Here is a 412,448-nt window from a genome sequence, read left to right on the forward strand (position 1 = left end):
AACCCTAACCCTAACCCTAACCCTAACCCTAACCCTAACCCTAACCCTAACCCTAACCCTAACCCTAACCCTAACCCTAACCCTAACCCTAACCCTAACCCTAACCCTAACCCTAACCCTAACCCTAACCCTAACCCTAACCCTAACCCTAACCCTAACCCTAACCCTAACCCTAACCCTAAGTACTCTATGCTTTGCTATTCTTCGGAATCGATGCCTATGTCTTTACTTAGGTTAAGTCGCTCGATATAAGATTTAATAACTACTTAGAGTCTGCTAAAGCGATCGAGCATTAACGTTGTTAAGGACTACCTTGTCTTTACGTCTTAAACGACCCTTAGGATACGATCTTGAACGCCTTTCTACCGACGGTACTTTGCAAATAGCTGCTTCTTTTAAAGCATCTCTTTCTAGAGGTCGATAAACTATTCGAACCTTTAGGAGCTCGAGTTAATAAAGATATAAAGCTTCCGGATCTAGAGATTAAGATTAGCTAGAGTAACGTACTACCGACTATAATTACCGACTATACGAGTTAACTATACTTTCGAGGTAGAAGGGTTTATAGTTTATTAGGCGTAGATACTAATCTTACCTTCAAAAGAAGATAGGGTATACTATTAGCTTAAGGACGGCTAATTTGCTTACTCTATACTCTTCTTCTCTATAATATCTTTCTATCCTTGTCGTAATCCTAGAATTCGGAAAGGTCGTTTATAGGACAAAGCCCTAGGCGGTCGAAAAAGGCCTTTAGAAGAAGTTAAGCAGTATAGGCAAAGTAGAGAAATCGCTCCGGACGGCTATCTCGATTATACTCCGTAATTGCCTCCTCCTCTTCCTTTCCTATCTCTAATTCGGGACTAGTCTCCGTACCTAGATAGAGAGGTAGCTGCTCTAAGCTCGTTAGTAGCTTAGTAACCGTTATACTATACCTCTCTTAATAAGTATTAATCGCTAAAACACTATAGAATATTAGAGGAGAGTAATAATAGTAGAGTAAGTGTCCTTATATCGTATTGTATAGCGTCTTATTATTAGAGGCGTTGTCGTACGTAATAGTAGTTAATCGGCGCTTAATCTCGAACTCTTATAAGATCTCGAATAGTATCTCTACGAGATAATTACTAGTATAACGGCTAGTAATATAAGGGAAACTAAGCATCCCTTCGTACTAAGTCTATTAGTCGTTAATCTAGTAGACCCGTATAGTTAGGAATAAGGTTTTTATAGTCCTGGATTGCTAACTATTATACGCGATAGCTATCTTGAATCTTCTAGCGAGACGGGCTTTAAGGGAGTTAGCGGAGTCTATAACCTTAGTATCGAGCATCCTCCGGTATATCGACGTATATTTAAACGGAATTGTCTCGACCTGTCCTAGGAGTAGTGCTATATAAGTCTGTTTTACCGAGGGTCGTTCAAAGAACTAGAATAGTAGACTATTATCGACAATTATCTTAAAGTATAGGCGTAGGAAATCGTCTAGTATATAGCCTAGGTCCCTTGTCTACTATAGATTGCTAATAGTCTAGAAATATCGTCTTAGTATAAGTAGCTAGACGTAGTCGGTAGACGTAGTCGGCAGGTATAGTCGGCGTTAGTTAGTACTTACTTGTCGATACTTCGTAGCTATAAACATCTCCTTTATAAACCCTCGCTTATCTTGTTTCTCCTAGTAGTTCGAGGAGTCGAGATACTTCTCGATAGATATTATACTAGTATTTAGTACTAGATATTTTAGTATAACGTTATAGTATCTGTATACGACTTTAGGCGTTGTATCTTCTTAAAGCATTCCCTCCTCTAGGAAATCCTATACCTAAGATGTCCGAGACTTACTCCTCTAGGTAATTAGGGACCGATCGAACATAGTACGACTATTCCGCTTTTTAAGGCGCTTTCCGGTATAATTCTACTACCGTACCTCGTACTAACGCTCAAAGTTGTCCTTATACCTAAGCCTCTATAGCTAGCAATTTAACTTAATATCCTACTCTCCTATATAATTAGGCTCGATAGGGAGAATAAGGGAACTATCTAGTTCCTCTTCTACTAGACTCGGCCGTCTCGTTCTACGCCGCCTAACGTTAGGTTATCGTCGGCGTCGACCTAGTATTAGACTCGATAGCGCGTTGAGTATCGTCCTATAGCGCTAGCGTAGCTATACACTCGATCGCGTAGAGGTCCCGGAAGAGGTATTAGGCTAGAAGGAGGATTCGAGCCGGAAGCTTCCTACTCCTAGAGAGGACGAGAAGGAGGACGAAAACATAGTAGATAGACGACAATAGCGTAAAAGTCTAGAGGTATCTTAAAGAAGTAGGAGTAGAAAGAGGAAAAGGAAAGAGAATTTTCTATACTTAATTATAGTATTACGCTATAACAAGGGTATAGCTAATAGGATATACCGAAACACTGCTATATCCGAGCTAACCTATCGAAACCCTAGTTTAGGCGTCGCTTGCTATTTACCTATCGCTTCCGCTTCTTAGTCTTAAACTTTAATAAGGGTAGCTAGTCTCTTATCCTTCTTAACTAGTTCCTTAAGACTAGAAATTAAGAGGCAGAGTTCGTCTTCTTAGAGGAGGAGGAGGAGGATAGCTTCGAGAGTAATTCTAGTATACTCTTTTACGCTATAATAGATAAGACTATCTATTACTACTAGCTATATTGTCTGTTCCTTTATAAGAGAGTTCTCTTTCTTATACATCTTGTACGCTATCTTCGCGAGATACTTGTTCTCCTTTATTATCTTTAAAGGCAAAAAGCCGTTAGCTATATAGTCGTAGGTAGGGGGAATAAGCTAAGAAGGGCCTAGCAATCGCCCTCTATAGTAGGCTTAAGCTTTAGTATCCTACGATAGGACATTCCGGCAAACGGCTCGCTTAATAGGCAAGAAGATCTTATATAGTAATAGTATTCGGACTTCTTCGATATAAATCTAGAATTATAATTAGTTTCTATAGTCGGCAAATATAGTTAGTAGATATTTACCTTTATTGTCTCGCTACTAACGATTTTTAAGACCTCTTTTATACCTTTCTTATTTAGTATATCTAGGTTCTTAAGGATAACAATCTTGTCCTAGAAGTAGTAGATAGAAGAGTACTATTAATTATAGGCTGTCGAAAAAGTAGAAGAGGATGCCTAGATAGCAAAGGTACTAATAGACTTAGCTCTCGCTTCCTCTATCTATAGAGTCGATAATAGATTAAGAACTAATTCTAAGGGAAGGCAATAATTGCTAAGGCCGCTAACCCCTTTGTCGTACTCCTCGCTAATAGATAGATACTCCTATTCCTACTTAATCTAGTCTTCTTTCTAGAATGTTAATCGTTCCTTAGAGTCGATATCGCCGAGTTCGAGAAACTAGTCGGCTTTATTAATCTTTGCCTACTCGTTAGAAGGAAGTATTGTACTCTTTCTACTCTACTTCTTTATACTAAATTAGAAGTTAGTACTCAAATCTGCCGACTATATCTGCCGACTATATCCGCCTACTATACTTACGCTTTTTGATTATACTCCTTTGTATATATCTTTCTCTAGCCTTCGATAAGTTCCTATTGCTTATCTTTAGTAAGGCTCTTAAAGCTCGTATACTCCTTAATTTGTATCTTTTTAAATCGCGTAAAGGATTCGTTACGCACTTTACAGTATCGATCCTATACCCTCTTTTCTTCGTCTATAGCGGTAGTACGCTCTCTATCCTATAGAGTATTTAGCTTAAGAGAGTACTCCTCGAGTAACTTCGAGGCTACGCCGAGCTTTGCGCGCTTGTTTGCTAGTGCCTCTAGAGTATTACTCTTACGTTTCGGTATAGTAATAGTTTCTAATATTAGTATAGTAGTTAAAGAAGAACTCGGTCTAATTACGAAGGTAGGTATCGACGGCGCTAGTAAAGATACGGAGGTACGGGTATTATAGAGGTATTATAGTAAGGTAGTAAAGTAAGAGAGAGAAAGTAAATTTACCCTACTAGGGCAATTTAAGGTTTAGGTAGTAGCCGAATCCCGGTATTAGTTACGCCGGGCAACGATACTACCTATCCTTCCGGACTAATAATACTCTACTATACTACTGTACCGCCGACGTTATTCTAGATAATACCTTAAGTATAAGAACTATACGTAAGTCGCCCCCCCTAGACGTTATTAATTTCGAATATAAGTTATTGTCCGTTCGTTCGCTACTACTAGGACAACTACTAGTAGGGGTTGTATATATATAGTATATAGATATCTATGTTAAAACGATATATATATTAAGTATATATATCTAGGACCTATATATAAATACGCATCTAAATTATATATCCGCCCTAGAGAAAACAATAGGTCCTATAGCTATAGATAAACGTATTCGGCAGACGTAGTCGGCGTATAAGGCGTATACCCTACTAGCGACCTTAGGATATATATAGAATCCCTATATAGATTACTAATTACCTTCCCGCGAGATCCGATATACTCTAGAGATAAGCGCCTTAGCAAACTCCGGGTTTTCCTTATACTCCCTATATTTTCCTTCTCTCTTTTCTTCTCTATCGTTAACTTTGTTAATCTACCGAGATATACTCAAAGCTCTTAAAATGCCTAATATAGATACTGTTTCCCTCTCTACCTACGTCTCTACCTCCTTCTCTAAGGATAACGACGACTAACTCGACTATAGACTCGATTTACTATAGGACGAACAATCGAGACCTAGAGGGCTTCCGAAGGCTGCTTTTGATAGCGGAACTAATATAAGGACTTAGAAGTAGTTAGATAGGATATAGGAGGAACGAATAGAGCCGCTCGAAAAGATATCCTATCTCGGAAAGGGGAAAGAAAAGTAGAGAACTAAGGGTACCGCAAAAGTAATCTACGATCCTAATTATAGCGGAGAGAAAGAGGACAAGCAGGTAACTTAAGGTACTATAGGAGTAATCTATAATCCTAATTATAGCGGAGAGAGGGAAGAAAGATAAGCAAATTAAGGTATAGGTCTAGTAATCTATAGTCCGGAGACTAGCGACGATTCGGATATACCGATTAGGCGGTATATACGACAACTACCTTAACCGATAGCCTCTCCTAGACTAAGTAAAAGCCTAGCCGAAAGGAGGCGGGGACGTACGAAACTAGTTGCGAAAAAGTCCTATCTAGGGAAGAAGAGGCCGATAGAGAGTCAACGGCTATAGAAGAAGCCTATAATACGAAAGGTACCTAAAGTAAGAACTAAGCGACGAACAAAGCCTAGTATAGCTACTCTCCGCGAGATTAGGAGATACTAGAAGACGACCGAGCTATTAATACGTCGACTACCTTTCTAGAGGATCTGTCGGGAAGTTACTTTGGATATCGCAAGTAAATCTTTAAGTAGTATATACCGGTTCTAAGTAGAGGCCCTCCTCTATCTATAGGAAGCGACGGAAGCGTTTCTTATACTTAAGTTCGAAGTGTCTAATATGCTTATAATATATACGAAACGAGTAACGTTGTAGCAAAAGGATATAGTATTTTGTCGATAGATTCGGAAGCGCTTCCTAGGGGAAAATAACGGAAAAGATAACTTTTAAGCTTTTAGGAATCTGCCGACTATATCTACTAACTATATCTGCAGACTATATCTACTAACTATCTCTTAGAGGAACAATTACGACTCCTACCGATAAGACTTTCTAATAATATTTACTACCTATTTACCTAGAGAAAGGCTTCTACCGACCGTACCTACCGACCCTACCTGCCGACCGTACCTACTAACTATACCTGCCGGTTACTCCTAGCAATTGAAGATTATATACAAAAACCTTATTTGGATCTCGTATAAATTGCGTATATATTATTACTTAGGTAGCAAACTATCTATAGCCTCTAATTAGCCGAGCAGTTGTCTCCTAATAATACAAAGTTACTCTCTACTTTAGAAAAAACCTAACTTACTATATTAACATTGCCCCCTTCCTTTCTCTCTTTCCTTACTACCTCTACTATACTACACTATACTACTATACTATACTATACTACTATACTATACTATACTATACTACTATACTATACTATACTACCGCTACTATACTATACTAGCGTACTAATCTACTATAATAGCTTCGGCTATGTCGATTGCGTAGAAGTGCAAACAATCGATCGCTCGTAAGACTCCTCGTACTAGTAGAAAGGGACTTCCTTCGTATATAGGTAGTAAAAAGCTTCTAGGCGCTCGTATTAAGAAGGGATACAGATATACCCTAGGTAGTAAGTAATTCTAGAATTTCAGATCTGTAGTCGGTATTTATAGTCGGCACTTATAGTCGGTATTTGTAGTCGGTACTAACTTTCTTAAAGCATTAGCTCTTAAAGAGATTAGGAAGTACTAGAAGGAGAGCCTACTCTATATTAAGAAAACTCTATTTACTAGACTTATTAAGGAGCTCGTTATAGATTAGGCTTATATACCTCTTCGCATTTAAGTAAGCGCTCTTAGCGTTCTTCAAGAATATACTAAGTCTCTCTTAGTAAGAATCTTTACCTATAAGTCTTCCTATTTCTTATTCTTTCTAATTAATTACTTACTTACTTACTTACCTCCTCTAGCGGCCAACCTTTTGGCTATTTACGCTAAGCGCGTTATACTCTAAGGCAAAGATATAGAGTGTCTTCGCTCGCTCCTTAAGGAGTAGGGTATTTAGTCTAACGATTTCGTAGTCTACCCTTACAATTCTAGTCCTATTAATCCTAATTTCATCTATATAGAGCTAAAGAAGAATAAAGCTTCTAAGGTACTGAAACCGAAGGCTACGCTAAAATACAAGCCTCTCCTAACTAAGAAGCCTCGACGAATTGTTAATTACGATTCCGACGAGGATATACTAAACGCTACTTAGAATCCGACTATAGATAACAATAATAGCGAGGATACTACTGCTTAGTAGGCAACTCTTAGTAAGTTACTCCTCTTTTATTATTAATTATAATATACTAATTTAATAGCTTAGGATAATACTCCGCTACTACTAGATAATAAGTAAGAGGAAGATAAGCAGGACGTAGATAATCAGGACGAAGATAAGTAGGACGAAGATAAGTAGGAGCAAGATAAGTAAGATCAAGATATCTAAGGTCGAGACTTTTAAGCTAGTTATAATTAAGAAGAGCTAGATAATAATACTAGCGATAATAAGCAAACTCTTAAGCAGAGGTTAGAAGCCTATGCTAATAAGTTAGTAGCGGCAGCTTATACGCTTACTATTACGAAAGAGCGTTCAGAAGATAGCGTACGCCTTACTTAGCAAACTCTCGAGGAAGATACGAAGAAAATTGCGCGTTAGTATTATAGTTAGTAGCGGCTAAACTTCGAAGATTAGCTTTATATCTATTAAAAGATTTAAGACGCTTAAGCAAAGGAGCAATCTACTCTAGATACTTAGCTACTTACTAAGAAGTAAGGTAGTTTCTGTCCTTAGTATATAGTAGCTTATAACTATAATCAATTAGTTAGAGCTTTCCTTTCTAGTAATCTCTTTTTAGTCTGTATATATAGTCGGTATATATAGTCGGTAGCTATAGTAAGTATAAAATATTTTCCTATCAAAATCTACGCTCTAGGAATCAGGTAGTAGGTATATATGCCTTATTCATATTATTTTCTACTATTTCGTAGGTATTCAACTCGTATTATATAATACCTATTACAATACCTATTAGGTATACCTACTAGGTTTTTACCGTTAGGTTGTATACCGCTTATAAGCTAGGTACCTAGCTTATTTGTAGGGTTAGGTATTTAAGTTAGGTTGTACCTAACCTATACCTAACCTAACCTATAACGAGGCCTATTTAGAAGTACGGTTTGCTAATAACGTGCTAGCTAGATAAGATTAACATATCTACGGCGAACGGGTTAACTAGGATTGTCGGCGTCTGTTAGAGACTGCCTATCTCGGTATATAGCGTTACCGTTGCGGTAACGGCGTTTGTTACGAATACGGCGTATACTATGCCTCTTATTCTAGGCCGCCCGTAGACGAGGAAGACGAGGTTAGTTACGAAAAACTATAACGATAGGTTCTAGGAAGGTACGATCTCCGACCCGGCAGGTTATTCGGTAACGTTTACCGGTACCGTCGGCGATACGGGCTACTAACGGTTTGTTACCTTCGGCGGGCGGGGAAAATTAGTAGTAGCGTCGAAGCTATAATAGTATCCGCGTCGGGTTTGTCTTTAGTACTTACTAATATTTAGTCGGGCCCCCGGGGCCTAACCGGTACAGTACGGCCCGGGTCTTCTATAATTTAGGTTTAGGCTAATATTGCCTCTTATAGTAAACGGGGAGGTTAAAGGATAGGAATATATACTACGTATATCGTCGATAGGGATCCGGACGAGGATAATTAGACGTTCCGGTCGATACTATATTACTTCTATATTAACTAGGCCTACTCCCGCCGCGCCTATACTACGTACTATATCCCGGTATATACTATATACAAACGGAAAGCGTAGAAGATCTAGCCTATCGACGTCGCTATAGATATCTCGAAGAGTACGTCCCCTAACATCGGTGCCGCTACTAAATAGAAGGAACTATTTCTTCGACGGGAGGCGGTAATACCGCTAGGGACAGGACTATATAACTAGCGCTACTTGATTAAGAAGTTCTCGGATGTCCTATAGAGCAGTCGACTTACTCTAGAGGTATTACGTATAGTCGAGACGGATATAGTCTTAATAACCTAGGAACGTTATCTACTCGAAGAGATGCTCTTTAATCGTAAGGCTACTTTAGTAGCGAATTTTATATATCTCGGACAGGTTATTCCTAGTATCGTACTACTACAAGTTATTCGTATAGTCCCGTATATACTATAGAGTTATCCGGGTTTTCGTCTTAATCCCTCTCTACTTACGGCGATAGAGGGTATTATCCGGGACTAGTATAAAGCTAGGACGTTAGAGTATAGTAAGGGCTGCTATCGGAATCTATATTTCCTAATTACGAAGAAATCCTTAGCCTCCGGTCAGTTGCCTACTAAGGAATACTATCGCCTTATTAACTCTACGACGGAGATTAACCGGGTTACTATTCGCGACGCTAGCCTGCCGCCTAATATAGATAAGTTCGCCGAGCACTTTGCGGGGTACAAGGTTGCTTCCCTCCTTAATATTTTCTCTAGATATAATTAGGTCCCTCTCGCTAAAGAGAGTTGAGATCTTACGGCTTTCTAGACTTATCTTAGCCTATTCCGGCAGACTACTCTGCTCTAGAGCGCTACGAATTCAGTTAGTTAATTTGTCCGGATTATAACTCGTATTCTTATAGATTATATCTTATACCGGTCGCTCCCCTTCCTAGACGATATTAGTATTAAGGGGCCGAAGACTAATTATAGTAGAGAGGAACTCGAGCCTAGTCTACGGCGGTTTATTGTCAAGTATATCGTTAACCTCGACTAAGTCCTTACGGATATTAAGCGTACCGGTATAATAGTCGCTATTAAGAAGCTACAGATCCTCTAAGAACGTATCCGTATTATAGAGTATATTATAGATACCGATAGCCGCTATCCTAATATAGCCCGCGTAGCGAAGATCGTCGACTAGCTAGACCCGAAGTACTAGAAAGACGTCTAGGTATTTATCGGCATTATCGTCTACTTCCGTATCTAGATACCTAAGTTCGCGCTTAAGGCTAAGCTACTCTACTGCCTACTTCGGAAGGACGTTAAATTCGAGTAGACTATAGAGTATTAGCGTACTAAGGACGTACTTGCGGCAGCCTTAGTTAAGGCCCCGCCTCTAGTCCCTATCGACTACTTGGACGGGGTAGGCACTATTATTATTGCGGTTGATTCTAGTAGGTCTAGGTATAGGTATATACTAATATAGGAGGACGACTATAGAAAGCGACGACCGAGTCGTTTCGAGAGTAGTATATAGTCCGCTAGCTAGCAACGGTACGACGCCGGCAAACTCGAGTGCTTCGGGGTACTTAAGATATACTAGAAGTTTCGGCCCTAGCTCTTCGGTCAATACTTCGTACTAGAAGTTAATACTTAGACTCTCGTATATTAACTAAACCGCGCTACGTCTAATCTCCCGAATACTACTATAAGTAGGTAGGTAGCGTAGATCCGGCTGTTTACCTTCGAAGTTCGGTATATCCCTAGTTATAAGTATATAGCTCTAGATACCTTATCCCGTCGACTACTATTAAGCAAGGACGTCCCGGATCCGCTAGAGTTAGAAGATATCGAGTATATAGTCGATAATAAGTTTTTCGAGAGTTTCTACGTTAATACGGCGACGCTTACGCCGTATAGATTTGGTTAGGCCTCTAGGGCCTTACCGGGAGCGGCCGGTACCGCCGGTAGTACGGTTCGGGTAGCCGCGATCCGGATTGTTAGCTAGACCCCCGAAACCTTACTAGATATAGAAGGCGTCGACCTTGCCTATATTAATTCTATCTTCCCGGATAAGTTAGACGGTCTACCTAAGAGTTATTCGTACTTTTCGAAGGCTATCGCCTACGTCCTCCTTAGACTACGTCCCTTATCTTATATATCTCGATCCGAGTACTATCGGTTTTTAAAGTACTTATAGAGATTTAAGATTAAAGATAAGGTTCTATTCCGCTAGGGCCGTCGTAACTTCCCGTTATAGCGTATTATCGATAAGCTATCTATACGAGACTAGATCCTCCGGGCGGTCTATAATAAGTACGGGCACTATAGTACCGAGGGTACGTACGCAAAATTGGTACAGCGCTACTAGTAGGACGGTATATATAGCGATTGCTAGGTATATATATAGAGGAAGTACGCTAAGTATAATTAGTATAACGGCGTTCGTACCTATACTCTTTTAGGCGAAGTTGCTTCTAAGGCTATCGGTAAACAGTAGTATATTGACGGCGTTTATATTAATACCTACGGATCGATTATAATAGCGCGGGAGGCAACGTCTCGGTAGCCTAAGGCATAGGTATTCGTCGGCCTTACCGCTAAACAGATTACGTCGAAGCAGGTCGCGAAATTTATCTAGGAGGAGATCTTCTGCCGATAGGGTACGCTATACGAGATCCTCCTCGATAACGCTAAGTACAACTTAGGGAAGGTAGAGGCGTTGCTTCGTAAGTATAGCGTCGCTCGTCTACGTATCTTACTATACTACCCGGAATCTATAGCTATCGTTAAAGTTAGGTACAAACCTATTATTGCGGCGCTTAGCAAGATAACCGACGGAGGCAAGATATCCTAGATCCCGTACGTACCCGTAGTACTATAGGCGGAACGTACTACGGAGGTATCGTCTACCGGTAAGACGCCGGTAGCGTTAATAATTAGCCGCGATACTATCCTACCTATCGAGCTTTAGTTCCCTACTATATCTGTCTAGGACTAGGGTACTATTCGCGACCGCGAGAGTCTTCTCGCTGTATACGCCGCCGCCCTCGAAGCTATAGCCCTACGTATAGAGGACGCCTGCCTACGACAAGAGAGAATACGGGACTAAGCGAAGGTATATTTTGACGATCGCTACTATATCGATCGCCGTAAATTTAAGGTTAGTAATTTGGTTATAGTATTATTACCGTAAAGCCCTCTCTTCTACTACCGTCCTCGAGTAGATAATCGGATAGGAGCGGCTTACGGTAGGTCGCGGCGTAGCTCCGCGGTAAAAGGGGTAAGATAGGTAGAGGTCCGGAAGGACGCGGAGATGCCCGTAGGTAGCGGGAATAGTAATATTAGAAGACAAAGCGCACTGTAGGGTAACGATATTAATTATAGTAGAGTAGGTATCCGTATATCTACGTCCTAATTATGTCCGTCCTCTCCTCCGTCCTAAAAAGAAGAAAACTACCCTATATAGCTACCCGCTAGAAGTAGTACGGCCCTCCCGGGCCGTCCGGCTCTCGGCTCTACCCCGACGCCCTACGTAAAAGAAACACGCCTAGCCGCTTAATAGTATATTAGAAAGAGTTAGAAGCGTCGCGTTCGGCAAAGCTAGTTTTCCGTTAGAAGGGTCCCTTTCGTATATATACCTATCGTCCGGGTACCGCGTACTATAAGTTAGAGAGGTTAGATAGTATTGTCTATCGGAATACCTATAACAAGGACTCTCTTAAACTCTATCGACTTAACGGCCTATTAGATAAAGGCGGCAGTATTACTAGTTCTAACGAGTAGGGTTAGTACTAGATACTAGTTCCCTACCCTACCTTTTTAACTTTCTATACGCCGACCGGGTATTTCTGCTTTCTAGTATCTCTCTCCGCAGTACGGGCTCGTACTGCTTAATAGATACCTACTCTCCTTCTTCGTTATCGTATAGTTAGAGGAGGGAGTAGCGTACTCGCTATTCTTTTGATTCTTTTTCTATTTGTTACGCCGCTACCGCCGTCTAGTCTTTTATCTATAGCTAGGCCCCCTACCGCTACCGCCGTCTAATCCTTTATCTATAACTAGGCCCTCTATAGGCGTCGTTTTAGATATACCCTACGCTTTTGATAGCGGCGGGTTAGTACCGTCCGAGTTTAGCTACTCTAGGATTATAACTATATTGCCGGCCGGGCGCCCCGGTGCCTAGTAATAGTTAGGCTAGAAGGTTTCTAATCCGTCCGAAGGTTTTTGATCTATTATTTTTCGCTTTACCTTCTAGCGTTGTCCTCGCCCCCCTTACAGCGTATACCGTATACTATATTCCTTACTACGGTCCTTATATCTAAGGGTCCCCGCGATACCTAACTACTACTTTACGTCGGTATTCTCGTCCTACTCTTACTTATCTTACTTATCTTTATATCGGCATTCTCGTACTATCCTTACTTATCTCGCCTATACGGGTAGTACTTCCCTAGGCGCGTTACTTTTCGCGTTATTTGTTTGCTATAGTACTGCCGTAAGCGCGCCGGCACTCCTACGAGCGCGAGTTACTTTCGCGTTATTCTACGAGTACGAGTTACTTTTCGCGTTATTCCGCGAGCGCGAGTTACTTTCGCGTTATTTAGGGAATAAGAGTGCCCTTTTCTTCCTTTTAAACTTACTCTTCTTCTTTAACCTACCTCCTTATCCGCCGTACCCTCTAGCCTATATTCTATATAACTACTATCTCTACTACCTCGAAAGGAGCCTCGCCTGCACTACGACCTACGCCTACGTTAACAACGGAGTCGCGCTCGCGTACGTAACTATCGGTCCTACTATAGCTAACCGCAATATACCTACCTAATCCGAGACGGACGACGGCGATAGGTTAGAATACTAGGTAACTGTTCGGGAGAGGAGACAAAGCTCGATGTCGTTCTTAATTATAGTAGTAAGGATAGATACGTTATTATACTCGGCGGAGGTAAGGAGTATCCTTCGTAGGGTAACCGACCTAGACGCGGTTGTAGCCCTATTACTAACTCTCGATACGCTAGTAAGAACGGAAGTAGTACGTACGGTATACTAACTCTATAACGCGACCTTAACTAGTTACGATACTATATATATATCGGTTTATAAGAAGTTCGTAGCTATAGCTCCGGACTAGAAGATCCTAGAAGGTAAACTAATCGCAGACGTATTCCCTAGTTTTGCGAAGGTAGTAGATCGAAAAAAGAAGGCCCGAAATCGACGAAGGACGGCTTGCTAGAATGTTATTAACCGATAGTTCGGTAGGGATGTCGCTACCGCCTAGAGCTTCCTTACTAGTCTAACGATATAGGAGGTTCTACGTACTTATTCGTAGGCCTACGATCTAGGCAGCCTAGCGGCTCTTAGTTCTTACTATAGGCAAATACTACGCGCTCTCGCGGAAGTAGTAGCGTAGCGATTGCTTACTCCTATTACTAGTCGATCGAAGATACCGGAGGTTACGGGAGGCGATTGTATTCGTATATATATACTACCTACTAACAAGCAATTAGCGGAACCTAGGGGGGAGGTAGAACAATACATCCTATAGATACGATTTAGGTTTGTCTATAAAGGCGACTTTTACAAGATCGTAAGTAAGGGCTTTATTAAACCTACGCCAATACCTTCGGGGCTATCTATACTACTACCTCTACCGCTATTGTCCGAGCAAGCCTAACTCTATCTATACTAGAGACGCCGTAGGGAGCCGGACCTATTACTAGACTATAAAGAACCTCCGAGCAAACGCTAACGTATATTACGACTATTAACGCCGGAGATGCTATAGGTACCGGATAGTACTTCTAGTTAGAGCCCTATTAATACGCGTAATCCGTTAGGCCTCTAGGGCCTTACTAGGATAGGCCGTATAGAGCCGGGCCCGGAGGCTACGATCCCGACTATAGAGATAGAGCCGACCGAGGATACGGCTAGCGAGGAGGTAGATAACTAGACCGGGGAATTTACCTTTAACGAAGAGCTAACCGAGGACGTACTCGCCGAGGGGGGATAAGTTACGTCTCGTATATATACGCCGTTGTCTATATACTGTTATACTCTTTGCCCGGATACGACTAATCTATATCTTATTAGCCTATATATAGCTATACCCCTCTATTAATAGCTAGAGGATATCGTCGACCGAGGCGTCTAGCTATATATAGTAGAGGAGAACCCGGTTCCGTTATACCGGTACTATACTAGGGTATTTGCGAGCCGTAGGTTCGGACTTAAGTCGAATATCGCTATAGCCCTACTAACTACTCGTATTGCCGAAGTCTGTAGAGCTTATATTAATAGCTAGTTTCTAGAATACTAGTATTAGTACCCGGAATTCTTCTCCCTAGCCTACTATCTAAAGTATATAGGTAACATACTTAGTCTATATACGTTCCTGTCTCGAATATATATAGGAATGCTAGTTACTCCCTCCGCTACGCCTAATATAGAAACCTTAGTTACTAAGCTCCGATTATTTATAATCAACGCCGGCGATTAGGCTACGTTCGATCTTATCGGCTTAGTTACGAAGGAGGGGGTTTTTAGGTATACCGAGACGATCTTCGGAGATATCGAATATAAGTTCAATATATACTTATAGTACCTCCGTCGTATAAATAGTCGCTCTAACCTAGGGTAGAACAGGTCGTAGATATATAGCGTAATTTAGTAGCTCGTCCGCTAGGATATCTTATACTAGGCTTTATATACTTCTTTGCGCGCGGACGGTAATTACCGTTTAGTATCTTATCCTTATTACGCGAAGTACTAGTACGGCGATAACAAGGGTAACGAGAATATAAGTCGTAATAGCTTCAAGCATATAGACTACAACGTTATAGATCTTGCGGTAGGCAAAGGTACTAGTTAGATCTAAGGCTCGGTATCGTTCGATAACGAGACTTATAAGGACTGCACTATACTTGTTTAGAGAATATACTATAACGAGACGTTTCGTAAGTAGGTAGAGGTAAACCGCGCTACCGGTCGTTTATAGAATAGCCGGATCTATAATATTACGGATAAGGAGCTCGGGCCTAAACTAAGAAAGAAGATAGGTCTAGATTAGTAGCTAACTCCGGTCTAGTAATATAGCGTCCGTATTACCGACCCCTATATTCCTTATAGCGCGCTACCTTTATAGGGCGTACGACGTACGATCCTCCCTTAGTTTGTAGCTATTACTAACGTAGAAACTAGAGAGATAGAGAACCTAAAAATAGGGACCCTTTAGTAGATCGCGGAGGTATACCGAACAATAACTACCCTACTATCTAGCCCGTCGGGCTACCCTAATATATATAGTCTAATTCCGTACCGATTTCCTACCGCAGCCTAGTTAGATAGCCTTAGCCTAATCTTAGACGCTCTAGTTAGTCGTAAATCTTAGGCCGATATAGAAGTTATTAACGAGTTGAACTATATTGCTTATATAGAATCTCTTGCTTAGTAGGAGGCGTATAAGCTCAAATAGTAGGCGAACGCTATTAAGAGGTATAAGAAGGTTTTCGACCGTATTTACAATTCTGAAATACTACTCTTCGGGAACGCTAGTTACTTCCGCTATAAGAGTAACTTTGAGTTTCGACCGTAGCCTGATTTTTCTACTCTCGACTCTAAGTATATAGAGGAAGGCTCCGGTACTATACTTAAGGGCGATATATCCTAGATAGAATAGGTAGTACGTTAGTTAGGCCCCTAGGGCCTAACCGGGAGCTTCTAAGTATAGGGAGGGTTTAGGTTTTTACGATTAGGTACCTTGTTTTCGACAGGTCGTTTAGGTCTGCTTTTCTGTACGTAATCGTTAGATAGAGGGAGGGGTTTAGTTATACCTATGTCTATAGGACAGATATATAGGTAGGGGAGGGTATATTAAGCGGCTAGGCGTGTTTCTTTTATATAGGGCGTTAGGGTAGAGCCGAGAGCCGGACGGCCCGGGAGGGCTATACTACTCCTAGCGGGTAGCTATATAGGGTAGTTTTCTTCTTTTTAGGACGGAGGAGAGGACGGATATAATTAGGACGTAGACGTACGGATACCTACTCTACTATAATTGATATCGTTACCCTATAGTACGCTTTGTCTTCTAATATTACCGTTCCTACTACCTACGGGTATCTCCGCGTCCTTCTAGACCTCTACCTATCCTACCCCTTTTACTACGGAGCTACGCCGCGACCTACCGTAAGCCGGGCCTATCCGATCGTCTACTCGAGGACGGTAGTAGAAGAGAGGGCTTTACAGTAATAATATATAACGACGACGACGACGACGAAACGACTACTACTGTCGCTACTCTTGCTACTATCGCTTCTATCGCTCCTATCGCTCCTATCGCTACTCTCGCCCCGGCTTCGCCGCTACTACTACCGCTACTACTACCGCTACCTCTCTTGCCTACTATAGTTACTCCTCCTAAGAGGGCTGCGCCTTCGCCTAGCCGTCTACTAGGTACGCGCCTAGTACTCAATAAGGTTTACCGCCCTAGAGCGGTTAATAAGTAGTAGTCGATCTCCGACTATCGGTAGAATTTAGCCGTTACTTAGGCCGACGCTAGCAAATTTGATAGTATCTATCGATACTCTAGGGTCGCCTAGATCTAGGAGATAGGTATAGCCTACCCTAGAGGCCCTTATAGTAAGTACGCCCGGCGTAGGCTAAACGATTGTCGGATATTAGAGCCTAGCTAACAATATAGCTACTACCGTAATAACTCGATTGTAAAGGCAAAGTATATTTAAATACGACTATATAGAACTTTGTCGCTCTTATATATACTCGTCTTCTATATAGTCGGTATTGCTACCTAGCTTAATATATACGTACCTTACGAAGGTTCGCCGCCTCGTAACTTCTATATATCGAACGACGGCAGCAACGCAACCTACGACGTACGGCATATAGGCGTATTAGTATACAATACTCTACTAGAATTGTTTTAAGACGTACGAATTATACGTTGTAAGACAATTGACTAGGTACTCTATAAGAATAATCGATTATCCAATTCTTCTAAGACGTCTAGCTTTCGCGTCTTAGAAGAATTCCTCGGAATAACTGCTCGCCTAGCTATCGCGTCTTACAACAATTATCGGAATAACTATCGCGTCTTAGAAGAATCTCGGAATAACTACCTACTCGCCCGTTTGTCGCGTCTTAGAAGAATTCCTTAGAATAACTACCTACTCGCCCGTTTGTCGCGTCTTAGAAGAATTCCTCGGAATAACTACCTACTCGCCTAGCTGCTACGTCTTAAAACAATCCTCTAAATAACTACTCGCCTAGCTGTTACGTCTTAGAAGAATTCCGAGTAAGACGCCTAGCTATCGCGTCTTAGAAGAATCTCGGAATAGCTACTTACCTAGCTCTTGTATCTTAGAACAATTATCGGAATAACTATAGGCCTATCGCGTCTTAGAACAATTCCTCGGAATAACTACTCGTCCGTTTGTCGTATCTTAGAAGAATCTCGGAATAACTGCTCGTCTAGCTATCGCGTCTTAGAACAATCCTCGGAATAACTACTACCTACTTATCTAGCTATCGCGTCTTAGAACAATTATCGGAATAACTACTCGCCTAGCTATCGCGTCTTACAATATTCCTCGGAACGACTATAGGCGTATCGCGTCTTAGAACAATTCCTCGAGATAACTGTTACGTCTTAGAAGAATTCCTCGGAATAACTAATCGCCTAGCTATCGCGCCTTATAATATTCCTCGGAACGACTATAGGCGTATCGCGTCTTAGAACAATTCCTTAGAATAACTATCGCGTTTTAGAAGAATTCCTTAGAATAACTACTCGCCTGTTTGTCGCGTCTTAGAATAATTATCGGAATGACTATACGCCTAGCTATTGCGTCTTAGAAGAATTCCTCGGAACGACTATAGGCCTATACGCCTATCGCGTCTTAGAACAATCCTCTAAATAACTACTCGCCTAGCTGTCGCGTCTTAGAACAATCCTTAGAATGCCTACTTGCCTAGCTATCGCGTCTTAGAAGAATCTCGCAATAACGGTCGCGTCTTAGAACAATCTTCGGAATAACGGTCGCGTCTTAGAACAATTATCGGAATAACTGCTCGTATCTTAGAATAATCCTCGGAATAACTACTCGTCTAGCTATCGCGTCTTAAAACAATCTCGGAGTAACTGCTCGTCTAGCTATTATATCTTAAAACAATAGCTCGACCGACTGCTCGCCTAATAACAATACTAATTTAGTACTTCGTCGTACGGTTATAGCGATACTTAGAGGAGCTTACTAGGATAATTCTAAGCGACTTTTGTAAAGGCTAGAGAGCTGTATCGGTAGTCGTTATTATATCTTAGAATAATAGCTTAACCGACTACTCGCCCGATAACGATACTAATTTAGTACTTAGTCGTACGGTTATAGCGATACTTAGAGGAGCTCGCTAGGGCAATTCTAAGCGACTTTTGTAATAGCTAGAGAGCTATATCTATAGTCGTTATCGAGTTTAATATAGCTTATCGGCTCGCCCGATAACGACACTAATTTAGTACTTAGTCGTATAGTTATAGCGACACTTAGAGGAGTTCGCTAGGCTAATTCTAAGCGACTTTTGTAAAGGCTAGATAGCTATATCTATAGTCGTTGTCGAGTTTAATATAGGTTATCGATAGTTACTTATACTTAAAATCAGTATTATTTACAAATCTAGAACGTAGTTTTCAGATTAAGGTTCCGAGGATAGTAGTATCGTATTACTAAGAGTATTTTCTAGGATTACTTTCGCGGGTTTCTATATATAGGATGTAGTTGATAAACGTCTTAGAATAATAGAAAAAAAGATAACGAAGTAACTAGTATTAAGCGGCTAGGCGTGTTTCTTTTACGTAGGGCGTTAGGGTAGAGCCGAGAGCCGGACGGCCTAGGAGGGCCGTACTACTCCCGGCGGGTAGCTATATAGGGTAGTTTTCTTCTTTTTAGGACGGAGGAGAGGACGGATATAATTAGGACGTAGACATACGGATACCTACTCTACTATAATTGATGTCGTTACCCTATAGTACGCTTTGTCTTCTAATATTACCGTTCCTACTACCTACAGGCATCTCCGCGTCCTTCCGGACCTCTACCTATCCTACCCCTTTTACCGTAGAGCTACGCCGCGACCTACCGTAAGCCGGGCCTATCCGATCGTCTACTCGAGGACGGTAGTAGGACAGAGGGCTTTACGGTAATACTAGCTGTCTATATATAGGTTGTCCTTAGATGCTCTTTGAAAAGCGTAGCGGTCCGAGGTATCTCCGCTCCGAAAGTTTGATATTATATCAATCCGCTCCGAAAGTTTAACGTTATATTAAAGAGAGAGCGTCTAAACGGAGATAGGGTAGAGAGGGAAACAGTATCTATATTAGGTATTTTGAGAGCTTTGAGTATATCTCGGTAGATTAACAAAGTTAACGATAGAGAAGAAAAGAGGGAAGGAAAATATAGAGGGTATAAGGAAAACCCGGAATTTGCTAAGGCGCTTATCTCTAGAGTATATCGGATCTCGTAGGAAGGTAATTAGTAATCTATATAGGGATTCTATATATATCCTAAGGCTACTAGTAGGATATACGCCTTATACGCCGACTACGTCTGCCGAATACGTTCTTCTATAGCTATAGGACCTATTGTTTTCTCTAGGTCGTATATATAATTTAGACGCGTTCTTATATATAGGTCCTAGATATATATACTTAATATAAATATCGTTTTAATATAGATATCTATACAATATATAGCCCCTACTAGCAGTTGTCCTAGTAGTAGCAAACGAACGGACAATAACTTATATTCGAAATTAATAACGTCTAGAGAGGGCGACTTACCGTTTACGTATAGTTCTTATACTTGTTATCTAGAATAACGTCGGCAGTATAGTAGTACGGTAGAGTATTATTAGTCCGGAAGGATAGGTAGTATCGTTGCCTAGCGTAACTAATACCGGGATTCGGCTGCTACCTAAACCTTAAATTGCCCTAGTAGGGTAAATTTACTTTCTCTCTTTTACTTTACTACCTTACTATAATACCTCTATAATACCTATACCTCCGTACCTTTACTAGCGCTATCGATACCTACCTTCGTAATTAGACCGAGTTCTTCTTTAACTACTATACTAATATTAGAAACTATTACTATACCGAAACGCAAGAGTAATACTCTAGAGGCACTAGCAAATAAGCGCGCAAAGCTCGGCGTAGCCTCGAAGTTACTCGAGGAGTACTCTCTTAAGCTAAATACTCTACGTAACTAAGAGCGTACCGCCGCTATAGACGAAGAAAAGAGGGTATAGGATCGATACCGCAAAGTGCGTAACGAATCCTTTACGCAATTCAAAAAGGTACAAATTAAGGACTATACAAGCTTTAAAAGCCTCGCTAAAGATAAGCAATAGGAACTTATCGAGGGCTAGAGAAAGATATATATAAAGGAGTATAATCAAAAAGCGTAAGTATAGTAGGCGGATATAGTCGGCGGATATAGTCGGCAGATTTGAGTACTAACTTCTAATTTAGTATAAAGAAGTAGACTAGAAAGAGTACAATACTTCCTCCCGACGAGTAAGTAAAGATTAATAAAGCCGACTAGTTTCTCGAACTTAGCGATATCGACTCTAAGGAACGATTGATATTCTAGAAAGAAGACTAGATTAAGTAGGAATAGGAGTATCTATCTGTTAGCGAGGAGTACGACAAAGGGGTTAGCGGCCTTAGCAATTATTATCTTCCCTCTAAATTAGTTCTTAATCTATTCTCGACTCTATAGATAGAGGAAGCGAGGGCTAAGTCTATTAGTACCTTTGCTATCTAGGCATCCTCTTCTACTTTTTCGATAGCCTATAATTAATAGCGCTCTTCTATTTACTACTTCTAGGACAAGATTGTTATCCTTAAGAACCTAGATATACTAAATAAGAAGGGTATAAAAGAGGTCTTGAAAATCGTTAGTAGCGAGATAATAAAGGTAAATATCTGCCGACTATATTTGCCGACTATAGAAACTAATTATAATTTTAGATTTGTATTAAAGAAGTCCGAATGCTATTACTATATAAGATCTTCTCGCCTATTAAGCGAGCCCTTTGCCGGAATATCCTATTGTAGGATACTAAAGCTTAAGCCTACTATAGAGAGCGATTGCTAGGCCCTTCTTAGCTTATTCCCCCTACCTACGACTATATAGCTAATAGCTTTTTGCCTTTAAAGACAATAAAGGAGAATAAGCATCTCGCGAAGATAGCGTACAAGATATATAAGAAAGAGAACTCTCTTATAAAGGAACAGACAATATAGCTAGTAGTAATAGATAGTCTTATCTATTGTGTCTTAGAGTCGAGAGTAGAAAAATTAGGCTATAGTCGAGACTTAAAGTCGCCCTTATAGTAGAAGTAACTCGCGTTCCTAAAGAGTATTATTTTAGAGTAGCGAATATAGTCGAAAGTTACCTTATATCTATTAAGGGTACGATACTACTATTCGAGCTTATATACCTTCTACTTAGGAAGATCTATATAAGCAATATAGTTTAACTTATAGATAACTTCTATATCGGCCTAAGATTTATAACTAATAAGAGTATCTAAGATTAGGCTAAGACTATCTAACTAGACTATAGTAGGAAAGCGATATAGGATTAGGCTATATATATTAGAGTAGCCTAATAGACTAGATAGTAGAGTAGTTAGTATCCGGTATACCTATAACCTCTATAATCTACTAAAGGGTCTCTATTTTCGGATTCTCTATTTCTCCGGTTTCTATATTAGTAACGGCTATAAACTAATAGAGGATCGTATATCGTACGCCCTACGAAGGTAGTATACTATAAGGAATATAGGGGTTAGTAATATAGATACTATATTGCTAGACCGGAGTTAGCTACTAATCTAGACCTATCTTCTTTCTTAGTTTAGATCTAAGCTCCTTATCTATAATATTATAGATCCGGCTATTCTATAAGCGACCGGCGGCGCGGCTTACCTCTATCTACTTACGAAACGTCTCTTTATAGTATATTCTCTAAATAAGTATAGTATAGTCCTTATAACTTAGAAGAGATAGAGAGAAGAGACGAAAGACCTACGTATATATATACGTATATATATATTAGCCGATACTATACTACTAACAGGTAGTCCTATAGGATATATTAGTTTCTAGATAGAGTAGGTCTACTAGAATAGTTCCGGAATAGAGCGTCTAACGTTTATTTAAATTAAATTAGATATATTCCTTATAATAAATCGCTAGAGGATCGCTAGACCTCGATTCTTACTATAGCCTACTCTATCTATATTGCTAGAAGGTCGCTAGAGATCGTTCGTCTAGATAGAAATAGTTCTCGCTAGGCTCCGGACTTTTAAACTAGACTTCTCCGGTCCAAATTGTAGTAGCTAGGTACGAAAAACTCGCGACCGAAGAGGTGTACTTTGATACGACAGAAGTCTCATCTTGTAGCCCACCTCGTCGCACGCTCGAATCGATCTTTCTCATCGTCGCTCAAGACCTCGAGGCCTTGTTCGCGGAGCTGGCGAAACATCTCGAGCGCTTGCTCGTAGTCTTCGTTCGCGACATAGCCCTCACGCGTCACTAGGTCCGAGATGGATTCCCAAAAATCTGCTGTCTCGTTGAACCCTTCTCCTTCCTCTCGGTGGGCGGCGAGCTCGTCCTGGCTGAATTTGAATGGGCATTCCTCGTCTTGACGGAATAGATGCCAGTTGCTAAGATTGTGTCTTGTCAGCATGGAAATGCCCTCGATAGGTATCTGCGCAGCTGTTACACATACCGTTGAATTCGGATGAGAACTTCGCGGAAGGCCACCGGTCCACTTTCCCAAGTGTTGACGGCGAAGGCAATAGCATCTCGGATCATCTGTCGCTGCGGGAGGGTCCAGATTTGTTTGAGTGCTGGGTTATGACTTTTCAGCGGTGTCTCGAAACTCCAGAGGAGGAGAGACTTCTCTACCTGCGCACATAGCCTGTCTTTCTCTTCTTTGTCGGTCATACTTGGATAATCAGGAGGAAGCCTGAGCATGGATTCGCCTTGGAAGGCCAGAATGCGCGGCCGCAAGTTGTGCAGGAGGAGTGGTCCTACCCAGCAGTCTTGCCAGTCGATAATGGCCGTAATCTTGTTTCCCTCGACGAAGATGTTTGGGGCGTGCAGATCCCAATGCCATATCGTAGGTCTCACGAGCGGTCGGTCGTCGGTTGGCAGAAGACCATCCGCGATTGCTACAAGCTTCTGCTGTAGCGCGATGAGGTCGCTTGGTGCAGGGTTTGGCCCGAATCCATAGACCTGACGTCGTGTCTTGGGGTCTGCGAAGTCGCTCAGCCACCGAATCTCTCTGGTCGCGATGGCTTTGACATAGTCTGCAGGAGTGGACCCTATCCTGATATCAGTATATGTTCCATCTCCGGATTGTGATTAGGTAGGCTGACAAGGACCCCGAACGGCATCGATCTCTCTTCGCTCCGCGTGCCAAAAGCTGCTCTCAGTAACGGGTCCAATCACGTATCGATCATTCGCATCTTGCAACTCTTGACAGGTCAGATCGCCACTAATACCAGCAGCTTCACAGCCTGGGATAGATGAGTCTGAGAAGTAGAGACTTCCATACCTGCCCGGACCGTTAGCAGATGAGATGGCGACTTTCGTGCAGTGGATGAAGAACACTTGCCGTGTAAACGATACTGATAGCAATTTCTTCGAAATCGACACCAGCTCATCTACGATGTTAGACTTGGGTCTCAGATCCAATGATTCCCACGTCTTGCGGAGCGGAGTACCAGAAGCTTCTTCCATCAAGATATATTCTGTGCCGACAGCGTTGTCCGACTGTGCATCCCATGCCAGCACTCGAGGCACGGGAATTTTCAGAACATTCGCTGCCTGTCTGTAACTCAGCTTCAGCCGTCATATCGTGAGTCGGGGACGAACTTACAAAGTCCATCGTAGCAACCTCAGACGCAACCTCGTGGAGCAGCGAACCGTGATTCGGGTACGGGATCCGCGCGATGACTGTCTTCTGGTTGTCCATAGTCAGACGAAAGATCCTGTTAGAGCCGCCCTCCGCCATCTTGCGCATCGACACGCATCGCTGCGCACCCACGCTGTCCGCAGCGAGCGTCTTCAGCGCCAACACGTCGAATTTCCTATAGCGCTCTTGCATTCGCGGCGCCTCATCCCACAGCCATCGGCCGGATGTGAAGCGAAAATATTCTTCATCTTTGGCGCAGTCTTGTTCGGCCAACGGTGCCTGCGAGCAGTATGCGCGACTGGGCGTCTTGGATATACGAATTGTTGGCCGCAGGGCGCGCAAAGCGCATCGCGACCTAGACGCCGTAATCACCTTCCAAGGCGATATCAACAACAGCATCTCGAAGTTGGTCGAAGTGAAAATTCACTGTATCTAGGATGCAACTGAATTGCCATTCCCGCGGATCTGCAACAGGAAGATGTTCATTGTGTTCGGGCGCTTGGAACTGCTTCCAAGAGATTGAGATGGGGTCGATGTCCACAGATTCATTTGTCGTGTATCAGTGAACAGGGTAGAATGCGAGTTGCGCCGTTGCGGCACAGTAAGGTACTATAGGTACATGTAGGCTTCTTGGCAAAGAATAATTGGATAATGTGCACTCCGGAGACATGCACTCGTCTCAGCCTTCTGCGTGGAATATATTATTGAGGGTTAGAACGCGAGCCCCTCTTGTGAAGCGCTCGTTCTTCCAGTATACAACACGAAATCTATCCAACCACGACAGAAAGTAGCACGACTACAAGGTAACTATCTTTCGTCGACAAACCCGATCTGAAGCTGATCGCTTGTAGTCGAAATGGCCTATGTCCTCTCTATCGCTGTCGACGGACCCGGGACGGATCCCAACCACCGATCACACTGGGCTTTCGCAATTCACAAGCGCGGTGTAGGGAGAGGAGATGTCATGCATGTCGCTCTGCTGGACTTGGAGAGGTTGATCTATCAATTTGATAGCCGAAAGGATGTTGAATTTCGAAGTCCAGGGTCTGAAGGCTCATTCGAGGTCGGCTACTTGACACGAGAGCATATGAGGCAAGCCGTCGAGATCATCAGCAGAGAGCCAGCACCAAGGGATGGTGTACAGAAATGTCAGGACTGGATATTGAGTGCCGTTATTTCGCTAGAGGCAGAGGAGATTGTGCCTCCTGGGACATCAGACTTGATATCCAAATTGGTTGGGCAGCCTGCGGTTGTGGTAGCACAAGCGGTCGGCGAGAGATGGACAATGACTGACGAGTAGTAATTGTCGTTATACACGGACACGACGTGACTGTACCAAAGGAGCCCGTCAGGTTGCTAAGAGAGAAGGACGAAGATGTATTTTCTAGGAGGTAGCATAAATAATATTCAAAATAAAGCACCGGAGAATAATACTGCCGAAAGCTAGCCCCGCGTCAGTCTCAACATCTATACCTACCTATGAACTCCACTACAACAACCTCATATTCAACCAATTGATTCCGATATCGAGAGCGACTGATGAACCAAAGTCCGATCTAGCAAGTACAGTATGAGCATACCAGACAAAAGGCTTCGAGTGGGCATCATCGGTGCAGGAGAAGTAGCCCAGGTGATTCACTTGCCTGTGTTGGCCTTACTCAGCTACCTCTTCACCACTACCATCATTTGTGACATATCGGAACAAGTACATCTTGCACACCTCCTCCTCCTCCTCCTCCTCTCCAACCCGTTTAAGCAAAGAAAGGGCTAACCACAACAATCAACAGAATGCAAAACACTGCTCCGAAAAATTCCACATCGCAAAATTCACCACAAATGCCCACGATGTCTTCACCAACCCCAACGTCGACATAATCTTCATCCTCACCTCGGACGAATTCCACGAAGAATACACCATCCTATCTCTCCAAGCCGGCAAAAATGTCATGGTAGAAAAACCTCTAACTCTCTCCCTTCCATCCGCTCAACGCATCCTCACCGCCGAACAACACGCCCCCAACGGCGCGAGGGTATTCGTGGGATATATGCGAAGATATGCACCATCATACACGCAAACGTTCAAACGTGAAATCGCCTCCATTCCTCGAATTTGTTATGCCCGCGTGAGAGATTTCAGCGGACCAAATTCCAAATTCGTCAATGAGTCGGGCACTTTTCAAGTCAAAGATAGCCCAGATATTCCCAGCACAGCGGGTCGAGAACGTCAGATGCGATTAGAAAGACTGTTTCAAGAAGCTTTTCCAGACGTGGAAGGACCTCTTCATCTGACTCGACAGCATGAGCAATATTGTCGTTTTCTGGGCAGTTTGGGATCACATGATATTTCTCTGCTGCGTGAGACGTTGGGGAGTCCCGAGTCTGTGGAGGGTGTTTCTGTGAACGAACCGTTTTACTCGGCGATTTTTAATTACAAAAACAAGTCTTCCTCCTCCTCCTCCTCCTCCTCCTCTTCTTCCTCCGACTCCGCCGGCGAGCCCTTTTCCGTCACCTATGAATCGGGCATCGATGCGGTTCCGCGCTTTGACGCCCACTTGGCCGTGTATGGAGAGAAGAAGCGGGTGCACATCCAGTATGATTCGCCATATATCAAGGGACTGCCCATCAAAGTTGTCGTGGAAGAGGTCAATGAGGCAGGAGAGTTTCAGACGCGAGAAATATTGGGCTCGTATCAGGATGCATACACTACCGAGCTACAGGAGGTCTACGCTGCTTTTGCCGAAGGCAAGCCCATCAAGACTACGGTGGAGGATGCCATGCAGGATATTGCCATTTTCGATTCCATGTACAAGGCGTGGAGCAAGAGCCATTAATCAGGACGAGCACCAAAATTGATACATTGGCTCTCTCTCTCTCTCTCTCTCTCTTCTCTCTCTCTCTGTCTCGAAGTTCAAACACTCAACATGCTTCTGATCAGGTACATACAGGTGAAGCTGTAAACACTGCGATGGCTTCTATCAGGACTCTAGGTCTGTAAGAAAACGGCGCCCTCTCGTTGCTAACAATAAGACCCAGGTCAAATTTTCAGGTTCAATGTTCCTACAATTCCCTCAAAACTTCCCCTGCTTGTCCCATCAGAAACTGCGGTACTGTACTCCAGAGGACACCCTTAAACACAGCTTCTCCTTGACCTTCGACCCACTGCCCAGCCTTCTTTAACTTCCGCTTCCATAACTCTTTCTGCTCCGTAGCGAGGTCATCCCAATGCTTTGCATCAGTACTCTCGTGAGCCAAGTAAGCCTCCTTGTCGGGATGCACGGCAAAGCCGACATCTTCGTGGTCGTCAGAAGGAGAATGAACAATAACCACACCCGGGCTGGCGTCTTCCGGTGAAGCGGCTTGTGCTAGAAGTGCATCTTTCAGATTGGTCACTGGTGAAGGGACAGCAATACTGGGAGTGGTGATGTCGGCCGATGGATGTGTACCGCCGGTGGAGACCCTGTTGGGTACAATGTTCAAGGAAGATTCGGCGGACAGAAAGGATTGGAGGAGAATAGCTACGACGAGGCCGATAAAGATGAATAGACCGTATTTGAGCCAGGTCCAGAAGAGTTCATCAGTAGGATGACTGAGCACGTATCTGGAGTTTTTGTTGCTTTTCTCGAGCAGTTGTAATGGAAATGTCTCGATCACGAGTGTGTTGCCGAAGCTGACCGAAGCGAGTCGGGCGTACTGTGGTCCCGGATCGGCTGTCCGCACGGGAGAGTGGAATGGCTGCCAGCAAATCTTTGTAATGCCCTGTGCATGAACATTTCGGAGCGTCATGAAGCAACGAATGGACGAGAAGGTGTCGGTGACTGCCTGGTAGTTCACAGTCAGTACTTCAATACTCCTGTCCTGGCCAGAAACAGCAAGCATGAACTGCTGGTTGCCGTTCGTATCAGTGTCTAGAGGGCCAACATCGAGACTGGTGGCCTGCTTGATGTGGCTTGGCAAGGTCTCCGTCTGCATGACTAGAGCAGGACCCGTCGGATAGAGGTGATACAGCCGCAGCTCAGCTCCACTCTTATTTGGCTTATTGACGAGAGCAATGAGGTTTTCCGAATTGAGGAAGCGTAGAGCCTTGAATTTGGGGCGGCTTCCTTTGGCTTGGTAGTTGTCGCCTCCAGCCATCTGAAACGTTCGCCGGGGTCCATTCGGCCTCTTGTCTACCTTCTTGCTGGCAAAGTCGTACTTGTACGTCTGCTCGTAGATGTTATGCTCGTCGCAGTATGCCAGACTGAAGAGATCATCGTCGCCGATTCGTGCAATGTCCAGATCTGCCGCTTCCTGCTTCTCCGGTAGCTCTATCCGCGTGATGATGTGCTGGTCGTCCGGTATGGCTGCAGTGGCATCAAATACAATGACCTCAGACTGCTGTGCAAAGCCCGAGGCAATGGCACCGATTCGCTTGCTCGGAGTGTCCCTCTTGCCCACGGGAGACAGGCGTAGCAGTCGTTGGTATGTCTCCTTCTTCGGTGCTGACGAGGGCTTGAATAGCGATCTCTTGCCCAACAGCTTGATTTCGCCCTTCTCGCCGCTGCTCTCGGCTGTCTTCTGCTTCTTACGCGGCGGATAACGAATGTCAAAGGCGCGGAAGTGCTCATTCTTGTTGTCGTTCTGCGCCGCCTGGGACGAGTTGATGCCGGCCAGCGTGATCAGGCCATCTTTGGTAGCCAGGTTGGCTAGCGACTGGATCGAATCCTCATCGCGCGACAGATCGAGCTCGGCGACGGGTTCGACGACAGCGCGGTTGTTGACGTCGAGGAGGGAGATGCGATTGGGCACTCCGCTGCGTCCCTCTCCGCCGCCGCCAGCAACAATCAGGAATCCGCGGGTGTAGGGGTCGAATTCGGCGGCATAGATGGGATAGTCGAGCGTGTGTTTGGCGTAGGACACGTCGGAGTTGGTGAAACTAGGCATGTTCTCTTCCCTTCGTCCCCCGTGATGTATGATTGTATACCAGAGCGTGGATGCTGTACAACACGACCTTTGGACTCCATACTGTCAGCCAGTGCAAGTGCATAACGTAGACATAGCATGGACCCGGCAGCGACGCTAAGCCAGGACCGGACCTTTCCCTACCGAGCCGAGGCTCAAACATCCCACATACCTTACCTACCACCTCCCTTACCCAAACCTCGCCATACCATCCCATCATACGACATGGATTCAATTATGCACATGGACCTGAACAGCCTTATTATTTTATAGGTGGACATGGTCGCAGCGTGGTCTCGTATTGCAACGGGCTGATACCTACAAGCACAGGCATTTCTGCTGCGAGATGGCAATGAAACGCTCAACTTCCTCCCAGGTCATACTCGCCGTCGCCCTCGCCGCCTCTCACTTGATGTCCGGAAGAATGCAAACAAAGGGGCTCAGACGGACTATACCGACCTACAGCCTCGATCAGAGCCATACGTAGCTCCGAGGCTACTGCACTGCATCGATCATCTAACTGTCATACTCAGCATCCTGGCAATTGTTGATACTTGTCGAAGATTATGCCGAACAGAATCTTTCCGTCTCTGCTACCGAAGATAACAGGGGAAGGCATGGGAAGGGAAGGCCACTAACACAAAGAGCGAGAGCAGTATAAAGACATGTCTAAATTATACCGTACGTACGTACACCCGAAACAGCCAACAACAACATACCTATACACCCCAAACCGCGAAAAGAAATCTCTAGAATCTCGTACTCCGCAGAGTCTGTGGTGGACCCCAGGCCCACGCTGGAAGCTTCTGCCGAGGCGAAACTGCCTTGACCACGCGGTACTTTCCTCTCCGCGGACCGTTGTTGATGCGAGATCGGGTTGATGAAGAATTATTGTTGCCACGAGGCTGGTAACCCACTTTCCTAACGGCATTCTGTCGGGAAAGTCCTCCAGTCTTTCTACTACTCGACGTTTTCGGAGGTTCCTGCAGCGTCTCGTCATCATCATCATCCGCCATGAAAGATCGGTTCTGGGCCAGGTGCCGGCGTTCAAAATCAAAGGGCTTGATCTGAGGAGCGTTCGGGTTGCGGACGGTGAAGTTGTCATCGCGCATTTCCGGCAAGTATTCGACTCGGAGAGGTCTGTACGGCTCCTGGGCTTCGTCCTCTGCTTCATCGAGGATATTCTGCTCCCACTGGTTGCCAAACTGGATACACTCTGAGGCAGAGGTCCACTCATCACGGAGGCCAGGTGAAGCAGATTGAATGACAGCTGGAACGGGGATGGCAGCGTTGCTCGACAACCGAGGCGCTTGCGGGAGTGGTGGTAGTGGCTTTGATGTCGGTACGCTGATACGTTCCATAGGCACGTTCACAGCGAGACCAATTTGGGAAGTAACATCACTCTCAAATTCGGCTCTGACATCCGGTGGAAGTTCTCTCATGATGGCTTTGATGGCAGCTCTGCATATATTCTCGTCGTTTTTAAGTTCGATGTAGAAATCCCCTTCATGGATACCTGTCATGAGCTGAAGCCAATCGAAATGCTCTTGCGTGAACCACGCTGGCCACGGTTCTCCCTCGATAATGATGGTGGGCTCGCCACAGTGGCTGTCGAACCGCTCTTGCGAGTTGCGGCTGTACCATGGCGACGGTTCGAGGATTCCTTGTCTTTCAAATAATTTGAGATCTCGGGCAACGCAGTCTTTGTCGCCAAAATATCGCAAGTATCTCGTCACCAGACCTCGCATGGTCTGGCTCTGCGCAGCAGAGCGAGGAGCAGGTGGCGTGTCTGCAATAACGCGCAAGACGGCCTTACGCGCGGCTTGAAGGAGATTGTCACTCTTTTGAAAGATCCTCAATATCACTATAGGGTCGCAGCCCAATATCGCTGAGAGACCCTGTAGGGTATTATTGTCGAAAGGCATAATCGAGCTGGCTGTGTGAGTTGCTTTCCGATGAATGATGATAATGGAGCAATCGCTATGTGAGATGGACGGTGGGAACACAACGACATGATGTTATAGGTTCTCTTTGCTGTCGTCCGGATCCGGTGAGCTGGCTTTGATGCTTTGAAGAAGAAAGTCTACAGTGTAAAGTAAGGTAAGTGCACAAAGAAAACATGGCACACCAGGTCACATGACCCATATTCCCATAGTCATAGTTCTCCGGAGTTGGAAGGCAACCTGGAGTGCAGTTCAGTATGATTGTGATGCAATGTAGGCTCCGTTGCTGGCTGTTCCGGTTGCAGATTTGGATGTAGTCTTTGTTGGCCATCCGACCCTCAAGCTGGATTGTACACCTTCTACCGGACCTTTCATCCTGCTCGCTTCCTCTATGTTCCTGCTCTTGCCGTTCTTGTTTGACGTGCTTGGTGTACTCTGCTTGGTGTACTCTGCTTGGTGTACTCTGCTTGGTGTACTCTGCTTGGTGTACTCTGCTTGGTGTACTCTGCTTGGTTCTATTGGCTTTGTTTACAATTTGGTTTGAGGGTCTGTGTTCATAATCCTATCGTATCAATTGATTCCCAGTCTTTTGGGTCTTTGGGGCCGAAGACTCTCAGCTCTACCTCCCCTCCCTAGCAGCTACCCACCTCAGGTTTGTAGCCTCTCCTCGCTAGTCGAAGGACAATACGAGAATAGTACTTCCTATGATACCTAAGCTGTTAGCGTTCTAGTATAGCCTCACTATACATGGTTGCTACTCTGCTATAGAATATAACACGTTTGTAGAATAGATAACAAACCAGATTATAGTTATACTATACCTTATACCTTTACTCCCGCGTCTGCAGAGGCAGGTAAGCAGGAGTGCCGGACATATACAACGAACTGCAATAGTAGAAGAACACGTACCTATACAACCCTACCCTATATCGTTCGTGAACGGCGACAGGTCGCTAACGCTCTGACCTGTACGGTGTACCAATTGGTACAGTATCAGCATATGACTAGCCAATACATTATACGACAGTCAACACCACGACACTCAACAAGCCCAGTATGGTCGTCGTGGTGGGACACCACTTGGGACTTCGATGTGCACATCCATGCCAGACAATCCAGCCATCGAATTGACGTCAAAATTTGATGCCATGAGTCGAATACCTCCTACTGTCGATGATGTGAAGGGCACCAAGGCATCATCATCGTCATTATCATCATCATTATTAGGCCGTTTTGCATTGAGTGCCCAGAACCTGCAGATTTCCCTCCCGTCGTCATTCCCATGAGTCGGGGGAGTGTGGCTGTCCCGTATTGTCCGGCATTTCCTGCGTCAGTGTCTTGCAGATGGAGATCCAACCACGGGCGCTTTTCGCGTGTGATGAGTGGATATCACTGCGATTGAAGGGTGCTTTCGGGCAAGTATCATGAATCGTACGGGACGGGGGTACCTTGGGCCGAAAAGTTTGTCGCGGACTTTTGACCTTCGAGCCAGAAGTGTGCCGTCGGTCCGGCGGGTGTCGCCGCTGTCGCGACGGGAGGCCGATGATTTCGGGACGGAAGTGTCTGCTGATGAATAAGCACCTCAGTCATGGTGACCGGCATAAGACCGTGAGCTGTGAAGGCTGGAGATGGATGGGTCAGGTTGCCTTGCGAGATGATTATTGGGTTCCCCGGGGACCGTTCTGCCCGCAGGAAGTGTGTCGTGCCAACATGATGAATCTGGAAGTAGGCCAGGTATGTAGGTATGTAGTTCTCTTGGAGACCTGGATCAAGGATGGAACGTGGTTCATCACAGATGTATTGCGTGCGTGAGCGGTTTCACAGCACTGTTGGAACTTCCATGGTGGAGGACGGAGCCGAGTCAATTTGAGGGCTGTGGGAGGTGCATGGAAACGATCATCTGCTTAACTTTCAGATGTGCCAGGCCCACGTCCAGCCTTATCCCGATCGTGCTTGGCGGTCGGCATTTGCTGTGCGACGGGCTCGTTGACATAATGAGGTAGAGAGGAGGGGGCGGTCGGTTGCAACGTGCAGTCTGCTATAGCACAAGAGTTCTTCGTCGTCAATATCCTCTAGTAGTAGATTTTTGCAATTCATTGTCTGTCGTTGGTGTTGGCATGTCTAGGTGTAGGAGTGAGATGGTCTATTGTATTCTCGCGTAATGAGAAGGACTAAGCGAGCAGCGCCCAGGTAGGCTTGCCTCCTCATCTCTGCTGCATCTTCCCAGATTGCCTCGGACATATATATCCCATTTGACTTTGGAACCTGCGATCTCGCCGTAGGCCATTGATCATGATAGAAAATGTGCAGAAAGTCCACGACGCCGCAAAAGAATCGAACGGCACCTCAGTACACTTGTTCTGCTCCTTCTTTTGCTTCGTCTTCTCTCAAGTGCGCAGCGGTAGATACCATGATAGGCAGGTCGCAGTCATCGCTGCAAGCCCGCCTGCAAGGCATGTCTGAAAAAGGGAAATGCTGTACGTTGCTAGTATTTGCTTGCTAGGCGCGTCCCCCGACAGGTATACCGTCCACGGCGAACAGCAATTTAGTACTTATCCACTGCAACCAAGGAGCTCCTGCAGAAGTGGAGTATCTCTAAGTGGGCACACCTTCTGCGGTACATACAAGATGCCACGGTAGAAACTACATGTAGAAAGACGCCGTACCGCAGGCATGTGGCGATGAGAGTCGAGACGTGTAGCAGGAGAGGGGCGCTCGATAGAGAAAAATCTTGATGAGAGCTGCATCTCCAATAAGCTTTTGCATGGGCACTGAATGCTACTGTACTGTATGTGTATGTGAAACCACTCTGGTGCCGGATGCGACAGACTGATGCAGTACTGTACCTAGGTAGTGTGAGGAGTAGTAGAATACTCAGGTCTCGGCACCTGACGTGCAGACCACCAGAGGTGTGCTCGTATAGATCACACTGCTAGGGTGGTAGGTCAGGTAGGTCAGGTAGGTCAGGTAGGTAGGTACATGTGGTGATGGAGATGTTCTTTATGCACGACATGCTAACCGGAGAAGTGGGTGAGTGCGTGACGAATGCCAACTGGTACTTCGTCACTATGAGGAACCAGTTCCCAGAATGAAGAGATGAGGTCGAGAAAGGCTCTGCGCCCCAACCGCATTATAGGCACTGTATAATACATTAGTAGTGCGGTCAGGCTTCAGTACCCGGAGTGACATGAGACGAACAAGTGACGATCAAACCGCCAGCCCATGAGCTGAACCAATATATCGTGCATCCGCATTCCGCGACCCGAAGTGACAAGTCGAGTCTCGTGGGCAGCACATTGTTCGTGCAACCTCAACGCATCCTCTCTTTGGGTCGACATACGTCGTACTGCAGTCTCAGCCCCGAGAAGCGCTGCTGCTCAATACTTGGTCGCCGTCTGGCGGCGACTGTGCGGCGTATCCAAGCGCGCGGGCATTGCACAGATGACAATTGGAGATGGAACCACGGATCGAGGCGATGGATTCCGCTCTAGACGAATGCGAATGCTGCCAAGTGGAAGAGTGCGTCGCCAGCAATGGACACCACGGGCTTGATATTCGAGCGCGTTCCACGCCCGCCCTTTCCTTGTCTCGGACAGTATTAAATTGCAGACACGAGGCCCAGTTGCGTGGAGTACTCCAGTACATACGTAGGAGGTACTTGACACTACTGAAACGAGACTCGCGGGGACAACCGGGGCTACGTATACCTACCTACTAGCTACTGCTGCCAGCTGGAGCAACAAGTCTCATCACCGAAAGGGCTTCCGAAGTGATCCCGACATCGAGTGTGAGGAGGCATTTTTGATTTGATTTCTCTCTATTCGTGTGGCTGTGGCTGTCAGGACAGATGCCACGGCTATCGGGCTCTCGGAGAGGTGAGGGTGGCCTTGTTAGTGGTCGTTCTCCTCTCGATGATATCCCAGTCGAGTCCCAGGCCCAGCTGCCGCGTAACACTAGCCATTGACTAATACCTGTACCTACTACGCACGATCGCCATTGCGCTCCAAGCTGCGTCGCAGGGAAGAAGGAGAGGGGGGGGGTTAAGAGGTCTGTCTATCTTTCTGTCTGCCTGCCCGTCTTTTCCATCCGTCTGGTTCTGGCGCATCTAGCCGACGTGTTTGTTGGGACAGGTACTGCAAGCGTGCAATACTGCGAGAGGGCATGCGACATGTCATTTACATATGTAGTCCCATGTAGATGACGGGGTGTGTCTACGTAATGGAATACATAATAATAAAAGGCGTCCATGGGCATTGGGGCAGGAGGAAATGGGGGTATCGGTAATAGGTATGTAGCATGTCCACCGTCGACCCGCGGCCCAAGTTTGCGCTCTTAGCTAGAAGAGAATAGCGCTCTCGCTTGCACATGTCGGATGCAGGCTGGGTGGACAATGTTCCAGAAGACGCGTGAATTTGTGCCGCGTCCAGCACAATTCCAACAAGGATAGGCCTGGTGATTTTCTCTCTCGTTGCTCCCTCCACTGGCCTCCAGTCTCTCTAGTGTCTCTCCACTCCTCGAGCCTCTGTCCTGCTCCCCTTTCCTCTCCAGGCACTCCTATCCAGCCTGTCCTCACCTCTGCTCACCTCTGCTCTTGACTGACCCTCTTGTCTCGTCTCCGTCTCGTCTCGTCTGCGTCTCGTGACTCTCGTCTGCGTCTCGTCTCTTGTGAGAGTTCGGACTTTGGAGACAGCACGGAGCACAGACACACACGAACGCACGCACCGCCAGCTGGTGGAACCTGCCCTCGCTGTCTCACTGCTTCCTACATTTCCACGCCTCTACTCATCACATCCAGTCAGCCACTACGTCGTCGCGTGGCTATGCTGACGATGCGATGCGATGTGCGCGACAAGTCCGCCGACGAAGCGGAACCTCCGCTCCACTGTGCCTGACACTGGCTTGGCGGAAAAGGGAAATCTGGGCCGAGGCCGACGCCGCACGGGTGGCGCCCACTGTCCCTTTGCATTGGGGGCTTGGGGGGGGACTCGGGGACGGGCGGCAGAGGTCGAGGTGTGACACGGGCCAAATGATGCTGGGACGCTGCAGCAACACCAGTAGCAGCAACAAGTCAACAACAAGGTCAACAACAACAACCTGTAAGGCCTTGAATACTTCGCGCTAAATTATGGATAAGACAAAGTTGGCCATAATTCGAGCAATTTTGGAAAATCTCAATTATCGAGGCTCAATTATAGGCCTCCGAAGTATTCAATCTCAATTATAGCTCTTAGTATTTATCTTAACCTTATCCTCCGTTGCCTGTCTATTCTATCCGTCTGAAATAATACTACTATACTATTCGTATCTATCGTATACCCTTCAATCCTTAATATGTCGTAAGGAAAGAGTACCCTAATGCCTACATAAACAGTCGATAAACCCTATACTCAATCTACGCCGTCGTTACTACCGTCGCTACCGCTAAAACCTCGCCTAAAGAGAGTTAGGACAAAGGCGAGAAAGGCATCGAGCTACGATAAGGAGGATAGCGAATTAGAAAAGAAAGCGCGGAAGCCGCGTAGGCTAGTCTATCTATAGACAGACGAATAGATAGAGAGTATATTTATGTTCTTTAAGGACCTTCTCGAGGTATAGAATAATAACTAGGGCTTCTTAGAGTCCTATATCTTGGACTGCGCACTATTACTATACGCCGAGTATTAAGTTCAGGTTACTGCAAAGTAGGTTAGGAACAAATACGACTCGTTCCGGCCTATATAGAAGGAATAGAAGGCCTACCTCGGACGTACGAGTAGTTAGTAGGGCTAGCCGCCTTAGAACGAGAAAGATGTTGCAGATATATACTTTAAAGAGCATCCGGACAGCGTACGTTTTCGCGACAACCCTCCGCTATTCCTTAATAGCCTAGAGGTATTATTCGGCGACCGGCTAGCTTCTAGTAATAAAGCTAGGACAAGTCAACAGCTCGGTAAAGAGACTATCGAGGATACTAGGGTAGAGGCTAGATTAAGAGTATCTATCGAGGATAATATCGTTTCTAGAGACAAAGATTAAGAGCTTAGTAAGGATAAGTAGCTAGCGTCTGATACAGAGATAGTTCAGAGCTCTAAATTCTCGTCTCTAATAGCGCTAAGTTTACTAGGCTCGAGTCGTAGTCCTAGTTAAGGTCGTAGTATACGTAGTAGTAGTAAACGTCTATCGGAGGCTAGGTTATCCGTACCCTCTAAGAGGCAGAGGCTAGCAGATACAGTACGTTCTTATACGAAAGACTATACTATAGCTACTATCGAAGCGCTTAGAAGGCCAATTAAGCGGATAGTTACGACAATTAATGCTAGCCGTATAGCGGAGAAACAGCCTATAGCTACACTAATCGAGTTAGCTATTCGGAGGGTAATAAATCTCGAAGGAATCAAACGCCTTAGCTTTACAAAGCGTATATAGCTATAGGACCTTATCTCTAATAGCGATGCTATTGCTACAAGGGTTCTTAGCTATCCCGATAACGACCTCGAGGCAATATTGAAGTACCTACTAAAGAAAAGGGGTATAGTAGATATTGAGGAAGAGGCGGATAAACCAGACGACGTTAAAGTACTACTCTTATCGCCTATACCGACCGCTATTCAACAGCGTCAACAGATGCCTACCCCGGCTATCTATAGATCGAATATACTATACAGTACTCTACTTAAGCATCGAGTATTCCAATATTCGTAGACCCTACTATCGCTACTACCGCTATAAGATCTCGATGGTTACTATAGACAGGGAGGTTCGTAGTATTGGGACTAGCAGAGCTATAGGTATAGGTATAAGCGGAGGTAAAGTATATATATAGTTTTTACCTATACAGGACACCGACGATAGGTAGTATGCAGCGTTATTATATACAGACCCCTTGCCTATCCCTTACCTCTTCCTAGGATTATTTATTCGTAAGATAGTAGTATGTACTATAGGCTTTACAATCTATTATAAAGTATCTGTGAATGAATAGTAGTAATTCTCCTTAGCTTTCACGATCTCCTGTTATTCGAGGTGCTTAAGACCTAAGTATATCGATAGAGTAGGAGTATTCTAGTATAAGAGTGTAGTGTCTATTATATATATAATAGCTAACCTAGGTACCGATTCAATTCTTCTCTTCTATCTACTACCGCTATTGCTTTAACTACGCCTGTCTATCTCTAGGTATCAACAAAACAACCGTTAAAGTAGCTCCAAAATGTCTTTAGGCCGTAAAGATCGTCGCTCTAGAAACTCACTAATGTACCCTATATTACAAGATACTATACTTGTAGCAGCAGCAGGTATCTAACGTAGCGAGATAAGAAGTAGCTATAAGCGCGATATGTAGGTTCTCTAATTTATACTTACCCTAGATAGTAAGTATACTAGGTATAAATACGATATACTAATTGATAATAGTATCGAAGCTTAATTCTATCGCGATATACAGTATACGATTCGGCTCTCTCTTATTGTACATTATACAACTAAGAACGACGAGAATACTGGTCCTTCCGATTGCGAGTCTAGCTATACTACTCCGCTAGGCTATTCTACCCCGTCGCCCCCTCTACTAGACAACGAGAGTAATAATAACGATGTCTTCGTTATTGCCTTAGAGAAGAGGCGTGTTGGTCGTCCTATAGGTTCAAGATTCGACTTTCGTCGCCCTACTTTATAGGATAGATAGTGGTCAATCTCTAAGGAGCGATAGAATACAAACGAGACTAGCCGTCGTACTATTACTAGGGCGAAGCTCGTCGACAATGCCTATCGATAGACTAGGACAGGTCGTACATAAGAGCTAGGTACTACTCGTCCTAGGGGTGCGTATAAGCTATGCCGTAAGAAGGGTACAGCTATAGCAGCTGACTATAGGGTACATATTTCGTACCGGGCATATAGAAGGTATATATTTAATAAGATAGTGAAGAAGTGTATTAATTAATAAGAGTACCTGTATAGTTTATTATATCTGTACTTTCCTCCTACATTTTTATTACGACTGTTCGCTAGGTTTCTACGACTATAGGTACGGAGCGGAATACAAGCTAATCATTGTATCTAGGCTATCCCGTAATACGCTAGAATACGTAATATCGCCTAGAACGATAGGAAGTCTAGGGTCTATTTACCTACAACTGTGTATTAACATATACGCACCCTATTTATATAGTTAATATACTACCAAATCTGACTATTCTTGTACGAGTAGTTAGCGACGACGACACTTAACTATCGAGTAGATACGTAGCTGGGAGGTAGAGAGACTATAGTTGTTATTTGGTATATAGCGGGAAAAACATACTGCTAAGACCAAGAACTTCAGCTTTAACTAAGATACGTTTATATATATATTATTATATGCCCCTACCCGAATCAGGTCGATAGTAGCTTATTTTTACTGTATAAGTTAGACGAACAAGATAGGAAAATAATAATAATAAAGTTCCTCTATTCTACTACTCTCCGTCCTAGATTTGTTACTTTTATTAACAACTTTACTTCTACCTAAGATACGTTTATATATATATTATTACATGCCCCTACCCGAATCAGGTCGACAGTAGCTTATTTTCATTGTATAAGTTAGACGAAGAAGATAGGAAAATAATAATGACAATGTTCCTCTATCCTACTACTCTCCTACTAAGAACTCGACTTATATCAATAGCTTCATTTTAATAATAGCCTTACTTTATACTTTATTAATGAATTCCTTTTCTTTGAAAGCCTTTACTTTGTCTCGTCAATGCCTTCCCTTTGTTTATAAGTTATAATAGCTGTTGCCTCCTCTACTATATCTTCCTTACTCTTCCTACTATATACTATATACTATACATTATATATTATACACTATATACTACATACTATACACTATATACTATATACTACACACTATATACTATATACTACACACTACTATAATAACTGCACTTATTAATACAGTACGTATAGCAGTAGCATTAGTCTAACTAAACGACGACTATCCAGTATAGCTAGCAGCTATCTAACTATTAAAAGATTACCTAGACAATCTACTAGATACCCCTCTCTATATTGTAACTAGGAGTATACTCTGCTTTAAGAACGCTAACGATCGCAGACAATATACCCGAAGCTAAGGCGATCTACTAGCGACTTCTATGTAGACAGTTATAAAACCTGCCCTATAGTATAGGATAGCTAATATTCTACGGCTCTTTCTCTATACTAGTTAGTATCGAACAACTAGTATAGCGAATACAGCGGATCAATAGTACTATATACTAGTAATAAAGCTAGAACAATACTAGCATATCTATACTACTAGTAGAGTGAGCGAGGAGGATATAGCGCGAGGGGCTATACGGATTCACCGGCTTTAGGGTATAGCTATAGTATAGTATCTCCTAGGGAGCTATACCTCTAGGCAAAGAGCAACGGTATATATAAGAGATAGTATATTTAGGCAGTGTATTAGGGAGTCGCTAGGGGCAGTAGTAGATATTTTCGACGCTACGGTAGTCTATAGACTTATAGGCAGCGAGATACTTGAGTATAATAGCCTAATGCGAGGGAGGACACAAGTAGCAGTTGTTCTATAGGGAGATACCTAGGTTACTATTAGTAGAAGACATAAGTTTATTGTAATAATATAAAGAATCGAAAAACTAACCTAACCAACTCAATCATTCTTATATAGTTTGTTCGCCTCTAATCTTTTACGATAATCCCGCTATATCGAGGTTGCTACCTTGTTACGGTATACCGATATCTTGCTTCTTATCGCTATTAACTTACGATCAGTCTCTGCTATAGTATCCTCGACTATACTAGCCTCGTCAAAGCCAACGTCTATATTAGGTAGCTGCTATATAAACTCTTCGCTCTCGACTAGCTAGCTATTACGTAGAATAAAGTTATAAAGAGCTAGAAGAGTACACACAAAGCGAGACTGCTATAGAGCACTATACCCCTTATTTAGACTATTACGGAGAATAGGCTAGCGCTCCTTATTAATCCCGAAATTACGCTCAATTATATTGCGTAGCTAACTATAGCGTAGGTTGAAGAGCTCCTCCTTAGTCTCTAGCTTCTGCTCTGATACGAGCTACTCTCGGAGGTAGTATCTTGTCTTCTAATATAGTACGAGGATATAGGCTAGGTTTTTCGAATAGCCGCTATCCGCTAGATAATAGCGACTACTTAGAATATACATCCCCTTCCTTAGTGCGTCCCTAAGTACCGTACTATTATTTGCAGAGCCCTCCTAACCTAGTAGAACGAAGGTATAATAGCTATTAAAGTTATAGTATACTAGTACATTCTGAGATAGGCCGCCCTTACGGTTACGATAGGCACTAGCGTTTTTAACTAGCTTTGGTTTAAAAGGGACGTAAGATCTATTAAGAGCTCCTATATAGCTAGAGAGATATAGCTATAGCTTCGGGTTAGACATAATAGCGGAAGGTATAATAGCGTCGCAGTCTAGCTGTATAACAATATCGGTATAGAGCTAACAACATAGCCTACTAACCTTAAGGATAGCTCGTCGTATAGTAAGAGGCGAGTACTAGTAGATCTGCCGTACCCGATTGTTCGTAGTCTTGTATACAGCCGAGTTAAGGAAGATAACGACCTGCTCTGTAGCGCTTACTTTACGACCGTAGGTAAGACTATAATCGTTTATTAGTATAGAAACCAAGGCCTTAAGGACTAGCTAACGGAGCCTTGTTGTAGTATACGAATATTCCGGCGGACTACTTAGTATAATATTCGTCTACTATAAGCCTAGTTCTAGCGCGACAAGAGTAGTTATTACGCTAGCTAGGCGATACCGTAGGGCCTAGCCTTTAAGGGTAAGAACTCGGATAGCCTGCAATACTGTCTAGACATATAGTAGCATCGTAATATCCTCTAGATTACGACTTTCTAGACGGTCTGCTATCGCGATATTAGGTAACGTATACGCTAGGCTACAATTAGGAGGAGATTGGCGTCGTAGAGCGTACGTAGGCCTTTATAGAGGAGAAAAGCGAGATTGAAAAGTAAGCAGAAGAAAATTGAACTCGCTTTTCAAAATTGAGCTCAATTATAGCTCACTTTTTATAATTTGAGCATAATTCCGATAATTCGATAATTAGGCTCAATTATAGCTTACTCCGAGGTATTCGATCTTAATTATATAATTGAAACTGTCTTATGGATAAGACAGGTTGAATTATCGATAATTCAGCGCGAAGTATTCAAGGCCTAACTGTAGACGGTCCCCTCCCTCGTCGTATGTCTACTGTAGGTTCGTTCCCTGACATGGGCCCGCCGCCGGCACACTGTGCACAGGGCAGTCACACGCTTCAGGCTCGCTGCTTCCTCCTGCAGTGCTCCGCAAGCGTTGCGTTCCTGCGCCTAGACAGGGTTGTCCGAGTTGCAACCAACGCCGGGATCCTGGTCGCACACACCAGCCCGGCCCAGGATGGTGGATCAGGTAGTCGCACTGTCGCACCTGCAGTCCTGCACACCCAGAGTAGGCAGGAACGTATACCCAGGAAGGAGGGAGGTAGGTACATGTAGTCGCAGAGCTGCCGCCCCCCGATGTCTCGTACCTACCGTACTCATCACCACTCCATCCTCACCCACCTTCCCACTCACGGCACTCACTACCTGTACCTTCACCTACTACACGCACTTCCAAATACCTCGTCACCAATCTCCGGCGCCCCTAGTGCACGCCTTGGTCCCTCGATCTCTACGACCCTTTGCACCACCGACGCAATCGGGCTCGGCTGCACAATAAGCATCCTGCGCCGCCAAACCTTCGGCGACGTAGCTTTGACCGTCCCATCGGAGGTAGTTCTAGCACCCGCGACTCTGCTGATCGAACGCCCAAGAAAAAAGGACGGCGACGGGATGCTCACAGTGGAGGAGCGGTAACACCATGACATCAATGCCTCGAGAAGCGGCGGCCAGCAGTCTGACGGATCCGAATCACTATCGATCTTTCGACAACATCAACATGGCAGCTGGCGACCCCAAAGGACCCACGCCGACGCGACCATGGATCGAGAAGGACTCCGAACCACACGCCTCTCCAGCGGGAGAGTTGACGCGGCGAAAACGTCTCTCATTCTTTGGACGCTCCAGTTCAGATGCTGCAACGCGCAAACCGCCGATGCAGCCCTTACAGGCCACCATGTCTACGCACAAAGATGAACTGCCTGCGTTCGACTCCGTCCCACAAGCGCAACCCCGACGGCCCATGACTTCGGGGAGCGATCATGCCAGGAGAAAGACGTCGGATCAGATAGAGAGCATTCGACATTCCATCTTTGGTGGCAGGAAAGGTTCGCGGCCGACGACGAAACGATCGCGACAAAGCCACCAGGCCCCCAATGTCGGCTTGATCCCATTCACATCTCCTCTGCAAGAAGAAGTCACACCACCACCTGAAGCCAAGGGCAACGTCGGTGCCAAAGACTTCAGGGACGAGAGCGATTGTCAGTCATCATCGCATATGCACGCCTTAGTTGCATTCTCTACAGCACGCTAACATGGGATTTAGTCTACCATCACCGGAAGAAGACCTCCATATCGTCGCCATTCAACTTTCACCACGTCGGGCATACTGATCGAAAGAACCTGCCTACACGACTGGAAACTGTGGACGAGAAAGCACTGAGCAACAGACTGCTAGACTTTGATGCCCAAGGTCATGCGTTACAAGGCGTTCCGGCCGACAAGATCCGGCATTCGCGTCTTCTCTTGCAGTCCACATCGTCGCCACATGAGCAAGTGATCCCCTCGCGACATCGTGGCAGCCCGAGTGTCGACGAGACCACGTTCAATGAAGCCCTGGAGACGAAATTCAACGTAGAGGAACACTTCAATGAGCGACCGGCCCTCAGGTCACCAGAACGCGTGCCACGACCCTCTTCTTCGTCACCCGCATTGAACTCGCCTTCGTCGAGCAGTGCCTCGCACACGATTCCACATCTCCATACAAAAGCCTCTTTTGATTCTTCTTCTCAGCTGACACATTCACGTGACCCATCGCCATCATGCGAGGATCGACCCACCATGCCGGTGCGCGGAAGACCTTTGGGACAAAGTTTCCGCGAAAAGCAGCCCCTACCACCTGTTCCCCCACAAGAACAGCCTGCTGCTATGGTTGGGCAGAAGCCTTCCAAGACTTCACTCGCATCAAGTCGCCTCAGTATGGGGCAGCGGTTTCATCCAGCATCTGGTGTGAACGCAGGAGGTTATCCAGCCAGCATAGCCTCACAGAAGAGCAAGCGATCGAGCAAATCTGCTGCGCCAACGGCGCACAGTAGTACCTCTACACGGGCCTTCTCGGACATTCCTGTCGGTCTGGATTGGGAGGATGACATCGACTTTGCTTTTGAGCAGGAAGCAGAGGCGACTTGCGACTTTGACTGGGAAAAGTACGCGCCATTCATGCCCCCCACGAAGGAAGAACTGCCAGATCCGAGTCCAGATGGGTCCTCGCCCGACAGCAGTGGAGGTGGGGGTGTGCGTCTTTCGGGCTGGATAGACGAACCTTCTGCATTGGCAGGAGGCGAGGCTCCAATGAACACATCGGGCTTACCACCACTATTCGATGAAGACGGCCAACCGCTCCATCACAAGCGTGGGTCTTCCGTCGGCCATCGTGGCTTCTTGGCCGCAAGAAACTCTTCTACAGACAAATTGTCGGCCAAGACTCCGCCATTGCCAGTGGAGATCAGTAAGCATGCTGAAGTGAGCACCCCTCCGGCTATCAGTCTCACTACAGATTCGGTGGGGTTTGCAGCAGCGGATGAAGGGAAAAAGTCTCCGTATGGTATGCAGTCCTACTTTCCTGCATTTGATAGCTGTATTCCCGAGTATCTGAGCGATCCCGAATCGACCAGAACAGGTGGCAACAGACATCGAAAGAGCTCTTCGTACAGCTCTTTCGATTCTTCTGGACGATCTCTCCAAAACACTTCGGCGTCGGTGTCATCAATGTCTACGAGATGGTCTTCTGCTTCGACTTCATCGATCCCTGACCTGCTCCACTGCTCCACGTACAGCAGGAAGCGAGCGAGTGTCCGAAAGAGCGCCACTTCTGGCATCTTTCGAACGCTGGAGAGTGTACCCCACAGTCCTGATGGGAGGGAAGAGCCCAAGTCAAGTGTGGAAGTGCAGGCTAGGCCGAGCATTTCTGATCGCTCCGTCAGTGACACGATTCTGATGAGAAGGCCGGCCACTTCTGGCGACCGAGCATTGCTCTTCCAGAGTGGAAGAGTGGTGCAGAGAGGAAGATCGAGTACGCGAAGTGCGAGTCGGATGGCGGCTCCACCGCTCCCGCAAGAAGAGGAGCAGGAACACACATGGATTTAATGTTGAATGTGATGGCGAGAGGAATGTGTTATGTGAATTATGACCGCAATGTCAAACTGAGGAGGGACAGAAGCGAGATGCAAATATGAAATTGAAAAATGGATGGCCACGAAATTGGGGAGAGATGGATGATGAGCACAGAGACATGGTGCAAAACATGAGGAAGCCCGGACAGTCTTTTTGGGGCATGATTTCCTCGTGCGCGCTGCACTGTGCTCCAACACCAGCGCAAGAGCGCCTATACACACACGTTTTCCTTCTTGTTGTTGTTCTTGTTGGAGGCAAAAAGATACCCGCAAAGGCTTTGTATGAGATGCTTGTACTAGTATTTAGTATTGCTACAGCAGTCGTCAACAAACGGCGCGCAGCCAAATGATTGATTGCTCTCTCGGTGCAGGCAGATCGGAGCAGTAGTGTATGAGGTGTTGGCGTCGTGGTGAAGGAGTTAGTTTTGATTACCACCTAGGAGGTAGTTCCAGGAGGTAACTCGCTCGGGGGCCAGGATCAGCTGCGCGGGTGTCACTGGGCCGACTTTTGGTGTTCGCCCCCTCCTACTTCGAGACCCTTCCACTGTTGATGATGATCCTCCTCTGCCGCCCACCACTACCACCACCACAACACCGTTAACGACGATTGTACCACATACACACACCCACAGTATCCATATTCTCGCAGTGCCACCACCTCATCTCGTACTGGACACATTCCCGCCTGCATCGCCAAGGGAAACTCGAGCGTCTTGGAATATGCGCAGTGTGGCCGCACGAGATGGCTGTGCTTGAGCAATCTTGGTGAGACAGACTGGCAGACTGGCAGACACAGCTTTCTCGGAGGAGGAGAAGGAGAACGGATGCTGATGACTCGACGTGCATAGGGTCAAAGTCCAAGAAAAGACGTTTGGGAAATGGTAAGGCCTGCTCTTCCCTACCATCACCACATACCCAGCATCTGTCTACCCAAATACACCATATCCCCCCATGTAGATAGAGCCCGATGACAGGGACCCACCTCAGGCGATACGGAACTGACATCTGTCGTCGTGACCAGGCTGAACAACAAACTCAAAACGCGCGACCTCCATCTTGACAACCTCGTCAGTGACCTCAGCGACGGCGTCATCCTCATCCACCTCCTCGAAATCCTCTCCCAAGAATCCCTTGGCCGATATGCAGCGCGACCGAAACTGCGCGTGCAGCGCTTCGAAAACGTCAACATCGCCTTGGACTTTATCAAGTCGAGAAAGATTCAGCTGACCAACATTGGAGCGGAAGATGTCGTGGATGGGAATCGGAAGATTATCCTCGGTCTGATCTGGACCTTGATTCTCCGCTTCACCATCAGCGATATCAATGATCAGGGCTTGAGCGCAAGGGAGGGGCTGTTGCTGTGGTGTCAGAGGAAGACGGCGTGTTATGATGAGGTAGAAGTGCGGGATTTCTCGAGTAGTTGGAACGATGGGTTGGCGTTTTGTGCGCTGCTGGATATACATCGTCCAGATCTGATTGACTACGATCAGTTGGATAAGAGTGATCACAAGGGGAATATGAAGCTGGCATTCGATATCGCGAGTAAAGAGATTGGGATTCCCGAGCTGTTGGATGTGGAGGATGTGGCCGATGTTGCCAAGCCGGATGAGAGGTCGCTGATGACTTATATCGCATACTGGTTCCATGCTTTCTCGCAAATGGAGAAGGTGGAGAATGCTGGGAGGAGAGTGGAGAAGTTTGTGAGCAATATGCAGGGCGCCTGGGAGATGCAGAACAACTACGAGAGAAGGATGAAGGCACTCCTGGCCTCGATCGTGGCGAGGAGAGAGGAGTGGGAGAAGGCGCAGTGTGATGGGACGTACGCGGATGCGAAAGAGCAGAGTCGGCAGTTCACGCTATACAAGCAAAAGAGCAAGCGAGAGTGGGTGGCCGAGAAGAGTGAACTGGCGGGCATGCTGGGCAACATCAAGACGAAGCTCAATACATACCGACTACGGCCGTACCAGCCCCCTGCTGAGCTCAGCCTGGAAGCATTGGACGATGCGTGGAGTGTCCTCATGGAAGCCGAACGTACGCGATCCCAAGTCATCAACAACACGATTCGCGACATCAAGAACAACCTCCGAAAGTCGTTTGCCGACAAAGCTAACGACTTTGCCCTGGCGCTCAAAACTATCAGCGTCAGCATTTCCGGCCTGGAAGGCGAGGTGGAAGACCAACTCGAGCACACGTCACAAATCTCGAGAAACCTTCCGCCCTTGGATCAATACCTCGATATCATCGCAAGTTTGGACACACAATGTCAGGAAGCCAATATTGAAGAAAACGACTACACGACATATACATATGACGAACTGGCTTACGAGCTCAGTCTGGTGCGAAGTTCGGTGCAGAAAAAACTCGCCTTTCTGGATAACCAAATGGTGGCGAGAGAAATGACGAACCTGACGCCTATTCAGCTGGAGGAATTCGAATCAGTCTTTCGTCACTTTGATCGCGACTTATCCAACAGTCTCCAGGAGCTCGAGTTCTCCGCCGCCCTGGCCTCTCTCGGTCTCGTGTACGATGAAACGGAAATGCACGAACGCTTTCTCGAAGTCGCTGGTCGAGGCGGATCCGTGTCGTTTGAGCAATTTATCCGATTCATGGTCGATGTCACCGAAGACCAAAATACGGCCGAGCAGGTTTTCGAATCGTTCCGAGAAGTCGCTGATGGCAAGCCTTATGTCACGGAATTGGATCTGACCCACAGTCTCATTCCGGACGAGGTCGTCAAGGAGTTGTTGGAGAGTATGCCTATACACAAGGGGCCCGACCTGAAAGAGGATCGAGATTTGCCCAAGTATGATTATGTGCAGTTCATGGAGAGATATCTTGGTGGCGGTGATGGCGGGAAGGATGATCCGGATGCCAAGCAAGAGGTGAATGGCAAGCATTCGCAGTATTAGGGAGCTGCCATGCTAAGCCATGATGGTAGTGTTGCGAGTGATTCTGGACTGGATGGCGCTGTCGACACTCCGCAGATGCGTGACAATCCTGGGCATGTCGTCGTAAGCAGCAGCAGCAGCAGTCCCGTTCATCGACTTGGTGTTCCTGTCCTTTTGTCCGACGATGATGATTGGATCGGTCGAGAAAGCGGCTTGTCATATTTGGCAGAAGAAGAACATCATGCCCATGACGATCAAGGAGGGAGAGGAGGAGGAGCAGGAGGAGGAAGAGAAAGCACGAGACTACTATAGGGGCGTTTGAGCGACGGTGATTGTTGATCAGCAATCATGTCGGGTATAGGAGTGGTGTTGGTTGAGTGAGCTTGGTTCTGTCAATTTTGGTGTTGATTTCCATGTGCGTTTTTCGGGGGGGGGGGGGAAAGCGTAGTAGGCATTGCCGAAATTGCTGCACTAGGATCAGAAAGAAAGAGAGAGAGAAGCACTCACTGATGAGCAAGGAAGCAAGCAGTCGTCAGTAACACGCAAAGTGTGTCAGTCAGAGCAGGATATCAATATGTCAGATGTCAGATGTCAGATGTCGAATGGTATCATCATCATCATCATCATCATCATCATCAAAGGGACCGGGAGTGAGTGGTAAGCGATTGATTGGAAACCGTAGGTAGGTACCTACATACCTAGGGTAGAGTAAGTAGGTCAAAGTAATTATAAGTTGTAGTGTTGAATCGATACCTCTTATACATCTCTTTTTTGGGAAATTTTAGCCATTCTACTTATAGTAACTCACTTCTCCTGGTGTTGTATCTCTGGAGAGGAGAATCGCCATCCATATAGACAGGCACAAGGTAGATATCCATAGGTACCGGGTACATATGTATACGTCAAAAAATCCTCTCATACATGCATGTAGCTATTAAAATGTACCATTTGACCACACAGAAGCGGGAATGGGGAATCGACATGAGCCGAGAAAAACAAAGGGTGGGAAAATGTACACATGCTTTCAGAGTGGTAGGTAGTAGGTGTGAGTAGGTAAGGTCAGGTAGATTAGCTATCTGGAGCTCATGTACCTACCTACATACCTCCTACCACACATCCATCACACAAATTGCATTATTTTTCTCCCCATGCCTGGGTCGACCGTCTTCCCCAAAACGCCTCGCTAGATGGATGCACTCGCAAGTTGCCAAAAATCGTGAAAATTCATGCGCTGCTAGGCGCCTGAATGCTGGTAGCTACCCAGAAGCAGCAGCAGCAGCAGATGGTGCTCTGAGTTGACATGAAAGTCATCCTTCGAAAAAGGCAGAGGGATCCTACTACCACTACTACTACTTCTTCTTACGAAGTGTATTGCCCTGCCCCTCGAAGTTGACCTTCTTGCTTTGTTCCTCTTTCGACTGTTCTTCCTTGTTCTTGAGTGGCTTGATATCATACCCAAAGAAAAGTTTACCCGGCGGAAGTCTGAGCGGTTGGGGTCCATTACGTCTCTTCGTACTCTTGGCAACCATTCCCGGGATAGTCACAGATGATCCGCCAGCATTCGATATGGGCGTGCTCGATCCCGACGTGGATCGCGGTGTCGCATTCGCTGCTGTCTTACCCTTCTTCGCAACAAGTCTCTGTCCAGCTCCAGAAAAGTGCGAGGAGGCGTTGTCGTGTCCCTTAGCAGCCTGATCCGAGTCGGGCTTGATCGCGCTGTAGTTGATGGCCTGTGCCATGCTGCCTTCGATGTGCATTCCGCCGCCCATGCCGCCCAACTTCGAGTTGCCGCTGCGGGGCGTGCTTGTCCCACTTCTCTTTGGCTCTTCGTACCCGATCGGTGGCGCGAAGTCAACCTCCAGATCTGTCTCTTGCACACTGATTGCGCTCTTTTCGCCTTCTGGCTTGACCTCCAATACCGCGATCTCGTATACGGTGTCATTGTAGCTGAATGTGAAGATGTCACCCTTGCTCATGCACGCAAACCCTCTGAACGCCTGTTCCAACACGGCCTTTGGATCTGAGATGTCAAGAAAGTTCGTAGTTTGTGGCTGTAGCTTGATGAATCTCCCAGGCGGCAGACTGGTACTCTTCGTCTGGATCAAATCACCCGGTTCCAGCGCTAGCGTCTGCATCATCCAGAAGGGTAGATAGCATCTGCCTTCTTCCGCGGTAAACTCGAGCACACCGGCGTGTGAGCTCGTGCTTTTTGTGCCGTTAATGAGCTCGAACAGCATGGGATATTCGATGTGCAGTTGGGTGAGCTTGTCGAGGGCGGAAGCAGGGAGGAAGATCTTGCCGCCGTGGTTTGCAGACTCGCGCTCTGGTCCGGGCATCATGGCGATGGGATAGCAACGGTAGTACTCGTCAAATTTGCGTGGACGTCCGCCCGCGCGCATCATGCCGGCGCGATACATGGCCAAAGGGTCGGTCTCATCGTAATAGTACGACATGATTATTGGGGGCGGAGGTGGAGGGTGGAGGTGGAGGCGGAGGCGGAGGTAGAGAGAGGTAGAGGTGTGTAGGTGTATTTCGGCGTCGATTTTGACAGTGGCGAGATGGCGGTGGTGAGGTTGAAGTAGTGAAGGTGTAGGTGGTAGAAGTAGGATAGTTCTAGAGAGCAGACAGAGAGAGAGAGAGAGAGAGAGCTTCACATGCCAAAGCATGCGATGATGACGGAGTGAGCTTAGTGTCTTGGCGGATCTTATCGCCGCCATTCTCCGTGTCCATCTGCTCAATTCACTTATAACCTTAGGAGGTACCTCCTAAGTAGATATTCTAATTCTCGACCGCCTCCACCCCCCATCCATCCCCTATAATGATACCTCCTCACGCACCCACTCCACCAGTCGGCATCGTCAACCCGACCTTCTTCCTCGTCCCCATCAAAGCTCCCCCATCCTCAGCAACTCTCACAAACTGTCTCAACGCCTCATACTGACTCTCCAATTCCTTCTCATCCACACACTTCGCCATTCTCTTGGGAATGTATAATTGTTGGCAAAGTCCCTTGGTGCGCATTTGTGTGACTAGAGTGGTGTTTCGGACGGGGGCACAGGTGGATGTTGTGCTTTGGGTGGGACAGTCGTACTGCGAGTTATCGTTAGTTGGGTGGTGGTGATGAAGAGGAAGAGGAAGTATCATTCATGGGAAAGGTGATGAGGAGTGGAAATAGAAAAAAAAGATGGGACGTACTACTGCGCCAACCATCGAGGTGGTAGCGTTAGTCCCTGTTCCAACCCCATCATCATCTCCATCTCCACCCCTTTTCCTCCCACCACCATCAGGACGATCAACTTTCACACAAATCGACTCCATAGCATGATTTTCCCGCGCCGCCCCATTCTCCTTCCCTTGATTTGAACCCGCACATTCCTCCCGAAACCCCATCTTCTGCGCTGTTGTGAACTCATTCTGCCCACGTCTCGGAAGTAGCCCAAAGTCCCGTTCCTCTTCAGTGATACACCAAGGATTCTTGTTTTCATGGACGAATTCCAAATCCTCTGTTTTCAATTCACGGCAAAGACTCTTTCCGCCACAATCGTGGATGGTAGAGTTTGTGAGACAGTCATGCTGGCGGTCATCTCGTCAGCTTTCACATTGGGCACACAGCAGAAAGCAGGGAAGAGGAGATAAAAAGTGTAAGGAGGGCGAAAGGAAGAGTGAAAGAGAAAGAAGCCAACTCACAATGGTACTCCCCAGACAAATCTGATCCGTTGAATTTGTTCTTCGATCACACAGAATTCGTGTAGAAACAGCATCATCATTGTTCTCAACCTCTCGTTTCCTTACCACAAAGGCATCAGGGGTAGCGTGTTCTTCAGTACTATCGTCGGTATCATAAGCAGCAACAACAGCAGCATCACGTCGTACAGGAGGTGAAATATCACCCCCCGCCTCTCCATGATCCAGCTCATCTGACTGGACACCAGCTTGCGCTTCCGCTCCCAGTGGGACTGGCTGTTTACCCACGCAGTGTGTCTTCCCTGTAATAGGATTCGGAACACAGTATGTGCAGATACTCGTGGTTTTCTGCTCTTCGCAATCGTACTGTGAGAAACAATAGATGTCATCAGACAGTCAGTCGGTCAGTCAACACCATTTCCACTAAGTGACCAAGGGAACCCTAATAGTCGTGTTTGGGAGGGGGCAAAAGAAGGAAAGAAAGAAAACCCACCACTTTGTTATCGAAGCATATATTACCCTGGCCCGTCTTTTCACATATCTGTTCGGGAGAACTTTCGCTTCGTTCGTGATGGAGTAGTAGGGGATGAGGATTTGCTCGGATGCAAGACGCCGTAGCCAAAGTAAGAGTGATGAAAGAGAGGAGAGGAAGCATAGCTGAACTTTTTGGCAAAGGGGTGGGAAACGCTTGTTGGAATATGAATGGTGGGCTGATGATGCCGACGAAGATGTGGGATGAAGATGTGGTTTGGTTTGGTTTAGTGTTTTCTACACGATTAGATCAGAGATTTTATGCCTTGCCTGTGAGATGAGATGATTGCACGCATCAGGTGTGCTGTGCAGCAGACAGGACTGTGTTATAAGTCAGCAGCCATGCCCACGACCAAATCAACAACGGGTGAAGCATGATTGTAGAGTGTGGTCATCTCATACCACCTGTAATATCATCGACAGCGCATCTGGATGCCGTCCATCATACACATGACAAAGTATCTGTACAAGTCTTTTTTTCCCTCGTGATCGGTACGTTTTACTTCTTCGCCTTCTTTCCGCCTCTACTCAGGGCCCTCCTCTCCGCAGACCTCGCCTTTCTTGCATTTCTCTTCCTCCACGCCGCAAATCTATCGCCTGGTACGAAAGGCTTTACAGCCATGGCAACTTTACTCCTTTCCGCAGCTCTTCCAATCTCCCAATTGGCTTCTTTATACATGTACCTCCCCGGGATGAAACGATAATTGATTTCCTGTTGCTCTCCTTTGGGGCCCCGCATGACTGTGACGTCTCGTGAGGCGTTTGGTACATCTTTGATGATGGTCGCAGGTGAGGATGCGGCACCAGGTGTGTCCGGTGGCGCGGCGAAGGTCAGTCCGCCTGTAGTTCCTGGTGATGATACTGCTGTCTTGGGGTTTTGGTAGGCGAGCATGCCCAGTTTCCGTCTTCGAGGGGTATTTGGTGCTTGCGGGAGGGTCTGGCTACGGTCAAATACGATGCCAATGTATTTCCGGTGCGGGTGTTTTAGAGGATCGCGGTAGTAGATCACGTAGCCTGGTTGACCGGCGTGGATGGTATGATCTCGTCCCTGTTCCCGTCAGTATCATGCTCCCATCTATCGTGTAGAAGTATCAGCTATACCATGTAGCAGTTGTCGCCTGGGAACCATAGCGTCCCTCGTTGTCTGAAGAGAATGTTGCCGGGCACGACGTATTGACCTCCACTCTTCTTTGCTCCCAGTCGCTTTCCTGGGCCATCTTTGGCGCCGTTGGCTCGTCCTTGGGCTTGATGCGATGCGTTTCTTCGTCCTGTCGGTATGCGGCTATTGGTACATACGGCGGGAGAGATGCGGAAGCTGGCGAGAGCAGATTCGAGCGAGGTGAGACTGCAATTGGACGACGCGTGGGAGAGGCGCGATTTGAGTAGCGACGCCATTATGCGTGCGCTGAGGAGTGTGTGGGTGTGTGTGTGTTTGCTCTGGTGTGGTGTGTCGGAGGAGTTCTTTGTTCGGCGGTGATGGATGGAGAGATGGCAGCAGAACAAGGGCCAAGACATCGACTCCCACTCACGTCGCGCCTCTACAACCTTACCTCTAGAGGAGCGTCAATGGGAAGCTAACAACAACGCGGGAGCTGCCAGAGGCCAACACTTGACCATACCTTACAGTACTTGATACCATCCACACGCACACTCACACGACTGCCATTCCCACTCCCACTCTCCACGGCAAGCAAACAAGCACCACCCGCTACACCTCCACCTCCACCTCCAGTCATCATACCGGGCCTCGAGCCCACACACCACTACCACCACCGCCGCCGCCGCCGCCGCCGCCAACATGGCCTCGGCGATCTTCTTCCTCGACCTCAAGGGCAAGACCCTCCTGGCGCGCAACTACCGCGGAGATATTCCCATGAGCGCCGTCGAGAAGTTCCCCATTCTCCTGTCTGAAGCCGAAGAAGAGTCCTCCTCCGTACCACCTTGCTTCTCTGATGAAGGCATCAACTACCTCTACATCCGACATAACAACCTCTATCTGCTGGCCCTGACGAAAAAGAATACCAATGCGGCCGAAATCCTCCTCTTCCTCCACCGCATTGTGGAAGTCTTCACAGAATACTTTAAAGAGCTGGAAGAAGAGAGTATCAGGGATAACTTTGTCGTCATTTATGAGCTCCTCGATGAAATGCTGGATTTCGGTTATCCGCAGACCACCGAGACCAAGATCCTTCAAGAGTACATCACGCAGGAGTCACATAAATTGGAAGTCCAACCGCGACCACCTATCGCGGTGACCAATGCCGTGTCATGGAGAAGTGAGGGTATCCGTTACCGAAAGAACGAAGTGTTTTTGGATGTGGTGGAATCTCTCAATCTTCTCGTGAGCAGTCAGGGCAATGTGCTGCGATCGGAGATTCTGGGAGCGGTCAAGATGAAGTGCTATCTTTCGGGAATGCCCGAGTTGAGGTTAGGATTGAACGACAAAGTTATGTTTGAGACGACCGGGAGAGCGACGAGGGGTAAAGCTGTGGAGATGGAAGACGTCAAATTTCACCAATGTGTGAGGTTATCGAGATTTGAAAACGACCGGACGATATCGTTCATCCCGCCCGATGGAGAGTTTGAACTCATGTCATATCGACTCAACACGCAGGTCAAGCCGCTGATCTGGGTCGAGTGTATCGTGGAAAGCCACTCGGGAAGCAGAATCGAGTATATGTTAAAGGTAAGAGCAAGCTCCTCCCCCAAACTTTTTTTTTCCTGAGATGCTGCTGCGATCGATACTGACTTTTCTCCCTTTTCCCTTTTCTCCTTTTTTCAGGCCAAAGCACAATTCAAACGACGCTCCACCGCCAACAACGTGGAAATCTCCATCCCCGTCCCCGACGACGCCGACACTCCCCGCTTTCGCACAAACATCGGATCCGTCCACTACGCCCCCGAAACCTCGTCCATTGTGTGGAAGATCAAACAATTCGGCGGCGGTAAAGAATTCCTCATGCGCGCCGAACTCGGTCTTCCGTCGGTCAAGGGCGACGAAGAGCGTGGTGGAGGCATGATGGGTGGGTTTGGAGGAAGCATGGGAGGAGTCGGGGGAAGTGGCAAAGGCAAACGACCGATTGGAGTCAAATTCGAAATTCCCTACTTTACCACTTCGGGGATTCAAGTGCGGTATTTGAAGATTATTGAGCCCAAGGTACGTCTGTGTCTGTTTTTGTCATTTTGTTGTCGTTTGTTCTATATTGGCAGCCCAGTTGTTGACTGACTGACTCTGGTGGTGATGTAGTTGCAATACCCTTCCCTGCCATGGGTACGATATATCACACAGTCTGGAGATATCGCCGTACGGTTACCGGATGTGCAATGAGTGACCGACTGACCGAGCGACCGAGTGAGTGATGGAGTGAGGAAGGGTGGCAGGTCGAATGGGAAAGAAAAAAGATAAAATGTGACACAGCGATGGCGTTTCTCTCTGTCTCATGCATGCATGCAGCGATGATATCACGATCATTTCATTTTATTCACATCTATGTTACTGCTTCACCCTCTTCTTCTCTGGCCCCTCTTCCCCATCCTCATCATCACTCAACTCTCGATAAATCGTCTCGGGCTGCGTCGTCTTCCACGCATTCGTAAACATGGTATCATTCTTCGCCTTGTCCGCATACTTCAACAACGCCTCTCGAGGATCCTCATCTCGCAACGAACTCAACGGAATTTGCGATTTGACATAGTCTTCGTCGGGGTTTCCCTTGGCAAATGGCGTTGTCTGGGGAATATGCGGTCGGCGGGGATCGCGAGAGCGTCCACTCGCGGTGAGGCCGACGGTCGGGTGGCGGGAAGAGTAGGATGATGTGCTGGGAACGGCACCGCCGGGTGTGATGATGGCGTCGCCGGAGATGCCGTTGGAAAGGTCGGTGGTGAAGTTGGGGTCGTCGTCGATGTGGCGGCGCTTGGGGGCGCGGGACATGACGGTTTTGGCGCCGGAGGAGGATGTGTTGGGGTTGTACAGGATATGCGTTTCCGCGTTGGCGGAACCCGTGACTATTTGGTTGAGCTTGGGGTGCCAGAGGACGGAAATGAGGGGTGAGTTGGGCGTGACAGGCGTGACTAATTCGGATTTGAGGGTGCCTGGGTTGAAGATGTGAAGATTGCCTTCTTGCGAGCCCGTGAGAATACTGGTCGAGGTGGGAGAGAAGCGGATGTTGCTCGTCGGATATTGTGCTGATGTCGAAGTATGTGAGATGGTGGCGACAGGCTGCTTGAATTTTCGTGTATCCCACAGCTTGACCGTATCGTCGCCTCCTCTTGTCACGACCATGCGGCCTGCAGAATCAATATCGAGGCCGCTCGTCCACGTGTTGGTAGTGTGTGCGTCTCGAATCTCTGCCGCTGGCCGTGCATAAGGTCCCTCGCCACTCCACATGACCAAACTGCCATCGAGAGCAGCACCTACCAGCAGGTTGTTACCACCTTGCATAGGCGAGCCCCAGGCCACTGCTGTCATTCTGGTCCGCCCTGCTGATCCCGCTGCGCGCGACTTGTGCACAATGACTTCCTTCTGTTGACGAGGGTTATTGATATCCCATATGCGAAGCGTGCTGTCCGTTCCTGCTGTGACACACAAGTTTCTGTCTGTAGGATGCCAGCATCCCGTCGTGACCTCACTGATGTGTCCTTTCGTATTATGCATATCTCGCAGATACATATCGCCCTTGACAAACTCGCAAACAGCCTCTCCATCTCTGGTCAAAATCTTTGCTTGGGGAAGAGCTGTCGCGACCAAGATATGGCCTGCATATAGAGGATTGAAAATGACTTGGCTGACAGGATGATTCTCCACAGTCGCGGAGCTTTTCGAGGCATTGGGATCAACGGATTTGAACGCGCGGATCGTTGTAGGTGTCATGGAAGCAAAATCGTGAAATTTGATGGTACAGTCCATTGAGCCTGTAATCAATCTTGCGCCTGATGGGTCTATCGTCGTCGCTGTCACCGCGCGATCGTGTGTCTTGATGATCATCTCGTGCGATACAGGGTACTCGTCGTCCTCATCGTCGCTATCATCATCGTCGTCGTCGTCGTCCTCGTCGTCCTCGTCGTCGTCGTTATCAGAGGCATCATCATCCTTCTCTTCTTGACCAGGGTCTTTCGAGTCCTGGACTCGATGCTGTGAAGCTCCGTGTGTCTGCCGCTTGCTAAGGTCGACCTGCTTCTGAACATTCGCAGCTCGTGATTGCTTTCCAAAAGACGAAGTGCCTAGGAACTTTTGAAGCTCATCGTCCTGCTCAACTTCTGGCTCTTGGTCGTCCATGACGAAGACTGTATGTTGGTGGCGGGAGGACAGGAAGCAGAAAGCGCAAAGGAAGATGGCACTTACGCTGGCGTCTACGAGCAAGCACTTTGCGTATGAGCTGCGAGGATGTTTGTAGGAATTGCCTGAAAGGTGAAGTCGCTGTGTACAAAAGTGTAAGTCAAGACTTTTGTCACGTGATGGTTGCTGCCAAAAGCCGCGGACACAACATCCACGGGCAAGCACATCCATGGATTACCACAACCTGAACAACACAATAACACAAACCAATGGCCATATTCTAGCAATTCGCGTGTTTCTGCTCTGAATAGACGTCCGAGGCATCAGACTTCGAATAGCTTCAAGGGATGTGCCTCAGGATCTGCTGGCACTGTCATGAACAGCACGAGCAGTTGAACATCCATGGATGCATCAGGATCTGGCATGTGATATTGCCTATGTTGAGTCGACGGACGGTCTTTCCGTTCTCTTATTATCCTACTCTGTGGTCCTGTAGGAGCAGATCTGATCATTCTGCCACCGTTCCGGAATACTCACTAGTCCCACTCTACCATGTCTCCGTAGCAGGACCAGTCTATTTAATGCTTTTTCAACACGCTTCGACCCATCTATACTCAACAGCAAACATGCCCTCCTTCAAAACTCCAGACAGTTACTATTAAGCTCAACTCTTGCAAAGAGTTCCGCTTGATGCAGCGTACTGTTGATGTTGTTCTTCATATCCAGAAAGTCGAGCAGGTAATCTGGTACTCCGTAGGTCTCCTCCTGCGAGAGAGAAATAGGATTTCTGATTGTTCATAAACCTCTACAGTGTATTGGCGATGGTGCGTATCATCATCCGTTGCGTGTATTTTTTGATGCCTAAGGCTCACTGGCGGGTTCGGAGGTGCTTCCATATTGCATCATGGCAGAATCAAGGGCGTCGAGTAGTGCCTTAGAGAGCTTTCGTTGAGACTACACTTCAAGAAATATTAGCCAAGGCTGGTAGGTAGATATGCGTTCCCTTGTGATGGAAGGTGATATTGACGGCCTTCAAACTTACATATGGCCTGTCATCTCCTTCCAGGACCAGCTATCTCGTTGCGGCTGACTTCTCTTCCACGACTGCTTTTGCCACTGGTTCCGTTACTAGCTTTGTCTGGGGAGATCTGGAGGACGCGGCCGGTCCACTGCCAAACAACTTCCAGCATACCCAGCCAAAGCCAGCCAACACAGCAAGCAAGGTGCCGAGAGGAACCCAGGCAGCCTGAGCTGGATCAAGAACAGGCACACTCAGCTGCTCGACAAGTCTTTCGCGGTCAGGAGATGGGGGAATGTGGTAGAACATGGTCTTGGGCCCGAAAAGTCCATCATATCCAATATTGACTCGATCAAAAGGATTCGTGCTCATCTTCAATCCTTCCTCTGCCTCGCAAGCCCAGAAGACTACCGGCCAAGGCACATCTACAGGCGCGTGCCCAGTTGGAGACGATGTAGCGTTGAGGTAGCGCAAGTGTGTCGGTATTGTTACAGTCCACGTGCCTTTCATCTGATCAACGGCTTTCGGAGAAGCCAGTTCAATCAGCGCAGCAGATCCCCATTGGTTGATGGCCCATGCTGGTCGCTCGAGATCCTCTTCGCCACTCAGAGCGTGAAGCGCTACAAGATTCTGCGAGGCAAGATATAGATCATCTCCTAACTGGTAGCGATCAAGAAAGAGCGCGGCAGGCGTGGTCCAGTAGGCATGCAGTGAACAAGTTTCTGGTTTCGGTGGCTTCAAGTCTTTTGCTGGAAAGGTGATATCGAGCTTTGGGTGAAGTCCACTCGGCTTCTGAAAGCCAACAGTGAAGGAGGTGTGGTCGTGGGAAGGCAGAGGATGATGACGTGCTGGGAAAGAGAACAATGTTGCGCTTGGCTTTTCACTTTCGCCCACGACAGTCAGGTAGCCACCAAGCTTCAGCTCTTCTGGTTCGTCGGCCGTTTCGGGTGCCAGAATGCCGACTTCGAGCCTGTCGTCAGGATGAAGCTTATGAACACGAGCGGGTGCCTTGCCGGTCTTCTCCATGTCTGTTGATGCTGAGACAATGGCGATGGTGACAGCATGATTGATCACATCGTAATCGTAGTCCACATATGCTGCGTCGGAAGCGTCTGCGAGTAGCTTGCATAGTTGACCAGCAGTTGAGGCAGCATGAAGTCCGGGACACCACTGTTCCGCAATACGCTGCGAGATGAGGGAGAGGTCATCGACACCGTGGTAGAATTGGTAGGTGGAGGAGGTTGAGAATCGTTCGGATAGCACAGGCGGCCTCGGATAAGTTCCAGGCTCGGCACTGCATTTTAGCTCCTTCTCATCCAAGCGCAGCAACAAGGAGAGTTCGAAGCAGAAGTTGTTCTCGAGCGTTCCTTCCCTGGAGGGAGGCGTGAAGAAGGTATGTATGCCCGGCGACAGTCTGGAGAGGACAGGGGCGAGGAGGCGGTGATTCCGTGACGAGACGACTCTGATGTGCAGTTCGTGGAAGTCTTTCAATAAGGCTTGGACCTGACACGCTGGTCAGTCAGTCATTCTGCTGTTCTTGAGAGAAAATACGTTGACACATATGTCCGGACACATACATAATGCGGCAGCTCAGAGAGACCGAGCGTCATGCGGCGTTCGACTGCGGCATCGTGGGCCTTGGCGAAGGTCAGATGGTCTTTGCCAGCGTCAATATCAGACGGGTTGACTCCCGTGCCTGGTGGTAGTAGATACGTGATTCGTTGGTGCATTTTGGGAAATTCGATTGGTTTTCCCGTTGGTTGTTTGGGCAAGAAGACCGACGACGTTGGCAAACAGACGAGAGTCTCGAGGACGCGTGAGAGAAGACGTGAAGCAAGGGTGTTCAATTGTGGATCCCTGGGACCTCCCACTCACATGTGATCAACTGCGTGTAACATAAGTTATGGTAACGGTAAGGTATTCCAAGTAAGGTACACAGCACGTACATGTAGCCAGAGGCAAGGAGTAAAAGGCACTAGGAATGTCGTTGTAGAAAGTCAAGTATCTGTCGGTCTGCTACGACGAAAAACTGTACCTTAGGTAGGTAAGGTAATTGTCGAAATCGCCATTGCAAAAAATCACTCCTCTCGACAGCTTCATTACTACCTAGGTAGGTACCTCATGTAGGTAACACCCCTCCACGGGCAGACAGACATCTTTCGAGGCCAGTTCTCTGCGATACTGTCCAAATCTCGCATCAACACCTGCCAAAGGACTCGAGAGGGCGAGAAGAGGTGCTTTCACAAGCGGGAGAGAGAACTGAGTTTGCATCCATTCATTGACATTGATTGACATTCAATGCCATGAACCGTGTAAAAGAGTGTAGTCTCCCAAAAAGATGCCTTCACTCATCGTCACTGTCGCTACCATAATCCACCAGAGGTCCCGCAGGCTTGTCCGGCGGCTTGTTCGAACCATGGCCTGTATCGGCCTTCAGTCCTTGCAGGGCCGCGAGTGTGCTTCCGCCAAGCAGTCCTCCATTGGAGTCTGATTGCGTGTTGCCAGCTGTGATTTGCAGAGGCGCATCGTATTCATCCTCCTGCTCCCCTTCCCCCTCTGGCACTCCTTCGATCTGCTTCTGTTGCTCTGCACCTTCTATCCGCGCCTTCTCACTCGCATACCATACGTGATCGGGCGCCTGGTAGCCTTGCAGTCCGAAGCTGCCTTCAATCTTCCGTCTTTTACGCTCTTCCTCGCCATCCGCCCCTTCGTACTTCCTCCCCTCTAGTTCGGCGACATAGCTTGCTGGCAGTGCCCGTCGAATGGCCTCAGCGGCTTGTTCATCAATCCTGGCCGCCTCCCTCTTCTGCGCGACAGGATTGGGATCGACTGTTGCCCATCTCACGTTCAATGTCTCGTTATGATCCAGACTCTGATGCGCCATAGCCTCTTTCGCAAACTCCGAGTTGGCCAAATGCACATATGTCACGAATGCGACGCCTCTACTCGGCAGTACTCGTATCCTCTCCACCTGTCCCCACTCTTGAAAATGCCTTGCGACAATCTCTTCAATGTCGTCCGAGACATGTATCCGTCCAATGTAGAGTGTCCTGTTGATGCGCAAGAAAGATCCGACACCACCCATATCATCCCGGTAATCACTAAACTTGTCTCTTCCAAAACAGTCCACATTACTGGGAAAGATATCCCCGAGTCCTCCACCAGGTCCATCTTTTCCTATCCTCGAATTGGGCAGTCGGTGCAGATACTCGCAATCCTGACCTTTCGGACACAGACCTCGCGCAAAGAACAGGCAAAAGTAGGATCCTGCCACTTTGTCCGCTTTCGTGTAGCCAGAATCCAGAGCGACATTGCAGCGTCCTTTGGCTTGGTGTTTGGAGGAAAGAGCATCTTCACGATCCCCGCCCGACCATTTGTTGTACCAGATGTTAAAAATCGTACCCGTCTGTGGAGGAGGCTCGGTTTTGAACGTGCTCGGGTCCTGCTGCGGACGGGCTGGTCGTCGTTTGCGCTTAATGATTTTGGTCTTTTTCACTTTTTGCGTGATTGTTCCATCGCTGTTAGTTGTCGCAAGGGCGGTGGAGGTTTCAGTGATGGGTGCGGTGGTATCTTCGAAGAGTGCAGCAGCAGCGGGTGCTTCAGCGACGTCGGTCATGGTTGTTGTGGTAAAAGATACAGGTAGTTGTGTTTTGGAAACAGTTTAAAGTGAGATGTGTAGGTGAGGCAACGAGGCTATGGCTCGTGCACGTGACTGTTGTTCATTCTCAACGAGTCTATGTGTCGCTACATCTATGTGCGCACCACAAACGGCAACCAGAAGCATCTAACTCTTGGCCGTACAGGCAGTATATCCCGATAGCCGGAATAACATATCATGGCGACGAAGGCCTGACCTCAGTACATATGTGCTAACATCTGCAGCTGAACATGCCCTGCTCTTCGACCTATACACTGTATGCCGCGAAATCGTACTGCATGCGTCTGCTTTCTCGTCCACAAGTCGTTAACACGAGTGATAGCCAACCCAGTGTCATGCTTCGTAGATCAGCCATATGACAAAGTGATGATATGATGTTGCGCACATGCGACTTCTCAGACATCGCCGACAAAGACCCACTTCTTCTCTTTGCCAGAGCCCTTCTGTGCAAAGAGGTTGTTGAGGTTGTCCTTGATGGCATCGTTCGTTAATTTCGGGAATCTAAGTGAACGTTAGTCATCGTCCAAACTGAGCTCGAGCACTGGGAAACACATACCTCGCCTTTAGTGCTTTGTGTAGATCCAGCTTGCCCAGTTGGTTGCCAACAACGGCTGCCTTGAGTTCATCCAGATCTTCTTTACTCAAAGCCTTCGGTTGGGGTTTGCGACCACGCTTAACGGCCGGCGTCATGGCGGTTGTACTTGATACGGGACCCTTCTGACCATCGGCGGCTCCAATGAGTGCGAAAACAGCAGACTCCGCTGAGCTGTTGAAGTTGAGTCTGGGCTCCAGAGGCTTTCGTGGAGGTGCCATGACGGCAGTGGGAGAAGGTCGGGTCCCTAGAGATTTTCCGGATGAGATGGCGTTGGCTGCAGTGTGTGCCGGTGCAGGCGTCTCCCAATACGACGTAGAGAAGGGGTCGATTGTCATTCCAGACAAACCCGGAAGCAAGAAGCCCATTCGCATGCCATCCATCACAGGCGGTTGAACCGCCACTTGTGCACCGTCCACGTGTAGCACTCGGCCCCTATCGTTTGCAAAGCAGAGCCCGGTGCTTTGTGGAATGAGCTCTACTGTGACCGCTTTGCGCCTACTTTTCGCCTTATCATCTTCATCATCCAGGAAATCGTCCATCTCGTCGCCATCGGCATTGCTATCAGCCTCCTCGTCGTCGTCCGAGCCGATGTCCTCACCCTCCTCTGGTTCTTCCCATTCTGCTTCCGAGTCGTAGTCGTAATCAGTATCAGGTCGCGAGCGTGTGAAAGGGTTTCGCATCGTGCGCCGAGTCGTCCGAGGCGATGTGAGTTTTGTGTATGTACCACAATATGCTGGCCGTACGTCTTCATGGAAGTGAATATACTTAGTGTCAACCTTACGCAGGATGGAATCGGGCGACTCTCTCGAACCTTCCTCGGTCAGATCTATCGGTTCCTTGGAGGTTCCCTGAGCTCTCTCCACCACCTTTCGGATGTTGGGATGACCTCGCTTCCCACGTCGTGCATTGCGGAGCTCACCAAAGTAGCTGTCTAGACTGGCATACGACGAGACAAGGCCTAGATCAAATTTCTCCTGGACCAAAGGATCGTTCAGGTCGTGATCAAAACGTGCCTGATCAGCCTGCTCATCTCGTACAACTGGAGCAACTTGGCTATGTGTAGGCGCCTCGAATGGCAGAAATGTCTTGTGATAGTCGGAGACATTAGACTTCTTGCTAGATGCCGGCGCGGGACTGTGTTTTACAGGCGATGTGGTAGATTTGAGTTGTGCTGATGCAGCATCAAAGGGCTCGAGAGACAACGACTTCTGCCTAGAAAGGAGTGCGATCTCCTCGCCGTCGATGCTCCGCTTCGCGGGCGTGCTCGGCTTGCCACCAAAGAAAGCTCCTAAGCGCATTTGTTTCCGCTCTTTGGCAAGTTTCTCTTCCTGCTTCTTGGTCTCCTCCAGCTCCTTTTCGCGTTTTTTCGCCTCCTTCTCTTCTGCTTTGGCTCGCTTCTCTTCGTCCTTGAGCCGCTTCTCCTCGGCTTTGCGTGCCTTTTCTTCCTCAATTTGGGCTCTTCTTTCTTCCTTTTCAGCCTCCGCCTGCGCCTTCTTCTCTTCAGCAGCCGCCTTTCTCTTGGCTTTTTCGCGTGCCTTGGTTTCCTTTAATTGTGCCTGCTCCGACTTTTCGGCAGGAGTAAGTTTTCTCCTCTTTGCTGAGGGTCCAGTGTCAGACATAGAAGCCGATTCCGGGGCGATAGACTGCGCGGTCATAACAGAGGATGTCGGCACAGCATTGCTGGACGGGACCTGGATCACGCTGTTGAGACTCGTACTGGTGCGGAGGACCGGGGATGCAGCTCGTTCTCGCCTATCGCTCTCTACACTGCCGCCAGGACTAGCATTGCTTGAACGCTCATTCTCGGTGTCAGGTGGTGTGGGCATCACGAATTGGTTTCCCTTGAGGTTCAATGGCTTTTGGGCGCGTTCCTCCTCATCGGTATCGCGAAAACGCTTGCGGATATTAGGAGATGCTGAAGGCGAAGAGACGGTATCTTCCATGAGGCCTGGAATTGACGGATTTTCGGGCAGCAGAGGACTTCAGCGAGGTAGAGAGATGGACAACGGATGATGGTGTTTCAGTCGCGTCGAAGGAAGGCGCGTCGAGCAGGAGAGCGCCAAGGCGGCAGTGGCTAGCGCGTCATCATACCCTTCTTCGCTTCGCTAGCCAATCACAAATATGGGCATGCCCCCCGAATAGAGAATAGCGTGCCAAGGAAGGACTACTTCAACTCTCCCAGGTCTCGATTCCTCTTTCTCCCACACACATAACCACTCACACTCTCACAAGTCGCACCATCACAATGGACGACGAAGACTTCGAGGACCTCTTCATCGAGGAACCTCATTTGCTCCCGCCCTCGTCGCAAGGGTCACTAACTGGTGCAGCTGCTAACCTTGCCATTCAATACCAACATGACGACGAGGAGCCATACCAGCCGCCATCAAGCAAGGACGAGCAGAGCGAGAGTGAACACGATTCGCTTCCCGTGAACACAACTTCATTTGCTCAGGATGTACTTCACAATGACTTTCGTCCCGCTCAGCGTATGCTGCCACGATCTTATCCCAAGTATCGTCCTTTCATCTTGACATTGTGTTGGAGAGGAGTCTGACATATCGATACCTTAGTGCTGCAGTCATCGACAAGATCGAAGCGATTTTGGAAGAAATGATAGATGTCCTTCTGCATGACAAACTCGAAATCAGCATCGTATTGAAGACTCGACAGCGGCCTGGAAGCACGGACCATTCTGATGCACCGACAAGACGACTCTGCTTTCCTGGCAAGACTGCCGATGAAGCATGGCGATTCTGTGAGTATCGATTGCACCGACACACATCTTGCACCAATCTCTAGCAGGCTCTGATGGCGGTCTAGCGGTCGTACTACGCCTCCTGGAGCTTATTCATGAGGCGTTGCGCAATGATGTGGTGATATCGAAGAGGTATCTCGCCAGTATGCTTTCCTGACAACATTGACCACTCACGATCTTAGGGACATATACTATCGCGATCCGGCTTTATTTGGCAGCCAGACTACTGTTGATCGATATGTTGACGACATTGCGTACACTCTCGGCGTTACCAGATCCATGCTCAATGTTTGCGCTGCAGCCAAAGGCCTCATCGCTGGGGCCATAACCTTTCTCCGGAACGACGGTAGCACGACTGACGCCTCGATTGATCCAGAGGGAATCTTGGTGCCCAATCTAAAGGAGGTGCTTTCAGCCGACTTGAAGGCTGTGAAATGGGTTCTGGTCATCGAAAAGGAAGCCACATTTCGATCTATCGCTGGCTCCGCTTTCTGGGACACAATCATTCGGGAGGGCGTCATCATCACGGGGAAAGGCTACCCTGACCTTGCAACAAGGGCTCTCCTTCGCTATTGCAGTCATCCATCTGCACAGAATGGGTTCGCATCACCTCCTGTCTATGGACTCGCAGACTTCGATCCTGACGGCATCGCCATTCTATCAACCTACAAACGCGGGTCGAAGAAACTTGCACACGAGAGTAAAGAGCACGTCGTACCGCAGCTGAAATGGCTAGGTCTTCGTAGTGAGCATCTCCATGCCGATGAATTCGACACGCATGCCGCGCAAGGACGACTCACCTTGTCGAAGCGTGACAGATCAAAAGCAACAATGATGATTGATCGAGAAATTGATATAGACGACGGTGATGCTCTTATGGAGAGAAGAGAGCTGCAGACCATGCTCATGCTGAACACCAAGGCAGAGTTGCAATTGCTTGATGCGATGCCGGACGGCATGAACAATCTGCTAAGCTCAATGATGAGCAAGTTGTGAACGATATCGATATCTGTCATCTGAACTAGCGAACATTTTGGCGCGCATGGTAGAAGGATCAAAGTCTCGCTGAGCCAGTATTCCTATTCGCCGATAGACGCTACGCCGGCTCGGAAAGAACTTCGCTTGGCTCTATCTCCGTCATAGGGTGTATGTAGCATAGACCCCGGAATTCTACCTAAGGCAAGTTAAATCTCACTCGCCGCTCATTGACAGTTGAGCAGAATAGCCGTATACAATGGTGCGTGGTCTCGTGATTCAGTTCGCACCTCCTGAATCACACCCATTCACGGCACGTCTAGCACGCTGGCAATATTCCATAAATTGCTCCAACGCTCTACTCGAAGCTAGGTTTTTCTTGTCGTCTTGCCTGTAAGAACCCTACTCAACGGTCAGTCGCAGCCTCTACGATAACTCCAGTCCAAACAGATACATAACGATGCATCTCAAGTGTATAGTCGCAGCAACAGCTGTAGCCCTTGCCACAACGCAAGCGCATATGTTCATATCATCCCCAAACCCTATCGAAGGTACTGATTCAAAGTCGCCTCTGGACCCCAGTGGCTCCCAATTCCCTTGCCAGGGCGCTACACTTCCCACAAGAGGCGGGCAAATCATGGCTGCCGGTTCGACACACCTGCTGGCTTTCAATCTTGGTGCCGGCGATAACACAGCCGTACATGGAGGCGGTAGCTGTCAGCTCTCTATCACCTACGAGACAGACCCGCGCAAACAGAAGGATCCCTCGAGCTGGAGAGTCATCTACTCGATCGAAGGAGGATGTCCCACTGACGCCCCAGGCAACCTCCAGCAGGGCCACGTAGTCGATTGTTCTACCAATGGGAGTACTACTACCGCTTGCGTGAACGAGTTCCCCTTTACGATCCCACCAGGTGTGAAAAATGGCCATGCCATTATGGCGTGGACTTGGTTTAACACGATCGGCAACCGGGAGATGTACATGAATTGCATGAATGTGGAATTGACTGGCGGAGACGGATCAGAAGTCCCCGACTTCCCAGAACTCTTCGTGGCAAATCAGGGGCATCTGGGGAATTATTGCCCGACTACAGAACGGTTCAATGTCAAATTTCCCAAGCCTGGTGAATACGTTACGACAAAGACTGAAGGGAATCCTTATCCGCTTGCAGTACCGACGGGAAGGGGCTGTAGTCCTTTTGCTGCTACTGCTGCTAGCTCGTCCATCTCCACGTCCTCTCAGACAAATACCAAGTCGCCGCCATGTGAGTCATCATTTGTTAGTATCCTCACGACGAGCGCTTCTTCTTCTTCATCGTCGTCGTCTGCTACTCCTGCCGTCATGACAACACTAAGTACAACGACAATCACTGTGCACATCCCCAGCCACTCCTTCCTCCCCTCAAATTCAACGGTTCTCTCTTCCACCCTGGCTACCACTATAGTGCCACCATCCGATCCCGCGAGTACAAGTTCGTTGAAATGCCCAAATGAACAACAAGTATCCTGCCCACGCCCTGGAGAGGTAATTTGTATCGACGCGGGACATTTTGGGATTTGCGATGTTGATCAATGTGCAATTTCTCGGGATGTAGCGTTTGGTACGATTTGTTTGAATGGGCGGATTGTTCCTGTGGGGTGATAAGAGGGAAGGAGAAATATGAGAGGAGGAGAAGAAGAAGAAGAAGAAGAAGAAGAAGAAGAAGATTGAGGGGGAGGGCGGCGTTGGGCGAGAGGGGATTTGGGCAGGATTGTCATTATCATTGTCATCACTCAAAAAAATGAGATGACAAGATGGGGTGGAAGTTTGTTTATACTCGCCTCTCTAAGTATATACTGCCTTACTTAGGTAGTGAGATAGAAGATACTTGATCATCTCGAAAAGGTAGAATCCCCAAAGTTTCAGCGTTTCCACGAAGATAGAGAAGAAGATGAGGAAGAAGATGAAGAGGAAGCAGCAGCGAAAAATCGAATCGCCGTCGTCCAAATCTCCTCCTCTCCATCATCATCATCAGTACTACTATTACTACTCCTTGTCTTGCCCAGATCATGTTGATTCCCATTTTCCTCGCTCTCGCCTTCTTTTTCTTTTTCTTCCTCCTCCTTCTCCTCGTCTCCATCCGCCTCCTTATCATCAAAATCTCCACCATAATTTCGCTGACCAATATCTTCACCACGTTCCCCTGCCCTCTTCATCCACCACCACGACCACCACTGCCACTCACCCCTTTCAGCACTAGCACTCACAACCCACACCCCTACCCCTACTGCTACTACGACAAGAACCATCATTCCCACCATCATCATCATCAACCCCCAAACCTCCTCAGTCCTCCTGACCAGAAAAGCAACAGCATCACGAAATCTCTCCAGAACCAAAGTCATCATCATTATATCGAGAGAAAAGTCGAAGTAGGATTCGGATATCCAAAGGAAAAGGGCCAAGAAGAGAGAGATGTTGGCCAAGTTGGAGAGGGAGGTGAGGTGGCGCTGGTGGTGGTTATTTTGGCTTTTACTGTTGTCGTCATGTAGTTGGTTGTGAGACTGATGGACTACGCACGCTGGACGGAGTGGGCACCTAGGTCGGTAGGTAGGTAAGGTAGGTAGGCGGCCAGGGAGAGAAAGAAGATGGAGCAGATCACTCAGCTTTAGCTTGAGCTCGAGCTTCTCGTGCCTTTAGTGCTGCTTCGACATTGATATTTGGTGAATCTGATAAATGTTGTTGGTGAAGTCGGAGCTTCGGGTCAAAACGAATATTGCAGTTTGCAAAATGTTAAGGAAAAAGAGAGATTGGTCAAGCAGGGAGCATGCGATGCGCATGCTTGATCATGTCTCTAGCCCCTTCCCTGATCGATCTCAATATCAGGTTGACAATGAAAAAGATCTGGCAAAGACATGCTGTTTGCTGCAGTCTAAGACACATCCTCCCCAACATGCATGCACTTATCCGGCCAAGACATTTGCTCAGTCCCAGGGAAGTTACGTGTAAGCGAGTGCCGATACAAGTGTCAAAAATATGACTCCATATTGTCAGTGCTTCAAGGATCTATTTGTCGTTGGGCTTGGTCTCGGTCTAGCCGAGTGTATTGTTCGATCCGCGTGCTGGCCGGTGACTAGGCCAGAGATGGACAATGGGCTGCATATATGAGTAAGATGTCTCGAGATGTCTGTCTGTCGCACGTGCGGTCTGGTGCTGTCTTTGGAATTTCCTACGACGTCAGTATATCAGTGTTCAGTATTAAAGCAAATGCAACGGGATGACTGCGTTCGACCTCTCCAATGGCTCCTCAGCCTCGGTCAGCGTAAACTTCGTTTCATCGGATATGTCAGGTCCGCGAATGTTATAGCTGGAAAAAAGTCGTGTGATGTTGCGTATTTTCAGCTCTTTCATATCACCCATCAAATGGGGTGCTTGGCAGCTATCTCTTTTCGCTCTGGATGCAATGGCCTTGTCTGTTCCATGACGTTTCATTTCCTATAACATGCCAGCTTTTTCGTGCTCTTTCATGACTGCGTCCAAATGCATCTCAGATACATGAAACATCTATTTCTCGTAGATCCACTCGTGCTGGGCCTGCTTCCAGGTCTGGATCTCCTCTGGCTTGAACCACAAAGCAATCTCCTTCTGGGCGGACTCGACGGCATCAGAGCCGTGGCAGACGTTTCGGCCGACGTCCTGTGCATTCAATGTTAGAAGGGCCAAGATTGTGATGGGGAGAGACATACAATAGCATAGTCACCACGAATGGTACCTGGGCTCGAGGCGGCTGGGTTGGTGGCACCGAGAAGGACACGGCCAGTCTTGACAGCGTCACGACCCTCCCAGACCATGGCGCAGATTGGGCCGGAACCCATGTCTAATTCCCAACTTCGTCAGCACTCTATTATCTCGGTGTGGTTGTTGTTGTTCCTGTTGCTGCTGTCTAGAGGGGATCATCTTACAGGTCACCAAACCCTTGAAGAAAGGCTTGGAGCTCAGGTCCTCGTAGTGCTTCTCGAGGTGCTCCTTTGATGGGGAAACGAGCTTGATGGCAGCGAGCTTGAAGCCACGCTTCTCGAATCGGGAGATGATGTCGCCGACCAGTCCGCGCTGAACTCCGTCAGGCTTGATGGCGATGAAGCTGGAGGAACATGGCAATGGTCAGCATTGGAGGAGGAGGAGGAGGTGGTGGTGGTGGTGGTGGTGGTGGAGGAGGAAGAGACATACGTTTGCTCGTTGGCAGACATGTTGGCGTCTTGTTGCTGGTGGTGTCGGAGGACGGTGGTGAGGTGGGAACGATCTTTGTGGTTGAGATGGTTGAAAATGGGAGGCGGGCCAAAGTCAGACATGGAGCTTCGCTTCGCTTCGAAATCTTTCACCGCCGCTGCAACTCAATCCATGGCATGGTGGGCTGGAGGGGCTCCGATATGCAGGGGAAGGGACGGGACGGGACGGGACCGCGGGACGGAGGCGGCAGAGTGAGAAAAGTCGTGGGAGGCCATATTGATTCAGCGTCTGTTCAATATTTGCTGAGGGGTCGAACTGTCGTGTGGCCAATGTCGGATATATGATCTTCCAGTCCGACGGGTGGTCAAGACAGCTATACCAGTACCTATACCTCCTACGATAGAAACACTTCCCTGCTTATGTTCCAGGCGAACGACGGCATATTCCATAGACACACCATGAAGCGCTTCCATGGTTCATGGCACTCCTCGGTGCTGCTGTTTCTGCTAGCCACCTTCGCTTTCATCACGCCGGCCGGTAAGTCGTTTGCATTCCATGAGCTGCAGCGCATAACTCTACTAGAATGCGTGATGATTATGATGGATGATGGGAAACTGACGTGACATATCCAGTGAGTGTAAAGCACGAAAACTTCAAAACCTGTGATCAGTCGGGCTTTTGTAAAAGAAATCGTCTTTACGCCGATACTGCTCTTTCCACCGCGAATTGGGAAGCCCCATATTCGCTAGACCGATCGTCCATCAACTTCAACAATGGTATCTTGACGGGGACGGTGTACAAAAAGCTAGCCAACAGCGCCGAGTCTGTCCGCTTACCTGTCAAGATCTCCTTCTACGAATCTGGGGTAGCTCGTGTGACAATCGACGAGGAGAGGCGACAAAAGGGTCAAATCGAGCTTCGACATGACAGCAAGATTCGCAAGGAGAGATACAACGAGGCCGAGCAATGGTCCATTGTGGGTGGAACGACTCTCAGTGCAGGTGCTGCATTGTCAAAGGACGCGGAAAAGGGCACCACAAAGGTGGTCTATGGCCCTGCCAGCACATTCGAGGCCGTTATCCACCATTCACCATTCAGCATTGAGTGGCTGCGCGATGGCGAGACACAAATCTCCTTCAACGACCGAGGCTTGATGAACCTGGAGCACTGGCGTAAGAAGGTGGAAAAGAAGGAGCCGGAACAGAAGGAGGGCGAAGGGGAGGCGGAGGGGACCGCTGAGCAGAAAGAGGACAAGAGCGGAGAGGAGGAGAGCACCTGGTGGGAGGAGTCGTTTGGTGGAAACACAGATACGAAACCACGCGGTCCTGAAGCAGTGGCTCTGGACATCTCCTTCCCAGGCTACGACCATGTCTATGGTCTGGCTGAGCATGCTTCTCCTCTCAACCTCAAGGAAACTCGAGGCGGTGATGGCAAGTACTCGGAACCATACAGGCTGTATAACAGCGATGTCTTTGAGTATGAGATGGACAGTCCTATGACTCTCTACGGCTCGATCCCCCTCCTGCAAGCCCACAAAAAGCACTCGACTGTGGGTGTGTTTTGGCTGAACGCTGCTGAGACTTGGGTGGATGTCACGAAACGATCCAGCCTGGCCAAGCGAGTGGGCCTTGGATCCAACATTGTCACTGACAGCCACTTCATCAGTGAATCTGGCCTGCTCGACGTCTTTGTGTTCCTTGGTCCTACGCCACAGGATGTCATTGGTAAATACGCCGAGCTGACCGGCACGACGCAGCTCCCACAGCACTTCTCCATCGCCTACCACCAATGTCGCTGGAATTATGTCACGGACGAGGATGTCAAAGATGTGGACAAGAAGTTTGATAAGAACAACATTCCTTATGACGTGATTTGGCTCGATATCGAGTACACCGATGGCAAGAAGTACTTCACATGGGATGCTCTGACCTTCAAGGATCCACTGGGAATGCAGAAGCAGCTCGATGAGCATGAGCGCAAGTTGGTGGCCATCATTGATCCTCACATCAAGAACGAGGGCAACTATCCCGTCGTCGATGAGCTCAAGTCGAAAGATCTCGCCGTGCACAACAAGGACGACAAGACATATGAAGGCTGGTGCTGGCCAGGTAGCAGTCATTGGGTGGACACCTTCAGCCTTGCTGCTCGCAAGTGGTGGGCCAGCCTCTACCAGTACAGCAAATTCCCCGGATCAGCCAAGAACCTGTTCCTGTGGAACGATATGAATGAACCATCTGTGTTTAATGGACCAGAGACGACCATGCCCAAGGATAACATCCATCACGGCGGCTGGGAGCACCGAGACGTACACAACCTCTACGGCATGACCTTGATCAATGCTACGTATGAGGGTCTCTTGGCTCGCGACAAGGAAGAAGCAAAGCACAACGTGAGGCCATTTGTCCTGACACGATCCTTCTTCTCAGGAAGTCAGCGTCTCGGCGCCATGTGGACCGGTGACAACCAAGCCGAATGGTCTCACCTCGCAGCTTCCATCCCCATGGTCCTCAGCATGGGCATTAGCGGGTTTCCCTTTGCGGGTGCAGACGTCGGCGGCTTCTTTGGAAACCCCGAAAAAGATCTCCTCACTCGCTGGTACCAAGCAGGTATCTGGTACCCCTTCTTCCGTGGCCACGCACACATTGATACACGCCGAAGAGAACCCTACCTCGTCGGTGAGCCGTACAAAGAGCTCATCACCCAAGCTCTCCGTCTCCGCTACAGTCTCCTTCCTGCCTGGTACACCGCTTTCCACGAGGCCCACGTCTCCGGCGCGCCCATTGTCCGACCCAACTACTACGTCTTCCCGGGTGACGAAAAGGGCTTCGCCATCGACGACCAACTCTACCTCGGCTCCACCGGCCTTCTCGCCAAACCCGTCACCAAGGCCGACCAACCCGGTACACCCATCTACCTCGCGGACAAAGAGAAGTACTACGACTACTTCGACTACTGGACCTACCAGGGCCCGGGAGAAGTCGTCGTCTCGTCTCCGCTGGAGACCATTCCCCTCCTCATGCAAGGCGGGAAGATTTTCCCCCGAAGAGATCGTCCCCGGAGAAGTTCCGGCCTCATGAAATTCGACCCGTTCACTCTGGTGGTCGTCATTGGCGAGTCGGGTGATGCGGAAGGGACACTCTATCTCGACGACGGAGAGTCGTTTGATTATCAAGTGGGAGCATACATTCATCGCAAGTTTGCATTCAACGGCACCACCGACTGTCTGTCGAGTGAGGACCTCAACACGAGTGCGGGTGGCAGTACCAGCAACAGTAAGACCATTCAGGCGTATCTCCAATCCATGGAGAAAGTGAGAGTGGAGAAGATTATCTTTGTTGGTGCCCCCGAAACGTGGAAGGGAAAGGCCAGTGTGGAAGTTGTTGTTGATGGCGAGAAGAATCAGAAGAAGAAGAAGACTACAATGGTATCCGAGCTGGAATTCCATGAGAAAGAGGATGGCAAGGCTGCGTGGGCTGTGGTGAGGGACCCGGGGGTGAAGATTGGAAGCGGATGGAAAATTACAATTGGTGGGCAAGAAGGGCATGCGGAGGGACGGAAGACGGAGTTGTGATGATGGAGTGCTGTGAATCAGGGAGTGAGTGAGTGAGTGAAAGAAAAAAGTCGTGAGTAATGTAACCTACCTTTGATACATGGAACAAAATAGACAGATGCAGACCAGGAAATCAATCCGAAATGGAAATGTCAAGAAAAGGAAAATGAACGGAAAAGAAAACAAAGGGAAAAGAAAAAAAGGGGACGGGAATAGGTAGTACCAATTCATGTCAGATAAAACTCGTCATCATCATTCATTTCATTCTCGAGAAATCTATCTATCCCATCTTCTCCTTTCCATCGTAAACAAGCAGGCAGGCAGGCCGACAAGCAAGCAGGCAGGCAGAATGATCCACGCACCTCAAACTTGGTTGGCCAGCTCTTCCCATGATGCCTATCTAGGCATCTGTCTGTCTGTCTCCCATCCCGATCTGATCTGACCTGACGTGACCTGACCGGACACGTGAGCTACCTACCTCACGCATAAACCAACGTCCCATCCTCTCGAATCTTCGCCTTGACCTCCAAATCCACTTGGCACTTCTTCCCACTCGCCACAGCCGGACCGATGACTTTCAATTTTCCCATCGGTTCATTCCCGCTCACCATCTGATCATTTTCGCGATTCAACAATTTGACTTCAACACAACTCAATGGAACGCCAAAATGTCCGTGGCTGCTGCCATCGACGCGGCGATAATCAAAGACATTCGTCTGGGCCACTGCGCCGGCGACGTGTGGGACGGTCAAGGCGTAGCAGATTCTACTGCGGGTGAAGATGCGCAAGTCGGAGAGCATGGTGGAGGTGAGAGGAGGGGAGCCTGCACTCCAGCGGTCGGATGTGAAGATGAGACGGAGTTTGCCGGGCTGAGCAGATCCGTTGGATGGAGGAGCGAGGAACTTGAAGAGTAATCCATCGGTGGGTAAGCGACCTGCGGCGATGGTTTGGTCTTGGGTGTACTTTCCGAACTTTTGGAGGCCGGAGCTCACAGTACCGAGGTGTTGGTGGTGGAGTTTTGCGAGGCTCTCGGCGCTCGCGATGATGACTGTAGGGGCGATCGCTTTTTGGACAAGGGTGAGGTCGACACCTGGGGCAGCGACGCTGCTGATGGCAAGGCTGGCGTGGGTGTAGAGTGCGGCGAAGGTTTGGCAGAGGACGTAGCTGTGGCCAAAGGAGTCGGCGGGGAGCACGAGATCGGCAGATGTGAGGCGTTGGCGGAGGGGTACGGCTGAGATGAGGGCGGCCGTTGCTGCTACGATGTTTGATTGGGAGAGGGTGACGATGTCGGGTTTGAGGTTAGGGTCGGTGGGTTGCCAGACGAAGATGAAGTCTGCGAGTTTCTCGCCAGCCTCGTTGCTTGGGAGGTCTGGGCTTGCAGAGGATTGATGTTCTGAAATGACGTTGTGCCAGACGCTGATTTGGAGGTGATCTTGAGCATGGTCGGGCACGCCATTCCAGTCCATGTGTTTGCTCGTCTTCTCCACGACCCAAGTCACGAGGCGAAGCTGCGTACACGACTTGGTCAGGTCTTGGAGTGGTACAGTGCCAGCAGCAGAGACGAGGGCGTCTGCCCCTGTGGCCGTCAGCAGCTCGTAGACTTTGGCATGTGGGAGGTTGTACGGGAGCAGGACGGGTGTGATGCCGAAGAAGGCGGCAGCTGGAGGAGAAGCTGTCAGTCAACCTGATGTACCTGTGGTAGATAGAGTACGGTATGTAGAGACGGACCAAAGATGGTCTGGAGATACTCCACACTATTGGGCAGATAGATGGCAACCTTCTTGACGCCCGCGTCCTTGAAGTGCTTGCCCATAATGGCCATATCCCGACTCAACTGATCAATGTCATGCTCGACGACTTCTTCCTGGCCCAACACAGTCATGACGAGTCCCTTGGGCACCTCTTTGCCGCCGTCTGGACCGGCACTCCCACCTCGTTGCACTTCTCGCCAGATATCTCGCACATCTCCGTCTCGGCCCGCAGCCCATCTCGGAGCGCCAGCATCTTTGACATTTAAGCCCGTCTTGAGCGGGTAGCCATGCGGCACTTCGGGCGATCGATAGACGGCCGACTCGCCCTTGTTCCGGACCGCACTGGCAGTGGCTTGTCGAGCCAGCAAGAGAGGATGGGTGTCGGGCTCATCGGGGAAGACAATGGGATATGCGAGAAAGGCGGCGATGACGAGAGCGAGCAGCGTGGTGAGGATGGACCAGTCGGCGAGAAGGTTGGCGATGGCGGCATCGAGCGACTCGAGTGCGTTAGCCATTTTTCCTTGGGAGGTGGTTGTCGAGGGACCTGGAGGTATAGAACTAGCCGAGCCATTTGAGTTCGGCAGTAGAAGCTACGGAGGTACTAAGGTATTCACTTCCGTGCCTCAAACTCTACCCACCTACCTCTTTTGGCACTAGCTAGCTAACTGTGCCACGTGTGGCTGATCACCGCTCACGACGCGCTACCTCCTAGTTCGAGTGGTATATTGGAACCAACCATCCCTTCGCTGTGGCTGGCATCTTCGCGACTGTTACAACAACCCAATCCGTCCCTCCACTGCCTCCAGAATGGCCTGACGAGACACAGACGACTCCTCTACTAACCACAAGACACATACAGCAAACATCGAAAAACAACATGTCGTCCACGGCACTGGCGACGACGTCTACTGCTACCTCGACCTCGCGCACCGCAGCAGGGACATCCTCACCACTGCCACTGCGCAAAGATGCCACGCAGACACCCCGAACACCCCAGCGACAGACGGGACAGTGGACGCATCCACGCATGGACGAAGTCATCCGCCGACGCAACGCGACCAATTTCGACAGCAGCAATGTCACCACCATCCTGCTCAGTGCCGGCTTGATTGTCCTCTCCCTCTTCACGCCCACGGTGCTCTACCATACGTGCGTGTCTAACCCCGTCTCTCCTTCTGCTCTTCTCCCTCACTCACGCACCATATTGCAGAATCCCTACCCCATGGCTCGCAGCAGCCTACCCATACCCGCGCTACGCCGTCTGGACCTTCCAAACCCTCATGCTCCTCAACATCCTCATCGCCACACTCCCCCTCTGGCGGAAACCAGACTCCTGTGAAGACGTTCCTCTCACACCCCAGCAACGCAAACTCCTCGGTCTACCACCCATGACCCGTCCTGCAACGCCTTCAGAGCAAGCACAATACGTTACACCACCGCGATTCTCACGCTCAGCAACACCGACGAGTCGAACGAGCAGTCTGAATGCGACGAGAGGTGGCTCATCTCCGCTATCAGGACGAGGGACACCAATTGATGCGAATGGGAGTTTTCGAATGACCAACTCGGCGACACTCTCACCATGGGGTTCACCAGCACAAGGGAATCAGTTGAGGCGGACGGAGAGTGGGAGCTCGTTCCTGGGAGGTGATTACAGTGATGGGAGCGAGAGGAGGAGATTGAGCTATACGGCTTTGAGCAATAACAGCACGGGGCTGGACATCAGTGGCTTTGAGTCGCTTGGGAGATTGGAGACGCCAACGAAGGAGAAGAAGGCGAGCGTGGGGTTGAACAATAAATGGTTGTACGAGAGAGGTCGTGGGAGTCCGGGCAGTGGGAGGGGTTTGAAGTCGAGTCTGCCAGCGGGAAGTATGTGGTGACACCCCCACACACTTAATTACACCGCTAGATACAGAATGGAGGTCAGAGGCTCCGTTGCACGATATATACCAACAGAAGCAGGATGCAATGACTGAGACACGTGCTCGTACTGTCCACAGAGCTTGATTAAGTTATGCACGAGGAACTGCAAAGGCAAAGCTCGGTGAGTGCTTCCACCCTCGACTACCTACATGTGCTTCCTTTGCTCGCAGGCTTGTCTCCTTTGCATCCGACAAGATTGGAGGCATCGCAGCGAGGACACCAAAACGCAAAGGTGGTGACACCAATCTCAAAATCTGCGGTGTGGCCTCGATAGTACTATCGGTATCACGGAAAGACTTGCCCCCAAGTTGGAATCTCCGGAAAGCTTTGGTGGAGGAGCCGACTACTGTTGCCGCACATGGACCTAGCAACAATGTACATGTATGAGCAAGTCAGCAGGAGAATTCCCACCGTATCGTGCTGGCCAAGCCTGGGAACACTGCGGAAGATCTGCTCCATCCGCAATTCACTTGTCCGCCCACAATATCGGCTTTCCGAAACCGTTCGAGGCTTCCACCACAACGAGCCGTCTCCACAGCTAGTTTCGCGCGGGCGGTCATGAAAACACAGCTTACTTCTCTCACAACATCATATAAGCGTTGCCACAGCCACGCTTGGCATGCTCACGCTCAAAATGCCTCAGATTATCCGTACAGGCCTCCGCAGTCCAGATTGGTGCACAAATCGCGCATCAGCTACACGTGCTCATCCCTGTCTTCCAGCGATAGGTTGCCTCATCTCAATACAGTATCCGTATACCGTTCCATGGGCGGCGGTGGTATGTGGTATCATACCGTTACCAGACAGCACGTGACTATCACATGCGGCCGGCGCTTTGCCCGCATCGATCTTGATGATATTACCTCAGTAGTTCAGCGTCAAGCTAGGTACCTAGGTGAAGCGTAGTCGGGGAGGCTGGATCGCCTTCTGTTTAAATTCACCTTCAGATCGGTCCCTTCTTCCTCTTCTTGTTCGTCGCCTGCCTACACAAGAGAGGCTCCTGCTGCTGCTCTCTTCTGCACTATTGTGATACAGACTCGAGGCCTCTTCAGCGAAATGGAAAAGGAAGTCAAGCACCTCACGGTGTCGACGGAAACCAGCGAACGCGAGCTCGACGATGTCGATCTCAAAATTCGGGATGGCGATATCAGACAGCGGCAAGTACGAACCCAGATCATACAGACATCTCAGCGCGGGCTCCAAAGGCGCAACTCCCCCCAAGAAAGCAACCTTTCTGAGCCCGCTCCGAACCTCGTTCTGACTCTCCCTCTCAGGTATTCAAAGGCTGGACCGTCTTCTGGCTCGCCTACCAGGCAACAGGCGTGATTTACGGTGACATTGGAACGTCACCCCTCTACGTCTACTCGTCCACCTTTTCATCCGAACCATCTCGGCAAGATCTCCTGGGAGTGCTGTCCATCATATTGTGGACGTTGACGTTGATGGTCACGATCAAGTATGTCTTCATTGTACTTCGCGCAGATGATGAGGGTGAGGGAGGGACATTTGCCATTTATACTCTCCTGTCGAGGTATAGCGAGATTATGAAGCGCGACCCGAGGATCTATCAGTTGGTGAAGATGGAGCGGTATAAGACGAATGATCTTCACTCGCATAATGAGAGGTTTCGCAATTGGTTGGTAAGTGAAGATCAAAAGATAGGTAGCCCTGCTTGTGGAAAGACTGCGCGCTGACCATCGACTGGGGGACTTGTATATAGGAGAAGAGCAAATTCGCACATGCGATGCTGATGCTTCTGGCCGTTTTCGGCGTGAGCTTGGTAGTAGCTGATGGAGTTCTCACACCAGCCCAGTCAGTCCTCGGAGCCATTCAAGGTATCCGCGTGGCTGACGAAAGCATCACCACTGCAACCATTATTGGAGTCAGCTGCACGATTCTGGTCTTGTTGTTTGCAGTACAACCTCTCGGCGTACACCGCGTCTCTTCCGCCTTCGCACCCATTGTCATCCTCTGGCTACTCTTTAATGCCGTCTTCGGCATATATAATCTCATCCAGCACGACCACACCGTCCTCAAAGCCTTCTCGCCCTACTTTGCCGGCGCCTGGCTCATGCGGAACAAAACCGAAGGCTGGAAGAGTCTGGGAGGCGTCCTTCTCTGCTTCACAGGCGTCGAATGTCTATTCGCAGACATGGGAGCCTTCAGTCGACGAGCGGTACAGTTATCGTGGCTTTGTTTAGCATATCCTTGCTTGATGCTTGCGTACATTGGACAAGCCGCGCATCTGGTCGATGATCCTTCGGGGTATAGCAATCCATTCTTCAACACTGTTCCTCCGGGCATGTTCTGGCCGTCACTGGTTCTGGCGATTCTGGCTGCGGTAGTGGCTTCGCAGGCGACGATTACGGCTTGTTTTCAACTGATTGCGCAAATCATGAATTCGAGCTACTTCCCGCAGATTCAAATGCACTATACGAGCGACAAATACCATGGGCAGGTGTATATTCCCATTGCAAATTGGCTGCTCATGATCGGATGCGTTGTCGTCACGGCAGTCTTCAATAATGTAAGTTTACTTACCTTACTCTTCTTCCCACACGATCACAGAATGCATCACATCCCGAAACAACACTCTCTAACTCCCACAACCCCAATAGACCACCTCTCTCGGTCACGCGTACGGGGTGTGCGTCATCCTCGTCACCTTCATCACCACCAACCTGGTCGCCCTGGTCGCCGTCATCGTCTGGCGTCTGCACCCGGCCCTGGTCTTCCTCGTCTGGCTTCCCTTTATCCTGTTCGACGGCGTGTACCTCACATCCTCCCTCCTCAAAGTCCCCGACGGAGCCTGGTTCACTCTCATGCTCGCCACCAGCCTCGCAGCATTTTTCCTGCTCTGGCGTTATGGGAAAGAAACACAATGGGTCTGTGAAGCCAAAGACAACACGACGAGATTATCTTCTCTCATTTTTCCTACCGGTGCTGCTGCTACCACGACGACGACGACGGAGCCTGCTCGATTTGGATACGAGGGAGAAGGGCAACGGTTAACGGAAAAATACGGTTCGCACCCACTCCTCTCGACGCCTGGCCTCGGCATCTTTCTCGACAAATCGGGCATTTTCACACCCAAAGTGTATGAGCAATGGCTGTGTAAATTCCGCAGTCAAATGCAAGTGGTGGTGTTGATGCATTTGCGCGCATTGAATAAACCTCATGTCGCCGAAGAGGATCGTTTCGAGGTGGAAGTGGTGAAGGGGTTGACGAATGTGTATCGGTTGGTGATTCGGCATGGGTATAATGATCATGATGTGATGAATCCGGGATTGGCGGGGGAGGTGGTGAGGGTGGTGAAGGGAGAGGTGATTAGAGAAGGGCTTATTGGAGGGAGAGAGGTGGATATAAATGAAGAGGAGGAGGAGGTAGCAGTGGTGGCCAAGGACGGCGAAGACGACGACGACGATGATGCTCACGATACCATCTCACCTGTGGTCCATCCTGGCCACAACTCCACCACCACCACCACAAGAAAAAGAATAACCCGAACAAGTCCCAGAACAACAACAACAATCTCCACCTCCCACCGCCTCAGCGCCCTCGAAGCAGCCTCTTCCGCTCAAACTCTCTATCTCGTCGGGAAACAACAAATGCGCATCTCGGCTTCGTATAATATTTTCAAGAAAATCATTTTGGGCGTCTTTCTCTGGGTGAGAGAGAATTCGAGGAGTAAAATGGAGAAATTAAATGTTCCTATGGAGAGGTTGGTGGAGGTGGGGTTTGTGGGGGAGATTTAGGGATGAATTTTTTTTTTCTTTTTCTTTGTGGAGGGGAGATGGGGATATGTGATGATGATTTATATGATGTAGAACACTGAATGGTTCAGGTAGGGAGGTATGATGTGATATATACATCTCAATAAATGCAGCCAAGGCTGGAGAGATACAATAAAGGTAGAAATTCCCCCCACTTGAACATCCTAGGCCTATCCTCCCGTCACATTTTCTAAGCAAACATTATTATTCGAAGTAGCAATATAGATAAAGGTAAGTAGATCCAAAATCCATAAGCACCTCAGGCCAACTTTTCATTAAGCGCCCTCGATGTAGAGGCAAGGCTGAGGCTGCAGTACCCAAAGTTGTGAAACTAGCGCGGGCGCTTCCACTGCTTCCCTTACTACCTAACTTTCATCAGATTTCGTTTGTTGTGATTTGACGCCTGGCTGAGAGAAAGAATGGAAGGATGGAAGGAAGGATGGATGGAAGGAAGAGAAGAGGCACAGCAGCGCGTAGAGGAGTGGATCTTTTTTTTGTTCGTTGTGGTCGGTACCTAGGGAAGTGAGTAGAGAGGTAGAGAGGTAGAGAGAGAGGTATTTGAGTATTCTTCCTCGCGAGCCCTTCTTCTGTTTCTAATATTCCTTGGAACCGCTCTTCAATATTCAAGAAAAGAAAGAGAAAGAAAATTGCAGAGAAAAAACATGTTCATCTCTTCCATCCTCATCATCACCACTATACTACAAGGACAACAAAGACAAGGAATCATCGTCCACGCCGCCAAAATCACTCTGACGCAAGAAATCCAAATCACGACAACAATACACGTCTCTCCGACAACGACATCGACATGGACATTGTTATTAGAGGAAGGATCGACATTATTACCTCCTCTCACGGCGCTTGTACCTGTATCTGGACCTGGGACATTAGCCACTACAACGGGAATTTCTATTCTCGGAACATATAATGATGATGATGATGATGATGCAGTATCACCATCATCACACCACTACTATCATCAAACTCCGACTCAGACGTCGACTCTGACTCGGGATTCGGCAAGCTACCAGCCATCTTCTTTTTCTTCTTCTTCGACAACCAACACACCCGCCTCCAAAGTCCTTCTCATCGGTAGTGACAATGGAAGTGCTAGTGCTCTACCCCTCACAGCAGGCGGATCAGCACAAACCATTTCAGGAACGAGATATAGTCTGGACGAATGCCGTCTCTTTGTAGACACGACAAAGACTGCGATGTTGGGTTATTCTGGGAGAGAATGTGAACCGACTACTACAACTGCGACTGCGACTGCGACTGCGACGAGTGTAATCAGGAAAATATGGACGTCGACGAGAACTGTACCTGTAGAAGTTACTTCAAAGGTGATTATGATGCCTGCTGCTGCTGCTGCTGCTGGTGGTGGTAGATTATATGCAGGAGTAAATTCTACAAGAGTGGGAATAGGAAGGAATCATACTCTTGCCACTACAACAACTTCTTCTGCTGCTGCTGCTGCTACGACTGCTACGAAAGGAATCGTCCTCCTCGGCGCTCCCCTTGCAGGCCAACGCAATTCGACTATGACGAGAAGTAGAGCTCCTTGGACGTCGACGAGTAGTAGTAGTAGTGGGATTACAGCTTCTGGATCTGCGACTGCGACTTCTCAATCGGGTGCGTCTTTTGGGTGTGAGGTGGATAGAAGGATTTTGGTCTGGTGGTTGATGATGGCGGGCGTGTTGTTTTTGTTGGTGGGGTGAGGGTATCTGTAGATCTATTAGTTTAATCAATATTTTGCAGATTGAGTTAATGAAAGTTTTAATGAAAACAGGAACAAGCAACGTGGAGAAGCCGGACGGGAGGTTCCAGGTTGTTGCCCCGGTGTACCTGGCTTTTTGCGACCATCGGGCCTGACTTCCCGACAACCCTCGACAGAAAGTCTTTTTTTTTTGTTTAATTAAATTGTGGTTGTTGTCGCCGTCGTCGTTGTCGTCATCCTCATTCTCATCGTAGACGTACATGTATCTGAGTTTCGTTACTTGGTGGATACAGATATGATCAGAGGGAAAAAAAGGCAATCTCGTGCAATCTAAATTGTTGATCCCCCTCAGGGCCCGCGCGACGCCGCCCGCTGAGAAAGTGGAAACTAATAAACTACCTATTGTCTCTTCCTCCCTCTGACCCACCAACCCCCACAGAAATGAACAAACGCCCCATACCTCCATCTTCCTTCTCCTGATTACATATGATTTCATCTTTCATCGAATGTGTCAGGCATCGTGTTTTGCATCATCATCATAACACAAGGTGGCTGTAGATGAATGCGCCACATAGTAGGATCAAACAGCAGATGAACGTCGGGTTGTTTGGGAGGAGAGACGAGAGAATCTTCTGTGAAACTCGACCTGAAGCACCGAGGGTGACGAGGGACGTCGAAGGAAGCCGCACAGGGGATACCCGGGACCCCAGACCTGTCCAGCATGTTGACGATAACTAAGGTTGTTGGTGATTAATAATAATAGTATACGACAATCCATCTTCTTCTTCTTCTTCTTCAGCCTTGAGAGTGAAAAAGACCCGTGTTGAAGTACCACGTGGCCAGCCTGTATGTAGGTATTGACGAACGCGTTATCATTATCATACAGGTAATGCATGATATCAAAATACTAGAGGTTGGCAAGGACCTTACATCAACTACCGAGCTATACTGTCCTGGGCCAGTCAGTCTTACCGTGGCAGCGCCCGTCGGGTGAGATATTGGCCTCTGCACACGGTCTGACGGTCTGCTACTTGCGAGTGTGATGAACATGGACACTGTTGATACTACTGTATACTATGAATGGGGCTTCATCGGAAATAATCGAGGGCAGCAGGAGGCGCAGCAGACGTCTGTAACGGTGACAGTCTCCCAAGCCGGCCTCGTGGGTGCATGCCCTGCTGGAGTCAGCTGGACCTGGTTCGCTATGACGCACGCCTCTGCCGCGCTCTGCGTGTAAATGATACTAATCAGTAATCCTGAAATCTGAAAATGGGAATTTCTGTACTGCGGGAAACACGGCCAGCACGCCCCCCTTGCTCCCTCCTACGCTGTCTATTGTGAATGGAGATCCCTATTCGCGCAAAACTACTAGCGATCGCAGCAAGGGTCGCACCACCACCACTCTTGGGAGTTCCTCGTTGCCTCTTGTCTGCCACAGCGCCCAGCCCCCTCCAACTTGGACGGTCGGTCGGGGTCACCGCGGTCTTGTGTGGGCTGAGCGGTGGTGTCTCTCCCGGCAGTCCATCGCGTTGTCCGATGAGATCCAACGCACACGCTGTAGCCCGGGAACAGGCACACTGGCCACTGTCCACTGTCCGTCCAATGTCGTTCAATCAGAAATGCGATGGACAAAGTCTAATCTTAATGAAACGCAGTACCCCTGGCTAGTGGGACGGGTAACTTGCATAGCCGCACTTGGGCCCGTCCTTGCCCTTTTCCAGCGCGATATCTCTCACTCAGTCACTCTCACCTGAAGCCCGCCAAGTTTTTGCTCCTCTCTCTCGCTCTCTCTCCCTCTCTACCTTACCTTACCCACACTCTCACCCGCTCCCACACTCTCACGCTCCTTCACCCACCATTGTCACTCTCTCGACCTCCACCAGACTGTCCTATTGTGCAGGCCCAGTGCTTCACTCTACCAGTCGTTCCATTCATTTAGCACTGCCCGCTCCAGCTTCAACCAAAACAAAACAACCACCCGCACCCGACAGAACGACATTTCGCGCAAGGTGTGCATACCAGACCCAGCCCCTGCGGAACCACAACACGCAACAACACGCGGCATTTCCACTGCACGAGCTTCGCATCGCCCGCCCCGCCGAGACCCCATCGATATCGATTGATTCCGCATACTCACCCATCGCATCATCAGCATCACGAATCTTCGTTCCTTCCGTCTTCGTGCAGCGCGCGAAGCTTGTGCATACACTTCAGCCACCACTACCGCGACCGCTCTCTCTTCCACACACCACTGCGCCGGCAACGCAGAGCATCATCAGCAGCTTCATCATCACCACTGCGCAGGCGCTCAACCACAGCATCCCCTACCATCAGCGCCAGGCGCGACAGCAGCAACATGAAGACTTTCACCACCGTTACGGCCCTCGCCCTCGCTGGCAATGCCGCCGCCTTCTGGCGCATGCCATGTCGCTCGACTACGGGTATTGCCCGTATCGACCCTCTGGTTGCACCCAACGATGTCGCTGACCATGCGCACATTGTTTTTGGAGGTGGAAGTGAGTTTGCGCTCTCTGCGCCATGAAGTGCGCACACCATCGTCGCGCCTGTACTAATCGTTGTACGCAGACTTTGGCATGAACACGACCTACGAGCACCTGACCAAGTGCCCCGACGAAGAGTACGACTGCACATCGTGTGGTGTCATCCAGGACAAGTCCGCCTACTGGACCCCGCCACTCTACTTTCAGCACAGCAACGGTCAAGTCGAAATGGTCGAGAACGTGGGAGGCATGCTCGCGTACTACCTGTTCTACCTTGATGACCTCAAGCCCTTCCCCGAAGGCTTCCAGATGATCGCCGGAGACCCAACCTACCGCAACTTTACCGGTCCCTTCCCGGATGAGGAGTTGAGCTTGTGGCCCACCGATCCGACCGATCAGTTCTTCCTCAAGCAGCGCGCCATCGGCTTCAACTGCTTGAACTATGGCAAACAGCCCGAAGCCTCTCTCTACCGCCACGTCTTTCCAACCAAGGAGGAGATGGACAACAACTGTGTCGATGGTCTGCGCCTCGAAATGGCCTTTCCATCGTGCGGCACGGGTGAGATCGACTCCCACGATCACCGATCGCACGTCGCCTACCCATCGCTCGTCAAGGAAGGTAACTGCCCCGAAGGTTATGACGTCCACTACCCATTCCTCTTCTTCGAGACCATTTTTGCCACCCAGAAGTTCGCTGGAATGCCGGGCCAGTTCATCCTCTCCACCGGCGATCCCGTCGGAGCCAGCTACCACGCCGACTTCATGATGGGCTGGGACTCGGCCGAGTTCCTTGGTGAAGCCATCAACACCTGCACCAGCCCATCGGGTCAAGTCCAGGACTGCCCTCTCTTCACCCTGCAGAGCGACAGTGACGCAGCCAAGTGCACCTTCGCGATGCCCAAGGATCTCGAAGAAGATGACTGCCATGGTCCACGCGATGGTCTGCCCGTTGGCGTCCCGATTCAGTACGGCCCCGAGGCTGCTACCAAGTACCCGGTCGCAGGTGCTTACGGCGGAGGATCCACCGTCAAGACCAGCACCATTCCTCACACCTCGGCCCCATCAACCTTCACCCCATCCGCTCCAGCGTACTCGCCCGCCAACCCGTCCGTGACGTCCACTGCACAGGGAGGCATTGTTGTCGCTCCGAACAGCATCATTAGCAGCACGAGCATCAGCAGCACGAGCACCAGCAGCAGCTGCTCCAGCAGTACCATCACATCTGCACCAATTTCCAGTGCTTCTGATACGCCGGATATCACGACGACGTGGATCACCAAGGGTAGCGAAGTGTGGGAGATGGTTATCCAAGAAGTGGACCTGACCGTCACCGCGACTGCTACCGCACCTGCCCCAGCTGGATACGGAGCACCCCCAACATACGGAGCACCCCCATCATACGAGCACAAGCGTCATCTCGACAAGCACGCTCACCACCACCGGATTTGAGCGTTGATACCCAGAATCATAGCAAACACCTCGGTGTTTACATGTCCAGTGCATTGAGCGGCATTTCGGGAGGCACGGTGTTTTTAGTGTTTCACAGTCTGATGAAGTCCACACTCTAACCGAGTTGGGTATATGCGGGAATCGAGCACCAGGAAGAAGGCAGCCATCGTCAACTTGTAGCGAGGCAGGTCCTGCGCGTGCAAACTGTAACATATGCAGATTCCAAAGAAAGAAAAAAACAAACGAGAGAAAAAAAAAACTAGCCCTTATGACACGCACTTTGATGGTAAGATGAGCCCGAAGGCATCGGCACCATAGTTTTATCATGGCATACACATACCAACACATGACGGCTGAAGGCGACGAGCGAGACAAAAAGCTGTAGCAGCATTGTGAGCTGAGCAGTCTTGAGATGACCCCCCTTTTTTGAACCAGCGATGAGACTTGTTTGTTTGTGTACCGCAGTTCTGTTCTTCTTTTTCTGTTTACTTTTTGCTTCGTTTACAAACTTTACATTCACTTCTTGGTCTCTCTACTGACTGTGACTTGGGCCAATTTCTCAAATTTCCTCCTAATTCGTGTTTCTTTGCCTCCCGTGATTGAATACGGTATGCAGGGTTGTGAGGTTCCGAGGTGTCTTCGTAAGCACGTATCGCACGGATGTCTCTCTTCTTCTAATACATGTATGCCTGGTGCAATTTCTACATAGCTGGCAATTATGAGGTTATTCTTGTGCATCGAAGAACACACGACAATTGCACTGGAATGGAATGGAATGGAATGGAATCTGAACACTTTCGAAGATGACTAATCAGCTGGTCGATGGAAGTCACGTCACATGGTTCCGCGTCTCTGTCGTGAATACCCACACTTGTGGCTGGGCAGCTCAGCCTTCCTCGCCAGCCTCGTTCATGATCAGCAACCTCGAGTATGCAGTGCAATCGCAGTCCACCACGTCGCCCTTCGCCGTAGTGAAGGCGACGCATCCCTCCGTCTACAGTCTTGTAGAAATATGACCTCTTTCCCGGTAGGTGTTGCACTCGTAACTCTTCTCACTCTCTTGATATAAATTCGTAGCATGACCAACCACTTCACCAACACACCCGAAGCCCTGCTCGGCAGGAACGATTCGAAGAACCCCGCATCAACATGTAAAGGCATCACGGGCTCCGGGAGGCCGTGTCGGCGTGCATTGGCTGCTGCAAAGACATCTCCCCATGGCAGTAGGAGGAGCTCGGCAGGCGGCGTGGTGGCAGTGGTGGAGGAAGACGGCGGCGGGGTGACGGATGCAGATTTCTACTGCTGGCAGCACAAAGATCAGGCGCAGCAGATCTTGCCACAGGACAGTCCGAGTACGCGATCGAAGAAGAAGCGGACCACAGAACTGTACCCACTGCAGGAGAAGAGCAGCATCGATACACTCGTGCAGAAGCTCGGGATCGAGGCTGTGCCGGAGAATATTCGACGGAAGGCGAAATCGAAGCCGAATGATGGTGTGAGGCCGCCGAGAAGGACGGCTACCACGGACTTTGCAGAATCACGACCTGGAGCAGTGGGACCCGCGAGTGAAAAGCCTGTGAAGCCCAGCTCGAGGCGGAAGAAACCTGGATTCTGGACTTCGTTGTGCTCGTTATGCTGTGTATCGAGCGACAATGACGATTACGTTGAAATTGTGCGGCACAAGCAGCGCGTGCAACATGGTACCAAGCCACCTGCGGAAGTGTTCAATACGTCTCAGCCTTCGAGAAGGTCCTCCTCGCAATTGCCACCTCGTCGACCAGCAGGGTTAGGTAACACTACGTCAAAACAACGAACGTCTTCCAACCCCGATACCGGCCGCCTGCTGTCGCTCATACCTCAAACACTGCCGCCACAGACGACTTCCAGCGTACTCGCTGAACTTATCAAGCCCATCAGCGCGGCAGATGAAGATGGCTACATCTATATTTTCTGGCTGACACCACAATCGAAACCTCCGCCTTCACAATCCACTTCCCGATCTCTGCTATCACCCAGCTCGGATCGACCACAGAATGGACGCCGTATGAGCGATATCATGACCGAGTTCTCCTTCGATGGCACAGAAGAAGAAGAGACCATCCGAGGGGCAGCGGCAAGGGGACGCGGCAAGAAAAAAACCATTATGCTCAAGATCGGCCGAGCCAACAATGTCACTCGCCGTATGAATGAGTGGCAGCGACAATGTGGATATGCCCTGAATCTGGTTCGATGGTATCCTTATATATCCTCCACCCCGGCAACATCTCCCGCGCATTCGCCCCATGCCAAGTCTTCCTCTTCTCCTCTTTCTGCTTCCGCTACTGGCTGTCCAGACTTGTCGTCTGCACGACCACCAAGCTCACGAGCTGATAGTGGCGCGGTACGCAAAGTTCCCTTTGTGAAGCGCGTCGAACGATTGATACATTTAGAGCTTGCAGATCAGCAGGTCAAGAGGCAGTGTGAGACGTGTGGGAAAGAGCATCGGGAGTGGTTCGAGGTGGAGGCTAGCGAGCAGGGGGTGAGGAATGTCGATGCGTGTGTCCGACGATGGGTGGAGTGGGCGGAACGGGAGGCTGCCAAGTAGGCAAGGTAGATGTTAGATGTTAGATGTCAGATGTAGGTGAGATGATAGCCGATACAGGTATTGTTGTCATGTACATGTACTTGGCGGTTTGCTGTGACTAAGGTACATGTAGGTAGGAGGTACAAATAACTGAATATGGAGAGCTCAGCTCAGCTCAGCTCAGCTTGGTATAATATTGTTTCGAGGTCAGTCATCCTGGGGGTCAGTCACTCTGGGGGTCAGTCATTCTGGAGGTCAGTGCAATGATCGACAATCACTCTTCCCAGCCATTGCGACTTCATGTCTTGGTCATCATGGCAGAAGAAGAAGAAGAAGTAATAGGCTGTTGTTCATTCACATGAAGAGAAACAGAGGACAAGGTAAGGTAACCTATCCATTCCGCAACCAACCAATATATACCTACCTTTATCTTTTTTTTTCTCTCTCTTCGTCCCTGTGTAGGTAGGTACCACTACGCAGGTTTCCCCCGATTACTCTCCCCACCCGTTTCCGTCTTCAACTCCTCCTTCTTGACCGCCTCCTTGACAGCAGGAAAACTAAACACCTCCGAAATCCCTCCCTGTAGCCCTTGCCATCGTCCATACGTCTGGAAATTCGTCCATGTCAACAGTCCGACCCACGGTTGCACATTCCAATGTAGTGTCAAAGTCGCAAAGGGCCTCTCGGCCATTTTGCCCGAGACATCCGTGATTTGATATTTGGGTTTTTGGTCTTGCAGGCGCAAAATTCCGGGTGAAGTTCCCTCGGGATAGGCCTTTCCTGCGAGACCCAGAGCGCGTTCTTTTTTGGAGAAAGTCTTTTTCTTCTTCTTGCCGTCCTTTCCGATGGTGGTGGTGGGGTGGATGTAGGTGTTTTGGTGTAGCGGGGCGTAGTCGGAAGGGATGATGGCGTCCCAGACGACGACTTCGGAGTCGGGTACGTTTTGGGGGTTGTCGGAGGGGTAGGAGGCGGTGATGTAGGCGAAGACTTGTTTGGTGTTCCAGTTGAAGAGGGAGGAGAGGTCGGCTTCGAGGTCGAAGGTGACGTGAGCGTATTCTTCGCGTTTGGTGCTGTAGTAGTGTGGTCGGCCTTTGACTCTGTTTTTTGGTTATATCAGCAGGGCTCGGATGGTGATGGTTGGTGGAGTGTATGTAATAGGCAGTGATAGCAAGCAAGCAAGCAAGTAGTACATAGGAATCATGGTGAGGAGAGATATGCGGCAGACTTACACTCGGACATTCTTCAGCTCCAGACTGGCCGATGGGTTCTGCGGACTCAGCAGGACACTGACGGCGATGGCTGCTGCGACGGCAAAGGCCACGGATGTGAAGAAGCCAAAGACGTTCTGCACGCGGACTAAAGTGGAATGCATGATGGACGCGGTGTTGGTGTAATTCCAAGTACACCTCCAGCTGGCACTGAACAATCCACAAGTCGCCTTCACCAAAGGAAGTGACTGACCTTGGGGAAGCTGTCCTCAAGGGCTTGGCGCTCATGAACTTGTTACCAGAATAGATTTACCGTACCTACCTGACCTAGCTGTTGGCTGACCTTACCATCTTCCCTCACTCACTCACTCACTCACTCACTCACTTCTGCTACGACTATTCACATCTCATCTGCTACTCCAAAATCCCTTGTTAGTATGTCTGGACATCGGTCCACTACACCATTATACTATCATGATATATGCTATCCCTCCGCCTCCTATGATCTGGAGAAGATGGCGGCTGAGTAGCCGGCTTCTGTAACAAGCCACGATGCATGCCCGACTCACTACTCAAACTCACCCACGTCTACCTCCTAAGCGCTGTTATTTCTTGTGCGATGAGTCGATGAAGACTGCACTCGCTCCCACTGAACTTCGTCTGGTCTGGAAATGAGCATTGCTCTCGACTCATGAGCTCTCCATCCTCCTCCTCCTCTAACTAGACACGACAGCCCGGGAAAAATAAAAGTCACGCCTCACTCCAGCTGTGGTGTCTTGATCATACCTAGGTAGGTAATGAATGACAACATGCACCGAGACAGGAAGATGCGATGCTGCTGCCTCTATACCATGTTCCTGATGAGATGCATGATATGCCGGAGTGTTCCTGCAGTAGTCGGACATTAATGCAAACGAGCCGCAGAGACACCCGCAAGCGCTAGGAGGTAGCTGTGGAGCAACTGGAGATGCTTCAGAATGCAGCACTGACGTCGTGACAGTGGTACTCATGGGATCATTACCTCCTATCTCGAGCTGATATTGGTCGTAATCTGGTTTGAGGAATTCGCCTTTGGTGCCTCTCGATCCTACAGATGGAGATGCGGCAGAATCTCGTCACCGCCGATGGATGCACTTGATACAGAAGCGGATCATCGTGAGCAGCCATCGATGCACTCGCCTGACGTCGTGACTAAAAAGCATACGCTCTGCTGTGCAACAGGTTCTTGACGTGAATCCACGAGTCAGCCACCGACAACTTTTGCGCCTACCGACCGCGACATGGGTATATCATGAAGCCTATCGTTACTCTGCATCACGTTCCACAGCATGATGCCGTAGCTGAACCGGCCGAGTCTGCCGAGTGAAAGCCCACTGCGAGCCCACTTACCTCCTACTTATTGCAGACGGCGGGGGTCCGTGTACCTCGCAAACAGGAAGCATGCAGACGCTATGTACCACTTTCGTGAGAGCACCTACGGCCATACATACACGTGGTCGTGGTATGCTCCATGAACATAAGGTTGTGTTCACGGGTCGATCTTAGCATCCTCTCTTTCTCCCTCTTTCCACCTCGTCCTGCATGACAGCAGCTTTCCTGCTCATATCGATGGAACGGCAGAATCATCATCTCTGAGATTGTCCATGACATGCAGGCACGCCGTTTTAAACGGCTGTAATTCCTGTTGCACCACTGTATTAACAGCACCATCCACCCCGTCATACCGACTGCTCGAAGCCCTTGCCGCCAGACTAGTCACTTGATTCTCATCGACACTTCGTCTTCCCCCGGACAATCGCATGCACTCCAACGCAGCCCGCTGGCGGAGAGAGCTTGGATGATCAGACCTGTTACAGAGACCTTTGGACCACAATGCCGGTAGGCCACGCACCGGGAAGTGCTGTGGTCGGCGTGACCGTCGCCTTCACCGTCCTCGCCTTCATCGCGACCGCATCTAGACTGATCACTCGAGTGGCCATTGTTCGAGGAGCGGGAATTGACGATGTGATGATCACTATTGCCGTAATGTTCAGCATCGCCATCACGACGACCATGGTCATGCAAGTCCAGTACGGCATGGGACGACATGCCGACACGCTGAGTACCAACGACAACAAATACAGCCTGGTCTGGTTCTGGGCTTCCGTATGGCTCTATTACCTGGGCCTCATGTTCACCAAACTATCCATCTTGTTCCAATATCTTCGAATCTTCCCGGACAGACGATTTCGCTTCTGGTGCATCAGCCTCATGGCCCTGGTATGCGGTTGGACGTGCTGGGCATTCTTCTCTGCTCTCTTTGCATGCTGGCCCATTCAGCACTTCTGGAATCCTTCCATACCAGGTGCTTGTCTGAACCGCCTGGCAGTATGGTGAGCATGATCCTGCGTGAGAATGACATGGTGACACGCACCGGCTGACGACTCTTGACACTAGGTTTTCCAATGCAGCGATGAACATCATAACCGACATCGCCACCACCATCCTACCTTTACCTGTTCTCAAGTCTCTCAATCTTCCGAAACGACAACGCTACGTCCTCATGTTTGTCTTCGGAATGGGAGGCGTCGTGTGCGTCATATCGGTCTTGCGGCTCTCCTCACTCTACACCATCTCCATCAGCACCGATGTCAGCTGGGATAATCCACTCGCAGCAATCTGGTCCAGCTGTGAAGTGAATGTCGGTATTCTGTGTTCGTGTCTTCCCACACTGAAAGGCTGTGTCGCACGCTACTTCCCCGTTCTCTTCAGCTCCGCTTGCGGATCTCGACCGACGGGTGAGTTTAGAGCGCTAGAGCTCAGTGGAAGGGGCAGGAAGAACCAAGCTTCGTGTACGATCTCTGCAGTGGGAAGTGTCCCTTTGACGGGGGAGAGGTCCTCTTCGAAGATGGCGAGGATGAAATCTCGTCTGGGTCGAGGGGAGAAGGATATGGAAGAAGGGGGTAGTGAGGACTCGGAGAGTTATTACGGGAGACTGACGCCGACGGATCGAGACCATGCCATTCATGTCACCACGGTCGTGCAGCAGGAGGAGGAACGAAGTCCACGGTTTGCACCGATGGAAGGTGAGAGTCTCATGGGACTCGTGAATCAAAAGCCTTATGGGGCGTAACGATGTATGACGGAATAGGGCGTTTCGATGTGATGATGGGGGACCAGGTGTTTTGGCGAGGGCTACTGTTTTCAAACGATACCAGGTGGACCACAGAGACCCGGGGGGTTGAATGTGATGAGATGTTCGAATTACTCACTTATTACCTACGACGGCAGGCCGGGCTTACAGAACTGACATAGCTAATTTCATATTCTCAATACAGGTACTAGATAGTGCCTAATATTGCTCAATTATTTCATTCTTCATGTCTTTCTCTCGTTGATCATGATTCTGATATGCAGGCGGGGAGAAGTTGGCTGCGGGGCAAATCTTGGCAGTGACTAACATTTGTTTAGAATAAACACCTCAAGTTAACTGAACCGACATCCTGAATCTCTGACCCTCCTCCATACTGAGCACACAACATGGCGAACCGTACAGCACAAATCCAAGAGTGGCAAGAGAGGGCCAAGGCCCTAGAGCCTCTCAACCTGAAGCAGATCGAGAAGCCGCTGGGCGAACTCGACGCTCACCTCACTCTTCGCAGCTACATTGTGGGCTACAGTGCCAGTGATGCCGACACGACCGTCTGGAAGACGCTGCGAGGCAACAGAGTGGCACACAACTTCATCAAGCAGGGTCTGATGGTCAACCTGACCAGATGGTTCACCTTCATCGAGGAGACGGCGGCACCCACCATCGAACTACCGACGCGACCCGTCGAGAAGAAGGCGGGCGACGACGGCGCCAGTTACGAGATTGGCCTGCCCAACACCGAAAACGGCGTGGTGACGAGGTTCCCACCTGAGCCATCTGGATATCTGCACATTGGACACGCCAAGGCAGCCCTGCTCAACGACTTCTTCGCCCACAAAAAGTACAAGGGTACCATGATTCTTCGCTTCGACGACACCAACCCCTCCAAGGAGAAGGAGGAGTACCAAGATTCGATCATGAAGGACTGCGAGCTGCTCGGTGTCAAGCCCGACAAGGTCTCGTATACCAGCGACTACTTCCAGAACCTCTACGAGCGATGCGTGCAGGCGATCAAGGATGGTCTGGCATACACCGACAACACCCCGCAAGAGCAGATGCAAAAGGAGCGTATGGACAGGGTGGAGAGTGCACACCGGAACGACTCGGTCGAGGAGAACCTGGCGCACTTTGAGGAGATGAAGGCCGGGTCGGAGGAGGGTGTGAAGTGGTCAGTACGTGCCAAGATCGACATGTCCAGCAACAACGGTGCCATGCGAGACCCCGTCATCTATCGCTGCAACCCCGAGGCACATCACCGCACGGGTACCACCTGGAAGATATACCCCACCTACGACTTCGCGTGCCCGATTGTGGATTCTGACGAGGGTATTACCCACGCTCTGAGGACCACCGAGTACAACGACCGTGATGCGCAATACCAATGGTTCATCAAGAATCTCAAGCTGCGTGGTGTGCACAACTGGAACTTTTCTCGCATGAATTTCGTCAAGACATTCCTGTCCAAGCGTAAGCTGACCAAGGTCGTCGACGAAGGCAAAGTCTGGGGCTGGGATGATCCGCGTATGCCTACTGTCCGTGGCATTCGTCGTCGTGGCATGACGATTCCCGCACTACAGGAATTCATCATCCGACAAGGACCCAGCAAGAACATTAACATGATGGATTGGACCGCGTTCTGGGCCACCAACAAGAAGTACATTGACCCCATCGCAAAGCGTTACACTGCCGTCGAATCAAAGGATCAAGTCAAGGTCATCGTGACTGGCGCACCAGAGGCTCCCCGCACGGAAGAGAAACCGGTGCATGCCAAGAATGCCGAGCTGGGAAACAAGAAGGTCATTTTCAGCAAGAATGTCATCATGGACCAGGCAGATGCACAATCGTTCGCCGAGAACGAAGAGATCACGCTGATGAACTGGGGTAACGCGATTGTGAGGAAGAAAACGTACACACTCCTCGACAGCCTCAACCCGGTCAAGTCAGAGGAGAATAAGGTGGTCAGAGAGCTGGAATTAGAGCTGCACCTGCAAGGCGATGTGAAGAAGACGAGCAAGAAGGTCACATGGCTGTCGACCGATCAAGAGCTCGTGCCGCTTGTCATGTATGACTTCGACTACCTCATCAAGAAGGATAAGCTCGAGGAGGACGATGATTTCGAAAAGTCGTTGAACCCAGAGACGGAGTTCAAGACGGAGGCGCTCGCCGATTGCAACGTGGCAGATCTCAAAGAAGACGACATTGTGCAATTCGATCGCAAGGGATTCTTCCGAATCGACAAGTCCTTCAAGCACGGAGAGGCCGTCATGGCTTTCCAGATTCCTACGGGAAAGAAAATGTAGATTGCGGCTTGAGCGATTGGCGAGGAAGAGATTATCCAGATAGATATCTGAGCCATTGTTATGACCACCCATCGACTCGCTTCTCACGAGCCATTCCGTCTCCATCACTGATCCCCGTCTCCCGTAGTCCCATGTCCTGCCTATATGAGTAAAAATCCCTACTCTTCCCATACCTTTTCAAAGAAGTCTCATAGGTACCTACAGTACAATGAGTACATCATATAGCATATAAACACAAGGGTTGCCCTACAGGGGGAAATAATAAAGCCGCAATGGCCAAAGAGAGACTATCTAGAAAGACGTTAGTTGGATTGGACCTTTTTTCATATACGAGTTGAGTTCATGCACACGAGGCTACGACTAGGGGCCGAGGCCTTGCTTTAATACGTGAGGCCTAATTTATACATCTTGCCATTATGCCTTGAGCTCAGTCTCAAGCACACGCTGAGCAGCGTTGCTGGAATGAAGAGAAGCAGAAAGTATGCTGCCGAATGTCTGTTCGCTCCTTGATACAGAGTATCATTTTCACGCGCTAGCGACAAGCACCCCATGAATGCTCACCCATTCCATCGCTTGCTGATGCAGGAACAGAAGCTTCTGTTCCAAGAGATGCGCTCTCGTTCTAGTAGCGCAATGATACGAACTGGTTTTCGCCATGCTTTGCATCGCCCTGTTGCAAGAACGCAGCAGCATTCTATGGTCGTCCACTGCGTCGTCTCTTGGTAGGATCAAAGCCTTGCTGCGCCTCCTCGTGTCTTCGCTTCCTGCCATCTGGACCTCCTGGTGGACCATGCTCCTCTCGCGGCATGCCTCTGCCACTTGACTCCTTTCGATCCTCCTCTCGTCGAGGATGCTGGCCACCTCGAAATTCAGCTTGTGGTCCTGATGGGGCCATACGATTAGCTCCGCTCGCTCTCTGATCATTCTGATATGGTCCTTGCGGCGGGCCATTGAACGGACCAGATCCGTGCGATTGCGAGCGATGAGCATGTCCATCGTCTGTTCGCGAATACTGGCGGTCGGGAGCTCTATGGTCACCGCGAGATCCATCACGAGCACTATCACGAGGTCGGTCATCGCGTGCTGATCGATCTCTTCGAGACCGACCATCGTCCGCAGGACCAGGTGGCGGTGGAGGAGCATGTCCATGTCCAAAAGATTCGTTGTGAGATCGCTCTCGGCTTTGGTGACGACTGCTGGACTGCCGGCCATCGTCACGATGTCGGTGACTGCGTTCATTCCCAGAATCGGTTCTGTTCTGGAAGAGATCAACCGTAGACGCCGGCACGGCAGGAGGAGCCATAGGTGGTGCGTTAGATATGCTTGATTGCCTAGAAGAAGCACCTCTGAACTGCACACCTTGAGGACTAGCTTGACTGCCGTTGCCTTGCAGAGTGGCGTTGATACTGGCACGTTGACGATTCTTCTGCTGCCTCTCTGCTATTGTTGCAGGGCCCGATGGTGGCACGTTGCTCACAGGTGGAGGCCCCGTTGGTGTACTAGACGAAGTACCGTGGCGGCCTGGTCCACGAGGCGCAGATGGCGGCGCTGCTGTCATTGGCGAAGCCGCGCTGACACTGCGTGGACCATTCGGGGCAAAGTTCGTCTGGATCTGTGCAGGCTGCGGTGGTTGGCCGACGTTGGTGAGTCTACTTGGGTGGACGGATGGCCCGGTCTCGGTTGCAGGGGTGCTAGGTGCGGAATTTGGGGCAGAAACCCGATCCATGTGACCACTCGCCTGTCGAGATGGTCCACGGGGCGCCACAGGGGTAGAGTGCTCAGGTTGTCTCGTAAGGGTCGGCGATGGCAAAGACGGAGTGCCGGGTGGTGGTGCAGTGAAGTTTCTACCGCTCCTATTGCCCCCCGGGCCATTCTTAGGACCCGTAGGTGGCTCGGCTGGCGCATTCAGTCGACCATAGGTGGACTCTGCTGATGGAGGAGGCATCTCTTGCAGTCTAGGCCCCCGCGATCGAGAACCTCGCGGTGCAAGGTCCTGCTGTTGCTCCGATCGATTGGGCGCGTCTCGAGAAGAATCTGCGAGCCGCCCGTTCGTGCGACTGTCGGATCGTGCTTGGAATGGGGGCGGGCCGTTGCGATCGTCCAGGTGGCTGCGCTCTCGACGCTGCTCGTGTTCTACGTGAGGTCGCTCTCGCTCTCGATCTCTACTTGCACGTGGGATAGAGTCAGGAGGGGTATCCTGGTTGATCAAGGCAAGACGAGCTGGATTTACCGACACTTGCTCTTGTTGCGGAGTTGCCACAGAGCTAGCCACGGTTGGCGGGCCTCGGTGAGTCTCGGAAGAGACAGCCACGGAAGAGATGTGTCCCATTCGATCCGGGTGCAGTCCACTATCAGAAGCTCGGCTCGACAGTGGCGGGCGATCTCGCGATTCGGGCGCGTGCCGGTTCTGATGGGTCGGCGCATCATGACGAGATCCACGCGATTCCTCGCGACCGTAACGACCATCAGCTGGTCCACGATCGTACGGTCGCTCATCACGGTACGTTCCCCGAGGGTTGGAACCCGGCGGCGTCCTGCCCCGTCCGCTACGGTGACTTGGCGACTGATCCCGCGAGGCAGGTCGGACCTCACCGCCTCTCTCGAGTCTGCCGTAATGATCATCTGGCCGGTCACCATAGTGGCCGCTATTTCGTGAAGCAGACTGTCCAGGAAGCGGTCGGTTGTACGCAGACTCTTGGGGACGGTTCGGAAGATCGCGGGGCGGCCGTGAGCTTTCCATTCGGTGCGAAGCATCTCGTGAATCAGGCCGTAGCGGCATACCCGAATGAGGAGCGCTCTTGGCTGGGAATGGTGCTGGTGTCGATGACTTCGACTCAGACCGCAAACCATCTCGGTCAGGCAGTGGACGTGCTGGACGCGAGTCTGCTAGCTTTGGCGTGTCCCTGCTCGAGGGTGCGCTGTCTGCAGATGCAACATCCTTGATGCTCTGGGACACAGTGACCTCTGCCTTCGCCGCAGCCACTTTTTCGTCTCGTATCTCACCATCCTCGACAGCAGACTCCTTTCTAGGGGGCCCGATGGGAAGCGTAGGTTTGAAATCGGGTGCAGAAGCATTAAGCTTGGCGGCGCCTGGTTGAGGAGTTTCTGGTCTGCCAGAAGAGTCTTGACCGCCAGTCTTTGCGCCCTCTTTGGCACCCTCCCCAAGTCTGAAGTTTTGCGGTAAGACCCATTGCTTCTCTCGGTTCTGAATTGGTCCGCGAAGCGACATCGCAGCAAGTTTGAGGTCACTGCGCTGTTCTTCTTTCGACAATCTTTCGACCTGGTCAATCATGTTCTTACCGTGAAACTTGATGGCCGGGAATACTTGATGGATACCCTTCAAAACCATGATGCCATTCCGGATGTGCATGTACTCTCCGGATTCGAAACAAGCTTGCAGCGCCCCATTGAGCGCGACGTGAATGTTGAATAGCATCCTGCGGAAGGTCTGCCAGTCCATGACAGACTTGGGCTCGCCGGTGGCTTCGAAGACTTTGACGAACCCCGGCAATTTCTTCTTCAGACCCAATGCCTCTTTCTCGTATGTTGATTGGTCTGCGTGCCACCGATGAAGGAGCTTAAGAGTCTCCAGCAAGAATCGCGCGAGATGCTGCGCTTCATTCTGTGTGCACCCAAATATGAGCGAGCACAACTGCTTCTTCTTGAAAAGTTGGAAGAGAAGATGCATCAGGCTGAATCCAGGCGTGCCGTTCTGGTGCATGAGTTTCATCATCTCAAAGGAATAATGGGAGTCGATAGCGGACAGCATGGCTCGCGGAAGGAAGCATTCTTGTAGGAGAGCTTGGTGCTTTGCTTCTATCGCGGCTTTGATCTGCTGCGGATCAACGGCTGTTGGCTTCGGGAACCAATAAGCATTCTCGCCAGGGATGATCTTGCTGCCAATCTTACTGCCACTGATCCGGTTGCGCACTGCCATGTATGCAGCCATGTGTTGCATGGGCTCAGACTTCAGGCTGTCATACCACTTCTGCAACGCCCTCTTTCGAGCATCACGCTCCTTGGTAGCGATGCTAGTGAGATCACTTCGGTCCGCATTGATCTGCTTGATTTCCTGCTCGATGCGATTTGTCTCCTTTTGGTAGCTATCGGTAGGTACCAGAACGTCTTGGTGAGTAAGAGTCCAGAAAGTGACATAGAAAGGAATGCTGAGACGCGCAGCCAAGTCCGGTAGCGCATCTGTGAGTTGTTGGATCACGGGTTCAAGCACGGGATGCCATGGACTTGACGATTGCAATGGATTCGCGGAGTCGATGTCCATATGCTTCGAGTCTGCCGCTTTCGCGTCGATGTCTTCAGCATCATCCGCAGGCTTGACTGGAGCTTCCTCCATGACAGTGTCGCTGCTCTTATTTGCTGGGGCAGCTTCCGGCTTTTCCTTTTCCTTTTTCTCGTTCTCCTGCTTCTTGGCTGCATCATAATCATTCATACGACTGCGAACAGCCAAACGATGAATCAGCAGTGCAACGCTGGGCTCAAGACCGAAGTCGTGCACGAGGACTCCCACTTCAGGCACCGCTGCCTCGAGTTCTTGTGGTTTCAGATTCCACTTCAGTGCGTCAAGGTACTGCGCAAATACAGCCGAAATCTTGTCCAGATTATTGCCGACGACTTTCAAGGGGGCAAAGCGAAGCTCTTCGCCATGTGCGTAGAGCTTGCGGTCTTGCGCGATAGCGATGAGCAGCTGGCCAACCAGACCCGAATTGCTGAGGCACTGCATGAGACGTCTTGCCGGCTTTTCTTTCTCCTTGGTGTGTCTCTTGTCGGACAATTGCTCCAGGATATAACTCTGCAACGAGACACCACCGGCCATTGCCAGCACCTGAGTGTCGTTGAACTCCACATCCGAGCGGATCCCAGCCATCTCGACCAGAATTTGCTCGAGCATCTCCAAATCGGTGGTCTCTCCGGATCTCAGCTTGGAAGCGAGGTATTGCAGGATCGGTGTGGGGTTCAAGTAAGTATACTTGGAGAAGAGATTGGCAACGAACCGTGACAATGCCTGAAGCCACGGACTGGTCAGCATGCCATCACCCTGCATGCGGTTGCGATCGTTCCCACTGAGCGAATTGATCAGGGCCCATGTGAGCACCTCATACGCCATGGGCGAGAAGTATCGTGTGCACTCCACGAGACTGGGAATCATGTTGGCGTACACCTCGAGTTGGCTGATCATCTCCACCATGACAATGCCTGGCGCTGCCAATGATACTTTTCCCAGCGCTCGGCCTTGCTTTCGCACGGTGTCGTTGGAAACGCGACGGAGGACGTCTCGCACTTCTGCTTTGTTACGTGCAAATGCATCACGGACATCGGCCTGCCGGGAAGTAGAGCCCGAGAACCACTCTGCATAGACATTGTAGCGAGTGCTCAAAGGGTAGAGCTTGAGCAAATCGAAGACTTGTTGACTGAGTTGGGGGTTATGCTTGCCACAGCTCAATGCAGGAATAAGCAGACGTCGCAGGATTGTGAGCCAGCGCGTTCGATTGGCGGGCGAAGCGTCACCAACGAGACTCTGCTCAGCAAGACGCAAAAGGGTTCCATAGATCTCGGGGTCTTGCCCGATCTTGGGACCTAGGAAGCCGATGAAAGTGTCGCATAGAAGATATACGTCGTCAGAACTTTGACACAGAGGGATATTGTCACTCCAGTCGCTGTAATAGTGTCTGTACTCATCACCCGATTTGCTGAAACAATCATTGTGCAACCAACGAATCGGCTTCTTCGCCGACCATGAGCTGACCGGTAGCTGTCCGTTGGGCTGTACGGTGGTGTTGCTGAGACGATCATTTGTTCTGCGCATGTCTGACAGCCCGTGAAGAGGCTTCACAGACTCCGTCATGTTGCTCAACATGTGTCGGAGAATGCGGAAGAAGAATGCAGGAAGTTCAGTGTCCACTTCTGCTAACCACGGAAAGCGACCGAGGATGTACAGAGCTTCGGGAAGAGCTCCAATGAGCAGAAGGGCTTTGAGCAGATAGAGCTTCTGATTTGTGGGAGGTGGTAACTCTGGCTTGGCATCGTCTTTCTTGTCTGGAGCTGGTGTAGTGCCGCCGTTCTTGCTTTTGTCAAGACGTGTATTCCGTGACACAGGGGTATCATCGGGCAGCGCACCCGCCATCAGGAGTGCGTTCATCCCTCCACCAGGGCGGTCCTTGGCATCTTTCTCCGCCTTCTCCTTTTCGAGCCGCTTCCTCTCTGCTGGCATGTCCTGGTCCGATGGATGGAGGTGCGGGTACAAGTCTCGCAAAGACACAAAACCAATCTTGATGAGTAGTGCCGTGAGGTAGATGAGGTTGTCGGGCAGTGTATCTTGCGGATCACGTGCATCGGAAGCATAGAAGCGTAGCTTGAAGCCCAAGAGCTGAGCAGCGTCGTAGTTTCCAGGGGGTGGGAGGTGACGAGTCTCTCGCATGTACTTTCGATCTTCATTCACACGTTGCCGTTTGTGCTGGTTAGTCTCCTTGCCACGAGAATCGAGCTCTGGCTGCGCTTCTTGCTCCAGCAACGGCAGTGCAGAGTCAAAGTCCACAATTTTGCGTGCACCTAGCTCAAAGAAGGCTTTCGTACCGACCTCTCGCACTTGTTGCCAGAATCGCACGTCACGAGTCCGTCTCAGAGCAGTCAACTGCTCGCGCTCTTCGGTGGTGAATGCAGACCTTCCAGATCCGGGTAGGCACCAGGCAGGCAGTGTGCCGAAGCCTTGATCTTCCCATTTCAGATTGTCAAGCGATTCGTCGCTCGGCCACCATGAGCTCGCGCGGTAGAACTTCATAAAGAAAGGATATGCTTTGACCAGGAGATCAGCACTGACATCGAGGGTAATATCCAGGACACGGCCAACATCGAGATCAAAGGCTCCGACCAGGGCTTTGACGCGCTGAAAAGCATCTTCGGCGATGAAGGGGTCATCGCCATTGCGCTTCTCGAAGGCTTGCTGCGCTGTGTTGAAGTACTCCGTGATCAGTTTGGCATATCCCTCGCTTTCTTCTCGCAATAGATTGAAGTTAGCTTGCCGATACAGAGCATTAGTCGTCTTCCGAGTTCGCATCTTCTCGAACGTGCTGCGCACGAGAGAAAGTTCCTGCAGCAACGGTATATCGAGTTCCAGTCGCATGGTCTCTTGGTCAATTCCAGTGGCAGCCACAAGACCCTTGAGGACCTGGTCTTTGTGACCGGACTCGAAGAGAAATGAGAGATTGTTCAGAAAAAGAAATTCGACATCAACGCCATCGCTTTCATGCTTCGCGGCAATCAGCGCGCGGACAGTATGACCAGCTTGCTGTCCGGTCAACCTTCCGTCCAGGGCCGACCGTATGAGCTCCTGGACAAGGTCGCTGAGTTGCATTTCATCTAGCGTTGCGGCCGTGTCGAGTATGGACTGACCGCCCGTGTCCGTCCATACTGCCACAACTTCGTCCACCAGGTACGAATATTGGTATGGCGTCCTCTGGTCGCTAGGCACATCTTCTATGGCCGCCTCTCCATTGTTGGTTGGCGTGGACCCCGATACTGGTACATCTCCATTCTCAGCTGGCCTACGGTATCACGTCCTGGTCAGCTTGTATTCACTTTTCTGCCCACCGCACTTTGGCCGGTCGAGATCGGGGCATGCTCTTGACTAACGTTTCTAGGTGTGATGCATCGCCTCCGTTGCCATTCAGGGGTGTATTCGCCGACGATCTTGCTTCATCAGTGGTGGGTTCAGCTACGGCGCCGGCCTTTGATGCCCGTTGCGATGCCATCCGCGAGTTCTCAGGTCGGTAGGGCGAAGCTCGTGAAGCGTCGTCGGAATGCTGGCGTTCAGGTCGCTTCCGCTTGCCGCTGGGGGGCGCCATAATAGCGACACTGATTCGACACGAATTGAGAATAGGAAAGGGCCGAGTGAAGTGGTGTCGTTGTCAACATAAGGGTGGAAGCAAAGGAAGTTGTAGAAGGAGTGAATCGAAGTGGTCGATGGTCGATGGTCGGCGCGCGGCCGGCGCTGTCGTTGTTCAGGCTACTTCCATGCGGAGGAAACAGATGCCGGATGCTCGTTCGGGTTCGTGTCGAGGGCCAAAATATCTGATGGCGTTGGTTGGCGGTATGTCGTTGTGATGGTTGTCGTGATTTTAGAGATGCAAGATCCGGTTAGGTTGCAGGGCTGGTGCAATGGAAGCGCGCTCCAAACGTGGTGGCGCTAGTTCGTGCTAGTGGCCTCTCCTGACTAAGCTCACCCTGACCATGTCTTTCCAACCTCGCTTGCTACCTCACGACAACATATCAAGAATGCACCAGGTACATCTCCTCTGGAGCATGTCTCTCTCTCTGCCAACGACCGACACGCTACGCTCTCGCATCGGAGTTGCAACATCTTGATCTGCCATATATGCGGCTAGAGACACTCGTCCAGGGGGCCACCAATAGATACGGTATGCTACATATGTATGTCTCCATCCGTGAGTCTAATTCACAATAATACTATCCCTACTGACAAGCTCCTTCGCCAATCGTACAGCATACAACCTCGCCTGCGCCGCAACAATCAACTGATCGCCCGCCAATGCGAAATTCGCAATAGGAGCAGCAGCCATACTATTATTTGCCAGGAAATACTGCCCGTTCACTAACCCCAGCACTTTGCCATTCTTAGGGCTTCTAATCACGATTCCCTCGCCCTCAGCCGTCCACACACGTCCAGCATCGTCTACGTGAATGCCATCAGCGATGCCCTTCCTGACCAGCCCAAAAACACGGCGCTTGGAGGGGTACATGTCCTCGTCAAGATCGTACTGATAAATGTATGGTCCCAACCAGGACGAAGCTCCACCAAGGGTGTTCTCATTGGGTTCTGCGGCGTAGTAGGTCGGACTGCTATCAGTGACGTACAGTGTTCGCTGATCGGGCGAGACTCGAATGTCATTGGGGTTAATATCGTTCCGTGGTATGACCTGCTGTATAACTTCGTTCTGTGGGTCCCATCTCCAGACACCAGATGGAAGCTGAGCAACGGGCGCAGTGTCTCCCCATGCAGATGACGAGTACGGAAAATCGGTAAAGTACAAGTATGTGTCGTTTCCTTTCGTAGCCCATACGACGTCGTCACAACCGACGAAAGGCAAGCCGAAATAGCTGTTTACTACAGGCTCCACTCGCAGGGTCTGGACGTCTACGCTGTATATGCCTCCACGGTAGGTCGTGTTTGACGGATATGTCGCAAAGTAGACTTTGCCTTGGAAGTAGTAGCCGCCGTTGCTATAGCGGAGTCGCTCCGTTCCGGACGTTTTCAACGTGGAGACTACTGATGTGTTGAGATTGAGCACAAAGACTTCCAATCCTTCTGCCTAGGCTCAAGTCAGCTGAAGTACCACAACAGAACTGTATTGATTCCTTCTGACCCCTTGGGACGTATCGCTTGCAAACCATACTTCGTCCCTCTCTGGGACCCAGACTCCAGCTTCGAAGGGGAATATTTCGTTCTCAGCCGTACGATCTTGTATCAGGGTAATTTGTGAGTTGCCAAAGATGTCGTAAAACTCTTCATCGTAGGCAATGAAGGGCGCTTGAGTGGCAGCATGGAGTGTGGAGTCTATACGGGAGTCGCTGGTCGTGGTATCATTGATGAAACTCCCATTGACATTGCCGTAGAAGCCATCTGGAAGTAAATAGGTCCAAGAAGATGGAATATTCGCTATGACACCTGTGGTGGTATTTCTCGAACTTGTGGTGTAATTAGACCGTGCGGAAGCATTGACCGTTGCGAGGGCAAGCACCTGTAGCCAGATGTAGTGAAGATGATGATAACGCGGCATCGCCAAAGACGTTAGAGGATATATAGTTCCGGCTCTCGGCCTATAAGGTGAACCGGCAAGTTTTATACCTTATTCGTACCTCCTACCTCACGGACGTGATTGACGCCGAAGGCGGCAAGCGGTTCTTGAACGGTAAACTTCGTGGTGGATTCATCGCTTCCAGGCTCCTTCTGGTACATCCTACCTCCTAAGAGGCAAGGCATTGAGTTCACTCACCTATCGAAGGCCCGTGCAACCGTGTATGCGGAAATCAGAAGAATACATCCTCACTCGCAAGGTTCGACAGGTTCCAAGCAGGTACCTATGAAGTGGAGACGTGGATGCTCGGAGTGCATATAGTTGAGCGGAAGTGACAATGGACTTGTATTCTACTTCACACTGTGCTCCTCCTGTTTGAATTCATATCGCGATCCGTGATGAGCGATGATCAGCGAGCGGCCAAATAATGCCGATTATGGCCTGAGGGTATCTTTCGGTTGCCAGTGCTGCGAAGACGAGAAATAAGTGGGCATTCTTTCCTGTCCTGCGCCAAGCCACGTAACTCAAGAGATGTAGAGACGGTGGTGTCTGTGTAGAATGAAGGGGCAGATGTGAGTGTGGGCTCCCGACAATACCTTAGTAAGATAGTGACAGTTCCCACGTACATTACTCTCGCCGCGTGGAACCACATCAATGATGTCAAATGTGCGTGTCACACACCTAAGAGGTGTACCTACTGTAAGGTATGTACTAGGTATGTACGACCAGCAACTTGCAGACCTTATCATTCGACGTTCATGACACCGCATCATGTATGCATAAGGTACATGTATAGGTATCCGCAGGTCGACGATAAGATGACGTCTCTCCGCCAGCTTCAGTTCCACTGCAGCATTGAAAGCAGGCTCAGGTTCGCGGGACTCAGTCGGGACAGACGAATGGGAAATGATCATGTGCATAACTGATGCAATATGGATATCATCGATGCGCTCTGTACTAGAGGTAGTAGTCAGTGTAGATGCATGTAGGTCACCGTACGTGTTGGTAGGCAGAGAGGAAGACAAAGAGCGCAATCTAAAGGGAGGGAAGCTGTGTTTCAGGGTGGATCGTGTGGGTGCGTGTTTCAGAAAAGGGCTCGGCAGTGGAGATGCATCAGGGCGTGGGCGTGAGCGTGGGCGGTGGGCATGGCAGGCGGAGAGCCGGTGGTATGGACAGTGGACAATCGGCACATCCTCCGTACATGTAGTCAGGTAGTGCTTCTCCTGGTAGGAGGTCTCCTAATACACCTGAGAACATGCTGTATACATAACCCCTTCCCCTTTGATATGAAAGGAGGCAGTGAAGGTGGGAAGGGGTCTCATCATGTATACGCCCGCCGTCCACATGTCATGAAAGGGGGATGGGAGGAGGCAAAAGTTGGCAGCGGTTGGCGGGGACGGGATTGCTGCTGCTGCTGCGAATTGAAGCGTTGCTGGGCAGTGGGCATCGGGACAGCCACAAAGGCTTGTTTGCGCGCCTTTCCACACTTTCCGTCGCTTCCATCGGCATCGGACACATCTGATCTCTTCTATCTCTCTCTAGTCTCTATGTAGTCTCTAGTCCCTTGCTCTCGCCTCGCTTCGCCTAACAACAACAACAAAACAACAACAGCAACAACAACAACACATATCGTAGATCTTCCCCCCCTACCACCATCACCACCACCAGTGAATAATAATAACAATAACAATATTCATGCTTTCACATGCTCCGTCTCCATCTCCACCTCATAATCGTGTGACACTCCACCACCGACCGACCTTCTCCTCCAAACAAAGTCTGCTGGTCTGGTCTGGTAGGCGCGCCGGCGTCGGCAAAATAAACACCCTGGACTAGGACTATTCTAGAGAGAGCGAACGGAACCTAGACTTTCAGGAGTGTCAACAGGGTTGTTGGATGGAAACTGCTGCTTCGAGCCGCTGCGACTGTTCAACGACATCCTTATTCCTGACCACCCACACCGACTACCACCACCACCACCACCACCAACCTCACTGCCGTCCCACGCCTCTACTGCGCACCACCCACCCGCCCTCCGCCCTCCGCCCTCCTCCCCCGACTGTCGCTACCGCAGGCCCACGCGCCGTTCAATCAACACACCATGGCTGGCGCGTGAGTCGTCCCTAAAACTTCCTCTCGTATTACCCCATACCGCTGCTGCACGCCGACATCAGACCGGCTTGCGCCCACCTATCGCACCTATCGTGCTGCGCGCCGTAGAGACATCTGATCACATACTGACATGGCTACTGATAGACTGGCTTCGCAATGGCGCTCCTTCTGGCACACCATGACCTCCAACGACCGCCATGCCGGGCCCGATTCTCCCTACGGTCGCGGTAATGGCCATGTCGCCATCTCTCAGTCGAAAAGCGCGCTCAACTCCTCACACAACAACAACAGCGCCTTGGAGTCCCGAACCGACCTCGACCTAGAAGCCGGTAATGGCTTTGTCAACAGCACTCCGAGTGCCCCGGGCTCGCCCAGTCAGCGCAGCAGCCTGTCGAGAACAAATACCGGCATGAGCGGCAAAATGGCAGACGTCAGCACCGGCGAGATCCAGATGCAGGCCTTCAGTGATGGTCTGCCTCCGCCGCCGCCAGTCAGTCATTCCTGGAAGCGCATTGATCGCTGGCTCGAGGACAACTACGAGGAATTGTTTGAGAACTTGGGCATGGGAGCCACGGTAAACGACGTTAATATGTTGGAGCATGAGCTGGATTGCACCTTGCCGCAAGAAGTGAGAGAATCGCTGCAGATTCACGATGGACAAGAGCGTGGAGGTCTGCCGACCGGCGTCATTTTTGGCTGCATGATGCTGGACGTCGAGGAGATCATTCAAGAGTGGCAGCAGTGGCGCACCGTGAACGAGGCGTATCTCAGCGAACAGCGCTCATATGAGATTCCTCAGGCACCACTGAAGGCCTTTGCTGGCTCGTCGTCTTCTGCTGTTCCCATCGCACAAGCGCAGCCGACGAGTAATCCCCAGTGGCGCGCAGAACTCCTCGACAAGCAGGACTCCCAGCCTCCAAACGCCATCCAGAAGGTGTACGCGCATCCCGCATGGATACCGCTAGCCAGAGACTGGGGCGGCAACAACATTGCGATCGATCTGGCACCAGGACCTACGGGAAGGTGGGGTCAAGTGATACTGATGGGACGCGACTATGACTGCAAATATGTCATCTCGCGCTCGTGGTCGGCATTCCTTGCCACCCTGGCCGACGACATGCACACCGACAAGTGGTTCATTGATGAAGACACGAAAGAGTTGAAATTGAGAGAGTTTCCTAAGCAAGGCGTGGAGCCAGCATACATCGACATCCTTCGATGGAGATCAGATCAGAAATATGGCCGACGTGCACCCAAGAAGAGGCCTCTGCGCATCAATAGCAATGTCTCGCCAGGCGCCAACGGTTTCTCGCCATACGGATCACCCACGAAAGAAGATCGAGGACGGTCGCCACAACGCTTTGCAAACGGTAAAGCACCCATGCACAACTCCAGTCCGCGAGGTCATGGAGGCGTCGGCAGCCCCCTGGCCCGCGTGACGGAAGAGAGCTCGCCGATCACTGCTGTACCTCCACAACCCTTGTCGCTCGATACCGCCGCCATAGAGACGCGAAGCAACGAGAAGCTGATTTCTGCCATTGACACACCCACATTTGCAAAGTCTGACAAAGGGAAAGAAAAGCTAGTGTCCGGCATCGACACTCCTGTCGTCGCGAATGGTGACTTTGATGAAAGGAGAACCAGCCAGCCGTACCCACGTAGTAGGCTCGGCAGCAGTATGATGAGCAATAGTGACGACGAGGAAAAAGAGAATGTGACACCTTCGAAAAGCTTGGGCAAACCCAGTGTGGAGTCTGTGGAAGACGACATGAAGGATGTCAAAATCTGAGCCGAGCCGAGCGATTGCGAGGAATGATTGAAGTGTCTGCATTGATTAAAGTGTTCCGAGCGTTGCTTTTGTCCAATCAGTACAGCATCGCATAGTAAGGCGCTGGAGGAGTCACAAACTGGAAAGGGAAGGGAAGGGAACGGTGGCATTCTCATCACATCTTATGAACGGAGAATGCGAAGAGGAGTAGAAAGAAGAACATGAAGCAACACCACAGAGTTTACGGCAGTAGAAGCAGCTTTGCTATGGGAGCCAAGAGCTTCCCTCTGGGTTTCGGCCTCTGTACGTGTACACCTTGCTTATTAAGGGACAGAAACTTTTCAGATTCTTCTTTGGATTACAACACACTTGCTTTTGCGTAGGTACATGTTGTACCTGCGTTCTTATTGGCCTTAGACCAACGTGGAAGACGAGCGTTTGTTACCTTAACTTCGTTACAATGATAACCGATTGAAGTTGTAAGCACAGAGAAGGAGGGGAGCGAACGTGGTCTTTGTAGACTCAAGTAAGTCGAGTTCGAGATTGCATTCGAGTTATGCTGAAAGTCAAGACTGCCCATGAGTGAGCCCAGCCTTGCCGATTCGGGGTGGTCGTGTCTGGCCCACGGACATGTCTGGACTCTTTAGAAGATACAATCCTATTCCTGGTGTTCATCATAAGACATGGTCTACTCGGATCTGTCTAAGCCCAGCTCATCATCTGTGTATACATAGACTACTCGTACGGCAGTGATCATGTACAACAACAGCAACAACAACTATTTCTTACTTCTCTTCCACGCAGTAGCAACAATGTCGGAGCTGGACTCCTTTGGCGCAGAGTTTGAAAAATTCCTTTCTACATGGGACTCGGACAGTTATTTCTATGATGCTACAGGATTAGCAGCACCTACTCCGGAGCCGGATTCCTTGACTACATGTACGCAACAACATGAATACGCTCTTCCACTGGATCTGGACACTGCGTTCTACTTTGACACTACACAAACATCAGCACTAACTGTAGAAGAGCCGGTCTCTTTCATCTTCCAACAACAATCACAACAACAGCAGCAGCAACAACTACCCCTTTTCGCTCCCTCAAGCAGTCCCTCCAACCCATCAACCCCATCCACCCCCCAAAGCAAACCTCGACGCAAATACACATCCCGCCGCAGGATTCGACGCCCACCACTCCCCATCCAGCCCAGACGAGCCCAACGCCCCGAGAAGAAATTCCCTTGCACTTGGCCCGCTGGATGTACTCACGCGCCCTTCACATGCCCTCATAATGTCGCGCAGCACATCCGAGAGGTGCACACGCATGAACGACCTTTTGAGTGCGAACGCTGTCGAGCGGCTGGTGGGAAAATGAGGGCTTTTGCGAGACCGTGGACGCTGTATAGACATTTACGCGATGTTCATGGTATTGTTGACGATGAGGGCGGGAGGATGGAGTTGGAGGGATCAAGTACCTAGGGTTGGGCATGAGAATAATGTGTAGTCTAGATGAAACGGTGTTGTCGTTGAGAAGATGGGGCGAGGCGCACCAATAAGAGTGGCTTCCTTTTCGGCGTTCTGTCCCTTGCCAAGCACAGCGTCACTGCCCTTTGCCCCTCCTTGGAGGAACAATTTCTGTAGACTCTTGTCTCAACCACAACACCAACACCACATACCATCTACCACCTCACAACCACCTCCACCTCTGTCTTGATCGCTACTTGCTGTTCTTGACGCGAAAGAGGAAGAAAGATGGTTTCCGCCTCGAAAGCTGCCCGCGAGGCAAAGCGTGCCGCCGACGGTAAGGCACCAAAGAAGACGGCCGCCTCGAAGCTCGCATCAAAGAACGCCTCCACCGCCTCGTCTGTCAACGGCGACGACACGCCACCTCTCCAGGATGGCAACGAGATCGACCCTGTTCCAGACAAGAAAGTGCTCACAAAGTTGGAGAAGCTGAAGCTGCAGGAGGATGCTGACGGTATCTCCGACCGCGTAACGACCGGTGTGCTGTCGTCGCTCGAGGCCAGCAGAGACGTGAAGATGACATCTTGCTCGCTCGTGTTCCACGGCAAGGTTCTGTTCAATGACACCACGATCGAAATTACTTACGGGCGACGATACGGTCTGCTCGGAGAAAACGGATGTGGCAAGTCCACGCTGCTCAAGTCCATCAGCAAGCGCGAATTCCCGATCCCCGAACACATCGATATCTACTTGCTCAACGAGGGTGCTGAGCCAAGCGACACTGGCGCCCTTCAGTGGGTGGTGAACGCTGCAGAGAACGAGATGGCTAGGTTGGAGAAGCTTTCGGAGACTATCCTGGAGGACGAAGGTCCAGACAGTCCTAAGCTCGAGGCCATTTACGACAAGATGGATGGCATGGACCCATCTACATTCCACACTCGTGCCGGTCAAATTTTGACCGGTCTCGGCTTCAACAAGAAGACCATGGACAAGAAGACAAAGGACATGTCCGGAGGTTGGCGTATGCGTGTCGCGCTTGCCAAGGCGCTTTTCGTGAAGCCTTCTCTGCTCCTGCTCGATGACCCTACTGCACATTTGGATCTCGAGGCATGTGTGTGGTTGGAGGAATATATGAAGAAGTGGGACCGCACATTGATTCTGGTCTCGCACTCTATGGATTTCTTGAACGGTGTCTGCACAAACATGATTGACATGAGGTAAGTTCACTTTTGCTACTTTTCCGAAGCGGCGCTGGGGCCATCCTCGTGGGATCATTATGAAAATATGACAAAGACTAACGTATCACAGATTCAAGAACCTCCAATACTACGGTGGTAACTACGACTCCTACATGAAGACCAGGTCCGAGAACGAGATCAACCAGCAAAAGGCGTATGAGAAGCAACAAGATGAGATCAAGCACATCAAGGAGTTCATCTCCAAGGCCGGTACATATGCCAACTTGGTGCGTCAAGCCAAGTCGCGCCAAAAGATCCTGGACAAGATGGAGGCAGACGGCTTCATCCAGCCAGTGCACCAGGCACGTGTCTTTACCTTCCGTTTCGCAGATGTCGAAAAGCTTCCACCTCCAGTCCTCTCCCTCGACGACGTCACATTCTCCTACTCTGGAAACAAGGACGATACTCTCTACGAGAACCTGGACTTTGGTGTCGACATGGACAGCAGAACAGCACTTGTCGGGCCCAATGGTGTCGGAAAGTCGACTCTGCTCCGCATCTTCACAGGCAAGCTCTCGCCCAACAGCGGATCCGTGTCTCGCCACACTCACTTGAAGCTCGGCATGTACTCTCAGCACTCTGCCGAACAGCTCGATCTCACCAAGTCATCCCTCGACTTTGTCCGTGACCGATACCCCCACGTCTCACAAGACTACCAGTACTGGCGACAACAGCTCGGCAAGTACGGTCTGTCTGGCGAGTCGCAGACTGCAATTATGGGTACTTTGTCAGAAGGTCAGAAGTCCCGTATCGTCTTCGCTCTGCTTGCTATTGAAGCGCCAAACATGCTGCTTCTCGATGAGCCTACCAACGGTCTTGACATTGAGACCATTGACTCGCTCGCCGATGCGATCAACGCTTTCACGGGTGGTGTTGTCGTAGTATCCCACGACTTCCGGTAAGTTTCTCTGTGTCTTTGACAACCTCTTTTTCCACATGCTAATTACCTCTGTCCCATTAGACTGCTCGACAAGATCGCCAAGGACATCATGGTCTGCGAGAACAAGACTGTCACCCGATGGGATGGCAGCATCGGAGCCTACAAGAACCACTTGAGGAAGAAGATGATTAGTGCTGGTGCAGTCTAGATGTGCTCACGCCATGAAAGATTGAATTGGAGGCCTGAAATGAATTCATAGAGAGCTGCAGGAAGAAGGAAGGCATGAATGGGAAAGACGCTTCGGTAGTGCACCGAGCTCGCCTGGGCAGGTTCTATAGACGATTGCCTTGCCGCATTGCATTCGAGGGGATATCCTGCGTTGGGTCTGGCGTTTGCAATCAAACTAAGTATAGATACCAAAAGATTGTTTCCACGCACATGATCTTCTTGTCCTGATTAGTGCGATGTTCTGGTGCCGACTACATGAGGGCGATGCTCAGTTCGCTTGGCCTGCCTGAACACTCGATTATGGATGAAGAAGTAGAGCGACAATCCTGTTCGCATCGGCGACACTAGGTACTAGTACAGACAGAAACATGGAGAGCGTAAGAGTTGGGTAAGTAAAGTTAAAAGTAAATTACAACAGTCTACTCCTCCTCCTTGTTCTTCGAAGGCGGAGGAGGAGCAGCATCTTTATTCGTACTAGCAGTAGCAGTACTAGTAGGAGTACCTGTAGGAGTACCTGTAGGAGTAGCCTGTTCTTCCAACAACAGTTGATAATCCTCTTCATATCGTCTCCACACTTCAGCATCTCGCGCGACTTTTTTCCGATTGCGCATCATTTTCTCGTGGGCGATTAGTCTGCGGTCGGCGTCGATGATGGCTCCTGCTGTCATGCCGGACATTTGGAGGAATCTAATAATCATTGGGGGGGAGGGGGAGAAAGAAGAGAGAGATGTTAATATGAGATTCTTTTTTGGGGGGGATTGTTTCTGGGAGGAGGGGAGTTTTTTTCACAAAACAATCACAAGTAAAGGGGATGTGGGATGGCAGAATACATACACTTTGAATTGAAAAGTTAGTCCTCTGTATAGGGGAGAAAAGGCATAGCCTGCTCCGGCGGCGAGGATCGAGAATAGTCCCCACTGTATGAATTGGGAGAAAAAAGAAAGAAGGAAAAAGAACGTCAGTCAGTTGAATCTTTCGTATGCCTAGGTTTATTATATAAGGTACTGTTAACATACCTTTGCTGCTCCAGTGGCAGCCCCTCGAGCTGCTACCCATGATGCTTCATTGATTTCCTCGTCCTTGGTGAGACTACCGTGCTTGCGCACCATTACCGCCCTTGGAAAAGGGGAGAGGGTTCTATGGGAGATGTTGTGATGGGAGGTGGTAACGAAACAAGAGGAAGAAGAAGAAGTGCAGGTGTGTAACCTACATGTAATAGTGAAGTGAAGTGTAAGGTAGTGTAACGGGAAGCAAGTCGGAAGCAGATGCCAAGATATCAAGAAAGCTTGTCGGGGTCGGCCTCCCGTTGGACTTGGTGGGTCCTCGGTCTGGTCTGCATGACGATTACGAAAACGTTCGGTGTTTGGTCGGGCGGATTTTACAGCCTTGAGTGGGAAGCTTCTCTCTCAATAGCAGTACCTAACCTCAGGTTTATGTAGCTGTATACCGCCTCCACTACTATCTCTATGTACTCGCTGCTTACTCAATCCTTTGAGTAGAACTTCTTTTCTCTTCCTTCCCTCCTCCTCCTCCTCTTCCTCCTCTTCCTCCTCTTCCTCCTCTTCCTCCTCCTCCTCCTCCTCTGCACCGCCATCTCCCTCCATCCCACCCTACGAACTCTCTCCTCTCTCTGTAGCACCAGAGCGCGGACAGCTCGCCGCGGCTTGCGATCAATTGCCCAATGGTGGACTTCCGACACCCGCAAACCGTTCTCGGAGGACGTCTCTCTCTCTCCAGCCACAGTCCCAATCTCGATCCCTTCTACGCCACCTACCTCGCCGCGTCCACCACCAAGGGAGGGAAGCACGCGCCCTTCTCGCTATGCGGTAACGTCGAAGGCTGGGGCCCTCTGAGTCCCTACCGATACGATCTCACGCCATGTTTCTTGGACATTTGGGTGCTCGTCATTTCCGCATGGGGCATCATCGCGGGCTTGGGAGCCGTATGGTGGTTATACAGACAGACCACGCCGCAGCCTGTGGCGAAGAATTGGCACTTTTACGCCAAATTGGGCGTCATTGGGGCTCTTCTGGGGACCACAATCGCCCAGGCCGCGTTTCAGATTGAGCGATTCGATGGGGTGTGGTTCAAAGATATCCGCTTCTGGACAACCGTGGCGAACCTGCTGAGTCTGGTGGTGATTGGCAGCATTCAGTATATGGAGCATTGGCGTCTGCGCTATCCGCATGGAGTGGTCCTGATCTACTGGTTGTTCTCATTGATCATCTACGGAATCAAGCTCCGCAGTCTGGTTTCACAGCAGCTGTTCAAGGCACATGTCGCCTACTTTTCCGTCTTCACGGCTTCGGTGGCTCTGGCATTTGCAGAGCTGATCTTGGAATGGCTCGTGCCCAAGAAAGTATCTGCGTATGATGCTTTGGGAGACGAGGACGAGTGTCCGCTTGAGTATGCCGACATCTTCTCGAAGCTGACCTTCTCGTGGATGACGCCTATGATGAAGTATGGTTACAAGGAGTACCTCACCCAAGACGATCTCTGGAACCTACGCAGGAGTGACACAACACGAGCAACGACCAACACATTTGACGAGGAATGGGAGTATCAGCTGGAGAAAAAGAAGAAGCCAAGCTTGTGGATGGCAATGATCAACTCGTTCGGTGGTCCATATTTGGTTGGTGCCATCATCAAGACCGTGTCGGATTGTCTCGCCTTTGTACAGCCTCAGCTCCTCCGATTTCTGATCTCCTTCGTCGACTCGTACAGACCGGGAAGAGAACCACAGCCTCCCATCCAAGGCGCCGCTATTGCACTTGCCATGTTCGCCGTCTCGGTGAGTCAAACGGCATGTCTCCATCAGTACTTCCAGAGGTCATTCGAAACAGGCATGAGGGTCAAGGCGGCACTTACTGCAGCCATCTATGCGAAGAGCATGAAGTTGAGTAACGAAGGTCGTGCTTCGAAGAGCACTGGCGACATTGTCAACCACATGGCTGTCGATACACAAAGACTACAAGATCTCGCACAGTTTGGCCAACAACTTTGGTCCGCGCCGCTGCAGATTACTCTTTGCATGATCTCACTCTATCAGCTCGTAGGCGTCAGCATGTTCGCCGGTGTTGGTGTCATGGTTCTCATGATTCCCATCAATGGAGTCATCGCACGCATATCCAAGACCCTTCAGAAGAGACAGATGAAGAACAAGGATGCTCGCACCCGTTTGATGACCGAGATTCTGAACAACATGAAGTCCATCAAGCTGTACGCCTGGACGACGGCCTTCATGAATAAGTTGAATGTCATCCGAAACGACCAAGAGTTGCACACTTTGCGAAAGATTGGCGGTGTCACAGCCATCGCTAATTTCACCTGGAACACGACCCCATTCTTGGTATCGTGCTCCACATTCGCAGTGTTCGTTGCAATCAGTGGTCGACCTCTGTCCACGGATATTGTATTCCCCGCTCTGACTCTCTTCAACATGCTGGGTTTCCCCCTCGCAGTCCTCCCTATGGTCATCACAGCTATCGTGGAGGCCAGCGTGGCTGTCAACCGTCTCTCATCTTACTTTACGGCGCCTGAACTTCAGGCGGATGCCGTCATTCAAGGGGAAGCAGCAGGCGCTGGTGAGGAGTCTGTCCGCATTCGTGATGCCACATTCACCTGGAACAAGGATGAGGAGCGCAACGTGCTGCAGGACATCAATTTCAGCGCACACAAGGGCGAGCTGACGTGTGTCGTGGGAAGAGTTGGATCTGGAAAGTCGAGCATCTTGCAGACAATGCTCGGTGATTTGTACAAGATCAAGGGAGAAGTCGTTGTACGGGGCAGCATCGCGTACGTGGCTCAAAGCTCCTGGGTCATGAATGCTTCTGTGCGTGAGAACATCGTCTTTGGTCATCGCTGGGATCCGCAATTCTACGACAAGACTATTCATGCGTGTGCTCTTACCGAGGATTTCGAGAGTCTACCGGACGGCGATGAGACACAAGTCGGCGAGCGTGGTATCTCACTTTCGGGCGGGCAAAAGGCTCGTTTGACGCTCGCTCGTGCTGTCTATGCCAGAGCGGACATCTACCTCCTGGACGATGTTCTGTCTGCAGTCGACCAGCACGTGGGCCGACACATCATCGACAACGTGCTAGGAGCCAAGGGGCTTCTCGCGTCCAAGACGCGTATTCTCGCTACCAACGCCATCCCAGTACTGATGGAGGCACACTTCATTGGCTTGCTCAAGGACGGCAAGATTATCGAACGTGGCACTTACGAGCAGCTCATGGCCATGAAAGGCGAGGTGGCTAACCTTATCAAGACTGCCAGTTCCGAGGAAGCAAACGACGAAGACGATAGGACAAGCGGTGTAGGCAGTCCTGGCTCTGAAAGCACCATTTATGACCCCGAGACTCCGGAGGACCCTGAAGAGGAAGCAGAAGCCGAAGATGGCATTACTCAAATGGCTCCTATCCGGCCTGGCGGTACGTATTACACCCTTTCCTTCTCAGCCTGGTTGAGCCCGCAAACTTTGGCGGATATGTTCGCGTACCCAAGTATCTAAATCGGTGCCGAACATCGCTTCGGGGCTGTGGACCCATGTGGGCGAGCTTCTGCCAGAGCCATTCGCGTTTTAGAATCAAAATAGTGCTGACCTGTGCCAGGCAATGGACCTATGGCAACTCGGAAGAACAGCAATCTCACCCTTCGTCGTGCGAGCACGGCTTCCTTCCGGGGACCCAGAGGTAAAGTGAACGACGAAGAAGAGAACAAGGGCAATGTCAAGACTCGACAGAACAAAGAGTTCTCCGAGCAAGGCAAAGTCAAGTGGGATGTCTACAAAGAGTACGCCAAGAACTCCAACCTCATCGCAGTCGCGATCTATATGGTCACATTGGTTGGCGCCAAAACCGCGGAAATCGGTAAGTGACCGCTGCAGCTAGCAGAGGACCGACCACGCATCTCATCGTGCACGCATCGATGAGATCGGACATGCTCGGACTATGATATTTCCATCCTTGTGCTGCTGTTCAACGATCCAGATAGGCTAACGCATGTATTCACAGGGGGGTCCGTTTGGCTCAAGCACTGGTCAGAGGCCAACGACAAGTCTGGAGGCAATCCGAATGTCACGTTCTACATCCTCGTATACTTTGCCTTCGGTATTGGCTCCGCGGTGCTTGTCGTCATGCAAACTTTGATTCTTTGGATCTTCTGTTCGATTGAGGTAAGTTACCCGGGGCTTACTCCAGAATAGCCACTCTGTCGACATGCAGCACACCCTGGCCATGTTACGGGTGGAAGCTGCCGTCTGCATGAGTATGCATGCTAATGCCGGTGAATTGACAGGCCTCGAGAAAACTGCACGCATCGATGGCGCATGCGATGTAAGTCAGGTTGATTGAGCGCTACGAGAAACAAAGATACTGACACCAAAGCAGATTCCGAAGTCCAATGAGCTTTTTTGAAACAACGCCAAGCGGGCGCATCCTCAATCGCTTCTCTTCAGACATCTATAAAGGTATACAGACTTCGCGTAATGGACGATTGCGAGATCGGAGCGCTAACTGGGATATTAGTCGACGAGGTCTTAGGTCAGTGAAGTAGTGCTCGCGTAGCTGCAGTCGGACAAGTACCGCGGCTAGATCGCCTGATGATCCTAGTCAAGCTAACATGATCCACAGCCCGCACTTTTAACATGCTGTTTGTCAACGCTGCACGAGGTATGTCTCGCGGTGGGGTGATGGGGATCTGAGGATCTTGCAACGAATCTGATTTTCTGCAGCAATATTCACGCTCGTGGTCATTTGCGTGTCGACCCCGGTCTTCATCGTGCTGATTCTACCTCTTGGCGGCCTATACCTCTGGATCCAGAAGTACTACCTTCGAACCTCCCGCGAGCTGAAACGGCTGGACAGCATTAGCCGCAGCCCCATCTATGCGCACTTTCAAGAGTCGCTTAGCGGAATCAGTACCATCCGCGCCTACCGCCAGACCAAACGCTTTTCGCTCGAAAATGAGTGGCGTGTAGACGCCAACCTGCGCGCCTACTATCCGTCCATTAGCGCAAACAGGTGGCTTGCTGTTCGATTGGAGTTTATCGGCTCCATTATCATTTTGGCGGCTGCGGGCTTTGCCATCATCTCCGTGACCACTGGTAGCGGTCTCTCTGCCGGCCTGGTTGGTCTGGCAATGAGCTATGCGCTGCAGATCACACAGTCGCTCAACTGGATTGTGCGACAGACAGTCGAAGTCGAGACTAACATCGTCTCAGTTGAGCGCGTGCTAGAGTATGCCCGCCTGCCCAGTGAGGCGCCGGAAGTGATCTTCAAGAACCGTCCGCCGAACAGCTGGCCGTCCAAGGGTGCAGTGTCATTTAACAACTACAGCACCCGATATCGCCCCGGGCTCGACTTGGTGTTGAAGAACGTGAGTCTGAACATCAGGTCTCACGAAAAAATTGGTGAGTGCACCCCTTCATGCTGCGTTGTCGCTCACGCCACTCCTACATCATCATTATACACTGGTGACTTGTGCTGCGTTGGCCGATGTTGTCCGCAAAAGCTCTCGGGATGATCCTGACGTCTTGCAGGTGTAGTGGGCCGGACCGGTGCCGGAAAGTCCAGTCTTACTTTGGCTCTATTTCGGATCATCGAACCAGTGGAGGGTGACGTTTCCATTGACAACCTCAGCACCAGCGCCATCGGTCTCCACGATCTCCGCAGCCGACTGGCCATTATCCCTCAAGATGCCGCCCTATTCGAGGGCACAGTCCGAGACAACCTCGATCCCGGCCATATCCACGACGACACCGAACTCTGGAGCGTGCTGGACCACGCACGCCTGCGGGACCACGTCGCGTCCATGGCCGGTCAGCTTGACGCGCACATCAACGAGGGCGGCTCCAATCTGAGCTCCGGACAGCGGCAGCTTATCTCACTCGCGCGCGCACTCCTTACACCTAGCAACATCCTAGTATTGGATGAGGCTACTGCAGCAGTGGACGTCGAGACTGACGCGATGTTGCAAACCACGCTGCGATCCAACATGTTCAAGGATCGCACCATCATCACTAGTGAGTTGTCTCTCGTTTACCCCAGTGTGACGCTTGACGCGGAAGAAGGCTAATCTCAATGGACGCAGTTGCCCATCGCATCAATACGATTCTGGATAGCGATCGCATCATTGTGTTACAGAATGGAAGCGTAAAGGAGTTTGATACACCGTCGAATTTGGTGCAAAGCAAGGGCTTATTCTACGAGTTGGTGAAGGAATCAGGACTGCTGGGCCAGGTAGACAGCTCTGGAAGTCAGTAGATACCTTACCTTAGGAGGTAGGTAGATGATGATGATGATGATAATGATACGAAAAGTGTATGCAGTATGATGATTTATCCCCTATCCTTGCACTGATGATGACCACGAGTGTGCACTTTTCTCCACATTGGGACATCCGCCTTGAATCCGCACCTCTCAGAACAGAGTGGCAAGGGAGGGGAGGGGAGGTGCACATATTCCCAATGTATGTACCTACAACAGCAGTGTGTTTGCATAAACAAAGTCCTGTAAGTCCTGCAAGTCCTGTAAGTCCTGTAAGTCCTGTAAGTCCTGTAAGTCCTGTAAGTCCTATAAGTCCCTAACAATAACCAACCAAAGTTATTACGTAGGAGATCTATACGAGATTCGTGCAAAAAAAAGAAAGAAAATCTAGATCGATCTCTCTCATCTCTGCTAGGAGGTAACATCTATCTGTAACTGTGACTGACTGTCCCTACCTCCTACCGACGACCTGACCAAAATTCTTTGCCAAGGCGGGCCGGATTTCCCCCCTTGCCCTGTCCACGGTCTTTTATCCATATCCTTGTCCCTCTGTCCCTCTCTCTGGCTAGGAGGTATACAGGATAGGACAGGGCCTCTAGAGCCTTTGTCTCTCTCTTTTTTTGTCACATATACATGTATGTGTATGTATGTATGTATGTATGTATGTATGTTCTTCTACGATATATATAATGTACAGCTGTAAGTTTGTGTGTATATAATCCTTGTGACTCGTTGGTAGGTAGGTAAGGTAGGTAGGTAGGTATAGGCAACTGTAGGTTTTCTGGGGGAAGAAAGTAAAGAAAGAAATACGGGGGAAAAGGTTTCTCTCCTAGGGTGGGAGGGAGGGAGTTGAAGTATGTAGCAAGAACTAGATTGGGTAGTGTTCTGGTTTGAGACTTTGAGTGCTGGAATGAGGTATGGATGGATGGATGGGATGGGTGGATGGATGGGTGGATGGATGGATGGATGGATAGGATGGATGGGTGGATGGCCAGATGTATGGATGGATGATGTGGCACAGTAAAGGTCTCAGGTCAGGTCTCAGGTCAGGAGGTCTCTAGTCTCCGGTCTCTAGTAATTTCGGATCCGATCTTGCTAGGAGGTATGACGGTTGAAGACGCTCAAACGGTTACGGTGGAGGTGCAGTGTAGGAGGTAGTGTATTCACTCATCAGTATGGAGACAAAAGAGCACAGTAATTGTCATTAGCCAAATCACAACAAGACTGCGTCTACTACTTTGAGCGATAGTATAGCAATAGTAGACGTAGTAGTAGTGTAGTTAGTTCTGTGGGCGCGCGGTTACCTCTTAGAGCATTCCAAAAGATGTTTTCTCCAAGTCAATGCCGAGATATCTGCTAAAACAAGTCTCTCCTCGTCGTCGTCGTCACATCTACTCTATAGTTGGAGGTTTCTGTTTCTTTCTCCACATCTCGTCTTCCCGCTGGTTGTTTTTTGTTTTTTGTTTCAATTTCAGTCTTTCTCCTTTCCTCTTTTCGCAATTCGCATGCTCCGCAGCTCCTATTCTTGCTTCGGCTTCCCCGGCCCGATGATCTGCTACAAGCGAAAACAGTCCTAAGAACAAGACTAATAACAAGTGGATATGGGGGCGAGGGGGACCACACGCTTTAACGGTTTGTAGTAATCACATATCCGTTTCTCGATATCCACTCTCGGACCCTCTCTCTTTAGCTCTCCCGTTCCCTCTTAGCTCTAGGAGGGACCACTTTTGATCTGATAGAGCGAGCCGGAACTAGCGCCCTCTCTTTTTGATCTTTTTTGTTTGTTGCAGATACTGGATTCAGATGTACTAACGTTATAGTCAGGTGGATATATGAAATGGTGGAAGTTGTGCGGAGAGATATCAAGCAGATGAAGAGAGAGAGAGAGAGAAAAACAAGAAAAAAAGAGGAGCCTAGGTAACGAACAAGCGCGCTCGGCGCGCTTTTTGAAAAAGCAGAGAGAGAGAGATGGATGGATGGTGAACAGAACATGTGGTTACCCATATGAAGTACTCTAAGCGACAGGCTGTGACTTATCTAACTGCTTCACAATGTTCGGGTGGGCGGTTCTACTCCCGTGTTCTGTATTTTTTTGTGGGATGCATCGAGCCGAAGAGACGGACCCGGATTCTCGACCGAGCGGCTCGCACAGCGGCACAGAGAGAGAGGTCGAGAAACATATATGTACGACGCTGGGATGGGATCATGGGGGGGAGAAGAAAAAAAGGAGGAGGAGGAGGAGGTTGTAGCACATTGAATGTAGTGCCTGACTTTGCATTCCACCACACAACATACTGTACACATACATATCCACACATATACACACACAGTTACACACACACCCACATCCAAGATCTCCGTGTCTCCGTCCGAGATCGAACGGCATGCTGCTCCATCTCGGTCTCTCTCTCTCTCTCTCCCCGATGACTCCCTCTCTCGCCTACGAGGGGCTAGCCCTCCCTCATATCACGCAACTTCGCTAAATCGTCAATGCACGCCACGCACGGGGCTGTTACCGGCTACACAACATCGTCCGGCTGATCGCGCATCTCCTTCCACGGCCTTTCCCGTCCAGCTTTTTTATCTTTTCTGGACCAGGGGGCAGGGGGAGGGGCGTCAGGGCCAGGGGGGCAGGGCAGGGCAGGGCAGGGCCATCACAGGGCCTCGCCTTTTTGGCTGTAGTTTTGACGCTTTTCTTCTTACGCACATTCCGAAGCGGCGCAGAAACAAAACAAAAAGTAAAACCTCCCCCAGATTGGGCCCTTCTCCAATTGGATCGTCAATTCGTCACATGTAGACCAAAACCAAAAACTGCGTCAGTATTACGAACAAAACTAAGGGTGATGATTTTCCCCCATAATTCCGCTAATCCGCCTGGAACTAGGGCTCTCTCTGAGAATCTTTTTTGTGACTCGAGAAGCTTGGATCTAGGATTAAACAGAAATGGGCCTGGTTACATACATCCATACATACATACATACATACATACAACCTACATACATTCTTGTACGACGGCTGCTGCGCTGGCAAGAGAGAGACCTGCCGGCTGGCTGGCTGGCTGGCTGGCTGGCTGCATTCGGTGAACCAGCCAAACGTCCCCGAGACCTGGTCCACACTTCGCCTGTGCCTCTCTCTCTCTCTCTCTTTTCCCTCCCTCGCTCTCCTCACCAGATCTCTTTTCTTTCCCCCGTTGGCCTTGTGAGACCGTCCGAGCCCCGGGCGTGGGTTGCACCCTCCCCTCCCCCCCCCCTGGCCGATTGATGATTCGCTGCTGGGTCACTACAGATCTGGTGAGTGAGTGAGTCTGTGAGTGAGTGAGAAGCGAAGGGGGAGTGGGGGTGGAGGCACAGCCAATGCATCGATCTAGATACCGCTAGTAGGGCTGTTTTTGGTCGCCGGCTGCCGGTCGGATGTGTACGTATGTACTGTACACCAGTGATGTGGATGTTTAGATCGAGAAATCTGGTGCGCTCCGACCACCCCAATTCATTCGCTTGTACTGGTGTTGCTGCTGCTGGCCTACTGCTGCTGCTCCTTAGGTGTCGCCCTCTCGGTCTACTCTCTTCTGCTTTCCTCATAGATTCTCTCCTACAGCAGTCTGGCCCACTTTCACCTGTTCGAGCAGGGCAGGGATTTGCCGCCGATAAAGATCCACAACCCATTGACATCTGTCAAAACTCTCCATCAGGCGCATATCCACGCGGGAGGCCATGCTGATACTAGTGTGTTCTTCCCTTTCTCTCTCTCTCTCTCTCTCCCTCCTCTCATCCAGTACCCATTCGCCATCCCTAAATAAGGTCTTCCCCCTTCACTCCTCTGCTGCACCCTCAAAGTTTAATAAACACAATCCTGCACACTTTGGACCGTCGAAAACTCTTTTCTGGAAACTACTATCCTGCCCCTACCCTACTACTACTACCTCCTACCTACATACGTACTACTCCAACGGTACAACACTGTGTGTGTGAGTGTGGTGTACCACTCCGTCCAAGCAATTTTCTTCTACCCCTTCTCCCGCGACCGAACCATCCTCTGGTCCGGTACACATCCCACACCCACTCGGAACGATACCCACACACACCAAATCTTGTCTTTCTTTCCTGAATATCGACTGGATAGTGGAAGCTTAGACACCACTGTCATCATCGGCATCATCATCAACACCATCACCACTACTACCACCGCCACCATAAGACGCCAGGAGAACGGTACGGTGGGTGATAGCGTTCATGCATCGAAGCAGCCCTATACTGATTATCGGTATTTTGATAGACAACGACAACGCAACGTTGCAAGGAGTTCCGCGCCTGAGTGTGTAGGTGTGTGTGTGTGTGCGTGTATGTGTGTTGCAGATTCGAACTACGAATCAACCAGAGCCGGTGAGACCGTTCACACGAGTACATTGAAGATGTGTGTGTGTGTGTGTGTGTGCAATGGCTAATCAATGCCCGTATAGTCGCAGTTAGACCCTGAAAGATCGCGCAGCGCAACGCCCTCAGGAGCTGGCATATCCACTCAACGGGGCAACGACGAGAGCCGCTCGTGCAATGGCCGTCACACACAGCGTGTCGAAACGTCAGAAAGCCACAAAGAAAGCTGAAACCGAAACACTCAAAAATGCTCCATCGGCACCGGTATGTTTCGTCTCGTCTCGTCTCGTATCCTCGGCAGAGCCTGCCTGTGTAAGACGAAAGAGAAAATAAAAAAATCTGTTCCATCACTGACATGTTGTCTCTGGTAGAATTTCGATTCCATCCGTCGGTCGCTTGGTAGCCGGCAAGCCTGGGCGGTCGTAGACCTCGATGAGAGAGGCCAAGTCATTCCTGGCTCGGAACAGGTCAAGGGAAGCCTGGATGGACCCATCTTTGGAACCCCCGTCCAGCAGGCACTCGTGCAATCACAAGAGAGGTACATGCCTCAAGCTGCCGTGTCCACAGAGACTCAGCCGGACGAGCCCACATACCATGCTAGGAGCGTCAACGTCCCAACAACACGCTCGGCCAAGACTCGCGGTCGTTCTCACATCGCTCCCGCGGAACATGGAAGGCAGCGTGGTCGTGCCGTGCTCCCTCGTCCTGCACTTCCATTGTCGACTTGTCCCAGCCCATCGCCAGAGACTGCTATCCCCGACTTTGCTGCTGCAGCAGCGAGTGTCGGGCCAGAAGTGGTATTGCCCCCACACAAGCAGTTGAAATCGTTACGTATCAACAACCCGGCCGCAGTCCAGTGGTTCCTCAGCAGTAGACTGAAGCGTATGCAACAGCTGGCCGACAAAAAGATCGCCAAAGCCTGGATCAAGGGCATATGTCCGAAGAAGCAAGCCAAGTTTCCGTACCAGAACAATAAGCATGAAAAGGAGACTGGCGAGAAGCCGGCTGTACCTGCGTGGTGGCCTGATACGGAGACGGTGTGTCGTTTCGTTGAACCAGACCACATCCGGAGAGAAGGTATGTTGCGTCTGTTTTTCTTTTCTTTTGTCTGCTGTGCTCGGGTAAACTGACACGCATGTCAGAACGCATGGGACTGTGCCTGCACTTGCTTCGCCTTCGTCCCAGTCCATCTCAGTTGGAAGAGTGGAACCGTTACGATACACCTCCCAGCAAGACCCATATTGAGCGAGGCTGGACCGCATGGCTCGAGGAATTGGCTGGACCGGAGGTTTTTGATGAGGTGCCCAAAGATGCTTCGCATCGCCTCAAGTATCGACGCCAGCTCATGAAAGATATGTACGAAGTGGCCCGGATGGAAGAAGAATATCTCGGGGGCGCCCTGGGTATGATTTCACGCAAGCTCCTTGGCAAGCCAGTTCGCCCGCTAATACTGACGATAGATGGCGACTCGCATTTTCAATATGAGTCTGAAGAAGAAGAACGCAAGCCCATCTCGACAAAGCGCTCGAGACAAATATCGGCGGCGTCTACCCCGGACTGCGAGAATCCCACGCCTCGCTCTACGTCTCCCAGCTGTACCAGACCCGTGACCAAGCGCGCCAGACGAGACTCGACAGCCACAAATGCTACTGTTACCGAGAGTCGCGTTCCGGATCGCAAGCCTGGTCTCGACATGATCCCACTTGTCACGGACCCAGGAAGGTCCGCAGCAACGTCGTTCAGCGACAGCTTTGACTCTACGCCTCGGAACAGCATTTCCTGTGGCCCACTTGAGTCCGGTAACGTTGTTGCCTCTCACCCAGACCAACCAAGCCCGCTGCATCACATGCATGGCCTTCCGCGACACAATGTTTTCCAAGGCGCATCGTCGCATGGCTATTCGCAGGCTCATCAGTGGCATGAGCACAGCATGTCTGGATTCAACGAGCAGCAGCAGACAGGTGGCAGCGACTTCCAGTACCAAGGCCAGGTGGCGCCAAATACGTTCCCAGGTCGACAGGATTTCGAGTTCCCGCAGTTCCCGCAGCAATTCGTTCCCATCCATCAGGTACACATGGGCTTTGCACCTCAGCCCGAGTTTCAGTCCACGCCAAGCACGCCCGTATTCTCTCCTACGGGCATGGTCTCAATGCCCATGGACACCTTCTCATTGCAGCAGCAGTCGGGCGTGATCCCTGGCGGGCAATACATGCAGCCTTCGCAGTACTTTTTGCCAGCCCATCATGGTCTCGACTCGGCTGTTGCTGATTTTCACCCACCTGTCAACATGGTCGGACCTCAATACCAGCAGCCCCAGCAACAAGAGCCAGGTGGTTTGGGCCAACAGCAGCACATGGCGCCCCTGTCACAACAAAACCACGCCATGCTCATGCCGCACCAACCTATGCAGTGGCATCATCATCATCACACACGCTGTTAGTCGCCAGACGATGCCGCGCAAAAAATTTCGGAACTTGCTCCTTCTTGACAGCGTTAAGGCGTGCGAAGCATTTTCTTAAGTCGGCCCATGTTCGTTTGTTGTGTTGTTTTTGGTTTTTTTTTCGGGCCTTAGTATCGATACCCCCTAGTGTTCGCAATGCTTCCAAGTTCGGTCAAGTTTTTGCTTGTACAGTGGCGTCAGCGTTCTCTTTTTTTTTCGGACTATTCCTTCGCTGCCGACATCCGAGACGTGAAAACGAGCGATGAAGACATGATGGAAACAATGATGATTGCGTTTTTACCTTAATGACTAGCCCTGATGGGCGAAACGATTTCGATTTATTGTGAGATAATTGGCTTTTATATAGAGGCGTATTGAGGTAATCAAAAGAAAAGGAAAAATCAACAAGGTGCTTTTCGATTTCGCACTCCTTGGACTTCCCTCGTGCAAGGTGATGACTGTGCAAGTGAAGAAGCCGTCGGACGGGGTGAAGTCGTTCATGGAGGGCCAGAGAGTTTGAGACTAAGTTCTGCACGTGCCACCCCCAGCGGCCGTTCCCGCTGAGCTGACGCGACTGGTTTCGTTCACTTCGAACTTCACGCGAATTGTCTTTGTCGTTACCTTAGTCACCACAACAACCACCATGTCTGGATTTCCCTCGATCGCTTAATCCGGAGCCGCGCTATTCTTCGTCCAACGACACATGACGGGTGCTTCGCGAACCTCCCTCATCGGCAGCTATGTCGACAGGGAGAGCCCGTGGGCGTGGTCGGGGTGGTGGACTTGCTGCGCCGAACACAAGATCGAATGGAGCGTCAACAGGACTGGGTGCAGGTCGAGGTGGTAGGATGAACGGTACAACGCGATCAACATTGCATGCGCCCCGAGGTGGTACTGCGCTGAGAGGACGAGGAACTTCATTTCAGACGGGCAAGACTCTACGAGGTAATGCTGCAAAGCAGGCTTCAAAGACCGGCGCATTCAACAACGGCGCATCGACAACAAGCGGAAATGTGGAAGAGCGATACACAGCAGTAAGTTTTCCCTTTCTCCCCCAAGAGACGACTGACGGATTGCGGACGGTGACTCGATACAGCTCAAAAATGCTCGCCAACGAGAACGCGAAGACGCCATCCGACGAGGTCTCATGTCCGATTCCAGCAAGCCCATGAAACTCAGTGAAGCGATCACGCCGGTGGGCACGTGTCAATCCATGTGCGCCGAATTCGAAAGAGTACAGAGGGCAGTACAGAGAGAGATTTGGGATGAAGAAAAGGTGGGTGGGGATATATGATGATACACCGCGATACACATACCTAATTGTTGAGCATAGGACCCGAATCGTGCTCCAGGCACACCTGTTGAGGAGTCCATGGACGAGAGCCGCATGGTGAAGAAGTTCAGACGAGCAGCAGCCGGTGTGGAAGAACAGCTGCCTTCAGATTTGCGGCCTCCTACAGTCTTGCGGGAGACGTGCAATTACTTGTTCCACAACGTGCTCGGCTCGGCGAAACTGGCACAGGTGCATCACTTCGTATGGGATCGAACACGAGCTATCCGCAACGACTTGTCCATTCAGCAGCTTTCCAAGGCCGACGATCTGAGCATAGCCATTGAGTGCTGCGAGAGAATTGCTCGATTCCACATACTCTCTCTGCATCAACTGGCTCTGGAAGAAAAGCCGTACGAGGCGTACGATCCCAAACAAGAGCGAGAGCAGCTAGATAAGACACTGCTTTCTCTGATGCAGTACTACGATGACTGTCGCGGCCGCATACCACTACCCAACGAGCCAGAATTCCGGGCGTATTGCGTGCTCTTCCAACTGCAAGATCGCACGCCTGACCTTGAGGATCGGGTACAAAGCTGGCCGCGAGAAGTATCCAAGGATCGGCGAGTACAACAGGCATTGAAAGTATATGCAGCTGCATGCAACACTTCAGATGTGCAGGGTCCATTCTTTGGTTCCAATGCTACATCGCACACGATCGCCAGGCAAGACTGGGAAAACTTTTGGCAGCTAGTGAAATCCCGAAAGCTCTCGTATCTGATGGCTTGCGTGACTGAGATCTACTTCAATCTGGTCCGCAAGATGGTCCTTAGCGGCATAGTGCGAACGACACGGATTTCCAAAGCTCCCAACACCGAGTGGACACTATCAGATCTGGGCAAGTTGTTCTACTTTGACGACGACGACCAGTTGGAGGCTTTCTGCGGTCGCTTTGGACTTCAATTTCGAGACATGCCTGGTGGCAATGGTCGATACTTGGAGATCAACGGGAAGACTTTGCCCCAGGAGGATTCGGGAGGGCCATCGCAGCTGAAAACTTATCTCGTGGAGAGCAAGCGAGAACACCGGACCCTATCTGCTGTTATAGATGGTCTCAGCGTGCGTCAAGCGCAGGATCGGGGTATGGTCACGACGGAGGAGGATGAAGCAGAAGATGACGAAGGACTTGAAGAGCCAGCACAAGTGTTCGATAACGGAGAAGAAAACACTGGCCTGGGGCAGGATGAGGAGGATGAGGAGGACACTCTGTTCGTGCCTGAAGACAAACCACAGAGAGAGATAACAGCTGGTTCATCATCATCTACAGCTGCGCCTGTGTCTTTTGGCGAGCCATTGAAAACCAGCTTCTTTGGTGCTGCACAACCATCTTCTACTCCATCTGTGTTCGGCGGATTGTTCTCGTCTGGCCCATCTACGTTTGGCAAGCCATCATCGTCCAACAAGCCATCTACTGGATTTGGACAACCGACGCAGCAACCACCAAATCCGTTCGCTCCAGCAGCAGCAAAAGCTCTTGACGCTCCAGCGTTACAGACAAGCAGCAATCCTTTCGCTCCGGCGCCGACACCTTCGCTCTTCTCGAAGCCACCGGCACCTACTACATCTTCTGGTCTTGGAATTTCCAGTCCGACAAGCATTGCAGGCGAGAACCCGGCGCCCAAGCTGTCATTTGGGACGTTTAGTCTTGGTCAGACTGCCGCGAACCAGACTCCCTCTCTGTTTCAACCGAGAACAGCGGATGTGCCCAGCGTGCAGCCTGGTGCCAGCCTTTTCGCGCCCAAACCTCCAGCTGTCGATGCACCACCACCGCAGACCCTGGGCTCGACGACGCCGCTCGCTTCCGCGCCTGCCCTGAATAATCCCTTTGCAAGCAGCACCGCACCGCCGAAATTCGCATTCCCACCACTTGCACCCCCAGAGCAATCGAATTCGCTGCCATCGGGATCACAATCGACGACCGCACTGGGACAGCCGCTGGGTGCGACATCAGCTTCGCCGAATCCAGCCACACAGGCAGAAACAAACTCTAAACTGTCTTCACCTCAATCTTCACCATCACCTCCTCCTCAATCGCAACCTAGTCACCCGGCATCGCCCAACACGACATCACAAGCATCGAACACCGCACAACCAGCAGGCGCATCTTCGCCTCCACGACGCCTGTCAGCATTGGACACCAAACCCAAGCGCCCGTCGCCGCTGTCGAACTCCTTCACTGCGAACGATGACGCAACAGCGGACAAACCACTCGTACAAGCCGCGACCTCGCCCTTGAAAACACCAGAGCGCGTCTTATTCTCACAGCAACAGCCTCCAGTCCCGCCGTCTGCGCATGCACGCGCGCTCTCGGCAGCATCTGAATTTGACTTGATCCTTACGCGCCTAGCGACAGAACTCGTGGACGACCCTATGACGGGATATCTCAAGCAATTCGTCAATTTCTCTCTACGCAGTCTGGTCACCGAAGCACAGGAGAAGGTCTACCTCGAGCGCATCGGCAAAGAAGCAGACGAATATCGACAGTTCTGCTTGGAGGACAAGTACGCGAAGAGATGGCGCAACATCACAGCACAGCGACGCAACCAGAGAAAGCTGTTGGAGCGGAGGAAACGACAGAAACGCAGGCTAGAGGAGTCACAAGATCAAGATATGCGTCACAGCCTGAGTGTCCTGGACACGTCTTCCTTGCGGTCCAGCCGAGCTAGCTCAGCCAATGTGCCCACCAAGCCTGACAAGCAGGCCGCGGTGGATGCGCTATTTCAGTCAACGAATGGAGGCAATCACTTCCGCGCAAACAGACAGGCTCGAGTGGGCAGTAAACGCACAGCAGAGTCGATCGACAGCGGCTCTATCGTGTCATCCCGCGAGAACTTCCACAAACGTGCTAGGAGCACAACTCACGTCGACGCTGCTAGCAGCTTGACCAAGCCAGTATCCAGGAGCAGTTCACAGACAGACGTCGTCCAGCGCTCGTCTTTCTTGGGCTTCTCGCTCGCAGGCGATAAGTCCAAGGGCACTAGCACTACGAAGTCGACGTATTTCCGCATGAAGGCAATGGGTCTGAAACCAAAGCCCACCAACTACATCAGTACAGACCGCGGCATCAAGCGGTCTAGGTCGGAGTCACTTGACGCTGCATCTGCCAAGCTTGATGCTTCGTCGCTTGCACGCCTAGACCGTGAGCAGGACCGATCGCTCATGCCACCTCCGGCAACACGGTCGGTGCGATCCAGGCCCGACGACGATGATGAAGCGCTGTTTGCGCGTGTGCGAGCCGCGAGGGAGGCTTTGCAAGAGAACGAGAACTTCATGAGGTCTGAAGTGCTCAAAGAGGAGGACTTGAGACGAAGCAGAAGTTCCGCGCAATCCGATCATGAGTCGCCAACGATGGAGCGTGCTCGTGTAGAGGCGAGATTACGATTGTCCTCGTCAGCTAACAATCGCGAAGTTCCAGCCTACCGCCTTCGTGAAAGCAAATTCGTGCCCCGCGAGCAGTATGGAAAGGCCATCGAGCGCGCCAATGAGCTTCGTGCCTCACGTTCGACCGCAAAGTCGACTGCAGGCAAGCCAGCTGGGCAAGCCGCCGCTCCCACGCTAACAAAGACAGGATCTCCGTCACCGATCCAGGAGGTCGCGGCTAGGTCTACTGTGTCACAGAAGCGGCTGCCTTGGCTCGTTCCCACCAATGGATCGGCGGGATCGTTGGGCACTCTACAACAGTTTCCAACGGCAGATGCGGATTCGGGCCACGCCTACGTGTCAGGAGACACCTTAGGGTATGGCTTCTCTTCCAACGCTGCGGCGCATGGAATAGCTCCAGCGAGGCCACAATACCCGTGGTTGCAACCGTCCTCTTTCGAGCCTGAACGGAACCCTTCTAATCCATTCTTGCAAGGCGCACAAACAGCTCTTCCGCCATGGACCAGCGGTTTCGATCCGTCTTCCAACAAGCGTGAGTCCACTGCTCAATCGATACCTTTCTCGGGCTCGATTACCCAAGCGCAAGTCAACGGGTCGCCTCTTGGGACCAGTCATGCGTTCGCGCAGTCCCAGAATTGGAGCTTCGCCACTGCATCTGAAGAGTCTGAGCAGAATCAAGACCACACCATCCCACTTGACCGAATCCCGAATGCCCTCTCCGCCAGCTTCGGAACTCGGGCTACAACTCCTCAGCGTCCTATTGCCACTCAGGCGAGCTCAGCTGCACCCGAAAACTCCTACTTGTCATCCCAGGCTGCATCCGCTGGACTGTCATTGCTGTCTAATGATGCAGGCGAGACGCCGTGGCAAGTCGCTGCAGACGATCAGAATGCAGCTTATGGGCAAGCGGAGTTCTTTCGTCGGGTTGGCGATGCTGCTGACGGAAATGGGTCGTTGTCTAGGGATGAAGAGGCTGACATTCGATCGCACGATCAGAGCTCTGCACCTCAGCCCGAATACACGGGCCGATTCGCCGCTCTCGCTGATGACGATTGGAGAGACGATCACGAAGACGATGTGGAGGACGAGCAAGGAGAACCAGAACCAGAACCAAGAGAAGGCATTCCGGGTCGACAGGAATGGTCATTGAACAGTCCTGATGAGAGCGGTCTGGAAGAGAACATCGGAGCAGAGCAAGACCCGAGCAGCTATCAGCACGGGCTTGTCCTCAGTGAAGCAGAACTCGATGACGACGAGGACGAGGATCTGGAAGGGGACGAGTACCTTCTAGAAGACGGATCAAGCGTTCGGGACGGCTACCCGGCCCAGTATTCCGTCCATGAAGAAGAAGAAGAAGAAGAAGACGACGACGACGAAGAAGAGGGCTACGCCGATGGCGACGTCGAGGACGAAGACGGCTATGATGAGGAAGGCGAAGGGTACGACGAAGAAACCGACGAGGACCCGGGCATGTACGCCACTTCCTACCAGCACAACTATGGTCGTCCCGTCTATCCCGCCCCCGCGAAGAGTCCCGTCAACGAAAGCCTGCAGCAGGTGGGAAATGACGAGAATGAACCGATTGAGCTCAGCGACTAGGAGGCTAGGTATGCTCTCATAGTTTCGTTTGGTTTGGTTTGGTTCGAGGCTGGACTGGACTGGACTGGGTCAATCCATACCAGTAACTGTACGACTAGGTACTGTTGTTGTGTTTATACATACCACGCAGGTGTGTAAGCCACAGAAGGCACACATAGATTTTTTTCTCAACTCGAGAAAGGGAGGATGAGGGAATCCATCCACCTATACTGTACGTAGGTAGTAGAGAGAATGAAATTTTGAAAACGAAAAACAAATGAAATACCTACTGTGATGATGATGTCCTAAGGTACCTTGGATCACGGCCCTTATATCTCGTAGTCGGAGTCGATTCTCTTTTTCACATTCTCAATTTTCAAATTCAAATCAATGAAACTTTACTACTTACTTAACCTACAAGCTACGGTACCTAGGTATGTAGGCAATACTGCCTAACCAAGTACCCGAGTAGTAATAGCATATCCAGACATCCAGACAGGTAGGCAGACAAGCCTTCTAATATAGCTCTGACTGGTGTATATCTGTCCCTCCCTTGCTTGTTTGGGGTTGCTTAGGGTTAGCTACCGAAAGTACTGGGATGGCTTTGGAATGATTTTTTCTTTTTTTTTTAGGTAAGGCGGGTGAGGGATTGAAGTATCTTTCTAGGTTTTGTAGTGGTTTGCTGTTTTACTGAGGTGTTGCATTTGGGTGTTGTTGTTGTTGTTGTTGTTGTTGTTGTTGTTGTTGTTGTTGTTGTTGTTGTTGTTGTTGTTGTTAGTGTACCTGATTGACAATACATATTTGTTATTGCTGAGATTTTTCAGAGATACTCTCGATGTCGCTAATATTTTTTCTTTTTTTTTTCTTTGGTGAAAATGGCAGGTATGTACTTAGGTACGTCGTCGACATTTGGGAAGGGGAGGTGAAATTATATATGTTTTAACTAATTGATGATCTGTAGATAAGGTACTGTTGATTTGCTCTTGGGTATATAGACTATATATGGATGACCTTCTTGTGTGCAAGGTATTGTATAATTAATGCCTTCGTATTCAAGTATAGCTTACGATGTTGTGTGAGGAAGAGCTTTGGTCCCCCCCAAAGAGGACACGAAACAGGTAGGTAGGTTCGAAGTTAGAAATATGCTCTAGTCCCATGACAGCGCGCGCCCGCACGGCATCGAGCGAGGCCAAGGATCAGTCAATCAATCAACCATGGCTCGAGTCTATATCTATTGCCTGATCTCCAAAGCCCGGCAATTCGGCATTACTTGCTGGCAGCAGCAACGAAGCCTGCTTCAGAGACTGGTGACAAAGATCGAGAGCGCGCTCGCATGCGTCAGAGGAATATGGCTTGCCCGGTACCAGGGGATGTGTTGCTACGATATCCATTGTACGGATCATAAATTCGACGTCGCTGCACTGCAGTCGCGTTACTTCTCCTTGATCAGCAGCAGCAGCAACACCTTCTGGCGGTGGTTTCCGAGCGAAATGGTTGCCGATGATACGCTTTAATCGCACGAGACAGTGATATCGAAAATTACGTGAGTCTCGTGCTATCGGGTATGTGCCCCCGGTAACACGTTCGTTGAGTTCTGCTTCCTGACGATTCAAGAAGTGATCTGCAAAATCTCCAGAAGTGGGCTGCTGGTTCGGTGGATATTGCCAAGCCAAGCCGGAAAATGGTGGACGACTCTTGGTGAGGTCGACTTTGATATAGAATCCGACGTGGCCCTGATATCTCAACGGTGAGGGTACAGCCCAATGACGACTCAACTGGATACTGCGAATCCGTGTGAGAAGTTCAGGTCCCAGTGCGTTGAGCCAGCTTGCCACTCTGTTGGGCCAGAACGAAGCTCCCTCATCCATGGAAATGATGAAATTTGCGTGCGCGGCGTAGATGCACAGGGTCTCGCGTCGGAGGAGAGTGTTGACTCGACATATGGACGGAGTGAGCTTGGAGGTGGCGGTGATGTGTTCGGTGCGATTCGCTTGGAAATCAGGCATATAGTCGTAGATTCTGCGAGGTGGCCGTCAGTTCATATGAGGTGAATGGGTTTGTGGACAGGGTGACACGTGCCGCAAACGGAGCTCCGCAGGAAGAGAGAGGAGCGACATTGTGTGTCGGGAACTCTCTTTTGGATGGTGGTGGTGGTGATGGTGATGATGATGGTGGTTGTTGTGGTGGTGGTGGTGGTGATAGTCCCTAGTGATGATACCTGAGGCAGTATGATATATTGTTGCCCCAGGCCACACTGCAGCGGGTCGGCTCATTGGCTCGGCTACCTAGCCGCAGCCCCACTTTTCACGCTTTGCCGTGCCGAGCGGACTTGTGACTTGGCTTCTCGTGTGCCTCTCACAACCGACAGCGTTCCATCACCACCGCGTCTCTCCACCATCCCCGCGGACAAGGCCAATCCCGCTACGCCTTTCTACGCTGTGCTGTGCGCAAACACACGCGACGCGCGACGGAACCCAGCATTACCGCGCGCGCATTTCACCATTGCCGCTCGCGCACTTTGCTGCCCATTTCTCCATTCACCCTCCCACACGCTCTCTCGCCCACAGTATACGGCCTCCTGCGACGAGAACCTCCTTCGCGCGCCTGCCTACCTCACCCATCCGACCAGCGAGACATCCCCGGGCTTCATTCGCTGATCACGGGCCTCGACATCAGCACTCGCCATTGAATATATCCCTCCACCCACGCCATTGCTTCTGATGGTCGCCGCTGCTCTCTGACGGCCTATTCTATCCGTGTAGATAACGCGCGTCACCTCCCACTGGTGGTTGGTGTTGGGAGGATATTTCATCGGTCGGAGCCATATCGCATACGATACCATTCAATATGGCTGCGGTACAGCCCAGCCAGGGCATGCCGCAACAGCAACAACAACCACAACAACATCAGCAGCAACAGCAACAGCAGCAGCAACAGGGCAATGCGGTCATCAACCAAGTCCTGCCCGCTGGCATGACCGGCGAGCAGGTCAAGGCCATGTTCCAGGTAGGCGAGAAGCTGCGATGGATCCGTCTTTCGGACGTGTGCTAACGCTCCATCGCAGGAATACCAGACCAAGCGAAAGCAAGGCGTGCCGGAGACTGACCCCGACATGATGAGGATGCGCCAGATTCTGACGCAGGTTCAGCAACGGACGGAACAGATGAAGCGGATGCAACAGGCAAAAATGCAGCAGATGCAGCAGATGCGGCAAGCGCAGCAAGGCGGGATGCCGCAGAACGGTGCGCAAATGCAGATGCAGACGAACGGTACTGTGGCCGGCATGCCTGGACAGCCACCAAACAACATGCCGCCGCAAGCGAGCCATCAGTCGGGTCCTGCGAATGGTACACCACATCCTACCGCTCCGTCCGGTCCACAGACACAGCCTGGAACTTTACCCAGCCAGCAGCCGAACCAAATGGACATGAACAAGGACAATCTGAGCAAGAAGCAGGTAGAGCTGCTGCGCTATCAGATGCAGGCTTTCGGTGCACTACAAAAAAACCAGTCCATCCCTGCGCCCATCGCAGAGCGCATATTCACTGGGCGACAAGCACAACATAGCCCTCACCTCTCCGAGAGCATGGCTGCCGCGAGTCGGACGATCGAAGACGCCGCGAATGGATCCACGGGGCAGAGTACCGATCTCACTCAACGGCATCGTTTTGAGACTTTCACCGATCCCCACGCTTTGATGCTCAGACGTATCAGCTATGCCGATCACACTCACCGGCCCTACCGTTCCATGATTCCGAGCATTATGCCCGTTGGTGTCGATGCTGAACGAGTGAGGGAAGAGCGAGAGAACATCGTGTACAATCGTATCGTCACGAGAAAGACGGAGCTGGGCAAACTGTCTGCCAACATTGGTGGTTGGGATCCTACCAAATCGGATACCCCGGAGGACAATGCCAATCTCAAATTGCGCGCGTTGATTGAATACAAAATGCTGAATCTGCTCCCCAAGCAGCGAGAGATGCGACAGAGGGTCGGCAAGGAGATGATGCTTTCTGACAACCTTTCCATGACTGCAAATCGCTCCATGTATCGCCGGGTCAAGAAGCAGAGTCTCCGAGAAGCTCGGGTCACGGAGAAGCTCGAGAAGCAGCAACGCGACGCCGCCGAGAACAAGGAGAAGAAGAAGCACACCGAGTACATTCGCTCCATTATGCAACATGCAGAAGATATCAGGAATGGCGCTCAAGCTCACAAGATGCGCGTCCAGAAGCTGGGACGAATGATGATTTCGACTCACAGCAATATCGAGAAGGAAGAGCAGAAGCGTATTGAGCGCACTGCCAAGCAACGTCTGCAAGCCTTGAAAGCCAACGATGAAGAGACATATCTCAAACTGCTCGGACAGGCCAAGGACTCTCGTATCTCGCATCTGCTCAAGCAGACTGACGGCTTCTTGTCGCAACTTGCTGCCTCCGTCAAGGAGCAACAACGCAGAATGGGCAACGATATGGCCGATGATGAGCCGGAGCCTGAAAATGACGAAGTCGACAGCGAGGACGAGACGAAGCCCAAAACCGACTACTACGAGATCGCTCATCGCATCAAGGAAGACGTGATTGCTCAATCCACGAACCTGGTCGGCGGAACACTCAAAGAATATCAAATCAAGGGTCTACAATGGATGATCTCGCTTTACAACAACAATCTAAACGGCATTTTAGCCGATGAGATGGGATTGGGAAAGACGATTCAAACCATCTCATTAATCACGTACCTGATTGAGAAGAAGAGACAGCATGGCCCGTACCTGGTGATTGTGCCGTTGTCCACATTGACGAATTGGAACAGCGAGTTTGAGCGATGGGCACCCAGTGTGAATCGTATCGTGTACAAGGGTCCACCCGCGCAGAGAAAGAACTTCCAGCAGCAGATCCGGTACGGGAACTTTCAAGTGCTGCTGACCACGTACGAGTTCATCATCAAGGATCGCCCGATTTTGAGCAAAATCAAGTGGCTTCACATGATTGTCGACGAAGGTCACCGGATGAAGAACGCGCAATCGAAGCTGAGCAGCACCATCTCCCAGTACTACCACACGAGATATCGCATTATTCTCACTGGTACACCACTGCAGAACAACCTGACCGAGTTGTGGGCGATGCTGAACTTTGTGCTGCCCAATATCTTCAAGTCGGCAAAGTCGTTCGACGAGTGGTTCAATACCCCGTTTGCCAACACGGGTGGTGGTGACAAGATGGAGCTCACGGAAGAAGAGTCGATTCTCGTCATTCGCCGTTTGCACAAAGTCCTGCGACCGTTCCTCCTGCGTCGTCTGAAGAAGGACGTCGAGAAGGATCTTCCGGATAAGCAGGAGCGTGTCATCAAGTGCAACCTTTCTGCTCTCCAGGCCAAGCTCTACAAACAACTCATGCTGCACAACCGCATCAACGTTATTGGCGCTGACGGCAAGAAGACGGGCATGCGTGGTTTGAGCAACATGCTCATGCAGCTGCGCAAGCTCTGCAACCATCCCTTTGTGTTTGAAGAAGTAGAAGATCAGATGAACCCTCAGAAGATGACCAATGATCTGATCTGGCGTACGGCTGGCAAATTCGAGCTGCTCGATCGTGTTCTGCCCAAGTTCAAAGCCACCGGTCACCGAGTGCTCCTCTTCTTCCAAATGACCCAAATCATGAACATCATGGAGGACTTTTTGAGATTCCGAGGCATCAAGTACCTACGACTAGATGGTTCCACAAAGGCTGATGATCGATCGGAGTTGCTGAAACTCTTCAACGCACCAGACTCGGAGTACTTCTGCTTCTTGCTGTCCACACGTGCAGGTGGTCTCGGTCTCAACCTGCAGACTGCCGATACTGTCATCATCTATGACTCTGACTGGAATCCCCATCAAGATTTGCAAGCCCAAGATCGTGCCCATCGTATCGGTCAAAAGAACGAGGTGCGCATCCTTCGTCTGATCACGAGTAACTCGGTCGAAGAGAAGATTTTGGAACGTGCGCAATACAAGCTTGACATGGACGGCAAAGTCATTCAAGCTGGTAAGTTCGACAACAAGTCCACCAATGAAGAACGTGACGAGATGCTGCGTGTCATGCTGGAGTCTGCAGAAGCTGTGGATCAGATGGATGCTGATGAGATGGACGACGATGACCTGAACGACATCATGATCCGTCACGACCACGAACTTCCGATCTTCCAGGCAATGGATCGAGAGCGAGCCAAGAACTCCAAGTATGGACCAGACAAGAAGCTGCCTCGTCTGCTGGGGGAAAGCGAGCTTCCGGATATCTACATGCAGGAGGACAACCCCGTGGTGGAGGAGATTGAGATCAATTATGGTCGTGGCACACGAGAACGTGCCAAGGTCAAGTACGACGATGGTCTGACAGAGGAGCAATGGCTGGAGGCTGTGGACGCGGACGACGACACGATCGAAGACGCGATTGCACGCAAGCAGAAGCGCATTGCCAATCGTTCGGCGAAGAAGGACTCTCGCATGAACGATGGCGAAGACGACACGCCGCCACCGCCAGGTATGGACAGCGAGGACGAGTCGCCCGCGCCAAAGAAGCGGGGTCGCAAACAGTCAGGTCGGCCTGAAAAGCGCAAGGCGGATGAAGCCTCGCTGGACAGCTTGCCGGAGCCTCCCAAGAAGCGTGGCCGGAATCCCAAGATCAGCGAAACGCTATCGAAAGAGGATCGCGATGCCCTGCAACAAATCCTCGACAATGTCTATGATGGCCTTCAGGATCTCACCGAGCCATCCACTGATCCTGACTTTCCTCAAGGGCGTGACCTGATTGGCCCCTTCCTCGAGTTAGTACCACGAGCGGAATGGAAAGACTATTACGATCTCATCAAGAAGCCCATCGCGATGAAGCAGATTGAAGCCAAGATCAATAAGAAGCAGTACCAGACCCCTCGGCAATTCATGGCCGACATCACGCTGATGTGCAACAACGCCCGGACATACAACCAGGACGGCAGCCAACTGTTTGCCGACGCGGACACGATTGAGGTGAGTTGCGCAGATCTTTTGCGAAATTGGAGCAGTCAGCTAACATGAGACCTAGCGCGCATGCCTGGACAAGCTCCGCGAAGAATCTGCCAAATTCCCACAATGGCAAGACCTCGACGGCGACAGTGCAGATGGTGGCTCGACGCGCCCGATGTCTGGTGTCAGCACGCCGCAGCCCACCAAGTCGGGCATCAAACTGAAGCTGAACGGCACGAAAGCTAATGGCAACTCGTCGCGAGGCGGCACAGAAAGCGTAGCACAAAGCGACGAAGAGTAGGGCACGAATCGTGGGAGGTAGCACAATCAGTCTCCACGAAGCGACGAAGAGTGTAACCCTGGTCGCTCGAGCTGACCGCATTCTATCCGGCCTTCCAGTCCTGGTAGCAGTGTTGTTCGTACGTGGTTCAGGCGTTGGGCATCACGTTTGTCACCTGTGAGAAGAAGACACGAGGAAGCACAGGAAGGATCAGGATGTTTCCAGTGCGCCAATAGGCGACTATGATGGCGTGCTCAGAACAGAGCAGAGAAAAGACGGCTGAGAGAAAACATGGCGGGAGCATAGCGCTTCAGACGGAGGAGATTTTACTTCGAGTGGAGGCGAAGGGAAAGGCGTCCGGTCAAGTATCGAAGCCCACGAGGGTATGCGTGCATGAGAATGGGCGTTTCGTCAGGCTTGGGTGGTCGTCCCGTCACGATGTTGCAAAAGACGCATGACCTCACTGTCAGGATGATGTTACTACTACTACCATGGGTCTTTTTGAAGCGAACAGGAGTTGGCGGAGGGGGAGTGCTGTGCAATGACTTGGTCGCGGGTGGGAGTCGGTTGACTTCCGAGAGTGGTGTGTACTTTAGATATGACTCCAAGAGTATTGCTTCCAGAGGCAGCTTACACAGTAATTTTGCTGAGCATGTATATGCATCTCTACTTTTTCCATCTCTTCTTTTCGAACAAGGCCTGAAGCATCGAAACCTACACACTTTCGACATTGTTGGAGTAGGGGAGCAAGTATGGTCTCCATCCTGTCCTGGACAGATATATGGGCAGGCTCATTATATTGCAGTCGTCATAAGTGTTGTTTGTGGTTGATGCTCATTCGTCCATCCCTACATCTATTGATATGCTTTTCCGCTCCCAAGCTCGTAAAACATAACCCGCATCTCATCTTCTCTTCTTCTCAAAACAACACCCCCTTTGTACTCGGCACCTCCCCCTCCCTCCCAGCGACAGGCGTCGTCGCAAACCTCAACGCAACAGCCAACGCCTTAAACGCCGATTCCGCACGATGATGATCATTCCTCCCCCTCAAACAATCCACATGCATTGTAATCCCCGCATGCAAAGCAAAACTCTCCAAACAATGCGGCAACATTTCACAACTCAAATCTCCCAACTTCTCTCTCGTCGTTCCCAATTCAATCACCGCATAGGGCCGATTACTCAAATCCACAACCGCGCGCGAAAGCGCTTCGTCGAGCGGCGCGTAAGCGGAACCGAAGCGTGCGAGACCCGTGGTGGTGTGTAAAGCGGATTTGAAGGCTTGACCCAGTGCGATGCAGGTGTCTTCGGCGGTGTGGTGGTCGTCGATGTGTAAATCTCCGATGGTGTGCAGGCGGAGCGACCAGCCGGCGTGTTTGGCGAGCGCGTGTAGCATGTGGTCGAGGAAACCTATGCCTGTGCTGACGGAGATGGTTTGGGAGTGCGAGGCTTGGGTTGCGTGGTCTCCTGCTTTGTTATTACTGCTGCTGTCGCCGTTGGTGGAGGAGGAAGAATCGAGTTCTTCGAGGAAGCCGCCGTCGAGGTTGAGGGAGAGTTGGATTTTGGTTTCGTTGGTGTCGCGGGCAATTTTGGCGGCGCGGATGCGCTTTTCGGAGGACATGTTGAAGGGGTGGTGGTGGTGGTGGTGGTGGTGGATGAGGTGATGATGATTGCTGGTGTGTATGTGAGCAGAAGAAGTTCAGAGATCAAGAAGTTCGATCGACAATGCTCTCGTCTTAAGTGAGTGACGTCTTTTCTTAGTTGGAGCATTGGATGTTAAACCCTGCAGGAGCCAGCAAAACCTTAAATCCGATATGATGATCTGCTTTCTTCTTCTTCTTCATCTTCTACTACCAACTACTGCACGCCACACTCATTCCAGACATATCGCACTCACTCATCCACATCCACCATGTCCCACGACGAAGAAATGGCCGACGCGACCAGCGGCGCAGAAGTCAACGGAGCAGAGGAGGAGATCGTGATTGGAAAGCAGCGACTTACACTGGTAAGTCAAATATTTTGCATCCATCTATATTCACGCGAAAAAAAAAAAAAAAAAAAAAAAGGCAAAAAAACTGACCGAGAAATGAATCAAATCTAGCTTCGCGGCTCCACCGATACAGCAGCATCATTCGCATTCGAAAAAGAAGACCATACTCTCGGCAACGTGCTGCGATATCTCATTTCGAAAAAGTGAGTTCGTGCACACACACACCTCACCAGCAGCACCATCACAACAACAACAAGCCCACCGCATCTAACAGGAGACCCCAATCACCCTTAACTCTAGTCCCGATGTCGAATTCGTGGGATACTCCATCCCCCACCCTTCCGAAGCATTTATGAATTTGCGAATCCAAACCTGGGGTACGTTTAAATCTATCTATACCTGATGATGAAACACAGACTTACACGAAATAAAAATCAGACAACGTCAGCGTATTCGAAGTCTTACGAAAAGGCCTCCAAGATCTCGAAGATATGTGCGATGTGATTGAAGAGAAATTTGTGGCTTCGCGGGATGAATTCAAAATTTCGCATCCGGATGGTGGACCGGCGGAGAGATGATGAAGAATAAGAAGAAGAAGGCATGCATGATTTTTTTTTCTCTTTTTTCCTTTTCTTTTTCCATGTTGGGAGAGAGGGAGGGAGGGAGAGAGAGAGAGAGAGAGAGAGAGAGAGAGAGAGAGATGCACAAGCTACTACTATTCGAAAAGGGAAAAGAAAGAAAGAAGAAAGAAGAAGCGCATGCATGAGAAAAGGCAAAGTGAGCCCGGCACGAGGCGTAAGTTTGTTTGTGTGGTGTGGAAATGGATAGGGGTATATGAGACCTGGCAGCGCCAAACACGCACCCTGGGATCTGAGCAATATTCCAGCCTGACCTGATCAGCTCTTTTGGCTCGATTGCCGAGAATATGATCTCAGCAGGATTGGGACCACTGTTATGTCGAGAAGACAGCAGGGCGGAAGGACTACCACCATAACGAGCAATGAAGCGCACGCAGATGGCAAGGAAGAGAGAGAGAAAAAAGGCGCTGAGATGGAGATGAGGAAAGCGTTTTTATGCAAGTAAGCCACATTCATGGAGTAGACCAGTCCGCAGTCATCGTGTTTGTTTTGGGTATGATATGTGTACAACCATTGCTGCAAGTGCACAAACTCCATGATGATTGATCCATATTGCATGCATGCACACTTTTCAGTTGCGACCCTATATCACGGCATGTCAGTGCCATGCCGCTCGCTCGCCATTCCGTGCCGACAGGCTGGACCTCTGGATCTGCTCTTACCTCGATGAAGCCTTGAATGAAGTTTTTCGGCAGCGTAGAGCCTTTGGGATCTTCTTCCGCTCGGAAGTACTTGAGTACGTGTGTGAGTTGCTTCCAGAAGTTCAAGGTTTCCTGTTGCATTTCCATATCGTCAGCATGTTCTTGCCCATCAGGTCCTTGTGTGTCCTGTCCTGTCCTGTCCAGTATATATCCCAGCTACCGTGCTTCAGTTCTTCACTCCTTTTATCTTCACTCCTCTTCTCTTGCCCCCTCTTCTCTTCCTCCCTCTTCTTCTCTCTTCAACCGCCTATATCCATCTACCTTCTCCTTCTCTTTCTCCTCCTTCTCCTTCCCCCTCCCCTCCCCCTCCCCCCAAAAGCAAAAGAAAAGAAAAGCCCACTCACCTGAAACTCCTGATGACTATTAAACAACAAAACATCCACCGTCTTCAACTGATTCACATATCGATGCCTCTCAAATTCCTGTCGAACTTTGGTTCGAATTTTCGACACGGGCATATTGAGCGAATACATGGTTTGGACTTCCGGTGCCTGTTATACACACACCCACAGCGATGATCAGTACTCTTTTTTCCATGTCCGTATCCCCCTCCATATACTCCCTCTTTCTTCTTCTCTTTCTTTCTCTCTTATTTCTTCCTCCCAGCATCATATTGTTTCAAAATCAAAAAAAAATCAAACATACCGCTCTCAACCAATCCCGATAACTCGACAAAACTCTCTGTTTCGCATCACTCCATGTCGCGGCTGTTGGTTGCAAAAAGAGCAACTCTCTCGTTAGTCTTCGCTCTCGCATACATCATCATCATCCCTCCACTCGAGTGTGGTAGGATAGGGTAGGTAGGTAGATGGGCGGGGTGAATGCGTACAGGAGCGCGTTCGTTGCGCGAGATAGGTTGGGTTGATGACCATGGTTGTGTCTCTCTCGGTTGCGTTAGGTAGGTTTGGATCGGTGAGGTCGGTGGGTCGGTGGGTCGGTGTGTCGGTGGTGGTGGAAGAGAAGGAGGAGGAGGGAGGTAGGTGGACAATGGTTGTTACATTCGACGTGGGCGCGGAAGCTGTTTGTGTCCTGCTGAGGTGTGAGGTCGACGTAGGTTCGGCAAGCCGGGAAGTGCACAGACCACCAATCCACAGATATGTGTGGAGAGAGAGAGAGAGAGAGAGAGAGAGAGAGAGAGAGCAAGATACGAAGGAAACAAAAAACAATTACATGTAGAGAGGCAAAGAACGGATCGGTTCGATTCTCAGAGGTCCCCTATCGCCATCTATGAACAAAATGTACATCCACAGTCGGTGCGGGAATTGAGAACAAAACCCATGCAGTAAGCAGAATGCCGCCGCCACCACCACCTAGTCTATACATCAGGTACCGCATTAAAAACATGACTTTCCGCCAGCACCCAATAACGCTTTTGCACTGAACAGAGAAAAAAAAAGCCGCCCCATCCCCGAGGACGCCACCCAATAACATACAAGAAAACGACACCTTCAGGCCGCCCGATGCGTCGATGCTCTTCCACTTGGGCGATGCCGTGATCGCTAATTACGCCCTCTCGCTCTCTCCGTGCTCACTTCACTCATCATCAACAAGCTTCTTCGCATCATGGGCCTTCTTCGCATCCTTTTGTAGAAGCTCAAAGTCCCCAGTCATCTCGCACATGCCTCTGAACGTGCCCTTGTCTTTATTGATCAGGTCGTACGGGTCTCCATACTCGATGACTTCGCCTTGGTCTAGAACCAGAACCTTGTCATAGTCGATGATGGTCTGAAGCCGATGAGCGATGGTGATGGTCGTGTTTTTGATTTCACGAATCGTTTCTTGGATCTTCGAGTCTGTGGCGTAGTCGATCGAAGCGGTGGCCTCGTCCATCAGCAATACCTTGGGTGCCTTGAGCAGTGCCCGTGCCAGACAGAGGAGCTGTCTCTGACCTTGCGATAAGTTCGAACCGTGCTCTGCGACGGGCGAGTTCAGGTTGCGGAATATGTTCTTGTTCTCGATGGGACTGTCCGGATTGGAATGCACTGGCGCGACCTTTGCTGTCACAGTAAGCTTGGTACTGGGAGAGCTGGGCGAGTCTCGGCCAGACTGAGGACCGGGCGTGTGAGGTCTGGAAGGAGCAGCAGAGTTTGTTGCCGTGGCCGCTCCGACTAATTGAACACCGCGCAGCACCGAGAAGATCTCCTCGTCCGTGAACAGGCCGAAAGGATCGAGATTACTGCGTACAGTGCCGGTGAACAGAGTGGGGTCCTGTGGGACCATGACAATGTTTTCGCGCAAGTCTTGCAGTCCGATGAGACCAATATCGACATTATCGATCAAGATCTTGCCCTGCTCTGCTTCGAGAGCTCGGAAGAGTGCGAGGGCGAGGGAACTCTTGCCAGCTCCCGTTCGGCCAACGACACCGACCTTCTCACCAGGAAGAATCCTGAAAGTGACGTTCTTGAGAACAAAGTCAAAGTCGCTGCGATATCTCGTGCTGTAGCCAATGAACTCCACTGAGCCTTGACTCGGCCAATTCGCATCAGGTCTGTTGTCAGGCACGATGGGCGCCGCTTCCTGATCTACATCCAAGTACTCCTTGACACGCTCAATGGCGTTCATGTTTTGCTCGTTGCTGGCGTACAAGCGAACGAACCAAAGCACATTCTCTGTAAAGGTGACGGCGTAGGTCATGGCCAACCCAGCAGAGCCTGCATTGACAGTTCCGACACTGAGGATCACGAAGACGCCAGTGAAGAATGCCACCAATGCACCAACGACATCAACACGGAGCGCCAGCCATCTGTTGGCAGCCCACAGATAGATGAACGGCCGAGAATGAGTGTTGACCTTGTGCAAGTTCTCGCGAATGAAGCGACGTTCGTCACCATAGGCTCGAATCGTTGTCATACCGGACAAAGTCTCACCAAATTGCTGGTACAATGGACTTCGCTGCACGGACTCGAGTCGCTTCAGATCTCGAGAAGCACTGATGTAGACTCTGCCGATCAGGAAGTAGAGGATCGTGATGAAAATACCTGCAATCAAGAATCCGGGTGTGATGATGGAGATCAAGATGACGATTGTCAAGATGGAAAACATGCAGTGCACCACACCGACAGCTACCGGAGCGATTTCCTGATCGACTGATTCAATATCCTTGGAGAAACGGTTCATAATCTGCCCCAGTGGTGTGGCATCGAAGAAGCGGAACTTGGCGTGTGTCACTCGTTCCATCAGCTCCCTGTGAATACGCCTGGAGGCTGCGAGAGATCCCCCGAATAGCACACCTTCACGGAGCAATGTGACAGCCATGAATGACAACCCAAGCATCGCATATCCAGTGAGGTAGTAGCCGACGTTGACGTCGTCATTCATAATCTTCATGCTCTTCACGTCCTGTAGTGCGGACTGGGCACTGAATGGCTGAGACGTAAATGGCATGTTCCAGACACATGTACCCGTACGAAGGCAGCTAGAGGAGGTAGCCAAGCGAACGTGGGCCAGGTTGTAGGTGTGGTTGTGAGCAACACCCGTTGCGACGTATTCGTGTTTCGTGTAGGAATTCGACCATTGCTGAATCCAGACATTCGTGGCAACTTGAGATAATTGCTGCAAGCCGAAGCACAACGCCGCAACAATCCAGTAGAACCATCCGCCCATGTAGCCCAGATATTTGGCGATGATGGCAAATTTGACTGAACCCGTCGCTTTCTCTTCACTCAAGGTGTCCTTGTCGTTCGCCTGTTTGCTCATGCCTGGAATATCCTTTGAGATGACGTGTGTCAGAGGGTCACCATGTAAGGTTTCGAGAGTGTCTGTAGCATCGCTCTCGGAACGGTGCACGCGCGTCTTGTGCGTGCCATTAGCGGCAGAGTGTAGTTCACTCAGAGTGTCACCACCAATTTCAGAGGGGACTCTGGATGGCAGTTTGGAGCGTTTCGCAGGTTGGTCCTTGAAATCAAACTTGCCCATATCCTCAGCGAGGCTGCCCGACTGGACAACGTCGTATGCAGTGCCCTGGGCAGTCACTCGACCATTGTCGAGCACGACAGCAAACTCCGCATGCGGCAGACACAGTGTTGCATTGTGGGTGACCAAGATACAGGTACGGTTGTGCATCAGTGGGCCCATGAGCGCGTTGTCGAAGATCCACTTGGCAGTGTGAGAATCGACAGCGCTCAGCACATCATCAAGGATCACGTGACGTGCATGGCAGTAGAGCGCTCGGGCAAGACTAATGCGCTGTTTTTGACCTCCAGAAAGGGTGACTCCCTTCTCGCCTACCAAAGTCTGGTCGCCACCGTCCAAGATTTCCAGATCACGCTGCAGAGAGCAAGCCACGATGACGCTCTTGTATCGCCGCGGGTCAAATCGGCTGTTGAACACAATGTTCTCCTTGATCGTGCCATTCATGAGCCAGGCTTGCTGAGCGCAGAATGCGACGCTCTCGGTCAGACCAGTGTCGGGATCCGTAGCGAGCTCTTCTCGGCTACGACCTCCAGGCAAATAGACGGAACCGCTGATTTTGGTCATCTCGCCCAGCAAAGCCATCAGAAGAGACGTCTTGCCGCACCCAGTCGGACCTACAATGACATTGAGCTGACCGACCTTGAAGAACATGTTTAGGCCGATCATCTTGAAGTCATCCGAATCCTTGCCACCCCAACTGAAGGTGCCGTCACGGAAGCCAATCAGGGGTTCTCCGTTGTTCTCGGTGAATTCCTCTACCAACTGGTGGTACTTCTCGGTCTCTGGTTCGTTCAAGTACTCCTCTACACGATCGACGGAAACCTTGGATTCTTGTACATGAGCAACCATGTCTGCGAGTTGATCCAGCGGGATACGAAGCAGGCTAAACAAGGATAGCGCGGTGAAAGCCACAGAAGGAATGAGATCTTTGCCTTCCACGAGTGTGTAGACCAGGAATGTCAGGAACGTGATGAGCACCGGTGCGCCAGACCAGATGGTAGCTGCAGCGGCCCATACGATGTATCGGTTCCGAAGGTATTTGAGCTCCACCTGGCGCTTCTCGTCGACCACAGCGAGGAAGCGATGCTCCCAGGCGAAGTATTTAATGATGCGGACATTGGTCAGTACCTCGTTGGTCGTATGGATTCGTGCATCTGTCGCGGCAAGGATTTTCTTCTGCACACTGGTGAATTTCTTCGCAATGTACATGTTCACGGGCAGAAGCGCTCCCATCATGCCAATCCCAACAATGCTACTGTTGCCCAGGAAGAGATAGAGCAGTAGAATAGCGAGCACGAACTGTACGGGTGTTTCGGCCCACAGAAAGTGCAGATATGCGCTGATCTCGGACACTTTGAAGGAGTCCACGGCCATGAGGTTGATGATGGCTCCCGAAGTGACCTGCTCGTCCAGCGCGGTTTCGGCCTTGTTCGCAGCGGGCTGGCCATTTTCGTCCCTGCTCTTCTTCTTTCGCCCAAACGTCAATACCTTCTTGATGAAACCCTGCTTCGGCTCGTTGTCATCCTTCTTCGCATCTTGTCCCAGTATCTTGTCTGCAGATGCTGCGGCACGTCTTCTCAGGGCTTTGGCGTAGATCTCGCCAATGATGATGGCTCGCAGCCGAATGCAGGTCTTTCTGCCAATCCAGAGAGCTTGGCCACTGGACAAAGCATTGACGCATCCCGAGACGAACAGAAGGATAACGTAGAGCCAGGCGGCATTCCGAGGCGTCTGTGAAGGGTCCTCTACGTATTGCAAGATAACCTTGAGCAGCAAAGTAGGCACAAAGGTGACAGCTCCTGAAATAGCGGCATACAAGCCTTGAATGATCAAGTCACGCTTGAAGTATCGGAGCAAATGCCAGGCCAAGATTGAAGTCTTCTTCAGTTGTCGATAGTCCGCCAGGATTACGGCAGCCTGATCTCTCGGCATCAGGTTCCATACGTCCTTCATCTCGAATGCTTTCTTGTATCCAGTCCAGACGATCGGGTCGACCCAGCCAAAAGTAGCCAAAGAAAAGACGCTTGCGAGAGGCTCCCTCGAAGGCTCGATGCCGTCCTCATACTCGAGCTCGACAGCATGGTTGCCTTTCCGTGAGCACAGTGCGATCAAGGCAAGAAGAGTCGTCAAGGCAAAGTGGCTGCTCATCAGCGCTTCGGATAGTCGTGATTGTGGGTGTATAATCTCTGAGCGAAAGACAAGGATAGCGCATAGCCATTGAAAGCTGTAGAGAAAGGCCGTGTGGTACCACAGGGCCGGGAATGACCATTTTGAAGAGCTCGAGAACAGCAAGCGCCCAGACGCGAGGAGAGCAATGTATGTCCAAACCGCGACCTCAGCAAGTGCCGCCACTCGACCTCTTGGTGGGCCCCATGCCCGTGTAATCAATGCCGCCACCTGTATGCCCAGTTCGGCCAACACTGCCACCTCTTCTACAAGCGTGATCCAAAGCTCTCCGCGTGGTCGGTCCACAGTGATGACAGAGGCATTGGTCTGCGTCTTGGTCATTTGCAACGCCATTTGCTCATTTCGTCGCATTTCGTCCTCGCTGCCAGTGGCGGTTGTGGCATCACTATCGGCATCCGCATCGTGGCCATGGGCGTGGTGGGGTCCGCCATTGGGTAGTCGGTGGTAGCCTGCGCTGCTCTGTTTGTCTCGAATCGTCGTTTGGAGGAGTTGGTAGGCGAGATAGAGAGCCGAGATAGCACATGCTACCAATGGCAGCAAGGTCTGCAGATAGTCATGCTGGAAGCACTGCGAGAAGTCGTCGCTGTGCCAAATAGCGCCCTTGCACCGCGCGAACATGGTCTATTGACGTTGAGAGAGAGAGAGTCGAATGCGCTGCACTCATCGGGTCATGTCGAAGCAACAGACAAGTGGAGGCGGGTGATAAGAACAACCGGCGGTGGTGGGGTGCCTGGCTGCGGTGACGCGAATGGGGAATGGTGAGTCGGAATGGATGCCTGCGGGTCAATGGCGGCGAAGGATCGTCGGAGGAGGAGAAGGAGGAGGAGAAGGAGGAAGAGGAAGAGGTCAGACTGAGTAGGAGGTAGGGTACGTGTAGGTAAGGTCAGGTAGGTAGGTAGGTAAGGTAGGTCAGGTAGATAGGTACCTTAGGCAACCTTTTTAGGCTTCGATTGAACTAGCACGACATGCATCAACCCTACCTTGAGGTAGCCCGTTCCCGTGGAGGGTTGCAAGCACTCTCAGCACACTTTTCACAGAAGCGATAAGGTGCTGGTCGGCGTAGGAGAGGCTAGGAGGTGGGAAGGTGACGAAACGACTCAATAACGGCCGAGCCGACGGGAAGTGGAAGTCAAGCGCAGTCAAGCTTTGCTGCCGACGTCGTAGAAAATCTCCACTCTCCACTCACCGGTATGTACCATTTGCCATCCAAGCATCGAGCAACGGCGGACTCACAGACTATGGAGGTAATATCACCGTATCAGCGGGCGAGGCGAGAAAAGGATTGTTGGTGTGTGGAGACTCCGATACAGTGGAGGTATGGATATGGTGAGCAAGTGAACGCCGAACGCCGTTGTGCGGTGAGTCAACTGGGAACCTGGAACCGAGACAGGCCTGGAGATGCCTGCGGCCCTGTGCCGCCCAGATGGAACTACATGTACCTCATTACCCACTGAATACAGCATCGGATAGACTGAGATACTGCAGCATCATGCGAGAAGCCTCAAACTAGGCACCTACATATATCTCCCCTACCGTACCTACAGTAGAACCTCCATACATGTACTTGTACGGTGTACCTTATTATTCATGCATGATGAGACCGCTTCACGGTATCACTGTTGACGGTTGACGGTTGATCTGTGCTGCTGTGCACTATCGGACTGTGCCAGGCCAGGATACGAGCTCCAGCCTCCAGCCTCCAGGTTCCTGTGCCGCGCCGCCGCTGCTTTGCGCATGCACTGGCACTGACAGCTACTGATGTTTCATGCTCCGTGCATAGGTACCTTGTGCACGCTCCGCTTCTTCAACCGCCACATACTGGCCGTCTGGCTGGTTGTGTTGCTGGTGCTACACGGGCCGTCGCAGGTGGGATATGTACAACGGAATTTCACGATAATAAGTGCACTATGATATTCCGCTCTTCGAATTGTACCTCGCCTATGAACGCCATGCCAGGAACGTGGGTCACGACAGCACCCAACGTCGTTGATCTGGAATGGCCAGAATCGCTCATGTGAACTCGCCATACCTCCTAGTGTCCTGCTCATCTTGAAGCCGCTACCGGCTTCCATGCCGAGTATTTCGGCTTGGTCCTGCAAGTGTCAGGTTAGCAATGCCGACAACATCTCCATGTAGTCTCGATATGAACGTACGTGTTGAAGGTCTTGAACGCACTCCTCGATGCCGTGATCACCGGTACATGCTTCGCAGGCTCCCATGGCCGCAACGAGCGTTGCAACAACTTGTCCTCTGAAGGCGCTTTGTCAACCATATATGACATCCACGCGTGCCTATTTGTGTTGTCAGAGACTTCCCGTACAAAGTCTTACAGTGCCATAGACATACCAGCCTGGCTCTATCTGCGAGCTGCTAATTGTCAGCAGTGTCCTGGCCCATGTGTGAGCGCGAGCGTGATGTCTCACGGATCATATTCGTGGTCCTTGTAGTCCACCCAGCGTGTTCGTACTTTGAACGACATTAGCTCGCACCGAGAAGCTCTCATCCAGCCGAGAACATACGAGGCAGCTCTTCTTCCAGGTTCTCAAAGTACTTGTTGCCGTAGCGGTCTATGCCGACCAGTGTTCCGCGCTTGGTATCACCTGCTTCTCTTAGTGGCCATTCCCGATGCCATCTTTCTCCTTCTTCCACCCATACCGATGTACTGTAGAATGGCAGAGGAGTTAGTATCAGCCGCATGTGTATCGTTGGGAATCGTTCGGAGGTGTGTTTCGTACATGAAGTTGGTGGCCGTAGTCCTGCCATCTGTCAGCTCTCACTCACACGCACTGTACGCGCACCTGGTGTACCTTTAAACCTATACTCCGCAGGTTGCGAAGGGTTCGCATGATTGTCGACATGTTGGCGATAGTGCGCGGGTGTGTTGTGGCAAGGCGATGTCTAGTGCAAGTGTGATGGTGAAGCGCGAATGAAGCCAAAGTGGGAGCGGGTCCACTAGCTCTAAAACCATTCTAAAAGCTCCTAGAAAGTCTACCATCACTGCACATTCGTCCATCAACACCATCTCGACGGCATTATGAACTTGCGATGCTGACAAGGAGAGTATTCCCTTGCTTGCGGGCCTCTAAGCAGGTCCGGCCACTTCAACGGGGCAGCAGGAATGGTCGTCTGCAAAAACGACTCTCAAGTACTTATTCGGCGTCCGCAACAACGCCAGGATCAGGCCCTTCATCTGCCTCGCAGCTAGCAGCCTTTACCGGCGAGCTGGACAAGCTGTCTCCTCGCTTTGATGTCTCGGCCGACTCGATAGAGATCTTGCAATCCCCTACCGAGTTCTACGAAACACTCAAGGTTCGAATAATGTACCCAATTCCTCGCATATGGGCTGACTAGACTGAAGTAGACGAAAATCACAAGTGCCAAACGACGTGTGTATCTTTCAACCCTATATATTGGCAAAAGCGAGCATGAATTGGTGTGTATTGTTCTAAAATAAAGGCGAAAATAACACTGATTTGGACAGATCGACACCATACGACAAGCGCTGAAGGAGAACCCAGAGCTCAAAGTCTCATTATTGACTGACTACCTTCGAGGTACTCGTGAAGCGCCCAATCCATCATGTGCGAGCTTACTCGCCTCGCTGGTAGCAGAGTTTGGTCCTGAACGCGTGGAAGTCCGACTATACCATACGCCAAACTTGACTGGAGCCCGCAAGGCTATTCTACCTAAGCGAATCAACGAGGGATGGGGACTGCAGCACATGAAGTTGTACGGCATTGATGATGAAATCATCATGTCCGGCGCCAACCTCTCGGACGATTACTTCACCAACAGACAGGACCGATACCATGTCTTCAAATCACAAGCAATCACGGACTACTTCTCGCAGCTTTTTCGCACCATCTGCGATTTGAGCTATCGTGTGTCGCCAGCCGACACAGAGGCAGGCGGCTTCGCGGTGGAATGGCCTCACGCTAATGTGCAGCCGGAGCCTCTGAAAGATCCGCAGGGCTACATCAGAGCAGCAACTAGGCTTCTCCAGCCACTGGCCAGTCCGCCGACAGCGAAAGCGACCCCATCAAACTCGGACACCATTGTGTATCCACTCGTACAGCTGACACCGCTTCTCAAACCGGACACCTCCACCGAGCTACCAGCTCTGACAGGAATCCTTCGAACACTGGGCAAACCAGAATTTGAAGGGTCGAAATGGACATTCACATCAGGCTATTTCAACATGACGCCAGAGGTTCGCGAATTATTACTCAAATCACGACCGCTGTCAGGCACAGTCGTGGCGGCGTCCCCATGGGCAAATGGCTTTTATGGCAGTAAAGGCATCAGCGGCATGCTACCAGCAGCCTACAGTTTACTAGGGCGCCGCTTCTTAGACGCCGTATCCAAAGCAGGTCTCAGCGAACAGATCTCGGTCAAGGAATGGCGAAAGGGCACGGTCAATACACCCGGTGGCTGGACGTATCACGCCAAGGGAATCTGGGTAACGCTGCCTCGAGAGGAGAATCCCAGCATCAGTCTCATCGGAAGCTCCAACTACACGAAACGCAGCTATTCTCTCGACCTCGAGGCGAATCTTCTCATCGTGACGCGCAACTCTGATCTGCAGCGTCGTCTGGGCGAAGAGCAGAAGTGGTTGCAAGAATATGCTTCCCCAATGACACAGGACGAGTATGCAAAGACGGAGCGCAGAGTGGGATTACATGTACGATTAGCAATGTGGATTGTCACATTAGTTGGAGGAGCGCTATGATGAGATTCCATCAATGTACAAGACGTACCTATAAGAGCAATACCAGTTTAAATCTCTTTTGTGAAAGGCCGGAAAGTACCTTACCTTACCTAGTAATTGCTCCCATACTTCCTCCGCATCAATTGCCAATTGCCAGTTGCCACAGAGACATGAAGTTTGATAGTACCCTTAAGATAGCTCGAGTACCTACAATCAGCTATCAGTACATATATGCCTGTTCCCTGCGTTGAACATCCAACCCATTGGAATTTATTGAACTTTCTTTTACACCGCACGCACGGCGCACGCATACATGCACGCATGCATGTACATTATGTAACCAACAGGGATCCTACAAACCAGAAAGTTTTTCTTGCATTTCAACGTAGATATTGTTTTGGTAGTATGTAGTTTTAGAAGAGTATAGATAGGTAGGTACCTATAGTACTCTGAATTCTGACTCCTAACAAGACAAGACAAGAGAAGGACAAGTCGCTAGTATAGGTACCAGGTAGGTACTAGGTGGGTAGGTATATCAGGTAGGTATATCAGGTAGGTAAGGTAGGCAGAGAGACTAAACTCAGGCTATAAGACTATAGGCTATACTGTAGAGGTAAAATTGATTTTCCCTACCTATCTGACGGTCCTAACCTTAGGCTCTTATTAGTGCTTTAAAGAAAAAGAAAGAAAACAAAAATCAAGCCAAGCCGCCGGATAGATAGGTATACTTTAGCTCTACTAAAACTTGATTAAGACCCGACTTCATATCGAGTCATTATTCGAGGGAATTGGTTTTTGTTATTTGAAATTGAATTGTAACTACCCTCTAAGAATCCGCTTACTCGCGCTAACTTGGACCAAGAACATTCCAAGTACGTGCCTCTCTCTCTCTCTCCCTCTCTCTCTGGCAGCCTAAAAAAATCTCTCCTTAGAGCTGGACGAGGAACAATCCCTTGGTCTGTAAAAGGGTAAGGAGGAGAAGAAGGAGTAGAGCCCTTCAAAACAACGCAAGTAACCTCTATCCTGCTTCATTCACACCACACCACACCGTAGACGCAAAAGGGTTCGAAAAGCGTCTGTAAATGAGTAAGCATTTTGAAAACTCTGGTACGCGCTCAACTCTACTTACCGAGAACTTGATAGTAGAATGGTTTCAAGTACGTGGTGGTGGAAAGGGCTTGAGTGGCTTCAAGGGACGAAAGCCAGCCAGACTCGGCTTTCGAGCAGAACGGTGATCGTCGGAGGTTCGACCGGGGTCTTCTTGAATAAACTGATAGGAGGTCCCCGTGCGTGCGGATGTCCGCTGCTGCCGTGCTGGAAGCGATCGCGAGATGAGGGATGGGCTTCTCAGAGCACGGTTTTCTTCTTCGAGTAGTGTGATGCGTTCCTCGAGAATGTTGTGCTTCTGAGCCAGATCGTCGAACATTTGGGCGAGTTCTGTCAATGTTCCTGCGAGCATACCGGGGACGTCTTGTAACTGGCGAATCACTTCTTCGGCGGACAAGTCGAGCTGGTTGGGCATGTCTGGTGTTGAACGTCCGCCGCGAATGCTGCGAGCTTGAGTGCCGAACATGCCGGGTGGTGGAGGTGGTGGAGACTGTTGCTTGGTGGGAGTTGCATCGTCGTTTGAGATATTAGGAATGTTCGTTGATGATGGGTAGGGAGGCTGAATTATTCTGCGCCTCTTTCGTCCATGCGAGGGCTGTCCCGGGTAAGACAGTGCACTGGTGGGCGCCAATGGTGTGCTCCGAATAGGGGTCGTGGGAAGCGGCTCGCGCTCATAGCGTGGATTGATGAGAGCCTGGGTATTCGTTCTGCGGTTGCTCCGGTCGGTGGCCGTCGAAAGGAGTTCACTTGGATTGATGATAGGTTGTGTATTCCCCATTCTGCGGTTGCCGAGGGCGTGGGGTCCTGTTGATGTTCCTATGTTCAAACCTTCAGATGAAGCAAACTCTGCGGTGCTGTTCTTTGCGAGTGTGTTGCGCTGAACTTCGTCCTCATCTTCAGAAGTGTTGTCGTCGAAATAAGAGTATTCCGCGTTGTTACGCAGATCGAGTGCCCTCTTCATGCCAGGCTGAGGGTTGTTGTTCCTAATGTTGGTCGGGCGGCTATAGTTAGGCTTGCGAGGCTGCTGACTCGACAGAGGCTCGGTGTTCGAGTAGAAGGAATTAACGTTGTCGTCCATAACCACAGTCGTGTAATGTAGAAGTACTTGATAATTGAGTACGATGTGGTCGAATGTTGACCTAGGTTGTTGTAATGTTAGTAAGAGAGAACAATAGCAAAGGTAGATATAGGGCAAACAGCTAGCTGTATAGTGGCAGCCTAAAGCGGTGTACGCGGTATGTGAATGGATAATCGCATTCACTGCCCTTCAGAACATCTTATAATACCTTACTTACTGCCACTCACAACACCTCACTTCACCTCAGTGCCGTTGATCTCGTCACGGCAGATTGCTTCGTGCTAGGACCGCTCCAATCTGCAGCGCGCCGAGCTCGAAACCCACTCCCGCCGGAAAGCAAACGACACTTGTGCACTAGCGCGGTGTCCGAGCGTTGCCATCTCAACAGAACAAGAACAAGAACAAGAGCTTTTCACTCTCGCACACTTCGTTGCTCCTTCATCCTTCGTCAAAACCACCTTGCCAGACCTCACGCGCGCATCCCTTCAGCCATCACCACTTCAGCCATCACCACTTCATCCACGAACAACACCAGTCCAACTATGACTAGCTTCAAGCAGATGGCCGGCGCCATTCTCGCCATTCCGCTGTTCTTTACAGCGCAAGTTGCCGCACTTCCTACCGCGGGTGTAAGCTGCTATGATCCTCTCAGCCTGACTGTAGCTGACCGCAAGCAGATCACTGGCCTCTCTCCCCAGGCCAACCAGCCACTCAGCTGCTTCGATCCATCAGGCACCGTTGCTGATCAGGGCTGGAAGATGTGGATGCATGCCAGCGCGTTCTGCCAGGAGTTCGACCTGGTGGGTAGTGTCGACAAACCACGCAGAAGAGCGTAAAGCTGACGTGAGCACACAGGCCATCATTCCAGTCAACGGCAGTATCACCGCGTCGTCCTACCAGGCTGTCAATGGGAATTACTACAACCTCGAAGGTATGTCTCCAAGCCTACCTAGAGATAACTAAGCGCCGCTGACCGTGCAACAGTGGCCAACGTCCGCTGCGACAGCCAGCAAGTCCGAGTGGACGACTGCATGAGCCTGTTCAGCGAGATCCTCGTCGACTGCAATACTGGCGCGAACGATCTCAACGTCGGTGGTCTCGTCTCGACCGACTGCGGTCACGTCACCCTCTTGCCCAGTGTGGACAAGGTCGATACACCAGGTTCCACGTCCAGCAACGCCACTCACGCAGTACGCGACATCTACCCAGATGGCTGCAATCCTCCCGTCTGGAGCGCCTGCAGCTCCTCTGAGAAGGCCGCGCTGCTTGACAACGCATGCGATTTCAGCCTGTGCTTGAAGGCTGGCAACTGCGCTCCTTGCTAAGCGGTCGCGAAGGACTGAATTGGAGGCACCACAGCGTCTCTGCATGGAGAATCCTGAAGGAAGGTCGAAACGGCGCATTCACCGCGGGAAGTGAGTGAGGCTTGCTGGCAACATTCTGCCTGTCTGTACAGTACTCGGGCACTCTGATACGCGGCGATGGGTAAATACAGGTACCTTACGTAGAATCGACTTGTATTGAAGAGATACTACTCACACGTGCAGTCTTGTTACGTCGCTGAACATTGTACGGTCGATCCTCCACTGCAAGCAGATTGCAACGACGCGTCTACCGTTGATTTCTATAACGCTCTCCCCATTCTCAGAGATCCACGGTCCATCTTGCTTCCCGTACCCAACCCATTGGGTCATGTCGTCTGTATACCGTACCTGTAGTTCCCGTCAGTTCGCTGTTCCGAGACATGGTCCGTGCGGCCACGCGCGCGGAGTTCAAGTCCGCTCACAATGGCTTTCAGAAAGTTGTGTGACAATGGAATGGATGTAATGTACATACCAATTCCGGCGCTACCAGGTATAAAAGTGACGAAGATTGTCATTATCAAGCGACGAGTGAGGTGGCTGGGCGGGACGATTTCCTTTCATTGCCCCCCCCCCCCCCCTGCCCGTACCTGCCTCCTGCAGTGTTCCGTCCTTTCTTCTTCTATTCCATTCCACTTGCACAACTTCACCACCAACAACCCAATCATCACCACTGGCCACACTGCAGGTAGGTTCGGAGCAATGGAGTACGCAATTGACCGACCATCGCTGACTGCCAAGCTTAGAATGCCTTCGATCGTGGTGAAACTCCGATTCCACAACGCCGTGGCCGCCGCCGCGGCGCATTTATTGTCACGCAGGTGCGAATCAGAAGTGACAACTGACTGCCCAGATAGCTCACAGCAGAACACCAGCAGCGCACCATCCTCGATTCCTAACAGCAACACGACGCCACGCGCACCTGTCCTGGACTCGAACCTCTTCGGCAGAGAGCCGCCTACCAGAAAACGATCGCTACCGGCAACTACCGGTAGCGATCCTTCTGGAACGACACCACAAGACTCATCCGCGCCCGCAAAAAAGCGGAAGCTTAGCCATGTTGCCGACAGTCCTCCACCTCTGCACGCAACTAGACTGAGAAGTAGACATCCTGGAGGCACAGCAAGCACGAATGCTGCTAGTACTAGTGTCAGAGGCTTGGGACTCTTCGCTGGACCCCCGACACCGCCATCAGAGGGGTCCGAATCTCAGCCGCCAGTTTTCCTGCCGCGGCCCGCATCACACGTCGACTCGCATGGCCACGTGAGACCGCTGCGGGACATGTTCTGGGATCAACAATATCTGGATGCCATGCTGGAAGAGCTAGAGGATGTTCTGGCCCAAAAGCGCAATTCGGTGCACAAACGATCTGCGGGAAGGATCAGAGACCTGTTGTCTTTGGCCACTTATCCCAACGACGGCGACGCCAAATTCTTGTCCAAGGATGAGGCGCTAGCGGCGCTTGCGCCTGGCCAGTTTTTCAATGGGCCCATCTTCACAGCAGAGCAGCAACCCCTAGCCTTGTCGACAGTGCCCGAGTTCCTGGGAGAGTATTACGATGATACGGCGACAGTCCACATCCAGGATTCGTCTGCCAGTACCGGTAAGACCGCGACATGGGCGAGAGCAGTCACGATGAAGCAGGTCAAGGACCGCTTCGAGGAAAACAAAACCCCAGACCACTGTCCATGGAACATGCTGGAGCTCGCGACGCACCACGAGGATGGCCTTCGACCGGTGTTCTTGAACAATGAAGACTGCCGTCTGATCACGAAGCTCAAGATCCCCAACCACGCTGACGAGACACGACGCAAGAAGTACGAGGCCGGATTCAAAGAGGTCGAGAAGTGGGCGCTGCTGGCCGAAGCAGGTGCGCTCACAGAGCCACACCAAGACAGCCATGGCTACAGCACTTATATCACCATCAACCAAGGCTGCGTCGGCTTCGGCTGGCTCTCGCATCCTACAAGAGAGGAGCGTGTAGCATGGGGGCGTGACCCTCAGCACTTCCGAGATGGCAGATGGCGTTATGTTATCCTCAAACCGGGCCAGACCGTCTTCTTCCCAGCAGGTACCGTCCACATGGTCTTTCGGCTCAAGGCCGCTGGTGACAGTCTCGCGTTCGGTGGACATGTGCTACGTTGCTCCAACATCGTGCATTGGGTCACGACGATATTGGAGGAGCACGGGAACCCGAATATCGTGAACGAGGATTTGGGGGACCCGGCGGTCGGGTATCTGGAGCGCGTTGAGAAGTTCGTGAACCAGGCGAGCAAAAGAGGCACGGAACACAAATGGGGAGGCAAAGACAATATCAAGGAGTTCAAGAGGTTGAAGGAGCAGTTTATGAGCTTGCCGAAGCCAAGAGTTGCCCCTCCGAGTAAGAAACCTCCAAAGACAGCTGCTCTGGGAAGGTAGATGGGACAGATGAAGTTGAAGTTGGCGTTCGCAGATCGACGAGCCACGAAACGCACGGACTGGGTACAAGGGTACCTGACTTGTCTTCACATTCTCGACGGGCGTTTAAGGATTCAACAGACCAACACCACATTTGTTATTACCTGGTATGGATTCAAACAAGCCATGATTCAAGGCTTAGGAGTTAGGAGGCTCAGGTACTTTAGTTTTTTTCGAGGTTTAGGAGGTTACTCTAGTTTTGATATGATACCAAATACATGTACTAGTTATATCGCTACCTACTGTATCTTGTGAACAGACCGTGTGGACCAGAGCATCGTTACATGTATATGAGACCTCTATGATGGAGCGCGGCTCCAATAGATACATGTAGGTAGGTACATGTATGCTAGACGCCTCGGAGCACTCCTGCTTCTGCTTGTGCTTCCATACAGGTACTGCAGATCCGTAGTAGCCTTTCCTTGCTCTCGTGATGCTCTATGGAAAGGCAGTCTGCCATGTATTGTAACTTGTTGGTCGATTATGAAGTTAGAATCGACTTTCTGTCACAAGGCCCTCTCTCTCTCTCTCTCTCTCTCTAAGCTGGTCTGTATGGCGCCTGCAGATCATCTCGGGCATCCACTGCGTGCCTCCAATTATGATCCAAACACCGTAAAGTAGCCATGCCTTTTCGTATTGTGATGATGCACCGTAGCGGCTGCGAAAGAAAAAAAAAACGCATCCTCATCATCACCATCATCAACATCAACCATCACTGGCTACATCACTACTGCACGCCCTGCACGGGAGCAAAAATACTCGCAATAAAAGTCTCCAACCCACCCTCAAACAATTCATTCGCCACGCCCATCCCCTTGGGATGTTCGACAGGCGCCAAAGGAGATTTGACCACATATTCCACATACAACGTAGCCCAAATCTGATGCAAGACGGTTCGCATATTCCCGACGCGCGTATCCGTCAACATGATGAGTTTGAGTTGGGTCGGAGTTTCGAAATAGTGCAGTTTGTACTCTCCTGTGCGATAGGAGAGGAATTGGTCGTCTTGCCCGCCGAGTTGACGCACCATGCGTCGGAGAGAGAAGATTGTGCCGAAAATTAATTTGGCGTCGTCGGCGAGTTTGAGGGCTTTTTTTGCTGAGAGGGGAAGTTCGTTGTTGCTGGTGGTTGTGGTGGTGTTGGTGGTGGTGGAGGGTCGGGAGGGGGGTGTGGTCCAGCGTTTGGTGTAGATGCATTCCGCTGGAAGTTGGAAAGGGGGAGGGAAGAAGAGGTTAGTGAGATGGATCATGGAGAAGAGGGATGGATATAGGTATATATACTGTACTTACTGTGTCGGTCGAAAATGTAGAACGAGTAGACGCTCAGTCCCGCCATGATGATGAAGGTGTCTTTTTGGTGCCTCAGGATGCGGGTAGAGTGGGAGTTGGAACTGCTCGCATGGCGTGTGGGCCAGGAGACGTTGACGATGACTACCTGTGCCTAGGAGGAGGAGGAGGAGGTGGGTGAGGGTGAGGTGGTTACAGTAAATACATGTAATACACAACAAGTACCTGTAAGGTAAGGTATAGACCGTATAGTTAAGTAAGGCTAGTTCATGTTCGGGCATGTTCACATCGGACACGGGACACTGGCAGGCATTGGAGGCACTTGATTGGTGGAGGTGGAGGTGGATCATTATCACGCCGCATTGTGCCCCACTTCCTCCGCCACGTGTGTTGCCGTCCGGCTGTCGTTCCTGCACGCCTTTTACCTCTAGCAGCTGCTTCGGATGAGACAGCAGATCTTGCTCCCATTCGCTTCCAGCACCAGCTTTGTCTGGAGGTCAACCTCCTCCCCTCGCCTCCACCGCACCGCACCGCACCGTATACATTGCAACATTCGACCTGATTCTGTGCGGTCCCGTGGGAGCACTGGCATGTCGTTGACGTTGCTCGCCGGCTATCCTATGTAAAGTAAAATCCACCCCGCCATGGCCGACGATCACGACAATTCTGCCACCTCGCTCGCGAGTCTACAGCCGCCCGACGAGCCCACGGAGAGAGAGACCGCCGCCGGCATTGTCCCCAGTCACGGCATCAGTATCAATTTGCCTACTCCCGCCGGCGAGGGCGAGGGCGAGGACGGTCACCACTTCAGACACCCTGTGCGACATGTGTAGGTCATGATGCTACCATTGCTTGGACTCTGCATTCCTGACTTTTCTTCACACTCATACATCGTGTCTCAGATCCGCACCGGCATATCAGAGTCCCCTGCGACACCACCGCAGGGCCCCGTCCAGATCAAAAGGCGTAAAGGAGACGCTCGATGCACGGTCACACTACGGCAGTAGCGACGACGATGGTGGAGCGGTACATCGCATCAACCAGTATATCATCAAGCAAGAGATTGGCCGGGGGAGCTTCGGAGCAGTACACTTGGCTGTGGACCAATACGGGCACGAATATGTGAGCCTCTCATGAGTCCGCAGCTGTGGGCTCCTGATATCTTGGCTTTCGAGCGTCAAGTCTTTGTGTAATGAGAGACCAGGACTGATCTCGTGGGATATGCAGGCTGTCAAGGAGTTCTCCAAGTCTCGTCTCCGCAAGCGAGCACAATCGAATCTCCTGCGGAAGCCGAATCAGGCTCGGCGGCCAGGTCATCTCTCTGCAGGCGTGGGCTTCAACTCGCCTCTCCATCGGCATACGTCTTCCGATAAGCTGAATGGACCCAACAATTCGCTCGAGCTCATCAAGGAAGAAATTGCCATTATGAAGAAACTGGATCACCACAACCTAGTCTCGTTGATTGAAGTCCTGGACGATCCGCAAGAAGACTCGCTTTACATGATACTCGAAATGTGCAAGAAGGGCGTGGTGATGCACGTTGGCCTGGATGATCGCGCGGAGCCATACGACGAAGACAAGTGCCGTTGCTGGTTCCGTGATATGATTCTGGGCATTGAGTATCTGCACGCTCAGGGCATCATCCATCGGGACATTAAGCCAGACAATTGCCTCATCACTCAAGACGATGTCCTCAAGATTGTTGATTTTGGCGTCAGTGAAATGTTCGAGAAGGAGTCCGAAATGCACACGACCAAGTCAGCAGGGAGCCCAGCGTTCATGCCGCCAGAGTTGTGCGTGGTGAGACATGGTCCCATCAGTGGCAAAGCTGCCGACATCTGGAGCATGGGTGTCACCCTGTACTGTTTGCGGTATGGGCGTATACCATTCGAAAAATCTGGGATGCTGGAACTATACGGGGCGATCAAGAATGATGATTTCGACTTGGAAGACGAAAAGGATGAGAACTTTGCAGATCTCATGCGCAGACTGCTTGAAAAGGACCCTGATAAGCGCATCACAATGGCAGAACTTCGAGTGGGTATTGTCATTGGCGGCGATAATGTAGCAAGCTAATGATTCGATAGGAACATCCTTGGGTGACAAGGAATGGAACCGATCCGATGATGCCAGCTGACGTGAACTGCGCCACGCTGGTGGAGCCCCCCACGGATGCGGAGATGGAGGAAGCCATTACTGGTAATATGGTTCACCTCATGACGGTCATGAAGGCCGTCAAGCGGTTCAAGAAGCTTATATATCGAAAACGTCCTCAGTTCATGGAAGGTCTTTTTGGGCGGGAGTCTCGCCTGTCGGCACCCCCAAGCAATCTCTCCCGGGAAACACAAAGTGCCGACGCATCAGATCGGCGACCAGTGGAGTCCGCATTGGCCACGGAAGGCGTCCACCGGGACATGGACGATCAGATCTTGAAAGGGGCAGATATGCGTAGACTGGAGCTCGAGGAGACATCTACGATGCCTTCATCTACAGATAGTACGGGTGGAACAGAGGGCAGAAGCCTCGCACCAGAGTCGCATCGCCCGTCAATTGCTCAACCGCTTTCCGCTGATGAGGACTCTCTCGCACGGCCATTCCTAAACCACAAATCGAGCACTTTTCCTCTCGACGACCGAGGTAAGGGGCATGCGCATGACCCATTGGAAGACCAAATCTATCTCCGTATTGGTGCTGGTGGCAGTGATGGCAATGACGACGATGATAATTTTTTGGTCTGCGAAAGTCCTGGTGGGACGGACGAGGACATCTACGAAGCCGCATATCAAGAAGAGCTCAATCGCATCATTCAAGACCGCGATAATGCTGGATTGGTTTTGACGCGTCGAGTGGAGCACATAGAACGTCTTCGTCGGCATCCCAATGTTCTGGCATCTTCTCTCAACCATGCGATCGACTTTGCTACCGCGACAGGGAGTAAGGCTCATGCTCGCGCACGCACCAGTCGACTCGCGTCTTTTGCGCGAGACAAGAGAGACCGGGCTCGAGCTAATGTTAATGAGCGCATTGAGCAACGTGCGGCCGATCGCGCGATTGACGATGTGCGCGATAATACGACTCCTGCTTTGATGATCAACGACGAGACGGCCGCATCTCCACTGCCGAGTCCTGTGAACAACTCTATTCCCAGTGGCCTGGCCACTCCGCCTTCGCGATCTCGTACTCCTAACAGCGAACGACGTCTCCGCGATGCTGCCAAGTTCCAAGCTGGACAGACTCTGAAAGGCGTCGCCCGACGACTGAATGAGACTGCGTCCAGATTGGAGGCACGCAGTAGCGGCAGTACCAGTAGCAACGGCAGTGGACCGGTGTCACCCTACCCGGAGACGTGATGCAAGCAGCAGCATTCTGCTACACATAAAGTTACCTGGCTACCTAATTGGCAAAAGACTGTATTGACGTATTGTATAAGACGCATGAGAAGCATGGAGACGAGAGATGGGAATACGTTGGCAGCAGCGCTGGTCGCATGCTGTTGGAGTGTTCTGTTCGTGTTGAGTACATGTGTGCGTTAGCGCGGAGTTTGGGGGGAGCGGAAAGTAATAAGCACATGAAGCATTGTTTTTGATGGAGGAGTAGGAGGTACGTTTATGGCAGCAGCAGCAGCAGCAGCAGCAGAGTAACATGGATAGAAATGTCAAGAGTTTGCCCATGAGCGCCTGTGATGGTGTTTTGAAGCAGATGAATTACAAGACTGTGTGAGTGATGATGACTCGCTCCCTCCTTCCAGCGGCCACCATCTTTGAAAACAGTTCAATACCAGGATGAAGTAGATATGTTACATTTCAGTTATAGAACGTCTATAACTTGGCATGAATTTTATCATCATGGACAATCAAGGCCGAAGCTTGTTGTAAACTGGCAATGGCTTCGGATTCGATTCGAGAGACGAGAGTTTCGCAGGAAGGGATATCGTGAATGAGACCGACGACTTGACCAGCTGTCCAGACCTGTTTTCTCTTGGTTAATATGTGGTAGATGGTAAATTGTAAGAGGAAAGAGAAGAGAGAGACAGAAAAGAAAAAAACATACCCCAAAATCCGGATCTCCATTCACAAACACCTGTCTGCCCCTCGCTCCACTCACCAACGGCCCCACAGCCTTAAACTCCTTTGTCTCCGGATCATTTTCAATCCGATACGCCTCGGAACTAACTTTATTCTTAAACAACCTCGAAGTATTTTTCCATTTCCGCAACACCAATTGCGTATCCGTCTCCTGCGCAGCCACAATCGACTCTTTAATCTTCACATGTATCGGCGCTTCCATCGTACACATGAATCTCGTTCCCATATTAATCCCCGCGGCGCCCAAATTTAACGCCGCTGCCAATCCTTGTCCGTCGCAGAATCCTCCCGACGCAATGAAGGGGATGGTTAGAACTTGACGCGCGCGGTTGAGCAGGATGAGGTTGGTGATGTCTGTTTCGCCGACGTGGCCTGCACATTCGAAACCGTCGATAGAGAGAAAATCTACGCCGAGTTTGACGGCGCTGAGAGCGTGCCGGATTGTGGTGCATTTGTGGAGGATTATGCAGGGGGGAGAGGCTTCTTTGAGCATTTTGATGATGGGCCCGGGGGAATTTCCTGCGGTTTCGACTATGCGGATTCCGGAGTCGAGAATCGCTTGGGCGTAGCCGGCGTAGTCCGGGGGGTTGATGGAGGGGAGCAAGGTGAGATTTACGCCAAAGGGTTTGCTCGTGAGGGTTTTGCAGCGTTGGATTTCGGCGCGGAGAGCGTCCGGGCTGGGTTGTGTGAGGGCTGTGAGGATTCCTAGACCTCCCGCGTTGGAGACGGCGGATGCGAGCTGTGTTTTTTTTCTCTTTTAGTTGACTGTTTCTCATACTCTTTCACTCTCACTAGGTATGGTATGGGTATCTGATGTGTGTACTTCGGGTACTCACTTCGGCGTATCCCACCCATTGCATGCCGCCTTGAACCACTGGCACACGGATGCCCAATTTGCGGGTGAGAGCAGTATTGAAGGGCATGATTGTTGTGTTGGTGGTGGTGATGGTTCTGTCTGTGTGGCTGTAGTATGTAGTTCTAGCAGTGGGAGAGAGACAGTAAGGTAAAGCTCTCTCTCATTCATATGATCAAGTGACACGGCTTCCGCGACGTTCAAAACACTACAGGCCGAGGTCCTTCTTCCAGACCCTGCATCTTCTACACGCTTTCATTGGCTACAGCCCCAGAGTCCGTCGGTAGATGCGGCTATCACAAGCTGAAGTGATTCTTGGCAAAACACAATTCTCGGAAGTTTCTCGGTGAATATATTATATACCTCCTGCATTCGGTTACCTACCTCAAAGGCATTGAAGTCATAAAATACCATTCCATTCCCTCTCTCCAACGAACAAAGCACGCTTCCGGGTATCATCAAACAATGTAGCGCCAATAAAATGCTTCTTCAACGTTTCCGCTCCTCGATCATGTCCCTCACACATTTCCAGAACCCTCCAATCATAAATATCAATTCTCTCCTTCAACCTCCCTCCATTCAAACTCGAAATCAGAGCTAACAACTCCCTCGTCTTGCGTTTCCGTCTGCCCTCCACCAACACAATCTTCCGCATCCCCTCGTACGACTGACTCTCCGATACGACGTGCGTCAAATTCGGCCGAGAGAAGGCATCGCGATCCCAATAGATTAGCTCTGCAATGGGAATCGCATTGTGAGCTCCGAGGAGGTTTTCGGAAATATAAGGTGTGTGTGCGATGCAGGGTGCGAAATATAAGACAGCGTTGTTGAAAGGACATTGGGAGCTGCGCCCACACCTTCCTCGTGAGCGTTCGAGATCCGCTTGTGAGGTTTGCGAATGGTGACAATGAATCAGCGTGGTGGGCTGCAATGGGCCGACAAGCTTGCGGCTGATTTCTGATAGAGCTCGAGAGCCATCTCGAAAGTTTGCCAGATCTAAGGCCATGGTGGCAGCATTAGCTGTATTGGTGATCTCGCCCAAAGGCACGGATGTCGCCCTGTTATTCCGCTCCTGCATGTCCCATTGGCGTAGCTCAGGACATGGTCGTTTCGAGGTCCTGAGAGCAGAAGCACCAGTCTCTACCACAGATGCGACGGGCCCTCTGTTGCGTTTACCGTTCGCGTTGATCAAGCAGATATTTGGCGAGTGCCCGGTAATTGCAGGGCTTGAGATGTTGCTTGGACTGGTGACGAGCGGAGAAGAACGCAGCTCGGAGATTTCTGGCGTGGCAAAGGTCTTTTTCGTTGGCGATATTGTCGATCGAGATGGTGTGGAACGTCTGTCAAGTTCAACCTTTCTTCTGCAGCAGCGTTCCAGTTTGTCGATCCATCTTTGCATTTCTTGCGATTCCGAGTCTACTGCCGCCGCACGCGACGCTCTACCCTTCTTCTGCAGCTCTTGAAATGTCACACAGTCGGTCCAATCACGATCCTCGTGCAATTTCTTCACTCTCGGATGGCGTAGCATTAGATAGTCACAGCTCGAGGGCCTCTCATACCCTGCGCCGAGTACCTCGAAGACCAGTGGCTTGTCGAAGACCACTGATATCTTGGACGAGCGGGTTGCTTCCAAGTCAAAGTTTTGAGGAGGCTCAGACTCCGTCCATGGCGAGGCGCGCAAATTGCCTAGAATGTTGGCAGTCTCAAGAATTGCCTGTGGAATGCAGTGCTGCTGATCGATCGTCCCGACATGTTTGAAGATCGGTCTGGCATCATACTTGCGAACGTCCTCCTTGTTTGTCAGACAGCCCAGGTGGAACGTGGTCCACTTGATGAAAGCTTTGCCACCAGCTGTTGCCGCTTGCTGCGCATTATAACTTGCGCCCACCACAGCAAAATCCTCCTCGTCACCCATGTCAGAGATGTAGTCCTTCTTCAGCTTGATGTAGCTGTGCCTGTAGTCAGCGGGGTGAGCTTCAATGGAAAAGTATGGCACATCACACGGCTTCAAAACAAGACCCTCGCAGCGCTTCGCATTCGACATGGCAAAGTGCTGCAAGAACAAACGCTTGGCTCTCTCTGGTTGAGCAAAGTCCACTTTTGTCCACTCAGCACCCATAGCTCGGCCATGGATTTTCTTATAAGCCACTCGCAGCCAGTCGCGGCGCTCATTGATGGGCTTATTCATGACGACCTCATCATCGAGAAGCAGTAAATCAAAGAACACGATAGCGAGGTGCTCATGAGCTTTCGGCATCGAATCCTGTTCTGTACCAATGAATACGCCAGACCTTGAGACATGCTTTCTGATCTCCTCAAACGGCATGATACAGTCATCCTGGTCGGAGAAGACTACAAGTTCGCCGAGTAGAATAGCTTGCTTCTTGAAATGGCAGTCTGGAGTGCCGAGCCGAAGCGTTTCGACTAGAGTCTTGAGGATCGCCTTTCGATCCCGGGTGGAGTTCTTGCCACTCTTGGAAAAGATTGTGATGCAGTCTATGGGATTGGTAGACTTGGTCAGGTCGACATGGATTTCGCAGTATTCGCCATCATATTTCCTCTCCAACACCCACACTTTCGAGCCCATCATCTTCATGCATGAGTCTATGCCGCGCCCTTTGTGGAAGTGCGGTCTACTAACTTTGGTTCCTACGACAGGACGGATGGTCCGGGCATCTGCAATGGTCTTCCGATGTAAAGCTTCAGACCGCGGGTCAGGCTTCTCGGGATACTGCTTCAGTTCATTCTTCAACAACGTCACAGCAGCTGTGAAATCTCGTTGAAAGCGAAGCAGATCCGGCAGCAAGAAATGAAAGCTCTTCAGGATAATGGTCTCATCACACTGCACAGGCCGGAAGTCCTTGAGGATCAGACGGACGAGCCATTTGCCTTCTTGAGGACTGGTACGACAGAAGACGTTGCTGAGTAGACGATCACGAGTCTCTGACGAACTGGGAGGTAGCCTAGCAATGGAGGGATCGGAAAAACTGGAGCGGCCCGCCAGGGAGTGAAGCATATGGTCGACATGCTCCACTGTCACTGCCGGAGTCGCAGGCGGCCCTCCCGCTGCGTGCACCCTCTCGAAGCACGTCGCCAAATCACCAGCCCCTGGCTGAGTGTAGGCTGCAAGAGAAGTCCTCCGTGCTGTCGACAGACCCAGAGCTCGACCGAGGATCCTGCATAGGCCTGCTGCTTGGAGGCTGTATACACGATCGGTTCTCCAATGTGGCACCAGAGTGGAGAGCAGGGCACATGAGCCGAGGACGTCGAGTTCGTTGATCTGTCTTCGGTGCGAGCTGAACCAGCTGTTCACCAGCTCTTTGTAGCGGTCAGGCTTGGCGGATGGGAGGAGGTTCTCGTGTAGCTCGACAGTTTCCAGGCGATCCAGCAATTGGCAAACTTCTTTGAATGGAAATGACATTGTCTCACATGACGGCCTGTAGTGATGTATAAGTAGTGTGCCGCTGACCTCTTCGTTGTCGTCGCGTGATCATTATAATATCATGAAGAGGAAGCTCTAAAGTGAAGTGAGGGAGACGCGCGTGTCGCGAGCGCGTCGAAAGTGAGGCAGGCAGACCAGGCAGACACCAAGAATGAGACGTGGCCAATCACACTACGCCGCAGTGAGCTCCGACTCAAATGCCCCTCCGAATTCATGGTGGTATGAGCCCGCCCGCATAGAAACAGTCACACTGCCTCCTTCTTCATCCCTCTCTCCTGCTTCCACTCACAAACACCACACACCACTTCCAACTCCGAAGAGGACGACCTCGCACTTCGACACAGCCACGACAACAGGAGCAGCACCGCCATCATGCTGGACATCAATGACTTTATCAAGGATCGAGGTGGAAATCCCGACAAGATCAAGGAGTCACAGCGACGCAGACATGCTCCAGAAGAGGTCGTCGACGAGGTGATTGCACTCTTCGAGGACCACCGAAAGACGCAGTATGCCGCGGGAACGACCATGGGCGCCAAGATCAACGCCGTGCAGAAAGCCATGGGTGCAAACAAAAAGGCCAAGGGTGACCCCGAGGAGTTTAAGAAGCTCGTACAGGAAAAAGACCAATTGAGCAAGGAGAAGGCGGAGCTGGAGAAGCAGGCTGCCGAGAAGCAGAAAGAGTTGTTGAAGAAGGCCAAGAGCATCGGCAACTACGTCCACGACACGGTGCCCGTCTCCGACAACGAGGACAACAACTCGATCATCCGCACATGGGCTCCAGAAGGTGTGGAGGTGACGAAGAAAGACTGCATGTCTCACCACGAGGTCCTCACACGAATCGACGGCTACGACCCCGAGCGTGGTGTCAAGATCGTGGGTCATCGAGGCTACTGTCTGACGGGCTATGGGCTGTTCCTCAACCTGGCCTTGGTCAACTACGGCCTGGAATTCCTCTTCAACAAGGGCTACAAGCCCAACCAGCCCCCATTCTTCATGCTGCGGGAAGCCATGGCCAAGACCGCACAGCTCGAGCAATTCGATGAAGAGTTGTACAAGGTTACGGAAAAGGAGAATGACCCGGCTACAGACAAGTACCTGATCGCGACTTCAGAACAGCCCATCTCTGCCCTGCACGAGGGCGAGTGGCTGAACCCCACCGATCTGCCCATCAAATATGCCGGCTACTCGACGTGTTTCCGCAAAGAAGCCGGATCTCACGGAAAGGATGCATGGGGTATCTTCCGTGTCCACCAGTTCGAGAAGATCGAACAGTTCATCTTCTGCAATCCAGAGGACTCGTGGAAGCACTTTGACGACATGATCAACACTTCCGAAGAGTTCTACAAGTCTCTCAACCTTCCATACCAAGTGGTCGCCATCGTTTCGGGCGCTCTCAACAACGCTGCCGCGAAGAAGTACGATCTCGAGGCATGGTTCCCATTCCAGGGCGAGTACAAGGAACTCGTCTCCTGCTCCAACTGCACAGACTATCAGACTCGTGAACTCGAGGTGCGCTTCGGACAAAAGAAGCAGACCGATGCCAGCTTCCAAAAGTCATATGTACATGCTCTCAACTCCACCCTCTGCGCTACGGAGAGAGCACTCTGCTGTGTGCTGGAGAACTACCAGCGCGAGGATGGTATCGAGGTACCAGAAGTCCTCCGCAAGTACATTCCCGGTCAGCCAGAGTTCTTGCCATACGTCAAGGAGCTTCCCAAGGATTCGACTTCCCTCAAGGCAAAGGGTGTTGCTGAGCAGAAAAAGGGCGGAGGCAAGCCACAAGTCCCGGGTGAGGGCGAAGTGGTCTCACGACCAAAGGCTGTCGCGGAGGAGCAGCGTTCATAGATGCTTCGAGGCTGCATGATACGCTGGTCGCTCGACACAGGGGCTCCGAAATCACAAAGGCACCAGGCAGGCCACTACTGTGTATACGATTCAATTGAAAAAATTATATGAGGAACTCCGAGCATTTGGTATCCCTCCCTCCCTCGAGATGTGAAAGCGGCCCGTCGATTTTGTCAATGCGCAATTGTGCTCCTTCCAATTCAGATATTGAAAATGTTTGCTCTTGGCGCGTTAGCGTGTTTTTTTGATTGTGCGCCCCCAAGCTCGCCCTCGCCCTTGGAATTCAGCCATCAACATTGCTTCAGTCATCAACATTGCTTCAGTCATCAACATCGCGTATCAACACAACGGTGCCGGACAACATGGCAGGCGAATCACACGCACCGGATGAGGGCCGTCAGAACGACCAGCAAGAGACAGTCGCCACGAATCTGCGCACACTGACGCAGCAAGATTTTAGCGGAATCGAGCAGCACAGTGCAGTCTCGATCCAGGAAGCCTCTTCGCCGGCTGCAGAAGAAGAAGAAGAAGACGACGACGACGATGAAGAAGAAGACGCAAGACTCCTCAGCGACTTGTCCCAACGGCTGGATCAAGCGAACGCTCTCGGCGCACGTTGTGAAGCTGTTCTACGGACCGCCCGTGACAAACGTCGCGCCGCAGAGCACTCCGGCTCAAGTATTCGATTGCCATTGCGGTCAGAGGTGGCAGACGAAGATGCGGCGGTACAGCAATCCGCGCAAATATCCACAGCGACATCGTCAGCCCCGTGGGAACAAGCTGCTCAAGGAGAGAACCGACCGTGCATGCCGAGGGATAGCCCAGGCTTGCGCGCGGATACTCTCAACCACCGTCGAGTGGCGCTGAATGAAGCAGTCGCGCGCTGCAAGAATCTCGGAGACCCGGTCGCGAGGGAAATTGAGGAGATCCAAGCAACCAAACGTGAGTCATGACAGCTCATGTACAGCCAAGACTGTCGAAATTGCTAACGCGAATTTCAGGTCTATCGGCCCTGCAGAGCTCGTTGGACCAGTGCACTGCCCTCACAGCTGCGAATGCCAGTCAGATTACTGCTCAGGCTTCACAGAACGCGGCGCGTGATTGCCTGGTGAATGTGATGATGTATATGCTGATAGTCAACGGGTTGACACACTCCGAGGCTTCTCTACGTCTCGAGGACCAAGTCGCTGCTGGGGTGCAGATGGACGAACAAAAGCTCCGCACGATGGCGGCAGAGATTGGACTCACTGCCAAAATGGAGTATATTGACAAGACTTCGGCAACACTAATCCAGAACCTCAATGACCAGGCTATCGATCATGAGCGCCAGATCAAGGTTCTCGGAGACCAGGTCAGAGATCTCAAAGGAGAGATGAGCGAGATGACCAAGCGAATGGAGTCTACTGCACTTGCTCCTCCTCTCTGCCATAAGAAACCAACTACCATGGGACTCCGACCTGCGACGAACAATGGCGACGGTGACAGGACCCAGGCCGCAAAGGTGAACACGGAGCTCAAGGCTCAACGCCCCTCTTGCTCTCACCCCGGCAGTGTGCCCATCAACAGGATGGAGACTCGCCAGATCCAGTTGCCAAATATCGACGGCTGGCAATCGATGCTCAGCGTCGTACCGGGAATTCTTGCGGACAAGGTGCTTCGATCTGTTCGTCACCACGGGGAAGCATATGGCTTCAAGACAACTACGAAAGGTGATCCTTACACGGATTCCACGCTTCGTTTCATGGTTGCGGTCCAGAATCGGCAGAAATGGGAGTCTGGCTTGAAGAAAGGCTCGAAGAACGTCTTGGAGGAGATATTCATTCGGCTAATGTACGCAGTCTTTGCGTGGGAGGCGGAGAAGGGAGCGTGGCGCCATGACTTGCGACGCAGCTTCCGATCGGTCGCGAGAGCGCTGAGCAAGCTTATTACGGCATCATATGGATTCAATGAAACTCGCACAATCGAGTCCTTGGGGCTGTATCGCGACTAGGAGGAGCAAGAACCACTCGAGTCAATTGAGGAGATGGCTGGCGTTACATACAGATGAGGCCAGTGTACAGACAGCTATGCGAAGGACTTGCGGCGAATAGCTTCATCGCTTGTGTGAGCTTGGTCAGGCATGGTCGACGTACCTTAATGGAGATGGCACGATCAGATGTCAGCTGAAAGGTAAAGCCACTACTTCTTGGGGGGTAGGAGGTCGGAAGTGTAGCTAGTAGTTGATGGTGTGTGCCTCAACAGCGTCACTACATTTCCCTCATTCACAACCGTAGGGTCCTTTGCTCAAACCCAATACCAGTCGATTCACATAAGGTAAAATTCACAATTCTTTTTTTCTCCATTTTCATAAATTTCATATATACCATACCCTCATCATCATAAACCTGACTATGTATAAACCTCAATCAAAAAACACACCTCCCTCCAGCCCCCCCGCCACCGCCACCTAGATCTTTCTTCAACACTTGACCCCCTGTCCACTCTCATCCTTACAATCATTACAAAAAATACTCGCCTCAAAAAACTCTCCCTTTTCCTCCTTACTCAGCACCTGAAACGTATACACCAAATCCTTCTGCGGATCATTATTCTGTTCAGCCTGCACTCTCGGATTATTATACTTCAACACATTCACCAGCACGCCACCCTCGGTAATATCCGGATCCCAATGAACATCCAATTCCACGCCTCGTTCTGCCGGAGTGCAGGGTACGACCCAGGAATTATCTTCGTAGGGAACGAGGTCGGTGCCGCTGCAGAAGGAGTCTTTGAGTGCGTCGACGACGAAATCGTTGTTCGTGTCGTCCCAGAGACTTAGGTCTAGTCGGAGGTCGCGGGCTTTGGAGGCGCTGGGTTGGTTGAGGACTGCGATTGCTCCGGCGGCTGTGTTGGCGGTTTTGGCGCCGTAGTGCAGGGTGGCGTTGAAGAGGATGCAGGCTCGGGCCGTCGGGAGGAGGAGGGTGAGGAGGGTGGTGAGGCGGTGGTGCATTTTTGCGGTCTTGATGAGGAGGAGGTCTTTTGTAGGGAGACTTGGGTTGTTTTGATGGCCCTTTGAGGAAGTGGGTAGGTAGTAATAGGCAAGACAGAGAGGTGGCTCTGTGCTATAGGTAGGTAGCGAATGATCTTTTTTCTTCTTCTTCTTTCTTCTTCTTCTTCTACACAAACACAAATGGAATGTCAGATGGTCTTATATACATCACCTATCCCTATCCCTTCCCCCCTCCCAGCCTCACAACCACACGCACCATGTCCATCCGTCCGATCACATCCGGGCTAGTGTCTCTATCCTTCACGAGCATCCATCCAATACCATCCATACAACACGCGTGGTCCATCCTCGACCACTGGAAAAGGAAACAAAAAAAAAACGGGACCGGGTTTGGGAAGCGCCTACCTACCTACCTACCATCCCATGAAAGAGCTCTGAACTGAGTTTTAATTTTCTTTCTTTTTCTTCTCTTATACGAATGAATAAAATCTTGTATAGCGAGGAGAGAAATCAGGTAAGGTAAGGTAAAGGTACCTACAACACCCCGTCGTGTCACATTCCATCTTTCTGGGATCTTCCCCTCTCCCTTCAAATTTTGGAGTAGCGAAACAAAACATGTGTTTGTGTGAAGGGCGGACGGATGAAAGAGTCGTTTTTGAGGTGGAGGCCCGGCCCTCCTCTTGCGCTTGTACTGTAGTGACTCGTGAGCGACTGGGTTCATGCTTAGGCCGTCAGCACGTTTTTTTTCTCTACTGTAACAGCTGTGAATGAGACAGTGGCCCCTTGACCTGCTGACTGCCTGCCAGCTAGCCTGCCAGCCAGTGCCAGCCAGCCTCACGTTTGTCTTTTGGTGGTGGCTTTGCGGATATGGGGGATTTTCCCTGAGTCTTTTTTTTTTGCGTGTGGGAGAATTCTGGAGAATATCTCGTTCTGTCCGCTATGCTCGAGGTTGAAGTAACACGATGACAATCTTTCTGGGCTACCGTCAGTTGTGTACAGTATGTGTGTGTGTACCAATGTCTCAAGTACCTATAGATCGGTAGACAGGTATTCTTCTCCTCCTCCTCCTCCAACAGCCCTCTGCCCTGCAAAAGAAAAAAGACTCTTTTTTAGGCTTCTCCAGGGTAAGCTTACTCGACTGCCAATCGCAATTTGAGACTCTGAGCGAAAAAAGGCAAGGCTGGCCTGGAGGCTGAATCAGGCTCACGTCGGATCTGTGTTTCTCTTTCTACTCTTTCTACTGCTTTCTACTGTGTATTTCTCTGTTTCTCTCTTCTGATTTGGTACATCGCCCCTAGTCAGTCAGTACACAGCTGTTTGACCTGTAGGCTGTTGGTATACGGACACGCCGGAAACGAGTTCAAAAACAAGGTTAAAGTTGAAAGAATGTCAGAATCTTCTTTTTTACTTTCACTTTGTTTTCTTCTAGGATGATTGAAAAAAGGCAATCTTCTTTTTTTTACTTCTTCCCTTCTTCTTCGCCATTGTCACATCAACATGCCTGTTGAAATAGCATCCCATCAAAACATCATATTCCATGCTCCCATCACGAGGTAGAGCATAAGGTAGAAAAAGTATAAATTTTACGAGTCCCTAATCCCTTCTATATTCTTCTAGCATACACCTGGTGTGCGGGCCTTCTATTCGGCGGTGTAGGTATAGGGTTATGCCTGTACTATGTCTCTTATATACCTACAGCAAAGCAGAAGAAGAGAGAAGAACAAGACTCGCAGATTTGCTTGGGCTTGGCAGCGGCATCGTCGATACACCGAGTTACACTTCTCGTGTTGTGAAGCCCCGACACCGTTTATATCTTATACAGCAGTTGCAAGGCTACCTATATACGCTTGGTTTCGACCATTTCAAGCACGCTATAAGTCTCGGACATATTCATTTTATCCGTCAGAGACCTTCAAAATTGAGGAGGTGACATCTTCGTCTTGTTGTTACTAATTGGGTAGTCGGTGACCTGTGCATGATATGGCCTGGAGACCAAGGCATGACCATCTCGACGTAGCAGACATACTGCAAATAATGCTGCCATTAACACAAGAAGCAATGATCATTAGCGCAAGACTCGTTCGAGAAAACCTAGTCATCGTCGACTGAATGGCAAATGAACATTTGAGAAGACGAATGCTTGAATACAGCCCGACAAGTGAGCCGCCATGAAGAACTCAACGGCAACTCAGACGTGGAAGTTCACTGCGGTGATGATGGCTGTTCCTGATGAGAGCCTCGTAACAGTTCTATACCTACCTACCTTGAGAACATCCATCTCTATCTGTCTATCTACCTAAATCATATCAATCTATCTACACCACACCAAACTCTACCAAACTCTTCGCACTCGACAACAAAGCCTCATCAATCGTCCTCGGCTCCCACCCCAACTCCCTCCTCGCCTTCGCAAAAGACCCCGCAAGTTCTTTCCCCAAATCCGGCAAACAGACTCCCACAACAGGATCAAAGTATCCCGCAGCACGCATCACAAAATTCGGCAAAGTTCTCGTAGGAATTTTGCCAGTTTTTTCCTCGGGAAGACCTTGACGCAAAATATCTCCCGAGAGAATCATATTGACGAAATCGCACACACTGTCTTTTGCTGCTTCGAGTTCGTGCGATCGGCCGGAAATGGCAAGATATCGTTGTCCATTTGCAGCAGAACTTTCCATGGCTCGAATGTGCAAGTCGGCGACGTCTCGCGCGTCGACCATTCCCGTGCCGTATTGCGGTACACCGGGCATACCACCGAGCAAAATTGGAACGAGTTTGAGGCTCGAGGCGAAATTTTTGCTCAGCGAAGGTCCATACAAGGCGACGGGGTTGATAGTGGTCATTTCTAAACCTTGACCTGCCTCGCTGTGGATATATTCCCAAGCAGCTTGTTCCTGCAAAGTTTTGGCTCGAGGATATACGTGTAATTTCTCTTTCTGATTCGATAAATCTGTCCAATCTTCTTCGGTAAAGGGCTCGGATTTGCCTCGTTTCATGCCGTGTCCGTGAGCTATTGCAGCTACTGAGCTCGTGAAGACGACTTTTTGTACATGGGCAGCTTTGGCGGCGCGGAGGACGCGGAGGGTGCCAGTTTTTAAGGGTATGAGCAGTTCATCTTCGTGCTTCTCCAGCCCGGTGGCTATCATTCCCGCCGTGTGGAGCACATATTTGGCGCCTGTGCAGGCTTTTGTCCAGTCCTCATCACTGTCGCTGACGAGATCTAGCACCACAAACTCGACACTTGCAATCTGCTCTTCTGTTGCACCTCCATGGCGGTATTTGCCCTTGGCTTCGTCGATGCGAGATGTGGTGCGAACGGTGGTGCGGACAGTGTATCCCTTTTGGAGAAGTTGCAGGACACAGTAGCCGCCCAGATGGCCACTGCCACCAGTCACAAGGACGGTATCTTTGGTGTCGCCTGAATCTGCCATTGCTGTTCTCTCTTGTGGTATCACTATTCCATTGAAGTTACCTATTATGAAGGAGCTTGAGGCAAGTCACACCGCTAGCTTATCCCCGCCAGGAACCGACCCATGCCAGTGACACGGATGGGCCTACATCCGAAAAAGTAAGGTGGTGAGACATGTCGAAGACTTTTGGTGGGAGTAGACAGAGAGGTCGGTGCTAGCTGCTGAGCAGTGCAATGGCAGAGAACAGAGAAGCATGTCTAATGGGTGGAGTGGTACCACGAGGGTCGGGAATATTAAAGGTTACCTAAGGTAGTTGGCTAAAGGTTCATCCACGCGACAACACATACATGTACTTATACTTCACCTCTCGAGACTCTTTCATAACGTACAGCTTCAGGACTTGCGGCTCAGTCTACTGCGTCTCTTCGATTGACCGGGTCTTTTGTTGTGTTTCGTACTTCTACACGATCGCATCCATCAAATGCCATGGATATCTAATTAGGTACAGACCATGCTCTGTTCGCAACGCCAGACGCCATTCGCTAATCCTCAGCAAGTCTCTGTTTCGAGGGCTTCTTTCTTTCTACTTCTCTCTTTCGAGACTCCCATCATATCATCTACAAGTCCTGCTTCTTCCAATCCCCCATACCCACATACTTGAACCAATTGGGTCTGCAATCTTCCTTTTGGAGGAACGGCTCTCCATCGTAAAACTTCCCTGCCTGGCACCCTTTACACTTGGGAGAATTGGGGCAGTTGAAGAATGGAATATGCCTGTATCCGATGTCCTTGAACCAATGCACTCGACTCTGCTCCTCAAACAGTCCCAATGCAATGGAATGGACGGGTGCATCCCCCCAACGTTCGTAGAAGAATCCGCCTGCGCGATCGAGATGTTCGAAATACGCTTCATACGCTTCCGAACGCCAAAAGTTCATGTCGGCGATTTCAAAGTTGCTCCAGAAATGACAGGTCGAGTATCCGTTTGCAATCTGATTGTGTTCCGGTCTCCTTTCCTTATCGGTCAACCATCCCATGGCATTATCTTTGGCGAGATACTTGTTATTCCCTGCCAAAAATTTAATCGTCTCGGGCCAAAGCTGCTCGATACTCTGCGGAGAATCGTAGATGTTGATCGTGAAACCATAGGTCTTGTTGTGGTCTCGCATATATCGGAAGACATCATAATCCACATCGCAGAAGAAATTGACATGTGGTTCCACACGCCAATAGTATTGTACATCTTTGAGCGCGGGGTGTTTGTAGAATAATCCGCTGTTCCATCGACACATTTGATGATAGCTTTTCATACTGGCGTATTGAATGTTCTTCTCTTCCAGTATCTTGGCCGACTCTTTCATCAAGTCTGCATTGATCCACGAGGGGATTTCCCAGTGCTCCTTGGGGATGAGTTCGTAGCGACATTCGGCCTTGGTGTTGGCAGAGGTGGCCTTTTTGAACTCTTCGGTAAAGGGTTCATCGTTGAAGAAGGTCCAGGGATAGTTGAATTTGTGGTTCCACGTGCGTTCGAGCTCTTGCATGCTGCCGACTATTTGGGAGAGTTCGCTGTTGCGGACGAGGGAGAGGATGGTGGCATTGATGCGGTCGCTGTGAGGGTTGTCGGCGTCGTAGTTGTTGCCAGACACGCGATGGAGCGGTTCGGGCGGTTCGTCGGTGGCTGTGTCCTGTATCAGTCCTTGTTGCACATTCTCCCTCCCCTTTTGCTTCTGCTTCTTCTCATACCATCGAGATTGGGGTCGCGGACCATGTCCTCCAGCTTTGCGTGTCCTTCAGGCAGTCTCGCGACGGTGGGATTTCTCATGATCTGAACCAGCAGAAACACGAAGAGCACCATCGTGGCCAGAGCCAGCAGGCGGATGGGTTTAGGGATGGCCATTCTGGTCGGGATGTGTCGAGGAGAATGCGCAGAATGTCGAGATGGCTTGTGACAGGGAATATTGTTGTAGGGGCGTCGTATGAAGACGGACTTGGCTCCGCTCTGCTCTTACCTCCCTGGGATTTATTTTCCCTTTTATGATATGGTATACCGTACACATACACCACGCTGGCACGCGTCGACCTACTTCGTGCCATTCTGACAACTCTGACCACAAACACCCTCACCTTATGGTATACACAATGTCGCTCCCCAGCCATGGCACATGCAGCACTACTAGACAAGCTCACCGACGGCCTTGTCACTGCACTTACGGGCCAGACAGCTAGAGATGCCGGCTATCGCGCATTGAAAAGCCAGGCTGTAAGAGGTCTGCGAGACAAGAGTCATGCCCGGACCAACCAGTTCGCCGTCAAGGCAAGACTGAATGGAATCACGGAGAAGTTGGCTGTGCTAAACCGTGATGACTTGGCAGACGCCTTGCAAGAACGTCTCGAAGAGCTGCCTTCAAGCTCGAAATGGACGCCTGAACTGCTCTCGCTGTTCTTGGACCTCTCGGATTGTCCAGCCTCGAAGACCATTCTGAGCCATGTGGTAGTCCCAGAAGATGATCAGAACACAAGACCTCAGCTGACTTGGGAGGAGATTGTGGCTGATGATCCACTCGATGAACCTGGAGTCTGGGACGATGTTGATCGTGGCTACCACTCGAGTGCTGACAACTCCTCTGATTCCGAGCTCGATTCTGAGCCCACGGTCTCGACGAGTGCTACTTCTGTGCACGAAGACCTCAGCGCGATAGCAAGACTTCACCTCTCCCAACCGGATATGAGCATAACTTCACCTGTCCACGAAACCCTGCAGAACTGGAAGGAAGACTCGGGAACTTGCAGCTTGTCGGAGCTCACGCTCGTACGCGAGATGTTGCTGATGCTACATGGTCTGCCTACGAATCTCTTCTCCCGCGACAGCTCCACTGGCCGAGTGACAATGTCAAGGAGGATGGAACTGGCAACGACGAGCACCACCTCTGTCAACGATGTGGTCACCAGCTGTGTCAAGCTCGCTTCTGCACTAAACTACCTGCGGATGTGGATCAGAAGCTCGCAGAGTCTCCTGTACATGCGTGCTGTTCAGGCCGAGCTACAGAAACTGCTCAAGGTTTTTGATGATGGGCTTGTCGCTATGCAACGGCGCTACATAGAACCGCACCCTAAGACTGTCGTCAGCATTGTTGATGTTGCCACAGAGGCGCACGCTTCAGCAGTTCCGCTCGTACATCTGTCATCAATAGTCCAAGTGGTGGCACTCTCTACAGGTCAGGCTCAACAGCTGGTCATGCTTGACACTTTGTACGACGAAGCTTGCCTCGCGCAAGTGTCAGGAGCTACAGCGTCTTTCTTACCGATTGTCAGGGTCTTCTGTGCTGCACTGCGAGGCTATTTGAGACCAATCGCAGCATGGACTATGTTTGGAAGAACGGAATTCAACAATCATGAGATTTCACTAGTGGTAGTCGTGGAAAAGGACTGTGCCCTGGGCCACATCTGGCGACAGAAGTATGCAGAGAATTGCGCAGTCGATGGCAGCATTCTCGTACCCAATTGCCTTGCCGCGAACACCAGCAAGCTCTTCGCCTTGGGTAAAAGTCGAGCTTTCTTCCGTCTTTTGCAGCCAAGTTCGGATGATGCGTCGACCCTGCAAGATACAGATCTGCCGAACTTCGAATCAATGCAGCATCAGCTGGCTCAACACAGCCTCCTGCTTTTTCCTCAGCTACTAGACGAAGAGTTGCAATCCTGGATCACACGCATCGGAAACGATTGCACTCCACAACTTCTCAACAGTCTTTGGCACGAAAACTACCTGTCTCGGACAATGGCAGCCTTGCCCAACGTGTTCTTCTCGGCAGACGGGGTTTTGTTCCAAGACTTTGCCAGTGCCGTCGAGACACGAGTCATTGCGAAAGGCGAGTCGAAAGCCTGGAACGACCAGTTCATGCTGGCTGAACTCGCACGAAACACGCTTGGTACCTGCGAAGAAGTTGACGCCGATTGCATTCAAATCCATACTCCCACTGGACACACAGCTCCATCAACGACTCGCGCCCTCGACACTTTCAGCCTGGAGTACAAATTTCCCTGGCCCATACAAAACATCACGGGCTGCAGTACTTCGTCAACGCACGCCAAGGTCTTCGCATTCTTGTTGCAAGTTCATTACGCCGGAAGTCTGCTTACGAAGAACTTCTTCTCTCTCCGCTCAGGACCACAACGCTCTGCTCCACATGTATCGTTGAGGCAGAAACTCCTCTGGTTCACAGAAATCATACATTTCTTCATCACCTCCACTGCTAGAACGATACATCAAGAGACGCTTGAACTGATGCTCAACGCCACCGATATTGATGCTATGATTGCGATCTGGCAAGACTATGATCGAAGATTACAGACGAATCTGCTTCTGCCAGCGAATCTTGAACCTGTGCGAGATACAATCACTGGTATTCTGGAGTTGAGTGAGCTCTTGGCAAGAACCACACGAGCGGAAAGTGTTAAAACTCTGTTGAATCAATTCAATGAGAGTTTGAGCATTTTGGTGGCGGCCATTCGAGGACTGAGTCGAGCTGGTGGTGCAGAGATGGCCATGGAGACTCTGGCGGAGAGGTTAGAATGGAGTGGAGTGGGTTGAGATGGTGCTACCTGGGATGGACGTGGAAGTGGATCGGTCGGCTACGACAAGATCGATTCGGTAAGCCGAATCTACCTAGGTATCCACTAGCATTAAGCAACTACCAGGTACCTAACCTGAGGTGGGTATGTATCTTTCATCATCGTACAATTACTGCATGCATGCATGGACGTCACTATCCTATCCTGTCGTATCGTGTAATTTGTCCTCTTGTCATCCGAAAAAAAGGAGTACGAAGACGGGGAAATGTCTCCCCATCTCTCTGTCTCTCTGTCTCTCTCCCAACCCTTGTGGTATCGTTCGCTCTTCATAACAGCAAAAAGAGAAAATAAAAAACGCCAGTGCAGAAATAACAGCTCCGCCATATGGTGAACCGGTCATCAACCCTCCCTTTTGAAAAGTTTTCCATCATCATTCACGATAGGTATACGTACCACCGAATGGTATACCATGTGCCAGATTTTCGTACTCTTCGATAGACATACTAGGTCCGTTCTGAAGACAGCGCAGGAGCAGCAGGAGTAGCAGTAGAAGTAGCAGCAGTAGGAGTGGAGTCCGTCCCGATGAGAGTCGCATCTGCTCCTCCTCCTTCTCCTTCACCATCACCAACACCATCACCAGCAACAGCATTGTCGGTATTCTCTTCCACAGCGATATCAATTCCTGGATCTGGCACCACGAAATCCAACGTCATGAATCCCGTCGTCCGCGGCTGTACGAGTCTGACATCTCTCCCTTCCTTCTCTCGTTCTTGGTTCCATTGATAAATATACCCTTCCATTTCCTTCTCCCCAGACCTCACACCCGTGAATCCCAAATCTTCCCAGAAATATCCCGTCGCGATGCCCAATATCGCGTCGACCCATGCGCGAACCGTATCCGGACTGAAAGCTTGTTCCATTATCTCATTGAGCCGCCCAATGACAATGCGAAACTCGTCGTCTGTGACCAAAGGATCGAGAATCTCTGGATAGAGGTTTGCGTATTGAGGGTACAAGTCTCCCGCGATGAGGTAATCTCGTTTGACGCGTATGACTCTCGTTTCTTGTGCTTCGCGGGTATCGGGCTCGCAATGAGGATTAGGGTGAGGGAAACAAGGATGTTGAGGACCCCATTCAAAGTCGCTTTCATCTTCTCCGCCTTCGCCTTCACCTTCTCCATCTTCGCCTTCTCCTTCGAATGTGCTGCTCGCTTGTCCCTCTGCACGCCGGCGCGAGCTGTGGGTACTACCCGGTCCGCCCGTGACAGCTTGAGGTGCTAGATCTCCATACTGATTACGCTCGCTCTTGGGAATCTTGGGGGTGGGCGGGATGTTTCCTCTACTGTCGGTGGGGAGTCTGTTTTTGCTGCGTATGGACGAGTTGGCTGATATGCCAGATCGGATGGACTTTTGGGATTTCCGCCTGTTGAGGGGGATGGAAGCGCGTCGACTGCTCTTGGAGCTTTTGATGCTGCGCGCGTCGTCTTTGGGCGGTACGGGAGGAGGGATGGATAATGCTGAGGCTGAGGCTGGTACTGCTGCTGCTGGAGGAGGCGGAGAGGCGGCGTCGGAGCGTTGGGCTTCGCTGACGCCAGCGAATTTGTGGAGGGCGTCCATGATTATGATTATACAGTAGCAATTGCGTTGGACAGACGGACGGACGTGTCGGGTTCCAGAGAAGTTGTTCAGGAGGAGATCATAAGGGAAGGGTAGGAGGAGGGAGGTAGGCCAAACAAATGAAGCTTAAGTTGGTTAGTTTCATTAGAATAGAGATCGACGGCAGGGATCGACGCGTTGGTCTAGACTGTCGCATGAATCAAATTCACTCTCACATCAAACACCAATGACGCCACTCTCTCTTGCGTAACTTAACATCCAACATGCAACTTCATCTCTGTCGCCATACCTCTTACCTCCTACCTCCTAGATGGTAGCAGCCTGTTGTCCTGGAACATATGCACTTCACCGCGTAGCAGCCAGGTCAACATGGCTTGGCAGTACCTGGAATACCATGACTAATTTGATGGGCAATATGTCGACAAATCTACGATTGCATATGAGTTGCACTATTCTATATGCACCAACAGGGACGCTCCAAGGCACCCGGCCGTACGACATCTATCCTGGCAGATCCGCCTGCAGGTCCTTTAACAAGTGTTTCCTGCGGGTGGCATCTTGACGTCCTTTCCTGACAGGATAACAAGTGCGACGAAGATAATCACCCGCACCAATTCCGTAAAGCAGCATCCCCACTTCATCAACCAATTTGTCCGGCTCCTACATCCTGGCCGCCAGCGGCATGAGCAGCGGAAGAGACCCAGAGAACCTGATAAGGACGAGGAAGAATCCGGAGCAATCTGCTCTTCCAGTCCCCACATGTCTCTCGCTCCAGCTGTCACGTCTGGTACGAAGCCCAACGCCAGTTCCATATTAGGATCATGATCGATTACCGTGTCCCACCATCCCATGGAGAAATTACGTGGCCGCCGACACCTGGAATGAGATTCGGCTTGCGAGTATTCCGGTGGGTCAACGTATGGTGATGGGGGCGCTCACCGGAACGGGCTTGCACTCTGTATGCTGGCGGCGGAGAATTCATGCGGCGAAGACTGAAGCCTACGATGGCTTTCCAGCTCGTCAGTCCTGCCGCCGCCAGTGAGAGTAGAGGTGGCGTTAGTGCGTCGGACGGCCATTTTGGTCAGTCGAGCACTCTCTCTATCCAGAGTACAGCGCACAGTAGGACGTGGTGTGGCGGCCTCTTCTCGTAGTGTTTCTGCTGCTCATGGGGGATGACTTGCCCGAAGAGATGCTGCTGATGGTATATTGGTGGGCGGAGAGGTGCTGCTGATGAGCGATTGATTGCCCGGATATACTGCTGAAGGTGGGAGATCGGTTGCGGCGCGCTGATGAGAGATAGTTGCCTGGGGAGGTGTGCTGTCAAGAGATTGGTTGGCTGGGGATGTACTGCTGACGGGAAGTTAGTTGACTGGGGATGTGCTGCTGATGGGAGATAGTTTGCCTGAAGAGGTGCTGCTGATGAGAAATGGGTTGCCAGGCGAGCTGCTGCTGATGGGAGATGGGTTGCATGGGAAGGTTCTGGCACCGAGAGCTAGACTTCGCTGAAGTAGAGCATCTGCATCTTGTGATTCGACGTTGCTGTGGGATGCGGGTGTTGGACCGGTATCGCAGTTGAATTGATGGTTACAAGTCACCGGTGAGTCACAATCGATTGATCACACCAGATACCGAGAAGTATGAGAGGATGAGAGGATGCGAGAGAGAGAGAGAGAGAGGGAGAGGGAGAAATGAGAGAGATGAGAGAGCATTTATGGGACCTCCGTACAGGTCAAGGGGTGGCAGGGACAACGAAGTACATGGTAAGGGCGCTCGCTCGCTTGCTGCCTACCTCTGGCATTTCGTACGCTCTTCTGCAGGAGTAGGTCAGGTAAGGTAGGTACCGTAGGAGGTACCTTTCGGCGAAGTACTGACGCGTTACCTTGGTACTGCACGTGGCAACGCAATCTAGTGGTCACAGCAGGTACCTAGGTATGGTAACGGTTTTGTGAATGAATGGGTTCATGGATTCATGGATGTTATACATTGCATCTACTAGCCTGACAGCTCATACTGATTGGAAGCTAAGAACCACATTGTGCTGACTCAATGCTAGGTGCTGATGACAAGTTTGCTGATTGAAAGTCAGGGGCAGTCTGTCCGTCTACATTGTGCTCCTGGAATTCAGGCCCTCATTTGCGCTTCCGCTGCCAACCGGGCCCCATAAAGAGTCCCATAGATTCGAAAGTATCTCCATCTTCCGGGCTGCACTTTCGAATCACAGAGATGAAAACAGCACTGCCCTCTTCTATTCCGGTCTTCTCTCGCCTCCTGTCCTCATCATAACACCCGCACTGCCAATGAAATATGGAGCTACCATCATCAAATCCGCACCGCCATATGAAGCCAAATGCCATGCGATGGTATAAACACATCAAGCGGCATGGCTTCCGCTGCTGCGGTACTCGATTCAATGCCGTCAGAGATGTCCTACAGCATATCTCAGATGCCCACGACAAAACATATCCTCCTACTCTGCGACATGGATTATGTCGCAGGAGAAATTGTGCTGGCTTTCCGGAATGTCGACCTGAACATCCTTCTCCTACTCCTTCTCCACCTCCTTCTCCTGTCACTACATCTGGGCCAATGGAGCACCATCACCACGAACTTTCCAACATCGCCAATCTTCCCCGTCTGTCTCGTCCTCGTCGTGTTCATCGCCCCAATCAGATCGCCTACAACGACGAATCTCCTCCCGATACAGAGAACCCAAGCAAGCCACTGATCGGCCCTTCCCATCATCCCACATTGCCTCTTCCTCCCTTTCATCCTCTCCCTCCTCCTTCTCTCCCCTCGCCGGATAAAACTACCACGCAACCCTCTAAGCAACCGCTGGCGACAGTCGTCACAGTGGACCCTTTTCAGCGTCGAGAGCGACAGCTGCAAAGTCTGTGGAAGAACGTCTGTCATACGTTCAAGCAGCGTGCGAAGAATCCTTGGATTGTGACTTGTGTGATTGTCGCTTTGGTGACTATTGGGCTATTTGTTTGGGGGTTTTGGGCTTTGGCAGAGAGGGAGACGGGGAAGTATTGAGGGAAAGGGGGGATGAGACTGGGGTGGAAATGGGATTTGGCATTGGGGTTAAGGTCGATGCCTACCTTACCTAGGAGGGAGGGAAGGACGTATATCAGGGTGGGTAAGAGTGGGAAATGATAGAGAAAGGGAAGGGGGAATGGAGGGATTATGGGAAGGAGTCGAAGGGATCCTGATCATGATGATGATGATACTTAGAAGATTGTTGGCCGCATTAGACATAGATATAGATATACCTTATGTATACACGTATAGACTACCTCTCTTCTACGTACGTAGGTATTCTCTGGGGGCTAACGCCTCGCCGTCTTCAAGGCATTGCTTCGCCCTTCTACAACTGACTACTCGTCGCTGCTCCTCTCTCTCTCCCTCCCCCACCACCCCTCCCCCCGTTTGAGACTGTCTCATTCCCCCGCTGCTGTCCGCACCGACCTGCTTCCGCCACGGCCGAACATGCCGGTCTCTCCAACAGCAGGTCCCACAAGCTCCTACCTACCATCGCGGCGCGAGTGGCTGTCGCTGCTGGTGCAAATGCTGCGTCCGACTCGAACCTGGGAACGTAGAGCATCGCGCAGTAGCAAAAGAAGCGGCAGCAGAAGAAGAGCAAGGAGTTCGCGGCTGGTAGGGGAATTCAGGTTCGGCTCCGGGAGTCCGCCCCAAGAGCGCGTGGCGGGGTACGCGTCGAATGTACGGATTGAGATTTTCGTTCAGATATGGACTTGGCTGATGCTGCTGCTGCTGCTGCTGCTGCTGTGGATGGTCGGTGGCTGGATCTTTGTTCGGGTCTTTGTGGGTTTCCTCTTCGGCTTCGACTACGAGATCTTTGTCCTCCTCTTCCTTCTTGATTTTGGTGGTCCAGACGTTCCAGTCCCAATCTGGGAAGGTGAAGTCAAAAAGATTGTTGTAGTTGTTGAAGTACGATCCGCCGTAGAATTGGACCACGCATGCGGCTCCGATAAGCGCGCAGGGAACGAGGAGAGATTTCGGCGATGAGAGCGCGTGGAAGTAGGCGATTAAGCCTGGAATTGGTAGGACGACGTTCAAGACGCTAGCCAGAAGAGTTCCAATGTGGCCGAGAAGGATGAATGCGGTAGCGATGACTAGACTACGTGTGAGTGGGGTTGCGCGTGTAGTGGCAAGACGATGGAGTACTGACCAACAAGGACGATGAGGACGGAAATGATGGCGAGAGGCGAGGCGAGCACGGCCACTGCGGCGATGCCGAATCGGTGGTCGTACATCATTATTTGAGGAGATGGGTTTGTGTGCAAGCGATGTCTGAGTGTATAATGAGTCGCGGAGTTCTGGCTTGCTGCAAGTTGCATGGATGAGTCCCGGGAATTCCAGTGTTTGCTTGCTTCAGTTACCATGAGAACGCCATCTCGCCATCTCGCCAGCCCTCCAGTTGCTCCACTTTCTGATCACATCGACAATCTGGACAAGACACGCGATGAACGTACCAGCTCCATCATGCATCTAGCTCCAACCTCTGCGGTCATAATGCTCTTATACCTCGAACAAGAGACTCCTTGGCTGGCATCCTCCTTCCCGACTCTTCTCGTCCTTTGCGTTTCCGTGCAGCCATCATGATTATCTCTCCCACGCTTGTTTGGACCGATACGAGGCATCTTTTAAAATGCCTTATTTCCTGTACAAGAATGTCTTTCTGGTGTTTTGAAGACAGGAGGCATGCTCTGCCTCCGAGCTCCACGCCCAGATCTGCTTGATATCAGGTCCATCTCTGGAGCCAGGAAACTTCGTGGTTATTGCGCGGTATCTTAGCTCTCTGCAGCTTATATGCAACGTGTATACAGAGGCTGTGGCACCCGATTGCTCTCCTCGGATCTGACGACGAAAGTCTAGATGATACGAGCGTTACAGACTGTACGATTTCGGAAAGTCTTTGGCTAGACGGAAGTGATCTGTTCACCTGGCAATGGGCAGCAAAAGCATCTATCGCCATTCGAGAAGCAATCATCCTCCTATTCGCTACAAGGGTCATGCTGCCAACCTGTGCCTTGATACACACAATATTGTCATCTTTTTCGAGCAGACGTCCCTACAGAGCCTTATGCTGCTTTCAGCCTGGGAAGACATGCGTATCTCATTATACGAGTGGCCGTTCTCTAGATCAAAGAGTCATGTTTTTATTAAATTCGCATTATTAGTGCTCGTCAAGTACGATATGATGACACTTAATGTACTTGTCTTATCAGACACGAAGTGAAGCTAATATATTTTGATAGACAGGGGGCAGCAATTCGCTTACTAAGTCGACTACAAAACGTCCATGGCGACGTCATCATTGGCTGTCCTTGACTCCCGTCCTTCCTTCCTCTTTCCTCTCAAGTGACCAGACATCGCGGTAAGTGAATAACAAGTTTTTCCTATCCCAAACCTCCTCCCTTCCACATCCACACACCTCTCCTTCAAATTTTCCACCTATCTGTCCTAGAAATAGGACATACACACGACAATGGCCTTCCGATTCACTCCCGGCCTCTTCAACCACTCCCTTCGCACCCCTCTCATCTTTGGCGGAGCAGCAGCTTTTGGCGCCGCAGGACTCTGCGTAGCACAATCTCGATTCCTCTATCGCCAACCCATTCGCCTCGATTCTAGCCCCGCTTCGATCAGCGCCTCAGACTGGTCCATCAATCAGTATCAGAATGACGCGCAGGTCCCCGTTGTGAGGAATGGGAGGTTCAATGTGAGGAGTGTGAGACAATTGAGTGCGGGGAGTATCATAGGTAAGAAGGGAACAATACCATACGGGCAAGGGATGAATGAAAGAATCGAAAGGGCAATGCTGATGGTTGAGCTATTTGTCAGGTCTGGTCGCGGGACTCGCCGTGTCTACTTTCTCCAAGAGTTTGGTGCTGATCATTGGGCTTTTGATTGCGGGTGTACAGACTGCGGAAAGCTATGGGATACATTTGGTGCCCTACAAGACGATAGGAAGATATGTCAAAGGTGTCGATGTAAGAAGCGCAGTGCAGGATAATGTGGCTTTCAAGCTATCGTTTGGCTTGATGTTTGCTCTCAGTGCGTTTGCTGAGCTGCCACAATGAGGCTGAAGGATGGAATATGTTGCGGGCTGAGACCATGGGTATTGCAGAGGAAAGGTGCTGTCATAGACGCTGTCTTGACTTCACTTCGGCTCAAATTGTCGGAGGAAAAGCCCACCACTTTATTGAAGTTGCCAATGAGGATGACGATCGGACAGACAGACACCAGCTCGGGCGATTGGTCCCAGGATACTCTCAGCACAGCCCGAGAAATCTTAAGTCATGCATAACCATAGTGGCCCTGGAGATAGATACTAGAAGCTGGGCGTTCAGTACCTTCGAAGCAAATCGTGCAACGGGAAGTCTACCCAGACATTCGAAAGGCCACGCCATGCCTCTTCGCCACCAGACCGATAAGTCACTTTCTCTTCTTTTCTGCTCCCCAGTAGCACGGTGGCATATGATCGACATGATCAGCACGTACTAGTGCTAGACTCTCAGACGGACTGCAAGAGACCATTAGCAAGCCGGTGCTAACATCGTGCCCACTTCAATGGAGGAGGGAAGAGGAGGAAGAGGAAGAAGAAGTTAGTGGGAAAATGTGTATGGTCAACTGGAATCGGGATCTTTCACACATACAAACTCTACCTCCCTCTGACAAGACATGAGATTGTCTGACTGGGTAGTTCTCAATACCAGAAGCGTAGCACAAGCCAAATACTCGGAGGTCGAGCCCAAGATCAGCTACTCTATCGACCAGACGAGACCGCTAAGTAAGGTATAGGGTTCTCTCTCTCGAGATCAAACAGATTATGTCTCGACTGATCTGTCTTTCTTTCGGGAGCACAGAAAATATCGCAGGGCGCAGAAAGCAGAGACGGGTTCCCACAGCGTCCACCAGAAAACAGGCGGGATAAAGCCGAGTAGGGGGAAGGTCTTGCTTGGATGGTGTCGGCAAGGCCCATTCCGTTGGTTGCATGTCTGAAGGCTTGTAACTATTCCCGGGCGTCGGCCAATGTGTATTTGCACCGAATCAGGTTGTGCAAGGCCTCCTGCAGTGGCTGCTTGAAGAGGTCTCGTAGCTTCGAGTACCATTGTTCGATTGGCTTGTAACTATACGCAATTTTCGGCTGGGGAGTAGCCAAGGTACTGAATATATCTAGAGTTGATATCCTTCGACCTTCGTACGATTGCTTAGGTTAAGGTCCTAGTTTAGATAAGATTCGACGAATCCTCTCAAGTCAGCTTCTATTAACGTAGCTACCGACTTTATTATCGTTTTCTAGAGGATGTTATTAGCCTTTTCGACTATCCTAACTGGTCGCGACGCCCCCGTTGATCTTGCAGAACTGCCTGGTGTCTTTTGTAATATAGTTTCCTACAGCGTCTACTAGAGAAGACAAGGGGAAGGCAAGGGGGTTAGGAGGATTAGAAGGATTAAGAAGCAGAGACGGGTTCCCACAGCGTCCACCAGAGAACAGGCGGGATGAAGCCAGTAGGGGGGCAATGTCTGTTGTTTCTAAAGCTATCTACTAGTTCTACTATATATATATATATGTATACGTATAGAAGGTTCCTGCCCAGACCGAAACTTTGCTCGATAACACTGTACTCTAGTCTATTTTACTTGATTCTGCGCTTGATAGCGTAGTTGATGCTGCTGAAGGCAGAGTTAGCCTTGATTTTGGTATAGATCTTTTTACTAAGTTACTTAGACAATATACAGCTCGCTTCCCCTATACTCTAGCCTATTTCTTTCGATTTTGCGCCTAATAGCGTAGTCGTAACTACTGTAGGCAGAGTTAGCCTTAGTTTTAGTACAAGTTTTTTACTAGGTCACTTAGACAATACACAGCTCGCTTCCCCTATACTGTAGTCTATTTTACTTGATTCTACGCTTAATAGCGCAGTCAGCGCGGCAGTAAGCAGAGTTGGCCTTGATTTGGCTTAAATTTCACCAAGTCAATCAGGGTACAACGGCTTACAACATATGGCTCACTGAGACTGTGTTTCGGTCCAATTCATCTGTTTTTGCGCCAAATGGCGCAGCCGAAGCTGCTGGCGGCGGAGAGACCAGCTCTCCGCCATGCCTTATGTACAAAAGAAAAAGAAAAAGAAAAAGCAAAAAGAAAACAACGCAACCCCCCTAAAAACGACGCTTTCCGTCCCTGTCACCGCAGTGACCCCCCACCAGCAGGACGAGGCCGCTGAGACCTCTCCTCTCCATCTCCTCCTTCCACTCTTCGAATGCCTCCCACCAGGCGGCATGGAGGGGGCCATCCTTGCCGGAAAAGCCCACCTCCTTGTCGCCCCGGTGGGTGGCCTTCGCCCAGGGCTTGTCCACTATATAGTGGACAATCTTGACTTGGTCTGGGGCCCAAAGCCCCTCATGGCGGTACGCCATGGTCTTGACAGCGTTCCACCCCCATGGAATGCTTGCGAATCGACCTTGGAAGAAGGTGACCAGGAAGTCCTGGTCGGGGAACGAGTACTCGCCAAGCTTGCTCGAGGCGTAGAAGTACTCGTTGATCGATTCCCACAGCATCCATGAGGGGTGGAAGAGGAAGAGGCCACTGTTGAACGAGGAGACAGGCCCCATAGATATGGGACCCTTACGACCTCCTGGTCCAGCAATGATGGTGGCCTTGCTGCCTGATGACGGGTCCTGCAGGCTGAGGACGCAATTCTCCTTGCAGTTCAGGGTGTGCAAGCCAGGAGGGTTGATGATGCCACACTTGCAGTCGTGGACCGCAGCGATGCAGTATTTTGGGAGGTCCTTGGCATATTCGAAGATGTCGTCAATGTTGGTGCCGCAGGTGACGAGCATGTCGGCGTCCAGGTACAGCATGGTGTGGTACCTATCGAAGACCAGCGGTTCAAAGACTTTTAACTTGGTCCAAGTATCTGCAAAACGAGCGTCGGCCAGCTTGATTTCGTGCTTGTCCGGAGGCAAGAGCGGCTGGATGTGGTAGAGCTTCATCTTGTTGCCAGAACAGTTCTGCTGCTCTATGGCCTGGAGTGCGATGAGGGCATCTCTGGAGAGGTTGCTTGTATAGAGCACGATGAATGATTTCTTGCCGCCGTATTTTCGGATGCTGTGGTTCAGAGCGACAACACCTGGCAGATAACTTGCGTCCGTAACGAGGGTGATGTAGGCGACGCTCGTTCGATTCTTATCATGGTCGTCCACAGCCGTGAGGTCTTGCAGACGTCTGTGGCTTTGTCTCAGAGGTTCATCGTCGCTGTAAATGTCATGGTCTGGGACCTTGTTGTCCAGGCTTGGGAACTTGAAATGCTCCAGTTTGATCGACGGGAAGGTGAAGTCGTTGATCCATTCTTTGTAGGTACGTCCAGCTTTGTTAACTGTGCCCTGGCCTGTATCCTTGACAGAAAGCGCAAGATTTAGACGGGCCGGATCTTCAGAACCACCATTGTCTTTTGGGAAGTTTTGCTCTTGAGTGTGAATTTGCTCTTGAGACTGGCTGTCTTCTTGGGCGTGAATGTTCTCATGAATGTAGGCTTGCTCTTGAGAGTTGGTGTCTTCTTGAGCGTGATGGTCCTCTCTAGTGTGGGCCTGCTCTTGAGTTTGGGCTTGCTCTTGAGAGTGGGTGTCTTCTTGAGTGTCGACTTTGTCTCGAGAGTAGACTTGCTCTTGAGAGCGGGTGTCTTCTTGGCCGTGAATGTGCTCTTGAGAGTGAAGGCCCTTATGAGTGTGGGTGTCGTCTTGAGTGTGAACGTACTCAGAAGTGCGGGATTGTTCTTGATTATGGATGTTTTCTTGGGCCTCAATGCCTTCTTGAGCATGAGTCTCTTCTTGAACATCGGCTTTTTCGTGAGCATCCGCCTTTCCCTGGACATCGATCTCGGAGGAGGAATTAATCTCTTCGTGGGTATCAGTCTCTTCGTGGGTATGAGTCTCTCCTCGGACATTGGCATTGTCTTGGACATCAACCTCTTCTTGGACCTCGGCATTTTCTTGGGCATCGATATTTTGATGGGCATCAGCCTCTTCTTGGACATCGGCCTCTTCGTAGATATGAGTCTCTTCGTAGGCATGGGTCTCTTCTTGGACATGAGTCTCTTCTTGGACATCAGTCTCTTCTTGGACATGAGTCTCTTCATGAGCATCAGTCTCTTCCTGGACATTAGTCTCTTCGTGAGCATCAGTCTCTTCATGGACGTAAGTCTCTTCGAGAGCATCAGTGCTTCCTTGAGCATCAGTGCCTTCTTGAGCATCAGTGTCCTTTTGAGATGATTTCTTGTTTGGGTCAACAGGAGGTTTCGAGGAACCGGAATCAGGCTCGTCCTTGCGGGGGAGATACGAGTCAGGACCATTATCCGTGCGCTGGCAGCTGTCTCTGTATGTTTGCAGAACCTCTTCAGACACGTATTCTGGGTCTGTGGGGAAGTGCACCTCGCTGTTTGGGGGTGTGTGAGCTCGGCAGCGCTCCTTGGAGTCGACGAACGGAGGGATGTCATCATAGTAGTATGTGCAACTTGTGACATTGGTAGCTGGGCACAATGGTCAGTCATGGTGACGATACTATTGAGGAGAGACTCATACCGAATGGCCATCTGCTCGAGCTGGATGAAGCGAGGATCTCGTCACCAGCTGCGTCGTCTCTACCGTGCGCGAGGTCTCTGTCCTGCGAGGGGTCTCTACCGTGCGCGAGGTTTCTGTCCTGCGCAAGTTCTCCGTTCTGCGCGAGGGCTCTGGCGCGCGCATTGGCTAGACCATTCGCTGGTCGCATGAGTCAGTAATGACCAGGATACAATGGAGGACAACAATACCAAACAGGAACTCGTGCTCGCTGGCAGAGTCAAGGCTCTCTGCGTCAGCCGCATCGTTTCTTCCGTCCAAGCCGGGCGCAACAGTCGCTGGGCACAAGAGTCAGCTGTGGCCATGATTGTAGTGATGAGGGTTATACCTTCGGACAGCTCGCTGTCACTAGTTGTTGTGCTGACGGTCTGCACCAGAAACATGTTGGGTGTGCTGTTAGAACGCTTCAGCGGCATGGGAGCCTTGAGCGCGGAGCGAGCGCGCTTCTTGGCGGCGAAGCGCTGGGCATTGGTATGGTAATCATTTCTGACGTTCGCGACAGGATACACCGAAGGCACTGTGCGGGCGTGAGTCAGCAATGTACACGGAAGACACAGTCACAGGGCATGGTACCTAGTTCTGGCTGGCTCTGTGTCCACCACGGCATGGCACCGGGCAGGTCGGCGTCGTCGTAGTCTTCATCATCACTGGCGACGTCGTCGTCGCCGTCATCACGCGGGGTGTTCTCCAGCTGGTCGTCCTGCTGGTAGTGCTGCGTGTCGACGGCTGAGCCGTCGTCGCCGGCGGACGCAGGCACGAGGACGTAGCTAGATTCAACGTCAAGACGCAGTTCATCTCCCTTGGCGCTCAAGGCTGCTGGGCTCTGCGACATTGCCATGGTGGTAGTCTGCTGATGGAGTTGTTGGTGGTGGTGATGGTTTGCTGTCGGTGAGATGGTGGTTGCGGTGGATGTGAGTGAGATGTCGAAGGTCAAATCGATGAAGTGGGCGATTTTAAAGGAGAAGGCGGCTGGCGGCACAGTCACGCGTGCCTGTAGCAACAATATTGCGGCTTCTCCCACACCCCTGTCCGCAGAGCACACGTAGCGAACGCGAGGACAGAATTGCCATCAACGAGCACTTGATATGGTGAAGTCTAGACGAGGGAGGTCCCCTGGCACAGAGCAACATGCTACGACCCATCCCACAGTCTGCAGTGTCCATACGCATCCTAGACATCGAGCGCGGATCTTGAGGCCTTGTTGCGTTCATGCATCGTGCGTAGCCAGGCAAGAGCTGGCGCGCTGCTTCAGAGACGCGCGAGCCATAGAGTTCGTGCTAAGTTCCTTAGCTCTGCCAACCGTGACAACATCGTCTTCGTCGAATATTGTTCAGAGCCTCGCCGCAGAGCGTGCTGCAGTAGTTCCATGTGCTTCAACAGTCGTCCTGTAGTGGCAGAGACCAGACAGAGATCCACCCCAGGCTTCATGACCGTGCCGTCAATCGATCGGCGAAGCCCAACAACGACATAGCCATTGTGCTTCACCAACTGACTCTTCAACCAGCCTGACCGCACATCGGAAGATCAACGCTGTGGTTCAGAACCGCACCACCCGTGCAGATCTTGCGCTGACATTATCAAGCCCTAAGGCATGACGAGCTTCACCACCATTGACCTCGAATTCGGCGCAGCAGCACGGCAGGCGTGGCACCCATCCGAAAAGCGTGCCTCCAGCGGCCCAGCGCCAGCACCAGCGCCAGCGCCAGTCGACGGCAGCATAGCTCGTGTGCACGCGATGGCTCGAGTACGGCTTGTACACGTCCGGGTCTTGGCCGCCTTCACTTCGACACTGATGGTAACAGTCTTGGTGCCATTCGTCTACCCGTGGCTGGAGGGGTTCCACTCATCTGGTCCAGAGCCTACGACCTAGCAGCGCGAGCCCTCCAGGGACAGTACAACCACTACGACAGCAAAGGGGCAGACGGCGCGCTGAGATAATGGCAAGGAGTGGCAGAGCTTTGCTGGCCCGGCTGTGTAGCCCCTAGCATGCCGTCGACGAACTCGTGCTCTGCCCGGTGTCGTTTGTCAGCACTTCCGTCGAGACGTACGGCAGCATAAGAGACAGGGCCACTCTAGGGGCGAATAGAAGACAGGGACTATGGACATAGGCAATGGAGGCGGTAGGGATACGTACCTCGTCGAAGGTGGACACTCGAATAGCTTACTCTTCTCTCCTTGTCAGAAGATCGCAGCGGCAGACCCGTGCATAACTTGTAAACAGGACAGCAAGCTCAACCACCGGAACACCAACCTCCTCTCCATTGATCAATCGTCGAACCCGGTGCGGATCCTCGAGCCAGGACCTTCGTTCCGAAAGTAGCCTGAGCATCCAGTATCCAACGCTGCTGACACACAGGGACATCGACAGCGAAGCCACCGAGCTTGCAGACTACCAAACACGGAGCACGTAGCCACACCTAGGACAACCAGAGGATACATGCCCATTGGCACAGGGCGCGCTCAGTACAGGACATGTCGCGCTCAGACAGAAGAAGGCTAGCCTAGGAGGCATGCGCAAAAGCCCAGCTGGACACGGACCAAGGACAATCCTCAGCGCACAACAAGTGGGACCAGACTTTCCTTTGTTCTCCAGCCATCAAATCCCCATACCGGCCGAAGATCTCGAGTCCCTTGTCCTCGGACCACCCCAGCCCAAACACGATCCATATCAGGCGTGTATCGCATTGACCATGTAACAAGGAGAGGAGGAAAGTCAGCCCTGCGATCGAAGACGTTAGGCACATAGAAGAAGTGGGAAGGGACATACATACTGGTGCTACGGCGTGTCAGCGGGGCCGAGTTTGTGCTGGAGCAGCGCAGCGCGCCATGACTGTAATCTTTCATACGTTGAACCGGGTGGTGAGGTCGCAGAGTAAGGGGCCTCAACTGACAGGCGCAGGCGCAGGCGCAGGACATTTCTATCTCGTGACAGCGAAGAGTCAGCGTTTGCTCGACCCTCGGAAGAGTGGGACTTACACGATGCAAATGCGTTGGTAGAAGGACAACGTTTCTGGCTCGAGGCCATGACTGACCATATGTAGGTGAAGCGATGGGATCCGCGCCATCTCTCTTCGCTGCGCAAGTCAGTCTCGGTCAGCTCATACAGCTACTCTCACACATGCTCCCTACTATACATCTCACCCTGAAATCGGAGAGGCCTGGAATATAACTTTCATAAGACTATACAAATTCTGGGAAATGGCAAAGTCTGCTCTGCTACGCCTCGATGGGCTTCCCATTGGTCTTTGAGTGTTCACGTTCGTCGTCACTTATTAGACCTTCCAGCTCGAAATCCTGAGCATCTACAGCTGCTCGATCTCCAGCAATCGGTAGTCCAATCACGCCGTTGGTTCGAGGCCGCTCTACATCGTGAAGCGTGATCGACTTTGTCGCGGCGTTTGGGTCCTTGTATGCTGAGTATAATCTCAGAAGCATGTTGACGTCTAGGAATATGTCAGCAAAAGGCACTGCATAAGGAGTGCAAAGTGAGCGGCAGTACTTACAAAGGAACATCAAGAAGGCGATGCTGTACAGGATGAGGATGTACGACACGTGCGTGACGTTATTGCTGGACAACAAGGCCATCTGCTCTTCTGTTGCGCCCATGAACATGAAGCCAGCTGCAACCAGCAAGAAAGGAGGCAGAAACTGGAAGCTGTTGATCTCGAGATCCACATCACCCCCGTCTGGCCCCACCAGCGTGTTTTTGTCCTTGAGCACGAAAGAAATCTCGATGATTCTGGTAAGTCCAGCGGCCATGAGAGTGTAGCCGAATACTGCATGGACATGGGTACTCAAGGCCAGACTTTGTGGATGTCCAGACATTCCCCAACCTGTCATGAAGATCACTATACCTGGGATGAGATTCCTCTTTGGCCGACCGTGTCTGTCACTTGACAGCCAGATGCCAAGCAGACCTGCGGCCCACCATATGATTCCCATTGAAGTATGTTGCAGATCATTCGCGACCCAAGGACCTCCCCATCGATGCTCTGTGAACGTATTCACGCATCCCCACAGGGCGATGACAGAGCTGTCGAAGAACTCCTGACTCCTCCCTGTCCGTGCGAGGAAAGGCTGGCCATTCAGCAGGAGAAGCAACATCACGATTCCGTAGCCGATGAAGGCGGATCCCATGATGAAATGAGCGAGGCACTGGCCCAGATGGTCTCCCTGGCAGAACCCTTGAGCAGCAATTCCACCAAACAAGAACTGCACCCAAGTGATGACAGGAAGCAGACCTCCCAATATCGCATGCGCTTTGACTAGACCTTTCCGGATCGTGCCCAAGAAGCCTCTTTCGATGTGTAACCTGAGATATATCCCCAACCCCACCTGAACAATCAAGATGAGCATGAGCAAGTTCGCGAACTTGGCATGAGCGTTGGGACCGAATTGTCGCCCTTTGTGGGCATGGCCCAGGAAGTATCCGGGGACTGCGATGGCGGTGGCAGCGACTTGCGTGGGTACATGCCAACGTGACCTGACCATGCCGAGGACCATACCGGTCGGGAAGAGGATGCCCCATGCGAAGGACTGGACGAGAATGTGTGTCCATAAGGTGCCATCGATGGGGGCGGGGGAGATGGCTTCGCCTTCGGGAACCTCGCTGTGGCCTCCGTGAGCGTAGGCGGTGGCGAGAAGGAGGGCGATGGGCAGCAGAGCGGACGGTCTGGTTCGGAAGGTGGCCATGGCTGCAGAGGAAGATGTCGAGGGAATGGTGGCGGACGGTGCGCCGGGCACTCGGGAGGGGGAGAGGTGGTGTGCTCGCGAGACGGAATGGAAGTGCTAGGATTTATAGGTAAGGTAGTCAGTCTCTCAGCGGAGAGTTGAAGAGCAGGTGCAGTGGAGAGCGGTGATCGGAGGATGCAGTGTGAGATGCTCCTGGCCATGTCTATTCGTATCTATCCTATTCATCCGCGAAAGCGGGGACGCTAGTGCTAGCTACCCGGTGCTGACAATGCGCACCAAGCCCGAAAGGGGAGTCCCGCCTTCCCCCCTGCACATCCACAGCCACGCACGCCCGACACGCGTCGACCCCCATAATCGCTGCCTCAGGTACATGTACGTGTAGGCAACACTCCAAGCGAAAATACCTTACGCATACCTCACTGCCCAGTACATAGTCACGTTGCTCGTGCGCGTTGGCCAGCGAAAGGCATCATGTCTTCACAGCAACAGCCCTCACCGCAGCACCCCGGCCTGAGCTCCTCGTTCGTATCATCAGATGCTCCGCTCCCCAGCTCTCCGACGCCGGCGAAGAAATTTATCCCTGCGGAGCCCGAAAGCATCAGCACGATGAACACCGAAGTCGACAAGAACACACCACCAGTGCAAAATGCAGCAAATCCTCGCCTCGCTGCTCTCGCGACGAAACGCGCCAGCTTAGAAGCCAAGCTCGCGGATCTCCAAGCTCAGCGCTTGAGATATATCAACAACGCGACTCTTCCGTCTGGTCTCGCCATTCCTGCAGAGTGGACCGAAGAGCAGCGGGCAAAACAAGCGCTGGCCACTGCCAACGGGGTTCTCAAAGAGCACATCACTCTGCTACACGCCTACAATGAGATCAAAGACATTGGGCTCGGCTTGATGGGTCTAGTTGCCGACCAGCGAGGTGTGAGACAAAAGGTCATCATGGAGGAGTTTGGCATGGGTGACAAGGACTGAGGGTATAAATTGACGACTGCACCAACGCTGATGATGATGATGACTACCACGATCATGTCCACGGTAAGACGACACTCGCGGCTATGAGGATAATGACTTCGACATGACACCCGCGGTTGTGACTTTGGTCACCACCATGGCATGCTACAAGGGCCGCCTGGTCTCAATTGCAGAACATTGGTCTGCCATGATGATGTGATGCAAATGTATTGTGAGGACTCCCGTTTCGGACCTCCACCGAGCACTGCAGCAATTCTGACTGAGGCTTCAGACTCACACGCCAATCGCGGCAGATTGCAGAAGACGTTGCTGCATGGCCATTGCGCATACCCATGTATTACCACATCGACAGATGAAATCTCCTATCTCCCTTTCAACGTGCATGAAAGACATCTTGCATCGTAGCACCGTTAGTCTCAGACTGATCTAGGCCGTGCTCGAGATGACTCCAGGAGATCACGAACATTCGCAAACAGGCAAGTGCACGCTCGATCTCATGCATTGTGTATCTCATTTACAGTGCACAGATGTTTGACAGCTTACCGCAATGCATTTTCCAGCCCCATGGAATTGCCTCCGAGCTCTTTTGTCTTGTTTGTGCTATGGAAAAGCCGATTGCATCCTCTATTTGCCTCTGCAGCTTGTCTCGTTGTCTTAGGCATACACTCCGCCCTGGGCGTGAGGCAGCATAAATACACGTTCTGTCGCGTCCTGCAATATACTGAGCATCGATCATCGACCCATACATTGGAACTTAGATACTCACAGAAATCTTCATTTTCCACTGCTGACCCATACCCACGAATCATCACCAAGGAAGAACAAGCACACAACATCAAGACCTTTTCTTGAACGGCTGCCAGCCATACTTCTCGAGCAACTCGTCCCCTTTGCCAGCGGCCTCTACAAGCAAGCATGGCCCCCAAGAAAGCATCCAGGGACATCAAGGAGCTCTGCATCAGATGTCCTGATCTCGCGAGCGCTGAAGCCTGCCCAGGTGGCAATAAGAAAAAGAAGACTCTCGCCGAATGCGCAGCAGACTCCACGCATGGTGGCTTGTGGCCTGGCTTCTCGAATGATGCTGGTGGCGACATCGCATCTCTGGATGGTGACATGGAGAAGTGCAAGTCCGTGCTGAAGACGGCTCGCGAAATCAGCGACAATGCTGTGGTTGATGCTACAATGGACATTGTTGCTGACAAACCTAGGCAATTCGATTCCGTCTGCAAAAAGAGATCTGCAGCTCAGTTTGCCGATGCCCCATTGAGCAAGCCGATGCTCGAGCGTGCGTACCAGAAGACTGTAAGCTACTCAGTCGCAGCCCTGACTCAACAAGTTGCTTCGACCACCATAACTGCTACAGCCGCACCCAAGGGTGAACAAGGAGCTTCTGCCACGGCGAACGCTATTCCAGTCTCGAACAAGCCCAAGCTGGAGCAACACGCCGAGAGACCTGTTCGCTCTACGCAGCTCTCGTCTCAAGACAAGCTGATTACGAACCACTTTCGGGTCACCTTGACTGCCGACCGAACACTGTATGAATACCAGGTTACAGGCCTGCTTGATCCCGCGATTAAGCCACCTCTCTCGACACCAAAGAAGAAGACTTTGATTCGACGTATGATTGAGAACAGTCCAGAGCTTTCCCCATACTCTGACTCCTTTGCTTTCAACGGTGAGGGAAAGATCATCGCATGGACGAAGTTGCACAAGGGCTTGCCTGAAGGCGCATCATTACTCAGCAAGCCGGTGGATGATTTCGACCGGAGCAGCAATGGAGTGCCATCGCGCAAGATCACGCTCGTTATCAACTTCACTCGCAAATTCGACTTCAGCGGTCTTAAAAGCTTTGTCACAGGCTCCAATCCTGACTACGAAGAGGTCGGCGCAGGGCAAGCACTTGATATCTTGCTCGGCCACAACGTTGCCAAGACTCAGTCAGGCAGCACATTCCAAGTCTCCAACAACAAGTTCTTCACAACAGAAAAAGAGGACGAGTTGAGCCGCAATTACGGCTTGATCGTGCTCAGAGGCTTCTCCAGTCATGTCACTCCTGCAAACGGCTCTGTGACCTTGAATGTCAACACTGCTTTCTCTGCCTTTTACAAGCAGCAGTCTGTGCACAGATACATGGAAGACTTTGGTCCTTTCTTCAATGTGAATCGCAAAGCTCGTGAGCATCTCCTACATTTACGTGTCCGCATCATGTACGACCGCACCAAGCCTGGTGAGACCGACCATGCCAAAGATACCGAAGCACGCCGGACGAAAACCATCACGGGATTCTCCCGTCGCAGTGCCGCAGAGACCATGTTTACAGACCGCAATAACAAGCTGATCTCAGTCTGGGACCACTTCAGAAAGGAGTATCCACGTGCACAGAGCATTGCGCGTGACAAGCTCTGCGTCAATACAGGCGATGTTGCCGCTGGGCAGGAGTGTTGGTTTGTAGCCGATCAGCTCGAGGTGCTTCCTGGTCAGCTCTACCGCAGCCTCCTCGAGAAGATCGACGACGATGGTGAAATGGCTGCAGCAATGATTGGCTTCGCGTGCTGCACACCTGAGACGAATCGGAATGCCATCATGAATGCTGGTCTTCTCGCCTTGGGACTGGGCAACGGCACTCCAGCGATCTTAAGCAGTGCTGGTATCAAGGTCGCGTCGCAAATGATGACTATTCCATTTCGACAAATTCCGGCTCCCAAGATTAGCTTCGCGAAGAAGCAGTCAGCCTTGATTTTAAAAGGGGAATGGTCTACAAAAGGTCTACAATTCCTTAGTACATCTGCGCAAATCGATGGTAACGTCATCTTCCTGTCGGCGATGAGCGATCCGCTCAGGACCAACGCTCAGATGGAAATCGACTGCATCGAGGCATTCAAGAAGTGGTATAATCTCAACGGCATCAAGTTGAAGCCAAACTCTGTCATATTGAACCAATTCGATCGTATTCAAGGTGTGTCGGTTGATGCAGTCGTCGAGAAGATTCAACGAGCAGGTCTTGCTGTGCTGATGCTGCCGAACGATAACGCGGAGAACCGGATGCTCTACGCAGCTTTTAGAGCAGCAACAGATCAGGTCAAGGGGACTCCTTCGCTTGTATTCCGTGAAAAGGTCATGCAGGATATGGTCAACAAAGGCAACAAAGGCCTCAACCGCAAGTCTGCCGTCGAGAGCCTATTGCCGTACATTGCCAACAACGCCATGAAGCTCAATACACGGCTGGGCAACGAGAACCACATGGTCGAAGGACCCTTTGGCTTTCTCAAGCAGAATACTTTGATTATGGGCGCTGACCTCGTCCACCCCAAGCCATCCAACCCCACCGACGTCCCCAGCATAGCATCTCTGGTGGGCAGCATCGACAGTCGCTACGCCACGTTCTTGGGATCCTCTCGCCGCACTCGGCATCGCGAAGAGATCATAACCAAGCACATCATGAAATCCATGGCCGTCGAGCGCATCACCGCGTGGAGAGACAGGAACGACAAGATGCTTCCCACCAACATCATCTACTACCGCGATGGCACGGGCCACACTCAGTACAGCGACATCCGCGAGCAGGAGGTCCTCGCGATCCGCGAAGCGTGGAGACAAGTTCAGCTCGACTCGAACACCAAACTCAGCGCCAAGAACCTCAAACTCAAACTCACGGCTGTCGTCGTCGTCAAACGCCACACCACGCGCTTCTACCCCACCGAACCGAACAACACAAAACTCGCTCTCAAAGAAAACTGCCTCCCGGGCACCGTCGTCGAAAGCGACATCACCTCCCCGTACTACTTCGACTTCTTTCTCCAATCGCACGCGGTCGAAAAAGGCTCGGCCAAACCCACACACTACTTCGTCCTCGAAAACGAAATGAAATTCGATCAGGATAGTTTGCAAAACGTCACCAACGGCTTGTGCTACAATATCTCGCATTCCACGGGTCCTGTGTCGTATGCTTCGCCCGCATACTTGGCAGATCGCCTCTGTGAGCGCGTGAGTTTGTATTTGCATCGTTGGTATCGGAATGATGCGGATGTGAAGGACTTGCACAAGGACAAGCGAAAGCAGGGCATGGATGCGGATTGGGGTAGAGGAAAACAGACGGAGAATCCGTGGAGTTTGACATTTCAGTCGAAGATGTTTTGGATGTGAGAGGGAGGAGATGAGGAGGAGGGGGAGAGGAAGAGAGGAAGAGGAGCGAGAGAGAGAAATGAAAGAAAGCAACTAGGGTGGATCATCTCGTGTAGGTACGTATTTCTCTTGTTTTATTTTCTGCTAAAGACCACGAAGAAGAAGCTTCATGTAATATCACACAAATCTGAACGACCTCAATTTTTCAACTCTTATCCCAAACAGCTCGAATATACATATCACATATAACATACCAGAAAATTCTCCTCGGCGTTGATGAGGAAATATGAAATCATCACATAGTAAGGTAGGTACCTTACCTTCCATACCTTCTATACCTTCTATACCTTACCTTAGTACAAAAACTTACTACTAGTTGAACTTACCTACCTTAGCTATCTTATCGATCTTATGCCTCCTAGAGGTACCTTACTTACTATACAATATTTCTACCTTAGATTCTACACGCTACCTAGGAGGTAGGTGCCTAGTACCTAGCTCAAAGAGTGGACACCTACCTACAACCTGGACCCATCTACATATACCTACCTAGGTATCTTATAGAATCAAATATTTGATTAGATACTCACTCTCGCACGCTAAAGGGAGGATCCGTATTGAACTAGGAGGTAGGGAAATCCTTTCTACCTTACCTCCGTAGGCCTATTGATGATTGCCACCCCGCCCCTCCAAATTGTGGCGTGCAAGTCTGCTGTCTGCTATCATCAAGACTCAAGAGAGAAGAAATTCATGTCAATCATCACGTACCTCCTCTAGGGCCCGAGTAGAGTTGCCATACCGTGCCAAGGAAGAAAAAATTGCTTTGCGCATAATGAAAGAACAAACGAGAACAGGTGAGAAACAGCACAGGCGATTTCCATAGGAAAAGTCTATCAATCAGGCCACTAGCCAAAGCACATAAATGCTCGTCGTCTTACACCCATAATCATATTCGACTATACTCAATTCTCAACAAACCTGACATGCCTGCTGTTGCTATCGCGAAGCTTGCATCGTGATTTCATAAAATCTCGCAGAACATCCGAAGTGATGTCATCCTCCTCGTGCGCAAGTATGCCCCTGCACAGCCAGACCCGCGCGGGCGCAGTGTGTCCCTTACCAGCAGAGGCAGTAATGCTGTCCGCGTAGTTCCATCACTGATTGTCCACATCTACTGCGCCTTAGCAGCGTTGACCTTGGCCTTGAGCGTCGCGGATGGGTCGTCGTTAAAGTAGCGCGCAAAGAGTGGCTGGAGGAGCGATCGGAAGACGACTTGGGCGCCACTGCAGGACCACTACGTTAGCACGTCGTACGTTGGAATGCTTCGTCATGAATATCCGTCCCAGTCATGACAGAACACAGCGCAGGGTGAGCAGAGATACATACCCAGTCTGGGGAAGAGCCATCCAGAGAACCAGGATGAACTTGAAGGTGTAGTAGAATGGGAACCAGTAGACCGCGTTGATGGCAGACTCAATCACCGTCAAGAAGGCGTAGACCACCCAGTACTATGACATGCCCGTCAGTGTCGTGTCCTGCAGGTTCCATTCTTTTGTCTTTCTCCCGTGTACATACTGTGAGCCATTGGCTATCATCGGCCTTGCCACTGGTGAAGAGGGCGCCGAGAGAGTAGTAGGCTGGGATGGCAAAGCCGGCAGTGTTGACCAGGAACTCGCCGGCAATGTTAAAGAAGACGAGGAAGAAGTACAGGGCGCCGAGGCCGAGTGCGACGTAGACCTTGGGGACGCTGGTCTGCTGCTCGAAGTTGTTGAGGACGGGGTATTTGCTGAGCTGGTGGGGCCGTCAGTATGTGCGCGATACACGTGCATACCTGATCTCAGCGCATCGGTAGGATGGCAGAAAAACGTACCTCCTTGTCGAGCGCGGAGAGATGGTACTGGGCGCTGCGAGGGTTATCAGCGTGGTGCTCAGCAAAGTTGACAGCTATCTCGAGTAGAACGGGCTCCACCCAGGCTCGGACTGCGACAATGGATTGCCCTCGCGCTCAACATGGCAACGTGCAGGGAAGACGACGACGGCTTGTACAGCTCGTCTCTTGCCAGACCCCGATGATGCCGCCATATTCGAACGTGAGGGTCCCGTGTGTACAGACCCGGGGGAAGCCTGCAGGGCGTGGTAGAGGGAGCTGCGGAGAGTGCGGCGTTGCGGGCGCGCAGCACCAAGATTGGAGGGACGCACCGTTCCTGGACGCTTCCTGCCTGAGACATGGTGATGTTGGCGAGATGAGCGCGGATGTGTGTGTTTGATGGTGAGGTGTGAGAGTGTGAGGGTGGATGTGTAGGTTGTCCAAGTATGTGGAAGAGAGAGAGGGAGAGAGACAGAGAGAGTAGAGTAGAGTGGATGGAAATAATCAAGAAGGTCAGGTAAGGTAGGGTAAGGTAAGATAGGTAAGGTCAGGTAGGGTAGTCCAGGTATTGGGTACTTTCTAGTGGGAACAGTTTCCAAGTTTGAGACCTTCCACCACCTTTCCACGCTTTCCACACTACGGATCTAATATGTCACAGCCCTCTCTCTCTGCGGCCTCTGGTGCCTCTCGATGACCGAATAACAATGACTCTGCATCCTCATTTCACCACATGAAACTGTGCACATACGTAGGTATATCTAAGCTAGATGTAGATGCACATGCAAACAGTGCACCATCTGCTCCGATCAGATCCACCACAATCGGAATCTGAATCGGATCTGTTCTGGTAGAATAATACCTTACCTACTGTAGGTAGGTACCTAGGATTGATTGTATGGATTGCGTGTATTCCGTGTTCGAGCAGACCTGGAACTAGCACTGCGATAGACTTCCAGCTCAGCCCAGTGAGTGCGGGAGCTGCCGCCTGTCGTCCCGTCGTCCAGTCGTCCACTTGATGTAAACACACACCACAACATTGCCCGAAAAGGCCCATACCCGTTGACCTGTCGTCCACCTACTCCCTCACCCACTGCCCACCGCCCACCGCCCGCCACCACCCTCTTCCACCGCCCATTGGACAACACCGCCTGCTCTCCCGCGACCCCGAGAAGTCGCCACACGCCCATCGACCATTGCGACGTGCACCCAACCACGCATCACCCGTGGGGAAAAGCGAGCCCTCTCCTCCGCCTCACACCCAGCACGCACCCACGCATTCCACAATCTATGTCGACGAACACCATACCTATTACCACCTCCACACTACCATTGTCGCCGCTGTCGAGCCCTTCGCACATGCGATAGAGCAGCAGCGTCGAGTCGAGTTCCCGAGCTGTTGTTGACCCGCCACAAACAATAACAGGAATCCTATCCCGTTGGATCATAACATCATAACAAATAAACAACACAACACAACCTCCATTCTACCGCCCAATGTCGGCGCAAAACAGCCAGCGGCCCGACTCGCGGGCATCGACCACGAGCGCAACGTCACAGCGAAACGACTCTCTACCGCCGGCGGCGCACGATGCAAAGTCTTCGTACATGGCCCACGGGCCCGAAGCTGCACTCCTCCAGTACCAGGCCAGCATGGTGCCGCAACCAATGCAACAACAATACGAGCCCGTGCAACATCCACTCGCAACATATCAACATGCTCAGAATATGCAGCACGGGATGCAAACCGCTTATGCCACCACCCACGACTCTACATATCTGCCGCAAGACGTGTCATATGCGCAACACGTCCGAGTAGGATCCGTACCTGTCAACCCAGGCCTGGATGTGCATGATGACAAGCGTCGAAAAGGCTCGGCAGTGACCGCCACGAACGACAAGGAACTGCGGGAGATGCTCGCGAAGAATGAAGGACGCCCTCTTCGCGAAGTAGCTGTGGAAGTCATCCAGAAAGAGCGCACGCCCATGGCCGAGAAGACAAAACAGCTCTTCGCAATGTTATGGTGAGATCATCCATTGTTTGTCAGAAGAACGAAGACGATGGCTTGCTAACAGTACCTTCCAGGCTTCGCACCGTATGCAAACCTGCAAAGACATCTGTGCCCAGGAATCGCGTATACTCCCAGTATGCAACGCGATGCGGCACAGAACGAGTTGTTCCTCTCAACCCTGCCTCCTTTGGCAAGCTGGTCCGTGTTATCTTCCCGGGCATTCAGACGCGAAGGTTGGGAGTGAGAGGCGAGAGCAAGTATCACTACGTGGATCTGGCCTTGGAAGATGAGCAGGCCAGTGCACCACCCACGTGGCAAGGTGCGATACAACAGACGGGAAGCCGACATCGATCACACTCTGCCAGTACACAACACATTGACTTCAACAACATTCCTCGATTACAGGCCGACACCTCCGCATTCCCTCCCTCAGATGCCCACTTCGATGTGCACGCGACCCTTCCACCGGCACCGCGAGGGCCAGCATCGAAAGGCCAATCCTTCCTCTATCCTGAAGCTCGCGGACTGGAGCCAGGGACTGCCACCGCCCTATCATATACCCATACGCTTCGGTTTCCCCCGAGCAACCTGCCCAGCTTCACAGAGAATGAGCCTGTCAGCCTGCCCGCAATCCAACCATACCTGCCCCCGCGGACTGATATAGACACGGCGGAAGCGCTGGTCGCACTGTACCGCACACACTGCACGTCTCTCATCGACAGCATACGCTTCTGCAAAGAAAAACAATTCTTCCGACTGTACACCTCATTTCACGGCACGCTCACCGTGCCTGTACAAAAGCTGTTCACGCATCCCAGCCTGGCTCCTTGGATCGAGCAATGTGATTTGGTCATGTATAGAACGATGGTGCGCTTCGTGGCACGACTGACCTTGCAAGCGGCACCGGTGGTCGTCATCAACATTTTAAACAACATTTCGTCGACACTACATGCCCACATTGCCAAAACATTTGGTGCACAGCCAGGACATGTACTGGATGCGAAGCTCAGGCCGGCCACTATCTTTGCTGGGCTGCTATACCGCCTGATCAGGGTGAACCAGTCGGCACATGCCGCTGCAAACTTGCTGACCATCGACCAGAACCGAGAGCAGATGTGGCAAGAGTGGAATAGCATGGTGAACGTGAAGCGCGTGATGGAAGCCGAATTGCCCGATTGCGGTTACGAAGAGACGTATAAGATCTTGACGACGGAGATGCGCAGCTTACTCGAACCCCTGCAAGCTCCCGGTTTCCAGGACGACGCGTCTTTCTACAGCTTCGATGCAGGTGAAGGCGGCTTCGCGCATTTTCTGCAGAGCCAGACTGCCCCACCATCGCGCAACGGACCCAATCAGATATCCGCGGAAAATGTATTGGAGCGATGGTCGACATTCGTGTCTTCACTGCCCACGCGGTTCCCACACGCGCCCGCCCGGACAATACTACACTGCATCACCGCAGTCGGCACAGCAGCCATTCGAGACATTACCATCGTAGGCGGCGTGTCATACAGTCATTGGTGGGTATTGAAGATGTTCGTGGACGAAATGGCATTATGGAATGCAGAAATGGGAGGCTTCCTGGAGATTCAGGGTAATCACATGCCTGCGAATGGCAACAGCATGTATCAATCACCAATCCTGGAAAGCGGGATCGAGCGAAGCCACAGTGGGAGTCGGATGAGCAGCATGGGCCCCGCTGTCAACACCAATGGCCACGACCACTCACAACAGTCGCTGTTCATGCCTGATCAACAACAGCACCAGCAACAGCAACCGTTTGTACCACAACCGCATGCTCAGGCGCATGGGAACCTCGCTTTCCAGCGAACCAAGGTTGGGCATCGACTGTCGCAAGAGACTGATCTGGACGACAGCGGAATTGGCATGCTTACAGATGACGAATTGTCCAAGCTTGGCATGCCTGGGCTTGTGCCTTGAAAGAGAGAGAAAGAGGGAGAGAGGGAATGATGAGTACAATTCAACCACGCCTCTGTTTGGATAAGGCGGTGATGACTTTATGCAGCAAGAAGGATGTTTTTTGTTTTCTGATTGATTGATTGATTGAAGAACCGAATCGGTACAACGGGACCATGAAATGAAGCGAAACCCGAACCCCCCTCGAATGTTTTGTTCTTTCCTTTTTTTCTCACTTTCACACTCTCCCACTCACAAACACACACACAGAGAGAGAGGAGAGGAGAGACGTCTGCGCAATAGCACTAATAGCGAATGAGGGAGCCGCCATTCAAGGTGGGGTGGGGTGGGGGGAAAGGAATACATACACACACGCATGGCAATGGATGGATGCGCTGCGCTGCGCTGCAATGGATGCGCTGCAATGCAATGCAATGGAAATGGGTCGGGATTTTGCTGTTGTTGTTTCTTCTTGTTTCTTGTTGTTTAAAGAGCGCGCGCGCGCCTGATCGGTGCTGCTGCTGCTGCTATTGCTGGCTGCTAGCTGTCCAAGTTCACAATTCGAATGCAATGCAATGCAATGGAATTGAAGTGAATTGAGGCGAATTGAATTTGATCAAAACTTTTTTTTTTCATCTCCTCGTGAGTTCTCTCCTGATGTTCTGAGATTTACTTATCTCTACCTTACCTTTTTGATCGATCAATGAATCGATGAATGAATCAACTAATATCAGGTCTCGTGTAATAAGAGAAAAAGACATCAAACATCACCCGCTGCATTAAAATCTTACCCATCGGGTAGGAAACAAGTAGATGGTCAAGGAAGATGTAGAAGCTTTTAGAAGCAATCCATTCGCGGGACCTGGTCTACAGCAGGTTACATGGCAAGTGTGCAGCCACCTATTGAACAAGGCCCTTAGATACAGATGTGTAAAAAGAAGTGGGGCAGACGCCCTTCCTCCCGCCGGGAATGTTTCATGAACCCTTTCAGCATCGTCGCGAACGTGCTGTTCCTACCAAAACGCCTTGCTCGTGATTCACATAACAAAATCTTCTTTCGGATCATCCCTGCTTTTTTCTGCCTTGCGCATTCTGCCTTGACCGTTGCGACCAATCTAATTACCCATTCGGGCTTTGCGAGTAATTGCTATCTGAACCACTGGGCCAGGGAATGTCTCTATAATCTTTGGGATTCGTGTTCATCGGAGGTAGACGAACAGGTTGCTGCTGATGCGATGATGTCCCATCTCCTGCGCTCGTTGACCCATTTACTGTTGCATTCGAAAGGCCCGAAGGCGGTCGTATAGCAAAGGGCGGAAGGGTCTGGCTGACGCTTGAGCCCAACATCGACGTCGGCCGTGAGTAGTTGCTCCAGTTGTTGGTGGTGGGGAAGGATGGACTCGAACTGTTGCCTGCTCGAAATGGAGATCCCGACCGGCTTCCATAGTCACGGTTCAGGTAGTGGTTCGCACCTAACTGGGTCGACGTCGTGCTGCTCCTGCCGTGGTTGCTAGCTGGTCTTGCCGCGTTGACTGACGCCCTGTAGGGGTCAGTTGAGTTGCTTTGGCCACCAGAGTACGACGTGTAACGGGGATCAGGGAGGGAATTTGGTGAAAAGTAGGATTGGGATGTGATGGAATTAAGGCCTGGATGCGTACTCGTATTCGTGGTTTGCCTCTTGGCCGGTCGAGGAGGTTCGTCGTCTTCCTCATCAGACAATGTCAGATCTATGACAGAGCTTGCGGCACGTTTCGCTCCGGGCTGTGCGGAGGACGTGGATGGAGCTGCAGAGGGCCCACGAGAAGACAGTGGCGGCGTCATGGCATAACCTGCGCCTGACACAGGAGCTGCTAAGAAGTTGGGAGTGCTGGCGGTCGGCAGCGAGCCGCCGTTAGTAGGTTTCGACTTGGCCGTAGAGTGAGATGCCACTTCCACCAGGTCGTCGTCGGAATCGTCAAAGTCGTTGTCATACTTTGCTCGATTATCTCGACTGGACTGAGCAGCATTTTGCGACTCTTCTTCATTGACGATGTGCCACTGCCCATCAGGCTCGAGAGTGACCTTTTCGATAGACGACGAAGTTTGTTGCAAGATTTCTTCAAAGTACTTGTCAATGCAGAGTGACTGGTACGAGATTTGCTTGTTGCATGTGGGACAGAGCCATTGCGGTGCTTGTTCCTGCATCTGCAGGAACATGCCACCATCGAAGCATTGTCTGTGGGTGCAGACAGTAGACCGAACCGGCAAGGTGATGCGGAGTATCGATACTGGATCTTTCAAGGACATTATCTCTGAGGACAGCACGATGTCTGGATCATCGTTCGCTCTGCTAATCTCCCGTATTGCTTGCTCCTTGGAGATGACACCGCCACCGTGGCGACCTTCCTTGATGCGCTGGGTGAGCGTGGCAGAAGAGATGTAGCGGGCCATGTACACGCTGACTTGGAAGCGCTCCTTTGTGAGTGCATACGTGATTCGTAGCTGGTTCTGGTAGCCTGCGTTCTTCCGCACTTTGTCGGTGATGTCGGCGGGTTTGGTGGTACCAGGCTTGTTCTTCAAGCCCTTGAAGTTCGCCTTGACATCATCATTGTTGAGCTTCACTTCCAGCTGATTGGGAAACTCGACGTCGATCTGGGCGTAGGGATTGGCGCCTTTTCCGCAGTACAGCAGGAGTTTCAAGCTGGGGTCACTTTTGATTCGAGCGGACTGGTCTGGTGTGAGAGTAACAACAGCGCTAACAGTATGTCGATTCTGTGGCATTTCTGGTGGAGAATCTGTGTAAGTCACCTATCGTAAGTGCGCTCGATGAGAGACGTGTTGGTGATGAAGAGAAGGATATTTACCGGGAAGATCGAGCATTGGAAACACCACTTCGTGTTCTTCGTAGAATGGACTCGATTTGAACCCTATTGCAATGTCAGCTCAGGATGCCGACGGCACCTGGGAGGCCAGTTGCGACTTACACATTCGGCCCGCAGCTGCTGAGGAGTTGCCATTGCGTCCAGCGGACGCCGGCGCGCGACCGGGTAGCATGGTTGCAGGCGAGGCAGAGCCTGAAGGGCCGTGGAAGGTGCCGAAGCCGTTGGCGGAACTCTGAGGCGACTGTGTTTGTGCTGGCGCGGGTTTGCCGTGGTTGTTAACCCGATAGTTGAAATCGCGAAAAGCAGCTACATCACCTTCGGACACAATTTTGTCCAGAACTGCAACACCGTCAGCATTTCTCCTCTGCCGAGCGCGGGAATTGCCCTAGCAATACAAGCTTGACTAGACCTCACTTTCTACGCAGCGCTTTTGCAAAGCTGCCTTGGTGCCCGAGACCTGGAAATTGAAGGCGCGGCATATCTCTTTCAGGTCGTTGTTCACCAGCGTCTTAATGCGCGACTCCACAGAAACCCTTCCCTGCTGTAGCAAGTGGCCGCCAGACGCTGCCATCGCCCCCTTTCCAGCCCAGTGATCCTTTCCGCCGCAGCGGGAGCGAAGGTCGGAGGATAAACGTGCGGTCGTGGTAGGATGTCCAAGAAGTGTGTTTGACGGTGGATGGGGACGGCGGGTATAGGTTCGCTTCAGGGCGGGATTATGAATGCGAGGAGGTGTTCGAAGCCGGGCGACAGGCGGCAGGTGCAGAGCGGAGATGAAGAAGAAGAAGAGGAAGATTTGGAAGAGCAGGAAGGAGCAGGGTGGGATTTAGTGGCATCGCGGAAGAAGCTGCGAACGGGGCTCTTGCTATTATTCACCTCAATCTTCAATAGGTCAAGTAGGTGTCAATAGGGAAGGTACTGAGCTGATTGTCCAGTGATTGTGGCAGGAGCCAAAGACGAGATGAGGCAGTCACGCAATGGAGTGTGACACTGGAAGGAGCAGTCCACAACACGCAGCAGACGGGGAACAGCCACGCGACTGCAGCCAACACGCGCTCTTCACCGTCGTCTGCTCCGTCCCGAAAGTCTGATCTGCTTGTTCTATCGTAATCCCCTCGACGCTCGACAGTCGAAGACTCGACACTCTGGAAGAAGAGGAAAGAGAAGTTGAGAAAGTGGTGGTCGAGAAGGATGAATAACGGATATCCAATCATGTCAGGTGATGCCATCGGAACTCTTTATCGTAATATCACGTCCCAGCAGGTGGCACGTGCTCTGCATTCACTTTTATCGTGCAGCTCCGTAGCGTATCCGAGCCAAACTTCTCGACTTTCCACTTCCTTACCTGCTACAGAAGAAGAAGAAGTGTGTGTGTGTGCGATTGATTTGTGACGGAAAGCACAACACACCAATCGCCAACATGGGAAAGAGCTCCAGATCCAGCGCAATCAAGAAGAACAACCAGGTGCTGAAGAGGAAAGTCTTTGGGCCGGTAGAGACCGCTCGCATTGAACGACAAAATGCAAAGCTGCTCGAACTGGCCAAGGCGCCGAAAGAATTGGTGATGGAGGACAAGCCTGAGCGTAAGCAGATTCTTCTTCTTCTTCTTCCTCCTCCCCTACAGACAAACCATGTCAAGGTGTGAGTGCATGCAACTCACACGAAAAAAAAATTACAGAACCCGAAGACGCCGACAAGGAAGCCACCTCCACCACTACCACCACCACGACGACGAAGGACAACGAAATGGAGCTCGACGACGCCAAGCCCCGAAAAAGCAAACGCGAAGTCGCACGGCTGCAAGAGGCGAGGAAAGCGCGACAGATTTCGAAATTGAGAGGTTCGCGCTCGCGACCGCGAAATCAGAAAGAGTTTCCTGCTCATAAGTTGAAAAAGAAGGCGGGAAAACGATGAAAAGAGAAGAGAGAGAAACAACAAGCGAATGATAAGGTCAGCAGTGTTTGAAAGATGTGGACACCGCCATAAAAGAAAAAGGGAAAAAGCGGTGTTTTTTCTCTGATGTCAGGAATCGGGCGCTTTCTGTGTGTGTGTGCATTCGATACCCCCTTCCCAAATGTCAGCTCGGGATGAGTTTCAAATGGGTACTACGCACGAGAATCAGAAATTGCCCTCTCGCCCGGGGGGGGGGAAGATAGGGTGGGGGAGATCTCTGAGAGAGAGCACATCCATCACCTTCCTGAGATGTGCGTGTGTGCGTATTTTGCTTGCACGCATGCGTACTTGCTGTCAACGAAGTACAGACAGCCAGCCAATACTAGCAGCAGCAGTAGCAGCAGGAGAATAATGTAGGCAATGCAATGGCAAGGCAGAGCGAAAAGAAAAGAAAAGAAAAAGACGAAGCGAGACAGATCATTCTCCCCACCTCCTCACCTCACCTCACCTCACAGAATGGGACGAAAGAAGGCAAAGCAGGATACCTAAATCAAAGCCAGCGGAAAATAGTGAATTAGGTGCAATAAGGTACCTTTCGCTGTAGGTAGGTGGCCTAGAGCCTATGTCTTGAAGTTTTTACCTTAATTCACTGCCTGTCACATAAATATCACCTTCATCACACTATACCGCATCTCATCTCATCACCCACCTTTTTTTTCATCACTCAAGATACGTGTACCTGTACCTCATCTGACCTCACTTCAAGGATACATGGAAGTTTGGAAATATTTAGGTAGGTTTTTCAAGATTCATTTTTTCTACATTATATAATTCTCTCTCTCTCTCTCTTCTTTCTCTCTTTCTCTCTTTCTCTCCCTCTCTCTCTCCATCCATCCATCCAAAAAAAAGACATTATCTTTCTCAAAAAGAGGGGGGTATCATCATAAAAGTGTATCTGGAGTATATTGTTGTGGTTGTTGTTGTTGCATCGTGTTTCTTTGGTTGGTTGGTTGGTTGGTTGATTGGTTGATTGGTTGTTGGTAGTGTCGTGTTTCATGTAAATAATGGCTGGCAGTGATGTCGATGTGATATACCCCATTCCATCCCTTCCCATCCCATCCCGTCGTTCGTCGTCAAGCCACACATGTCAGGTATACCCATACCAGTCATACCTAGTTAGTAATCCAGAAACAGTCCCTCCTCTATATCAACCATATCACAAAAGTAATCTCACTCCTTAACCTTCCTCTGCATCCTCGCCAACGCAGCGCGATGAGCATCATGCAACCCCCCCATGCGCATATGCTGATCCATCTGCTCCTGTTTCCGCTTCAACAGCAATTCCTTCCTCTTGGCCTCCGCCTCAGCCTGAATTCTCGCCGCCCGTAACATATCCCCGTGCGCGTCACTAGTCACAATGGGGCTGCGTTGTGCACCGGCTTGGGCAGTCGAGTCGCGCCATTGATTCCAATTCAGAGCTTGTTTGACGACGTTGTGGCTGCTGGCTCGTCGGGGCTGGTGGGAGTCGTAGAGGGGGTTGGACATGCGGATTTGTTGTTGTTTGGTGGGGGAGATGAGAGAGGTGCGGTAGGGGTCGGGGATTTCGTTGCGGGAGGAGATGCGGCGCTGTTGGGAATCGGCGTGAGCGGCGGCGGCGTTTTGTTGTTGTTGGAGAGTGAGCATGGATTTGCGTTGTACGAGAGCTTTGCGTTCCGAGAGCGTCATGTCTTCGTCCTGCGAAGCGTCCAATGGCAGTCCGGCTGCGTCCGAGATCGAGCTGTTGGAACTCGGGTTTCCTTGAGAGCCGTCGGGTTTTGTGATGCTTCTACCGGAAGAGGGAGAAGCTGGGCCTGGGGGCACGTCAATCCTGGGTGTCATGAAAGATGTGGTCGTGAGGCGCGCGTCGAGGCGGTCTTGTCTCGCATCAAGAAGATTGGACATGCTCGACATGCTTCGTGGCATTTGTGACAAGCGATCCTTGGACTGCGTTCGGGCAATATTCTTGGGAGACGTAGGTTGCGCTGCCTCTGGGACAAGATTCGTTTTGGGCGAAGGTGGACTGAGCTGCTGCTGCTGCTGGCTGGGCGAAGGCGAAGGCGAGCTGCGTTGCCCGCTTAGCAGATCTGTACTCTTGGTGGCTTCAGTTTGCGCTGCTTCGGGGAGATAAGTTGCTTTAGATGGGGCGGAGTTGAGCTGCTGGGTGGGCGAAGGCGAGAATCTTTGCCCGCTGAGCACATCGGAAGAGGAGACATGCCGTATGGCTTCTTCAGCGATGGGATCTTTCGAGATGAAAGCAGGGTTGCTGCTCATACGCTTCGCAAGCGGCACGTTCCAGCTATCCTCGCTGCCCCGTGAGCTATGAGCGTAGACTGGCGTAGCAGCAATACCAGACGGCATGCGACTCAGATGCCTGCTGGATCGGCCAAGATTCTCCGCTTTTGACGCCGCTCGAGCCACTTGCTTGGGTTTGGGAGGTGCTGGAGGTACCGGTATTGCGTTATTCTCTTCAGCTCTGGCGGCAGCTGCTGCGTCCGTGGTTTCGACCTGTACGGCGTCTGTGGTGTGCTCCTCCACCTCCTCGACGGGCATAGCTTCAGCGCGACTGACCTCCTTTGCCCACTCATTCAGTCTATAGGACGAAGCCGCTTTCGACATCTTCTTGGGCAAACGTTCCTTCAGATTGGCTTGCCCGCCTGCATCATCAGTAGTTTCGCCGCTGAAGTACGACTCGTCACCGGTATGTAACGAACCAGGCGGCTTTGGCGAGCCCGCCCTCGAAGCTTCATCGGGCTTGTTGCCGGGAAGGCATAACGCCTCGTCGTCGTCTTCCACTAACGAGACTTGTGAAGTCGCTGCCTGGTGCGTGTCGTGGTCGTGGGACATGTACATTGATGTTGGGCGAGAGAGCCGCATTGATAAAGCATCCATATCAGGAGCTTCAGCCGCTGTGGCGGCAATCGAAGAGGCGATGTCGTCGTCCTCCTCCTCCATTGGGAATTGCTCATCATCCACGGCGTTCTGCGCAGAAAGGGACGCGTCTGTCCTCCTCTCGCCCAAGTGAACATCCACAGTGCTGCTTGCGTTGCTACCAGCTTGACTGATACCTAGTGCTGGTGAAGCAGACGAGGATGCTCTTGTAGATGGCAATGCCGCATTGGTAGTGGGCACTCCATTCTCAAAGTCGAAACCGAGAGGCGGCAGACCAGGTCCTGGCGATGCTCTCCGGTTGCTGCTATCCGCAAATGGCACATTCAGACTTGAAGCCGATTGAGGACTCGATAACGCTGGCCGGTGCCCCGAGCCGTCGGTGGCAGCCGAGTCGGAATTCGGCACGGGAAACGGGCAATACCTCTCGCTCATCCCGGATGAAGACATTTCGTAGCTGTTGGAGCCCTTTTCACTCTCCGACACCGAACCAACATGAACGTCGGCCATCTTCTTGGTCTCGTAAGTGCCTTCCCAATTTCCACGTTCCCGTGCAACCTGCGCCTCAATATCGCGTCCCACTTCGGTTTCCTCAGCGTCCCTCGCCGCTTGCTCTGCAAGTCGATCGGCTTCGCGCTTGGCCTTTTGCTCTTTGACAATTTGCCATATTTTGATTTGCGACAGAATTCCAAAGAAGGTGATGATGATGATGGCTGCGATCTCGGCACGCATGTTCCGATTGATGGGATATGTATCTGTGAAGAGAGGGAATACATCCGAGTTGACATCTGTCGAACTAACATTAGCACTTCGGGTAGCATATGAGGACACACAACATGATGCTTACCCCAGATGTACATCCAGAACTCTTTCAGACCCGCCCTGCTGAAACAATCAAGACCGATGATGAACGCAGTCGCTCCCGCGAACGCTGTACAGGCAATGATGCCATAGACTCGCGTAAAGCGGCTGATATACAGTGAAGAAGCGGCCGCGCAGAACAGTCCGATCATGATGATCTTGCCAACGTGGTTCTTGATGACTCCTCCCGGCGACAAGACCAGAAGCCACATGGCCAAGCAGAACCCTCCAAGCAGACAACCGAACCCTTCTGATACCTCCCTGAAGATCAATGCGAGCGCTCCTAATGCACATCCTCCCAGAGCTCCCGCGATGACATAGGCTCCTTGAACGGTATTGGAGACGGGCGGCCGCATGAGGTATATGATCAGAACCTCGATACTCAGCGCAATCAACAAAGACGTGCTGAGGAAGGTCTGTGTTGGCCGGTGTTTGATGCCCACCAAAGCCAGGACCAATCCCGATATCATGAGGAGAGCACCAGCGACACCGAGCGCAGGGGTGATGACAGGTTTGATCGGAAGCTGGTTCGAATCGGAATCTGAGCCATTCGGAATCGTGCCGTTCGACGTACTGTTGGTCGCAGTTGACGTGGGAATAGGAACAGCAGTGATGGCAGAAGTCACTTCTCCATCTCCAGATATCTGCGTCGTAGTCGGGACACTTTCCGTCTCGCGTGTCCTAGTTGGCGATATCGTGGGAGTCGATGTTTCTATGCTTTGGTCCGGAGGAGTCGTGCTCGCCACACCGTCGGTGGTTGTCGGTACATTGTCCTGTCGAGCTTGCAGTGCCGGCCTCCTGCCCAGCTGCTCCGCGCATGACAGCGCGCAGAGCAGACTGATTGCCACATGCGGGAGGCGCATATTCGTTTTCGTAGAGGATTTCTTGCAAGCACGAAGAGTGAAGCCGTCGTTGAACTGTCTCTCAATACATCCTTCCAGATCCAATGGCTACCTATAATTCGTCTCCTGCTAGTTCAGCATCGAAAAGAATCACGTCCGAAAGGTGGATCGGCAGTCCAGTGGTGTGAGAGAGACCACGTCGGGTGGGCGTGATACTACTCTCTCGAACGAACGAACGAACGAGTGGCAGTGTCGTTCGGTCCAGGGCGGAGGGAAAGATCAGCAGCAGCAGCAGCAGAACAAATGACAAAGCAGCGTATGAGCGAAAGGGCGTCTATATCATGATACCCTGCCATGAGCCGAAAAAGAATTACATGTGAACCAGGGTCGGCCCAGTTGGACTTAGACTCTTAGTTTTCGACAGATTTGAACAAATGAAAGGACTTGAGTCGGGCTTGCAAGCACAGCCATCGATTGGTCCTCTGCATTTTCGTTCCTGTTTGCTCTTTTCGGCACGGAGACGGCAGAGTTCGTAGCCAAGCGCAATGCTTGAGTCATGATGAAGAAACTTGACTAGAGATCGAGAAAGTGGATCACTCACAGCCCGCTCACAGCGGTTGCGTGCAGCCGCGCATGTTATAGCCTCGTTACTAGGATAGGAAGTCCATGGGAGTGTGCACTATTACCTACCTTACCACTATATACTCAGCCAGCAGGGCACACCACCAGGGAGAGAGCAGGCTTGCTTTGCGGGCTTGGCTTTTCTGGAGGGGGGGAGGGGGGTGAGCGCTACCTGTACGAATCGACCGGCTTCTCTTGCTACACCGCACACGGCTAGGTAATGACGATGCATGACTTTTTCGTTGTTCGTTGTTCTCCTGCTCATGATTGATCGATTGATGGGGAATGGAGTGATGAAATGATCTCCGGTTGGGATTGGCTGCAGTATGCACATCCAGCACACACATCATCGTCGTAAAGCCTGCAGATCTGACAGCGCATATCGGTCCTCGTTCCGGCGCTGAATGACTACATGCACAGTCGATGCAAGTTGCTCTCACTCTCTCATCACAGTCTCTCACCCTGTTCACCCCTCACTCCCCCCACATAATAAAAGATGACGACGACAATAACAAAAAAAAAAAGTCAAAAACTTGCTTCATCATCCATCCTCAGTGCGGGGGGACGGTAATGGATCAAGGCGGTGCGGTGCCCAAAAGAGAAACCGCCCAATAATAAACAATGCAAAGTCTGCGGCAGTCGGCGGAAAGGAAATTTGTAGTGGCAGGGGTGAGAAGGAAGTGAACGAAAAAAAAAGGAAATTAGGGATGTGAAGTGTGCATTTTAGAGTTTCCCTGTCGGGATGTGTCAAATTCAATATATGCGCAAAAGCGGGTTGCGGGCCGCAAAACAAAAAAAAGTGTATTACACTGACTGCATGGTGTGTATGAGGTGTCCACACTCTATTCACGCTCGGGCACGCGCAATGCACATGAATGCACTTTACGCGTGAACGCGTGTCTGTCGCGTGCTTTGACAAGACGCGCGTGTAACGTGTTGAGAGGAACCAACCTACCTGTACCTGAGCTTTTCTTTCTCTTGGCAATACGCGCCGACGCACAGAGCTTCTTTGGTGGAAACAATTGAATATTACATGTACCTATCACAGAGATAAGGCAGGAGGTAGGTACTGTATAGATGAATTGCACGCGGGAATGCATCGCGTTCCCGTCGTTCCCACCTCACCGAGTCATTTCATCGCCCGTCCGTTCGTCACCTAATATGGAGAGTTCCCGATTACAAACGCTCAAGACGGCTCTGCCCGTGAATGAATGAATACGCCTCCCGTCGTCCCGATCGATCTGCCTCCTGGGCGCACCGTTCAAGTTACAAAGACTACGATACCTACATAAGGACGTGTGAGAAATTCGTGCACAGACATTGTCTATACACTATAGGTACACGTAGGTAAGGTACAGGTATCGGTACCTAGGTATGCTCATGAGCAACTTTCTATAAAAAAGCTAAATATAAACTCGTACTTTTTCGTTCCTCGATATCGTCTAGGTACCTGAGGGAAGCTTGACGATATGTATGGCTATCGATTACGGATCTGCCTAGGTACCTACCTACCTCCTCAAGAAATCGAAGTGTATCAAAACGTCTTTGAACATAGGAGGTACCTAAAGGTGAAACATTCCATCTTGCTTAGACCGGATCTCATCGGAGAACCTTTTTCATTTTCCTATTTTTTCATTTTCATTTTTCTTTTTCTTCTTTCTTTTTTTCTTTTTCGGAAAGCGTAGAAAGTGTCTCAAGTTCTGCAAGAGTGTAGACTAAAAAGAAAGGTGCGTGTATGTACCTGGGACGTGAAACGTCTTGCACATCTTGCACGATAACGCCTTATCTTACCTTATCGACATCGTCGTTATCGAGACCGATTTTCTACGAGCCTTTTGGTAAGGTGAGAAAGTCTGCCTGTCTGAGGTAAAAGGTAGAGTCTGGGGTTGGCACCTGCACGACGGGTGAGGTAAGGTAGGTTATGTAGTTGGATCTCAACTGTACGGCAGAAATACCGGTACTTGAAACCGGTTCGCTACAGATGAGGCTGCTGCTGCTGCAGTTACACATCCACCAAGCAGGGACTGTCGACAGCACCGAAACCTGCAGCCACGCCGCCTTCTTCGCTCTGATCGCCTTTGGTGCGTAGAAGGTATCCTGCTTCGAAGTTTTCGACAATTTCTCTCTTTCCACCTGTCCCAGCTTGCCAAAGACATGCGCCGTAGATTCCAAGCTCACATATCACGCCCCCACTGTGCGTCTCTCCATTGCGGAAGATGGTATTCGACTGTGCAGGGGGCTCGATCATTTCCATCAGGATGTAAGCGGGCCAATGCGTTTCGGCCAAGTCCTTGAGAAACGGTGGGATGGCTTTGCGATAGATGTTATTTCCACCTCCTTCACGCTGAGGCTTGAGGACATAACGGCTCGCGCTCTCTGGATGCTGAGCGAGTCTGCGAGCCTCCATGCCGGCTTCGGATTTGTCAAGAGGATAAATTGGCGCAAAGGTTTTGAGCACTTCCGATGCTTGATTGTGGTCCGGCAGGAAGCGTGCGAGATGGGGCGAGTGAGGTGTGGCAAGAACTTGCTGAACCTTCTTGGTTCCGGCAAGTTGTGTGAGAACTGTGGGACATTTGATCGCGGTGCTGCGCTCAATCTGCAGTCGGGCAGACCAGTGAGCATCGGAAGTGTACTCATCTGGTGAGTAGCCTGCACGGAAGTAGACGACAGTGACCTCGTAACGCTTAGCCGGATTCTGCGGAGGCGTATAGATGAGCTTCCGGTTGCTATCGACCTGGGTATCCTGCAGAACTCGTCCAAAAGGTAAACGGAAGGTCCGCACTCCATGGTTCTCGTTGAGAGCATACTCAAGGTGTCTTTGGTCGAACACATTCCGTTCCGGATCCTGAACGAGAAAAATCACGCACGTTGGTAGTCCTGTTGTGGAGATACCATATGCCTTGTGGGCTGCAGCCATGCCTCTTGCTAACGAGGGCACTGAGCTGCTAGCAGGCAGTGCCGCATCATTCACACTGCTCGCAATCTCGTCAGGATAGGCATCGATGCTGTGGAGATGCCGATGCAGACCAGAGACTTGACTTGAAAGACCTCCAAAGGAGGACGCGATGGTGTTGAACTCGACCTGCTTGACTGTAGGCTGAGATGTGCTACCTCGATCGACATGCACCATGTAATCTGAACGGAAGAGACCCAGAGCCAAAGGCTGGTCAAATATCAATACTGTATCATCACGAGTGAGATCAACACATCGCGTCTTACCTGGACATAGCCCTCTGCCTTGACAGCTTGATGTATCTTCCACAGTCCCGCCATAAAGTCATCAATCTCAACGAGTCTGCGAAGAGCACGTCAGCTAATTCCAGCTGAGCCGCACCTGCCAGCAAAGTGAGGCATTCCGTGATACATTGCGAAGTGAGCACGCAGCGATCATGCACGCAGACGTTGAAGTGAGGATCGATATGGATAACACCTACTCCTCAACGATGCCAGTCAACCATTCCTCATCACTGGCAATTGCCGAGTAGAGTTCATTGTATGCTTTCGCTACAGATTTGGCCTGCTCGAAGCATAGTCTGGGGAACAGACTAGGGAACAGAGTGACTGGTGCTGTTGTCGCCAATGCCCCCGAAGGATCTTGTCCTGCTGGCACATATCCCGGTGCTGGTCTTACAGCCAAGCCATGGGCTATTGACCAATCTTTGAGGTTCGTCAACAAGTAGGACTTTTGGTCTTCACTCAGCTCTGGAGGGTATTCGGGATACATGCTGGTCGACATCTTGATCTGTACCGCAGGAAGAAGAGTATGGGAAGTCCGCAAGAGAATGTTCTGAAGCCTCCAACGTTACCCAGAGGCTAGTGGGTCTTCTTTCAATGCCGTGATCGGCAGGCATAGAACCCATTCTTGCTTACTAAGCATCTCAACTTCCAGTTGGACCCCACGATCTTCCTGGGCCTGGGACGCGCCGTTCACACAGCGTGAGCTGCTGATCGCATCACGGCGAGAACTGCACTTTGGACTGTACATTCATTTCCAATACTCTCTGCCCAACCGACGAGACCTTCACGCCGAAGTTGTGCAGCACGACTCAGCGTCCGCGATTCGAATAGCCGTCAAGCACGTCCGCAACGAGAACAGGAGCAGGAGGACATCGAACAAGACGCTATCTGTGTGGCTCATGCCAGTACTCTGCACGTAACATGACAGAGGAGCGAGCAAGAGTTGTGCCGATACCGATCTCCGGATCGAGAGATCTTCATCCCTCCAGGCTATCGAAGAAAAAAATCAAGGAGTCTTGAAGTGGGCAAAAGTCGCAGCTGTAGTCCACACGCGCAGCCAGTGACCAGAGAACAATTTGCGTTGCTACACGAGGACGAAAGAGAGCCTATTGGGCTTCCCTCACGGATGGTCGCACTCTGCTATTTGTCTTACCAGCTGGAACCAACACCCGGAGTTCATGCTAGTGGCTGTCCTCGTGGGTATCAAGAAGGTTGAAGACACGAGACTGGTGCACACTGTCTATTCAGGTTGTGTTCTGAGTGATATCCTCCACGAGCTCCGCGTTCTCGCCTGTGGACAACTTTCCAGGAGTCCTGCAGACCTCTCTGACGCGTCCAGCTGTTCGACTTACGACATCAGCGCGCGCTCCTTAGATGAGCTTCGCTTGCGGTGTTCGTCATAACAATCGCAACTGCCTCGCAAGTCGCTATTGTTTCGAGCACTATCATCATTCACACACAGTCTACCTGCTGCACAGCGCAATCCTATCAGCACGTGACCTTCTACTGCGTCACCTAGTCATCACCGCTACGAATACCTCAAAACTTCACACGACAACTTAATCACCTACATCATTATTCTTGCCACCAGCAGCGCTTTTCTGGAAACACCGGCGCTATGGCTTCTGACCCATGGCACTGGACTGCCCTGCAGGTGGCTGACTGCTTTCGCAACAATGCGCCGGTACTCATTGATGACATTCCGAATGCACGGCTTCCGGACATGAACGCATTCGCACAGAAAATCGAGGAAAACGACGTGTGTGGATTTATGCTCTTCGAAGAAGTTGATACTGGCTTCCTCCGAGATGAGTGCGGTATCAAGTCGCTGGGCCAACGAGGTGCAATCAAACACTGTATACGAAAACTGAGAGCGCAATCAGCAACATGTCAGAAGGAGGGCGCTCCGCGCACTCCCATTTCTACAGCTGCGACGCCATCTGTGCTACCTACGACGGAACAGGAGCCAGTACTATCCGTGCCTATCTCCAATCCAAGCACGAAGCGTGCTGGTGATGTGCAGGTAGAGGACAGTAGTGGTCGTAAGCGCCGTAAGCTCGATATCTCGAAGCTGTCGACGTTTGAGCCGGACATACAGCCACGGCCATTACCGGCGTCTGCAAGCTTTCTCCGCGACTCGAGACTGCCAGTGGACGAGATCTTCTTCGGCAAAACGAGGATGGGACAGGAGATTTGTGCTGCAGAGATGCCAAGCGGGATGATGAGCAACCCTGCGTCGAGGCCCAACACGCCCGAGCTTGCAAACTCGCCCTCAGACGATAAAGACTCGCAGGTCCTCCAGAAAGAAGATACCTGTTTTCAATTCCAGGCTACGAATCAGCTCGCCGGAGAGAGCGCATATGTGTACAGGCAAATGCGTCGTTTTCTGGCATTGGACGTTGCAGAGTCAGACAGTAAGGCGGTCAAGCATATCAAGCGACGCGGGCATGATGCAATCGCTATCTTGCCCTACAACGAGAACCTGTTGCAGGATGACAAGGCACAGTCTGCCCTAGTGGTGCAAATATGCGGTGAAGACAGTAATCGGTGCACATCCAAACGAGAGAACGCAGCGTTTCTTGAATCTGGCTTCGATTACGGCAGCATTGACGGAGAGCCAGCGGATTCTAACAGCGGCCAGTGGGACTTTTTGGCTACTAAGTACAAGTCTACCAACAGCGACGAGTTGTTGCCGGAGTATGGCGCCTCCAATACCGAGGGCTCACTGGCATCATTACAATTGGAGATGCAAAAAGATGAAGCAGAGGCAGAAGATGGGAAGTTATCCGGTGCTCGCCTTGAAAGTGTCATCGACGCCGCACTGACGGACATTGCAAGTGCATGGAAGCAGAAGTTCCTGCCCGTAAGAGAAGAAAAACGCGCATGGAGCGTTTGGAGGCAGACACGCCGGAGTCGTGTGATCCGCGACGGTTTGATCGAGGGCGCGGAACGTAGGATCCAACATCTCGAGCACCGTGTTCACAAATTCAAAGAAGAAATGCATAGAGACGAGTGGCAGACGGAGAAGGAAGTGACTAAGCAATGCCAGGCCATGGACCTTACTATTCAGGATATCGAAGAAGAACGATGGAAGATTGACGTATGGCAAAGGACAAGAGAGCCGCATCACATCATTAAGCATGGTGAACGCAACTTTCCTGGACCCAAATCTACTAATACTGGCAAACCACAAAAGTTGCCCTTGATTCACCCCAACGATAGGCTTAGCGTAGAGCCAGATCCTGGAGCCGATGAGGATGACTTTCACTCTGCTCAAGGCGAACAGAGCCCGGTGCCGCTTGAGGGCCCAGGACAGGACGAGGATGAGGATGCATCCGACGAAGCCTCCGAACAGGACGAAGATGCGGACTTCCTCGATGATTCGGCGTCGCTTTTAGCAGAGTCACCCAATCCACCAATAGAAGCGGATGTGTCAGAAACCGCCGAGCAGGATTACGAAATGCTGGACCCGCCTGTAGAGTCTGAGCATTCAGAGTACGAGCCTGAATTCTCATCTCCTAGCATCACAGCTCGACAAAGTAACGCTCGCCGTCATGAAACACAGTTGACAGACACGGGCGGCGGCACAGAGTCTGAAGTTCTGCCTAGCCCAAATTCCTTTGGCTTCCAAAAGCGAGTGAAGCAGGAGAACAGGACGCCGTCGAAGTCTCGAACGTTTATGAGTTCGTCTGCGGACGCTATCGTCATATCTTCGGACTCGACTCCTGGAAAATCAAAGCGAAGCAAGAAGCACGACCTCAAATATCATGGTGAGCCCGAGAGTGCTACCGCGCAAGATGTGGCCACCTGGGACATCGATGTGCTGAAGTCGTTACTCGACAGAAAGCGGATACTGATCAAGCTCCTCGCCACGTTGATACCGCAACAGCGAGAAGATATCAAACAAAGTATGCTTGGTTTGAAAAGGAATGGGTACTGGAAACAGGTATGGAATGTCCTCAAAGTCCTCCGAAGAGACTTCTCCGGAAGTGATCAAGACAAGGTCGTGGTACTCTCGACAAAACTTTTCCTGGCCTTCCACTTTTGTGAACCGGACATATATTTCAATGGTAGCCGCCAAAGTATCAACTGGGAATCTGCTATAAGCGACGAGGCCTCAATAAGGTATTTCTGCCAGATGCTCGCCCTGTACTTGGACACACCTGGTTTGTGGCCCCCAGAAAGCAAGTCGCAGTCGTTGCCGGGTCGGTTTAGTTCCAGAGGACTCACTAAGGTTATCGACCTTTCGAGTTCATCGGACTTGGACGATGGGCGGCTCGCAGGCACTCCCAGGAAGAAGAACCAGAAGATAGTAAAGCTCAACGCCAATGCAGAACAGTCCCAGGCTGCAGCTTTTCGCCGCCAGCAGAAATTCAAGGAGATGCAAAGCGAAGGCTCGAATTCCAAGGAGCTCCGAGCTATGATACAGGCAGATCCGAGCAATTCGACCGTTGCCATCAACCCGCTGGCATCTCTGGATGATGGAGAAGACTACATCTTTGTCGACAAGAAAATTGCAAGTGCTCTCAAAGAGCACCAGATCGAAGGTATCCAGTTCATGTGGCGTGAGCTCACAGCGCAAGGGAGTGACGGCGGGCAAGGCTGCATTTTGGCGCACACCATGGGCCTTGGAAAGACGCTGCAAACAATTGCCACGCTTGTCGCCCTCAACGAGGCTACTCGATCGGAGAATCCTCGCGTCTACAAGCAAGTGCCAGAACACTTGCGCCCTCCTGATATTCGGGAAAGACAACTGCGCATGCTGATCATCTTGCCCGCTGCTCTGATCCAAAATTGGCGCAGAGAGATCAGAACATGGGCACCCCACGTATTTACCAACATCTTTACAGTCGAAAGCGTACCTTCTCGCAGGCCGGAACAGACTATCGACGAGCTCGAAGGTTGGTTCAATATCGGTGGTATACTGTTTATGACTTACGGCTTGTTCCAAAGGTATGCCAATTGGAGAGACCCAGAAGCTGAAGCAAAGCGAAAACCTGCAGCCAAGCTTGCACCGTTCGGCACGAAACTCGACAAATACTTGATCAAGGGACCCGAGATAGTCGTCGCCGATGAAGTCCACAGCCTGAAGAACCCCAAGGCAAAAGTGACTCGGGCTGCGCAAAGCATTCATACCGAGAGCAGGATCGGTCTTACGGGTACTCCTATGAGCAACGACGTTGACGAGATCTACTCCTTGGTCTCATTCGCCGCGCCGAACTACCTGGGCGAGAAAACGTGGTTCAATCAGACCTACTCCAACCCGATCAAGGAAGGCAATCGCAAAGACAGTGAGCCTTCCGATGTGCGGAGAATGTTGAAGAAGCTTGCTGTGCTTCGCAATCAAATTGAGCCAAAGGTGCATCGAGCTGACATTAACGTTCTGCGTGGGTCGCTCAAACCGAAGCTGGAGTTCGTGATTATAATGCCACTGTCTGATATCCAGCGGGTGACATACAAGAAGTACCTCGCAGCCTTGAGCAAGGACGAGAGCAATCTCAACAAGATCGTGAGCCAGACAAGGATATTTGCATGGCTCGCAGCACTCACTCTTCTGATGAATCATCCACTTGCATTCAAGCGCAAGCTTCTGATGCATCAGACGAAGAAGACATTGCAGAGAGAGTCCACGCCCTCTGTCAGTGATGGCGGCACTGGCACTCCATCTCCTGAGGGTATTGACCTTGAAGACCTTGATATGGATGAAGCTATCCAATCACTGGCCTTTTCCAACAAGGTCAAGCAGGACATTGTCGCCGGCATAGACGACAACCTTCGAGCTGAATCTTCTATGAAGATGTTAATGCTCCTCCGCATCATCCGTCACGCTGGAAAGTGCCACGACAAGATACTCGTATTCTCTGGAAGCATTCCTACACTCGACTACGTAGAAGAGCTTCTCCGCAAATCTCATATTCAGTGTGGTCGTATCGATGGGAGTGTAGCCATATCGAAACGCCAGCCCATCATCAATGCCTTCCACAAAAGTGAGAATGGGGTCTTGCTCATGTCCACTAAAGCTGGAGTCGGTCTGAACATCCAAGGAGCGAACCGCGTCGTCATCCTCGACTTTGGTTTCAATCCGTCACATGAAGAGCAAGCTGTAGGCCGTGCATATCGCTTAGGTCAGACTAAGCCAGTGTTTGTGTATCGTCTGATTATTGGCGGTACTTTCGAGGACAACATCTACGACAAACAGATGTTCAAGACGTCACTCACACAGCGAGTTGTAGATAAGAAGAACCCACGCCGGATTGCGTTCGGAACCGCCGGCGATTGGCTGTATGAGCCTAAAGAGACACCACAGGATGATCTGCAGCAGTGGCTCGGGAAAGACGAGGCCGTGCTGCATAAGATACTCCGGAGGCAGCTCAAAGATGGCGAGAGCTACGCTGGACCGCAGATCCGCAAGCTCACAACCATCGAGACTCTACAAGAGGACGCTGCTGATGAGCCACTGAACGAGGAGGAGCAGAGAGAGGTCAAGGAAGAGCTTGCAATGCGTCGGAACATGCGGCAATATGAAAAGCAAGCTGCCAAAGCTGGACAATCGGCAAGTCAAGCTGGACTGTCGGCAAGTCAAGCTGCACTGCCTCGATCAACGCCATATGCCTTCACATTCGCCGGAACACCTGCTCGGGACAGGCCTCCCATCAGGCTGAAAATGGTGACCAAGCCAGTGCAACCACATGGTCTGCCAGTTGTGGGTAAGAACCGCAATCCGCCAGCGACTATGCCACCACCTCCAGCAGCGGTCCCAAATAGCTCGCACCAGTCACAATATGGAAGCGCTGCTCGTCCCTCGTCCACAGGCGCGCAGCCAGGCACGCACGGTCTGCCTTCTTCATTCTAAAGCACATGTCTGCATTTTGAGTCGAAAGCGTGGGAGGGCGGAAGAGCGTGATGATAGGATACGTGGACGTACAAAGTCCTTTTTTGGAAGGAAGATATTCGCTTTCGCGCGCAGAGATACCCAGCAGCAATCGTTCTGATGATGTTTTCGTACAAGTTCTGATGACTGTTACACCTTGTTTCCCCTTCCGCGCCTTCTTCGTACCTCTCCCCTCTGATGTAGAACTCCTTCAGTCGCCCCATTGCCATTGCTGTATCTCCCAGATGTCTTCTTTGATTCGCGTCCATCTCGGGCATCGATGGACGGCCAGTTTGGACAAGCTCTACCTGTTGGAGCCCTCCTACCCATCGATGGCTCAACCTCCCATTATCACTTTCGATGCAGGCCAGTCAGTGAAGTTGATGAGGAGTCGTCAGGGGCTCGTCCTGGCTCTGGTTCATAATATTGACGGCGGAATTGGGCCAAGATCAGGCCCAGATAGGGGATCAAACATGTGAGATGACCAAATGTCAGCCCAAGCGGTGACTGCTTGAATCAGGTGAGGTGAGGTAGAGAAAATTAAAAGAGGCCTGTCGAGTAGAATGAAACTTGGCGAGTTTCACGAGGGTCGGGGAAGGTGTCACGGTAGGGCGAGGCGGGAAGCGAGGCCCGCCGCCTGCGCCACGTCCGTGACTTGGCAATGACAATCAACCAAAATTTACCCTTCTTCACTCTCTGCACCACTCTCACTTTCTTCACTCTCAATCTTACTCTCTCGCCCACCACATTTACCACAACTGCAACCTAACACCGCATTCCACACACCGTGATCGCTATCCGCTACCACAAATTGGGAAAAGCTCCACCTTCATCTGTGCTCACGAGGCGTCGCAGAATCATCACCACGCAGCAGATCGTGATCGACTGTTCGATGACAGACTCCCTCTGAACACCTTCCACCCATCTATGCGTCCAGAAGACCTTCTACGAGCCCTCGCGAAGCCCCAGAAGTGAGAGATGCTCTCCATGCCCTGAAAATGTGGCATCATGTGCTGACTCGAAACTGGAAAAGGCCCAGATAACACCAGCTACTTGCTGTACCAATCTACCCTCCGTCCACACCACTCCATTGCGCCCATAACCACACTCGACCCGATACTTCCGCCGGGTATCGGAGACTCCTTCACGACGAACAGACCATAGTCGGCACCATTCCGCGCCGCAAGAGCTCTTTTATTGCCCTCTGCACGAGACCTCCCTAACGTCGACTACGGTCGTCTTACATATTCACAACTGCTTGCTGCTGGCGAAAGCCAGCCTCCATTCAAGACAGAAGGGTGTGGGCCTTCTCTCCTCAGACAAAACCGCGACAGTCGCTGAGGCAGCAGATAGTGCTATCACAACACAGGGGGCATTCGCACGCCTAGGTCAGGATATCCGTACCCCTCAAAGTCCTTATCACAAGAGACCGGCTTGGAGATGGTGAACACTGCAATTCCACCCAACTACACCAACTCGCCTTCGTCATTGAGTGGTACACCACATTGGACCATCAATCGAGACATTACTGCGCTCGATCTTGACTCCAGCAATGCATTTGAAGGACCAGAAAAGCTCTTAGAAGTATGGTTCACGGAATCTGACAAGGCTCTGCCGGCGTCTGCTGCGCCAAATGGCCTCAAGGCTGTCTCTCAGGACACATGGAAGGAAATGCTCGACCTCGTGAACTGCAAGGTTCTCTCGGTCATTGAGTCGGGAAATGTCGATGCCTATCTGCTTTCGGAGTCGAGCATGTTCGTCTTTAAACACAAACTCGTGCTGAAGACTTGCGGCACTACCACTCTGCTCCGTGGACTCCCACGCATGCTGGAGATTGCGGTTTTGGAGGCTGGATTTCCATCCGTCCAAGCTAGCTTGCCCGGGGGAACGACCGTGGCTGCTAAACCACACCGCGTCTTTTATAGTCGTAAGAACTTCTTGTTTCCGGACCAGCAGAAGGGACCACATCGCAGTTGGCGTGATGAAGTACGATACCTGGACAAGATGTTTCTGGGAGGCAGTGCATACATGATTGGCAAGATGAATGGCGAGCACTGGTATCTCTACATCACTGGTCCAGGAACCGAGCTCACTCCACCTTCGACTCCACAGGGTGAGCTCTTCCACACGCCAACCCAGCAGATGACTCTGCCCGAGAAAGGAAGACACATGCCGGAGAACGAGGCAGGTGATGAGACTCTGGAGATTCTCATGACCGATCTGGAAGAGCAGAACGCTCGTAAGTTCTACCTTGAGGATGCTAGCGCCATTGCGCAAGACAACGCTCGCAGCGCTCACTTGGCTCGCAAGGACGCCATCTCGCACCTTGGAGTCATTGAAGAGCGCAACGGCTCCGACCCAAGCATTTCCGGTAACACGCTAGTTACAGGAAGCGGAAGCGATGATGCCAGCTTCGATGTTTTTGCCCAGACTGCAAAGGAGCACTCGGATCTGAGCTCGGAAGAAGACGAGCCATTGACGTTTGGAGAAGAGCTCAGCACTGAAGGCCACACTCTCGGAACGGTGGTCACTGAAGCTTGCGGACTGGTCGACGTGTACCCAGCTTCGAAATACCCCGATGCGCGCATCGACTCGTATCTCTTCACGCCATGTGGCTACTCTGCGAACGGAGTGGTTCCGATTCCTGGTGATGCAGAGAACACTCATTACTGGACTGTTCATGTTACACCTGAGCCACAATGCTCCTATGCCAGCTTTGAGACCAATGTACCAACGCGTCACAGTGGCCGCACGACTGTCGATGTTGTTCAGCAGGTGGTGGGCATTTTCAAACCTGGCCGTTTCAGTGTCACCCTCTTCGAGGCGAAGGAAGGTCTCGAAAACGGTAATGCCAGAAACGACAGGCGTATGGACCGAATCAAGGGGTACAGACGCGTTGATCGCGTGGTGCACGATCTCGAAGGCTACGAGCTCGTTTTCAGATATTTCGAAAGAGATGACTGGAAGGGTGGCGCACCACGTCTGGGAGAGCATAGCCCATAAGCCGGGGGCGAAAGGAAGGAGGGAGGATGATGTTGATTGATTTAAATCACAAAAGATTATGAATTTAGTATCTCCTTGGTCAGAAAATCAGAAAATCTTGTAGGCAATCAATGATAAGGTACATGCGTGATTATTTGATCATTTGCTCTGAAAAGCTACTGCAGAACCTATCAATTCTCCTTCTTCTTGACGAGCCCCCGTCCTGCCCGGCAGAGTTCAGTGCGACACTGACAATATGTAATATCATTAAATGCCATTCTTGCCTCCTTTCTCCTTTCTCCTTTTGGGTGTGGTTCCCTTGTTTCAAGGCAGACTTCCTTTGATGCTTTTTATGCATTTCACTACTGCTGGGATGTACCGATGTATCCGATAGATCGATGGATAAGGTATATGAAATTGATACGACACACGAGTTGATGACAAAACAAGAAAAGACCATATAGTTTCCCTCCCTAGCTCGAATTTTTAAAGGTTGGTAGGTAGGTTGGCGTTGGTTTTCGTTTGGGTCGTTGATGTAAGATAAGTGTAAGTGTGAAAAAAGTGTAAATCAATCGAGGGAATAGATTTTTTACTCTGCACCGATAGAGGGTATCATTTACACAATAAAAATAAGAATAAGAATAAATCATCATCGCAGCAAGCAAGAGCAACAGATCATCTTCCAAAGTTTCAATATCCTCCTCCTACTCTCCCCATCGACCCCATAGTCGTAGGAGGAGGAGGCATATTCGACGGAACGACAATCTGCTGCTGCTGCCTCGCGCCAGGCGAAGGCAAAGGGGAAAAGCCGCCCCAAAACACCGGCGCAATATAACATGCCAAAGCTCGAATATCCGCTACCATTTCTGCCGGACGCTCCCAGGCTGCGAATCGGACTTGGCTACTAGCATTACCAGTACCGCGAGCACCACGAGAACCGCCGCCGCCTCCTCCGACGACGACTGCAGAGCGGCGACTGATGAGGGCGATGTGGTGGTAACTTTCTGCCCATTGGGTACCTCCGGAGGTGTTGTGAGGGTCGCTGAAGTGGGAGATGGCGAGGGGCACGGGACAGTGGCTGCGCCAGAGTTTGGGGATCATAGGGGCGGAATTCATGAGCCAGCGGAGAGCGACTTCGGGGCCGGGGAGCCAGTAGAGCATGCACCAGTCGATGAGGGTCGTGGGTGTCCAGCAGGGGGTGTCGTGGAAGTCTTCGTCTCCGCCGCCGCCGCCGCTGCTGCTTTTGGTGCTGATGGGGCTATTGTTATTGTTGTTCTCTCCAGGGCAAGAGGGGCTGATGGCGTCGTAGACGTGCGCCATGAGTCCGGTGGGAGAGTCGCAGAGCGCGTAGGCTACTGTTTGTGGCCGTTCGAGAGTCACGGGCTGGGCGCCGGGGGTTTGAGGAGGGGAGTAGCTGGTGGGAGAAGCAGGCATGGAGAGGGGCTGTTGCATGTGGGCGTAGCTGATGCGATTTGTCGTTAGTATCGATTGGAGCAACACTCGTCAATCCATGACTTGTTGGACTCACCGTGGATCTGGCAAATCGGGGTTCGCGGTGTGTATAGCCATACAACTCTCGCCATGCGTGAGGGCCATGAGACGGCAGATGTTGAGCCCCCTACATACAATGATCAGCCCACGTCCACTACATCTGCCCCGAGCTCTAGTCGTGAGTGCATAAAAAAACGTACCATCCACTTCCTGTAGCGATGTACCTGGGGTAGCCAAGCGACTTCATCAAGGCGTCAAACAGCTCTGCCGTCGACGCAATGTTATTTCCTTCTTCCGCGACCATGTCACTGAAGCCGAAACCTGGAATACTAGGGACCACGACATGAAAAGACGGCAGATTCTCACTGCCGGTAGTTGGTGTAGACAGAGGGTTGGTGAGCCCCTCCATCATATGAGAGATACCGATAAAGCTTTCGGGAAATCCTAGAAGTAAGCAGCAAAGTCAGGTCTGTGCGGGCCTAGCATGATAGCAAACCACTCTCGCTTCTCAATCTCAAACGTACCATGACAGAATATGATTGGCATGGCATTTGGCGACATGGATCGTTTGTGCACGTAGTGCAACCGGATGCCCTGGATCACCACGCGATACTGTGGTAGAGTGTCGTTGTAGTGTGCCTTGCCGAGCGTCAGCGCCAAAGACGTTTCCATTTTATTCCTTGGAGCCCCATTTCTTTTCGCTCACCTCCCGGGTTCGCCAGTCATACTCTTCCGTCCAGTGGTCGATGATGGGCTCCAAATCGGTTTTGGCGACTCCAAAGCCCCATGGTGCCGCTTGTCGAGATCGTGGTTCACGAGGCAAGCGTGTCAGATCCAGCTTCTTTCGAGTCAAATCGAGATATCTTTGTGAGACGTGCATCCGATACGGGAGCACTACATTGGCGGCAGCTGAAGAAGATCGCCCGCTGGAAGACGAAGTAATGGAAGCCATCCAGGGTCGAATATCGATCCAGCATCAACGCGCTCTGAGAGTCTTCCACGATCGTATAGTAGTGAGTGGTGAATATCGTGACGCCGGAGCAAGAGGCAACCAGTAGATGAAGGATTCGTCCCAGCGAAAAACTATCCCAGCATGTCCTGAAGCCGCGAAAACAGCAACCAATGGCCGGGGAGCAAGAGTGCCAAATCGTCGTTGTTGTTGAAGCGTCAGAATTGGACCATAGCAACAACAAAGTCGCCACAATTGAGCGATCGAGTCCATATGAATATGAGTGACCCCCCCTCCCCCCCGAGGCCGTGGTCTGCAGTCATGGCTCCATTGCCCAGGGGAGACCTAACGTGGCAGAAGCTTGATCATAGTGAGAAGCGATCTCCCGGAAGTGAAGAGCATCGGTGTGGCTAGTAGAATGCCACCCGGACTCAGCGACAGATGCACGCTTTCTGCCGCAAGTGCATCGATCTACACGGCTCCTACGACTTGCCATTGGCTGTATGGCGCAATGCGACCTGCATTCCTCGTTTGTCAAGCAGTGGCTTGTACATGCGCCACACAAATAGATGGTGGCGGTGCACGCTCTCGTACAGCGGTTACCTCCGCAGAGTTGGCCATCCAGGGCGGAAAGTTGGTCCATGAACAGTCTATCTTCCGCACTGCCGGCCTGTGTACCTGCATGCCGCATGCCGCACGCTGGCAACTGGAGAGAGAGTGTCAAGTGTGTGTGTGTGTGTGTGGTACCTCCTACTGTGGTACGCTACTCTTGGTTCTTCACACTTGGCTCTCCCATTGGGCCACGGGACTTGCGATCCAGAAGTCCCATTCGACGGCTTCCCGTCTAGTCTGTCTTGATGGATGTGTGTGTGTGTGTGCAGAGGTCATGGCCCATGGCAGCCATGCGGCAGATGTGTGAAGACTACAGACCACACGTGACAGAAAACGTGCAAGGCATCTGGCTGGCATCATCATACCTACTACCTCCTAGCCGCACAGCCACAGTCCACGGGTCCAGCTGGCCATGGGGGGAGGGGATGATATGATGATATCGTGCGGCGTGCGCTTCACTCCGGCCCGACTGCAGCATTTTTTTGTTTTATTTGGTGCTAGATGCCCGGCTCCCGGTCTAGGCCTGAGTACAGCAGCATCTCAGCTGAGATGTAGCCGGTACGCTTAATGACGCATGTCGGCTCTGCGTCTGCCTGACCTGACCTAGGTACTCTCCAGATCGAGGGGGGGAGGGATCGCGAGAGTGGTTGCTGTTGCTGTTGCTGTTGCTGTTGTCGTTGTCGTTGTTGTCATTGTTGTTGCTGCTGCTGTTGTTGTTATTATGTGCGGTGTAAGGATAAATGCCTGCTCCTTTTTTTTTCTTTCTATTTTCAGTACCTAGATACCTTACCTACATGTACCTCTCCTAACAAGTCACAAACTTGATCACTCCCTTCTCGAACAGGTTCACTTTACCACCTCTTCCTATCCTTATCTCCTAACGAGCCCCGAGACCCCTCCAAGTCATTTTTGGTCCTCGGTCGGTTGTCGGACAGTATACCTAAGGCAGAAAACCCCCCTAAAAAAAGCTAGATAGCCTAAGTGAGAATATCATTCGTCCATTCCAACAAAACAAGTAAGGTATTACTTCCTATACGACCCCAAACGAGAAACCACACTAAATAAGTAAAAGCCAGGTATATACTAGATCATATAGTAAAGGTAGGCATATAGTGCTGTATCGTCGAGTGAGAGGTATCGCACAAAAAATAATTACAGGAACAAGCGAAGTTAGCGAAACCGTTCCAGTGTTCCTCGTTACCAGGCATAAAAAAGCTTCTACGGTACCTATCCTCGATCTTGGCGTTTATCCCTACCGAAAGCAGCGATTGCATTACTCCCCTTTGGACGGGAAGTCTGCTTCGTAGTACCTCCTAGCGCCCGTTTTTGTAGGCAAGTGGAAGCGTACCAGGTACGGTAATCTTTGCGACTGTTTCTCCTGTTTAACAGTTGTTGTTTTGCCGTGTGTCAAACAAATGACTTTTTTTTTTCAAAAGGGGTCATGTTACCACCTCGGAGAGGTAGGTAGCTATAGCATGTACCTGCCTCATTTTGCTGCCTTAGAAATACCTCGTGCTTACGTAAGTATATCCTCTATAGGTATCCTTCTCCTGCCACGGAGGAAACTCCGAGAGACACACTTGGACTCTTTTATCATCATCATCACCATCATCACCTGCGATTCTCTCTATTGTATAGTGCTGTTGTTATTGTACCTGTAGTAATCATCATGTCGCCGGCCGCCATCCGAGTGGGTTTGGGATCATCCTTCCCGCGCCTTCGGCCTCATCTTGGGCAGCCCGTTTCGAGTCTCGTCGCATCTTCTGCTCGGCCTGGTCGAAAATGGCATGCGTATGTTCCCACACAATTTTCGCCAGATTCATCTTGCGGTACTTCTCCAGCACAGCCTCGTCTCCCGTGGTTTTGCCATCCCAATCGAGCAAGTAGGCTCCACCACCGGGCTCGCCGTGGACTCCGCGCATCGTCGATAGGCCTTCCGGGATGGGTATGCCGACGCCGCCGCGCTGGGAGGGATAGCATTGGCTGGTGATTTGGAAGAGATGCCGCTCGCCAGACTCTTGTACGTTCAATATCCAGGGGGTCATGACTGCGTAGAGGACCTTCACGGCCAGTCGCACCGGGCCCGAGAGAGCGTTTGCGATGCCAGTCTTGACTGTGCCGGGGTAGGAGTGGCTGAAGGACGTTCCCGGATATCGCTTCGCGAGCTCTCCGATAAAGAAATCTGTCATCACCACGCAATGAGCAAGACATGCATGGAGAGTGAAGTTGTGTTTCAGATCCAGATCGTCCACTCGCACGTCTCCTTCGGATCCAGCTGCGAGAACCGTGATTACGCGCGATAGCGCGTTGTCCTTGGAGGCTCGCTCCAGACATGGCATGAGGTTGAGAATACATCTCATACGCGCATAGTAATTGACTGACCTGCAAGCAGAAAGGATTGGGTGTCAGTGAGAGTGTCCATGACGAGAACAAGCCCCAGAAAAGTGTGGCTTCTCCTTACATCTTCTGATCGATGCCTTCGGCGGTTTCTGTTCGTCCTTTTAATGTCATGTACCCGGCTGTCAGGAACAGACAATTTATCTTCGGCTCTCGCTCCCGCAGCTCTGCACACAGTTCATCGACATGTCGAAGAAGGCTGATGTCCCGTTGTATGAAAATGGCCTTGCCAGCGCTGATCAAAAGTTGTTAGTCGCACACTGTACCATGTATTCTTTGGTGGCACTTACTTGTTGATTTCGTGGAGCTCTTTGCATATTCTATTACCTTGCTCCTCGTTCCTGGCGTAATATTCCGCATTAGCTAAGACCTCGATCGAGCTGCAGACTGATGAACGCGTCTCACCTGCCGACAATGTATGCCTTTGGTCTGGTCGTCCGCAGAAACAGTTCTCTGGCGGTACTCTCTCCGATTCCACCAGTGCCTCCCACGAACACGGTAACGAGCCCCTCGATGCGCTTACACTGAGCGTTGCTTTCGCGTACTGTGCTGATGTGTATCATCTCCAAATTTGCACCTGCATTCGTCAGCTTTCGACACGAGCCTCGAGAGAGAGTTTGCACGTTTGCCCACCGTAGAGTAGGCTTTCCATCAAAGACATTCAGAGGTCAGAACTACCACGTTTTGGTGAGGTACTGGTCGGCTGAGACTTCGTGCAATGTTCCTTTGTCTATAGCTTGATTCGCGGAATGACCTGGCGACCGTGGCTTGGTTCTGATGCCGTGGGTGGCGGTGGTTGTAAAATGCCAGTAGGAGGTAGTGCCTGCCTGCACTTTAGCAATGGCAGTCCAAGATATGCGTGTATGTATGCGGTACCGGTTGCTCGAGCTGGTCGATACCTATTCTAGTCGCGCTGCATTTCCAAATATGTTCGCGTGTTGATGTAGCGAACGAGGCGAGGAAGTCAGTCCGATGCAAGTTGACCATGACGACGCCGCCGCTTTGATCTTCACGATGCAGTGACACCCTCGTATTCTCAAATACTGAACCAACCCTCCATGCGTATCCAATGTACTTACCTTATCTCCGAAAAATGAAAATACAGGTAGTATACATGATTTCTGCATCAGGTGGGCTCGGGTACTGTAGGTACTCAGCGTTCAGAAGGAAGCGAACAAGAGGCTGTCCAAGGATAGCGAGGTCGGGAGGATCATTTCGGCCTCAGAGAAGGGAGCCTGAAGGCCCCCGAACTGTAGAGGAGGCGTTATACCACCTAGCTCCCATGAATAAGAGCTACTTCATTGGAGAGACTTACTCCTCCTGGCCCAGGACGAACTCTAGTCCTCCGTTGTACCTCGCTGTCCTCGAATTACTCACGATTCACATTGAGGATTGGTCGGTTTGTGTTCAAACACTACCTACCTTACCTAGGTACCTGGCATTATGGACCGTGAAACGGATCCATTGCATGTACTTCCACCACAAGAACAGGGCGTTGCATATTAGATGCATCTTTGTTGCCGCCATGTCGTCTTGGTCCCTTGACGTTTCTCAAAGTACGTGTAATTGACATTTAGGTATGTAGTCTCAAGATTGTGATTCATTTGACACTTCGAGGTGTAACACGAATTGCATGATCGCAATGCGCGTCATGTAGGCCTGCACGTCACTCATACTTGTAGGCATACTTAGTCAAACCATGCACTTCTTAGGTAAACCACATACATCTATACAAGTGCTATCGCTCCTTGAGCTTCCTCGTTGAGATAGCAGCCATTCCTGAGCTCAGTGCTCCAATGAACAGACAGACTCCAATTCCGCTCAGTCCCTCAGTAGGACGCACATCGTCTGGGCTGGCGTCTTTTGCCAGCTCAGGACTCTTGCCAGGCTCTAGAATGGAAAATACCACCCAGCTGATCGCTGTTCCCACGAACTGCGGCAGTGTTGTGTAGATATTCAGAATTCCGAGGTATATCCCACTCAATTCGCCCGTGGGAGACTGCGAAGCCCCACCCGAAGATTCCGAGAGGCGGCGAAGATGAAGAGGTTCTTCCATTTCCATGTCGTCTGATGCACGTCGACTTCGAGGCGTTCGACTTTCTTTACCCCCATTCGAAGGAAGTGTGTGGCCCAGTCTGTTGATCTCGACACCGATCAATGTTGTACATGCAAGCCCCGATATGGCGCTAGGGACACCAGCGAGAGCCATGAGAAAGGTAGCGAAGCCGACAGACTTGACGAGAGGCGCGAATATCAGACAGCAGCTGAACATTGTGCATCCGAATGTCCAGACATCGAGCAGGCTGGGCTTGACGAAGCGGACCTTGCTTGCAACTCCCTCGAGGCTCTTAGGTGGTCGTGGAGTGAAGGTATGCGCTACAGCATTGTCACCTGGACTGGTTACTAGCCATGGCACGACTATTGCTGTGACAAAGCCAATCGAGGAGTGGATGATCAAGGCTGTGCTACCGACGCGCCCAACCTGGCTGAGAGCATCGTCCCCTGTGGGAGGTGTACCGTGGAGTCCATGTCGTATGTAGATCTCGCCAACCCATGTGCTGCCGTAGAACTGTGCGGATTTAGCGAGCCTCTCCAATAATTGTAGAGGCGATAGCGTCACTCACCATCAATGGAAACCAGCCTATCCATGCCCAGAACTGTACGTTGCAGATGTACTGTATTCGTTGCGGGACGAACAAAGCTCGATGATAGATCTGATAGACGATAGCTGACAGAGTCTGATCGGCGTCTGTCTTACTGCTGTCATCAGGGACCAGGACCTTTTCTGTGACAGCCCAGCAATTCACTCCAAACGTAAAGACCATCATGAAAGCTGCAAAAGCGCAGACCTTCTTGAACTGCGTATCACCAAACATGGGAGGCAGCCAGTAGTTCAGATCCAGGGCACCAAATCCGAAGACCAGAATGTGTCCCAGCCCAACCATCCTCGTCACCCATGCAGCTCCCATCTGCTGCTTCTCGACGGGCAGCATATCGACGACGAGTGCCCGACACGTAGCTTGTGCGATATTGATCACAAAGTCCAGGACGTAGATGTCCACAATGGCAAGCGTGACCGTGATTCGCCGTCTCTATCGAGGTTCAATCAGCTTCCCAATCTCACGCTCCCAATATTTTCATGGCGGTCAGAACATACCCTCTCCTCCACATCCGCCCCCTCCCCAGGCACAGCCCACTTCACAATATCCATAGCCCACCCCAATATCAACAAACACACCGCAACAGCGACCGTACCACCCACCATGAACGGTCTCCGTCTGCCATACTTGCTCGTGCTCTTATCACTGATCATGCCTATGATGGGCTGCATGATCAGTCCCGAAAGCGGTCCGGCAATCCACACCAAACTCATCCCGCCTTTTGATAGACCCAGCGCGAGGAGATAAGGCGTCGCGTACGTTTGTTCGGTTCCCCAGCAGAACTGCAATCCTATTAACGAGAATGTGAGGAGAAACAGACGCATGGACTCGGTGCTGCCGCGGATCCGAGGGCGACCGGTCCATGCCGGATTGTTGGCGGCCATGACTGCGATGGTGGTGGTGTGCGATGGTAGGAAGGAATCGTAAGGTAAGGTATTATATTTGCCTCCTTGTCGTTGTTGTCGTTGTGTAATCTTCCCCGTTTTCTCTCCTATTTAAATTCGCATGTGCGAGACGTGCCTGTTGCGGGCATCAGGACCGTTCCCTGCTGCTGCGATCAGTCACATCCGTTGGGTGATATAATGAATGCTGCTACTGCTTTGTTGCACGCGGTTGAGCACCAAAGTGTAAGCTGACGACGAGGCTGCCAGACGCGCAACGAACGCGAGTCGGCGAAGGTGGTAGCGGTACAATCTCTGTGTTTATTGTTCAGGAGAGAGGCGATATGGCAGCAAGACTCCGACATTATTATTGGAAGGTTGACGGCAGGACTGGGGCAAGGGCAAGGGCAGCGACGACGCTGCGAGCCTGCGACGTGGCTACACTAGTGCGCGGATCTTTAAGCTTATCGAACACGAGCGCACGTGCAAAGGGGGCTATAAATCCTGTCCAAAATTGGACCGATGTTAAGCAGAGATGATACCTACATGTACCTCTACCTACCTGACATTACCAATGCAAATTCAGATCGTTTCCGTCTATGTTCGAATCATGAGGCAATCTAGTCTCTAGGTACGATGGTATGATGTTGCGTGGTTCTCGTCACTTTGTACATTTCTCCTTGGGTATGCCATTGACTGTGAAGTTCAACGACATGTCCGCCCCCTCTGCAAGTCCTGTAGCACCGCGTCCTCTCTATTTGGGAAACAGCCTGTCGAGAATCTGCACGAGTACCCTCCCGACCATTGTTGCTGCAGCGACTGGGCCAAAGATTGATAGAAACTCGATTGGATTTCTCATCTGGACTGATGTATTGATGTAGGGCGTTTTGAAGCTGTCCTCAGGGCCACCTTCGATATGGACGGCATCTTTGTCTGCGGGGAACTTGCCCGTCTTCATGAAAACATCCAAAAGCTCATCCTTCTCTCGCCATCGATCCATCACCCACTTGTGCATTGCATCTTTATCGTCAAGTGGCAGTTCTGAGACCTTGAACCTCCTCCAGTGCATGTTCACGCTCTTGGGTGTTCGTCCCTGGAAGTAGACTGAGCGCAGTGTGAAGATCTCGGCACCATATCGCCCAGCCGGAACTCCCTCGTACCCTATCGTGACATCGTACAGATACTCGACAGTGCCCTGAAGCTCCTGCAAGCAGAACTGTAAACCAGTACTCCTTGGCAGGACCTGATGCCTCATGTCCTCGATGCCAGACTGTTCTGCAAACTTCTTGGAGCGAGCCCGCGTGTTTGCCGACAAATTGGTGCCCTCAGGAAAGATCATTAGCCACATCGGGTCTAGCTGCGCCTCTCCAGTCTGTCCAGCCATTGGAGGCGATCGTCTGGTCCTCAGTTTCTGCAACCTGTACCGCATCCTGTCCTGGTCTGTCGCCCACTTCCGGCTCATGAAGATGAATCCAAAAAGCTGCATGCCTGGCCCTAGCGCAGGTATCCACTTCAAAGAGTCCTTGAGGATAATGTATACGTGTCCATGCATAGGAATCGCGTTCGCATATGCTGTCCACCAGAGATACAGCCAATCCGTATACAATTGGTGGTTCGTGATCAACACCATTCTGTTTCCAAAGTCCGTCTGCAACATCCCACTCGCGTCTTGCCTGAGCAAGCCTGCTACACTCTTGTCTCCGGAAACCCTAACAACAGTAGGACTCCACCACTGCGTCATAGTAGTGATCAACAGTCCGAAGAATGCCTTGGTCATGGCTATCCAAGGCCGAAACCAGTCTTTGCTGATAAAGAAAAGCGGCAGTGCCATCATTTGTGCTGCGTGGATACCACAACAGCATAAAAAGAAGTAAATGGCGAAGCCCGTAATGCGCAGGGCCTGCATCGCGGCGCCATGCTTGAGAGGCGGGATGATGCCGTTGGGGTCGTGAACGAAGGCATCGTATTTGGGAGGTGCAGACGTCGACGCTGTCGGCGAGGGTGCAGCCTTGCGCTGCTTGAGCTCACTCATGGTGCGGAGGTGTGTATTCAGGCTGTGGTACTGATGGTTACTGGTCGTGCTATAGTGGAAGAAACAAAGAGAAAGAGAGAGAGAGAGAAGAAACACTAGATATTCTGCTCAGCGTCGCCGCTGTACTAATAATGCTAGCACATGTCTTGTGAAGTGATCAGGCGACAGACGGAGTCGTCTGGAAATGGAATGGACTTGGAATAAATACTGCACGGGGTGGGGTACCAAGACGAGTAGACTAAGGACAGGAGGGACGTTATGAAGAAGGATGATGATGATGGTGCCCGGAAGACGGAAGGAGCTGAGCTTTCGGGGTCCAGCTCAGTTGCTTTTTTTTTGCATGTGTCAGCAGCACGAACCACACGACCTCCTACCTCACCTCGTTCTCGGATCCCGCCGGCCTCGCGTTTTCTCCCACCTCCTCCTCCTCTACCGCCCGCCAAGCCATCCTCAAACATCAGGTCTCTCGCGCCGGGTGTGGACAAGCCGTCACAGCTTGACGATGGGAGCATGAGAGCCATTCTGCGGTCTTGGCGGAGCATTCGAGCGCCAACGCGATCCCTCCCCAGTGCGCGATGTTTTGCGACATCCGCCGCGCGACGCGAAGTGCGCAGCATCGCGGAGCTGCCAGATCGAGTGCATTCTCGATTCCAGGAGACCAAGAGTCACGATCTACTGGCACTGGAATGGCCGTCGCCACCGCGAAATGTGCTCATTGTCCGAAAAGATGACAGCGCAGAATGCCACAGAGCCGTCATAGAATACGCACACCACATTCACGACGTGTACCCAGGTACTTCGGTCATTCTGGAGTCGTATCTGGCACATCGCATCCACGAAGAATTCGCATTCCCCATATACGCTTCCAATGGTGAGGGGCATCCTGCTTACGAGCAGAAGGTTGACCTCACCTCGACCTTTGGCGGCGATGGTACTATCTTGCACGCTGCCTCTCTTTTTGCGACAGCCAAGAGCGTGCCTCCAGTGCTCTCCTTTAGCATGGGCACATTAGGGTTTTTGGGCGAATGGAAGTTTGCCGAGTATAAACGAGCTTTTAGGGAAATGTACATGTCCGGGGCCCCCTCCACAATGCCAGCAAAAAGCACAGACGAGCCGGAGCAGAAGCAAAGATCAAGCGCGTGGACTGCGGCTCGTGGCAAGTCTATGGGTGTGTCTCGCAGCTCTCGAATTTTGTTACGAAATAGGCTATGCATTGGTATCTTCGATTCTGATGGCAACCGACTCCCCCACGAAGCACCCTTCGCGCACGCAGACAGCAAGTGTGAAGATATCTTTGCTCTGAATGAGGTTCTCCTGCATCGCGGAGCTCTGCCTCACTTGGCGCACATCACGATCCTCATCGGTTCTGCACCACATCAGAAGATATTGACGACGGCTATTGCTGATGGTTTCCTGGTGTCGACACCCACTGGTTCCACGGCCTACAGCCTTTCCAGTGGCGGCTCCATCGTGCACCCCCTTGTTTCGTCAATTCTCTTGACGCCTATTTGTCCCCGCTCACTCTCTTTCCGACCTCTGGTGCTGCCAGCAAACACTCCCATCACACTCCGGATCGAAGAACAGAACCGCGGCAAGGAAATTGAGGTTTCCGTTGACGGTGTGCGACGACGGGAAGGTCTGAAGTCCGGCATGGAAGTCCGGGTTGTTGGCGAGGAAGTACGTTCTGCAGGAGCACCTGGATCTCGCGACTGGCTCCGAGGCGTACCTAGTATTGTACGTTCAGGTGGTGTAGGCGACGGGCAGGATCATTGGGTTGGAGGTCTGAATTCGCTATTGAAGTTCAACTATCCGTTTGGAGAGGATGGATGATAAGATCAGATAAGCCAAGATAAGCCCCATCTTTTTACCTTGGCTTCTCATGTTTCTCTCTCTCTCTCTCTCTCTCTCTCTCTCTCTCATACACACACACACACACACACACACACTCATAACAAAAACTAACTACAATGCGCCCTCTGATTCAATCCCCCCACATAAGGCACACAACCATTATTCTGAACCTTGCACGGAAAGTCCTATTCGATGCAAAGGTCAGTATCAGTCCAAAAATGAAAAATGAAAGATAAAAAATAGAAAATAAAATAAAACAAAATAAAAGAAGATTAGAAGAAGAAGAAGAAGAAGAAGAAGAAGAAGAAGAAGTCAACATACCTGAGAACACAAATGTGATTGTCCTCCCGGTTGACCCGTCGCTTCCCCTTCCCCAGGAATACAAACTCCATCTCCTCCGGGAGTTTTGCCGCATGTCTAATTCGTTTGTGTGCGTGTGTTAGAGTGTATTCACTGTATTGGAGGTGACAGAAGAGGAGAGATAAAGAGGGAAAGAGAAACTTACCCAGGCTGTTGTGAGGGATGAGAAGAAGAAGAAGAATAGGAATGGGAGGAGGATGGAGAAGGAGGTCATTGTTGAGTTGGGTTGGGTTGGTTGGTTGATTGGTTGGTTGGTTGGTTGATTGAGTTGGTCGATTGAGTTGATTGATTGAGTTGATTGATTGAGCTGATTGATTGAGTTGATTGATTGGTTGGTCGATTGAGTATTCTGATATATCTGAGGGAGACGATGCGGGGGAGACGATGAATATAAAGTGAGTAAGTGAGAGAGTGAGTAAGAGAGAGAGAGGAGGACAATGAGATGTTTATTGGTACTTGATGATGATGATGATACTACACTAAACTAAACTACTGTATTGACCGGAAGAGCTCCACGGATAAGTTGTTGCTATCACTTTAGTGTTGTTGCTGCTGCTGCCACTACTATAGTGCAGCGTCTGACATATTTTTCTTCTAACCAAGACACTAGCCTGGTTGTGCTGTCTTGGACCGAGACAACTCTTAGTAGCTAGTTGTGTAGCTACACACTGCCATTGTGGGTGGAGAGAGAGGGAGTTGAGATCAGTAAGACGGTTCTTGCTGCAGTACAACAACAGTACCTTATATGAATATACCTTACCTAGGTACCTTAGGTAGGTAGATAGGTACCTACATGTACTTAGCTACATGTAAGGACTACCCACATGCAGATCCCATCGCAGCCCGGCCAAGATATGCACAAACATCAAATACTCTACAAGCTCGTAAAAGTCAGACGGCAAAAGCAGTCCGAATACCTTCCTCCAAGCACGATAAAGCAGTCAGATATGCAGCTAATAAATATCTCTAGATCAATCCAAGCATTGCCGCGCAAAAGCGCCAAGGTAGAGGAAATACCTTTTGACCAGGCATCTACGGGCCACGGCTACGCATATCCAGATTTTTGACACCATTTTCCAATTTGGGGCTTGGTGAAACATGTACAATAGCATCGCCAATGAACACTTGGCGTGGCTACTTGGGGGAGAGAGTGTGTGTGCAGAGTGCCTAAGGAAGGCCGAATCTGAGCCGATGAATGGGACACGTACAGTGTATACAGTATGTAGGAGGTATCGAGGAGGTAGGAGGTAGGAGGTATGCGGACTGCGGAGACAAACGGGAGTCATCTGTACTCCCGTCTCGAACACGATCGGGCTCTAGTCGGGAAAACTCGCTAGGGGCGTGAAATAGATGAGGAAGGGAGATCACGATTGACCCAATGTGCCGACTGTTAGACGCCATTTCTCTCTTTTTTTCCCTTTTTTCTTCCCTTTTTTTCGTTTCTCACTCTGCCACTGCCACCTGCCACCTGCCACTGCCACACAACAGCCCGCGGGGCGGGGGGCTCGGTGGCTGATATGAGTTTGGTGGTTGCATAGGTACCTCTGCTGCAGGTTCATACTCACCGTATACATCCCTACCTCACCTACTACCTAGTGTCTACGATGACATTAATACTAATAATAATCACAAGACTAGCCGATGGGGGTGGCAAACAGAAATGGGCTGCATGCAGGAAAACCTGGAGGCGACATTGCACATAATAGAACCTCAGCTCAGACTGCTCAGTATAAGCCTCGAGGTAATAAATTAAGGTAAATATGGGAAAACCTGACGAGACGAGGACCGGGATGCGAGTGCGTTTGCCCAGGATAGAGTTTCCACTAAGATCGCTCCGCGCTAGAAGGGTCATGCCAGTCGTGACGGGAGCACCTACAGTAGCAGCGGGCGGCGGGAAGAAGGGGGGGGGGAGTCAGTGGATTGACTATTACCTTACCTGGTATACATGTAATTATCGGTCATTCTCTGAGAGTCACGGTCATGACGCGAACAGCGAGCGATACCTAGCATCTACATACCTGCCTGAAGGAGGTAGGTATGTTAGTTATTGTTCCCCAGGTGGATGCATTCCCAAGACAATGGGCGTGTCGCGTGGCAGGAGAGAAATAAAAACGTTTGCGGTTCTCCCCCCCGTCACGCCCAGAGTGCATTGAAAGAAGATCCGAGACATGTGACAAAACGAACGACGGGCCTGACGTCGTCATCCACTTTCGCGAGTCGCGACTCCAGTCCGTCGGTGCGGGAGTAATGTGCAATTCTGCAAGCCTGATCATTGATGAGAGGATAATCAATGCATTATCATCATTATCGTACCTCCCTAGGGCCTACCTGAGGCTACCTCCTAAGCTCCTGGGCTGTATATGCCCTTTTCACGCACGCACTAGGAGGGTACTGACTGGCCTAATATGTCATCGACCAGCGGCAGCAAGCGGCAGCACTCTCTACTGTGCGTCCAATCGTAGTGCTCGCCGCTGCTTCTGCTACTGCATGGCCATGCTCTGCTCTGCTCTGCTGTCTGCACCTCCCGCACCTCTCTCCGCCTCCATGCAGCGTGCCGCCCGTCCATGACAAGCGAGTGAGTGAGTGAAAGAACCTTCGACTACCTTACCTAAACAACCTTGAAGGCACTGTACCTCCTAGTAGATGGGTGCCGGCTTCTGTGTGGTGGTCGGGAATCAACTTCACCTGCCTGCCCTGCCTACCTCCACCGAACCTACTGTACCTACCTTACCTTACCCTCCCTACCTACCACCTACCTTACCTCACCTCTGCTATTCCAGGTGCACTCCCGCCCTCTACTAGGTACTCGCACTGACTGCCCGACCGACCTGTCATCTTGCGACTCCACCCCCAGTCATTGATATTGATGCCGGCCCGGACTGGAATGACACCGAACCGTCTGGGATCGCTGGATGTCGCCGCTCAGGCGCACACGACTATCCTTAGTGGAGCTGCAGTAGCTGGTCCATTGTCCTCATCATAGCATCGCTTCGGACGAGGCCCGCCAATCTCCGCCCTGTGAGACTCTGGTCGACAGCGGCCAGGGAGTCATGTCATCTGCCAGGAACAGCGATGTCTCGTCCGTGTCGTCGGCCACTGCCAGACGACCGCGGAGGAGCATCTTCGCACTTGCCGGCCTGCGCTCGAGCATCGACCTGCCAAACGACACCAAAAATCATCATGGCAGTCCCGCGGGCAAGACGTCCAAGACTGCGAGCAAACTGAGCAAGAAGCAGAAGCACCTACGCGCGCCGAGTGTGTTCACGGACCCGCACCAGCCCGATGCGGCTCGTGACGACAGCAAGGGTGTGCCGGTGTTGGACCAACCACGATCACAGTCACAGTCGAGGCCCTCGTTCAGCATGAGGTCCTCGAAGCGGCCGCCCTCCGTCTTCGAGTCGCTGAAGACCAGCCTGACGAGAGGCAGCTCCGAGGACTTGTTGAGCATGGCCTACACCACCGCCGAGCCGCTCTCCACCACATCGTCGAAAGCACCCTCATTGGTCTTTGACCATACACACGAAGCCAACGGCGGCGTTTCGCCCGGTCCCTCCCGGAATGTGCTGCTCCATGGCGAGGTGCAGACCAGCGCGGGCATGTTCAGAAAGAAGAAGGAATACCTCGTGCTGACGGAGCATGCTCTCTTGCGGTATAAGACACAAGCAAAGGCAGCGGAGCATTTCAGGACAATACCGAGCGCGGCAGGTCGCAGTCCCGTCCAGCGACATGGCTCCATGCCGTCTGGCGGATCGTACAGCGACCTGCAGACAGTCTCAGACTCGTCGGGCGACAAAGATGGCCGTGTCCCATTGCGGCAGATTGTCGCCACGCAGAAGCTGGACGACGGGAAGCCCTACTTTGCCCTCGAAGTTGCCTATCTGGACGATGATTCGGGTTCGGCGTCGGTCATGACGTTACAATTCAGCAATCCCGAGGAAAGAGATGGCTGGCTGGTGCGCATACGGAGTGTCGCGAACGAGGTCAGACTACGTGATACCACCTTCATATCCCCGCACAACTTGGAGAATGCAGCTCGGATCGTGGAACGAGACAATGACTACGATCCTTCGAACTGCGCTATATATAAGGTGGTACAACGCCAGCCCGCAGTCAAGTCGGGTAGCAGATCATCGTCGGACGACTTGACGAAGGTGGCGTCGACCGTCTGCTTTCTTGCCATTGGTGTGCATAAAGTACATCTGATCCAGCTGATGAAGCCGGTGGCCCGCACCTCGAGTCCCAGTCTCACACCTAACCTTTCTCAGGCATCATATGGCATCCTGACGTTAATTGGAGTCAAAGTGGGCGTCGAAGATGACACCTTTGAGCTAGTCTTTCGCCAGCCTTTGCAGAAGCCCCGAATTCTTCATCTGGCTTCTGCCTCATCGTTCGAGATTGCCGCCCGCTTACACTGGTCCGAGAACTTCCTGCGCCCGGAGTGTGGCTATCGATTGTTCAAGTTTAAAGTACCGACCGAGGTGGATGACCTGCTTCTCCCTCCCGCCGCTGCCGATGTGGAAGAACATGGATGCCTCGATCGGACGTTAATCGCGTACTGCGTAGCCTACGGGGTGAATCCTTCCAATATCCGCTATACGATCAACTATGACTGTGAAGATGGGCCCCGATTTGAGCTCCTCACTCCGGGAGACTCGCGGCGACCCAGCTATGGGCCACTCGAGCTGCTGGCGATCATGCGTGCCATCCGGTACAACGAGAGCTTTGGCAGTATATCATTTGCTGGTGTCCTCCTCGATTCGCTGAACGGCCTACATGACCATTATGGCAACGAGCATGTGTGCACGCGTACCAAACGAGGCACACCGATCAAGCTCACTGCAGATGAACTCACCCGATCCTCTCTTCTGGTGCAAGAAGTTCGCGCAATTGCCGCCACGAGCAAGAAGCTACGGCGGATGGATTTCTCCGGCTGTGTCACATCGAAGCACTCCACCGTGGAAGGCGATGACGAGCTCGCGCGCGATCGAGACATTGGAAGTGGAGTCGTGGAAGCTCTGTTTCCGTTATGCAAGCATCAAACCACCAATGTGGATTGGATATGCTTGAACGGCATCGAGCTGAGCGAGACGGATCAAGACTACCTGGTTGGGGCAGCAGTGGATAAATCGTGTCACTTTCGCGCCATTGAGCTCAACCGTTGTGGGCTCAATGATCGGAGCTTGGGCCTCATCCTGGACGCCCTACGCACACAGGATAATACTCTCGAGTCGTTGGAAATTGCAGGCAACGCGGCTCGCCTGAGCCCCACCTCTTTTGACAGTCAGCTTGGCATGTTTGGCTTCATCCGGAAGCTCAATCTATCCAACGTCTCGAGAACGTCGGGAGCAGAACCATTCATCCAAGCGGAGACTCTCTTAATATGGCGTCTCCAAGAGCTACGGCTGACGGGAACCAGCTTGAATGCAGCCACCATTGACGCGATTTCCACCTACCTGGCTCACCCTCAGTCCACGAGTCTACACGAGCTCTATCTGGACAATACATACCTTTCCGGCCATGATGTCGCCACATTACTGCACAGCATGTCATGGGACAGTAAGACCACACGGGATATGCATCTCGACATCGGCCAGTGCATTCTCAGCAAAGGTCTGGAAAAGGTCACCCAAGCCATCTCCAGCAATCTCACGCCCTCACAATTAAGCATGCGGGCCATCGAGTACAAAGAGCAGTCGCACTTCCAGAAGGTCCTCAAGGCAATCACCAAGAACAAGACCATTCGTTGCCTGGACATGTCGCAGTCCGCTCTCCCCGGCGACGCGAGTGAAGAGACCTGTGAGGCCATTACCCGTCTCTTGACAGAGAACAACACTCTTGTGGAATTGGACATGTCCGGAGATGATTCCAGGCTCGCCACATCGAGATTTGGTCCGGGAATCAATGACGCGCTTACGGGCTTGAAAGACAACAAGTCTCTGCAGGTATTCAAGATCGAAAAGCAAAAGCTTGGCATACGCGGTGCGAGCACTCTCGCGGAAGTGTTGCGTGTGAACCGCACCCTACTGGAGCTTCATTGTGACAACAACGAGATTCCACTGCATGGTCTCACTGACCTGGTCAATGCGTTGACAGACAACACTGTACTGGTACATTTGCCGACCATGAACGATGGACGATCAGCGGCTTTTCGGGCGGCGGAGGCTACCATGAGGACCATGTCCGACATTGAGCCTTCCCGGCCGCAGACGGGAGGAAAGGGTTCTCATCTGCCATCTTCGTCGGTACGGAAGAGCTTTGCGAGCGTGCGCAAAACGACGTCCCGAGCAGCCTCGAACTATACGCCGTCCTTCCCAGCTCTGGGATCGTACGGCAGACCAACACCAGTGTCGGAAAGTCGGAATGCTTCACACTTGTCCCTGGCCTTGCCGGCGCATAAGAAAGGCCACGGCTCATCGCCATCCACTAGCCAATTTGCGCCCTTCACGGTACAGGATGTACAAACGACCCATCGGTTGCTTACAGAACAGTGGGAGCGGCAATGCTATCGACTAGAACAGTATCTCCATCGCAACTGGTGCCTGCTCAACAACGTGCCGGTGAAGATGGAAATCGAAGATGAGAAGTTCGAGAGACCCAGCTCGGTCGGCAGCATCGGTAAGATGCTGGAGCAAGTCAAGTACGATACGACACCAAAGGCAGATCTCGAGCCGAGAGTGGGTTACTTTGACTCACCACAAGACGCTCCTTCTGAGCAGTCTGTCGACTTCCCTACTCCCCGGAGGCCAGCGGCATCCACAGCAGGGGGACCGCCTCAGATCTCTCCCATCGATGAAAGCAAGCATGGCATGAGCTTCAAGCACTTTGTGTTTGACGGCAGTGGCAGTCCACTGAGTTCTGTTCTTCCAAGTGACGACGAGCAGTTCCGGTCCATCAGTGGAAACATGCGAGATCTACGCATCGACACTACGATTGGCGACGATGGCCCTCGGACGCCCACGCAGAGTGCGTTTGCTGCAGTCGGTGGTGGTCCGACTTAGGAATTTGGGACTGCTGGCGATGATGAAAAATATCCTGCGTTGGCGAGGTTCTGGTATTTCATGTAAAAACATCATTTTCCCGGTCAGCGTTTTGGGAGGCGGTGGGATTGGATCACGGAAGAAAGCAAGAACTGGTCTCTTTGTTGGGTTACTCGGGAGGAGAGCGAAATTGCTCGAATTGTGTAGGTGTTGTGTGGCGGGGTGACCTGGATATGTGTCCGCTGTAAAAATCGCATTGGTCGGACGGAGACTCTCGTGTGTTCCATTATGGAGAGGGAAAAAAAGGAGGTTCGTTTGTTTGGATGTGGTTACCTTTACTTGGGCATTCATTCATTCCCATCACCGAAAGTCCATCCATTATCATTATCGAAACAAGAAATATCCATCACTCTGTGGATCACACACACAGTGTGCTAGCTAGCAGTACGCTGTATTATTAGGCAGTTTTTGTGTATTACTGTAATTACAAAGAAATGGGAAATTGGGAAATGGGAAATGGGACAGTGAGCGAGTGAGTTGAGGTCCATAAGTAGATGGCGTGAATCGGATGCTGGAACGAGTTAGAAGTAGAAACAGAAGAGGCAGTAGAAAGAAGCAGTAGAAGTAAAAAGAAGTACATATAGTAGTAGTAATAGAGAAACATACCTACCCGACCTACCCAAGGTTGCATGTACCTAGGTTTATATTAATTCCTCTCTGTACAAGTTACCTCTGACAGGATAGGTAGGACTGGACAGGACACAGGACAGGACACAGGACATTAGACACTTTCATATATCCCTGCCTGCCTGCCTGCCTGCCTGCCTGCCTGCCTGCCTGATATAATCAATATACCTACCTACCCCTCAGGTAGGGTAGTCAGAAGAGCTCTGTTCATGTTAAGGTAGGTACCTTTGGGGAACTTTTTTTCCACATACGTCGCTCCTATCGTTTTCCGTTTTCTTCCCCCTTAAAACTTTGTATAGACTGAATTTTCTCTTTCTTTTCTGAGTCTTCTCAAATCTCAAATCTCAAAATCTCGCATGCTAGAATTTCGCTTCGTGCAAACTTCCGTATAGTCGTAGGTTGGCATCGTGTCAAATTCTCGATTGGAGTCTCTATGGCGTTCATTACCTATGTATGCTCCCGCGGCTTGATGATTTTTTCTCTGTTGAAGAAGCAGGGCTCTCGATCAGGCGTATGGTACCTAGTTGTACGGGATTGGGTGGGACTGGCGAAGGGGAGATATGTCGGTGAAAGTGAGGGGCCAAGGGGTGGACAGAGGCTAGCTAGCTGTGGGGAGTCGTGTTGAAGGGGGCGCTGAGTAACTGGAAGGTTTTTTCAAGTCCATTCGTATCAAAACATGGCGAACGCAGTGGACGGTATGGTGCGGCTCTGTTATGATCGGTCCTTCTTCGCGTTGTCATCTGCTGAGTCAGTTCCTCTGTTTCATGGCGTACATCACAGCTGGCCGAAGGCCACGAAACGGTATTCTCTCAATATTGGACATCATGCGTCAGCTGGATATTCGCGCTGATATGTTTTCATCAAGGGCTTCTCTTTTGGGGTTGAATGTCTTATTCTTTCCGTGGCTGAGAAACAGGACCGCTTATCTGTCATCCTGACGAATTTCCTTTTGACGCCATCGCCTATGGTGGTGACAGCAGGCAGATCGCTTCGAGACAACCAAGCCCTACTGCGTCCTCCTGCTGTCTACACTGCCGCCCAAAGCCGTCACCCTCCTCATCGCTCCCGAATGCATGTCGTATTGATCGCAGGTATCATGCGGCTGGTCGTATCTATATCGAGGATGGGTAGAGCATGATGCGCACCATGGCGCCGAACGACTTGGATGGCAGGTTGTGCCTGAACTGTGCGCGTACCAATCCGGAGTTGCCTGCTCAAGGTCCACATCAGTTCCGACGCACTCACTCTCGCACTCATTGACAGCTCGCCATCTCTGCACCATTTCAACGCACCGTGTGTTCGTGTGACCTTGCCCCAGATGACTCGGATCTTGGATCCTCTGATTTCCTTCTTGGCGCGGTAGACGTATGCGATGCGCTTGCCCAGGTAGAACGATGCGGCCTTGGGGTCGTCGACGCCCTCAACCTTGATGAGCGATGTGTTTGGGTTGGTGTTGCGCTTGCCTCTCTGGTATGAAAGGTGCTTGCCCCTGTGAATACTCAGTCAGTACGACTGTTCCCCGGTGATGATAATGGCCACTGTCGCCGCTGTTTTGGTGGTGTTGGGCTGGCAGTGCTCGCCCCGTGCTTTCGGCGAGATGAATACTGACTTCACATATAGACGGTGGCCTTGAGACTCGGACATGTTGGCGGTGTTGTGGTGGGACGTCGCTGGGTGATAGTGTCGTCGCTGGCTTCCGGGTGCGTGAGATGCAGTCAACAATTCGACTTGTGCAGGCGCCAAGCAAGTGTGGGAGCGGGAGAAGCCGCGTGTGCGAAACGAAATGGCGGATGATGCCGACCTGCCGACACGGCAAGTGCGGATCAGGCATCAGGCAGAAACCGTTGTTCCTCTTGGCTCCTTTACGTCACCTCAACTCTGCAGTGCTTTGTAACATGCATGCATGGAAAGGTGCATGAGACCGGGAAAGCCGAGTACATGTAGTAGTGGCACGGATGCTATGGACAGCATTGATTGGAGCATCGTGGAAAGGACTACAACCATGGTCCTTGCTACGTGTCGCTTCGCCTCTTCTCCGCGGCATGGAAATCTTTGACAACATATTCTCCGCATCTCCAGCTTCAGATCGACGCATTTCTTCTTGACCTAATGAGTCCTGTCATGATATGGAGGAGTGGTCATCCCGCGGATGTATAGCTGCCAGATCTCTTTACTTGGGATACAATAGCGCCTTGGGGGCTTCACTGGGCTTGACAATAATTGCATTGACTGCTGCTCGTGGCAATCCATGACCCTCAAGGCGAGTAGAGAGCTCTGATGTAGCAGATGCCGTAAGACCATCGACATAGCTTTTGCTGATTGACCACACCCGTCCGAAGAGTTTAGTAGTAGTGTAGCACAATCTGCTTCTGCCTGCGGACCTGCGGTGGGGGGTGTCTCAGAGTCAAATCGCTACGCTCCGAACCCAAAAAGCCAACCACAAAAGCTGAAGCAAGCAAGCGAGCAAACAGAATGATGCTTGATGTTCGAATGATAGATACATGTAGGTACATAGATAGTGGTCCAGCACGACAAATTGACTGGGAACTTCTTGTTCTCCCCTTCGTTCAACTTCCATTGCAAATAGTGAGCCGTATACTCCAAAATGAATTGCGCCAAAGATACCTACCTATGGTTATTTCCGGCATTGGAATGTAGAAAGTGGAGACACGCCTGCATAAGGTGGTCGAACAATAATATAATGTGTTGTCCGAGCTGACGGCAGCCCAGTCTCTCCGTGCTCGGAAGCGGTAGGCAGATGATGACTGTCCAGTATGCAGCCTCCGGGGAGCGAAATTTAGCGAGAATACTCCGCCCGCATGTGTGCATTGTGTGTGGTGATGAGAGACAGGCTAGAGAGTGGGACGACAGGCCTAGCTACGACTGACTCTGTGTCTGCCGCCTCGTCGAGCTGCCGCCGCGTGCTCTATATCAGCTCGCTGAGTCAACAGACAAAGCAAAACTGAATTGAGAGCATTGAGCTTGGTCTGCATCTCCGTCCGCCGGCTCCAAAAGTACATTCGGCGACTTCCAGGTTATCGTTGGTGGCGAGAAGAAGAGTGAAGTTTAGAAGATTGGAGTGAGGTCTGTTCATGTTGTTGTGCAGTGACGTCGACTGATTTCAGCCCGCCGGATTCGCAGGGACGACGTCTGCCCCACGTAACCTCTGGAACTCCCGGTATCGAGAACAATTCTCAACAAATCTTGCCATCTTCTTCACCACCATCACCACCAACACCAGCCAGCCAGCCAGCCAGCCTTCGTCTCTGCTTGTCTGCCGCCACGACGCCCACCTAGCTATATTGCACCTACCATCACTTCGCCATCAATTCGAGGCAATGGCGAGCACAGTGATCCACCCGGACGAGGAGCACAATGCCGGGTAAGTTCAGCTCCAGTCGGCAATTTTTATCGAGCTAGCTACACCAGAAACCACGCTGGTAGCAACGGGCGTGAAGACGACACAATGGTGGTGACGACGCTGGAACGCGGGCGGGGGGCTTGTTCTCAATGCCACAGCGCTCAGAAATGCATACTCGAGACTCGGCTGACAAATCTGTGTACGTAGCACCATGGAGCTCAAGGAGAACACCACAGTGATCGTGCTCGGCGCTTCAGGCGATCTCGCCAAGAAGAAGACTTTCCCAGCGCTCTTTGGTCTGTTCCGAAATGGCTTCCTGCCTCGCGACGTACACATTGTCGGCTACGCCCGGACGAAGATGGATCACAACGAGTACCTGAAGCGAGTCAAGTCTCACATCAAGACTCCGACAAAGGAGATGGAGCAGCAGCTTGAAGAGTTCGCCAAATACACAACCTATGTCAGCGGGCAGTATGACAAGGACGAAAGCTTCCAGGAGCTGGAGAAGCACCTGGCCGAGCTGGAGAAGGGCCAAAAGGAGACCAATCGTGTCTTCTACATGGCATTGCCTCCCTCAGTCTTCATCCCCGTCTCTGAGCACCTAAAGCGCAACAACTACCCAAAGAGCGGCATCGCGCGAATCATTATCGAAAAGCCATTCGGCAAGGACCTCGAATCATCTCGCGAGCTGGACAAGGCTCTGCGGCCGAACTGGAAGGAGGAGGAGATCTTCCGTATCGACCACTATCTTGGCAAGGAAATGGTCAAGAACATTCTTATTCTGCGCTTCGGAAACGAGTTCTTTGGCGCAACCTGGAACCGCAACCACATCGACAACATCCAGATCACATTCAAGGAGCCATTTGGCACCGAAGGACGTGGTGGTTACTTCGACGAGTTCGGTATCATCCGTGATGTCATGCAGAACCATCTGCTTCAGATCCTGACCTTGCTGGCGATGGAACGCCCAATCTCCTTCTCTGCTGAGGACATCAGAAATGAAAAGGTGCGCGTACTTCGTGGTATGCCCAGCATTGAGCCCAAGAATGTCATTATTGGCCAATACGAGAAGTCCTTGGATGGCTCCAAGCCAGGCTACAAGGAGGACGACACTGTACCTAAGGAGTCACGTTGCCCCACTTTCGCTTCCATGGTCGCATATATCAAGAACGAGCGCTGGGACGGCGTTCCGTTCATCCTCAAGGCAGGAAAGGCGCTCAACGAGCAGAAGACCGAAGTCCGAATTCAATTCAAGGATGTCACATCGGGTATTTTCAAGGACATTCCACGCAACGAGCTGGTCATTAGGGTCCAGCCCAACGAGAGCATCTACATCAAGATGAACAGCAAGCTTCCAGGCTTGAGCATGCAGACTGTGGTCACCGAGCTTGACCTGACGTATAGAAGACGATTCAGCGACTTGAAAATCCCAGAGGCCTACGAGAGTTTGATCCTTGATAGTCTCAAGGGCGACCACTCCAACTTTGTAAGAGACGACGAACTTGATGCATCCTGGCGAATCTTCACCCCTCTTCTCCACTACCTGGATGACAACAAGGAAATTATCCCCATGGGCTACCCATACGGTAAGTCGGTGCAATGAGCGAGATCGTGGAATGAAAGCAGCTAACGCAGACATGTAGGCTCCCGTGGCCCAGCAGTACTCGACGACTTCACCTCCTCGTACGGCTACAAGTTTGCAGACGCTGCAGGATACCAGTGGCCGCAACACCAGATCGAGCCAAACAAGCTCTAGTCGCGTTGTTAATCTAGACCTTGTTCGCCGCCTATAGCGCGCCCCCCCATTTCATCCATCTCATCGAGTGTTGGACGACCATGAACACTTGATACTATCGCTAGTAGATTTAACCCTACTGCAGAGATACGGCGTGGTGACCGGAAGAGAGGCTAGAAGAAGCAGGGCTGAGGTAGAGAGGGTCAGTTGAGCGTCTTCCTGCAAGTACTTTTGCTACACCAACATGTTAGTGAGCTCACCATCATGGCGAAGGCACTGAGACATGGAGAGAGATTGGTGCTCTTACGCCTGGTATGTGGACACCTTGATGAGAAATAGAGATGAATTTACTGTCGTCAACCGATCACGAGCATTTCCACAAGTCGAGGCGGAAGAAGACGTTCGTCACATCCTCACGCCTAGATTTTTCCCCCTTTGGCCTTCCCTTGGCGATTCTCAAATCCAGTCGCGCCAGATGAGAAGCTTAAAAAAAAACTGCTGTAAGACAGCTAAAGACGAAGAAGAGTGCTGCAAAAAGTTTGGGTCCGAACAACCCGAGAGCCTCTCTTCAGCCCTAAGGGCCCCTCTTTTCGGCAACTCTCATGCCAAGACCCCTTGGCGTCGATCAAATCCACCTTAGTCACAGCTGACACATGCACAGCTCCATATTTCCGACCTCACCTCTTCGCAAGATATATATCCTGTACTTTCAGGAGTGCCAAACCCTCGAAAGGGACGGTCTACGCCTTTATATGATTCCTACAAACAGCTCTCGACCAATGGACCGGATCTACTCTACTACTTTTTTTGTCTTTTTACTGCTCAGACAGTCAGGTATGATCACCTCCCTAGCCCCCTTTTCCATAGATGTACGAACCCCCTTTTCCCCGTCTCTTTTTACTAAATAACCTCAAACTTACAGGTAGGCAGGTAGAAACATAGTCTTATTGTTATTCTTAACTCCGGACTGACCTATTAAGTATTACTCTGCTTTCTGTAACGGTAGGAGGTAGGAATAGGAGGAGATAGAGCGAAACCCTACACTTCCCCTTTACTCTCCCCCCTTGTTTTGGAATTTAGTAAAGAGAAGTTTTTTTCAATTCATTTTATTATCTTTGCGCCTGTACACGACGTGATAGAGAGATAAGAGATAGGAGATGAGCCTTACTAGCAGCAGTGCGTTAGCCTTATACGGCGAGAAAATTGAACGGTGTAAGTCTAAGATATTAATGCGTATACCCTCTATACGAGGAATTAGGAAGTCTGGAAGATAGATTGTAAAGAAAGCTAACACGAATACTTATACTCAATACTTATACTGACACTTACACTTATACTCGTACTTATACTTACCCTTATACTAACACTGATACTAATACTAATACTTATACTTATACTTCACTTAGACTTATACTTATACTTACACTTATACTTATACTTACACTTACACTCAACACTAACACTTACACTAACGCTTACACTGACACTTATACTGACACTCACACTTATACTGACACTTACACTTACACTTACACTTACACTCACACTGACACTCACACTCACTCACACTGACGCTACCTTACTACCATGTAGTCCGCTGCCGCCCAAGTCTACATTGGTGCCTTTCGATGACACAGATAGCACACACACCAGGAAGCAACCGTAGCCAATAGATTCCTCCAAAGGATAAGATAGGTTAGTGGATCGAATCCTTCAGACGAAGCGCCTGACCCCCAGCCCCCTGCCCCCGGTCCCCCTCACCCTCCGATCTCCCCGATTCCCCTACAAACAGCTAGGCAACTAGGCAGCAACTGCGCTATCTCATGCACTGTGCCGCTTCGACTCGAGGTAGCCAACTCCGCTACCTTATCATGCACTCACTCTTTGTCGCTTCGACCAGGCAGCAACGGGGCTGTGTACAGACTGCTGTGCCGCTTCGACTGGGAGTCATCCTTACGCCAGCAAGATAGTGCGACGATGTATTTAAGACATTGCCATTTCCTCCTCGGACAACTCTCTCCTCTCTCTCTCTCTCTCTCTCACACACACACACACGCCACTACAGCTCTCTCGCTCCGCCTTGGAAAGACGCTACACTCTCAACAACAAGCGAACAAACAAACAAACAAACAAACTATCGACCGTCGCCGCCCCAAGATCTCTCTCCAGTCGACTAAAAGCACTACTACACTGAATTGAGCGAGTTCGTTCTCTCACATACAACGTACGCTTTGAATCGTGCAACTTCTCTGGTCTTGCCGAAACTAATCAGCTATATAGCAGCATCATGTCCGACGAGAAAGGTTCCATCAGGTCCTCCCAGTATTCTGGAACGAGTGCATCAGTCCATACTGCCGACGCAGTCGGCTACCCGGACGAGGCCACTCGCGCTCAGATGGAACAATCCAGTGCTGCCGCGAAATATGCGAGGAGGCTAAACAGAATAGAGATCGAGGAGTTAAAGGAGAAGGAGAAGGAGCAGAAGGCCTTGTCCGAGAAGAAGTGAAGGCGATACCGCATGAAGCGTCGATCGTGCCAGAAAATTATTCCGATCTCTGGTGTAGCCATACTCGTTGCTTGATTGGTTATTGTACCTAGATTGCCGTTGGCAGAGCACATCAACTTTTACTTTACAATTGAGCCTCACCTTCTACTCCGCACTTTAAGCAATTTGGCCCGCCAGCGTTCTTCTGCCCGCGTTCAACTGCCTGGCATTGGCGTTGGGCGAACCTCTCAATCGTGTCTGGCGAGTGTAACTGTCCGTCTTCCTGTCTGTCATTAGTGCTAGGCTCGAGAGCTTCTCCCAAGTGGCACATATTGGTAGGACACGGTGGCCACCTGAGCAGCTCTTTCGCTGCCCTCCCGCATCGGCCCACTGCTTTAATATTTGAAGCTGCAATTCTGGGCAGAAATATCGTCTTATTCAGCATTCTTTTCTTCAGCCTTCTTTTCTTCGACGTTCTTTTCTTCGGCGTTCTTTCCGGCGTTCTTTTCTTCAGTATTCTTCTCTCCGGCGTTCTTTTCTTCGACGTTCTTTTCTCCGGCGTTCTTTTCTTCAATGTTGTTTTCTTCACTCGTCTTTTCTGCAGCTGTCTCTTCTTCGACGCTCTTTCCTTCAGCTGTCTTTTCTTCGACGCTCTTTTCTTCGGCTTTCCCTTCTTCGGCTTTCCCTTCTTCAGCTTTCCCTTCTTCAGCTTTCTCTTCTTTGGCTTTCTCTTCTTCGGCTTTCTTCTCTTCAGCTTTCTTTGCTTCCGCCTTCTTCTTTTCTTCCGGAAACAATTCGAGAAGCGCTTCGTCGTATTGCTTCTTTTCTTTCACTTTCTTGTCAACGAATTGCGAGGCATCTGCCGTGTAGTAGCGCGCGAAGATTGGATCAAACTCGTACACATGCCTGGGAAAGAGATCTACAGGCGCAAAAATGGGTATAATATGGAGGGTCAGAAAGCTGTAGGTTACACGAGGGTACTTGAGACCGGCAAAGTACCAGTGCGACTTCTTTTCGAACGCTGCACGTATGACGCTCTCGGCGTTGAAGGGAAGCTTTCTCGAGGGGTTACGGGACTTTTGTTCTTCGCCGAAAATATCAAGGAATTCTCGGGACGCTGGGATGAAGGCTTTCTCGTTGGTGATAACCTTCTCACTGGCTCCGACAAAACTATCCTGGATATGACCGCTAAGCCAGAACGGGGGCTGCAACATTTCGAGTGGGAGAGAGCAGGTCCATTCGAGGTCGATAATAGCAGTAATGTTGTACTGATCGTCCACGAAAATGTTAGATTGATGGAGATCTGTCAGCTGCAGGGCAAACGGCCCGTTTCGCAGAGATCGATCCATGAAATGAGATCGAATCGCCTTCCACGCGACGATAGTCCCTAGCTGACCCTCGGCGTCGTAAAATCCTTCGACAGCATTTAGTTGATGTTCCATCCTGGTATCATGGCAATGGAGGAGATCTTCCAGGTATGTCTCGACGCATGTATACGTGGTATTCGGGGGGATCTCACTGGGAATGGCTTCATTTTCCAGCATAGCCAAGGGAACCGTGAGTGGACGGCCGCTGAGAGTCACCTCACCAGAGTCGTGGACCGTGAATGATCCGATCCGAGGTAAGGGTATTTCGATGAGGTCAAGTAGCAGTCTAGAGAGAGAGCGAAACATTTTCTGGCGATCAGCGGGTTCTCGAGGAGGCCACAGCTCGTGCAACATCCTGCCTTGGCGACGCTCCACGAAGTCTGTGATGAAGTAGCCAGTCTGGAGCTGGACTGGGCCCATCGACGGAAAGAAGGGTCGCCAGTATTCGGCGGCGGCGGAGGAAGAGGAAGCGGAAGCGGAAGCGGAAGCGGAGAAGAACAAGAAGAGTCGCTGTAGTCGTTGTCGAAGTGACTCGTAAGCGCGACGAATCCAGGAGCAGCAGACGAGTGGAGTGAAGGCGCGGCCGTCTGACAGACCAAAGCCCCGCAACTGGGGGATGGGCACGCTGGGGACGTGGGCGGACAACCATGCATAGGTGGCAGCCTCGCCTCGCACCTTCTCGGCCGCCATGTCTGGAGAGGTCTGCGAGTGCATGCGATGCGGCCAGGGACATCGCACTGCCACGCGGTAGCCGCCGTCCGTGTCGTGATGATGTTTGTTCCCCTGCGGACGGACGGTCACGGGGATCATCATGTTGAAGGAACCGCCTCTCCACTCGCGCAAGGGCGCGACGGTGCACAGCGCACGGGACGAGAGCGACAAATGATACCTGACGGCCTGCTCGATGGCGCTGGATTCGCGCTGGAGATACTCCAAGAATGCGCGTTTTTGGCGCGGCCACTGCACTTCGACGAGCATGTTGTGGTCGTCTGCGACCACCTCCGCATATGTCGCCGACGGGTATTGCTTGCCGAGGAACATGGTGGGTGGATGGAGAGGGCGATGAAGGAGAGAGAGGAGAGTCCACAATGTGCAATGTCAAGTGAAAGACGAGATGGAATAAAGTTTGGAAGTTGGAAGTCAAGTTGGAAGGAGGAGGTAGGAGGTAAAGGAGGGAGGTGCAATGGATACGCGCGCGCCTAACTCCTAGTTAAGAGGGTCAGGGGATCCACAGCGGCACAGCGGCTTAGTCATCATCGCCCAAACTGGCAGCACTAATCTCCCTCCACCTGAAACAATCCAGGATGCTAGTACCTTTGCTCTCTCTCTCCAATCACACTCCCACTTCCATGCCCTTCAACATTCTGAATCCCCTCCAAAATCTTCGTCAACTCCTTCAAACGGACAGGTTTTGTCAGGAACAAATCCACCCCGGAACTAAACGCTTCCTGCTGCGCCTCGGCGCTTCCCAAACCCGTCAGCGCGATGATGGTCGCCGGCGGTGAGAGGCCTTTTTGTTTTTCGAACCCTCGGATCTGTCGTGTGGCTTCGAAGCCATTAAGGATGGGCATGTTGATGTCCATGAGGATGACTTGGGGTTTGATCGGTGGTGGTGGTGGTGGGGAGGGCGTTACTGCTGCTGCTGTTGCTGAGAAAGAGAGAGGATGATGAGGGGTGGCGTCGATGTGATTATGATCAGGAACATGACCACGACTGCTACTACGTTGATGGGGAAGAGTGGAGGAGGTCGAGTTCTTAGAGGTATTGGTGTCTCGGAAGGTCGTCATTGCTGTTGGGCAGGCTTTTTGCTTTTCTTGGGCTTCCTTTGCTGCTTCAACTTGGGCTTCGGCTTCCAGAGCCGCTTGCTTGTATGACTCAACTGCTTGGAGACCATCTGTGGCTATAATCTTGCGATGACCATACTTTTCTGCGTATGTGACGAGAAGTTGGAGGTTGATTGACTGGGAAAGGTGAGGTTAGTTTGTGCCTTGGTACATGTATAGAGAGAGAGAGAGAGAGAGACTCACATTATCGTCAACGAGGAGTAACGAAACTCCTCTACCGTTCATCTTCTTGCCCTGGTCCGCCTTCAGAGTCATCTGCTTGGAAGAGTCCTTGGCCGTACTGACGCGTGGCTTAGAGCCATTGAGCGAAGGCGATGGAATCCTCGGAAACTTGTAATCCGAAGAGAGTCTCCGCTCCAATTTGGCTTTGTCCAGACGTTTTCCGTGGTCCTTTTGTTGTTGTTGCTGCTGCTGCTGCTGCTGCTGCTGCTGCTCGATATCAGATGGACTTTTCGACTTCTGTGGTGACGGGAACGGTTCTTGTCGGATGCGACCCACAATTGTATCGTATCGGCCTCGATACACCAGTCCTGGCCTTCGCGGTGAAGCACTCATTAGTACCTCGGGATGAGACAATACCATCGCTGGGGTGGTACCGATTTCCCCAACCAGTTCCGTACTGTTGTTGTGAGCAACAGCATCACCGTTCTTCTTCTCCTTTTTCTTCTTCTTCTTCAAGCAGGACGATATGGCTTTGAGTAGACGCTCAGGCCCTGCAGGCTGAGCTATAAGTTCGATATGTCCGGTTGCAATGTGTCCCAGTCCAGGAGTTCGAAGTTTCCGGGCAGACACGGTGCTATCACACAGCACGATGAAGGGCGTGTCGCTGATTGCGCTCGGCGACATGGATCCATCGAAGCAGCCCACTTCCTGGCGGCGGCACAGTTCGTTCCGTAATTCGGCCTCTGTAACGAGGTACACATCTGCGGCTTCATCGCCCTGCCATGTACATACGTGTGGGACCACGCCTACTTCATCGAGAGTCTTATGGACGCTGCTCAGAAGAAGCGCACGTGCGATCTCGTCAGCTCGTTGATTGCCCGAAGGTGTGGACGCAGTATCGATGACGCCGATGGCACATCCGGCCACAGCTCTCGACAGGCCAGAAATGGATCGATATACGAGCGGCCGCGCAGGGTTGCGTGTACCTAAAGGATCCCGCTTGACTCGACTGTGCTCGAGTGGAAGCGTGACGGAGAAGCAAGATCCAATGCCTTTCTCGCTTAAGACTTCAATTTTGCCGTCGAAGGACTTGACAATCTTCGCGACCAGATTCATGCCCAGTCCGGTACCTTCCACCAAACTGTCTTCTTGTGCAAACGCCCGGAACAGGTGATTTTCTAAAAAGTCGCGAGACATGCCCCGGCCCGTATCACTCACGCTGAAAGTGACGCTAAAGCGCTTTTTCTTGTTCTTGTCCGGAAGTGGGGTCGCCTTGAGTGACACTCGAATGTGGCCTTCGCTCGTGTACTTGAGTGCATTCGAAACGAGGTTAATGCAGATACGCTTCCACGCTCCCAGCGCGACACTACAATGCCAATCAATGTCAGGCGTTCGATCGATGTCCAGAACCACTGCCACTTTCCGATTCAGTACCGTCTCTGTATCACGACTACAACAGAAACTGTACACTGCCGTCTCCACCACCTCTTCGGTAATCTGATCAAGGGCGACATCTACGTCCAGCGACATCAGACCGCCCATGCGAGATCGCTTTGCAGCATTCATGGACATCTTGCGACCTTGTCCATCGATCATGGTGGGTGCTCTGCGACTCGCATGATGGTTGATCTTGCTAAAATCGAGCAGGTGATCGATGATATCGAGCAGTGTTCGTCCACATATCTCGACTTGTGAGATGAGATTGGAACTGAATGAATCAAATTCACTTTCCTGCAGACACTCCACAGATCCCAAGATGCCATGCAGCGGACTTCGCAACTCGTGGCTGATGGTAGATATGAAGTCGGACTTGGCTCGGTCAGAGGTTTGCGCCTCGATGCGATGGAGTTCAGCTAGTATCACATCGCAGAATGCGGCTGTATACTTGACTTCCGACTCTTCAGAGAACAGGCGAAGGGGTGAGTACGTCCAAAAGAGAGAAGCGGCGTAGTGGCGTTGCCTGGTGTTGTCCCACATACCAACCAGCCCGAAGCTTCGCACTCCCGGAAACAGCTTCAGTATCTCGGCACAGTCATTCCGGCGGCGTTGTTTCCTGCGCTGTGCACAAGAGAGGATATGTGCTTGCTTGCCATCATCACTTTTGTTACTCGGGCCACATTTACAAGTCTTGTCATCGCTGTGATATTCGGATAAAACGTCGTCGTCGTCATCAGATGCAACTTCGCCGAATTCGTTGAAGGACCATATTTTGCCTTTGGGGTATCTTCGTAACAGAGATCGCAACAACCTCTCGCTGAGATTCTCGTGGCACTTCAAAGCCACTTCAGTGGCTTCATGCGCGTCTTCAACCTCGTTCTTGGTATCACTCGACAGAGCAACTGAAGACGCAAGAACCTGACATTGCTTTCGCGAAGGATCCTCGCCTGTAGGGTACTCAATGATCTTGGTCTCGCCATCGGTGCCTGTGCCATTCGCCTCGGTACATTCGCTATAAGGATTGTTGTCAGAGCTCATCTCAGTGTGCGTCGTGGAGTTGTGACCCGACTCGACAGGTTCCACTAAGCCCCCAAAGGTGCCCACGGCGGCATCTAAGAACACCACGCCATCGACTCCCATGGCTTCCCGCAGCAATGTTGCTGCTCGATTGAACGTGCTGTGTTTGCTCGAGAACACTTCGTGATCTTGCAATGTTTCTGCACTCCTGCTGTACTTGAGAGCATGGGAAGCCGAGTCCACCATGGATGATACGCCGCTGGCGCTACTATGCGTGGAGCTTCGTCGATCCGATGCGTCGTGATGATGATGATGCTGGTTGGACAGAAGAGCAGCTGTGTGCGAGTCGCTCTCTTGTTCACTTACAGCCACAGCTGTCGCGGCGACAGCCGATGCTGCACTCGTTAGCGGCTGCACTCCAAGGGGATGTTGCATAGCCGGATCCTGCTCGACTTGGTCCAGATTCCAATCGGCATTCCTCTCTGCCCAGTCTCGAAAGCCTGACGCACCATCGATGAAAGCACCCAGGCCTGCAATCATCTTGGTGCCCACCTTGTGCTCTGCTGTCGCCCGAACCATCTCCAAGTGGGTCATGACGGTCAGAGCCATATCACGCATGAAATTGATGCTGTCGTCGTCCAGACCGTCACGCGGTTCATCGCCAAGCACGCAGTATGCGCCAATGTTGATACCGCGGGGTGTTGTGATTGGGACACCCGCATAGAATCTCGCCTTCGGTCGTCCACTGACGAATGGCCGATCGTGAAATCGGGCATCTTTGGCGAGATCATTGACGATGTGGATGAAATCTGAGGTCACGTCATTCTTGTTGGTGCCTTCATTGGCGGGCAGCATGATGGTATGCTCGCACACAGAATAGCCGCGTGGAATAATGGCATGTCCGAGCCACAAGTCATCGTTGGCGGCATGCTTGGAATCATCCTGCAGACTCAATGTCCTGGTCGATTCGGCGAGCACGTATGCGTTGGTCGAGTCGAAGAAGAATAACAGCGCCCGCTTCGTGCCCATTCGCAAGGCACCCAGTTGACAGAAAGCCTGTGAGATCAGTTCAGTTCTTGTCACATGATGCGTTCCTTTCGCGGGCAAGACTTCTCCGTACTGTTAATGCTCGATCGGGGCAGCTGAACGGCCGGTGGGACTGCACGGCCCGGTCATCGCCAACATCACATATGGGAGGTCCCGATTTGGTCAGTTCTCTGATGGGCCGATAATAACTGGTGGTGCACACGGTGCGAGTCAGTTCGTAGTACAGGTAGGTAGTGTAGTATATAGTACGAGTAGGTAGTAGATAGGTAGTCAGAGTGCACCAAAACGCATTTGGAGGTAGGTCAGGTCAGGTAGGTGTTGTTTCTTGTTTGCCCCGCGCACCCGATTTTCGAATTCAACGACAACAACAATAACGACGACAACAACAACAAAAGCCCTGGCTGGCCTTACCGATAAAACTCGCGGGCACGGCGGCCCTCGCACAGTTCTCGCATCTTGCGACGCGGCCCATTCGTCTTCGTCTTCGTGGCGGTGGGAGAGGCCATGCTGTCGACGCCGACATCGACACCCGAGTCCTGCTTGTCGAGTGGTGGAGGCAGCTGCTGGTCGCGCGATGGAGGCATAAGGGGCCATTCTTCGGCAGCGGCACAGGCACAGGCATAGGCGCAGGCGCAGGCACAGGCAGACAACGTGGTCTTCGGTGGTGGGATGGAGATTGCCGGCAGGCTGCACGGCGGAGGAGTGAGACTGGGGGGAGCAGTGAGACTGGGGATGAGCATGTTATGAGATCTAGTCGACGCCGAAGTATTGGCGGCGTAGTGGTAGACTAGGGTCCCCATTGAAGCTTGTTTGGCTCTGCTGTGCAGGACTAGAACTAGGAGAACGAGAACTAGGCAGGGCAGAGCAGGGCAGAGCAGGGTAGAGCAGAGCAGTGGTTCGCGATGAGTGTGTGAAGTATATGAATGTCCGTCCTATAGTTCCCGCAGTACTGAGCACCTGCAGGGAGAGATGTATCACAGGCAAAGAGTCAAAGACTATGGCGCGCCGGGGGCGACTTGTTTCTTCCGAGACGAGTGCACACCCTCCCGGGCGGCGGTGCAAGACACAGAGCAGACGTTGTGCCCATTGTGGCTTATTCTCATGGTAAGGCCTAGAACAAGAATTCGTCAGGAGGGAAGTCCGCAGAAACAGGGTCTTGGGATGCGTGCGTAGAGGTATGATTGGATTTGGCTCACGTGCGACTAGGAATTGGGGGTGATATGGGCCGAAGCGAGAGTCAGTAATAAATAGCCTAATGGCTCTCTCATGAAATGGTCGAACCATCTCCCAGCCAGAGTGTGTGAGAGCAGTGTCGGCTAGAAGAAGACGGAATCCATCGTATCGACCTGCTAGGAAGTACTTCCTAGTAGGAGGCTCCTCCTAGGTCCTCATTTCACGGCAATTGTCGATGAGGTACTCTCTCTCTCTCTCTCTCTCTCTCTCTCTCTCTCTCTCTCTCTCTCTCTCTCTCTCTCTCTCTCTCTCTCTCTCTCTCTCTCTCTCTCTCTCTCTCTCTCTCTCTCTCTCTCTTTCTTTCTCTCGCTACCCAGTAGTTACTGACCAGCAGCGTCACCAGTTCACGGATCTGCAGTTCTCGAACGTGCACACTCGGACGACTTCTCGGAAGACGGTGGCGAAGTGAATGAATGTACACAGGGACAAGTCGCAGCGCGTGGAGGTCACACTGCTACCCTGAGACGACCCTCCTTCATATTGGTGTGACAGTGAGGTCAGATTGGGCGTTGTGGCGCGATAGGGGTTCTTCTATTGCACTGTGCGAGAGTGATGATGGGAATACATACCTTATGCATGTAGACGGCAGTTCTCATCACTTGTTGCTAGTGGACTCAACATCTTATTCTCCTTCTACTGTATACCACTAGGAGGCACTGTCAAAACTGTAGAATAAGGTACCTTCTAGTAAGAGTCTAAGAGACAGCTTCAGCCACACCTGACTAAGCAATGCTTTCTAAGCACCTTTTGCGCCTCTGACAAAGCATACCTGCCCGACTAAGGTATACATTTTGGGATCGTCGTAGCCATCTCCAACCTCATCACATGCACCCTCGCAAGCCACGCCATACATGTCTTCTTCTTCTTCGTCGTCGTCGTCGCCCTCGCTAGCTGGGATCAAGCACATCGTCCTCGTCCTCTCCGGCAAAGGCGGCGTCGGCAAGTCCAGCGTCACCACCCAACTCGCCCTCTCTCTATCCCTGCAAGGCCACTCCGTCGGCCTTCTAGACGTCGATCTCACCGGCCCTTCGATTCCGCGATTCCTCGGAATTGAAGCCTCCAAAGTCACACAGGCGCCTGGCGGATGGCTGCCCGTGCCCGTGCACGAAGCAAGAAATAGCGAGCAGCAGACGAGTGAGCACGAGGAGAAGAATGGACAAGAACAACGACCACCACAAGCCCTGGGCAGACTCAGCGCCATGTCCCTCGGTTTCCTCCTCGCCAACCGGAGCGACGCAGTGGTGTGGCGCGGACCCAAAAAAACCGCCATGATTCGCCAATTCTTGTCGGATGTCCAATGGGGCACCTTGGACTACCTCCTCATCGACACCCCGCCGGGAACCAGCGACGAGCACATTTCGCTCGTGGAAACTCTGCTCAAGTCTGCGACGCCGGAACAGTTAGCGGGAGCAGTCATCGTGACGACCCCGCAAGCCATCAGTGTCAGTGATGTGAAGAAGGAAATCAACTTTTGCCGGAAAGTCAATGTGAAGATTCTGGGTGTGGTGGAGAATATGGCTGGTTTTGTGTGTCCGAATTGCTCCGAGTGTACGAATGTGTTCTCCAAGGGTGGTGGACAAGCCATGTCCCAAGAGTTTGCCGTCGATTTCTTGGGGAGTCTGCCCATTGATCCCATGTTCATTCGCCTGATTGAAGAAGGCAAGCGGCCGAGCTATCCAGAAGGCACTGTCATCAAAGGTCGCCAGATGCAGACAGGGAGAGAAGGGGAAGATGCGGAAAATACGGAAGGCTTGCTTGTCGACAAGTATACTGCTTGCTCTCTACAGCCTCTCTTTGAGGGCATTACTAAAGCGCTGATTACGAAAATTGGAACATGATACGACTCTTCCATCGTCCACGTGGAACGCAAAACGCCCCCATCCGGAGTCTCTCTCGACCCAACAACCCAAAGTCCATGCTCGAACAACATGCCACTCACTCCAAACCCGCGCCGATATCTGCAGACCCTAACTGTACAGTCTTTCATGTGCACCCATCGCCCTATCGATCCTCTCCGGCTCATCACAGAGCGCAATTCAGTCCCAGCAATCCACAATTCTTTGTTGGAGTAGCCGCCGGGGCCACAGTGGGCGAGCTGATCGTAGTCGACGAGAGAGTAGGCTTGGGCACAGAGCTACACGAAGTGAAGTTGTTCGACCCCACACTACAGTACGAAACCGTAGAAGTCGTGTACACGGTCGTGACTGGCAAAACGACTGTAATCTTGCTGTTGCTCGTCGTCGGTGTGGTGACGGTGCTCAGAGTCGCCAAAATCGGACTGCCAGTGCCCGCACTGGGAGTGGGGCCTTCACAGAGCAAACCGCCGAGGACATTGAGACCCAAGACACATCTCTGCGTCGTCAAGCTAGATTGGGATGAAGGGCCACAATTGAGTCCAAGCAGACCACAATCAGAATATGTCGAGGTAGATGATGATGATGGAGCCGCAGAAACAGCAGGCGTCGTGGTCGTGGTCGTCGTTGTCGGGTAGACATAAGCGGAAGCCGATCTCGAGCTCACCACAGTCGGTCTCGCAGTAGCCGCCAAAGAAGTAGAAGTAGATCCATCCGGTTCAACAATCCTCTTGCCAGCCATGACCACCGTATCCGCAATACTCGATCCCTCCGCCACAGTTCCCAGATCCGAAATGAACACACATTGCCCCTTTTCTGCCGTAGCAGCAATGCAATTCGTCATATTCGAGCACTGATTGCTGCACACAATCGTCGAAGGCACAGTAAACGCCGCAGCATTAACATCTCGTGCATCCAACTTCTTCATCTCAAATGAATCATTCTCCTCCATCATCTCCATCTCCCCCCTCGTAGAAATCCCCGCCGACCCGGTAATATTCACACTAAACGGAAACGTGACATTACACAACACATTGTAACTCGCCCCCGAGAAATCCACATACTGTCCTCCATTCGCCCTCGGACAAGACAAATCCACGGGCGAAGCAGAATCCACCTGTCCTCCTCCTACACTCGTCACACCCGCGACGGAGAAGGACGAGGAGGTTTTGTAGGTACAAATTTGCGAGAGAGAGGTATATGACGTTCCGGCGCAACCGGGGACAGAACTGCAGGAGTTGATGCAGGATTGGAGATTGGGTTGGAGGGAGGTGGCGAGGTCGGAGGAGCTGGGGTAGTCGGTGCCGCATTGGATGGAGAAGGCTTGGCCGGAGGGAGAGACGTATGAGAGGCCTTGGTCGAGGGGACAGTTGATGACGGGGCGGGTGGCGAGGGTGGGGAGAGTCAGGCGGGGGATTGTTGTGGTGGATGAGGAGGAGGAGGAGGAGGAGGAGGAGGAGGAGGAGGAGGAGGAGGAAGCGCTTCCTGTTCTGGAAGAAGATGCTCTGCTGGATGATCTGGGGAGCGAAAGGCTGGGGATCGACAAAGATGGGATCGACAAGCTGAGGGGCGGCAGTGACACGCTTGGCAACGAAGGTACCGAAAGCGGGTTCGATAGCGAAGGAATGCTGATGCTGGGGATCGACAAAGAAGGAATCGACAAGCTGACTGGCGGCAGTGAAACACTTGTTGGCAGTCCTGAAATCGTAGGGATCGACAAGGAGGGAATCGACAATGAAGGAATCGACAACGACGGAATCGACAGCGACGGAATCGACAACGATGGAATCGAAGGACTGACAGCCGGCAGTGAGACGCCCGTTGGCAAACTCAACGATAGCGAAGGAATCGAAAGCGGATTCGATATCGAAGGAACACTAATCGGAAGTCCCGAAATCACAGGTAACGAAATGCTCGGAAGGCCCGTGGGAAAGCCAGATCCAGAGAGTGGCAACGAGGGAGCCGAGATGGGCGGCAAAGACAGACTTGGAATAGACACTGCTGTAGGCAATGGCAAAGAAATTCCCGGAATACTGTTCGTCGGGGTCGGCAACGTCAGAATTCCAGTCAGGCCGGGCAACGAGAGACTGGGGATGCTCAAGGCCAGAGACGACGGGACGTTGGTGGGAAGAGCTGATAACAAGGAACAGATGTTTCCGGTGGGACCGTTGAGAATATCGATTAATAGTCCTGCGTCCCCGAGAAAGCCAGACAGGAGAGAGTTGATGTCGCAAGGGAGTTGACCTAATGCTGAGGATAGCGCGGATGGGATAGCGATTGGTGCGGTAAGGACTGGAGCGGCCGTGGGGATCAATCCGCCCAATATGGAACTCAAGTCATTGCCCACCCCGCCCAGAATGGAAGAGAGAGGGAGTCCGGGCAGAGAGAGGGAAGGCAGTGCGAGCGAAGGCAGTGCAGTTGGCAAGGCCGACAGGAGAGAACAGATGTCCGAGGTGGCTCCAGCAAGGATAGACGAGACCTGCGGGTTGGCTCCGACTTGGCCAAGGAGTGCATTGGCATTGCACGGGAGTTCATTCAAAATGGACGAAAGTGAAGAGGGAATGTTGATTGGCGCGGTAAGCACAGGCGCAGCCGTGGGGATCACTCCGCCTAGGATGGAACTCAAGTCATTGCCTACCCCGCCCAGGATGGAAGAGAGAGGGAGGGTGGGCAGAGCGAGCGAGGGCAGAGTAAGCGAAGGCAGCGCAGTAGGCAGGCTCGACAAGAGAGAGCAAATATCCGAGGTAGCTCCCGCAAGAATTGAGGAGACCTGCGGGTTCGCTCCGACTTGGCCGAGCAGTGCATTGGCATCACATGGAAGGCCAGCCAGTATAGACGAAAGCGAAGAGGGAATGTTGATGGGTGCCGTAAGCACAGGCGCAGCCGTTGGGATCAATCCATTCAAACCAGAAGACAGTCCCGGAAGGATTCCACCCAGGATGCTAGAAAGGGGCAGAGCCGGTAAGCTTGGTGTTGGCAAAGGTAGCGAGAGATCGTTCAAGATCGAGCTCAGAGGCAGTCCAGGAAGAGACAATACTGGCGGCTGGGTGGGCAATGCAAGTGCGCTCGCCAAGGCCGTGAGGAGATAGCAGATGTCTTGGCTAGGTCCAGCGAGGATAGCGGAAACCACTGCATTGTTTCCTGTGAGCTCTCCTACGAGGCCGTTGACGTTGCATGGGAGATCGGACAAGATGCTGGACAAGGCGTCGGGAATCGAGATTGGTGTTGTCGGCTTGGGTCCAGCGGTGATTCCTGCTAACAGAGATGAAAGTACATCGTTGGTGGGAAGAATACCGTTGAGAGCCGATGAGAGATTAGGAACCAGCTGGGTCAATGGGTTGCCGAGAGATGGAAGTGGACTTGGTGTTGGCAGTTGACCTAGCACACTTGAGAGGCCAGGGACAATATTGGTAAGCGGGTTGCCAAGAGATGGAGTAGGCAACTGGCCCAGCACACTCGAGAGGCCAGGGACAATATTGGTAAGCGGGTTGCCAAGAGATGGAGTAGGTAGCTGACCCAGTACACTTGAAAGGCCAGGGACAATGTTGGTCAAGGGATCAAGATTCGTCAATGGGTTGCCAAGAGATGGAGTAGGCAGTTGACCAAGAACACTTGAAAGGCCAGGGACGATGTTCGTCAAGGGGTTTCCAAGAGATGGAAGTGGACTCGGGGTCGGCAGCTGACCCACAACGCTTGAAAGGCCAGGGACAATATTGGTCAATGGGTTACCAAGAGTAAAAGTAGGTAGCTGACCCAGCACACTCGAAAGGCCAGGGACAATGTTCGTCAACGGATTCCCAACCGACGGCGTAGGAAGCTGACCCAGCGCACTCGAAACTCCGGGGACAACATTCGTCAAAGGATCAAGGACCGTCGACGGATTCCCAACCGACAGCGTAGGCAACTGACCCAACACACTCGAAACTCCCGGTAGGAGATTCGTCAAAGGAAGATCCGGAAGTAGAGGAGTCACAGCAGTAGGAGTAGCCAAAGTAAGCGGAAGCAAAGTCCCCGCCCTCGTCCCAGACAACGTCGTCGGAATGCCTGGAACAGTGGCAAACAAAGTCTGAGTGCCGTCGTAGTCCAGTGGCGGGACAGTCACGGTATAGGGATAGAGGATTGTGAGTTGGGGTAAAGTGATCAAACTGGTCTGTGTGAGGGTGACGGTGAGATCGAGGTCTGCCGAGACTTGGACTTGGGTGACGAGGGGTAGAGCATTGTTGAGTAATTGGGCAGAGACTCCAGTGGCTGGTAACAATAACAAGAAGAGAGGCCACAAGCTATGGCTTGTTGTTGTGCCGCCTCGTGACCCTGAAGAAGAAGAAAACATAATAACGAGTGTGGGGTGGCAACGAGGTATGCCGCTTTTTCCTGTGCTGGTCGCGATGGTGATGCGAGTCGGTGATTTCTGGCTTGCGTTTCCATCGCGACAGAAGCATTATGAACTACAGAGTCCGTAAGATTTGTTTATGATGATTGTTCTGGCTGGCATGAGGATGGGGACAAACAAGATGAGAATCCAGTGTCTGGCCTGTGGTACGACTGCAGAGCTGGGGCCAGCTTCGTCTCATCGCCAGGAGCTTGGGACAGTGGAGCGTTCCCCGAGCCAAGATGCTATTGATACTTTCATGAGTATGCATCATCTCCACAAGAGCGGCATGCTCATGAGATTACGAAGGTCAGTCTCAATAGAGCTGACGTGCTTGCGGGCCTGTGCGTCGGTGGGACGTGATCGATCATCGGTGTGTTGTGACTCAGGACAGCGTAGGGTAAGAATGCATTGGAGCCAGCCAGCTCAATTTAGCGAACGCCCGCTATGTCTGGCGACTTGAGTGAGCCTGCACGCCCATGACAGCAGACCGTCAGAACATCCCATCTGCTTCAAGTGCTAGGTCTTCGATGCCAACTCACTCCATACCACTCGTATTGTCCAAGAATCATCCGCTCAACAGTCTATAGCAAGCTGGCCAAAGCCCGAGGGTAGAACCGGCTCCCTGACCGGCAAGCCGAAATAAACGAACGTCGGACTTGTTACATTCCTCGGCAGGGGCTGAAGCTTGAGACTTGTCGAATCAGCCGTCTCGGAGCCGGAATGTGTCTGGTCGACATTTCGGCCCGCGAATTCCCGCTTTTTTTTTCTTTGACAAAAGGATATGAAAATATCCTATCCATCAGAATTGGTAAACACGAGACGCGACGCATTCCCCATGTTTGCGTTATTGTCGAGAACAACAGAGTCTGTAGCTGCGGCTTGCCCGTCTCTTTCTATTTCGTGAAGCTCACATTGGACCGACTGAGCTTGGTCATGATGTGGAAATCATGAATTACGTGCCGCTATATACATGTAGCTTCCTTAGAAAGCCCTATGGATGGACTTGGGTCCAGGTTACTCGCGAGGAATGCAGTGGATATGTGTCCAGCCGGCGTCTTGCTGTGTACGCTTTGTGGCTGGGTGAATGAGGTCAGATGGCCTGGGGTGTTCTATTCTAACGAGTGTTCGTCTCTCTTCCTCGGTCTTCGCCCACGTTCGCGACCACAACACCATTCTCCGAGGTATCTTCGCTGTCGCGATACAGCCAGAATTGCACAAACACAGCAAAGTCCAGGAACAGGGTCCCCAGGCTGCCTAGAAGCCAGCTGAGGTTGACGAGAATGTAACGACCGTAGATTGCTTGCGCTTCGCCAGGCTTACAATGACTTTCTTGCCAGTGGCCATGTCGGTGGTGGCTACAGATGGGCTGGAATGCAAGAATCGAGCAGACATAGGTAAGGTTGCCAATGCATGCAAAGAGGAAGAACAACGCATTCAGACCTTCCGTGGACTTTCTTCGGTAGTTGAGCAGGAGCTGGGGAACACGGCTGCCAAGATACAGGACAGCGCAGATATAACCAAAGATCTGGCCGAGAGTGCTGAACTCCAGGCTATCCGCTTGGTCGTCTGCTGCATGCCCGCGCTTTTCTTCCGGTGCCGACGGAGTCAAGTAGTAGCCCGCTATGCCAGCGAGCACGACAAGCAGGATTGCTGTGCCATTGAACAGCACGGACTGCAGCAACGACCGTGGTTGAGAGGGCTTCATCGCATCTGCGTCTGGGGCATTTTTCGGCTGGTCGTGAATCGGAACAGCTGGTGAAGAGTGAGCGTAGTCGAGGCTGAGCAACCGGTCCCTGAAGGCCGAGCTCGAGCGTGCACGTCTCTCGACATCTGCTGCATTTGGAGGAGGTGCTCTGGCGGGACTCGAATGACCATTAGCGTGGCCGTTGGTGATCAGCGGCGATCGCTCAGTGGCAGTGGCAGCGGCAGGCCCATCTTCGGTCCTGGCGTGCTTGACAGGTGGTTTGGGATCGCGGAGGCGGAAGCCGGTATAGTAGAAGTACTGGCCCAGCAAGACAATGTCGGCCAGCGTGTAGTATATGGCCAAAATGAGCATTGTCGCCAAGACATGCTGAAACACGGCACCGAGGATGTTGAAGATGTCGCCGAGCAACCAGATGATGATGAATTCGACACTCAGCCCTTCCGCCGAGCTTCTGCGGAAGTTCTCAATGATTTGAGGACTGAAGACGACGACCCAACACGCGATGGATATGGAGCCGCATACTCCCGAAATGGTTTCAATGTCGATGCTGTAGCTGCCGGATGGTGGGAAGAACATGCTGGCTGCTTTGAGCGGCGGACGCGTTATCTGGTCTGTATTGTCTGTATTGTCTGTATTGACTGTATTGACTGTAAGGTACTGTCCGTCTTGTCCGTATTATCTGTTTTGGTCGTGTTGTCTGTGTTGCCTGTGTTTGTCTGTCTACAGCAGGCAAGTGTAAGAGATTGAAGACCAGGTACCTGTATTTTCGCGGTAGTGACGACAAAGAAGCTTAATTTTTAAATTGTTATAACCTGCAGGTACAACCTTATTTGTTAGGGTTTCGCTTTCTCTATTGGAGCATTCTTAGGGTTGCCTAAACTAAATACTGGGACAGCCACGATGAGAAGGCTATGTTGTCTCGGATATGATGCTGATGAAGTCCAGTGGTAGTACAGGGTTGAAGTATAATAGCTGTGCAGTTTGTACGTATTTGAAGATGTTTTGGGGCGCAACTTCATGAGTTTATGAATACTGAAGAGGTACCTGAAAGGGGTTGGTTTTCACATACTAAATCCATGTGAACGAGCCAAAGACTTAGACAATCATTCTTCAAATACATCAGGCATGACACTATCACATGAGTGATACTCTGCGTCAGCATAGAAGCGAGAGCATATACCGCTTCATCAGACGGGAGTACGAAGATTGGACGAATGCATAAATGTGTCTCGAGACTACCTACTCATACAGTAGATCAAGACACTCTTATTCAACGCTGCTTCCGTCTTCAAGTAAATCTCTCCACAGAGCACCATCCTCCAAGTACCCATGATGAATCACGCTCACAAGCCAATAATCTTTGCGGATGCGTTCGAGAAGCCTACTGCTTTCTGAGCCCGGCTTGTAAATCCTCTGCCATTCACTCCAAATGCCAAACGCCTCTTCGCACCATGCCCGGAACGATACTGCTTCAATCATCGTGGGTGTGATGATCTCCTTCCCAGCAAATGTGCCCCATGTGACTGGATTCACAGACTCGGCGTTGTTGCTGGCGAAGTCGCTCTTGGCGTTGCCAGCGAAGTATGTGATCTGAGGGTGCTCAAACAATTTTGACTGCAGCTTTTGCCATTCATCGTTGGGAATGAAGAACTCCACAAACGGCTTCTGAAACACAAAGCCATTTTTCGGGCCCCAACCAAAGACGGGATCTGTAGATGGCACTCCATTGACGGCTGGCTGTGAAGCTACAGTCCACCAACCCTTGTTGATCAGCTGCAAGAGTTCGTTCTTGATAGTGAGTGTCTCCGGCTGCAGACTTTCCTCAGACCAAGGCATCGTGTCAATCTCGCCTCCCAGGTGTCGGGCGAACGACTTGGAAATATCCGCAACTGACTTGGGCTCGCCCCATAGTCTCCTGGCTTCGGGCACACTCACATGTAGACTCACACCATAGCCATCGATCTGTCCATATGCAGGCGACCTCGCATCTCCCCAGCGCCCGTTGGGGAATTCGTCCCAGGTGGCTTCTCGACCAAGAGAACCCTCACCTTCAGAGATCGCGAGAGTGTTGGCGCGGCTGTTAATCGCCTCTCGTGGCACCCCAGCTTCGTGGTCGAATGTCTCGTAAACGGAGGAAGCCCGATTGCTACTCGTACTGGACTCACGTGCACTCGATATGATGACACGATTGCGAGGACCAGAATTTGCCATCGATGACCGTCTGCGTTGCTGCTTCTTCTTGGCCTCTGCGATGATGACGAAGTCGTCCACTTCGTCAAATGTCGTGGCCTCATCACCCAGGTTGGCGCCTATCGTAGGCGTACTAGGAGGTATGAGACTGTTACGTTCGAGAATCTGCGCGACAACCTTCTCCAGGTTCAAGGTGTAGAAGTGGAAACCTCGAGGACCAGGGAATTCAGAGTGCTTCATGGTGTCCAAAATCTCACCAAGAACATCGAGACCTACTCTCTTTACGGCCTCGTCATCACCTTTCACTGCCTCAAATCGCCGGAGGATCTCCGGCGGTAGTGATGCATGACTGAGCTTCGTTGTTCGACGAAAGATCTGATAGCTCTGCACAGGCATGAGGCCTGGTATGATTGGTATCGTCCTGAAGATGCCCGACTCGTGCTCACGTAGGCGCTTTTCATACTTTTGATACGCATTGACATCATAAAAGAGCTGTGTCATGATAAAATCTGCACCGGCCTTGGTCTTCTCCACAAGATACGGAAGATCATGTTCGATAGACTGGTGTTCTGGATGGGACTGATCTGAGTGTCCTTCTGGATAACCTGCCACACCAACGCAGAAGTAATCGCCGTACTGCTTACGGATGTAGCGCACCAGGTCGACAGCCCAGGTGAAGTCCTTGTTGCTGTCATCCTCGCCCGCATCGGGAAGACTATCGTCCCTGTATTCATCACTCCTAGGCGGATCGCCACGCAGCGCCAATATGTTTCTGATCCCCAGCACTTTTGCCTGTTCCAACGCTTCGTCAATGAGCTTCCGCGACATGTTCGTGCATGTTAAATGCAGACATGTCGTCAAGCCCAACTCGCGCTGCGTGACCTCTGCCAACGCCAGAGACTTGGCAGAAGTGCTGCCGCCAGCGCCCCAAGTGACATTCACAAAGAGCGGGCGCAGGGAGTGCGCCATACGCGACAGACGAGCATTGAGATTGGCAAAGCCCTGTTGCGTTTTCGGCGGGAAGAACTCGAGCGAGAAGTAGGTGGCGTCGGACGGCAAGGCCGCGATCTTGTCGGTGATCTTATCCATGGTCTTGGTGGACGAGCACGGAATGAGCGCTGGGTGTGGTGTTTAGCAGAGATGTCATGGTCGAGAAGGCAAGTGGCAGAAAAGTGAGGTTTCAATTCGAACGACGTTATCGCCGGATTCGGGCGAGACGTGACCTCAGACTCTGTATTCTTGGCGGCAACAATACTCTATATATTAGAGCGACCTTTTTACGTTACCTTGCCAGGTAGGTACATGTGCCTACCACTGATGACGGCCAACGTCGAGATGATTCTACAGCACGATCTGACCGCGGCCATGGCAATCATGAGCAATAGGACCGCCATGAAATTTCCAGTGACGCTAGTAGGTAGGAGACTGACTCGGCAGAAGCAGGCATAAGTAGTTCTACCGTAAAACTCACTTATTATTCGAGCATTATAACAGCCTACTAAGGTGACGATGTCTACCTGAGAAAACTGGAGGTGAAATGGGGGGTTTCTTTGCCTAGAAACCGTAGACAATGCCCGGGGCACAGACAGACATATTCTAATTGTCGTTTAATCCCATTGATTTCAGTATACACATCTACGCTCAAAACGAATCGCGTTACATCTCTACGCGTGTTTGTGACTATCTCACCAATTCCCACACCCGGGCAGATTCTCCACAAGAAAACCTATCAACGTCGTCGTCCTGTACCTTAGGTAGGGCTGTTTACTATAAGACAGCTGCAGCCCCAAATCATGTATCCTAACCCAGTCCCACGAGTTTTTCCAGGTGCAGTGATCTAACCCTAACCTGGAAGTACCCAAGACCCCGAGGCTGTTCCGTAGGCAACTACCTAACTTACATGTAGTAGTCAGGTCGGCTCAGTATCCAGGAGACGCGACATCGTCACAATACGTGCGACAGTCTCACCTACTCAACCGACCTTCTCCAAGAAAAGCGCACGAGCGATGCTAATGGAAGCTGAAAAAGAGATGGAAGAGATGGAAGAGGAGAGGACTGGATGAGTTAAGGATGGTTGCGTCTGCTACGATACGAAACGACAGCGACGGCCACAGCGATAGCGAAGACAACTCTCACGAGAGAACCCGAGCGAGCGGTCCATGGCTATAAAGCAAGAAGGATAGTAGAAATAGCTTGCGCAGAGAGAGCAGAGACAGAGCCAGCGACAGCGACGATGCCCATACCACACGAAACAAGTTGTAGAGGGCACGGCAGGTAGGTCGACCACAAGTCAGACAATGGCTAGGTGCTTGACATGATCTCGTCAGGCGGTCAATCGAGCAGCAAATTCTGCTGCCCGGTCAAAATGCTCTGCCACCAGGCGGTCGTTGTTGGTCAAGCGCCTGCTGCTGGGTGGGTGTGAATTGCGACTGGGGAGGCAGAAGTGCTTTCGCGGCGACCTGCTGCTGCATAGGCTGATAGACAAGCGATTGCTATCGCAAGCATGCCGCCTTGGCTCGTGCAATCTCAGCTGTTGAGATATGACATGCCAGTTGAAGATCCTCTGCTCGCGACGGTGGCTTTCTGCAAATATGACGTCCCTGTGTGCCGTGGGTTGCATTACAACTCCATAGGAGCTGAAGAGCACGAAGGAATGTGGAAGACGTGAGGCACCGTCACTGACCTTGACGACTCAGGACAGAGTTCCGTCATGTTACCCACTAACCTGAGCGTTCAGTTTTTAACGAGTATCGTTGTTCTTGCAGGTGACACATCCTACCGTCATCGTCCGACGATCACCTCCCGACCATGGACCCATGGTGCTGCTTGTGCACGTGTTACACAGCAGTAAAGCTCCCAGGGGGAAACTGTGGGTGGTAGGAAGTGTGTAATCGAGGGCTGGGACAAAATCGACAGTGAAGCTGAGAAGTGGATCTGAGCGTACGTCGGCGGCGATAGATCTCCAATGGTCGAACCATCAATTTGCGTCATCCGAAGGCGAGGGCGAGGAGAGCATCTCGCATGCTGGACGGATTTCGCAGGATTTCGAGATAGGACGCCGCATCTTGCAGAGGCGAACGTTGCTTCTCAAGTTGAGGGAGGCCAGGCGAAGACTTTCCCGACCTCATCAATCCACTTTTGTATTGTGGAACGGCATATTGCAGGCGTTGAGGTATGACGATACCAGCCGCAATCTCACGCCCTTACTATAAGCTTTGTGCGTGTCACGAGAAAGCAACTGACAATAGAAGCCAATAAGGAAGTTATGCTAGGCGTCATAAACCTCACGGACAGGTTCTGTGGGTTCCACCCTCGCTGTCTGCTTGGCAAATCGGTCTCGGTCTGTCAATAGCTTGCAGGCGGCGAAGTGGCGGACGGGCGAGGAAGAAAAGACAAGCCGAGCCCGAGACAGAGAAGCCGAGACGGCTGGATTAGGAGATGGTTGAGCGTATTCGACCTCATATCTGGTTGAAAATGCGTCATGATATGGTCTGCGCTCTGGACACAAGCATGATCGACAGTCGACGTCACGCGGCGACACCAATACGGTTCTCGCTCGACTCTCTATGCGCTCTTTTGACGCTTTTATTCATTTCCGGCGACTTGTTCCTGTGTGATGGCGAGGCTTTTGACGCTCGCGTTGATCACAAGGACAGGTACTGTACCTCCTACCTCGTATGAATATCAACTTTCCTCACTGACAGCCTCGCGTTAGGTGGTAGGAGGTAGATCTGAAGTGCCTTAGCGGTTGGTATTGCCAAGCAACTCTACCCCTACCGTTGTTTACTGGACCGTGGACGGACAAGGGCTTCCGAGTGGACGGAATTCACGTCAGGGATCCACTGCTGAGTGCTGACTGTTCCACTCCAACGTCGACACAACGCACATACAACGTACCTTAGACCTGGCCGAGCTGCAGCCACTCACCACGCCTACCTTGTTGCTATCAACGTGGAACGACACAACGGACATGTTGCAATATTCGTCACTACCAATAAGGCAGTCCGCGCCTGCATGGAGACTCTCAACGGTGTCGTGCATTGACACACACACAGACATATCGACTGTTCGTCCATCCATCTCCCAGGCAGTGTGGCGAGAGCACTTACGCAATGTCATGACGCCCCAGAAGCGTCGCCTGAATGCCGAAAGCAGCAGAGCCGCAACGGCGTGCCTCTTCTCTCCCAATATGGGAAGCGTTCAGGGTGCAATAATCAGGGTTCAAACTTCTCCGCAGCCGGCGTCATAAGAGTCGCATTGGTGTGTGCATGCGTGCATTGATTGACAACGCCATGCCTGTTTTGGGTGTATCGATGAAAGGAATCTTTCCTGTACGTGGCCATCGCACCAATCATAACACTGTCGTCTGCAGTCCAGGGACAGTTGTTGTGCGCTCTCACGTTGTGGATCTCGTCACGATTCGACAGGGTGGGTGCGTAGTGCCGGGAGGATCCTTTTTGATGTGCGGCTCAACCAACGGCGAGAGGGTCCAGAGAGGCGCTCGCAGAATGCATGGACTGGTGACGCAGGGTCTCCGCTGTAGTCCTGCCCTTGGACGTAGCCTTCCTCGGTTTCATATCGCTACAAAGCAACGTTGTGTCCTGCCAGGAGTTATCTGATTTCTTCCTCACAAACAACTCACAGTATCGACATTCCACGTATACAAACAACAACAAAACAACAACAACAACTACACACGCATATCACACCCAACCACCCAACCATCACACCTCCAACAACAATGTCCTCAACAAACTACCAAACCCACGGCTTCGTCGACCCTGCCCAAGCAGAAGACCACTTCTCTCAACAATTCGACATGTCCAACCCTGAACACGCCCGCACATCCTATCAAAGGTGAGTTGAGCTCTCCTATCCCACTCCACCCCATCCCCGTCTGTTCCTCACTGACCGACTTTCTTCTTTTAGACTCATGCACCAACACACCAAAATGCAATTCGAAACTGCCACGGCTTCTTCTCGACGAAGATCTCCCAACCCCTCGAGTGGGTCGAATGATATGGCTTCGCTTTCGACTGAGTCGAGTCGCGGGTCAGTGGGTTCGATGGGTTAGATCGCTGGTTTTCGTCGTTTGACGCAACCGAAAGGAAAGATGATGATGTTTACGTTGTTTTTTGATTTTGAGTGATTTGGCGAGCGGGTTTTTGTATGATCATGGGGGCGGAGTATCCCCGGCTGGGTTGGATTGGCGTTCTATCGATTATCGTGCAGAGCTGCGCGAGGTTTTCTGGGAGTTTGATGACTCTTGTTCTTCTTTTGTGTCTGTGTGGAGGAATCACAGGACTTCAATCAGATTATGACAGAAGACATTTTTATTATCAGAGGAGCTTTATACCTGACCGCTTTATGTTGTGCGTGCGAAGATGATGACACTGTGCTATGATGCAGCGCCCAATAATGCGGTCCAACTTCCCGAGTCTTATTGATTGTTGATCTTTTAGAGGATGTGCAGGAACATGTCAATCATGATGAAAGCCGCTCGCAATATCTATCGACAGCTATCTAGCCAATGTGTGTGAAAGATAGCGTATGGGACGATAATTGCCTCTAGAAAGCCGACATCATCACCCCAGTATTGAGCAAGTCGACTGCTGCTCAGTGCCAACAGGTAGTACCATACCCAAAACCTCCCTTTTCGTCCAACAAAGCAACAGCATCATCATTCATCTTGCCCAAAAAATTCCTTCAATCCCTCCTCCCATCCCCCAACAACATAATTTTTTCTCTTCTTTCTCTTCCTCAATTCTCATATTCTATATCACCCCATCTATTTTTCCGTACCTGTACCTATACCTTACCTTACTCAAGGTACCTCACCTCACCTCACCTCACCTCTTCCTCACCAACCCCTCAGAAAGAAACCACTCCTCCCAATGCGTCGTCGAAGCCTTTCGTTTCACAAGACCCCATTTTTCCATTTCGGCTCGATTGTTCATGTTGATGGGGTCGGTAGAAGTGGGGTTCCAGTGTTCGAAGTCGACGATGGATCTAGTTAAAAAAAAAGGAGAGAAAGAAAGAGATGTTAGGTTGGGTTTTAAAATTCAAGCGGGGAATGGGAGGGAAGGGGGGAGAGGGGGAGAATTTTACAGTGTTTTGGTCTCTCGATCCCAGAGGATGTTTCTGAGAGCGCAGTCGTAGGGGGCGAAGCCCATTCGCCATATGGAGCTGCGAGGGAGAGTGGTAAGTAAGAAAACTCTCTCTCTTTCTCTCAAAATCAAATCACCACCCCACAAAAGAAAGAAAGTGACCAAAAAAAAAAAAAAAAAAAAACTCACCCCAAAACCCCCACAAACCTCTCCCGAATCACCTCCCTCTCCTCCTCCTCCAACCCCCAAAATCCCCAATCCATCAAATGTCTCCCCGGCATCAACGTCATAACAATATACACCACATACCCCCCCGGCATCGGCCACTTTGCCTCCCCTCCCTCCTCTTTTTTTTCTTCTGATTCTTCTTGTACCCCTTTCTTCCAAGCAACCAAATGCGGCAACCCCGGCGAATTCTCCTCGGAAAATTTCTGCAAAGCAACGAGTTCGGCTGAAGTGGATTCGCTGGGTCCGGGGATCGGGGTGGTGAGACCTCTGGCTAGGACGGAGGGGGCTTGGACTTTACATTTGAGGATGTAGAGGTTTTTGTTTTTGTTTTCTTCTTCTTTTCCTTCTTCTTCGCCGGAGTTTGGGACAGATGGAGATGGCAAGCGTCGACATATATATACTAAAAAATATAAAAAATATTTTTGAGATTTTTGTCAGTCTCTATATCTCTCCCTCTCTCTCATGTTCTCTCTCTCATCTTCAGCTTCCTCTCCTTTTTCTGTTCAAAATAACCAACAACCTAGACCTCTTGGGTACATAGTTAGATTACTTACAAACTCTCGCCTCAGCGTCATCTTTTCGAAAATCGGTAATTGGTCGGATACGCTCAAAAGTGCTGCCAATTTCGGGAAAGGAAATGGTTTTGTCGAGTAAATGGTCGGCTTGACGGAGTGTGAGACCGTGGTTGAGAATTTCTTTGACTTCCATTTTTCTTTTCTTCTTGCGACGGTGATGGTAGGTTACATGTATGGAGAAGTCGAAAAGGATGATGTGGTGGTTGGTAGAGAGAGAGAGAGGGAAAGCGACGGAGAGAGAGGGACGACATTACTAGCTTCGGCAGAGTGGAAGTAGATGATTTGACCAATCAGCGTGAGCATATCCTTTTAAGCGAAGAACAATCACATAACGACGGAAAGACTTGAAGAGAGATCAGTCGAGAGACTATGTAATGTTGAGTGTAATGTGTGAAGAGTAAAAACTTCGGAAGTTGGCACGGCTCATTTACAATCGTGGTATATAACATATCTGGCGCTGTATACGCATACTGCTCTGTCAGTATATATGAATGTGCGCAATTTTGATGGTAGGCTCCATCTGCCGACACCTACTATGCGGACACAGGATCCACAGACGTGCAGCAGTTTCAATTCCTATGCAATATGTCAGCGCGGGTCGCGAGAATCATGAACGATTGCTGCAAATTTGTAGATGTATGAATAAATCAGACGTGATTTCACGTTTTCGCCGCATTTGCTCTTTGAGCATCGAAGTGAGCTGGGTAACGAAATGGTTGTCATCATGTAGGGGAAGAAGGCGAGAGGTATGGAAAGTGACTTACGCTGACAAAGGTCGCATCATGCTCATGCTGGCTGTCCAAGTTTTGATCACTTGCAGTCAGCTTCGGTGGCCAGCGATTCTCGTCGTTAGACGGGGATCTTCTTTTTCTTTGGACGCCAAGAGCAGCGCAGTCGAGGAAGCTGCTAGCCATCCTTCGCAGCAAAGCCTTGGGTCTGCAAGTCATCCGCATTGGTATCCGGATCTGGAACTGTAGCTTCTGCAAGCTTTTCCTGGGCCTCGTTGAGTATTTTGAACGGCGCATGACTTTTGGGGTTCTTCTTGGGTTCTCCTGGTCCCTGAGATTTGAACTGATAGCCTCGAATTCTATGTTCCTCGTCAGCCATTAGCTTCGCGGCGTGACCCAGGTATCTGTACCTTGGTCCCTGGCCGGTCTTCGCAGGCAGTCGACTTTCGTACTTCTGTGTGAAGCTTTTCACATCGTCATCGAAAGTCTCGCTGGCAATGCTTTCACGTATGCTGGCAAAGAACAAATCCATGACGTGGTGATTATGGATTTGCAGCAAAACCCATCCCAGCATCTCCTTCGCAGCGAGTAGGTGTTGCAGATATGCTCTGTGGTGATTGGTGCAAGCATAGCATTGGCAGCCTTTTGAGAATGGCGAGAGATCCACGGCATGATCTGTTGACCACATGTCGTGGCCAAGGGGTAGAGGTTCAGTGTGCAAGTGCCCGTTTCCATTCCCGTTGGTAGTGGGCTTGGTGCCATTCGATACAAGAAGTGCTTGCGAGCCGAAACTAAAATCGAGCGCAATGCCAGCATCTGTCGCTGCTCCAACAAAAGGAACGACAAATATGTCTAGTCCCAGGTGTACTTGTTGAAGTATGTCTTGCGGTGTTGCTGGCGAGGCGAAGCTCAGACGTGGTAAGTGATGAAGCTGCTCGGGCAGATCCCCAAGCGTATCAATATCATATATTGCTAAGCCTGAGATGTGTTCCGCATACTGTCCAACAAGCTCGTCCACGTAAGATTGTTGCTTTGCGCAAGAAACAGGCAGCAACGAGGCGAACAAGTTGGCTTGAGCAGGCTTGCCCTTCGACCGCCGCCGGAAGACGTGGTCTTCGAGCCATGCTATGGTCCGGTCTGTAGCTTTCTCGATCCTTTTGTTGCCGAGAGCGCGCTGGTAAGGAATGTCACCGAGGCCGACAACGATGTCCGCCTGTACACTCTCTGCTTTCTCCGCGTAGTCCTCAGCTTTGAGGGCGCGGAAGCCCACGGCGGTGCAGATAGAGACCGTCTTGCTCGTGTTCGACGTGGCTTCTGGCGCAGGGACCGGCGAGGCGCGTCTTGCACCCAGGACGAGCATGGCATCTTCGGGCGCGGCGATGAAGCTCCTCAATGGCGAGGCGCCATTGGGAGGGCGGTATTGGTAGATTGGTGGCACATCGTGAGGCGCCTTCTCGATGACTATGGCCAGACTGTGAGTGACATTCTGGTCAGCACAGGAATGAATGCGCTTGGCGGTTGCGCAGGAGGATGGCACTCACAGTCCTCCAGAGCCACGTAGATGCCGCTGATGTCGGTGTCACGAACGAAGGTGTCCTGGGAGATGTGTGGCACCACGCCACGGCTCGTGTTGGCGAGGTAATGAGGCGTGTCCACAATCCTGCGACGCGGCAATGCAAGCCGTCCTAGACGAGCTGCTGTGTTTCCTGCGGTGCTCACTGCTGTGCCTGTCGACGATTTGCTGACGAGGCGGAACATTTGGTGAGGCGGCTGATCCCGCTGGTCAATACCATTGCCATTCGTGGCATGTCCATTTGCATGTCCGTTGGCGAGGCCGTTCATGATGAGCACTGCTCCATCATCTGAGGAGTTGTTTGTGGTGGTAGTGGTGGAAGAAATGAGTTTTCATCAAAAGTCGGACCTCCGCGTGGGAAGCTCGCGCCAAGCCAAGCCCTTGTCCTCCTCTTTCACTCAAGAAGACTAGAACTACCTACTACCTCCTAGGTACCTCCTACTTTTCTCAGGCCTCTCCCTCTCATCAACTATACAAATGGCAGGAGAAACATCTCCCAATACCCCTGGGCCACGAGGTCGCCTCATCGTCTTCGAGGGCCTCGACAGATCCGGTAAAAGCACTCAATGTGCCCGTTTAGTCGACCATCTCACCGCTCGCAACCAGAAAGTCAAACACATGCGATTTCCCAATCGAAGCACAGTCATTGGCCAAATGATCAACAACTACCTCGTGGGCTCATCGAATCAAGAAGATCATGCCATTCACTTACTCTTCTCCGCCAATCGCTGGGAAGCAGCAGACGAGATCCAACAACATGTACAAGCGGGAACCACAGTCGTGATAGATCGGTACTACTATTCCGGGTGTGTCTACTCTGCTGCCAAACAGAATCCTACCATGGATCTTGCCTGGTGTCGACACCCCGAAGTGGGACTGCCACGGCCGGATTTGTGTCTGTTTCTGGATATTTCTGCTGAGGATGCTGCACAGCGAGGCGGATTCGGAAGTGAGCGATATGAGAAACAGGAAATGCAAGATCGTGTGCGAAGTCTTTTCAAGGAGATGAGGACCCATCCGGACGAAGCAGATGATATTGTCGTGGTGGACGCTGGGAAAAGCGTTGACGAGGTCGCGAAGATCATCGAGCGGATTGTCGATGATCAATTCTCTGATAGAGCAGCCGCCGCCCAGCCGCTGCGATATATCAATCCCTGGTGATCGACTGTTGTCCCTACCTTATAGACGGAGACGCGTTAGCTTCCACTCACACCAGTTCGATGCGTCTTCCCAATCATCGACATTCATAAGACCGCACGCCCGAAGCCTAGAGAAAAGCCTCCACAGTGCATTTCTGTTGTGCGACACAGGCCAGGTCGGCTATTCCCATGGGTAGACCTCACCTTGATACCTTTGCCATGCGCCACCGCACCTGCTTTCCCGGAGACGACGGGGCTGGAAAAGTCGATCATCCAACTCCATGCCAGGTCACACATATTTGCAGCGTGGAACCGATCTGGTAGCCGGTCAGAGAAGAACGCCCCGGTAGTCATGGCGCATGTATATGGTGAAGAAAGTAACTACGCTGATGGATCAAGTAAGGGTATTTACCTACCTACCTTGCATACCAGGACGAACGAATACCGCATAGTGTCAGAGATACCACGCTCCAGAACGAGACCAATTCAAGGAGTGTAGAGCAGGGAAAATTGCCGTCGAGAGAGCGCTCATCACCGGACTCAGGCCAGGCACCGTAAAATCGAAGTCTGACAACATAGCTAAGGCACCTAATGTACCTACCTTAGTCTTCCCACAGCGTCCACCAGAAGATGGCGGAGGCCGCGCCACTCTATCACACGGCAAGGAGGACTACGGTCCTACCGCGTACGAAGCTCTAGTGGACGACCGATCGTAGTACCACGAAGACACAGCCACGAGAATTGATGAGGCAGGATAGGCCGACCGAGACCCATTACCGGAGATGCCAGAGTGGTTTGCGAGGGTTACCGACGGAGACAGTCCCGAGCCCAAGGGTATCGTCGTGTGCCACCTGCGGTTGTATGCTGCACAGGTACAGGAGGCCCTGGTAGTATACTACAAGGGACACCGAAGGTACGGTATACGCTTTGCTCCCAGCGCAGAAGTATAGCATGAATTCAAAGTCTTTATAAAGATCTACATCATAGCCAAATACAACTGCTCCGAGACCATAGACCCAATCTTGCTAGGCGTCATCCAGCTAGATACAGTTGACGACTTCACCGTGCGAAATTCCCTGCCCGATCCGACCAGCAGCTGGAAGGAAAAAAGCACTCGATATAATTAACATTGGAGCCACCGTACCTGATATCCATACATAGGTACATATGAGGTCAGGTACCTATCTCTTACCCAGCAAAAAAGGCAACCGAGCATCCCAACCCCCCTTTATCACGGAAGCAGCAACAAGAGGCACCTCCGGGATAAGAGAGGAAGTTAAACCGATGACTAAGCAACCAGGCATCCAACAGGTATATTATTAGCTCCAACTGTGGTCTTTCATCCACTTTCACGACACTTTCTTTAGCCCCGGGGGCCCCATACCGGGGTGGCAGCGAATGACGATGATGAAGTACCTTCGCGACAAAGCCACGTCCCATATCGACTGGGGGGAGAGGACGACGCGTGTACAGTACATACCTAGCGGTTGTTGTGTGGTTGTGTTTCTAGGGAGAGGACCTGATACATACGTATATTGTAGGTATCTGTAGTATTGCGGTTATCATAGAAATAGCAGAGACTCAGAAGACAGACGGAGATGCTGAATGAAATGGATGAATTGAATGGCAATGCACGAGGTTACATTAATGGAGGCTTTCTGTGATTAAGACATTATTTTCACAAGTATACTGAACCTATGTACCTTGCTTCTATTCTACCTACGCTCTCTCCCATCTCCGACCAACAAAATCCTGCTCAACCAAACTTTTCTTCACCAGTGTTGGCGTAGTCCAGCAGTGGCTACAGCTCGGCGAAGCGTGCCTGGAGGGCCCCAAAGTCTCCTGCTGCAGCCAAACCATAAGCCTGAATGACAGGCAACAACACTTCACTCGCATGCCTCGCGAACGGGATTTCTTCAATATCCGTATTGGTTTGCAATGCCGCGAGGACTTCGAGATACGGCGGATGTGCCAGGTCCTGCATCAGACTCGAGAGGCGTTTCGAGTGCTCGCTAGTTCGCTGTCCGTGCACGTATTGGTCGATTCCAATGTCTAGTAGACGACAGAGTTGCTTGATTTGAAGGACCCACTGCGGAACGAGCATCCAGTCAGGAGGGAGTTCATGCAGCACTTGTTGTATGGAGCGGCGATGCGTGGATCGGAGAATGCCCAGGGGATGAGCATTCATCACTTGAAGGTGGTCATGGCCATCCCAGGCGTCGTTGAAACGCGAGATGATGCCTGTCACAGGCGTGATATGCTGCCATTCAAACAACTTCGACAGGCCTGCCATTCGGATACAATGCAGTATGCGTTCGTGAGCGGCCTGCGCCTGCGGTTGAAGATGCCACATGGGTCGCGCATGGTGCAGAAGTTGTAGATGCGCAGAATAGACCTCAGTTTCGTAGAAGAGCAGGCCCAGGAGTTCGCTGAGGGGATCCGTGCGCGCGGGGTTGTTAGTACCAAGCCAGATGCCCAAATTCTGAATATGAGACTGGTCATCGAGCATGAGGCGATATTCCGGGTTAGGCATAAGCATCGCGTGCTGTCGTTCTATGGCGGCCTCTAGTTCTCTGGCGATCTCTCGTTCTCTGGCGGCCTCTCGTTCTCTGGCGGCCTCTTGTGCTCTGGCGGCCGCTCTCTGTAATTCCAACGCCCTTCGGTCGGCCCGAGCCAGCGCATCCTCAGCTGCTTCTTCGTACAATCTGAGGGCAGCGGCTGTGTCGTGCATCTCTGTCCCTGAGCCGGGAAAGCCGAATCTTGGGCACGGTTTGCCGACTTTCCAATGTTCACTCAGGTGGGAAACTTCTTCGGCACACACAAAGCAGAAATCGGTCTGGCAATACTTGCATCGTATCAAGTTGCAACCATCCATGAGTGAAATCTTGATCTGACATGATGACTTTGGGCATTGCTGATAGTCTCTCCCACGAACCAGTCCCTTGAAAGGATCTTCATCGGCATCGAGCTCGCAGTCGTGGACTCGTGTCTTGGAGAGCACCTTGCTGCATTTGGAACAGACTTCAGAGGAACAGATTGTGCACTCCACGATGCGACCCTTGAGTTGACTGATGTGGTGATCTTCCACGGAGACATCCAGCACACCGCCATTTTTCGCTGTTGTGTTGTGATAGCTTGCAGCAAATTTCTTAGCCGCAGTCTCATCCACAAACGTCAACTCGGCCGCGATCTTGGGATCGGCGCGAAGGACTCGGCATTCTGTAAGACGCCCGAAGGTCTCGAATACCATAGTTCTTAGGTGCGGAATATCGGTGAGCGGCGCCATATTCGCGACGGTGACGACAGAAGGTGCGATAGCAGAGCGTCGAATGCTTCGCTTACTTCCCAGGAACGCACCACAGTTCTCGCCATTTTGCTGAGTCGTCGAATGTTCGCCTGAGATGTCTGCGACTTCCGCGAATGACACGGACTTTGCTGGGCCTGGAGCAGATCGCTTGATACAGGATTGGGACGCGAGCTCATGTCTGTGTCCCGGCGTCGCCGTTGTAGTGGTAGTGCCGCTGCAGTACAGTCGGTCCTGTACTGGGGTCAGATACTCCTCTTTCTTCTCATTCCAACGTATGAGTAAGTCCGCGGGCACATGGTCCGCATAGTCCTGTAGATTGAGCTCATGCCCTGCCCAAAGCGGTGGATATTTCGTCTCGTCCTTGAGCGCATCCTCAAATTGCGGCACTATACCAGTGCTGAAACACTCGAGGCACACAGCGTTGTCTTGTATGTGAATTGGCACGGAGCTGTATTCATCGCAGCAGCAGACGCAATCGAAGGTAGAATGGATGCCAGACTGCCGGTCTGACCCATGCTGTTTCTTGCTCTCCATTTGGCGGTAGTCTGTGGGTGGGTGGGCGAGTGAGTGAGTACGGGCGTGAGTGAGCGTGATTGCGTGAGTGCGTGCGTACGTGAGTGACTGAGAGAGAGGGAGTGTGTGTGCGCGTGCGCGTGCTCTTGCTCTCGAGTTCAGGTATCCCACTGGCTCAATGCGCTTCTTCCGAGGTCGAGAAGCGGATGTTTGCGCCCTTTTGCAAGTCGAAGGCTTCAGGACTCCAGAGGATGACTTTGAGGAGGAGTTTTGTGCAGCTCTGTCTGAGACCTGTGAGAGGTAGAGACGCTCGGCGACTCACGACAGGCAGCGCGAGCGACAGGCGTCGAGTGGATGGATGAATGGATGAACAGATGGATGGATGGATAACAGCTGGCTAGTGCGTGTGTCTTGCGGCCGCGTTGTGATGAGAATCCGCTGAAGGTGTTGTCCACGAAATCTGAAAGTCGCGTGCAGAGTGGCTTCGCGCTTTCCACCCCTTCAACTTGATGTTGTCCCAGCCGAGCGCGTCGCAACTCAGAGTCGCGTCGAACTTTTCGCAATTGTTGCCTGAGAAGACGAGGTATCCACTTCCTGTCAACAACACTTCCACTTCATGCTGTCCACCAGGAGAGTGTGACTCCTTGTAGCCCTGCCAACGGAGCCAGAATTTCGGATTGCGGAAACTGTTCTTCTCGAACTGATGATATCTCTGTTGCTCCCAATCGTCTTCGGATGATTCCCCTTCCCCTTGTTGCTCTGACCGTCCATCATCTGCGTCACTGTCCCCATCCCCTTCGTGTCGACTCACTGCCTCATCCTCCTCGCCACTGACTCCGCCTTCACTCTTATGCTCCTCCTGCTTCTCGCCCGCCTCGACATCGTCCTGCTCCTCGTCCGGCTCGACCTCCTCCTGCAGCTCGACCGCTCGCTCAGCCATCTTCAAGGTCTTTCTGCTCCCCGCCAACAGCACAGTACCATGAACCGCGCCAGGCAAGACCATTTCGCCTACCAACGCGTTTCCAAGCTCGTTCAAATTATATACCTCCAATCTGGGCTCGCGGGGACTCTTGCCCTTTACTTCTCCTTCTCCTGCTGTCTGCGGGATCCTAGCAGCAGCCGGACACTTCAACTCATATGTTCCGAATGTCTTTTGCACATTGAATGCTCCGTTGCTCTTTCCGCCTTTGCCTCTACCATGCTTGCCGACTCGATTGTGCAGATGTCGATTGCTGAGCGCCGCGTCCTGCCAGTCATCCATGCTGCTGTCTGTGTAGAATATGTAGTCAAATTGGTCGAGAGCTAGAAGTCGCAACGGGGAAACGGATCAACAGTACCTCCTAGAGGAGTCCTGCTATTGTATGCGCGTCATTGATACCTGTTCTATGCTGCGTTTCTACTTACAGACAGGACCGCGTTGCCTTTCGAGGTTTGCGAATCTCTCGCAGGACTCCATAGTCCATACCAACCTGTGCTTTTGAACAGCAGTCTCGGCGCAGAGCCGAATCACTACGAGCCCATCTCTCTGAGTCTCTGTCTTCAGAAGGAATGAAGGGTCAATGGTGGTGAGGTTCGAAGGACTTCGTCCCGAACTCGTATCATCTTGGCAGGAAACAAGGCCACCTCTCCGTCCCAGGACCGCTTCTTCTCCGGAGGTCTACCTACCGGTCCTACGGTCCTACCTCCACTTTACCTATAAGAAGCACCTACTACCCTCCCAATTCTCCTTTCCCCCGAGCTTTTCCTCAAACCACACCTAATCATGCTTGCTTTTATACCAACATGCACCTCTTTCAGGTCGTGCTGCTTCTGCTGCTGTCTTTAGCAACATGTGCCGACATCCGGGCACTACCGTCTCTACAAGCTCTGCCCAATAATGTGCGCACGTGTGGCCTCGATGCGTAGCCGGAAACATGCTTGGGACTGGAGTCACTGGAGAAAGCAGCAGGCGGGACAGTGAGGAGGCTGGCTATGCGAGGTGCATGCTCGACCAGAATTGCCGAAATTCAGAGTTATATTCGCCTGGCTGAGGCTGGCTCCATCAGCTTCCATGGACCTATCGCTTGGGCTTGAGAGTGTTTCGATCCGAGTAGGCTGTGCACTCTGTACAGGCAGAAAAACTGTATTTACAGCCTGGAGGAAGCTCCCCTGTATGATACATACTGGTAGGTCCTCCTGTAGGTAGCTACCTAGGTATGTATCTATCTCACTTGTTGCTGAGAGTCTGGATGCATGCCCTCTCTATTCAGCCGGGCATGCTCTCGTGTGACAACACAACCGGTCTCCCCTCGAGTTGCTCAACTTGCTCAGAGTGAAACACTCTTATCATTTCGTCGCAGTCGCACGGGGAGTGTGACCCCTAAACTTCTGGAGTGTGCAAGAGTGCATCGTCGGATACAGTAAGTGGCCCAGCAGACCAGGTCTTGTCGTTCGACTCATAACCTCAAGTCAGACATGCAGAACAGAGGCGGATGAGAAACAGGTCCCTTTGAGGTTCCAAACTGCGGTCGAAATGGCGCTAAAGTCGTCGTTGTCAGTCGGTGACATTCTCAAGCTGTCACATACAGCATGGAAGCTAGGCAGGGCGTTCACTCGGGGCACGAAGGGAGCGCCGAGCGAGTTTGCGGAAGTTGAAAGAGAGCTGAATGGTCTGAGCGAGGCGTTGAAATTAGTGGCGGAATCACTGCACGAAGATGATAGCATCTTGTCGCAGGCCGAAGACCAGACGAAGCATGCCGTAAATACCATTTTCGAGAGCGTGGCAAAGACGCTGCAAGATCTGGAAAGCTTTGTGGAACGATACCAGGTCATTAAGAAGCACGATTCCGGCTATGATTTTCTGGAAAAACGCAGTTGGAGCTCAGTTGTGCTGGCAAACTACCGCACCTTCAAGTGGACGACGGAGGGAGGTGACATTCACGCGCTCAGGACAATGCTGCAAATGCATGTCGATTGCATCGACTTGACTATGCAGGCGCTCCAATCGCGGAGTCTCACGCGCCTGAAGAAGACAGTCATGCCCGTGTCGCGGAACGTGGCGTCCATTCACGACAAATCGAGCGCAGACCTGGCCCAGCGGATCAGGGACGCACATGAACTGATCGCTCACATTGTGAACAACCCTCCCTCATCCGAGCCGAGAGGACGTCGACAAACCGCGAGTCACTTCCCTCCTTTCCATGACATTGCTGGCTACCAGGACGAACGGAATGCGCGGGTCGTGGATTGGAACTTTGAGACGGGCACACCGTCGCATTTGAGAGGCAGCATCAGTCATGGCAGAGACTGGTGCGCATCCCCGATAGACAGCGCATACGCAGGAGAATGTTCCAGACGCACATCGCTGCGAAGAGAGTCTCTGACTATACCAGCACTGTTATTCGCGACAGCCGGGGAAAATCATCCACCTGCTGCTTCTACTGACAGCCGTCCAGACATTGACGAGGAGAAAATCGAACCGCCGATGATGCCGCCGCTGCCGCCGCTGCCACTGCACAGCACGCGAAGACTACCTCAGCGTTCCTCGTCACGCCGAAGTGCGTCGCAGTCCAGATCCGCAGAACTCCCGCCACCACCTGTCATGCCATTCGGCGCTCCCAGAGTCCGACAGCCCGTCGCAACACCCTCTCATTTCTTCCCGTCACACTGGACAGAAAGTGAGGTGACAGAAGGGGTACAGACGGCCAGACCGAGGATGAAATCGCCCCATCGAGAGACGGTACAAGCTGAGGCGCGCAGCGTCAACCTAGCAGCAAAGTTCGAGCAGCAGCTACTTCGGAATGCTGCAATACTATGCGATGTGCGCGGCCGACTCGTCGAGTTCGCGCAGCATAACCCCGAAATCCTCGATATGCGATACAACGTTGAGGTAAGACGTTCTGCTGCAAAGACACTCAGCTCACCGCGCCCCGCGCCTGAACATCTGCTAAATTCTCGACCTCGCGTGATCTCCAGATGAAAGAAGCTTGCAAGGAATGCCGAATCTTGGTCATCCGCAAACGAGAGAACCGCGAATACGGCGGCACTAAAGTGGTCACCTCAGTCTGGTGCCTCTCCGACGACAACGAAGTCCGTCTCCAACAGAAACTCTCCGAATCGCAAGAAACGGTACCCTACTGCTCCTACTTCGAGCCCGAGAAAGTCTCACTCGAGCCCCCCGACGAGCCCGGCGCGGGACTGAGATTCCACGCGGAAGAGTGGGGTGGCATGCTGAAGGAAGAAAAGAAAACCAACTGGATCAACTACTACTTCGCCATCGAGTCCGACGCCATCAACTTCCAATCCGCCGTCTTCGGACGCATGCTTCTGGGCTCGTTTCGCACCACCAAGACCACCGTCATCCACAAAGGCATCCTCGGCGCTTTCGCTTTCGAAGAACAATTCGCCAACATCGAGCTGCTGCGATTGTGGGAAGAAGACGGCGTCGAGACTCCCGGTGCGGTGGGCGGCGTCATGGCGCTCATGCACATCTCGTCGAGTTTTGGCGAAGGCTGGGCGAGATGGTGGATCAACAACAGTCGTCAGCCCGTGACGATCAAAGAGGATGGAGTCAAATACGCCCGCGTCAAGGGAATCGATGTGACGGTCGTCCGACCTGGCGCGACTGCTCGCAGAGCGAGAAGCGCGAGTTCGAGTGTGGCCGGCGTGGTGGATACATCATTATTGCATGCAACACCACCATTGCCATCAACATCACCATCACTATCACCATCATCATCACCCTCACCATCCCATTTATCATCATCCTCATTCCAACCACAACACCAGCAACATCAACCACAACACCATCAACCAATCAAGACAACCTCCGCTGTCGTTTTTCCTACTCCTCCTCTTCCTCCCACCACCACCACCACCACAACTGCAGTCCCCATCACCACTACCACGACGGAAAAAGAATCTTCTTCCTCTTCTTCCTCTTCTTCTTCTTTCAAAAAAGTCTCGGGCGTACGAATCGAATTCAAAAATGAAGAAGAAAGAGGAAAATTCCTTCATGCGGCGGAATTGGCTCAAATGCGTTCTGTGCCTTTACCGGAGTTGTAGTCTAACTTTCGGAAACATTATTGGGCGCGGTGCTGTCGACCTTCTACTACTTCTACTATTGGACTGTGAAATTTTCTGCTGCTGCGAAGATGAAGATGATGATGACGACGATGATGAGGACAACGGCTGGGGCAGCATATGGGAGGGGAGAGGGGAGGGGGGAATTGAGGCAAGGGAGGATGATTGAGACTTTTTGGTATCGGAAAATCGAATCGATCCATCTTGACCATGGACTAGAAGGTGGATGTTGGAGCAAGATTTTTGACTATGATGCGTTTTCCTTTGGGGGGCGTTTGGGTTGTGAGCAGGTCGCGAGGGTTTCTTCTTTTTCTGCTTCTTTTTCTGCTTCTGCTTCTGCTTTTTCTGCTTCTTCTGCTTCTTCTTCTGCATCTGCATCTGCATCTGCCTCTACTCCTTCTTTCTTCCTCATTCTCCTTTGTCCGCACGCAAGTTTTTTGGGATGGGATGTGATGTGTGGATGCTTGATTCAGATACCCCAGCGGAGTTTTCTTCTTTTTTCTTTCTTTTTCTTGTTTCAATGTTCTTGCGTAAAACCAAGAAAGGACACTCTTTGAGAGAGCACATTCGAGTCGTAGAACAAAATACATGAGATGCCCTGTATATCCAATCAAGTCTTTACTATTACGTTTTCCCTTTATGGGGCAAGTATGACAGTCGACGACTAATGGAATGCTTTTTTTTCAGTATTAAGTACCTTACTTACACCAACACCTACACAACAGAGAGATCATGACACCCCCATGCACTCATTCCTCCCCTCTCTTCTCCCATCATCTTTCCAACACCATATTTTCGTCATTGTTATTCTTGCCATTAATATCAAAATAACAAACTAAACCAAATCAAATCACAGCGAGCGTAGCTGCGTAGTTACCTTCAGGTAATCACACAACCGAACTAACCTCCTCTCCCTCCAAATCGCCAACAAGCCTACATATACCCCCAAAAACCCGTCCAAAGCAATGACGAGTCTCACTGCGTCGTCCATCCAATGGGGAGTAGTCCCGCATGTGGCTCTGGAGCGAGTCAGATGTCGTGCATTGTCCTGGCTTCGCTCAAGTCGAGGAATTTGTCGCAAGTGTTGCGCGCCTCTTTGAGGAAGTGATCTGCAGCTTGAGTCTGAGATCAGGTTGCCTGGTATTGCCCCAGGTCTTGGCTTTGTACCTGTGTTTCCGCCTGAAGACTCAACGAGTGTGGCGTGTGGTCGTTGAGTGGTTACTCCGACTGATGGATACCCCCTCAGTGTAGGCTGGTATTGGCTGGCGATTTGGTTGTAGTGCACTGCACATCGTCGAGTGGCGTTCCGGTGAAGCTGGTTTCCTTCCGGTCTCGCGAAGAGAATTCTCTTTTGATTTTTTTTAGGTATCAACATTCTTTTTTTTTGTTTGATGATTTTTTTGTTTGAGGGATAGTCCATATCTTGCTTGCAGAAGGTAGGTAGTGGTTCTTGGGGAGTATAGGTATAGGTATAGGTATAGGTAGGTATACAAACAAGCCTTAATCTGGATTTTCCATCGACACACCTTCATCTTCGACCTACTTTGTGTCGTCCCGTATACGGCGTCTAGAGTTGCTTCTACCTTCAAGCACGTACATACCTTACTGAAGTACCTGTACTCCTCGAATCGAGAAAAAAAAAGAGGGAGGGATGGGGTTTTATGTTCTGTTCTGTTGTGTTGTGTTGTGTCTAGGAAATGGGTTTCTCTTGAATTTTATCCAATTATACGTTTGTGTTGGATTTACTGCTTCTCGAAAGAGAGGGAGAAAGAATCGAAATGTTGTTGATGGGGTTTTGATTTATCGAATCATGTATTGAAGACTTTACGCCTTGATTAAAATCGCTCAATTCTCTGTCGTTTTCGAGTCTTGACTCATAATCAACGGCCACGTCCAGCGCCGCCGCCACCCATCATACCACCCATCATGCTCATCATCTTCTGCATGTCCATGCCGGAGAGATCGGGCATTCCGCCTCCTCCACCTCCCATCATCTTCATCAAGGAGCCCATGTCTGGCATACCTCCCGCTCCGCCGCGACCGGCGCCTCCCATGGCTTGCATCCTCTTCTGCATAGCCGCCATTTGAGACTTCTGGTTGGCACCTCCCAAAGCACCCTGTGCCTTCTGCATGTTGGCCATGCCACCTTTCACCTTCTTCGCCACACCTGCCATCATTTTTTGCTGTGCGAGGAGTTCTTCGACTTCACGGACCGAGGATCCGGACCCACGCGCCACTCTGGTCACACGGCTCGGCTGGTCCACGAAGATTTTACCATCCGAGTCGAGCTCTTTCTGTGTCATGGAGTCACAGATGATGATCATGCGCTTCAGCTTGTCACCGCCTTCCGCATCGTCCATTCCACCCATCATGCCAGACAGACCAGGAATCATACCCGCCATCTTGCTCAAAGGACCCATTTTTGAAATGTTCTGAATCTGGTCACGAAGATCGCGCACGGTAAAGCGACCTTCAGTAATGTTTTTCATCGTCTCCTTTTGATCGAGTTTCAGAGTCTGCACGTGCTCCATGAGGCCTTGCACATCTCCCATTCCCAGCAGTTTGGAGACGAAGGATTGTGGGTTGAATTTCTCCAGGTCCAGCAAATGTTCTCCTGTACCGATGTAGACAATAGGCGTGTGGGTGGCTGCGACGGCAGAGATGGCGCCACCTCCTGCGGCTGCACCGTCTGTCTTGGTGATGATGATGGCTCCAAAGTCTGCAGTGTCCTTGAAGGCGCGCGATTGTGCTTCCGCAGCTTGACCGATCGAAGCGTCCAATACCATGATGGTCTGATGTGGCGAGACAGCCTGCTGAATCTCCACCATTTCCGCGAACAACGCATCTTCCTGGTGATGTCTTCCAGATGTATCGACGATGATGATCTCGAACTTCTCCTTCTTGAACTGGTTGACACCGTCTCTCGCCACGACGACAGGATCGGTCTGGGTGAGAGAACCGTAGTATGGAATCTTGGCCTTGGTTGCGTTCTGCTTCAACTGATCGAAGGCACCAGCACGAAAGGTATCGGCGCACACCAAGCATGTCTTGAAGCCTCGTGCCTGATACCAGCGGGCCAACTTGGTACATGTTGTCGTCTTACCCGCACCCTGCAGACCGACAAACATGATGACATTGCTCTTCCCTTTCTTCGGCTCGTAAGGCTTCTGATGCGGGTCCACGATGTCGACCAGAGCGTCAAAGACGGCCTTTTGGATGATGCGCTTTTTGTTGGCGTGTGCTGGAAGCTCATTGAACTTGACAGCAGACTTGATGGTCTTGCGCAGATTGGCGACGAGTTTGACGTTGACATCGGCTTCCATGAGAGCGCTGCAGATCTCCTTGATCATGCCATCGAACGCCTTTTCGTCCAGCGTCGGAGCGCGGGTGATGTCGTTGAGGGAGGCATTAATGCGGCGGCCGAGGTCTTGCAATACCATCCTGACGGGTTGTCGAGGTGCACGTCGACTCCGCTGCTATGGTATTGAGTGGGAGGTGTGGCTTCGTCGCCTGGTCCGAAAGGTGTTGTGAATATAGAGCAGTGTGAGAGATCCAGAAGTGTCAAGACCAGTGGGGGAGGTGCGCGCAGAAAGCGGAATGTGCCCGCGAAAAAGTCTCAAACTTGACTTCTTTCGACATTCTTCAGATTGAGAGAAAGAATACCATATTCATCAAACTGAAAAGAAAAAAGATGGCGCCTGTTGCACAAAAGAGAGCATGGAAGAACGAGGCGGGCGAGCGACGGCCGAAGAAGAAGGTCAAGCGTGTGAAGAAGCAGGACGACTACTACAGCAGCGATGAGGACGAAGAGAATACAGCCAACGGAGCAGTGCAGCAAGCGTCAGATGCGCCCAAGAATATGCCCAAGCGAGTCGCAAAGGTGGAAGAAGTGGAGATTACGGGCGGTAATTCACTGCCTCTGGGCGAGCGAGTGCCTGGGAAGAACACAACATCGAGGAGAGAGTCCAAAAGTGTGCCACGACCGAAGCCCATTCTGAAGAAAGCTGCGCCAGTGCAGATATCAAAAGCCACGGCACAGCCTCAGGTAGAGAGCGAAAGCGGTGACGATGAAGGAATCCAAGTGGACGACCTCGAAACCAACACGGCTCTCAACATGAACGTGGATGAAAGCTCCGCAGACGACGACGACGACGACGATCTCGATGATCTCGACGAAAACGACGAGCCAGATCTCGAAGCCACCTCTTCCGGCGAAGAAGACGATTCCGAATCAGAAGGAGGTGACGACGGAACCTCCCAAACCTCCTCCTCTCACACGCTCTCGCAAAGAAAAAAGCGCAACGACCCCACCGCCTTCGCAACGAGCATTTCCAAAATCCTCGAAACCAAACTCTCCACATCCAAACGCTCCGACCCCGTCCTCTCACGCTCCAAATCCGCCCTGGAAGCCTCCCAGACCCTCGCCGACGCCAAACTCGAAGCGAAAGCGCGCGCGCAAATCCGCGCCGAAAAACGCGCTGCGGCAGAAAAGGGGCGCGTGAAGGACGTTCTCGGCTTGCAAACCCCAGATGTGGATACGGGGGCGATGGTGGAGGAAGAGCGACGGTTGAAGAAGATTGCGCAGAGGGGTGTGGTATTTATGTTTAATGCGGTGCGGAAAGCACAAGTCAGTGCGGAGGAGGAGAGGAAGAAAGTGGTCGGGGAAGGGGTGGTGGGGATGCAGAAGAGGGAGGAGAGGGTGAATGATATGAGTAAACAAGGGTTTTTGGAACTGATTAGTTCGGGAGGGAAGCAGAAGCAGCAGCAGCAGCAGGTTGTGGAGGCTTCTTGATGAGAGCCCGTTTTTGTAGATGCTGATGATGAGAGGGCCATCGATAAGGAGGTAGCATCACCACTATCAAGATTTCCTTGCCCATTTCCACTTCTTAGTACCGCCAGATCACCACCGGCCAGTATAGGTATGATCCAAAGATTGACTACTATATCCATTGATTGAGTAATATACAGAACTACAAGTTGCATATCTCATCCTTTTGAAAAAAAGAGAAACAAAAACAACAATATCTCTCTGGTATGGGGATAAAAACTCCGTTGCACGCACACACACACACACACACACACACACAAGTAAAAAAGAATATCTTCATGTCATTAATTACCTAGGTATCCTGACCTTTCGAATAGAACCAAATTTCTTCCTTCTTCCCTTCGAATCTTGCTTGCATCGGTCGGTGTGTTTCTCATAATGTCCCCACTCCCCTGGAACCACCCTCATGTCAATCCAAGATGCCACTTCCAATTCCTTTTTTTACAGCAAAAGGACACAAAACACATCCTTGTATTCACTATACCAATCTTATTCCCCTCCTCAAGTTCCAAAAAGAGGGGGGAAAAGAGAAAAGAAAAAAAAAACATCAAGAGATAGTGCAAAAGTTATCCTACATAACAACACACCTCTCATCGGCGTCCTTGACGGTAGCCGCATTCGGCACTCTTTCTGGCAGCTGAGGTGAATAAGGCGGGGTTTGACCTTGATGAGCCTGGCTTCTCCTCCTTCTCCGCCCACTGTCCCTGCGTGGATATGAACCCGGTGTGCCATTGGCGCCCATCGGACTCTGTTGAGCATATGCACTTTGCCGTTGCAGTTGATCCAGCGTTTGCAGGGGATTACCCTGTGCACTTTGCGCCGTTGCACCGGCGGGTCGGTAGGGACGATCGTGGGAAGACTGCTCATATGTAGGGGGTGCATCGGGATCATCAGTACTATCTGTTGGTCGATTGACAGCCGGTCGACCCTGAGGGCGGGAGGAAGTTGCCCCGACGGGTATGTTACCGCTGCTACTTTGTGGTGATGTGTGAGCGTTGTTGCGGCGAGGTGGAATTTGTGGGGGTCGCTCGTTGGTTTCGGATGATAGATATCGTTCGGAGAGTTCACGTTCTCTCCTTCGTCGTTCCTCGTCTTGACGTTGCTGGTCCTCTTCTTCCTCCTGCAGCTGAAGAGCAAGCGCTAGATCGTGATCTTCTTGCTCTGATGCTGTGCGCAGTGTCTGACTCGTGACGTCTAAGCTATCTTCCGTGTGCGCTTGCGTGGAAACGCTCGAGGCCGGTCTAGGACCGGGTAGCGGCGGAGGAACTTCAGTGTCTGTAGCTTGAGCTTGAGGTCTGTGATACCTGTTTCTGCTTTGCGCCGTCTCCCACCCTTCGTTGCCGCCGCCAGAATTGCCCTGATTGAGGTTGCTGCTCGCACCATGGCTGACACTGCGGAAGTCTCCACTGAAGTATTCCGACGCAGCACCGTTAACGTCGACCAGGCTTTCCCAAACAATCTCTGCGTGAGAGCCGTAGCCTTGGTCAGTCACCAGCGTCATCAATGCGCCATGTCGCGGCTCCTTGTACAACGTGCTGAAATGGTCGTTCCGGAACAGAATGGCTATTTGACCCGAGTGTAGACTTTGTGAGATGGACTCTAACCCATGGTCGGTCAGTTGCGTCGGCCAATTGCTGAGAAAGCCATTGATTGTAGTGATGTCCTGCAGCATTTCCTGCTCCTGAGTGCTCAGCCCTTCGCTGCTCTGCTGCTTGTGCTTGAGTTCTGCTTCAGCGAATTGTATGTTTTGGGCATCCTCATAAGTCTTTGCACTTCTCTCAAATGCCGCATAGTCTGGAGTGTCTTTTGGCGCTGTCCAGCCATGAATCAGCGGGATATTAAAGGTCGAGTACAAGCGCATCTCCCTGGTCTCCTCGAAGCTACCCGGCTTACTTTGCGCTCTATCCAATGGATGAACGCCATTCATGGCTTGAGGATGGCCATCGTAGGAGCCTCTGGGAGTTTGTGCGGGGGTGATGAAGCGTGGATTGACGTTCATGCCGGTGTGCAGGGCCAGTAGGAAGGCGTATAGCTCACTAACGTCGGGTAGATTATGCGCAGTATCGCCACGCCGACCTGACATCAGCTCGTCAAAGACGGCATCTAGCAACAGGCCCAGGGACACTTGTTCGCGGGTTCTTAATGTCTCGACCAAAGGAGTGTCCATGTCGAGAGGCGTTGACAGTGATAGTGCATTGACTAGAGCGAGCAGTGGACATGGACCATTCTCATTCTGCGTCAAGATGGGTGATGATCGCATTTTCTCCCTATCTTGCCAATTAATGTGCTTAATCTGATAGTGCTCGTTCCTCTTCCTTTCCTGAGTCCGAGGGGTTTCGGGCACAGTGTGTGGCGCGGACGAAGAGGAGGCAATTGGTCTGTCGACCGATATCGAAGGTAGAGGTCGTGAAGCTGGAGGTTCCGCATGATCGATCAAGGGTCCTGAAGCTGAGGGAGGCGGTCCAGGCGGAGGTGCGTACTGAGGGGGCTGCGAGCTCCCTTCAGGGTGCGCAGATGGCGTAGGAAAGTAGCCTGGCGATTTGGGGCTTGGCAGAGCGATAGGAATGTTGCCATGTTCAGTCGACACAGCCGGCAGTGCTTCCTTAGGGGGAGGTGGAGGCGAAGGTGTTTTGCCCTCGGCCCAAGGGTTGGTGACAGGCAGCGTGGTCTCCGATTGTACGACAGGCTTGTCGCCAAGCGAGAGGTGGGCCAGCTCTTCAGCGGGGGTGGTCAGCGTAGGGAGCTCAACAGGCGGAGGGGGAGGTGCTTGAGAAGGGAGCGGCGGAGCAGCATGTCGTGGTTGTTCCCATATTGGCTGGCTGGATTCCGTGCTCTTCTGCGAATCGTTGTTGTTGACCAGTCCATTCTGTTTGTGGTAGGGATTGTTCGACTTCTCGTCCTCATTTCTGCGGTCTTCATTCTTCCCTCCAACAGCGCCATTCACAGGCCCAGGGCGCAATATTGAAGGAAGTTCGCTCTCATTCCTCCCATGCTTCTTACTGTCCTGCTTGCCCGGTGTGACATTCAGCGGCTGGGGCACCTCGACGAAGCCTTCGGGCGACTCTCGGTCTCTGTCGGTATCGTCCGAGTCCCATGTGCCATGCGAACTGACGTCTGAGTCTCGCCGCCTCTTCTCGCGCGCCGCATTCATGTCAATGAGGTTGAAGGCCGGGGAAGTGCTCAGGTCATTGCTGTACACGTCTTCGTTCTTGGTCGGAGTCGTCGGGTAAGGCGCTGAGCCATTCGGAGCAGTCGCAGTCGCAGTGTCGACTCTCGGGCCCACGGGTTTCCTGGTCACCATGTTCGACAGTGCGTGCAGTCGACGGTTGCACTGCTGACTACTGCTGCCTCGCTCACTCGATATACCTCCAGACTTGGTAGCGTGAGTGGGGGCGCGTGTCTTAGGATATCAAACTCCGCTACTCCACCCTCTCTCCAGCAGCGGTGGTACGACAAGCAGGAGTGGTGGAGGTGGTGGTGGTGGTGGTGGTAGCGTATGAAGAAGTCGAAGTGAACAAGGTAGAAGTATAGGACATGTCAGGCCTCGACATTCTTCTTCCTCTCCAAGCAGCTGTCCGTAGTCGCGTTCAAGCCGCTAGCATCAACTCCGCCCAGCTTGGAGAAGACTTAAAGCGTGAGATGAGACTGTTGGGGCGGACTGCGCCACACTTCGGGAAGAAACGAGGTTTGGAGGTGGAGGGCAGCTGCAGGGTCCAGGCATCTAGCGGCTTATGCTTTCGAAAAGTTTGGGTGTTTCAGTCACATGCGAGAGAGAGAGCGAGCTGGAGAGCGAAAGAAAGAGAAAAGAAGAGAATTTCACCGACACACACCCAAAATGTCTTCTTCCTCGACTTCTCCTATACCACTTCGCATCCTGCTGGTCGGCAATGGCGGAAGAGAGCATACTCTCGCCTGGAAGCTCGCCCAGAGTGCCCGAGTCGAAGTCATTCACGTGGTGCCTGGCAATGGGGGAACGGCTGGGTAGGTCAATGCCTGCCGCTGCTGTCTACTCTGATGGTATTATGGGCACCACTCACTCACCACCCTCTCTTCTCTCTCCAGCGTCCCCAAATGTCAGAACATCCCCGACTTGAACCCCGACCGCTTCTCCGACCTCGTTGCTCATGCCAAAGCACACAACCTCAACTTCCTCCTCCCCGGCCCCGAAGCTCCTCTCGTTGCGGGCATCGTCGACTACTTTGCCCAGCATGCCCCCCACATCAAAGCCTTTGGCCCTTCTCTGGCTGCCGCGCGAATGGAGGGGAGCAAGACGTTTAGCAAAGACTTCATGAAGAAGCACAACATCCCGACTGCTCGCTACGAGAACTTTTCCGATTACGAGCAAGCAAAGAAGCACCTGGACGACATTGACTATGATGTGGTGATCAAGGCTGACGGGTTGGCTGCTGGCAAAGGCGTCATCATCCCGCAGACCAAGGAAGAAGCACAGGCGGCCTTGAAGGAAATCATGGTGGATCACGAGTTTGGCAGTGCTGGAAACAGTGTGGTCATTGAGGAGTTCCTGACGGGAGACGAAATCTCCATTCTTTCCCTGAGCGATGGCACATCCATCCTCAGTCTCCCACCAGCACAGGATCACAAGCGTATAGGTGATGGTGACACGGGCCCCAACACTGGAGGCATGGGAACCTACGCGCCCACGCCTGTCGCTACAAAAGAGCTGCTGGAAGAGATTGAGCGAACCACATTGAAACCCACAATCGACGGCATGAAGGCAGACGGCATGACCTTTGTCGGATGTCTCTTCACAGGTTTCATGCTCACTCCAAACGGGCCCCGCGTGCTCGAGTACAACGTCCGTTTCGGCGACCCAGAAACACAATCCTGTCTCGCACTTCTCAAATCAGACCTTGCAGAGCTCATGCTAGCCGCCACAAACGGCACATTATCCTCACAAACAATCGATATCGCGCCTCTGAGTGCCTGCACGGTCGTCGTAGCCGCCGGTGGATATCCCGGAAAGTATCCCAAAGGCATTCCAATGCAAATTGAAAAAGCCAACGAAGTCGAAGGCCACTACACCTTCCACGCTGGAACTGCAGTCAAAGATGGACAGCTCGTGACAAGCGGTGGACGTGTCATTGCAGCCACAGCGACAGGCAGCACATTGCGAGAAGCAGTCGACAAGGCGTACCATGGTGTGCAAGGCATCAAGTTTGAGGGAATGCAATATCGAAAGGATATTGCTCATCGTGCTTTACGATGATGAGTACCAAAGTAGTTATGACCACCCGAGACTAGAACTAGATCGCTTGGAGCGAGTCCGCTAGTCATTCAGCCAAGCATGGTAGAACCAGGAAATACAAGGCTACTATTGCATCAAAAGAAGTGAAGAAGATACATCTATCCATTGCGGGTCTACCTCTCATCCCCCTCCACCTTGCCACTCATGTCACTCATCAATCCATTGACTCAATACATGTACGTACACACTCAATAATTCTTCCTCGATTCGATTCGATTCGATTCGATCAATACAATTGTACCTACCGTACCTACATATATACAATACACCCGACAGTAGACAGTGGACAGTGAAAGTGACAGTGACAGTGACAATAAGTTCAGTAAGGTACAGGTAAGTAAATCCATGTAGGTATGTATGTATGTAGTTCTTTGCTGCATTCGACAAGACTATAGTAAAGTAAAGCGAAGCGAAGTAAAGCGAAGTAAAGTGCCTAATGATCGGGAAAATGTAAGGGTATACGCATAGTTTTCTCTTCCTTAGTTCCTTCTTTTCTTTCCTTTCTCTCACTCTTCTTTTCTTTCCTTCCTTCTCTCCACACAACGAAAGTTGAAAAAATCCAAATCAAAAGTAAAGGTAAGGTATACCTGACTTTTTCACCCTCTCCACCTCACATCCCCGAGTCATCACGAAACATTCCTCCCCCTCGCCGCCAATCTCGCCCGTGCCAACTCGAGTGCTTTCAGACGTTTAATATTAATACTGTTGTTATTATTATTGTTATTACTACTGTTACCATTCTCACCAGAAACGACAGGAACAGGAGGAGGAGGAAGCTGGACATGAGACATTGCACCCCACGCGGCCGAGGGTTTCTCTGCTCCACCATCTTTGGATTTTGGTCGAACGTTCTCTTTCGTATTGTTGTTGTTCTGACTTCCCATTGCTACTCGTTGCTGACGTTCCTTCTTCGCGGCAGATCTCTCTACCGTGGGAGAGGAAGGAGGCTGAGTATGATCCATTGTTGCATCCGGGTGGAAAGGGCTGGAAGGGAGAGAGATGGAAAGTTCGTCGGGGTGGATGAGTGGTGGTTCTGTGGACTGCAAGGGGGAGTCTTGTCGTTTGTCTCGAGTGGTAGGTGATGCGCGGGGTTGGAGTCCCATTGATATGGCTAAGGAGAGAGCGTCCTTTGGCATATCGCTGCTGTTGTTGCTGAGTGTCTGTAATGGTGTTGCGCCTGTGCCGCTGGTGACGGCGCGACTGTCCCTTGAAGACGGACGTGCTGGCTCGGGCTTGGCGGGTTCCATTGTGGAAGTGGAGTGCTTGGAGTGTAGATCGCGCAGTCTACGCCTTGGTTTTGCACGCTCCGTTTGCTCTGTTGCCGACTGTAGTCCTTGATTACGTTGGTGTTCGCTTCCACTCATTGCCCCATTTGCTGAAGCTGAAGCACCCTTCCAAGGTTTGACTTCCGACTCAGTCTTGCTGGGAAAAGCTGCACTCGTACCCGTCTCGGCAGGTCGCCTAGAGCCACTCGTACCCAAACCGCGCTTGATTTGCTCCAGCTCGTCTTTGGCCATCTGCTCCGCAGCTTTGCTCTTCTTCAGCAATTCCTGGAGCTCCTTCAATTGGGTCTCAAGATCTTCAGTCCGTCTTTGCAGCTTGTCGGCCTTCTTTTTCTCCTGCCTCAGCTCATCTGTCAAGTCCAAACATTCATCGTCCTTGTCCCGTGCGTAATTCTTCGCGAGCTTCTGCTTGGCAACGAGCTTCTTAACCTCGGCCGTAGTTCTCTCGCGATACAGGTCGTACTCTCTTTTCCAGTATTTCCCCGAGTCGGACACTGGATCAGCCAAGTCTAGTGTCGCATCCGGATCATCCTGCAGCTTCTCTGGTCTTCCCAGCCGGACTTTGCGCCTCGTGGAGCTCTCATCCCGCGCATGCTCCAATGCTTCAGTGAGCTTCGTGCTGCGACCTCCCATCCTCTGCGCAGAGTCTTCCACGTGTTCTCCGCTTGTTGTAGACTTCGTCCATGGACTGGGAAACTTTCCAGGACAGTCCTCCGGCAGCCCCGTCTTTGTCGGCCGCTTCTCCTCATTGTCGACCACGTTGTCTGGGAACGTGACGGTCTTTCTCTTGCCTCCTGCAGTGCCTGGAGTCATCAAAATTCCCTTGGTAGGAGAAGCAGGAGGCTCCAGGGCGACTGCCTCGCCGAGTCTGCCCATTGTTGTCGCATCGTTGGTGCTTCTCGGTCGCGTCATTCGTGGTCGCGATGCTTGCGGAGATCGTCCATTCTCGGTATGGGAATGGCGTCGCGGTGCCTTGGGCTTCTCGGTTTGGGGCGTGCCATAGACCAAGTGCTTCAAGGCGCGTACAGGAAACAAATGAGCAGGTGTTTCTGGTGGATCTATACAGCCAGTGGTGTCTGGATCCTCGTTGTTGTTCTCATGAGGCTTCCCCGCGAGCCAATGCAACATGGCCGCGATGCTACTACGAGGATGATGTTCGATACTGGCAGTCGCAACTCTCGCTGGGAGGGTGGGAGTACTGTAGGTCAGGTAGTCTAGTGGGTGGTTGAGTGGGGCTGCCCGTTGTGGTTGTCACGGCGCGCGCAAACATAGCCGCAAACCTTCTTTATTGACGTGCGTAAACACAAGATAAGGCTGATAAGCTAAGGGACGTGTAGCTCCCTTGGCGTGGCAGGCAGCTCATCATTGATTGCCGACGCAGAGGGACACTGCACGGTCTGTACTACTGTTACTATTACTATTATTACTGTTGTTACTGTCCTACTACCTCCTATAGGAAGGTAGTCTTCTCCTTATCCCGAGTGATATAACCTTGAGAGACGCCAATGTCCGTCTCGCAGTCGTGAGCTGATCTTGTCCTAACAACGACGCGCGCGTGCATAGCAACCACAATACCACAACAACAACATGTTTATACTGGATGCATCTCAGGTAATGTATGTTCTCAGTCACTTCTGCATAGTCCACAGAGCTCATCGACGCGTTTGTAGGCTGCTCTAGGCGTAGAATTGATTGACAGCCACCATCAAGTACTATACTACGCGCTCATTCGTCCGGACTTGGCTCCTCTTAGCGTGTCCTCGCGCAACTTTATTTACGCGACGTGCTGTAATTAAGGTTCGAGGCTGCAGGTTGCGCGTAACTATGGTGTGCGTGCGTGATTGTGTGAATATATCTTTCTCGCAACTTCGACCACTTCACAACTCATAACAATGACTCAGACCCGCACTTGAACAGTCACCGCTGCAGCAACTTCACAATTGCTGCCGACTCTGTTCAACCAACACCAACATCAATCACCCGTTTCAGCTGCCATGGCGCCGCCGAAACCAAGCAAGAAAGCAGCTGCTGTCACCACGACCGCGCCCCCAGTCAAAGAAGCTCCAATTGACTATGAAGAGATGCAAGAAAATGAACTCAGCGTCCTTTCCTCCATTTTTGGAGATGACTTTCAAGACGTTGTGACACAAGGAGCATGGCAGAAGACGACGGATCGCAGTTTCAGACTGACGGTGCGGTCGGCCGATCGCGAGCTCTTTGTCGTGCTGTCCGTTCGCTTCACCGCGACGTATCCAAAGTCGCCGCCGATCATAGAAGTCATCCGCGGTCTCGACGAACTACATGCAAGAACTGTCACTCGCATCAGAAACATCCTGGATAAGACGCCCGCGCAACTGCTCGGCGACTCCATGATTTGGTCCATCGCTGATGACATCAAAGACGCCCTTGAGGACGCCTCACAAGCGCGGAAGCAGAACACTCTTCCTAGCCTCGACGAGGAGCGCGTCAACGCAGAAGAAGTGGCTGCGCAACTTGCCAAGCAAGCTGCCGAAGCAGATGCACTCATGCAGTCCAAGATCGAAGCAGAAGAGCGACGCGAGTTGGACCGGCAGGTGAAGGAGGAGGCCCTGCGACTGGAAAAGAGGACGTTGCGCAATTCCATCACTCAGCCACAAGAGCCCCCACCTCCCACACCAGAAATCCTGTCCTTTGGCCACACTGCTCGAGTTCGAGTTCAGGGCACATTGCGAGACTTCACTCAAGTTTTCATCTCCGGATCACTCACCCACAGCTTGAGTAAAGAGATCGTCTTGCTGGGCAGACCACTTGCAACGGTTCCTGGAGGCGACGTGCCTGTCGTTACAGTGACGCGCAGAAAAGTCAAGAAGCCAAAATCTGTTGCTTGGCAACTCGAACAGCTTATGGTCGACATCACACAGTTGAACCATACTAACCTGCTCAATGTCCTAGCATCACGCGTCACCATCACCAACGAAGCAGAGTTCGAATTTTTGATGTGTTGCGAGTACGCTGAGCGAGGTGAGTCATGATCCCTGTTTCTGTTTCTGTTTTCAATCAATAAGCTAATGCTTCCAAGGGCCTATGTATGACTTATTGTCTGTCTGTGATCGTCTTCCGCAAGCAAAAGCTCAACAGTTCACCCGAGAGTTGCTGGAGGGCCTTGAATATCTTCATGGAAACGGCGTCCTACACGGTTACCTCAACCTTCGGAGCATCTACATTACCAGTGGCCCGAACCCGTCCCCGAAGCTTGCATGCTTCGGGTATCTGGGATTGATTGGCGTGGAGGATGATACCCTACCAAACAAATGGCGAGCACCTGCAGAAATTCTCAAGAGCAAAGCCGCTGACATCTGGCAACTTGGAGCAGTTGTCGCTCAGATGTTCTTTGGCATCGCCACACCGGACGAATATGATTCCCCAAAGCTCTTGCGCGCGAGACCGGACATTTCTGACGCAATGCTAGTGTTCCTGGACAAAGTCTTCGCAGCGAAGAAGAGTGGCAATTGTTTCGACCTACTCAGAACGGAGTTGCTGCGTACTGATGAACCGGTGTTGCGGACAAACCTTGGGTCGCGAGTGGAGAACCAGTCGACGACTCCGCGTCCTCGTTCCAGACACAATTCGTCAAACATTCCGGAACCAACAGGCTCTTCGCACTATCAAAAAGCCTTTCGCGAGATTCGCCAATTGGGTAAGGGTGGCTTTGGCGTAGTCGCAGAAGTCGTGGCCAAGACTGATGGCAGTCGCTACGCAGTAAAGAAAATCCAAGTGCGAGGTTCCCAATTGGACGACGCTCTTCGCGAGACGAGTTTGATTTCCAGACTCAATCACCCGTACGTTGTTCAATACAAGACTTCCTGGGTAGGAGAAGGCGAGAAGTCCAGCGCAGTGGTAAGCATGACCCCTTCGGATTGTATCACCCCAATTCTGTTTCTAATCTATTCTTAGGATGACTCGGAGTCGAACTCGGGCTCCTATTCCGAAGACGAGGGCGAGAGTGAGGCTGGCATCCTACACTCTCCAAGTTACGCCGCTGCCGGGCTTGATTTCATTAGCAATGATCATGCCCATCTCGATTCTCCCGACGAATACGAAGCCGACCAAGACGACGAAGACGACTCATTCGACCCTTTCGACCGTGATGGCACATACGAGAATGGCACGGAAGAGGAAGAGACTGGAATCTGCGAGGATTCAGAGAGCACATCAGAGAGTAGCAAGACGGCACCGAGAAAGTGGCTCCCAAGCTCGAGCCGTCCTGCCCGAACCCTATACATCCAGATGGAGCTGTGCAACCAGCAAACACTGGGCTCCCTCATTGAGGGAGGGATATCAGAGGACCACTCATGGAGGCTGATTCGACAAATCACCGACGGTCTGGCCGCTATTCATGTCGTCGGCATCATACATCGCGACTTGAAACCGCAGAACATCTTCATTGATGCCAGCGGTAACCCCAAAATTGGCGACTTTGGTCTGGCAACGATCACAGACTTCCAGGACCCTGACGATGCGACTGAGTCATCCTCCACCAACAAATCCATCGGCACTGCATTGTACATGGCACCGGAGTTGCGCACTGGAAGCACTGTACAGCAAAGCAGCAAAGTCGACATGTACTCACTGGGCATCATATTCTTTGAGATGTGTAACAAGTTTGGCACCAAAATGGAGCGCATTACCGAGTTACAGCAGGTACGACAGAAGGATCACGCCCTGCCAGATATCTTCCTGCCGGACAGTGAGAAGGCAAAGCAAGGTAACATCATCAAGCGCCTGATTTCGCATACGCCCAGTGAGCGGCCCAGCAGTGCAGACCTACTGCAGGAGTTACCTGTTCAGATTGAAGCTGAGGCTACACGGAAAGTCCTGAGCGAAATGAAGGATCGTGACTCAGCAATCTATCGACAGATGATGACCGATCTGTTCTCTCACAGTGGCAGTGGTGCTCGACACGCCGCCAAAGGATCCCTTTGGGACACACGAGCAGCCAAGATGCCCGAGAAGGCAGTCAACATACGCCTCCGAAATATTGTTCGTGGCACGCTGGAGACAATTTTCCGCAGACATGGAGCAGAGGAGATTCGACGCGACTTTATCTTCCCATCTGCCGTCAAGAAGCACTATCCGACAAAACCGAACGTGATGCAGCTGATGGATGCCTCAGGAAATCTGCTGCAGCTTCCTTACGACCTCATTCTTCCATACGCTCGTCAGCTCGCTCGTCAAAAGGCAGCGACTAGGTGCACTTTCACTTTCAGCGGTGCCTATCGCAACATGGCAGGTCCACCAAAGGCTAGTGTGGAGGCCGACTTCGACATCGTCAACAACAAAGATGATGATGACGACACAGCACTCAACGATGCAGAAGCGATAAAGGTCGTAGATGAGGCACTGACCGAGCTTCCCCAATTTGTGGCGCAAAAGGCCGTATTCTATCTCAGTCATGGGGTTCTGATCGATGCCATCCTGGATGCATGTCGAGTGCCTCTGGAAAAGCAATTCCCTGTCAAAATGGCTCTCGAACGAGTGGGATATCAAAGCAGCACGAAAGAAATCTGTAAGTGAACTCTGGCAAAGCTCCATTTAACGTTGTAATCAGACTAACGCTCTCACAGCTTCTTGGTCCAACGTTGACACTGACCTCCGTAACATGAAGCTCATGGGTACAACAGTGGACGCTCTGAAAGAGTATGACTTCAGCTTGTCTCCCGCCAAGGCGTTCGAAAAGCTTTCGAATCTCATGAGCGATGCCAAGCCTCAAGTGAAGACCAGATGCGATACCGCCATTGACGAGCTGCGCCATATCGTCCAGTGCACCAAGCTATTCAAGATCGAGCGAAAGTTGGTCATTTCCCCATTGTCCTGCCACAACGCGAAGTTCTATGCAACTGGTTTGATCTTCACTGCGGCCGTGTCAAACAAGAACGACAAGATTCCATTGGCTTCTGGAGGGCGCTACGACAGTCTGATCGAGCAGCAGAATAAGCCTGATCCGAACCTGAAGCAAGGAGCTGTCGGCTTTCAGATTGGTGTCGATCCCATCGTCAGACTCCTCATCAGCTCAGGGGTAGGAAAGAAATCCGACAATCTGAAGGATACCAACCAAGTTCAGCCACTCGCAAAGCGTTGCGAGGTTCTTCTGGTTACCAATGGTACCGAAAAAGTCCGCGATGTCGCCCTTGGACTCCTCACAAACCTATGGGCAGCCGACATCAAAGCCGAGCTGTCCCGCGAACACAACTCGTATGAGTCCCAGGAGTACTCGCTGATTGCTCACCTCCGTCATGAGACGGCTACCACAGTCGCCTTGACCAACCCTGAAACGGGTCACGGAGCCGAAGTTCCTGCTGGATCCGTGGTCAACCACATCCAGCAGGAACTTCGGGACATGGTGAGCAGCAGGACGAGAATCCCTCTCCTGAGGGCCAGCTCGAGCCACTGGGGCGGAGACGATCAAAAGGTATGTTATCTCCGTCTCTACGAGACTGGAATTCAACCACGCCACCTCCTGCTATTTCAAGCTAACACGTTCACAGGCGGACAATGTCGAGGTGCTGCGGTTGGAGCGTGGCGGCAAGAAAGCCAACCGCGACGACATTGTCCATGCCGTCCGTCACGCCTGGGAGGAGAAGCTGGACGAGCTCAAGGGGGGCCCGATCCTGGCCATTGAGGCCCGGGATCCGGTCCTCGAGCTCGTCGCGGCAACCAAGCTCAGCGACGCTGAGACGTGGCGCCAGGCCACCCAAAAGTAAGTCCCTCCTTCCCTCCCTCCCTCCCTAACAATAACCCTATACGCCATGCTGTCGAGTCCACGACCACCCAACGGGCGTGTGTGTCCTCGAGAAATGAGAGCTAACCTGGAGATGCAGTGCTGGTCTCAACGAACGCTCGTTGATGAGGGCGTTGCAGGAGAAGCTCTTCGCTCTTCGAGAGCAGGGTGCGCGCCACATTGGTGTGCACTCCTGGCTCTCGAAGGAGGGCATCCTGTACGACCTGACCGCATAGGGTGGCTTGGTAGCCTGGGTAGATAGATTGAAAGTATGACAGAATGAATGAATGAGAGAATGAATGAGAGAATGAATGAAAGAATGAATTTGTCTGAGTTTTTTTGATTTTCCCTTTTCCCTTTTCCCTTTTCCCTTTTTACCTTTTCTTCTTCTTCTCCTTGCCTCTCTGTAAATTATAACGAAGGCTATACTACGAACGTCGTTACTAAGACACTTTACGAGTACGACCTACTACTCGAGATACCTCGAGATTTCTGAATTCTAAGTCTTCCTTTTTACTTCTTCTTTTTCTTCTCTATCTCCTTTTCTTCTTCTTCTTCTCTCTCTTCTTCTCTAGGAATTATTACTAGACTATACTAAGAACGTTAGTACTAAAACAAAAAAGTAGTATAATTTACTACTCGAGATACCTCGAGATTTCTAAATTTTAAGTCTTCTCTTTTACTTTTTCTTCTCTATCTCCTTTTCTCTCTCTCTCTCTCTTCTCCTCTCTTCTCTAGGAATTGTTACTAGGCTATACTACGAATATTGTTACTAAGATAGTTTATAAGTACGACCTACTACTCGAGATACCTCGAGTCTTATCTTTTTCTTTTTCTTCTTCTTCTTCTTTCCTCTCTCTCTTCTTCTCCTTACCTCTCTAGGAATTGTTACTAGACTATACTACGTACGTTGCTACTAGAACAAAAAAGTAGTATAATTTACTACTCGAGATACCTCGAGTCTTATCTTTTTCTTCTTCTTTTTCTTCTCTATCTTCTTTTCTCTTTCTCTCTTCTCCTATCTTCTCTAGGAATTATTATTAGACTATACTACGTATGTTGCTACTAAAATGTTTTAGGAATAGGACTTACTACTCGAGATAACTCGACTTCCTAAGTCTTCTCTTTTACTTTTTCTTCTTTTATCTTCTTTCCTCTTTCTCTCCTCTCCTTGCTTCTCTATAAATTGTTACTAGACTATACTACGTACGTTACTACTAAAACAAAAAAGTAATATTACTAGTTAATAGAGATAGCTCGAGTCTTGCTTTTATTTTTCTTTCTTATCTTCTTTTACTTTTTCTCTATATCTATCCTTTTCTCTTCTCTTCTCTCTTTCCTCTCTTCTTCTCTAAAAATAATTACTAGACTAAACTACAAACGTTACTACTAAAACAAGAAAGTAGTATAATTTACTACTCGAGATACCTAGAGTCTTATCTTTTTCTTCTTTTTCTTCTCTATCTTCTTTTCTCTCTCTCTTTCCCTCTCTTCTCTATAAATTGTTACTAGGCTATACTACGAATATTATTACTAGAATAGTTTAGGAATAGGACTTACTAATAGAGAGGTCTTAACTCCTTAAGTCTTCTTCTTTTCTTCTTCTTCTTCTTCTTCTTCTCTATCTCCTTTTCTCTCTCTCTTCTTCTCTCTTCTCTAGGAATTTTTACTAGGCTATACTACGTACGTTGCTACTAAAACAAAAAAGTAGTATAATTTACTTCTAGAGATACCTCGAGTCTTATCTTTTTCTCCTTCTTCTCTCTCTTCTTCTCTCTTCTCTACAAATTATTACTAGACTATACTACGTACGTTACTACTAAAATGTTTTAAGAATACAACCTACTAATAGAGATATCTCGAAATGTCCGGGTTTTGATCTTCTTCGGCTTCTTCTTTTTAGGCTTCTTCTTTTTAGGCTTCTTCTTTTTAGGCTTCTTCTTCTTCTTCTTCTTCTTCTTGGGCTTCTTCTTAGGCTTCTTCTTCTTGGGATTCTGCTTCTTCCTGGGCTTCTTCTTCTCGGGCTTCTTCTTCTCCTTCTCCTCCTCCCTGTCCTTCTCCCTGTCCTTCTCTTTGTCCTTCTCTTTATTCTTCTCTTCTGAATTTTATGCAAGGTAGCCCGTAGGGACAGGCAGGCAGGCAGGTAGGAAGGTATGCCTCCAGTGGCTACTGCGTAGAGCTTTCCTTTCTTTGCGCCCGCGGCGTGCTTTTTTGAGGTAGTAAAGCATTGGGTCCAGTAGATCTAGCGCTCCCTATCGCCAAAGATCCCTCTATTTACCTTTTTTTTGTAATGATTAGTTGTCCTCCACATGCCCCTACACCTAACCTACGCTGCGCTTCGAAAGGTTTGGAGGTCGTTCCATGCCAATAAGGTAGTAGAGAATATTTGCTAGCAACGTATACAAAGGCATGCTGAACGACTCCTATTGCAGGTCAGCAGGCTATAAGGACAGGAAGGAGATGAGATGCACCTGAGCTTCTTTACAACTTTTCAAACGCTATCAGTGACACTATAATACACATCCATCTCCAGCACCATCTACACGGGCTAGCAAAGGCCGTGCTATGCGCCGCTAATGCAACAGGTATCCTCTTCCAGAGTGGAGATTATAATCTTCTGAACTGCTCTTTTCTTCCTCTGTGCAAATGTGCTGAGGAGCACAAAGTGTAGTAGTTATAACGTGTTTTTGTACAAAACCGGCATTTCCAGTCGGGCATGGGTATCATGGCTCGCACTCATATATCATGAGAGTTCAAGGTAGAAGGAGGTCGAATGGGGCGACGTCGGTCGAAATCGAGCGCGTAAGGCATCTAGAACATGCCACCACCCATTCCACCCATTCCGCCCATGCCTCCAGGCATACCTGCTGGTCCCTTGTCTTCAGGAGCCTCGACAATGGCGACTTCTGTGGTACCGAGGAGCGATGCAACACCAGATGCATCAGAAAGACCGGTACGGACAACCTTGAATGGATCCAGGATACCGGCGGCAATCATGTCTGTGTATTCTCCCTTCGCGCTGTCGAAACCCTTGTTGAAGTCCTTTCCAAACTCATCCATGAGCTTTCCAACGATGACGGAACCCTCGAGGCCGGCGTTCTCGACAATCGATCGTGCTGGGCGAGTGATGGCATTCTTCACAATTGAAACACCAAGTTGTTGGTCGAAGTTGGTGGTCTTCACGGAGCCGAGGGCGTTGGCAGCAGCCTTGAGCAAAGCAGTACCACCACCTGGAAGAATGCCCTCCTCAACGGCAGCGCGTGTGGCGTTCAAGGCATCAACCATGCGGTCCTTCTTCTCGCCGACCTCGACCTCGGAAGCACCACCAACCTTGATGACGGCAACACCGCCAGAGAGCTTAGCAAGACGCTCTTGCAGCTTCTCCTTCTCGTACTCGCTGGTAGTTGGGTCAGCCATGACTCCGCGGATCTGCTCGCAACGGTTGGTGACCATGTCCTTGGTACCCTCGCCATTGAGGATGACTGTGTCCTCCTTGGTGATCGTGATGGATCCAGTGGAGCCGAGCATGTCTGGGGTGGCTTTCTCGAGCTTGATATCGAGCTCGTCGGTGAAGACAGTACCGTTGGTCAGGACAGCGATATCGCCGAGAATGCTCTTGCGGTTGTCACCAAAGCCAGGCGCCTTGACAGCAGCGACTTGAAGTTGTCCACGGAGCTTGTTCAGGATGCAGACAGCGAGCGCCTCACCATCGATATCCTCCGCAATGATGACAAGAGGCCTGCGCAGCTGCTGGGATGCCTCGAGAGCTGGCACAATGTCCTGAACAGCAGAGATCTTCTTCTCGGAGAGGAGTATTAATGGCTTCTCGAACTCAACCTTCTGCGATTTGGTATCCGTAATGAAGTATGGCGAGATGAAGCCGCGGTCGAACTTCATTCCCTCGGTGACCTCGAGCTCATCCTCGATCGTCTTGCCCTCCTTGACAGTGATGACACCCTCTTTGCCAACTTTTTCCATTGCAGTGGCGAGCAGACCACCGATGTGCGTGTCGCCGTTGGCGGAGATGGTTGCGACCTGGCTGATCTCGGCGGACGTGGTGATATCGCGCTTGTTCGTTCGCAGGTAGTCGATAACGGCCTCCACTGCAGCCTGGGTACCTCTGCGCAGGTCCATTGGGTTGCAGCCGGCGGCGACGTTCTTGACGGTCTCGGAGAAGATGGCGTGGGCGAGCACGGTGGCGGTGGTTGTGCCATCACCAGCAACCTCGTTGGTCTTGCTGGCGACATCCTGCAGTAGCTTTGCGCCCAGGTTCTCAAATTTGTCCTTGAGCTGAACGGCCTTGGCTACCGTGACACCATCTGAGGAGATGCATTAGTGTGTGGAAGTGGAAGTGAGGTAGATGCAGATGCAGGGAGATGCGAATGGAATGCGGATAGATACCTTTGGTGATTTTGGGCGAGCCATAGCTGGACTCGATCAGCACGTTGCGGCCCTTGGGACCCAGCGTCGTGGCAACAGCCTTGGCCAGTGTCTCGACTCCCGACAACAGAGCAGCTCTGCCTTCAACGCCGAACTTGAGCTCCTTGTGGGCAAATCGTTGCTGGACCAGCGAAGCCGGTCGTATTCTCGTCTGGCGAGCGACGGTTCGCGGTGTGGATGAGAGGACGCGCTGCATGGTGACGATCTGGGAAGAGACCAATGGATGCAGAGTCGATGAAAACGCCGGGACTCCAAATGAGATGGACTGAGGGGGGAGAATTATGTAGGAAGAGAGAGTTAGAGATTGAAATGTCGGGGAGGATGGGATGGCAATGGAAGTCCCGTTCAGTTTCCACCACAACTTTCTAGAACCTTTTCCCTTCAGAGTCCGAGCTCTGCTCCATTCAGTTAGGCCTGCAGAGCTCCGTAGTGACCATGGGCCAAAATCTTGCCCTCCGGCTGTCTGATTGGCCATCCGCGTAGGATAATCGACTTCATTCACGTGCCGTCCTAGTTACATTGCTCTCACCTTGTTCAGATCTCTCTTTCCGCCGTCGACAGCTACGTGTATGTTTCGAATCATCGAAGGCATGAGTAGTATCACATTTCGCGTCCCACAAGAGTTCTCGATCTTGTCGGCCTTCCAAGTGCAGGCCATGTTGACCAGATGACCCAAATCGCAAAGTATTCTGGGACGATGTAGACTCGGTTTTCATGTTGAAAACTATCGATCAGTCACGGGCAGGACTGACCGGCACTCGAAATACATCTGGCAACTGCGACTTGGCGGTTCTGTTAAGTTGCCCACGGGTTAAGAGATATTGACTTCCACGGTAGCTACCCACCCGGTAGCTATGGATGCCCTCATGCGTCCATTTGCGAGGCATCTGCATTGGAATATATTCTACATGAGTCCGGTCCTCCTTGCCGTACGCAAAAAGCTCCCGATCTCTTTTCACCTGCCTCTTGCGCTCTTCACTCTCCAAGTAACCACCAACATCTGTTATTCGCATTCATCAATCCCCAATAAGCTCTATTCATCTGCTCTAAGTATTCATCTACTCTTTTGCCATCTTCATCTGCATCCAACTACAACCACTACAAATCGGGATCGACAGCTGCTATAATGGCCACTCCCGGAGCTGAGGTGAGGAGTCGCATGGCCGCGGTCTTGCAAACGGTTGTTCCCGACGATGAGAAGGAGCAAGTTTTGAATGCCTCTTATACACGGGTGGAGTTCATGAACTGGGCGGCGAAGATCCCCGCTCGCCCCACGACGACTACGCCCCTAGGGGAAGGCTCACAGTCAGAGCCCGCGGAGTGGACAGACGCAGAGAGAGCTTCAATTCGGGAAGCTACGCTGAAGGACGCCGAGGAGGAGCTGTTCATGAATCAGTATCCCGAGGCGTCCCTAGAGCGATACAAAGAGTGTGCCAACAAGCGAGAACTCTACCCCAAGGCGACTATCGAGCACGGAATCAGGGACCAGCGCCACCAGTATTGTCTCGACCATGGTCTGGAATATGTGTTTCAGATGGCTGAACCTGTGCTTGGGGAGGGTTGTTCGCGCGAACAACAAGTCAAGGACGGTCTGCCGAAGAATCACTTTCCCAGGTATCGAGATACGGGTTTTGGAAGAGTAGAACTTCCTAAAGCTCCGAAGATGAGACGTGCTCCAAACTTGAGGCATTCCAGAGATGGACCGCTACACCCAAAGTCGGGTGGTAGCCCGGCCTGGCACTTGGAATCCAGTTCTCAAGCCGACGAGTCCAATGTCCGCACACCGGTGACAGGCCACATCATGACTTCAGAGCGTAACAGGCAGCCCACGCGATCGAGGGACCTTATCGAAGCACAAAAGAACGTGCCCACACAGGGTTTGCTTCTCAAAATAGAAGAAGCTGCCCGTGAAAGACATGAGGAAGATCACCAGAAATTGGTAGAGATTCGTAAGCAGTCCGAGCCGGATTTTGTGGATCCATATCCGACACCGCCGAGAGACACGACTCCTCCGAGTAATGGCAGGCAGCTGCGCAGCGCAACAAAGTCTCCCAGCAAGAGAAAGTCGGAAAGTGAGTCTTCTCCCAGCCCTAAGAAGCCACGACTCATTCTCCACGGGCCGAAGCCGAGAAAGCGCTGCAATTGCGGGCAAGCCAAGCTCGACGACATGATAGCCTGCGGCGGAAAAGCCTGCAAAGTCAGAGGTCAAGGACATCCCATTCCGTGTGTCCCACGGGCTGCTGCACCTGCTGCCGGCGAAGAGCAGTATCGCAGGGAATGTCGCCCTCCATCGCAGTCCTCACGACGATAGCCAGAGGGTAGTTTCCGTGTGATGCTCCTCAGCCATGCTACCTGGGCTATCTCGTCGAACAAGCCATCGGGAGCCCATGTAGCTGGAGGCGTTGGCGGATCCCCTCGTGCAGCCATGGGATGCCATTATCTGCGACACGTGTAAACCGTACGGGCTCCAGGTGCGCCGGTGAACGGCCATATACGACTGCTTATGCGCTTGCGAAGGAGTGATCTGGCGCAATGGTGATCTTGGTCCCACGTTTGGTTGTCCTGAAGTCTCGCGCAATCACAGTAACTTATCGTTGCCCTCCTTTTTCTCGTGTATGGCTAGGAGAAACTCTTGCCAGGCTGTTCCTCAGGGTCCGTCTTCACGAGCAGTCATTTCGCAACAATCAGTCGGTACAGATTCCGTCTCCGACATCACATCCTGCCACTCCCATCATCCTTCAGACCGTGGATGTATCTTGTGCGGCCCGAAATGCTATCCCATAGCCATGACGCGACAGCACTTGCCCGGGTATCAGAGGAGAACTCTTGTTGCGTCCCATCTCCGCAGCTCTTGTTCCTGCCGCGGGTCTAAGGTCCAAAGTCGTCCTCTGTGCATTGCACGATGAGCGTCGGGAATCAAGTTGAAGTGGTGTGGAAAGGCCGAGGATGCTAGTGGAGAAGGGCTTCCTTAGTGAAGGAGAAGGTTGTGTGTCGCCATCAGGGCCGGAGAAGGAGCCACAAGCAGTCTTATTCTGAGGTTGATGGCCATTCAGGGTGCAGTGCTATTCTAGATAGGCACTTCGGTAACCGCTGCTGCTGCTGCTGCTGCTGCCTTAGTGAGTTGTCAATCATCGTGTCAATTTGACCTGCTGCTTTTGGACCGCATGACTTTGTTGAAGAAGGCGAATGCAATGCTCGAGCCTAGAGAGCCGAGATGAGTCTCCTACCTGGTGAAAGGGCTGTGAAGAGGGAGGGGATGTGTCGGTACTGTGTGCCGCGGGTATTAATACCCGTGGACGGGCGACAGTGCTTTACATTTGTCGCAAGGTGAAGGAGACGCAAGCGACTGAAGAGCAGGAAACATGATTCGATACATCGATACAAGTCCGCTGCGAGTGGGACAGTCGGAAGCTGGTACAGCCGGTGCAGACAGATGGTGTTTGAGCACACATGTGAACAGCAGCGATGAAGCTGACGATTTCACCAAGTATAAAGTTCTGCTAATAAGCGGGGATTACCGCCGGCATGGAGGCAGCCGCCAGGTAATACGTGTGATCTTGGACCACAACAATCACGAGCTCACGACAAACAGCCCAACACTGCAAATCCATCAAAACTCGCCCAAAATCATCATCTTTGCCTCATTTTTCATTGCACACTGACACATCGCCGTTTTGAGCATATTTCATCGCGATTGTGGCCCCGTTGGACCGCTTTTGCACCGCACGTCGCGCGGCGACCGGTCGCAGAAATCTCTGCTTTGGATGCCTGAGGCTCGCACAATCACCCGACCAGCAGCGCCTTCCTTCTGCGCGGAACGTGCGAGGGACGGCGGCCGCGCTCTGCCTCTATGTCGACAACCAGAGCCAGCAATGCACGCCATGTACGACAACGCAAGTTAAACACAAAGCAGCCGCTTCGGGTGATTCGTGAGAATGAGCTCGAAGAAGCCACCGATGAATCTCAGCAACACATTCCTCAGGTCGATACTGGTGTTGAGAAAGCTGAGGAAATCGTGAGTACTCACCCACGCTGACTACAACAACTTACCATCGCTGACTTCATCAGGAAATCCATCTGCAAGCTGTCATCAATGCAGCAAATACCGTCACTGCCGGCATCAAAACCGAGCAGAACTATATTCCCACTCCAGATGCTGTTCGTGCCAAAGGCGTCAATTATGACGAGCTTTACCCAAAGGGGTTTCAGGACCCTGCCACCTACATCAGGTTCAGCACGACCGTGGAAGACTCCGTCGGCACGGCATACTGCATGGACGAAGCTGACAATGAATTTCTCGTTCGGCAACTGAATGAAGGTAAAGATGTCCACGGCGAGACGCTGCAAGACAAATCGCATCAGTGCTCGGAGGAGGCCTTCGAAGAGGCCATGTCCTTTCTTGAGGAATACAGCCAGCGCCTCAAACCTTTTGCAAATCTTACCAACGCTCCAGTTCCGTCGTTGGAGGAGCTGGAGCAAGCGCGTGATGAGCCGTTGTCGCAGGAGGCCCAGCACTTCCTGAAGCCCATCTACCAGCATTGGGAAAGGCGGAAGTCCGGTCATGGCCATCCGCTGATGCCGTACATCAAGGTCAGAGTTCTTGATACGACATCCGAGGCGGACGATGCCGACCCATATGTCTGCTTCCGTCGTCGTGAAGCTCGACAGACGCGCAAGACCAGAGGCCGTGATGCTCAAGTCGTGGAGAAGCTCAAAAAGCTTCGTGTGGAACTCGAAACGGCGCGACAATTGGTCCAGATGGTGCGCAATCGCGAAGAACTCCATCAGCAACAATTGGAGGCTACCCGGGCAGTCTTCGAACAACGGCGAAAGCTTAAGGAAGTCAAAGTCAGTAAGAACATTATCGGGGAGAAAGGTGAGGATGAGGAGCTGTTGGTCAACCAAAGACCACAGCCCAAACCCAAGTCGCGGCAGGACGGTGGTCGGTCCGGCGCAACAATACGTCTTGCTCCGAGGATGCAATCTGCTCCCGAAAACGATCTTATATCCTTGGATGACCTGCACGGCCAGGTTGTCGACCATGTGATTCAGATGGTCGACAATCGGAAAGAGCAGCATCGTCGGTGGAACAAGGACTGGCAAGACAAGACATGGCAGCCACTCACACCACCACCAGATTTGGTAGACGATCCGCCGAAATGGTCACCTTTGCTAGCAGCAGGGCCGATGGGCTACCCGACGCCCCCGCCATCACTGCCGTCAAGGAGCTCGCAGGACCGCGATGGCGATGGGGATGGCGATGTTGAAATGGAAGAGCACAAGCCCAAGCTCGATATGGATGGCAGGATTGCAACAGAACCGCAATTCCGTATCTCGATGCAGCCAGTGTCAGCGAAACGCGATGATTCTGCGGACGAGCATTCTCTTGAGCCAGAGACGAAGCGACAACGTATGGACGCACCGCTATGTCGACTCCGGCGTGGTCGTGGAGGGCGAATGCATTTGGAACTGTGCAAGCACAGACCAAGAGGCACGATATTCAACGGCGTGGTTTCTGATGCGGACAGCGACGAGGAAGCGGAAGACTATTACCCCGTGCCGACGAGTAAAATATTTGACTATCGTGTGGCGACGAGCAATCGAGTGGAGCGCACGTATCGTCCAAGTGGTGACCAGACGGCCATGGTGCAAGCAGCCGCAGCCGCAGGTCAAGTCCCGAACACGCAAGCCTCAGGCGCATCTTGATGGAATTCTTGGCAAAGACTCGTTGTTGTTGGCTTCGACTTCTGACCCCCACGCGCGATATCAGACAGCGCTGGTTGTGAGAGATAGGATAGCGATGATACCCCTTGTACGAACATATGTTTTTTCTTGACTTTTTTTGCATGTTCCTCTCTTTCTTATTTCTTCGCGGGCTGCCGAATGGCATTTGCTTCGTCCTCGAGTGTCTCGGCCGATCTCTTCCTCTTGTTGTCATTGTTGCCATTCGCTTCCGAAACCGCAGCGACAGCTTCCTGCAGAACCTGCTTCTCCCCCATAATGACCTGCTCCGCCATAGCAAACCGCGCCGTTCGCCCTCCTGCTCCCATGGAAGAAGGAACCAGCATCTCCACCGGATAATCCGCATAGCGATGCACAAGAATCGCGCGCAACAAATTTTTCGCATCACTCGTCAACTCCGCTTTGGGCAATTTATCCCTTTTCTTCAACTTTTCGAATTCTGCAGAGGGAAGCACGAGCAAATTGAGCAAGATGCACAACTCTTCGGGAAATTGTTGTTGTTGTCCTTCTCTGTCTGCTGAGCAATTTGCTCGCGCGATGTCGTAGGCGTCATCTGTTATGCCTTGCTCTTCTGCGTAGGTCCATTTATCCTCGAGATCTTTCTTTTTCTTTTTCTCCTTCTCTTCTTGCTGCACTCCTCCTCCTCCTATTGCAATAGCTTGCTCTTTGATCAATTCCTCGGAAATTTCCACAACATCATATTTCGCATATTGGTCTGTAACATAACCATATCTTCTCAGCAGATCCGATCGGGGCAGAGGGCCGAAATCGTTGAAGAGCTCTTCTCCGGCGCGCACGGCATGGAGAGTTTTCATGACGACTTTGTCGTCTTGGTAGAAGAGTTTGGCGTTGTTGTGGTCGGCGTTGGCGTTGAGCATGTCGGCTAGGGGGATCATGCCTTTGGGGAGAGATATTGCGCTTTCTTCTTCTTCCCATTCTTCGTCGTCTTGCTGGTTGGGAGGTTGGGAGGGTTCGGGCTTTTCGAGGTCGAAGGCGTAGGCCATGATGGTGCTGCCCATGCGATGGCAGAGAGAGAGGAGTTCGTCGTTACTGCGGCCGGCGGTTTGGAAGATGTTTGCATGTTGGGCAATGAGTGGAATGAGCTGCTCAGTGAAAGTGGAGTCGGCGCTTTCTTTGCCAATTTTGTCCACTACTGCGCTGCCTTTGAGAGATAGTAATTCTTCGTCGGACCAGAACATCAGACTGTCGAATGTCTCGGGCAGAAGATTGAAGTAGGGATACCAAGACGACTTTGTACCTTTCAGGTACTCGTGTACCATGACGAGTATCAGAGATAGCCATGGATGGTCGAGTTCTTTGCGGAGATTTGCCGGAAGGTCTGTGGTTTCGTTGGTCAAGATGGATGCTCGTGGTATACTGAACAGCTCTTCGTCCTCGGACAGGTCTTGCGTAGCCACTAGAAAATTCGACGTCAGATCGATCGGCAAAGGTCCAAGGGGTTAGGCCATCGGGCAGAGTCTTCCATACCAACTCCTCTGCCAGCAGCCCGGCCTCGGAGATCTGCGAGTTGTACGCTGGAGGATATCGTTGCACCATTGTTCTTGAGCCAAGTCAGGAAAGCATCTGACGCATTTTGGAAATCGTCGATATCCATGGGCTCCATGGGCGCTCGTGTGTCGGAGTAGGTATGCGTCAGGTATGTATGGAAATTATGCAACAAGTGTGGTGTGAGTGAAGCTAAGAGGTACCTTAGTGATACCAAGCTAGAGAAATCGGCACAAGATTCACGGCTGCTTGCCGGAGGCGGTGGGACCCTGAATTTTTGAAAGCTCCCCGTCATTGACCAACGAAAACTATTGTGATTATTCCGCACTTCTACACTTCACCGCTATGCGATCCACTCATCAAGGCGGCGATGGTTGCGAATTCAAAGCACAGGTGTCTTTTCGGAACGTTCAACATGTTATGCTTGATCGGCACATCGATGGTTTGCATACTGTAGTGACCACATAGAGCTCGGGGATACCTTAGATAGCTCCACACCGCCAAGCTGCTTACAATTCAAAAAACGTCTTCTGTCACAAGATGGAGTTTGAAGAGAAATTGCAATAGTGGTTTTTTCGAACTGACTGTTTCCAATAGGGTTATCATTAGAAAGAGCAGCGCTGGCAGTCCTATACCTATCGCTGTCGCGGACAGATACAACGATCCAGCTTGGTCGCGCGTATAGGAAGATAACTCTCCTGTCCCAGAACGCCTCAACCATGCAATTCTACAGGGCCACTTTATAGCCAATTCAACGCCGCAGACTGCGCGTACGCAAATTTATCCATGAGACTCGTTATCAACCTCGTTGCCCATCTACTGCACTTTCTTGACTGTTTCAGAGGGACCGTAACTTCGGTCGTCCTCACCCTCGACTTCAATCACCATCCTCTCCATCTCTTTCGTTTGTCGTTTCCACTCCGACTCGCTCATCTTCTCCTCTCTCCTGAACAACTCTTCATTCGGCTTCCTGTAGCTGCCACCAAGACGGTCCCACAGGGTTGTGAATTGGCCGTAGTTGTAGTTGAAGTACAGATGGTGCATTGTGTGGCACGCTGCGCCATTGATAATGGGAGAGTTGGCCACATATTCGCCATCGTGAATCATGACAGTCCAGATCTGAATGAAGGTGAAGAGCGCGATATAGGCGAACTTCTGGAGTGGGAACAGGAATGGGAACAAGTGGTATGGCACACTTTGACTGTAACCATCGAGAGGGTGGAATGCATGCGAGGCGTATGGTGTTGGCATGATCCATTTGTGGTGAGGCTTGTGGAGAGTCTTGTAGACCAGCGGATGGTGTAGACCTCGATGGATCCAGTAGATGCAGAAGTCGGTGAACATGAGGAAGAGAGGGAACTGGATGTAGTTGTATGAATTTCCAAACCAACGAAGGAATGGATGTTCAAAGCCGGGGTTCGTCGCACTGTCGTAGATGAAGGAGTAACCTCTGACTTCAGCGACGAAGAAGGGTATTGTGAAGACGGCCATGACCGGAATCGACTCCATGGTCTGTCGAATTTCCATGCGCATTTGATTCTTTAGGTATTTCGGATGTTGAAACGTCGTCTTATCGAAGACGAATACATAGCTCAGCGTCGCGCAAACGAAGTAGATGACCAGGCCGAACAGCCTTTTTTGCTTTCTATCAGTTTCTTCATCGAGCACAACGAGTGATGCAAGAGTTTCTTACCATGTTATAACGTAGAAGCTCAGAAACTGTCTGAAGATATTGTCGCGATCCCACCGACTCATGTATGCGTATTCAGTCGGCGGTAACGAGAAAAACGAGTTGGACGGCTCCCACTGCCATGCTGATTGTGGGTAAGGCGCGCCTGGGGAGAGGCCGAATGTTTCGTTTGTGCTGTGGCCCTTGGAGCCCGCTGCTAATGTTGCAACCGGATCAAAGGTCGAGATGCCCGGCGAGATGGGCAGGAAATTGGCGTATAATCGGTCGAAGACGAAAGTGTCGAAGACTTCAAGAACAACATCCATGGCGGCGGCGGCCCAGAGCTGGCGAAGCTCGTTCCCAAAAAGTCAAAATTTCCGCTGTGGTCGGTATGAGTGATGTTCGTGGCGAGCAGGATGTGTGCTATGGGAGGGCGGGGAGTGCCTGTGATAGTAGTGACGGAGGACTTTGTGGTAGAAGTGTGTAGTAGTTCTTAGAAGGGTGGAATTCTCAGAGACAAAACACGAGACAAGAAGACATGGAAGCTGTTACAATGTTATGCACGGAGGGATCGGCTATTGTGGCCCTGACGAAGTTGCCCTCATCGTACGAGCGTTGAAATTTGAGTGGAGACATCCCTGGCCTTTCGCCCCGTCCCTGCATCAGTGTGGCGTTATCTGGCCAATCAAAAGCCTCAAATCTGGACCATGCCACGCTAGTACCCAAACAGGAATCGTGGCCTTTGTCGGATCATCGCTCACATGTTTCACTGCGGAATCGGAACATCATTCTGACGAGAACGAGTGGACTTGGGAAGATCATCGTAAGAGAATAGGAAGTACTTGCAAAGAATATTCAACTTCTACCAGCTCGAAGACTCATGACCGCTGGCCCGAAGACATGCGAAGCATCGTGAGAATTAACGCACACGAACAGCACGCACCGCTGAAGATTCGACAAATTCCTGTTTTTTACCTTGTAGAGCCTGGAGGCATCCATGTAGGACTTCTTCCTATAGATCTGTGCCATCCTCCATGACGGCATGGCCCATGTTCAGGAAGAACGTTTTCGATTTCAGAATCCAGAATGCGATGATGAGTAAGACCAGATGTAGACAGAGAGACAGAGAGGCTCGACTGAAGTTCAGCTAGGCCGCGCCATGTATTTCTTGGTATGGATCCAATGGACCACCCAAGCCAATTCTCCGAGTCGCATACGCCTCCACCGGTAGCACCTGGGGAACTGGTGTCTTCACAGGCAACACTTGCCACTCGACAAGTGCGACAAACCTCCGCCACCAAGGGCGTCGCAGGCCATGTTTGCAGATGCAGTTTTCATGCTGATGCTCCTCATAAAGGTCGTTCTGATGTCGCTCATTCGCCACGATGGATTCCTGCAGGAGGTATTGTTGGTAGTGGACCTCATCGCGAGTGTGTTCGTGTCTTCTGGCGTCCCGCGAAGGTCTTGTTAGATCCATCTAGTTGTGCATCTGCGCCGGTTTTACAAGAGTGCAAGATCTGTGCGGATGCCATATAGTAGCAGTTAGTGGCTTGATGCTGTCGTTAATGTCTTTACAGTATAGGATGTGGACTCGGCGGTCTGGTAAGTCGTGAAGATGTACCAAATACCTGTATGTTCGTTCACAACTACATGTACTTAGGTATGCGTAGAGAAGCTGCGAGAACCTCGAGAATCGTCGACACCTCATCGTTTGTTCTTATAAAGACTGGCCAAGGTAACACAAGACAAGAGAGTCTCTTTTCTGCAGTTGTGCAAGGATAGTAATGCACTATTATACTAGTCGGATGGTTAGCCGCACGCTGTGCAATACTTGACATAAGCTTAACTTGTCACCTTATTATTATCATTGACAAAACATTGAACTGTCGCTACTTCTTACTAACTCAGGTATCTACAGGTAACCTGGAACTTCCCACCTCCCAGACTCCTCGGAGGTATGTGATGAATGGAAGCTAGCAGGCACACTCGTGAGGAAGGTAGGGCTCACAAATCTTCGCTAATTATAGTCCCCGCGTGATGAACGCTTGGATCTCGCGGCTAAACTGAGGGAAATCACCTGTCGCCCTCCATCCCTTGACATGCGGAGGGATCTGGATCCTGCCATCCTGCCTGACTATCACTTAAAACAATACCCTGATCTGCACCCCAACATCCTCATTAAAAACAATACGATATATACATACACTACCGCTCTTCTACACTCTGACCACACGCCTCCAGCTCAAAGTGGAAGAGTACTCTCCTCCCGTCTGTATCGACGTCCCATTGTCATCATCACCAATTTCGACACCAACAACTTGAACTTGAACCTTCAGCCAAGCCTCATCTCATCTCCGACATCAGCCAGCCTCAATGTCGAAATTCTACCAAGACCACAATGGCCTCCACCTCGGCAACGACTCCTCCTCTTCCAAATTGACGCGTACTCGAAACCTCCTCATATTCCTCATCTGCATCCTATCCACCTCCCTCTTCTACTACGAACTCGTCTATCGCCACCAAGACAGCAGCGACACAAACTCCAATCTCGCAGCAACAACAACAAACCAAGACCCAAACAACCTCCACCAAATCTCCCCTCCTCCTCCTCCCAGCGAAGCATCATCCGCAGAATCCGAAGAAGAAGAACAACCCAACACCCACCTCCTCTCCACCCGCCTCCCGCACCCCGACGACGCCACCCCCGGCTCCGACTTCTCCTTATCTTTCACCTACACCGACCCCACAAACACCCCTTGCACCAACCCCGGCTGGATCTACGGAAGTTGCACCAACGATGCACGGTATTTTCAATGTTCTCCCACCACCAACACTATTCTCGCATATCCGTGTCCGGCGGGCGAGAAATTCTTTTGTACGGGAGAGAATGTCGGAGGTTGTGATTTGAGATCTTCGAGTGTGGGGAATGGGTGGGAGATGAAATGTGATGGGGTGGGAGTGGAGATGGGGAGTTGTGGGAAGAATGCGCAGCTGGTTCTTGGGTATGAGTAGAGGGGGGATGGGGAGGTTTTGGGTTGTTTTGGTTTTGTTTTTTTTTTGCTTTGGTTTCTTTGGTGGGAAGGAGGGGAGAGAAATGAGGGAATGGTTTGTGGGTACATAAATCAATGAGTGGAAAAAAAGGGAAAAAGGAGAAGAAGGTATAGAACTCTTTGAGAGAGAGATTATACAAAGGCGGATAGATTGCGGGCTGGCTGGGTATCATCATGCGAAGAAAGTCGTTGACAGCTCCTGTAGCCACGAGTTCTTCAAGTATCATCAAAGGAGTCAAGAAAGTACATAAGTTACAAAAGGCTTGTACATAGGATAGCAATTTCTTTCTACCTCAACAACCTCCTCCCCCTCCGCCACCGCCACAGCCTCCTCCTCCTCCGCCGCCTCCACCCCCTCCGCCACCGCAACCTGAATAGCCACCACCACTGCCTCCCGCGCAGCCTCCCGACCCAGCTCCAGCACAGGATCCAGCAGCAACAGATCCGCCGCAAGTCCCACTGCAGCAGTTCCCCACAGCGCCCTCACTCACAGCCATACATCCCGGCGTGACGGGGTAGTACATGGGAGCATAAGGGACAAAGCCCCCATACGGACTGTATGCGGGAATGTACACGGGATATCCGTACGCATCACTGTAGTAGTAGTCATTTCTCTTCGGTGCAGGTCTGCCCTTTTTCTTCGCTCGCTCGCAGGCTTTCAGATAATGATTGTCGAGCTCCAGGGCGTGCCTTTTCGATTCGAGATCGTACTTGACATCGATGGGTCGCACAGCATTATGTGACGAGATGTGCACACTCTTGGCTGGGTCTTGTTCGCTGACGTGCAAAACAGCGGAAGAAGCTTGCGCGGATGTCGTGTTGAAGATGCGAGAGGCGGCACTGGTGTGAGATTCCCGGACGGCTTCACAGTACCAGCACGTACATTCCGAGTAGGGTTGGCCCGTGAGCCTCTGGTAGGCTTTGCTTGTCCAGGCGAACGAGTCGTTGAGCTTGGTCTCTGCGACCTTGTCGTCGTGGTCGATAAATTGCTTGCAACGCTTGACAGTGTACTGCATGTAGTAAGATGGCCGAAGCTGATGTGTATGCCAGGCTAAATCTACGTCCAACGTCGGCACCGCCATACGAGTGGGATTCTGTGCCATGATAGTCATGAAATTCTCATACTTCCTTACGAGTCGTTCCATCGTGCTGGGCAGAGCAGGTGAATGTAGCCAGTCAATGTTGTGCATTTTCTCAATAAAGCTGCCCTGTCTGACCACGGCTCCCACCAAATCTAGAGCAAAGGGCGAGCTGTTGTCCCAGTACCGGCTCATCATTTTGCGGATTGCAATGCGTTCGGTCCTCTCTAACCTGTGCGCTCGGTTTCCTCGTGCTGCGCGCATATGTTTCTTGTTCTTGAGCGTGGTTTCAACCAGCCAACGAACCTCGCCAAAGGTGTCGAAGCATCTGATATCCCAGGCATTGAAGGGTCGATTTGGTCCATTTCGGCTATATTGGCCTGAACGAGTCGTAATCCTGATCATTTGATTTGGAAAAGAGCTGATAGCATCAGTCGTTGAATCAGTCCGGCCGTGAGCCTCCCATGGAATCCCTTGCAGCCCAAGGATTGTGCCACTCATCGGGATGTTGTTTACTTGGGCACGCTCGACGTCGTTGGCGAACTTTGTGAGTCGGAGCCGATCGTGAGTGATATACGTAGGGCACCCAGTACACCTGTGTCGCAGGTCCTTGTCGCAAAAGCCCTGCCCACTGGAAAGAATCTCATCGAGCTTGGCTTCTAGTCTCGTTGGAGTGTTTGGGTATCCAAGGCTTACGATTTGCGTGGTCCATGGCACGTGGTTCACAGTCGAACAAGCCGGGCACAAAGTTGGTCTCGCCTTAATATCAGTCATACCTTCCCACTGCAAGCCGGTGAGTTTGCTGAAGTGCGTTTTGGCAGCTGGTGTGGCCTCGCATACGAAGGTCTCGGAGTTGATAGATTGTGCCACAATCTCCCATGGAAACGACGCACGCCAGACGTCCAGCTTGCCCTGTCGTATGCAATCCTCAAGGTAGCATCGCGGATTCAGCATGTATGCATGCCACACCATGAGTACATCTGCTGGCGGGAGAGTAGAGTCGTCAAAGAGAGGACCTTTGTTATCATCGCCAGGGTCGCAAAGGGTCCCCTGTTTTGCCTCGAATACAAGCTGCGATCGATCTGCCATGCGGCTATGTGGTCGTATGGCTTTCCACCACGCCTCAAAGCGATCCACAGCTTGCTGAACGTAGATGGCCCATCGTTTCTCGCCGAGCTTGGCCAGAAGTTCAGGAGTCTTGTCGTTCTGTGGGACCGGAGCGCCAGTCACGAGTGCGTTGTCGATGCCAAATAGACCATCATGGGCAGCGATTGACTGCTTCAAGCGATAGAAGCACTCCAGAACTTTCAGATGGGCAATGCACTCCGTCTTGGTGGGAAAGCCATCGCCACTGGGCGAGACGCTCAGATTGCTGAAGCCGGCGGTAATGTCTGGTGGCGGTATGCTGTCTTCGCGGTCGTAGTGGTCCTGCCCTTGGTAGCTTGGGGGAGCATCTCCTGTAGATGGTGAGGACGATGGATTGCGTTCTGCTTCCACAAGCTCCGCTTTCTCCTTATCGGCGGACGAAAAGAGTCTTGAAAGTCGAGTAGGCATGATTTCTGTGGGGGAAGTTGTCAATATCAAGTGCCTAGGGAAAGCGGCTCCGTGCGAACGACGGGGTGTGAGTGAACGGAATCGGCTGGAGTGGCAAGATTAAGTACATGTAGGTACAGTAGGTGGTAGTCCTAGTTCTAGGTGAGTGGAAGGAGAGCCTGAGGACTTCAAGTTCCTTCAAGCCTCTCAGCAAGGCTGTGCAAGGCTGAGAGCATACAGATGTCACATGACGAAGATTGTTCAGCCAACGAGAAGCTGGTATGGGGGGTGCTGGACATCATCTGGCGGCGCGAAGGATTCGTGCTGTGCAGTCCATGTGCTCAGGTGTGTGCGGCGAAGCAGAGGAACAACAATCCTCTGGAGATACAATGTACCTAATACATGTACTTTCAGCTATCAACCCACAGAACTGCCCAGTGAAACTGACTGGCTCGAACCAGAACTAAGCGAGCTCTCCGCGTCCTTCTAGCGTCCTTCTGGAAGCGCTTGGGGAGGCTTGGACCTCGGGCTATATCAGCTTGTCCCCCCACAGGCCCCACATCCCGGATGGTCATCAACTCATCATCCTTCGATTCCCTTGGGACGCTGATGATGATGATATGAGGGAGTCAGAGGAACACGTGTGTACCTCAAATATCCCCTGGAAGCCGCAGCGACAGAGGAGGATGGGGGATGCATAAGCTACAACACGGCCCTTCATTCTAGCAGGCATCTGCCTTGGCAATCTCATCATTCATTTCTCTATAACCGCGATATCTAGTATACAACACCTAGACTTTATATGTCGTCTTCCCTTGCAGAAAGCCATGCAGCGTAGACCACAGGGATCCCGTGATTGCCTCGTAGATGTTGGTGAACATGACCCATGGCAAGCTCGCGTACGGGTCACTTGCGAGGCCACTGCCAAGTCGCCTCATGTTGTAGTAGAAGAATTGGATGGGGAGGCCGGATCCAACAACCTTGGCCGGTATCATGCGCGCCAACCACTGGCCTCTGACAATGTGAGACATGCCCATTGCTTCTTCATCGCTGAATGCAGGATTCAGCAACGTCTTGCGAGGTAGCTCGGGCTCCAGAACAGCTGATCGACCCAGTCCAATAAGTTCACATATGCCAGAATCGATGGCGTCTGCCATTCCAGTTCTGGATCGAAAGCCTCCCGAAAGCTGGATTGGAACAGGTGACTCCATCTTCTGTACCTTTTCTGCGAATTCCGTGAAGTAAGCTTCCCTGATCCTGGTGCTCTCCTTGATCTGAGGCGCCTTGTCGATTGTCTTCTTGTCAAAAGAGTTATGCAGCCCAGACGTCTTCTGTTCGGCATTGCCTCCGGAAATCTCAACAAAGTCAATCATGCCACACGTTACGAGCCATCGCACCTGTTCCAATGCTTCTTCTTGTTGAAGTCCCTCTTCACCCATATAATCACCAGAGTTCAGCTTCACAGACAGACAGAAAGGAGGAGGGCAACGAGCCCGCACTTCGCCAACGATTCTCTTCAATAGCGTCAGACGCTTTTCTGGAGTACCTCCATAATCGTCGGTTCGGCGATTGGTGTGCGGCGACAAAAACTGCGAGAGGAGGAAACCATGGGCCCCATGTAGCTGACAACCAGCGAAACCAGCATCTCGAGCCACCACTGCGCCCCTGATGAAGTTCTCCACGGCTTCGTCAATGTCTTCCAGGCTCATTTCTTTCGGCGTCCCAAGTAATTTGTCGAGTGCAAGCTTGTCTAGCCACGTGTCTCCCATCTTGACCGGGACGCTGCTTGGACACAATGCGGGCATGTCGTGAGGTCTATTACCAGCACCTGCAGGACTCATGCGACCGGGGTGTGCCAGCTGAACGATGCACGGTGTGCCGTACTCTTGTGCTATCTGTGCCCACTCTTTCCATTTGGCAAGGATCTCACCCGATGTGCTCTCAGGTCTTGTGCAAACATCTCCAGCGATTGAAAGAAAGCGGAGATCCACTTGCACTTGTCCAGTTATGATCAATCCGTATTGTGATTCTGCCCATTTCTTGTAGATTTTCCTGAACTTGTCGATGGGTGGGTCAAAGTATGGTGCCTCCGCGAGGGTCTCCTGCATAGGGCATTTGACCAGGCGATTAGGTAGCTTCAAGCCGCATGGAAGTGTCAAGGGCTGAGCGATGGTTTCCAGCGGGGATAGCTTGTGTTCGTAGGCTTTGTCATTCTCCATACTGCCCAGGTCGCCCATGCTGAAAGGTGCCACAACGAATGTTGTGGTTGTAGTAGGCAGAAGTTGGTCGAGAGAGAAGATTAGTGCTAGCCATGGCCGATCATAGGTGATCCCACAGATATAACATTGTTATGATTTGAGATTCCGGAGATCCTCTTGTCCTAACTGATAAGAGTCGACGTACCTGTATTGATATGAGGCTGATAAGGTTTCCCGCCCACGCGTCTAGCCGATCGTCTCAAGTGGTTGAGATGCTGTAGAAACCGAGGCAACTGAATCGAGCGAGCTGCTAACATCTCTGCTGCTGATCAAACTGGGACTCTGCATGGTGTTGTCGAGCTCAGGCTAGCAATCATCTCTCATTCGTCCAGTCCCCAGACAACAACAGTGCCGTCGCCGCCCGCGCTGGCCCATTGCTTTCTCAACTGATTCCATGCAACGGCACTCACAACGTCCTTCTTAGTAGCAATGGTATGCGCACTCCCATCCTCCTTGTGCCAAACCTGATGGGCCAGAGCTCCAGTCAACACATCCCACACGAAGACTTTTCCATCTTCGGTCCCAGTCATAGCATATGCATCGGCCATCGCCATGGTACTCCTCATCCGATACGTCTCGTTGGTGTATCCGTCTCCCTGGAAAGTCTGCAAACATTTTCCTGTGCTGCGGTCGAAGAACCTCATCTTGCTGTCCAGACTACTCACCAGATAGCCATCTCCAGCTTTCGTAGGCGTGACACTCGTGACACCTTTTCCAGGAGCCACAACGTCAACGTCAACGTGGCCCATACTCAAATCATATACTCTCACGCGCCCATCGACTGAGCCCACGAAGATCTCATGCCCGTTGACAGCAACACTCGAGATGGAGTCCTTCGCCTCGGAGAAACTCATAATAGGTTTCTCACTCCTGCTCTTCGCGTCCCAAACCTTGACAGTCCCATCGAAACTCCCACTGAGAACAATCGAGTCCCCTTCACCCCCAAAGGCAACACAGTTCACTCTTGCCGAGTGGCCCGTGAATCTTCTCAATGTTTGCGCAGTAGCCACATCCCAGAGGAAAACAGTCTTGTCGCCTCCTCCCGAGACGAATCGAGCATTGTCTTCGCTGACTCCGATGTCGAGCACCTCATACCCGTGAGCAGAGAACGTCTGAATTAGTCGTCCATTCAATGGATTGAAAAGTCTTATTTTGCGGTCCTGACAGCCAGTGAGAACATATTGACCTGTTCCTGCCGAGAAAGTAACGGCGTGGACAGGACCAGTGTGATCCTTTAATCTCGATAATAGCTTTGTTGGGAAGCGCACGTTGGATGTCATCTTAGTAGCATGATGATGTTGATGGAAATGCGAATGGAGAAAGAGGGACGGTAAATGTTGCAAGACATGCCAAGGCTTCATAAGTCCGTCCTGACCTACGGTAATCCTGCCTGGCCTACGGACCGCACATGAGGCAACCACATAAGTCGTTATCAATTCGCCATCAACAACATATATGTAGTTCTGAGGGTTTGAAGTATCATGGTCAGCAACAGCAGGGACAGGACGTAAAATACGGCGAAAAGGAGCTCATTCTATAACGCCAACGACATGAATTGTTCAGCTGATATTAAATCTCTCGAATATACTATGCACTTGATACTTTTGAGCGCGTATCAAACAGCTATGATCAACGCCCGTCGGCCTCCGACTCGCAACACCCTCGCTAAGTAGCTTTCCATGATTCTGCTTAAACAAACACAATGAAAGCAGTAGAGGTATCTTCGCGCCTTGTGAACCCAACCTAAGAGAGCCCACTCCACTCCGTCACAACCTGGCGACCGGCAGATGCAAGCAAGCTTGGTATGTTCATCTATTGCGATCGACACAGTCCTGCCGTAGCCTGGTCGGTAAAATCTTTGTGCATCGGCCTTTGATCTTCGTAGCATCTCGAGCTTAACGACGACTAGTCCTTGACATGCTACCCTGCAGACCTTCGACTTCGGCTTCGAGCTGCTTGATCACAGCGTGGCTCTGCTCAAGATCCTTATTGAGACGATCACGCTCAGCAATCAGCTTCTGTTCCCACTGTCTGAAGCGCTGCTCTTCAACCTTGACTTGTTCCGTGAAGCGCTTGCGGAGCGACTCTTCCTCCTCCTTAAATTTGGGGTTGTCCAGCTTTCGAGGTCTTGCCTCGCCAAACTTTCTGGTCTCCATCTGCGACGCTCGGTACACTTCGTAATGGTTTTCTTCGGTGGTATGGATCAGGTCGAGCATGTGTGTGCGAATGAGGATAGCGCGTAGTTTCTTGAAGTCGCAGTGCTCCTCGTTCTCGACTTCGGCAACACCCCAGTGGTAGTGTCGACCTTTGACAGTGCGTCCGTCTGGGGTGTTCACATCACGCTCGGAACCAATGACGGAGAAGGGCATAGCAGAGATCAAGCTGCGGGCGTGCTGGAGACCAGCTTCGTCGTCTTCCTCGAGCGGCGGAGTGTAGATCTTGATGCCTTGTGCCTCGATGACGCTCCTGATCTGGAAGTGAAGCTTGTCAGCATGCACTGTATATCATCTTGCAGCTCTCAGTGTTACTTACGCGGTGCTTGAACCGGGAGAGGTCTCCTGGAGAGAGGGTGTCTGCTTTTGCAATGACCGGAATGAGGTTGACGCGGGTCGCCATTTGTCTCATGACCTCGATGTCCAACGGCTTCAGGGTGTGGCCAGTTGGGCGAATGAAGAACAGACAAGCGTGCACACGCAGGTCGATCTTGTCGCTGCGCTTTGGCTGCTGCTCCTGCAACATGTAGCTCTCGTGCTGATCGTCCAAAAATTCTATGATTGGCTGCCAGCTATCGCGGTTGTTCACGTAGTCGCCAAAGCCCGGTGTGTCGATGACCGTCAGGCGGACCTTGAAGAACTTCTCCTCGAGCTCTGCCTTTGTGATCTCGATCTCGACAGTTTTGTCAATCTGCTTTGCATGACGTCTCTTGTGGTCGGCGTAGTTCTTGATCGTAGTGCTGAAAAGAGTGTTGATGAACGTGGTCTTTCCGAGGCCAGACTCACCAGCCACCATGATCGTGAAGGCAGCACCTCGCTTGGCCACGATTTTGTGGCGCTGGTTTGGCAGCTACACAAGCTGTCAGTACGCTATCTGATGGTTTCTGATGGGCACAACATACGTTGGCAATGCCAATAGGCGACCCTGCTGTTTCTGCCATCGCTGCTACGAGGGGAGGGCGTTCGCGGTGGGGAACCGGGACGAGGTTCTTCTGTGTCGAGGAGACTGGCGGACCCGATGGATCAGACGAGGGCAAGTATGCGCCAGGGATCTGTCTCTGAAGCACTCCTGTATCTGTAATGCGCGAACCGCGGCGGATGTTAGCCAGTGGCTTTTGCTGAAGTGCGGTGGCCTCCATATTGCGGCCGAGCGACGCGCGCGATCGGGAGTCAATGGATTCAGCAAGGTGTATGCATACCCGATCACAGCAGATTGCGCAGGTATGTATACCACGCGGCTTCGACGAGGGAGGTGTCGTAAGTTGGTTGAGGGGTGAATATTGGAAAGGGCAAGGGCAACAAGTTGCAACTGCGGACAGAGAGCCAGAAACAAGACCCTGGGAGACGACACGAGGAGGAAAGAGCGCCTCCTTTCCAGGTGGCACTTACCGAAATGGCGCGGTCGGTTCATTAGGAGAATGCTTGACCAATAGCAGACGCGCATCGTGTGCGCCGGGAGCTGCCGCTAGTGCTTGCGGGGGAGTAGCGGGAAGAGCCGAACAAGTAGGTTTCGACACTCTATCATGAAATTTTGGTCGCGTCCATTTGCGATTTGAACCTCAGGCTTCAGTACATGTAGTCTGCGCGCCCACCGAGCCATACCGACAAGTTCCCAAGAAGAAAGGCAAGGAAGCCAGTGGAAGAAGCAGCGGCAGGATGAAGACGGACTTCAAGGTAGACACAGCCCGCAGGCGCATCTTCGAGAGAAGCAAACTCGTCGACGAGACTGACCATTAACGCAAAGTGCAGTTCTCCAACCTTCTGGGCACCGTCTATCGCAAGGGAAACCTCGTGTATACCAGGGATGGCACATGTCTGCTCTCGCCAGTGGGAAACCGTGTCTCGGTATTCGATCTGGTGAACAACAAATCCTACACTCTACCCTTCGCACACAGAGTCAACATCATTCGGATAGCGCTTCACCCCAAGGGCCAGCTCCTGCTTACAATCGATGAGTCTGGTCATGCCATTCTATCGCACTTCCAGCGCAGGATCGTGCTATATCATTTCTCGCTCAAGACTGCTGTATCAGCCCTCACATTCTCTCCAAGTGGCGACTACTTTGCTGTGGGACTGGGGAGGAAAATCGAGGTCTGGAAGACTCCATCCACAGCTGGAGATGACGATGGCCTCGAGTTTGCGCCATTCGTACGCCACCGACAGTATGTTGGCCATCATGATATGGTTCACAGCATTCAATGGAGCAGCGATTCACGCTTCTTCCTCTCAGCGAGCAAGGACTTGACTGCGCGAATATGGAGCTTGGATCCCGAAGAAAGCTTTGCCCCTACCGTACTCGCTGGCCATCGTACTGCTGTGCGCGCAGCATGGTTCAGCAAGGATCAAGAAACGATATGGACAGTCTCAAAAGATGGCGCCCTGTTCCAGTGGCAATATTTACCTTCGCCAGACGCTGACCCAGACAAAGTGAGCGAAGAGGACGAGCGGTGGCGGATTAACGACAGGCATTACTTCTTCCAAGATCAAGCCCATCTTACTACTGCGGCGTTCCATCCATCATCGAATATACTTGTGACCGGCTTCTCTAACGGACTGTTCATGCTGCACGAGCTGCCTAGCTTTAGCGAGATCCACAAACTCTCTATCTCAGCTTCACATGTAGACACGGTGTCTATCAATGAGACGGGCGAATGGCTCGCATTCGGATCTTCGGCGTTGGGTCAGCTACTCGTCTGGGAATGGCAGAGCGAGTCATATATCCTCAAGCAACAGGGCCACTTCGACAGCATGAACGCTCTTACCTACTCGCCTTCCGGAGATCGCGTGATCACATGCGCGGACGACGGTAAGATCAAAGTATGGGATACGACTTCTGGATTCTGCATTGTGACATTCACAGAGCACACGTCAGGCGTTACCGCCTGTGAGTTTGCCAAGCGCGGGAATGTGCTGTTTACCGCATCTCTGGACGGAAGTGTGCGCGCATTTGACTTGATCAGATACCGGTGTTTCCGTACCTTTACAGCATCCAAACGACTGCCGTGGACTTCGATAGCCGTCGATCCTAGTGGTGAAGTGGTTGCAGCAGGGTCGACTGATGACTTTGATATCCACATATGGAGTGTACAGACGGGACAGCTGCTGGATCAGTTGACTGGTCATGAAGGCCCAGTGTCTACACTTGCTTTTGCGCCCAACGGTGGCAATCTCGTATCGGGCAGTTGGGATCACACAGTACGAATATGGTCGATCTTTGGCAGAACACAAACCTCAGAACCGATACAGCTGCAGGCAGACGTGCTCGCAGTAACTGTCAGACCAGACGGACGTCAAATCGCTGCGTCATCTCTGGATGGTCAACTAACGTTTTGGAGCTTGAGTGAAGCAACACAAGAGGCAGGTCTGGACGGCAGACGAGACGCGAGTGGAGGGCGAAAAGCGACCGATCGACGTACTGCAGCCAACGTGGCGGGCACCAAAAGCTTCGGCACCATAGCTTACAGCGGAGATGGGGCAGTTCTACTGGCTGGCGGGAACAGCAAGTACATCTGCCTATACGCCGTGGAGACTGGAGTGTTGCTCCGAAGATTCACTGTATCGGTGAACTTGAGCTTGGAAGGCACTCAAGAATATCTCAACTCCAAGTTACTGACAGAAGGGGGTCCTAGAGCATTGCTGGATGAGCAAGGCGAGGCATCCGATCTCGAAGATCGGATGGACACGAGTTTGCCAGGTGCGAAACGGGGTGATGCCTCGCAGAGAAAGATTGCGGCAGAGGTTCGTGTACCTGGCGTCACATTTTCGCCAACAGGTCGAGCATTTTGCGCAGCGAGCACTGAAGGTCTACTGACCTATTCGCTGGACACGGGCGCTGTATTTGATCCTTTCGACCTCGACGTCGATGTCACGCCAGAGAGCACCATCGCCACTCTGCGCGAGAAGGAGTGGCTGAAGGCGATGGTCATGGCATTCCGCCTAGGTGACCACAAACTCGTCCGCAAAGTCTATCGTGGCATTCCGATTTCAGACATTGGCCTTGTCGTGCGCGATCTTCCACGCGTCTACCTGGACCGTCTACTGCGACTTGTCTCGACAGAGTCCGATCAGAGTCCACACTTGGAGCTCAACTTGCTATGGATGGAGAGCGTGCTCAATCAACATGGTCGACTCCTCAAGGAGCGACAAGGCGAGTACGCGGAAGTGGTGAGAATGATGCAAAAGGCCATTGGCAGGGTGCAGGGTGAGATCATGAAGGTCGCAGATCAGAATGATCACACACTCGATTATCTGCTTGCACAGCCTAGAAGAGATTCTGGATCGGACGTGAAGATGCAAGCCATCACAAATGGCAGCGTGGAGGAAGACGAGAGCATGGCGGATGGCGACGAAGGCGGATGGCAAGGCTTGGAATAATGTTCATTGAAGAAATCGATGATGCTCCACGCGTGATGAGCATCGCCTCACAGTTGGGTCACTACCTCTTACATGTAGCCATACATCATGTTGCTTGAACAGCGAGCAGCCAACGAATGTAGATAGACTGCCAGTACTAGATGCTTCACATACCTCTCGCCGACCAGGCACCATGCCAGTGATTCCCAGTCCCATACCATCGACTCAAAATCACGACTTCTTTCTTTCTTGAAGCAACCAAGCCACACGCATAAACGCGCGTTTCAATCTTGCACTTTTTTCTCTTCTTCAAATATGAATATCTAGACAAATCACCATCATCTAGAGAACATGTCCCATAAGTAGTAGTGGACCGCGTCGAGAAATCAGCGAAAAGGCCTCCATCGGGAAGGTCTTAATCAAATGGGGAATGAATTCTACACGGCAAACCGTAGACTCATTAACGCTAATCATAAACGTGCTTGTATTCTTTCTCTTCCTTTTCCTTTTCTCTCTCTCTTTTTTTTTCTTTTTACCTACCTCCCTGAGATTCCTTATATACCTCTATATATAGCTTAACACGCAACCCCCCAGAAGATACATATATGTACCTTAGGTACTCATCAAGTACAGTACCTAGGTACATTACGTTAGAAAGTCATATTGTCACCTCATGCCCTCTATATAAACCCTTTTATTTTTTCAAGGACAAAAAAGAAAGAAACAGAGTCACAGAGTGCGGGACGGGGCAGGAACACTTCGGAATCGGGGAACCCTAGAATCTCAATGAAGTTTGTCACTTCTCTTTTTTTGTTTGTTTCTTCCATATTTCCCCATTTGGGCCCCATCTCCCCATCTCCCCATCTCCCCATCCGTCCCCCCCGCTTATGCTTGTTGGGTTCATTTCCCGACATCCTGGTGCCTAGGTACTTGTACATATGTACTGATTGCACTGTATGCAAAGTGTTGGTGAACTTTTTTTACATTTTTGGTTTTCTCAATGTGTGGTGAGGAGGACCGTGAGGTGAGGTGAGGTGATTGTTGGTTTTTTTTTTCAACCTTGAGTTCTGCACTGACTGGCAGTTCACTTGGCAGTTCATCAATTTTCTATTGTCGTGTAGACTGGAGAGGTATTGATGAGAAGAGGGAGAGAGAGAGAAAGAGAGAGAGAAGAAAGCAGCTGGGGATGGAAAGGGCTGCAGTCAGAGGGTGGACAACTTTTAACAACCATGATACCAGTATACATGTACCCCCAAAAGAAGGAAAAAGCCTACCAGGTACTGGAGTCAACATACTCAGTTGGATCAATCAAAGTCCAACAGAGAGAGAGAAGGTGGGAAGGGGGGGTTGTACTGCTTGTTATAAGTCACTTTGTACATACAAATTTCCCCCTGATGAAATCCAGATAGACCCCAGACGTACATGGGCCGATATAATCAATTGCACCACAAGAGGCTTGTAAAGAAATGTGTGAGAGACAGAGATCCTGCCTAGGTACCTGAGGTAGGTACATTATATATGTAGACTGCAGTTGGAATCTTAGAGATTTCACTCGTGGGTTGCAACTGTCGGGACTCTCAACTCTGCCCCCCAACCTCAACCTCAACAACAATCATTCACACAGTGACACACACTCCAGTCTGCAAAGATGTTGTGGCCTATAGCAGTAGCTGCGGCTGTTGCTTCCAGCTTCCTGTAGGCCTCCCTTCCCCCCTTCCTCGCGCATCAATTGAAAGGAAACAAACCAACGCCCGTGATTGAGATCTTGCTAATATGAGAGACATTGTGTGTGTGCAGTCTTTCAGCAGGTCCAGCTTCCGCTTTAGGCCAACTTGCGCCGCGCCAGGGAGGCCCTACGGGTACCAATGATGATGGCGAACCGATCGATCCGAACGCCCCCGAGATATCGTATTGTTTTTGCGGGAATCCTGAAAATGGCGACCCAGACGTCAATGCCACCGTACCGATCTGCCATCAATACTTTCCCGGTCACGCAATCACTGCACGACAGGAGGCGCCAGGGTATCGGCCGTATATCAACGTAAGTCGAGACGGGTCGCAGAACGTTGATCCAGAAGTGAAGTGCTAATGGAGTACAGTGCGAGGATGTTGGTGAAAAGAATTTCAATGACTTTGGTGAATACTGTCTCGAACACTATGGTTTGACGAAGTCAAACAATGGGTTTGGAGGTGCTTTGTGTTGTTACGTTCCACCGGGTGGGAACTATTCCGCAGGCTATTGCGACGCCTTCCCGCCAGAGACACCTTCAGAAGGGTCGATGTGATGGCGCATGTGGGGAGAGTGTGTTGTGATCTGATCATCGGATGGAGCATTTCTCATGTCGTTGGAAAGATGGTCTTGCCATACCTTACCTGTATGTACAGGTAACATACAGGTAGCTGGACAGACGTCGATATCTCTACCAGAACGCGATACCGAAAGACCTACCAGACAGGTAAATACACCTGGGACCTGACCTAACTTACGTTACTTACCTGGTAGGAGGTAATAATTCAACCCGCGAGATTTCTAATAACACGCCAGCTGAAACTTCGGCGACTGTCCGGCTCGCAATCGCCGTTCAACACTGCGGGGCAGGGAATTGACAGAAAGTCAAAAGCGGCAGCCGTTCGTGCCTGCCTCATGTGATATGTCGATCGATGGTCGGGACGTGGAATTTGACAGCCTATTTGCTGGTTTCAGCCCTGCTTCAGTTCCGAGTGAGGCTCAGTGAGCGTATGTTGTCGGCGAGTCTACCTCCTACGAAGTACCATTCCCGTCTACGGATGAGGTGATCGAGTCACGGCTGCACCGCTGCGGTAATCAGGAATTGCTGCCGCGAGCATATAAAGCCCTCGCCTGCATCGTTCCCTTCCGCGCCAGGCCGTTCATGTACCTATCGCGTGCAGAAAACTAACACGATGCCTGGTGTTGGAGAGGCAGGAGACAACCGCGTATCCACGGGCACCACAACAGCACCTCCCTCGTACGAGGTTTCGATCGACCTGGGACAGATCATCAAGGACACGGGCGATGGAATGGCTCTGTTGCGTCGCGATTTCTATCATGTCAAGGCACATGCAGAAGTCGTGCCTCATTTGGCAAGCTCAATCTCCAGTCTGCAGCAGGAAGTGGAGGACTTGAAGGCGATGATGGATATCAACATGAAGGCCATGTGCGAGCGGCTGAAAGTGCCGTTCACGAGCTGTGAAGAGGTGCAGAGCAGCAGACGGCGAGAAGAGGCTGCAGCACTCGCGGGAAGCCGTTGGCAGCGAAGAGTCGACTATAAAGCGCAGTCATCCGCGCCGATGTGGAAAGCGAGCAGAAGAGGGAGTGGAGGCAGTGAGTGAAGATGATGGTGATGAAGAGGGAGATGAAGATGAAGTCGCTGTTCTCGTACGATATGGAACAACCTGCCCATTGAAGATCCATCCATGGATGCTGGGGTGGATGACGGGGGACAACCACAAGTTGGCCAAGCTGTCCCACGACCTCTTTCAGCTCTGCTCTCAATCCCGACCACCCCACCGGCCCCCGCCGTCCGCGGGTCGGGTGGACCTGCAATGCAGGACGAGGAAAAGAAGAAGATGCCATCCAATTCCTCTATCTCTCCACCCATACAACTCCCGCACGTCACGACTGCCACGTTGCCGCTGGTGCATGATGTCTGCCGCGAAATCTGTGGCCGTCATCGGCTCGCTGAACGTGGACTTCGTGACCAGGACATCGCGTTTGCCGCATCCGGGCGAGACACTGCAAGCAATCTCGTTCGACACCGGCTTCGGGGGCAAAGGAGCGAACCAAGCAGTAGGCGCTGTCCGGCTCGCCGGCGAAGGAGTCAAAGTGCGCTTGATCGGGGCTGTCGGCGATGATGGCTTTGGTAATGATTATTTCGAGGCCCTGGGCAAAGAGGGCATTGACTCCAGTGGCGTGCGCAGATTGAAAGGAGAGAAGACGGGAGTCACCAACATCGTCGTGGATGCGAGCGGCGAAAATCGAATCATGTTCGTTGCGAATGCGAACATGACGTTCAAAGACGACGAGGACCTGGTCACAGGTCAGGAAGGAGATGTCGTTGTTCTTCAGCTAGAGATCCCGTTCAACACTGTGAGTTTCTTCCTCCCTCTCGCCCACTTGCCTGCCCGCCCACCCGCCAGCCAGCCAGTAATCGTGACATGTTGATGGCAAAGGTAGGTTCTCTACAACATGCGCAAGGCACGCGAGAGTGGAAAGCATGTCATCTTCAACCCAGCCCCCGCTGTAGCGCTGCCTCCAGACGCCTTCCCAGACATGGACACGCTCATCATGAACGAAACAGAGGCTGCAATCCTTGCTGGTCAGTCCGAAACCACGACGGCAGACAAGGACAGTCTGTTACAACTGTGCAAAGCGTTCCTGGAGAAAGGTGTCCGAGAAGCGGTAGTCATCACTCTTGGTGGCGAAGGCTTGGTTTATGCCACTGCTTCTGGCGCGTCAGGCCACGTGGGCGCCCACAAGGTCAAAGTGATCGACACCACAGCGGCCGGAGATACATTTGTAGGAGGTTATGCCGTCCAGAGAGCAAGACATGTTTCTGCCTCTGGAGAATTCGACTTCAAGCAAGCACTGGAGTTCGCAACACTCGCGGCATCAAAGACGGTAGAGAAGGAAGGTGCTATGGAGGCTATACCGTACCTCAAGGACCTGTAGCTTGAGTACCAGGTACCAGGTATTTCAAGGACTTGTAGTAGCTTGAGAGAGCCTTCTCATACTCATCGCTGCTCATGCAGCTCAAGTAGAGACACAATTCACTGGCACTTGTGTGGCTGTAATGTAGTACCCTAGAAACCTTATCACACATCTCTTATGCCCGCCCCATCGAACGACGTTATGTACTTCACAGGTGACATCTCCCCAATTACCCATGTCCCACCTCAAAGCACCCAGAAACGTAGTCCAGTTCCACACCTGTTGATACCTACAAAAGCATACAATCCATCCACATATATCCTCGCCACAGAACCATGACCAGAAGAAGAGAGGATTGATGGGAAAGAAGAGGAGGGTGTGTGTGTGTGTGGGTGTGTGTGGGTGTGTGAGAGAGAGAGCCTTTCATTCAAAAATGGTGAATGTGGGTATCAATGCTCTGAAAAAAGATTATTACGTACAACTTCTCTCAGGAATTGAGCACGAAAAAACATCGCAATAGAGACAAATATTAGGTAGGGGATGCATGGCGCTTGCTCGCTCAAAGGGTATATCCACCAGGACTAATCTCTCCCCAACCCCTCAGTGGTCTACTATCCTCCAACTCGACAACCCACCACAAAGCCTGCTTGGCTTTGTCAATTTCCCTGCTCAACTCATGCGCTCTGGCAAGCATGGACCATGCTTCCGAATCATCCCACCCAGTTCCCAACTTCGTCAAGGTTGACAATAACATGTAAGCCCGATCGCGAGCAGCAAGGCGGTTGAGTTCGGCTGGAGAAGGGTCTTTCTTGCGTGCTCCAGTGTGTTCGATGTGATTGTCGTTGACCAATGAGGGCCCATGAGACGGCTCCGTGCTCGAAGCCGTGTTTGGCCTTGTGAGTGAAGGCTTGGCTTCGCTGATCAGAGAGCCTGATGTCGAGGGCAGAGGAGGTTGTGTTGAAGGCAAAGGTTCTTCAGCTGGAATCTTTTGTTCATATATGTCCAGCAAGAGATCTGACAGGCCGATGATACCTGCGCTATGGTCTGGATGGTACGAGAGGGCTTGTTCGTATGCTGCAATAGCCTCAAATGGCCGTTGGCGAGTGGCCGCGAGGAGCGCTTTCTGTGATCTGTTAGTAAATTGCGATGGATCGGTAAATCTAGCACCACTTACTGTTGACCAGACATCCGCCCACAATTCGTCTATGCTTTTGCTACCACCCCAGCCCTTCTCGCACAGCCTTCGGGCATTCACGCCATCTGGGGAAGCTGCAAACTCCACTTCTAAGGACTCCACCAGTTTCGAAGCATGATCCACAGCACTCTGAGCATCATCACACGAGTCTGCTCGCACATACAGGCCCGCGACGAAAAGCCACGTCTTGATCAACACGCCAACCTTATGCCGCCGTTCGTGCATCGGTGATAGATGTGACTCAGGCACTGTCATACCAGCCACTGGATGTGGCGCCGGTAGCCGGACGTCTTGAACAGGTGGCTGGTCCGGGTGGCCAGCTGGCGGTGGGAGGAATGTGTCGTGCGACGCATTGTGCGCGATTTCAGGTAAAGGCTGCCCTGGTGTGCCGTTCGAACTTGATGCTGTACTGCCAGGGGTTGCGGTTGTCTCAATTGGCTGTAAATTCTCGTCTGCACCGTCAACGCTGACTGCTGACGTTTTTGCCGAAGGGCTGGTGCTCTGATGCTTGTGGAATGGCAGATGTAGATGGTGAGAGTGGTGTTTCTTCTCCGCCGGGTTGCCATCCTCATTAGTGATGGTGATGGCGATCGGTGCGGTTGTTCCTTGACCGTTCGTCGCCGGCCGAAGAGTGCCATCTGCTGAGTTCACCGATCGTTTGCGAAGAGTGTTCTTGTCAGCATTACTGCTACGTCGGGATACGGCTGACCTCGGCCGTATGCTACCCGTGATGCTGCGCAGTGTACCGCCAAAGCGAGACGTCGCAGCGGTGGCTGCGGTCTGAGGTGGTCTCGAGACGCTGATGGTGACATGCTCCGGATTGCCGAAAAGTCTCGAATAAAGCCCCAACAGACTATCGGTCATATCGATAGCAGCATCCGGTCCCTCCATCAGCTCGACCAACAGAACCTGACTCATCCTGATTTGCAGTATGCTCTCCCTCTCGAAACCCTCTGTTTGAGCAACGAAGCCTGGAGGCGAGGCAGTCGACACTGCTATCATCTCGGGATTGAGAGAGTCGTGCTTAGCAGTCTGACCAAACAGTAGTTGAGAGTTACCGAATTGTTTGTATGCTGCCTCGCAGATCTGTGCGGCCGTATCGTGTTTGTCTTGCGCGGAGAGACATAATGCAAGTAGATGCCACAAGGATAAGAGCCGTCTTTCGCGCTCGTGGTTTTGCTGTGAAGCTGCGTCTCCATTGAGCATGACCGATCCGGTCAGTGCACCACGAATTACTTCTATCGCACCAGGGACATCTCGAGCAGAGGCGAGGACTAGTGCAAGTGCATGTGCGGTACCAATGCTACGAGGTTCTAGCCTCTGAGCGATTCGAAGGTTGTCTGTCGCTTCACTGAACATGGAAGACCTCTCGGCAGAGTCATAAGTCAGATGCGCCCAGTGTGCTTTGCAAATTCCAATGGATCGATATGCAGCTGCGAGTGTTTCCGGCCGCAGCGGAGTATCTCCGGGCTGTGAAGCAGGGTGGACACGTTCGCTGGTGTCCCCATTCGTATGAGGAGCCTCTCCAGTAGGTGGTCGCTGCTGCGCTAGCCATCTCGACATTGCATTGGCTATCTCGTTGGCCTTTTCAGCCTGGTCTCGGTCACCATATCTGCACAGCAACCGAATAGCATCAGCGGCAGTGAGCATAGCAATATCGTCGTTGTCAGAGCCAAGTTCGTGTTTTCCAGTCTTCGACGCACGTGCCTTTGCCTTGTCGACAATCTCCATGTAACTGTGAAAGGCGTGCATCGCCAGATCAAATTCGCCCAGTGCTGCATGAACTGTAAATAGCTGTCGTAGTATCGCAGTAGAATGAAAAGTCTTGGCCGAAGCGCGGTACAGAATATCCAGTGTGACTCGCGAAACCGCGCTCCTACCACCCTCTCCAACATCAAAATCGCTCCAGTCTGGACCCGTGAACTGACGCCAGTTGGCCAACACCTGAGCTGTCCACTCTTCCACTTCGCCATTCGATTGGTCTGCCTTTGGAAACTTGGTCTCTTCTAGCAGAAGCGTCTCGTATACTGTTTCCACATGTTGCATCTCTGCCCTCTGCCGCTGTTTCATCGTTGCTCGCTGTTCATCAGGTATTATTGTGTTCGAGAAAACAAATGCATCAGCGCCGGGACTGGCATACGGACTGTACAGCAGATCGTGCTGCAGCACTGTAGAAAGCAAATCATGATAGGCCTTCCAAACTGCTCGTCGGGGCATGTCCAAGCGACTTGCGGAAGTAGTGCTGCCCGTTGAAGCCGGAGCCCTTTGCCAGAAGTCGCCCCAAGCTTTGAAGGAGTAGTAGGTCTCGCTCAGGTCCTGTATTGAGGGCGTGGGCGACCTCTTCACTGTATACATGCATGCTCGCCCAAGCAGTCTCTCGGTCCATTGGCGCAGTTCTGGAGTCCTATAGCCTGGAGTCCGCGAGACCGCAGCCTGGTAACTCTCCTTCGCATCACTGGGTCGTCCACTTGCTTCGAGGCATGACGCCCTGATGTATGCTGCCTTAACCTCACAGACTTCTAACCAGCCCAACGTGGCACTGCCACCGATCTCAGATTTCGACGTCGTCGCCGTGGCAGAAGGAAGGGCATTCAGAGCGTCTGTAGGTGCCTCTTGTATCCAGTGGATCTGTGCAAGACATGTTCGGGCAATGAAAGCATCGTCTGGGTGGTTCGTTTCCGCTGTCGATATCGCTTCGAGGAGTCGTGGCACCACTTCGCCCAAGGTGTGAATGCTCGTTGCAGTGGTGGAGGAGGCAGACGTCGGACGGTGCGAGGCAGCGGCAGCCTGTGCTTCGGTTCGTGCAGCGAGCGTGAGACCTGCAATTCGAGGCTTCAGGTTCAGCGGTCGTTCAGTTCACTTCAGTCGAGGCTGGGCTGGTCTGGTCTGATGGAAACATACACTTCCTCTGCGGCGCATGTTTCTCTACCTTGCGCGCCAGCTCCGGCACATCTGCCCAGCTACCATTCGACAACGCTGCGTCCAACAAGCCCACATATCGCGCTCCCTTTTCAGCATTCGGCGCCTTCTTCACTAAGCTGCTCATGATGGCGGACCAGAGGCGTTGCAGGGACGATGGGCAGTGCTAATGGAGCGGCATCGTCAGTCCAACATGGTGCGGGGGACGCAGTGTCGTTCGAGGAAGCGTGTGCAGCGAGAAAAGTGTCCCTGTGCTACACAACGAATCCTCGACACGTAAGGTAGAGGCGGAGACGGGAACGTGTAACAAGGACCCCTGTCATTTGGTAAACTTCGGCGCTTCGGGAAAGCATTTTTTCCGACTGCAGTAAGGTATAAAATATATTTTCCAGGAACGCGTTCAGCAAAACACACTCGTCTCGAACATCAATCAGATGGCACAGTCGACCGCGACCTTGCGCGCTCTGACCTATCGTCTTACTTCGACTCCAACCCAACAGCTTCCTGCCATCATCCCACAGATTGCCGGAGCTCTGTGGAACTGCAAAGACATCCTCTCCATCTCGACAGATTCGAAGGCCGCGGGGGAAGCAGCAACAGCAGTTCATCGCTTCAAGGTATGCATCATCCTCTTCCTACTCGCACTATAATGATGAAGCATTTGGATAAAAAACAAAACACCCACCGAGAGCGCAAAACCGTGTGGATATCTCCGTTGCCTTCCTTCTGATCTATACACATTCTACAAAATCGCTGCCTCCTGCCAAGAAAAAGTCATGTGCTAATCGGCTATACCGCACAGACACAGCTCAATACGCTACTACAGGATAGGACTGTTGAAGGACGATGGGCTGCCGTAGTCTTGACCAAGGCGGTCATTGAAGCCGGCGGTCTCGAAGTACTCAGCAAGTCAAATCCATGGGTGAAGCATCTGCTGGGAATCCTCAAGCGCCCTGACCCCCCAACAACACGAAGTCTGGTCGTAATCACTCTGACCCGAATATTTATGCTCACGTGGAGCTACTCCAATCTGATACGTGAAATCACTACACCTGCATTGACTACATTTATACCAACCTGTATATCGAACATTGAAAATAAGCGATGCTCGGCTGGCGAATTGCAAACCGTGCTCGAAGCCTTTGCTATTCTGATTCCAAAACATCCGACCATATTCCGACAGAACGAGAACAACATTCGAAGCATCTGTACTGCCGCCCTGTCATCTGGCTCGATACCCACACAGGTGCGCCAGTACAGTCAAGATCATCAAAAAGCTGCTCGGCGATTGCTGGTGCTTCTGCATCATTGCGCCCCAAAGCAAGGCGGAAGCGACAAGTGGGTGGAGACGCTCAAGAGTACTGTTGAAGCTGTACACGCGACTTGTGACCATGTGTTCCGCGCCGTACATGAAGACTGGCAGTCCGTGGCCGGTGTGAAATCTTCCGTGTCTGCACAACGAGTCCTCAGTGGCACCATTGAGGTGGAGAGCGAGGATGCGGTCGGCCTTGCGCCATGGAAAGGAGTGTATGCGGGTGCCGAACGTGTCGTATCCTTACTCAACTTGCTGAAGTCGCATCTGACCACTGCTACATCCGCCACAATGACGGTACGCATTGGCTTAGTCAGCGATCTGTTGACACGACTGTTTGGCGTAGTTGTGCCATATCATGGCAAGCAGGACTTTGTGAAGATCAACAACCAGGTTCTCAAAGAGGAGCGCGAGGCACTCTTCGCTGTATTGCCTCGAATCCATGTTGCATCGATTGAACTCAGCAGGACTCTGATCAGCCGACTCAGCAGCACTAGTGTGGGTGGTTGTCAGATTGCCATTGATCAAGTGATGTATGTGTTCCATGCAGAGAGCAGCGATGCTCAAGTCCGCTCTGCCATATATGAGCTACTTTCGGCGATTTTCGAGATATCTGGACCATCCATGGGTCGAACGGAAGTGGGAGAGGTCTCCTCAGTTCTGAGATCGTGCTGTCTGGACCTACTGCCGGATGCAAAGGATGCGGTTGGCCCTGATGCGAAAACAAATGGTCAAGTAGGAGGCATCAAGCAACAACTGGGACTGGCCGGCGGGCAAATCTTACAGAGTGATAACGCAGGCCAGAACGAGCTCTTAAGGGCTGCACAGGCTCTTCTGCGCACAGCCTTGTTACGTATTGATGCGCTGCCGTCGCAATTGCGTGCGCTGGTGGACCGCACGGCTGCTTTGACTCGTAATCATCCACTCTTACAGGCCAGCGTCATGAACCCACCTGCAAAACGGTCGGTCGCAGGGAGTGCGCCTGCCAGCCTGTTGCCTGTACTCGCCAGAGAGTACAGCCGTACGGTCGAGGTAGAGGTTCTACTGCGACCACGGCTTCCTGTCATTGGCAAGAAGTCCTCCAATCAGTCCGGCAGATTTGACGATGATGAGGATGAAGATGAAGACGAAGAAGACGAGGATGCCGGCGCGGGTGACGATGAGGGAGCCGATCAAGATGAGGGTGGACTTCGTCAAGACGAGGAAGCTGTGGAGGCCGCGAAAGAGGACCCAACTACTGACCTCCTCGACACACTGGGTCAAAACGCTTCTCTTGAGCCCTCCATCAGCACCACCACGACAGCAAAATCTCTCTTTGCATCAGAGAATGCAATTGGCAAACGAAGAGCCACGGATGAAGTCGCGGATCTTTCAGCAAAGCGATTGCGAGCATCGCCCGAGGCGGCTCGCTCTCCGGGATTGTCAACATCGACTCAGCCCACGGGTAGTCTTGCGGAAGTTGTGGTGTCAAGACAGGCACTAGCAGTCCCTGTAGTCCCGGCATCAAGTGCACCAACTGTGGGGTCCTATCATACTGCGACTGCGGACGACTCGGAGGATGATAGCGACTTTGAGATACCGACCATACATGTTGGTGATTCCGATCAAGATGAGGAGGAGGACGATGAGGAGTAGGTAGATATGTATTCATTGTCAGTACCTTCACAGTGCGATACCTTTGACGTCGTCGATGTGCAGGCTTCCAGGTTGGTAATCGTCTTGTGAAAGTGATCGGCAATTGGATTTGCCGTTCCGTTCAGATCCTGGCATTCAGCCCTACATATAGAACTACGTACGACATGGGTCTGGGAGATGACGGCCTGCCCCATTGTTATTATACGGTATTGACGTCGCAGCCCATTCAGCTCGCTGACAAACGCCGCAGAAGCTGAACCCAAGTTGCACGACTTTACAGCATCTCCGGTCAAAAGGACCAGCGAGCTGCAATTCCCAGGGAGAGGGAGTTGCCACACGTAGGGTCGAGATGATGGATGGACCGAGGCCTCACACAGGCTGCGGGCGCTCGGATCATCAGCAGCGCCACCAAGTCCCCTCTCAGAAACAAGCAACGACTCAACGACGGGAGACGAGGTCGGAAGAAGGTTCTCGAGGCACATGCCGGTAGCACGACAGCACCAATGAACGCTTCCCATTAGTCAAGCTCTCCCTGCTGTGTAGGACAGGCAGGTACATCTTGCGTTTAATGCGGCTAGAGCGAGGTGAAGATGCTTTTGGCTAGGAGTAGGTAGGAGGGAGAATAACGACAGTGTCTTTGCCATGCGAGGCAGAGGTCGCAGGGCGTGCACCAATGAGACACGGCGCAAAGCTGAATGACCACGGAAGGCGCACCAGCCGCACCTTCCCCACACTGCATTGAAATGCTTGGTCTCACTGCGCATCTAGAACTGAAAGTGGGAGGCGGCCGCTCGCCTCTCCGAATCTCCTCTCGTTGGTGATTTTTCCACTTTAACACATCTTTCTCCCTCTCCCCCCCCTCTCTTTCGCCATTTCTCTCTCTCTCCCCCTCTCTCTCTCGCCATTCCCCGTGGACCGTATACACACGCCGCTCTTGCAATACACAGATACACACCGCGAACAATGGAGGCCCTCATGGTCAAGTCGCGGGCCATGTGCCCGTTCTTGAACAAGACGTCGCCCGCTACGCTGCGCACCCTCAGCACCAGCACGAGCATTCAGCCGACTGCCACTGCCACTGCCCCCGGGGGCGGCGCCATGAGCAACTTGCAGACGATTGCTCGCCGCTGCCCAATCATGGGCAAGGCTCTGTCCGTCCGCAGCGCTCAGCTCGGCAACACCGTTCTTGCCGGAGCATTTGGTGGCTCTCGTGCATACCACTCCAAGGTCCCACGTGCCAACTTGCACACCTCCGCTGAGAACAAGGCTCGAGCAGTGGAGTCTACTCGCGTTCGCTCCGACGGTCCTCTGTACACTCGCCATCCAGCTCCAGCTGCAGTCTCGCAGACTCAGCACAACCACGTCGCCGATCGATACGCCACTCCGCCACCATCACCGAAGACAACCCCATTCGACTATGATGGATTTTACACCAGTGAATTGGAAAAGAAGCACAAAGACAAGTCGTACCGCTACTTCAACAATATCAACCGACTTGCTCAGGAATTCCCGCGAGCGCATATGGGATCCCGCGAAGAGCGAGTGGACGTCTGGTGCTCAAATGATTATCTTGGAATGGGGCGAAACCCACAAGTTTTGAAGAAGATGCATGAGACATTGGACATGTACGGTTCCGGCGCTGGTGGCACCAGAAACATTTCTGGTCACAACCAGCACGCTATGAGCTTGGAAGCGACTTGTGCAAAGTTGCACGCTAAAGAGGCAGCATTGGTCTTCTCTTCGTGTTATGTTGCAAACGACGCTACGCTTGCGACATTGGGCAGCAAGATGAAGGACTGCGTCATTCTGAGTGACAGCATGAACCACGCTTCGATGATCCAGGGCATACGCCACTCTGGCGCGAAGAAGATTGTTTTCAAGCACAATGATGTGGAAGATCTGGAGAGAAAGCTCGCATCCCTTCCTGTAGATGTGCCAAAGATTATCGCCTTCGAAAGTGTATACAGCATGTGCGGCAGCGTTGGACCGATCGAGGAGATCTGCGACTTGGCTGAGAAGTACGGTGCCATTACCTTTTTGGATGAAGTCCATGCTGTCGGCATGTACGGGCCAAACGGTGCTGGTGTGGCTGAGCACCTCGACTACGACATTTATGCCAACGGTGGAAACACCAAAGGAACTGTCATGGACCGCATCGATATCATCACTGGAACTCTCGGAAAGGCTTACGGGTGTGTTGGAGGTTACATCGCAGGATCTGCAAAGATGGTTGACACCATTCGTTCTTTGGCACCGGGTTTCATATTCACGACTTCGCTACCTCCAGCCACCATGGCAGGCGCTGAAACCGCCATCAACTATCAAATGGAGTACCAGGGAGATCGCAGACTGCAGCAGCTCCACACCCGAGCTGTTAAGGCCGCGCTCGATGCGAAGAATATCCCAGTCATTCCAAACCCGTCCCACATCATTCCCGTTCTCGTCGGAAACGCCGAAGTTGCAAAGAAAGCCTCGGATCTTCTTCTGGAGAAGCATCGAATCTACGTTCAAGCTATCAACTATCCTACAGTGCCTGTTGGGCAAGAACGTCTACGCATCACACCTACCCCAGGACACGTCAAGGAGTTCCGCGACCATCTCGTGCAAGCCCTGGACAGCGTCTGGAACGAGCTCAACATCAAGCGTACATCTGACTGGGCTGCCGAGGGCGGTTTTATTGGAGTAGGCGTCAAAGACGCAAAGCCTGTTGAGACTCTCTGGACCGATACTCAGCTAGGTCTCGAGGAGGTTGCAAAGGAATTGAAGTCTGGCGAGGGTGCTCACGGGGTTTTGGAGCGCGTGCTCAGCATTACCAACGCTGAGACTAGGCAAGCTGTTGCTGCTGCCGCTTGAAATCTCCGCCGCTGCTGCTGATATTTGTCCTATCTTTCTTGCACGTGCGCGCTCGCCATTTGACCACGATTTACCCCACTGGGAAAGTTGATATTCCTCTGAAAAGATAGTTCGTGCTTCCTTATTTCGATGAGGTTACCAGTTTGTTCGTGAAGCTGATCTTCATCAAATACAATCCTTTTACACCCGCTCGGGTCACAACTTTGTGGCCCTCGAGCCCACAAACAAACTTTCCAAATCACGTTTCAATTTTCACGTACTTCAGCGCTAGTTTTGCCGTCGCATGTCCAAGTGTCTCTGGCAGATTCCCTTCTCTTAACCATCTAGGATACAAGGTAATCTTCGCGAGCGTATACCTGGTATTCCATGAGCACATTGGGATTCATAGGTAAAATTACAGTTCTCCACTACTATTCCCTATTATCACGATGACACCCGCAAACCTGCTAGATTACATGTCCGTGATTTTGCAAAAGAGTCTTTCTATATGCCCAGTCCTGTTGAGCCTTTGAGGCCACCTTTGACATATGCTGCTGGTTTCAATGCATTGGTGGCGGTACTCTGCACGCCAGAAGTGGCATCTGTCACTTTCGTAGTCGCTCCCGTCAGTTCTTTCTGAGGTTCCGAGTGGTCATGAGATTTTTCCGAGGTATTAGCGGGCTTTGTGTGTCGGTCATTGTAGCCTGAGAGGTCCTTCTTTGCAGTCTGCGATCTCGCACCTTCCATGAAACCACTCAGGCGGCCACCTGTGAGTCTGTCGAGGTGGTCACCAATGGCACTTCCTTCGGGAACCTGCTTGGGTTCGCCGCCTTGGCTGTCTCCGTTTGCCCATTTGAGGAGGTGATAGCCTCCTAGGCCCCATAGAAAGAGAAAGCATGCAGCTCCGGTCGTGAACATTACTGTTGGTAGAACGAAGAACAGTGCGATGCAGACCATGAATGCAGTGAAGAGTACTGCTGCGAGCAGCCCAATGATCAGAGCCACGACCAGAGCGAAGATGAAGACTGATAGCGTGAAGAGCACAAACAATCCGAGTGGAACTCCAGTGAGAGCCAGGTTCATTCCGAGGAACGCCTATAGGTGTCTGTTAGCTCGCTCCAGGATGTCGGGACCATCATTACGTGGTATTGTTGACATGGCCGATACCATCGCAAGCAGTCGACGTCAAGGTTGTAATGTGGTGAACTTACCGATAGCTTTGGATTGCGAAGCATGAAGTCCTGCAGTCTAGCCACGAACGCTGCCCGCTTCTCTGGCGGAAAGATGGCATCAATCATACTCTGTCCCTTGGTAAATATCTTGCTTGCGATGCCATCCAGGGAGCTGAGGACTTTATCGCTACCAGCCTGAGCCTTTTCTTGAATTCCATTTAATGGGGTGCCTTCGGTGGCTTCAGACCCTTTCTCCTGCACACCAGCACTGGCGGTCTTGAGTTGATCAGCCATGGTGGTTCGGTGTGGAGCTCGTCGAATCTCCAGCTTTCGAGGTCGGCTGTGCTCTCTGTCGGAGCCTGAAGAAGCCGTGGTGACGGACGAGCGCCTTGATGGCAGAGATTCACGGAGATGATGAGAAAGTGGACGTGTTGAGAAAGCAGTGCAAGTGCAGATGCAGATGCAGGTAATGAGGGAAATGTTGTTCCATGGTCATCGTCAGCTCACTGTACATGTAACGTTGTGGTCGCGCCTGCCATGTTTTTGATGCGCAGTGACGACGGCCGCTGTTTGGTTTCCGGATTACGTAATCTTCACCTAAGGTAGGTACACACTGTCTTCCATACCTACCTACTGTACCTATGTATTCGACATCGCTCTGCCTCCCCGTTCTCACCCTGTTCGAAGCCTGAATGATCTTACAACTCTCGAAGAGAAACATCCGAGGATAGGAGTCGTGAGGAGACACGGCGTGGAGGGCGACGGGCAAGACGGCGGGAAACGGAGAGGCGGGAATGGAGGGTTTCTGCTGGACGAGTACACGAAGGCGCTCAGGGAGCAGGTTAGGCATGATAAAAAGGGCCGTGGAGAGGAAGACGGACACGGCGAGGTCTTGACATGCTCAACATCATGTTGCTGGCCTGCGCTTGACGGCCTTGATTGATGATCCCTCTCGTCAAGGTCACTCGCCGCTGTTTTGTACCTGTTGTCTACGGAAGTCATGGCGAACGAGTAAGGAAACGGACGTTCGAACTCCGAGTTGATTGTTCAAGCTACGAAGTGTCCTGCATAGACCTGCAAAACCTTTCTGCCTACATCGACGAACACCGAGGCCTCCGCAGCCACGTCTTGGCCGCAAAGCGCAGTATGTGCCTACAGGTTCTGCAAAGGTCTAGTCAATTTCGAGCCAGCTTCTCGACAATTTCATCATGTTCACGCCACTCAATGCCTCGCCAACATCTTCATGGCAGCCTTCAGGCTCTCGATCTCCTTCGTCAGCACGGACCTCGCTCTCTTCACCCCGGCTGCCTCTCCTGCAATCTCCTCAAGCTCGACCGCCGACAATTGACTTACCCAAATCGGCGAGAACAATGCAAGTGGGCTTGTCTCGCTGTGGAGAAGGTAATGGCTCGCAGCCTGCTTGCAGATGTTGTCTACGAAAGTCTTGCGGCTGACCTTGTAGTACGACTTGAGGATATCGTGGATCTCGCAGATCGCGTACTCATCGTTGCTCATGTTGATGGCTTGCCTCTTAACATCAGCGAGCGGCACCATCGCGCTCCAGGAGTGGTGATGTCGTGAAATATCTATGGCTTTGCTGTCCAAACCTGCGGTTGCTTTGTTTTGGCGGCTCTTTTGCAAGTTGTCGTTGAAATAGTGGTTCAGGGTGGTAGGTGTGTCGCAGCTTTCGACTTTAAGCAGGAACTTGGCATTTGCGATCGCCTGCTCGTAGCGCGTCGTCAGGTCGTCCAGGAGAGTGCTTTCGAGAGCCAGACGAATCTCGCTGTCACCGCAAACAGCCTTGAGAGCAGCGAGTATGAACCTGTGCGCTATAACAATAACATCGCTTAAAAACCCGAGGCTGAGGTTATGCCAATTCACCGACTGTTTCTTCATCGCAGTCGCAAGAATTGAGCCGTTGAAAGTTCCGAGCTCGAAGCCGCGATTGCCGAGGAAGATATCACGGAGCCAGGTCTTAATGCCGCGCGTCTTTGGACTTCGCACGCTGTCATTGTGATACTCGATAGAGTACTGGATTCCGAAGAGCTCTTCTCCGTGGCAGTACCACCGGGCTGGGATGCGGGCCTTCTCCCCTTCATCTTCACCTTCGATACCGGTGCTCTCGGTCTCCCCTTCATCTTCACCTTCGATACCGGTGCTCTCGGTCTCTCCTAAGCCTTCTTGCATGAACGCATACGTCTGGCCTTGGCTGGCCATGTCATCGGAGAACGCCTTCATTCGAGCCATCATGGTAGGTGCGATGCGAAGGTCATCATTGCCATCGAAGACCTCGTCGGCACCATAGCTTGCGGTGAGCGCCAGAGTCACAATGCGCTGGAATTGGGTCGCCATCTTCGTAAGGTGTGCTATCTGCTCGATCGTACCTGTACGCTCAGGACCAAGCTGTTCGAGCCGCTTCAGGCGTATCTCGAGCCTGTCCTTGGTCTCTTTTTTGACCTAGGCCTTATATTAGCGATGGAAGAAAATGGTGCGGAAGGAACAACTTGCCTTTGGGAACTCCTTTTTTACCAACGACGAAATGACCTCCTTGAGGCGAACTCGCAGGGTGTCGATGCCGACCTTATCCCTCTCCAGCTCGTTCCATGGTGCTTGATGGCGGAAGAAAACTTTCTCTAAGCTGCTGCGATCCATGTCCTTAGCGGACATCTCCATCTGCCCAGGATTACGGATTATGTGCCAGCCCAGCTTCATCGCCCGCGTGCGGCCTTCGAGTAGATCCATAACTTGGCTCTCGGCACCTTTGTCAACAAGATCTGGTTTTGTGAGCACACCCAGCGTACGATCACCTTCGGGGTCTGCCTCGGTAGCGAGCTCCAAGATCTCCTGTGTGGCTACGTCGACATTCGCGGGAACGACGGCGAGAATGACCGAGCGGGGGTTGTTCATGTACCCATGCACCATGTTCCTTACCAGCGTGATGTCCGCCTTGGTCGTCACTCCTTCAGTCCTCGACTTGAAGATTCCCGGTACGTCGATGACACTAAAGTGCTCTTCGTTGGGTCCCGAGATCTCCAGACGCAGCACGTCGTTTGAGAACGTTGGCCGCTTCACTCCATCATCGTCGCCGTGACCCGCCAATCCCATCTCGATATGGACCTGCCCGCACATGGGTCAGCTCCGATATCTGTCCGCCACGCTTTAGTCACTGGTCACTCACTTCCTCCATGATCTCGATGAAGACCTTCGAATCTAACTCCTCCTCCACCTTCCTAGCCCACTTCTTCACTCTCGCCACATGCTGCGGATCCGCGTCTTTGTCTGGGATGATGGACACCTCGATGCCCTGAAGCTTTGCGCGGCGAAACACAATTTGCGTGGCAAAGCGAGTGCAGAGGCCACTATCGCGCGGCAGCGGTTTGCCAACAAGGCCTTCGAGAACGCTTGACTTGCCGGACGACTGATCGCCCACAACGACGATCTGAGGGAGGTCGACAATTTCGCCAACGCCGCAGGCGAAGAGTTTGTCGATTTTGTCGAGCATGAGGGGGTCCGCGAGTGCGGTGGTACTAGTAGGTGCCATGGGTGATGGCAGCGCTCAGGCGTATTCTAAGTCCCTGTTGAGGTGGAAGAAGGATGAGAGAAAATTGAGCTTGAAGTTCTGTTTTGTAGCGGCGAAGAACAAAGCTGCGTTTGCTGACGTTTCGAAAAGAACCTGCATGTTTTGCGCTGCTCATTCACTTCACTTGTAGGGCAAACGCCAATTGCCAAGCTTTCCGGATAGAATCTTCATGGTCGAAGAAGTGGAGTCAAGAGCAATAAGCGGAAGGTGATTGTATAGCCGGTAACACACCCAAACTGCATTCAGGACCAAAAAGAATAAACATTTATGTGAAAGTAGCGCTATGCTGTCTTTATAAATGCTTCCGCCATATCTGCTCCTTGTGTTGAAGGAAATGCCCTAAGCCGAAGTATTGCCATAGCCGGAGTCAATAGATCTCCCGCACCGTGCTGCACGTAACCAGATCTCTTTGCAGTGCACTCTTCAGTAGGGTTTTTATAAATGGCGGGCGCCCCGGTGCCAAGCCTGCGTAACCAATTCTCAGCACAAAGAGATCTTCTACTCTGAACATTCCTAACAAAAAGCACTCTCTACCTAGGTATTTAAGAGGAGGAGGAGGAGATGAATATGGATATGGATATGCCTAGGGCAATGCCTACTGTAGGAAGAAGATGAAGATAGTAATAGAATAAATATACATACCTTACATATACATACGCACGCCCGCCTATACGTACGCACGCACGTACGTACGCGGGCGTACGAAATTGGCTGTCGTTACTCGATCTGCACTACCTTACTGATAGGCAAATACTGTAGGGTATATATTTGGGGCGCCCGCCATTTAGGGAGAGATCTCCCGCCATTCTTCAAAGCCCCTTCAGTGTCGCGATGCATGATATGCCTATCTTGGCGGAGCTGAAACCAATTCAAAGGGGTACCTACTCCTACTGAGACCGGTCGTGGAAACAATTGATCAGACAGTCACATATCCAGCTCGATGGCGGCGGCGGGCCGGCGGCCACACCAGAAGTTATTTCACCACGCCGTGTGATCCCCCAATTTCGAACATTCAATGGCCCTTGCGGCGATGAAACCACGAAAGCATTCCTCCAGCATTCTCGTTTCAAGAGAACAGGTGAGATGGAAACAGGAGGTGCCTCCGTAAAGATATGCATCCAGGGTGGTAGGTTCAGTCATGGCCCGTTCCGCAGGGCTAGCGCAAGCGAATGCAATTCCTATCTTCGGCAACCTATCAAACTACTCGTTACCTCGGAGGTACATACAGGTACCTCCGAGTAACGTAACGTCCTCCGGTCATCATCCATCAGCTTTTCTATTCTCTATTAAATCTGGCAACATGCTAGTGTTGTCTGCCGTATATGGTACCTTCTCTAAGAGGACATTAGTACTAGAAGACAGATTCAGAAAGCTACTCGAGCGAACAATTGGATTCCTACGACATCTAGCTGCTCGAAAAAGAAGGGGAAAAAAGAAACCCAACAACTTATTGTCCGTTATTAGAGAAGACATAGAGAGTGTCTATCGTAAGGGTGTCGGCTTGACGATTGACCAGTGCCGAGCCGGTAAACGCTTCCAAGTCTACTGCATACCTAGCCTGGCAGAATCTGGACTATGTACCCTGTTCTTGATTTTGAACTCGTCTGGGGCGCCTTGAAACAGTCGGCTACACATTTCTTCAAGGCTCAAGCACTTCAACGCGCCGCTCGTATCTTACGGCATTTACAATTAAGTTTCTTAGCTGCAAGTCCGCGATCGCGGGAAACCCAATGCGGGCCCAACTGCCTTATCCAGCACTTACGCCTCTCGGTAGACGAAGAAGACGTCGATTATAGAGATATAGGTCTAGCTGTTGGGCTTCTTGGCTGTATTAGGTATACAAGAGGTCAGATAACCGTTGACAAGAGATCTCTTTATTAATAAGGCAGAGTCTCAGGGCCATGTATACGCGTGTGTTGCTCTGTAGTGATGTAGACTCGAGAGGTTTTTTGTTGCTGTTGTTGTGTCGAAATTTTGGAGACCATGGGATCCGCGAATAACAGACGAGCGAATCTGTTGAATCGCATCGTATCTTCCCTGCTGTTTGAGTCTCGGACTTTAGGTACCCTGCAGTTTGAGTCTCGAACTTTTACACACCCTTGTGCGAGCTAGTTCAAGAATCAAGCTACCCTTAGGTAGGAAATCGTCAGCCAACAGATTATAACAAATGTGATCAGGTACTGGCCAGTAGTTTCCCGCCGCAACATGTGTCTAGGCTCGACTTACTACCTACCTGATACGGCGATACCATACTGCGAGCACAGACGACGATTATCTGCCGTGAAAGGGCTCTTCTTCTTGATAATTAGGGTCCTCCAAACCGAAGGTGAGGTAAAAAGGGGTGGCTTCGAGGCCTGAGGCCTCAATCCTACGGGTATATAGCACAAGCTGATAGCCACTCAATTGATAGCCACTCAATTGACAATCATCGATCTCATCTTTACACTTCGACAACCTGTTCAACAAGTACCTTATCTGGATCTCCCGCCGTCCCCCGCTCTCTGAACGAAATCGTTAGGAAGGACTCTAGCAGCAAAGAAGAAAAAATGAAAGCAACAATTCTCGTGGCCGCGTTTATGGCATGCTGGACCAATGTCTACGCAGAAGACTGCCCCCCCTGCACGAAGTTTGACCCCAGCGCTCCGAACAGCCCCTGCGGCGAAATGCAATTTGGAGGAGTCGGCTGCCAGTGCTGGGAACTGGGTCGAGACAAACATACTTACCGCTTATTTGCGCACAAGGACGGCACCAAGGTCGAAATCGATGAAAATAATAGAATCCATATGTGGTGCAACGATAAGGCTTGCATACGCAAAGATTATTGCAAGATTGAACCCTATTGGCGCGACCTTGCTGACTGGGTGCACGACGGATCCTACGAGTTACCAGCGGGCAACGGTTGCTGCCAACTTCCTGCGCATTACATTCAGCACGCCACAATGTACAAGATGCCATATTAGCGTTAGCCAGACTACACGACGCCGCAGTTATGCGATGCCTTCAAGCTGGCAGAGGACCAGAGGTGTCCGGGCTCCTGGGTTCGATGGAGAAGGCAAATGGATCTGGAGGATTTGTTAGATGAAAATTGGCGCGATGGGAAATGCGGTGAATGGTTCGGCAAGCTGGCTTTCCTTCGTTCGACTGGTCTGGTTTTGTCGATAGAATCGGATTCTTTCAAGGCTACTTGGTAGTGCGTGTAGGGTCCAGCGATGCCTGAGAGCTTGGGGGTGTAGATGTAGATGGAGGCGACCACGACGGTGACATATTCGAGATTCTGCAGAGTGATGGTAGCCAAACCGTCAGACAACTTGCCTAACAGTATCTTTCCCTCACATGGCAATTCTAGTCCCTTGTTCCGTCCTTATGCCGTGGGGGTCAGGTAATACAGCGTTCTTCGCACTCAGAGGTGTAGTAGAAGTGGAATGCAATACAGAAGGTAGCAGTATGAAATCAAGGTAGCCATTCGGCGTAACTATGTCGGTAAACAAACACCAGAAATTTGCACTTCAGGGTTTCAGGCTCAGGTTTGGGTTTTGACCGCTTGGCAGACCTGGAGCTCCGTCAAAACCTTCTTTACCTACCCTCGCGCTTTGCTCGACAAATTTTGAGCTTTCTAGACTCTGGCTTCGCAGACACTGTCAAAACACCGCGTCACCGGCAGCAAACGCCAGCATGGCCGAAAAAGAGCAAAGGAAGCGGAAGAGGCAGTCAAACGTGGTGGAGACACCGAATAAGAAGGCGGCGATTGAGGGCGGCAACATCAAGGTCACACACGCAGGCGAGACTGGACTTCATCCAGTTCTATTGGGTACTTCCGGAATTCAAGCGCCCGCAGTGCCATTCAAGGCCTACGCAAAACCGAGAGAGGGCTCCAAGAGGGCAGAGAAAGGCGACATCACGCCGGCTACACACGATCTTCTACTACAATCGTCGCAACATCCTCGACTGGACTACACCGCAGTGCCTAGCCCCATAGATGATCAACTAAGCCACTATGTCGCCATATACGATCCCGCCAGAAAGGTGCTCCAGATCGCACCTGCACATCATCTTCGACTGCGATCAACGCTGCGAGCGGAAGCCGAAGATGAAGCAGCACCGAGGGCAAGAACGATAGGCCAGCAACGAGAGGCGCTGGGCCAGGAGTTTGGAACGAAGAAAGCGAAGAAGGCGATCAATAGCAAGAGCACCAATGCCATCGCTGGCAACGAGGGCGAAATCACAGATGTTCAGCGTGCTATTCTGGAGTCTGTTGGAGGTAAATTGCTCAACATGTGCCAACGGGATGCGACATCGTGCTCTGGACCCCAGCTAATGCTCAAGCAGAAACAAATGATGGACTTGCTTCGAAGCTCTCTGAAAAAGAGCAGAAGAATGATGCCCTCGCGTCCAAGCCTATACCCTGGCCACGGCTTGACGCAGAACATGCAGAAGACGTCTACACCTTCGACACTCTGATTCCGCCGAGCGATGCACGACTCGTGAAGCTCAAGGACTGGTTAGATGCTGCTGACGATGACAGTAAGCTCGGCTTCAAACACCAATTTCCACAGTCACGATTTCAGTACCTCGCCAAATCAAATGCCGAGGTCACGCTGCGCTTGAAGGCTCTGAAGTATCTCACTCTGCTGTTGGAGTTCAGAGATCTTGCGACTGGAGGAGGCCGAGGGCCAAAGAAACTACCTAAGAAAGAGGCGATGCTAAAGAAACTTCCGCCGAGTAGATGGCCGACAGAGCTCGTCGACAGCGTACGAAGACGTTTCACCAACGACACAGGAGGAGAGCTCGGGAAGTGGCAGATGGACAACTTGTCAACGCATATCTGCGCCCTAGCATTGTTTGCGGACCACTGGGAGACTGATGTCTGGCATCTAAAGGAGGACATGAAGCTCGACTTGAAGGAGCTCAGCCAGTACTTCATGGAGCTTGGTGCGCGCATTCACAAGATTACAGAGTCTGAAAGAACGAGGAGGAATATGACCAAGGCACAGGCGGCAGCCACCAGAATGGCCAAATTGAAAATCCCTCTGGAGTTTCCCAAAGTGAGGATGGGCAGAAGGACATGATTTTTCAGGTAGCCCAAACCCCTACGCAGACTTTCACAAACAACATATGCTACTAGGTGATGTCAGTCAAACCTATCTGCCTCTCTGCCCGCCACCTAGACATCGGAATGCGGACCTGATCTCTCACCGTCTTGTCACTTGCTCATTAAATAAAACACTAGCGATTTCTATGCGAACTTATCATTGATGTCTACCTACCTACCTACCTTACTTATATTATGTAGGCGTCAATGTACGCATGGCCCAAACCCCTTTTTTCATATCATTATCGTATATCATCGTATCTCATCATCATCATCATTACGACTCGATCCAATCAATCAATCAATCAATCAATCAATCAATCAAGCCTTCCCCTCCGGCCATTCCCTCCCAAGTCACAAGGTATGATCCAAAAAAATCACCGAGATTTCCATCCAATACTGTACCTCTCATCCCAAAAATCCCCCTTCTGCAATTGTAGGTATGCTTGCAGTTTTTTTTTGTGTTATGCTCCTCCATTCCCCCGTCATCATCATCATTCTTCTTCTTCTTCCTTGTGTATGTTTGAAATATATCGCCATGATAGGTAGCATTTCATGTCTCTCTTTCTTCCTCGGCCCCTGAATTTCTTATCTATGCAATGAGACTTTCTTCTTTCTTCTTTCTTCTTCTCGACTTTTTAAATCCATTCAGTCATTCATCAAAAACCCCCTCTTTCATTTTTCCCTTTTCCCCTTTTTCCCCTTTTTTCTTTCCCCATTTCTCCCTTAAAGTAGCCTAGCTCCACCCATCCATCCACGCATCCATCCATTCAATCAAACACAAACCACCGTCCCATCCTCGCGTGTCGTACACGTAGGATTTTTCACGCAAGTCTGTTGACCGGATTTGTTGATGTAGCATTGTCTTTTTGTTGGAGGAGAAGAATAAGTAGGAGGAAGGGTTGAGTTTTCGGTTGCTGCTTCTTCTGCTTCTTTTTCTGCTTCGGAAGAGGAAGAGGAGCCTTGGGAGATGCAGGTGATGGTGCCGTCTGGATGGGAAGTGCATTGAGGTGGAGTAGAGACGCATTTTTGGACTCCGTTGGCGTCGATGTAGCATTGCTGTTTTGTTGGTTAGTTTTTTGTTATTCTTTTTTTACGGGTGGAGTAGAGAGGGATGGATGCAACATACTCGTTTGGTGATTGGTGCTGCCATTGAAAGAGCTGCAAAGGCAACTGCTGCGAAGAATGTAGACTTCATGTTGATGGATTTGAGCGATGAAGCAGCAAGATTGTTGGTCTTCTATATGTTTTCAATGTCAAGTCCTCAAGTGTTGATGGACAGAGGAAGAAAGCAAGAAGAAACTGTCGAGCGTATTGGAAATGCTTTTTCACAAGAGAAAAAAAAAACCAGCACCCTCCCCATTCCTCTTATGCAAAAACCACCTCCTGCTTGCAACGAGGTCACGAACGCAGATTTCTTGCCTCTTTCCGGTGGCACGTTCGTGTCTTACCGCTCTGTAGTTTTAGCTCTCGCCATGCACACCAGAGCAGTAACATCGGAGGGCATTGCCATGGGTCGACGAAAGTACGGTAGCATCGCATCAGTCCCGTTTCGTCACAAGAGTGTGTCGCAGCAGCCAATGAGGGCTTGACCGAGGGATGATCTACACCAAAGTTGTACAAGCTGCGTTCTAAATTGAGTCACGCCGAGGGACCCCAAGTGATAGGGTCGAGTAGGCCGATAGCCCGGCTGGGAAAGTTCAAGGGTGTCGGTGAGCATTTGCTACTGTAGGCTTGTAGATCCTCCATGGGTGCATGAGTCGCGTGGAAAAAACATGGAATCGCCTTTCTAGCCATGTGCAGTTGCCTCTTTGTTGCGAACAGCAGGTTCTTTGATGTTTGCGACGTCCATGTGGCCTTTGATGGGTAAATAGTACCACATTCAAACTTGTGCCCTATAGTTGTGCAGACGATTAGGCATTCCTCCTAGGAGGTAGGCATTAACAGGTGTGGTCAGCTGTAGCTTTTGGTACACTTGATGAAAACTCCATCGTACGATAGGTGATAGATAACAGCTGGACGTGCGTTGTCCGATCAGGCATTCAATATCAAGAGCGTGCGTCAGACCGTACAGCAGCGTCGCTCCGTACGATTGAATCTGGTTGATATATAAGCAGCGCTGTTATAGCCACGGACGGCGGGGCGGACCAGTACGAGCCGGAAGCGATAGTGGCTATGCACCAAGCTCACTCATGTTTGCTTCATTCGTCGGCTTTACGAAGTTTTCGAAACCAAGTTTTAGGTTTGGACCTCTTCCCTGGTTTGGAGCTCTGTCGCTTTCATCTTCGGTCCTTTATCGAACAAACTGAGAGACGCTGCCCTCCCACACCTTCTATCGTCAGACTATGACCCACTGGGTGTCTTTATGCAAGACGCCTCTCGAAAAGTCTTAGCATCTGGTGTCCTCGATTCGTTTGTGAGTAGTGCTGCGATTCGCGCGTGCTTGGACGCCACTTCAGCTTCATTCTGTGTACGTAAATCACGTTTGGCGATGATCAGTGGAGCTATATCTGCTACAATCCAGATGACATGTACCCAGTCTCCAGAAGTTCAGAGCAGCCCCGCGTATTCCTGCAGCTGAAGTGGGACTTCGGTCACATGGGGTCTAGGACAGCAGACTGTTCAACGCCGTCTTGTACCTCCAAATCCAGAAGACTCGTAACGACTCGTACTAGGCGCTGGTGAGGAGCTCGAAGGACCGGCCCCGAAGCTCGGACTTCTGCCACCTCCGCCGAACCAACCTGACGGCTCTGGCTGGGGTGCAGCGTATTGCTGTTGCCTTCTTCCACCTCCAAACCAGTTGGAAGGTCCAGCTTGTGGTGGTGGTGGTTGCTGAGTCCTGTTGCTGCGATTAGCCCACTGATTCGCAGCATAAGCTGCAGCTGCGCCGGCCGCTGTACCGGACCAAAAGCCCGGTTGCCATGCGTTGCCGCCTGTGCTGCCTGATGTACTTCGTGTCGACTTCGATCTTGGGGTTCGTGGCGTATACGGTGGAGGGGGATCGTTGTTGTCATCGTCGTCGAAGCCACCGTATCCTGCTCCGCCTCCGTTCCGAGGTATGCGTGGTCGTCGAGCACCATTGTTGTTGCCGCCTCCAGTCCAAACGCTCCAGATGATGACGCCGAGAACCCCCAGAAAGAAAATCCAGAATATATAAGTGGCTACTGTTTCACTGCCTAGATCAGGTTAGCACGGTAGTTGCGACTTTGAGCTACGGTACCCTTGATATACATACTGTCACTGTAGCCAGCTTGTTCGCCAGGCTTAACACGTTGCGAGCCAGAGAACCAGCCTGATTTCGGCAAACCATACTTCTCCTCGCCAGCCGGAGTGAGGATCAGCCGATATTCGACAGCACAGGATCCCTTGAGAACATAGGGATCGTCAGGAGAGTCGTAGCCTTCACAGATGACATCTGTACCACCGAGCTTGAATTCCACAGGCAAGTCGGCTTTGCATGTCCATTGAATGTCTTCGGTATCGTACTCGTGTCCCGAATTCGTACATCGCATACGGTCAACGTTGTAAAGTCCTTTCGCGTTTCCTCCCACACATGAGAGCTGTGGTATTGCTTCCACGCGACGATGGGTCGTCATGGCGCCATCACGGAGAGTCAATGCCTTGACGGTCGATAGGAGGACGGCATCTTTGTTCTTGTTTGAGCCGCGGGCTAGTGCTGATGAGGCACATATAGATAGTCCTGTCAAGATGAGGCTGGTGAAGTGCATTTCGAAGCTGGTGTGGCGTCGTCGCCAGGAAAGTAGCGTATAGTAGCACAAGGCGATGAGTGGATATGAAGGCGTGTCTACCTACATGTATATGTGAGTTCAACACTTGCAGAGATCTTCTATTGTTGCTGGTACCTTCTAAGGCAAGCTGTCTTCACCTCTGCCTGTTGGCATGTGAATGTGGCGAAGGTGGCGGAAACAGGTGGAAGAAGTAGCCAGCGGCCCATCCCGCAAAGCCTGTTTGTAGGACTCCACCTACCATCTATCAGCTCAGCTATACCTTTCTTTGCGACTATGCGCCAACCACCATAACGACCTCAGAACGTCTCCATCGCCCACCTCGACCCGCCTACAGACACATCTGTCCCGCTCCCCTCAAAACCCCAGGCAACGAAGCCGCCCATCCCAGCCCATCAACCCTCCCCACCACAGCATCCACCATGGGACGCGCAGAACCCGGCTCAACCAAAGCCATCGCGAACAAATCCAAAATGGTAGGACTCCAACGCCTGCGATGGTGGTGCGAGCCGTGTCAAAAACAATGCCGAGACGAAAACGGCTTCAAACAACACACACTCTCGGAATCACACAACCGCAACATGCAAATCGTGGGCGAAGACGCTCGCGGATACATTAACGAAAAATCACGACAATTCCAACGAGATTTTATTCAATTGTTGCGTACGGGTCATGGGGAGAAGAAGATTTCGTTGAATCAGTTTTATAATGAGTATATCAAGGATAAAGAACATGTGCATATGAATAGTACCAAATGGCCGAGTTTGACGGAATTTGCGAAATATTTGGGTAAAGAGGGGATTTGTCGGGTGGAGGAAGGGGAGAGAGGGTTGGAGGTGGCGTGGATTGATGATAGTGCCGAGGCGATTCGGAGAAAAGAGGATATTCGGAAAAAGGATCGTTTGGCGAAGGGGGATGAGAATATTGAGTCGAGGTTGCTGGAGCAGCAGATTCGGAGGGCGAGGGAAGAGGCTGAGAGGAAAGATGCGGAGCGGAAGAGGAAAGCGGAGGAGGAGAGGGCGGAGCGCGGTGGTGATCTGGCTGCAGCAGGAGGAGAAGAAGAGAACAAGGTGCTCGAGCCTGTCAAGGTTTCGTTGAGCTTAAAAGGTGCAAAGGGGCTAGAGAAGAAGAAGGATGTGAGTGGTATCGATCAGCAGCCTCTAGAAGGCGTACCTGTAGCAATCGAGACATTCTCCACGGCGGATATGAAGATGCAAGGGGAGGACAAGCAAGACAATAACGAGGATGGTCAGGCGGAGACAGATGTGAAACCGGAAGCACCACCATCACCTCCTCCTCCTGCTGCTGCTGCCAAAGTTTCACTTTCTCTGGCATCGAAGAAGAAGAATATCAATCCGCTAGCGAAGAAGAATCCCTTTGCAAAGAAGACAGATGTAGTACGAGCAGAGCCCGAGAAGAAAATGAGCAACGCGGAGCGCATCATGAAAGAAGAGCTCGAGCGGAAGAGACTCGCAGAGGAGCGTGGGCATAGTTCAAAACGACAACGTTTCAATTAGTCATGGGATTGAGACATTTGACATTAGCGACGGCGCCGGGGCGTTACCCGCATGTATACATTTAAACACGGACACGACGCTGAATTCAGAGGTCTGTCGAAATTTCTGGGGTTTTCTCATTTGAATCTCTGTTTCTTGAACTACAACTGATTCCATTGTAGGACCTGTGCAGCTCATGCCTATGATACATTCACTTCGTGGCCCATGCCGTGCTGATCAGCAGACACCTGTTCAACAACACCCCTGGCGAACGTAATGTTGAGGTGCGTGATGTGTACTTCATTTCCATCCTTCGTGCTTTCCGCAAGCGGTCCCGGCTGCTTCTCTAGACAAGAGTCATGCTAGGTGACTGAGCCGCAACCGTGACGTTGTAGCGGCGGCTCGTCGAAAATGCGCTCGACATGGGCGAAGCATAGCTGAACGCGCCAGCGGTTGGTGCAAAGGTGAAGCTAGGTGTTGCAATCGTGCTCGCGCGCGCACTCACCACTGCGCTCACATCAAACGATGTGGCAGTGTATGGCATGGCTGTGCTGAGTTGGTTGACACGTGCGGCAACAGTCCAGCCCTCAGCGGGGCCGATGAAGGTGACATGGGTGTAAAGACCACATCGACTCGAGGCACCGAACTGGAATCCATCGCAAGAGGCAGTACATTGAGCGGCACAGGCCTCGAAGTCGGCAGCAGTAGTGTAGGCCGAGTGCGCAGCGTCGAAGCGGTTGTCACAGCCGACTACGTACCGGTTCTTCGAACTCGGGTCGACGTAGACGGAATTGTCTGACGCGGGACAAATTACCTGTGATTGGCTCGGGGTGATTGATGGGATTTGTGATGTCGTAGTGTTGCTGCTATGTGGAAGACTTCCGAGTCGCGTCGATGTAGGTCCAGAATCTGAAGAAGTCTCAGTCGGGTACGGAGCTGGCAGATAAGTGATGAGCGTGGTAGGATGAGTGGTGATTGAAGTTGGCTCAACAGAGGTCGTACTGGTGGTTATGGCGTCGTTCGCCTTTCCATCGACGTCGACAGCGAGAATCACGTAGGGGAAGTCTCCGGCAGCCGTACCCAACTCGAAACCACGCAGGCATAGGTTGCAGAGGAGCGAGTCTGGCGACCACATAGCGGCCAAGCATGTGACATCCTGGTCACACCGCTCCAGACAATGCTCTTGTGTGCCTTCCCCTTGGGGGTCAGTGGTAAGGCATATCGCCTCGCGTGCACAAATGGCCGTGTAGGATCCGTTCAATTTATCGGTAATTTGATAGCCATCACATTCGTTGCAGCTGACTGCAGAGGGGTTGCAGCCGGAGTTGATTGGCAAGACAGAAAAGGTAGGACCAACCGTGGTAGCGCTCAGAGATGTCTGGCTAGTGACCGAACGTGCAGCTGGGGTGGGTGCAGCAGTCTGCAGTGGCAGGAAGGCAGTGAACGACTTGTCGGAGACAGTGACTGGGCCAGCCTTGGCGAGTTCGCAGTTTCGCTCCTCGTTGTACGTAACACCAGTGCAAAAGTCGAGCTTGTCACACTCCTCGAGACAAGCTTCGGGCGACATCCAATCCTGAGGCGAGTAGCTGCCGTTGGAGTTGAGCGAAGTATCGCAGAGAACGCGGTAGGCATTTCCCTTGCTATCGATAGCGACCTGACCAGAGCACTTGGGGCAGATCTCGTCGCCATCCAGATCACACTCGCCACTGGTAGATGTTGACGATGCAGAAGTCTTGGTGGTGGTGACTCCTGAAGCGGTGGGAGTCGGAGGAAGACGCGCGAGATTGGTGTATCCACTGGAGTAGCTCAAGCCCTTCTGCTGTCCAGCAGCGACGACGCAGGTACCGTTGGGGGTAAAGGTGACTCCCACGCATTCGTCCATGTCGTGGCAAGCATCCAAGCAGGTGCTGGTGGTCACGTCACCGGCGACAGCTTCTTCGTGGACCGCCTCGATGGCGAAGTCGCAGGTAACAGTCCACAGATCACCGGTACCATCTGTAATGTTGCTGCCATCGCAGCCGGGGCACAGCACGGAGCCTTCGTGGCAGCTCTGCGGGGCTGCTTGACGGGGCTTGAAGATGTCGAAGATGGAATTGGCGGCGGCCAGCGAAGGGAGTGTGGTAGCCACGAGGGCAGCAGTGAGGGTAGCGAATGACTTCATGGTCAGTGGGGTAGTGAGTGAGGTGTGAGGGTGTGAGGGTGTGAGGATGTGAGGGTGTCAGGGTGTGAGGGAGTGGAAGTGCACAATGGCAACAGAAATGAAGTGAACGAGAGTGGTGAAAATGAAAGTGACGCCGTCGCGCGTTGTTGTCTTGGAGGAGGAGAAGCTGAAGGAAGGAAGGGAGCCAATTGAGGTGATACCTATGGAAAGCGCGACTGCCATATCGAAAGTGCCGTTTCCAGGTTTCACAGGCCGCCTTGCATGAACAAACAGATTTGGGGGGACCACATTCGCTTCATCCCTCATTCCAGATGTCCAAAAGGGCGAGCACAGAATCCCCTCCAATTTGTGTCTTTACGACGAAGTATGATATGTACATGTACATATAAGGTACCTACCTAGTATGTATGATACCTATGGGAGCGGTTCACGCGTCTGCAACGACGCGTCGTAGGACGAGCTCCTGTTTCTTCTGTGCTTCTGTGTTTCTGCAGGATCCCGTGACGACAAACACGAGCGGTGAACTGTACTTGGTGCAACACGCACAGTGGAGCGGGCTATTGCAGCATCATTCGATTGTCTTGTAATGGGCGGGCGGGTGTAATGACTTCCAATGACTTCCAATGACTTCTCCTCGACTTCGAATTGCGTTCGCGCACTCCATCTCTTCGCCTGGTCGCTGGAGTGCGCGCGCCTGAAGCGCAAGTCGTCGTCGTCACCACTCAGTGATACTCACCACCGCATGGCCGTGAAGACCTACATGTACTAGGTACGTGCGGGATTGCCGATTATTGGGCAGAAAAAAGTACCTACTGTATGTAGGTAAGGTTAGGTATGTACTGTATAGTGTATACTTCCCAACCTCACTCCAAAGCGGGCAGTTGCATGATCAGCCTAGTCATACATGGGTCTTCCACTACATCAAAGGCCGCCGTCTGATGTCTCGGAGCTTGAAACTCGCGTGCACCAAACATCCTTCTCAACTTCTCTCATCGCCCATCTCCACGACCAGTCATCCTCGCTGTGTATTATCCACACGTGACCTGCACCACATGCAAGTCTCGTTACGAGATACACATACATGATGGTTGAAACGAGTGGACAGGAGAGGCGACGTGGAGTTGTGGAATTAGAGTTCTGTCAGCAACCCGCTTCGTACATTGTACGAGCCCACAGAACCAACATTTGACCCAGATTGCGTGCCCACTGCCCACTGCCCCCATATGAGGTGCATGTAGGCCTCGGAGGAAAGGGTGGCGGCGGTGCCAAAGCCCAAAGTGACATTGTTGGCGATGGACAGACGATAGGCAGCCTCGGCCATTCACGCAACATGATCCGGCCAATCATGGTCAGCTATTCATATTGTTCACTGGGGCCGTCTTTTGCCCGTCCTGTGTCTGGTGTGGTTCTTGTTGCGGCGGCATCATGATTGAGTCGGGCTGATTGAGCAAGTGTCGGCACGGCACGTTCGCCAGAGTACGAATGCCTGCCACGTGCGCGCTACACTATTCTAGTGATATGCACTAGAACTACCCGGCGCACACGACTCAGACGGTCAGACCTCTCTCCATGGTCAGTAGGAGCTAGTGGTCAGTGGTCACTCCTCCTGTGAGTGTACAGTAGTGTGAGCCTCCTCCTCCTCCATGCCTCCAGCCTCCAGCGTGGGAACATGCATGGCCATGTCATGCTCATGGACAATTGAACATGCTGAACGAGGGATTTGGGAGGGAGACGATGGTCTGATGGAGAGCACATGCACAGCCTGTGAGACAGACGCAGCCACGCTGGATGTCGATGGATGTGGATGGATGTGCTTCGGAATCGACCACGAGCTCGTGTCTGTGTATGTGACAGTGTGTGGAGTGGCTCCGATCGTGGTTTGCATGTGTGGCTGCCTCTCGCATACATCGCATTCAAGCGAACTGTGCACGACAGCTATTGGCCCGTCCGGACGGGGGCGAGCTGACCAGACCTACCTAGGTACCTAGTTGTCCACCTCTCCGCAGCGGCGAGACGCCAGCCGCGACGACACTTCGGATGTAACTGAGTCCGTACACCTGCACGGTACTACTGGACTGACTGTAGGTGGTAGATGATCTTCTGATACCGTAATAAGGCCTCGCGCCTTCGTCCTGGCAAGTTCTATTCTTTCCTTTATTTCTGTCCCTTCTGCTGCCCTGCTGCACTAGACCAACGACACCTCGACTCCGAGGTTTTGCCCTTCTTCACGCCTCTAAATCAGCACTGGCAGTGTGTTTGGCACTGACGATTGTCTCTGCCTGTCACATCGGCCGACGACTTCGTGCCCGTGCTCTCACTCATACAAGGTCGAGACCTCCCGTCTCTGGGACCGGTATCAGGGCCAGATTGGAAGCCTCACACAGTACTTACACTGGACCGGCTACATCCAGTGCCCTATTGAGACAACCACAAGCTCGGCCTGGCCAGGCGGCCGTCACGACTCTTCAGACGCCGTCTACTGCAACTGGAGTCGTCACACTACTATGGTCGCGGAGCAGCCCCGGGGCGACAGCTCGAGTGCCACTCCGCGCTCCCACCATGAGGTCAATGTAGCCGACCAGGAGAAGGCCATGCTTGGCCAAACTCCGTTTCCCACCCAGCTACCCATCGAGCCAGCACCGCCCCTTCGCAAGTTGGACTCGAAAGTAGAGACGAAGCAAGGAGAGGATGATCAGAAGAATGAAGATGCGTTTGCACACTTACCGGAACACGAGGCGGCGATATTGAGGAGGCAGCTGGAGATACCCACAGTGAAGGTGACATATGCGAAACTGTTCAGATACGCCACAACCAATGACCTCCTCGTCATGACACTGAGCGCGATAATGGCCATTGCAGGAGGAGCGGCATTACCTCTCATGACCATTATCTTTGGTACATTGACCGGTACATTTCAAGGATACTTCCAGGGAACTGTGCCAATCTCGGAATTCTCAGGCGAGATTGGCAGACTCACCCTCTACTTCGTCTACTTAGCAATTGCTGAGTTCGGAGCGACTTATATCGCGACGGTAGGTTTTATCTATACTGGTGAACACATCAGTGGAAAGATCCGACAACATTACTTGGCCAGTATTTTGCGACAAAACATTGGATACTTCGACAAGCTTGGGGCGGGAGAAATTACGACAAGAATCTCTGCCGATACAAACTTGGTGCAGGATGGGATTTCGGAGAAGGTTGGCCTGACATTGCAAGCAGTCGCCACTTTTATCGCGGCATACGTGATTGGATATACCAAATACTGGAAACTCACGCTCATCCTCACCTCGTCGATTGTTGCTATTTTCCTCACTATGGGCGCTCTGGGGCAGTTCATCGTGAAGTACAACAAGGCTTCCCTGTCTTCTTATGCGGAAGGTGGGACCGTGGCCGAAGAAGTGATCAGCTCCATCCGAAATGCCATCGCATTTGGCACACAGGACAAGCTAGCACGGGAGTACGACAAGCACTTGACGATCGCAGAGAAGTCTGGTTTCATCATGAAGGCCATTACAGGCGCCATGATTGGCATCCTCATGTGCTACGCGTACATGACCTACGCATTGGCTTTCTGGCTGGGGAGCAAGTACCTTGTGCGTGGAGAGACCAGTTTGTCTTCGATCATCACGATCATTTTATCCATCATGATTGGTGCTTTTGCGCTGGGCAACGTAGCCCCAAACATCCAAGCCTTCACCACCGCTATCGCAGCAGCTTCGAAGCTTTACAGCACGATTGATCGCGTCTCACCGCTCGACCCAACTTCCGAAGAAGGCACGAAGCTGGAGCAGTTGCGGGGTGTCGTCGAGCTGCGCAACATCAAGCACATCTACCCTTCGCGACCAGAAGTGGTGGTCATGGCGGATGTCAATTTGACAGTGCCTGCTGGCAAGACCACGGCTTTAGTTGGAGCATCAGGATCTGGCAAGAGTACCATTGTGGGCTTGGTGGAGCGCTTCTACGACCCAGTGGGTGGCGCAGTGTTCTTGGATGGCGTCAATGTGCAAGACCTCAACCTGCGCTGGCTCCGACAACAAATCAGTCTGGTGTCGCAGGAGCCGACACTGTTTGCCACGTCCATCGCCGACAACATCCGACATGGACTCATTGGAACCGATGCCGAGAATTTACCGGCCGAAAAGGTTCGAGAGTTGGTAGAGAAGGCCGCGAAGATGGCGAACGCCCACGATTTCATTTGTCAATTGCCAGAAGGCTATGAGACCAATGTGGGCGAACGTGGTTTCCTCCTGTCCGGAGGTCAGAAACAACGTATCGCCATCGCCAGAGCCATCGTGAGCGACCCCAAGATTCTCCTTCTCGACGAGGCGACCTCAGCCCTGGACACCAAGAGTGAGGGCGTGGTACAGGCAGCATTAGACAAGGCCGCACAAGGACGAACGACGATTGTCATTGCGCACCGTCTCAGCACCATCCGCGATGCTGACAATATTGTGGTCATGCAACAAGGACGTATCGTCGAACAGGGAACACACAATAGTCTCTTGGAGAAGAATGGCGCGTACAGCAGTCTCGTGCAAGCGCAAAAGATCGCTGCCGAGAATGAGAAGCTAGAAGGAGAGGAGGAGGAGGAAGAACATACGCCTCTCAACGAAAAGGATCGCAACTTGCTGCAGAGCGAGAGTGTCGATGATGAAGAGGATACTAACGATCTTGAGCTTGGCAGCTCGAAGTCCCACCAGTCCATTTCGAGCAAGGTGCTCGCAAACAAGAAGCAGGGTGGCAAGTCACGAAGTTACTCCCTCTGGACGTTGATCAAATTCGTTGCCTCGTTCAACAAGACGGAGTGGCAGTACATGCTGCTAGGATTAGTCTTCTCCATCATCTGCGGCGCTGGCAACCCTGTCCAGGCCGTATTCTTCGCCAAGTCCATCACATACCTCTCCCTGCCAGAGCCATACTATGGAAAGCTCCGCTCCGAAGCCACATTTTGGTCATGCATGTACTTCATGCTCGCCATGGTGATGTTCGTCAGCCACGTGATCCAAGGCATTGCGTTTGCCTTCTGCAGCGAGAAGCTCGTCCACCGCGCTCGAGACAAGTCGTTCCGTGCCATGCTCCGGCAAGACATTACCTTTTTCGACAAGGAGGAAAACTCCGCTGGCGCTCTGACCTCGTTCCTCAGTATCGAGACCACCCATCTCGCAGGAGTGTCTGGCGTTTCCCTCGGAATGCTTCTCCTGGTCACCACCACACTCGTCGTGGGCTTCATCATCGCTCTCGCGATCGGGTGGAAGCTCGCGCTAGTCTGCATTTCCACCGTACCGGTCGTGCTCGCGTGCGGATTCCTTCGATTCTTCATGCTGACCCGCTTTCAAGCGCGATCCAAGAAAGCATACATGCAATCTGCTTCGTATGCCTGTGAAGCAACCTCTGCCATTCGAACCGTCGCTTCGTTGACCCGCGAGCACGATGTCTGGAATAACTACCATGGGCAGATTGTCGAACAAGAGAAGAATTCGTTCCGCTCCGTCCTCAAATCCAGTAGCTTGTACGCGGCATCACAGAGTCTGACGTTCTTGTGCATCGCGCTCGGATTCTGGTATGGCAGCAAACTCATCAGCAGCGGCGAGTACGACATGTTTCAGTTCTTTCTCTGCTTCTCGGCCGTCATCTTTGGAGCACAGTCGGCGGGCTCCATCTTCAACATGGCACCTGACATGGGCAAAGCCCGACACGCCGCTGCCGAGATGAGAACACTCTTTGATCTCCAGCCCGACATCGACACGTGGTCCACCGAAGGAGAGACCCTCACGGACGTGCAAGGAGACATTGAAATCCGCGACGTGCATTTTCGCTACCCCACCAGGCCTGACCAACCCGTCCTACGGGGTCTCGACCTCCAAGTCCGACGGGGCCAATACGTCGCTCTGGTCGGTGCTTCTGGCTGCGGGAAATCCACGACCATCGCCATGCTCGAGCGCTTCTACCGACCGCTCTCCGGAGGCATCTACGTCGACGGCAAAGAAATCTCCACACTCAACGTCAACTCCTACCGGTCCCATCTTGCGCTCGTCTCGCAGGAACCCACGCTCTATCAAGGCACCATACGCGAAAATATCCTGTTGGGAGCAGACACCAAGCCCGAAGACGTGCCAGAAGCATCCATTGTGCAAGCGTGCCAAGACGCGAATATTTACGAATTCATCCTGTCCCTCCCCGAGGGCTTTGACACCGTTGTGGGGAGTAAAGGAAGTATGTTGTCCGGTGGACAAAAACAACGCATCGCCATCGCGCGCGCTCTGCTCCGGAATCCCAAGATTTTGTTGTTGGATGAAGCGACGTCGGCGCTGGATTCCGAGTCGGAGAAGATTGTGCAGGCGGCGTTGGATAAAGCGGCCAAGGGACGGACGACGATTGCCGTGGCGCATCGCTTGTCGACGATTCAAAAGGCAGATATGATTTACGTGTTTGATCAAGGGAGGATTGTGGAGCACGGAAGGCATAGTGAGCTTATTGCGAAAAAGGGGAGGTATTTTGAGCTGGTGAACTTGCAGAGTCTGGGGAGGCATTAACAGGCTGCTTCGGTGGAGAGGATTCTTTTTTGCGCACAAATGCTTTTGAACAGGGAAGCGTTGGCGTTGGCGAGGGATGGTCCATGGAAACAGAGTGGGCTGGCTGGGTGGCTGTCTGGCTTGAGACGCGCATATATCGCAGCCGCTTCAGTCTTGGAGGGATAGATGAGCGAGCATACGGCAGATGGTTACATATTCTACAGTCATAGAATAAATTCTCGCTCGCATCCATCTTTGCCTTCCTTGGTGGGAATACTGATCTCGGTATCACAGCTCCAATGCCTCGATCCACGCCGCGGACTTCTCGGCTACATGGTCTGAATGGTCTGGATGGAGGGAGAAGGTGTGCGGAATCTCCGGCTTGTTGTGGAGAACTTCCATGGTGGTATGCCTCCCACTGCGCGTGCTGATCAAATCGTCTCGACTCGTGTTATTCACCCAGTAGTCGTCCTTGCCAAAGAGCAAGTAGAGCTTCGTCCTCGGTTTCCCGGAAGCGGTAGCAATACTGCTCGATGCTTCGCGCTCATCTTTGAACATGGCGGCGTTCGCTTCGCCGCCCGTGGAATCGTGGACCACGCCCCAGAAGTCTTCAGCATGCCATTTGTCCTCCTTGATGGTGGCGAGTTCATCTTTCGCCATATGAATGACCTGTCTCACGCCATGATCGCTTCTCGCAAGAGCAGCCGTCACCGCTGCACCATCAGGACCCGGAGTCAGCCAGCTCGTCAAGTGATCGAGAAGTCCGGTCCAATTGCAACATGTCGCTAAGCCAGAAAGCACATGTCCGGTGAAGGGAAAGGTTAGAAGAGGGCGCAGTGCGGTTCCTTTGTCACTTTTCACGATGTCGACGACAGTTGGGAAGAGGCAGATTCCACCTTGTATCGTGTAGAGAGATTGTTCGGTAGGCTGATGTTGCCACCACTCGATCGTCTCGAGCGACATGTATGATCCGACGGAATGACCGACGAGGATGACATGAATGGGTCGGGGGTCATTCTGTGCCAATTGTCGAGCTTTCAACGAGAGTCTCGTGCGAACACAATGGACTTCTTGTTCGAGGGAGAAGGGCGGACTACCCTCGTTGATCCTGTTCATGGGAGCGTGGAACTCGAAGCCATCGTGGCTCGCAGCATAGATGGTAACTTCTTCATGGCGGCCTTGCAAGCATTTCTGGAGATGCTCCAGAAAGCGGCGATAGTATTCCACGAGACCCGGATTGCCCGCAACAAAGTAGATCAGGAGTCTCTTGTCGCTGTGGATGTCTCCCGTACTGAGCTCGATTTCGTCCTGCAGGCTTGTATTGACTGGCATGATGGGATTGGGTTTGGGTTGTCCCCGTGGGTGGCAGACGGACGCCCTGTGCTAGTTCTACCTACCTAGTTGTACTGTAAATGGAAGTGCTGTACTGTTCTCGAACGATGGACCTGAGTTGGGTATGTAGTTAAGGTAAGGTATAGGTAGGTTGAGAATGCAGTTGCTCACAACTTCAGCAACGGGAGGCGGATTGACGGGGCCAAGGCGGCAGGTGGCAGATGGCGGGCGGCAGGCGGCAGACGCAGGCCAGCGGAGTGGTGTGGAGTGGAGTGGATTACAGTGAGAGGGGAAGACGGTCGGCCTACCTCCCACGGGTGGCCTGATGAGGAAAGCGTTGGGACGGGAGATTGTTCTTGTTCGACGGAGGCAGGAGAGGAAGAAGCAGAGGCAGGAGCAAAGTGTAAGGAGGAGGAGGAGGAAAGAACCGGGCACGTGTGGTTACCTGACTTACACGAGGTGCTGCCGTGCCCTGCCCCGTCCAACAATGAAAGCAGGGGGCAAACAAAATCGCACTTACCTTGTGTGTGTGTGGACTGTCACTGCCATTTTTGCTGCCACTTTCAGTTTGGATTATGGCAGTCGCGATCAATAAATAGGTAGAAGGTAGGTAGTACCGCAGGTAAAAGTGAGGTGGGATGGCAGGAGCCCTGCTTACATCACCCGTCCGTGCGTCCTCGACAGGAAATTTGAAATCCACTGCCTTCACTTCATCACCTGAATTCCACTACGGGCACTCTTATATTGCGCATACATCGGCCACATTGTATTCAAATGGCCATACAAATTGAGAGAGAGAGAGAGAGGGGAGGACATATTCGATCCTGATGTCACTCCCTCACTCACTCATTACCTAGGTATGAGGCATGATTGCACTGAGAATACCTGAGCAAGTGTGAGATGGCATTCAGTGCAATATGTACCGTTTTTCATACTCGTCGACGCGTCTGACTGATATGTTGATGCCATTCGCAAGCTGCAGGTGGTGTGTGGTCTTTGCTTAGGTAAGGTACCTTACCTACCTGACGGTATGTGTACCTACTCACACAGGTTCTATTTGCTGTCATACGGTATACTCCCCTGTACCTGCTGCGAAGTGAATCGAGTGTGATAGAGCGCTTGCGTACCTATGGCCAAGAAATACTCCTGCTCACAGTGCTGAGACGCCCGGGAAGAGCGGGGATCACAGCTCCTTCGAGAATCCTTCGAGAATCCTTCGGCTCTTGGCCGACGAAACATCATAGAAGCTGACCAGACCCATACTACCTTGCGCATGAACAAAAAAGGTCGAAGCTTCAAAGTGGATCTCGCGTACACATTGCTGCATATTGGTGTGTGCATCGGCGTTGCACGGCATTGAACATTTTGTCGATGGAACGCACATCCACTAGCGCTTAGCTGGACTGCACCAATCTATTCCTTCACAAAGGATAGCAACAGGGGTGATATCAGTTCGAGAGCTGAGGATGGCCCGATCGTGTACCGCAACACCTTTCCCCACTCCTGCTTCCTCCTACAGGTGGCGTGGGAATTTTATATTGTGGCTTGTATTGGATCTGTACCTGTATCTGTTGTCAGTCGTGTGCAAGGTTTCTCGAAGACGCACCAATGGACGTGAGGTGTGAGATGCCTCCAGCGGCTATCTATAGGTACACACAACTTCCACCGCCGTTCGATAGTCTATCCGCACCTTGAAAATTACCCAAGAGGTATAAGTTCCCGCATTTTAGGTGCAGAATACCTGGCGATGATCAAGAAAGTGGGTTATTGCACCTTGCAAGCGGCGAAATAAAGGTGTTTCGCGATTTTGACCCCGGTGGGAATCAAAAAACACGTCCTCCTATACGCTGGACAGGGGGGTGCGGATGGACTATCGAGCGGCTGTGGGAGGTGTATGTACCTAGGTATTCAGGCTTGGAGACCACCTAAGCTGAGTAGTGCATACGCGAGATAATTCGAGTCGGCGGTACAGGAGGTGCCCGGGCACTGCTACTCGTGCAGACTGTGGTGGTTGTACAGCTTACCGCAGATGCTGGTCACCCGATAATTACACACAGGAAGCCTGACGAAGGGCGATGGGAGAGGTTTCTCGCAGGATTCATGACGGCCATGATCAGCAACCTGTTCTTGCGCAAGTGATTTTTTTGGGGTTCTTCTTGAAGACTGCTGCTCGCTCATTTCGACGTAATGGCCACTGCTACTATCAGCGTCTTCTTGGTGCTGGGTCTCTGCTCCCGTCTGGCTCACAGCAGTACCGCTCTTTCCTTAGCCCTATTCAATGATGGCACCAACTGCTCGTCCAAGGCGGCGCAAGACAACGTATGGAACCCGAGTCCGCAGGATGCCACCAGTGATGGAAACAACTGCGTCCAAAGTCTGCCTCTTGTTGCGAGCAGCCTCACGGTAATCGGCATTGACGCTGGATGTACCGGTATGTGTGGGCCGTCTCCGAAGCGTTGTGATGGACCGGTTGGCCAAGCTGACGAAGCTCGTTCGATACCTAGTCACACTCTACTCGGATCAATATTGCAGTGACAATGCGACGCCAGCGAGGGTGAATGTGTGTGCCAATGTGGGAGGTCCCAACATTCAATCCTTCAGTGTTGACAGCTGCGATGTTCCCTTTGCGTCTTCTGGGAACGCGTCCACGACGGCCACCCAGTCTCTCTCCTCGACATTTCCCGAGTCGACAACAACAAGCACGTCTTCCCCAACCACGGCTACCAGCGCGGCTACAAGCGCAGCATCCGGTCACAGTGCTCTTTCGCCAGGCGCGAAAGCTGGCGTTGGTGTCGGTGTCGCGGCGGGTGCGCTCTTCTTCATCGCAGGCGCAGTGATGCTCTGGTCTGCTCGACGCCGATCGCGGGCCAGTGGTGCGAATGCGGCGAACAATGGTTCTAAGGGACCTTCTCAGGAGCTTGACGGAAATCGGGATATCAGGGAGAAGATGGCAGCGGGCGACAGAGAACAGGCATTCCCCGAGCTCCCCAGTCCTGCAGCGGAACTGGAGTCCAACAAGGACCGTCAGGAATTGCCTGTCGTTCTAGCCATGTCGCATATGCCGCAGGAGTTGCACGGGAGCGCGCCTTATGGCCATAATTGAATATTTGACGGAGCGGTACATAGACGACAGATGGATAGAGTGATTCAACATTGCGAGTGGTTTAAAGCCGCTTGCGGGGGTGTGTAAGCAACACGGACACGGATACCGGAGACTGAGAGCAGGAGCCCATCCCATCACGGAACTTGCTCAAAATGTCGCGACACGGGGGGTTTTGGTCGATAATACTACCTGTAAGGCTGCACCTTTCTACTTCTAGACTCTGGTATGCAGGTGGTATATAACCTCGCGAAGGGAAGACCGTAGTCGTCTTTTTCCTCTTACTCTTCCTCTTCCTACCACCACCACGACCACCTCGTACCGCGCGCCGATAGATCTCCCACAGTCCCGTTCTCGATGGATTCCCCAGAAGGGCAAAAATCTGCGCGGAGGTGGAGGTTCTCGTCTCCCGCTCTCTTATCGGCCGCCGCGCCGAGAAACCCATGCCAATGGAAATGCCACCAGCACCTCCGATACGTAAGGTAGAGTTAGGTACAAGTGGAGTTACAACACTTGCGAATCATCGCCTAGGTGGGGTACTTTGTTACTCTGCATCGAGACATACCTTACCTTAGTATCTTAGGTATATATCATGTACAAGTTGAGTATATCGGTCCCGTAGTCTTGTCCGTTTGTCTGCCGCCTCTCGATATCCCCCATATACCCCCAGCCTATACAGCTCATACAACAACTACCTGCACCTCTGCCATCCAGGCTGTAATTGTGACCACCCACAGAGGCCAAGATGGTGCTCGAACGACTTCAACAGATGGCGGCGCATGTCACGGGCCAGCCGACTCCAATACATCCCTTCGATCCCCTCTCCAGCGAAGAAATCGCGGCAGCGGTGGCCATTGTCCGAAGAGAGCATCCCGATGTTCACTTCAATGCCGTCACGCTCTGGGAACCTCGGAAAGCAGAAATGATGAAATGGCTGGCTTCCCCAGAAACAGCGCCCAGACCACATCGTGTTGCAGACATTGTAGCCATCGGGAGAGGCAGCAAGGTCTACGATGGCCAGGTCAATCTGCAAGAGCGCAGACTTGTGAGCTGGCAGCTGACAGAGGGCGTCCAGCCTCTCATTACCATGGAAGACTTGCAGATCGTGGAGACGGTGGTACGAAAGGACCGCAAGGTCATCGAGCAATGCGGTATTCTTGGCATTCCGCCCCAAGACATGCACAAAGTCTACTGTGATCCCTGGACCATTGGCTATGATGAGCGATTTGGTTCAGGTGTGCGCCTGCAACAGGCTCTGATGTATTACCGACCGCACGTCGATGATAGCCAGTACACTTATCCGCTCGACTTCTGTCCCATTTACAATTCGGATACGCAAGAGATCATCCACATCGATGTGCCCGAGAAGAGACGACCTCTGAACACTGCGCCTCCGATCAATTACCATGCCGATGCTATCGAGAATGAGGGCGGGTATCGAACGGACCTCAAACCCATCCACATTTCTCAACCGGAGGGCGTTTCGTTCACAGTTGATGGTCGTATACTCAAGTGGCAGAATTGGTCAGTTCACGTTGGCTTCAACTACCGGGAGGGTATTGTGCTCTCCAATATCACCTTCAACGACAAGGGCAATGTGCGACCCGTCTTTTGGCGCATGTCTCTCGCGGAGATGGTCGTCCCATACGGAAATCCCGAACATCCACACCAGCGCAAGCATGCTTTTGATCTTGGAGAATATGGCGGTGGCTACATGACCAACTCTCTGGCTATCGGCTGTGATTGCAAGGGCGCCATCCACTACATGGACGCCGACTTTGTCAATCGAGCCGGAGAACCACAGACGATCAAAAACGCCATCTGCATTCACGAAGAAGACGCAGGAATCCTGTTTAAGCACACGGATTTCCGTGATGATTCTTGCACTGTCACTCGTGCTCGCAAATTCATCATTAGTCACGTCTTTACTGCCGCCAACTACGAATATTGTGTATACTGGATCTTCCACCAAGACGGAACCATCCAGCTGGAAATCAAGCTTACCGGCATTTTGAATACTTATGCTCTTGCTCCAGGCGAAGAAGCTGCGCCCTGGGGAACGGAAGTCTATCCTGGCGTCAATGCGCACAACCACCAACATTTATTCTGCTTACGACTAGACCCCAACATTGACGGACCCAACAACACCATCTTCCAAGTCGATGCGGCACGGGGTGAGGGTGCAGTTGGCAGCAAAGAAAACCCGTATGGAAACGCATTTTATGCGAAAAAAACCAAACTCGAGACTCCCAGCACAGCGCGGAGTGACTATGATGGAAACACCAGCCGGACATGGGATATCACCAACACCAACAAGATCAACGCATACAGCAAAAAGCCCGTCTCATACAAACTCGTGAGCAGAGAAGTCCCACCACTGCTTCCCAAAGAAGGCAGTCTCGTATGGAAGCGTGCCGGTTTCGCCAGACATGCCGTCCACGTCACCAAATGTAAGCAAACAATATACCTACACTCCATCACATTTCCTTACCACCTCTCTCTCGTCCTCCCTCCCTCCATCCCTCCCCCTTAAACCTCGCCCATCTCACCAAAAACCCCATCACAGACAACGACGACCAAATCCACCCCGCAGGCCGCCACGTCCCGCAAACCTCCGGAACACCTTCCCAAGGAATTCCCGCCTGGATTTTCTCCAACCCACACATCTCTCTCGACAACGAAGATATTGTGCTCTGGCACACATTCGGTTTGACGCATTTCCCCGCTCCCGAAGATTATCCTGTCATGCCTGCGGAACCCATGACGGTGCTGTTGCGGCCGAGAAATTTCTTCTTGAAGAATCCGGCGTTGGATGTGCCGCCTTCGTGGTCCAGTACGCCGAGTGCTGTTGCTGCTGCTGCTGCTGCTGCTGCGGGGAAGAAGAGTGATGGTAGTTCGGCGGGGGTGAAGGGGATTGTGGATGGGATTAGTCGGTTGGCTTTTGGTGGAGGAGAGAAGAAAGAGGGGGGAGGGGGGCAGGGTTGTGGTAGTGGTGGGTGTTGAGAGAGAGAGGTAGGTAATTCTCAACAAAGAGAGAGAATTTTGGAAATTTTTGATATTCGTATTCTTGGGAGGAATCAACCACTTTTCTGTACATTTTTTTTTCTTTTGCTTTTCTTGCTTACTCTCTTATGAGCTCTCAAAATTTCTCTACCTATTTTTCTACAGGCGCCATACAAAGGCCGTTCAAACGTGAGTCACACTTTGTGTGTGTGTGTGATTGGCCTCTGCTCTGTTTCTTTCGCATGCATCCCTTTTGTGTTAAAGTGTCACAGAGAGAAAATGAGTGGCAAGCCAGCTTTACTTCCACTGCCTACATACTTTTGGGTTCTCGTAATCACAAGCTACTTTTCGCCGATAGTATCGGCTGCACGATTGGCCGTTTTTATTTTGCGCGACCCTGCAACTGGGACTTGGCCCGCGCAAAAGGACTAATTGGGCTGAAAAAGTGAAATATTACCGTTTGCTGAGAGCAATAGGATCCACTGAGCCCATTTCCTTCCGGGACATGCGTGATACACGTCGCTCTGCTCGTTCGTTTGCCTCTGTTACGTTCGGACGCCATCTGCCGATGTCGCCTGAGTCTGGAACATTTTTGTGTGCTACAGCGCTCCTTGGAGTCCGAAAATGCGCGCTATAGCGTCTTAGTATGAAGGGGCAGTGCCAGAAGGGCCAGATTCAGCATTATCATTGCCAATAGTGCGCACGTTTGCGGTAGCGGGGTCAGCGTCAGGAAGACGTGGCGCAGAATCGAGTCCGTTCTGCTGCTGCGAGCCACTTAGATCCATTGTGCCATTACCGCCGAAGTGAGTCGTACCAAGGGCTCCGTTGCTCAATGGCACATCATTTCCTAGCGGTGCGTTGTATACAGCCAGTCCTGGCGGCTGAAGTTCTGGCGGCGCGCTGAATAGACTCAGGATGCGGCCCTCGACAGATTCGCCATCGAACAGAGCGAAGTTCTGAATAGGCTGCTCGCGATTGCCAAGCACGTTGATCACATCCTCGCTCAGGCGTCCACCAACGAATGCTGCAGTTGGATTGATCTCCGCGCCAATGTTCTGGATGAAGCTTTTCAAGAACTCTCCGTTCAGAGTGTCCAGTGGCAGCGCCAACTCTGCTGTCTTCTGCTTCACCAGTTCCGTGAATCTCGTAATGTCCTCCTTGTTTACGTCCGGTAGCCGATTGCTTTCACGCTGAAAGTCGAATAATGCACGCAAGCAGGGCAACAGAGGAGGCACGGTCTTGAGCTTTCGCCGATTGCTGGTGATCTCGACTGGTAACGGCGCCGTATTGGCCAGAAGGAGAGGGCAGTACATTTCCGCCTTCTTCACGATCTCCGTCGTCTTACCGTTGTTCTCCTTGCGAGTGGTGACGCTGACAACGGACCGGGTCAAGGTCTCCGGCGCGATGGCTGTCTCACGATTCGGCTTTTCTCTCTCCACAACGAACTCGTGAGCGATCAAGTCGGCGAAGATGTAGCCGTAGAAGCCGTGTATACCGGCTGCGTAGAAGGGACGTAAAGCGACCCGGGCTGCGATGTTAATGCTGGAGAGGGTCATGATGTCGTGATCACAAGCAATCACGCAGTTGAATTGAGTCCAGTACGTCGGATCTGTCGTCGCTTTCATCAGCAGGTCCTGCAGGTTTCCTCCTGACTTGACGGCAACGCGAGGATTGAGTTCTTGGATTCGAGGAGCAGCTGCTTCGGCACGCTGTTGAAGAGTCAGTGTGGAACCAATCACTGGGAGACATACGACTGACCGGCTTGCCGACATCCTCCTTACGCAAGAAGAACTGTGCGCCAAAGATGTCATCTTCCGTCACCTCCTCGTTGTCGATGATCGTGAGTTCTTGGATGCCCGCCAGGGTCAGATTCTTTGCGATTTCAGTGCCCACCGCGCGTAGCGATACCAGCAGCACCTTTGCTTTTCGGATTTGCTCCTGAGCCTTAGCACCCCAGAGACGGATCTGTCGATCGTAAAGTGCCATTTCGTCGGCACTCAGCCCAGGCGCGACTGTGCTTTCGGAAGCCCCGTTCGTAGCAGCTACATCTGTGCTGTTACCATTCGAGGGATTCGGCCCGTTTGACATTGTTGTGTCGGAATTCGCCATGTTCACGTTGAGACTCGGTACTTTGCGGTCGTGTGGCGGCCTCTTAGCACTTCAGATGGCAGTGATTTTGGTATAAGTTGTCACGAGGTCCGCTGCGCCGGAGATGATAATTGACGCGCTGTCCAGGCCGAAGAGATGTCCAGTCCGGGGATGGATACAGTGATGTGGCGAGTGATGATGGAGTGGTGGACGATGAGGTGGCTGGAGGGCGAGTTGTGGTATGTGATGTCCTAGAGGTAGGGCAAACAACGTGCTGACTCGCTGTGTTGATTGAATGTTGCCAAGCCACTGGCGGCTCGACGTAGGGCTCAGATCCCTGTCGTCCAACACGCCTATTCACAAAGTTCCGGCAGTACGCGCACGCCTGCAACCTGGTCCTCCCACAGCTCCGGCTGAATCGATGGTGAAGGTATATCCGTACCTTATACTGTAACTAACATCATTACGGAGGTACTACCACTGCTACTACACTGCCCCTCTATGCCATGTCTTGAATGCCCGTCCAGGTCACGAGATACAGCCAGCCACACTTCCATTTGCAACACACCACACCACTTCCATCCTCACCGCACCCTCCTTGATGAGGGAGACACCATCCTGCCCGCCCGCACCCCGCCGCCCACGACCTCGTCGTCATGCCTGATTCGAGGCCCTTCACTTCTCTGCGAGTATGCATGCAGCCAGCGAGTGCTCATCTGAGAGAGAGAGAGAGACAGACGAGAGAGCGGCCAGCTGATGTGGGACTGTGAAGGGACAATATGACCATCCGCCCGCCTCAGAACCGACCACCACCGCGACGCCAACCTCCACCTCGACGTCCACGCCCCGAAGTCGCCGAAACCGCCTCCACCACGCTCTCGAGGCCACTGCAGACATGACCTCCAGCGATCTGGCAGAGATGGGGGCCTCAGCACGTCCGCCGCCCCCCACCCGGCCACCACCGCGATTTCCGCTGCAGCGCCGGCGTCATCGCTCGCCTGGTTCGGATGATCGAGGCGGCATGTGGAACGACAACAGTACAGGGCGCCGCCGGCCGAAGCGGCGGAGACTCGACTCGGAGCCCTCTCTGCCGCCCAAGCAGCCGATCAAGTACGGACAGCATGGCCAAGTCGAGCCCGGTAAGCTGCAGCTGGAGATTATCAGTTGTGATGGTGGTGAACATCGAGATCCTCGCTATCCGCAGACGTATCTGGGCTCTGATAACCTGCTACGCCACGACAAGAGCGTGTATTGCTCGGACAGACCCAGCAGTGGTATTGTGCTGCGCCACGCCGACGACTCGCCTTTTTGCTTGGAGAAGCTCTATGTCTGTGGCCCTGAACACGGCTTCACCGCTCCGTATCGTCTCCCGCCTGTCTCTTCCTGAACGCTACTGACCATCTGCAGTGTTCGTGAAGGCCTCGTCTACGTGGGAATGACCTTGGATGACTTGAAAAAGTACATGGACCCGCCGCCACATGCCCGCTTGAACGGCATACACACTCCTCCCTATCGAAATCGGCGAGGGACGTATAGACGTCCTCTTTCATCAGAACGTATCACTTTGTCGGATGCCCTCCGAGACCCCGAGGTGGGCGCCGCACTCGAGGAGAGGGACTCAGCAAGCTACGCAGCTCGCGCAGATGCTGCACATGATCTCGCTAACGACTCGTACTATGGCGACGATTCTCGTCTCGAGTCAGAACCTCATTGCGAACTGCCATGGATGAGGGAAGCGGAGGATCCATTCGACAGGCCAGAAGCTCTGCCGGTCACTTTCCTGAGCGACGAAGAACCCGGTCCGGAAGAGAGTTCCTCTCAGGAGGTGCTCGACTTCCGCCTCCATCGCCTCCGCCACATGCGGCGACGACTGGAAGTAGACAATTGGGATCGGGACCGTGCTCGGTGGGCTGGCATACCTCGTGAAGAGCGCTCCAACGATTCCTACAACTTGCGCCGCTTGGATGCCATGATGGCACGAACGAACATGGCAGGTTCGCCGGACGAACTGGATGAGCGTGATACGTCGTATTCACAGGGACCAGAAGCTGGCTATGGTCCTTCGTACTATCAGCGCCGACCGGATGACGAGTGTCCAGATGGCACAGAGTTCTATGACGACGGGCTCAGTGATCCTCATGTGACGCGGGCACGATTTCACATTCGGCGAGGCAGGTATAAAGTGGCGATCAAATTCGACCCTCCCGTCTCTGGTCGCTTTATCTTGCTGAAGCTCTGGGCGAACCGAGGAAATGTGGACGTGCAGAGCGTGATCGCCAAGGGCTATGGCGGCGCTCGATTTTTCCCAGCCGTCGACTTCCGGTAGCAGGACTATCATGAGGAACGAACGACAAGTGTGCGAAGTAGACACACGTAGCGTCGAATGCAGTTTTTATGCTCAGAAATAGTAGCTGCGCATATGTAGCTGACATGAGTCGAATCAATACCTCCATGACTCGAGGAAATCGAATATTGTCGCCGCACACTCTCTTCACTTCTGAATGCTCATTGTGTGTTGTGTATCTCTATTTTTGCGTTCAGCACGTGGGAAATGAGCATACAAGCTCGCATTCGGCCAATCGTACATCTCAGGTCAGGTACATGTAGCTACGTAGTAGTATCAGCTTCACCACCTTCCACTTGCACCAAAACATTCCCCATCCCCCCATCCACCTCCAACACCAACTCTTCTTCCCCCAGAACCCGACTCCTCTCCAACCCCCCTTGCACAATTACTACCACCGCACTTCCATTCCCCACGCTCAACGCCGGCAAAACCACCGTCCCTCTCGTCCCCTCGGGAACATTCCAACTCAACTCATACCCCCCACCACGAGCACCCTCCTCCTCATCGTCATCAAGAATGTTCCATTCCGCCTGAAATTTCCCCAAACCAGTAACAAACCCACCTTGAACATGTTTCAAATCACCAAATTGCGGCTTCAACATCCACCTCACTCCCAACCTCTCCACAATTTTCAGTCCGAGAATAAATTCCGTCAAAGCGCTCGTGGGACCAGCACTCCAGCCGTGCGCGTGAGATATGTACGAAGTATCATAGCTGTAGCCGCGATAATTGCGATATCCAAAGGATCCGTTGGTGAGATAGCCTTCGATGACGGTACTTTGTGTGCCGTTGGGGTGGTTGAGATACCAACCCCAGGTGCGACGGAGGAGATTGAGAGCGCGGTGTGTTTGGCCGATGGTGAGGTGGGCGAGGATTTCGAAGGAGCTGATAAAGGGGCTGATGTTGTTTGGTAACTCGGGCGTTTCGGCTCCGATCGGGGTCCAGTTGTCGGTGAGGCGGAGAGAGATGTTTTGTGCGAGGGGGGAGTCGGGTGGGACGACGCCGAAGAGGAGAGACATGGAATTGGCGTCTTGGGGGTAGAGTTGGATGGAGGTGGTGTTGTCGCGGAAGGCGCCATGGGTGGCGTTGTAGGTGTGGTTGGTGATGGCGGTGACGAGGGTGGTGGCGCGAATGGAGTATTTGGAGCTGAGATCGGTACGGCCGAGCCAGTCGGCGAGGGAAGTTGCGGTTTTGAGGGTTTGGTAGAGGATCATATTGGGTTCCGAGGCGTTGCCTCCTGTAGCTTGACGAGCCCAGTCTCTTGTGCCGGTGACGTTCAAGAGGCCGAGAGGTTGTAGGACTTTACTGTAGACGTATTCCATGGCCTGCTCGTACCTCGGCCAATTCGATTCGAGCCAAGTCGTATCGTTGGTGTAGAGCACGTAGTTGTACGTTCCAATCATCGTCCACATGTGATACGTATCGCTGCTTTGTTGGAGAAGAGGCGGCCCTGCTTCTGGGAATGAGCCATCGGCATTCTGAAAATCATACATGACCTGAAGAGCATTCTTCACACTCTCCAAATCATTTCCCAATGAGACAAAGCTGGCAGGGACAGCGATTCCCATATCTCCCGGCCAGACCGCCCGATCGCGCTTCGCTCCATCCACAATGACGGTAGACCCATTAGACAGCGATCCATTATTCGCCCAGCCGGCAGAGAGAGTTGGAAACCACCGACCAGTATTCGTGGGCACATAGTTGGTCTGCAACGTGTATGCACCGCTATACCAGATGCGATTCAGCTCTTCGTCATTGGAGTGGAAATATCCTTGATAGGCTCGCAAATTCGACCATGTTGGCTGGAATCCGATTTCGAGACTGATATCTGTGATGGAAAGCGAGGTTGGAGATGAAGAAGAAGAAGAGGATTCGTCGGTCAGGAGAAAGAGAGTCAAGTATCGGAATCCTCCGCGCAGATGCGGCAGGTCCATGGTATATGAGTGATCCCCAGCATTGGTGAAGTTGTCGTATAGAGCACCATCATTACACTAGAAGGAAATACCAGGTCGAAGGATTAGCCATCTTTATCTCTGGGAAATCAAATGCGCACTTTCTTCCAGCAATGTCTTGCCTCTAATGGAAGCTCAGCGCGCCCCAATGAAGCGTCTCCGAGAGAAGAATATCCCCTCCTCAAAGTGCGTGCATTTCCAATCGAAGAACTTACAGACTGATCCACATTCCCACCGGCAAAATGTCCATTACTCGAATCACTCTTCAAACCAATATAATCCTTCGCCTCCGTAAACGCCAACCCCAACGCTCCCGCGCCACCCGTAGTCGTATACACCACCGTAACAATCCCACCGACTTCTTTCCCAAAATCAAAAACCAACGCGCTGCCGTTCCCTTGCAGAGGTGGTATCGCGTTTGAGGAATATTCGGAAATCAAACTTCCGCCATCTTCGAGACATAGAATGTTGGTGGGCTGGATGTGACGCGAGGAAGGAGCGTAGATGTTTTCGTCCCAGGGACCGGGAAAGGCTTGTTCGGTTGGTCCTGTGCAGACGACATCTCGCCAGCAGGACTGGGCGAGGGCGGTGGAGGGGGAGGAGGAGAAGATTACTAGAGTCGAGAGGAGGACGGTTGGAAGAAACATCTTGCCATGGAATTTATTATTGCATTGAATTGGACGTGCAAAACAGTCGAACAGCGCCAACTACGGTTTTAGTTATGTATACCTACCTGATCATCCTCGCCAGACATTACGCCGAGTTTTTAAATAAGATTGATTTGTTGGTTGGTTGCGGGAAGATCTTGTATATTTTCATCCGCTAGAAGGTCTGGAATACTGCCGTAGAAATTGAAGCGGGGAATGTGGCCGGGGATTGCCAGAAAAGGCGTGTGCGCAACATGGGGAGTCCAATGGACAGGTGAGATGCCGGTAAACGACGATTTCAGCCTCCAGGAATTCCTACCTCCTAGCCTTGTACCGTCTTGGTCGGCACGTGCCTTGCAACCTGAGGTATTGCTGATGCTGAGTAACCTAACGTGTCGGCAGCCGGTGGACGACGTGTGCACGCGTGATCATCGCTCATCTGGACCTGAAGCCCGTCAGTACCTGTATCGAGTGGAATACCATCACAAACCACGACAAAGGATGATGGCACAGCATGTAGCAGATCACAACTTCCATTCGGATAGCTACTGCTAAAAGAGTCTCCCAAAAACCCCTCAAAGGCCGATCCACCTCATCCGTCATCAATGTCGAATGCTGCGAGTTCCGCCGGTATTAGAGAGTAAAATGGTGACCCTCAAGTGTCGTAAGCACCGGTCATGTAGTCATCCAACGCGCGAGATGCCTTTCCTCCGCCGCACTCAGTGAGTATGCTTTGCACGTCCTTCGATCATGGTGCTGTCAGGTATTCGTTCCTTCCTTCAGAGCCTTGCTTGGTGATGGGCGCGTGACTGGTTGTTGGCCGCTTGCGGTGGATGTGAAGGCTGTCATTGGAGGCAATGCGAGGTGTTTACTTGCTGGAGGGGAGTTAGTATGTGCTAATGATGGGAGGTGGTGCTGGAGGTGCCCAATGGCGCTGGTGGTACGTACGATCTGGCTCTCGTCTTTCTTCTCTTGCGCTTCAGGCGTCTAACTCGCTTCTTTCTCCACTTCGCTCTCATCTTGGCTGTGGCAGAGTCAGTACTGGTGAGTGCAAGGCAGATGGTGTTGTAGCTTACCGGTGCTGCTTTGACGAGTTCGCTGGTGACGAGAAGAAACAGCTTGACAGCTCTGAGAATCGAAACTTGTGCGGGATTTGTGCCAAGAGACGCTAGAGCGGAACGAGCGACGTCACCGGAGCAGAAGTCGTCGCGCTCCTTCCACGACCTGACCACACTCACAATTCGACAAGTAATCGATTTCCACAGCATTCCACTGTACACTCTAGGTACCTGTAACAACAACCACTTCGTCCTATTGCTTGTTTTTTTTTTTCTTCGTCTTCTTCACGTCGTCGTCGTCGGCATATCAGCAACACTACGCATACTACATTTCCCACCGCAAAAGGCTACAGTTCCAGCACTTTCTCCCGCCATAGTGGTGTCAACCACCCCACCAGCAATTCAGGCCACTAATCAGGCACCAACATCACAGAGATACACCACAACAGCATTCAACATGACTGTGCTCCCGAAATATGAAGCCGAACTTGCTTATTTAGTCTTCCAACATATCGCTGAGCCTATTGCTGAGCGTAAGCATACACGGGCATCCTCATCTCTCACGTTACTCACTTACCAGACATATCGCAGAACCCTACAGCATCTTTGCTCACGATCAATTCAACATTGGCCGAAAGCTGGTGGAACAATGCTTAGATGTAGAAGACCGCTGCATTTCCAAACATCACCTCGCAATACACTGTGTCCAGTACGCCGACGACGATGATCACAACGTCGATCCCATGGTCTGGGCACGCGTCTTGTCCAACAATGCCATCATCTTTCGCCGAAAAGGCATTGATAACGACAAAGATGCTGGAATTCTGGTAAACAAATTCCATGGCGACTTTTTGCTCAGCCCAGGCGACAGCATGCAATTGACCAGCAAAATTCAAATTCTCTTTACTGTGCCTGAACGAGGCAAACCCAACTCATCGGCTCTAGATGCGAGCCAGAGAGCAGAATGCAAGATCTTCGCGCCTCGCTATCGACTCTCACAGCGTGTCCTCGGCTTCGGTGGGTATGCAAAAGTGTACGTTGCTAACGATGAGAAAACTGGCAAGCAGCTAGCATGCAAGGTCGTCAAGCAGGCCAGACCCAGGCACGACGACGACAACCAAATGCGGCCTTCGAAGAAGAGAAGCACAGAAATCGTGGCCAGGGAGTTCAACGTCTTGAAGAAGCTTTCTCACCCCAATATCATCCAACTCGAGGCCGTGGTTTCTACGCCATACAACGTCTACATCTTCCAGGACCTCATCTCCGGTGGCGATTTAATGTCACATGTGGAAAAGACAGGATGTCTCCAAGAGCCGCAAGCTGCCGTCATTATTCGACAGTTGCTGGAGGCTGTGAAGTATCTTCATGCGCACCAGATCGCACACAGAGATATCAAGCCAGAAAACATCCTCATGACGAGCTGGAAGGAGGGGGGCAGGATCGTGCTCACAGACTTCGGACAGTCGAGAACTATCGAAGACCTGGAGGTTGTCGCTGCAAAGGCAGGAGCATTCCGGATGCAGACTATGGTCGGCACCTGTGGCTACGTTGCACCGTATGTTCGCGTCTATCAGATGTTGGCTATCGATACTGACGCTGAACAGGGAAATATCGCGAAAGTTCACCACGGGCGGCCGCGGCTATTCACAAGCAGTGGACATCTGGTCGGTCGGGTGTGTGACATGCGCCATATTAGTAGACGATTTCTTGTTTCCGGCCGAGCGCGACCTCAGCAACGGGTTGTCTATGGAGATGTACAACCAATGCATGAGGAAGATCCGTTCCGGCAAAGAATGGGCGAACATCCATCGCCGAGCCAAGGACTTCATCAAAGGTTGTTTGGTGCTCGACGAGCACGACAGGCTCACAGCCACGGAAGCCCTTGCAAGCGAGTGGTTCACACATCCACACTATCGCGTCGAAATGGACGCTGCATATGAGCGAGCCATTGCGGACTGGAAACCAAAGAAATACGACGAGGACAAGTTCAACGAGCACATCGACACCACTCTGATTGTAGAGAAGGCTCAAGCGGTCCGATCTCGTCACTTTGAGACTGCAACTCTTGACCAGGACAGTCGTGAGCACACGAAGCAGCTTCATGCAAGTCCACTTGCTCCAAACACATCATGGCAACGTTGCGGAGCATCGGATGTCCAGTCTACCTTCATACCTGACCCTCCACCGCACGACAATGATGAGTTTGGAGATGATTCGTTCCAACACCTGAGTCCGGAAGACTGCGATGGCCTGGACGCAGTTCCGCCGAAGAAACTCAGGAAGAACATTCCCGACAGCTTCGACTTCTCTTCGTTCCCGGCACCACCACCGTTGCCACCTCGCAAGAAGCTTTGTCGTTGAGAATGTTCACACCTGCTCGCATGTGGAACGTCTCTGTCCAGCGACATTAGCAACATTACATTGTGCTCTTTCGCGCAACCGGCGTTTTGAGGGAAAAAGTGGTACAAGATTGACAGCAAGATGAAAGCTCACCGACTTTTCGTATTGCTCAATCTATCTTATGTGCAAGCCAGCTCTGATCAAGAACCACTGGCTGATCCGATATTTTGGGTTTCTCCAAGATCAGGTAGGTAGTTTATATCTCGAAAGAAAATAACACCTTCCACCCGTGCACTTTTCTTTCTTTCTTCCTTTCCTTTCCTTCTACCAAACTCCCTCCTCCCGCTATGCATGCACCTTTTCGCTGAAGAACAGAAAAAGAAAAATCAATCCAAAAAGGTAAACAAATTGGTATGCACCACGTTCAACGCGCGATCCGCATTCATCTCCTCAATCACACAGCTGATATTAATCTCACTCGCCCCTTGCGAAATCATCTCAATGTTGATTCCGTGTTCTCCCAGTGTACTGAAAAATCGGCCCGAGATTCCGACCATGCTCCGCAATTGTCTCCCCACCAGGGATATGATGGCCATGCCGGGGACGAGATCGACGTCGCCCCAGAAGGAGAGCTCGTCCACTGCGCCCTGCAGAGCTGCATTTTCAATTTTCAGCTCTTCTTCGCCACTGCCGGACAAGAGGGAGATTTCGCTGTGGAGGGCCATGGAGACGTGGACTTCGGAGGAGGAGATCAAGTCCACCGAGAGACCATGTTTGTCGAGAGCTTGGAAGATGCTCATCAGAAAGCCATGCGCCCGGGTCCGTTTCTTCGAGTGCACGTTCAGGACGGTGATGCCTCGTTTAGTTGTCACGGCAGTGGGGCGTTTGGGGCGGTCTTGAGCGGCCAGGTTGGAGAGCGAGCGACCGCGGAAGAGTCCTGGGCGACGAACGGCAATGGCATCTTCAGCGTCAGGAATGACTACGGTGCCCTTGTTGCGTGGGTTCATGACATTTTTGATGCGAATGGGGATGCTGGCTTTGATCACTTGATCCATGGTAAATGGATGAATGACCTCGGAGCCGTAAAAGGTGAGCTCAGCTGCCTCGGATGGAGTGACAGAGTCCAAGAGCCGTGCTGTAGGCACTTTCCGAGGATCGGCGGTAAAAATGCCATCCACTTCCTTCCAGATCTGGAGTTCCTGGGCTCCGAGACCGACGGCGGTGAGAGCGGCGCAGAGGTCTGTGTATCCTCTACCCACTTCCTTCAGTAAGCCGCCGGGAACTGCGCCAAAGTAGCCAGTAATGATCGGTACTGCGTCTTCCTCCAGTGCGAGCACCTTCGCAGCGATCGCTTCGCCCAAATCGAGGTAGAATTTCTCGTCCAGACTCTTTCCCGTGGGGAATTGTATGACTTCGCTCAGGTCGATGTATCGAGCATTGACCCCGCGACTCTGCAGCAACGCAGCCATGTAGAGGCAGCTCAGCTTCTCGCCCACTGAGATGACCATGTCTTCGGTCTGATCCGTCACCGCCTTCAAAAACATGGCACTCTCCAGAATCTTCAGCAGATTGCTGCATTCCGCGTTGACAGCCTCGTTGTACTGATTCAGAATGCCGCTATTATCCACGCCCTCTACGCTGCAGGCGTCTGACCCAGCTTGCAAGTGATCCAGTCGAACAGTCTCGACGATATCGCGGAACTTGCCCGGAGTCGGTTCGAGAACATCGATCGCCGCGCGCACGAGGCGATTGGTCGTTCCCTGGTCTTTGGTGGTGGAACTACGAGCAGAGCATACGACTGCAATACGCTTGCCAGGCTGGAGGCCTACCCTGTTGTATTCAGTAACCACTCTTTGATCACGTTGTCTGCACCTGCTATTATGGTACGAGCTCACTTTACGATGTCCTCTGCAATCTTGACGGGGAATTTGCCCACGGAAGTGCCACCGAACTTTTGCACGACCCAATTGCCTCCTCCTGGTATGCTCTTCTCTTGCACGTGCGGTCTCCGGTCGCCAAGCATGCCGTTGAGGAAATTGGTCCCATCGAGAGGAGGGGAGTTCCGCCCGCGTATAAGGGGAAAGTCCATGATGTGTGGTGTGTGTGGAGGGGTGTGTGTGTTGTGTGCGTGGATGTACTCGAAGGCTGGGAGTATGGTAAGGTAAGGTAGGAGGTAAGGTATGCTATGTTCTCGAGCGGCTGGACGTGGGAGGAGTAGGAGGAGTCAGCGTATGTTCACCGACAGAACAATGGTACAATGGAATGGTGGTGAGTCGAAGGTTTCTGTGTGGAGGTGGAGGGGTCGCGTGCGAGACTTTTGAACTTCTCAAATTGTTAGCTAAGGTGACTAAGCTCCACCCGACCTCAGTACCAGTCACGTCTCGGCGCATCATTCCCTTCGGCATTTGTCGGCGGCCTCGATTCTCTACAGAGATTTGCACCAGGATGAGCGAACATCGTCCGCCTCCACCTCGTGTTCGGCCAATGTGATGGCTTTCTCACACGTCGACCGCAAACATGCTGCTCGAGGCAGCCTTTTCCTGCTGACACTGTTCAAGTTCGGTCCGCATATCGCCTTTGACCGTAGACAAGGACACATTCTGTCGCTCGGCCTTACAGTTTAAGCTGTACAAACCGCCAACAGAAAACTCTCTCGAGAATTGCCAGGAAGCATGACGGACGAGACAATCATCTACACAAACTGCATGAGAACGTCCTACAAGCCCCGGATGCAAGCGACGATGGCCTCGCCAAGGCATGCGCGATTGATAGAGGGTGCAACTGGGGAAAGATGGCTAGAAAGAGCGGGCTTAGAGGCGTCTCGTAGAGTGCCTCATGATGCATGGACAGCTTCACGTCTCCTACACCAATGATAAGCTAGGACGTCTCAGGGCACTCAGACATTTCGATGAAGGTGTCTGTGGCACAGGGCTAGCTGTGATTCGGCGGGTCCTGGACAATTGGGGGCCAGTGAGATCGATAATACGATCCTGACTCCTCTGGAACTCTCCTAGTGATCCTGCTTTACATTCTTTGTGGTAAGTCAGAGCAGCAACACTGCTGCTACTGACCAATTCCCGATTACATGTATCTTCTCAATGCTGCTATGAAGAAGCACTTGCATAGCGTACGTGATGGTCCAGAGTCAGAATGGATACAGACTGTACCATTCTCGGGGAGATGAGATTGTGTACCCTGGACACATATGCCATTCCGACTTCATCGATACCTCATGGTCATTTCATCATGGTACTTTGTTCTAACAGAAAATCGAACAATGCCACTGCAGAACCGCTGACTAATCCGGAATGTGGATCCTCTCTTGAACCGATACTTCTTGTTCCATCCCAGCCTCCCAATAATCTCACCAATAGCTCACCGCGTTGATGCACATCCCATGATTTCCCCACGTGTTCTTGGAGACAGCGCATTGTGAACTTGTGATTCGTTCTTGGGTGCCATCTGATCTTAGCGACAGGCTGTTACGCCCCAAATGACCGCGGCACTTGGTACTGAATGGCATGTTACAGTACCGCGTAGGAGGGGTTCGGCATCAGAATGTCAATCCAATTGAAAGCGGCGTTCGTGCTATGTTTTTTGGTGATTGGAATTGGATTATACAGTAAGTCTGCTACGGCCTTTTTGCATCCAAATCATCCAGATACTAATGCTCTGAAGCTATGCGACTCCAGACGGTAAGCACCCTTTGCCATGCAGAGTGGGAACGCAACTAACGCGTGCCAACAGGTACTGCCTCTCGCTCTGACCCCTGGTCTCTTTCCCAGCGGCGCTGATGCTTTCGTCTGGCGGCCCAGCGCGCAAGGCAACAAGAATGGACTACGATTGAACCACATCCAAGTGGTGGGCACTCATAACTCCTACCACCGCGAAGTGGCCTTGACTGAGCGCAAGGTGCTCGAGCAATATATTTCCGGCTACCAGAATCTGTACTACTCCCACTCGTCATTCTCGAACCAGCTCAACTATCAGCAAGTCCGCTCATTAGAGATTGACCTACACTCCGATGAACGAGGCGGACTCTACGCTGATCCTTTGATATGGAAGTTATCAAATCTCACGAGTGGGCCTAATGGCACTGCGCCCTACGACAATACTGTCATGATGAAGCCAGGGTTGAAGGTCTTCCACATGACAGACGTGGATACAAACTCCGTCTGTCACACTTTCACAGACTGTCTCACTCAGCTCAAGGCGTGGTCCGATGCTCATCCGAACCATCTACCACTCACCTTTGACCTAGAACTCAAGACCGACAGTTTTGCTGCGATATTGGGAGGCTCCAGTGATGAAGAAGCCACAAACTTCACCTTACCTCGAATCCTGAACGTAGACAAAGAAATCCGCGCAGTCCTCCCCCGCGAGAAGCTCATCATCCCCGACGATATCCGCAAATCTGGCATGACCCTCGAAGCAAGCGTGCTGAAGTACGGCTGGCCTACACTCCAGGCATCCCGAGGTAAATTCCTCTTCTTCTTCGACAACGACCCGTCGAATGTCACCACCGATATTCGAACACTCTATCGCTCCGACGGCCACGAGTCCCTACAAAACCGCACCGTCTTCACGAATGCCGTCGAGGGCGACTCCGATTGCGCGTTCCTCAAACATAACAATCCGGATATTCGAGCCATTCAACGTCTCGTACGCAAAGGCTATCTCGTGCGGACCAGAGCCGACGAACCCATTACGACCATCATCAATCGAAATTTAACGATGCGGGAGGATGCTTTTGCGAGCGCTGCGCAGATTGTGTCGACAGATTGGCCTGCTTATGGGATGAGTGCGAGATGGGATCGAGATTATGCTGTGCAGCTGGGTAAGGGGAGAGTGGCGAGGTGTAATCCTGTTTCGGCGCCGATGTGGTGTAGGGATGAGATGGTGCAGGACTGATGGGAGGGGTGTTTGTTGTCTTCTTGTCGCTTTTGCAGGTATACCTATGCTGGCAAGCATATCGTGTGTTATGTACCTAGGTATATACCTTATTTGTGTCTGTTCACATACACGTACCGTATGTTGTGTTGCTACTCTGCTCTGGTGATGATCTCCACTCTCTAGAAGGATCAGGTTCGGGCGGAGATCAAAATAGAAACGCTATAGGCCGAACTACGCCACGGCCAGGGGCTCGGCGCGTGCTTCAAACATTCTACGTTCCACTGGAGTGCTTCAATTGCGTCCAGCGTCCAGCGTCAGCGTCAGCTTCAATTCGCGAGTGCGTCGCAGTCTCGCAGAAGTGTTCAATTCGCGCGGGTACAGTATACCACCACGTTTCTTTCTCTTGTCATTGCCATGAAGGTCCTTCCTTCTTGACACTCACATCCTCTCGCAGTCGTATATCATCATGTCGAACTTCGCTCTACAGATCGACTGCCAGGCCGCTCCAGCGACCGCCAAATCGGATGCTGGCATAGCAGGCGCTGGCGTTATCCTCGCCTTCATCATTACCGCCGGCCTCGCCCTCATCGCCTCTAGCTTCATCGTCATTTCCGAGATTCGAGGCAGAAACTCTCGGAATATATCACGAAAGATCCTCAGCGGCTTGTCCGATCAAATGCTGGTGGAAGGCATAGCCATCCAAGTCGTGGGTTTGGCGAGGATTTACTCCACCGTTCCGTATCACTTCTTCATCATATGGATGTTGTCTCTGCTGTCCACAGCGACCAACTTCGCAGCACTTCTGGCGCTGGTCCAAGACTTGAAACGCGACTGGGTCTTGAGGTGGCTGAGACAGTTCGCCATGTTTGTCAATATGGTCTTGGGCATCACGTTCGGTATCTTCATCTTGAAGACCAACGTCGACAAGTTAGCACCCACGTTGCCTATGGCGTGTGTGTGGCAGGCGCACCAACAGGACGGAGCAGCGCAAGGAAACCAGGCCCTGAGTATCGTGGGCACAAGTGTGGTCATTGCGGCCGCCTGTATTATCTTCGTGCTCGGAACGTGGTACTTGCATTTGCGAAGACAAATTTGGGGCAAGACTGTACGGCTCATGTCGCTGATCGTTCTCATGGCTATCGCTATAGGGGGTAAGTTCTGCACAAGGAGGGTGTACCTGCTGTTCAAGAAACTGATCATCTGTACTAGTCACTGTCCGAGTGATCCTCATAGCTCAAGCATTGGGCGGCACGCCATCGGTGAATCTTGCGGATCGAGGAGAAACAGAATGGACATTTGGTCAGCTCTTGACGATGCTACTCTTGATCCTGCCCTTTATCTCGGCATTGGAGATCTTTAGAGGTACTACTCGCACTGCTCTTCTTTACATGATGAACACGCTGACTCTGTGCAGGACAAATGCAAGTGCCGCACGCGAATGCATACGGGGACTCGGATCAAATGCCCCTAACCAGTGGCGACGGTGCTGAGCTCAAGCCAGTGCCTGACAAGTACACCTTCCAGCCGAACCCCTTTCTTAGATCATAAAGTAGTGTTGCAGTCCTTGAGATACCCTTTAGCATGCAGCAAATCGCAGGTTGTAAGAGATCCCCAATGCGCGTTGCTCTGTAGGTAAGGTACCACACGAGTCTAGAAATCCGAAAGCTTCATTCAACGCAAGCAAAGAGGTCAGACCGTCATCTCAAGCCCTCACCTCGATGGTGATCGGAGGTTGTTCCCATTATCCCCAGACCACGGACCTCGAGGCCCCCCGATCCCGACCTCAATTTGGGCCGTTACTTGGCGCCATGCGCCGCCGATGTCATTCTAGACTTGTCATTGGTCAACCAGACACCGCATTCTTCGATCAGATATGCCTTTTTAGAACACTTTCATCCACAGTTAGCGACCAGCCAGGCCGACTTTCACAGGACAACCGCATCAACGTCAATGCGAAGTTGTCAAGTTCTCCCAACGTACACGAGGTTGTGTACTACCACGTTGCGCACTCCATCCAGGCCCACACGTCACTGCCGGCCTTTGGGACTCAGGATACCGTGCAACGTCGCAATGACAACGAGCACACAGATCAATGGCGACTTGAATAACACACAAGTACTTCGCAGCACGGCAGAAATACCAGTCGATCGTGCATATATCGGAAAGACACTTGCCATACCGGAAGAGGACGATGATCACGAGATCCGGAGCAGGTATCGCCAAGGCTTTCTTCTGAATCAATCCATCACGAAAGCAGATTGGATTTCCAAGCTCAAACTCAGCACCGTTCTTCAACTTAGCGAAGCGAACCTAAAACAATCAGATAACGATCGTCTGAGAGTATTGGTGCTATATGGCAGTCTACGAGGCAGATCGTACTCCCGACTTCTCGCATATGAAGCCTCTCGAATCCTGCATCGCCTCGGCTGCGATGTGAGAGTCTATGACCCAGCAGGACTTCCGGTCAAAGACGATGTACAACACGATCATCCCAAGGTCCAGGAACTTCGAGAATTGAGCAAATGGAGTGACGGACATGTCTGGGTCAGTCCCGAGCAGCACGGGAATCTCACAGCAGTGTTCAAGAATCAAATTGACTGGATTCCCCTTTCGTCGGGATCTGTCAGGCCAACGCAAGGTCGTACTCTGGCAATTGCGCAAGTCAGTGGTGGTAGCCAGTCTTTCAACACTGTCAATTCCCTCAGGATGTTGGGCAGATGGGTAAGCGCGATGCGTTATCTCTTCAAAGAGACTTTGACAGATCACTGATGTTGAATCCAGATGCGAATGTTCTTAATCCCCAACCAGTCGAGTGTGCCGCAAGCTTATACCCAATTCACGGATGCTGTCGAGCCTAGTGACGAGGAGAAGTATCTAGAAGCCGAAGGTGGAAGTCGGCTGAAGGCCAGTGGGAATCGGGATCGATTAGTGGACTGTATGGAGGAGTTTGTGAAGTATACGATTGTGATGCGGCCGCACTTTGCGTTGTTTGGAGACCGTTATAGTGAAAGGAAGGAGAGAGAAGAGAAGCGACTGAAGAAGGAGAAGGAGGAAGAGGAGAAGGCCATGAGTGCGGCGAAGGAGAAAGCTGGCGAGGAAGGAAACGCGAAGAGTATGGCGAGTGCCGATGGCGTGGTGAATGGGATTGATGTAAATGGGCTATAGTTTGATCTGTATAGCTGTGGCGCCAGACTCCAGTCACGTCGCGCAGTACATGGGGCGCGCGGCGCTGACGCGCACTCGTTCTGAGGTTCCACGCACTCCTGACTAAGCATTCAAAACGCATGCCAAGATAGAACGAGTGCATAGTTTAAATTACGAGTGCAGGTCATGTTTTTCTTCTTCCTCTACATCTACTTCTATCGAACCATCTGCAAACTATCTACCTACTCTTACGATAATAGTTCACTACTATTTACTCTATATTTACCGAATCTATCTTGTACTTGTCTACAATTTACTCCCTCGACAACAGTAAGTATATATCTACTGTTATTATACTGTTACTATACCGTTAGTATATCGTTTCTAAGATAATTAATAGATGGCTCCTCAAATTACCCCGAATATGTCTCGCCTGATTCCAAGTATTGATTTATCAGACGTCCCATCAGGCTCTTCGCCAAGTACCTACGAGAGTCGGTGGACTTGGGAGAAAGCTACCTTACCAGCCGGTTCTCAAATGT

At 51.4% G+C, this 412,448-nt stretch overlaps 148 protein-coding genes across 148 annotated transcripts; 71 read left to right on the plus strand and 77 right to left on the minus strand.

The window, feature by feature from the left end:
• Window positions 1-22,658: 22,658 nt before the first annotated feature.
• On the minus strand, window positions 22,659-24,899 carry SEPMUDRAFT_149549 (kinase-like protein). Its single transcript, XM_016905624.1, has 5 exons — window positions 24,346-24,899; window positions 24,082-24,293; window positions 23,843-24,021; window positions 23,191-23,788; window positions 22,659-23,125 (listed from the first exon to the last, which is right to left on the minus strand). Exons 1-5 carry the CDS (start codon window positions 24,778-24,780, stop codon window positions 22,852-22,854), a joined length of 1,698 nt encoding a protein of 565 aa, XP_016759724.1. The 5' UTR covers window positions 24,781-24,899; the 3' UTR covers window positions 22,659-22,851.
• Window positions 24,900-25,102: 203 nt separating this feature from the next.
• Window positions 25,103-25,814, plus strand: SEPMUDRAFT_133632 (uncharacterized protein). The gene is made up of 2 exons (XM_016902572.1): window positions 25,103-25,184; window positions 25,233-25,814. The coding sequence occupies exon 2, from the start codon at window positions 25,238-25,240 to the stop codon at window positions 25,679-25,681; it is 444 nt and encodes a 147-aa protein (XP_016759725.1). The 5' UTR covers window positions 25,103-25,184; window positions 25,233-25,237; the 3' UTR covers window positions 25,682-25,814.
• Window positions 25,815-25,951: 137 nt separating this feature from the next.
• On the plus strand, window positions 25,952-27,212 carry SEPMUDRAFT_108471 (NAD binding Rossmann fold oxidoreductase; the record flags this gene model as incomplete). Its single annotated transcript, XM_016900740.1, has 2 exons — window positions 25,952-26,086; window positions 26,169-27,212. 2 exons carry the CDS (start codon window positions 25,952-25,954, stop codon window positions 27,210-27,212), a joined length of 1,179 nt encoding a protein of 392 aa, XP_016759726.1.
• A 55-nt stretch (window positions 27,213-27,267) lies between these two features.
• Window positions 27,268-29,344, minus strand: SEPMUDRAFT_149551 (uncharacterized protein). Its single transcript, XM_016905625.1, has one exon. The coding sequence runs from the start codon at window positions 29,299-29,301 to the stop codon at window positions 27,439-27,441; it is 1,863 nt and encodes a 620-aa protein (XP_016759727.1). The 5' UTR covers window positions 29,302-29,344; the 3' UTR covers window positions 27,268-27,438.
• Window positions 29,345-30,068: 724 nt separating this feature from the next.
• Window positions 30,069-31,244, minus strand: SEPMUDRAFT_117590 (uncharacterized protein; the record flags this gene model as incomplete). Its single annotated transcript, XM_016901350.1, has 1 exon — window positions 30,069-31,244. The coding sequence occupies one exon, from the start codon at window positions 31,242-31,244 to the stop codon at window positions 30,069-30,071; it is 1,176 nt and encodes a 391-aa protein (XP_016759728.1).
• Window positions 31,245-41,487: 10,243 nt separating this feature from the next.
• SEPMUDRAFT_46721 (uncharacterized protein) lies at window positions 41,488-41,652 on the minus strand (the record flags this gene model as incomplete). Its single annotated transcript, XM_016909010.1, has 1 exon — window positions 41,488-41,652. A coding segment is annotated over one exon (165 nt), but the record flags the coding sequence as incomplete, so codon positions are not given.
• Window positions 41,653-42,898: 1,246 nt separating this feature from the next.
• SEPMUDRAFT_156591 (uncharacterized protein) lies at window positions 42,899-45,964 on the plus strand. Its single transcript, XM_016907685.1, has 2 exons — window positions 42,899-43,711; window positions 43,777-45,964. Exons 1-2 carry the CDS (start codon window positions 43,153-43,155, stop codon window positions 45,594-45,596), a joined length of 2,379 nt encoding a protein of 792 aa, XP_016759730.1. The 5' UTR covers window positions 42,899-43,152; the 3' UTR covers window positions 45,597-45,964.
• Window positions 45,965-46,208: 244 nt separating this feature from the next.
• SEPMUDRAFT_149553 (alpha-actinin-2) lies at window positions 46,209-49,187 on the plus strand. The gene is made up of 3 exons (XM_016905626.1): window positions 46,209-46,387; window positions 46,471-46,503; window positions 46,644-49,187. The coding sequence occupies exons 1-3, from the start codon at window positions 46,365-46,367 to the stop codon at window positions 48,529-48,531; spliced, it is 1,944 nt and encodes a 647-aa protein (XP_016759731.1). The 5' UTR covers window positions 46,209-46,364; the 3' UTR covers window positions 48,532-49,187.
• A 421-nt stretch (window positions 49,188-49,608) lies between these two features.
• SEPMUDRAFT_86634 (UFD1-domain-containing protein) lies at window positions 49,609-51,110 on the minus strand. Its single transcript, XM_016910417.1, has one exon. The coding sequence runs from the start codon at window positions 50,961-50,963 to the stop codon at window positions 49,860-49,862; it is 1,104 nt and encodes a 367-aa protein (XP_016759732.1). The 5' UTR covers window positions 50,964-51,110; the 3' UTR covers window positions 49,609-49,859.
• A 1,821-nt stretch (window positions 51,111-52,931) lies between these two features.
• On the minus strand, window positions 52,932-54,160 carry SEPMUDRAFT_149554 (Ribosomal_L27-domain-containing protein). The gene is made up of 2 exons (XM_016905627.1): window positions 53,827-54,160; window positions 52,932-53,773 (listed from the first exon to the last, which is right to left on the minus strand). Exons 1-2 carry the CDS (start codon window positions 54,118-54,120, stop codon window positions 53,225-53,227), a joined length of 843 nt encoding a protein of 280 aa, XP_016759733.1. The 5' UTR covers window positions 54,121-54,160; the 3' UTR covers window positions 52,932-53,224.
• A 227-nt stretch (window positions 54,161-54,387) lies between these two features.
• SEPMUDRAFT_156595 (AP-1 adaptor complex subunit MU) lies at window positions 54,388-58,094 on the plus strand. Its single transcript, XM_016907686.1, has 3 exons — window positions 54,388-55,411; window positions 55,508-55,882; window positions 55,973-58,094. Exons 1-3 carry the CDS (start codon window positions 54,524-54,526, stop codon window positions 56,051-56,053), a joined length of 1,344 nt encoding a protein of 447 aa, XP_016759734.1. The 5' UTR covers window positions 54,388-54,523; the 3' UTR covers window positions 56,054-58,094.
• Window positions 56,219-57,709, minus strand: SEPMUDRAFT_108479 (WD repeat protein; the record flags this gene model as incomplete). The annotated part of the gene is made up of 1 exon (XM_016900741.1): window positions 56,219-57,709. One exon carries the CDS (start codon window positions 57,707-57,709, stop codon window positions 56,219-56,221), a length of 1,491 nt encoding a protein of 496 aa, XP_016759735.1.
• Window positions 58,095-58,486: 392 nt separating the features above from the next.
• Window positions 58,487-60,748, minus strand: SEPMUDRAFT_66709 (PIG-X-domain-containing protein; the record flags this gene model as incomplete). Its single annotated transcript, XM_016909758.1, has 3 exons — window positions 58,487-58,959; window positions 59,043-60,521; window positions 60,596-60,748. The coding sequence occupies 2 exons, from the start codon at window positions 60,746-60,748 to the stop codon at window positions 59,073-59,075; spliced, it is 1,602 nt and encodes a 533-aa protein (XP_016759736.1). The 3' UTR covers window positions 58,487-58,959; window positions 59,043-59,072.
• Window positions 60,749-61,001: 253 nt separating this feature from the next.
• Window positions 61,002-62,634, minus strand: SEPMUDRAFT_86646 (pre-mRNA-splicing factor cwc2; the record flags this gene model as incomplete). The annotated part of the gene is made up of 1 exon (XM_016910418.1): window positions 61,002-62,634. The coding sequence occupies one exon, from the start codon at window positions 62,632-62,634 to the stop codon at window positions 61,363-61,365; it is 1,272 nt and encodes a 423-aa protein (XP_016759737.1). The 3' UTR covers window positions 61,002-61,362.
• A 443-nt stretch (window positions 62,635-63,077) lies between these two features.
• SEPMUDRAFT_15053 (uncharacterized protein) lies at window positions 63,078-64,938 on the minus strand (the record flags this gene model as incomplete). The annotated part of the gene is made up of 2 exons (XM_016906239.1): window positions 63,078-63,177; window positions 63,233-64,938. Coding segments are annotated over 2 exons (1,806 nt in total), but the record flags the coding sequence as incomplete, so codon positions are not given.
• A 925-nt stretch (window positions 64,939-65,863) lies between these two features.
• On the plus strand, window positions 65,864-67,025 carry SEPMUDRAFT_66718 (DNA topoisomerase IV, alpha subunit; the record flags this gene model as incomplete). Its single annotated transcript, XM_016909759.1, has 3 exons — window positions 65,864-66,029; window positions 66,095-66,161; window positions 66,212-67,025. The coding sequence occupies exons 1-3, from the start codon at window positions 65,885-65,887 to the stop codon at window positions 67,023-67,025; spliced, it is 1,026 nt and encodes a 341-aa protein (XP_016759739.1). The 5' UTR covers window positions 65,864-65,884.
• A 499-nt stretch (window positions 67,026-67,524) lies between these two features.
• On the plus strand, window positions 67,525-68,139 carry SEPMUDRAFT_10541 (uncharacterized protein; the record flags this gene model as incomplete). The annotated part of the gene is made up of 1 exon (XM_016900576.1): window positions 67,525-68,139. A coding segment is annotated over one exon (615 nt), but the record flags the coding sequence as incomplete, so codon positions are not given.
• Window positions 68,140-68,906: 767 nt separating this feature from the next.
• Window positions 68,907-69,395, minus strand: SEPMUDRAFT_108485 (uncharacterized protein; the record flags this gene model as incomplete). The annotated part of the gene is made up of 1 exon (XM_016900742.1): window positions 68,907-69,395. The coding sequence occupies one exon, from the start codon at window positions 69,393-69,395 to the stop codon at window positions 68,907-68,909; it is 489 nt and encodes a 162-aa protein (XP_016759741.1).
• A 959-nt stretch (window positions 69,396-70,354) lies between these two features.
• Window positions 70,355-71,317, minus strand: SEPMUDRAFT_149556 (nucleoside diphosphate kinase). Its single transcript, XM_016905628.1, has 4 exons — window positions 71,212-71,317; window positions 70,947-71,125; window positions 70,731-70,861; window positions 70,355-70,680 (listed from the first exon to the last, which is right to left on the minus strand). The coding sequence occupies exons 1-4, from the start codon at window positions 71,229-71,231 to the stop codon at window positions 70,549-70,551; spliced, it is 462 nt and encodes a 153-aa protein (XP_016759742.1). The 5' UTR covers window positions 71,232-71,317; the 3' UTR covers window positions 70,355-70,548.
• Window positions 71,318-71,651: 334 nt separating this feature from the next.
• On the plus strand, window positions 71,652-74,948 carry SEPMUDRAFT_149557 (glycoside hydrolase family 31 protein). The gene is made up of 2 exons (XM_016905629.1): window positions 71,652-71,748; window positions 71,844-74,948. Exons 1-2 carry the CDS (start codon window positions 71,670-71,672, stop codon window positions 74,780-74,782), a joined length of 3,018 nt encoding a protein of 1,005 aa, XP_016759743.1. The 5' UTR covers window positions 71,652-71,669; the 3' UTR covers window positions 74,783-74,948.
• Window positions 74,949-74,995: 47 nt separating this feature from the next.
• Window positions 74,996-77,033, minus strand: SEPMUDRAFT_66729 (uncharacterized protein). Its single transcript, XM_016909760.1, has 2 exons — window positions 76,490-77,033; window positions 74,996-76,421 (listed from the first exon to the last, which is right to left on the minus strand). The coding sequence occupies exons 1-2, from the start codon at window positions 77,025-77,027 to the stop codon at window positions 75,241-75,243; spliced, it is 1,719 nt and encodes a 572-aa protein (XP_016759744.1). The 5' UTR covers window positions 77,028-77,033; the 3' UTR covers window positions 74,996-75,240.
• A 265-nt stretch (window positions 77,034-77,298) lies between these two features.
• SEPMUDRAFT_149559 (uncharacterized protein) lies at window positions 77,299-79,016 on the plus strand. The gene is made up of 2 exons (XM_016905630.1): window positions 77,299-77,661; window positions 77,723-79,016. The coding sequence occupies exons 1-2, from the start codon at window positions 77,390-77,392 to the stop codon at window positions 78,390-78,392; spliced, it is 942 nt and encodes a 313-aa protein (XP_016759745.1). The 5' UTR covers window positions 77,299-77,389; the 3' UTR covers window positions 78,393-79,016.
• A 47-nt stretch (window positions 79,017-79,063) lies between these two features.
• On the plus strand, window positions 79,064-82,190 carry SEPMUDRAFT_164050 (potassium transporter; the record flags this gene model as incomplete). The annotated part of the gene is made up of 4 exons (XM_016908095.1): window positions 79,064-79,596; window positions 79,710-80,075; window positions 80,156-80,962; window positions 81,054-82,190. The coding sequence occupies exons 1-4, from the start codon at window positions 79,492-79,494 to the stop codon at window positions 82,188-82,190; spliced, it is 2,415 nt and encodes an 804-aa protein (XP_016759746.1). The 5' UTR covers window positions 79,064-79,491.
• A 630-nt stretch (window positions 82,191-82,820) lies between these two features.
• Window positions 82,821-83,995, plus strand: SEPMUDRAFT_149562 (uncharacterized protein). Its single transcript, XM_016905631.1, has one exon. The coding sequence runs from the start codon at window positions 82,871-82,873 to the stop codon at window positions 83,924-83,926; it is 1,056 nt and encodes a 351-aa protein (XP_016759747.1). The 5' UTR covers window positions 82,821-82,870; the 3' UTR covers window positions 83,927-83,995.
• A 1,699-nt stretch (window positions 83,996-85,694) lies between these two features.
• Window positions 85,695-88,425, plus strand: SEPMUDRAFT_149563 (uncharacterized protein). The gene is made up of 2 exons (XM_016905632.1): window positions 85,695-86,441; window positions 86,512-88,425. The coding sequence occupies exons 1-2, from the start codon at window positions 86,282-86,284 to the stop codon at window positions 87,873-87,875; spliced, it is 1,524 nt and encodes a 507-aa protein (XP_016759748.1). The 5' UTR covers window positions 85,695-86,281; the 3' UTR covers window positions 87,876-88,425.
• A 444-nt stretch (window positions 88,426-88,869) lies between these two features.
• SEPMUDRAFT_149564 (DUF1766-domain-containing protein) lies at window positions 88,870-90,595 on the plus strand. Its single transcript, XM_016905633.1, has one exon. The coding sequence runs from the start codon at window positions 88,954-88,956 to the stop codon at window positions 90,457-90,459; it is 1,506 nt and encodes a 501-aa protein (XP_016759749.1). The 5' UTR covers window positions 88,870-88,953; the 3' UTR covers window positions 90,460-90,595.
• A 184-nt stretch (window positions 90,596-90,779) lies between these two features.
• On the minus strand, window positions 90,780-91,909 carry SEPMUDRAFT_149565 (signal peptidase 22 kDa subunit). Its single transcript, XM_016905634.1, has 2 exons — window positions 91,668-91,909; window positions 90,780-91,535 (listed from the first exon to the last, which is right to left on the minus strand). The coding sequence occupies exons 1-2, from the start codon at window positions 91,808-91,810 to the stop codon at window positions 90,911-90,913; spliced, it is 768 nt and encodes a 255-aa protein (XP_016759750.1). The 5' UTR covers window positions 91,811-91,909; the 3' UTR covers window positions 90,780-90,910.
• A 1,157-nt stretch (window positions 91,910-93,066) lies between these two features.
• SEPMUDRAFT_149566 (uncharacterized protein) lies at window positions 93,067-94,989 on the plus strand. Its single transcript, XM_016905635.1, has 2 exons — window positions 93,067-94,018; window positions 94,083-94,989. Exons 1-2 carry the CDS (start codon window positions 93,519-93,521, stop codon window positions 94,756-94,758), a joined length of 1,176 nt encoding a protein of 391 aa, XP_016759751.1. The 5' UTR covers window positions 93,067-93,518; the 3' UTR covers window positions 94,759-94,989.
• Window positions 94,990-95,136: 147 nt separating this feature from the next.
• Window positions 95,137-97,163, plus strand: SEPMUDRAFT_149567 (glutamyl-tRNA synthetase). Its single transcript, XM_016905636.1, has one exon. It carries the CDS (start codon window positions 95,166-95,168, stop codon window positions 97,074-97,076), a length of 1,911 nt encoding a protein of 636 aa, XP_016759752.1. The 5' UTR covers window positions 95,137-95,165; the 3' UTR covers window positions 97,077-97,163.
• Window positions 97,164-97,770: 607 nt separating this feature from the next.
• SEPMUDRAFT_66751 (uncharacterized protein) lies at window positions 97,771-105,041 on the minus strand (the record flags this gene model as incomplete). Its single annotated transcript, XM_016909761.1, has 5 exons — window positions 104,721-105,041; window positions 100,992-104,632; window positions 99,388-100,925; window positions 98,115-99,222; window positions 97,771-97,988 (listed from the first exon to the last, which is right to left on the minus strand). The coding sequence occupies exons 1-5, from the start codon at window positions 104,930-104,932 to the stop codon at window positions 97,771-97,773; spliced, it is 6,717 nt and encodes a 2,238-aa protein (XP_016759753.1). The 5' UTR covers window positions 104,933-105,041.
• A 448-nt stretch (window positions 105,042-105,489) lies between these two features.
• SEPMUDRAFT_86687 (calcium-dependent phosphotriesterase) lies at window positions 105,490-107,296 on the minus strand. The gene is made up of 2 exons (XM_016910419.1): window positions 106,442-107,296; window positions 105,490-106,417 (listed from the first exon to the last, which is right to left on the minus strand). The coding sequence occupies exons 1-2, from the start codon at window positions 106,883-106,885 to the stop codon at window positions 105,539-105,541; spliced, it is 1,323 nt and encodes a 440-aa protein (XP_016759754.1). The 5' UTR covers window positions 106,886-107,296; the 3' UTR covers window positions 105,490-105,538.
• A 1,567-nt stretch (window positions 107,297-108,863) lies between these two features.
• Window positions 108,864-111,236, plus strand: SEPMUDRAFT_66755 (cell wall assembly and cell proliferation coordinating protein). The gene is made up of 2 exons (XM_016909762.1): window positions 108,864-109,015; window positions 109,160-111,236. The coding sequence occupies exons 1-2, from the start codon at window positions 109,005-109,007 to the stop codon at window positions 110,802-110,804; spliced, it is 1,656 nt and encodes a 551-aa protein (XP_016759755.1). The 5' UTR covers window positions 108,864-109,004; the 3' UTR covers window positions 110,805-111,236.
• A 359-nt stretch (window positions 111,237-111,595) lies between these two features.
• SEPMUDRAFT_117615 (uncharacterized protein) lies at window positions 111,596-112,261 on the plus strand (the record flags this gene model as incomplete). The annotated part of the gene is made up of 1 exon (XM_016901351.1): window positions 111,596-112,261. The coding sequence occupies one exon, from the start codon at window positions 111,596-111,598 to the stop codon at window positions 112,259-112,261; it is 666 nt and encodes a 221-aa protein (XP_016759756.1).
• Window positions 112,262-112,451: 190 nt separating this feature from the next.
• SEPMUDRAFT_149571 (ABC_tran-domain-containing protein) lies at window positions 112,452-114,802 on the plus strand. Its single transcript, XM_016905637.1, has 3 exons — window positions 112,452-113,463; window positions 113,555-114,382; window positions 114,446-114,802. Exons 1-3 carry the CDS (start codon window positions 112,535-112,537, stop codon window positions 114,570-114,572), a joined length of 1,884 nt encoding a protein of 627 aa, XP_016759757.1. The 5' UTR covers window positions 112,452-112,534; the 3' UTR covers window positions 114,573-114,802.
• A 181-nt stretch (window positions 114,803-114,983) lies between these two features.
• Window positions 114,984-115,761, minus strand: SEPMUDRAFT_66760 (uncharacterized protein). The gene is made up of 3 exons (XM_016909763.1): window positions 115,609-115,761; window positions 115,427-115,509; window positions 114,984-115,279 (listed from the first exon to the last, which is right to left on the minus strand). Exons 1-3 carry the CDS (start codon window positions 115,699-115,701, stop codon window positions 115,012-115,014), a joined length of 444 nt encoding a protein of 147 aa, XP_016759758.1. The 5' UTR covers window positions 115,702-115,761; the 3' UTR covers window positions 114,984-115,011.
• Window positions 115,762-116,179: 418 nt separating this feature from the next.
• Window positions 116,180-121,934, plus strand: SEPMUDRAFT_149573 (multidrug resistance-associated protein 1). Its single transcript, XM_016905638.1, has 10 exons — window positions 116,180-119,025; window positions 119,206-119,463; window positions 119,608-119,768; window positions 119,891-119,928; window positions 119,983-120,062; window positions 120,121-120,135; window positions 120,226-120,264; window positions 120,327-121,004; window positions 121,134-121,616; window positions 121,685-121,934. Exons 1-10 carry the CDS (start codon window positions 116,274-116,276, stop codon window positions 121,855-121,857), a joined length of 4,677 nt encoding a protein of 1,558 aa, XP_016759759.1. The 5' UTR covers window positions 116,180-116,273; the 3' UTR covers window positions 121,858-121,934.
• Window positions 121,935-126,327: 4,393 nt separating this feature from the next.
• SEPMUDRAFT_133657 (uncharacterized protein) lies at window positions 126,328-129,081 on the plus strand. The gene is made up of 4 exons (XM_016902573.1): window positions 126,328-126,494; window positions 126,602-127,307; window positions 127,373-127,633; window positions 127,691-129,081. Exons 1-4 carry the CDS (start codon window positions 126,408-126,410, stop codon window positions 128,668-128,670), a joined length of 2,034 nt encoding a protein of 677 aa, XP_016759760.1. The 5' UTR covers window positions 126,328-126,407; the 3' UTR covers window positions 128,671-129,081.
• A 685-nt stretch (window positions 129,082-129,766) lies between these two features.
• Window positions 129,767-130,909, plus strand: SEPMUDRAFT_22525 (SAC3_GANP-domain-containing protein; the record flags this gene model as incomplete). Its single annotated transcript, XM_016908356.1, has 2 exons — window positions 129,767-129,950; window positions 130,023-130,909. Coding segments are annotated over 2 exons (1,071 nt in total), but the record flags the coding sequence as incomplete, so codon positions are not given.
• A 5,258-nt stretch (window positions 130,910-136,167) lies between these two features.
• Window positions 136,168-137,076, minus strand: SEPMUDRAFT_66766 (uncharacterized protein; the record flags this gene model as incomplete). The annotated part of the gene is made up of 2 exons (XM_016909764.1): window positions 136,168-136,978; window positions 137,033-137,076. 2 exons carry the CDS (start codon window positions 137,074-137,076, stop codon window positions 136,168-136,170), a joined length of 855 nt encoding a protein of 284 aa, XP_016759762.1.
• A 293-nt stretch (window positions 137,077-137,369) lies between these two features.
• SEPMUDRAFT_149575 (SNF2_N-domain-containing protein) lies at window positions 137,370-142,870 on the plus strand. The gene is made up of 3 exons (XM_016905639.1): window positions 137,370-137,965; window positions 138,024-141,962; window positions 142,018-142,870. Exons 1-3 carry the CDS (start codon window positions 137,807-137,809, stop codon window positions 142,237-142,239), a joined length of 4,320 nt encoding a protein of 1,439 aa, XP_016759763.1. The 5' UTR covers window positions 137,370-137,806; the 3' UTR covers window positions 142,240-142,870.
• A 137-nt stretch (window positions 142,871-143,007) lies between these two features.
• Window positions 143,008-143,888, minus strand: SEPMUDRAFT_149576 (IGPD-domain-containing protein). The gene has a single exon (XM_016905640.1). The coding sequence runs from the start codon at window positions 143,837-143,839 to the stop codon at window positions 143,138-143,140; it is 702 nt and encodes a 233-aa protein (XP_016759764.1). The 5' UTR covers window positions 143,840-143,888; the 3' UTR covers window positions 143,008-143,137.
• Window positions 143,889-144,090: 202 nt separating this feature from the next.
• SEPMUDRAFT_126120 (DNA-directed RNA polymerase I and III 14 KDA polypeptide) lies at window positions 144,091-146,690 on the plus strand. The gene is made up of 5 exons (XM_016902037.1): window positions 144,091-144,226; window positions 144,323-144,414; window positions 144,512-144,588; window positions 144,650-144,912; window positions 146,654-146,690. Exons 1-4 carry the CDS (start codon window positions 144,131-144,133, stop codon window positions 144,787-144,789), a joined length of 405 nt encoding a protein of 134 aa, XP_016759765.1. The 5' UTR covers window positions 144,091-144,130; the 3' UTR covers window positions 144,790-144,912; window positions 146,654-146,690.
• On the minus strand, window positions 144,899-146,544 carry SEPMUDRAFT_86708 (NADH dehydrogenase, alpha subcomplex, subunit 6). The gene is made up of 5 exons (XM_016910420.1): window positions 146,380-146,544; window positions 146,196-146,257; window positions 145,895-146,041; window positions 145,512-145,622; window positions 144,899-145,432 (listed from the first exon to the last, which is right to left on the minus strand). Exons 1-5 carry the CDS (start codon window positions 146,420-146,422, stop codon window positions 145,421-145,423), a joined length of 375 nt encoding a protein of 124 aa, XP_016759766.1. The 5' UTR covers window positions 146,423-146,544; the 3' UTR covers window positions 144,899-145,420.
• Window positions 146,691-146,738: 48 nt separating the features above from the next.
• Window positions 146,739-152,511, minus strand: SEPMUDRAFT_149577 (uncharacterized protein). Its single transcript, XM_016905641.1, has one exon. The coding sequence runs from the start codon at window positions 152,265-152,267 to the stop codon at window positions 147,084-147,086; it is 5,184 nt and encodes a 1,727-aa protein (XP_016759767.1). The 5' UTR covers window positions 152,268-152,511; the 3' UTR covers window positions 146,739-147,083.
• A 998-nt stretch (window positions 152,512-153,509) lies between these two features.
• On the minus strand, window positions 153,510-154,548 carry SEPMUDRAFT_149578 (NADH-ubiquinone oxidoreductase subunit B17.2). Its single transcript, XM_016905642.1, has 8 exons — window positions 154,457-154,548; window positions 154,385-154,405; window positions 154,305-154,311; window positions 154,169-154,249; window positions 154,073-154,115; window positions 153,996-154,016; window positions 153,803-153,940; window positions 153,510-153,742 (listed from the first exon to the last, which is right to left on the minus strand). The coding sequence occupies exons 1-8, from the start codon at window positions 154,505-154,507 to the stop codon at window positions 153,694-153,696; spliced, it is 411 nt and encodes a 136-aa protein (XP_016759768.1). The 5' UTR covers window positions 154,508-154,548; the 3' UTR covers window positions 153,510-153,693.
• A 143-nt stretch (window positions 154,549-154,691) lies between these two features.
• On the plus strand, window positions 154,692-156,400 carry SEPMUDRAFT_149582 (phospholipase D/nuclease; the record flags this gene model as incomplete). Its single annotated transcript, XM_016905643.1, has 3 exons — window positions 154,692-154,958; window positions 155,011-155,082; window positions 155,131-156,400. 3 exons carry the CDS (start codon window positions 154,695-154,697, stop codon window positions 156,376-156,378), a joined length of 1,584 nt encoding a protein of 527 aa, XP_016759769.1. The 3' UTR covers window positions 156,379-156,400.
• Window positions 156,401-157,510: 1,110 nt separating this feature from the next.
• Window positions 157,511-158,542, minus strand: SEPMUDRAFT_117628 (uncharacterized protein; the record flags this gene model as incomplete). The annotated part of the gene is made up of 1 exon (XM_016901352.1): window positions 157,511-158,542. One exon carries the CDS (start codon window positions 158,540-158,542, stop codon window positions 157,511-157,513), a length of 1,032 nt encoding a protein of 343 aa, XP_016759770.1.
• A 542-nt stretch (window positions 158,543-159,084) lies between these two features.
• On the plus strand, window positions 159,085-159,867 carry SEPMUDRAFT_117629 (uncharacterized protein; the record flags this gene model as incomplete). The annotated part of the gene is made up of 3 exons (XM_016901353.1): window positions 159,085-159,342; window positions 159,398-159,473; window positions 159,527-159,867. The coding sequence occupies 3 exons, from the start codon at window positions 159,085-159,087 to the stop codon at window positions 159,865-159,867; spliced, it is 675 nt and encodes a 224-aa protein (XP_016759771.1).
• A 1,347-nt stretch (window positions 159,868-161,214) lies between these two features.
• Window positions 161,215-162,321, plus strand: SEPMUDRAFT_45574 (uncharacterized protein; the record flags this gene model as incomplete). The annotated part of the gene is made up of 1 exon (XM_016908973.1): window positions 161,215-162,321. The coding sequence occupies one exon, from the start codon at window positions 161,215-161,217 to the stop codon at window positions 162,319-162,321; it is 1,107 nt and encodes a 368-aa protein (XP_016759772.1).
• Window positions 162,322-162,878: 557 nt separating this feature from the next.
• On the minus strand, window positions 162,879-163,695 carry SEPMUDRAFT_156625 (snare-like protein; the record flags this gene model as incomplete). The annotated part of the gene is made up of 2 exons (XM_016907687.1): window positions 162,879-163,560; window positions 163,650-163,695. The coding sequence occupies 2 exons, from the start codon at window positions 163,693-163,695 to the stop codon at window positions 163,088-163,090; spliced, it is 519 nt and encodes a 172-aa protein (XP_016759773.1). The 3' UTR covers window positions 162,879-163,087.
• A 480-nt stretch (window positions 163,696-164,175) lies between these two features.
• Window positions 164,176-168,687, plus strand: SEPMUDRAFT_149584 (Pkinase-domain-containing protein). Its single transcript, XM_016905644.1, has 6 exons — window positions 164,176-164,475; window positions 164,549-164,768; window positions 164,874-165,683; window positions 165,734-167,614; window positions 167,697-168,470; window positions 168,568-168,687. The coding sequence occupies exons 1-4, from the start codon at window positions 164,291-164,293 to the stop codon at window positions 166,994-166,996; spliced, it is 2,478 nt and encodes an 825-aa protein (XP_016759774.1). The 5' UTR covers window positions 164,176-164,290; the 3' UTR covers window positions 166,997-167,614; window positions 167,697-168,470; window positions 168,568-168,687.
• On the minus strand, window positions 167,465-168,654 carry SEPMUDRAFT_141908 (inosine monophosphate dehydrogenase; the record flags this gene model as incomplete). The annotated part of the gene is made up of 3 exons (XM_016902981.1): window positions 167,465-167,614; window positions 167,697-168,470; window positions 168,568-168,654. 3 exons carry the CDS (start codon window positions 168,652-168,654, stop codon window positions 167,465-167,467), a joined length of 1,011 nt encoding a protein of 336 aa, XP_016759775.1.
• A 1,269-nt stretch (window positions 168,688-169,956) lies between the features above and the next one.
• SEPMUDRAFT_86728 (DNA ligase/mRNA capping enzyme) lies at window positions 169,957-172,005 on the minus strand (the record flags this gene model as incomplete). Its single annotated transcript, XM_016910421.1, has 1 exon — window positions 169,957-172,005. A coding segment is annotated over one exon (2,049 nt), but the record flags the coding sequence as incomplete, so codon positions are not given.
• Window positions 172,006-172,398: 393 nt separating this feature from the next.
• On the plus strand, window positions 172,399-173,874 carry SEPMUDRAFT_108519 (serine-tRNA ligase; the record flags this gene model as incomplete). Its single annotated transcript, XM_016900743.1, has 1 exon — window positions 172,399-173,874. The coding sequence occupies one exon, from the start codon at window positions 172,399-172,401 to the stop codon at window positions 173,872-173,874; it is 1,476 nt and encodes a 491-aa protein (XP_016759777.1).
• Window positions 173,875-174,236: 362 nt separating this feature from the next.
• SEPMUDRAFT_117636 (uncharacterized protein) lies at window positions 174,237-175,864 on the plus strand (the record flags this gene model as incomplete). The annotated part of the gene is made up of 2 exons (XM_016901354.1): window positions 174,237-174,816; window positions 174,876-175,864. The coding sequence occupies 2 exons, from the start codon at window positions 174,237-174,239 to the stop codon at window positions 175,862-175,864; spliced, it is 1,569 nt and encodes a 522-aa protein (XP_016759778.1).
• A 468-nt stretch (window positions 175,865-176,332) lies between these two features.
• SEPMUDRAFT_45879 (uncharacterized protein) lies at window positions 176,333-176,863 on the minus strand (the record flags this gene model as incomplete). The annotated part of the gene is made up of 1 exon (XM_016908978.1): window positions 176,333-176,863. One exon carries the CDS (start codon window positions 176,861-176,863, stop codon window positions 176,333-176,335), a length of 531 nt encoding a protein of 176 aa, XP_016759779.1.
• Window positions 176,864-179,094: 2,231 nt separating this feature from the next.
• SEPMUDRAFT_149585 (NAD dependent epimerase/dehydratase) lies at window positions 179,095-180,301 on the minus strand. Its single transcript, XM_016905645.1, has one exon. It carries the CDS (start codon window positions 180,289-180,291, stop codon window positions 179,179-179,181), a length of 1,113 nt encoding a protein of 370 aa, XP_016759780.1. The 5' UTR covers window positions 180,292-180,301; the 3' UTR covers window positions 179,095-179,178.
• Window positions 180,302-180,687: 386 nt separating this feature from the next.
• SEPMUDRAFT_86737 (glycosyltransferase family 15 protein) lies at window positions 180,688-182,177 on the minus strand. The gene is made up of 2 exons (XM_016910422.1): window positions 182,014-182,177; window positions 180,688-181,948 (listed from the first exon to the last, which is right to left on the minus strand). Exons 1-2 carry the CDS (start codon window positions 182,165-182,167, stop codon window positions 180,888-180,890), a joined length of 1,215 nt encoding a protein of 404 aa, XP_016759781.1. The 5' UTR covers window positions 182,168-182,177; the 3' UTR covers window positions 180,688-180,887.
• Window positions 182,178-182,425: 248 nt separating this feature from the next.
• SEPMUDRAFT_66804 (uncharacterized protein) lies at window positions 182,426-185,012 on the plus strand (the record flags this gene model as incomplete). Its single annotated transcript, XM_016909765.1, has 1 exon — window positions 182,426-185,012. The coding sequence occupies one exon, from the start codon at window positions 182,426-182,428 to the stop codon at window positions 184,856-184,858; it is 2,433 nt and encodes an 810-aa protein (XP_016759782.1). The 3' UTR covers window positions 184,859-185,012.
• Window positions 184,985-186,496, minus strand: SEPMUDRAFT_149587 (uncharacterized protein). The gene has a single exon (XM_016905646.1). It carries the CDS (start codon window positions 186,453-186,455, stop codon window positions 185,343-185,345), a length of 1,113 nt encoding a protein of 370 aa, XP_016759783.1. The 5' UTR covers window positions 186,456-186,496; the 3' UTR covers window positions 184,985-185,342.
• Window positions 186,497-186,743: 247 nt separating this feature from the next.
• SEPMUDRAFT_133676 (uncharacterized protein) lies at window positions 186,744-188,018 on the minus strand. The gene is made up of 2 exons (XM_016902574.1): window positions 187,395-188,018; window positions 186,744-187,331 (listed from the first exon to the last, which is right to left on the minus strand). Exons 1-2 carry the CDS (start codon window positions 187,529-187,531, stop codon window positions 186,986-186,988), a joined length of 483 nt encoding a protein of 160 aa, XP_016759784.1. The 5' UTR covers window positions 187,532-188,018; the 3' UTR covers window positions 186,744-186,985.
• Window positions 188,019-188,759: 741 nt separating this feature from the next.
• Window positions 188,760-189,488, plus strand: SEPMUDRAFT_117643 (uncharacterized protein; the record flags this gene model as incomplete). The annotated part of the gene is made up of 1 exon (XM_016901355.1): window positions 188,760-189,488. The coding sequence occupies one exon, from the start codon at window positions 188,760-188,762 to the stop codon at window positions 189,486-189,488; it is 729 nt and encodes a 242-aa protein (XP_016759785.1).
• A 492-nt stretch (window positions 189,489-189,980) lies between these two features.
• SEPMUDRAFT_117644 (uncharacterized protein) lies at window positions 189,981-190,732 on the minus strand (the record flags this gene model as incomplete). Its single annotated transcript, XM_016901356.1, has 2 exons — window positions 189,981-190,588; window positions 190,645-190,732. The coding sequence occupies 2 exons, from the start codon at window positions 190,730-190,732 to the stop codon at window positions 189,981-189,983; spliced, it is 696 nt and encodes a 231-aa protein (XP_016759786.1).
• A 1,142-nt stretch (window positions 190,733-191,874) lies between these two features.
• SEPMUDRAFT_149588 (uncharacterized protein) lies at window positions 191,875-192,856 on the plus strand. Its single transcript, XM_016905647.1, has 2 exons — window positions 191,875-192,238; window positions 192,321-192,856. The coding sequence occupies exons 1-2, from the start codon at window positions 191,965-191,967 to the stop codon at window positions 192,557-192,559; spliced, it is 513 nt and encodes a 170-aa protein (XP_016759787.1). The 5' UTR covers window positions 191,875-191,964; the 3' UTR covers window positions 192,560-192,856.
• Window positions 192,857-194,732: 1,876 nt separating this feature from the next.
• On the minus strand, window positions 194,733-195,653 carry SEPMUDRAFT_13130 (glycosyltransferase family 8 protein; the record flags this gene model as incomplete). The annotated part of the gene is made up of 1 exon (XM_016902409.1): window positions 194,733-195,653. A coding segment is annotated over one exon (921 nt), but the record flags the coding sequence as incomplete, so codon positions are not given.
• A 3,034-nt stretch (window positions 195,654-198,687) lies between these two features.
• Window positions 198,688-200,137, plus strand: SEPMUDRAFT_117647 (uncharacterized protein; the record flags this gene model as incomplete). Its single annotated transcript, XM_016901357.1, has 3 exons — window positions 198,688-198,891; window positions 199,550-199,788; window positions 199,996-200,137. The coding sequence occupies 3 exons, from the start codon at window positions 198,688-198,690 to the stop codon at window positions 200,135-200,137; spliced, it is 585 nt and encodes a 194-aa protein (XP_016759789.1).
• Window positions 200,138-200,150: 13 nt separating this feature from the next.
• On the minus strand, window positions 200,151-201,791 carry SEPMUDRAFT_133679 (uncharacterized protein; the record flags this gene model as incomplete). The annotated part of the gene is made up of 2 exons (XM_016902575.1): window positions 200,151-200,539; window positions 200,600-201,791. 2 exons carry the CDS (start codon window positions 201,786-201,788, stop codon window positions 200,313-200,315), a joined length of 1,416 nt encoding a protein of 471 aa, XP_016759790.1. The 3' UTR covers window positions 200,151-200,312.
• A 430-nt stretch (window positions 201,792-202,221) lies between these two features.
• Window positions 202,222-203,321, plus strand: SEPMUDRAFT_133680 (uncharacterized protein). Its single transcript, XM_016902576.1, has 2 exons — window positions 202,222-202,974; window positions 203,035-203,321. Exon 1 carries the CDS (start codon window positions 202,260-202,262, stop codon window positions 202,761-202,763), a length of 504 nt encoding a protein of 167 aa, XP_016759791.1. The 5' UTR covers window positions 202,222-202,259; the 3' UTR covers window positions 202,764-202,974; window positions 203,035-203,321.
• An 888-nt stretch (window positions 203,322-204,209) lies between these two features.
• Window positions 204,210-207,081, plus strand: SEPMUDRAFT_86758 (Piwi-domain-containing protein). The gene has a single exon (XM_016910423.1). It carries the CDS (start codon window positions 204,384-204,386, stop codon window positions 206,904-206,906), a length of 2,523 nt encoding a protein of 840 aa, XP_016759792.1. The 5' UTR covers window positions 204,210-204,383; the 3' UTR covers window positions 206,907-207,081.
• A 655-nt stretch (window positions 207,082-207,736) lies between these two features.
• Window positions 207,737-209,230, minus strand: SEPMUDRAFT_149591 (TB2_DP1_HVA22-domain-containing protein). Its single transcript, XM_016905648.1, has 5 exons — window positions 209,085-209,230; window positions 208,756-208,789; window positions 208,461-208,676; window positions 208,272-208,393; window positions 207,737-208,168 (listed from the first exon to the last, which is right to left on the minus strand). The coding sequence occupies exons 1-5, from the start codon at window positions 209,111-209,113 to the stop codon at window positions 208,057-208,059; spliced, it is 513 nt and encodes a 170-aa protein (XP_016759793.1). The 5' UTR covers window positions 209,114-209,230; the 3' UTR covers window positions 207,737-208,056.
• Window positions 209,231-210,489: 1,259 nt separating this feature from the next.
• Window positions 210,490-212,702, plus strand: SEPMUDRAFT_46603 (RFX_DNA_binding-domain-containing protein; the record flags this gene model as incomplete). Its single annotated transcript, XM_016909001.1, has 2 exons — window positions 210,490-210,773; window positions 210,836-212,702. 2 exons carry the CDS (start codon window positions 210,490-210,492, stop codon window positions 212,700-212,702), a joined length of 2,151 nt encoding a protein of 716 aa, XP_016759794.1.
• An 810-nt stretch (window positions 212,703-213,512) lies between these two features.
• Window positions 213,513-216,678, minus strand: SEPMUDRAFT_149593 (uncharacterized protein). The gene is made up of 5 exons (XM_016905649.1): window positions 215,954-216,678; window positions 215,642-215,878; window positions 215,522-215,584; window positions 214,337-215,440; window positions 213,513-214,218 (listed from the first exon to the last, which is right to left on the minus strand). Exons 1-5 carry the CDS (start codon window positions 216,108-216,110, stop codon window positions 214,151-214,153), a joined length of 1,629 nt encoding a protein of 542 aa, XP_016759795.1. The 5' UTR covers window positions 216,111-216,678; the 3' UTR covers window positions 213,513-214,150.
• On the minus strand, window positions 216,421-216,765 carry SEPMUDRAFT_117654 (uncharacterized protein; the record flags this gene model as incomplete). The annotated part of the gene is made up of 1 exon (XM_016901358.1): window positions 216,421-216,765. One exon carries the CDS (start codon window positions 216,763-216,765, stop codon window positions 216,421-216,423), a length of 345 nt encoding a protein of 114 aa, XP_016759796.1.
• A 123-nt stretch (window positions 216,766-216,888) lies between these two features.
• SEPMUDRAFT_149595 (uncharacterized protein) lies at window positions 216,889-217,967 on the plus strand. The gene is made up of 2 exons (XM_016905650.1): window positions 216,889-217,119; window positions 217,215-217,967. The coding sequence occupies exons 1-2, from the start codon at window positions 216,957-216,959 to the stop codon at window positions 217,448-217,450; spliced, it is 399 nt and encodes a 132-aa protein (XP_016759797.1). The 5' UTR covers window positions 216,889-216,956; the 3' UTR covers window positions 217,451-217,967.
• Window positions 217,968-218,659: 692 nt separating this feature from the next.
• Window positions 218,660-218,974, minus strand: SEPMUDRAFT_45354 (uncharacterized protein; the record flags this gene model as incomplete). Its single annotated transcript, XM_016908963.1, has 1 exon — window positions 218,660-218,974. The coding sequence occupies one exon, from the start codon at window positions 218,972-218,974 to the stop codon at window positions 218,660-218,662; it is 315 nt and encodes a 104-aa protein (XP_016759798.1).
• A 2,094-nt stretch (window positions 218,975-221,068) lies between these two features.
• Window positions 221,069-222,078, minus strand: SEPMUDRAFT_45953 (uncharacterized protein; the record flags this gene model as incomplete). Its single annotated transcript, XM_016908979.1, has 2 exons — window positions 221,069-221,142; window positions 221,202-222,078. Coding segments are annotated over 2 exons (951 nt in total), but the record flags the coding sequence as incomplete, so codon positions are not given.
• A 2,509-nt stretch (window positions 222,079-224,587) lies between these two features.
• On the minus strand, window positions 224,588-226,414 carry SEPMUDRAFT_66837 (glutathione synthetase large chain; the record flags this gene model as incomplete). The annotated part of the gene is made up of 3 exons (XM_016909766.1): window positions 224,588-225,841; window positions 225,898-225,973; window positions 226,113-226,414. The coding sequence occupies 3 exons, from the start codon at window positions 226,412-226,414 to the stop codon at window positions 224,681-224,683; spliced, it is 1,539 nt and encodes a 512-aa protein (XP_016759800.1). The 3' UTR covers window positions 224,588-224,680.
• Window positions 226,415-226,441: 27 nt separating this feature from the next.
• Window positions 226,442-227,748, plus strand: SEPMUDRAFT_133689 (uncharacterized protein; the record flags this gene model as incomplete). The annotated part of the gene is made up of 3 exons (XM_016902577.1): window positions 226,442-226,494; window positions 226,568-226,831; window positions 227,072-227,748. The coding sequence occupies 3 exons, from the start codon at window positions 226,442-226,444 to the stop codon at window positions 227,316-227,318; spliced, it is 564 nt and encodes a 187-aa protein (XP_016759801.1). The 3' UTR covers window positions 227,319-227,748.
• A 700-nt stretch (window positions 227,749-228,448) lies between these two features.
• On the plus strand, window positions 228,449-232,768 carry SEPMUDRAFT_66840 (SNF2_N-domain-containing protein; the record flags this gene model as incomplete). Its single annotated transcript, XM_016909767.1, has 2 exons — window positions 228,449-231,553; window positions 231,590-232,768. Exons 1-2 carry the CDS (start codon window positions 228,662-228,664, stop codon window positions 232,766-232,768), a joined length of 4,071 nt encoding a protein of 1,356 aa, XP_016759802.1. The 5' UTR covers window positions 228,449-228,661.
• A 771-nt stretch (window positions 232,769-233,539) lies between these two features.
• On the plus strand, window positions 233,540-235,925 carry SEPMUDRAFT_149598 (S-adenosylmethionine decarboxylase proenzyme). Its single transcript, XM_016905651.1, has 2 exons — window positions 233,540-233,757; window positions 233,820-235,925. Exon 2 carries the CDS (start codon window positions 234,227-234,229, stop codon window positions 235,787-235,789), a length of 1,563 nt encoding a protein of 520 aa, XP_016759803.1. The 5' UTR covers window positions 233,540-233,757; window positions 233,820-234,226; the 3' UTR covers window positions 235,790-235,925.
• Window positions 235,926-236,394: 469 nt separating this feature from the next.
• SEPMUDRAFT_133692 (alpha/beta-hydrolase) lies at window positions 236,395-238,290 on the minus strand. Its single transcript, XM_016902578.1, has 5 exons — window positions 237,966-238,290; window positions 237,784-237,898; window positions 237,460-237,703; window positions 237,297-237,386; window positions 236,395-237,230 (listed from the first exon to the last, which is right to left on the minus strand). Exons 1-5 carry the CDS (start codon window positions 238,209-238,211, stop codon window positions 236,459-236,461), a joined length of 1,467 nt encoding a protein of 488 aa, XP_016759804.1. The 5' UTR covers window positions 238,212-238,290; the 3' UTR covers window positions 236,395-236,458.
• A 2,197-nt stretch (window positions 238,291-240,487) lies between these two features.
• On the minus strand, window positions 240,488-241,780 carry SEPMUDRAFT_46277 (NAD(P)-binding protein; the record flags this gene model as incomplete). Its single annotated transcript, XM_016908993.1, has 4 exons — window positions 240,488-241,202; window positions 241,282-241,452; window positions 241,508-241,558; window positions 241,623-241,780. 4 exons carry the CDS (start codon window positions 241,778-241,780, stop codon window positions 240,488-240,490), a joined length of 1,095 nt encoding a protein of 364 aa, XP_016759805.1.
• Window positions 241,781-242,862: 1,082 nt separating this feature from the next.
• On the minus strand, window positions 242,863-244,761 carry SEPMUDRAFT_66849 (sucrose transport protein SUC2; the record flags this gene model as incomplete). The annotated part of the gene is made up of 3 exons (XM_016909768.1): window positions 242,863-243,786; window positions 243,842-244,309; window positions 244,375-244,761. 3 exons carry the CDS (start codon window positions 244,759-244,761, stop codon window positions 242,956-242,958), a joined length of 1,686 nt encoding a protein of 561 aa, XP_016759806.1. The 3' UTR covers window positions 242,863-242,955.
• Window positions 244,762-245,348: 587 nt separating this feature from the next.
• Window positions 245,349-246,954, minus strand: SEPMUDRAFT_149602 (acyltransferase-domain-containing protein). Its single transcript, XM_016905652.1, has one exon. The coding sequence runs from the start codon at window positions 246,788-246,790 to the stop codon at window positions 245,513-245,515; it is 1,278 nt and encodes a 425-aa protein (XP_016759807.1). The 5' UTR covers window positions 246,791-246,954; the 3' UTR covers window positions 245,349-245,512.
• A 279-nt stretch (window positions 246,955-247,233) lies between these two features.
• Window positions 247,234-248,646, plus strand: SEPMUDRAFT_86797 (ATP-NAD kinase). Its single transcript, XM_016910424.1, has one exon. The coding sequence runs from the start codon at window positions 247,301-247,303 to the stop codon at window positions 248,618-248,620; it is 1,320 nt and encodes a 439-aa protein (XP_016759808.1). The 5' UTR covers window positions 247,234-247,300; the 3' UTR covers window positions 248,621-248,646.
• A 3,145-nt stretch (window positions 248,647-251,791) lies between these two features.
• On the plus strand, window positions 251,792-256,645 carry SEPMUDRAFT_149603 (RNI-like protein). Its single transcript, XM_016905653.1, has one exon. The coding sequence runs from the start codon at window positions 252,052-252,054 to the stop codon at window positions 255,997-255,999; it is 3,948 nt and encodes a 1,315-aa protein (XP_016759809.1). The 5' UTR covers window positions 251,792-252,051; the 3' UTR covers window positions 256,000-256,645.
• A 499-nt stretch (window positions 256,646-257,144) lies between these two features.
• Window positions 257,145-258,377, minus strand: SEPMUDRAFT_149604 (60S ribosomal protein L33). The gene is made up of 3 exons (XM_016905654.1): window positions 258,275-258,377; window positions 257,958-258,154; window positions 257,145-257,875 (listed from the first exon to the last, which is right to left on the minus strand). Exons 1-3 carry the CDS (start codon window positions 258,307-258,309, stop codon window positions 257,778-257,780), a joined length of 330 nt encoding a protein of 109 aa, XP_016759810.1. The 5' UTR covers window positions 258,310-258,377; the 3' UTR covers window positions 257,145-257,777.
• Window positions 258,378-259,461: 1,084 nt separating this feature from the next.
• Window positions 259,462-262,129, plus strand: SEPMUDRAFT_149605 (glucose-6-phosphate dehydrogenase). Its single transcript, XM_016905655.1, has 4 exons — window positions 259,462-259,744; window positions 259,807-260,047; window positions 260,234-261,612; window positions 261,670-262,129. The coding sequence occupies exons 2-4, from the start codon at window positions 260,004-260,006 to the stop codon at window positions 261,780-261,782; spliced, it is 1,536 nt and encodes a 511-aa protein (XP_016759811.1). The 5' UTR covers window positions 259,462-259,744; window positions 259,807-260,003; the 3' UTR covers window positions 261,783-262,129.
• Window positions 262,130-264,411: 2,282 nt separating this feature from the next.
• On the minus strand, window positions 264,412-266,769 carry SEPMUDRAFT_149606 (uncharacterized protein). The gene has a single exon (XM_016905656.1). The coding sequence runs from the start codon at window positions 266,652-266,654 to the stop codon at window positions 264,681-264,683; it is 1,974 nt and encodes a 657-aa protein (XP_016759812.1). The 5' UTR covers window positions 266,655-266,769; the 3' UTR covers window positions 264,412-264,680.
• Window positions 266,770-266,786: 17 nt separating this feature from the next.
• Window positions 266,787-271,822, minus strand: SEPMUDRAFT_149607 (uncharacterized protein). Its single transcript, XM_016905657.1, has 4 exons — window positions 271,532-271,822; window positions 271,194-271,308; window positions 267,641-271,129; window positions 266,787-267,574 (listed from the first exon to the last, which is right to left on the minus strand). The coding sequence occupies exons 1-4, from the start codon at window positions 271,702-271,704 to the stop codon at window positions 266,921-266,923; spliced, it is 4,431 nt and encodes a 1,476-aa protein (XP_016759813.1). The 5' UTR covers window positions 271,705-271,822; the 3' UTR covers window positions 266,787-266,920.
• A 1,365-nt stretch (window positions 271,823-273,187) lies between these two features.
• On the plus strand, window positions 273,188-275,237 carry SEPMUDRAFT_149608 (cytosolic Fe-S cluster assembly factor CFD1). The gene has a single exon (XM_016905658.1). The coding sequence runs from the start codon at window positions 273,205-273,207 to the stop codon at window positions 274,189-274,191; it is 987 nt and encodes a 328-aa protein (XP_016759814.1). The 5' UTR covers window positions 273,188-273,204; the 3' UTR covers window positions 274,192-275,237.
• Window positions 273,188-278,853, minus strand: SEPMUDRAFT_156658 (uncharacterized protein). Its single transcript, XM_016907688.1, has one exon. The coding sequence runs from the start codon at window positions 278,534-278,536 to the stop codon at window positions 274,376-274,378; it is 4,161 nt and encodes a 1,386-aa protein (XP_016759815.1). The 5' UTR covers window positions 278,537-278,853; the 3' UTR covers window positions 273,188-274,375.
• A 692-nt stretch (window positions 278,854-279,545) lies between these two features.
• On the minus strand, window positions 279,546-280,976 carry SEPMUDRAFT_149609 (PQ-loop-domain-containing protein). The gene has a single exon (XM_016905659.1). The coding sequence runs from the start codon at window positions 280,857-280,859 to the stop codon at window positions 279,693-279,695; it is 1,167 nt and encodes a 388-aa protein (XP_016759816.1). The 5' UTR covers window positions 280,860-280,976; the 3' UTR covers window positions 279,546-279,692.
• A 516-nt stretch (window positions 280,977-281,492) lies between these two features.
• Window positions 281,493-283,609, minus strand: SEPMUDRAFT_149610 (methylenetetrahydrofolate reductase 2). Its single transcript, XM_016905660.1, has one exon. The coding sequence runs from the start codon at window positions 283,560-283,562 to the stop codon at window positions 281,550-281,552; it is 2,013 nt and encodes a 670-aa protein (XP_016759817.1). The 5' UTR covers window positions 283,563-283,609; the 3' UTR covers window positions 281,493-281,549.
• Window positions 283,610-286,664: 3,055 nt separating this feature from the next.
• Window positions 286,665-287,834, plus strand: SEPMUDRAFT_126155 (uncharacterized protein). Its single transcript, XM_016902038.1, has 2 exons — window positions 286,665-287,330; window positions 287,403-287,834. The coding sequence occupies exons 1-2, from the start codon at window positions 287,215-287,217 to the stop codon at window positions 287,545-287,547; spliced, it is 261 nt and encodes an 86-aa protein (XP_016759818.1). The 5' UTR covers window positions 286,665-287,214; the 3' UTR covers window positions 287,548-287,834.
• Window positions 287,835-288,322: 488 nt separating this feature from the next.
• On the minus strand, window positions 288,323-289,032 carry SEPMUDRAFT_46711 (uncharacterized protein; the record flags this gene model as incomplete). Its single annotated transcript, XM_016909008.1, has 3 exons — window positions 288,323-288,482; window positions 288,582-288,659; window positions 288,770-289,032. Coding segments are annotated over 3 exons (501 nt in total), but the record flags the coding sequence as incomplete, so codon positions are not given.
• Window positions 289,033-289,796: 764 nt separating this feature from the next.
• Window positions 289,797-291,984, minus strand: SEPMUDRAFT_149612 (tRNA-guanine transglycosylase). The gene is made up of 4 exons (XM_016905661.1): window positions 291,653-291,984; window positions 290,522-291,572; window positions 290,148-290,470; window positions 289,797-289,959 (listed from the first exon to the last, which is right to left on the minus strand). The coding sequence occupies exons 1-3, from the start codon at window positions 291,951-291,953 to the stop codon at window positions 290,290-290,292; spliced, it is 1,533 nt and encodes a 510-aa protein (XP_016759820.1). The 5' UTR covers window positions 291,954-291,984; the 3' UTR covers window positions 289,797-289,959; window positions 290,148-290,289.
• Window positions 291,985-292,161: 177 nt separating this feature from the next.
• On the plus strand, window positions 292,162-293,699 carry SEPMUDRAFT_133707 (thymidylate kinase; the record flags this gene model as incomplete). Its single annotated transcript, XM_016902579.1, has 1 exon — window positions 292,162-293,699. The coding sequence occupies one exon, from the start codon at window positions 292,162-292,164 to the stop codon at window positions 292,843-292,845; it is 684 nt and encodes a 227-aa protein (XP_016759821.1). The 3' UTR covers window positions 292,846-293,699.
• SEPMUDRAFT_149613 (uncharacterized protein) lies at window positions 292,774-293,699 on the minus strand. The gene has a single exon (XM_016905662.1). It carries the CDS (start codon window positions 293,175-293,177, stop codon window positions 292,929-292,931), a length of 249 nt encoding a protein of 82 aa, XP_016759822.1. The 5' UTR covers window positions 293,178-293,699; the 3' UTR covers window positions 292,774-292,928.
• A 1,846-nt stretch (window positions 293,700-295,545) lies between these two features.
• SEPMUDRAFT_45457 (uncharacterized protein) lies at window positions 295,546-296,664 on the minus strand (the record flags this gene model as incomplete). Its single annotated transcript, XM_016908969.1, has 3 exons — window positions 295,546-295,866; window positions 296,128-296,219; window positions 296,286-296,664. Coding segments are annotated over 3 exons (792 nt in total), but the record flags the coding sequence as incomplete, so codon positions are not given.
• A 430-nt stretch (window positions 296,665-297,094) lies between these two features.
• On the minus strand, window positions 297,095-297,904 carry SEPMUDRAFT_15305 (uncharacterized protein; the record flags this gene model as incomplete). Its single annotated transcript, XM_016907497.1, has 2 exons — window positions 297,095-297,387; window positions 297,490-297,904. Coding segments are annotated over 2 exons (708 nt in total), but the record flags the coding sequence as incomplete, so codon positions are not given.
• Window positions 297,905-299,095: 1,191 nt separating this feature from the next.
• On the plus strand, window positions 299,096-301,686 carry SEPMUDRAFT_133710 (uncharacterized protein; the record flags this gene model as incomplete). The annotated part of the gene is made up of 2 exons (XM_016902580.1): window positions 299,096-300,511; window positions 300,598-301,686. Exons 1-2 carry the CDS (start codon window positions 299,156-299,158, stop codon window positions 301,684-301,686), a joined length of 2,445 nt encoding a protein of 814 aa, XP_016759825.1. The 5' UTR covers window positions 299,096-299,155.
• On the minus strand, window positions 301,648-302,275 carry SEPMUDRAFT_149614 (uncharacterized protein). Its single transcript, XM_016905663.1, has one exon. It carries the CDS (start codon window positions 302,086-302,088, stop codon window positions 301,672-301,674), a length of 417 nt encoding a protein of 138 aa, XP_016759826.1. The 5' UTR covers window positions 302,089-302,275; the 3' UTR covers window positions 301,648-301,671.
• A 1,092-nt stretch (window positions 302,276-303,367) lies between these two features.
• On the minus strand, window positions 303,368-305,216 carry SEPMUDRAFT_149615 (signal recognition particle 54 kDa protein). The gene has a single exon (XM_016905664.1). It carries the CDS (start codon window positions 305,142-305,144, stop codon window positions 303,585-303,587), a length of 1,560 nt encoding a protein of 519 aa, XP_016759827.1. The 5' UTR covers window positions 305,145-305,216; the 3' UTR covers window positions 303,368-303,584.
• Window positions 305,217-305,374: 158 nt separating this feature from the next.
• SEPMUDRAFT_149616 (Rrp15p-domain-containing protein) lies at window positions 305,375-306,574 on the plus strand. The gene has a single exon (XM_016905665.1). The coding sequence runs from the start codon at window positions 305,396-305,398 to the stop codon at window positions 306,494-306,496; it is 1,101 nt and encodes a 366-aa protein (XP_016759828.1). The 5' UTR covers window positions 305,375-305,395; the 3' UTR covers window positions 306,497-306,574.
• Window positions 306,575-306,816: 242 nt separating this feature from the next.
• On the minus strand, window positions 306,817-310,110 carry SEPMUDRAFT_149617 (uncharacterized protein). The gene has a single exon (XM_016905666.1). The coding sequence runs from the start codon at window positions 309,831-309,833 to the stop codon at window positions 307,104-307,106; it is 2,730 nt and encodes a 909-aa protein (XP_016759829.1). The 5' UTR covers window positions 309,834-310,110; the 3' UTR covers window positions 306,817-307,103.
• Window positions 310,111-310,345: 235 nt separating this feature from the next.
• On the plus strand, window positions 310,346-311,897 carry SEPMUDRAFT_149618 (phosphoribosylamine-glycine ligase). Its single transcript, XM_016905667.1, has 2 exons — window positions 310,346-310,513; window positions 310,595-311,897. The coding sequence occupies exons 1-2, from the start codon at window positions 310,368-310,370 to the stop codon at window positions 311,757-311,759; spliced, it is 1,311 nt and encodes a 436-aa protein (XP_016759830.1). The 5' UTR covers window positions 310,346-310,367; the 3' UTR covers window positions 311,760-311,897.
• A 264-nt stretch (window positions 311,898-312,161) lies between these two features.
• Window positions 312,162-314,098, minus strand: SEPMUDRAFT_126163 (uncharacterized protein). The gene has a single exon (XM_016902039.1). The coding sequence runs from the start codon at window positions 313,955-313,957 to the stop codon at window positions 312,425-312,427; it is 1,533 nt and encodes a 510-aa protein (XP_016759831.1). The 5' UTR covers window positions 313,958-314,098; the 3' UTR covers window positions 312,162-312,424.
• A 777-nt stretch (window positions 314,099-314,875) lies between these two features.
• SEPMUDRAFT_149620 (Serine/threonine-protein kinase) lies at window positions 314,876-320,167 on the plus strand. Its single transcript, XM_016905668.1, has 6 exons — window positions 314,876-316,081; window positions 316,140-316,957; window positions 317,015-318,626; window positions 318,685-319,529; window positions 319,606-319,817; window positions 319,939-320,167. Exons 1-6 carry the CDS (start codon window positions 315,076-315,078, stop codon window positions 320,072-320,074), a joined length of 4,629 nt encoding a protein of 1,542 aa, XP_016759832.1. The 5' UTR covers window positions 314,876-315,075; the 3' UTR covers window positions 320,075-320,167.
• Window positions 320,168-322,310: 2,143 nt separating this feature from the next.
• SEPMUDRAFT_149622 (heat shock protein 60, mitochondrial precursor) lies at window positions 322,311-324,594 on the minus strand. Its single transcript, XM_016905669.1, has 2 exons — window positions 324,240-324,594; window positions 322,311-324,157 (listed from the first exon to the last, which is right to left on the minus strand). The coding sequence occupies exons 1-2, from the start codon at window positions 324,472-324,474 to the stop codon at window positions 322,650-322,652; spliced, it is 1,743 nt and encodes a 580-aa protein (XP_016759833.1). The 5' UTR covers window positions 324,475-324,594; the 3' UTR covers window positions 322,311-322,649.
• An 810-nt stretch (window positions 324,595-325,404) lies between these two features.
• SEPMUDRAFT_117687 (uncharacterized protein) lies at window positions 325,405-326,589 on the plus strand (the record flags this gene model as incomplete). The annotated part of the gene is made up of 1 exon (XM_016901359.1): window positions 325,405-326,589. One exon carries the CDS (start codon window positions 325,405-325,407, stop codon window positions 326,587-326,589), a length of 1,185 nt encoding a protein of 394 aa, XP_016759834.1.
• Window positions 326,590-327,927: 1,338 nt separating this feature from the next.
• SEPMUDRAFT_149623 (uncharacterized protein) lies at window positions 327,928-331,656 on the plus strand. The gene is made up of 3 exons (XM_016905670.1): window positions 327,928-328,293; window positions 328,347-331,437; window positions 331,509-331,656. The coding sequence occupies exons 1-2, from the start codon at window positions 328,129-328,131 to the stop codon at window positions 329,982-329,984; spliced, it is 1,803 nt and encodes a 600-aa protein (XP_016759835.1). The 5' UTR covers window positions 327,928-328,128; the 3' UTR covers window positions 329,985-331,437; window positions 331,509-331,656.
• On the minus strand, window positions 327,928-331,656 carry SEPMUDRAFT_149624 (SET domain-containing protein). The gene is made up of 2 exons (XM_016905671.1): window positions 331,509-331,656; window positions 327,928-331,437 (listed from the first exon to the last, which is right to left on the minus strand). Exons 1-2 carry the CDS (start codon window positions 331,642-331,644, stop codon window positions 330,140-330,142), a joined length of 1,434 nt encoding a protein of 477 aa, XP_016759836.1. The 5' UTR covers window positions 331,645-331,656; the 3' UTR covers window positions 327,928-330,139.
• Window positions 331,657-332,102: 446 nt separating this feature from the next.
• On the minus strand, window positions 332,103-333,682 carry SEPMUDRAFT_149625 (C-5 sterol desaturase). The gene is made up of 2 exons (XM_016905672.1): window positions 333,220-333,682; window positions 332,103-333,159 (listed from the first exon to the last, which is right to left on the minus strand). The coding sequence occupies exons 1-2, from the start codon at window positions 333,519-333,521 to the stop codon at window positions 332,343-332,345; spliced, it is 1,119 nt and encodes a 372-aa protein (XP_016759837.1). The 5' UTR covers window positions 333,522-333,682; the 3' UTR covers window positions 332,103-332,342.
• Window positions 333,683-334,237: 555 nt separating this feature from the next.
• SEPMUDRAFT_117691 (uncharacterized protein) lies at window positions 334,238-334,731 on the plus strand (the record flags this gene model as incomplete). The annotated part of the gene is made up of 2 exons (XM_016901360.1): window positions 334,238-334,293; window positions 334,347-334,731. 2 exons carry the CDS (start codon window positions 334,238-334,240, stop codon window positions 334,729-334,731), a joined length of 441 nt encoding a protein of 146 aa, XP_016759838.1.
• Window positions 334,732-335,568: 837 nt separating this feature from the next.
• On the plus strand, window positions 335,569-336,207 carry SEPMUDRAFT_117692 (uncharacterized protein; the record flags this gene model as incomplete). Its single annotated transcript, XM_016901361.1, has 1 exon — window positions 335,569-336,207. The coding sequence occupies one exon, from the start codon at window positions 335,569-335,571 to the stop codon at window positions 336,205-336,207; it is 639 nt and encodes a 212-aa protein (XP_016759839.1).
• A 245-nt stretch (window positions 336,208-336,452) lies between these two features.
• SEPMUDRAFT_149626 (uncharacterized protein) lies at window positions 336,453-338,934 on the minus strand. Its single transcript, XM_016905673.1, has one exon. It carries the CDS (start codon window positions 338,876-338,878, stop codon window positions 336,539-336,541), a length of 2,340 nt encoding a protein of 779 aa, XP_016759840.1. The 5' UTR covers window positions 338,879-338,934; the 3' UTR covers window positions 336,453-336,538.
• Window positions 338,935-339,591: 657 nt separating this feature from the next.
• On the minus strand, window positions 339,592-342,149 carry SEPMUDRAFT_149627 (NADPH dehydrogenase). Its single transcript, XM_016905674.1, has one exon. The coding sequence runs from the start codon at window positions 341,092-341,094 to the stop codon at window positions 339,649-339,651; it is 1,446 nt and encodes a 481-aa protein (XP_016759841.1). The 5' UTR covers window positions 341,095-342,149; the 3' UTR covers window positions 339,592-339,648.
• On the minus strand, window positions 341,436-342,395 carry SEPMUDRAFT_117695 (mitogen-activated protein kinase organizer 1; the record flags this gene model as incomplete). Its single annotated transcript, XM_016901362.1, has 1 exon — window positions 341,436-342,395. One exon carries the CDS (start codon window positions 342,393-342,395, stop codon window positions 341,436-341,438), a length of 960 nt encoding a protein of 319 aa, XP_016759842.1.
• A 252-nt stretch (window positions 342,396-342,647) lies between these two features.
• Window positions 342,648-344,631, minus strand: SEPMUDRAFT_149628 (Septin). The gene is made up of 4 exons (XM_016905675.1): window positions 344,528-344,631; window positions 344,231-344,403; window positions 343,648-344,178; window positions 342,648-343,586 (listed from the first exon to the last, which is right to left on the minus strand). Exons 2-4 carry the CDS (start codon window positions 344,267-344,269, stop codon window positions 343,011-343,013), a joined length of 1,146 nt encoding a protein of 381 aa, XP_016759843.1. The 5' UTR covers window positions 344,270-344,403; window positions 344,528-344,631; the 3' UTR covers window positions 342,648-343,010.
• A 299-nt stretch (window positions 344,632-344,930) lies between these two features.
• On the plus strand, window positions 344,931-347,852 carry SEPMUDRAFT_149629 (WD40 repeat-like protein). The gene is made up of 2 exons (XM_016905676.1): window positions 344,931-345,002; window positions 345,078-347,852. Exons 1-2 carry the CDS (start codon window positions 344,985-344,987, stop codon window positions 347,700-347,702), a joined length of 2,643 nt encoding a protein of 880 aa, XP_016759844.1. The 5' UTR covers window positions 344,931-344,984; the 3' UTR covers window positions 347,703-347,852.
• Window positions 347,853-349,329: 1,477 nt separating this feature from the next.
• Window positions 349,330-349,966, plus strand: SEPMUDRAFT_117698 (uncharacterized protein; the record flags this gene model as incomplete). Its single annotated transcript, XM_016901363.1, has 3 exons — window positions 349,330-349,376; window positions 349,479-349,722; window positions 349,781-349,966. The coding sequence occupies 3 exons, from the start codon at window positions 349,330-349,332 to the stop codon at window positions 349,964-349,966; spliced, it is 477 nt and encodes a 158-aa protein (XP_016759845.1).
• A 577-nt stretch (window positions 349,967-350,543) lies between these two features.
• SEPMUDRAFT_126175 (Ribokinase-like protein) lies at window positions 350,544-352,534 on the plus strand. The gene is made up of 2 exons (XM_016902040.1): window positions 350,544-351,789; window positions 351,877-352,534. Exons 1-2 carry the CDS (start codon window positions 351,346-351,348, stop codon window positions 352,369-352,371), a joined length of 939 nt encoding a protein of 312 aa, XP_016759846.1. The 5' UTR covers window positions 350,544-351,345; the 3' UTR covers window positions 352,372-352,534.
• SEPMUDRAFT_117699 (uncharacterized protein) lies at window positions 350,604-351,032 on the plus strand (the record flags this gene model as incomplete). Its single annotated transcript, XM_016901364.1, has 1 exon — window positions 350,604-351,032. The coding sequence occupies one exon, from the start codon at window positions 350,604-350,606 to the stop codon at window positions 351,030-351,032; it is 429 nt and encodes a 142-aa protein (XP_016759847.1).
• A 258-nt stretch (window positions 352,535-352,792) lies between the features above and the next one.
• SEPMUDRAFT_149632 (TPR-like protein) lies at window positions 352,793-356,693 on the minus strand. The gene is made up of 3 exons (XM_016905677.1): window positions 356,447-356,693; window positions 353,525-356,364; window positions 352,793-353,473 (listed from the first exon to the last, which is right to left on the minus strand). Exons 1-3 carry the CDS (start codon window positions 356,589-356,591, stop codon window positions 352,910-352,912), a joined length of 3,549 nt encoding a protein of 1,182 aa, XP_016759848.1. The 5' UTR covers window positions 356,592-356,693; the 3' UTR covers window positions 352,793-352,909.
• A 205-nt stretch (window positions 356,694-356,898) lies between these two features.
• On the plus strand, window positions 356,899-359,411 carry SEPMUDRAFT_133731 (uncharacterized protein; the record flags this gene model as incomplete). Its single annotated transcript, XM_016902581.1, has 2 exons — window positions 356,899-357,081; window positions 357,267-359,411. The coding sequence occupies 2 exons, from the start codon at window positions 356,899-356,901 to the stop codon at window positions 359,409-359,411; spliced, it is 2,328 nt and encodes a 775-aa protein (XP_016759849.1).
• Window positions 359,412-360,308: 897 nt separating this feature from the next.
• Window positions 360,309-363,856, plus strand: SEPMUDRAFT_126177 (delta-aminolevulinic acid synthase). Its single transcript, XM_016902041.1, has 2 exons — window positions 360,309-363,344; window positions 363,461-363,856. The coding sequence occupies exon 1, from the start codon at window positions 360,375-360,377 to the stop codon at window positions 362,262-362,264; it is 1,890 nt and encodes a 629-aa protein (XP_016759850.1). The 5' UTR covers window positions 360,309-360,374; the 3' UTR covers window positions 362,265-363,344; window positions 363,461-363,856.
• Window positions 360,309-363,856, minus strand: SEPMUDRAFT_86888 (uncharacterized protein). Its single transcript, XM_016910425.1, has 2 exons — window positions 363,455-363,856; window positions 360,309-363,338 (listed from the first exon to the last, which is right to left on the minus strand). Exons 1-2 carry the CDS (start codon window positions 363,707-363,709, stop codon window positions 362,748-362,750), a joined length of 846 nt encoding a protein of 281 aa, XP_016759851.1. The 5' UTR covers window positions 363,710-363,856; the 3' UTR covers window positions 360,309-362,747.
• A 224-nt stretch (window positions 363,857-364,080) lies between these two features.
• On the minus strand, window positions 364,081-367,242 carry SEPMUDRAFT_164126 (Dynamin_N-domain-containing protein). Its single transcript, XM_016908096.1, has 3 exons — window positions 366,594-367,242; window positions 365,924-366,532; window positions 364,081-365,872 (listed from the first exon to the last, which is right to left on the minus strand). The coding sequence occupies exons 1-3, from the start codon at window positions 366,954-366,956 to the stop codon at window positions 364,637-364,639; spliced, it is 2,208 nt and encodes a 735-aa protein (XP_016759852.1). The 5' UTR covers window positions 366,957-367,242; the 3' UTR covers window positions 364,081-364,636.
• Window positions 367,243-369,541: 2,299 nt separating this feature from the next.
• SEPMUDRAFT_117706 (uncharacterized protein) lies at window positions 369,542-369,955 on the plus strand (the record flags this gene model as incomplete). Its single annotated transcript, XM_016901365.1, has 1 exon — window positions 369,542-369,955. One exon carries the CDS (start codon window positions 369,542-369,544, stop codon window positions 369,953-369,955), a length of 414 nt encoding a protein of 137 aa, XP_016759853.1.
• Window positions 369,956-370,626: 671 nt separating this feature from the next.
• SEPMUDRAFT_149633 (RNA polymerase I associated factor, A49-like protein) lies at window positions 370,627-372,208 on the plus strand. Its single transcript, XM_016905678.1, has 2 exons — window positions 370,627-371,253; window positions 371,322-372,208. Exons 1-2 carry the CDS (start codon window positions 370,668-370,670, stop codon window positions 372,059-372,061), a joined length of 1,326 nt encoding a protein of 441 aa, XP_016759854.1. The 5' UTR covers window positions 370,627-370,667; the 3' UTR covers window positions 372,062-372,208.
• A 111-nt stretch (window positions 372,209-372,319) lies between these two features.
• SEPMUDRAFT_149634 (uncharacterized protein) lies at window positions 372,320-373,595 on the minus strand. The gene is made up of 2 exons (XM_016905679.1): window positions 373,214-373,595; window positions 372,320-373,143 (listed from the first exon to the last, which is right to left on the minus strand). The coding sequence occupies exons 1-2, from the start codon at window positions 373,280-373,282 to the stop codon at window positions 372,859-372,861; spliced, it is 354 nt and encodes a 117-aa protein (XP_016759855.1). The 5' UTR covers window positions 373,283-373,595; the 3' UTR covers window positions 372,320-372,858.
• Window positions 373,596-373,911: 316 nt separating this feature from the next.
• On the minus strand, window positions 373,912-375,776 carry SEPMUDRAFT_86898 (DUF1183-domain-containing protein). The gene is made up of 2 exons (XM_016910426.1): window positions 375,320-375,776; window positions 373,912-375,260 (listed from the first exon to the last, which is right to left on the minus strand). The coding sequence occupies exons 1-2, from the start codon at window positions 375,678-375,680 to the stop codon at window positions 374,707-374,709; spliced, it is 915 nt and encodes a 304-aa protein (XP_016759856.1). The 5' UTR covers window positions 375,681-375,776; the 3' UTR covers window positions 373,912-374,706.
• Window positions 375,777-376,122: 346 nt separating this feature from the next.
• SEPMUDRAFT_66960 (uncharacterized protein) lies at window positions 376,123-379,510 on the plus strand. Its single transcript, XM_016909769.1, has 2 exons — window positions 376,123-377,438; window positions 377,509-379,510. The coding sequence occupies exon 1, from the start codon at window positions 376,253-376,255 to the stop codon at window positions 377,345-377,347; it is 1,095 nt and encodes a 364-aa protein (XP_016759857.1). The 5' UTR covers window positions 376,123-376,252; the 3' UTR covers window positions 377,348-377,438; window positions 377,509-379,510.
• SEPMUDRAFT_149636 (uncharacterized protein) lies at window positions 377,507-379,510 on the minus strand. Its single transcript, XM_016905680.1, has one exon. It carries the CDS (start codon window positions 379,485-379,487, stop codon window positions 377,673-377,675), a length of 1,815 nt encoding a protein of 604 aa, XP_016759858.1. The 5' UTR covers window positions 379,488-379,510; the 3' UTR covers window positions 377,507-377,672.
• A 391-nt stretch (window positions 379,511-379,901) lies between these two features.
• On the minus strand, window positions 379,902-380,808 carry SEPMUDRAFT_108589 (uncharacterized protein; the record flags this gene model as incomplete). Its single annotated transcript, XM_016900744.1, has 3 exons — window positions 379,902-380,181; window positions 380,224-380,243; window positions 380,647-380,808. 3 exons carry the CDS (start codon window positions 380,806-380,808, stop codon window positions 379,902-379,904), a joined length of 462 nt encoding a protein of 153 aa, XP_016759859.1.
• Window positions 380,809-381,660: 852 nt separating this feature from the next.
• Window positions 381,661-386,249, plus strand: SEPMUDRAFT_149637 (multidrug resistance protein 1, 2). Its single transcript, XM_016905681.1, has one exon. The coding sequence runs from the start codon at window positions 381,992-381,994 to the stop codon at window positions 386,021-386,023; it is 4,032 nt and encodes a 1,343-aa protein (XP_016759860.1). The 5' UTR covers window positions 381,661-381,991; the 3' UTR covers window positions 386,024-386,249.
• A 21-nt stretch (window positions 386,250-386,270) lies between these two features.
• SEPMUDRAFT_149638 (uncharacterized protein) lies at window positions 386,271-387,582 on the minus strand. Its single transcript, XM_016905682.1, has one exon. It carries the CDS (start codon window positions 387,332-387,334, stop codon window positions 386,291-386,293), a length of 1,044 nt encoding a protein of 347 aa, XP_016759861.1. The 5' UTR covers window positions 387,335-387,582; the 3' UTR covers window positions 386,271-386,290.
• A 1,770-nt stretch (window positions 387,583-389,352) lies between these two features.
• SEPMUDRAFT_149640 (uncharacterized protein) lies at window positions 389,353-390,776 on the plus strand. The gene is made up of 2 exons (XM_016905683.1): window positions 389,353-389,765; window positions 389,839-390,776. Exons 1-2 carry the CDS (start codon window positions 389,522-389,524, stop codon window positions 390,435-390,437), a joined length of 843 nt encoding a protein of 280 aa, XP_016759862.1. The 5' UTR covers window positions 389,353-389,521; the 3' UTR covers window positions 390,438-390,776.
• A 403-nt stretch (window positions 390,777-391,179) lies between these two features.
• Window positions 391,180-393,516, plus strand: SEPMUDRAFT_86913 (peroxisomal copper amine oxidase; the record flags this gene model as incomplete). Its single annotated transcript, XM_016910427.1, has 2 exons — window positions 391,180-392,884; window positions 393,001-393,516. 2 exons carry the CDS (start codon window positions 391,180-391,182, stop codon window positions 393,435-393,437), a joined length of 2,142 nt encoding a protein of 713 aa, XP_016759863.1. The 3' UTR covers window positions 393,438-393,516.
• Window positions 393,517-393,640: 124 nt separating this feature from the next.
• On the minus strand, window positions 393,641-395,754 carry SEPMUDRAFT_156696 (uncharacterized protein). Its single transcript, XM_016907689.1, has 2 exons — window positions 395,196-395,754; window positions 393,641-395,146 (listed from the first exon to the last, which is right to left on the minus strand). The coding sequence occupies exons 1-2, from the start codon at window positions 395,544-395,546 to the stop codon at window positions 394,079-394,081; spliced, it is 1,419 nt and encodes a 472-aa protein (XP_016759864.1). The 5' UTR covers window positions 395,547-395,754; the 3' UTR covers window positions 393,641-394,078.
• A 194-nt stretch (window positions 395,755-395,948) lies between these two features.
• SEPMUDRAFT_149643 (uncharacterized protein) lies at window positions 395,949-397,990 on the plus strand. The gene is made up of 3 exons (XM_016905684.1): window positions 395,949-395,996; window positions 396,298-396,884; window positions 396,933-397,990. The coding sequence occupies exons 2-3, from the start codon at window positions 396,421-396,423 to the stop codon at window positions 397,849-397,851; spliced, it is 1,383 nt and encodes a 460-aa protein (XP_016759865.1). The 5' UTR covers window positions 395,949-395,996; window positions 396,298-396,420; the 3' UTR covers window positions 397,852-397,990.
• Window positions 397,991-398,113: 123 nt separating this feature from the next.
• On the minus strand, window positions 398,114-400,471 carry SEPMUDRAFT_141981 (glycoside hydrolase family 78 protein; the record flags this gene model as incomplete). Its single annotated transcript, XM_016902982.1, has 3 exons — window positions 398,114-398,132; window positions 398,293-399,863; window positions 400,040-400,471. The coding sequence occupies 3 exons, from the start codon at window positions 400,469-400,471 to the stop codon at window positions 398,114-398,116; spliced, it is 2,022 nt and encodes a 673-aa protein (XP_016759866.1).
• Window positions 400,472-402,131: 1,660 nt separating this feature from the next.
• Window positions 402,132-403,890, plus strand: SEPMUDRAFT_46464 (kinase-like protein; the record flags this gene model as incomplete). The annotated part of the gene is made up of 2 exons (XM_016908999.1): window positions 402,132-403,105; window positions 403,134-403,890. Coding segments are annotated over 2 exons (1,731 nt in total), but the record flags the coding sequence as incomplete, so codon positions are not given.
• A 121-nt stretch (window positions 403,891-404,011) lies between these two features.
• Window positions 404,012-406,098, minus strand: SEPMUDRAFT_149644 (aspartate kinase). The gene is made up of 2 exons (XM_016905685.1): window positions 405,765-406,098; window positions 404,012-405,699 (listed from the first exon to the last, which is right to left on the minus strand). The coding sequence occupies exons 1-2, from the start codon at window positions 405,956-405,958 to the stop codon at window positions 404,256-404,258; spliced, it is 1,638 nt and encodes a 545-aa protein (XP_016759868.1). The 5' UTR covers window positions 405,959-406,098; the 3' UTR covers window positions 404,012-404,255.
• Window positions 406,099-407,251: 1,153 nt separating this feature from the next.
• On the plus strand, window positions 407,252-408,780 carry SEPMUDRAFT_66980 (uncharacterized protein; the record flags this gene model as incomplete). Its single annotated transcript, XM_016909770.1, has 3 exons — window positions 407,252-407,491; window positions 407,548-407,564; window positions 407,617-408,780. The coding sequence occupies exons 1-3, from the start codon at window positions 407,428-407,430 to the stop codon at window positions 408,778-408,780; spliced, it is 1,245 nt and encodes a 414-aa protein (XP_016759869.1). The 5' UTR covers window positions 407,252-407,427.
• Window positions 408,781-409,228: 448 nt separating this feature from the next.
• Window positions 409,229-410,354, plus strand: SEPMUDRAFT_133746 (uncharacterized protein; the record flags this gene model as incomplete). Its single annotated transcript, XM_016902582.1, has 3 exons — window positions 409,229-409,913; window positions 409,972-410,124; window positions 410,177-410,354. The coding sequence occupies 3 exons, from the start codon at window positions 409,229-409,231 to the stop codon at window positions 410,308-410,310; spliced, it is 972 nt and encodes a 323-aa protein (XP_016759870.1). The 3' UTR covers window positions 410,311-410,354.
• A 478-nt stretch (window positions 410,355-410,832) lies between these two features.
• On the plus strand, window positions 410,833-411,927 carry SEPMUDRAFT_117722 (arsenate resistance ArsH; the record flags this gene model as incomplete). The annotated part of the gene is made up of 2 exons (XM_016901366.1): window positions 410,833-411,483; window positions 411,544-411,927. The coding sequence occupies 2 exons, from the start codon at window positions 410,833-410,835 to the stop codon at window positions 411,925-411,927; spliced, it is 1,035 nt and encodes a 344-aa protein (XP_016759871.1).
• Window positions 411,928-412,448: the final 521 nt, after the last annotated feature.

Source organism: Sphaerulina musiva (genome assembly GCF_000320565.1).
Source record: "Sphaerulina musiva SO2202 unplaced genomic scaffold SEPMUscaffold_6, whole genome shotgun sequence".
Lineage (NCBI taxonomy): Eukaryota > Fungi > Ascomycota > Dothideomycetes > Mycosphaerellales > Mycosphaerellaceae > Sphaerulina > Sphaerulina musiva.

What these genes read in the sequence shown, in the direction of transcription:
- SEPMUDRAFT_149602 (XM_016905652.1), bottom strand. Translation starts at nt 246,790, where the DNA reads ATGAGTGAGCTCAAGCAGCGCAAGGCTGCACCCTCGCCGACAGCGTCG.
- SEPMUDRAFT_133676 (XM_016902574.1), bottom strand. Translation starts at nt 187,531, where the DNA reads ATGGCCGTCCGACGCACTAACGCCACCTCTACTCTCACTGGCGGCGGC. An exon ending in CAGAGTGCAAGCCCGTTCCG is followed by an intron (nt 187,332 to 187,394) that starts GTGAGCGCCCCC and finishes ATCTCATTCCAG; the next exon opens with GTGTCGGCGGCCACGTAATT.
- SEPMUDRAFT_66729 (XM_016909760.1), bottom strand. Translation starts at nt 77,027, where the DNA reads ATGGCTAACGCACTCGAGTCGCTCGATGCCGCCATCGCCAACCTTCTC. An exon ending in GTATCTCCAGACCATCTTTG is followed by an intron (nt 76,422 to 76,489) that starts GTCCGTCTCTAC and finishes CTTCTCCTCCAG; the next exon opens with CTGCCGCCTTCTTCGGCATC.
- SEPMUDRAFT_149615 (XM_016905664.1), bottom strand. Translation starts at nt 305,144, where the DNA reads ATGGTATTGCAAGACCTCGGCCGCCGCATTAATGCCTCCCTCAACGAC.
- SEPMUDRAFT_149628 (XM_016905675.1), bottom strand. Translation starts at nt 344,269, where the DNA reads ATGGCAGAAACAGCAGGGTCGCCTATTGGCATTGCCAAC. An exon ending in CGCCTATTGGCATTGCCAAC is followed by an intron (nt 344,179 to 344,230) that starts GTATGTTGTGCC and finishes CAGCTTGTGTAG; the next exon opens with CTGCCAAACCAGCGCCACAA. An exon ending in TCTCCCGGTTCAAGCACCGC is followed by an intron (nt 343,587 to 343,647) that starts GTAAGTAACACT and finishes CTTCACTTCCAG; the next exon opens with ATCAGGAGCGTCATCGAGGC.
- SEPMUDRAFT_126163 (XM_016902039.1), bottom strand. Translation starts at nt 313,957, where the DNA reads ATGGGCAGACTCGGCGAGGCAGTCGCCCTGGAGCCTCCTGCTTCTCCT.
- SEPMUDRAFT_156658 (XM_016907688.1), bottom strand. Translation starts at nt 278,536, where the DNA reads ATGTTTTCTTCTTCTTCAGGGTCACGAGGCGGCACAACAACAAGCCAT.
- SEPMUDRAFT_86634 (XM_016910417.1), bottom strand. Translation starts at nt 50,963, where the DNA reads ATGTCGTACTATTACGATGAGACCGACCCTTTGGCCATGTATCGCGCC.
- SEPMUDRAFT_149626 (XM_016905673.1), bottom strand. Translation starts at nt 338,878, where the DNA reads ATGCCTACTCGACTTTCAAGACTCTTTTCGTCCGCCGATAAGGAGAAA.
- SEPMUDRAFT_149554 (XM_016905627.1), bottom strand. Translation starts at nt 54,120, where the DNA reads ATGGCGTCGCTACTCAAATCGCGCCTCTCCCACGCGTCGTCCAATTGC. An exon ending in CAGGCGACAACTGCTACATG is followed by an intron (nt 53,774 to 53,826) that starts GTATAGCTGATA and finishes TGACGGGAACAG; the next exon opens with GGACGAGATCATACCATCCA.
- SEPMUDRAFT_149614 (XM_016905663.1), bottom strand. Translation starts at nt 302,088, where the DNA reads ATGCAGATGCAGATGCAGAAGAAGAAGCAGAAGAAGCAGAAAAAGCAG.
- SEPMUDRAFT_149565 (XM_016905634.1), bottom strand. Translation starts at nt 91,810, where the DNA reads ATGCATTCCACTTTAGTCCGCGTGCAGAACGTCTTTGGCTTCTTCACA. An exon ending in GAGCTGAAGAATGTCCGAGT is followed by an intron (nt 91,536 to 91,667) that starts GTAAGTCTGCCG and finishes ACCAAAAAACAG; the next exon opens with AGTCAAAGGCCGACCACACT.
- SEPMUDRAFT_149576 (XM_016905640.1), bottom strand. Translation starts at nt 143,839, where the DNA reads ATGTCCTCCGAAAAGCGCATCCGCGCCGCCAAAATTGCCCGCGACACC.
- SEPMUDRAFT_149643 (XM_016905684.1), top strand. Translation starts at nt 396,421, where the DNA reads ATGACCTCCAGCGATCTGGCAGAGATGGGGGCCTCAGCACGTCCGCCG. An exon ending in GAACACGGCTTCACCGCTCC is followed by an intron (nt 396,885 to 396,932) that starts GTATCGTCTCCC and finishes GACCATCTGCAG; the next exon opens with TGTTCGTGAAGGCCTCGTCT.
- SEPMUDRAFT_149556 (XM_016905628.1), bottom strand. Translation starts at nt 71,231, where the DNA reads ATGTCTGCCAACGAGCAAAC. An exon ending in CTTCAAGGGTTTGGTGACCT is followed by an intron (nt 70,862 to 70,946) that starts GTAAGATGATCC and finishes GTTGGGAATTAG; the next exon opens with ACATGGGTTCCGGCCCAATC. An exon ending in TTCGTGGTGACTATGCTATT is followed by an intron (nt 70,681 to 70,730) that starts GTATGTCTCTCC and finishes TTGAATGCACAG; the next exon opens with GACGTCGGCCGAAACGTCTG.
- SEPMUDRAFT_126175 (XM_016902040.1), top strand. Translation starts at nt 351,346, where the DNA reads ATGTCTGCCGCGAAATCTGTGGCCGTCATCGGCTCGCTGAACGTGGAC. An exon ending in TAGAGATCCCGTTCAACACT is followed by an intron (nt 351,790 to 351,876) that starts GTGAGTTTCTTC and finishes TGGCAAAGGTAG; the next exon opens with GTTCTCTACAACATGCGCAA.
- SEPMUDRAFT_133657 (XM_016902573.1), top strand. Translation starts at nt 126,408, where the DNA reads ATGGCCGTCACACACAGCGTGTCGAAACGTCAGAAAGCCACAAAGAAA. An exon ending in AAAATGCTCCATCGGCACCG is followed by an intron (nt 126,495 to 126,601) that starts GTATGTTTCGTC and finishes TGTCTCTGGTAG; the next exon opens with AATTTCGATTCCATCCGTCG. An exon ending in AGACCACATCCGGAGAGAAG is followed by an intron (nt 127,308 to 127,372) that starts GTATGTTGCGTC and finishes CACGCATGTCAG; the next exon opens with AACGCATGGGACTGTGCCTG.
- SEPMUDRAFT_149551 (XM_016905625.1), bottom strand. Translation starts at nt 29,301, where the DNA reads ATGCCTAGTTTCACCAACTCCGACGTGTCCTACGCCAAACACACGCTC.
- SEPMUDRAFT_149562 (XM_016905631.1), top strand. Translation starts at nt 82,871, where the DNA reads ATGTTCATCTCTTCCATCCTCATCATCACCACTATACTACAAGGACAA.
- SEPMUDRAFT_149620 (XM_016905668.1), top strand. Translation starts at nt 315,076, where the DNA reads ATGGCGCCGCCGAAACCAAGCAAGAAAGCAGCTGCTGTCACCACGACC. An exon ending in TTGCGAGTACGCTGAGCGAG is followed by an intron (nt 316,082 to 316,139) that starts GTGAGTCATGAT and finishes AATGCTTCCAAG; the next exon opens with GGCCTATGTATGACTTATTG. An exon ending in TGGCGCCAGGCCACCCAAAA is followed by an intron (nt 319,818 to 319,938) that starts GTAAGTCCCTCC and finishes CTGGAGATGCAG; the next exon opens with TGCTGGTCTCAACGAACGCT.
- SEPMUDRAFT_126177 (XM_016902041.1), top strand. Translation starts at nt 360,375, where the DNA reads ATGGAGGCCCTCATGGTCAAGTCGCGGGCCATGTGCCCGTTCTTGAAC.
- SEPMUDRAFT_133632 (XM_016902572.1), top strand. Translation starts at nt 25,238, where the DNA reads ATGGCCTATGTCCTCTCTATCGCTGTCGACGGACCCGGGACGGATCCC.
- SEPMUDRAFT_86758 (XM_016910423.1), top strand. Translation starts at nt 204,384, where the DNA reads ATGATTGAGAACAGTCCAGAGCTTTCCCCATACTCTGACTCCTTTGCT.
- SEPMUDRAFT_86708 (XM_016910420.1), bottom strand. Translation starts at nt 146,422, where the DNA reads ATGGTCATCAACCCAACCTATCTCGCGCAACGAACGCGCTCCT. An exon ending in CGCGCAACGAACGCGCTCCT is followed by an intron (nt 146,258 to 146,379) that starts GTACGCATTCAC and finishes TGCAACCAACAG; the next exon opens with CCGCGACATGGAGTGATGCG. An exon ending in ATCGGGATTGGTTGAGAGCG is followed by an intron (nt 146,042 to 146,195) that starts GTATGTTTGATT and finishes TGTGTATAACAG; the next exon opens with GCACCGGAAGTCCAAACCAT.
- SEPMUDRAFT_149578 (XM_016905642.1), bottom strand. Translation starts at nt 154,507, where the DNA reads ATGTCGACAATCATGCGAACCCTTCGCAACCTGCGGAGTATAGGTTTA. An exon ending in CCTGGAAGAAGAGCTGCCTC is followed by an intron (nt 154,116 to 154,168) that starts GTATGTTCTCGG and finishes TGTCGTTCAAAG; the next exon opens with TACGAACACGCTGGGTGGAC. An exon ending in TCGCAGATAGAGCCAGGCTG is followed by an intron (nt 153,941 to 153,995) that starts GTATGTCTATGG and finishes CAACACAAATAG; the next exon opens with GCACGCGTGGATGTCATATA.
- SEPMUDRAFT_149604 (XM_016905654.1), bottom strand. Translation starts at nt 258,309, where the DNA reads ATGTCCGAGTCTCAAGGCCACCGTCTATATGTGAA. An exon ending in GGCCACCGTCTATATGTGAA is followed by an intron (nt 258,155 to 258,274) that starts GTCAGTATTCAT and finishes GAGTATTCACAG; the next exon opens with GGGCAAGCACCTTTCATACC. An exon ending in CAAGGTCACACGAACACACG is followed by an intron (nt 257,876 to 257,957) that starts GTGCGTTGAAAT and finishes GACCTTGAGCAG; the next exon opens with GCAACTCCGGATTGGTACGC.
- SEPMUDRAFT_149627 (XM_016905674.1), bottom strand. Translation starts at nt 341,094, where the DNA reads ATGGGCGACCTGGGCAGTATGGAGAATGACAAAGCCTACGAACACAAG.
- SEPMUDRAFT_149573 (XM_016905638.1), top strand. Translation starts at nt 116,274, where the DNA reads ATGGTGGACTTCCGACACCCGCAAACCGTTCTCGGAGGACGTCTCTCT. An exon ending in GGATCTTCTGTTCGATTGAG is followed by an intron (nt 119,769 to 119,890) that starts GTAAGTTACCCG and finishes GTGAATTGACAG; the next exon opens with GCCTCGAGAAAACTGCACGC. An exon ending in GGATCGCACCATCATCACTA is followed by an intron (nt 121,617 to 121,684) that starts GTGAGTTGTCTC and finishes CAATGGACGCAG; the next exon opens with TTGCCCATCGCATCAATACG.
- SEPMUDRAFT_149564 (XM_016905633.1), top strand. Translation starts at nt 88,954, where the DNA reads ATGACCAACCACTTCACCAACACACCCGAAGCCCTGCTCGGCAGGAAC.
- SEPMUDRAFT_149575 (XM_016905639.1), top strand. Translation starts at nt 137,807, where the DNA reads ATGGCTGCGGTACAGCCCAGCCAGGGCATGCCGCAACAGCAACAACAA. An exon ending in AGGTCAAGGCCATGTTCCAG is followed by an intron (nt 137,966 to 138,023) that starts GTAGGCGAGAAG and finishes GCTCCATCGCAG; the next exon opens with GAATACCAGACCAAGCGAAA. An exon ending in CCGACGCGGACACGATTGAG is followed by an intron (nt 141,963 to 142,017) that starts GTGAGTTGCGCA and finishes CATGAGACCTAG; the next exon opens with CGCGCATGCCTGGACAAGCT.
- SEPMUDRAFT_149609 (XM_016905659.1), bottom strand. Translation starts at nt 280,859, where the DNA reads ATGTTCTTCCCACCATCCGGCAGCTACAGCATCGACATTGAAACCATT.
- SEPMUDRAFT_149610 (XM_016905660.1), bottom strand. Translation starts at nt 283,562, where the DNA reads ATGGATAAGATCACCGACAAGATCGCGGCCTTGCCGTCCGACGCCACC.
- SEPMUDRAFT_149567 (XM_016905636.1), top strand. Translation starts at nt 95,166, where the DNA reads ATGGCGAACCGTACAGCACAAATCCAAGAGTGGCAAGAGAGGGCCAAG.
- SEPMUDRAFT_126155 (XM_016902038.1), top strand. Translation starts at nt 287,215, where the DNA reads ATGTCCTCAACAAACTACCAAACCCACGGCTTCGTCGACCCTGCCCAA. An exon ending in GCCCGCACATCCTATCAAAG is followed by an intron (nt 287,331 to 287,402) that starts GTGAGTTGAGCT and finishes TTCTTCTTTTAG; the next exon opens with ACTCATGCACCAACACACCA.
- SEPMUDRAFT_149584 (XM_016905644.1), top strand. Translation starts at nt 164,291, where the DNA reads ATGGCCGACGATCACGACAATTCTGCCACCTCGCTCGCGAGTCTACAG. An exon ending in ACCAATACGGGCACGAATAT is followed by an intron (nt 164,769 to 164,873) that starts GTGAGCCTCTCA and finishes TGGGATATGCAG; the next exon opens with GCTGTCAAGGAGTTCTCCAA. An exon ending in TCACAATGGCAGAACTTCGA is followed by an intron (nt 165,684 to 165,733) that starts GTGGGTATTGTC and finishes ATGATTCGATAG; the next exon opens with GAACATCCTTGGGTGACAAG.
- SEPMUDRAFT_149618 (XM_016905667.1), top strand. Translation starts at nt 310,368, where the DNA reads ATGTCTTCTTCCTCGACTTCTCCTATACCACTTCGCATCCTGCTGGTC. An exon ending in GGCAATGGGGGAACGGCTGG is followed by an intron (nt 310,514 to 310,594) that starts GTAGGTCAATGC and finishes TTCTCTCTCCAG; the next exon opens with CGTCCCCAAATGTCAGAACA.
- SEPMUDRAFT_126120 (XM_016902037.1), top strand. Translation starts at nt 144,131, where the DNA reads ATGTCCCACGACGAAGAAATGGCCGACGCGACCAGCGGCGCAGAAGTC. An exon ending in GAAAGCAGCGACTTACACTG is followed by an intron (nt 144,227 to 144,322) that starts GTAAGTCAAATA and finishes AATCAAATCTAG; the next exon opens with CTTCGCGGCTCCACCGATAC. An exon ending in TTTGCGAATCCAAACCTGGG is followed by an intron (nt 144,589 to 144,649) that starts GTACGTTTAAAT and finishes AATAAAAATCAG; the next exon opens with ACAACGTCAGCGTATTCGAA.
- SEPMUDRAFT_149593 (XM_016905649.1), bottom strand. Translation starts at nt 216,110, where the DNA reads ATGGCAGCGTCTGGCGGCCACTTGCTACAGCAGGGAAGGGTTTCTGTG. An exon ending in TCCAATGCTCGATCTTCCCG is followed by an intron (nt 215,441 to 215,521) that starts GTAAATATCCTT and finishes ATTCTCCACCAG; the next exon opens with AAATGCCACAGAATCGACAT. An exon ending in GAGGCAAACCACGAATACGA is followed by an intron (nt 214,219 to 214,336) that starts GTACGCATCCAG and finishes TGACCCCTACAG; the next exon opens with GGCGTCAGTCAACGCGGCAA.
- SEPMUDRAFT_133692 (XM_016902578.1), bottom strand. Translation starts at nt 238,211, where the DNA reads ATGGCTTCCATTACTTCGTCTTCCAGCGGGCGATCTTCTTCAGCTGCC. An exon ending in ATCGCTACAGGAAGTGGATG is followed by an intron (nt 237,387 to 237,459) that starts GTACGTTTTTTT and finishes CATTGTATGTAG; the next exon opens with GGGGCTCAACATCTGCCGTC. An exon ending in CCCGATTTGCCAGATCCACG is followed by an intron (nt 237,231 to 237,296) that starts GTGAGTCCAACA and finishes AAATCGCATCAG; the next exon opens with CTACGCCCACATGCAACAGC.
- SEPMUDRAFT_149553 (XM_016905626.1), top strand. Translation starts at nt 46,365, where the DNA reads ATGGCTGTGCTTGAGCAATCTTG. An exon ending in GCTGTGCTTGAGCAATCTTG is followed by an intron (nt 46,388 to 46,470) that starts GTGAGACAGACT and finishes CGACGTGCATAG; the next exon opens with GGTCAAAGTCCAAGAAAAGA. An exon ending in GAAAAGACGTTTGGGAAATG is followed by an intron (nt 46,504 to 46,643) that starts GTAAGGCCTGCT and finishes CGTCGTGACCAG; the next exon opens with GCTGAACAACAAACTCAAAA.
- SEPMUDRAFT_149566 (XM_016905635.1), top strand. Translation starts at nt 93,519, where the DNA reads ATGCCGGTAGGCCACGCACCGGGAAGTGCTGTGGTCGGCGTGACCGTC. An exon ending in CTGAACCGCCTGGCAGTATG is followed by an intron (nt 94,019 to 94,082) that starts GTGAGCATGATC and finishes TCTTGACACTAG; the next exon opens with GTTTTCCAATGCAGCGATGA.
- SEPMUDRAFT_149638 (XM_016905682.1), bottom strand. Translation starts at nt 387,334, where the DNA reads ATGCCAGTCAATACAAGCCTGCAGGACGAAATCGAGCTCAGTACGGGA.
- SEPMUDRAFT_149607 (XM_016905657.1), bottom strand. Translation starts at nt 271,704, where the DNA reads ATGCCTCCATCGCGCGACCAGCAGCTGCCTCCACCACTCGACAAGCAG. An exon ending in GCCCCGATCGAGCATTAACA is followed by an intron (nt 271,130 to 271,193) that starts GTACGGAGAAGT and finishes CTGATCTCACAG; the next exon opens with GCTTTCTGTCAACTGGGTGC. An exon ending in TACTCCTCGTTGACGATAAT is followed by an intron (nt 267,575 to 267,640) that starts GTGAGTCTCTCT and finishes CACCTTTCCCAG; the next exon opens with TCAATCAACCTCCAACTTCT.
- SEPMUDRAFT_66960 (XM_016909769.1), top strand. Translation starts at nt 376,253, where the DNA reads ATGGGACGCGCAGAACCCGGCTCAACCAAAGCCATCGCGAACAAATCC.
- SEPMUDRAFT_149608 (XM_016905658.1), top strand. Translation starts at nt 273,205, where the DNA reads ATGTCTTCTTCTTCTTCGTCGTCGTCGTCGCCCTCGCTAGCTGGGATC.
- SEPMUDRAFT_149588 (XM_016905647.1), top strand. Translation starts at nt 191,965, where the DNA reads ATGGCCTTCCGATTCACTCCCGGCCTCTTCAACCACTCCCTTCGCACC. An exon ending in GAGTGCGGGGAGTATCATAG is followed by an intron (nt 192,239 to 192,320) that starts GTAAGAAGGGAA and finishes GCTATTTGTCAG; the next exon opens with GTCTGGTCGCGGGACTCGCC.
- SEPMUDRAFT_149603 (XM_016905653.1), top strand. Translation starts at nt 252,052, where the DNA reads ATGTCATCTGCCAGGAACAGCGATGTCTCGTCCGTGTCGTCGGCCACT.
- SEPMUDRAFT_149613 (XM_016905662.1), bottom strand. Translation starts at nt 293,177, where the DNA reads ATGACTACCGGGGCGTTCTTCTCTGACCGGCTACCAGATCGGTTCCAC.
- SEPMUDRAFT_149585 (XM_016905645.1), bottom strand. Translation starts at nt 180,291, where the DNA reads ATGGCAGATTCAGGCGACACCAAAGATACCGTCCTTGTGACTGGTGGC.
- SEPMUDRAFT_86797 (XM_016910424.1), top strand. Translation starts at nt 247,301, where the DNA reads ATGAGAGCCATTCTGCGGTCTTGGCGGAGCATTCGAGCGCCAACGCGA.
- SEPMUDRAFT_149577 (XM_016905641.1), bottom strand. Translation starts at nt 152,267, where the DNA reads ATGTTCGCGCGGTGCAAGGGCGCTATTTGGCACAGCGACGACTTCTCG.
- SEPMUDRAFT_86898 (XM_016910426.1), bottom strand. Translation starts at nt 375,680, where the DNA reads ATGACGACCCATCGTCGCGTGGAAGCAATACCACAGCTCTCATGTGTG. An exon ending in ACAAGCTGGCTACAGTGACA is followed by an intron (nt 375,261 to 375,319) that starts GTATGTATATCA and finishes AACCTGATCTAG; the next exon opens with GCAGTGAAACAGTAGCCACT.
- SEPMUDRAFT_133680 (XM_016902576.1), top strand. Translation starts at nt 202,260, where the DNA reads ATGTCTTCACAGCAACAGCCCTCACCGCAGCACCCCGGCCTGAGCTCC.
- SEPMUDRAFT_156696 (XM_016907689.1), bottom strand. Translation starts at nt 395,546, where the DNA reads ATGGCGAATTCCGACACAACAATGTCAAACGGGCCGAATCCCTCGAAT. An exon ending in AGGAGGATGTCGGCAAGCCG is followed by an intron (nt 395,147 to 395,195) that starts GTCAGTCGTATG and finishes ACTCTTCAACAG; the next exon opens with CGTGCCGAAGCAGCTGCTCC.
- SEPMUDRAFT_86687 (XM_016910419.1), bottom strand. Translation starts at nt 106,885, where the DNA reads ATGCCGCGTTATCATCATCTTCACTACATCTGGCTACAGGTGCTTGCC. An exon ending in ATCAATACAGTTCTGTTGTG is followed by an intron (nt 106,418 to 106,441) that starts GTACTTCAGCTG and finishes ACTTGAGCCTAG; the next exon opens with GCAGAAGGATTGGAAGTCTT.
- SEPMUDRAFT_149595 (XM_016905650.1), top strand. Translation starts at nt 216,957, where the DNA reads ATGGGAAAGAGCTCCAGATCCAGCGCAATCAAGAAGAACAACCAGGTG. An exon ending in GATGGAGGACAAGCCTGAGC is followed by an intron (nt 217,120 to 217,214) that starts GTAAGCAGATTC and finishes AAAAAATTACAG; the next exon opens with AACCCGAAGACGCCGACAAG.
- SEPMUDRAFT_149640 (XM_016905683.1), top strand. Translation starts at nt 389,522, where the DNA reads ATGGCCACTGCTACTATCAGCGTCTTCTTGGTGCTGGGTCTCTGCTCC. An exon ending in CATTGACGCTGGATGTACCG is followed by an intron (nt 389,766 to 389,838) that starts GTATGTGTGGGC and finishes TTCGATACCTAG; the next exon opens with TCACACTCTACTCGGATCAA.
- SEPMUDRAFT_149549 (XM_016905624.1), bottom strand. Translation starts at nt 24,780, where the DNA reads ATGCTGTTGTTGATATCGCCTTGGAAGGTGATTACGGCGTCTAGGTCG. An exon ending in AGGTTGCTACGATGGACTTT is followed by an intron (nt 24,294 to 24,345) that starts GTAAGTTCGTCC and finishes AGTTACAGACAG; the next exon opens with GCAGCGAATGTTCTGAAAAT. An exon ending in GTTCTCATCCGAATTCAACG is followed by an intron (nt 23,126 to 23,190) that starts GTATGTGTAACA and finishes ACACAATCTTAG; the next exon opens with CAACTGGCATCTATTCCGTC.
- SEPMUDRAFT_164126 (XM_016908096.1), bottom strand. Translation starts at nt 366,956, where the DNA reads ATGGCACCTACTAGTACCACCGCACTCGCGGACCCCCTCATGCTCGAC. An exon ending in TCATCGAGATCATGGAGGAA is followed by an intron (nt 366,533 to 366,593) that starts GTGAGTGACCAG and finishes ATGTGCGGGCAG; the next exon opens with GTCCATATCGAGATGGGATT. An exon ending in TAAAAAAGGAGTTCCCAAAG is followed by an intron (nt 365,873 to 365,923) that starts GCAAGTTGTTCC and finishes TATAAGGCCTAG; the next exon opens with GTCAAAAAAGAGACCAAGGA.
- SEPMUDRAFT_149606 (XM_016905656.1), bottom strand. Translation starts at nt 266,654, where the DNA reads ATGTTCCTCGGCAAGCAATACCCGTCGGCGACATATGCGGAGGTGGTC.
- SEPMUDRAFT_149632 (XM_016905677.1), bottom strand. Translation starts at nt 356,591, where the DNA reads ATGAGCAGCTTAGTGAAGAAGGCGCCGAATGCTGAAAAGGGAGCGCGA. An exon ending in ACATGCGCCGCAGAGGAAGT is followed by an intron (nt 356,365 to 356,446) that starts GTATGTTTCCAT and finishes CTCGAATTGCAG; the next exon opens with GTCTCACGCTCGCTGCACGA. An exon ending in GGGCGGATGTCTGGTCAACA is followed by an intron (nt 353,474 to 353,524) that starts GTAAGTGGTGCT and finishes AACAGATCACAG; the next exon opens with AAAGCGCTCCTCGCGGCCAC.
- SEPMUDRAFT_149587 (XM_016905646.1), bottom strand. Translation starts at nt 186,455, where the DNA reads ATGGACGCCCTCCACAAATTCGCTGGCGTCAGCGAAGCCCAACGCTCC.
- SEPMUDRAFT_86737 (XM_016910422.1), bottom strand. Translation starts at nt 182,167, where the DNA reads ATGGCCATCCCTAAACCCATCCGCCTGCTGGCTCTGGCCACGATGGTG. An exon ending in CCGCGACCCCAATCTCGATG is followed by an intron (nt 181,949 to 182,013) that starts GTATGAGAAGAA and finishes TACAGGACACAG; the next exon opens with CCACCGACGAACCGCCCGAA.
- SEPMUDRAFT_149557 (XM_016905629.1), top strand. Translation starts at nt 71,670, where the DNA reads ATGAAGCGCTTCCATGGTTCATGGCACTCCTCGGTGCTGCTGTTTCTG. An exon ending in CGCTTTCATCACGCCGGCCG is followed by an intron (nt 71,749 to 71,843) that starts GTAAGTCGTTTG and finishes TGACATATCCAG; the next exon opens with TGAGTGTAAAGCACGAAAAC.
- SEPMUDRAFT_149622 (XM_016905669.1), bottom strand. Translation starts at nt 324,474, where the DNA reads ATGCAGCGCGTCCTCTCATCCACACCGCGAACCGTCGCTCGCCAGACG. An exon ending in CTCGCCCAAAATCACCAAAG is followed by an intron (nt 324,158 to 324,239) that starts GTATCTATCCGC and finishes GCATCTCCTCAG; the next exon opens with ATGGTGTCACGGTAGCCAAG.
- SEPMUDRAFT_149563 (XM_016905632.1), top strand. Translation starts at nt 86,282, where the DNA reads ATGAAGACTTTCACCACCGTTACGGCCCTCGCCCTCGCTGGCAATGCC. An exon ending in CATTGTTTTTGGAGGTGGAA is followed by an intron (nt 86,442 to 86,511) that starts GTGAGTTTGCGC and finishes CGTTGTACGCAG; the next exon opens with ACTTTGGCATGAACACGACC.
- SEPMUDRAFT_149634 (XM_016905679.1), bottom strand. Translation starts at nt 373,282, where the DNA reads ATGAAGTCTACATTCTTCGCAGCAGTTGCCTTTGCAGCTCTTTCAATG. An exon ending in CAGCACCAATCACCAAACGA is followed by an intron (nt 373,144 to 373,213) that starts GTATGTTGCATC and finishes CCAACAAAACAG; the next exon opens with CAATGCTACATCGACGCCAA.
- SEPMUDRAFT_86888 (XM_016910425.1), bottom strand. Translation starts at nt 363,709, where the DNA reads ATGGCTGATCAACTCAAGACCGCCAGTGCTGGTGTGCAGGAGAAAGGG. An exon ending in TTCGCAATCCAAAGCTATCG is followed by an intron (nt 363,339 to 363,454) that starts GTAAGTTCACCA and finishes AGACACCTATAG; the next exon opens with GCGTTCCTCGGAATGAACCT.
- SEPMUDRAFT_149624 (XM_016905671.1), bottom strand. Translation starts at nt 331,644, where the DNA reads ATGGAGCCCATGGATATCGACGATTTCCAAAATGCGTCAGATGCTTTC. An exon ending in GGCTGCTGGCAGAGGAGTTG is followed by an intron (nt 331,438 to 331,508) that starts GTATGGAAGACT and finishes CGAATTTTCTAG; the next exon opens with TGGCTACGCAAGACCTGTCC.
- SEPMUDRAFT_149559 (XM_016905630.1), top strand. Translation starts at nt 77,390, where the DNA reads ATGTCGTCCACGGCACTGGCGACGACGTCTACTGCTACCTCGACCTCG. An exon ending in CCCACGGTGCTCTACCATAC is followed by an intron (nt 77,662 to 77,722) that starts GTGCGTGTCTAA and finishes ACCATATTGCAG; the next exon opens with AATCCCTACCCCATGGCTCG.
- SEPMUDRAFT_149612 (XM_016905661.1), bottom strand. Translation starts at nt 291,953, where the DNA reads ATGAACGGCCTCGCCAACGGACATGCAAATGGACATGCCACGAATGGC. An exon ending in CTACGTGGCTCTGGAGGACT is followed by an intron (nt 291,573 to 291,652) that starts GTGAGTGCCATC and finishes GTCTGGCCATAG; the next exon opens with TCATCGAGAAGGCGCCTCAC. An exon ending in AAGACCGGCCAGGGACCAAG is followed by an intron (nt 290,471 to 290,521) that starts GTACAGATACCT and finishes CGAGGAACATAG; the next exon opens with AATTCGAGGCTATCAGTTCA.
- SEPMUDRAFT_149617 (XM_016905666.1), bottom strand. Translation starts at nt 309,833, where the DNA reads ATGGTGACCAGGAAACCCGTGGGCCCGAGAGTCGACACTGCGACTGCG.
- SEPMUDRAFT_149637 (XM_016905681.1), top strand. Translation starts at nt 381,992, where the DNA reads ATGGTCGCGGAGCAGCCCCGGGGCGACAGCTCGAGTGCCACTCCGCGC.
- SEPMUDRAFT_149591 (XM_016905648.1), bottom strand. Translation starts at nt 209,113, where the DNA reads ATGTCTCAGGCAGGAAGCGTCCAGGAACG. An exon ending in GCAGGAAGCGTCCAGGAACG is followed by an intron (nt 208,790 to 209,084) that starts GTGCGTCCCTCC and finishes TAACCCTCGCAG; the next exon opens with CGCCCAGTACCATCTCTCCG. An exon ending in ATGGCTCTTCCCCAGACTGG is followed by an intron (nt 208,169 to 208,271) that starts GTATGTATCTCT and finishes GTGGTCCTGCAG; the next exon opens with TGGCGCCCAAGTCGTCTTCC.
- SEPMUDRAFT_149633 (XM_016905678.1), top strand. Translation starts at nt 370,668, where the DNA reads ATGGCCGAAAAAGAGCAAAGGAAGCGGAAGAGGCAGTCAAACGTGGTG. An exon ending in TATTCTGGAGTCTGTTGGAG is followed by an intron (nt 371,254 to 371,321) that starts GTAAATTGCTCA and finishes ATGCTCAAGCAG; the next exon opens with AAACAAATGATGGACTTGCT.
- SEPMUDRAFT_149644 (XM_016905685.1), bottom strand. Translation starts at nt 405,958, where the DNA reads ATGGACTTTCCCCTTATACGCGGGCGGAACTCCCCTCCTCTCGATGGG. An exon ending in ATTGCAGAGGACATCGTAAA is followed by an intron (nt 405,700 to 405,764) that starts GTGAGCTCGTAC and finishes TGAATACAACAG; the next exon opens with GGTAGGCCTCCAGCCTGGCA.
- SEPMUDRAFT_149636 (XM_016905680.1), bottom strand. Translation starts at nt 379,487, where the DNA reads ATGAAGTCATTCGCTACCCTCACTGCTGCCCTCGTGGCTACCACACTC.
- SEPMUDRAFT_149625 (XM_016905672.1), bottom strand. Translation starts at nt 333,521, where the DNA reads ATGGATGTTGTTCTTGAAGTCTTCGACACTTTCGTCTTCGACCGATTA. An exon ending in AGCTTCTACGTTATAACATG is followed by an intron (nt 333,160 to 333,219) that starts GTAAGAAACTCT and finishes AAAGCAAAAAAG; the next exon opens with GCTGTTCGGCCTGGTCATCT.
- SEPMUDRAFT_156595 (XM_016907686.1), top strand. Translation starts at nt 54,524, where the DNA reads ATGGCCTCGGCGATCTTCTTCCTCGACCTCAAGGGCAAGACCCTCCTG. An exon ending in GAATCGAGTATATGTTAAAG is followed by an intron (nt 55,412 to 55,507) that starts GTAAGAGCAAGC and finishes TCCTTTTTTCAG; the next exon opens with GCCAAAGCACAATTCAAACG. An exon ending in TGAAGATTATTGAGCCCAAG is followed by an intron (nt 55,883 to 55,972) that starts GTACGTCTGTGT and finishes GTGGTGATGTAG; the next exon opens with TTGCAATACCCTTCCCTGCC.
- SEPMUDRAFT_149571 (XM_016905637.1), top strand. Translation starts at nt 112,535, where the DNA reads ATGGTTTCCGCCTCGAAAGCTGCCCGCGAGGCAAAGCGTGCCGCCGAC. An exon ending in ACAAACATGATTGACATGAG is followed by an intron (nt 113,464 to 113,554) that starts GTAAGTTCACTT and finishes AACGTATCACAG; the next exon opens with ATTCAAGAACCTCCAATACT. An exon ending in GTAGTATCCCACGACTTCCG is followed by an intron (nt 114,383 to 114,445) that starts GTAAGTTTCTCT and finishes CTGTCCCATTAG; the next exon opens with ACTGCTCGACAAGATCGCCA.
- SEPMUDRAFT_149605 (XM_016905655.1), top strand. Translation starts at nt 260,004, where the DNA reads ATGGCGAGCACAGTGATCCACCCGGACGAGGAGCACAATGCCGG. An exon ending in GACGAGGAGCACAATGCCGG is followed by an intron (nt 260,048 to 260,233) that starts GTAAGTTCAGCT and finishes CTGTGTACGTAG; the next exon opens with CACCATGGAGCTCAAGGAGA. An exon ending in CCCCATGGGCTACCCATACG is followed by an intron (nt 261,613 to 261,669) that starts GTAAGTCGGTGC and finishes GCAGACATGTAG; the next exon opens with GCTCCCGTGGCCCAGCAGTA.
- SEPMUDRAFT_156591 (XM_016907685.1), top strand. Translation starts at nt 43,153, where the DNA reads ATGACATCAATGCCTCGAGAAGCGGCGGCCAGCAGTCTGACGGATCCG. An exon ending in CTTCAGGGACGAGAGCGATT is followed by an intron (nt 43,712 to 43,776) that starts GTCAGTCATCAT and finishes CATGGGATTTAG; the next exon opens with TCTACCATCACCGGAAGAAG.
- SEPMUDRAFT_149598 (XM_016905651.1), top strand. Translation starts at nt 234,227, where the DNA reads ATGGTGAACACTGCAATTCCACCCAACTACACCAACTCGCCTTCGTCA.
- SEPMUDRAFT_149616 (XM_016905665.1), top strand. Translation starts at nt 305,396, where the DNA reads ATGGCGCCTGTTGCACAAAAGAGAGCATGGAAGAACGAGGCGGGCGAG.
- SEPMUDRAFT_149623 (XM_016905670.1), top strand. Translation starts at nt 328,129, where the DNA reads ATGTCGACAACCAGAGCCAGCAATGCACGCCATGTACGACAACGCAAG. An exon ending in TTGAGAAAGCTGAGGAAATC is followed by an intron (nt 328,294 to 328,346) that starts GTGAGTACTCAC and finishes TGACTTCATCAG; the next exon opens with GAAATCCATCTGCAAGCTGT.
- SEPMUDRAFT_66760 (XM_016909763.1), bottom strand. Translation starts at nt 115,701, where the DNA reads ATGGTGCGCAAGCACGGTAGTCTCACCAAGGACGAGGAAATCAATGAA. An exon ending in CTGCCACTGGAGCAGCAAAG is followed by an intron (nt 115,510 to 115,608) that starts GTATGTTAACAG and finishes CAATTCATACAG; the next exon opens with TGGGGACTATTCTCGATCCT. An exon ending in CTAACTTTTCAATTCAAAGT is followed by an intron (nt 115,280 to 115,426) that starts GTATGTATTCTG and finishes AATGATTATTAG; the next exon opens with ATTCCTCCAAATGTCCGGCA.